Source organism: Schistocerca nitens, chromosome 1, assembly GCF_023898315.1.
Source record: "Schistocerca nitens isolate TAMUIC-IGC-003100 chromosome 1, iqSchNite1.1, whole genome shotgun sequence".
Lineage (NCBI taxonomy): Eukaryota > Metazoa > Arthropoda > Insecta > Orthoptera > Acrididae > Schistocerca > Schistocerca nitens.
This window is the reverse complement of record NC_064614.1, coordinates 121,562,319-122,139,034: the sequence shown is the minus strand read 5'-3', so window position 1 is coordinate 122,139,034 and position 576,716 is coordinate 121,562,319. Positions and strand designations below refer to the sequence as shown.

Genomic DNA, 576,716 nt, shown 5'->3' with positions numbered 1-576,716 from the left:
TTCTTCTTCTTCTTCTTCTTCTTCTGTGCTGGCGACGCTCTGCGTCTTCCTTTTGCGGGAGAACGCCTCTTGGTCCATGGGCTCCGGTTCTGCTGCTGCGGGTGCTGGTGCTGCGTCCAGGACATCTTCTTCTTCCCCTCCGGCGTCGAGGTTGGGGTATAGCCCCTGCTCGTACCTGGAACTGTTGGGGGTGGTGGCTGCATCTGCAGCGTCGTGGAGGGCAATCAGCAGTTCCTGCTGGTCTTCTAGGTGGTCGCTTGGGGATGGCGACGGGGGCGGGAGTTCGGAGTCTTCCCTACTTTCTGTGTACCTGACAATTTTTGGGGCGTGAAGAAGTGTGGACAAAGAAGATAGTGCTAGCCTTTGCCTGGTGGCCGCGGGCTGGTCCCACATGAAGGGGGCCCTGGACCACTTATTTCCCTACTCTATCTGCCCTAGGTGGTTTTGCCTTCTTCCTGAAGAACGCAAATACCAACCGAAGAGAGTTTGCATGCAGGTGCACGCTAGGATGGGTGCCAACTTAGTTGGCGACAACGACAAGTTTGCTTTTTCTCTTCTGTGGACCGAGGTCCCAGAGTGAGAACTGTTTCTTCTTTCTTCTGTGACGAAGTCTGCAGTTGAGGAGGCTCCTCCCTCTTCTTCCGGAATCTCGGAGCTTCTTCTTCTTCTTCCCCTGGCCGGTAGCGAGAAGGCTGGCTGCTGCTCCGCTTGCTTCTCTACCTTTGTCCCATAGCTAGCTATATTGGCGACGCAAGCGTCCTCTGGGGAGCGACCCCTGGGATAGAGGTGAGAAGGGCGGTGTCCCGCCGGCTTCTGACACTGGCAATTTTTTTTTTTTTACTGTTTCATTCCCACACCTGAGAGGTGGTGGGCGGGCTACTGCAGAGCTACTAGCTCTATTTAGCCTTAGCTTAATGTAGTTCTGTTTTGGCTCAATTTATTTTATTTTTTTGGTCTAGGGTATGAGGGGGGGGTCTTGTATCTCCCAGTTGGAAATTTATTTGCAGGAACTTGTGGGGACAGCTCCGGTATTCACCTTACAGCCTAAGGAAAACCTGCAAAACCCGGCTGGAGCTGCTGGTTGTTTGCAACCTTCTGCCTTGATTAGATTGAATCTATCTAGGTTTCCATTGTGTGATATACTCATACTGGCTCGAGCATGGAGGTCGTCTCAGTGGCACGGCCGGAGTTGTGCTGGGGCCATGTTCTTGTGCGTCACCTAGTATTCGTCTTATTCCGAGGTCTTCTACCTCTGGAGAGGGAGATCTCGGAATGAGAGGTTTGCTGCTCGTTGTAATCTTGTGCATCTTCCATGGAGACCTAGCGGGCTCCATAGCTGCCATTTCGGTTTGCGTGCCGATGGACTCCGCATCCGCCGTTTCGGTTTGGGTGCCTCTATGGCGCTTGTACCGTTTGGACGACGTCTGGGTGCCCTCTTCGACACGCACGCAGATTTCCGTGGGGATGGTTGATGCGCCGTCTGTGGTCTGGCTGGCGCGGTTGATCACCATCCTCTTTTTCTTCTTGCTGTTATCCTCTGTTTGCGTGGCCGCGGACGCGCTGCTGTGTGCCGTCGGCCTCTTGGTGTCTTCTTCTGTTTGCCGCGTGGAGGGCCATCCGGAAACGTGACTCGGCTTCCTCCATCCTCGCGACGATGTAGCTCTCTCCGCTGCTGCTTTCTGTGTGTCGTCCCTCCGGCTCGCGCGAGCCCCCCCCCCCCCCCCCACCACCACCACCTCTGCCACTGGCGGGTGGAGGGGCCGGCCACGCGTTGTGGCGGGGCGCTGCTGCTTTGTTCGCCTGCACTGGGGCTTCAGCGCTGGCGCGCTTGCGCCTCCTCCTCCTCCTTTTCTTCGTTGCCCTCGGGTTCTGCTTGCTGCAGACGTCTGTGTGGGCGGAAAATGCCCGGCAGCCTCGCCAGCTGGCAACATGGTCGCCGCCACAGCGTACACATGTTGGTTTGTCGTCTCTACACAAAGTGCACTCGCGGGTGTCGTGACCGCCACCGCATTTGGCGCACTTTGCTTCGAAGCGGCAGTGCTTTGCCACGTGACCCTCCCTCTGACACTTGAAACACTGGGGTTTCGTGTCGAGGTCAGGCGGAAGTGGCTCGACCGTCACGTCGAAACCTGCAAGGGTTGTTAACCCGCAGATTCCGTTGTCTTTGGTACCTTCTTGGCTGGAGTCTTCTTGAGGCGACTCGACAGCCAGGATGAACAGTGGCGGCCTCTCCTTGTTCGTCCTGTTGTGCAGCTTAACTATGGCATCATAGTTATGGTGCAACAGGGCTTTACGCACCGCGTCGGTCGTCATGACCCATGGTAGCCCCCTTAGTAGGACTTTCAGCAGCGATTTCTTCTTGTAAGTAGTGGGTGGCTCCGTGAGGTACGGTTTCAGCCTATCGCAGAGAATCTTTCGATCCTCCTGCGAGCGTGGCTGGATGGACAGTGCGGCGTCATTGTCCAACATCTGCACTTTTGGTTGGTAGCGCAGATCCATTGCCACCTCGTCGTATGTCTCCACCCAGTCTCGACCCGTGTAGCGTATGCACACAGGGAGAACTTGGGCGGTGGGTCGACAAGATGTTGGTGCTACCAACTCTTCTTCTGCGCGGGTAGACGGTGCTACGGAGCAGCTGCGTCGGTCTGAAGAGACGCTGCGCACGCTGCCGTCCGACCGGAGAAAGTCTGCGCGATTTAGCATCTTAGCGGGTGAGTTGCGCTTCCCGCGTTTCCCTTTGGCATTATTAAGGATGGGGCCCCTCCACGCCCACACCAACGTGGTGACCAACACAAAAGTTCTACTGTCACCTCCGTAAACATGTTAGTTTTTGAATCAGGCGTCACAGGATGCGGGCTGTGATGTTATCCATGCGTCTGGGTAAGGCTACTCATTAACATGGTCCATCAGGAGATAGAAGTGGTCGAAAACAATCGAAGGGTAGCGGTTTTAAGAGCAGAGGAAAAAAAGTGCCAAGGCCAGCGCCAAGGGAAAAAAACCTCTGCGACAGTAGGACGGGTAGTAAGGGCAGTAGCGGCTTGCTAGCTGCGACAGAGCATGCAAGGTGAGGGGTGGTTAGCGTGAGGTATCGTGCGACGTTACCTATGTACTGCGTGGTCGTTAGCTGGGTCAGTCCGGTGCTGCGGCTGGGCTCGCTTGTAGTCTCCTGGGCCGGCCGCAGTGGCTTCCTCCCTGTAACATAAAAGAGTTCGGCGCGGCAACGCATGCGCTGCTGTTAGGCCCTCTGCTGCGCCTTGTCGTCATTGACTTGGTGCAGCTTCATCAGGCTGGCGCAGAACGACGGCGATCGGCTACAGCGTCCTCCTCTACTGCACGGCGCAGCCCTTCTGCATTGCAGCTGTGAGCTGCTCCGCACTTCCAGTGATCCGCGCCGCTTCAGCATCGGAGAGATGCACGCCGTTCGCTCGCGCTTGCGCGATGACGGCTGCCTTTCTGTCTTCTCGGTCACTTGAGGGGTCGAATCCCGCAGCGGGCGGCGTCGCCACCGGCTCCTCTGGGGCGGCGGTTGTCTTCCTTGCGCCTCTCACCTGCGGTGCTGCTGGAACAAAAGCTGGGATAGGCGCGCGAACGTCCTTCTGCGAGGTCGCAGGAGTGTTCGCAGGTGCGACTGCGCTGAGGCCTTGGGCGAAAACTGCTCGCAGTTGCCTCAAAGCCTCTTCCTTCTCTGCAGCCACGGCGGCTGCGAAGGCATCCCTCTCCGCCGCCATGACGGCTTTGAGGGCTGCTGTGGCCTCCTTCACGGCGGTGCCGAGTTCGAGGTCACATCTCTTCGCAGGAAGGCGAGCTGCGTCCTGGCTGCCCGTTTCCGAGCGGCCGTCCCTGCCCCTGGCAGGTGGATCTGCTGCTGCGCCGTCCCTCAGCTGCGCCGGGCTGTTCTGCGCCCTACGCCGTTTCCGGCGTCGTCTTCTCTTCTGCTGCTGCGTCGGTGCGGCCGCGGCCGCTTCGCCGCCCCCGGCACGGCTGCGGCTTGAGAAAGCCGCACAGCCGCGCCAACTGGCGACGTGCGGGCCGCCACACCGGACACATGTCGGCAGAGCGTTGCTGCCGCGGTCGCAGGCGCGGCTGTCGTGCTCACCTGAGCACTTGACGCACCGCGCCGCGTTGCGGCAATACTTCGCAACATGGCCCTCGCCCTGGCACCTGAAGCACTGGGTCTGAGGATCCATGGCGGTCGGGAGAGCCTCTGTCGTAACCGGGAAGCCCAGCAACTTCCGCAAGTCGAAGATGTCACTCCCGCCGTCGACCGTTTGCACGGTCACGGCATAGAGCGGCGCCCTCTTCCTGTTGGTTCGGCCTCGGTGCCCACTCCGACTCCGTTACTGGCGTGCCTACCTGAGGCACGTGTGTGAGCAGGGTAAGCACTTGTGTGCTGTTCCTGCAGAACCTGGAATGGATGTTTTAGAAAAGACTTCCTAACCGTTGTTGGGGTCCTCTCGGTGTTCATCTCGTGGGTCCTGGTGTTGTTGGGGGAAGGGTTATTCCCGCAACAGGTCCGGCCAACGGGTAGTTGGTCGGTGGTGTTGCTGCTGGCCCAAGCCCTGAATGAGCCGATTGCGGGATTGGCCCGCTTTTTGGTAAAACTGACGTGCTAGGACTCGGAATCGGTCCCGCAACGTCAGGATACCCGTGTCTTCATGGAGAAAGGTGGTGGGGTAGAACTTGGGAAGGCCCAGCGCTAGCTTCAGCGCCCTGTTTTGTACGCGTTGTAGCGTTCGTATGGAGGAGTCGGCGGCATTGCCCCACACCACGGCCGCGTACTCTAACACTGGGCGTATCAGTGTCAGATACAGCGTGATGCCGTGACGTGAGGGCAATGTGGACTCCGGGTTTAACAAGGGATAGAGTGCACGAAGCCGCCCTATCGCCTTGTTTCTGATCCACTGTATGTGTGGGGCCCAGGTGAGCCGCTGGTCTAGTCTCACTCCGAGGTAGGTCGCTGTTTTTGACCACGGGATGGGGCCTCCCGCGATGTGTAGGGCTTCTAGGTTTGGCGGCACTCTGCGCTTCGTGAACGCCACCGCCTGGCTCTTGCCAGCGTTAAATTTAAGGCGCCACATGGTGGCCCAAGCACCAAGCGCTTCACATCCTTGCTGGAGGCGACGCCCCATGGTATGCGCGTTCATGCTCCGGGTGAACAGAGCAGTGTCGTCCGCATAGAGGGCCAACTCTACTCCGTCCACACGCGGAGCGTCGGCGGTGAAGAGCGAGTAAAGTATGGGGCCGAGTACCGACCCCTGCGGTACGCCGGCACGTATGGGTCTGTTGGTGGACCTTCCCTGTTCTGCCCGGACGTGGAAGGTCCTGCCAGATAGGTAGGACCTGAGAAGCACTCCGTGCGACGTCGGTACCCCGAGTACAAACAACTTGTAGACGAGGCCGTCATGCCACACGGAGTCGAAGGCGCGTGAGACGTCTAGGAATACCGCCCCAAGGTATTCCCTCGTCTCCAGAGCCCTCATAGCTGGTTCCACGAGGCGGAGCAGCTGGTGGGTCGTGGAGTGGCCTCCACGAAAACCAAACTGCTCGTCTGGCAGTATGCGTTCCTGGTCCACGTGTTGTAGAAGTCGCCTCACGTAAAGTCTCTCGAAAACCTTCGAGAGGCATGGAAGGAGGCTGATTGGCCTGTAGCTGGATGGCGACCGGGGGTCCTTGTCCTGTTTCGGGATGGCCACCACCTCGGCATGTTTCCACACCGAGGGGTAGACACCCGAGGCAAGGATTTCGTTAAAGACTGTGGCCAGGTATTGCTCATACTCCTGAGGAAGATTCCTAAGGAGTGAGTTCGGGATGCCGTCGATGCCACCTGCCCTCCGGGCGTTGAGCGATCGGAGTTGCAATGCGACTTCTTCGGCGGTGATGGGCTGTATGCTGTCACCCTCCTCTCGTGCGTCGAGGAAGACTGGGAGACGTTCTTCCACTAGACGGACGTGGGCCACGTCAATGTCTTCTACCACGGGTCGGAAGTTTGCCTCAAAGGTGTCCGCTAGGACACTTGCCTTGGCGTCCGGCTCGCAGAAGTGGTCCTGACCGAGTTTCAGGGGAGGAATGCGCTGCCTGCGGCGCAGAAAACCTCTCACGACGCGCCATGCACTGCCGTCGTCCGGGTCGAGGGACTCGACAAGGTCGGCCCATGCTTGGTTGGCCTCGGTGCCCAGGGATGCTGCAGTCCTTTATACCTTCCGCTGCGGCGCGCTGGTGGCGCTCCTAGCGGCGGGCGGCGGAACTGCGGCTCACTCACTCACTCACTCACTGTTATACCTTACGGGTCTGCCCTGACCCGTGCAGGAGCAGGCTAAGCAGTCTGCTGCTATTCCTGCAAAAACCTAACGTATCGGAAGGACAGCCTCTCTTGATGGATTGTCTTCAAGGTTTTCCTGGGTGGGTGTCCTGTGTCTGTTGCGGAAGTTTTCACTCCCGCAGCAGGTCAGGCCAACGTGTTGTTGGCCTGTGATGTGCAGGGTGGCCCAGATCCCTGATGAGCCTGTTATCGGACCGTTCGGTCCGCTCATAGAAGGTCCGCGCCGATTGCTTGAAGCGGTCGCGGAGGAGGGGGATTCCGGTTTGCTCGTGTAGCCGAGTGGTTGAATATAGCCTCGGTAGGCGCAGAGCGAGCTTGAGCGCCCTGTTCTGCACCCTCTGCAGCTTGTTGGTGTGTGTGTCGGCTGCGTTGCCCCACACCACGGCCGCGTATTCCAACACTGGACGAACCAGCGCCAGGTACAGCGTGATGCCGTGGTGGGGAGGCAAGGCAGACGACGGGTTGAGCAGAGGGTACAGAACGCGTAGGCGCCCTATTGCTCTGCCCCTGACGTCCTCGATGTGGGCTTTCCACGTCAGCTTCTGGTCGAGAGTGACTCCCAGGTAGCGGCCAGTCCTGCTCCATGGGACGGGGCTTCCCATGACGGTGACTGGCGGAAGATCTGGTGGCAGTGGTCTTCGTGTGAACACCACTGCCTGGCTCTTCGCCGCATTCTGCTTCAGGCGCCACTTCGTCGACCACGCTCCAAGGGCCTCACATCCACGCTGGAGCAGGCGGCGCATCTCGACTGCCTTCATACTCCGCACGAATAGCGCTGTGTAGAAAAAAGCCTAAAGATTAGAAACATCCAATACCACACCTACGACCTGGACCCTAAACAGTTCGTGAAAATTATCGTAAGAGACCTCCCGATCGAAGCTGAAGAAGTCCAGGTCAAGGACGCGATACAGGAGATAGACTATGAAGTTCACAACATTGTGGCATACAAGAAGGTAGAGGAAGTCGATGGAACGCGGCAGATCGGAAAAATGCCGATCTTCTGCGTCACCATCTCCAGGAGTCCAAATTGGGACTCCATTTATAAGATCAAACGCCTCCTCGACTTCAAGTGTAGGATTGAATCCTTCAAAAAATCAGATGGCCCTACCCAGTGTTTTAGGTGCCAGAGATTCAATCATGGGTCATGAAATTGCCACGCAAACCCCCGCTGCGTCAAGTGCGGCGGTGACCACTTTAGCAATATGTGCACTAAACCACGAACGACACCGGCAAAGTGCGTCCACTGCCAGGGGGCGCACCCAGCCAACTACAGAAAATGCACAGCTTGGCTTTCCATGATGCAACAAATGAGTGCTAACACCACTCTAAAAGCAAACACAGTAGCACCTAAACCAACCCAACCCAACCCAACCCAACGCGCGGAGCATCGGCCGTGAATAAGGAGTAGAGCAGGGGACCGAGAACGGACCCCTGCGGCACTCCAGCACGGATGGGTCGGTGCGTGGACGTCCCCTCGTCCAGGCGGACGTGGAAAGTCCTGTCGGCCAGATACGACTGGAGTAGGACCCCGTGCGACGTCGGGACCCCGTGCACAAAAAGTTTGTACACGAGGCCGTCGTGCCACACGGAGTCGAATGCCCTGGAGACGTCCAGGAACACCGCCCCAAGTTATTCCCGAGTCTCCAGGGCGCGCATGGCTTCTTCTACCAGCCGCATCAGCTGGTGTACAGTGGAATGGCCCCTCCTAAAGCCGAACTGCTCGTCGGGTATGATGCCTTCCGCTGTTACGTGGCGGAGCAGGCGTCTGTCGTACAGGCGCTCAAACACCTTCGAGAGTGCCGGCAGCAGGCTGATGGGCCTATAGTTGGCGGCGTCCCGTGGGTCCTTGTTCGCCTTGGGGATTGCCACCACCTCTGCATGTTTCCATACAGAGGGGTAGACCCCAGAGCGAAGGACCTGATTGAAGATGCCCGCCAGGAACGGGTGTGCACCCGCCGGCAGGCTCTTCAGCAGATGGTTGGTGACGCCGTCAGCGCCGCCAGCCTTCCTGGTGTTGAGCGCCATTATCTGCGCGCCCACCTCCTCGTCGGAGATGGGGTCAATCTCGTCCGCGTCGTCCCTGGCTTCCAGGAACACAGGGAGCTGCTCTTCGACCCGGTGGAGGTGTTCTTCGTCTAAGTTGTCATCCACCGGGGTGAATGACAGCTCGAAGTGGTCCGCCAGGGCGCCCGCCTTGCCGTCCGGGCTGCAGACGACGTCTTGTCCGACGAACAGAGGCGGGACACGCTGCCTTCTGCGTAGGAAGGACTTCACTGTCCGCCACGCGCTGCCGCCCTCAGGGTTGAGGGAGGCGACGAAGTCCGCCCAGACGTTATTCCTGTGCGCCTCAGCCGCCGCTTTGATGTCTCTCCGCATGCGGTTGAGGCGCCGTTTCGTCGCGGGTTGGCGGGTGAGCTGCCACTCCCGGAAGAGGCGGTTCTTCTCCCGTATTGCGTCCCGGATGTGGGGCGGCAGGTTACGGGAGAAGTCCCTGGTACCCTGTGGAGGGGGAGGGGAGGCCGCGTCCGCTGCTTGCAGCAGCTGGCGGGTGAAGTATTGAAGGGCTGCATCCGCCCCCACTGCTGCGGGGTCAGGTGGGTCCGCCAGTGATGCCAGGACATTGTCCTGAAATCGCTCGCAGTCCAATCGCCGGTACGTCTGCCGACGTGGCGGGAGCGTGGCTCCAGCAATGTCGATCTCGTAGACCACCGGCAGGTGGTCGGACGACATCGCACACCGCGTGGAGGCGGTCGTATGGTGCCCGATGCCTTTGATGACGGCGACGTCGAGCACGTCGGACCGCCCCCTGGTCGGGAAGATGGTGTGTTCCCGTGGGCCCAGGACCAGGGCGCCATTCCTCTGGGCAGCGCGAAGAAGTCGGCGGCCACTGACGTTCGTGAGGCGGGAGTTCCATTCCGGGTGCTTCGCATTGAAGTCACCCGCAATGAAGGCCCTTCCCCCAAACGTCAACAGCGCGTCGACGTCCGCCTCCTGGAGGTGTCCCCGCGGCCGCCTATATGCGGCCACGAAGGTTATTTGCCCCGCAGCCGTGGTGACGTTCACTCCGGTGGCTTCCAGGGTGGCCATGGCTGGGAGCAGTACCTGGTGGTGCCGGAGTGAGGCGCGGACGTAGATGGCGGTCCCCCCGCCTGCCGTCGGCCTGTCGTTCCGGTAGCAAACATAGTTTGCTACCTTCACTTGAACTCCTGGCTTGAGGTGAGTTTCGCAGATCAGACACAGGTCGATGGACTCGTCCTGCATGAACTGACGAAACTCACCTTGTTGCGGGAACAGGCTGTTGGCGTTGAAGCCACAGATGGTCAGGCCATGGATAAGGACGTTATCCATGGTGTGGCTTCGTGGGGACGGTAACGGCCTGGAGGGCCCCCGTTACGGCGGTGACAAGCACCGGCAGTTGCTGTAGCAGGGCAGAGAGGGAGCTCATCAAAGCTCCCAGGTCTGCTGCTACAGCTCCTGGTGTTGCAGCTGGAGGTGCCGCAGTTGCAGCTTGCGGCGTGGCTGTTGTGGGGGGACGGGATTGTCGTCCACCCTGATGTTGGTCCTCCTGGGTGCCGGCTGCCTGGTTAGACGCCGTGATGGCCGGGAAGTCCACCTGCCGCCCCCTGGGGGCGCCCGAAGTCTCCCCCTTGGTGGCAGAGGCGAAGCTGGTGCCTGGTTGCACCTTTCGTGCGGGTGCCGCACGTCCTTGCTGCTGTGGGCGGCGCTTGAAGGCGGCGCAGCCTCTGTAGCTCGCCACATGTGGCTCGCTACAGTTGCAGCACTTGGGCGCCTCCTCCCTCTTCTTCGTGCAGTCCCGATTCTGGTGGGAGTCGGCGCACTTCACGTAGCGGGCCGGCATCGTGCAGTAGCGCGCCACGTGGTCAAGGCCTTGGCAGGAGAAGCACTGGGCGCGCCTCCCCTTGGCCTTGAGCGGCTCCACTTCCACACCGATCCTGGCCACCATCTGTACCTGAAAAATCTTTCGGTTTTCGAAGTTGTCCGGAAGGACAACTAAGAACAGTGGCATGGGTCTCCTCGTCCTGGGAGACTTCATGAGCGTGACCGAGCTGGCCATGTAGCCCAGCCCGGCTAGTTCTCTCTTTAGGTGCTCAGTCTCCATTTTCAGCGGAAGGCGGCGGAAAACCACCTTCAGCTGCTTCACTGGCTGAGCATTGTGGGTGAAACAGTGAAGTTTCTCCTCCTCAATGAGCCGCATGGCAGCTCGGTACTCCTCCATTGAGCTGATCGAGACTTTGTACAAGTCCCGACCAGCGCATTTGATCTTGGTGGAGGACACCGCCTTGAAATTCTCGAGGAAGGACTCGTACGTGTCCTTCCACGACACAGTGATCGGTGGCGGAGCGGGTGCCCGCCTCTTGGGTGCCTCAGCAGCATCCATGGCCTCTTGCTCTTCGGGTACTTCGACGAATGCGTTCGCCGTCGGCAGCGGCTGCACAGTCTCAAGCCGTTTGGCCCGAGCAGTGTGCCGCCGCTTCGGGACAACGAAGCCGTCGTCGGTCACCTGTTCTGCCTCAGAGGGGGCAGGAGCTTCCGGCATCTTCTTCTTCTGACTCCGCCTGAAAGAAGAATCAGAGTTTGCGGAGGACTCGTCCTCCTCCGCCGCTGCAGGCCTCTTTCTAGAGGGCTGCGTAGTGTCCATGGCTACCGCCTCGATCAGGTCGCCAAGGTTAGCCTCTGGGATCATGCTGTCCCGCGGCAGGACGGTGACGTCTTCTGTCGTCACGCCTGGCGGTCCAGCGATCGGTTTATCTGTGGTCTCTTGACTGGAAGAGACCGGAGTGGCAGTCAGCAGTACACCAGTTTCTTCCGTAACTGGGCCTGGTGGTGCAGCACTCAACGGGGCCGCCGCTGGCAGAACAGTGTCGTCTTCCCTCGACACGCCTGGCAGGGCTCCCGTCGGTACTCTCTCCTCTTCGAATTCCACGTGACCGATTGTCATCAGATACTGTTGGAACTCGCGGAGTGCTCGTTCGTACGTGGCGCGTCTGGAGGGTTCCTCTTCCGTTGGTATACTGGTTAGAACGACGTACAGCTGCTCTGGCGTGAGCGGGCTAACGCGCCTTGGACGTGCCGTTGCGTGGTCAGTCGTCAATTGCTGCGTCGTCGTACGTGGGGGGCCGGACGGGGCCGCCGGCGGGGCTGGCTCGGTCGCCCGGGCCAGTCCCGCCGGGCAGCGGTCCGCCACACCCTGCGCCTGAGTAGCGTGGACCTGCTCGCACGGCATGCTAACTCGGAATGGCGGAACTGCGGCGTCGTCTTCGGTGCGCGAGGTGCTCGGGCGCGGACCTCCTGGGGAGCGTCCTGGCGTCTGTTGAGTTGGAGATGTCGGCCAATCCGGAGACTGGTCGACGGCACGTCTTCACTGTGCAGGCTCTCAACTCGAACTACTGTCCGTCTCGGTTTTTTTTTTTTTTTTTTGGCACATTTCATTCCCTCCCTTATGGGGAGGGCGGGCCTTTTTAGAGCTTGCTCTTTGCTCTTTTTCGGCCGTTGGTGTTCAGTACAATTTCTGCTTTTTAGAGTAACATTTGCTTGCAATTGTGCCAAGCATTATTATTCTGATGTAATATGGAGTTTACATTATTGTTTATGGTCAGTACAGGGTTTATACTATTTTACTATTTTGGTGTTCAGGAGACATTTATGAAGTTCTTTTAGGAGACATATAGTTAAGTGTATTAAAAAAGAGATAAATGAATAAATTAGGGTATGAGAAATATAAGTTTAACAAGGTTTAACAAAAAATAAAGATAAAAATAAAAATAGGCCTAATGAGGGAGATGTAGGTTTAACAAAAACATAATACGCTTAACGAAAACATATAAGTTGAAGAAAGATAATAAATCATATAAGTTGAGGAAAAACAATAAAACATATAAGTTGAAAAAAACATATAAATTATAAGTAGCATAGATTTATAAAAATAACATGTAAATTTGAGAAGTTTGACTATGAGAGACATATAATTAAGGAGATGACATATATTTAAGAGGGAAGTGTGTCTATTCAGATTTTCGTTTTATTGCTGTTGCTTGTTTGTGTAATTGATCGTTTTGTTGCGGTGTGTGTGCGCGCGTGTGTGTGTGTGTGCGTGTGCGTGTGTGTGTGTGTGTGTGTGTGTGTGTGTGTGTGTGTGTGTGTGTGTGCGTGTGTGTGTGTGTAGGGCCGTTGCCTACATCCTGGCGTCGAGATGGGGGGGACAGTGAGTGCCTCTTACGAGTGGGATCATGGTGGGAGCAAGGTCGGGAAAATGGGAGGTGGTATTTTGTGCCACTGTACGCGCTGGTTGGGTGTATTTGAACTTAGGGCGCCTCCTTTCCCGGATTTCCGAGGTCAGTAGGTCTTCCATGTCTGGTCGTTTCGTCAGTATGTGCTTGCCGTAGTTGGCGCGTAGTTTCGTAAGTCGAGTTTGTAATGGTTCTATGTTTGTGATGTCGTACACGTCGTTGCTCGGCGTCAGGGGGGGGGGGGGGGGGGAATTTGGTGATGCTGCGAAGTAGTCTCCTTTCGGTTCTGTAGAGTCTGTCCGTTTGGCTCTTCGCCAGACCTGCCAGGGGTGCGGCTGCATACTCCATGACCGGCCTGACGAAGGTCTTGTATGTGTGCAGGGCCGTCTCCAGGCGGCAGCCGTGGAGGCGTCCCTGCACCTGTCGTATGAGTCCTTGTCTTTTTCTTGTTCTGTTGAGGAGGTAGTTGATGTGCGTCTGCCAGTTTAGATGCTTGTCTAGGAACACGCCTAAGTATTTCGCGGTGTTAGTGAGCGTCAGTGGCGTGTTCCATAGGGTCAGTTGCAGGTCGCCAGTGTCTTGGTTTCTGTTCTTGGTTCGGTGTCTGTGTTGGAAGAATATGGTCTGCGTCTTGGTCGGGTTGGGTCGAATTCGCCACTGCGACATCCAGGTCTGAAGTTTTTGTAGGTAGTCTGTCGTTTTCCGTTGTATGGTCCTGGTGTTTGGTGCAGTGCAGCAGTATGCAGTGTCGTCTGCATATAGTGCGACTGTCTCGTTTGGTGTCGCCGTGGTGGGGATGTCTGCTGTATACAGCGCGTACAGGGTCGGTGATAGGATGCCTCCTTGCGGGACGCCTGCCTGTGGCGTGAACGGGTCGGATTGTTGGTCCCCTACATGTATCCTGCATATCCTGTTACTAAGGTAGGCTTGTGTGATCTTAATGAATTTGGTGGGGATTCCTAGTCGGCTTAGTTTAAGGAGGAGCCCTTGATGCCACAACTTGTCAAATGCACGCTCGATGTCAAGGAATACTGCGAGCGTGCATAGTCCGTCGTTGAATCCCTTAGTGATGCTGTTGGTGAGTTTAAAGAGAGGGTCGTTCGTCGAGTGATTGGGTCTGAAGCCTGCCTGGATTGTTGGGGGTAGTCCTTTGTCTTCTGTGAATTTTCTAAGTCTGTTCGCTAATATGCGTTCGTAAGTCTTCCCTATCACGTCCAGCAGAGAGATTGGTCTGTATGAGCGGGGGTCAGTCTTCGGTTTGTCAGGCTTGAGGATCATTATCGTCTTACTCGTCTTCCAGCTGGTCGGTAGCGTTTCGTAGGTGAGGCAGTAATTGAAGATAATGGAGAGAATGGGGATGAGGATGTGGGGGGGGGGGGGGCTTTCTGTAGGTGCAGTCGTCGGATTTCGTTTTGTCCAGGAGCAGAGTTGCGTCCTGTGTGGATGGCTTCGGCTATTTCCGTGTTGGTTATTTCCTTGGTCAGGTTGTGGTCGTTCTCTGTGTCCACTGTAGCTGTTGTGAGTAGTCGATTCAGTTGTAGTTCAACTGTACGTCTGTGTGCTTCGTCAAAGAGATTGTCGTTGGGAAAGGAGTAGACCTCCTGCAGTACCTGTTTGAAGATGGAGGCCTGTTCACGTTTGTCTGTTGTCGGTTCGTTGTTTGTTATTAAGGTGAATTCAGTAGTTCGTCGTTGTCCTGTTAGTGTTCTGAATTTTTTCCAGAATTTGCCTCCACTCCTGTAGTCTAGTTGTTGGCAGGTGTCGTCCCACTGTGTTTATCTATGTGTGGATATTATGTTTCTGACTCTGTTGTTAAGTCTGTTCCAAAGTCGTCTTAGGTCTGGGTTGTTTGTACGTCTTATCTCTCTGCGTAGTCGCTTCTTTTGTTGTATTAGCTGTAGTGCCTCACGGGGGATAGTTGGTCTCCAGTTATTTATGATTTTCGTCGGGATTGCTTCGTCGGTGGCTTGTTTGATTGCGTTTTCCAGGCGTCTGGTCACTAGTAGTAAGTCATTGTCGTCAGTGATGCTAACTGGGAAGTTTAGTTGGTCTGTAATGACTTCGCCATATCGTTCCCAATTAGCATTTGCGTAGTTGCGGATGGTACGTCTAGTGGGAGGAGGGACTGGAGGGTTGAGTGCCTCTGTGGAGAAGGTGAGTGGTAGGTGGTCGCTCGTTATGGGATTGCCAATCTTTGGGGAGGTGATGGTGTCTGTCAGTGTGGGGCTAAACAGGATGTGGTCAGGGGCAGACTGTCCGTTGTGCCCTATGAAGGTATATTCGTAGATGGGAAGGCGGTCTATTGGTTGCGTTGCTAGTACGTCAAAGAGTGTGCGTCCGTTTTGGTTATCTGTCCAGTCTCCGAGTTGGGGGTGTCTGGCGTTGAGGTCGGATAAGAGAATGAATTTGTCCAGGGTTTGTAGGTGTTGTAGGAATTGGAGTGGGAGGGGACAGTCGGGGGGGGGGGGGGGGGGTTGTATAGGCATGCCACAGTGATTGTACGTCTGTTGGTTCCCCTGATTTTCACCATTATCGGCTCTAGGTTTTGAAGTGCTGGGGGGAGGGGAATTTCGGTGGCGGGTATCGAGTTTAGGACGTACAGAGCTACGCCTCCCCTACCGTCAGCCCTATCTTTACGGAAGCAGTTGAATTTAGGGATATTGCAGTCCCTTCCCTCTTTCAGCCAGGTTTCGGCCACGCCCGCTACATGTATGTGGTCATTTATGAGAGTGTGCATTAGCAGTGTTTTTCTGTTTACCATCCCCCTCGCATTTACGAAGAGGAAGTTTGTGTGGGTGTGAGTAGTGTTATCCATGTCCATTTGTTAGTCTTGGAAGAAGTGCTGTCCTGTTTTAACTTAACTTCTGGTAGGTGGGCGGGGTGTGTGGTGAGTGTCGACGGGAGACCCGTTTTGAGTGTTTTCTGTTGGTTCGTTTAGAGTGTCATCATGTGCGCTGAGGAGTCTAGTTTGTGGGTGCCACTGATCTTTTATGGTGATGTGCAGTCTGCATCCTGTTTGTGTGGCTTTTATTGATTTTTCCAGGGTTTGGAAAGCGACCTGGTTGATAGTTTTAATGATGTCCTCCTTCCTGTCCTGAAACAGGTTAATCAGGGTGCCGGCTAGGACCCTCAGGAAGTCCGCCTTCAGCACCACCTCCTGCTGGATGTCCTCCACTGCGATCTGTGCTGGCTCGTCTATTAGCTTGATTGGGGCTTGAAGCTCTGGTTTCGGAGCCTCCTTGGGGCGTAGTGGGCAGCGGTAGGAGAGTGCTGAATGGGGGCCTTCGCAGTTGGCGCATTTTTCAGCGCCAAGGCTGTTGCATTGGGAGAGGGAGTGGTCTCCACTGCACTGAGGGCACTTTGGCTTACTTACACATTTTGTAGTTTGGTGGTCAAACGATAGACATAGTCCACACTGGGCGGGTTGTGGTGGGGGGAAATTTGATGGCTCTGTCTCTTTCCGTGAGTAGTCTATGACGACTCCTTGCGTTAGTATTCTGTCGAGGGTCTCCTGATCCCTCGTTATTACACGGATCATCTTTGTGGGGGCGTTCCTGGCGCGAGATTTGATTCGCCACGCCCGCTCAATGGTGAGGCCTTGATTTTGAAGTTGTTTCCTGACTTCGTGGTCTTCGACATCGTGGGGAACTTTCTTGATCACTGCCGATAGGGCTTTCCAGGGTTTGGAAAGCGACCTGGTTGATAGTTTTAATGATGTCCTCCTTCCTGTCCTGAAACAGGTTAATCAGGGTGCCGGCTAGGACCCTCAGGAAGTCCGCCTTCAGCACCACCTCCTGCTGGATGTCCTCCACTGCGATCTGTGCTGGCTCGTCTATTAGCTTGATTGGGGCTTGAAGCTCTGGTTTCGGAGCCTCCTTGGGGCGTAGTGGGCAGCGGTAGGAGAGTGCTGAATGGGGGCCTTCGCAGTTGGCGCATTTTTCAGCGCCAAGGCTGTTGCATTGGGAGAGGGAGTGGTCTCCACTGCACTGAGGGCACTTTGGCTTACTTACACATTTTGTAGTTTGGTGGTCAAACGATAGACATAGTCCACACTGGGCGGGTTGTGGTGGGGGGAAATTTGATGGCTCTGTCTCTTTCCGTGAGTAGTCTATGACGACTCCTTGCGTTAGTATTCTGTCGAGGGTCTCCTGATCCCTCGTTATTACACGGATCATCTTTGTGGGGGCGTTCCTGGCGCGAGATTTGATTCGCCACGCCCGCTCAATGGTGAGGCCTTGATTTTGAAGTTGTTTCCTGACTTCGTGGTCTTCGACATCGTGGGGAACTTTCTTGATCACTGCCGATAGGGGGGGCCTGCCTTGGTCACGCCTGTGCTGTCTTTCTTTAGGTTCGCGAGGACAGAGTTGTCTCACTACAATTTTGTGGTGTAAATGGAGTCTAAATAGTTTTTGTAGGTGGGTTTCTTCTCCCGGCTTAGCAATTTTAATGAAGGCGATGCCATCTCGTCTGACCTTTAGGTCCTTGATGGCATCCCTCATTTCCTGTTTGAAAAATTGGTTAATGAAGATAGATAGTTTTCTCTCTGTAGCTGAGTCGGCCGGAAGGAATTGTATCTCGTACGTGACCGTTCTTAGGTCTTCAAGTTGCAGTCGCTTGCCCCTATCCTCGGACGGTGGCCCTGGTTGCGAGGACCTGGTGGTAGAGGAGGGTAAAGGTGGTTGCTGTAGGATGGGCGAAGTGGGCATTCTCGCCTTGCCTGAGTACATGATGGTCGCTTGTGGGGGTCCGACTCAGGAGCGCTTAGTTGTCACCGTTATTCGTTTCCACGCCCTGAGTCAGCCTATTCTGCCATACGCGGGTTACTGGGCAATGCCGCAGGCCCTGGTATGCGTATACCCTATACTTAGGGGGGAGACAGTCTGACTGCCAGCGATTTATCCATCCGTTGACAATAAATATTGTATGGATGTTATCAAGGGTACATGTAATCCATTTCAAAGAAATATACAAACAATATATATGTAAAAAAGTACAAAACAAAATAATACAATGAAGTTAATAATACAATGAAATTAATAATAATACAATGAAATTAATATAGCCTATACAGGGTGATTCAAAAATGCATGTAAATATTTCAAGGGTGTATTTGTGAGGTAAATATAAGACAAAAATGTTCTATACAATTTTTTCCATACTTGGCTTATTACAGAGTTATGAACAAAACAGGATAATACATTCAATACAACGTAAGGTATTTAATTCCCAGAGTTCACAGTTTAATTACAGTGCATTTGGACTAACAACGCAAACTGATAAATAAACGTGACGTAACAAACTGAAACAATTCCTCGCGAACACTGTATTAATTTAGGTCCTGTTGATTGAACTACAGCAATGCACAATAACTAAGGAAAATTGAAGCATTTTACAGACTGTACTGTACTGTACTGTATTTGCACAAATCTTAATGCAATGCATGTTCAAAATGCTGTCCCTGAACTTGCAGACAGACCCGTGCTCGTCGCATCAATGATCTCTGCACATTACACAGTCCGTTCAACTCTCCACGAATAATTTCACAACCACCTTCAATTCTTTGTTGTAGCACTTCTCTGTTCGGTACTGCAGAAGAATACACCAATGTCTTTAGTCGGCCCCATAAATAAAAGTCTAAAGGGTTCAGGTCAGGTGATCTGGCTGGCCAAGCAATTGGTCCTCCGCGACCTATCCATCGATGTGGATACGCAGAATTGAGGTACGCCCTTACGTTGCGGCTGTAATGGGCGGGAGCACCATCGTGCATAAACCACATGGTGGCTCGTGTTGCAAGAGGGACATCCTGTAACAATCCAGGCAATTCTCCCTCCAAAAATTCGCAGTACGCGTGCCCATTCAGCCTTGGAGGCAGAACATGAGGTCCGAGTAAGTAATTCCCCACAATACCACACCAAATGTTTATGGAGAATTGATGTTGATATCCACGCACAATTCTCGCGCCAGGATTCTCGACAGCCCACTGGTGCATATTATGCGAATTGATTACACCCGCACGAGTAAACATGGCCTCATCTGTGAATAATATCCGCCGAATGAACATTGGATCATTCAAATGACGCTCTTGTAACCACTGGCAGAATTGCTGACGGCGAGGATAGTCTTCAGGTGTCAATTCGTGCACTTTTTGCAGGTGAAATGGATGCAAATGTTGTCTCCGAAGCAGCCGCCATACAGTAGATTGTGGAAGTCGTACAGCTGCACTAATTTGTCTCGTACTGATAGATGGATCTTGGTCTACCAGGTCCAAAACATGTTCCTCGACGTTCACTGCATGCTCAAGTGGTCGACCTGAATGTGGCCCAGGACGAATGCCATACTCCCGCATACGTCTGTCCACAGATACAAACGTCTGATGACTTGGTAACCGTCTTCCTGGAAACAGCTCACTGTACCTTCGTCTTGCTGCAAGTGCATTTCCATCTGCTGCACCATACACAAGGTGCATATCAGCATACTCACTGTTTGAGTACATCATGTGCACGAAACCTTTAGCCTTCCGACGATGAATGAACGACAGGACGTACTTTTCCGTTACCAACAACATCAGCGCCATCTTCCGTACAGTAGGAGTAAACATCACGTGCAAACAAAAACAAACACTATTCATGCAGTTTCGAATCAACTGTTGGGAGATACGTATGTGAATTACGTACCAGAATATGGCATCCTGCTGCTTGCACTGCCGTCGTTTTGATACGGACATGACTTTCGTATTTAACGATAACTCTGGAATTAAACGTTTATGGAAAAACATTTATAGAACATTTTTGTCTTATATTTACCTCACAAATACACCCTTAAAATATTTACATGCATTTTTGAATCACCCTGTATACATCCCTGCTTGTTATTTTAAATGCATAGTCTGTTTTTCATAAGGCTTTAGTTTTATCCTCCCTAAACGGCAAGTCCTTATATACACAACACTGCTTAAGTATATATTTTCATCACACAACAGCTGTCCTTTAAGTATGTAAATGTAATGAATGATTAGGTACAGATAGAGTACTTTCCATTTTTCCTTTATAAATATCATCAGAAAAAGTTTATTGACCTACATAGTCATTTACAGAATAAAAAAACATTGTTCTACTAGAATTTTTTTAAATTCTGTTTTAAATTTGTTATCATCTTCTAACTGCCTGATGTTGACTGGCAGTGCGTTGTACAGTTTTGCACTGATATGGCTCACATGCCTTTGTGTATTCGTTCTTTTTGTTCGCTGAGTATGGAGTGCTGCGCTACAACGGGTACTGTAGTTACGAAAGTCGGCATTTGTCTGAAAATCTGCGAGGTGGGTCCTGACATACAATACACATTTGTATATGTATAATGATGGTATAGTAAGTATTCTAAGCTTTTTGAATATGGGTTTGCAGTGTGGCTGTGGATGACTGTGCGTTATTATTCGGATGGCCCTCTTCTGCAACAAAAAAATTTGTTTTAGGCGCCCTTTTGTGGAACCCCAAAATATTATTCCGTATGTGGCAAGAGATTGAAAATAGCCGAAATATGCTATTCTGGCACCCTCTGAGGTACAAACATTTGCAAGAATTCTGAGGGCAAAACATGCTGAATTAAGTTTCTGTGCAAGTTTTATTACGTGGTCATTCAAATTTACGTTTTCATCCACATGAATCCCCAGCAATTTTGTAGATGTCACTCTGTCTAAGGCTTTGTCACCCCACACCAGATCGAGATTTACATTTTGACATCTTTTCCCAAACTGCATATAATTTGTTTTATTTACATTCAATGTCATCCTGTTTGCATTGAACCAAGAGTGGATGTAATTTAGTACTTTAATCTTCACTGAAAGTGACTCACAAGAGCAGCAAGAATCGATTTGCGGCCGCCCAAAGCATAAGTTAAAACGCTCATTGAAAACCCTTAAATAAATTCCATATGACACTCTGGTATGAGGATATAACTTCATGAACAGTTCGTACAACTTTTTACAGATAATTCAGGATTTAAGTAATACATATCTTTGCTTGAATAATGTGAGGTTTTCGTAGGGAATGTTTTAATATGCTCCTCCATTATTGATAGGGCTTCCTGTGGTGTTGCATTGTTGAAGCAGTACATCCTCTACTGTCACATGGGCGTACATTATTTTTCACACAGTTACAAATTCGTCGCACACGTTCATTTGTAATGCCAAAAAGGCTACAAAATGCCTTTTTGCACATTTCGACCCGCCCAGCATCTCCAGTTACCACGTGATATCGATAATTTAGTGCTCTTGGCTTACGCTGGCCATCACTTTTCCGGGGTCTTCTGCGTACCACGTCTTCTTTTTCGATCAGCCCTGCAAGGTAACATCTTGTGTGTTCTTACTCTCAAAATCGTGAAATTTAGTGAATATATATATACACTCCTGGAAATGGAAAAAAGAACACATTGACACCGGTGTGTCAGACCCACCATACTTGCTCCGGACACTGCGAGAGGGCTGTACAAGCAATGATCACACGCACGGCACAGCGGACACACCAGGAACCGCGGTGTTGGCCGTCGAATGGCGCTAGCTGCGCAGCATTTGTGCACCGCCGCCGTCGGTGTCAGCCAGTTTGCCGTGGCATACGGAGCTCCATCGCAGTCTTTAACACTGGTAGCATGCCGCGACAGCGTGGACGTGAACCGTATGTGCAGTTGACGGACTTTGAGCGAGGGCGTATAGTGGGCATGCGGGAGGCCGGGTGGACGTACCGCCGAATTGCTCAACACGTGGGGCGTGAGGTCTCCACAGTACATCGATGTTGTCGCCAGTGGTCGGCGGAAGGTGCACGTGCCCGTCGACCTGGGACCGGACCGCAGCGACGCACGGATGCACGCCAAGACCGTAGGATCCCACGCAGTGCCGTAGGGGACCGCACCGCCACGTCCCAGCAAATTAGGGACACTGTTGCTCCTGGGGTATCGGCGAGGACCATTCGCAACCGTCTCCATGAAGCTGGGCTACGGTCCCGCACACCGTTAGGCCGTCTTCCGCTCACGCCCCAACATCGTGCAGCCCGCCTCCAGTGGTGTCGCGACAGGCGTGAATGGAGGGACGAATGGAGACGTGTCGTCTTCAGCGATGAGAGTCGCTTCTGCCTTGGTGCCAATGATGGTCGTATGCGTGTTTGGCGCCGTGCAGGTGAGCGCAACAATCAGGAGTGCATACGTCCGAGGCACACAGGGCCAACACCCGGCATCATGGTGTGGGGAGCGATCTCCTACACTGGCCGTACACCACTGGTGATCGTCGAGGGGACACTGAATAGTGCACGGTACATCCAAACCGTCATCGAACCCATCGTTCTACCATTCCTAGACCGGCAAGGGAACTTGCTGTTCCAACAGGACAATGCACGTCCGCATGTATCCCGTGCCACCCAACGCGCTCTAGAAGGTGTAAGTCAACTACCCTGGCCAGCAAGATCTCCGGATCTGTCCCCCATTGAGCATATTTGGGACTGGATGAAGCGTCGTCTCACGCGGTCTACACGTCCAGCACGAACGCTGGTCCAACTGAGGTGCCAGGTGGAATTGGCATGGCAAGCCGTTCCACAGGACTACATCCAGCATCTCTACGATCGTCTCCATGGGAGAATAGCAGCCTGCATTGCTGCGAAAGGTGGATATACACTGTACTAGTGCCGACATTGTGCATGCTCTGTTGCCTGTGTCTATGTGCCTGTGGCTCTGTCAGTGTGATCATGTGATGTATCTGACCCCAGGAATGTGTCAATAAAGTTTCCCCTTCCTGGGACAATGAATTCACGGTGTTCTTATTTCAATTTCCAGGAGTGTATATATATCTGTTAATGTTCAGAGATCCTCTTGAAACACAGTTTCTTACATCTGAAACATATTAATACACGAATACCAATGTCAGGAAATGTAAAAGAGCTGCAAAAAAAAAAAAAATAAATAAATAAATAAATAAATAAATAAAAAAACGTAAAATCAATTATTTTTTATTGATAGAGTAAATTATCCATATGATATGTACGTACCATAAAACTTAGAACAAATGGGAACCTCTAAGAAGTAAAAAATACACAGACAAGAGATTAATTCACATAGCCTTTGAACTTACCCACAGTCAGCATTAATTTCTCTTCCACTGTGATTCACGTAACCAATTCCCTTCGTTCTGGCAGCTTTTATGACATTTCTTTTATATAGTTCTGGTTGCGCACATCTCTTCTTCGACATTGTGCATAGATAATCCAAAGAAACGTGTTCTATAAACAAAACTAAACGGCAATGTATACGCAGCTGCTACAACAATGTATACAAGTAACAAGATGACAGGCGTCTGATGTGCTGCCATCTGGCATGCATTCTATTCACTACATGAAACAAGATCCGAGTGTGTTCGTTTGGTGCTGCCATCTGCCACTTCTTGCTATAATAACAAGTCCTGGACTCATGTTGTTACTGCAAAGAACACGAAAAACTGTATGCCCGTAAAAGCATTAATATTTGTAGGACAAGTGTGATTTTTTGCATAGATGCTACATCTAAGTATCCTGAAGGCTTCTCTGCATATATCTAATTTTTGCCAAAAGGTGGACATGTGTTATTTTTACAATTACGGATTCAACTGTTTTTAGCCAGTCTTGAAAACAGTAGTGGTCAAACCAACCAGATGAGCTTCAGTTATATCTGGTCCTCCAATTGTCCAACTATCATAAACATGTGAAGCCTTGTATACAATGTATTCTGGTAAAAGCTCACCATCACTTGAAGCAGCATATACTATTGGTGTCAATCCTTTAGTATGGTTCATTACACATTCACCATATTTTGTCCCACGTTTCATTAGGATCTTTTGCCCAGGATCATCAGATAAATTGGTTTCATCATAATGTATAATATTTGATGATGGCACATCTTTTAGAGTGTCTTAAAGCCTGGTGCAATAAGCTTTTGGTGTTTCAGGAGTAACTGGAGCTCTGGATCTCTTAATGTTTTCGCACGTTCTATCTGACAACTTTGCTTTGTAGCGTTCCAGGAAACTACATGCAAAACATTTTCCTGGAAAATTGTTCTTAAATTTAGAAACATTTTGTTCCTTGGATTCCAAATATGTCTTCACTACACACCTTAAATCATAGGCATCTGGAGAGTAACTCCATTCAGCACGCATCATTAAGCATTCCACGAAGTGATGCTCCACAGCTTCGGGCAGTACAGGCTGGCTACAAATTTTTAGAGGTGGTGTGTTTGATTCAGTGCCTTTCTTATGTCTATGCAGCACTGACTTGTGAATTTTATATTTCTCAGCTACTTTCCTTAAAGACAAACCTCTTGAAACAGCTTTTAAGGCCTGCTGAATTTTCTCTGTTGACTGTAAAACTGATTACCTCTTAGGTAAGTTTTGTAGGTTCTAGGCATTTTGTCCTATATGGAGTCCAGATAACCTATAAATGATATATGAAATTAGATTTGGTTTTATTATAACAAAACCAAGTTTAATAATAAATCAGTGCAGACCTTTACCTTCTATCCCTCCTAACAACAACAGTTAACCTCAGATTCGATTTTTGCTGTATTAAAATAAACCACAATGATTTAATGAGTGAAACATCTCAGGAATTGAGTACTCTATCATAATTTAAAAAAAAGATAACAATTTACCCAGTGTTACAACAGAAGTTGCTTCACAAAGAATTTAGACTACAGGTTGTATATAAAGTCTGGGAACACTTCCAGTTATTTATTGCACAAGAACCAAACATTGTACAGATATCATACATATGTCATTTTGAAGAGAAACCCTGAAAGTTTTTTCCCCCCATCATCTGTACCGCCACGGTGTAGTCTGATAATTTGCCGATAGTCAGTGCTAGTCGCAAACATGGTGAGTTCAGGTGCGGAGCGAGCTGTTTCATGAACTAGTCTGCCTGATCACCAGATCTCACTCGTGCGACTTTTTTATGTGGGGCACATTAAAGATCTGGTGTATGTACTGCCTCTGCCATGTGATGTAGCAGAGCTCCGGGGGAGAATATGGGAAGCGAATGGCACAGTCGATGATGCCATGACAGGACGGGTGTGGCAAGAATTCGATTAGCATATTGACGTCAGCCGGGTCACTCACGGTTTACATATTGAATGTTTGTAAAAAAAAACTTCCATAGTTTCTCTTCAAAGTGCAATATGTATGATATCTGTACAATGTTTAGTTCTTGTGCAATAAATAATTGAAAGTGTCCCCGGAATTTATGTACAGCCTGCATTAGGAGGCTAACAGAATATCAAAATGGCAGAAATAACAGATACAGCATGACCACCTACTGAGTCAAATCCACAAACTAAATCTGTCACTGTTGGAAAAAATAGTGGGTAATCTTAAACATATTAGAATCACACCCTTTACAGTTAAAAGTAAGTTTACTGAATTTTATCCCTATTCATCCCAGTGTCCCTTTTCACCCCATTCTACGGTATGTGTTTCACGGTATCTGGTAATACATTGTATAGTTTGATACTAGGATGGATAAGACTGTTTTGAAATAACTTTGTGTTGGCACTTTGAACATATACATCCAATTTTTGTCATGTATTGTAGCTGCGTATTGTGTGATTTGGGTTGTGAGTGATCTTTTTGTGTTTAAGCTTTGATTTAGAGACATTGTATTTTCAAGTATATAAAGACAAGGAAGAGGCAGGATTATCCTTATTTGAAACAATTGTCTACATGATTTGAGATTATCTACCCCCTCCATTATTATTATAATTTTTTTAAATTTTTAATGTTTTGATGGCATCTCCAGAATTTCCCCAGAACATAATCCCATATTGGAAGTGAGTGTGTACAACTGCTTAATATACAAACTGAAGAGTGTTGTAGCTGGTACAATTTTTAATATCCACAACACAAAACCAGAAATACTTAATTTTTTTGTTCATTTGCTCAATATGTACTTTCTGTTTCAAATTGTCTTGTAGATAAGACCTTGAAATTTGGCACAGACTGTTTTGGGAATTGTCTGTCCATAGAGCTCTAGATTGGGTGATACCAGATTTTTTGTTTGTGCTGTGTGTATATCCATAGCTACAGTAAGATTTTGACAAAATGCCATTATCCTCTAAGAACTCTGTTAGTCTCTTATTGAAAAGACTTTCTAATATTTTTGAGAAAACAGATAAAACTGCCAATGGTCTGTAACTGGAAATATCATCATTGTTTCCTTTCTTGAACAATGGCTTTACTTTTGCTGAAGGAAAAGTTCCTGTAGCGAAGAATAAGTTACATAGGTGAGTTAAGGGCTCAGTAATCAGGCCCCCATATTTATTTATAATAAAATCAGGTATATCATCTACTCCTGCAGATGTTTCATTTTGAAACTTATATATATATATATATATATATATATATATATATATATATATATATATATATATATATATAAGCTGTACTTCTACTTTTGTTGGATATGGGAACATTGCTTTTCTTGTGACCTTTTGTCTTTGTTTCTGTATGCTGTTTTCTATTGGATGTCTGTTGTAGTAGTTTCTCTGTTACATTTATAAAATAGTTATTAAACATGTAAGCTACTTTGTCTGGGTTATTAATGTTTACCAATCTAGCTCTTATTACAATATTATTAACTCCATTTTTATTTATTTATTTATTTATTTTATTTGTTTGCATGGAGACACCAACTGGTGTCTTTTGCAAACGTCATAGCATTTTTTTACGAGTTTAGTACAGTCATATATACATATGTGATTACTTATACATGATACAAATGTACCATTGTACCTAATAAGGCACAATAGTGGGTGTTACATCGTACTTATTACAAATATTCCTGTTGTACCATATTTGACCACTAATGCATGGACTATGGTCTGTTGTTTTTAATTTTGTTCTTTGTCTGTAGTAGCAGTCTTTATTTCTTGTATTATAGGCATGCATATCAGAGCACTTTGTTGCTTTGTTTTGATGTGTCACAAAAAATATAATTAATTTGTGAAGATACAGTGAGTAGACTGTGAGGTATTTATGATGAACAAAGATTTCGCTGCATGAATCTCTATACCCCAATCCATGGATAATTCTGATTGCTCTTTTCTGTAGGGTTAATATTCTGTTCATATGTATGTCGGCAGCACAACCCCATACCTCTATCCCGTAATTAATCTGTGCAAAAATGGTTCCATAGTAAATTGTTTTTAATGTCTGATGTGGGACTACTTTTGATAACTGGCTGATTAGATGTAATGAACTGCTGATTTTATTGCATACAAATTTGATATGGTTTACCCATCTTAGATTTTCATCTAGGTGAATACCTAGAAATCTGCAGCCTTCTGTGTCCACTACTTCAATTCCACCTATGTTACTGATAGAGGTTTGTTGTGAGTTTGCAAGTTTAAATGGCAATAACTGAGATTTACTGATATTAACTTTCAAACCTTGATCTTGGAAATAAGTAGTTATTTGACGTAGTCCCTCAGTTGCTACCAACGTTAACTCTCATTTTGTTTACCAAGAAATAACGGTGAGGTATCGTCTGCATAGGTTACCAATTGGGAGTTGAAAGGCTGCTCTATATCATTTATGTACGCTAGGAAAAGGAAAGGGCCCAAAATTGAGCCCTGGGGTGCACCTTGTGTGACTGTCTCATATTTTGACTGGAAATTAATGATCTGATTATTGATTTTGTAAGTCAGCTTTGTACACTGCTTGCGGTTAAATAAATATGTAGCCAGCAATTGCATGGATGCAGCATTTACATCGTATGACTCAAGTTTACTTAAAAGTAACTCATGGTTTACTGAGTCAAAGGCTTTAGTAAGGTCTAGAAATATGCCAGCTGTTTGCTTTCCTTGATCAAGGGCACCATACGTTTTGTGAAGAAATTCCATAATTGCTGTGATAGTACTATGAGCTTTTCGGAATCCATGTTGTGTCTCTGTTAGGAACTTATTTTTCAAGAAATAGTCACTAAGTTGTGTCAGCAGCACAGCTTCAAATACTTTGCTGAAGACAGGTATTAATGATATGGGCCTGAAATTTGAAACCTCTTCCTTGGATCCTTTTTTATGCACTGGTTTAACTGTGCTCCATTTCAATACATTTGGAAATGTATGTTCTCTGATATTGCAGTTTACCAGGTGGGTGATTATTTTAACTAATTCCTTATTACATTTTTTAATCACGATACTACTCAAACCATCCCATCCAGATGAGAACTTATTCTTTAGGTTATTTATTATCCTGCTAATTTCTTTTTCACTTACTTGTTTGGATTCAAAAGATGGCACTTCAAAGGGGCAGAGCTTTACCTCACTACTCACAATTGTGTTATTAACTGGACTAACAGCCGCAGGTATAAAATATTTATTGAAAACATTGCAGACTTTATTAGGATCTTTAATTGTGTTTCCTTCATGTCTTATATTTACAATTTCAGTTTCTGGTTTTGGTGTGGCTTTACGAAATTGATTTACAATTCTCCGTGAGGTCTTGGCTATATTGTCTGATTCAGCTATTTCACTGCTGTATATCTGTTTTCTTAGATTTGAAAGCTCTTTCTTAAAGATTTTCTTGGCTTCCTTGTACTTGGCCTTAAAAACCTGCTGGTTTGTTGACTTGTGTAACACATCCAGGTCCTGGATGTTTTGCCTGAGTTTTATCATATTTGCTGGAAGTATCAGTGTTGGTTTTTGCACTTTGGTCATGGGTGAACACTCTTTGTATTCTCTTAACAGGTCAGCATCTGTCAAAGTGCCTTAGCATAATATCATAGAATTTGGCCCATTTGTTTTCAGATCCTTCAGTCTGGTAAACCAGATCCCAGTCCTCTATAGCTAATTTATTTCTTAGGGCAAGGATGTTACCCTCGTTTAGGATTCTTTTATTTTCGATAACTTTTGTCATTTTTGGGATGCTTGTGTTTACATACTCTACAAGCTGGCATTTGTGGTCAGAGTAGTGAAAATCCATATTCCAGCACCTAACACTGTCTTTAATATGTTTACATAGTATAACGTAATCAATTCTGCTAGATGTGGACTTTGTTGCCCTGGTATCACTATTTACTACATTTATGAGATTATATGGGTTAAGAGTATCTATTAACCTCATATTACACAAACTGGAAGATTTTGCCTCAATATTCAGATCACCAAGTATAGTTAGGTCACTGGGACCACAACGTCCCACTACTCTACTAAATATGTCTATGAAGCTAACTACATCAGCCTTTGGTGGATGATAAATCCCAATAACTTTATGTTTTCTCATAACCTCTCTACACTCTTTGGTGTGGACTTCAATGCCTGTCACTTCAATCAAGCCTTCTTTGTTGTACTGGTCTAGATAGTTTATTTGCTTGTACTCGAGATTCTCACTAATGTAAACTGCCACACCACCACTCTTATGTTGCTGTCTACAATAACTATTTGCTAAGGAGTAGCCCTCTAGTTTACAGTAAATAATTTAATCAGATTTTAATCCATGCTCAGTTAACACTACTATATGAGGTGACTGTTCATTTACAAAAACCTGTAATATATTAAGCTTATTTCTAAGGTACTGTATGTTTAGGTGCATGAGCCTTAGTGGTATTTTTAACTGGTCATTCTGATTATCTTCCTTTAAAATGCACTGAGTTGGTTCACTTACATAAGTTCTGGATCTAGGCATTAAAAGTGTTCCTGTTCTTTGGCGATCTTGCATTTCTCGATCTACTACCCAACCTGGCTTCAGATAGGGGTTTCTTTCTTATCAGATTGGGTTTCTTTCTTTACAATTTGCCAGATTGCTTTGGTTCTGTTCAAAGCATTTTCTATGTAATTGTCTTTGTCTCGTTTCTTTACCTCCTTTATTATTTTCAATTCCCTTCGGTTCTTCTGCTCTTTCTTCTTTCCCAATATTCTTTCATTATCATACTTTGCAACCTTCTTCGTTCTTCTGTCCAAGATGATTTTTTTCTGTCCTGGAAAGCTTTAGAGGCCCGAGTTTTTCATTTAAAAATCTGTGGTTCCTGTCTCCTCATTTCTTCCAGATCTCTTTGCATCTCTTGGATCCATCATAATTTGGTTTTCTTGTTCATCAGAAATTGTGTGATTTGCCGTGTTAACCTCCCTAGTTCATTCTGAAGATGTGTCCGAAGAACATGCCCCTTCTTTTCCTGTGATGTCAGAATTTTTTTCTGTCTTGGTATACAGTTCCTGGTAGGCTCAGTTTCTAAATCGATCGTGTTCTGTTCTTCGAGGTACTGATATTTTCCTGAGAATCTTTCGTTCTATCAGTTCTAGCCCCTTGATCACTCTGGTTCTTGCTAAGTTGAGAATTTCTACTGCATATAGAGCTTCAGGGCGGATCACTGTTTGGTAATGTTTCAATTATGCACTTATCGAAATATATTTTTCTTATTGTAGGTGTTGATAGGTGGTTTATATGCTAAGTTCATTTTGTTTATTCGTGCTCCCATTGCTTCTTTTTTGTTCAGTCCAATGTCTACCCATTCTCCAAGGTATTTGAATCTTCTGAATTTTCCCTCCTCCTATTGTCATCCATCTAGGAGCTGTTGTGACGTTTGTCATATATTGTATCTTCTTGATAGCGATCTGTAGGTCTGCTTTAGCCGCCTGTCTCTGTAGTTCTGTGGTTTGCTTAACTCGCTCTTCTAGTGATTCTGACAATCTACTTGTACTCCTTTATTCTTACACCCCAATCGTATAACACCCAGTCCTTTCATTCCTTATAGCCATTCTCTGATCACCTTATGAAGGACAAAATTAAATAACACATGGTAGAGTCGGTCTCTGTGCCTCACCCTGGTTTTGATCTTAAAGGCCTCCTACAGCTTTCCTCTGAATTTGACCTTGGATGTTGTGTTGCTTAGCGTCTGCTTATCCAGTTTTCTGGATTTTCTTTCCAAATTCATCTCTCCTAAAATTTGGAATTTTGTGTGTGTGTGTGTGTGTGTGTGTGTGTGTGTGTGTGTGTGTGTGTGTGTGTGTGTGTGTGTGTGTGTGTGTGTGTACAGAATCATAGGCTTCCTTGAAGTCTATGAATGTAAACATGAACTTTTTGCTCCTCTGTTTTTGATAAGCAATTATCAGTTTTAGATTCAGGATTTGTTCTGCACATGATCTCCCCTTCCTGAAGCCTGCTTGGTGCGTTATTATTTTATTTAAGAAAGATTTATATTTTTTGAAGTATCTATCAAACTCCGGAGTTGTGTTGCAACTTTTTGCAATATTATGTAAGTACTGTTTTCTAGCATAAGATTTCCTCTTACCATTAGTAATCCACTTGTTGCATTTAGTAATTTGGGTTGTCTTGGCTTTCAGTGGATAAGCAAGATCAAAATAATATTTAAATATATTCAGGAATGTCTGGAATTTATGTGTGTAGTCTTCCTCATAGAATTATAAGATTAATTATTGTTTACACAAAAGCTTATAACCTATGTGTGTTGGTTTGCCAGTCTAGCTTTAATTTCTTGTTCTTGTTCTTCTTCTTCTTAACTGTTGCTTGTGCCTTGGAGACCATACATATTCTCTACATTTCTCTTCCAGTGCTCTCTGTTCCAGGCTTTTGTATTCTGCTTTTGTATTCTACTTTACTCAGGCCCATTGCCTCCGCGTCCTCTTCAATGTCATCCTTCTATCTGGTTCATGGCCTTCCTTGCTTCCTTCTGCCCCCTAAGGATCCAGAGAATGCTACTTTAGGTAGTCGTTCCTCCACCATCCTAACTAGATGTCCGGCCCACATCATTCTCCTCCTCTTCATCGTTTGACTAATATCAGCCTGTGGATACAGCTCCTTCAATTCCTGGTTTTTAAGTATGCTCCACTCCTGTGTTCCTGGGTCTCTCCTGGGTCTCTCTTGGGTCCAAAAATTTTCCTTTCAAAAACTAATAATTTTTGGTAATCTGCTTTTCTAAATGTGAAGCTTTCTGACCGATGTAGAGCTACTGGCATAACAACACCACTCTGATATAGCCTAAGTTTTAAGCTTCCGGAAACAGCTATACTGGGTAATACATCTTGTAGACCAAAATAAGCTTTTTTTGCTGATGCTATCCTCACTTTAATTTCAATTTCCATTTTATTCTCCTCATTGATGATGCGTCCCAAATATTTGAAAGTGTCTACTCTTTTAAAAGTGAAATCATCAACTGTTAGTGGACTACCATCATTGGGTGCCTTGCTCACTACCATGTACTCTGTTTTCTTCTCATTAATTTCTAATCCTGCTTTCCTTGCAAAGTTTTAGTAGGAACTTTTCATGAGTTTTAGTTCTTCTTTGTTTCCACTTACTAGGACAATATCATCTGCATAAGCAAGGTGATGTATTTTATTCCTACCCATCTTTACTCCAACTGGGTTTACTTTTTGGTGTGCTCTATCTATCTTTTCTAAAACCAGATTGAAAAGTATTGGAGATAAAATGTTTCTTTCTCTAAGGCCTGTCCTGACATCAAACGCCTTTGGTACTCCTGTGTTGGTCTGTACTTTGCAATAGGTTTCCTCCAAGCGCATCTATGCTAGGCATATTAACTTTCCAGGAAATTGAAACTGTTTGAGAAACCTGGTTAATTGTGCTCCTGTGTATGCTGTCGTAAGCTTTCGTAAGCTTTTATTGAAGATGACGAATACCATGTGGATGTCAACTTTATGTTCCCATGCTTTCTCAGTTATCTGTTGGAGTGTGAAGAGGTGGTCACTAGTTGACCCGTCTCTCCTAAAACAACACTAATAGTCACCTATAATTTCTTTAGCTAGTGATATCACTCTCTTGAATAGACATTGTGGTAGGATTTTGTAGGTTACATTAACTCCTCTATAATTAGCACAATCCAGAGGGTCACTCTTTCCTTAATATGGGGCAGATTATGGCCATTTTCCAGTCGTCATGCATTTTCTCGTATTCCCACACTTTCCTTATCAATTTCGCAATTCTTTTTACCAATTCTGGGCCTCCATTCTTTATTAGTTCACCCACATTTTTATCTTCACCTGAAGCTTCATTATTTTTTAAATTTTTAAGTATTCCCTGTAATTCTTCTTCACTCAGTGGCTCTACTTTGATTTCTACTGCGTTTGGTACATCACATAAAAGAGGTTCAGTGGGGTCTTAGAAGTTTAGTGAATTAGCAAAGTAGTCTGCCCAATGCTGTTCTACTTCAGAATCACTTATGAGGATTTTTCCTTGTGTGTCTTTAAGAAATGTTGCTCTCTTTGTATATTATTATTTACTTCTGATTTGTATTTTGTTTTGGATCTAATTATTATTTGGTTTATAGTACTGCTAGAATGATTCATTTCACGTGTAGGGGAGTGGATTGTAATCTCCAAATTATTGGCTGTTAATATGTTCATCAACTCAGATTCTTGTCTGAGTAGGTCTCCTCATATAAGAAGTGCTTTTCGGTTTGTTGAGACTTCTTCATTTAGCAAAGTATCAAGATGAGATGAATTTTTTAAAAGTGGTTATCTGGAGATCAGTATCTATTACAATTAACTAGAATACTGGAATTTCTATGCCTTATATTTCAAAATCTTTCTCAGTGTTTAAGGATTCAGCATTGTCTAAGACACTGAATTTTATATCATTCTTTATGTATATGCAGTTCCCTTTGTGTGTAAACTGATTTCTACATGTTTGTGCTGCTAATACATAATCCATAGTTTTCACTGTCTTTAACTCATTTTTTTTCAACCAGTGTTCAGTTGAGCGAAGTGTATTAACATATCTGAGTTCACTTGATTGCAAGATTTCCAGCTCTCTTACTTTTTTCATAAGTGACTGTACATTCTGATCAAGAAGTGTGACCTGGTGAGATTCTAGGTTTGTTCTGCTTGTATTTGGTTGACTACTTACCTGTATTCCTAAATTTAAATTATGTGGGAAATCTTCCTTCTCATCTTGAAACATGAGTTGCTTTGCGGGTCATAAGAAAACATCCTGATAGTGAAAAGAGGCAGTTCCCTGCCTCTTTGGTCATTCTTCTTGTGTGGTTGATACTGATGGGGTTTCTGTTTTTGCTGCAAGGACTGCTCTTGGAGTTGGTGTTTATAAGTGCACTATTTATCCTAATTTGGTCTTTGAGGCCTTTTGAGAATAAAAAATTTGCAGATGACATGATCGCCTCACATTTCTTCTCATTGCAATTGCTGAACTTCCTCCTGTTGCCGGATGGTTGTAATTGATATTGGTTGTGGAACTGCTGTTGCAGGTGTGTAGTTGATGTTGATGTGGGAGTCCTTGTTGCTAATAAACTTACAGCTAGTGGTGAATTTTCAATTGCTACTGCTGTTGATGTTGTTGAGGTTTGATTTGACACAGGAGTTGGAGTGGACAGTGCCGTGTCTGCAACTTCCTCTTCACGTTCTGATGCTGGTATTATTTCAGAAATCTATTGGGAGATAATTCTCCTAGCAATAATTCTAGGCTATGTGTTGCTCTACTCAGGTGATTTTTATGGACATCGTTCCCTCCTGCTATGATAATATTCTCTTCTCATGTGTTTGTTTGTTGCTATTTCCCACATTTGAAGTATCCACAGGTTTGCATTTCATGTTCATTACGTAAAATTTTTGCCATGCCTTGACCATGCTCATCAGAATGAATGAATATTTCGTTTTTATCAGTATTTGTAGTCAAGTTTTTAGCCTCTAGCGTAGTCTTGTTAAATGTATATTGATTTTCACTCAAAGATGAACTTGATTTAGTCTGTATGTTGTTTTTCACGGAACTTTGATTGCTATCTCTCTTGTTTACAGTTAAGTTGCACAAATTCAATTCAATTTATCATCATCCATTTGATCATATACATGATACAGGAATTGTCATATACACTCCTGGAAATTGAAATAAGAACACCGTGAATTCATTGTCCCAGGAAGGAGAAACTTTATTGACACATTCCTGGGGTCAGATACATCACATGATCACACTGACAGAACCACAGGCACATAGACACAGGCAACAGAGCATGCACAATGTCGGCACTAGTACAGTGTATATCCACCTTTCGCAGCAATGCAGGCTGCTATTCTCCCATGGAGACGATCGTAGAGATGCCGGATGTAGTCCTGTGGAACGGCTTGCCATGCCATTTCCACCTGGCGCCTCAGTTGGACCAGCGTTCGTGCTGGACGTGCAGACCGCGTGAGACGATGCTTCATCCAGTCCCAAACATGCTCAATGGGGGACAGATCCGGAGATCTTGCTGGCCAGGGTAGTTGACTTACACCTTCTAGAGCACGTTGGGTGGCACGGGATACATGCGGACGTGCATTGTCCTGTTGGAACAGCAAGTTCCCTTGCCGGTCTAGGAATGGTAGAACGATGGGTTCGATGACGTTTTGGATGTACCGTGCACTATTCAGTGTCCCCTCGACGATCACCAGTGGTGTACGGCCAGTGTAGGAGATCGCTCCCCACACCGTGATGCCGGGTGTTGGCCCTGTGTGCCTCGGTCGTATGCAGTCCTATTGTGGCGCTCACCTGCACGGCGCCAAACACGCATACGACCATCATTGGCACCAAGGCAGAAGCGACTCTCATCGCTGAAGACGACACGTCTCCATTCGTCCCTCCATTCACGCCTGTCGCGACACCACTGGAGGCGGGCTGCACGATGTTGGGGCGTGAGCGGAAGACGGCCTAACGGTGTGCGGGACCGTAGCCCAGCTTCATGGAGACGGTTGCGAATGGTCCTCGCCGATACCCCAGGAGCAACAGTGTCCCTAATTTGCTGGGAAGTGGCGGTGCGGTCCCCTACGGCACTGCGTAGGATCCTACGGTCTTGGCGTGCATCCGTGCGTCGCTGCGGTCCGGTCCCAGGTCGACGGGCACGTGCACCTTCCGCCGACCACTGGCGACAACATCGATGTACTGTGGAGACCTCACGCCCCACGTGTTGAGCAATTCGGCGGTACGTCCACCCGGCCTCCCGCATGCCCACTATACGCCCTCGCTCAAAGTCCGTCAACTGCACATACGGTTCACGTCCACGCTGTCGCGGCATGCTACCAGAGTTAAAGACTGCGATGGAGCTCCGTATGCCACGGCAAACTGGCTGACACTGACGGCGGCGGTGCACAAATGCTGCGCAGCTAGCGCCATTCGACGGCCAGCACCGCGGGTCCTGGTGTGTCCGCTGTGCCGTGCGTGTGATCATTGCTTGTACAGCCCTCTCGCAGTGTCCGGAGCAAGTATGGTGGGTCTGACACACCGGTGTCAATGTGTTCTTTTTTCCATTTCCAGGAGTGTAGGATGAAAGAAAGAAAGAGAGAGAGAGAGAGAGAGAGAGAGAGAGAGAGCAAGATTTATATTTTTAACAATTAAGGGAAATAACATTTTGTTAGGTACACTTTACATATTTTGTCTTCTTTTTACATGAAAGATGAGAAAAAAATTTACAAGGTTTATACAAAGAAAAATCCATTAAGGGGAATAACATTTTCTTAATTACACTTTAATACACTGCTGGCCACCGTAAATGCAACACCCTGAAGGAAGCATCCGAATCAAGTGAAATTTACACCATGGGTTTGCAGCGATGAGATATGCAACTGATTAGAATTTCAGCGCAGACGCACATCACGCGCGCCTGTGGCACCACCTCATAGCGCCATTTAAGGCTTGGCGATTTTGACGAGTGTACGTTCGGCACGTGTGTTTACTATGTGGTTGTTTCACAAGACGATCAGTTATGCCTCGTAGACAACAGCGAACATCTTTTGATCAAGTATCCGAGTTCGACAGAGGAAGGATAGTGGCTTACCGAGATTGTGGATTATCATACAGAGAAATCGCTAGTCGTGTTGGACGAAACCAAACAACTGTAATGCGGATATGTGACCGTTGGATGCAGGAGGGTACGACGGACCGACGTGGTCAATCGCATTCACCTCGGTGCACCACTGCACGTGCTGATAGGCAAATTGTGCGCATGGCAGTGACGGATTGCTCAGTGACATCCCGAACCATAGCACAGCACATTGCGTCTGTAACGCATCATCCAGTGCCTGCGCGTACCATTCGACGCCGTTTACAGCAGAGTGGTCTGTCCGCAAGACGTCCATTGCTTCGTCTACCATTGACGCAGAACCACAGACGTCTCCGTCGCCAATGGTGTGATGACAGACGGATGTGGACGGCAGAATGGAATGACGTTGTCTTTACTGACGAGGCACGCTTCTGTCTGCAGCACCACGATGGTCGGATTCGAGTGTGGAGACACCGTGGAGAGAGGATGCTGGACAGCTGCATTATGCACCGCCACACTGGTCTTGCACCGGGTATTATGGTATGGGGCGGTATTGGATATTACTCTCGCATGCCTCTAGTACGCATTGCCGGTACTTTAAATAGCCGGCGCTACATATCCGAGGTGCTGGAGCCAGTTGTCCTTCCTTACCTTCAGGGCTCGGCCACAGCCATATTTCAACACGATAATGCGCGACCACAAGTGGCACGCATTGTCCAAAGGTTCTTCGTCAATAACCAGATTGAATTGCTTCCCTGGCCGGCTCGCTCTCCGGATCTTTTGCCGATAGAAAACATGTGGTCCATGGTTGCTTAACGAGTGTCCCAGATTACATCCCCAGCTGCCACACCAGATGATCTTTGGCAACGTGTGGAAGCTGCTTGGGCTGCTGTACCCCAGGAACACATCCAACGTCTCTTTGACTCAATGCCGAGACGTGTGGCAGCGGTGATCTCCAACAATGGCGGCTACTCTGGCTACTGATTCTGGCAGGAACCACATGTCACAGACGTCTGTAAACGTAATCATTTGATACTTGGTCAACATGTTACCTACAAAATAAATTTTGTTGTGCTACCTCTTGTCTTTCTTGGTGTTGCATTTACGGTGGCCAGCAGTGTATTTTTCTTACTTAAACTTCACATATTTTGTCTTCTATTTACATGCAAGTTGGAAAAAAAAGTGAAGGATTATGCAGAAAAAACAAAAGATGAACACTATCTGTTTAGATAGCAAAGAAATTCATCAAGTTTATAGAAACTCTGACCTAATAATAGCCTCTTTAATTCTTTCTTAAATATATGTAAGTTTAGTATGCTTTTTATTTCTTTTCGTAAGGCATTGAACTTTATTTTGGGTAGATACATCACACTATTTTGGTATAGGGATTTTGAATGTATGTTTCTATGGAAATTGTGCCTGATTCTGGTCTGATAGTTGTGTACTTCACTGTTTAGAAAAGATAATTCTTGACTTGACTTTAGGAAACATACTGATTCATAAATGACTAAACTAGGGAGGGTCAAAATTTTCAACTTCTTAAAGAGTCCTCTACAGGGAGTACGAATAGCTCTCTTTTGGAGCTTAAAACAACTTTTTGCGAAACCTGTATTCCCCCAAAATATAATACCATATCTTAGATTACTATGAATGTAATAGTAGTAGGCACATAGTACTGTTTCAAAATTGCAGTTTTCTTTTAGTTTTCTAATATATAACAGTATTTACTACGTTTTTTATTCAATAGTTCAACATGTTTTTCCCATCTCAAGTTGTTGTCCAGCCATACACCTAAAAATTTTGTAAAATAAGTTTGTTCTATCAGACATTTCCCAATCCCTCCTCTTATTTTATTTTTTACTTAGTTCCTTATGTGCCTAGAGTTCATCCAAGTGGTTTTCTTGTCATTTACAATTAAGTAATTGTCTTTGAACCATTCAGCTGCCTCATTCATTGTTGAAGCTATTTTTTCTTGTAGGTCAGCTTCACTAACTCCCTTAATAAAAAGGCTCATATCATCTGCGAAAGTACTGATTCTGCTTTTGTTGGATGGTTAGGAAAATCATTAATAAAAACTAAGAAGAGCAGAGGGCCTAGAACAGAACCCTGGGGTACACCACAGTTGACTTTCAGATATGTTGACTAATATTTTGTGCCATTATGTATTATTACAACACTTTGATATCTGTTGCACAGATACGATTGAAACCAGCTGTATGTTTTTCCACGTACTCCATAGCAATACAGTTTCTCTAGCAAAATATCATGACTGATGAGGTCAAATGCCTTGGATCGATCTAAAAATATTCCACAGTTTAAGTCCTCATTATCCATTGCAGTTAAAACCTGTTCCAAGAAGTGATATAGGGGAGAGTTAGATTAACTGGGCCACATTTTTTAAAATTGGTCTGAATCATTTTCTGTACAACTTATCAGTGTTTAATTTTATGGGAAGCCTAGGATACATGTTTTCTTTGCAATGTAGTGATCAAGGACACTGTATTACTTCCAGTTTGTGTGAAATCTGAGGTAATAAACTTCTTCACAAAATGACCGCTTAACCTAACCGGTAATAGATATACAGTAAATACATTCAGTTTTTATTACATGTCAAATGTACTGATTGAAATTTTAAATAAAAGCAGTCTTAGCGAAGGCTGTATTCATATAAATCGACATTGAAATAAATCATGTCTTTAAATCTTTGACGGAAGTCTCTAAGGGGCTGGGGTAGTTTCATAATAATGTCTGCAGTGGCAACAAATGCATTTTCATCTGTTATGGAAAATCTGTTAGACGGTTTGTGCCGCTTATAGAAAATCACTTCAGCCCCAGAACTAAGAGATTTTTTTCACAACAGCTACGTAATTGTTACCGGAGTCTTTTTTAATTCCAAGGACTTTAACAATTAAGAAGTCACCAGCTTTAATTTCTGAAATATCCTCATCTGCTTCAATGTCTTCTTCCTATGAACAATCGGATTCTTCTAAAACCAAGTGAGTGCTGTCTTCTGATGATGAATCTGGTTCTTGTGCAGTAGGTTTCTTTTTTTTATTCTTTTTATTCTTCTTTTCATCTCTGGCTGAGGCTGCTTCTTCCAGGAGAGCCTTCACTGGTGAACTTGTAAGAACAAGAGATTCTCCTTTCTTTCAGCCACGATTTTTCGGGGACCACACTTTGGAAATGGAAGCAAGGCTTCTGGAGCCACAAACAGTTCTGCTTTGAATTCTTGTTTATGAGGACAATGAGGAATGAGATTATCAGCAGAAGTTGAAGGAACTGGATGAGAAGCAGATGCAGGAGGGGGTGGAGGAACTGAACCTGGAACTGTATTAGGAACATTACTTTCTGAAACAACTTCATTCTCAGTTGGCTCAAATGGTCTGTCTGTCACAAAAAAATCTGTGTCACTAAATGTTTCATCATTGAAAGGCATTATTCCTGTAGCTTTGAAACCTTTGCTGATATTAGACAGAGTGAAAGCAGATGGAAATGCTTCACCTACTAGTCCTGCTACATCATAGATACGCAGTGTCTGACCAGGATGATTTAGTAGCCATCTGTCACAAGCTTTGTTGTAAAAGGACTTGAAAGGTCCAAAAACGGCAACATCCAGAGGCTGCAGCTTATGGCTGCAGTGTGGTGGTATTGTTAACAAAACGATGCCATTTTCTTTGGCAAATGTTATTGTCCTTATGGACATGTGGCTTTCATGATTGTCAGTGATAAGAAGTTTTGGATTTTCTTTGCTTGATCGTTCATGTTTGAAAAATATGCCAATACGTCCATAAATGTGTCCCTGGTCATCCATCCTGAGGTGTGAGCCATCCCTGCACTTCCAGGTGGTGCATAATGGAGCATGTGATCATGAAAATGGACTCGTGGGAACATAAAAAATGGAGGAACAGCTTTTACAGTGCTCCCAACTATGCCACACATGGTTACAAGCGTGCCAATCTCTGCAGAAGTTATCTTCCCCACTTGCTTCTGGCCACATGAAGACACTACCGTTCCAGGCTTCTGTACTGTTGTGAGGCCAGTCTCATCAAGGTTGTAGATGTCCTCTGGACCAAATTTGAACTTTCTATAAGCTTCCTTCAAATTGGTATAGAATTTACCAACATTTGACTTATTGAAACTAGTAGCTTCAGGTTGTCTAAGAGAGAGTTGATGCCTCTTCATAAAAGAAGGAAGCCACTCCTTCACAGCCACATTTTGTTGTTGCCAGTTTGCCAGAAGTTCCTTCTTGTTAGCTGCAGCAAATTCATATGCTAACTTCCTCGTATCTGCGAATGATAAACTGTAATGCATACCAGAAATTTCTTTCAAGTAGAAACACAAAGAAAGCTCCTCTGCTGGTGTAAACACCCTTTTGTGTTCATTTGATGGCCTGAAGTTTACTTCGCGGTCATCAGCAGATTTGCAGACATAACGTTTTAGCGTTGTTCGAGGAATCTGAAACTGATTAGATGCTGCACAATACTAGTTCCTTCTTTGATAGCTGTCACTGCTAGTTTAAGATCTTCAGCTGAATACGACCAGTGGTTAGTTGTATGAATATGAACTCGTGGCATCTGAAAGAAAAACTCTCAGCTAAAACAGGCCTTAAGTACAGTTCATCACTATTCTAACTAAATATTACGTGAAATATTTTGAAATTAAAAGCTGTGTAAGTTACAAAAGTAAATAATAATGTTGGGGTTAACTGGATCGGTCCACATAACCTAACTGCCTTGGTGTCCAGATAACCTAACCACATATTTTTCTTTTAATGTCGCTAAAACAACTGCTAAACTAATGTTAGTCAAAAACAGAATCATCTGCTGTAAAGGGTAAACACTTACAATTGCTATGGTGTATTTGACTTCTCCAAAACTCTTCCTGAAGTCACAAATAAACAACAAACAATATGAGCGGGGGGAAAATGTGGGACCTCGGAAACAAAGAAAGCCACACAAAGCAGTAGTTTATTGCTTTTCAACTGTTACTGGTAGCTGAAGATCTTTGACCTGAGTAGTTACTTGAGCCATCTGCTGGAAGACACAGAAAACAGATTCTGATACAAATTAAAAGCAAGGACCAGTTGACCTGACCTGTCCATTTAAGCTAACTCTCCCCTGCAGCTGTTTCTGTAGACCTGTTTTTCCTGAATCCATTCTGTGCATTGGTTAGAATTTTGCATTTGTTTAGGAAACTCAACAGTCTCTCATACATAATCCTCTCAATTACTTTAGCAAAACCTGAAAGTTATTTATTTATTTATTTGCCTGTAGACAACTGTTGTGTTGTATAGGCATTGTCAGATGGTTATACAAATGATTATACATAAAGTTAGTAGTTACATAGTTATACAGATTGTGGTACAAATGATTACACAAAAGTTAACATATGGTATATGATTATACAAAAGGTCAGTATGGTTGTATGACATAAATTATGGTCTCTTTGATCACAATCACCATTTTAAATCTATTCTCATGCAATTCCCTTGTTCCATGTGATGTATTGCTGTAAAGTGTTTTGCCAACATGTAAAAAATTATTCTGGATTTTACTCAAACATGTCCAAGGAATGTCTAATAAGTTCCTATTTCTGGTTTCATATGAGTGCACATCTGACCTGGTTTCATACATGTGGGCATTCTCTTTGGCATGTATAAGTGCTTTAAGTATGTATAGACTGGGAACTGTAAGAAGTTTGTGCTCAATCAAGTACTGTCTGCAAGAAGTTAAATTGCTCACACCAAAAGTACATCTAATGGCTTTCTTCTGCCAGATGAAAAGATCTTTTGCCCCAGCAGAGTTTCCCCAAAGAAGTATTCCATAATGCAGATGAGTATGAAAATAGGCATGGTATGCCATAAGTATGCACTCCTTACTGACACAATCCTTCAGTTTCCTAAGGAGATATAGAATTTTGCCAACTTACTGCACAGCTTTTCTGTGTGGGTATTCCAGCACAATTTGGTATCAAGATAAATGCCTAGCAATTTTACTTAATGTCTGAGTTCATTAGGTCCATCATTAATATCTCTAAGGGAAAAGAGGATGTGTTCAGTTTTATTTTTATTTAATGACAGCCTATTTTCATGGAACCAGTGAGCTGCCATTTCCATCATGGATCTGTTCATTTGTTGGACAACATTCACATCATTTTGTGACGTGATAAAAGTTGTGTCCTCAACATACATTACAGATTTATACGGTAATGTATTGGGCAGGTCATTCACATACACAATGAATAAGAAAGGTCCCAGTACAGATCCTTGTGGGACTCCATATTTTATCATGAGAACGTCAGATTTGTTGTTTGAATTTATATAGACCATTTGGTTTCTGTTTGTCAAATATGATTTCAGCAGTAATAGTTCTGTTTCAGTGACAATGGTCTATAATGTTGTATGGTATATGGACAGTCTTGTCTATAAAGTGGCTTTACTATTGATTTTTTAAATGCAGAAGGGAAAAGGCTATTTTCATTAATATATCTTGTTGCTATATAGTTTCCACTGCCATGTTTTTTCCTAACCATATTTTTTAATAAGAGCTTGATTGCCATGTGGTCAGAGAACCAGTATCTGTTACTTCAACCACATAACTACAGGTCTCTTTGTTAATAAACACCTGATGAATTGTTGTCTCTCACCCATCTCCATACCTGGTGATATCAGTTACTGTAGCTTCTTAAATTATAAGAGGTGAAGAGATTTAACAATTGATCCTTGGGTGCATTACTATTACTTCTAAAATTGACATTGAAATCACCCAGTACAACTGCTGATTTTTACCTAAGTCTCAATTCATTCATTAGATCCTCAAGATTTTTTAAAAAAATAAAGGAATATTCCCAGAAGGTGACCTATATATACAGACAGTTACCAAACCACAGTCAGTCAGTTCACACACACAGTATTCAAATTCTTTTTCTATACACTTTACTTTGTTTAACTTTACTTCTTTAGAATTAGAATTGTCTCTAACATAAATACAAACACCTCCACATCTGTACTTTTTTCTGCAAAAACTGGGAAGGGCTGCTGTACATATTTGAGAGTTTAGTAACCAGTGTTCACTGACACATACAACAGATACTTGGTTAAAACTGTCATTTAACAAAACTTCAAGTTCACCCAATTTATCACATAAACCTTGTACATTCTGATATAGGACTGAAAACTGATTATTAGACACAAAGTTAAATAAATTATTACTTATCTTAAAACTGCTTTCTTGTGGCCCTTTGACACTAAAAAATCCTTGAGGTGATTTGGCTGCCTCACACTTCTTCTAATTGGTAGCCCAGAAATTATTGCTGCTGTTGGTTCTGATGAAGTTATGGCGAGTGTTATACTTATAACACAGAAAACACCATTTACTTTCACTATGTAATATTTTTATTGGCACAAGATAAATCAAAACACAAACAAATAGTTTTCGACAATCACGGTAACAGTCATGACGAATGTCTCACACCAACTAGTCAACAACCAAAGTAAGTAAAACGAAATACAAAAAAGCAAAGATATATTTTCTGGCAGTTCTGCCACAGAGCCCCCCCCCCCCCCCCCCGCCCCCTCCCGAGGAGCGCGTAGGAGGAGTGATGAGGAGTAAGTGATAAAGGGAAGGTAAACATTTAAGGCACGACGTAATCTTGAAGTCTGAGAGGTGGCCGTGTGGTGCGGCCAGAACGGGTGATAGCAATAGGGGTAGGAGGATTCGGGGAAGAAGAAGGAGAAGGGGGGTGTTACTCTTATAAATAAAACATTATTGGAGTCTACATAGGCTGAAATGTCATTTTGTGAAGTACCGGGAGCCACATTGAAGCACTGTAATAGCTTAATGTCTTTCTGGTCAGATGGCACAAAATTGTTTTGAATTTCAAATAAAAAAAGAAACGTGTCCACAAGTTGTATTTTTAGAGTCCACATCATAGTCACTCGAGTTCACTTGAAACACTAGTTAATTACTGCTGGCACTCGAAGGCAAAACAAATTCATTATCATGTATGTTGGTGTCGTTAAGGATCCATGCTGATTTCAAGCGCTCAATGGACACGACAGATGGTTTTTTCTTAAAGAGGATCGTATAAGTATTTTCAGAGCGTGACAGGACCCGGTATGGGCCAGTGTAGGGTGGAGCAAGGGGTGGACGCACGGCGTCTTCTCTAAGCATCACATAGTTACAAGAACTGCGGTGTGGGTGAATGAAAACCAGAGGTTGCGGAAAACGTAACTTGGTGATATGCTGTCGAACCTGTCGTACCAGCTCGGGAAGTAGAGGAGGATCATCAAGAAAATCCGCCAGAAGTGCGAGGTTTTCTCCGTACACCATCTCAGCAACTGATGCTTTAAGGTCTTCTTTGAAAACCGTCCTCAAACCTAAAAGGACCCAGGGGAGTGCCTCAGTCCAAGAGGAAGAATGACACAGGAGAGCGACCTTCAGGGTACGGTACCATTCTTTAATTAGTCTGTTAGGTTGCGGGTGATTGGCTGTAGTTCTGAATTTGTTGATACCACACAGTTGACAGAGGCGAATAAACAGATTAGATTCAAACTGTCTCCCCTGGTCTGTGGTAAGTGAAGTAGGGCAACCAAAATGAGAAAGCCAGTGGTGGACAAAAGCGTTAGCTACAGTGTCGGCCGTAATGTCCGCGATGGTGATAGCCTCGGCCCAACGTATGGTACGATCTATCATGGTCAGAACAGTAACGGAAGTTGTTAGATATTGTTAACGGACCGACGATGTCCAAATGGACATGACGGAATCTACCTGAGGACACAGTAAATTTGCCTAATGGGGGCTTAGTATGTTTGTGTATTTTGGCTCTCTGGCAAGGTATGCGTGCTCTCGCCCACCGATTACAATCTCTTTTTACATTAGGCCAAATGTATCTCTCTGTAATGAGGCGCGTAGTCGTGCGAATGCTCGGGTGTGCGAGATTGTGGATTGTGTCGAAAACGTCTTTCCTCAGAGCTTTAAGGACTATAGGACGAGGATGACCTGTTTTAATGCCAAAATACAAAGAGCAATCATCATTAGGGAAGGGAAGTAGAGCAATTTGTAAGGAAGTATCAGAGTCAGAGAGAAGGTGCTGTATCTCTGGGTCGGATAGCTGGAGCTCGAGTAAGCGGTGAGGATCAATAGCTGTCTTCAGGGAGGACAGGTGACAGGTAGTCTGCTGCAACATTGTCATTACCCCTGATATATTGAAAGTCTGTAACATATTGTAATAACAAATCCAAATGGCGAAACCTTCTGGGTAGTATATCTAATTCTGGTTTGTGGAGAGCCTTGACAAGCGGCTTGTGATCTGTGTAAACTGTCACAATTCGATCTTCAATATCTGTACCTAAGTACTTTACGGCCTCATAAATTATGTAAAGTTCGCGATCAAATGTGGACCACTTTCTTTGCGTTTCGGTGAGCCTTTTTGAAAAGAAACGCAGGGGTGTAGTACCTGTTGGTAGGGTCTGTTGCAAAACTGTGCCAATGGCATTATCGCTAGAGTCTGTGGTTATTGTCAGGGAGGCGTCAGGGTGAGGGTGAGACAGGGTAATAGCATTCACCAAGGCATTCTTAAGCGAGTTGAAGGCCTGCTGCATGGTCTGATCCCATTCTATGTGTCTGTCACCTGTGGTATTCTTTCCCTTTAAGGCCTCAGTGAGAGGGGCTTGAAAAGATGCCGCCTGTGGAATGTGGAGTCTAAAAAAATTTACCATTCCGAGGTATCTACGTAACTCTTTATAGGTTTGAGGGAGGGGAAGGTCAAGTATTTGTTGTACTCTATCTGAGGTGGGACGAATGCCCACATTATTGACCAAATGTCCCAGGAAAATAACCTCTGGCTCCTCCAGTTGGGATTTGTCATGATTAATCTCAACTCTGTGTCGTGCCAATCTATCAAAAACCTGTTGGAGGTGTTGTTTGTGTTCCTGGCAGTTGTGGAGAAAATAATAATGCCATCTAGGTAGGCATAGCAAAAATTAAGGCCACGTAGTATGGGGTCAATGAATCTTTGCCAGGTCTGGCGACATTGTTCAATCCATAAGGCATAAAAAAATATTCATATTGTCCAAATGGGGTGATGATAGCGGTTTTGGGGATATCTTCTGGGTGCATCGGAATCTAATGGTATGCCTTTTTGCAGTCTGTCACAGAGAAAAAATTGGCACCGAACATGGATTGTGAAAAATCGTGGAGGTGTGGGACAGGGTAGTTATCAAGTATTGTTTTGGCGTTCAAACGCCTATAGTCTCCACAGAGTCGAAAGCAATTGTCCTTTTTGGGAACGACATGTATTGGGGAAGACCACGCACTGTCCGAGGGGCGGACTATACCCAAGCATAGAAGTTCATTAATACATTCTTTGGCAGCGGTAAGTTTTTTTGCATTGAGGAGTTGGGGGTGAGAACGGACAGGCGTCCCTCAGTTGTGTTAAGCCTCTGGCAGACTCCTGTAGTAATGGCCTTGATTTTGTGAATAGGTGTGGCCAAAATGTGTGGAGGGACGCAGGAAGGAGCGACGTTATTGTTGGTGCGCGGTAAGTATGAAAGGGAACTAACCTGAAATACGTTATCATTGAACGGTAGTTCAGTGAAAGCTGCAGTGTTGTCCGCGGAGCTGCGCTGTGCGACAGCTGGCGGGGTTCCACTGACTATGGTGTTACTGCATGAAGGAATCGTTGCGCGCACATGCACGGCGTCGCCTGTAACAGCTGTTGCCTCTGTGTTTTGATGAAAGGCGGACAGTGAAGAGCAGGGAGGGGGGGTTGCTGGGCGGGTTGCCGTCTTCGCTGTCCGGGTCGTGGCAGGCGCTGCTGTGGCTGCGTATAAACAGCGGTGCGGTATGCAGGTCCCGTGTAGTTTCTTGGGGTTATTACTTTAAATCTTGATCTCCTCTCTAAACCTGCACAATTCATCAGTCAGGACATCACAACGTTGAAATAGCTTTGCATAGTCTTCGGACAGTTGGTCGATTTCAAGGCGTTGCGTAACTAAGTTCACTACGGCAGCTTTGACCTCCTCAGATAGAATAGAAACTGTCTCTTTGTCTTGTTGACAGGACGTATTCGAGCTGCATTCTGTCGGCGTGGATGGGGAAAATCTCGACGACAATTTTTGTTTAATATCCACTGAGCAGAGGGCAGGTGTAATTAAGTCCAAAGAAAAGTTATGAGCAGTTAAGAAGTCCAATCCTAATACCGGTTCGTCTATTTCTACTACCGAAAATGTCCATTCATAATTATGTGTATCATCGAAGTAAATGCGAAGTTGCGGTACACCATAAACCTTTAATGAGGAATTGTTGGCTGCTCTGATTTGCTGAGGCGAATGCTTGATTGTAGAAGTGACCATTGAACGTGGAATGATGCTCACATCAGCACCAGTGTCCACTAAAAACCATTTCTGAGAAGCTATACCCTGGATATACAAACGTCCGAGAGAATAATTCGGAAGTACTAGCCTGTGATCTGTTAGGCGACTTGACGTCACAATGCGGACCGGTGCGCCTATAGCGGCCCGCCGTGCGTGTTTGGGCGCATTGCACAGGATGAGCGGCAATTCCTGGCTGTATTACCGTAAAATGGATGATACCAGCAGAGAGGATAAACTTGCTGATGCTGTGTTGTTACCGGGTGAAGGACGTCACTTGAAACTGTGGTATGGGATGGTGAAGGACGGTGTGGAATCTGGTGCTCAGCCAGTGTGCTCTGTCTGTTGTTTTGGAAAGATCGGCCTCTGCCACGCGGGGAGGCGTAATATCTAGAGGGGCACACGTAGATAACTTTCTTCTGTTGATTATCTTATATGCAGCGTCGGCCAGCAATAATTTCGCCTGTAGAGGTTCTCGATCGTATGATAGGAGCTGCAGTTGGATAGCTTGCGGCAGCTTTGCAACCCAGAAAGAAAGTAAAGCTTCATCTGGCATAGTTTTGCTATCGAAGACTGCTCTGATACGTTGCCAGAGTTGTGAAGGAGTCGAGCCTTTGAGATGTACATCTTGCAGTATGTATAAAACAGACTCTTGCGTAGTCTTAGCTAGACGTTCGCAGATCTGTTGTTTTGCCAGTGCGTAACGATTTGTGGGGGCCGCCGACAGCACTAAGTCCTGTACCCACTCAGTGTGGTCCTCTAGGGCATTGATAAGCGCAATAATTTTAGCACTGTCTGAATCAATGTTTAGGGCGGTGAATATAGTCTCTGCCAAAATAAACCACGTATGCGGATTGTCCATCGTGAACCTTGGTAATTTAGGAATTTTCTCACTCTTGTGTTGTGGATGTAACAGATTTGATAGCACAGTGGACGGGAGTGGCGGAGTGTTTATGAAGCTGTCACTCGCGGCGGCTGGTTTAAACACGGCTGGCGCGGGAGGCGCAGCCGGGGCTGCGGAAACAATCGGGGCGGGACGACTGTCCAACCAGTAATTGTTGTCACTGAAATTTGTACCTATCTGTTTTTGTAGTGCGTCTTGTAGTGGGTAGGGAGAGAATGTGTCCAAAACCGATTTATCAGCAATATATGGGGAGCTCCAAGTGATCTGTGGGCTCGAAAAGTCAGTGAGGTTCATAGTGTTGGGGCACTGTTGCACACTACATGTCACACGAGGTTGTACATAGGACGCACTGTGAGTCACAAATTTAGGCACAGCACTCATGATTGGTTTGTTATAGACGAACGTAGAAAAAGATTTCATAGCAGGTGACATCACTGACAATGTTGTAGAGTCCACAACGGCATTGTTGATGACGGAGAAAACTCCACGACATTGTACTTATCTTCCAATTTTATCCCAGTTGTTGGTGGCGTTGTGCGTAGGAAACCGTGGAAAGGCAGTGTAGAGGCACCATTAGTATCATGTTGTAGTCCGAAAGGAGCAGAAGGTGAGCGATGTGGAGATGTCGAAGTAAACGGCCACATTGTCGAATCGGACGTATGTTGCTCGTCGGAGGTCACCAGTATGGTGAGTGTTATACTTATGACTCTGAAAACACCATTTACTTTCACTATGTAATATTTTTATTGGCACAAGATAAATCAAAACACAAACAAATAGTTTTCGACAATCACGGTAACAGTCATGACGAATGTCTCACACCAACTAGTCAACAACCAAAGTAAGAAACGAAGTACAAAAAAACAAAGATATTAATATTTTCTGGCAGTTCTGCCACACTCCGTTTATGTAGTTCATTGCAATCACATTTTCTTCTTCCCACATATCCGCCTTGTCCTCGCTTGTTTTCGCTCTTGAAGCCACTGTGTAGCATTTCTTCATTTTCAGGTACATTTCCATTCTTCTTTTCCAGTTCCTGTAGTCTTCTCCATCAAATACCAGTATCTTAATATCAGCCATGTTCAGTTTCACAAATCACACTTTTTTGAATACCAGTCTTCCATTTAATTTACAACCAATCACTATTATTTTGAGGGACACACTTCGTTTGTGGTTTACAACCGCGAACTGCTACCATGTTGATAATATTTATTCAGAACAAAGGTTAAGTACAAATCATGGTACAACTACACACATCCATCTTTTTACAGTGAGAGAGAAAACGCGCAAAGAACAAAAAGGTTGTGCTATAAAGATATATCACTCTTCATTGGATTCCATATATCGATATAAATGTACGAACATTCCAACAGAGTGGATCCACACATGAGTTATCGAGCATAGACTGACACCTTTCTGTACATTTTTCTGGTGTTTATTGATTTTAGATAAAATAAATTGCTGTTTTTCGCGGAACGATTTACTACTGGTGTATAAGTGACGCCATCTTAACTCTTGGGTCTTCGTGAAAATCAAGACTATGTACACAGTTTCTATTTGTATTGTTTTGGATTAGTATAGCATTACCCCCTCCTTTACTATTTCTTCTGTATGAACTAGCTTTTACACTGTAATTTGCTGTGGTAGGATTTACAGTTTCACGCTCATTTAGTCCATGTGCTAGAACGTCAGGAATTTCACCAGTTAGTGTTATTTATAATTGGCTTGCCTTATTTTTGATGTATTGTATTTTCTGGTGGATTATCGCTTTAAATCGCAGTTGTAGGGTGATAAACGGACTATTTTATGGCATCTGCTTACACTTTCATGGCTGGTTTATTTTCCTTTTTAGACAACTGTCCAGACTGCTTCGTTGAGTCGTTGCAGTTCATTTGCCAGTCTCGCAACCACTCTAACGTCGTAATCCTGATCTCATATTTATTAAGCATTCTTCTGAACTTCTCAGCTGTGCTGTGGCGCATTATCCATGCAATCGCAGAAGTGGGTGGAATATTACGAACGACCATATCTGCAACCCATTCCTCCTATCTACGTCCGTTAGTCTAGTCAAATTCAAGAACTTTGCAAATTAGTGGAAACAGTTCCTTGCATGAAACTTCCTTCAAAAGTAAAACTGTGGGCCAGACCAGGTTCCCAGCTTTGAGTCCTGGTCTGGCACACACTTTTAATTTCTCAGGAAGTTTCAAGTCAGCACCCACTCTGCTTCAATGTGAAAATTCGTTCTAGTTTCTTGCATCTTGCTGCAAGTACTTACCCGTAAACCGATTATTGGTATACTTTGATCGATTTTCAGATTCAATTGTGATATCATGACAATTTTTTAACTGATGTGATGTTTACATTTCTCAATTTGGGGGCTTGTATGAAAGGATAACACAGTAATCAGTAAAACACATTTTATAAAATACAGAGGTAGTTATGGGGAAAATTGTTGGTGGTCAACGTTACCATGGGTTTGGGGTTACATTGACCGGCCTCTATCTCCGCCACAACTGTCAACTACAATTCCATCTGTGGTCAATATTTCAACAGCACAGTGAAACTTTGACCACCCAGAAATAAATACATTGGTCTAAATTTATCTTAAGGGCTTTATTAAACATTATAAAAGAGAAAACATAGTGAGGTACATGAATGAAACAAAGTGATCTATCATCAAAATTATAAAAATAATGAAAGTTACCAGGATGGAGTACTACACATATAGCCCCAAAAATAAGTTCAGCATAATACTCTCAAGTTCGTCCAAATTAAACCTAAATCCCCATTTTAGAACATATGGTGCAGTGAGAAATAGGGCTACCTGTTCTTCACGTATTAAGTATGTGTTTGGCATTTCTGGCCAAACAAACTTCTTCCCTTGCTTTCTGAGATATTTAACGTTATACGTCACACTTGAACCACTGCTTAAACTACACACACTTATAATTTGAGCAATGTATGGCCGACATTTGTTTTTATTTGTTGTAGGTACATTAACAATCACAAAGGAACCTTTATCTATATACTGACAGTTAATGTTTGTGAGTTCTACACTGTCACTGTCATCAACACTGTTTAATAAATTATGTTCAGAAGGATGCTGATCTCTTGGATCGTTGGTGTCCAGTGCTTGCTCATCTATGCCGAGTTCCTTTGCATAGTCACAATCTGAGCTATCCATATATGAAATATCGGAGCTGTTCACAGATTCAGCATGTGATGACATGCTGCTTTCTCGTGCGCATCTCCTTTTCTGTCCTTTGTTTATTTTCTTCTCAGTCGTTTTGGCATTAGAGCTTGAGGAAGTGTCAGTATTCTGTGGTGTTATTCCCTGTCCTGGGGGTACATTTATTTTTCTCCGCCTGTTTACCTCAGAAATACCCTCAGCTCCATGTCTCATGTTTTGCAAGATTTTCACAACACAATTTGAAAAAATAGAAGAAATAGTATCCAAACACTTAGAGGGATTATCAGGCAAGCATTCATTCACTTTATCCTGGTTAAAGGGCACAGTCCCACATTTCTTGAAGCCTGCAATCAAATTTTGATACTGATTCATTGTCTCCTTGCTTCATGTCACAGACTCTCTCACAAAGACTTTTCAAAAGCTTGGGAAAGCTCTCCTTAGGGATTGCTTGTGACTTCCTCCTTTGCCTTTGTTTCCATGTGTCAAGGATTTGCCTCCAATACTTCTCCATAGGACCATAAAATGCTACATCTAGTGGTTGACACACATGTCGCATTCTCGGGAAGGCATATGAAGACAATGTTGTGATCCTTTGCTAATTGTAACACCAGTGGTGAGAAATGACTGGAAAGATTTTCACCTATGAGAGCAACTTGACTGCCAAACTTTCTTACATGTTGGATAAATAAATTTTGAAATCGGTCACAAAATATGTTAGCATCAAACCAGCCGGATTGGCTTCTGTTGTACCAAGAAAATTTTGGTCCACCTTCTGTCAAAGAGTCCCACATGTGTTCAGCTTTGTACACCATGTAAGGTGGAAGAATGTACCCTGATGCCGATCCACAAAACATAACTGACACACTTGATTACTTAGAGCCCTTCACACGTTCTGCATACTTAAAAAGACATTTCTTCTCTCCTGGATTGTCACATAAGTTTGTCTCATCATAACTGAGGATTCTTCAAGGGTGTAACATATCAGTGGAATTTGTTACTGTTAATGAGGCTTTCAGATGATCAAAATACTCTTGAAGTGAACCTACAGTAATTTCTGCCTTTGAGGTCTTCAGGTTTTGGCATTTCCGGTGGGATAAGAGATCCTTATGACGCTTCATAAAACTGCAGGCCCAGCAGGTGTATTGGTTGTACCAAATTTAGATACTTTTTTCCCTCTTGTATCTAAATATAGCTTTCTCAAATATCGCAAGTCTTGCACATCAAATGGAAAACCCCATCCACTAATCGTCAAAGCATAATGAACAAATGTTTTTTCTTCTTCATTTGTAAATACACTTGGTCTTCTGCATTTAGGTTCATGTTTAGAATGCACCTTACAATACTGTATTTCTTTGATGCTGCATCCATTGAAATTGTTCCACTTTTAATTTCGTCTAATGCAATCTGTATGTCTTCTTCACTGTAAGTGTTATACTGTCTTGCACCAGTCACCTTTCTATGAGTTCTCAGCATATTGTACCTGTGTATAGGAGAACATTAGAAGCATAAGAACACAATTACAAGAGTGTATCTGTAAGCCTGGGGTAACACTGACCGGTGGTCAGAGTAGCCCCGAAACAGAGACGTCATGCACATGACCTCAGAAAAAGTATTTATTTATTTTATTATCCATCTTTAGGCATTAAAAAATGCAATTGATGTCGTCATTTGTGTACATATTCAGTTTACATAACTAACAGAAATGGTGTAATATACTGTAGATCATTATTGTTTAATAAGATACAAACATTTGTCCTTGATGCTGCACAAGGTATTTGCATTATATTTACATCTATAAGTTTAATCTAAGTGAAACTATATTAGTAACAGTACTTAAGATCATCTTTAGTGCACATTATAAACTCTTCTATTGTATAAAAAGCTTTTTCTCTAAGTCATTTCTTTGTGACACTTTTAAACTCATTCAGTGATACATAATGTGCCTCTATTGGCAACATGTTAAATAGTTTTACTCCCATGTACCTGTAACTATCTTGAGTTTTCTTTAGTCTAGCAACTGGGATGTCAATTTGCTGTTATATACCTGTGTCATGGTGATGGATAGATTGTCGTAGTTTGTGACTGTGTTGTTTTCTTTTGTTTGTATCAGACAACTTAGTATAAAGAGGGCTGCAGCTGTTAGTATTTTTAGATTTTTGAAATATGGTCTACAAGACTCGTTATTTCTGACTCCATGGATGCATCTGACTGCCTTCTTTTGCCAAATGAAAACTTGTTTTGCTCCGGGTGAGTTTCCCCACAACAAAGTGGCATATGTTAAATGGGTGTGGAAAAAGGCATAGTATGCATTGAGTAATAACTTACCACTAACACATGACCTTAGTTTACCTAACAAATATGTCACACTTGCTAACTCAGTACAAATATAATTGGCATGACTCTTCCACGTTAATTTTGAGTCAAGATGGATCCCAAGTAGTTTAGCTGAGACACAATCCATCTTATCACACTTAACACACAAGCTAAAAAGAATATTTACAGTTTTATCATGATTTATATGCAAGTCATTGAGTTGGAACCACTTGATGGCTGCTCTGAGATGAGCCTCACTTTCCTCGTTTAATTTTCCTAAATCTTTCCCTGCTGTAACAAAAGTTGTATCATCTGCATAGAGTGTGGATTTACATAACATGGTGCTGGGCAAGTCATTTAGATATATTATAAAAAGTAAAGGTCCAAACACAGAGCCTTGTGGTACACCCTACATGATATCCAAGACATTTGACCTCATTGTTAAAATGCACAATTTGTTTTCTGTCGCTCAGATATGATCTGATCAGAGATAGTTTTGAGCCTCTAATACCATAGCAGATGTTGACAGATTTGGAGCTGTATGCAATATTCCATTACTTTTGATATGATGGGTACAAGGGAGATTGGACGGTAATTATTAGGACAAGACTCGTCACCTTTCTTGTGCAGTGGAGTAACGACTACCATTTTTAAGGATGAAGGGAAACAGCCACTGACAAACATCCGGTTCATAAGAGAACAGAGTGCATGTGCTGTTACAGGTGTTATTTTTTTATTGCCAAATTGGAGAGACTATAAATGTCTTCTGATTTTGAGTAACTTAATTTTGCTATTACAGTTTTAATATCTGTTACTTTTACTTCATTCCATTTAAACACAGGAACCATATCCTCAAAATTTTGTAGAAATGAATTTCTATTATTTGAGATATGGTTGTTGTCACATTTATGGATATGTTCATTTGCAACACTGTTATTCATACTGGCAGCATTAATGAAGAAGGTGTTGAAATCATCCAGTGTGATACAAGCATCACATGAATTATTTTTGTTAACATCTTTATTTCTACCCAGATGAGTCTTGATAACAGTCCAGGCTGCTTTGCATTTATTTTGGGACTTATTAATATAATCATCATTTGCCTTGCACTTGCTTAACCTAATTTATGTCTTGTATTTGTTTCTCAAACTTGTGTAGTTTGAGATTTTAAACATGGCTGACACAGCAACTGTTGAAATTCTTCACGATAAAGGATGAGTGCCAAAACAGTTGCAGGATAAAAATGTTTATTAAAATTCTTGACCAAGGTTTCGGTATATATAAATATACCTTCATCAGAAGTAAAAAATCCTGAACAGGAAGACACTTTCATTAACAAAAGCTTAGCATCGGAAATGTGTTTCTCATTTCCGATGCTAAGGTTTTGCTAATTCCAGCAGAATGTAATTCCAATTTGCATCTTTATTTGTGTTCTGTAGTTGTCAATGTTCTCTTCATTCAAAAGCCTAATGTACTTAATTTTATTGGAGACATATGCTGGCTCTTTTGTTATCAATTTTAACCAAATACCTTTATGGTCTGATAAAAAATGAGTATTGAATAGCCCTAGTTCATACCGATTTGTCTCAACATTTGTGATTACATTATCAAGGCAGGCAGACTGCCTTGTTGGGTTTTCATTAATGCAGTGCAGGTCATGTGATCTTAGCATATTCAGAAGATTAAGTTGTTTAGGTGTGTTCTGCCTTATATCAATATTTATGTCACCAAAAATTAAAATCCTATATTTAGGGCACTTATCGAGGTGTAGTATCACTTTCTGTAAGGCCTGTGCAAATACTTCGTCATTATCAGATGTGCGGTATACACTTTGCACTTTCAAATAGGAAAATACATGGAAGGGGAAGAATCACCATCCTTTTAAATAATGGTCTACATGGTTTGTTCCTTTTTATTCCAGCCGTGATTCTCACTATTCTTTTTTGCATCCTGAAGAGTTTTAGGCAGGATGGCGAGTTACCCCAGAAAGTGATCCCATATTATAGGACAGAATGTATATTAGAATAGTAAACCGTCATTAGACAGTCCTTATGACAGCAGTTTTCTAGCACTCTCATTAAATAACACATGGTACATAGCTTCTTTAATATGTTGTCAATGTGAGTTTCCCATCTAAGATCATCCTCTAGCCAGACCCCCAGAAATTTTGTATTAGGCACACTTGCAATATCTGTGAATTCTTATATCCTCTTCAGTGTTTCTCTTGACATTATGAAAATTTAATGCTACTGTTTTACTTTTATTTATTATTAGTTTGTTTTGGTTGAACCAGTTTACAACATTTGTTAATGCCTCAGACAGTCTTGTCTGTAGTATCTCTGCAGTCTTCCCACTGACTAATATGCTTGTGTCATCTGCAAACTGAATAGTGCTATGGTACTGGTTGTTTGATGTTAGATCATTTATATATATCAAAAATAGGATGGGGCCCAGTACCGAGCCCTGCGGTACTCCATATTTTACTGCTTTATAATCAGAATAGTGTCTTGTTGATTTATTTTCTTTGTGAAAATGTATTTCTACTACTTGCTTGCGGTCAGTAAGATATGATCTAAGCCAGTTGTTAGGCATACCTCTGATACCAATTCTTTCAAGCTTCTGCAGCAATAGGGTGTGATCTATGATGTCGAAAGCCTTAGACAGATCAAGGCGTATGCCAGTTACTTTTTGTCCACTATCAATTTTTTCGAGTACTTCACCCAGAAATTCATATATTGCTGTTTCTGTTGATCGGCCTTTCCGGAAGCCATGTTGGGTTGTGGATAATATTTTGCACTTTTCTAGAAAATCTAGCAACCTCTTATGAAAAATTTTTCTAGTATTTTCTAAAATGTAGATAGCAAGGCAATAGGTCTATAATTGGCTATGTCTTCTTTCTTACCCTTTTTGAACAGTGGTTTCAGTTTCACTGTCTTTAAGCAGGAAGGAAAGACTCCATTTGTTAATGAACTGTTGAAAATATGGGCTAATGGTATTGCAATGAGGTCACCCACATTTTTAATGACATAATCTGGAATCTCATCCACACCTGTTGAAAATTTTGTTTTTAACTCTCTAATTGATAGTATAATTTCCTTAGGGTTGGTTGGAGTAAGAAATAGGGAGTTGCAGTTTCTATTTTGATTTGATGGTGTTGTAGCAGGATTTTTATTTGAAGATTTTATGTCAGAGAGTAATTTTTCACTAATATTTGCAAAGTATGTATTAAAAGCATTGGCTACTTCTTCTGGATTTGTAATTTTTTTGCCATCTTGGATTACCTGGAGATTTACATTTTGGGAGGTCTCATTTCCTACTTGTTCTCTGACTATCTTCCACATGGCTTTCATTTTGTTCCTGGCCATTTTTATATGGTGATCATTTGTTGTTTTTAGCTTCTTTTATGACTTTGTGAAGCACTCTCTTATAATTCTTGAAATACACCAGAAATTCTTCTGTAACATTTTGTGTTTTTGAGATTTCATAAAGCCTCCTCTTTTCAGCACATTATATTTTAATGCTTTTCGTCAGCCATGTAACATTTCTTTTTCTAGTTTTTAATGTTTAGTTTTTAACTGGAAAAGAAATATTGAAATAATGGGAGAATATTTCCATGAACAAGTCAAACTTTTTACATGTGTCCTCATAGTTGTCCATATCATTCCATGTTTCTTTTTTTAGTAAGTGCCTGAAGTGTTCTAGGTTGTGCTTGCTAAAATTTCTACCTTTTCTTGTCATTTGTTGTTCAGTATTTCCTGCAGTCTCTACACCGAGCGAGGTGGCGCAGTGGTTAGCACACTGGACTCGCATTCGGGAGGACGATGGTTCAATCCCGTCTCCGGCCATCCTGATTTAGGTTTTCTGTGATTTCCCTAAATCGCTTCAGGCAAATGCCGGGATGGATCCTTTGAAAGGGCACGGCCGATTTCCTTCCCCATCCTTCCCTAACCCGAGCTTGCGCTCCGTCTCTAATGACCTCGTTGTCGATGGGACGATAAACACTAAATCTCCTCCTCCTGCAGTCTCTACTGGGAACTCAATAAACTGTGCATAATGATCACTGAAACCTGTATTCATATTTCCAGATTTGTATAAATATCATCTTTACTTCCTTTTTTTATGAATGGGTATAATTTTTGCAGTCTTGGGTTTATTTGGAAATATGCTGTTGAGGAATGAAGAGTTTATTATGTGGGACAGTGGTTTACTTATGAGGTTTCTGCAGTTATGGAGAAGAAAGCAGGGGATCTGATCTTGTTCATTATTTCTGTCGGTGCACGCGATATTTGTTTTATATAGTAAATGTTACACTGTTTTAGTGAACAACACAGCATAAGGAAGGCAACTTCAAATGTTTTTCTGGTCTTAAATGCGTATTCGATACAGTAATAAGACACGAAAATATGACGCTTCTGGCCTCAGTACTGTAACTCCTTTTTGGTTATACACTTCGTTGCATTTTCAAGTCAAATGCAAATTTTAAATATTCAAGTTTGCAAGAAACGTACCGCATTTCCTTTGGTGTCCCATAGATGTATGGAGCGATGATATAAACAAGCTGTCATGTCAACAAAGAGAAAGATTTGTTAAATTATGAAGGAAAAGAACTGAATTTAAGATTGTCAGGCCCATTGTAGTTTACACATCTGCTTTGTTTTTAAATTGTACCTACCAAGTGACATTCAGTGTGACAAATAACAGCAATTTACTGGGTAACACGACAGCACAGCAATTGATGTAATGATCTAAATAGCCTCAACTTAGTTAGGGAACTTTGCTTTAACAAATATGTAACCCTTTCAGTACTTATAATTTAACCACTGTAACATGTGTTCCACACATTTTACTGAAGATTTAATTAACTACATGTAGTTACATTACTTTTATATTAAATTATTTCATTTTAAAATGTTAGTCCTAATTTCCAGGATATTTCTTGCCAGGACTTTTCAGTTACTAGGGAATAACCAAACAATGAAAACCAAGTGTATTGCTCACCTCCTTCCAATTAATTTTAAATTCCATTTTGAGGGTTTTAGAGTATACTGAGTTACAGCAAATAAGTCAGTAACAATACTAATACCCATGCGACTACTTTTATTTATTCATTCTTTATCCATCCATCATCCAGATAATGTTTAGTACATTGGACATTTTCAGTACAGTATGTTAGTGAACACAAGTATGAAAAATAATTTATTTTTTCTCTATATTGAGTGGACAAATGCTGACATGGCAAAACATACATAAGCAGTTAAGAATTTACTTTTTGCAGTCTAATCTAAAATGAGACAAATGAATGTAATATAATCTGAAGAAGAAAAGCAATCTTGTACACAATAATATTGCTCTAAGAGAGAATTCTCCAGTTTTAAATTAACCTTTCAATTGCATGACATTCTGTGCCAACATGCTGCCAATTTTAATCACTTGTACTTGATAAAGTTACACAGTTATTTGATTAACATTTTAAATTTTAAGTATAAAAAGTGTTTTGGTTAATTATATGTCTTATAAGGGCCATTCTTTTATATACATGGATTTGGTTTCTTTCAAAAATGCAACTGGTAGTCTACAAGATGTGACCCACTAACAATTTTTGAAAGTGCTTTCCAAAAATATTAGTCAGTCAACTCATCTGGGCGTAGACAGACAAATCTTGGATAACACACAGTATTAAAAAACTCAAAACATATGTGGGAAATTGTTTAAATAGAAACGGATGAAAGATTTAAGGAGCAGGGTATTGTACTTCATGAAGAACAGTATTTTACCATTATTTATAGTGTATTAACAACAAGCAGAAAAAAATGCTCCACTGAGAGATAACTTTCAAATTCATTGGCCCTTAAAAAGTACAAGTTTTGTGTATGCTGATCTCAACTTTTTGCATTTAATGCATCTGTTGCAAATTTTGCAATGTGTTTTTGCCGTGTCAGCAGCTTTCTTTTGGCAATCGCCTTGATCAGCAGCAGTAAATGATTGTCTAATGGGTGCTGATCCTTCATGTGTTCTGCCAAATCAGTGAATATTGGTTTGTGCAGAAATGTTGTGAGTATTTCTGACACACACTTAGAAGATAGGTGTTTCTTTGGGACTTATGTCAACATCATCTTTTGATGGTGAAATTAAACCACCTCGGCTCTTCATATGTATAAGGGCATATAAAGTATGACTGCCAACACCTCACAACACAGATAAGCATTTTTCACACTGAAGTGTACTTTCTAAGTGGCAAATGACAAACTCTGCAATGTAAACTACAATATGAGTGGCTACTTCAGAGTGAAACACACCAGCTTCAACATAGTCATGGTCACAAGTTGCTAAATAGCTGTCCATGTCTACTAGCTGTGAGCGAGTTGTGGTGAGATTTATGTGTTCTTCAATATTCTGGCCACAGTAAGTCAGAATAGAGATATATCTTAAAGTGCTACACAATTGCCTTTCTCAGACTCGCGAACGTTATTGTGCACTAATAGCCTTTTGTAGGCAGACATGAACTGACCTGCAGTTGGGTTATTGTTCCACCCATCACGAGTAAGAATGGCACTGAAAAACATTTCTAAGTGGTCATGAGAGCACTTGTAAATTGGTAGGAATTTCAGCAAAGTCGCAGAAGATTGAGGATAAACTAACTTTGCATACAAGTGTAAAACGCGGTGTGTACAAATAATAAAGCCAACAAATTATTTGTGTTACGATGCACTGGAGGCACTGAAAAGTATTTTGATGTACTTCTCTGCATCCAACAAAAATCCTTCCACAACTCAAAAGTTACGAACTGTCAGAGGCTTCTTCCACTGATTCTGGATGAGGCTCCTCAAATTCAGCACATCGAAAAGCTTATTAAATGTGCGGATAAATTTTATAGTTGCAGATGCATTGTCAAAGCTGGGGATCTTCATATCACAACAATGCTGCATTGCATCTGCCACAGTTGCTGAGCAGCTGGGCTGCTAATCTAACTTTCATTTTGTAGTGTAAAAAATTTATGTGGTAGCCTGTAATGCTGTTGCCTAAATGAAGTCCTCCTTTTACCTGTATCTTATGAAGCAGTTCAGAAAGGTACCAAGAAATTAAACCACCTTTCTCATCCCAGAAACGTTTCTTCTCTCCTAAGGAATTTCTCACTAGTTTCAGCATATATAGAGGATCTATCATAAATGCTATTTCACAAGTGGTACCTAAAACGATAAATTTTGTCTTTAAATTATCAAGGATAAGAAGGCATCCCAAGTATTTGACCATAGATAACTTTGTGTCACAACCATCACAAGACAGAGAGACCATCTGAACACCACTGACAAGGCTAATGGATTGTCGAACCATCTGAGCTTTCTGCTCCCCCATTATCCCACAAGTCAAAAAGCACCCTACTTGTAGCTTCCAAGAGGCATTAAAAGTGCACAACAGCAGCACAAATGCCTCTTTAGCTACAGGTAAGCTATCCATGGCTATAGAGGACCCCATATCAACATACCCATAGTACTGGCTACCATTGAACTCAGTGTGTTACCTGACTGCAATCTCATCAACCAATAGGCTCCAGAGAATACTCTTTCCTGATCGTATATGAAATGCTTTAGATCTAATTATGGCAAAAGCTTTGGAAGTAAATCCAGGTGCCCCACCCACACACTGGTACCACCTTGATAATGTTCTAGGATGTGGCAGACATGTATTAAAAGTACTTCTTACATACTTATATTTTCTTGAAGAGTAAAAATGTAAGATTAACGCAAATGATCGTACTATGGGTCTATATGTTCTAGGCCCACTCTGACAATTAGCTTTTGAAGTTTGCTGCTGCAACAACTCCTTCTGCATTCCAGGAATACTTTCCAGGACAGTAAGGTCACTTTCATGAATAAGATTATTTTTCTTAAGTTCATTAATAACACTGTTCATGGTGTTACTTTCTTTTTTAGATGTTGTTTTGACTGCTGAAGAACTTTTATTTTTTTGTGTTCTTCATTTTTTTATGACAAAAAACTCACATCCCTCTTGAGTTTTTTTACTGCAACTGAAGCTTCATCATGTCTACCACTCGAACACTGTGTGGTCTCAGCAGCAAGTAAAGACACTTCAGATTCAGTTGCTGTCTTTGTGGCTAGATCTGCAGTACTTTTTGTAGCCATCTGCCTTTCTGCTGGTTCTGGTCCCTTCCTCTATTTCTAAAAAAAAAAAAAATTAAAACAAAAAACTTAGCTAAAACATTTACAACTGAAATGTGTTGCATGTAAATAAACCAAACTTGCCTCACAGCAATCTAGAAACTCCAAAGTTAAATGCAAAATGTCACATTTTCATAGAAACTTATTAAATGAATATAATTATTATCTTGTGCACAAACAGATTTGGTGCACTATCAGGAATAATAAAGGGACATGCATATATGGCAGAGAAGACACTGACGACCGATGCTTAAAGTTCATTAATCAGGTAGGGACAGAGCATGTTTTTGAAATTTCTGCTACAGAACAAAGTTAAATATAATTGCAAAAATGGAAATGGTTGTGCAGTAAGAAGTCAAGGAAGTGATTGCATTGTCAAAGTGCTAAGCTGACACAATTTGAAGTTATTTGGCAATCTTGATTTTTTTTGCTAGGAATGGCCTGCCAGTTTAAAAGCAATTACATATAAATTCTTGTTTAACATCTACAGCAGCAGAAATAAGATCTGTAATCTTGCCAGAAAACAGTCAAACAACAAAATAGTACAATAAAGGACAGTAAATGGTGATTTAATTTGCTTGAAAACTTCTAATTAAAACAAACAACTGCCATACAGTGCAGAAATAATGACACACACACACACACTGCACATGTAATCAGAGAAAATATGGAGAAAGGAGGAGTTGCCATATATGTCAAAAGTTATCATTGTGCAAAAAGTATAGAAACAAAAAAGTTTTGTGTAGAGAAACATATAGAAGCATGTGCCTGTGAGATTAAATTAAATAAAGGCACATTTATAATTGTAATTGTATATAGGTCCCCATCGGGAAATTTACATCTATTTCTGAAAAATTTGGACTCCTTGTTGTGCTATCTGTCAGACAGGGGAAAGCAAATTATTATTTGTGGGGACTTCAATGTAGATTCTCTGAAAGAGGGTAATAGGAAAAATGACCTTGAAGTATTACTCGGTTCTTTCAATTTGACACCCGTTATTGATTTTCCTACTCGGGTGGTAAAGGATAGCAGCTGACTGATAGATAACGTCTTTACAGACCAAGATAAGTTTAACCAGATAAATGCTCAGCCTGTTGAGAATGGTCTTTCTGATCATGGTGCACAGCTAGTTACAATATATGACATAGCTCCATTCAGCAGTACTAAACAGCCCTCCAAAGTAGTACGTTCAGTCAACGATTTAACAATTGCAAATTTCAGGGAAAGCCTACAGCAGTTAGACTGGGATGAGGTTTACCGTGAACCTGATGCCAATTTAAAATATAATTTATTTCATGACACTTTTGTAAATGCATTTGAAAACTGCTTCCCCAAGAAAATAGTTAAATATACTCGTAAGAAATCATGTAACAAACCATGGCTTACTAAGGGTATAAAAATATGTTGTAACCAGAAAAGGGAAATGTATCTGACAGCAAGAAAGAGTAGTGACCCAGAAACTATCAAACATTATAAAAACTACTGTGCTATATTAAGAAAAGTTATTAAAAAATCCAGAAGTATGTTTATCATGTCTGAAATCAGCAACTCTGATAATAAAATTAAAACAATTTGTAATATTATTAAAAGAGGAACAGGTCAACCAAGGAAGACAGTATTACCACCAAATTGAATGAAAACTTTACGAACAAAAAGTCAGAAGTTGAAAATATTTTTAATAATCATTTTCTAAATGTTGTGGATATAGTAGGATCCAGGTGTTCATTAGAAGATGCTAGGCTGTTAATGGAAGAGGCCATACCTATGCAATTTGATACAATTGAAATCTCACCCACTTCTCCCTCTGAAATTAGGAAAATAATAAACTTGCTTAAAAGCAAAAACTCACATGGAATTGATGGCATTTCCAGCAAAATACTAAAAGCTTGTTCTCAACAGATAAGTAAGATTCTCAGCCACCTGTGTAATAGCTCTCTGGAACAGGGCTTTTTCCCCGATAGACTGAAATATACTATTGTTATACCTTTGCATAAAAAAGGGGATAGATCTGATGTCAATAATTACCATCCAATCTCCCTTCTAACAGCTTTATCGAAAAATTTTGAGAAAGTAATGTATTCAAGAGTATCTTCACATATCTGTAAAAATGAAGTACTAACAAAATGTCAGTTTGGTTTCCAGAAAGGTTTTTCAACAGAAAATGCCATATATGCTTTCACCAATCAAACTTTGAATGATCTGAATAACCAAACACCACCCATTGGGATTTTTTGTGATCTCTCAAAGGCTTTTGATTGTGTAAATCATGAATTTCTGCTAGACAAGCTCAAGTATTGTGGCATGAGTGGGACAGTGCACAAATGGTTTAATTCGTACCTAACTGGAAGAGTGCAGAAAGTTGAAATAAGCAATTCTCATAATATGCAAAGATAAGCAAATTCCTCAAACTGGGGAACTATCAATAATGGGGTTCCACAAGGGTCAATCTTGGGTCCTTTGTTGTTCTTAATATATATTAATGACTTGCCGTTCTATATCCATGAAGAGGCAAAGTTAGTTCTCTTTGCTGATGATACAAGTATAGTAATCACACAAACAAGAATTAACTGATGAAATTGTCAATAATGTCTTTCAGAAAATTACTAAGTGTTTCTTTGTAAACGGACTCTCACTGAATTTTGATAAGAAACAGTACATACAGTTCCGTACAGCAAATGGTATGACGCCATTAATAAATATAGACTTTAATCAGAAGCAGATAGCTAAGGTAGAATATTCAAAATTTTTAGGTGTGTCCATTGACGAGAGATTAAATTGGAAGAAACACATTGATGATCTGCTGAAACGTTTGAGTTCAACTACTTATGCAATAAGGGTCATTGCAAATTTTAGTGATAAACATCTTAGTAAATTAGCTTACTACACCTATTTTCACTCATTGCTTGCATATGGCATCATATTTTGGGGTAATTCATCACTGAGGAATAAAGTATTTATTGCACAAAAGTGTGTAATCAGAATAATAGCTGGAGTCCACCCAAGATCATCTTGCAGACATTTATTTAAGGATCTAGGGATATTCACAGTAGCTTCTGAGTATATATACTCTCTTATGAAATTTGTTATTAACAACCAAACCCAATTCAAAAGTAATAGCAGTGTGCATAACTACAATACTAGGAGAAATGATCTTCACTATTCAAGATTAAATCTAACTTTGGCACAGAAAGGGGTGAATTATACTGCCACTAAAGTCTTTGGTCACTTACCAAATAGTATCAAAAGTCTGACAGATAACCAACAAGTATTTAAGAAGAAATTAAAAGAATTTTTGAATGACAACTCCTTCTACTCCATAGAGGAATTTTTAGATATAAATTAAGAAAAAAAAGAAAAAAACCAAACAAAAAATTATTAAAAAAATAAAAAAACAAAAATAAAGTTGTTATATTAACTTAATTATGTTGTTAAATTAACTTAATTATGTCATGATTGGAAAATTTGACTCGTTCCACATCATTACGAAACATTGTATTCATGATCCATGGAACTAGCATTAATCTAATCTAAACAAACACACACACACACACACAGACACACACACACACACACACAGACAGAGAGAGAGAGTTTAAGGACAATAGGAAATAAAGTGGCATTAATGTAAATGAACTTCCCTTTCAAATATCTGTAATGTGTAATACAATAACAAAGTGAAAATAACATATCTATGAACAAATACGGAACCATTATTATATGCAGTTAATTCTGTTGCAATCTCCACGTTTCAGTTACTACACGTTCGTAATTATTGCAATTGAAATCTCCAGACAAGTAGTTCCGGATATTGAGGTTTGGTACTGTAATTTTATGGCAGCTGAATTCCATATTAATATCCTACATTCCACGAACCTTTTGCAAGTGAGCAGGATAAGCGGGAAAAGTTGATGGCACAGCATCTTCCCTAATGTGGACTGACGAAACTGATGTTCGATCATCTTCCTCCCGGAAATGCTGCGAACATATTTTACTGCACTCAGTTGGTTTCCAGTCTTTCCTTCTTCAAGTGTTCACCCAGAGAGGGTGTTGAATTGATAGGAAATCTAAAGTCAAATCACAGAAATAAAACCATACGTAAAACTTTACAGTGCATCAGATTTTCAAGTATATCGTAAAATGGGGTTACTTTGGGACAGGTTTAGTGATTTTTCTCATGCCCTTTCAAGATATTGATGTCTTCCCAGTCTCAAATGATTCCTTTAACCTTCCTCTATCCAAAAAGGACTATAAGATATCTGAAAAAGACTAGATATTTTAAGAAAAACATCTAAAGTTGTCCTAATTTTACCCCGTCAAGGTATGTAACTTTGGCATGACTACGTTTTTGCTATATTTCAAACAGGAAAGTAGGGTTTGTCCTTATGTTACCCAAATAGATGTTGTTTCATAGCTTTTATTGTTCCATAAAACTAGAAATACAGGTATAAAAAATTGCTGATACAAATGAAAGATGAAAAATACAGATACAAGACACATTTGTGAAAACACATGGAAAACTTAATGAATCACTGTTTCAAAACCCTGGATAGTCTTCAACCTAAAACATTTAAAGGATCTAAACATCGCCTGAATAAATTTCTAGCTCAGGAATGGTAAAAATCTCTCGACGGCTTAACTGTTGAGGAGTATTAATGGTTTGAAGAACCTCATGTATGTTGTAGATGATAACATCAGGCTTTTTAGACTACTTCCAATGAGCACCAGATTTCATCATTCACTGACACGAATTTCACAGTCGCTTACAATTTCAGTTATTTTTCCTGGATAGAGGCCCCCCCCCCCCCCCCCCACCTCAAAATTCACAATTACAAACTGTCCTTCATTTAAATCTTCGATTTCTAGGTGAGACACCTCAGGTACTGGTATACTGCTTCCTTTGTGGATAGCGATGGTACCGGTGAATACACCACTGAAATCTTCTGATCGTAGGCTGTCATCTGTATCTTGGAGGGACATCACATCTTCTCCATCAGAGTTGGAGTTATCTGTCACTTCTTCTTGCCTACCTCGTCCTCTCAGTTTGGGCTGGCTTGCCTTCGATGTAGATGGTACAGATTCTTCTGCCTCTTTTGCAGAGATACTTTTGCCTGGTGGAACGGTCAGTTTCTTTCACCCTTTTGTCTGAAGGGGTTTGGTAAGCTCTTCTCTGCGTTTCTTAATTTTCTCCAAGAAAGTGCCTCCTAGAGCTGCAGTTTCTTCAACTGACATCCCTTGTGATGGCAGTCTCTTGAGGACTTGTTCCCTGTTGGCAGGATACAATCCAGACTTATGAAAACCACTCTGCAAGTTGAGCCAGAGCTAAGAAGGTTGTTCCACAAATTTTTTAGAAGGCGAGGAAACTGATCCTTTGGCACCGATGTGCAGCGACTTCCAGCAGAGGATGCTTTCCAGTAGGAAAGAATCTTCCTCGAGCGGACCTTCATTGGCCAAAAATAGGCCACATCGAGAGGCTGCAGGAGATGAGTTGCATTTGGGGGCAAAGCAATGAACTTTATATTATGTTGTTCACAAAGATGCAGCACTTGTATATTGATATGGGAGCTTAAGTTGTCTCCAATTAGCACCTTCACGCCATCTTGGCGCCGCAAAATGGGCTACATGAGGTACATAAACCAATCTTCAAAAGTATGGCCGTCGAACCATCCAGATTTGGACCTATTGTAACGAGCTTCTGGCGGTCCATTCTCGGTCCATGTCGTCCATAATTTTTCTTCCTTATAATTGACGTACAGGGGCGCCAAGTTTCCGGCAGCATTCCCGCAAACCATAATTAAGTTTCGAACTCTTTCAGGACACTATGTCCCCCTTTTTGTATTGATCTTGTCCTTGCCTGGGTCGTCTAACAAATTTGTTACGCCATAGTTCCAAATCCTGGCGGGCGAAACACCAGAAAGTAGTTCTTCTAAGTGATCAAAAAAACTGGTTAATGACATTTTCATCAATGGCAGCGCGAGCATAGGAGATGTTCTTTGCAGTTCTTTGAGATAATTCCTGCTTGTTTCTGAGTAGGAAGCCCTGTGCCCATTCTTTTCCTGGAAAATTGTCTTTGAATCTCGGTTCTTGTCTTCCGATCCGGTCAAGATATGACTTTACGATGCATCTCAAGTCGAATACACCGACTGGAAAGCCAAAATTTGACATCGTCACGATATGATGGACGAAACTTTCTTCCTCCTCTTTTGAGAAAACAGTCCTATGACCAACAAATCCTTTGTGCTTATGCTGACTTTTTTGGTTGTGGGAGTTTGGGTCCTTATCGTTATAAATAACAACCCATGGATCCACTTGTTAAAACAATGAGCACATTTATTGTCACATTTCAGATATATGTCATTACACATCGAAAGTATGACATAGACAGAACATAATGGCCGCCTTGGCCCAAAGAGTTTTTGCGTGCCTGAGACGTTATGGTACGTCAGTGTTGCCACAGAGCACCCCCCCCCCCCCCTGCAGTGCGGAACACAAGGCTCTGGCTGTTGTGGGGGGAGGGTGCAGTTGTCGCACCGTCTTCATCCGGAGGGGGAACTGGGAAGGGCAGTGCCGGGGTTCGAGCCCTTTTGGATTGAAAAATGTAATCACTGTGCTACACCGGTGGGAGTATGCGGCGACCGGTTCGTGAGGTGACAGAGGGGGTGGGGGGAATAGATGCAGACACGGGGTACAACAAGTACAGTGTCCCCGTGGTGTCAATGAAAGATTGAATGAGAGAAGGATCTAAGGAATCGGGGATCGGTGAGGAGTGGAGAACGGAAAGTTGGAAAGTGTAATCGTCGGCGGTGTGGGGGGAGCGTGCATGACTAGGGTTCCCAGCATTGGGGAAGGGGGCGTGGCCGGCGTGTCGTCCCTTGAGGCGGCGGCGGTGTGGAGATCGTCGTCCGTCGAGGTCAGTGGCGTCGGGTCGCTGGAGGTGTTATCGTCTGCAGTGACGCATGCCGGCTTGAGTCGAGACACTGACACTGTCGAGGGTTTGCCTTTGATACATATGTCGAATGTATTCGACGAGCGCCTAAATACCCTGTAAGGGCCTGTGTATGGGGCTGCAGGGCGGCGCACACTGTATCGTCCCTAAGCATCACAGCTTCACACGTGGCTAACCGCTGACGCACGAATGTTTTAGGCAGAGTGTGTGCTTTCGGAGCGGGTGCTCTCTGCACTTGTATAGTCTGTCGTATGTTCTCGATTAGCACGCGGTATTCGATGGTATCTTGGAGCGGTGAAGGCTCGACAAACTCGGCTGGTAGGGTCAACGGCTCGCCATAGAGCAATTCGGCCACCGAGCACTGCAGGTCATCTATATATACAGAACGGAGACCTAGCAGTACCCACGGGAGGGCGTGTAACCACCGTTCCTCGTGGCACATTAGCGCTGTCTTTAATGTGCGGTGCCATCGTTGCACTAAGCCATTTGATTGTGGGTGGTAGGCTGTTGTGCGAATGTGGCCGACGCCGAAGATCTCGCACATTTATGTGAAGAGGACAGACTCTAATTGACGGCCTTGGTCTGTAGTAATGGTTTCGGGGCAGCCGAAACGTGTGACCCATGTGGAGAGGACAGCGTTGGCGACTGTTTCGGCCGAAATATCGGCTAGAGGGGTTGCCTCGACCCATCTAGTTGTTCTGTCGATAAAAATAAGCAAGTATCGGTAACCATCCACCTGGGGAAGGGGGCCGACAATGTCGATCTCGATTTGGCGGAGTCTGCCAGAAGGAGAGCGGAAGACGCCTGAGGGAGGCGTTTTGTTTTAGACTGATTCATAAACAGGTTGTTTTGTGTGAAATAGTTATTTGCATTTTCTATAGTCAGGAGCGCTTCCTTCTCAAGCTCCTCCTTTATGTCAGCTGTGCAAATGATTTTTGTGTCATCAGCATACATTATAAGTTTCTGATTTATATAGCTAGGGAAGTCATTTACGTAGAGTATAAATAGTATTGTCCCAAGCACCGACCCTTGCGGCACACCGTGTTTAACTGTTTGCAATTCTGATCTGTAGTTTGTTATATATTCCCCCACTAGTATGTCTGATTTCCGTGCATTGTTTCTGATTTGTAATGTATGATTTAAGTATGTCATAGCATTTTCCTCTAATTCCATACAGATATAATTTCATCATTAATTTTGAGTGGTTCACACAATCAAATGCCTTAGAGAGTTCCATAAAAATCCCACAAGTGTTTTGTTGCCTGTCAAGTAAATTTAGAATGTGCTCAGTTATATCTGTTGATGCTGTTTTTGTTGACTTCCCTTCTCTGAAACCCTGTTGTGATGAATGCAGTATACTGTACTTTGTTATAAAACTTACAATTCTATTCTTTATTATCATTTCATAGATTTTAGAAAATGTTGAGATCAATGATATTGGCATGTAATTTACTAATTGATCTCTGTTCCCTTTCTTAAATATTGGCTTCACTTTACTTATTTTCAGTGAATCTGGTAATATACCTTCTTCTATCACAGCATTCAGCATGTGTGTCAATGGTATTAATATACATTCTCTGCATTCCTTTATGAGATGTGATGTGACACCATCCAAGCCAGATGAATGTTTAAGTTGTTTTATTAGGTTTGACACTAATGTATCTGTTGTAGGTATGAAAACCGTAGTACTTACTGCATTTGTTTTATTTTGTCTTATTAATTCATCTGCTACAGTAATATAATATCTGTTAAAAGTATTGGCTATTTCTAGAGAGTTTGCATTGCTTTGCCCACTCATCAGTGGGCTGATGTCCTCTGCCCAATTTGTTACTTTTCCTCTCTCTTCATTAATGAAAGACCATAAACCTTTTGAGTAGTTCTTTCCTTTATCTATAGACATCCTGATGAATGATGCTTTAGTTTCTCTGATAAAGCGACAGTACTTTCTTTTTTATTTTATACAGTGTGTTGTAGGCCACAGAATTTTTGTTTGGAGAGGTCATAATACACTCTCAGATTATTTCTGGCATGGATTACTTCTCCACTCACCCAGCTTTTCCTTTTTTGTTGTTTTTTGACAAGCCTTTTACTAACAGGACATGTAATATCAAATAATAATTGAATAAAGAAAAAAACTGGTTCCATTTGGTGTTTGTGTCTTTAGCTGCATATGTTGTTTCCCAGTTTTCTGCCTCTAACATCTTTTTTAGCAGATTTATGTTATGTGGGTAGTTCTGTCTTCTCATCTCCCATATCTTCTGCACCAAATCGCTAGTCTTTATATTTATGTCTATCATGATTGCAAAATGGTCTGTTAATGTGGAGTTCATTACCTGTGTGTCACAATAGCATGGAGGAATATTTGTTATTACATGATCAATTATAGTTTCACTATGCTTTGTTACTCTGTTTGGTTTATCTATTTTTATTTTTAGATTGTATATGCACAATAAGTCCAGTAGGGACTTAGTAGTATCTGCATTTTTACTTGTGTCTATGTTCAGATCGCCTATAATGATCAAATAAGCATATGTTTTTGAGAGGTGTTGGATTATATCTTCCAGCTGTTCAAAGAACGATTTAATCACACCATTTGGTGATTGATACAAATTTAACACACAACATAAATTCCCAGCAATTTTAATTTCCAGTGCTGTAGCTTCAAACCTCAATTCTATAGTATATTTTGTTATATTTATGGCTTTCGAAATGTGGTGCTACAGAATAATGCTGAAGATTAGATGGGTAGATCACATAACTAATGAGGAGGTATTGAATAGAATTGGGGAGAAGAGGAGTTTGTGGCACAACTTGACAAGAAGAAGGGACCGGTTGGTAGGAGATATTCAGGCATCAGGGGATCGCAAATTTAGCATTGGAGGGCAGCGTGGACAGTAAAATTCGTAGAGGGGGACCAAGAGATGAATACACTAAGCAGATTCAGAAGGCTGTAGGTTGCAGTAAGTACTGGGAGATGAAGAAGCTTGCACAGGACAGAGTAGCATGGAGAGCTGCATCAAACCAGTCTCAGGACTGAAGACCACAACAAACATGGCTTTAGTTGATTTATAGTTAGAAAAAATGGCAACCCCACCACCTTTATAGGAAGTTCTGCAAAAACTGACTACTTTCACATAATTCTTCAAGTAGTACATTCCTATGTGATTTTCTTTTAGCCCATGTTCTGTAACTACTAGAATGTTTGGCCTATATTCCTGTAATATTACCTCTAGTTCCTCTGTTTTATTGTTTGTCTATTGAACATTTTGGTGAAGTATTCTAACAGTTGGCTTTAAATTTAATAATTCCCCTTCCTGTAATACATTAAGCACATCACTTGCTCCCTTTGCTTCTGGTACTGTGCAGTGATTCTTTTCAGTTTATGTCATTAAACCTGGGTGATATCTTTGTCCTATGTTTATATTCCTCTCACTATTGTCACACTGGTGTTTAAGATAGACAGTTTTACTTACATCTTTTTCCATGTTCTATTTCTGCTTACTTGATACCATAAAAAATCCTCCCTTAGTGTCTTCTGGGGATACTAAAAGTGCAGAAATGCACTCGAGGCATCCTTTTGATTGTTTCCTTTAGGATTCTCGTTGCACGACAAGTTTCATTACAGTAAATGTCATTTGCGCCTCCTATTATGCTGCAGCTGTTACCGGTCATCAATATGTTGTCACTGTTTTTACAAAATTTCGCGTAGTGGCGCGCCTGGTTTGATGATGATGCCTGTTACATTAAGGTCTGGCTGATTTCTTCTCACAATTTCTGTAACTCCTCTCCCATGACTATCTGCAAAAATATATGTCTGTTTCTTATGTCCTTTCTTATGCATAACATGGTTGTTTACTTTTCTTTCTTTACGAATATTTACCTTGTGTTTTTCACCGTTTAATCCACTTGCAACTTTTTGTGTGGCTAGTTTGTTCATATTTTTATCCATAGACACACTATTAACACTTTCTTTTCTTGCGTTTAATTCACTTGTGTCTTTTTGACTGATCACTTCGTTCATATTTGTAGTAACAGTCGTACTGTTTACAGTTTGTATATTTGGTTGTGCAGACCTACGAATTTTATGGCTAGCATTAATGTGATCTTGTTGCCTTGACGATTCAGACAGTTCCTGTATGGTTAGTGCCACATTTTCCATTGTTTTTATATATATATTTTTATAATGTCAAGATCTTTTTGAAGCTAGTCATGCACGTTGTCTTCTAAACCCGCGTAGCACTTTTCACTACGCAAATAAAAGAAAAGCTTTTAATGGTGAGCTTCAAGAGTATACTATAGAAAGTATTTAATTAGTTTAAAATGTTCACCTACAATTAATTACAACGTAAATTCATGAGAGCTCTGTCTCCGTACGTGCGGCCTTGTGCAGGGCTACCAACACGGAGCTAGTTTCGTATTCTGATGACTTTTTCAACACCTGCAGAAGATTATGCCATAGGAGAGAACAGAATGGAAATATGCAAAATATGACAACAACATTATTTCTCTGTCCACTAACTGATGGAGAGCTCTTAGTGTAAAGCACAGTGAGCTAAGTTTCTTGACCAGCGATCAATTTGTTCTTTCTATCTTAGGTGACTGTCTATCTGCATACCTAGAAATTTTGTATGTGTGGTTTCATTAATTTTGTGATTGTGAACATGTATTTCAGGAACTTTATTTTTTTATTTTTTGTCAGAAACTGTATCATATTGGTTTTTGAAAGATTTAAGGTTAGGCTATTCGCATTGAACCATTTGTGTACATGAGTAGAGACTGTCATGGCTGTTTCCTGCATTGTGGAGTTGGGTACAAGGATACTTATATCGTTGGCAAACATTTCTATTTTTACTGTGTTATTAATTGTGATTGGTAGATCATTAATGCAGATCAGGAAAATTAGTGGCCCAAGAATTGAGCCTTGCAGGACTCCATACTTTATATTTCCCCAGTCTGATTTTAATGGTGTACCTGCCCCCCCCCCCCCCCCCTTAAGACTGCTGACATTTTGTTAGAAAAAGGATATTTGCATACTTGGAAAACACATGGTTTATTAGATACCTGTTCAACACAAAGCATGCACAACAACAACAACATACAGACATACCACACACTGGTTCGTATTACCAACCACTTAACATACAGAGAAACCACACACAGGTGTGTATTACCAACCACTGAACATAAAATACTGACTTTAGTTATTAAAGCACACCAAAGATGTAAAATACATTAACAAAGACAACCCTTTACTTCCTTTTCTGTTAGTGTGATTCTATCCAATTCAAAGATTTTTCTTTAATTCCATAATGTGGAACCTTTTTTAGGAGTGTGTTGTGATCTACACAATCAAATGCCTTGGCAAGGTCACAAAATATCTCCATTGGATACCTTTTGTAATTTAGTTCACCTAAAATTTCATCTGTTAGGTTAAATATAGCTGTCTGTGGAGGAGCCCTTACTTACAAAAGCCGAACAGTGTAGGAGCCAGTAAGCCATTTTGTGTAGTGTGACTATAAATCCTATCATACACTATTCTCTCAAATACCTTTGAGAACACTAGCAGCAGAGAAATGGGCCGATAGTTGGATATTTCATCCTTTGTTCCACTTTTGTGGATTGGCGTCACTACTGTGTGTTTTAATCTATCTGGGAACAGGTCATGAAAACAACTTTGCACCATCTAATGGCATAACCTCCACTGGTCCACACGGGTCTGCATGTACTACTCAAAGGCTCTAGTGCCTCCAAGTGGAAAATGCTGTCTTGTTTGTTTGGCTTCATTGCATACTACACAATTTTGCTTGCTAATGTTGATGTCTTCATGTTCCATTCCTTCTTTAACATCATTTTTTATTTTAATAAATTCCTTTGCATTTAGGTGACCTAATCTTCTATGCCAATCAGACACTGTGATTATTCCCAAAAAATCACTTCTTCTGTCAACATTTAGCTTGTACACACCATTAATCAGATGTGCAGTTGCAACTGGTTCCTTATGTTTGTTATAAATATTGCTCTGGTCACTATTAAATCCAACAAAATTTCCTTGTTCAATCAACCTGCTCACAGAGTCAAATTTGTAGTTAGTTCTGGAGCACACATAACATTTCTTACAGTAATATCAAAAAAGTTATTCCAGACCACTGTTGTTAAATCAACTTCTCTAGAGCACAACACGGGGATTTCTGTCTGATTTGCAGCCATCATCTTTTGAATGTTAACTTCATTCACTTTGTTTTTTTTTTATCCATTCTTAATTTGTGAGATGCACTCTAACACCTGAATCAACATACCAGTTACTTCTCTCAAGAGAGCCACTTATAAATACTGCAGTGAAAATATTTGAAGTTTTATTTTGTCATGTATTATTTTCACTGTTAGGGCACTTACTTTTAAAATGTCCTGGTTTCCTGCTTTTACAGCAAACAACGTCCTTCCTGTTTTGGTTTCCATCTGTATTTCCATTTCGGTGAGAAAACTTTGGTTTACTTTGCCGACCTTTGGCCCTAAAAGCACTACCAGTCGTGGTGACCTCTTCTTCCATGTCAAGAAGCTTACTTTTGATTGTGTCCATTGTGACTGGAATTCCTGAGTGCTCAATTGCCAATATCATGGGAGAATATTTTTCTGGCAATCCTGCTAGCAATAACGAACCAAATACATTCATCATTAACAGCAAAACCAGTTCCATGTAATTCATAACCATTGTCTACTATCTGGTTCACATAGCTCATCACAGAATCACATTTTTCATGGTGTGTTGGTATCAGTGTTCTCAATAAATTTATTCTTCTCGCAAAACCAGAGTAATCAAACATTGATTTGTTTCTTCCACAAGTCCCCTGTCATTTTTGCTTGTCTTACGTGCGCATATAAAGATAGATCAATAGTAAGAATTATCTTGGCTTTGGCCTTCGAATCTTCTGATGAAACTACTACTGAGACACGCTTCGCTGAGCCTTCGAGAATAAGCACATTTTCGATATCGAACGACCAATCTCCTTAGTTATCACATCCTCTTAGCTTCGGCACATTAATTAGATAATTCGTCGCCATATTTGTCGACTCGAACGATTCTTCTTTGTGAACAACAGCACACTGGACTTTGAACCACGACACCTGCGTTTTAAACAGCGATCCCAGATACTTTTAACAATCGGTTATCTGTGTATCAGGGCCAATAACATGTTGAAGTTCCATGGATATTGAGAACATAATAAACTTGTGCACATTATATAATTTATTGTACCGGTTCACACTGGTACACTTCGCTACATGATAGCTTACACACACAAGTAAACGAACTGGGAACAGCATGTAGGGACAAAAATGTAAAACATATTCAAAGATACATATACATATTTATTTGATTTGATCTGATTTTTTTATTAATCCGTGAAACAATTAACATTGTATGTATTTCGTCATTGAATAATAGACAATTTAAATTTGTTTCCTACACGATAGTTGACAGTGAAAGTTTCTTATAGTCTAATTTACATTATTCAGTCTTATATAATTATTATTTCTCTGCCTAGTTTAACACAGAACTTTCAGATTTTAAGTAACCTTTTTTAATTCAAGTACTCCATTACTGTATAGTACCTTTTATTTTGAAAAAAATTTTAAATTTTTCTTTGAAGGAGAAGATTGTCTCTATGTCTTTTATGATTTGCGGTAATTTATTATATAATTTGATGGCCTTGTACAGTAGACTATGTAGCGTCTTAACTATATTTTTTCTATCCAGATGCAAATTATTGCAGTTCGTAGTTTCGTAACCATATACAGAACCATTGTTAAAATAGTGTCCAATATTTTTTTAAATGTACATAACATTCTGAAAAATATATTCACATGGGATGGTTAAGATTTCCAGGATTTTAAAAAGTTCAAGGCCAGTGTGCCATGCTGCCACTCTTGGTCATTATACGTATTGCTCTTTTCTGCAATTTGAATATAGCTTCGATATTTTTCCTGTTCACTCCCCAGAATATTATCACATAACTAATAACAGAATGGATATATGCAAAGTATACTGATCTCATACATGAAATATCGCATGCTGAAATAAGAACTCTGAGGGCATAGCATGCTGTAGAGATCCTGTTACGAAGTATTTTTACATGGTCTTCCCACTTCAACTGAATATTAACTTGCATGCCAAGAAAGTTTGTGCCTTCCACCCATAGTATGGTTTCATTACCTAACTTCAGGTTATTATAATATGGTTTTTTGTTTATGTAAAAGTTCATAGCACTTATATTCTTAATATTAAGCGTGACTTTGTTGTTAGCTGCCCACCTCGTATACACTTTTTAGTGTTTCTTCAGCATTCTCTCTTAGATCTACAAGTGACGTGTCACTGATTAGCACACTAGAGTCATCTGCAAACAATATTGTATGCCCATGCTTTATACTTTGTGGAAAATCATTAATACAAATTAGAAATAGTACTGGTCCTAGGACACTACCCTGTGGTACACCTATGTTTATATCTTTGGTGTCAGAAATATGTTTTTCAATACAGTTGGAGTTACATGATAAATGTGTTATTTCAGTCATCTGTATTCTATTTTCTAGATATGACTGGAACCATTTTTTTACAATCCCTCTTATTCCCAGTTCATCTAGCTTAACCAACAGTATTTTGTGATCCACTGTGTCAAAAGCTTTGGTTAGATCGAGAAATATACCTGTTGTATAGTTTCCTTTATCAAGTGCATCTATGATATATTTAGTGAGATATGCTGTTGCTGCTTCTGTGCCTTTCCCTGTTCGGAATCAAATCTGGCTCAATAGTTTCTATTATTTTTGCAAATCACGAGAGCAGTGAGAGTGGCCTATAATTTTCTGTATTTCCTGTGTCTCCTTTTTTGAAGAGAGGCAGTACTTTAGCATATTTTAAGTAGTCAGGAAAGTAACTCTGCTTGAATGATTGGTTTATAATATTAACTAATGGTCATAACAGGCTCTCTGTTCAGTCTTTAATTGGAAAAATTGGAACTTCATCTAAACCAGCTGAATTTTTATTTTTCAGTTTGCAAACTACTTTGTAGACTTCTTCCTCTGTTGTGGGCAGTATTAGCATTGAATGTGGTACACTTTTGTTTAGCTTTGTGATCTGAGGGACTTTTTGCAATTTTTGCTGTAATTTTGTTCCTACACTGCTGAAATAATTATTTATATAGTTTGCTAAATGTTTTGGATCTTTTATTAGAATCCCTTCTTTTTTTTATTTTTATGTTTCACACATTCATTTTTCTGTTGCCAGTTTCCTGTTTTACGATCTTCTAGACTGGTTTGTTTTTGTTTTCAGCACTCAGCATCGGTTTGGAGTTGTGAGCCCTCTTAGCAGCACGCAACACTTTCCTGTATGTTTTCCTATACCTTTTATAAAAGAGTGTGAAAGATGGATTTGTTTGACTGTGTTTGATAGAGCTGAGGTACTTCAGTGTTTGAGATGATTTTTTGATACCTTTTGTCACCCATTTGTTTTGTTCAGCTGTTGAGAATGGATGTAGCACTTTAAGAAGGATCTCTTCAAATTTTAGTTTGAATAGTGTCATGAGGTTCTTGAATTTATCATTTGCATCTACCTCTGAGTATACTGTTTCCCATGTCTCATCTGCTATTTGTTCAGCAAACTCTTGCCATTTTGGTTTGGAAAAATTTCTCTAAATCTATTAAAACCTGATCAATAGCTGTCTTTGAATGGTTTGTTATTCTTGTTGCACTGTTAACCCTTGGCACTAAATTGAAACTTTGGGTGATACTTATTAATGATTCCCAGGTATTTATTTTTTATTTATTTAGTTATTTATTGAATCCTTTGATCATATGTAGTACAGTGTACAGGATGATATTGGACTTATTACTAAGTTCAAAATGATACATATTTAAATAATCATTTTTCAAAATGCTACCAATTCCAATAGTTGTAGTTCTTACAATGATACAATGTTACAAAATACAGTAGCTTTATTTCTTTACAGTTATTCTGGTCCATGTATTCCTTTACTGAGTAGAAACAGTGGTACTGTAGATATTCTCTGACAGATCTTTCAAAAGCACTAATATTTTGTAAGCATTTTATACTATTTGATAGTCTATTATAGAGTTTAATACCCAGATAGCATGTACCTTTCTGATACAAACTGGTACTGGCTGGGGATACATGCAAGTTGTATTTTATTTGAGTATTATAATCATGTATATCTTAGTTTTTTTTAAAAGTATTATCATAATTTCCAATCATATACTTTTTTATGTACATTAGTGTGTCAACAATAAACATACATGGTGGAGGTAGTATATTCAGTGCTTTATATATTGGTTTGCAGGACTGTCGAGCACCACTCCCTGTCATAATCCTAATGGCTCTTTTTGTATTCTGAAAGTCCCTTGAGCTGCTGGGGAATTTCCCCAGAATATGAGTCCATACTTGAGATGGGCATTGAAGTACGCATAATAGGCACACAATAGTGCCTGTTCATTTATGCATAATTTGAGAACACTAAGAAGATAACAGCCCGTGCTCAGGTTGGCATTAATTTGTTCTATGTGTTTGTCCCATTTTAAGTCTCTTTGTATCCAGATGCCGAGAAATTTTGTAGCCTCATCATTTGCAATAGGGTGTTGATTGATTTTTATTTTTGGATATACCAATGTGGTGTTTTGGTGGTTATGGAAATTTAAGGCTACTGTTTTGTTGTAGTTTATTATCAACTGAATTTCTGCTGTCCAATTACTTAGATGTTTTGTAACTGTGTTTACGTCTTCTTGTATATCTTCATTTTTTGCTGCTTTTACCAGTATTGTTGTGTCGTCAGCAAACAGTATTACTTTGTGGGAATCAATATGTATATCCAAATCATTGATATATAACAAGAAAAGTAGGGGTTCCATTACCGACCCTTGCGGTACCCCGTAAGTGATTGGGCTTTCTGATGATACATATTCTGTGATTATTCGTGCTTTATCATCTATATGTCTGATGGATATTTTTTGTTTACGGTCGCTGAGAAATGAATGAATCCAATCATTTGCCAACCCCCTAATTCCATAATGCTCTAGCTTCTTCAATAGGTTTTTGTGGTTTACCATATCAAAGGCTTTGGTTAGGTCCAAAAATATACCTGTTGTTTGTTGCTTTTCATCTGTTGTTTGTAATACAGTAGATATGCATTCATAGATTGCTATTTCCATTGATTTCTTGCTTCTAAAGCCATGTTGAGTATTAGATAGCACACTATTTTTGTTTATTTATTTATTTATTTATTCATTCATCCGTAGACAACTTGTGTTGTATGGATGTCATCAACTGTATACATGGAATGAGTATATACATAATAGTACTTCTGGTAGTACATATTTCTGTGGTTCAACTTAATCGTTTGTACACAAAACAAATACACACCAATCTCAGTTACAAATAAATATAAATTTTCAAATGTATTCTTGCATGGATTACACAAAACAAATACACACCAATCTTAATTACAGATAAATATAAATTTACAAAGGTACTCTTGCATGAATTGAGCTGACCACATGTCATTTACAGTATTCTTTGACAGTATAGTAACATTTATCTGCTAAATAACTTTTTGTAGCTTTCCTAAAGGCATGTATTCCAGTTTCAGCTTTGATCTCCTCTGGAAGTCTATTATACATTTTTATTCCATTAAATAATAAACTATTTTGGGTTTTTGTTTTGTTTTTTCGTATGAGATGCAAATGGTGGCAGGATCTTGTCCAGTGTTGGTGTATAGATCTGTTTTGTGTGTAGTGGTCAATGTGTTTCTTTATATATATTACAGTCAGAAAGATGTATTCACATGGTACTGTCAAGATTCCCATGGTTTTGAATAAATTTTTATTTTATTTTATTTATTTCTTACACCATGGATCCAACTGTGACAATTTCACATGGATGTAGTGTGTGTCAATTTTTACATTGTCAATGACAAGTACTTGTACACTATGTTTACAGGTAAAGAATATAAAGTTACTTAACCACTACAATGATCCATAACACAATATAATGGAATGAGAATCCTTAGACCTACAGATTACAGGTATAAAACAAAGTAAATTAAACCTGAAAAGGTCATATAACCCAGACTGTTAAATATAAGCAGTTAACACTAAAAGAGTTACATATGTGACAAGAATGTTCAGCTTAATGTTCAATTTATATGATAATACATCTTATTTTAAGGCCGTTTCTCACTGTGTTTCATAAACTCTTCCAAACTGTAAAATGACATGGCTAAAAGAAATTGCCTCAGAAGCTCTTTAAATGTAGATTTGTTGGCAATTTCACATTTGATTTCTGGAGGAAGAGCATTAAATATCTTTATACCAGAGGACTGTACACCCTTCTGCACAATCTTCAAATTTTTACCTTCAGTGTGGAAATCATGTTTCCTCCTTGTGTTATACTGATGGTATTCACTGTTACATTTGTATAAATCAGTGTTTTTACTTATGAAACACATAAGTGAGTATATATATTGAGAAGTAGTTGTAAGAATTCCCAGATTCCGGAATAGGCTTATGCAGCTGCATCTAGGATCTACACCAGACATCACTCTTACAACACGCTTCTGAGCAATGAATATTTTCTTTGCAAGAGGTTGATTTCCCCAGAAAATAATTCCATATGCCATCAAAGAATGGAAGTAACCATAGTATGCAGCTTTTTTAATGCTTAAGTTTGCACTGACAGAGATGATTCGCATTGCAAAAACTGAAGAGCTGAGTCTCTTGTAAAGATCTAAAATGTGATGGGACCAGTTTACTCTACAGTCAATCTTCACACCTAGAAACTTTGTTACTTCCACTCTTTCTATGACCTGTGTGGCATATTTAACAGTCATTTCTTCCTCAGTTTTGGCAGTTGGGGTGAACTGAATATAATTAGTCTTACTCAGGTTAAGTGAAAGACCATTTGCAGTAAACCATTTCATTAAATCTATAAGAATAGTATTAACAGACTCTTGAACATTTTCACATTTAAGACCATTAACCATTATGTTAGTATCATCTGCAAAGATGGTAAAATTGCACTGAATCATTGAAGAATAAGGTAAATCATTTATAAATAACAGGAACAGTAAAGGACCAAGAATAGAGCCCTGTGGAACTCCACAATTTATGTCTCTCCATTCCGATGAAATCATTCCACCACACAAATTGTCTGACTTATCTAAGACTACTTTCTGTTTCCTCTCTGTCAGGTATGACTGAAGCCAGTTATTTGCTACACCACTTATTCCTAGATGGTCTGCCTTCAGTAACAGTATTTGGTGGTTCACAGTGTCAAAGGCTTTACATAAATCACAAAATAACCCTGTTGTCACCATTTTCTCATTTAGAGATTCCAAAACCTTATCTATAAAAGCATATATTGCTTGTTCAGTTGACAGACCTTTCCGGAAACCAAACTGATGTTTGCTGAGAATATTGAATTTATGTAGGTGTTCTAAAATTCTAGAATACATGAGCTTTTCTAGTACCTTTGAAAACACAGACAGGAGAGATATTGGTCTGAAATTTTTAACATCAGTTTTCTCCCCTTTCTTAAAGAGAGGCTTCACGATAGCATACTTTAGTCTATCAGGAACAATTCCTTGCTGCAAAGAGGCATTGAAAATATGACACAGTATATTGCTTACAGAAGTACAACACTGCTTTAACAATTTGCTAGAAATATTGTCTACTCCACAGGAGTTCTTGGTTTTCATGGAGGCAATTGTACAGTGAGCTCTCTTGCTGCTTTTTGTTATTATTCGTACAGCCCTCTTTTGCAGCTTGAAAATTGCTTGTGTGTTCTGCACATTTGTACCCCAGAAGGTTATGCCATAACTAATTATTGAATGCACATATACAAAGTATGTAGTCTTAGCGCATGAACTATTACATACTGACATAATTATCCAGAGTGCATAGCAAGCAGTAGCAATTTTCTTTTCTAGTGCTGCAATATGGTCAGTCCAGTTAAGCTGTGAGTCAACATGCATTCCTAGGAATTTTGTGTTTGTGACGCAATCTATAAGTTCATCTTTAACTTTTAGGCCTATGCTATTATGTTTTTTATTTATGTGGAAATTAATACTGTTTGTTTGTTTAATATTGAGGGTTAATTTGTTGCTTACTACCCACTTGCATACATGATCGAGAGTTTCTTCAGCTTTGTCTCTCAGTTTGTCTGGTGACTCATCACTGATAAGGATGCTGCTATCATCTGCAAATAGTATTGCTTCCCCGTATTTGACACTCTGGGGAAAATCATTGATATATATTAGGAAGAGTATTGGCCCTAACACACTTCCCTGAAGGACTCCTATGTTAATATGTTCTGGTTTGGAAATGTGTTTTGTCAATATGCTGAACTTCATTTGTGAGATCTCTACACACTGTACCCTATTTTCCAAGTACGATTGAAACCAATTATTTACTGTTCCCCTTATTCCTAGTGCCTCCATTTTGTTTAGTAGTATTTTGTGGTCTACCGTGTCAAATGCTTTGCTAAGGTCAAGGAATATGCCTGTTACATGTTCACCTTCGTCAAGTGCTTCTAAGACAAAATTTGTGAAGTGAGCTACTGCTGAACCTGTGCATCTTCCTGGCCTGAAACCAAACTGTTCTTTACACAGTAGGTTGTACTTGTTTAGGAAATCCATTAGTCTCTTTTTCATTATATTTTCTATTACCTTGGATAAGGATGAGAGTAATGAGATGGGCCTATAGTTTTCTATATTTTCTGGATTGCCTTTCTTAAATAGAGGCAGGACTTTTGCACATTTTAAGTATTCTGGGAAGCAGCCTGCAGTGAAAGATTCATTTATGATGTGTGCCAAAGGATGCTGTATGCTGTCAATGCAGTCCTTCATTAAGCACACTGGCACTTCATCTAAACCTGCTGATGTTTTATTCTTTAGATTCTTCACAACCATCCTTACTTCTTCTGTAGAAGTCGGTAGCAGTAACATTGAGTTATCCATATAGTTCAATTTTTGTTCAGGCTGTTTTTTGCCAAACTTTTGCTGTAGCTTGGTAGCAACACCGCTGAAGTACTCATTTACAGTATTTACTAGTGTATTTGGGTTATGTATAATAGCGCCATTATGTTTAATTTGAATGTTTACTGTTTTTAATTTATTACTGTTTGTTTCCTGTTTGGTAACAGTCCAGGCTGCTTTAATTTTATTTTCTGCCTTTTCTATAACACTGTCATTGTGGGCTTTTTTTGCATCTCGTAATACTCTTCTGTATATTATTTTGTATGTGTGGTAGTAGTTTAGGAAACCAGGATCACTATGGTAGTTTTTTAACCTGTTCAGTTGTTTGAGTGTTGCAGAGGATTTCCTTATTCCTTTGGTCACCCAGGTATTTCTTTAGTGTGAGTGTACTGCAGTTTGCACCTTTGGGAATGCTTCATCAAATCTGAGTTTAAATAGTGACATGAATTTAGAAAGTTTCTTATTTACACTAGTTTCAGCATACACTTCTTCCCAAGTTATACTGTTTATTTGCTTGGCAAATTCTGATCTGTTTGGTTTGGAGAAAACCCTTCTGTATGTGTATGTTTTAGTTGTATTGTCTATATTTATGTTTAATTTTAGGATTTGACAGGAGTGATCAGAAAGGCCTAGGTTATCTACAATAATTTCACAACTTTCTTTATCTATGTCTGTGATATGATCAATTGTTGATGATAAGTTTTTGGCTATCCTCGTGGCTCTGTTAACTAATGGTGATAACTTATAACAGCGCAATATATTCAAGAATGAGTTACAGAATCTATCTGGGTTTTGTGTGTTTATATTTAAGTCTCCGCAAATGAGAACCTTCCCTTTAGGATTCGAAGCCATGTCTAGAATCTGGATTAGTTTTGCAGTGAAAGTATTTATATCACCACTGGGTGAACGGTAAATACATATTATAGTTAACATTTGTGCCTCATCTGTCTTGCTTATCTCTATGGCTGATATTTCTGTGTGTTTTTCCTCACTTACAGAATTAATATCATTTCTAATTTTATAGGCAATTCCTTGCTTAACATATATACATGATCCACCACCTCTAATGGTAGTTCGACTTCTAATTGTTGCACTTTGTTTCTGACAGATTGTATATTTTGATGAAAGACTGAGAAACGAGCACAGCTTACCTTGCCTGTATCTTTTGTTTGCATTTTGTTGACAGTGACTGATGCTTTGCGCCGGTTTGTCCCAGTTTTTTTCTCCTCTTGGTGCTGAACCATAAAAAATCCTCCTTTGGAGTGATGTACTTTCTTGTCCTCTCGCTCCTTCTGATGGGGTGTTGTTTAGCTGGTGGCTTCTCCATTGGTACTGTCGTTTCTGGTGCTACTGCTGTTGTTGGCTTGGCTGTTGTCTGTCCCACTGTTGCTGTGTCTCCTGTTCTTATTGCTGGTGGTGGTAGTGAAAGTTCTGCTGATGTCAGTTCTGCTGCTGACGAGATGACTGCCTTTGTTGATTTTTCTTGTACTGTGGAATGTTCTATTACTGATAGTGGTGTAACGGTTGTTTTTGTGTTGAAGGTGTTTCGAAGTAGTTTTAATTCCTTCATTATCATGTTCGCCAGATATTCTTTCCCAATACTGTTTAAGTGTAGTGCATGTTGTATATGGAATCTACGACCTATATTATTTATATTAACACATTTAACATTTTTAAAACGTCTACTGATTTTGGCAAACTGATAGTTGGCTTTTTGTATTTCTGTATTTACACATGATTGGTTATCCAGATCGTGCCGATGTGGTGTATTCACGATTATCACGTTTGTATGCGTGAGGTTCTTCAGACACTGTTTAAGATAACGTGTTGAATTTGCAGTTTCATTTTTATATACATCGTTTGAACCTCTGATGAGTATTACACAGTCTTTATCGTGTAGATTTTTAACCTCTCTAGATTCAGTCGTTTTTATTATTTCCGCTAGTTGGGCTCCCGGTTTTACTATGCTACACAAACTTCTATTAGTTTTCTCTTTAATTTTCTTTGCGAGTCCACGGCCGTGACTATCTGAAAGTATGAGTATTTTATTATGCGAGTTATCTGTTACAATGTTTTTTGTTTGAGTGTCTGTCTGTATCGGTATTTTGTGACGTACTTCAAGGTCATTTTGTACCAGTATTGTCTCATGAAGTTCATACGACACTTTATCGCTGTTTCAAGATTTTTTGATGTGTTTAGACTGTTCACTGGTGGTTTTAGGCCTACTATCTTGAATGTTTTTCTTCCCAAGCGATTCGTAACGGCTCGTTTTACCCTCGCTGTCTACAATTGCGAGTACTTCAAACGAGTTTTCATGCACGAAATTAACGTTGCGGTCATTGTTCACACGATTTAACACTTCTTGTTTGTTGTTTTTAAATGTAGCTTGGTTGTTTTTAAATGTAGCTTTGTTCCAGTTTTTGGAAGCAGGCTAAATGTTTTGCACCGAGTCCCGCGTGTAGCACGTACCTTGTTTTGATCGGAGATCATAATTTTCTTTCTTGAGCCATGAAATTTCTTTACGAAGCACTTTGACAATTTTCTGTAGGCTGATAATACGTTCATTTAATTTTGTTGTCACACCATTATCGTTCACATAATGACTGTTTTTCACTACGGAGCTGTAATTTTCGCGCACAGGAATATTACGAACACTTGAATCTGTTGCCATGTTGTCGCCAGTTTATAAACTTTAACAACTAACTACACATAATTTTTTCTATTACTTTTGAGAAACAGGATGTTAATGTAATGGGACGATAGTTTATTACTTCATCTTTGTCACCAGCTTTGAAAATAGGGATTACTTTTGATGTTTTTATTGGGGTTTGCACAGCTGAATAAGTATTAAGGAGAAAAGGGACATCTTACTAATAACTATATTTGCACACTCAAGAACAAACAAGATTACAGCAATCACAACACAATAATCAGCGCACACAAAGAGTGTTAGGCAATGCCAAAGAGGTCTATTTTACACAGTGCACTTTGCTCCGTCACACACGAAATATATTGTTCACATAATTCCAACACCCCTCCTTGAACTTATATTTTGTGTGTTGCTTCCACAAGATAAACCAAATAGTCCCACAATCTTCTCAAACTTCTCCCTTTCCAAGGGTTTGGTCAGAAGGTCAGCTAACATGGTCTTCTGTACGCAGATAGTCCACGGCAATGTTCTGTCGTTCTACGTGGTCCCGAATGAAATGGTGCCGTATATCAATATGCTTTGTCCTAGCACTAGTAACATCATTTTTAGCTAGGTTTATGGCTCCCTTATTGTCACAGAAGATGGTTGTAGGTTCCTCAATTAAATTGGGTTCTATTTCACTTATTAATGTTCGTAGCCATAATGCTTCCTGTGTGGTGTAGGATAGTGCCATATACTCGTCCTCTACGGTGCTCAATGCAACAGTTTTTTGCTTTTGACAGGACCATGATGTGAGGCCCCCCATTAATTTAAAACAGCAGCCAGTGGTGGAGTATCTGTCTCCCAATTCACTCCCCCAGTCCGCATCGCTATATCCCTCTAGTTTTGCGTTACCATCTCTATGGTATTTTAGCTCATAGTTTGAGGTTCCTCTTAGGTATCGGAATATCCTCTTTACAGCTTTCCAGTGCTTTTCCTTTGGGTCTCTGCAATATCTGCTCACTGCATTGGTGGCAAAAGCAATGTCGGGTCATGATGTTTGAGACAAATATAACAGACCCCCTACTGCTTCTAAATAAGGAACATTCTTGTCACATTCCACATCAGTCTCATTTACACTTAACTTCACTCCTACTTCCATTGGAGTACTTATGGGTTTGCAATCACTCATGCCAAATTTCTTTAATATTTTTTCCGTGTATGATGATTGACTTATGCTCAATTCTTGTCTTTCTTCATCCTTAGTAATTTGCATACCTAAATAACGTTTAACTTCTCCCAAATCATGCACCTTAAACTTGGTTTGCAGCTGTTTCTTGAAAATTCTCATTTGGCCTTCACTTTCAGTCAGGATAAAGAAATCGTCCACCCATATCGCCATTATTATTATTTCTTCTTTTCTCCCTTTACTCCCTTTATAGTAAATGCTGGGATCTACCTTGAATTGCTTCATATTCATATTTATTAGAGTTTCATGTAGACATCGATTCCAGCAACGTCCACTTTGTTTAAGTCCATAAATACTTTTTCTCAAACGCCAAATCTTTTTACTTTCTGACCTGGTTTTTATGGCTTCCCTTGGTGGAATGACATATATCTCCTCCTCCAATTTCCCATTTAAATATGCCGTTTTAACATCCATATGATGAATTATTAGATTTCGTTTTACTGCCAAGGCTAAAAGATATCTCAATGATGCATACTTGACTACAGGTGAAAAAGTTTCTTCGTAATCTACCCCTTGTTTTTGTGAATATCCTTTTACCACAAGTCTTGCTTTGTATTTTGGTGATGAGCTTTCAGGGTTTTTCAAATTGAATACCCATCTTGCCTGCAGTGGTTTCTTATCTCCTGGCATATCTACCCATTCAAAGGTTTCGTTTTGATATAAAGATTCTAATTCTTTCTTCATCGCTTCTTTCCATTCTTGAGAGTTTGGGCCACTCATTGCTTCTTCTGCTGTTCTTGGCTCATCATTAAAAGACTGTGCTGTATACATCTCAAAATCCGGATATTCCTTCGGTTTTGGTACACGAGAAGAACGCCTTACATTGGTTTCTTCATGTTTTTCATCTTATAACTCATTGTCATCATAAATTGCTTCCATTTGTCCTTGGCTGTCGTCTTCCTCTTCTTCACTTCCTATTTCCTCACACAAGGTTTCACCTTCTGAACTAGGTGCAGTTGACTTAGTGGTTTTGCTCTCTTCTGAGTCCTTTCTATTTTCAAAGAATATTACATCTCTACTTGTGACAATCTTTTTAGTCAATGGATCCATTAATCGGTAGCCCTTTGAATTTTCACAATAGCCTACAAAAATATACTTTTTAGCTTTCGGATCCCACTTTCCTCTTAGCTGTTTTGGAATATGTGCCATTGCATCACACCCAAAAACCCTTATATTGCTTAGATCAGGTTTCTTTCCTACCCATATTTCATAAGGGGTTCTACTCTTTAATGCTTATGTAGGTGATCTATTGTTTAAATATACAGCTGTTGACACTGCCTCTGCCCAAAAATCTTTGGATAATTCAGCGTCAGTCATCATGCTCCTTGCTTTCTCAACAATGGTCCTATTAGCCCTCTCAGCAACCCCATTTTGAGATGGGCTGTACCTTATGGTAGTTTGATGCCTGATTCCCTTTTCTGCCAGAAGTTTCTTCAATTTCTGGGTAATATATTCTCTCCCATTATCAGACCTGATGATCTTGATCTTCTTTCCTGTCCATCTTTCAACCATATTGCAATATTCCTCAAAGATATCACTCACTTGGTCTTTAGAACTAAGAAAATAAACATGAGTATATCGTGAGTAATCATCAATAAACGTAAGAAAATAATTATTCCCACCTATGGATTCACACTCCATCGGACCACATACATCTGTGTGTATTAACTGTAAGACTTCTGTGGATTTACTCATACTAGTCTTGAAGGGTAACCTTGCTTGTTTTCCCTTTATACATGTCTCACAAGGATCCTTGGACACACTAAAATTCTGTATTCCCTTTACCATATCCTTTATTATAGACATACTCTTTCTATTTAGATGTCCAAGCCTCCGGTGCCATAAAAAACCTTCTGCTGAATATACTGAATCACTAACATTTTTATGTTTACTGTCAATGATATCCAACTTAAAAATACCCCTTCCGTTACTTGCTGTAGCTATAACTTCACCACTTTCACTGATTACTCTTGCACCCTGCATGTCAAAGGTGACTGTATTTCCTTTCTTGACAATTTCCCCTACAGACAGCAGGTTAGTTGCCACATTTTTCACATAATGAACATTGTGTGCTGTAACCATATCTGATTCACCATTTACACTTACATGTAGATCTAGTTTCCCAGCCAGGTGACACTGGAGTTTGTTGCCATCAACAGTAGATATTCCCATATGAGTCTTATCTTTGATGTCATAAAGAAGTGATTTATCTTTAACAATATGCACAGATGCACCTGAGTCTAAAATCCATTCCATATCACGGTTGCTCATCCCACCAAAAGAATAAAAACATGAGAGTGCTTTACCTTTGTTATTGGTCCTTCTCTCTGGGCTATCAGTAACATACCTCCTTCGCTGAGTGTCTGATCCTGGGCTTACTTTTTCTTTGCACTGAGACGCAATATGTCCCATCTTCTGACATTTATAGCACCTCACCGGTTTCTTCTTTTTGTTTTTTGAGTAGAGAGCAGACGCACCTTCCTTCTCCAATGTACAACAGCTTGGAGCACTCTTTACGTCCTGCAGGATTTTCACATTAACACTGTCGCCTGTGATTGGTATACCCGAGCTTTCAAGTCCCATAATCATAGGTGCATACCTTTCGGGCAGTCCTTCCAAAAGCAATGTTCCTATCCATTCTTCAGCGATCTCGAATCCGATGTTTCTCAGTCGGTTCGACGTGGTTAATATTTTGTTAACGTATTCGTCTACACTCTTACATTTGTCCAGATGAGTGGTAATTAACTCGCGTAATAATCCTACTTTTCTTGTAAGACCACCATCCTCGAATGCACTTCGTAAATTGTCCCAGACTTCTTTCGCTGTAGCAGCTTTTTCAACGCGAACATAATTCACCGAATCAATCAGTAATATCAATTTTGATTTTGCTTTCCTATCCTTACTTGAATAATTCTGATCTGTGGATTTCATTGTCCCATCTATCACGTCCCACAGGTTGTCTAAACGTAAATACGCTTCTACTGCGAACTTCCAGGTTGCATTGTTTTCGCGACCTATAAGTCTTTCAATCTGTGGAATTTGTGCCGCACTCATTCTTAACGGTAACTTGCTTTTTATTGCCGTAAAGAACACCGAAAAATAATGCGGAAAAAAATTGCGATCGTCTTGTAAGGATCACTCGCACTTCACGTAAATTGGAACTTTTCCAATACTTTCTCCTTACTATTTTGTTGATATACTTATTCCAAATGCACGCTGGGCCCATAACCTATTGGGGTTTGCACAGCTGAATAAGTATTAAGGAGAAAAGGGACATCTTACTGATAACTATATTTGCACACTCAAGAACAAACAAGATTACAGCGATCACAACACAATAATCAGCGCACACAAAGAGTGTTAGGCAATGCCAAAGAGGTCTATTTTACACAGTGCACTTTGCTCCGTCACACACGAAATATATTGTTCACATAATTCCAACAGTTTTTAGTTGATCTGGAAAGATGCCTGACTCTAGGGAACAGTTGCATAAGTGAGTAACGGGGTCAGTTATATTTTGGATACAGAGTTTTAGGATTATGTTCAGTATACCATCAATTCCTGCTGAGTATGTTGTCTTTAGTTCTCTGACAGCCTTCAATGTCTCCTCCCTGCTTACTTGGCCCACAAACATTGAAAATTGATTACTGTTGCACTTGTTTACCACTTGATGCTGAGTTGAACTAAAATTAGTTTTTATTAAATTTTCAGCTATCCCAGTGAAGTATTTGTGAATATGTTTGCTGTTTCTCTAGGCTGTAAAATCTTTTCATTGTTGTGTATCAAGACAATGTTCACCTCAGTTCTTTTATTTTTGCCAGTTTCTTTTTTAATGATGCCCCCCCCCCCCCATAGCTTTCACTTTATTTGTAGAATTATTTATGTAGTAATCATTGTACATTCTTTTTGCCTGTTTAATGACCTTTTGTAAGATTTTAGTGTATGTTTTGTAGTGAGTATGCATTTCCTCAGTGGCATAATTTTCTTTGCAGATTCTGTGGAGCTCCCTATTTTTCTGGCAAGGAGTTCTGATTCCCTTAGTAATCCAACCCTTTTCTCTTGTCTTCTCTCTTATATTTACCATTTTTTGAGGGAAGGCTGTATCAAAATGCTTACCATTTTTTTCTAGAAAAATATTGAATTTCGAATTCAGATTTTGCTTTTCATAGACACCAGACCAGTCTTCAGTATGCAATAGTAGTAGCAGTAGTAGTAGTAGTTTATTCATCCAGAGACAATTTACATTGCATGGATTTCGTCAAAAAATACATAGTATATATATACACACACACACATATAGGGTGAACAATACTATACAAAATACAGATGTGCATAGTAGACTTGTAACACCTCCGATTTTATGTATCCCGCTCGATCGGGATCTGAATAGCAGCCCAAATAAATATTAATTAATGTGACCGTGTACCTAATGAGGCTGGCAATCGGAATGGACTGCTACGGAGTTGTTACATTCCATTTTGTCCTTCTCAAATGCTGTAATAATGAAATGTCTGGTGACAAGAAGAACGCCAACACAGCTTCATTAATCAAGAACCTATATTCGTCTCTAAAACACAAGAAAAAGGAGACAGCCACTGCCTTCGTCATACATGTTTAATTACGGCTAATCTCAGCACAGGCTTCTTCGTTATTCATAATCGTCACACGCTAAATACAATCACTGCAATCCAAGTGATGCCGGCGCGGTAGACGCGAAACCACAAATATCGGCACAGAAATATCACTGATCACTCTCGTAATTGTACTTCTTCACTTTCCCGTATTATTCTGACACAAAGGGGTTAAACCGCGGCGATGGCCACTCCCTTTGTCGGTAAGCCTTGCATTACATCAACAGGCTTCCACACGGCTCGGCCCACAACCCGGAACTGACTGACTCAACTCTCACTCGCTCTCGCAACCCGACACTATCGATTGTTTGCCCTGTCGACCTGTGCCGAGTGCAAACTTATAGTAAGGGCCTACGGACCCCTTACATCCCCGCCCTCGAAAACTTCTTTCGAGCCACAGGCGTAAAAGAATCGGCAAGGGAATTAAACATTGCTACATTTGAACAAAACACACAGTGTAAATAATTAATGAAATTACAATTCACCAAATAATCCCTCGACTCCGGTAGTGGGCTGCCTCCACAATAATTTCTACAAAAGGTTATTACATCTCACAAACATGGCATTGTCCAAATTACAATTTTTATATCAAACAGCAATAGTCCTCTATAGTCCAATATTGAATGAAACACACTACATACAATCAAAATTATTACTTGAACACATGACATATGAATTATTATACTACAAATTAGTTGTTACAGGTTTTACACCCATTCTCAGGTAATCGTCGATATGAAATATGCAATTCTAATTATAACACATCAGAAAACCCAATGTACATAAATATTTTCCCTTTTCAAATGTCCGTTTAACAACTAAATGTCCTAAATATATCTTAGTAGGTTTATTCGGGTCCTTGTAGCCCTCACTCTTGACCGGACCTCACCTGGAGTGTCATTGAGTTTTCCGGTCCCTCCACCTCTTCCTCTATAATCAGATGAATGATTAACATGATTCCTTGGGTCATTACTTCCCCCTCGGTTTTGATCATTAGCTTGATTGTGTTCCTGTGATCGAACAGATTCCAACTGTTCCAGTATTTCCATCAAGGCCTCCCTATCTTTAATTAGGCTCCCGGATACTGTTTCTTGCATTCTCTGATTCAATCTTCTTTTTATCGCAGATATCATTACGTCATCACTCAGGGCTTGTTCCAAGGTCTCGTTCAATTCCCACAAATGTTCGGCAAACTCTCTCAACGTTCCTCTCCATGTACTAAGTGACTTGCGGTGGAGAAGGTCCTCAATTGCTGCACACTGATGACTTTTGGACCAGTATTTCTTCAAGAATTCCTCTTCAAACTGATCATAACTAGTAGTTCCTTCCTTCTTCCTGACTCCCCAAGTGAAGGCCTCACCTTCCATTCTATCTATTGCAAATTGAATCTTGTCTGAGTCTTTAAGATGTGCTGGGAAAACTCCTTTTAACCATTTCATAAATATCATTGGGTGCAACCCTCCTTTCGGTCTAAATTTCTGCCCTGTATTATTTTGGACGTACCGATTATCACTGCTCATCAAGGTAACGACTCTACCTTCCCCAACGGTTAAAGTGGCATTGCTAATTCGTTTATCAATTTCTTCTGTCTTGCTCTCCAATTGCTGCACTCCCTGTTGTAATTGCCTGACCTCCATTGCAACCCTCTTGTTATCCTCTTCTCGTTGCACGGCTATAGCATTTCTCAGATTGACAGCCGGTTGGTTTTGCCTATCTCCTATCCCCTTAACTGCATCATTGCAGTGTTTCTGCATCTGCGTCACCTCGGCGATCCTTTCTCCCAATTCGGCTTTAGTTTCTTCAACATCGTCTTCTATCTTTTTTTGTCAACTTTCCTTCCATCTTCTCCACGTCTCCCTGGACTTGGTCTGTGCTCTTCTGTAGCTTCCTCTCTCTCTCGTCGAGGTCCATCTTCAGTCGTTCTTGTAACTCCTGCATTTCCTTCTTCAGATTACATTCCATCTTCATCTGCGATGTTTTGATCTCTTGTGCTATAGTTTCTTGTAAATCTTCCTTTAATGATTTGCGGAATATTTCTTCCCTTTCTCTAGCTTCTTGTAAACCTTTCTCTAATGATGCGTTATTTTCTTGTAAACCCTTCTCTAACGATTCTCGGGCTATTCTTCCCTCTTCCCTAGTTTCTTGTAAACCTTTCTCTAACGATTTGCAGAATCTTTCATCCCTCTCTCTAGTTTCTTGTAAATCTTTCCTTAATGGTGCGCTAGTCTCCTTTATCAACTCTACCAACATCGACCACTTATCTGCATCCTCTGAAACTGACTTTTTTCTCATCGTTTGTCCCGGTGTCTTGGGATAACTAGTTGAATGTGCTAATGGGCTATCTAATGACACTCCATAATCACTGATTCCCGAATCCTCTCTGTCTTCCTGTCCTATCCCTTTCCTTTCAACTACTGCCTCACAAACCTGCTTATCTTCAGTAGACATGTTTGGTTTATTTTTAATGCACAGGCAAGTAATATAAAATAACCTCTAGTAACCCAAAACACTCCTAATTACCATGAAACTAATCAAACAGTACCTGCAGTATTTTCAGTTAACCCAAAATTGATACAATACGCATGAATACCGAACATAACAACTCTCAAACCCTAATAACTTCAAATATCAATTCTCACATACAGAGTTTATGTAAAGTATTTTAAATAAGACAAATCACACCCCTCATAAAATCTATAAATGTAAAATCCCCAAATACAATAAGTATATCTGTATAATCACCATTAGACTGCATAACATGCATCAATAAGTATGCTATATTTCAGAGTATGTTTCGCAAACTTTTCGGAAATTACTTGTAATTGGACACTTTTCCTAACGCGAAACTCAGTTTACAAATGTTTATTTACCGTGAAAACTGCACACTGCAATATAATGTTATGCTAACCAGTCGTCTTCACTCACCAACTGACGTTACCACAAGTCTCGATGTTTTGATGTTTGAAGTGGGCATGGCGCTGTACTGCCGCCGGAGCCGCGTGAAGTCGCGCTGAAGATCTGTGGCGAGTCGTCATAGTTCTCCATCGGCCGCTCCGTGGCGCTGCAGGCGGGCGTAGTTTGTAGTTCGGCCGCTAGATGCCGGGTCGGCGCTCGGTGTTTCGAAGTCGCGTTGTGGTGGGACATCGTAGTTCTCAGCCGGCCGCTCCGTGGCGCTGCAGGCGGGCGTAGTTTGTAGTTCGGCCGCTAGATGCCAGGTCGGCGCTCGGTGTAGTGCGTCTGTGCTTGAACTACTCCTTGCACAGGTAGTTGGGATGACGTGTGAAATCACCTCGCAGATCGAAGCTCTTTGGCGCAACTGCTATACGGGTCTGCGTGACGTCACTCAACAATTGCGTCGCCACATGAATTGTCGTCCGCATAACAGTTTATGGGTCCACTTGAAGCTATCCGATTTTCACTATTTAAAAAACAATTCCAGTCACAATATTACTATTAAACACTTCTTTAAGGCTTTCGTGACGAATTCTTGGCTCGTTTTGCTATTTTAAAGTCCACACGTGTCTTTCTTTAGTGTTCACTTTCCCAGTTTTTCGCGCGGATTTACGCATTTGCACATTATACCACAGTTTATCGACACTATTATTCTTATCTAATATGGCAAGAAAAAAGTTTAGTCACAATCGTAAGATGCTATTACTTCGTATTGTTCAAAATGCACTGTTTCTTGTCGCGATTTCAAAGTTTATGCTCTGTCTCGATCCAAAATTGGAAAAAATATTTTCTCGTGTTAAGCAAGATAAAATTATCTACTGTTCTTTACGATTCGTCCGAAAATTGCACTAGTCCTTTCACGGTAAGCCAAGGGTGTAACACCTCCGATTTTATGTATCCCGCTCGATTGGGATCTGAATAGCAGCCCAAATAAATATTAATTAATGTGACCGTGTACCTAATGAGGCTGGCAATCGGAATGGACTGCTACGGAGTTGTTACATTCCATTTTGTCCTTCTCAAATGCTGTAATAATGAAATGTCTGGTGACAAGAAGAACGCCAACACAGCTTCATTAATCAAGAACCTATATTCGTCTCTAAAACACAAGAAAAAGGAGACAGCCACTGCCTTCGTCATACATGTTTAATTACGGCTAATCTCAGCACAGGCTTCTTCGTTATTCATAATCGTCACACGCTAAATACAATCACTGCAATCCAACACTGCAATCCAAATGATGCCGGCGCGGTAGACGCGAAACCACAAATATCGGCACAGAAATATCACTGATCACTCTCGTAATTGTACTTCTTCACTTTCCCGTATTATTCTAACACAAAGGGGTTAAACCGCGGCGATGGCCACTCCCTTTGTCGGTAAGCCTTGCATTACATCAACAGGCCTCCACACGGCTCGGCCCGCAACCCGGAACTGACTGACTCAACTCTCACTCGCTCTCGCAACCCGACACTATCGATTGTTTGCCCTGTCGACCTGTGCCAAGTGCAAACTTATAGTAAGGGCCTACGGACCCCTTACAGACTACATAACATCAGACCACATTGAAATAGCATGTACAACTTTGATTATTTACATTGATGTATGAGAAAGACTTTTTACATGGAATACACAGTTGATATTTAGATATAACACATACAATTCTAGCACTTTTGTACATATTATTTATTTAGATCATAGCAACAGTCAGATAAAAATTACTATTGGCACCGAGTACATAAATATAATTGTTTAGTATGAAGCTATTCCAGGTATTATTTTACACTATAATAGTTGTTGGTCATTAAAAATTTGAATACTGCTTCTTTAAATGAAGACAATTTTTTTTTATTTCTTTTATCTTTACCGGTAGTTTGTTATACAATCTGCTTCCTTGTATGTTTGTTTGTTTCTGGGCCAAAGCCTTGTTAACTCTTTTTATATGAATGTCATTGCACTTTCTTGTGTTGTAAGTATGTAGATCCGAGTTGGATTGGAAATTGTTAATATTTTGTTTTACATTAATTACGCTTTTCTGTATATAGAGGCACGGTAGGGGTAGAATATTCAGCTGTTTAAATAATTGCTTTGAAGGAGTTAGCCTTGAACTGTTGGTAATTATTCTAACAGCTCGTTTTTGTAGAGTGAATATGGTTTTGAGATTTTTCTTACTATGACCCCAGAAGATGAGGCCATAGGTAATAGCAGAATGTATGCAAGCAAAGTAAACAGCTCTGCTACATTCCCTACTACATACAAAGCTAATAATGCGTAAAGCAAAGCAAGCAGAGCTTAACTTATGCGAGAGATACAGGATATGGGATTTCCAGTCTAAATTTTCATCTATATGTACACCTAAGAATTTTGTGTTAGCAACTCTCACAATTTCTTTATTTTGTATTCTGAGATCTAGATCAGAGTGTGACTTTGCTTTCCTGTAATGGATATAATTAGTTTTAGAGATATTTATGGTTAATTTGTTCACTTCAAACCAATTTTGCAAATATTCTATAACTCTGGTTGCAGATGTTGGCAATACCCAGTTTATGTCAATTACTACAATGTTTGTGTCATCGGCAAACAGGGTTATATGAGTACCATTTACTGGAATCTTGATATCATTTATGTAAAGAAGAAATAGGAGAGGTCCTAGAACACTCCCCTGCGGTACCCCTATTGGCACAGTCTGAATATCCGATCTGTAAACAATACTTTGGTTTTTACTGTTTGTTGTTGCAATTTCTACTACCTGTTTCCTATGACTGAAACCACTTTTTAGCTACTCCTCGTATACCGACATATTCTAATTTGTCTAGCAGGATATCATGTTGGACAGTATCGAATGCCTTTGAGAGGTCCAAATTTATTCCTATTGTACTGTTGTTCTTATCTAGCCCCGTTACAATATTTTCAATGAATTGGGTGATGGCTGACTCTGTACTCATTCCTTTGCGAAAGCCGTGTTGGTTTACAGACAATAGATTGAATTTCTCGAGGTAATTTGTAATTCTGTTTTTCATGACTGTCTCCATTACTTTTGAAAATACCGATAATAAAGCTATTGGTCTATAGTTTCCCACTTCATGTATATTGCCCTTTTTATACAATGGTTTTACTTTTGCAATTTTTAATCGTTGTGGAAAGACACCTTCTGAAAATGATATGTTTATGATGTGTGAGAATGGGTCTGATATGACACTAGCACATCTTATCATGACTGAGCAGGGTATCTCGTCAATCCCTGAGGACATTTTATTCTTCATTGTTTTTATTATTTGATTAACTTCCAATTTGTTTGTGGGAGGTAGCAATAATGAATTAACACTTTGTTCTTCTGGGATTGATGTTCTACTAATCTCAGAACAATTTTTATGTAGATTGATTGGACTATTTATGAAGTAGTCATTAATGTAATTTGCTAAAGTACGATTTCTGACTAGCACACCTTGATCATCTTTTAAAACAAAGTCATCTGGATTTCTAACATTTTTGCTTGGGCCTATTTCTTTTTTTACTACATTCCATATAGCTTTTGATTTGTTTGCTGACCCAGCAATTACACTGTCATCGTGCATTGTCTTGGCTTTTTTGATCACCTTCCTGTAAATTTTCTTGTATGTCTTAACATAATCTGTGAAGTGTTCATCTTTGTTATCTTTTTTGAGTTGACTGATATGTTTTAATGTTTGACTAGATACTCTAATAGCAGGTGTTATCCACTGGCTTGTGTTCCTAGGCATGACATTGATCTTTGTGAGCTTTTTTGGGAAACACATCTCAAATAGGGACATGAATGTACTAGAAAAAGCATTGAAAGATTCCTCGGTTGTTGTTTGTGCAAAGACATCTTCCCAGGTTTCATTAGCTAACAACTGGGTGAAAGTATTTACTTTTTCTGTATAGAAGTGCCTTTTGTATCCCCAGTTATAATTTACTGCCTTGGGGATAGAGTAATTTATGTATGTTAATAGTGTATTGCGATTCGAAAGACCTAAGTTTACGTTTAGTGGCTCAGTGATACCATTCTCCATATTTGAGAAAATATTGTCTAAAAGAGAAGATGACAGTTCTGTTATTCTGGTGGCATCTGTAAAGAGTGGTTTCATGTGGAAGCTGCTGAGTATACTCAAAAGCTGTCTTTTTTTTCATCACTTTCAATTAACAGGTTAATATTAAAATCTCCACATAAAAATAATTTCACTTCATTACTATAAAAAGTGTTTAATGCTGCTTCTATTTTTTTGAAGAATATGTTTTGTCACCCAGTGGAGATCTATATACTGTAATGACAACTAGTTTTTCACTCTTCTCCTCAGTTTTTAACTCTATGGCACATGATTCAAAATGTTTTTCTATATTTAGATGGTCCAATTCTGTTTTCACTTTGAAGTGCAGTCCTACTCTGGAGTAAATGCATACCCCACCATTTTTAAAAACACTTAGGCAATAATGTGTTGCTAAATTAAACTTGCTTATATTTATGAGACTTAGTTGACTAGCCTTGCGCCAGTGTTCAGATAAACAAATGCAAGAGAAATTGTTAAGGCTTTCGTGGCCACTTGTTGACAAACTGCCTATTGGCTTCTGTCTCGGGTTCTTCGGCCGACGTTCATCTAATGATTTTTCTGACGTTTCGCCAAACCGAGTGGCTGGCATTGTCAAAGCTTCACCCTCCATTGCCGGTGCTGAACTGGAGGCGAGCTCGCGGCCGCAGACTATATGTACCTGGCGCACCAACGTCCGAGGGCTTCTCCGCGGTCATTTCCGGTGCGGTTCTCCTCTTGCTACCTGCGACGGTCGTTCGCTGCAGTACGGGAAGCCAGGATCCGTTTACCGTAAGGCTTTCCTCTTTCTTGTTGAAACTATTCGCGTGTTTTTGGATTTCTACAGCTTCTCTAAACAAGCGCGTGTGATAGTGCTTCTCTACAGCCAGAACTTCCGTGTCGGCGAATTTTATTACGTGGTCGGTCTCATTCAGTGCGTGCTCTGCCACGGCCGATTTCTCCACCTGCCCCAACCTGCAATGTCGCTTATGCTCTTTGATCCTGATGTTAATTGATCGTCCAGTCATTCAGACATAAACTTTTCCGCATGTGCATGGTACACGGTATATTCCCGACATTGCAAGTGGGTCTCTTTTCTCCTTCGCCGATCTAAGACACTCTTTGATCTTCCTTGTCGGTTTGAAAATCGTCTTTACGCCGTGTTTGCGCAATATACGGCCGATTCTGTCCGTCACTCTGGGAATGTATGGCAGAAAGGCCGTACCCGACATTTCTTTTTCTGGTTCCTTACTTCGCCGAGTGTTTGGCTCTGTTACACTTCTAATGTAATTTGTGGAGTACCCATTGCTCCTCAGAAAAGTTTCCAGGTGTTGCATTTCTCGTTTGGGGTGTTGAGGCTCACATATTCGTCCTGCTCTCGTTACGAGCGTACTAATCATGCCTCTTTTCTGGCTCGGGTGGTGGTTTGACAGTTTGTGCAGGTATCGGTCCATGTGTGTCGGTTTTCGATACACGAGGGAATTTCGCTATCGTCCCGAGAACTATACCTATGGAGGACATCATTGCCAACACCGAAGCAGCCATTCGGACCCTTCCTTGTGAAAGGGCAGAGGAAATACGCACTGAAACAGCCAGGATACTGCGCCGAGCAAAACCACCAGCTTGCAACCTGAAGAAAGAAGGGGTAAAAGCCATTAAGAATCTCAACGCCGACAAGAGTATATTGGTACTGCCTGCCGATAAGGGGAATGCGACCGTCGTAATGAAGACAGAAGATTATGAGCAAAAGATCTGAGACCTATTAGATCCGACGACGTACCGAAAACTAAGTGCAGATCCGACGCAGCGTATCACTCGGAATACGAATCGATTAATCAAGGCGTCTTCTCTGCCAGCGGACATACAGAGAAACCTGCGCAACACAGAAGCCCTACTACCTCGGCTGTATGGATTACCCAAGATCCATAAGAACAACGTTCCACTGAGACCAATCGTTAGCGCTCCTGGCTCACCAACGTATAAACTGGCAAAACACTTGGCCCCTCTGCTCCAGCCACACGTGGGGAAGACCGACACATACATTAAGGACTCATGACATTTCATTGAGAAGCTGAAGGAACTGAAACTTGCACCAAACGACATACTGGTCAGCTTTGATGATGTTTCGTTATTTACGAAAGTGCCACTCAGTGACGCTCTGGAGCACATCGGTTCCATGTTCCCGCAAGACATCAAAAAGCTCTTCCATGCATGTCTCACCACGAGCTATTTCACGTGGAATGGTGATTTCTACGAACAGCTGGAAGGCGTCGCCATGGGTAGTCCTCTCAGTCCAGTGGTGGCCAACTTCTTCATGGAAAAATTCGAAGCACAGGCACTGGACTCGGCGACTTGCAAACCTAAGGTGTGGTACAGGTACGTCGATGATACTTTCGTGGTGTGGAGCCATGGTGAAGAACAGCTTGGTGACTTCCTAAGGCACTTGAACAGCCTCCATGCCAACATAACATTTACCATGGAACTAGAAAAAGACAAGAAACTGCCATTTCTAGATGTGCTGGTCACAATGGACGGCGAAAACCTGGGACACAGCGTGTATCGAAAACCGACACACACGGACCGATACCTGCACAAACTGTCAAACCACCACCCGAGCCAGAAAAGAGGCACGATTAGTACGCTCGTAACGAGAGCAGGACGAATATGTGAGCCTCAACACCTCAAACGAGAAATGCAACACCTGGAAACTGTTCTGAGGAGCAATGGGTACTCCACAAATTACATTAGAAGTGTAACAGAGCCAAACACTCGGCGAAGTAAGGAACCAGAAAAAGAAATGTCGGGTACGGCCTTTCTGCCATACATTCCCAGAGTGACGGACAGAATCGGCCGTATATTGCGCAAACACGGCGTAAAGACGATTTTCAAACCGACAAGGAAGATCAAAGAGTGTCTTAGATCGGCGAAGGAGAAAAGAGACCCACTTGCAATGTCGGGAATATACCGTATACCATGCACATGCGGAAAAGTTTGTCGGAATGACTGGACGATCAATTAACACCAGGATCAAAGAGCATAAGCGACATTGCAGGTTGGGGCAGGTGGAGAAATCGGCCGTGGCAGAGCACGCACTGAATGTGACCGACCACGTAATAAAATTCGCCGACACGGAAGTTCTGGCTGTAGAGAAGCACTATCACACGCGCTTGTTTAGAGAAGCTGTAGAAATCCAAAAACACGCGAACAGTTTCAACAAGAAAGAGGAAAGCCTTAAGGTAAACGGATCCTGGCTTCCCGTACTGCAGCGAACGACCGTCGCAGGTAGCAAGAGGAGAACCGCACCGGAAATGACCGCGGAGAAGCCCTCGGACGTTGGCGCGCCAGGTACATATAGTCTGCGGCCGCGAGCTCGCCTCCAGCTGAGGAAGCCACGCCTGCGCCAGCGGGTCTCCCCCGCCCCAGGCAGCTTCCCCAGCACCTGCTTGCACAAATAAGGCACAAAAACAGGATCGCCAAAGAGTGAAAACTCACAGGCAACAGAAACACAAGGAGGCTGCTCAACAGACTACAAGGAGAGTTGAAAGTTGCGCTCACTGAGCACCGAAACCAGCAATGGTCCGAAAGACTATCAACTCTCAACTTAGAAGACCACAGTCTATGGCAAGCCACAAAACAATTCACGAAAAGACGCGCAAAAATGCCGCCTCTGCACGGCGAACGTGGACTGCAGTTCAGTGCCGTAGACAAAGCAAACGCGCTAGCCGACGTGTTCGAGAAACAATTCACGCCAGCAGAGGCACAGGACAGGGAACACGTCGATACAGTTCGCAGACAACTGGCCACCTTTTTAGCAGCAGAAGACGAAGATGAATACACGCCACTCTTCAGCCCTGAAGACGTGGCAGGAGCCATCAAGTCACTGCCAATAAAAAAGGCACCAGGCCACGACCAGCTCACCAACGAACTCCTAAAACATATCCCGCCACTGGCAATAACCCACTTAGCTGATATCTTCAATGAAATTACGCGATCACAAAAATTCCCGACCCAGTGGAAACACGCAGAAGTAGTCGCGATCGCAAAACCAGGGAAAGACCCGGTGTTCCCGCAGCACTACAGACCAATTAGTCTCCTGCCCACCCTCAGCAAATTGTATGAGCGCCTCCTCTTAACTCCGATTCAAGATCACATCAGAAGAGAGCAAATTATGCCAAAATTTCAATTCGGTTTCCAGCAACAACACTCCGCCCCCCAACAAATAATGAGGGTAGTTGAAGCAGCTACAGAAAGCTTCAACCGAAAGGGCTACTGCTGGATTCTCTTATTAGACGTCGCCAAGGCTTTTGATTCAGTCTGGCACACCGGAATCTTGCACAAAATGTACACCCAAGGCTTCCCAGGGACGATAGTAAAACTTATACAGAGCTATCTAACCAGTAGGACATTCTCCGTTAAGATCGATAGATCACAGTCGAGCAGGAGAAGAATACGCGCTGGAGTGCCCCAAGGGTCCGTACTGGGTCCTACCCTGTACAACCTCTACACAGCCGACATCCCTGTAACGCAGCACGTCCAAACAGCACAATATGCAGACGACACCGCTTTCTTCTCCTGCTCCACCAACAGGAACCTGGCAACGAGACGACTACAAACAGCACTAAATAGGACTGACTCATGGGCCAAGAAATGGCGCATCTCATTGAATACTGAAAAGACCCAGGCACTAATGATAACAAGACGTATCGGGAAACGCCGCCCCCTAAGAAGACCCATCCAACTGCTGCAGCTACAAGGGCAAAATCTCCCCTGGAGAAACACGGCGAGATACCTCGGTGTGACACTGGACAAGCGTCTAACTTGGAAGTGCCACATCGAGGAACTCCGCAAGAAAGCCCTTGGCAGGATGCAAGTCCTCTATCCCATATTGAATGAACGCAGTTCACTAGACCCCAGCACCGGAGTAGCGGTCTATAGAAGCCTTATTAGGCCGATACTGGAATACGCATGCCCCGTATGGGGCTATGCAGCCAGATCGACAATAGGCCGCCTACAAAAAATTCAAAACAGAGCCCTCCGGAGAGCCCTACACGTACCTCCACGATTCCTCACAGCAGACCTACACGCTGCTGCGGATATCGAAACACTCCACACACGGTTCCGACACCTGGCAGAACAGTTTTATGCCACAGCCGGCACCGCACAAAACCAGCTCATCAATACACTAGGTCAATATGACCAAAGAAATGACAAATACAAGAGACCAAGATCAATACTCTCCTGAGTAAAAAAAAGAGAATCACACACCTCTCACCAAAACAGCAAAACAAAAGTACAGTATATACCAACACACCAAGTCAAAGTGAAGGAAATGTCCCCAAGGGACAACAACCTTCCCCGCAACACTTCCAATAGGAGGAAGAAATTAGAGAGGAATGCGCGCGCGCTCGCCTCCAGTTCACCACCGGCAATGGAGGGTGAAGCTTTGACAATGCCAGCCACTCGGTCTGGCGAAACGTCAGAAAAATCATTAGATGAACGTCGGCCGAAGAACCCGAGACAGAAGCCAATAGGCAGTTTGTCAAATGCAAGAGACATCAGCAAGATTATTTAAAGCTACTTCTAGATCTAGTACTTTGTTTCTGAGGCATTGAATATTCTGACACATTATCCTGACTGTTTTGCAAGTATTTTTTCTTTTGTCATTACCTGGTAATGTGCTGCTTTTTCCATAGTAGTTGTGACTTATCTGCACATTTTCTTGCTGATTTGTCACAATCTTTTCCATTTCTTTGTCTGAAGCCATAAAAAATCCTTATTTAATGATGTAGATGTACCTTGTCTTTGACTCCTCCTTAGGCAGTGTTGTGTTGCTGCTACTGTTGTTGTTGGTTCAGTTGCTGCTGGTGGTGCTTCTGTGGCCAGAGGTGGTGGTGGTGGTAGTGGTAGTGGATGTGGTGGTGGTGCTGACAAGATTCTTCGTGCTGTTGCTGCCTTTGATTCTTTTATTGGCACTGTTTCTGTTGGTGGTGGATCTGTTGTTGTAGTATCTGTTGGTTTTGCCCTGTAATTGCTTATGCCTGTGGTTTCCTTCCTCTTTTCTGCCAGTGACTGTAGTGGAACTGCTACAGTTGTTGACACAATTTCTGCTTCTGTTGCTTGTGCTGCTGCTGTTATTGGTCTTGTTGCTGGAGCTGGTTCAGATGTTGCTGGTTTTGCTGGTGCTGCAGTTGTTACTGAATTTGATCGTGATGTTGTAGCAATTTGTGGTTCTGCAGCTGCTTTAGTTGTTGTCTCCAAGACAGATTCACTTCCTCCATGGTTGCTTCCAGTAATGTATTGGTAGTTCATTACAATGGCTGGTACTGACTCATAGATACTTTGTTTTTTATATGGTTCTAACGTTTCGTAAATTGCTTTGCACAGAGATGACTTGCCTCTTCTATTCAGGTGCATGCCATGTTTTGTAAAGCTGCATCTATCCAGGAAATCGATTGATAGAAATCTTATGTTTGGATACTCTTTACGCGCTGTTTGTATCTGTTTATTTGCTTCCTTAATTTCGGCGTTCACACATGAAGCAGATATGAGGTCATGCCTATGTGGTATACCAATAACAGTTACTTTTTGGTTTTCTATCGAACTGAGGGCACTTTTGAGACCGATAATAGCGTTAGCTAACTCGTTACAATACACGTCATTTGCTCCTCCAGTTAATACAACATGACGATTTTTGTTGTCTTGTTTGTCCAGTAAAACGTCCCTAATAATTTCCCGCATTGGTGCTCCTGGTTTCACAAGACTGCATACTTTCAGATCGTAATGGTTTCGTAGTACTTCCGCCAGTCCGCGTCCGTGGCTATCTGAGTAGATATTTAACTCAGTAAGATTTCGTGAAGAGTTATTATTTATTCTTGGAGACAAATATTTCACTTGGGCAAAGATTTTGGCTTCGCTGGTATGCATTTTCTGTTGAAATTCATCGATCTCTGCGTGTTTTCTATGTGAGGCCTGTCTTTGTAGTTCATTAGTTAATGAACTACTTATTATTTTTGCTTCTTGCAGTTCACTTTTATATTTTAATATATCAGGCTGTAGGTCTTCTTGTGTTAAGGCCTCATATTTACGTTTTAAAATGCCGATCTCAGTTAGCAACGTTGCAATCACTTCACTTTCGCATTCTGCACTGATCAATTATTTTTTTTTTTTCGATGTCATCTACATAACATTCCTGACAAGCCCAGAATTTTTGTTTCGGATTAGCACTTGCACAACTGTAATAGTGTAAAGTTTTGCATTTAACACACATAATACCTTTCGCCGCACGCTTGTTGCAGTAGCATTTGTCTGAGTATACACGATAATGTTCACCACGAGGTTGACCGGAAGACGATGTGGACGCTATACTCGCGATTGCGTTAACGAAATTTGTCGATTTTCCCATCCTTTCTTCTGATATTTTTACAATCATATGGCATGTAACACATTTCTCTTCACTGTAAATGTTTTGTTTTTTACATTTTTCACACTTTTTACCACTGTTTTTGTTCACATTTGCGGAGCTAACACACACTATATCTTCACTTTCCGCCATCTTGCTAATAGTGAGTTAAAGTGGTCAATGCTTTTCTGCCTGTAGATCCTTCTCTTGACCGTTAGTAAGTTATTCTTAACCGGTCTTCCTCCCTTTGTGGTGGTAAGTATTTGAGCTTTGTGGTCACTGTATCCTGTGTTAAACACTTTTACTGACCACTCCGATTTCTCTTGATCTAAACCTGTCTGTCTGGTTGGTGGTGTTCTCATTACAACTTTAACTGTGGCTGTAAAGTTATGTGTTTTAATGAGATTGCCAAGGGCGGTTTTCTGTTTACATTTACTAAGAAAATCTACGTTAAAGTGGACGCTATACCTTGTTTTATGCAGCTTATTTAAGAAAATTTCCATTTTTTCTGAAAATACCTCAAACTTTCCCAGTGGAGAGCGTTACACTGTAGCTATTATCAAACCTAATTTGGGAATTTTTATCACTGTCATCTCAAAGTCTTTTTCACAACTTAGGGAGGTGACATTTTCTATTTTAGTAACCTCTATATTATCTTTTACATATATGGCTACACCTCCATAATGACCACTAGGTCTCCAATAGTACTCAGCCAGAGTGAAATTGTGTAGGCAGACAGATTTAATTAAGTTCTCGTCAAGCCAGTGTTCTGAAATACACATTACGGAAATATCCTCTAGTTCATGCATTAATAAAATATTTAGTTGTTCTACTTTCTTCTTCTTTCGTTTCACCCTCTTTGGGGTACGCTGGATCAATCATTTCTTTGTGCGTTGTTCTTTTCTTAGGGCCCAGTATTTCTTCATTCTTTCTGATCTTCTTCTCCTCTCTTCTTCCGAGATGAAAGATTTGGACTTTAGTGTGGATTTGTCTTGGAACCTTATGTTTTCATCTTTAGTAATTAATTTAGCAGTTCGATCAATAAGTGAATTTTCTGAAATATTTAATTCCAGTAGGTCTTTCTCAGTTTCTTTAAACCAGTTGGGCTTCCTTTCGGTTACGGAAGAAGTCAAAGATTTGTTTAGTTAATCTGTTGGAATTCATTCTGAGAAGATGACCATAAAAATTTATTCTCCTTTTTCGCATAGAATCTGAAAGTTTTTCAATTTTCTTGTAGAGAGTTTCATTTTTGATGTATATAATCTTATTGTCTTGAAATTTTGGCCCAATGATTTTTCTTAAAATTTTTCTTTCCTTTACCTCAAGTTTCTCCATTTGGCCTTTGAAATTCATGTTAAGTGTTTCTGCTGCATACAGTGCTTCTGGCTTAATCACTGTCTTGTAATGTGTAATTTTGGACCCCCATGAAAGGGATTTTTTTTGTATGTATTTTTTGTTAGTTGGAAGGCCAATTCAAGTTTATTTTTTCTGGATTCCATTGCTTTGCTTTCCCGAGCATTCCAAGTAATCCATTCTCCGAGATATTTGAATTCTTTTACTATTTCAATCTTCTGTTCTTGAACTTTGAGGTATTTACATGAGTGCTTGATGTTTGTCAATATCTTAGTTTTTTCAGAGGAGATGTGAAGACCAATTTTAGCTGCTTGTTTCTTTAGTTCAAGGATTTGCTCCCGTGCTTCTTTTATTGTTTCAGCATACAGGGCCATATCATCTGCAAAAGCAATGCAATTTACTTTAAGGTTCGTCTTTTTCCAACCCAGTCTTATACCACTCTTAATATTTGTGTTCCATTCTCTGACTACTTTCTCAAGAGCACAATTGAACAGCAACGGTGAGAGCCCATCGCCCTGTCGCACTCCCGTCTTTATTTCAAAGGGTTCCGATAGTTCGCCCATAAATTTAACTTTCGAAAATGTATTTGTAATGGTCGCTTTTATAATATTAGTTGTTTTCATATCCAAACCCATTTCTTCCAGTTGTAGAATGAAGGCTTTCATGACCGGGTGACATGGCTGTTGATATACTTTCCGGGATGTGAGGTCGTGGTCCAAGAACTTTTCTGCTCCTTACGTTTCGTCCAGAACTGCGCTGGACTTCCTCAGAGGCGCTGCTCCGCTGAGTCTTGCCGACTAACTGGTCGGGTGTCTGAGAGCGACTGTATATTGTGAGAAAGGGGGGCGTGGTTCAGGTGACAAGAAGCGTAAACACGCGACTGAAAGAGCATAAAAGTCTTTGTCCACTTGGAAAAATAGAAAAGTCAGCTGTAGCGGAACATGCTCTTCAACCAGGCAACCACCAAGTGAAGTTTTCGGATACCGAAGTTTTATCTACAACGTTAAATTACTATCCACGGCTATATAGAGAAGCTATCGAAATTTATAAACATCGCGATAATTTCAATAGGAAAGAGGAGGCTATGAAACTTAGCGATATATGGACAGTGGCTCTACAAAATTGCTAACAATTTTTATCTTGGACAAGGTGGTAATCGATAGTCAACCTTATCTTTGCTATGGATTATCAGTGGCTCTACAAAATTGCTAACAATTTTTATCTTTGACAAGGTGGTAATCGATAGTCAACCTTATCTTTGCTATGGATTATCACTGCTCATCACGTGTCACCTGAACCACGCCCCCCTTTCTCACAATATATAAGTCGCTCTCAGACACCCGACCAGTCAGTCGGCAAGACTCAGCGGAGCAGCGCCTCTGAGGAGGTCTAGCGCAGTTCTGGGCGAAACGTAAGGAGCAGAAAAGTTCTTGGACCACGACCTCACATTCCGGAAAGTATATCAACAGCCATGTCACCCGGTCATGAAAGCCTTCATTCTACAACTGGAAGAAATGGGTTTGGATATGAAAACAACTAATATTATAAAAGCGACCATTACAAATACATTACGACCTCACATCCCGGAAAGTATATCAACAGCCATTTCTTCCAGGACTGATAACAGAGATTCTCTATCAATCGAATCATGTGCTTTTTTGAAATCAATGAAGGAGATTACGTATGTCTTTGCCCTTGATTTTTGGTATGCCATAATGTTTTTGAGGTTTAGTATTTGTTCCGAACATGATCTACCCTTTCTAAAACCTCCCTGGTATTCCCCGATTTGCGGATCCAATTGCGGCTCTGCCCTGTTCAAAAGGACTTTAGAAAGAATCTTGTACGTTATATCCAGCAGTGATATTCCTCTGTAGTTGTTGGGGTCTGTCTTCAAACCTTTCTTGTGGATGGGGTGGATGAGAGCTGTTCTCCATTCTGCGGGGATTTCTTCTTCTTTCCAGATTTGATCGAAAACACACTTTAGGGATGTAACTGCATTTTTGTCAGCCTTTTTCCGTAGTTCGGCCACTGTTTGATTTTCGCCGAATGCCTTGTTGTTTTTAAGTTCTGAAATGACCTTCTGTAGTTCTTCAGTCGTCGGTGGTTCCGAATCCGGCTTCTCACGGTTGTTTGGAATGGATTCAAATTTTTCAAGGATGGGTTCACAATTCAAGAGTTTCTCAAAGTAGCCTGCTAGTATTTTGCAGTTTTCCGTGTTGTTGTGAGCGATGGTCCCATTTACATCTCGAAATTGGAGGGTGGGTGCTTTGTATCTTGATAACCTTTGTTTGAAAGTTCTGTAAAAGCTCCTTGTGTTGTTTTTAGCAAATTCTTCATCAATTTGGAGGAGAGTTTTGTTTTCATTTGTTTTCTTAATCCTTTTTATATTTTTATCTACCAGTTTTCTAACTGTAATGAAATTCAGTCTACTTTCTTCTGTTTTCTGTGATTGCCAATTTTGCCATGCCTGTTTTCTTGTTTCAATGAGGGCATCACATTCCAGCGACCACCAGGCATGGTTTTTACTTTTTTTGTTAGGTGCTATCCGTTCAGCTGTAGTAATGAGGTTTTCCTTGATATCCCCCCAGCTTTGTTTCTGAATGGTTTCTGTTGCTTTTGTGAATTCATCTGATTTTAATATCTTTTCTGTGCTATACTTCCGACCCTTAATTCGTTTCATGCTGCGTTTCCTGTTTGGGATGACTTTGAACTTAATTTTGGAAAGGTAATGGTCTGAATCCAAGTTTGCACCCCTGAGTACCCTAACGTTCATGATTTCTTTGCTAGAAATCTTCTTAATTGCCACTTGATCAAGTTGAAATTCCCCAAGGCTAGGATTTGGGGATACCCATGTCTTTTGTCTTCGTGGTAGTTTCTTGAAAGCTGTGGATTTAAGAATTAAATTGTGTGCTTGGCAAAGTTCTATTAGTCTCACACCATTTCTGTTTGTTCTCTTGTGTGCAGGATAGTTTCCAACTATTTTCTTATATCTTTTTTTCTTTACCAATCTGTGCATTAAAATCTCCAAGAAGAATGATGATGTTTTTATCTGGAATTGTCTGAATAATGTCATCTAGATGATTCCAAAAGGCTTCCACTTTTTCTTTGTTTTTCCTGTTATCCTCGTTTATAGGGGCATGTGCATTGATAGTTGTGTAGATTTTGTTTGTGCTTGTGAATGTAAGACTTGATATTCTTTCAGATTGGGAATCAAAGCCAACTATTGAGTTCAAGATTTGTTTGTTGATTATAAAGGCTGTCCCAAGATGTGGCACATTTTTCATTACTCTCGGTCCCACTTTCCCTTTGTATATCCTAAAACCTTCAGAATCGAAGGTATCTGTATCCATGTATCGTGTTTCTTGAATGGCTGTTATGAGTATGTTGTGGTTCTTTAGCGTATCTGTTAGATGTTTTAGTTTTCCGTTTTTCAACAATGAGTTTGCATTGAAAGTTGCTAGGTACGTTGATTGCCTATATTGAAATTTGGATGAGATTCCAAGATACTCCGACTTGTCTTTGTGCAATGTTGCAGACTCCCCAAAATCCGAATGTCTGCTGACGTACTGGCGTACGGTGGATCGTCCACCTGGGATAAAATAGTTTACATCACACACTTCCATGATTGATGAAAGTTATTTTGGGTGTGGCCCAAAGGCCACAAAATGTACAACCAAGATTGTGAGTCCTGGAGGTAGTTCTTCCGCTCTCTCCGCTGTTGGGAATCTGAACTTCCTCTTCCGCCTTTGAGACCGTTGACCAGGTTTCACCTAGTAACCCTAGGCAGGGGCCCTTACAGGGTGCTACCATCCGGAGCCAGATGGACCCAGGTTTTTTTTAACGAGGTGTTAATCCTCCCCCTCCTCCTTCCTCATCACTTGCGAAATGAGGCCCCGGACTTGGGACTGGCAGTGGTGGAGTTTTCTGAAAATACCTCAAACTTTCCCATTCTACTTTATTGCTTAGGGTCTGAACATTTTGGTGAAAGATCTTTATTACAGAATTTGTGGGAAAATCTACAGTACCACCTACCTTCAGTTTAAATGTTTCTTGTTTGTGCAATTTGTAGTTACTGCTTTTGGCAGTAAAAAATCATTGAGATGAGGAGGCTGCCTGATGTTTCTTCTAGTTGGGCGAGATGAGTCTTCCCTAGTGATCCATTCTCCAAGGTACTCTGATCTATAATCTTTTTGTGCTTCTTGTCACTCTTGTTTACAAGACAGCAGATTTCTTCCGCCAAGAACTGTTTACCATAGTAATTCAAATGTAGGCCGTGACTGGTATGCATGTCTCTGTTTAATGTACGAACATCTATTAGATTCACATAAGGATATTTTTTGCACAGTTCATTTATGTCAATGTTCACTCTTTCTATCAGTTTGTTTACACATTACCAGAGTGGTAAGTCATACCTATGGGGTTGATTTACCACAGTTACGTTTGTTTTGTTTAATTTGGGCAGCACACTGTCGAGAATGGTGATGAGTATTACCTTTATCTCTGCCAACGTCGTTTGGGCCTGCACAAATTACGACACAGTCATTAAAGTCAAGGTTTTCACATGATTTTGCAAGAGACTTCGTAACTTCTTCCATTCCTGCCCCTGGCCTTATAAAGACTTGTACACATAGGTTTCATTGTGTGTCTATCACTTTTTCCGCCAGTTGACGACCGTGACTATCGGCAAAAATTAGTACTTTTTTGCGTTTGGGCTTTTTTTTTTAACCACTAGTAGATTTCACGGAACGTGACTCCTGCTGTTTTTTAATAGTTTCTGCACTCACTTGTTCTTCAGCTACACTGTTTCCAGACTCGTTTGGAGTTTTGTTTGAAGCAGTTACTTTGATATGTCCAAGTTTTGTGCTGATGGCTGCTGTACTTTTTCGTTTACTTCACTGGTGTCCGATATTGTTTGGAGCTTGTGTTGATAATGTTCTTCTTGATTATTACAGTCCCGATTTTCCAACTGTTTCTCTAGTTGGATTACAGTCCTATTTAGTTCTTCTATTTCACTATTTCTTGCGGATGTCACAATACGAAAGTCGTCACAATGTTTACATCTGGATTCAGTTTCTCTCTCTTTGGAGTGGATATCATATCAAGTACTTGATTTAGTTTAGACAAAAATTTACTTACGTCTCCATTAGGGGACCAGCATAAACACAAAATAGTATGTCTGTACTAGTCTCCAAATTCTATTGCTGCCAACTCCAAATGTTTGTCTTCACTGATTGCACATAAATCACTTCTGACATTATATGGATAATTTTGTTTAACATAAATACAACAACCTCCACACTTCATAGAACTTCTACTGTATGCACATGCTAAATTGTAAGATTTTAAGAGTACTTGATTGATTTCCACTTCATTGTAGCAATGCTCTGTAACACAAACAGCTGAGCTGTTTATAGTCTCTAGCTCGACTTCTAGCTGTTAGACTTTATTTCTTAAACTTTCGATATTTTTGTGAACAGTTGTGAAATTATTATTGCTGTGTTTAGCATTGTCACTTCTCACTGTCTTTTTGTCCTTGTGAATTACTTAAAGTACCTCACTATTTCGTTTACATTCACGTTATTTATTTTCAAACGGTATCCTTGGAACATCACCCTTTTCAGAACATATCAGTTTCCCTTATTTTTAATTATTTTAAGGGGACCCAGAACGTCCTAGACCTCCAATGTTAAATGTAAGGAACATTTTCTTTTGAACTATTAACACCAGAATGGTGAAACTTTTACAGTATAATATTACATATATTTAATACCATGTACCATATGGATTTTAATTTATTGGTGTTTTTTGGGAAGAAATTATTTGGCATAGTATCTTTGAAATAAAATCTGTTATCAATTATGTATCACAAAAAGGCTATGATACAAGGTGTATATTGGCACTGTTTACATTCCTTGAAAATTTTAAGTCTTTATCTCTAATAGTTTAGCAGAAAATGTTCCTTATATGGCAAAAAAGTGAACTTGTGGAAAACGAGTTTCAAAGTTTCAATAACATTTTAGTGGAGTCCAGCACCATAAGAGGGGTTTCCACTGTCACTAGACATCTCCCCATCTAGCCTTCTTTTCACACCTTTCATTCTTTGTCTGGCGTGTCTCTCACACTCCTTTTCTTTCCTTTCAGCATCCCGTTTCCTCCCATTGTCTATCGACATCATTGCACTCACCATGTACTTTCCAGGCATCACATCCAACTTCTGCAGCACATTGCACTTTATAATGTTACCTTTGTTGTACGTAGCAATGGCATCATATACTCCAAAATGAAGAGTATGAATTTCCACAAACACATGTTTTTGGGATTCTGGTCCAAATTACATTATTCACACTCTCATTTTGATTTTGTGTACGTCCATGGAGACATTTCTTCAAAAGTTCTGTTGCAGATAGATCTCTGAAAATTGGTTTTATAGCCTTATGACAGTTTCTGGTATACTCTGATGATGCTTGTATACATGTTCAGATCCCTGATATTTGTTGTACTTGCACCAGGAACTGGGTCCCAGTGGGCATAGTCCATGTAGTGGTTCCTCGTCAGTCGATAAGGTGTGGTAGTGAAGTGCCATTACAGCCTTTTCCATTGCATCAAAACTGTGAGTATTTTGTCTTATTGCCAGTCCATAGTCTCTCTGCAATCTGTTGATTACCTCATCTGTCAATCTTTTAGCTCCACCCAAAGGTTTTCCATCACTGTGTACTTGGCCTTCCATTGTGATCTTCAGTCGACGCAGCCTTGTTCCCATACGTTTCTGAATGTGACCTATGCTCTCCTGTTTGGTAATGGTAACATCATTTCCATAAGGTTTCAGCTCAGATACAGCAGCAAAAGACTTCGAATCACCATCACCCTGGAACTGTAGGTATCTGACCTTGTACCACAGAAGAGAGCGACTGAAAATGTCTTTCACAACGGAAACTTCCATGGCCCCACTAGACCCACTGTAATTCCTTCGATAGTTTTCTGCATGCTCATCCTTCAATCTTTTAGGACACATACAGTGCTTGGATTTAATTACAACATCTATAACTTTCGTAGTATCAGCACTTGCCGTTATTACCCCATTATGTGAAGTGTGCCCACACTTCTGCCACGTACCATCTAGTGTGACAGTCAGGTCCCGAGGATTCTAACATCTGGAATTTCTTCATTTACTGCCACAGCCTCCTCCACTGCTTCTTTCATGGATTTTTGGACAATATCTTCAACACAGGATCCAACAACCGAGTTATATTTTGAGAATTTCGTTGGTGGTTGTGGTAGATTCATTACACCACAAAACATTTGACCAGCAGAGTATCCCTTACCGATTGACCTTAGAGCATAAACACATCTAATATTTACACCATAGTACTTGCTTTTCTCACAATCGGTTTCACCTTGGCCTATTCTGAGTTCCAAAATGAAACACTGTAATGACAACTAGTACAATGGAGACAGATTTCTGCACCAAGTCCTATGCGTCACTTGACATTTACTGACATACTCAATTTGCAACATTCCTTACACAGTACGGAACTCTCAATCAGCTTTGAGAGCAATGAAATGTTAATTATTTCGTTCACATTATCCTCACTACACTTCTCCAATAAACTGCACTATTTTTCAGTTGATCCATGCAACTTCTCGCTTGTGGTAGAGATAGGAGTAGATTTCACTTCATGAACAACCTCACTATTTTCAGAATCATTTCCCAAAGTCGGAGAAATTGTCACAGTTCCACTAGTGTACCTCGGAGGAGGCTTCTTCCTCTTGTAAACTCTGTCACTAAATCAAGGCATATTTAATAAGTTCCAGTTACGCAATAGAAATGCAACACAAATCGTGCAATAACCACCAAATGCTCAATGTAAACAATAGTATCCAAAGACTAAAATACGCAGACAAAACAATTGCCTATCAAATCGTGTTGCCAACATAATATAAAGTATTTGGAAAGACCGTAAGTTTTGAAAAACGATGTCTTCAATGAACATGTATCCATGGAAATTCAGTGTCGCGACATGCCCTCTACAGCACATTATTGAAAATAATATTTTCAATACTTGGAGTTGAGCTACAGGTAATATTAATATGTCATTTTAAAGGGGAAGATATGTAGTATTTTATTTCACAAGGAAACTGAAAACCCAAAATTTCATCATTTTTAGGTTCAGGGTTCCCTTAAATATGCCCATGAGCATTTTACTAAAGGTCACTGTGCCTAGTCCATTCAAATGCAAGCCATCCCTGCCCAGACATTTGTCACTCAGAAATTTGTTAGGGTCGGCGAAAATCGCACCAAGTTCATCGCACTTTACCCTGACGGCGCAGTATATATATGTGTTACTCACCTACCTTCTATGTAAGATTCCACTGATTACGATTTTAGAGCTTGTAAATAATATTTTCGCCGAATGAATTACATTTCTTGTATCGTTTATGATTTCTTCTTCGCTGCTACTTCGAATAGAGTTCGTCCCGATATGGATTATCACAAGTCTGAAGTTTGTCGTCGTATCGCTACTACTCCTAAAGTTAGTTTGTTTCGTGTACATAATATTTTTAAAATGCTTATTAATTTGTTGTGGTCGAATGCCAGGGCGTACATCGACGTCACAGTTCGGAACTACTACATTTTTCAATATGGAGTCGCCAATTGCGAGAAATTCATTTTTGTCTTCCTGTTTAGACGAATCACTTTCACGTTTCTTGTTCTTCTTGTGTCACCGTGTTCAGCTATATTTGTTTACAGCTTCACCACACGATTCGTTTTCTGTGTCCTTTTTTTCTGGAAGTTTGCACACAAGAATCGTCACAGTTTTTACTTATGTTTGATAAAGGATTTCCACATAAACTGTATGGTGATTCACTTACTAGTTTAGCGTTTGCATCTTTTAACGATTTGATTTCTTTTTTGAGCGCACCAATATCACTTTGTAACAATTTTATTATTTCGTCTTTCGACTTTATTGAACTTACAAGATCTGTTGTTTCACACTTAAGGCAGTCAAACCAAGTCCAGGGAGAGTCCTCACTTACGTATTTAGACTCACTTTTGCGCTCTTTTCATGTAGCCAATATTTCCACTTAGCACATAAAATGCCTTTTGTAACACGTTTTTTGCACTGCTTGCACGATAAACTGATTTTTTTTTTTTTTTCCTTTTTGTAAGAGAACGATGTGTCACTGCACTGTTCCATCGTCTCCATCTTGAGATGGGGGTGTTAACGGCACATCGATATCATTTAAATAGGTTTGATCAGCTTAACAATTTCACCCAGTATCAAATATTTGCATAATTTTCTAACAATCTATCAGTGAACAAGGTGCAAACAAAATAATGTCATCACATGAAGGAAGCAAGGAAAATTAAGTGACCAACAACAGAAGTGAACGAAATACATACCAAAGAAATTAGCAGCCCAAATGGGCCAACTTCTTGAGTTTCTTCTTTGCTTTCTTGTTGTTAGAAAGTAGAAACTAAGTCTTGAGTCCAATATTTGAGCCGGTAAACGAGTCTCACTTTAACAAATATCTTGATCAACAGCAGCTTAGTTTCCTCACAACGTCCAGGAGGAATACTTGGGATAGCCATCAACAAGTCCACATATAATGCACCACAGTTTTTCTCGTGAGAATGTTCATCAAAAACTGAAGCCATCTGATCTTCGCAATCTCTCAAAAATAAGCTAACATTTTTATTGCAAATAACCAAGCTTCCAAAATTGTCTTCATAACTTTTGAAATGGCAATCAAATTTGTCATTTGCATCTAAGTCCTGGCTGTTGTCTACAATGCACTTCACACAATTATGTAAAAAAAAATAATCTTAAAGATGTAGCCAAAAACATATCTCATGCTGTTTTGTTCTCCGAGATCTGCTGGAATTTCAACATTTGGTAGCTTTGTTGTAGAACTTGTATCACTACTGCATAACAACAGTGAGAACTTTAATGTTTGAGCAGATTTCATGTGCCAGTATTACCTGACCCCAGTCCATTCCTTCACAATTACTGTTTGCCACATTAGAAGAGTTTATCAATTTACTTAGTGTACAGTTGTTAAATGCAGCACAAAACTGCCCTGGAGATGGGTTGCTGCAAAAAACCACCTCTCTGCATTATAGTTGACAAATAATTTTCTAACGTGTCTTGGTTAATTTTACGTGAGAATAAGCACAATTTTGTTCCAGTCAGTACCACAGCACCAAGCATTTCCAAAGCACATATATTGCTTAGAAGCCCCTTTACACATTTTATCCTAAGGGAATGATATTTCCCACCACAGTCTACAAATTTCCAAGAGTGAATCCGTGGCTACATCACATGTAGAACATCCAGGTGCTCTGAATCACTCCTAATACAGTTCTTTAGATGCACAGGCCCTTTCACACTGTGTGTATTAAAGATATCAAAAATGTCAGTAGCTTTCTGACAATAGTCTGAAGTGCCAATTGCAGATAGTGGCATACTACCACAGAATAAAAGTGTGTCAACACCAACTGCCACTGTGTGGCTTAAGACACGAACTGTAGTATCCACTTTCGTTTTTGAAAAAGTTGGCAGTTCGACAGGTTCTTTAGTAAGCTTGGGAGATAACTTGTTTTTTCGGTGCAAGTCATTTGAATTGAGCTGAGAAATGTCCTTCCAAGAAGCAGTACCAACCAAACATCATTTGATGTATGAATAATGTCATAACTAAACAGGTTGTTTCTGATACTCTTAAACAAATGTGGGGTGTCATAGAAGAAGTAGGTCTTCTGCTCCTCATATACCAAACATGGATTGTCTTGTGTAATTCCCAGTCTTTCTCCAGTCCACAAAATTCGAAGCCTGGTCGGTCACACAAGTCTTCACAACCAAGCCAATTTCCTTAAGTCTTTTGCTACTTCATAAAATATAGCAGTCAAATGCATAGCTCCCACTATTCCTTTACAAAAACAGTACAGCAATGGTTGTTTGAAACATAAAAATATGCCATTAATCATTATCACCAACACACTTTTGGCAATTTTAGCTGTGCGTGTAAACCCCAAGACTTCAAAACCAATAACACTGTCAGAAGTGCTGCCATATGTTAAATTTGGCATTAGAGACATTTCATCCAATGACGTATTCACTAGTTTATCATTATCAGAGAAATGCTACACCTTTTGCTTTAAAATGTGGAATATATTGTGACTTACCCCACATTTTATTTGTATGCCTTCCATGTACCTTTGCAACATACACACTAATGGCAGCATAAAACATTCTGACAAAAACCTATATGCCTGAGTGCTGTAATATAATAAATTTAGAGCAAACAGCTATTTTCGTCTTTCCATCTTGCAGCACGTTTCTCTTTCAATGGCATGCTAATCTGGCTTAATAACAAGTGAAGGGCATCTTTTTTTCAAATACCGGGATCCTACAGTCTTCAACATATGTTTGTCCTTGTTTAATTGATCCTTCTGATACAGTTTCTGTTGCTGTCTGTACTTAAAATGATAGGCACTTTCCTCGTCCCGTAATAATTTTGTTCGATGTCTAGCGATATGCACATTCTGACACTTCACATGCTTTTGTAAGACACGAATAACTGCACTTAATCTAACCACTTCATCGTCAAAGCAGGTCTATGTTGACAATTCACATGAATCTGGTACTAATACATTGAGAGTTGAACTGGCTGCTTCTGTGTCATTGGACTGTTTTTCAGCTTTAGATGGATTGACGATTCTTTGTGGCAGTTTCCTCTTCATCGTCAGTTCATGTGGCTTATTTGGGATGTCAAACAGTGTTTATACTGCATTCCACACGAGTTTATTATTGTCTGCGTTCATGAATTGGTTTAGTTCGAAATGTAGTGTACAAAACTTAATATTGTTATACAGGTAAAATGGGTCTTTTTTTCCCAAGATCTTCTCGTCTGCTGCTAACTAGCTATATTCTGCTCCTAAAACGAAATATTAATTATTAATATACATGTGGTTTGCAAGCGAATCGTGACGATACAGTTTAGTAACATGACGGTATATTCCTCTCAGGATCCTTAGGAAACCAAAAAATACAGTTGTGGTGTCTTCTTCATGTTGTTTCTTCAATGTATTGCGCTAAAAACGCTCCCGCTTGTAAAAACCATTGTAGAAATCAAAATAAACGACTACTACGGCTTTCACGATAGCGCCGAAATCAACATTTTAACTTACTGGCCGCTTGGGGCGCGGCGGACAACAAAATCGAGACGAAATGTCACGACTGTTATGTTAAGTCTGTGCCTGAAAGTAACAAAGGCGAAAAATGCATCTGATGCAGTCGTTAACATTCTGTGGTCGATTTTTCAGCCACAATCAATCAATCAAATTTTATTGTAATTCAGCTCATAAAGCAATAGACAACATCAAGATAACTTACATTTTTAACAAGATTCAAGATTCTTTATTAGCCATTGATCATGCAAGATGAAATAGGCTTCGTCAGTACATAAAATAATATTAATATTCCAGACACTATATATAAGGCATAGATATAATTAGCATATGAGTAACTTACAAATAACATAAACCTTAAGCAGGTGACTACAATGCTTAATACATATTCTTGTTTCAGATACATACAAAGGTACCAAAAATGAGTTACATTGTAGTAGCAAACACAGTAGTTACGCAACACATCATAACACTGGCAAATAAAGTAGTTACCTAACACAGTTGAAATACAAAGGTATTAGATATGAAATATTTTGTAACAGTATATATAGTAGTTAATTAAGTTAATTATGCAATTACAGGTTTATCTCTGTGCTACTCAGATCATAATATTCTTGCATAGAATAAAATGGATTGTCAGATAACCAATTGTACAAATTTTGTTTAAGAATTTTTGTGGGCATGTCCCGAGCAGATTGCGGTAGTTTGTTGAATATTTTTAAGGTATTCACTTTGTGTGAGTTACTACTTTTTGTTAGTCTGTGTCTTGGTATATCATAATCTGCCTTCCTTCTAGTGTTGTAGTTATGAATTTCTTCCCTGACAACACCTTCCATACCATTGTTTTTAATGTGTAACACACAGATATAAATATACAAGTTTACAATGGTCAACAGTCTTAGCCTTATAAAGAGAGGACGACAGTGCTCTGTGGGACCGACTTTACACATTATGCACAGCATTCTTTTCTGCATCAACAAAATTTTGTTACTGTGAGAGCTGTGCCCCCATATGAGAAGGCCATATGTAATATGTGACTGGAAGAGTCCACAGTACATTGTTCTCAGAAAGTTCATGCTAATCATGTCCCTAAGTTTCCAAAGGAGATAGGAGACTCTTGAAAGCTTTTTGCAAACCTGATTTACGTGTTCTTCCCAGTTAAGTTTGGAATCAATATGCATTCCTAATAGTTTTACAGTTTTGTTTTCTATGGTTTTGGGTAACCCTAAGAGAAGCTGTTGTGTTTTCTCTGAGTTACACAGTAATTTATTGGATGTGAACCAGTGGATGGCTGATTTGAGTGATTCCTGTGTGTTATTGTCCAAAGCTGAGATGTTCTGATGTGAGGTGAGGAGGGTTGTGTCATCTGCATAGCATATGGTAGTACTATTTATGTGATGAGGTAGGTCATTGATGGCTATGATGAAGAAGAAGGGTCCCAGAACCGAGCCCTGTGGTACACCAGTACTAACTGCTGCTACAGGGGAGTAATTATTTTTAACTGAGACAAACTGTCTTCTATTATGAAGATATGACTCTATTACTGCTAATGCTGGGTTACATACACCATAAAATTCTAGTTTTGCAACCAGGGTGCCAAAGGGAATGCAGTCAAAAGCTTTGCTCAGATCACACAAGACAAGTGACACCATATTCCGGTCTTCAAAGGCTGTTAATGTCTGGTCAACAATTTCCAGGATGGCCGCAGTGGTATTTCTGCCCTGTCGGAATCCGAACTGACTATTGCTCAAAAGGTTGTGTGTCTCAAAATAGCTACTTAATTGAGTGTACATAAGTGACTCAAATACTTTAGAAAATATTGGCACAATTGAGATTGGGCGATAACTTTTAGGAAGATGTTTGTCACCCTTTTTAAACACTGGAATAACTTTGGAAATTTTGAGGGAGTCGGGAAACACTCCTGACTGTAAACATTTATTAAATATGAATGCCAATGGTTTAGCGATCGAGTCTACAGTTTTTTTTACTATGTAATTGGAGAGCCAGTAGCAGTCCATACTTTTAGAATTTGAAAATTTTGTGACTGTTCTTTTAATCTGAGCAGGTGTGATACTATACCAGTTAAAGACATGATCTACTGGTGGAAGGGCATTAAGTAAATCGCTTGCAGATGTATCTGTTTTTTCTATCTTACTTTCAATTTCTTTAATTGAGCTAATGAAGTAGTCATTTAGTTCCCTTGGAGTGAGCTGAGTTTCATGTGTGTGACGTGTGGGATTTTCTTGTGCTACAATCTGCCATGCTGCCTTGCACTTGTTTGTTGCACCTTCTATGTACCCTTCATAAGCAGCCTTTTTTGTCTGTATCAGCTTAAGTTTGTAGAATTTTTTACATTTTTGGTATGCTGCATAAAAGGTGCCCTCCTGCTCTGATTTTTGTTTACATGCATTTTTATATGCTGTGTATAGTACGAGCATGTTTTTTCTTATCTGGACCAGTTCGTCTGTGTACCATTCCAGCTTTTTATTTTTATATGTTCCAGAAGAGTTGGTTTTAATTAGTGGTGAGCATGAATACCATAATTCTGTATAATTTTTAAGGAAGTTTTCAAAGGTAGTTTCAACATCAGACTTCTCAGATGAACACTTATAGACAAAGTCCCAACTTGCATCCTCTAGTATACGAATAAATGACATAATGTATTCTTCTTTTTGTCTTCTTACCCATGTCATATTGTGCACACTAGTGGAATTTGGTTGCTTACTAAAGAGATTGAGAAGCAATGGGTCGTGGTCTGCAAAGCACCCATTTGCAAGGCTAACAGTGTAGCTGCCACGGGGAAAATTCACAATAATATTGTCTATGCATGAATTTTTACGTGTTGGACACTGGATGGTACAGTACAGATTAAGGGACCTTAATAAATTAAGAAAAGTTCTTGAGGGCTCATTACTTGTGTTTACCATTTCTATATTAAGATCACCACATATGGCAATCTTTGTTTTATGCATTAGTATTTTTCTAACCAGTAGTTCAAATCTTTCAAAAAATGTATCAATGTTGCCATTGGGAGATCTGTATAGGCTTACAATTATTAGATTTTCATCAGTCATTTTTATACAACTAAATTCTGCATCTAACTCTGTACAGTAAGATGATACATCTATTTTTGTAAAGTTGAAATTATCTCTGATAAAGATCCCAGCCCCACCATTTCGCCTCTGCTTTCTGCACATTATGTCTGCCGTGACGTATCCTTGAGGTACAAACATATCTACCTCATTTGCAACTAACCAATGCTCACATACACATATTACATCAACATTCTTAATCTTACAGAAATGTTCCAATTCTAACATCTTATTTCTAATACAACAAATATTAACTTGAAGTAATGTCAGCATATTATCTCCCTTTTTGTTTATCTGGATACAGTTTGACTTTGAATCACAGTTTATATTTTTTACATTACCTACGAGTGGTGTGCTTGTCAGATTGTTGATCCCCATGTCTGTTATGGTGTGCTGTTGCTGATCTGGGGCCAACAAAAATCCTGACTTCTCGCAGGTGGTTGCCTCTTGTGAATTGGTCGGCTGCTGCTGGCTTCATTGTATACAAAATCCTGGTCCTTTAGCTGTTTCTTTCTTCTCTCTCCTCTCCCATATCTTGGCTGCAGGATCTCTGAAGGTGGTGCTTCTTCTTCAGCTGGTGGTGTCACAACTTCTTCTTCTGGAGGTGACAACACTGGTTCTTCTGCTGGTAATAACACTGATTTTTCCTTTATAGGGCAAAGTGGTGACTCTTCCTTTTCTTCCTTCACTGGCAGTGTTATGGGTGGATGTATCTGTTCTTGTGGTTTGTCAATTTTTTCTAATATTTCTTTACACAGAATTGTTTTACCAAAATTGTTTCTGTGCAACCCATGCTTTGTAAAGTGATCTCTCTGAGAGCTTGTTGCATCAATAAATGTTACATTGGCGAAACTGCTACAGATCTTTCTAAATTTTCTATTTGTTCGAATAATTTCTTTATTTACGCATGAAGCTTCCATCAAGTCGTGTCTTTGTGGAATGCTTACAACATATACATCTGAATGTGTAATTTTCCCTAAGGTTTCACGTAGAGCCCTTGTTGCATTGACACTTTCGTTTCTATAAACGTCGTTACCTCCTCCAATAATGACACATTTCGAACCTTTTGTTACTGATGTTTCACAGTTTTTTAGCACTTCTCGTAGAGGAGCCCCAGGCTTGGTGGTTCCACTTACTTTTCGTTTATTTTGCATAGTGGCCATTTTACCTGCTAAGCCTCTTCCGTGGCTAGCTGAAAAAATGTAAACATCGCCCTTACTCTCACTTCGTGAACCATTTTGCGAAAATTTAGTGTTTTCTTCACTCTTCAGAGTATGCCCTAGAGACGTGTATTCATTTCTCTTATGTCCCTGGTTGTTCGTCTCTTCATACGTGTCTAGCAGCTCATATTTATTCCTTGTTTTTAGTTCGAAACGATTTCCACTTTGTTTCACACGCCTGTTTATTTTAGGCCTAAGAAAAGGCTCGTTTTCCACTTTTTGTTTTTGTTTGAGATCACTAATCACTGTTTCCAAATTATGTATATACTCTTTAGCGTACAATAAATCCTGTTCTAATGTGGAAACGTTTTCTTCTCGCACAGCCGGCCGGATTGGCCGTGCGGTTCTAGGCGCTACAGTCTGGAACCGAGCGGCAGCTACGGTCGCAGGTTCGAATCCTGCCTCGGGCATGGATGTGTATGATGTCCTTAGGTTAGTTAGGTTTAATTAGTTCTAAGTTCTAGGCGACTGATGACCTCAGAAGTTAAGTCGCATAGTGCTCAGAGCCTTCTCGCACAGTATCTTGTTTTGATAAGCACATCGATCGCAAACAACAGCCAATTACACCACAGTCACATTTTGCGCTTACCGCAGCAGAACTCGAGATGCATTTTGAATGAATCCATTTTTGACTCGCTGAACATAGTCTGAAACCATTAAAAAGTCTTTCACTGCATAAGATGCACTTTATATCGGCAGTATACATGTTTTTCACGGAGCCACTTACTAAAACTTCTATACATTAATTACTAAATACAGTTTAGTTTGGATTAATAAGGCCATCCGCTAGATACAGTGTTGAAAGACAGTATTTTCAGTTTCAAAAAATTTGTCTACTGTGTAGAAAGGATTATTTACTAGTATTCTGTACAACTTAGCTTTGAAGATATTGACAGGTAACTCTTTTAAATATATACTTAACTTATTGTACAACTTAAGTCCTAGAACTAAATATGAATTCTGTGACTTGTATAGTCTTTGATATGGTACATCTAAACATGATTTGTTCCTGGTGTTATGGCTATGTACATCCCTTCTTAATGATATATTTGAAATATTGCTCCTAAGATACAATAGAACATTATAGATGTACAAGTTTATTACTGTCAGGCATTGCAATTTAACAAACAAGTGTTTACAGTGTTCTAACTTATCTGAATCGGTTATTATTCTTACTAATTTTTTTTGTAAAAGTAGAATGCCCTTTACGTGACTGCTATTGGCCCACAATAAGATTCCATATGATATGATACTTTGAAAGAAAGCAAAATATGCAGATCGTATATAACTATTAGGGACATGTCTTTTTAATTTTCTAATTAAATAGATAACTCTTGAGGGTCTGGCAGATAAATGTTTGACGTGTGGTTCCCATGTCAACTTGTTATCTACTATAACTCCTAAAAATTTTATACTTTCTAAGTCATGATTCCTCTCTTAAGCTAAAGGAAAGTGCCTGGGTCTTACTTTCATTTAGTAGAAAACCGTTTGCTCTAAACCATAATGAACTCGGAGCAAGGGTATCTTTAACTATATTTTTAGCGTGTTTAAATCTGAGCTTTTATTTAAAAAAGTTGTGTCATCAGCATACATTATTGTGAGAGAGTTTACAAAAGATGGCAGGTAATTAATCATAAGTAAAAACAATAGAGGTCCAAGTACTGAGCCCTGTGGCATGCCAGACCTAACATTAATCAGATCTGACTTCTCCCTGATAATGCATACAACTTATTGGCGGTTTAATCATATTTATGCTGTTCTTAGCAAAACTATAATAGGATAGCTTATTCTTTTATTTATTTATTTATTCATTTATTTTGATCCACCATCAACTGATTACAAAAAAAAGGTTTTTTTTGTTCCAGTCTTCTGGATAAGCCAGAGCCTTACTTACTAGGGTTACATATTATTGGCTGGCACTTTTATCTACACAACTTGTTCTAAATTTAGTTGAGAGAACAGAGTTACATATATGGACTATACATAAACAAAATTGTTATTGCCATACTTAGATTAAGGAATCTACAGTTTGTAACACAGTATTCATATCTGACATTCAAATATTTACTGTTTGTGACACAGTGTAAGGTCTGAGATTACATATATTTTTAGATAGATGGTCTTCCATCATACGAGTGTACTAAATCTAGAAACTCATCTATTGAATATACAGGATTGTTTAGGAGCCATAATTTTAATTTTATTTTTAGTTTTGTAATGGGCAATTTGGAGATATTAGGATGGAAGCAATTCAGTAGTTTGCCTGCATAGTGAGGGCTTTTCTCATAAAGTGTTGTTCTATGAGAGATGATATGGGGTCTCTCTCTGCCTCTAGTGTTGTGATCGTCTATTTCTTTATTAAGTGTTTTGTTACTATTTACTGCCATAATGATTATCTTCAGCACATACAGGTTATGAACAGTTAGTATTTTAATTTCTTTAAACAAAATTCTGCAGGACTCCCTGGCACATTTCTTTCCCATAATTCTAAGTGCCTTCTTTTGTAAGGTAAGTACACTTTTCATACTACCTTTACTGCTGGATCCCCAAACCTCTATCCCATAACTTAGATGGGATTCAAATAGTGCAAAATATATTTGCCTCAGAGTGGTGATGTTACAAAAAGGTGTCACCTTTCTTAGGACATATATGGTAGTACATAGCTTTTTGCAAATATCATTCACATGATCAGACCAGTTTAACTCTGCATCTAGTGTCAGGCCAAGAAATTTGGCCGAGTATTGTTTTTTAATGTATTCGTCACCCATTAAGATTTTGTTTTCATGAGTTTTTTGCCTCCCAAGATCAAATTCAATATAGACAGATTTATTTGTGTTTAATTTTAGTTTGTTTTCATTAAAATACTGCAGAGTTAAGCCTGCTGCAGTATTGGATTCCATTTCGAGCTGTGAATAGCTTGGATTGCTGCATATTAACGTGGTATCATCTGCATATAAGATAGCTGTTGCATGGTTTGTTATGGACTGAATATCATTTACATAGATAATAAAAAGAAGTGGTCCTAATATTGACCCCTGTGGAATACCAAAATGTATGTCAGTGGTGTTTGATTTGCATGCTCCCTCTGTAGTGCTAATAGACACAAACTGCTTCCTATTTGTCAAGTAGGATCTCATCAGATTATGGACTGTGCCTCGAATGCCATAGTTCCACAGTTTGTCCAGCAATATGGTCGTATCAACACAGTCAAATGCTTTTTGTAAGTCTAGAAAGATGCCACATACATGTTATTTATTATCTATTGCTTGAGTGACACCTTCGACTAAGTTGGATGCTGCTGTAATGGTGGATAACCCCTTGACAAACCCATACTGCCCCTTAGAAATCACTTTTTTGCGTACCAGGAAGTTCCAGATTCTTATGTATATTACTGTCTCAAAGATTTTGGATATTATTCGAAGAACAGAAATGGGTCGAAAGTTTTCTACTAAATTCCTGTTTCCATTTTTAAAAATAGGCACAACTCGGGCAATTTTCAACTCATGAATTCTCAAATGGAAGATGGTCTATTTCCAGATAACTGTTGATAAAGGTGATGCAATTTTATGTATACATTTCTTAAGAGTGTCCAGACTAAGACCATCATATCCTGCTGCATGGGAATTCTTTAAGCTACTCACTATTTTAATTATTTCTTCTTTACTTGTTGGCATCAAAAATATACTTCCTGACACTGGTTTTCCTCTGAATTTGTATTTATGATTTTTAAACTGATTGTTTATGCTGGAGCCAACAGAAGCAAAGTAATTGTTAAATAGATCTGCTATCTTATTCTGATCTATTCAGTAAAGTATCATGGTCCACAAGTCAAACGCTCTGCTCAGATCACAAAATGTAGCCTGAGCAAATCCCTTAGCCTCAAACACATCCAGAAGAAATTTTACAAGAGAATCCATAGCATTTGTTGTGGATTTACCTTTCATGAATCCATATTGTTTGTCACTTTTTAAGTTTAACATATCTAAATACTTGCTAACTTGATTATACATAATTGTTTCAAGAATTTTTGAGAAAACAGGAGTTAACGATATTGGTCTGTAACTATCAGGACAGTTCTTATCACCTTTCTTATATACTGGGACCACTCTAGATACTTTGAGTACATCAGGAAACTTGTTTTCAGCTAGACATTTATTTACACAGTAGGTTAAGGGATCAATTATGCAGTCAATAATATCTTTGAATAAGTTACATGATAAATCATAGTAATCAGTGCTATCTAAGGCTTTGAAATTTTTAACTATTTTCGGAATTGTATTGATACACACCTCTGTGAGGTTGCAAATGCACTGGTGGGGCCTTTCAAAATAGTTATCAATGAAGTTAAGGGCATTTTCTGGAGGTTTGTCTATTGAGCTGCATATTTCTTCAATAGATTGGACGCAGAATTTATTGAATTCATCTGGGGATATGGCAGTAACGTCTTTTCCTTTAGTGTGTGCCACAGAGTTAATTATACTCCAGGCTTATTTCTAGACTTTTCAATGATGGCTGTATGATATAGCTTCTTAACATCATTACTAGCCTGTCTATAATCACACTTAGCTCTGGAATATAATTCTTTATGTAGTTCAGATTTGCTGTTCTGTATAAATGATAATTTTTAAAGGTACATTTCAGTAATGATATAACATATTTAAACACCATCTGGTAGTCTCAGTGATTCATTAAAGATGTGGCACAGGACTTCACAAATGAAAATGTGTGTGTGTTTCAACACTTTGATGGAAATACCATCAATACCAGTTGAGTTTTTGTTTTTCATGGTCCTTATTATCTTCTTAATTTCCTCAACAGTGACAGGAGGCATGCTAATCTGGGGTGTTGCACTAAGTCAGTTTCTTTGTAAAAGATTGAGAGCCTCATTTATAGAACCATTACACCCTATTTTATCCGCTGCAGTCAAAAAATGCTTGTTGCACATTTTTGCAAGATTTTGACCTTTATCAATGATATTCCCATTATGTCTAACTTCAATATTTTCTGCATCATTTGAGTAACTACCAGTTTCTCTTTTAATAATACCCCAGATGGTTCCCCGACATCGGGGAAGATCAGTTTGGATTCCGTAGAAATATTGGAACACTTTAGGCAATACTGACCTTACGACTTATCTTAGAAGAAAGATTAAGGAAAGGCAAACCTACGTTTCTTGCATTTGTAGACTTAGAGAAAGCTTTTGGCAATGTTGACTGGAATACTGTCTTCCAAATTCTAAAGGTGGCAAGGGTAAAATACAGGGAGCGAAAGGCTATTTACAATTTGTACAGAAACCAGATGGCAGTTATAAGAGTCAAGGGGCATGAAAGGGAAGCAGCGGTTGGGAAGGGAGTGAGACAGGGTTGTAGCCTCTCCCCGATGTTATTCAATCTGTATATTGAGCAAGCAGTAAAGGAAACAAAAGAAAAATTCGGAGTAGGTATTAAAATTCATGGAGAAGAAGTAAAAACTTTAAGGTTCACCGATGACATTGTAATTCTGTCAGAGACAGTAAAGGACTTGGAAGAGCAGTTGAACGGAATGGACAGTGTCTTGAAAGGAGGATATAAGATGAACATCAACAAAAGAAAAACGAGGATAATGGAATGTAGTCAAATTAAATCGGGTGATGCTGAGGGAATTTGATTAGGAAATGACACACTTAAAGAAGTAAAGGAGTTTTGCTATTTGGGGAGCAAAATAACTGATGATGGTCGGAGAAGGTATAAAATGTAGACTGGCAATGGCAAGGAAAGTGTTTCTGAAGAAGAGAAATTTGTTACCATCGTGTATAGATTTAAGTGTCAGGAAGTCGTTTCTGAAAGTATTTGTATGGAGTGTAGCCATGTATGGAAGTGAAACATGGACGGTAAATAGTTTGGACAAGAAGAGAATAGAAGCTTTCGAAATGTGGTGCTACAGAAGAATGCTGAAGATTAGATGGGTAGATCACATAACTAATGAGGAAGTGTTGAATAGGATTGGGGAGAAGAGGAGTTTGTGGCACAACTTGACGAGAAGAAGGGACCGGTTAGTAGGTTAAATTTATCTGAGGCATCAAGGGATCACAAATTTAGCATTGGAGGGCAGCGTGGTGGGTAAAAATCGTAGAGGGAGACCAAGAGATGAACACACTAAGCAGATTCAGAAGGATGTAGGTTGCAGTAGGTACTGGGAGATGAAGAAACTTGCACAGGATAGGGTGGCATGGAGAGCTGCATCAAACCAGTCTCAGGACTGAAGACCACAACAAACATGGTTTTTACTTTTCAAACAAATTTCAGGCTTGCAGCCGGTCGTTGTTCAATACTTCGCACGATATTTCAACTGGGCAACTGCCAGTGATCTTCAGGTGAGCCGTCGCAGACATAGTTTTTACTTTGTTGCCAGAATTATCTATTTCTGATTTGATGAACATACTGTTTGCCTTTATCAGAACTTCATTTAAGATCTTGCAGTACCTTTTTATAATGAGCTCTTATTTCAGGATCATATGTATTTCTGAGAGAAACATAAGGCAGTCTTTTAGTCCTACATGATGTTTTTATTCCTTCTGTGAGCCACTGTTTGCTGGTATGGCTCTGGTACTTGTTCTTTGCTGTTCTTAGGTGGAAGACAGCTTCAAAGAGGCACATAAATTCATTTATAAATAGGTTAAATTTATCATTGAGTTTCAGTGCTCTATAAATTGGACTACAGTGAATGAGTTGAAGATAACTGTTGAAGATCATGAGATTTTCATTATTAATTACCCTAAATGACCTTTTACAGACTTTGTCCTTTTGTGGGCATATATCATTGATAATTAGCAATTGACTGTCATGGTCTGAAAGACCATTTAGGACTTGTTTTACTGTTGCATTGGTGTTTCTATTGTCATCAATGAAAATATTATCTATAAGACTTGAGCAGTAGTTCGTAACCCTTGTGGGGAAGTCTACCATGGGTGTGAGGTTGTATGTGTTCATTATACATAGCAGGGCAGCTGTACTATCATAATCTAGAAAGTTAATGTTAAAGTCTCCTAAGACTACAGTATTTTTATTTTTTGAATATATATGGGATAGAAGAGATTTGAGTTGCTTAAAGAACATACATTGCTTCCCTGACGGGGCCCTATACACTGTTGCTACAAGGAGTAACAGGGTCTTGGTACTAATTTGTACACCACAAGCTTCAAAATGCTGACCAAAACAGTATTTTTTGAGCTCTAGAGATCTATACATTATATTCTTTTTTACATATATTATTACACAACCCTTCTGCACACTGTTTCTACAAAAGTGAGAGGCAATATGATAGCCATCTAGATTCAGCCTATTGATTCCCTCCTTTACATGGTGTTCAGTAAAACAAAGGATATCGGCATTATCAATAGTATTACTGTCGCTAATATTCATTGTCAACAGTGAGGAGAAATAGAATGAACTAATGACCACAGAACTAAAATATCCCATGAGCATCTTGCACTATTCTTAATGCATTTTAGCAATGAAATCTGTTCTTTCATAAAGTTTATAATTTCATATTTATGTGGCAACTTTTCAGATACATTATTCAAAATAGTGGTTATGAAATCAATACTCTCATTAGATTCCTGATCTTCTCTGTTGCTAAATTTTAATTTGACAATATTAAGAATATTAGTTAACTGTGTTGTGGTACTTACAGTTACTGGAAACTTTATGTTCCCTATTTGACCAAGCTGTAAATCATTGACATGGACAGTGAGAGTGAGATTTGCATTAATTGTAACATAACACAGAACTTTCAAAATTGGCACTTCACTAATTAAAAGAAAGTACACACTAGTCAACTTTTTGACACAGGTCCACTCATTCAAATCACTACTATTAATTTTATCACTCTCTTCAACGAAGAGAATGATATTGCCTTCTTATGGTCTTCATGAGTAATCAAACTTTCTTTCAGCGCAGAACTAACGAAAGCATTTTCCAAACGCTGTCTTTGATCTTCAGGAAGTTCTCTTGATGCTGACGGTGTAGATAAATATTCAGGACATCCTGGCAATAGTGCTGGTATTGCATCTATAAAAAAATATTAATTCTCAGAGCCTTACCATATAAACCAAAAGCGTAAGAGATTCATCCAATAATTGTATAACCTAACCTGAAGTCCGTAAACAACCAACTTACCTTTCCTTAGACGTGGACAGTCAAGAGGTTCTGTAATTAATCTTCCAGTCTTAGCATCATATGCTGATGTAGTTCTTTGTATATCGTGTGCATGGAAATGCATGTCACAAACCTATTAAAAATAATGGATTACATTACGTTAGTATGAGAAAAGTTTGGCCTTTGTATACAGGTTATGTTTATAAATTACAATTAACACTCAGACTAAACAGAACCATTTCATAGGTTTATTTACTAAAGCTGCTACTTAACACAGAGTGATCTGAAGGAGTAAAATTATCATGGTGAACTGCTCTTATCCATTCTCTCCTTGCATCTTCATCACGAGGGAATTGGAATGTACTGACTCTTTCCTGAGCAGTATAATTGCCTCTACAAGCACACATACAGCATCTACGTGGCATATTTATATGTTGAAGTAGTATGAACACTATTACACTAACATTTCAATTCACAATCATATAACAGCCACACAGGCAAAACAACCAAGACAGCAAGTGTAGCTTTGTGTTTGTTATGACCCGTAGTGCTTACGTCACGAGCAACTCCAAAGACAGTGTAGCAGCCTTGTTCCTAGGTGGCACTGCTTCAGCTCCATATTTTCGGACTTCAGGCTGTCGATTTCTACTCTTAGACTGCTGATTACACATTGTAAACTAGCAATACATTCACTATACTTTCAGAATTCACTTTTGCACTTTACACACGACTTTTTAACGGATTCGCTAAAACTTATTTTTGGAGTAAAATCGCAGATATCTACACACGCCGCCAATTTTGTGGCTGTTTTGATAAGTAGTCACATTTACATCAGATTTTGTTACATTTATTAGAAACTTATTAAAACATAATAGTATTCTTGTTTTGTTTGATTTTTGAAATTTCCTGGTGGTTAACTGTTGTACCTAATTCTTGTTTAATAATAGACCATACTGCTTTAGACTTATTCTTATGTCCTAAAATTAACTTATCATTTGAAATTCTTTAAAATCACTTTTAAATACAACTTTATAACTTCTCACATAGTTAAAAAATTCAGGATTTTATTGCATTTCATTTCTGTATGCAGCTCTCATTTTCAAGCACTAGATACTTTTAAGCCTGGAACAATCCAATTTAGTTTACTTTTAACTTTTTTGTGCCAGATCCTAGGTGGGAATGATTCATTGAACACCTCTAGAAAACTTCTTCCAATTTATCAAAGTTCTCAGTACCTGACACACTATTATTTACGGGCCATTTCACTGCATCTATCTTGTCACGGAACAGGTTAGTTATTTTTACTAAAGTCTCTTTTCATAAAACCTTTCTTAACATTTGGTGTATTTTTTTCTGGCAGCTGAATAAATAATGGTCTTAAATTCCTAAGTCTAAACAGGACTTGTTTCCACTGTCGAACACACAATTTGTTAAGATGTTGTCTACACAAGTAGCAGAATTGGCATTTTTTTTCTACTAATACCGTCTAGATTGCTACAAAGGCTTTGCATCAATTTTTTAAGCATTTTAGAATATTGTAACACATTTGCACATCAGACTGTAGAGAAGTCAGTACACTTTCCATTTGTCCACTGGCAAACATTTCAGTTGTGGACTGATGACCATTACACATAAACACGCCACACTCACAATAGGAGTAAATTAAGTTAATATCACCACAATACACTGTATGGTACCATTTTTTTTAAATGTGGAACAAATTTGGATTCCTTTATAAACAATTTTACATAATATACACTTTACAGACACCAAGAAATTTGTTTTCACTGAATGATTTATACACACTTTAATAGTGGACACCATTTTAAACAAAACATCTTATCACATGTTCATATTATTTCCTTTTATTCTGGCATGATATTTTTATTCCTGCTGTGATCAGTTTATTTGGATTGTGCAGAAAATTTATTACTGATGTTTGTTTATGAAAAGCTGTTTCAAAACAATGTTGGTATGTGGCCAAAAATTTATCAGATTTGCATCTGTGTTGTTTGAGCTCTGAACATCATTCCAGTTTGCTCTTATCAAGAGAGACATCAAAAGTAATCTGCATTTTCATCATTGAACTTCCTGATATTAACTCTAGTTTCTTGGAGTTTTATGTCTTCTGCAATAGTTATTGTTAGTATTTGGGCACAGTGATCACTAAAACCAGTGTTTACAATTGGTGTGTTGCAGGTATATTTATCTGTATTTACAAAAACTGGTTCAATGGTTGTTGCAGAAGTTTTCATTATACAAGTTGGATTAGTTACAATTGGTTTTAAGGTAAAGGTCTTCAGTAGATCTTTAATTTCATCTTTAAATTTATTGGGTTTGGATAAATCAACATTGAAGCCTCCACATATGAAAATATTTTTTTTTTTGAGAGTGTTGAAAGTCTCTAACAGCTCTTTCATATTATTATAAAAAACTTCTTTTTTATCACCATCTGATAACCTATATACACAGATGATGATAACTGTATTTGGATTTGTCAGTTATACATCTCTTTCTATGGATAAGCTATCAAATTTGGTTATATTAGTGAACCATATATTTTCTCAGACATATATGCAGCCACCACCATGCCTGAGTATTTTTCTACAAAATGTGCCTGCTAATTTGTACTGAGATAGGTGTGTGTGATTGATCTAACATGACTGTTCAAGCAGTGCTCAGTGAAACATAAAACAGAAATATCACTCAGATTGTTTAACAAGATATCTATTTCATTCACCTTGCTGGAAAGAGACTGAACATTCTGGTGGAATAATTTAAAGTTTGAACTAGGGATTTTTTTGTGTCTTGTCTGGCCACTTACCTCTTTGTTTTGATCTAGTGTCGTTAACTGTAATAAATCGTCCTCTTTTTGAGAGGAGGGTGATGTCTTGGTTTCCTGGTATCTAGGTCGTGCTTGTCTAGTGTTTTTGTGCTTCTAATTATAATCCACGTGTCGAGAAGCATTTTTTCATTTTTGGCACTTGTATCTCACTGGCTTCTAAACTGTACTTATTTTGTTGAAACACTGAAGTCTTCACGCAGACTTGTCGCTTCAAAGATGAATGCACCTGTTTTACACAACTGATAATTTTAATTAATGAAGAAAGCCTATTGCGTACTTGCTCCTTCCCCTGTCTGTCCAAGTGAAAACTGTGACGTGGTTTTATCACATAACATTACGATTTATTACCATGTCTTCATCGTTCACCAGCCATGGCTGGACAGACTGCATCAAAGTTACAATCAAGTGATTTACAATATAATGAATTACAGAATAACATCCAAACTTTATACAGGTAACATATATAGACTATGTCATGTTCACTGTGTCCATTCGCTTTCTTCACAGTCAAAGAATTCTTGGACCGAGTATAGTGGGAATTGTTTCAGGCCTTCAGCAATTTGTTTCTTGAAGTTGTCCAGCGGAAGTGTCTGCAATTCAACAGGTAGTTTGTTGAACATCCTCACAGCGATCACTGGAAAACTGTCTCTTGTTTTGGACAGTTGGCAGGTGGGTAGATTTATGTCTTCTTTGCTGTGGGTAATATGTTTATGGATGTTCACAATATCCACAGATGTACTGCCAGTCTACAGTGTCCAATGGGCACTATATTTTGGGGATCATACATGTCGCCATTATCAGGTGAATTGACGGACTGAGCTCCTGTGAACGTGCCGGCACGGAGATCCGTACGCTATGGCTGCTCGGGGGAACTGGGTTCCGTCGTGGCGGCGACCGATTTAAATACCCTCCACCCGCGGCGCGCTCCCTCTGCTGTCCGCGTCCCACACCACGGTCGCACGGTGGAACAGATTGCGACGGTGTCTGAGATGACATCAGTGTGATGGCTCTGTCCGCCGTGGTCGTCACAACTATAAGTTTGCTCGATTTACTCTTGATTAACCCAATTGCTGGTTCCCAAGCCTCGCTAAGATTATAGCCACAGTCACGGTTTATGAGGTCGTCATTGGTGCGAATTTCGATGGCCTCTCTAACAACGCTGTCAGAGTATCTCGACGTCTGTACCAGAATCCTTGTGCATTCGTACTCCATAGCGTGATTTTCCGACAAACAATGTTCAGCGACCGCTGACTTGCTCGGATACATCAGTCGAGTGTGCCTCTGGTGTTCACTGCATCGATCCTCGACGGTACGCATCGTCTGACCAATATACGACTTGCCACATTGACACGGAATCTGGTACACGGCGGCCTTCCTCAAACCGAGGTCATCTTTGGCGCTCCCCACTAATGCATGAGTTTTATTCGGAGGACAAAACACAGTTCCGACCCGGTGTTTCTTCAAAATGCGGGCGATTCTCCCCCGAGAGTGCGCCTGTATATGGAATAAACGCAGTGCCTACTTCCTCCCTCGTGATTTCATCCATCTCCACAGGTTGTGCTGTAGTGGTTGGGTGGAGAGCACATTGAATCTGCCACTCTGAGTCCCATTTTTTCGAAATACAGTTCTCAGATGTTCCAATTCCTGGGGTAGACTCTCTGCGTCAGAGATAGTGCGTGCCCTATGTACTAGAGTTTTAAGTACCCCATTCCTCTGTGAAGGGTGGTGGCAGCTGTCTGCATGCAAATACAGATCAGTGTGCGTTGTCTTCCAATACACCCCATGCCCTAGGGTGCCGTCAGCCCTTCTCTTCACCAAGATGTCAATGAAAGGCAATTTACCCTCCGTTTCAGTCTCCATAGTGAATTTGATGTTGGGGTGTATGGAGTTTAGATGTGTAAGGAAGTCAAGGAGTTTATCCATACCGTGTGGCCAGATGACAAACGTGTCGTCCACGTAACAGAAAAAGCAAGTAGGTTTCCATTCGGATGACGACAGGGCTTCCTCCTCGAAGTTCTCCATGTACAAATTCGCTACCACCGATGAGAGTGGGCTACCCATGGCGACTCCCTCCGTTTGTTCGTAGTATTCTCCATTAAAAAGAAAATACGTGGAAGTCAAGACATGCCTAAAAAGTTCAGTGGTCTTCTCGTCAAACTTTTGACAAATCAATTCTAGTGACTCTCGCAGGGGTACCGTCGTAAACAAGGAAACGACGTCAAAACTCACCATGATATCTGCCTCATCCAACCTGAAGCTATCAAGGCGTTTAACAAAATCCATGGAATTACGGATCTGATGGGGTCATTTACCCACATAAGAACTTAATATTCCCGTCAGGTATTTGGCCAACAAATATGTAGGTGCCCTGATGTTGCTGACAATGGGGTGTAATGGTACCCCATCTTTGTGAACCTTCGGGAGTCCATATAGCCTAGGCGGTACCGGACCTTGGGGTAACAATTTCTTAGCGTCACCCTCCGGTAAATCTGCATCCTTGAGAAGCGACCTCGTCTTGTTCTACACCTTCTTTGTAGGGTAAATGCTGATCCTCCGGTAGGAATCGTCATTTAGCGGGCTCTGCATCTTATCAGTGTAGTCCTTATGGGAGACAACAACTGTAGCATTGCCTTTGTCAGCCAGTAAGACAACAATTTCAGAGCGCCCCCTCAGATCATGTATGGCCGCCCTCTCGTTACTGGTGATATTTGACTTCATTGGCTTGGATTTCATCAACGCACGACAAGTTTCATGACATATTTCCTCAGCTGATTCAGGCGGAAGTCGAGCTGCAACCTGTTCAACAGGACTACCAATTTCTGCGACTGGAGTGAACTTGGGGGTGCGAGCGAAGTTGAGACCTTTCTGCAAAACCGAGACCGCATCATCACTCAACACAATGCCACTCAGATTGATGACAGTCTTGCACGGAACCTGCAGAGATGGTTTGTCGAGGAGACTTGAGAACTTATGGATGTTGTTATGCCTCTTGCTGTATGTGTCTAGGTTTTCCCTTATGTGGATGAGGCATAACAATAGTGGCTATAAACAGTCGTTATTCCCAATGTTCTGAATAATGGTCTGCCATGTTCCTGGCTGCTGCTCGGTGTAATAATTCTTATTGCCCCCCCCCCCTTTTTTTTCTTGCAGTAGCAGCACATCCTTGCAGCCTGTAGAATGACCCTATAGATGTAATCCATACAAAATGTGGCTATGGAACAAAGCATAGTGGACAGTTTTCAGAAACTGGTCTGTAATCACTTTTTTAAATCTTCTTAGGAGGTATATTACGCACGAGTGTTCCTTGCATACATGCACAGTGAGTCCATTCCATGAGAGTTTGTGGTCTATTGTGAAGCCTAACAGTTTCACAGATTCTAGATGCTCAGAGTATGTGTTTTTTTTTTCTACGGCTGCATACCATAATCTGGGTTTTTTTCTTCGTTTGCTTTCATCTTGTTGGCGATGAACCATTTTTAGCATTTTTGAACTGTACATCAGACTTCATGACTGCTTGGGCATAATTTTCCGCTTTGGCAATAAGAGTGGTGTCATCCGCAAATTGTAGTGTCTCACCAAATTAACTTCTTCATTTACAAAAATGAGGAAGAGGTGTGGGGCTATGACCAAACCTTGTGGCACGCTGTGTTCTACCTTCTGTTCCTGGGATGTTGCTCCTTGGATTGAAACAATTTGCCTTCTGTTTTCCAAGTGAGACTGAAGTGTAGCTAGGGCTGTACCTCCCACACCATAGCATTTTAGTTTTTTGAGCTAGATCTTGTGGGGGATGCAGTCGAAAGCTTTGCTCAGATCGCAGAGTGTGAGTGCCACAAACTCTCTCTCCTCAAATGCCTGCATTACTTTTCTTAATAAGTCTAATGCTGCAGTGGTACAGCACTTTCCCTTCTGAGACCCGTGTTGTGCATCTTTGAAGAGATTGTTTTCTTCAAAATAAGTTACAATCTGATCTTTCATGATGGATTCAATCACTTTTGCTAGTATAGGAATGATTGATATTGGCGTAAAACTTGACACATTATCTGGGTTTCCTTTTTTGTAAACTGGCACTGTTCTTGCATGTTTAAAGAAATCTGGGAAAACTCCTGTAGATAGGCAGTTGTTTATAGCTGTTGCTAATGGTTGTGCTATTTCTCCAATAATTTTCTTTAGGACACTACAGGACATCCCGTAGATATCTTGACTCACTGAAGGTTTGTAAGGTTTTACTATTTTCACTGTCATTTGCATGTACTTTTTTCCATCTTTCAAGTTTACTGTGAGTTTTATTTGGTAAGTAAACAGCAGTATCCATAACAGAGTCGGGGATTTCAGCAACGGTGTTTTCTATAACTTTGATAAAGTAGTCAGTGAAGTCATCAGGACAGCAGGCATTAGAAGAGGAAGTAAGCTTCTTCCTATGTTCATTTATTACAGTCCAGTCTGCTTTGCACAGATTATAGGCTTCTCTTGTGAATCTTTCCCCCCCCCCCCCCCCACCCCCCCCACCCCCAATTTTAGCTTCTTCTACTTTTTTTCTGTAAAATCTTTTGGCCTCTAAGTAAATGCTGTGTAAGAATTGTTTACTATTTGAATCTGTGGCTGCTTTGGCACAGTCATTCCACATTAGGACAATTTTTTCAGATTGGCTAGCTCAGGTGTGTACCATGTTTTTGCATTTACTATTTTCTGTTTTCCTTATGCTTTACCTGTGTGGCTTTTATTTAGTATCAGTGGGAACATCTCATCAAATTTGGTTTTTGGTGTCTGGAAAAGAACATTTAAGGCATCATTGGGTTTTGCTTCTGTAATTAATTGGTGCCAGTTTGTACTGGACAATGAGGCATTGAAAGTGTCTTAGTTTTTCTTTTGGCACTTCTCTTCTGTGAAACACATAATTTGATTGCCATGTATTTGTCTGTTGGTTACTCAGAGTCTTCGTTTGTAGTTTCATGACTAATGCATTGTGGTCTGTTATCATAGCATCAACTACATTTATTTTGTAACGCAAGGTATCCAAATTTGTAATAATGGTGTCTAGGCAGGCCTCACCTCTAGTTGAAAGTCTGTTTGCTCTAAAGAGACCACAACTATTTACTAAATTCAAGAATGCTCTCTCTTTTGTACTATTTTCACCTATGTGTACATTAAGATTGCCACACAGTCTTTCCATCTCAGTGTTTATTGATATTCTGCTTTTGTTGCATGGTTTTGAACAGTTCACTGTTTGCACTAACTAATGATTAACCATGCTGATTTTCTTGTTTATATATTTTTTGTTGAATTTTTTGGGAATTGGCTGTAAAATAACATTGGCCTTATTACTGATTTGGAGAACACTTGGTAAGAGGTTACCAGTGTTTTCAAGAATGTTATCATACGAGTCTTCAGTCTTGTTTGACCCTGCCATTAGTACAACAGTATCACTCGCAGTGGAGTATTCTGCTGATATATCAGTTTGACTAAAAAGTTCACAGAGTGTCGCATTTGGCTTAAGAAAGCTTTGAATGTCATACTTTGATTAGAGTTTTTTTTTTTTTTTTTTTCCCCCAGAACGTTTCTACAGTACCTGCCTTGCCTGCCACTCACTATTAAAACTTTCGGCTTCTGCACTGTATTCCTCGACACACATTTTTGTTTTGTATGTCTAAGTGCTCTATCTACCAAAATACTACTGGTGTTGTCAACCAAAGTTTCATGGTTACTGGTTGGCATGTAAACGCTGTCTTTAGTTACACTTGCATGTAGCACTGCCTTTTCACTAGCTGGCATCAGAACAATTCCTTTATCTGGAAGTACATTTAAACGTTGTGACCCCCCCCCCTTTTTTTTTTTTTTAAATTACAGCTTGTCACACATCATTATATCATGGATTTGCCTCCATTTGTGATATTAAATTACCTGTGTTCAGTACACTTTTTACTGTACAGCACATCCCCAGGGGTCTTGCCACTCTATTCTTTTTCGCCTCCCTTGGGGCACATGTCTGGGATGTTTTTGGGAATGTTTTGCATTCTGTCGCTGATGTCAGAACAGTCTTACCTTCGTTTTTTCACTTCCTTTTCCTTTCTTTGATTCCCTTCTCCTCTCATTCCTCTGCTTCGGCGTTTGCGGTTCCTCTTTTCCTTCATCCTCCCTATGTGCCCCTGAAGGCTGGCCCGTGCACCTGACATGTAGCAGGTGACTGGGTAACATGTAATTCCCAGCCCTGGGTTGACAGGTAGGGCTCGCATGTACCCCGAGGTACAGGCCAGGCCCAGCAGGGAGGGGTGATTGCCTGAGCTGCAACATTCCCAAATTGCCGATTGGTCCCTCTGTCAGGTATTCAGGAGGTGTGAACAATCACCTAAAGTGGGTGCCCCCCTGAACAATCACCTAAAGTGGGTGCGCCCCCCTTGTGAAAGGAGCCCCCAGTTGGAAGGAGCACGTCATTGGAGACACTGGCAATCATGGGAGATTTTCTTGCAATGAGTCAACCATCTTCCCTATCAACGTCTATGCAACATTAATGTAATGAGGCTAATGACTGAAAGACCCTTCCCGCTGCACCATGGTTCGTCATGGTCTCATGTACTGAAGACGTTAGTCCTTCGCCACAGTAAATCAGTTTATTATTCAGAAAGGAGTTGAAGCAATTGCTCTCAATTACTGAAGAATAATTGCCAGGAATAATTTGAGTTTCATTTTAAAGCTATTTACATCATAGCACATAAGTCTTTTGGCATTTTGCTAACCCAAATTTAACCACTTATGTACGGACTGTGATCTGCTATTTTTAACTTTGTTCTTTGCCTAAAGTAACTATTTTTATTTCTAGTGTTGTGGTCATGTATGTCATTGCATCTTCTCGAATTGTTTTCATGATTTACAAAAAATAAAATTACCTTATATAAATACAGGGAATACACTGTAAGGTACTTACGTTGCACAAAAATCTCTCTAACAGAATGATTATGACCCAGATCATGCATTATTCTAATTGCCTTCTTCTGCAATGACATTAATCTATTGAAGTGTGTATCAGCAGCACAGCCCCAAAGTTCAATACCATAATTTAGTAAAGGATATATTGTTCCATAGTAAACAGTTTGAATAGGAGGGTTTGTAACTATTTTTGCAAGATGACTGAGTAGATATAATCCACTACTAATCTTTCCATACACAAAGTTAATATGCTTTGACCACCACAAGTTTTTGTCTAATTATAGGCCCAAGAATTTGCAGCTATTAGTGTCTGCTGCCTCAATTCCATATATATTATTTGTAGAGGTATGATGAGATTTAACAGTCTTGAATGATAATAATTGTGATTTATTAACATTGACCTTTAGCTCTTGTTCTTGAAAATACTTAAATATAGTTATTACTCCATCTGTTGCAGAAGATATAAGTTCACAGGTATTTTTGCCTAAAAACAACAGATGTGTCATCTGTGTAGCTCACTGTTATGAAGTTTTGTGGCTGGGTGACATCATTCATGTAGACTAAAAAGAGAAAGGCACCAAGAATAGATCCCTAGGGGACTCCTTGTTTGACAATTTCATTAGAAGAGAGGGCGATTGCAATTAATTTGGTATGTTAGCTTTGTGCACTGCTTCCAGTTTGTCAAGTAGTTGGTTAGCAGTAGTATTGCTGAATCTTTTAAGCCATATGCCTGAAATTTCTTTATTAATAGGTCATATTTAACTAAATCAAATCAAGAATCAAGAATTTTATTCACCGTAGATCATTTTACAATGATATTGGCTTCGTCATACAAGATGTACTAGTACATACAGAATAATAAAATAAACTTACGTCAATACATTATAGAATACATTTGAAGCATGGCAGTGTACCAAATTACAAAGGATAGCTTTTAAAAGTTAACGCAACAAGCTATCTTATAATCTACTTTAATATGGTATTTTATTGTTTATAGTATAAACTATGTAATTACACACGATTAACCATAGCACAAAATAATATGTTTAACTACAGACAACTTTTAAACGCTTATATTCTCCTCAGGCATCTCAAATAATTCTTTAATGTCATAGAATGGATGATCTGACAGCCAGCTGTACCACTTAATTTTAAAAGCATTTGTATCCATAGACTGAACATGAACTGGCAGTTTATTGAACGTTTTGAGAGGGTTAACTTTGTGGGAATTTCCTGTTCTCGCTAATCTGTGGCGCGGTATGTCTAAATTACCATTAGCCCCGGTGTTGTGTTCGTGTATTTCCCTTCTGGCAATAAATTCTGAAATATTATTTTTAATATAGAGTACAGACACATAGATGTATAAATTTATAATTGTAAGTACTCTGAGTCTGGAAAAAAGAGGACGACAGTGCTCCCTATGACCTCTTTTACATATTATATGCATGAATTTTTTTTTGTAATTTCAATACGTTTTTGATGTGAGGGGAGTGCCCCCATATAATCACACCATATGAAATATGTGACTGGAATAGCCCAAAGTATGTCACCCTGAGGTACTCCAAGCTCACTACCTCCCTTAGTTTCAAGAGAAGGTATGCCACCCGAGATATTTTTTCACATACATGATTGACGTGTTCCTCCCATTATAGTTTTGAGTCAATGTGAATACCTAAGAGTTTTACCGACTTATTGCCTACTTCATTTGATGTTCCCATTAAAAGTTGTTGTGTTTTGTCAGGGTTGCATAGGAGCTTATTGGCTGCAAACCAGTCCAGGGCCTTATCTAGTGTTTCTTTTATTAGGTTATTCAGATCTGAAATGTTCTGATGTGTGGTAAGTAGTGTTGTATCGTCAGCATAACACACAACAGGGTGAGCTATATTTTTAGGTAAATCATTAATAGCGACAATGAAGAAGAAGGGTCCAAGGATAGACCCTTGTGGTACACCTGTGCTGATTTCCATGATGGAAGAATTTTAATTTCTGACTGAGACAAATTGTTTTCGGTTACTTAAATAAGAATTTATCACAGATAAAGTGCTCCCTCTCACCCCATAAAACTCTAGTTTCCCCAGTAGTATGTCAACAGGAATGCAATCGAAAGCTTTGCTTAGGTCACATAATACCAGTGATACCATGTTGTTATTTTCAAAAGCTGTTAAGGTTTGGTCAATGATTTCCAAGATGGCCCCTGTTGTGTTCTTCCCCTTTCGAAAGCCAAACTGATTGTTACATAGGATATTGTGTTTTTCAAAGAAGTTGCTTATTTGTGTGTGTATCAGCGCCTCAAATACCTTTGAGAATATTGGAACAATGGAGACTGGTCTGTAGCTTTGGGGGAGATGTTTGTCTCCTTTTTTAAAAACTGGGACAACTTTTAATACCTTGAGTGCATCCGGAAAAACTCCAAATTCTACACATTTATTAAAAATATAAGCTAATGGTTTGGCGATTGAGTGTATTGTCTTTTTAATTATGTTATTTGATAACCAATAACAGTCCATACTTTTAGAACCTGAAAATTTGGATACAGCTTTCATAACATCAGCAGGTGTGACAGCCCTCCATTGAAATGCCAGGTTAACAGGCAGTGGTGTTCCAACAAGGTTCATTGCAGATGAATTTGTTGCTTTGATACTGTTACTTGTTTCTTTAACTGAGTTTAAAAAGTACCCGTTTAATTCTTCAGGATCAAGCAGAGCTGTTTCTGTGCGTTTCGGTGTATTCTCTTGTTTTATTATTTGCCAGGCTGCCTTGCATTTATTGGGAGCTCTTTCTATATAGTTCTCCACTGCTTGCTTTTTTGCCAGAAGTAGTTTAGCTTTATAGTATTTTTTGCATTTCAGATATGACCTATGAATGTTCACACTCTGTTCTGCCCCTTGGTCAGAGGCTTGTTTTTGCATCTGGTACAGCATATGCAAGTTTCCTCTAATTTCTACTAGCTCTTGTGTGAACCAGTTCACACTTTTCTTTTTAATTTCATTTGGATATCTAATTTTTTTTACTGGTGAACAAGAATACCTTAAATCTGTGTACTTTTTAAAGAAGTTACCAAAGCTAATTTCAGCTTCCCTTTTTCCAGATTGACAATTATATATAAAGTCCCAATCTGCACTTCCTAATCTATCAACAAACATATTTATGTTCTCTTCCTTCTGTCTTCATACCACTACTACTTTAGGTTCTTCAGTTTTAACTGGCTGCCTCTTACAGAGTGTAAGGAGTAGTGGCTCATGATCTGCAAGTCCATTTCCTGCAAGTCTAACTGTAAAATCCTCCCTATGGAAATTCACAATAATATTGTCTACACAGGCATTCTTACGTGTGGCACAGCTATTTGTACAATAGAGGTCTAATGATCTTAGAATATTCAAAAATGTCCTAGCAACTGGTCTCCGTGTGTTTACCATTTCTATGTTGAAATCACCACATATAGCAATTCTCGTTTTACTCTTCAATATTTTTTAAATTATTAATTCACATTTTTCAATAAACAAATTTACATCACCATCTGGTGACATATATAGACTAACTACCACTATATTTTCATTCATTAGTTTTACACAACTAAACTCCCCATCTAGTTCTGAGGAGTATGTAGATACATCAATTTTGGAAAACATTATTCCTTCTTTGACAAAAATTCCCGCCCCACCATTCTTTCTCTGTTTTCTACATATCATGTCTTCCACAACATACCCTTGGGGAATGAACATATTTACTTGTTCTTGTGTTAACCAGTGCTCAGATACACATATAACATCTACATGCTCAGTGTTACATAAATGTTCTAATTCTAAAATTTTATTTCTAATACAATGTATTTTAACTTGTAGAAAAGTAAGTAGTTTGTCTCTGTCTGTATTCCTCTTAGAGCAATTTGACTTTATATTTGAAGTTGTAGGTTCTGTTAATGTCTTTAATCTTGATGCACTGTGATCATATGTGTTATGATAGTCACATACCTGTTCATCCACTTGATGACTCACTTTGTTAACTGCTTTTGTCTGTGAAACCACTGCTGATCCCACCAAAAATCCTGGTCCCTCGGTTGTGGTTTGTTTTTTCGGGTTGACTGCCGTACTCTTTTTGCAAGTAGGTCTCTCTTCTTATATGGTGCCTTCTTTCCTGCCACCTCATTTGCTGCTTCTTCAAACTTTTGCACTGTCCTCTTGGGTAAGTTTGTGGGTTTTTATGGCTATAGTGACGGTCCACACACCAAAAATTCCAACTTATTACAATAAGGCACTTTTATTACGGTTCGTATATTTACAGAAACACAAGAAAAACAATGCACAATTTCACGACATGTGTATCACTAGTCAAGTCGCAGACGGGACTGCCAAAGAAGCTCCAGTCTCCAAAGACATTTTACTCTGCGCTTTGCCGGTGAAGTTACTGGCAGTCGACTGCCACAGAGGCCCCCTCCCCCCCCCCCCCCCCAGGAGTGCAGAGCACTGGGGGAAGGACGTGGGTGTCTTCCTGTGTAGTGGCGTTGGGGGATGCTCGCTGGTTGATAGCAGCATGTGCTAAGTGTCCATACTGTCTGTGCAGGGTGGACTAGCGCTCATTTAGTCCGCCATCCAGTGGGGGGGGGGGGGGGGGGGGGCGGACTGGTCGACCTGCGCGCGTGAACTGGACGGGCACAGGAGATGATGTTGCAGTACCGGCGGAGAGGGGGATGCGAATCTTGAGCATCCCGTCGGTGCTGAAAACATTGCGGTTATGGCAGCCGTATCCACCCCATTTGGGATAGGGACTGTGCGCAGGATGGTGATGTGTGACATGGGTGTGGACCCACGTGAAGTGTACCATATGCGGAGGACGAAGATGAGCTTTCCTTGCAGCTCCACGAGGGATCTGTCGCGTTGGCACTCCGAGGCGTTGATTGCGATGCAAATTTCGTCGACAGTGGATGTAGGGTGCACTAGGGGGGGGTGGGGGCGAAAAGTAACGTAGTTCAGGAGAAACATTGGAACACTCTGTGGAGGTATTGGGTACCAACACTTTGAATGGTGTAATGTCACACGAAACATGAGGTTGAGCCTGAGGTTGTGGATTGTCACACGCAGTGCCTGTTTGGAACGAGGGTAGAATATCATCGTACGGAACCTCTGAGTTGCCCTCTGGTGTAGGCTCGGTGCACATACGATCATGGTGGGACGCAGGAGGGTGGGTGGTCTGTGTGGGATCGGGGTCGTCACTATCCGATGGAAGAACACTCGACTCGGGGGGGTGTGTTAGAGATTCTTCGATCGTCCAGGCTGGTTTCACGCATTGGAGGGAAACTGTCTGCCAGTGACCACTGACGAGAATGTCCATAGTATTGTCCCTGCGAGCCACTACTCGATGTGGGCCAGAGTAGGGTGGTTGTAATGCCGGTTTGACTGTGTCATCCCGTAACATAACGAACTCACAAGAGTCCAGTGCCGCATGCCTGAACACGCGAGGGCGGGTATGTGGCCGTGGAGGAGGCGTGCGGATTGCGGCTATGTGTGTCCGGACCCGTTCAACTAGCATGGGGAGGTCGGACAGGTCGGCGATTGCTTCGTCGTTGACGAACTCTGCGGGGAGGACTAGGGTCTCGCCATACAGGAGCTCTGCGAGTGAAGCCTGGAGGTCTGTCTTGTAAGCCGTGCGTATTCCTAGCATAACCCAGGGAAGGGCATCACACCACTCACCACCGTGGCACATGAGTGCCGCTTTCAGCGTTCTGTGCCACCGCTCGACCAGTCCATTGCTCTCGGGGTGGTAAGCCGTAGTGTGGAATCTATCCACCCCACAGAGGACGCAGAGTTTGTTAAACAGCAAGGATTCAAACTGTCTTCCCTGGTCGGTGATGATGGATGTAGGACAGCCAAATCGAGATATCCAGGAGGATACAAATGCGCGTGCTATGGAATCTGCTGTGATGTCCTGCAGGGGGATTGCCTCCACCCAACGTGTAATGCGATCAATGCCGGACAGGATATACCTGAAACCATCTGACACGGGTAATGGTCCTACGAGATCCACATGTACATGATGGAAGCGGCCTTTCGGGATGTCGAATTTACCTAGACTGGGTTGTGTGTGCCTGCCGACTTTGCTGCGCTGGCATTGTAAACAAGCACGAGCCCAAGTACGACAATCCCTCTTCACACCTGGCCACACAAAGCGTTCTGTAACCAGGCGCGTAGTAGCCTTAGCACCAGGATGTGCCAGGTTATGTAAAGTAGTGAACACTTGGCGACACAGTGCAGGGGGAACAATAGGCCGAGCGGTGCCCGTGGATGTATCACACCACAGTGGCTTTGCCGAGCCCAGTAGGTTGCACGAAACGATCTGAAGGGAAGTATCTGGGTCCTGTCGGAAGTTGTGCAATTCGGTGTCACTGTCCTGTAAGCGGGCCAATTCAGCGAAATTAATTGGGGATGAAATTGCAGTGATACGTGATAGGTAGTCAGCCACCACATTTTCTGACCCTCGAATGTATCGGATGTCTGTTGTGTATTGGCAAATTAAGTCCATTTGCCGGAACCTACGTGGGGGAAGGTCAGTAGCGGGGTTACGGATAGCCTCCGCGAGGGGGCGGTGGTCCGTGAAGATTGTTATATTCCTTCCTTCAATGTCTGTGCAGAAATATTTTACAGCTTCATAAACTGCAAGCAATTCTCTGTCGAATGCTGACCATTTACGTTGAGCTGTAGATAATTTTTTGGAAAAAAACCGGAGTGGTTGAGTCGTGTCATTGACATGCTGTTGTAGGACTGCACCGATTGCGAAATCACTTGCCTCCGCTGTAATCGAGATGCAGGCATCTGGCAAAGGATGGGCGAGAGTGAAACCACGTGCTAACGCTGATTTAAGGTCTTTGAAAGCTCTCACCATGTTGTCAGACCATGGTACTCGGCGACTGCCTGAGGTTTGTTTGCCGGCCAATGCATCAGTCAAAGGGGCTTGAATTGCTGCCGCCATCGGCAGGGTATGACGGTAGAAATTGACAGTTCCTAAAAACCGGCATGATTCGCGAAACGACACTGGGAGGGGTAGCTCACGAATGCAGTCAACCCGCTCCTGCGGGGGGCATATACCATCCGAGGAGACTGTGTACCCCAGAAAAGTGACAGCAGTGCAGTGGAGTTGTGACTTGTCATTATTGATCTCGACTCCGTTACGTGTCAATAAGTCCTGTATCGTGGCCAGGTGGAGTTCATGTTCCCTGTCAGAGGGGGAGAAAATTAGTATGTCATCGAGGTATGCGTAGCAATATGTGAAGTTAAAAAGAAGTGAGTCTATAAAATGCTGCCAAGTTTGGGCCGCGTTTTTGAGACCATAAGGCATGTAACAAAATTCGTACAGGCCAAAAGGTGTGATTACTGCTGTCTTTGGGATGTCACTCTGTTCCATAGGTATCTGTTAATATGCCTTGCGGCAGTCCAAGACACTGAAGATGCGTGCTCCGCTAAGTACTTGCGCAAAGTCTTGTATGTGAGGTATCAGGTAATTGTCTAATACCGTCTGCGCGTTGAGGCAACGATAGTCGCCGCACAGGCTCACAGTGCCATCCTTTTTGGGAACTAAATGTATGGGGGAGGACCAGTTACTGTCCGATGGGCGAACAATGCCAGTCCTTAGAAGTTCCTCCACTGTGGCTTTAGCAAGGCGTAGTTTATGTGGTGGCAGTCGACGCGCTTTATGGCGCACTGGAGGCCCATCTGTCGTGACAATTGTGTGTGTCGTGCCATTCGTAATAGCGTTCAGCTTGGCTGGCGAACTCATTTTGGGGCCGTCGTGAACGGGGATCGGTAGCACACAAGAGTCACTAACCTGATGTGCCAGGGAAGCAGTCTGCTTCGGTGTCGACGAAGTTCCACGAGGTGCATCTCCGGTGTCAGCTGGTGGCGGCATTGGCAGGCGTTGTACGAGGCATCGTGCCTCGGTGAGGGCTTGCGTAGCCGAAAATCAGGCATGGTTCCGTTCGACGTTGTGAGGACGGAGATCGTTGACTGCAGGGCGTTCAGGCTGGAGATGGGCGGTGGAAATTGTGAGGCTGTCCGCCGATGACGAGCACTTGATGGGAGCTGTGTCCAGGTCGTGGGGCAGCCGAGGGGAAGGGGGCGCTGAAGAGGCGACTGAACATGCAATGTGCGTGGACGAGGCGTGGTGCAATAATGCGGCTGACTGAATATCTGGAGACAGTCCGAAGTGGAAAAGGAAGTCGATGCCTAATACTGGATCATTGACATCAGCCACGTAGAAGGACCGAGTGAACTGTTTACCAGGTATGAGTTCAATAGGTAACTTGGCCAAACCCTCGACACGAAGTGTCGACTTATTTGCTGCTCAAAGAGACAGTTTGGTTGATGTCGTGTCCTTTACAGAAAATGTGGGAGGTATGACACTAACGTCTGCTCCGGTATCGACGAGAAAATACCGGCACGAACCTACATCCAAGGCGTACAGACGTCCTCGTTGGGTGGGGGATCTGACAGAATGCAATGTCTGTGGGCGCCCCTGCCTGTATCCGCGGGCTGTGGCGACGTTTGGGAACGTGCAGGGCAGACGGCAGTTGCGAGCGGCGTCCCTGAAAGTGGTGTGAAACCAGCATATGCGTGAGTCGGCTATACTCGTCCCGCCAGCCGAAGCGTCACGCGGGGGGGAAGGCGGGGCGGGCAGGTGCTAGCCCGGTTAGAGTGGGGAGCAGCTGTTGCCGACCCGCTGGCGGTTTCCGGTCTTGGCCGCTAGGTGGCTGCTGTTCCGTGTGCTGTCCGCGATACGCACGCGCCCGGCCTCTACCGCCCGACGGTGGAAGTATACACACAGGGTTACCAACCTTGGCGGTGATAGACACTGTGCTGTGTCGAATAATGGCGTATGCCTGATCCGCCAGCCGTAGTTTATCCTCGAGTGACGCTGTGGTATGTGGAAGCAAATGTAACTGTAGTTCTTGCGGCAGCTTCACCAACCACAATGCCCAGAGCGCTAAGTTCGGCAGGATCTCGGTACCGATCTGTGCACGCAAGCGTCGCCACAGCTGTGAGGGTGTTCTGTCGCCTAAAGTCTCGTCGTAAATAATGTTATGAATAGTATCGGCCGGCGGACGAGAGATGCGTTCGATAAGTAATGCGCGAGCAGAAGCATATTTGTTGCTCTTAGGTAGGTTCAGCAATAAGTCACTGATGAGATCAGGGTGGTCGTGCAGGTGGTTCACTACACACACGAAACGGGTGCTATCATCCGCAATACCGTGTATGTCCAACATGTTGTCCCCCAAGGTAAACCACGCCACTGGGTTGTCCGGTTGTAACGGCAGCAGCTTCGGAACACGGCCGGGGGCCAGTGTTTGCGGAGCTGTAGGAGAGGCACGAAACGCACGGGGATTCTGCACGGTGTTCACCGGTGCGAAATGTGCCTCAGTGGCAGGCGATGTGTTGCGTTGAACATCCGTTAGCTGTGTACGCGAGACGTGGTATCCAGTCCATGTAGGCACGGAATCTGTGCGGCCACACGACAAGCACGGCGCGGCAGGCATGGGCGGGTCAACTGCCGGTGCAACCGGAATCTCGAGCGGAGGCGCGAGATCGCGATTGAGTGCCGAGTGACCGGGCGGAACCACGGCAGGTGCGTCGCCCGAGGTGTGTGCGGGGCGGCAGGACGGGTAGGCGTATAAATGGTCCGGCGCCGTTGGCGCGAGTTTCCCTTCGCCGGCGCAAAGGGGGGGACGTTAAACGGCGGCCGTGCATGTGGACCCAGAAACTGGACAGCCGCGCGGTCCATGCTGTGCGGTAGAAACTCGGGGTTTCCGGGGTCCTGTGCTGAAGGGGCATTCTGTTGAGCGTAGAATGCCGTAGAAGGTGTCCGCGACGATGTGTACAGCGCCCAGTGTGGTATGCCGGCAGAGGTTAGAGTCGTTCGGCCAGGCGAGGCAAACACGGGAGATACGAACATTCCCGGTGTATTAGTGGCACACGGGGTGAAGCGTTGCGCTTCACAGTCGAATGTCCATTCTGCGGTCGCGGCGTCGTGCACTGCCGTAAAAACTGGAGGCTGCGACATTGTCTATTGGCGCGAAACCGGTGATACACAGCGAGCGACTGCAACGTATTTTCGCGACCCGGGGTCACCAATGTGGGTTTTTATGGCTATAGTGACGGTCCACGCACCAAAAATTCCAACTTATTACGATAAGGCACTTTTATTACGGTTCGTATATTTACAGAAACACAAGAAAAACAATGCACAATTTCACGACACGTGTATCACTAGTCAAGTCGCAGACGGGACTGCCAAAGAAGCTCCAGTCTCCAAAGACCTTTTACTCTGCGCTTTGCCGGTGAAGTTACTGGCAGTTGACTGTCGCCACAAGTTTATTGCTTGAGTAATTGTCCTCTCCATACAAACAGAGTTCACTTTTAAGGAGTCTGTTGTTATTTGTGCTGGAGTTGTGTCAGTAACAATTCTCACTGATTCTTTATCTAAGACTTCAGTATCCTTCCATTTAAGTTCTATTGCTGTTTTGTACACTTTCCTGTTTGTTTCCACTGATTCATAAATTCTTGTGGCAATTAGTTCTTTACCAGTTGCATTAAGGTGTTGTCCATGTGCTGTATAAAGCTCCTTGTTACTAGGAGTATCAATAAAACAAGTGTTATGGAAGCCTTTCACTATTTTTTTTAGTTTTCTGTTTGCAGATTGAATGTCTTGGTTTACACAAGACCATTCAGGCAGGTCATATCTATGTGTTACACCAACTACAATCACCTTTGTATTTGTATTTTGTAATGCTGACAAGGTTTTATGTAGTGAATGGATTGCCAACTTGGTTTCATTCTTTGCTACATCATTAGCCCCTTGGTAAGATCAAGGAATATGGCTGTTGCCAAATTTCCTTCATCTAGTGCACTATGTACATTATGTAAGAATTCAGAGATTACTGTGATGGTGCTGTGGCTTTTCCTGAAACCACGTTGTGTTTCATTGAGTAGGTTATTTGTTGTGAAGTGGTCACAGAGTTGTGAAAGCAAAACATATTCAAAGATTTTGCTAAATATGGGGATTAATGATATTGGCCTAAAGTTTTCAACCTGTTTTTTAATCCTTTCTCATATACTCGTTTTACAACACTCATTTTTAAAGAGTCTGAGTAGGTGTTTTCCCTAATACAGCAGTTAATGAGATGGGTAATAGTGGGAAATAGGTTTAACTAATTCTTTGTGAGACTTTTCTTTGTGACACCTTTCGTTGTGACACCTTTCGTTGTGACACCTTTCGTTGTGACACCTTTCGTTGTGACACCTTTCGTTGTGACACCTTTCGTTGTGACACCTTTCGTTGTGACACCTTTCGTTGTGACACCTTTCGTTGTGACACCTTTCGTTGTGACACCTTTCGTTGTGACACCTTTTAATTTGGGCACTAGATATCTCATCCCATCCAGCTGACTGTGTGGTCTTTAATATGCAGATTATTTGACTTATTTCATGTTTACTCACAGTTCCGAATTCAAAGTTGTACATTGGGGTGAGCAATGTTTATCTTGCTGTTTTGGTCAACAGTTTGAGTTGGAATGCTACATGGAGTGATGAAGTATTTATTAAAAATGTCACAGATTGTTCTTGGATCTTCTATTAATTTTCTCTCAAGCAACATGCTTATTTCTTTTGTATTTACATTTGATGGTGGTTTCCAGTATTGATTGATGAGCTTCCAATATGCTTTACTCACATTGTCAGATTTAATGACTTTATCACTGTGTACCTTTTTCCTGAAATTCAAAAGCTCTGCCTTAAACATTTTCTTGGCTTTACAATACTTTTCCGTAAGGATGATATCCTCTTTTGGTTTATAAAGAAAGAAGACGTCATGAACATTCTGCTTGAGTTTAATCAAACTACTTGGTAGTTTCAGCTTTGGTTTCTTTCTGTGTATTAGAGTCCTTTTTACATCTGTAACTGGGCAACAATGATTAAAATGTCTCAAAATTGTTTCATAGAATTTTTCCCATTTCTTGTTTGAGCCTTTTACCTTATAAACACAGTTACATTCCTCCTGGGCTAGTTTATGTTTAAGGCGATTTGTATTGTGATTGTTCAAGATTTGTTTCTGTTCGGTGACATTCGTTACTTCTGCTGTGTTTACACCAATGTTCTCAATGGACTGAAAATAGTGGTCAGAGTAGTGAAATTCTATATTTCTGTGACTAACACTGTTAGTAGCAAGTTTACCGATTATCGCATAATCTATCCTGCTGGAAGTGTAGTTTGTCACTCTTGTTACCAGTGTCTATTGTGTTTACATGGTTATATGAATTCAGTATATCTGTCAGCCTCAAGCTAGGCATGTCGTTTCAGTTTGCATTAATATTCAAATCCCCAAGTATAGTAAGATTAATAGGGCTGCTTAAACTAATTACTGATCTGAAACTACTAAAAAAGAGTGAGACAAATCTGCATTTGGTGGGCGATAAATTCCTATTACTTTGTGATTTGTATAATTACTACCCTGTCCCTTCAATTTAAGAGTAATTCCAGTAATATCTAGATTTCTTTCACTATTGTGTTTGCCCAGGAATGACGTTTTAGTAGTAGTGTTTCTCGGACAAAAATAGCCACTCCACCACCTTTATGTAGCTGTCTACAGTAGCTGTTAGCAAGAATATAACCCCCTAATTTACAAAATTTTAATTCCTCAGCTTTATGACGATGTTCAGTAATGACAATGACATGGGGCATGTTTCGTCACAAAAACTTGTAAAACATCTAGTTTATTTCTGAGGCACTGAATATTTATGTGCATTAGTTTCAGGGCTTGTTTCCTATCTGCTAAACTACTATATTGTTCTGACCAGCTTGGCTCACGAAAAACCTTGTCTTCAGTAACAAGCACATTATTCCTTTCGTTCCAACTTAAATTAGTGTGTAATATTGCATAACAAAATGGGCTCTATTGGTCAGTTCCATTACAATCTGCGAACAACATAATTGTGGTAGCAATACTTGCATTCTTTATTTCATTTATACAAAGCAAGAGTAATAAAGGACCAAGAACACTGCCCTGTGAAAAACCTATTTCCACTTTTCTTCTTCTTCTTCTCCTCCTTCATCTGAAACCCACTTGATTTTGTAGTTACTATGATCTGAGATGATTTCTGCAACCTGAGTTCTCTCCTGAAGGTAAGATTCAAACCATTTCCACACAACTCCTCTTACCCCTACTGCCTCCATTTTGTTTAACAAAAACTTTGGTGATTTACTGTATCAAAGGCTTTCATTAGGTCTATGTTTATTCCCACTACACATTTTTTATTGTCAAGATACCTGACAATCTCTTCAGTATAAGCACAGATGACTGATTCTGTGCTGCGACCTGAATGGAAGCCATGTTGATTTCAGTTCAGATGTTTTTATGCATCTAAGTAATTTGTGTGTCTTTTTTTGATTAATATGTTGCAAAAGTTTGCTATATTGCCATCACTGAAATCCCTGCACTAAGTTATGTTCTGAGAAAATATCTAACATTAAAATAATTCCAGTGATAGCAACACAGCCTCATGATCACTGTATCCCATCTTAACTGCTGTATGGAGAAAAGGTTTCTTGAATAAAAATTTGGTCTGGTGCAATTTTACTGTGCCCAGTGATTCTTGTTGGTGTATTTACTGTGGGGATTAAGTTGAAACTCTTTGTCATATATAGTAATTCATATTTGTAGTTTGAGGGTTTCAAAAAATCTATATTGAAGTCTCCACAAATTATTTCTTTTTCTCCAGTTCTGCAATATTTAACATCATTTCAAATTTACACAGGAATTCTTCTATGTCAGCATCAGGGGATCTTTATATAGTTATAATAACTAGTTGAATGTCAGTAAGTTCAATAGCTGACATTTCAAAGACTTTTTCTTTATTCCATTCAGGATATGTTTGGATTGCTTTATACCTTAAATTCTGCTTTGCAAAGATAGCTATCAATGTGAGTATGCCAGGTAAGCTTAGGTTGGAGCCACATACCCAAAAATATGTGTGTCTGATATATGCATTTTTAAATCCTCTTCACTATTTCTCTTGACATTATGAAAATTTAACACTACTGTTTTAATTTTATTTATTACTAGTTTGTTTTGGCTGAACCAGTTCTCAACACTAGTTAAGGTCTCAGATAGTATGGTCTATAACATTTCTGCTGTCTTCCCACTGACTAAAATGCTTATCACCTGCAGACTGGATAGCACTGTGACACTGTTTGGATAATTTTTACAAAATGGGGCTCAGTACGGAGCCCTGTGGTATGCCATACTTCACTTCTTTGTAATCAGAATAGTGTCTGGTTGGTTTATTATCTTCCTGAAATTGTACTACTTCTGCTTGCTAACGGCCAATAAGATGTAATCTAAGCCAGTTGTTAAGTGTACCTCTGATATCAGTACTATCAAGTTTCTGCATCAGTAGGATATGGTCTATGTTGATGATGATAAGGGCTTAGGGAAATGAAGGCATATACCAGTTACTTTTTCTGTATGTTCAAGTTTTTGTACCACTTCACTCAGAAATTCAATATTGCTGTTTCTGTTGATTGGCCTTTCTGGAAACCATGTTAGGCTGTGGATAATATGTAACACTTTTCTAGAAAATCTGATAATGCTTATACATGATAGTTGGTAACTTTGTGTTGTTATTATTTATTAGATTGACAGAGATTAATGTGACGTTTTTAAGCACGAGTAGCAGGATAATCCTCTAGAATTGTACAGCATGGTTTTCTAGTGACTGCTGACTCATGTCGCTATGGAAACCTTAAAACATTTGCAGTGGATGTACATAACAAATCTGACTGCAAATATAGATGTAGAACTGTTTTGGTAAGAAGTTAGACATGAAGAGGACAATTCATGACCATAACACAAGAAGTGGACATGTAATTGATATGCATATGCTAGGCTGGCGAAGACCCATAACAACTACAAACATCTTAGTCTTGTCTGATTCAACAAATTACCTGAATATGCCTACACAGTGCCCATAGATATTTAAAACTAGTCTTGTGAAATGGGTGAGAAGCAGTGCTTGACTTGTAAAAAAAGTGTTTCCAGCACAGTGACCTTCCAGGGGTGTTTTTTTTTAATTTAGATGTCTTAAAACATTATTTTAATGCTGCTTTCTCATCAGAGATACCAGTATAATGTACTGGCACATACTATCACAAATCAAGCACTGGTGGGAGGCAAATAATTTTGCTCTGCTCAAGAATTTCTTGAGTATGTGTCGAGAGAGCCTCATTTCATATGGAAATGAACAATGAATAAACAACAGACTTTGTTTTGTAACCATCAGGCTGTGTAACTATTTTACTACCATACTGTCTCATGTGCATACTTGAATTAATCTCTTTAATGATTTTTTGTCTTTTTCATTAACTATGTACTGCATTTATCTTGTAATTGCTATATTATGTAATTACTCATTGTTTATGTCATTTACCTAATTGTGTATTTATCTATTTTGTATTTCTTGTGCTTAGTGACATGTGCCCGAGGTTTTTTTAATTATATTATTATTTATATAACTTCGATGGCACCATTTTGCATGTAAATATGCCCCAATGTGAATAAAGCATTTGTATTTAAATTTTAAGTTACTTCTAAAACTGTCACCTAAAATACCACAGAATTTCAAAGTTTCACGAAACGAAGTTCTAGTAACAGTTATGTAGCCTACATACTTCCTAAGCAGCGCACCCTAAAATAATTGTGAAATGCTGAATTAAAAATGTGAAAAATAAAACATTTCTAGGGTATTATATGCTGGAAAAACTCAAGTATATATAATAAAATATATTCATCTGTGAAAACTTTAACAAATCATTGTATAGTAATAAGTATCAAACCTAATGTAAGTGACATGGTTCACTTAAAAATATAAGTTGTTATGAAACAATGAACTCGGATGTAGTTTGCCACAAAATTATATAAAGGACGGAATATAAATTTCTGTACTTAGCTGTAAATTATGTCCCTATTACAGAATTACAGTTATCTCTGAAGATATTGTATTTGTATGACTGATGCATGATATGGTACCTCAAAGTCCCACAGAATTTGAATTATAAATAAAATTATCTATAACAGTTGTCTGTATTGTTGGAAGTTCTGTTTATGTTTATTCCCCTCCATCAAACGTTTGTTTTTATTAAAACTACAAAACAAATTTTACAAAAAATGTTTTACAATCCATACCTCCCCAACCTTATCCTCAAAATTGGCAGGTTGTTAAACTCTAACCTGCATTCTTTTGTTTGCATCTTTATTCATGAAATAATTCCCAGAATTAAGAACAAAGTTGAGTCCACATGACAATGTTAGGGGAAAAAAGCAAGAAACATTAAATTTTGATTGCTTATTGTGAAGATAAGTAGTATACAGCTACTTGTCACCCTTTGTAATGTAGCTTTATGGAGATCTCCAGAGGCTTATTTTCTTCCCTGTATAAATATGGGGACTACAGAAAGTTTAAACAGGTAAGAAAGCCTGAAATTAAAGCAAATGCACTGGGTTATTTATCACCCCACTCCAAAAAGTCCACAAAATATTATGAGAAACATGTGCAGAATATCTGCCAGCCTATTTATTCATGATGGCAGTTTGGAAAAGTGATTTAATATATTCTTTGGATCAACTGGAATGCTGTGATGCACAGAGAGGAGAACAAGGCCACTCAGTCTGATTTATATTATTCCTTAGGTTTTTAAACTTTTTAATGTCATAAATGATGTTTCTGGCATTACTGTTGCAACTGGGAGGATGACTAGAATTTGGAGGAGAGCTCTAATATTCCGGGAAAATTGGATTGTAGGTCTACAATACTGCCAAAGCATTCTCTGATGTTTTACTACACTAATCTTTCACCTATTTTTGTTTCAAAGCAGACAAGAGTTCTGACTACATCAGTTGATAAAATTTGGACTCCAGATTATCTTTGGTACTGCAGTCTAAGCACTTTCTCAGAATTATGCTCAAAGAAATTTAATTAAATTTTGATTGCTCTGAAACCTGTCATGGAATGGGTTTCTTATGTGCTGCCAGAAAAGTAAGGCTGTTTTACATAAGAAACATTCCTTTGGGATCAGGTCTGTTATCTCGATATTTCGTTGTGGACACAGACATCATACTGTGATTATTACTTCAGCTTCCTCTGCAAGTTTTGAGGTCACACTTAACAGATTTTTTATCACTATCCTGTACTATTTGTTCTAAGATATTGGGCACATTGCTAATATGTTGTAATGCTGCAACAAGATACAGTTAACACTTTGAAGAATTGCAAGGAAAAAGGATTAAGGAGATGATTTTATCCAGTAGTACAAGACAAACAATGAAATGACCATGAGTGATCACACACAATTTGTGTGCTGCTTCAGCAATATCTATGTTAACCCATGATTCCAACTGTTGCAGAAAATGCACTATGACTGAAAGCATTTCCTTAAACCACACAACTGTCTCATGTTTGTAAATCCACAGTGTTTCACACATCGTGAAAAGTGCTGAGGGAACTCCTAAAGAAGTTTCCAATGGATTGTAATGTCTGTAGCCTGCAGACAGCACAAATCACCTAAGGTTTAAGAGTAGCCACAGCAATGTATATAGCCATTGGATAAGAATTGTTATGAAAGCCTGTGCATTGTGTAAATGACTGCTTGTTGCTGCTGCTCTGTCTGCTCCTGAGCAACCAAAAATCCATAATTACCACCCAATAGTTTCAAATTGAGTAACATTAAGTTTGCTAGACCATGCCTGTTAAGTCTGTATAGAGCACAAAAATCAGGAAGGTTTCATGAATAAATTTAATTCTAAATCTCCATAGCAAGCACACAAAGATAGTTGCTAAGTTCCTGCAGTGGCTAATTGTTTCGTCAAGGAGAGTGGTGAAACACTTAGAGCTCTGGTGATGCTTTGCTCTCTTATAATATTGCCATGTTTCCGTTACCTTGATTTGATTACTAGTGCTGATGAACTGTGCATTCTTAGGACCATTTTTAAGGTGTCTTGGCAAAACTAAACTCCCAGATTTAGTTCAAACCAGAGGAGAGAATGAAAATTCCCATCATTTAATTAGCTATCATGACACTCCACTCACTGTTACCACGATGAACTGAAAACAAGTGTAACTTTGGCAATACTTTGTACCCAAGAACATGGGATGCTAGAAATGTAGGCCCTTAGGTAGCATTTATTGTCATCTATCAGCTAACTGGGAATGCATTAGGAGCTGTGTCAAATATGAAGGGCCTGGTAAGCGTTACAACACAAAGAACCCTGTAATTCAACTGTCAATCCTGCTTGCAGGGTGGTGGGTTCCTGATGTTATTTAAATCATTGAAAAATGAACAATTTGTACAATTAATTAAAATGTAACTGGACATTAAGATTCCTTGTAACACATGAAATTTCATTTGCCTAATCTGAGGTGTTGGAGACACACACACACACACACACACACACACACACACACACACACACACTCTCTCTCTCTCTCTCTCTCTCTCTCTCTCTCTCTCTCTCTCTCTGAAAAGAAGAAGATTGTCTTCTAAACTGTGGCTAGATGATAAGAAAATGAGTAGGAGCAATATGGATCCCAATGACTGAAGACAGCAATCCATAGAGGTCTGGATGATAATTTCAAATAGCTGATGATAATGAAATGCATCCTCTGTGACTACCATTCCTTATAGTCTGAGAATAGCAAGAAATTTGGCACAAATGAAAATTGTCTGTAGCAGCAATTGCAAAAATTTTCCACGACAGAGGCTATCTAAATAGTCTCATAAGAAGAATGTTAATCTTGTATCTGAAGTTAGTATGTACACACACACACACACACACACACACACACACACACACACACACACACACCTCTAGGTTTTAGGGAAATGGTATGTTCTGAGACAGCAGGCTGGAGGTTTCACATTAGTTGTGAAATTCAGTCTTGTGGTATTAACAATGGCTTTAACAGGGCAGGTGTGGCTGAAGCAGTGAGGGGCAAAAAATGTATCACTCATTCCTGAAGGCTGGCCACCACCAGCGGTTGTAGCTGCAGTGCCTCTTCATGTCTATTTGTACTGTGTCCTGACCTTTATGACAGCAAAGCCTCACTTATAGCACTGGTCTAAGACAGTGGCCACCTACTGCTAGTATGCAGGTAGTTTTTGTCTGTTGGTGCCACTGTCTAGCCACACTTTAGTTACCTACACTAATGGGGAATCCCGTAGAGCCCCCTTCTTTGATGCCCAAGAACCCCAGGAATATTAATTAATATGTCTGTAAGTAGTATACATTCAGATACCCTTCCTGATATTCACATTTGTACGATAAATTTCATGCTGTATTGGAGGCTGAAAACAAATTTTCCATATATCCTAACAAAGAGAGAGCAGCACACATCTCTTGATAAATCTCTAATGAATTTGTATTTCATTATATGTCTCTTGGATGTGCAGTCTTCAACAAAACACCTAGTTGTCTTCTGGTTGGCTTATTGACCATGTCCAAGCCACTCGTTTAACAGGAGAATAAACATGGAAGTCAAGTCTGGCACAAGCTGTCCACATTGAAGGCTGTAGCAGTTTGTAGAGGAAGCATTGTCTTCTCCTCTAGCTGGTGTTTGCAATATGTGGTCTAATGGTAAGTTCACTACAGTGTAAGTGCATAGTCAGTTGTTTGAAACTACTTTTTGTGTAACTTGTTTACGCTACAGTTTATCCACTACACACATTATAGATCCATCCACCTATTTTTTTCTGGCGGAGTTCTTGACTGTCTTTCAAGCCTGGAATACTTCACACTCAAGCCTTTGCCCTTGACAGCATTAACTGACAGCAACTTGTTGACATCCAGGTGTTTTCTTGACACTGCAGTGAACACCTACGATCAACAGTGCCTGTTATTGCTTTCACTTTGGCAAGTGTAAAGGTGTTTATTGTTATTACGAGTTTCTATGATAAAAGACTACAATAAACCTATTGCACATTCAGTGTAACTGCAAAAAGGCCATCCGATCATTTACTTCCAGGAATGGTGTTATGAAGACCGTAAGTTGATCAAAAGTGATGCAATAGGTACTCACCAACATCTTATCACCCCCCCCCCCCCATTTTATGCTTAGTACTGATTTTCCAAAAGATACTTTTTATGTACACTTTGTTTTTGAGTTTCTTATTTGTATGTTAAGATAAAAATAAATTTAAGCATATAAACCATTTTTACATGAGAATGGAAAGTCCAGGGTGACTAAATAACACGAGGAGTATAGGTAACAAGTAACTAAATGCACAGTTGAGATGTGTGTGTTAAGGGCTAGCAACATTTTTAGTCTTGCTTATGTGCATACTAACCACTCCACACCTTTACTGGTGTAGAGGTTGCACCATGCAACCTTCATGCCGATAGGGCATGCAAATCAAGGCACCTAAACCCACCTTTTTGCTGGTGCCCAAGTAGTGTGCTAATGGACCCTCTCTTAAACACACTTGCATATCACCTTGCTGATTTCAGGACTCGAATCCTGCAACATCTACCTTATTTCTGAATGGAATTTTTACCCTGCAGCGGTGTGTGCACTGATATGAAACTTCCAGAAGGATTAAAACTGTGTGCCAGACCGAGACTCAAACTCGGGACGTTTGCCTTTCATGGGTGAGTGCTCTGCCGACTGAGCTGAGCATGACTCACGACCCATCCTCAGTTTCAATTCTGCCAATATCTCGTCTCCTACCTTTCAAACTTCACGAAGTTCTTCAGCAAACCTTGCAAGACTAGCAATCCTGGAAGAAAGGATATTGCAGAGACATGACTTAGCCACAGCCTGAGGGATGTTTCCAGAATGAAATTTTCACTCTGGAGTGGAGCGGACCGTGCACCAATATGAAACTTCCTGCCCAATGGCTGCTTACTGAGAGAGGTCTCACCATGAACCTCTTTCCATGTTGGCTCTCATTGCTTTTGCATGTACACTCTCCTCTGGTGCGTTATTCAAGCTCACATTGCCTCTTTAGATCAATTACACTTAAACAAAATATTCAATAAAGGCTTCCTCCCACTTAGTCTTTTAAATTAACTACTCAGTAATGGTTACAGGATGGAATGAGGCAGATTGTTCATATTTCTCTGAAAGACTCAAAAAGCAGCCACAGTGCCTCTTATAACTTAAGTGTCAGCCAGTTTACAAAATACCTTTCAAAACAAGTTTACAGAATTTCACTGTGATAGACTGTGTTGGGTAAGGAAAATGCTACTTTATTATGTCACTAAACATATAGATGTCTATGTTTGGTGTAATTATCTGAAAACAGCTAGCATGAAGTATTATATAAATCTGTCTCACAAGTAACTGCTCAGAATCTGATGTATTCTACATCATTTGAACCTGCTGTGTATATTTTGCATAGAACAGGAAATGGCTGATTTATTTTGAACCATAAATATATCACATTAAAAATAATTTTTTTTTTTAAGAAAAGCATTACAATAAATGCAACAAAAATCAAAATAAACATATTGTAAGACATATAACTTTGTGATTTTTACCACTGCTTACTGAATAACAGAGGCTCTATACAAGGGCGATGTACTTAGGGGCAATATTATGGAAATGGAAGAGGACATAGGTGAAGATGAAATGGGACATGTGATACTGCGTGAAGAGTTTGACAGAGCACTGAAAGTCTTAAGTCGAAACAAGTCCCCGGGAATAGACAACATTCCATTAGAACTACTGATGGCCTTGGGAGAGCCAGCCCTGACAAAACTCTACCATCTGGGAGTAAGATGTTTGAGACAGGCAAAATACCCTCAGACTTCAAGAACATAATAATTCCAATTCCAAAGAACGCAAGTGTTAACAGATGAGAAAATTACTGAACTATCACAGCTGCAAAACACTAACGCGAATTCTTTACAGACAAATGGAAAAACTGGTAGAAGCCGACCTCGGAGAAGATCAGTTTGGATTCCGTAGAAATGCTGGAACATGTGAGGCAATACTGACCCTATGACTTATCTTAGAAGTTAGATTAAGGAAAGGCAAACATACGTTTCTAGCTTTTGTAGACTTAGAGAAAGCTTTTGACAATGTTGACTGGAATACTCTTTCTAATTCTCAAGGTGGCAGGTGTCAAATACAGGGAGCGAAAGGCTATCTACAATTTATACAGAAACAGGGAGTGAGACAGGGTTGTAGCCTATCCCCGATGTTATTCAATCTGTCTACTGAGCATGCAGTAAAGAAAACAAAAGAAAAATTTGGAGTAGGAATTACAATCTATGGAGTAGAAATAAAAACTTTGAGGTTTGCCGACGATATTGTAATTCTGTCAGGACCTGGAAGAGCAATTGAACTGAATGGGCAGTGTCTTGAAAGGAGGATATAACATGAACATCAACAAAAGCAAAACGAGGATAATGGAATGTAGTCAAATTAAATCAGGTGAAGCTGAGGGAATTAGATTGGGAAATGATTAGTATATGAATTTTGCTATTTGGGGAACAAAATAACTGATGTTGATCGAAGTAGAGAGGATATAAAATGTAGACTGGCAGTGGCAAGGAAAGCGTTTCTGAAGAAGAGAAATTTGTTGGGTAGATCACATAACTAATAAGTAGACACTGAATAGAATTGGTGAGAAGAGAAATTTTTGGCACAACTTGACTAGAAGAAGGGATCGGTTGGTAGGACATGTTCCGAGGCACTGAGGGACCACCAATTTAGCATTGGAGGCACTGTGGAGGGTAAAAATCGTAGAGGGAGACCAAGAGATGAATAGGCCTACACTAAACAGATTCAGAAGGATGTAGGTTGCAGTAGGTACTGGGAGCCGAAGAATCTCTCACAGGATAGAGTAGCATGGAGAGCTGCATCAAACCAGTCTGGACTGAAGACCACAACTAGTACAACACTGAATAACACCACACAACAATTGTATGTATATCAGCAACATTTAATTGCCAATAAATACCTTATAAAGGAGCAATATGTCACTCAGACCCCAGGATGAGAGGCACATCTGTTGTGAAGATGTGAAAAGACAAGCGGGTTAAAAGCTTGTGCCCAGTCACTCACTGACCAATCTGGTGAGATAGCAGAATGAAAGCGGAAGTTTTTAATTTGAGAATCATTCATGCGGGGAGAAATCACACAGATATGCATTCATTTGACAAGGATGACATATAGAAACAGGCATCTCTGGCACTGAGAAAACTGAAACAGTGGAAAACAAGTAAGTTGTCATATATGGATGGAATACCCTTTCAGTTTTACAGAGAATACTCTACAGCATTGGCCACTTACTAAGCTTGTGTTTATCATGAATTTCTCACCCAGCACAAAGTTCCATATGAGTGGAAAAAAGTGCAGGTGACTCCTCCTCTATATAAGAAGAGAAAAAGAACAGACTTGCAAAATTACACACCCGTATCCTCAATATTAGTCAGCTGCAGAATTCTTGACTGTATTCTAAGTTCAAACATAACAAGTTTCTTTGAGGCAGAAAAGCTGCTTTCCATAAATCAGCATGGATTTAGAAAGCATCACTCAGGCAAAACTCAGCTTCCCCTTTTCTAGCATTATATCCTGCAAACAATGGATGTAGGACAACAGGTAGATTCCATATTGCTAGATAGCATTTAACATGGTAACCCCACTGCACACTGTAAAAGAAAATCCAAGTGTACAGAATAGGTTCCCTGATACGTGAATGGTTTGAATACTTCTTAAGTAATAGAAACCAGTACGTTGGCATCAATCACAAATACAATAGCATTATCAGGACTACCGGTACTCCAGGAAGTGTGATAGGACTGGTCTCGTGCTCTATCCATATAAATGATATGATGGACAGGGTCCTTAATTGTAGTTGAATGACTTCCAAGTTGTATTAGTCATTTGTAGGTTGCTGTGATGCTACAATTTATTTACAAGTTGCCTGTTGGCTTCTGCCTCTGGTTCTTCAACCGATGTTTATTTGATGATTTTTCCGACTTTAGTGGCTGGCAAAACTTCAGAAAAATCATCAAATGTTGGCCAAAGAACAGGGACAGAAGCCAACAGGCAACCTGTCAATAAATGGCTACGAAAGCCTTCACTGTCGTTTGTATGTCATATTGTATTCCACTGGGCAGTCATTAACTACGTTTATTATGTATGCCAGTTACTGACAATGGTTCAGATGATCACCTACAAGGGGGTTGAGCAGACTACTTGCAACTGTGTTACACTTTGGGGTCTTCTTTTGTTAATATGTGGATTATGCCCTTAATATTTTTCCAAGCATTGATTACACAACAGTGATGTGCTCCGCAGTTACTTATTATGAAAACTATAAGAACAAAAACGAAAATTTAAAACTGGCCTAATGTACCCAACTTTACCATCCACAATTACCATACATTTGTCAAAAATTCGTTTTAAGACGATTAAAAATTTTGAGACATTATATGAAGACCCGCAGCTCCATATTACAAGTAAACACTACGTACATAACATTAAATGGGACCATATAAAAACCAATCAGATAGATTATAAACAACTACTTGAAGTGGCGGCATACATCGGCGAAACAACAATGATGCAATGCGCAGACTCATTAACAGACTGCCAATAAGTAGTGCTGCTCACATGACCATTCAGAACTCATGGCGCATGTGCTTTGACGGCTCTATTAATCTAAAATTCCAAAGTATCGCTTGCACGTGTTGGTCGCTGTAGCATCAGTTTAGAATATCTTTGACGTTGATGTGCGTGGATGGATCAGCTGTGGTGAGAAACACTGTGCCAACAGCACGACTTCAGTGAGAAAATGGTAAGCGTCGATGCAATTCCTCTTCCTAAGATTACGAATTTTGGGGCATTCCACTTGCTGTCATTATTTCTTCCTTGTAGACAACGAAAAAGAGTAATTTCCTTACGCGAAAGTGAAACCATGCTGACGAGTTGCCAACATATGTAATGGAAATAAAGAATTGTTTGGTACGTGGGTACCAACGTAACGTCGTTCCAGTGATTGTATTGTAGTGCCAATAATTCATATTGTGCATTATAACGTAGTAAAAAATATAAGCATTTGTTCTGTACACGCTCTTTTGCTTCCGTGAATTGTCATTGTAGCATCATCCTATTGTGCGCGCGTGTTGATTAAAAAGAATGTGCGAATCAGTCGTAATGATTGTTCTCAATGACTCTTCGTTTTGTAACCACTTGCTCTCAGGAAGTTTGTGTACGTAGATTGTGTGATGAATGTCTAAACGAAAGCACGACATATGTTGTAAATCATGAGCAGTAATAGGTAGAACTTTGCAACAGTTTGCATTGCGTAGACGACTGACACAAGCCGACTAGCAGTATATCACACTCATATGACTGATTTTTAACGTCGAATATTAGTTAAGCGATCAGGCATGCGAGAATCACTCCTTACGCCTACACATCAAATTCCACCATTGAGCCCTCGATTAATTGTGTTTTGACAGTGTGTTCATGTAATCAGGGTTCTAAGTGTTTCTGCTGTGTAAGCTGTAACATATTCTATATCGTCATTCTGATGGTCTTGGAAACAGTATTATGAGCCTTTTAAGAATGGTAATTGCTTCATATGTTAGTTTCATCTTCCCTGGATTGTTTGTGCTATAAATCTTAATGATGTGGAACGAGTCATTTTACATTCACATCAAAAACCAGTTTGTAAATGTAGCTAAAGCAAAACATTTTTAAGTTTGTTTGCTTGTTTTAAAAACATACAGATGTGAGTGAGTAACATTATCCACCATCTTTTACACGTTGCAATAATAGACATTCTTCTGCAGAATAGGAGTAATTTTCAAGAAAAACTTTTTCAGTTTGTTTTCAAGTTCTACTTGGCTGTATGTCAGACATGTTATTCACTGCAAATGATCAAAAATTTTAGTTACAGCAATGTGCACCCAATGTTATGCTGAAGACAGCATTAATGTGGAGTAATGATCGCCTTTTTTTTCTTCTTCTGGTATTGTAATTATGTTCCTTTTGAAATGCAGTGGATTATTTACAACAGTCTTCATGAGGAAATAACTGCGAATTTGTTCCCATATAGTAAGTTCTGCCTTATCTGAAACATGTAATGCATCACTGAGTCAAGGCATTTCTCCTGAGAGATTGAAATATTCCATTGTTAAACTCCTATATAAGAAAGGCGATGGAAGAGGTGTCAGTAACTACTATTAGGATGTCAATAACTGTTGACCTGTTTCACAGAAGAGGCTACCATCCTGTTTCCCTACCGACATTTTCCAAAATTTTTGAGAGGATGCTGTATTCTAGAATAGTGTCTCATCTGAACAACAGTATTTAGAAGAGTCGTATGTGACTTATTGTGTGGTAAAGAAACATAGTATCAACTGCACAATAAAGCACACTATTTTGCCAGTGTTTCACAACTTCTTAATTTAAACAAGATATCCAGTTTTTAATGTTCTGATCAGAAACATAATAGAACACAGCCCAACAGAAATAAAACTTGAAAGTGTTTTCGTTCTTGAGTAATAAGTATGTCATCTGCCACTACCCATAGTTAAGATAGATAAAATTAATGCTAATTGTAGGGCTGTTGTTCTGGGCTGCAGGATGGTAGGATTATAGCCATCTTACATCCTGCAGGAAGAGTGTGATGTTGCCTCTGCCTCTCCCCACCCCTCCCCTCATGCCCCCTGAAGTCGTGCGTGTGGTGGCAAACAGACATCGTGTTGTGCTACATATCAAGGCTAGCTTGCAAGGTTATAATTTGTTTGTGGTTTAAATTAATGTTAAAACAGTAATGATAATGACCGTAACAGGAACAACACTCAGTTGCTTGTTTCCCTGGGATGCGAGCTGCAATACCTATTTTGTTGATATGTACACATATATGTACAAATACTTGAGTGCAACAATTTGTGAGGTTATGCTGAGGAATGCTCTTACAGACTTAGTTATATGTAAAGAAGGTGGTAGGCTACATAAATTACTCCTCCTTTGAGCCATTATTATTACATTCCATTTTTGTCGTGTTGTATCTCAAAATTCAGATTTTCGCAATCATTGTACAAGACAGCCAGATAATATTCATTTTACAATTAACAAATGGATATAAAAAGGAGCCTAACATATGGATATAAAACTATACAAGCAGCTTCCCAACACCATAAAATGTATCACAGATGTGAAAAAGTGAGATACAACTAAGGACATGTCTACAGTACCACTCTTTCTTATTTCAGTAAGAGAATATTCTGATTACATGTAATAGTACAATAAGTTTCATTTTTCACTATTTGTAAATCAAATACAAAACTCAATCGTGCTACAAAATTGTTTGCATGGTCATGAAACAGAATGGGCAAATGTAAGTAAATATTGTATACGCTTAGGTTTAAGACGTCTCGTACCGTAAAATAAGCAACACAGTACTTGATCAGGATAACCAAAGATAGCGGTGCCACCTGTCAACTTTGACCCAGTACTCCATCAAGATGGGAGTGGGGCGGGGGGTCACTCCTATTTCAAAAGTATACAGTATGATGACTGTGGTGTCACTCATTACAAATGCAGACAGACACAAATAATGCAATAATATTTAATTGCAGAAATAACTTGAAATTCCTGGGACGGTTATGATAATTATGGGGTTTTGTACAGGGACAAACTAAATACATGGCAATGCTAATAATGAAGATGTACCAAAACAAATACTAATGCAAAAATCAAACAAACAAAATCCTCAGCAAAAATTTAAAAAAAAATTCCAGAAATTTCACTTGACCCATATAGCTCAAACGATTTCACGATACCACAAACCCACACATAATCTAGAAACTGGTACCAGAAATTTCACTTGACCCATACAACTCAAATGAAGTCCACGATATCAACAAACCACAACTCACAGATGTAACTATTATCGAAAGTTTGACTTAACCAAAATAACAACACACTCCACGACACCCACCAGTAACAAGTAGTAATTTTGAACTTCAACTAACAACCCAATCCACATTCTCATAAGAAACTACTTCAACATCGGTTCTGATCTCCACATCTTTAAAGAAAATTACACATAAACACACATCTAACAGTAAAATAACAAAAAACTATAGAGCTAATATGTCGACAAAAATAATAAATTTTTGAGAATATAATAAATTGGATAGATAAAAAAAATCTACTCACCAAGTGGTGGCAGGAGCAATCACTTACAAAAGTTAATGAAATATGCAAGCTTTTGGAGCCAGTGGCTCCTTCTTGTGGCAGATTTGTGTACGGTTACGGAAGAGGGATGAAGAAAAAGGACTGGTGAGGTTTAGGAGATGTTGAGAAGCATGGAAAAGTCACCCAGAACCCCGGTCAGGGGAGACTCCCCGGGAAGGGATGACAGGGAAATACTGATTGTCAGGGACTGCACTGGATGAGATTTCAAGAAGCTGAGAGCTTAACCCCTGATCTTGGGTTTTGGTTGACTTTTCTGTAACCCTCCCCATTTCCTAAAACTAACCAATCTTTTTTCTTCATCCCTCTTTCTTCCCGTTCAACATTTCTGCCAGAAGCTCTGAGCACTTGCACATTCCCTTAACTTTTGTTTGTGTTTGGTCCTGCCACCACTTGGTTGAGTAGATTTTAATCTCTAGAATAAATTTCTTTTATTTTATGTGTATCGTCACAAACTTGTAGATCCTCAGATTATTGGTTTCAGCCAGCAATGAACAACTTCAGAACTGCAGCAAAATATGCGAAAAAGATAAATGTTGCCTGCAGAAATTGTATCACGGACACACTCCCTTTGACTGTTGAACCTGCCCAAAGATGTAAACAACCATGCATGAGCAGCACCTGTTAGACAGAGGGGGGTCTGATAGCCAATCAATTTGTCATCCCACCAGGAAGGAGGTACACAGCTTGTGTTGTCTATAGTTCAACTGCCTAGACGTTCAATACTGCGTTTCGATTGCGTCCGCATTGTTACTTTGTGCCAGGAAGGTCTCTCAACAAGGAAAGTGTCCAGTCGTCTCAGAGTGAACGAAAGCGATGTTGTTTGGACATGGAGACAGAGAGAGAGAAACTGTCGATGACACACCTCGCTCAGACCGCCCAAGGGCTACTACTGCAGTGGATGACCACTACCTATAGATTATGGCTCGAGGAACCCTGACAGCAACGCCGTCATGTTGAATAATGCTTTTTGTGCAGCCACAGGACATTGTGTTACAACTCAGCTTGTGCGCAACAGGCTGCATGATGTGCAACTTCACTCCCAATGTCCATGGCGAGGTCCATCTTAGCAACCATGACAACATGCAGTGCGGTACAGATGGGCCCAACAACATGCCGAATGGACTGCTCAGAATTGCCATCACGTTCTCTTCACCGATGAGTGATGCCTTCAGCTAGACAATTGTCAGAGACATGTTTGGAGGCAACCCAGTCGGGCTGAACGCCTTAGGCACACTGTCCAACGAGTGCAGCAAGGTGTAGGTTCCTTGCTGTTTTGGGGTGGCATTATGTGGGGCTGACATTTGCTGCTGGTGGTCATAGAAGGCGCTGTAATGGCAGTACGATACATGAATGCCATCGTCCGACTGTGATAGTGCAACCATATCAGCAGCATATTGGTGAGGCATTCTTCTTCATGGACAACAATTCACATCTCCATCATCCACGTCTTGTGAATGACTTCCTTCAGGATTACGAAATTGCTTGACTAGAGTGGCCAGCATGTTCTCCAGATATGAACCCTATCGAACATGCCGGGGATAGATTGAAAAGGGCTGTTTATGGACGATGTGACCCACCAACCACTCTGAGGGATCTTTGCCGAATTGCCGTTGAGGAGTGGGACAATCTGGACCAACAGTGCCTTGATGAACTTATGGATAGTATGCCACAACAAATTCAGTTGTGCATCAATGAAAGAGAATGTGCTACTGGGTATTAGAGGTACTGGTGTGTACAGCAATCTGGATAACCACCTCTGAAGGTCACGCTGCAACGTGTGGTTTTCATGAGCAATAAAGAGGACGGAAATGATGTTTTATGTTGATTTCTCTTCCAATTTTCTGTGCAGGTTCTGGAACTCTCAGAACCTAGGTGATACAAAACTTCTTTTTGTATGTGTACAACTAGCAAATTGTCTACAGCTCAAAACAATAATCTAGACCATGATGAATAGTATTACTGCCATACATATGAAAATTTATATATGATGAGGCATACCTGTTTTATAAAACGTGTCTTGATATACTGGAACCTTAGTGGCATTGTCAAAAGCTAAACACAGAATCACCGCCAGCATCGGCACACATATATAAGTAGTAGTATACACAAGAGATCTTGTCAGCAGCACTACTGTTCAAAGCAATCTCTCTCTGTATCAATGACTTGCATGTGTATTATAAAGTATTTGCATTGTTCTAATCGATCATCCCACAGTGCTCAGGTTGCTGCGTCAAATCTTAAGAGGTGACTTCTTGATCACATTGCCTCCAGTTTTCACTCATTGCTTACACTGCTGTTTTGTGTCTGGCATGAGGTCGTGTAACAAAAACAAATAGGTGCACAAGATCAGTTTTCGATAATTTTAAGAGAGTCTGAACGTTGCTGAGAAATTTGTACTCTTACTCCCTTTTGATATTCAATATATATTATATCTATCCTGCCCGTAGCTTTTATGTAGTTAATTGTTAATTTGAGGTGTACCATTATCTTTCTTCTGAAATGCCTGTGGCTTCATTTAGGCACGTCTTTTGCGTAGATTCTCATTGAGAAAAATGTAGCCAGTTTTAACTCGGCTGAATAATTTTTAGCTTTTGAGATGGAACAGACATTGTAAAAAACTGAAGCAACTTGCTAGTAAGTTTGTTTGATGGATAAAAACTTGCCTCTCAAATAATAGAGCACATCAGCAATCATCTTTTTCTTTCAGATTTTATTAGACAAGTCTCGATTTCATATAGTACCTAGCCATTATCAATGCACTATTTCGTGGTATCAATGCGAATCTTAGTACGTTAGTCACTTGTTGTTCGGGTAGTCTTGAACGAACTGTGACAGAAGCCAGAACAGCAGGGGACTGACCTACTAGGACAAGAGTTGATGCCATGAAATAGTGCATTGATAATGGCTAGGCACTAGCTGAAATCCAGATTTGCTAATAAAACTTGAAAGAAAAGTATGACTGATTGCTGTGCTCTGTCATTTGAAAGTCGTATCACAGTCGCTGAGTGCACCCACATACATGATGGAAGGTAACTTGATAAACTTGCCTCGTTATAGAATTTTATGATGGCAGTTTATTTCCATTTGAAAGAAACATACATAGCATAACCATTTTCACATGTTGACTGTCACGAGGGGAAAGCCGGCCACAGCAGAGGCTTATGCCTGACGCCATGTATCCGCCAGTGGCTACAGCAGAGCCTCATGTCTGAGGCTGTATCCCAGCCTGACCTGGTGGTGAAACATCCATCACTATGCATGTGGCAGTCAACATGTGAAAGGTGGCACGAACAAAGGTTTTCTGCAAATAGAGTTAACTTTTGTCTTATGGAATTGTATAGAATGTACCTACAAAAATTAGAAGACATCACTGCCATCTCTGTGTCAAACCAATTCTCAGTGCCCTAGTATTAATCATCATTAGCAATTAGACTGACTCAGCTGGGTTATGGCCTCTTCCACACCCCCTCCCACTTTTTTTTATTGTATTCTCAGCGTGTCTTGTCTCATTAAATCCAACAAAGTATTTTTTTTTTTTTTTTTTTTTTTTTTTTTGGTGTGTTAACCATCTTTTCACCTAGGTATATTTCCTGCCTACCTCCATTTCATTTTCAATACAGTTTTAATTATAGCATCTATTCCCATCTGTTCTCTAACCCTTTTATGTGTGTTTCCTAGTAATTTCCAACATTTATGTCTCCTTAGCTTGCAGAGGAACCCCTCAATTTTTGATTATTTTCTTATTGAAAGTCCATATCTCACTCTTGTAAGTCAGAACTAGTGGCCCTCACTTTTCAGACACATTGCAGGCCTAGTTTTGAAAACTGTTTAATTTAGGATTACACTTCATACTAATTATATTCCTCCTCCTCCTCCTTCTTCTTCTTTTTCCTCCTCCTCTTCTTTGTTGTTGTTAGATTTGTGGATTGTATTGTTAATCAAGGACTCCCATCACTGCCTGTCTCTACACCATCTCACTTCTGCTTTAATAGCATCTCCTGGTATTCTAACCTTCTCTATGGGTACTCTTGCAATATCTGGCCATCTCCTTCTACATCTTCCTCATGGTCTCTTACTAGTTAAGTTTCTGTCACTATCTCCTCTTCCATTCTCATAATATATGCATATCATTTCAGCTTTGTTGTTTCTGTCTTGTCCTTTAGTCTTGACCTGTCTGTCCTTTTTCTGGTGTCCTCATTTCTGATTTTATCCTTTCTTGTCTTGCCTTCCATACCTCTTAAAAATCTGCTGGATTCATTCATTCTTCCCTTTTTATTGTAGCCCTTGTTGGCGTACTAGTAGTGCATGCTATAATGGGTTCATAGTAAGTTGAATATATTTTCACTCCTATGTTTGATTAACTTCTCTCATTAGTAGTTGATGTATCTGCACTAAGATGAGCAAAACAATGTCATCAGCACATGTGATTCAGATATATTCCATTGACCTATATGCCTTCTTTCTTTCTTTCTTATGTAGGTATGTGATAATTTCCGTCTAGAGCTGCAGAGAATACTGCCTCTTTTTCTTTTACTGCATTGTGTGAAATATATATGTAGTAAATGAGACTTCTTGGCAGATTAAAACTGTGTGCTGGGCCGAGATTCAAACTTGGGGCTTTTGCCTTGCGCAGGCAAGTGCTCTACCATCTGAGCTACCCAAGCATGACTCATGAACCATGACCCATCCTCATGGCCATATTTCCACCAGTACCTCGTCTCCTACATTCCAGACTTCACAGAAGCTCTCTTGCAATACTAGCTCCCCTGAGAGAAAGAATATTGCAGAGAAATGGCTCAGCCACAGGCTGGGGGATGTTTCCAGAATGAAATTTTTCACTCCGCAGCGGAGTGAAAATTTCATTCTGGGTATATGTAGCAACTTGTACCCTGCCACAATAGGACTTCAGGAAATGAATAAATTCTGAATAAGGAAATATGACTGGAGAGATATGCTAACTGTTATACTGTGTACTGTTAAAATAATAAGTCTTCCCCTTTTGCTGGGGAAAATAAAAAACTGAAACCAACTTGTCACCAGAAATTCCTGTGAGTTTTGAATTCAAATTCAGACTGTTTTCAGTTAATGTTGTTCTTCTTCACTGAAGCCATTCTCAGTCTTCCTGCATCACTCTTTCCTTTTGGTTTATAACTGAAATGAAATGATTGTGTGGTATAGATGGCTGGGAGTGCCCCCAACCCCCTTCCGGGGAAGTTCGGCTGCCAAATTGCAAGTGTTTTAAGTTGATGCCACATTGGGTGTTTTGCATGTCAATTATGATGATGATAACACAATGCCTAGTCCTCCAGTGGAGAAAATCTCTGACCTGGCCAGGAATTGAATCCGAGCCTGCTGCATGGCAGTCAGATGCGATGACCACTCAGCCAAGTGGTGGACAGTTTATAATTTATTACTTGTTTACTAATTTCTTCCCCCCATTCTACTGATATGTTGGTTCCATTTTATCCATCCTTGATCTGTTTCCTTATTTACAGAACATGTGTTAAGTTCTTCTCTTTTAATCTTGTTTTGTATTTGATCACTGAGGATACATCTTTTAACATTCCTTAAAAATTTCATTTCAGCCGACTTTATTTCCTTTTGTCTCTCTTAGTTAGAGACTAAGACTCACTTCGATGTATTGGTAAAGGGATAGCCATCACTTTGTAAAATTTTGGCTTTGTGTCCTTCCCTGTATTGCCACACGGTGTTCTGTGTAGTGTGCCACGTATCGTTTGATACGTATTTAATTTATTACTGTAGTTACATCACTTTTTGTGGAGTTGTTAAATTTTGCACCGGTCTTCTGAGATACATTTCACCATGTGAGGTAGCTTATAGGATACTGGTGGATTTGTATTAAACATGGACTCTAATCCCTATTTAGTCATATTGATTTAGTTTCTTCTAAGTTACTACATCTGAATTCCACTGAGCAGGATGACACATTGATTAAGGCAACAGACTTGTATTTGGTTTCCAAACCGTGTACACCAAACTGATAAAAGTGAATGTTGAGACAGTTCCTATGCAAATGGTACCAGAAAATTCCCTCAAGTCCTAGTAACTGTCCCTTCCTTTTTATCTGATTTTTCAGGACTGAAAAAGGCCAGCACTGATTTCCACTCGTATTCTTCAACTGACTCAGTGCTCCATCTCTAAATGTTGTTAATGTCAATGTGTTAATCTGATTTTCAGTCCATGCTACTCATATTACAACTTTATATATCTTCAGAGAAAGATTCATATTTCATTTTAGTGTCTTTGCTACTTTTGTCATTTAGTCACCTACTTTGAGGTATTTATTTGTCTCAGATTATGCTCAACGAACATTATTGGCATAATGACAAGTTTTTGTGCTGCAGCATAGTGATGTACTGGCACTAGCTCTAGCACAGGTTGTGATTACATCATTCTCCACGTATTTATTTGGGAGCATTATTTATGCAGCATTTATGTGTAAGACCTCAAGAAATGAATGCGTGTATGCAAAGATTAAATAATTTTTACTTTTGTGAACCAGTAGATTCTGCCATTTTTTATATTTACTGACAGCAACTATATTGAACAGAACACCATAAAAAACAGTGTATAAAAAGGAACAACTTTTTATTGGCTCAAGGGTCACTTAGTAAAGAAAAACTAAGGCCTGTGAAAAAGGCTTTGCTCTTCAAATCAACTGCACAGAGGGACGTTGTATGACCATGGAAGAGGTGGAAGGATTATCTCGGAATTCCTAATTGAATGAAACAGACTGTGTGGTCGACCATGAAGATGATCTTATATTGTTTGCTTAATATTTACTTGAGTGTAATGGTATTTTTCAAAGAAAATTGTTTCCATCATCTGTAGTAACAGTGGCTTGTTTACAGTATACTACCACTTGCAGATTTATAATGAACACTGCTAGTCTGTATGTAGCACAGTTGTCAGAAACAATACTCTGCAGTTACAATACACTTTGTCATCAAATAGTAAATCATAGCCATGCATCTTGTTTTGTAACTACTTCGTTTATATAGTTGTGTATTGTCATAGCTACAATAGGGCCACTACGACAAGATCGCTCAGATGGGATGAAGTGACCCTCACATGTCTTAGAATTGGACACTGCCCTCTCACTCATAGCTGTTTTACTATGACAAGAGGATCCCCCATTTTGTGATGCTTTCTATCCGCCATCTTTTAACAGAGTGTATTTTATGCTGTGATCCAAGGGCAGAAGCAAATATTGGTTGGAATCTGCCCCCTATTTTAGCTGATGATGAGATGGGTGTGACTAAGGTTTTAAAGTTTTTTGATGTGTCTGGACTCTGACCTAAACTTTCAGGGTGGAGGTTGTAGTGTGTTGCAGTGTGGCTGGCTTCTCCTTTTTTTTATTCTTGCGGTCAGCGAGCCACATCCATCTGCTTTATTGTTTCAGCTCCTTATACCACTTTCTTCCTGTGTCATTAATGTTTTACTACTTATGCAATACTTTGTTCCGTGGTTCTGAGAGGGTACACAAGTTTTCCAGCAGCACAATGTTTTACATGCTGTTTTATCTTCCTGTTTTGTGTATTTTACTGACAATCGTATCAATCTCTCTTCACTCGAGCACTAAAGACATTGTTCTCCACATTCAACAACAAGATTAATTGCAGCCTTAACCGAGGCATTTAAAATTTGCCAGCTCTTTGAAAAGTCATGGTCGACATCCTTCCCTAATGATGACTTTGCTGATTGGTGTCCCCCCCTCCCCCCCCCCCCCCCTCAATAAACCAACCAACCAACTTCACCAGCTCTCAACCAAATTTTCGCCTTTATTGATTCATCATGTTCCACAGATCCCATCAAGAATGAGAGCCTTCTGGGATACCATATGAAACATGCCAGGGTACACATTGAGTATGTATACACACTGAAAATAAAATATCACTGTGCTGCTTACTGCAGGGAAGAGGGTCAGAAAAGTGGAGATATAGAGAAGAGGAAAAGCTACTTTGGGTACATTGCTGGAATAGAAGGCGGTGTAGTGCTGGATTGGAGGAAGGAAGGTGATAGGTGGGTGAAGGACAGGGACTAACAAAGGTTGAGGCCATGTGAGTTTGTTCCCTGTGTTGTGGTTGCATGTAGGTGTTTACTGTTCCTTTTTACATTCATTCCTGTAGAGGTTATCAGTAATGTGTAACAATCGAAATTGTCAAGGATAACCCTAAACACATGAACACAATTGAAGTATGATGTAGCCAGTTATGTGCACACTGACTAAGAGGTGAAATGTGGAGAAAAGTCCTACTTGAATTTCACATTACGACTGCTATGATTCCCTAGCCATCTTGGAACACTGCCCTGGATGAAAGGTAGGTGGGATGTCTCTTAGTCCTTCAGGTACTGTCATCAATGAGGCTATTTGAAATGCAGCACCCTTACTGTTTTGGAACAAGGTCATGAATCACTGGGGATAGGAGTGGTGGAAAACTAATGACAAGCTGTGCTTGACAAAGTCAGCTACACCACTTTTCGTGAAAATTGCAATAGCAAGGAGAAGACGTGATCACATTGAAATTTACTTCACAGACTAGGGTCATGGTAATACACAAATGACTAGAATTACAGAACTACACTTGCATTCTGAACACAAGAATTCAGTACAGTTTGAAGTCATCATGTGTTGGAATCAGAGAATCTAGATGTTGTGGTATGCAGTCAAAAATGGCGTGGGTATGCTGCTGGAGAACGCAGGGCCATGTAGTTTATAGGGATGATCACAAAGCTTCAACAGTGGTTGCTGAAGTAATGGAGTGAATAAGTTGTCGACATACCCTATCCCAGACATGTTGAGTGAGTCACACTTTAAGCAAATGTGCAAGCCAGGAAGTGATGGCATAACTTTCTTTGAAGGCAGCTTGCACATTCCTCGTCGCACGTGTCCGGGTGTTGTCCTCCTGAAATGAGACATGTGGAGCAGCCTATAGAAGAAACAGTGCCAGGACATGAGCTATCTTTGCAGTACCCCCTATTTTGGAGTTGCAGCAACTCGGAACAGGAATTAAACTGTTTTTGATTATTGATATGAAAATAGTGTCTACCAAAAAAAAGAAAAATTGACGAAGTTAATTATGAAAGAAACTCTAATTGTTGAGCGACCCTTAAAATGGAAAGATTGTAACAGGAAGGTTTCCGCCCCCTCGAGTGAAGGTATGTTTTTAAAATGAGAAGCACCCGTACTCGCCAAAAGTTGTAAACGACACACATTTTGGAAGCAGTATAGCGTTAAGGTCGAGTAATAGTGTCAGGTGCATAGAGGTTGTGCACTGTATGTGAACGTTGTAGGGCACGGACCAGAGATCAGTGTTTCGGGGTGCCATGCGCTACATTCCGCACGTTGGTTTTAAGAACATATAACTAAAATTGAATAAATACTAATTTTCAGAAACTTTGCTCATCAGCAAAGCATGAAGCACATGTTAGAGTACGACAACAGCTTGTGGAACTTGGAAGAGTAAAAGAAAACGAAGTAGTAGATTAACCAAGAAACCCACACTGTAAAATTTATACAGCTAGATGCATCTGGCTGTTAACTGTTGACGGTCACTCGATTTGATCATTCTAGCAGTGCAGAAAATGGGGGGAGAAAAATGGTTTCATGTTCTTGTTAAATATTTTTACTTGGGGGGGGGGGGGGGGGGGGGCGGATAGCTGAGATCACGTCGAGGAGAGCATTGTAAAATTCCATAATATCATACTGCTGTACAGAGAAGTGTAAGTGCCCTACATAACTGAAGCTGTAGATGTTTCAACTGAACCGAGTGCAAAACACCCATCGAGGTAATTACAAGTGAAGAAAAGAAAAATGCGCTGTTGATGGCAGGATGGCTGACTGTCGGGAAAAAGCCGCACCCACAATAATATTGCAAAGCAGCGTTTGTGGATTGAATCTGGATCCATCACTGAAACAGCAAAACAATGCTCTGTTATGGACGGACTGAGAACGGCAAAATTCCCGATTCCAACGAGCTCTCGGTGTTCTAGAGAATAGACCTTAGTTCTCTGTTTCTCGTTCGCGCTTCATGGAAGAAAAGACCAATAAATATAAATAAATGGGATCAGCTACAAATGACAGATGAATTGCAGTACCACGGCTGTGGTTTGAGTTTCACATTACACCATCTGAACATGTACATGACTGCGTAAGTTCGCTCTTAGGTAAGGCTATCAATCACATCAGATGGGAAAAATCGGTTTTTAACTGTTCTGAGGCCAAAACGATATAAAAAGCAAAATGACATCGGTTATTGTCATGAGAGTGGCGCTAGACATATTCAGTATTCTGTCCACCGGTTTCTGCCACAAGTTGAAATCGAGAAACAGTATGTTCCATAACAAATCGGAGTCTATCGGGGGGTCACGTTGAAATTGCATCGCGCAAGGCTTGCCTTCAGTTCAGCTATATTCGTAATTAGATAGCCTCACATCCAGAAGTCACACGAATTAATATCAGGTGATCTGGACTGCCAGTCTGTCGTGCAATGACGGCTGATAATTCTAGCATTTCCGAAATGCCTCTGCAGCAGAAGCTTCACTGGCTGTGCAATATGCAGAGGAGCGCCATCTTGCATAAAAATGATCCTACCCACATATCCACGCTCTTGAAGGGTCGAAATGACGCTGGTGCGCAAAAGACCCTCGTAGCGTTTACTAGTGACGGTACAGGTAACAGGTCCTGCGCAGGACCCATCTCCTCGAAAAAAATATGGTCCTACGATAAACGATGCCGTCAACCTGCATCAGGCAGTCACCTTTGCAGAATGAAGTGGTACCGGTTGGTGTGCGTGCGGATTTTTCCATTCCTCATATTTTGCACCTGTGCGTTTTGGAGAAGGAGATGGGCTTCGTCTGTCCATAGAATGTTCCATGGTCATTCATTCTCCACTTCCAAGCGAGCGAGAAATTCCACAGCGAATTTGCTTTGCTGGCAGGTTAGCAGGAAGCATCTCATGAAAATAGCTGATTTTGTATGAATAACATTGCAGGATGTTTCGTAGGGTTTTATGCACCGTGATCGCTGGCATTTCCAACGTTCGTGCATTTCCCGTGCACTGCATGTTTGCACACTACCGCTCGACCCCCCCCCCCCCCCCCCCCCCTCCTGCAATACTGTGGCCACATCGACGACAGACGTCGGATCAACTGCTTTTCTCTTCTCCCTCTGCCTTATTGCACTTCCAAAGAACCTGTCTTTCCGAATTTCGTGATCACTTTTTTTCCAGGCTCATTGCGGACATCGGACCAATGCCTCTTTTCATACCCATGAATGTCCGGAACATCATCAGAGCCACTGACATACAGTCGCTGTTCATGTAAAAGAGCTCTACCAGCAGCGCGCGGTCCTTCATGTTGGGCGCCTCGGAGGCAAACTGAGGAACAGCCGTGTTCTGCGCGTCTGTTGGTGTGCATGTTCAGACGCTTCGGCACCATCTAGTGGTAAAATATTAATTATTTTTTTCTCATGATGTTCCTCCTTGCATCAATAATACGCTGTTCAAATTCGACGTCATTCTGAGTAATGATTCTCTTTCTATAGCGTTTTGAAACTGGAACTTTAATTATAGACATCCATCTACAGCCACGTAGGATTTTTGAAGCGAACAGAACTCTTAAGAATCTTCTATAAGGAACTGAACTGCAAGTCATCATTCTCCACCCTGTTACGTTCTGAGAAGTCATTCACATTCTCGTGCACATACATAATCATCATTTACATATGGCTGGAGGATCCACAGACTAAAAAGAACCGAAGTGTAGAATAGTAACTAGTAACGTTCCAGCAGAGAGAGGTAAATCGCGAACGCCTGATAATCGGGCGTTAAATCCTCCTTTTTTTTCTTCCAGAACGAAAAGCGACAACGTTGGCAGACGAAACTGTGCTCTTTCACCAGAATAAAACATCGTTCTACTGCACCAGCCACAACAGCAAAAGCGTGTGAATTTAACTTCGAATAGGTTCCACATTCACTCGTATCATCCAAGCGACTTCTTGGTGTTCCAAATTCGAAAATTTCTTTTGGCGCCAAGCATTGCTGTCAATGAGTGAGTGCTTTGAATAGTTTAACGAATTTTTCCGACAGAATTAAAAAAGTGGACATTCGATCAAATAAAATGCTTTTCGTTTTAAAACTGTTTACTTTATTCCTCACCACACATATGACACAGCCCCTGTATTTCTATTTTTGATATTGTTTACGTGCGAAGGAAACTTAGTATTTGTTTCAAATGCCCGAAATAGCTCATCTGCTGAACAGTTGACTCACATTGCCAGTTCTCCGATTGTACGCAACTGCTCTTTCCTCATTTAAATTTCCGATTTCACGTTTTGTTAAATACTGACCCTACGTAAAACAAATCGTTTAAAGCTACATCAGCAACGAGGAGACCATTATGAACGAGTAGACTCTGTTTGGTATGTAGTCGATAGGGAAATCTGTCGAGGGAGTAAAAAAAAAATGGAACATGCGTATGTAGCGGAGTAGTGAAATTGTTGTTTCTCTGTATGATTACATACATATATTAATCCTTATTCCATAGATCATGAAAACGACATTTCGTAGTGATGTGGAACGTGTTACTTTAACGTAAGTTTTCGTTACACAAAATAATTAATTTTTTTATTTTTATTTTTTTACAATTACTATCTAAGAATTCATGTATTGAGTAGGAGGAGTTGTCATTCAGAAATTCTTTTAATTACCCTTTAAATTTTGATGTCCAAAGTTTTTGTGGCAGCATAATTCACCCCTTTCTGTGCCAAAGTGAGATTTAATCCAGAATAGTGAAGATCATCCTTTCTTCTAGTGTTGTAGGTATGCACTTCGCTGTTATTTTTGAATTGCGATGGGCTATTTAATGACAAATTTTGTAAGTGAATCAATGCATTGCGTAGGTACTGTGAATAATCCCGAGTTCCTTAAATAAATGTCTGCAAGTTCCTTTCATTCATAGACCTGTGTTTCAACCTGTTGCTGTTTCACCATATTTGCAGTGGGAATCGGAATCGTGAGATGCTCGCCAAAAATTACGAAAGATCATTATGTTGATTTTGTTTGATCATGTAGATAATTTTTTTCAGGTAAACAACTCGCGTCTTTTACATCGTATCAGGTCATCGATACGGCGAGAGTTCAAATTAGTGTATGGGGGGAGAAACTATTTCGAAATTCTTAATGTTCTTTCTCAATACATTTATCATAATAAATTTGCTGAACTGGCATTCTATTTCTAACGTGTCAGGTTAAGTCCTCTGTGAAAAATCTTAGTTCACTGTTGTACACTAAGGGAGAGGCATATGAACAAGAATCTTTTTTTGACACAAGGATTGTAATTTACGAAACAAATAAAGAATGCATGTAGAAAGTTTACTCGTCAAATTTGTGCCATGTATATGTATGTAGCGAGTTTTACATTTTAGATTTGATACCTGGTAGCGGGAAGTGGTAATAGCTATATGGTAGCGGGAAGTGGTAATAGCTATATCAAGACATTCGGAAAATCACACAGTACTGATTATTCGTTATGGTACTGTACATTAAAAACAGTTACTTGATACACAAGATGCCCTTCTTTTGCCCTGTACGATTGTTGGGTGATGACAGATTCTTCTTCGTTGAAGCAACTTGCTATCGTCTAAGTTTTCCTGTACTATCGTTTTTCTTATTTATAATTCTTATTTCTCATGAAGTATGAAGATTACAGTATTGACATTAACACAATATCGTCTGCCCTTTAAGTGTGTGAATTTGCCTTAAAATAATAAAAATAACAACAGATCGACACTAGCTTCATGAGAAAGTGGTATAAAACTACGTACAGTTTATACTCCCTAACAGAAATTAGCATTGAGGCTGTGATAAATTCGTGACAAAAAATCTTGACTAGGTTTTCCCAAGCTGTCGCATGTCCTGTTGCTGCGTGTCCACGCTTGCATCGGTCGTTCCCCAAGGTTACTGCTTCCTATTTGATCGATGAAACAAATTAAAATGGCTTGTCATTAGTCCTCAGAAAGCGCTGCTGTATGTTTGCTCGTATCGTCAACATAAGAGGTCAATATTTCTACTGGGTACAGTTTTTCACGTTGTCGTGTCGTCTTAGACATATTTACCTAATACAGCCCGTTTTGAAAATCGTTTTATGAACAGACTTTTACTCTTAGTTGAATCCAAATCATAATTAACCAAAGATTTCGAGTAGGCTTATCTGTTTCTTCATATTTTCACATAGAGGCGTAACTAATACAAGGAACATTTTAGGCTAACAAGAGGCATACAGTCAGTCGTCTTTCCCTTGCTCAATATGTGAATGGAATAGGACAGAAACTTGTCAATCCGCCATGCACTGTAGATACGCTTTTTGAGGTACACATATAGATGTGGATTGTGATTCTGACGTGGGCGGAAATTGGTGTTTTCAGACTGCGAACTTCATCATCCGAAACTGCAGGGTGCACATGAAATCCGGGAACACTTTCAATTATTTATTGTACAAGAACTAAACGTTGTACAGATGTCATACATATTGCATTTTGAAGAGAAACTCTGAAAGGTTTTTTTTTTTTCCCAACATTCGATATGCGAACCATGAGTGACACGGCAGACATCAAAAAGGCGATCGAATCCTTGCCATACCCGTTCCAGCATGGCATCGTCGACTGTGGCAGTCGCTTCCCGTATTCCCTCCCGGAGCTCTGCTACATCACGTGGTAGAGGCGGTACATACACCAGATCTTTGAAGTGTCCCCACAGAAAAAAGTCACACGGAATGAGATCTGGTGATAGGGGAGGCAATTTCATGAAACGGCTGTCCCCTTCTGTAGCACGGCCGATTCATCAATGCGGCAGCTCCGTGTTTATTGAGCTTCTGCACTAGGTCCATTTTGAATGGATTCATAGACAGCTTCTGTCGCAGGACTTTCCACATTGACACTGGAGCCATTTCGAGTTCACGGGATGCACGACGCACCGATTTCTTTGGACTCCTTATGAAATTCTCTCGCACGCGTTCCATATTCACTTCACTCACACTGGGACGGCCGCTTCTCTTTGTCGGGCACAAGTATTACGTCGTAACGAATTTGTTGTGCTAGTGGTAAATGGCCTTCCTTTTTGGTGGCTTCTCACCGTACTAGGCTCTAAAAATACGTTGAACAGCTGTAGCTCACTTGTTTTTGTCGAACTCCAACGCACAGAAAGCTCGCTTCACACCTGAACTCGCCATGTTTGCGACTATCGCTGACTATCGGCAAATTACCAAACTACGCTGTGGCGGTATACATGAAAAAAAAAAAAACTTTCAGGGTTTCTCTTGAAAATGACATATGTATGATATCTGTTCAATGTTTGGTTCTTGTGCAATAAATAATTGAAAGTGTTCCCGAACTTTGTGTACACCCTGTATTGTTCGGTCACTGGGTGGTATGACGAGAGATTGCTGTTATTTTACTGTGTCTCGCTGTCAGCGGCAGTTGTACCCTTTTCACCTACAATTCTGCTCGTTCCCATGAACCTTAGCTGGTAGACGCCCTTACCTGTGGTGGCATCACCCGAATATTGCGACAAACGTAGTCACTAAACTTGTATCCTGCTTGACATATTTCTTTCACCTTTTTTTCACTTGCTGCTTGGTAGAAGGCCCGAAGCGTAATTTCGCATGCTGGGTCGTTTTTGGCCTATTAGCAGCTGCGTCTGCCGATTGTGCGTTAGTGGCAAGACAATTTGATAAAGCTAGATATAACAGTCGAGTGTAATATACTTTGAACTAAACTTTCATACTGGTTTATAGTGCCTTGGGCAACAATACACTGTCAGTGTTAAAGATGGTACCTTATATACATTGTCAAAGTGACCTTTCCATAACAGTGACTGGATGTGTTTTTAGCCTAAAATATCTATATGCAATATGTCTGTTGTGAAACTGTCTGGAGTTCACAGTGAATTAATGTTTAAGTGTCTTCTTCTTCTTCTTCTTCTTCTTCTTCTTCTTCTTCGTCTTCTTCCACCTACGGATTCTCTGATTTTGTTGGATACTGACTGGCCCTGTGTATGGCCTAGACCATAGACATTCTTTATAAGTTGTTTTAGAAAATTCCATCTGCTAATGTGTTTAGATGTTTCCATTGATAAACTTTTCTAATGGCTTCGTATATTGATTATATTGTTTATCTGTGGTGTGTCTCTGATATTTCTGTAATTCCTGCAGAATAGGACTGTGTGTTCTGGTGTTTCTAATTCCCCCACATCCCCCTAAATTGGTGTCTGACTTTGACTCACGCGGTTTAAGTGCGTGTGATAACCTTACCAGAGTTTATGTTGGTGCTTATATTCATAGGTACACCGGTTATTAATCTAACCATTACGTTGCAGCCCGATATCTGACAGTGTATTTCCAAGCACCACGCACAGTGCTATCACTGATGCGGAGTCGACAGTTTAAGCAGAACACTCCTTTGCCCTCGTCTAGCAGCTGTTCTGTTTGTGACGAGAGTTACTCTGTATGCCCATGCACTGACTCGAAAAGAGTGCACAGTGGTATGTTCGTGTAATTTGTAAAGGTAGTACATATTCCGCTGAGTTAAACCTTGCCAGTTTGCGTAGAATTTTTTTCTGCTTTGGATGTAGTTCTTTTGATGTTTTCATGAAATTTTGATCTTTTATCCATGTATACTGCCAGATAGCGTGTAACGATTGCTGTTTTCATGTTTGTGTCCCCAGTTTTTAACGAAGGATTCTTTCTCAGTCGACCCGTCAGTAATTATACAGGGTGGTCGGAAATTCCCGTTACAGACTTCTAGGGCTTGTAGAGGGTAGTGAGTACATCGTATTTTGAACAGGAACCCATGTCCGGAAACGTCATCCAACGAGACTACAGAGCGTCAAAGTTATAGGCGCGGGCGTCTCTAAATGTAGGTATACACGGCGAGAGTCCGTGATGATGTTACAGACATTCTAAGATGATGGAGGCCGGCCGAAGTGGCCGTGCGGTTAAAGGCGCTGCAGTCTGGAACCGCGAGACCGCTACGGTCGCAGGTTCGAATCCTGCCTCGGGCATGGATGTTTGTGATGTCCTTAGGTTAGTTAGGTTTAACTAGTTCTAAGTTCTAGGGGACTAATGACCTCAGCAGTTGAGTCCCATAGTGCTCAGAGCCATTTAAGATGATGGAGAACGATAAATGTATTAATTTGAAGTAAGGATCCCTGTACCGGAAACGAACGAGTCGAAAGTTATAAACTAAAACCGTTCTGATACCTCTGACAGTTGAATATATGTACCGGTTCGTGTGTTGCGAAGAGTGTAGGGTTGGCAACTTTCAGTGGTGGTAGTGTGGACAAAAACGAGAAAAAATGTCCAATAAACGTGGGCTCTAAAGTGCGTACCTTAACAGCTATGAACACTTGCTCAGTAGAGGAGATGTGTTTCACGTTAGTCAAGATGAACGAATGGTCGTAGCTCCTCAGGTATGCATCTTAGAGCCCACGTTTATTGCACATTTTTTCTTGTTTTTTGTCCATACTACCACCTCTGAAAGTTACCAACCCTACACTCTTCGCAGCACAAGAACAGATACATGTATTCAACTGTCAGAGGTATCAGAACGACTTTCGTTTATAACTTTCGACTCGTCCGTTTCCCGTACAGGGATCCTTACTTCAAATTAATACATTTATCGTTCTCCATCATCCTAGAATGTCTGTAACATCATCACGGAATCTCCCCGTGTATACCTACATTTACAGACGCCCGGACATGGGTTCCTGTTCAAAATACGATGTACTCACTCCCCTCTACAAGCCCTAGAAGTCTGTAACGGGAATTTCCGAACACCCTTTATGTTGAAACTTCCTGGCAGATTAAAACTGTGTGCCCGACCGAGACTCGAACTCGGGACCTTTGCCTTTCGCGGGCAAGTGCTGTGAGTACCGGGCGTGAGTCGTGCTTCGGTAGCTCAGATGGTAGAGCACTTGCCCGCGAAAGGCAAAGGTCCCGAGTTCGAGTCTCGGTCGGGCACACAGTTTTAATCTGCCAGGAAGTTTCATATCAGCGCACACTCCGCTGCAGAGTGAAAATCTCATTCTGGAAACATCCCCCAGGCTGTGGCTAAGCCATGTCTCCGCTATATCCTTTCTTTCAGGAGTGCTAGTTCTGTAAGGTTCGCAGGAGAGCTTCTGTAAGGTTTGGAAGGTAGGAGACGAGATACTGGCAGAAGTAAAGCTGTGAGTACCGGGCGTGAGTCGTGCGTCGGTAGCTCAGATGGTAGAGCACTTGCCCGCGAAAGGCAAAGGTCCCGAGTTCGAGTCTCGGTCGGGCACACAGTTTTAATCTGCCAGGAAGTTTCATATCAGCGCACACTCCGCTGCAGAGTGAAAATCTCATTCTGGAAACACCCTTTATGTTGTTTTGGTCTCTCTAGTCTTGAGTTTGTTAGCGGTGGACGTTTGTGTGATTGTGTTATGTATGCCACAGGCTTTTCCTTCTACTAGTAGATCATCTACATATGCGACAACTCCATCTGTCCTCTTATCCCCATCCCCTGAGGGCTGGTAATTCTTTTGAGTACTTTCCGATTGCCCACCCGCCATTCTACTACTTTGTCCCTGCAATAATTTAATAGACTATTATTGACTATTGAGCCTATCTTGACTCTCTCGAAATACTCATTACAGCTAGGCCAGCACCTGCCATGACTTTTCCAGAACTGGAGGTGGTTGTTATTGGTGAACTGCTGACGTCCTGAGGATTCATCAATAATCTCAGTGGGGCAAAGTAATGTTGGCTGTATGGTCCGTTGACCATTCAGTATATCAGTGCACAGGAGTAAGAAATATTTCCACCTGTTGTGTCATTTACAGGTGAAACAACCAAGAAAGGCCAGCCCAAATATATCCAAGACGAGTAAATTTGTCGCTGTGCGGCTGTAGATAAGTTATAACGGACCCTGTGGCGAATTTCCAGATACATCGGTACGCGAGTTTACAGCTGCTGATTCACACATCGCCATTCTTTTCCTTTTTAAATGAAACTTACAATTTTGTGTGACATTGTAAGGGCGTTCGAAGAGGACTTCAGCGACATAACATGTATGGAACTTATCATATACGAGTAGTAGTAACAGCATAACAGCGCTGTGAACCATTGTACCGCCGTCAGGAGAAGAGGTCTATGAGCTAACACAGTGAATCGAGCACCTAATTGCTAAACTTTATATTACCGGCGGAACAGTTAAGTGCGCTGAATACTCTGGCTTTTAGGGGTATTTCCACGCTGCCGTAATCACCTGTTTCCTTGTGTTGGCCTGCAGCGTCTTGCTCTACATCTCTTAATTTATATTTGAAGTGGACCCGTTTATTGAATGATGTAGGCGATACAAGTGATTATTTCTATTTCCTGTACAAGTTTTCCGTCGTAGTTGACGCTACGTCGTAGAAACTGTGATCTGGCCTGTTACAATGAATCACGTCTATTATTACCGACTGCAGATCATCTACAGCTATAGTTGGAACAGGAAAAAGAGGGAGCTACGATAAGAATTACAAATCTATGATATTATAAACACTACCAACCATTAACAACAAAATAGTGAGAGACTCACACATACCTGGCGCCGCAAAGTGTAGTTTGTCAGCTAACGTAAAATACAAAGGTTGTAGGAAGGTTAAAATTTTTTGTATAGTCACATGACGTGAGCATGTTATAGTGTAGTACATTAAAATAGCGTCGGAGAGATTCCTCCATCATAAAATAAAATAAATAATGAAATCAGGAATTAAAAAACATGATAATGTGATACATTTCAGTATGTATAATGCGTTGTACAATAAAAGGTAAAATACAAGTGCAACAAACAACATCGCAGCATATACAACGTACATTTTCGTTCTTGCTTGTATACTTAGAAGACAGTGCAAAATTAACAAACATCTAATCTGGATAGTTTGAGTCTTCCATCTGTTAAAATACAGTTTTATAACTTTTACTGAATAACAATGATATAGTGAGGGCCCTTCCCGTAATTTAAAAAAAAGGGGAGGTAAAAGATGGAATATAATTACAAAAATGACTATAACTTTTGGAAAACACTAAAAATTACAAAGGCGGTTAATGACAATAGTGTGGGGAAAAATAAGAGTGGTCGCTAGAGTGCACCGCCTACCATAGCATGTTGAGTGTCTGCAGGTCAATTTGAAGGACCATATGGTCTGTCTGTACGTCAATCGTAGCTGTACCATTTCCAGTAGGTTTCTTCATAGTGTCAGTATACATTTTACAACTGTGCATATGGTATTTACAATTTTATATGTATACGTTGAAGCTTATTTAGCTCATTATTATGACTGTACCTTCTTTACAAATGCTGACTTGATATTATTAACAATAGTGTACTCAGGTTTGTGACTGTTTCGTTTACATTTAAATCGGTTTTTCATGCCTTCAGTTAGTAATTTTTATGTATTTTACGACGTATTGCCTCTGTATCTTATAGATTTGAACATTGTTATTAGGAACCGAAATTAATTACCTGATGAATATTTTTTTGTGATGCCATCATGTGATGATTTTGTTGGCATAAAACAACCAGTGGTGGCATCTTACGTTCGACATTCCATTACAACAGAAAGCTGTCACAAGCGAACATCGGACACGGCACTGAATACGAAAAAGTAAGGAACGGTCGGTCGCGAAATGGAAACCACAGTGAAAATCCGATGAAGCTTTGTCAGTGTGCGATTTGCAGGGGGGGATTTCCTCCCCCCCCCCCCCCTCTGCATCAGACCATCCCGTTCTGTGGTTTTAGTTAATGCATCCCAACCTGGGATGTTTATTTCCCACGCTCTAGAGTAAAACTTTACATATAATTCAAATTTGTGGAGCCGAACACTGAAAGTTTTTAGTAAGTCTTACTATTAATACTATTAATATGTTTCAGTTTTCTAACATCAGAATAAGTACAGCTTTTCACAAATGTGTCTCTACTTTTTGAATTCCTCTCGTTTACCTGTATGTAGATGATTTTGTAAATAAGCTTTACCTATAATGTACTTTTAAAGATATAACAAGGGATGGCTTTTCTGATAGTGCATACGCGTGAATAGTGAGTTTCGGCATTAACATGTATTTATAAATAGCTGTTTAACCATGCGTAACGCCACGGTCCAAGCTAGTAACATATATAATTCTACTAACCCCCTAAGACATCCCCCCCCCCCCCCTGGTAAAAGCACAAATCTCACCCTGAGCTTTGTAGAGATGTGTTGGGCAGTGTCTCTAGTATGCACGTTGATAACGTCGCGTCGTTCTTCTCAGTTCTGAGTGCACAGTGAGAGCGTAAAGATGCCTACAAAATAGTGTCTCCCTCCAAGTAAGAGTGCCTGCCGAGAGATTTCGCCGGATTTCTTGCAGCCCCACGAAACGTAACTGTCATACAGTTCCGTATTCATGGCAGTTATTGTCCGCACGCTGCAGGCGTAATGAGGATATTCCTGCAGCTATGCCGATGGGAAGTGTTTGGTTACCCACAACAGATTTTTACTGTGGCTTCCACTTCGCGACCGTTCTTTGCCTACTTTTCGAATAGCTCTCGTACTTCTACATCTACACTCCGCAAGCCACCGTATTGTGGGTAGCGGAGGGTACTTTGTGTACCACTGCCATTGCTATCCTTTCCTCTTCCAATCGCCAATTGGTGCCCGGGAAGAACGACTGCCGATAATCCTCCGTTTGGGCTCGAGTCACTCTTATTTTACCTTCATGGTCTTTCAGCGAGAGAGACGTAGGAGGAAGCAATATATTTGTTGACTCTTGTAGAAACGCACGCTCTCGAAACTTTAACAAGTAGGCCACACCATAATGCAGAACGCCTCTCTTGCAGCGTGTACCGCTGGTGTGGGCTTAGCATCTACATGACACTTTGGCGCCTATTAAATGAACATATAGCAAAACATGCAGCTCTTAGTAGGATCTTCTCTATTTCCTCTATCAGTCATATTTGATACATATCCCAGGCTAACGAGCCGCATTCAAGTGGAACGAGTGTTTTGTAAGCTACTGTACTTCGTTTGTGGGTGTACTACATCTCCAGAAGATACTTCCAGTGAATCTCGGTCTGGCTTCTACCTGATCTGCCGGTAGTTCTACGTGGTCGTTCCAGTTTAAATTGAGCCGTACACATACTCGCAGATATTTTATGGAAGTAACTGCTTCCAATGTTTGCTCTCCATGTGTGTAATCACACAGTAATGAGTCTTTTTGCTTTTTTTAGTTCAGAAACGGGTTATTTTAGAAACCGGTTATTTTGAGCAGTTTTAACAGTCAGGTTAAAGTGACGTGCCCATTATAACTGAAAATCGGTTGCTACAGCGATAACCACCGTCCCTAATGGCCACACAAGAGAAGAACAAATTACGGTGCAGAGGTATTGGTATATTCATCCTGTACACGATGTAGGAATGAATAACTTGCCTGCCCGCATCTCGTGGTCGTGCGGTAGCGTTCTCGCTTCCCACGCCCGGGTTCCCGGGTTCGATTCCCGGCGGGGTCAGGGATTTTCTCTGCCTCGTGATGGCTGGGTGTTATGTGCTGTCCTTAGGTTAGTTAGGTTTAAGTAGTTCTAAGTTCTAGGGGACTTATGTCCACAGCAGTTGAGTCCCATAGTGCTCAGAGCCATTTGCACCATTTTTGAATAACTTGCCTGTACGTAATGAGCGATGTCTTGAGGTATTCGGTAATTGATTTTTCAGACACCACATATGTGCCTGTATTTTCCGCAGTAAGTGCCCCTGAGGTCGCATGTCAGTGTGGATTCTGCGTCGATGCACTCGACTTCGCGAAGGGCCCCAGCCGCGACTGGTGTTCGCGTCGGCCCCTGCGGCAGGACCTTAGCGTAGCTGATGCCCTATGCATGAGCGCCGCTGACCCAGATAGCGTGCCCTTCCCGTCCCTCCTCTCGCTGACATTTGCAAGGCAGATGCGCCAGCGCGAGGCAGCACTCGTCCACCGATCCGTCCTCCCCCTCTTCCTCTCTCTCTTTGTTGGCTCGCTCTGCTGGAGCCTGCCTCCCTTTTGTCCTTTTTGGTACGTTTTCTCCCACGAGATCCACCATCATGCGAGTTTACAACCCAGTTTGGTCGTGCGGCTCTATCCATGATACAGGCTGTCACGCGCATAAATTATTTTTTTTTTTAAGTCACAGTCGGACTTACTCTTGAAGTATTTTAATTAGCAAAACGTATATTTCGACGTCAAACGAACGACTTGTAAATAGAGAAGGCACCAGCAATGCGCCGAACACGTCTACTAATTTTCAAGCAGGATGAGAGCGGTAGGAGGGGGGGGGGGCGTGGTAGGGGACGGTGTTAAAACTAATTCCTCCGTCCACAGGCCACAATGTCTCACAGACAACTGCACAAAATAACAGAACACAGGCACGTGCACCGGAATGTTTGATGACCATGCGCCTAGATCGCAGGTACCTCATTCTCATCAGCGCCTGTCTTCTCTTTGCTACTGCCACCAGCTGCAATCCTGTCCTATAATTACAGTATTTAATTAGCTTCGGGTTGGGGGTGCATGTATACAGGGTGTTACAAAAAGGTACGGCCAAACATTCAGGAAACATTCCTCACACACAAATAAAGAAAAGATGTTATGTGGACATGTGTCCGGAAACGCTTAATTTCCATGTTACAGCTCATTTTAGTTTCTTTCACCTACGCTCAATGGAGCACGTTATCATGATTTCATACGGGATACTCTACCTGTGCTGCTAGAACATGCGCCTTTACAAGTACGACACAACATGTGATTCATGCACGATGGAGCTCCTGCACATTTCAGTCGAAGTGTTCGTACGCTTCTCAATAACAGATACGGTGACCGATGGACCGGTAGAGGCGGACGAATTCCATGGCCTCCACGCTCTCCTGACCTCAACCCTCTTTACTTTCATTTATGGGAGCATTTGAAAGCTCTTGTCTACGCAACCCCGGTACCAAATGTAGAGACTCTTCGTGCTCGTATTGTGGACGGCTGTGATACAATACGCCATTCTCCAGGGCTGCACCAGCGCATCAGGGATTCCATGCGACGGAGGGTGGATGCATGTATCCTCGCTAACGGAGGACATTTTGAACATTTCCTGTAACAAAGTGTTTTAAGTCACGCTGGTACGTTCTGTTGCTGTGTGTTTCCATTCCATGATTAATGTGATTGGAAGAGAAGTAATAAAATGAGCTCTAACATGGAAAGTAAGCGTTTGCGGCCACATGTCCACATAACATATTTTCTTTCTTTGTGTGTGAGGAATGTTTCCTGAAAGTTTGGCCGTACCTTTTTGTAAAACCCTGTATAATGATGACCACAAATATCTGCTAAACATCAACGTATATTCTGTTAGCAAAATACATCATTGTGGGCTGCACTGTTCACAGACTGCTTTGGTCACACAACAGATTTAAGTTCCAATTAGTACTTCAGCCACGGTGACCTATTTGCAGTACATTGAAACCTATTGTTGTTCTGTTCACTCACACAATTTGTTTACTAGAACCTCGGTCACTTAAAAACTCACTCTTCAGATACCACTAACCACCAAAATTTTACTTTTATCCGTAACTGGCGTGAAAACATTATGCTGATAACGAAAATATTAATGAAAATGAAAAAGTAGCTCTCGTTCTAAAGTTATAAATTTACGTTTTGCCTATGTAATAAGCTTATACCTGTATTTACCTTGGTGTTATCCCTCGGAGGAAGGCCACAGAACGCACAACCGGTTGTAGTTTTCTGGTGGTGATTCCTTGATTAATGGCCAGCAGTAATCGGTTAACGTTGATGTACTCCTCTTTCCATCGTATCTCATTTCCATGTCCGAAATTTGCTGGTGCTCGTCGGTTACAGTGCCGCAGTTGTCGGGAAAGAAGTCCAAATGGGAATCTAGGAAATGTGACTTTAAGCACATGTTGCACCCCAATCAATTATAGCAGTGCAGAAGATTTGCCACAAGATCCTTGAAAGTTTTCTGCCCTTAAGTTTTTCGACACTTGAACAAAGACATCCCAAGCAAACTTGTCATCAGCTGTCAGGATGGCGTTGAAATGGTCGTCTCTGTACAGTTTGCGTATCTGGGGACCCACGAAAATCCCCTCTTTTATCTTCGCTTCACTGAGACGCAGAAATTTCTCGCGCAGATAGAGAAATCCTTCCCCAGTTTTGCCCATGGCCTTAACGAAGTTTTCATTAGGCCCAATTTTGTATGAAGAGTAGGGAGGATGATGATGTTGGTTTCGACAAGTCGTCGTGCATAACATTGTGAGAGCCCGGTTCAAGAGAACGCAGTAACCGCGATGGCCATCTTATCTTTCTTGACCAGGTCATGTGATGTGCAATGCAGTTCCTGTAGAGGACATATGACCAAGTGGCCCGAATCTTGTGTTGTTTCGCACTCGGACGACGCGTCTCCATCAGCTGGAAGGATGCCCCATTTTTGAATGTTGGTTTTGCAACTGGGGACGCCCACCTTACAACGGGTGAGCGATCTCAAAATAGGGTAGATCGTTTATCCTGGGACTAGCTTTTCCTTTCCAGGGATATCCGGCGACAGCTTACTCTTCCATTCTGTGACGTGGTTAGAATCGGTGCTCCCTCCAGTGTTTTTGAGTCCTAGCGATGAAGTTCTTTCTAGATTTCAAACGGTATACTCTAGCCTGACGATAGTTCTGTGGATGGCGGGGCTCATTGATCTACTTCGTCCTCTTTGCATCGGCAGCAGTGACACTTCTGGCAGCGGGGAGGGGAGAGGGGGGGGGGCGATCTGTTCCAACAATCGGGTAGATTTTGTCGACAGGAGTTTAAACATCGCGAGAGAATTCAGACAGTCTTATTCACTGCAATGTCAACCAACTTGGTGTGAGAAGATACACTCCACACAGGAGAGATGTACCCTCTTTCTGCACTCACAAAGCGAGAGCTGAATTTTTCACGACGTGAGGACCAGCTCTCCAGATGGTGGCTGTGAGCCTCCCCAAAATATTGTTTCTTGCACTGACCTTCAACCCGATGTCATGGTAATGTTTCTTGAAGACTAGTGCACGATCGAGAGTAACACCCAAAAATACAGATGTCGAACAATGGTGAAGTCTTTTGCCTTGTTATGTGACGCGCAGTTCGTGCGAGCTTCTTTATTGCGCCAGTGAAATACGCACAGCAGAGTCGTGTTGGGATCTGGCCTTAGATGGTCGACCACATAGTAAAGGCCAAGTGTATTCAGTGATATAGTCAGCGTTTCGTCCATGTCTTGAAACGTCTTGCCTAAGGCAGCCACTGCCGTATCATCAGCATAGATGAAATACATGGGGTGGACGAAGATACGGAAACACCAAAAACACAAAACATTATTACGCCTAATGCGAAGAAGAAAAACCGCTGACATTCAAAACAGCTTGCAGTCATCTCGGAATGAATAAATACAGGTTCTCCATGATTTTCAAGGGAATCTTATACATTTCTTCCTGCAAAATATTGGCAAGGTTACGTAACGATGATGGAGGTGGATAGCCATCACGTACCCTTCTCTCCAAGGAGAAGATAAAGGCCCAGAATGTTGAGATCTGGTGACTGTGGCGACCAGGGGAAATGCGATAATTCATGCTCCTGCTGACAAAACCAGTCTTGGACGATGCGAGCTGTGGGAACGGGGGCCTTGTCGTCTTGGAAAACAGCATCACGTTTCGGTAACAAACATTGTCCGATACAATGGATCTGATCAGCCAAAATGAGCACGTAACGCTTTGCAGTAAAATGACCTTAGAGAGTAACCATGGGGCGCAATGAAAAAACACGATATGGCTGCCAAATCATCACCGAACCCGCGCCATGTCTTGAACTCTTGGGACGTAAACTCGGCCGGAAGTTGGAAATAGCATGCAACAAGACTTTATGTTATGTTAACCAGGGACCTAGAAACGACGGAGAGGCTCCATCCCCGCCGCAGCCGCGGTGGTCCGCATCCCCACGACGACTACCGCAGTTCACTTGACCCCTCCGCCGCCCCACACCGAACCCAGGGTTATTGTGCGGGCCCGGTGGACCCCCCAAGGAACGTCTCACACCAGACGACTGTAACCCCCTATGTTTGCGTGGTAGAGTAATGGTGGTGTACGCATACGTGGAGAACTTGTTTGCGCAGCAATCGCCGACATAGTGTAGCTGAGGCGGGGTAAGGGGAACCAGCTCAAATTCGCCGAGGCAGATGGAAAACTGCCTAAAAACCATCCACAGACTGGCCGGCTCGCCGGACCTCGACACTAATCCGCCGGGCGGGTTCGTGCCGGGGACCAGGCGCTCCTTCCCGCCCGGAAAGCCGTGCGTTGGATCGCACGGCCAACCGGGTGGGCAACAAGACTCATACTTTATTCCATTGCTCCATAGTTCAGGTTTTATGGCTAAAGCACCACCTTTCCCTGTTACGGACATTTACATCACTGATGAGAGGTTTCGGAATTCCAGCTCGCCGTGCACTTCCCTGCTCCTGGAGCGACCTTCGTGCAGTTTTGGTGCTGACGGGTTCGCAAGTGCGACAGTCATTTCTGCATCGGGTTTGAAGCTTTTATTTTTTGTCACAATCCTCTTCAATGATCATCTGCCACAGTCACTCAAGAGCCACTTCCGCCCGTGATGTGGATTATCGGAAGATGCTTTTCCGCTTTCCCTGTATGTGATGTAAACCTGCGACACGATGTGTCTTGAAAAACTGAACACTTCAGCTGACTTGGCTGCAGAGGCACCCACCATACGAGAATCAACAATATGCGCACGTTCGAATTCACTTAGCTCCGACATAGCGCACTCACCGTTAAGCCGTCAGCACACGGACCGTGCTGTCGAACTTTTAACGTTGAGCGTGCCAAGTTCAACGTGCTGCTGAACGCTCAGGACCGATGCGACTTGTGCATACGCTACTTGGGCCCCGACGTGGTATACGCGATCGCAACGCACTCCAGCGGCAGTTGAGGGATGTTTCTAGTTCGTAAATCACGCTGTTTACTCAACGGGCGCGGGTAAAATTCCCAAGTTAGCTCTATTAAAACGTACATTTCCTCCATCGTCCACGGAAAGGGAAGTACCATGTCCATTACGAACTGTGCGGTACAAATTTGGAATACTTCTCCGCCTAAGATAAACATTATTTCATCATTCCCATATTTTGGTTAAACCCCAAGGTCAGTGTTACTTGATCACTGTTCCTACCCAGTAGCAGAAGCGTGAAAGAAAAAGGAGCAAAATATCTTTATACAAGTAACGCAAGCTGTCCTGTAGATTAAGCCTCAAAAAAGGTTAACTTATATTTACATAACATTAAATATTATAGTATATACCTATATTAAACCACTAATAAAGTATCAGAACCTAATAAAAACGCGAATGATAAGAAAAACAAATCCAGCAGTGTCAAGACGCGAACCATTGCCTCGACGAACATTTCTACAAGACTTTTGACGGAACTCATTACGCTAAACCAACGACACAACCCTTACGTCTATTCATATTATGTTACGCCTTGCTGAAAACCTTAATCGTAGATATGTTAGTAATCGAAATTTAATTATAACAAGGTGTACCAACAACAATGCGTTTTGGGTGGATCTTTAGTGTGTCGCTGCCTTCAAATAGCCTACTCTCATAATACGCAAGTTACAATAATCTTTTGCCACGAATATGATGTTTCTCATTATTTTATTAGAACGAATCACACAGTTAACAACAGGTTTTCCAGTGATTCTCAATTTGCTCGCGCTCAGAAACGGCATATATACATATACGCTTGAATTGAATGCCAATATGGCGCCTCACAACTCTGTACTGAAGGGAGACGGCGTGCGTGTGACGTAGGTGGCTTTGTACCATCTCATTTGTCAACGCTCAGACGCACGCTCAGGATATCTGACATGCCAGATATTGCTCTGCACGTTCGGAAAGACTCCCGAACGTGCTATTCCACGCTATGACGTCAGAAACACGGCACACTCAACGTTCGGATGCACGGTCACTGTGCCGACGGCTTTACGCAGAACACGTTCCGACCACGACGGGCCCTTGGAACGTATTGAGGACATTGCACAGGTGCCTTTCTTGGTCAAATACGGCAGCGCACCTGCAGGTTGGCTAGCATCTGCATTTATATTCAAGAATGTATGTCTCGCGGTGTTTCCGTGTTTGTGTCCAACTGCCGCACCTGAAGTGTTGTGAAGTGAAGTGGGCTGGTGATTAGTGTAAATACCAAAGAGACCAGGAGCGATCGCTTTGTAGGGTATTCTTTTGTGCGCGCCATATGCTGTTATTACCCTAGAAAAATGAATAATTAAATAAAATGCTTAGTGTCGTCCGTTAATGAGTAAGTCTAGAGTTACAGTTTCTACATCCTGAATATGCACTATGCCTCCGGCGTCTTCAGTAATCGCAGCAGTTGTCCTCGCACTTTCTAAGGCTCTGTTTTCGGGAGGATCTTTGTGTTGAAAAGGGCCCCGAGCAAGCGGGGAGATTAGGAGCAACGCTGAAGATAGTCCCGCTGCAGCTGAATGGGGAAATTGTGCAGAGAAGAAGAAAGGAAGAATAGAAAAATAAGACAAAAGATCTGTGTTTCTCATTCAGCTGCAGAACTCTGCGGCGAAAGGAGGTCGCGTCGAGGATGATTGCAGCGCGAGCAGTATTCCGGGAATAGCAGCGGGCAGCGCAAAGTGAGCAGGGCGTGGCATTTTTAAAGGGCACCTCCCTGCCGCCGCCCTCTGGAAACGATGACGAACGGCGCCGCGGGAGCCTTTTGTTCGAGCCAACTATGCCGTGAATCTTGCCGTTGCGGTATGGCGTTCCGTAGTACGGGACGACGGCTTGGTTTAATTGAGTCCCCCTCGTAACCGAGTAGCTTTCGAATCAAAAGGGGTCTTGTTTGACGGCACTTCATTTTCGTCGTTCGTTGTCGAGTAGTTTTGAAGGGCTGTTTCATTTCCGACTAACTTTTCTGTTATTGTGACACATTATTTAATCCAGTTCCACGAATAAGGCTAAAACATGGAGCTAACGCTATGAGCTCGACTCTGACTAGGGAAACTCCCCTCGCACCCCCCCCCCCCCACCACCACCACCACCACTCTCACACATTTAGTGGTAAGAGGGCCCAGTACACAGCCCGATAAGCCTGAAAACAGGAAGAAGGTATGCTGAATTGTGAAAAAAAAGAAAAAAAACAGTGAACGGTCCAAGAATAAGAAGTACAATATAGAGCACGCAGGAAGAGTAATGGTGTCGTGGTTAAGTGAACCAGCACGGTAACTCAGCGTGTTCGGTCGGAGGGTTAGCTGCCCTCTGTAATAATAATAATAAAAAAAAAACTGAGTTAACGGATCAACGATGAACTGAAACGGGTGTCTTGCGATGTCCGCACCGAGCAAATGATACGAACTAAAAAAAAACGAACAAAATGAGATTACAAAAAAAAGTGGTGATGGTATTGCACTCCCAAGCGGGCGAGCCGTGTTCAAAGCTCCCTTGTGCCAATTTTTTTTTTTTCCGATGTTCGCTGTATTCAAATCTGAGTACGTGGCGTGGTGTAACGTGCGTTTGCAACAGCGAGGTGTAAAGTAGGGACCTATAATGACAGTTGATTCCGCACAACTACTCTGTTAGCAGCCAAAAGGAAGTGGCTTTCGAATGGCAGCCGAAAACGCTTGATGACAAGGCGACAAGTCAACCGAATCCTGCACAGGAAAACATGTCTGGTGTGTCACACACGGCATTAGTGACAATACATGTGTCATATGATAGGGATCTCTTATCGACGCACCTAATTTGTACAACTGGTAAGAGAGTGAGATATATACGAAGACAGTAACTTGTTCTCGAAAGAATAGTTAATGTTGATGACCGTGCAGCTTTTTCCTGAAATAAATGATGACTAACTGACAACCTCAGCTGCCGACAGGTGTTGTTGTTATACCTCGATGTGGACAGCTGAAAATGTGTGACCCGACCGGGACTCGAACCCGGGATCTCCTGCTTACATGGCAGACGCTCTATCCATCTGAGCTACCCAGCCATTGACCTTTGTCTGTGCGAATGCGCACAGGTTGCCCAAACTCTTACGGGAATCGCCAACGCGTGCGCGAGTAATGAGTGGGTGGGCAAATGTCTATAAGGTACAATACATATGTAGAATTGTGGACGGTTGGGAATGTGAGTCTCACGGGAGGCGTGCAAGGGATAAGTCCCTGCAGTCGCGCTATTAATCTGTGTCCTCGGTGGCTCAGATGGATAGAGCGTCTGCCATGTAAGCAGGAGATCCCGGGTTCGAGTCCCGGTCGGGTCACACATTTTCAGCTGTCCACATCGAGGTATAACAACAACGCCTGTCGGCAGCTGAGGTTGTCAGTTAGTCATCATTTATTTTAGAGTGAGATATGCCATTTGCCCGATATAGGTGTTCCTATGAATGTGAATGTGATCACTCCCAACGAAATGATGAGAACGTAATAGTTTTTCACAGAAGCTGGAACAAATGAACGCAACAGTTTCACAATATCACAGTTTCTCTGTGCTCTGTCAAAACATGTTTTTAACGTTGCGTTCCGTTTTGGAAGTCTTGGTTCTTGAATTCCTTCGTTGTAACATAGTTTACACGCGTTTATTTGTTGTTTTAGTTACTGTGAGACATCTATGTGGTATCTCGCCTGCTCTCACTATTCATCACATTTACCTGCGGCGGTAACGTATTTTTACCACATGACTCATACTCTACAAACAGTGTATAGTATGACAACAGCTAAAACTACAGAAATGATTGGACGGACAGTTCATAATGGCCGGCCGCGGTGGTCTCGCGGTTCTAGGCGCGCAGTCCGGAACCGTGCGACTGCTACGGTCGCAGGTTCGAATCCTGCCTCGGGCATGGTTGTGTGTGATGTCCTTAGGTTCGTTAGGTTTAAGTAGTTCTAAGTTCTAGGGGACTAATGACCACAGCAGTTGAGTCCCATAGTGCTCAGAGCCATTTGAACCATTCGAGTTCGTAATGTTGTGAAAGAAAATAAATAAATAAATGTCCCGAGGGAGTTTCGGACACAGCTCGCCTGCTTGGCAGTCCAACACCACGCCCACTCGCCCAGGACGCCGTTGCTATTTCAGGATGCTCTTTATGGCACTTCTTGTTCTTGGACCGTTCACAGTTTCTAATTTGCTTTTTTTCCGCAGTTCATTACATCTTCTTTCTGTTTTCATGCTTGATCTGTGTTCAGTTTTTGACGGCCTATCTACTGGGCCACCTTACCACCAAATCTGAGAGGGTTGCGATGGGGAGTGGCTCTTGTGAGGTAGCCCGTTCGACTCTTGGCGGTGAGAATATTCCATCACCAGAGTCTTACCAGTGGCAACGGCAGCTGGAGTAATGGCAAACATCGTATGGTGATTAGATTGGGTGTACTAAGTGCGCGTCATTTACGACGGCGGCCGAGTTTAGGTTCGTTCTGCGCATCTGACGTCACAAAACACATTCAGCCAATGAACAGAGAACGACGTTGCCAGAGCTTGACTACAGTGCGGAGCATGGACGAGTGTCTTCGGTTTTAGAAACGTTCAGTCATAAATAAAGAAATTGAACAAATGCAATGTCTTGATAGCAGACTTTCTTTTATAGAAAGTTTGGAAAAAGCATTCTTTATACCAACTGCTTCATATTATATTAATTAAACCAAACAAGCAATAAGCCTCCTAATTCAGGCAATAGCAAGGGAAGGTGTTTGTATCATTCTCACTAACCGCTTTTTCGGAATAAAGATCAGCGGTAATTGTTTATTTCCTATTGTACTTCGACGAAACGGGATTAACTCATAGTCATACCCACAGTGTTTGTCGGTATTTTGCGTGATATTTTAAAGTCCTCCGGGAGATCTCTTGAATGAGGAGCTGCGTTAGCGTAATGGTTAAAGTGTTTAGCTGCTACGCAAAAGGTTCTGAGTTCAAACGTTGTTCGGTGCTTAATATTTTCTTTATTTAAAAACAATATCGAAGTGTCTTTTGTATGAATTTTATTCATTAGAATATAATTTTTGGAAATTTCTAGTGGCAACTAAAATCGACCATACGGAAAGTATACGCTATGGACTTTTACCTCTGCAAACTCTTCAAATTTTCGTGCAATGGTTTACTACATCTAATGCTGCACAATAACTGCGTTGAACATCGAAACAAAATTAAGTCATTTATGGGGGGGGAAGGTATCAGTTAAGAAGATGTGTAAAAATCAAATTTTTGGGCCAAATAGTTTTTGTGAAATCGAATGATAAAGTGTGTGAAAGTAGTCGAAACACCACATGTCTGCACAGGCGAGCAGTGTAGTGATGACAAAATCGCGCACAGCGCGGAATGCGGGGAGCACGTCTCTGTAGCAGCAAAAGGGTTAATGCGGCCGTGGTGGCTTTACTTCATAAACTGCGCGCTCCCCCCTAAACGTTAAGTTTGCGAACTATACTATGGCGCTGCTTCTCTTGGCGCGTGCAACTGGCAACGCAGCAGTCTCCCGCGTCCGGGCGGGCATGCGCGAGCCGCCAAGATAAAAGAATTGAACTATAACAAAAAATATCAGACTAATGCCACAATGAATACAGACGCGAGAGGCCGTACAGATGACAAACCTATGCGCAGCACCCAGACGGACACCGTAGTGTGGAGGATGAAAACTAAGACAAAACAAAAGACCCGACAGAAATATCTTAAACCTTGAAGTAGCGTCCTAAATCTAGCCTTAATAATAGATAACACTAGACTAGATCCAAACTTGAATCTAGATGAAAACATTTTCTGCGCACCGTCGCAGTTGCCATAGGCAAAAAAGCCACTTTAAACCTGTAAATAGTTTAATTAGTTTAGTAATAGCTCTGGTAACTAGTTTAGTAGTAGCTCTAGTATAGCATAGATCTTCTTGGTTTAGGGGTTAAAACCAAAGGTATTGGAGCCTGAGGATCAACGGCTTGATGCTCAATTCCAAGGCTTTCATCCTCAGGCCCCAGGGTGGTGGGACTACAATTCACTTCCTTTCCTATCTTCTTTCCTCTTCTTCATTCTCACCTATTTATTGTATTTCATTTTCAAAATTTCGGACACATGTTAAATTTTTTTGTTAAATGGTTGTTGGGAAAACTACCGAAAAGGAAACAAAAAAGAAAAAGAAAACAAAATGAAACAAAAGAAAACAACATGAAAATAAATTAAAACGACAAGACAAAAAACAAAATAAGAATAACTAAGAACTGCCTCCACGTGGCGGGACACGGGCAATGTTGCGGCTAGATGCAGGAGTTGGTGTGGTGGAAGTTCAAACATCAGGGCCCGTACACCGGCCGCAGCGGCCAAGCGGTCAATAAAGCCCAACCGTAAGAGATCAGGTGGCGGGTCGTAAAATAATGGTAGAAAGTGAAAAAAAAGTGTACTTTACATTCCGTAGATCCATACTGAGGAGATCCTCAATGGTCTATAGCATGTTAGAATACAAGAATATGCAATGAAGATCTACAAAGAAAAAGGTATATGCTAATGTGCCTTCCACAGATCCCAAGTGAAATGGTCCTCGTGTAGTCGGCATAACTTAAAAAATCTTAAACGTATCGTCCCCCAGCAAGAACAGTGACACAGCTCAAAAATATAATACGTGAGAAAACCCGACATCTATACATCTTATATTGAACTAGTACAAGCTTCCTTTAAAGTAAGTATTGTTGGCAGTAAACTTCATTATAGTTTTCGTTTACACTTGGCATGTATTTTTTAGTGACGTAAAATAAAAAATGTCGTTTTTTGACTTGTCACTTTTCTTGCCACGGTTCGGCATTTGGATTTTAAAAGTAATAACAGAATTGTCGTGAAACGTGTGAATGAAATGATCGTAAGGCATCGATCGCCGAAAATCCCCATCTGGTGAAGTTTGACCATCGAGTTCCCTTTTCGGTTGTAAAGAAATAAATAGATCAGAAAAACATTGGACGTGTCTTTGAATGACGCTCGAAATTGTGAACAGAAAATGAGGTGCACCAAATGTTTCTCTAATATTTTTTATTTCACACTTACAGACAAATCATTTCACAAAACATTCGAATTTCTTTTCAAAAACTTTGTGTGCTTTCTTTGGATAATGGAATGTTTTCGAATTAAATCAGGTGATGCTGAGGGAACGAGACACTTAAAGTAGTAGATGAGTTTTGTTATTTGGGCAGCAAAATAACTGATGATGCTCGAAGTAGAGAGAATATAAAATGTAGATTGGCTATGCAAATTTGGGCAGCAAAATAACTGATGATCCTCGAAGTAGAGAGAATATAAAATGTGGACTGGCTATGCAAGGAAAGCGTCTCTGAAGAAGAGAAATTTGTTAATATCGAATATAGATTTAAGTGTCAGGAAGTCTTTTCTGAAAGTATTTGTATGGAGTGTAGCCATTTATGGAAGTAAAACATGGACGATAAATAGTTTAGACAAGAAGAGAAAGAGAATAGAAGCTTTTGATATGTGGTGCTACAAAAGAATGCTGCAAGAATAGATGGTTAGATCACGTAACTATTGAGGAGGTACTGCATAGAATTTGGGAGAAGAGGAATCTGTGGCACAAGTTGACTAGAAGGGATCGGTTAGTAGGACACATTCTGATGACCTATTTAATATTGGAGGGATGTGTGGAGGGTAAATACCGAAGAGGAAGACCAAGAGATGAGTACACTAAGCAGATTCAGAAGGATGTAGGTTGCAGTAGTTACTCGGAGATGAAGAAGCTTGCACAGGATAGAGTAGAATGGAGAACTGCAACAAACCAGTCTCTAGACAAAAGACTACAACAACATGCTTTCCTTATAAAGACTATTTAGATTAACTGAAACGCTTGGTCTTAACATTGACAGCTAATGAATTACGTTCGCAACGATCAAATATCAGTAAAGTTTCATGGTTGTTCATTGTATTTTATTAGGAATTTAATGTGTGTGATATACTGGGTTAGGTGTGTATGCACTTAAAGATCAAGTACTTTAGCAAGACCTTAAAAATATACTGAGCGATGCAGTATACACAGTATACATAAAACCTAGTATACACAATTGTAGCTGAGTCAGTTAACAACGTAGATCATAGCCGGAACCGAACCCAGGTCCCTATATGAACCACAACTGCAGACAGAGGACGCTACCGTTACACCACAGCTAGCAGCTCTGAGGTGTTACTCTCATTCTTTTGTATTTCTAGTAATCAGTCATTCTTCCTATTTCGAGTAGTCAGTCATTCTTCCGCATTTATCGGCTGTTAAAAGTTGTTGATCATGTAAAAAAAAAAATCGTCTTTAATTTATTGACGAGATAGTAAAATGCTCCTCTGCTCATTTACATGTGTTCGAAGAATTTGTCTGTTGAATTTCGTAGTTGATCTTATGAAATTCTCCATGAAGATTCCTCCGTTTGTAAATTTCATGCACAGGATTGCTTTTCGCTTTGTTTTCCTTAGTGAAGCTTATTTTGTAGCCTCAGTCTCGAGTTACAGTATTCTGCAGTTTAGGGGCGCCGTTTTATAGAACAGCCGCTAGGCTGTAACTAGGCATCTTGTAGCGGGAGATGGTCGCTCGCACGCAGGACACCCGAGCTTTGCACCCAGTGCTGCTGCTTGTCGCTGCTGGAGTGTCGTGTATCCAGACGTCGCGTCGCTCGCTTCTCACACTTACGTAGGACACGGCCAAAAACGACCGGCATTCAGTCGCTGTGATGCAATTGCAGCCCTGACGTTTTAACATGATCCTTATACCAGCAACGAATTAATTCCAAAGCGATCAGGTGCATGTACAGCAGAAAACAAAATTTGTTATCAAGAATGCACATCCATGTAGTGCCGCCACTACCAGCAGTCACAGGTTGCGCGTGCGTTACTTTGTCTGTGTCTAACTGTACTGACTGTCTGAGCCCCCTGCCGGCAGAAGACACACACACCTTTCCCGCTGTCTTCCCGCGGTCAGAGACAAGGCGCGCGAGGTAAGCTACCCCAAGATCCTTGGTAAGGCAAGATCGATTAGTTTGATACACCAGGATCGATCCGAGACGACCACTCAAATAGGAATAGCGCTTGTTTTGTTTAAAAAGCTTTGAGAGTTTTAACGTAAAACATTCGGAGGCATTACTTTTCAGCATGTCCTCGTATCACCTGTGCTTGACAACATCCACATTTCAAACAAACATTTATTTAGGCGTTGCAGCTCTGTGTTACACTCTTTCCAACTGAATTTATTATCATGGTGTAATTCCAAGACTTTAACATTGTCAGCCTTGGCTTTTCACCATATTGTACCAAGATTGGAGGGGGGTGGGGGGCATAGCGGCTCCTTACAATTTCTGAACTGCATATAGATTTTTTTATAGCTTTTTGAGAGAGAATTGGCTGCGAACCGTTTAGTAGTGTATATGCAAATTTTTTTAACTGAACTTTCGAAAATTATACTTGACTTGCTTTTTATATAGATTTTTTATAGCTTTTTGAGAGAGAATTGGCTGCGAACCGTTTAGTAGTGTATATGCAAATTTTTTTAACTGAACTTTCGAAAATTATACTTGACTTGCTTTTTATTTGCAATGTTTGTATCAGCAGACATAAGGGCAACTCTCAATTTGGTCGGAGACCTGTCCACCATCATAGCCGAGAAAGACGACATTGTAACGAGACTTTTAAAATTTTAGTGGGACGTCGAGCTTCAATCGTTAAGTGTTGGGGGGAAAGTGTCAGTGGGCTCCGAGTGGACTGCTCGCCCTCCCCCCCCCCCCACGTGTTTTGTTAAGTAGGGCACAAAAACTATGCTCTTGGTGCCAATGTGCTACCAACTGCTCTTCTCTCTCTCTCTCCCCCCCCCCCCCCCACCATCCCCCTCCCCCCACCCACGCACATAGCTTTCCGCGGCGACTAGTCCAGTGACGGTCTGCTCTTTACCAGCATAATGTTTGCACCACACCAGGGCAGTCCCAATAAATACTCGCAACCACCATCCAGCTGGTGGCCGGGTCTTCGTCTTTTTCAGCGGTGGCGAATCTACAAGTGTCTGCTGCTTGCTACGCTCCTTTGCCTTGGCGTCACAGTGATAAACCCAGCACTCTTACATGGTGATTAGATGGCTGAAGAAATCACCTGGATGGGGCTGACACACACACACGCGGCTGCAACATTCCCTGCTGTCTCGTGTAAAGTCAGTCTGGTCTTGTTCAAAGGCGTTTGGCAAAAATTCTTGTTGATTTGCCTTTCCGAACTTAACTTTACCAAGTGCAATAGTGCTCTGAATTTTGTCTTCTTGACGTGTAAATGTTACATCGTGGTCCTGGTTTCTTCGCTGAAAATGTTTAGTACTTCTTACAGATCTTCCATTCTGGTTGAAAGTAAGACAGTGCTATCCGCATATCTGGTGTTATTGATGGTAACTACATTAACAACCACCCCTTGATACTTTCCATCAAGAGCATCTCGGAAAATCTACATCGATACTCTGCAAATCACATTTAAGTGCCTGGGCAGAAGGTTCATCGAACCGCCTTCACAGTTCTCTATTTTTCCGTACGAGCTCTGATTTCCCCTATTTTATCGTGATGATTGTTTCTCCCTCTGTAGGTCGGTGTCAACAAAATATTTTCGCATCCTGAGGAGAAAGTTGGTGATTGGAATTTCGTGAGAAGATTCCGTCGCAACGAAAAACGCCTTTCCTTTAATGGTGTCCAGCCCAAATCCTGTATCATTTCTGTGACACTCTCTCCCATATTTCGTGATATTTTCTCAGAACAGACGTTGAAAAGTAATGAAAAGAGACTACAGCCCTGGCGAACTATTTTGCGATGCACCAGATAGTTTAATATAAGACTTTAATATCAGCAAAGTTTTTCGAGCATAAAAACAATTTCATGTCTAATCATAACTTTCTGAATACAAAATGACGTCATAAGCGTCATCTCCCTCTCGCCACCTCCCCCAAACTTTCGCATGATCTGTGCTCAGTACGAGCATCAGAACTCATACATCATACAGTATCATCAATCCTACAGGTAGTTACTCCTTTTCAGAATAACATACGCTGCCCTGACAGGGTTAGAGTGACTTTCGGTCAGCATGTCGCCTCCGCTTGGGTTCAAATGGCTTTAAGCACTATGGGACTTAACATCTGAGCTCATCAGTCCCCTAGACTTAGAACTACTTAAACCTAACGAACCTAAGGACATCACACACATCCATGCCAGAGGCAGGATTCGAACCTGCGACCGCAGCAGCCGCGTGGTTCCGGACTGAAGCGCCTAGAACCGCTCGACCACAGCGACCGGCTCTCCGCTTGGGGGTTTCAACTAATGCACGAATGGTAGGACACTGGAATTGCATTCCGGAGGACGACGGTTCAAATCCCCGTCCGACCATGCAGATTTATGTTTTCCTTTGAAAAGGTGCAGCAGTTTCCTTCCTCAGTCCTAGCTTGTGGACCGCCTCCAACGATGTCATCGTCGACGGGACGTCAGATCCTCATCTCCATACTTACTACGCTGTTCCGATAGTGAAACAGCTTGCTTCTAAAGCCTCATCATTCCGAGAGAACCTCGTAATACTTGTAAGAAAAATCCATCGTTGAATTTATCCATCATTGTATGTGATGTCGTGGCTGTATTCAAATATGAAAACTAAAATGTAGCCCTAGCCACATACAATACAAAAGCGCTATTTTATTACGTGTCTGATGTACATGCCTTCGTAATCAAAAATATATATAGAAGGATGTTGGTTGCAATAGATACTGGGAGATGAAAAAGCTTGCACAGGATAGAGTAGCATGGAGAGCTGCATCAAACCAGTCTCTGGACTGAAAACCACAACATGAAATACGTTGCAATGAAGAGTCATTAATGTATAAAAAGTAAAATAAAAATGCAAATAACTTAAATGACGAAATGTCGTCGTCACTTCCTTGGTGACCATTTCTTCTTCTTAAAATTTATCCCGTCAACATCAGTGCTTCAGCAGAAGTAAATAAGTGTATCCTGAGAGTGGACTTTTGTAGCCACCCAGTGCTAGAAATTCGTTTGCACGTCCGCTCCTCCGCGCGGAAAATACTTACGGGCGGGAACCAAATGGCTCTGAGCACTATGGGACTTAACATCTGAGGTCATCAGTCCTCTAGACTTAGAACTACCTAAACCTAACTAGTCTAAGGACATCATACACATCCATGTCCGAGGCAGGATTCGAACCTGCGACCGTAGCAGCAGCGCTGTTCCGGACTGAAGCCCCCTAGAACCGATCGGCCACAACGACCGGCGGACGGGAACCCATATGCACATACAGGCGGTCAGGTCCAAACGTTCAGCATATAATTATGTATTTGATGCCGGTAAAATTAGCTTCCGACAAATCTGGCATCCCTGTATTGCAAGACCGATTAGAGATAGATAGTACAATAAGCAGAGGATTGTCCCCCTTTCCTTGCACATTGAAGCTGGTTAACAGCACAACTCAGACTGGGCCCTTAGTCTGTTATTGTACACTGAAGCGTCAAAGAAACTGGTATAGGCATGCGTATTCTAATACATAGATATGTAAACAGGCAGAAGACGGCGCAGAGGTAGGCAACGCCTGTATGAGACAACAAGTGTCTGGCGCAGTTGTTACATCGGTTACTGCTGCGACAATGGCAGGATATCAAGATTTAAGTGAGTCTGAACGTGGTGTTATAGTAGCCGCACGAGCGACGGGATTCAGCATCTCGAGTTAACGATGAAGTGGGGATTTTCCCGTACGACTATTTTACGATTGTACCGTGAATATCAGGAATCCGGTAAAACATCAAATCTCCGACATCGCTGCGGCCGGGAAAAGATCCTGCATGAACGGGACCAACGACGACTGAAGAGAATCGTACAACGTGACCGAAAGGTAACACTTCCGCAAATTGCTGCAGCTTTCAGTGCTGGGCCATCAACAAATGTCAGCGTGCGAACTATTCAAAGAAACATCATCGATGTGGGTTTTCGGAGCCGAAGGCCCACTCGTGTACCGTTGATAACTGCACGACACAAAGCTTTACGCCTCGTCTGGGCCCATGAACACCGACATTGGACTGTTGATAACTGGAAACGTGTTGCCTGGTCGGAAGAGTCTCGTTTGAAATTGTATCGAGCGAACGGACGTGTAAAGGTATGGGGCAACCTCATGAATCCATGGACACTGCATGTCGTCAGGGGACTGTTCAAGCTGGTAGAGACTCTGTAGAGGTGTGGGGCGTGCGCAGTTGGAGTGATATGGGACCCCTGATACGTTTGACTCTGATAGGTGACACGTACGTAAGCATCGTGTCTAATCACCTGCACTCATTTATGTCCATTGTACATTCCGACGGGCCTGGATAATTCCAGCAGGACAATGCGGTATCCCACACGTCCAGAATTGCTACAGAGTGGCTCCAGTAACAATCATCTTTGTTTAAACACTTCCACTGGCCACCAAACTCCCCAGAGATGAACATTATTAAACATATCTGGAATGCCTTGCAATGTGCTGTTCAGAAGAGATCTCCACCCCGTCTTACTCTTACAGATTTAAGAACTGCCCTGCAGGATTCATGGTGCCAACTCGCTCCAGCACTACTTCAGACATTAGTCGAATCAATGATCGTGTTGCGTCACTTCTGCGTGCTCGCAGGGGCCCCACACGATATTAGGCAGGTGTACCAGTTTCTTTGGCTTTTTACTGTAAATAGGCGTTACTAAACAGTTAGAACACTGATTCACGAATACAGACTCTGTAAAGAGTAATAGATACTAAATTGTAAAATAGTCTCAACTGTTTAGTAGCTCTGTCCAGAGAAGGATCTTTTATGGTGTAATACAACATTATCGTTGTTGCCCGCACCCTAGCTTCGAAAGTCTCCTATCTCTGACATAGCTCTTCCGACTTCCTCTTCCCATTTTATTTCTGGGCTTTCCCTTTTTCTTCTGTTAGCTGGAATCCATTCCATCATCATTTTAGGCCAGCTGTCCTCATTCAGACGGCTTACATGCCCATACCGTGTCATTCCTTTTGACTCTACTGCATCCACTTCAGTTCGTTCTCTCGCATATGTCTTCATTTTTAATTTTAACCCGGGTTGTCGACCTAAAGCAGAATGCAAAGTCGCATCTTTGTTGACAATTAGTTCCTCTTAAACCTATCAGTTATTTCCCATGTTCCTGCTCCATACGTCGCTATACTTTCTACAGTTGTTTTAAATATTCTAATCTTTGTTGTTAATCATATATATCTGCTCCATAGAACTCTGTTTAATTGATTGGTTGCTTGTTTACCATGGCGAAAGTGGTTCTTAATTTCGCCTTGAACGGATCCAGCTTTGTTAATAATGATTCTCAAATATTTAAAAGAGTGCACAGACCTTACTATTCCAGAATCTAAGGTCAGGACTTGATCCTCTCCTCCAGTAATCGTATATTCCATTTTGTGGAAAGTAATGGTTAAAACCATTTTCTGATGTTCTAACCCTGTAGTTCGTGTCATCGTCATCCTCTTCGAAAATGATTTGGTCATCAGCAAAATGCAAAGAGAGAAGCATATGATTTATAGAGACAGACATACTACGACAGGAACATTTCCATAACCTCTAAGTAGATCTCAGGTACGTTTTACGTGACATCACGCATTCTTGTCGTAACCTTTGGTCAGGGCTTTTTTATGTAATACAGAAATGTAAAAATAAATCCATGCGTTGTCATGTGTACAGCGAGTCTTTGCTGGAAGGCAAAAGGGTACAAAGTGTGACGAATAGCACGTTGAAGCTGCGTCTTGAGAGTAAAAGGGACCTCGTTTGTGAGTGAACTACGCTTCTTGGGGATTCTCCCAATGAATCTGTCTGTCATATGCGTTTTGTGCGATAAGTTTTATGTGGTCCTTGTGCTGAAAATCGCTCCGTGCGCATACTCCCACATATTTAATGGACGCGCACGTTTCGAGTGATGGTTCTGGAATCATGTAACCGTACAATAATAGTGGGTCCTTCCGCATATCTATGCACAATACGTTACGTTTGTTTATGCAGAGGGTCAAGCGTCGATCCTCTATAGGTGGCCCAGCATTTCATTACAATTTTCTGGTTTCTGCACGTCGAGCCTGGTGATCGATGGTCCTCGCGATTTCGGCTGTTCACTTACGTAATGAAATGAAACGCCTGTAGCCGTCGTTTTTATGTTATTTTATTATACGACAACCATTAACAGCGATGTGTGGAGGTTGACGGTTCCAGGCATAACATTGCTGTTACTTCATTCTAAGCAAGCCAGTTCGTAGACGTCGGACGCAGATGGAATCGTGTAAACGGTCGGAGTTCACAGCCTCAGCGTCAACTAAGGCCTGAAGATAGTGTACTGAGTCATCGAAACTGCTTGCCATATAATAAAATAAAATCTAAACGACGGCTGCAAGTGTTTCGTTTTATTACGTACAATTTTGTAGCATTGCAACTTCTCCGTACACAACAGCACTCTCTGCGGAAATTTAATAATTACACTCGGTCTGATATTTGATACGGTCGTTTGTTCATCAGGCGGTGACTCCTAACTTTATGGGACGCGTTTTGCAAATCAAGTAACACAGCGCCGACTACGGGCCGGCATCTACTGGTTTCTGTGTATCGCGGAAGAAGAGAGATGGCTGGGTCTCACACGACCGTTCTGCTGAGGACTTTGTCGGTCTCCAGAAAGGTGACGATACCGATACCGATACCGATTAATCAGTCACTTCGAGGACAGCTGACAGATCGCCTAGGGAGGTTTGACTCTGGACGGCGGCACAGCGGCACGGACAGCGCATCGGCGAGGCCGTCTGGCTACGCCTCGCACGTAGACTCGGCGCGCGGCACGTGCGGAGCGGGGCAGGTGTGCGGGCGGCGTGCGCCGGCGCCGGCATCGATCGAGCGGCGGCGCGGGGGCGGCAGCGGCGGCAGTCGGCGGCCGCCCTCCGCCGCGCGCGCACGCCAGCTGACGTCACGGGCGGGCCGCCGCCGCCCACGCGCTGTGCGCCCGAGTCGGCGCCGCCCGCAACACGGTTCGCTCCTGCCCGCCGGCGCCGCGCGCCAAGCCCGGCGGAGGCGGCGGCGGCGGCGGCGACGACAGCGGCAGCGGCGGCAGCAACGGTGGCGGCGGCGGCGGGGGCGAGGAGCGGCCGCGGGCGGCGCGCCGGCACGGCCTGCAGGCGCCGCTGCACCCGCTGCAGCTGCTGGGCTGGCTGTGCCTGGCGCTGCTGCCCGCCGCCTTCTTCTGCGCGCTGCGGCCGCGCCCGCCGCCCGCACTGGCCGCGCCGCTGGCCGCGCTGCTCGCCGCCCACGTGGCCGCCCACCTGGCCGCCTGCCTCACCGACCCCGCGGAGCCCAGCCTGCGCCGCCCCGACGCCGCCGCCTCTGCCGCCGCCGGCGCGGCGGACTCGGCGGCGGGGCGGCGCTGCCGGCTGTGCGGAGCACTGCCCTCGGGCCCGCGCACCAAGCACTGCTCCGCGTGCCGCAAGTGCGTCGCCGGCTTCGACCACCACTGCAAGTGGCTCAACCAGTGCGTGGGCCGGCGCAACTACCCGGCGTTCGTAGCGAGCGTGGCGACGGCGGCGGCGGGCGCGCTGCTGGTGGCGGCGACGGCGGTGGACCGCGCGCTGCGCTCGCCCGACCCCGCCGGCGAGGCGTCCGCGGCCCTCGCGCGCGCCGCCGCCGCCGCCGTCGCGCTGGTGGCCGGCGTGGCGGCCGCGCTGCTGCTGCACCTGGCCGCCTTCCACGCCTACATCGCGGCGCGCGGCATCACCACCTACGAGTACATCCGCCGCCAGCGCGAGCGCGGCGGCCTCGGCCGCAACTCGGTGGCGCCCGTCTCGCTGCCGGCGCCGCCCCCGCCGCCACCGGAGCCCCGCGGACGCTCCGCGGCCGCCGCCGCCTTCTGCTGCCTGTGCCGGCGCTCCGGCCGCGACCCGTCTCCGCGGCCGCCGCCGGCGCCGGGCTCGCCTGTCCGCCGCCCGCCTTCATCCGCCGCGACTCCTCCACCCCCGCCGCCGCCGGCGCCGGAGATTCCCGCCAAGTGGTACCCTCCGCCGCCGTACCTGCTGCTGCCGCCCCTAGCGCGGCGAGACAGCTCTCCCGGCGGCAGCGACGGCAGCGCCGGAGGCGGTTGCTGTTGCTGCTGTTGTTGCTGTCTCCGCCGACCGCGCCGCAGTCGCTCCGCGCCCGCCACCGCCGGCCGCGACCGGCAGCCGACGGTCGCCGTCATCGGCGGCCCGCCGCTGCCGCCCCCGCCGCCCGTGGTCGCCGACCTGCTGAAGGCGCCGAGGCCGCGACGCCGCTGGCCGCCCTCGGTTTGCTCCGGCGGCTCCGAGCCGCCGCCCCCGGTGGCACCCGACCTTCCGCGGAAGATCGCGGCGCCACCCTCCGCCCCCGCTCCCGCGCCGCCGCCGCCGACCGCTCCCGCGCCCCCGCCGCCCCCGCACGCGGCGCCCGCGCTGCCTCCGCCCGCCCGCCGCCTGCTGCGTCTGCGCGCCCAGCAGCAGGAGCAGCAGCGGCAACTGCACGAGCTGGGGGCGGCCCTCGCCTTCCTGCGCGACGACCACCGGCCCCCGACGCTGCCGCCGCCCGCGCTTCCGCCCCCAGCGCTGCCGCCGCTGCAGACCCGCCACCGGCGCGCGTCCCCGCGGCTGTCCCCCATCCGCGAGTCCGGCCTGTCCAACCCCGGCTCCCCCCGCGCGCCGCACGCGTCCTGAAGCCCCACGCCGCCCCCACAACAGGTGGAGCGGCAGCCGCCGCCGTCCCCCGACGCTTCCTCTCCACGTCCAGTCAGCACTCTCGTTTCCGTCTGCACAGCACGTCCACCGTTCGCTGCGTCCGAAGTTCCGTCCCGCACGCGCCAGCAACGCCGCACCACGAAATCGTCCACTCGCATCACTCCGAGTGATCCGCCGCATCAGCATACAGTGGGGACTGCGTGTGCCATTGTTGCCGTTCGTTCGTTACAACGACTCCTCCGCACTCCTGCACCCAGTCCGCCCCCGCGTGCCTTCCAGCGGCGTCCTCGGGGCGCCACCCGTATCCAGTCTTCCCTCGAGCGGCCGTCTTCCTCCCTGTCCCCCGTCTCCGGGTACCTGCCGGTTAGGAGGACCCGTCGCGCACGTTACACTATACGCAGTTCGGCGCCGAAGAGGAAAGACCACCGCCGGGAACCGTGTTCCCAGTTGTTCGTTCTTGTGTGTCTGTGTGTGCTTCTCAGTGTGTCAGACAAGAATAGTGTGTCTCGTTTCGCATTGTTAACTCTGTACTTCGCTAATGTCTCACAATAAAGAGCTACCAGTCTGTGTACAGATCGTGTCTTCTACTTGACAGTGTCCTACTTTCCCGTCCTGGTCTTACGCATTAAAATCCGCAATAAATCCGCAATACTTCGAAGTTTCACCATATTTCTAATGTACCAAAATTATTCGGTGTGGAAGTCGCTTCCTCCCATATATCCACTCTAAGTTTATCCGTCTGTAGGAGTAGCCACAACGTTATAATTATCACCATGAAAAATAAAATTACGTGCACAATTTTTGTGTGTTTACATGTAGATATTGTAAAGTATTCGTGAGTATACGTCAGGTGTAATTCCCAAAAGTTGCAAATTGTTACCCTCAAATACGTCACAGTTGGTCACTGAATATAACACTTCGCACGAAAAAGATGTGCCAGGACTAACAAACAGGATGCATTTCGCTAAATAATGTCCACACGCGCCATCCCTACCACAAACGGAGGAAACTTGCTTACCTCTCGTCTTGTGAACAAGCAGCTGCCGTCGCAGTCGGCTTCTTGCCCACTGGCCGCAGGCCCTGACGTGCATACAGTAAACAGTGCATAACGAAGTGGCAAATAGGAGAGAATTCAGTGCTATTAAGATTGAAATTACGGAGCATTGGAATGGCACTGCATTTTATTCGTATTTATAGGTCCCAAAAAATCAAGAAAAGGATTCTGAGAGCCAGTCTATCGTTAATGTTCATAACAAGACTCGCGCTCATTAATCATTAGTTTCCGAGCACCGCAAAAGTATCACAACAATGCTTCAAACGATCTTAGAATCAGCATTTTACAATTAATTCCGTCTTTACGCGGAGTTGCACTTCACACAGTAGTTCGTGTGTTGTCGCCCCGAAAACTAGTCTGTAGACTGCCTAGTGAGTTATCTTAAGAGTTTGGCACCATGCTTTTCAGGACTTGTTTGTGATTTGCCCATCCTTTCCATGAATAAGCACTGATAGTCGTCTCACTAAAATTTGTTATTATTATTTTCGTATCAGGAACAGTACTGTACATTTATTTACAAATTCAGAGTAATACAATACAGTATATACATTAGACTTTGTGCATGTCACATTAATTTTGTGGCCCAAAATGCAGAAGTGTTGATTGCTGGTACATTTGCTGAAACAAACATTGCAGGCTTCAGGCAATTTCGGGCAGACCAAGAGGTGTTCACTGTCTTGAAGTTCTCAACATTCGCATGTTGCCTCTCCATTAATGTAGCCCCACCGCTTCAAGTTTTGTTTGCACCACTTTTCTCCAATTCGCAGTACGTTCAAAGGCTTCCACATCTGTTAGGGTAGTTGGAAACCAGCAGCGGGTTCTTCGTTTAGGTTTTGTTTGCTACTACCAGTGCCTTGATTCGCCACAGTTCTATTCAGCGAGCGGGAGGTGATGATGTAATGGCTTTAGTTGTCCGGAGAAAGCGCTTTCTCGGCTTCAGCTTAGGACATGATGCTTCGCTTCCAGACATGGGATGCCTTTGATCGTTTACCTCTGTCGCTCTTCTTCATCTGATATCCAGAAGTGTCATGTCTGTAAGAGGGTAGATTTTTGTCAGCTGGAGTTCCTCGTAGGCAAGGAGTTACAATGCGGCCTGTCTCGTTAAGAGCGGCATGTCAACGTGCCTGCTGCATGCGGAGTTCTGCCAGACTGTTGCAACGTGTTCTGCCGCAGAGAAATATAGAGACAGAGTAGACGTACGTAGAGCATTTAGTTGAGCCCCCCATGTGCTGCTAGTGGGCTTGCATATAATATCATTTCTGGTGCTGACTTTGAGCTTCATGTTTTCGCAATGGTCTGTGAAAGTAAAGTGTGCGGTCGGCTTTACTCCGAGGTATGTAGGGGTGTCGGACTGTTGTAGTTGCTTTCCTCTCCAAGTTACTTCCAGTTTTCTGCTAACTTGTCTACTTCATAAGTGAAACGCACAGACCTGTGTTTAGGATGAATTAGGCTTTAGGTGGTTATGGTCATTGTGCCTACATCTACTACCTACATGGTTACTCTGCAATCCACACTTAAGTGCCTGGTAGAGGGTTCATCGAACCATTTTCATACTACTTCTCTACCATTCCACTCTCGAATGGCGCGTGGTAAAAAGGAAGAACTAAATCTTTCCGTTCGAACTCTGATTTCTCTTATTTCTGCTGCAGATTTCTGCCAGATCTTCGATGGCTGCAGTCAGTTTCATTTCCACCTCCTCGAACGGTCTTCATTGGGCTGCAACTCTCTGTCGTCGGCATGTATGAAAGATCTTGTGTCTGTTCCGACACGTTGGTCATTGGTGTAGATAATGTACAGCAGCGGTACCAACACACTGCCTTGAGAAAGACTGTTCTGGATACTCCATTGGATTTTCTTGGTGTAACTAGCATTTCCTGATGAATTGAATGCTATTAAAATTAATATTAATAAGTTCTCAGTTCAAGTAATGTCATCAGCACGGCTGGAGCTGTATATTAATATTCAAGCAGTAAATATAAATAATAAAAGATTCACTTGTTGACGTCCGTCGTTGTAGATGGATCCCCACTGTCTCTGTTCCAGTATGATACGGATTTTGCTCGCGCGGCCGATCTCACTCTATGTGACCATTTGGTGCATAGTTGGACGAGTCTGCCTTGTGATCCTACCTGCTCGCTAGCCTCCCATAACGAAATCTTCCTGCACTGTGCATTGAAACATATTTATTTATATGTTTCATTAACAGTTCAGAGTAACCCACCGCCTTGAAATGTAAGGTGGGTCGGATGCTTCTAAATCTTAACAGCAAAGACTTCTCATTGTTACAATCTTATTGGTATAAAGTTGTTAATGTTTTTTTAATAATATAAAGAACATAATATATTACGATTCCGCTGAGGTTACAGCGAAGTGAATGCTTAATAATTGTTAAAATGGTTCCATATAATTTGTTACTACTTAGTTGATGAGAATATAATTTATATAATGCAAATGTCGAAGAAAAAAAAAAACTGCCGCGCAGTACTGGCACTATGGGACTTAACATCTATGGTCATCAGTCGCCGCGCAGTACTCACACTTTGTTTAGCCTCGTCAAAGCAATGTGCTACGGTACTGTGCCGCGAGAATTTCAGAGTGATCCATGTCTGCAGATATGTGCCTGCAAAGAAACAATGTGTTAGTTACCTAACTTTAGCTTTTCCGGGTGCTAAAGTATGACTAGACCATCGTATTCTGCATGCACGTCGTAGTCTCTAACGCTGCAGTGAAAGTCGCCCGACAAAATCGTTATGCTGGGCATCTGATCCCGTCACCTCCTTGGTATTCTTCGTCATACTGCGGTGCCTACTGTTTAACTCTCTCCTACCAAATACCTTTTGGCACATAAAAAATTTACAGTCTATTTTCACCTTGACGAATAATCACTAGAAACTTATAAAATAGTAAATACGGACCAGCGTGTTATCGTAGCTTATCTAACCATCGAGATAGAAATATAGATCTTTTTTTGAATAGAATTTTTGCTTCAGCTTCCTGTGAAAAAAATACAGCGTTTGTGAATAGATCATGCGAAGTGGATATGAAATCAAGACTTAAACTTTTCTCTGGTTCTCCCTATATCCCTATTTAGAAGTTTACGCCAGTTTTACAAGCTGATTTCGTGTGAAACTGTAAACGTGGTGTACACATTTCGTTTGGTGATTACTTAAGTAAAGAAAAGAAAAAAAGAAACGATCCCAGTAAGCGGATCACATGTTCTCGTCTAGACAGTTCAACTTCTGCCTGTAGTACTCTGCATAAAAGTTGCTTAGAAACTGTTTGAGATTGAAACTGAAGTTGGACAGTGTCACTTTTTGAAGTCTAAGGAGTTCAGAATGCGTGTATTTCGCTCTGTACCGCAGTGTGCGCAAGTATGAAACTACTTGGCAGAAGGCAGAATGAAACTGTGTGGCGGACCGGTACTCGAACCGGGAACCTTGTGTTTCAAGGCCTGTAAAGGAGGGCCGCGAGTCGCGCATGTGTATCTCAGAATTGTTCTAACGATTTGATTTTCGCTGACTGTCTGACACTCAGATATGACTTCGCAGCTTAACCACAGTTAATTTTAGGTCACTAAATGACTAATTTCAGGCCGTACGATCACAGTTACTAGACTGAAACCGAACACCTTCTAAATGACTTGTACAACAGCTACTGCGAATAAGATGTGATTAGTACGCCAAAGATTGTTGAATCTCGCCGTACAATACTCGATCTCTAATCAAACTTTGTATCTTTTCTCGGCCACTCTTGTGTAGAAGGATAGAAGAAATTTTTGACTAAAAATAAGTCACTGTCCGCCTCTGACTGTAAAATCTTTGTTGTAATTGTTTTCGGCCGATTTCGACTAAAGAACTGTGTGTGGCTCTGTCGTGGGAAGACAGGAAAAGATACAATTATTTATTTATTAATGTTAGTATGTAATACAGTGTCAACTGCTGCAGTCCATTGCCTATAACCAACAGTCCACTAATTATCAAACGCAGCATAACCCAATCCCACGATGTTGTTGTTATTGCAGTTACTGTGTTCTCCAGTCCGAAGACTGGTTTGATGCAGTTCTCCACACTCTCCCGCGCGATGAACTTTATTTCCAGGTAACTACTGCAACCGACATCCATTTCAACCTGCTTACTGTATTCATTTCTTTGTCTCCCTCTACAACTTTTATCCTCTAACTTCCCTATATTACCATATTGACGATTCGTTCATGTCTCAGGATATGTCCTATCAACCGATCCCTTCTTGTCATCAAGTTGTGCTATAAATTTCATTTTTTCCCGTAGTCGATTCAGTGTCTCTTCATTAGGTACTCAATCTACACATCTAATTTTCAGCATTTGAAAAGCTTCTATTCTTTTCTTATCTGAATTGTGTATCGTCCATATTTCACTTCTGTACAAGGTTACACCTCAAGTACCTACAGAAAAGACTTCATGATACTTAAGTTCATAATTTTTGTTATTACAGTCAGTCTGTACTTCACATCCTTTGTACTTTGGCCGTCATCAGTTATTTTACTGCCGAAATATTTAAACTCACCTACTACTTTTAGTGTCTCATGTCCTAATCTAATTCTCTTAGCATTACCTGATTTAATTCAACTACATTCCATTACCCTTGTTTTACTCTTGTTGATGTTCATAGCCTCATTTCAAGACACTACCCATTCCGTTCAACTGCCCTTCGAAGTCCTTTACTGTCTCTGACAATTACAATACACACTTATAAATATCCACGTTCAGTCTTATGTGAACTGCAGATAGACATTTTCAAATATACAGTTTGACGTTATTGTGTCGTTTGAGATATTGGATTGATACCCCTCATGCTATAGTGTGACCAAACTAAAACTACCCAGACAAGATGTTTTTGGAATTTCGTGACAGCTTAATATAAACAACAGAGAGATCATTGGAATTCGGGACAGAAGCGAATGAGTGTGATTGTTCTGTAGCTGACTGCTATCCTGCGAGGATAATTTATTTCGTCTCACACCCACAAAAATTTTCTAGGCCAGTTTCATTTTGGCCGCCCTGAATATCCTGTCATATATCACCATCATCATCATAATAATCATTTATGGCATCAACGGGCCTTTAAGGCCTACAGTAGAAAAAAACTCTAAAAATAATAAAAGAACATAGTACAAAAAGCACACTAAAAAACGTTGTCGGTCAGTCACATCTACTGCAAATGGTAGTCCGGTCTCTAGCTTCATCGCCCTCCGTTGTTGGTTTCACTTGTTTAAGGATTGACAACACTCGGTCCTTCCATCGCGTCCTTGGACGTCCCGTTGGGCATTCTACAGCAGGTTGAGAATAGAGAACCTGCCATGGGAGGGATCTTTCTGCTCGAAGGATGTGTCCAAACCACTGTAGCCTCTTGTGTTCTAACATTCGGCCAATGTGTGGCTTTCCAAACCGCTGGTACATCTCTTCTTTCGTTCTTCGTTCCCATTTACCTTCCACGGTATTGTAGACGGATCCATAGATCTCTCGCAGTACCTTCCTGTAGAAGCCACAGATTTTTTCTTCAGTTGTTTCTGAGGTCGCCCAGGTTTCAGAACCTAATAAAAGTACCGGCCGTACTACAGCTGTATCTTATTATTCTGTGATATCAGTCGTGATAAGAATATGTTGTTCACACTAAACAGCATGCGACTAGCGTTTATTGTTTGTTGGTACACTTCTTTCATCACTTCACTTTTATTAGTCAGTATGGAATCCCAGGTGCTTGAATTCTTGAACTGTCATGGACAACAAATTAACTACAAAAGATGGCAGTTTCAAAATGATACATTAGTCGAAATCAGACAATCTCTTAAGTTTATTACGAGTTCGGATGGGAGTATGATTTAATTCGTTACAGGAAGTACAGAAAAATCACAGTTTTAAATAAATTTTACCCTTCACGTCAGATTTATTAAATTGTTGTATAACTGTATTTGTCTCGTTGGAGACTGCTGTTGGAACCAAAAAGCAGTTTAGTTCTACAGTGGTCAAAATAAATGTTTCATAATGCTTTTTTTGTGAATACTGGACATAATGCGAAAGAAAACTGCTTTTGTTCTTAAGCAAGTCACAAGAAAACAAAATTAAATAACGTAAACTCATTTCCATTTGATAAACACAAAAAAGAAACAAACCTTACAATAGATGCCACTGCAAACACAACAGTTTCTTTGCACTGTCATCTTGCACATAACATTGTTTATGAACCAGTTAGCCCTCCTCGTAATTTGAGACACTTCTGTATGCGGTTAGGCATGCTCCTTACTAAATTGTCCAGATAAGACTGTGGGATACTGTCCCATTCATCCACAGTGGCCTCTGTGATGCCCTGTAAGGATTCTGTTGGGACAGGAAGATTGCAAACCGCATGGCCCACGCATTCTCAATGTAGTCGAGATCAGGAGAAAATGGAGGCCATTCCGTCGGACTGATTCTGTGCTCCACTAGGAAGGTATTCTCAAGAATGTGATGGAGGGGGTGTTCATTGTAGTTCATCAGTTATTTACCAAATGAAGCCACAATGCGTGCAAGGATGTCATCCCGATACTTCACACTAGTCATATTTCCATGTGTTGCCGTAAGGGGTTCCTGCGTCCATATATGATTCCACCCCGAAACGTGACTGAACCGTCTTGATAAGGATGGCGTTCTACGATACAGATAGGGTGTAAATCTTGTCCTCGTTGCTTCCACACACTTATATCAGTATTGTCGGGGTGGAGACTGATATGGGTCTCATCAGAAAAGAGCGTTGTGTCCCACTGCTGCCTAATCCACAAAGAGTGGTTTCGTGCGGATGCGACACGAGCCTCTCTCTGAACCCGATCTAGAGGAGGAGCCTTGAGAGGTTTGCGGCACGTAATCCCCGCTCAGGGAGCCTCTTTCGTATCGTTTTTGTTGACACCTGAGCTATAGCTGTTTGGAACTGCCGTCGTAGACGTGTAGCATTATGTTACGGGTTTGTGATTGGTCGGTCGTCCATACCTTTTGTTTTTGTTCCGTGGCCACTTCTGTGACAATCCTGAACTGATCCTGTCTCTAGAAACTTGTTTCATATTCTAGAGACATCACTTTGACGCACAGCGACATTTGCTGCAACATCTACCTGTCTCATTCCCAGCTCCTTTAATGTAACAAAGCTGCGCGGTTAGAGGCGTCATGTCACTGATTGCGCTGTCTCTCCCGCCGGAGGTCGAGTCCTCCCTCGGGCATGGGCGTGTGTGTTGTTCTTACCATAAGTTAGTTTAAGTAGTGTGTGAGTCTAGGGACCGATGACCTCAGCAGTTTCGTCCCACAGGAATTCATACACATTTGAACATTTTTTAATGTAACAACACTGAGCGTCTGATTCTACTTTATTGTTGTTGGAACCATGATGAATCGACACAGCTGCCGTAATGACACTTAACACTAGTACTGCAATGTTTATAGGTGACAAGATTCCTATAGACTGTTCCATACTGCCCCCTAACGGTAGATACATGGACTGTTTCAGCTAAAATTCCATTACAAACAAACCATTGTATTGATATCATAACTTATTTCTGGATCATAACGTTCAATATTAAAGTTTCAGTCATATGCAGCATTTATTTTGACCATTGAATTTAGTAACAAAATTTATGTGATCAAAAGTGCTGCCACCTACTGCCAGGTCCTACATATCTGCGATCTTAGTAGTCATTAGATATCGTGAGAGAGCAGAATGGGGCGCTCCGCGGAACTCACAGACTTCGAACGTGGTCAGGTGACTGGGTGTCACTTGTGTAATACGTCTGTACGCAAGATTTACACACTCCTAAACATCCCTAGGTCCACTGTTTCCCATGTGAAAGTAAAGTGGAATCGTGAAGGGAAACGTACAGCACAAAAGCATACAGGCTGACCTCGTCTGTTGACTGACAGAGACCGCCGACAGTAGAAGAGGGAGTAATATGTAATAGGCAGTCGTCATCTATCCAGACCATCTCACATGAATTCCAAACTGCGTCAGTATCCACTGCAAGTACTATGACAGTTACGCAGGAGGTGAGAAAACTTGGATTTCATGATCGAGTGGCTGCTCTTAAGCCACATATCACGTCAGTAAATGCGAAACGACGCCTCGCTTGGTGTAAGGAGCGTAAACATTGGGCGATTGAACGGGGGGAAAAGCATAGTGTGGCGTGACGAATCACACAATGTGGCGATCCGATGGCAGGTTGTGGATATGGCTAATTCTCGGTGAACTTCATGATATTTATGTCTCAAAAATGCATTACGCTTTTGTCAAATCTGCAGGATACCACTAAGTGATGAGACCCAACGCTATTTAGATAAAAAAGATTTAATTCTATTGGACATTGTTAACAATATTGTATACTTGAGATATTTGTCTCTTTAAATAATGGGATTCGTGTGGAGCCGCTTGCACGCTGATAGCAAGCTCCTTGGTGCGTGTTGGACAGTCCGCACTGAAGGCTTGCGTGCGTGACAAGATCATCGAGAGCAAACGTCGCGAGGGTCATTGACCGAAGCTTTAGCAGTCCCTGCTGTGGGGTGGCTGTCGGACACGCATGTGGCACGCGATTTGTGCCTACCCCCGAGTAAAAGACACATTTGGCGCACACTCACGGTATGCGAGTACACATGTCTTATACCGTAGGTCTAAAGTGAAGCAGAACGAGTGGAACGACGAATACACTTGTAAGAGAATTTGAAAACTGTTTCCCCAAGAAAGTAGTTAAATCTAATTATAAGAAACCATGCAAAAAACTTTGACTTACTAAAGGAATAAAAATATCTTGTAACCACAAAAGGAAACTGTATCTAACAACAAGAAAGAGTAATGACCCAGAAACAGCCAAATATTATAAAAACTACTATGCTACATTAAGAAAGGTTATTAAAAAGTCCAGAAGCATGGGCATCATGTCTGAGATTAATACCTCTGATAACAAAATCAAAATAATTTGGAATTTTATTACAAGGGAGACAGGACAACCAAGAGTACAGGATGACGGCATCACCATCAAAGCAAATGGAAACTTGATAAACAGCAAGCCGGAAGTCGAAAACATTTTGAATAATAATTTTTTAAATGTTGTAGAGAAAATAGGATCTAAATGTTCATTAGAAGAAGCAAGGCAGTTAATGGAAGAGGCCTTACCCACACCATTTGACACAATTGAAATTCCACCCACCTCTCCTTCTGAAATTAGGAAGATAATAAACTCTCTCAAGAATAAAAGCTCTCATGGAATTGATGGCATTTCCAGCAGGATAATAAAAGCTTGTTCCCAAGAAATAAGTGGGATTCTTAGCCACATATGTAATAGCTCTCTGAAACAGGGTATTTTCCCAGATAGACTGAAGTATGCCATTGTTAAACCACTGCATAAAAAAGGGGATACGTCTGATGTCAACAACTACCGCCCAATCTCTCTTCTGACTGCCTTATCCAAAATTCTTGAAAAGTAATGTATTGTAGAGTAGCTTCACACCTTTGTAAAAATAAAGTTTTAACAAAATGTCAGTTTGGTTTCCAGAAGGGTTTTTCAACGGAATATGTTATATATACTTTCACTAATGAAATATTAAATGCTCTGAGTAACCGGAAGTCACCCGTTGGGATTTTTTGTGATCTTTCAAAGGCTTTTGAGTGTGTAAATCATGGAATACTTCTAGATAAGCTCAAGTACTGTGGTATGAATTGGACAGTGCTCCAATGGTTTAAGTCATACCTAATTGGAAGAGTGCAGAAAGTTGAAATAAGCAGTTCACATAATATGCAAAAAACTGATGATTTCTCAAACTGGTGAACAATCAAGAATGGGGTGCCGCAAGGTTCGGTCTTGGGTCCTCTGCTGTTCTTAATATACATTAATGACTTGCCATTCTATATTCACGAAGATGCAAAGCTGGTACTTTTTACTGATGATACAAGTATAGCTATCACACCCAACAGACAAGAATTATCTGGTGAAATTGTAAATGTTGTTTTTCAGAAAATCATTAACTGGTTCTCTGCCAATGGGTTCTCATTAAACTCTGACAAAACACAGTATATACAGTTCCACACAGTAAATGGAATGACACCATTAATAAATATAGACTTCGATCAGAAATCGATAGCAAAGGTACAATATTCAAAATTTCTAGGTGTATGCATTGATGAGGGGTTGAACTGGAAAAAACACACTGAGGATCTGCTGAAACGTTTGAGTTCAGCTACTTATGCCATTAGGGTCACTGCAAATTTTGGTGATATACATCTCAGTAAATTAGCTTACCACGCCTATTTTCATTCTATGCTTTCGTATGGCATCATATTCTGGGGTAACTCATCACTGAGTAAAAGAGTGTTCATTGCACAAAAGCGTGTAATCAGAATAATTGCTGGAGCTCATCCCAGATCATCCTGCAGACACTTATTTAAAGAGCTAGAGATCTTCACTGTAGCCTCACAAAATATATATATATATATATATATATATATATATATATATATATATATATATATATATATATACTCCTGGAAATGGAAAAAAGAACACATTGACACCGGTGTGTCAGACCCACCATACTTGCTCCGGACACTGCGAGAGGGCTGTACAAGCAATGATCACACGCACGGCACAGCGGACACACCAGGGACCGCGGTGTTGGCCGTCGAATGGCGCTAGCTGCGCAGCATTTGTGCACCGCCGCCGTCAGTGTCAGCCAGTTTGCCGTGGCATACGGAGCTCCATCGCAGTCTTTAACACTGGTAGCATGCCGCGACAGCGTGGACGTGAACCGTATGTGCAGTTGACGGACTTTGAGCGAGGGCGTATAGTGGGCATGCGGGAGGCCGGGTGGACGTAAAGCCGAATTGCTCAACACGTGGGGCGTGAGGTCTCCACAGTACATCGATGTTGTCGTCAGTGGTCGGCGGAAGGTGCACGTGCCCGTCGACCTGGGACCGGACCGCAGCGACGCACGGATGCACGCCAAGACCGTAGGATCCTATGCAGTGCCGTACGGGACCGCACCGCCACTTCCCAGCAAATTAGGGACACTGTTGCTCCTGGGGTATCAGCGAGGACCATTCGCAACCGTCTCCATGAAGCTGGGCTACGGTCCCGCACACCGTTAGGCCGTCTTCCGCTCACGCCCCAACATCGTGCAGCCCGCCTCCAGTGGTGTCGCGACAGGCATGAATGGAGGGACGAATGGAGACGTGTCGTCTTCAGCGATGAGAGTCGCTTCTGCCTTGGTGCCAATGATGGTCGTATGCGTGTTTGGCGCCGTGCAGGTGAGCGCCACAATCAGGACTGCATACGACCGAGGCACACAGGGCCAACACCCGGCATCATGGTGTGGGGAGCGATCTACACTGGCCGTACACCACTGGTGATCGTCGAGGGGACACTGAATAGTGCACGGTACATCCAAACCGTCATCGAACCCATCGTTCTACCATTCCTAGACCGGCAAGGGAACTTGCTGTTCCAACAGGACAATGCACGTCCGCATGTATCCCGTGCCACCCAACGTGCTCTAGAAGGTGTAAGTCAACTACCCTGGCCAGCAAGATCTCCGGATCTGTCCCCCATTGAGCATGTTTGGGACTGGATGAAGCGTCGTCTCACGCGGTCTGCACGTCCAGCACGAACGCTGGTCCAACTGAGGCGCCAGGTGGAAATGGCATGGCAAGCCGTTCCACAGGACTACATCCAGCATCTCTACGATCGTCTCCATGGGAGAATAGCAGCCTGCATTGCTGCGAAAGGTGGATATACACTGTACTAGTGCCGACATTGTGCATGCTCTGTTGCCTGTGTCTATGTGCCTGTGGTTCTGTCAGTGTGATCATGTGATGTATCTGACCCCAGGAATGTGTCAATAAAGTTTCCCCTTCCTGGGACAATGAATTCACGGTGTTCTTATTTCAATTTCCAGGAGTGTATATTCACTTATGAAACTTGTTATTAACCATCCGAACGAATTCAAAAGTAATAGCAGTGTACATGGCTACAACACTAGCGTAAAGGATGATCTTCACTACTCAAGGTCAAATCTAACTTTACCTCAGAAGGGGGTAAATTGTGCTGCCACAAAAATCTTTGGTCACTGACCTAATAGCATCAAAAGTCTGACAGATAGCCGTATGGAATTTAAAAGGAAATTAAAAGAATTTCTTAATGGCAACTCCTCCTACTCATTACATGAATTTTTGGATATAGTAAGTGGGTAATTTCCCCAACCCCCACAAAAAAGAAAAAAAATTAAAAATTTTAAGTGCCATGTAATATTTTGTGTAATGTAATATCTTGTATAGACACCTTTTGTTAACCTGACAAGTTCCACATCATTACGAAGTGTCGTATTCATGATGTATGGAACAAGTACAAATCTAATCAGTAATGTTTTAAAAGACATCATCGTCGCCTTCGACTGATGAAGTTATTTATTTTCAAGTGGAACACACAAATAAATTTTGACAATTGCTGGAGCACGGAATTTCCACTGGTTGCCTCATTTATCGTGATCACTGCAAATGACTTTTTGTCCAGAAGCAAAGTAACAAATGTATCAATCAAATTGTTGTTTAGCTATTAGGAAGAGATTAACCAGTATGATCACCTTTCCAGCACCTTCGTTCGTAAGGAAGATATGAACAACAATGAGCCTTTTTTTAAATAGCACCCTATATTTTTTATTGGGTAACCCATTTCCTCTCCATAAGACCTGTTTAAAACCGATCATACTTTACCATTCATGTAAACATGTCTTTGTTTAAAAATTAAACCGGGGATATGATAACTCGTACTGTACACTTCCTGGAGTTGGCAGTAAGCAATCTGAGACACAGTGGAACTGCACGCCGGTCATTCAACCAACCGTCTTTAGTTGAGGCTTTGTGTGAGCACAGCGTAGTACACTAACGAAGAGCGGAAGTGCTACTCATTTGGGGTGGTCAAGATAAATGGAACTGCATGATCTTTGTCTTTGAAGATTTACTCCCAAAATAGTGGACGCATAGTGGATATTACAGCAGAAGGTACTTTTGTTGTTTCGGTTGTCACCATCAAAATTAATTTGTTGCTATTCTCCAAACCTTTCGCTTGCCAGATAACCCTTTCACTTCAGCGTAACAGTCTGTCTTATATAATCATATCTAAGCGTGCATTCGATTCTTTCTTTTTATGATCACTTCAGCTACAGTTTTCAGCGGCGACTCTTGTGGAATGTGCTCACCTGTTGTGTCTAGTCGATTCATTATCTTCTTTATTAGCGGTTTTTGTCCTTGACTCATTATAGGATGCCTTCATTCCTGACACTGTCAATCCTGATCTTCAACAGTTGCCTATAACACCAAATTCCAAAAGCATCGAATCCTTCATTCTTTCTTCCCCATTGTTAATGTTGCGCACCATACTGAGCTGTGCAGCAAACGGAGCTTTACATCTATTTTTTCTGGTCTCAGGATTGACGATTCATACATGTTATTAGCTGGTTTCATTTTCTTATTATTATAGAAAGCTGTTTTGCCGTGCACAGTTCTTGGTGCTATATCTGTCTCGCGTTTACCTGTTCTACTTCAGATTTACCAAAATTTATCCACCTGCTGCGAACGCCGTTATTACTGTTGAAGTGCGTATTTTAGGCACTAGCCAGTACACGTTGCGTTCCATTACCCAACTGATTTAATCCTTGTTCTATGTTTTAGCGAGCACTGCTATGTTGCCAGGGAACTATATCGTACTAATTTTCCTGTCTGTGACAAACAAGCTCGCAAGATACATGCAGACAACTTATAAAATGAATAGCAACCAAGGATGCTTTTAATATAATACTTAGAAACGGATGTATGTTCTCAGATACCATAGTCTCTGGTGGCAAACATTTAATTGTGACGCTCTTGAGATATTTGAATTATTATTTTATTTTAGTTAACCGGCATCTGTTGTTGTCCTGTTAACTATTCGAAAACCATACATTGCTGTTTGCAAGTAATACTAGGTGATATGTGCTGGGTGTATCGTAATTAGTAGTGTAAACTGGCACGGGTGAAATATGCCATAATGGAAACTAAAACGACATAGTTGGGGAGGTGTGGTTAGGAGCCGTCACCCGCCTCAGCAGAAAATTATCTCTGGTTAGTAGAAATACATTTGAAATGCACACTTTTCGATTTAGTTTTCGTCTGATTGGACTCAAATTTCACTCACGGTTTGCCTAACAAGAATCACAATACTACTTCAGCACATTACATGTTACAGTATACTCGGATCTGTCGAAGGAGGTGCATGGCGTATAGTTGTCGCTTTTGGATGTAATAATGGACTCGTGACTACAGTGAGCTCCGAATTCATATAAACACTTCCGGATCTCTCGTAAATCTTGACAAGACTGTATTATTCCCTTCTCCTGTTGTTGAACCGTATCAACGGGAGCGATGTTGCCTTCACTTTCGAGATGACCCCAGACAGAAAAATCCAGAGCGTTGAAGTCAGGTGATCTTGGAGGCCGAGGTACATTTATTAGTACTCCGACAGCGCTAATTTCCAGATAGTAGGTTCTAAGAGTGTACCTAGTTTGGTCGATATCGATCCAGTACTTTAGGGGACGTGCAGTATACATATATACGATGATTTTTATGAATATACTGACAGATTTGGTGTTAATCGATTCTTCATTTGTTAGCCACCTAAGTGATAGGGAAGGCAGTCATTTAGCTCGCAAGTGCCGGCGAATTGTGGAATAATTGGCTACTTCATGTCTGACAGTCTGATAACGGTTGTCGTTCGTCGGTTTTACGCTTCCGAGACAGGAATCAGTCGCCGTGGTTGGAGCAGCCGGACCGCTGCTTTTCACACGTTTTCCGACTGTCATTGAATAGTAACTAGGAATGCAATAAATTCAGTGACGTGTCATAGAAATGATGAAACCTGCATTAAATATTCGTAAAATGTGTATTACGCGATAGTAAAATTAACAGATATGGAAACAATATTGCTGAACCTTGTTTTTATTCCGAAAAAAGCTTGTACACGCAGCTGTACACATAATTTGTTGAGAGTGATACGAGCGGTATTGGGAAAGTAAGATCCGATTTGGTGCGAAATGGAAACCACAGTGAAAATCCGATTGAACTTTGCACAGATGTGTTGGGCTGTGTCTTAAGTGTGCCTGTCGATCGCTTTACGTCGCTCTTTCCATTTCAGAGCGCAAAGTGATCACGTAGAAATGTGTAAAACAGCAGTGTCCCCCACCAAGTACGTGGATCTGGTGAGATATTTCGCCTGAAGCTATGCAGCCCACATAACATAAATATCATGCATTTCTTTCTTCAAGTCAATTGTGTGTGAATTCTTAAGGGACCAAACTGCTTAGATCATCGGTCCATAGACTTACACACTACTTAAACTAACCTACGCTGAGAACAACATACACCCAAGTCCGAGGGAGGACTCGAACCTCAGGTGGGAGGAGCCGCGCAATCCGCGACATGGCGCCTCAAACCGCTCGGCCTTCAAGACAATTCTCAGCCCTATTCTGCAGGGACAATGAACACGCTCCTGCAGCGTTTTCGATGGGAAGTGTTGGATTATCGACAATACAGCCCTTAATTGGCTCCCTTGATTGGAATAGGCAGCCCTTATTTAGTTCATCTCTGCTCACATGAACCGCTATCTACGAAGGCAACATTTTGGCACAAACAACGAAAGGCAGACCAGCGTAGAGAACTGGCGGAAAGCACAGGAGGCTGATTTCTGTGACGAGGATACTGGAAAGTTTGTGCAACGCCACGACAAATGTCTAACTGGGAGCGACGACTACTTAGAGGTGTAGCTGGAAGGTGTGGCTAACTGTTGCGAATGAAAATTTTTTTTATTTTCACTGTGGTTTCCGTTTCGCGACCGATCGGACCTCACTTTCCTTACAGCCCTCGTATGTTTTGAAAACGCTCAGACCTACGAAGAGCTACACTGCAATCGGGACATCACCGGGACATTTCTCGTCGGCACGCTATTCCCTTTCAGTTCTTGCTAACAACAGAGCACGCTATGTGGACACTTGTTGGGTGAGATTTTTTCTGAGTAGGTGGTATCTTTTCGACAAAACGTCGCCCATTAAGTCAGTTCGGTACAGGAACTAGACAATAAAAGGCGAGACGCTATTTTCGAGTACAGATAGGTCAGAAGCCGAAAACTACGTGGTAGCATAATGCAGAGACCCTTCCTCGTGCGTTCTACATGACTACCGATAGAGGGAAGGAAGTGTAATGACAAGTACAAATTTTTACGCTCTGCACGAGCGAGACTCAGGCACCCTCCGCCTGGCTTAGTTGCCGTTGCTCGAGTCCTACTCGGGTTCTCTCGCGAAAGTGTTAGCTGGTTGCGAACGCATTTTTACGCCATCCGCTTCTGATGTTTCCTTCTCTCTTGGGTGTCGTCGCTGCAGCGGGAGCAATTTGGCCGCCACCCTCGTAGATGCTAAAGGAAGAACAGCTAAACACCCTAAGTTGGTCTCCACTCCGCCATCATCGTCAATAATTGAACAGGGTCGCCCATCGTTGCTGTAGCCCACTAGACGGAAATAACAGTTTGACACCACTGCTCCCCACACCCACTTCATAGCCTGACTCAGAAAATTACCGAATCACACACTGGACTGAATTTTTTACCCTCACATAGATGTAATTTACCGCCACTGGTAACTCAGAAATTGCACACCTTTTAGCGTAAACAGAAAAATATTAAAATTTGAAGACTCTCAGTTCTTGCACTTTAATCTTGTTCTGTGCTGTATTTTCTGTTATCGGTAGCAGAATGAATGAAGATCCAGATGAAACGGTTTACAAGTGATCATAACAAAGGGGATGTCGGCCGCTGTGGCCGAGCGGTTCTAGGCGCTTCAGTCCGGAACCGCGCAGCTGCTATGGTCGCAGGTTCGAATCCTGCCTCAGGTCTAGGGGACTGATGACCTCCGATGTTAAGTCCCTTAGTGCTTACAGCTCATTGAACCCTTTTGAACAAAGGGGAGCTTGCGGCTGATTCTGTTGTGTATCTTGAAACGCAAACGTCCAAACATGGTATGATCGTCTACAAAGACTTAATACCTCGAAACGTTTCCGTCTCCTGGAACTATACAATTTAATGGAGCTCCTGTTACCAAGGGGGGGAGGGGGGGGGGCACACACTGCAATACCTAGGTTCTCGACTACAGAGTGACAGCTGCGTGAATGAGGATGTGCGAGCAAAAATCAAAGCTACCTGGATGCGATTCTTGGACGTCACTGGTATTCTTTGTGATAAGAAGATGCCTATCTGCCTAAAATCAAATATATACCGCACAGTGGTGAGGCCAGGTGCATTTTATGGTGACGAGTGTTGCCTCAAACCCAGAAGTGCTGAGCACTCACTAAGTATCATGGAAATGTGCGTTCGGAGGAAATCATTAAGCATTTGCCTGCTCGACCACATCAACAATACAACGATGTGACAACTAGCTGGAGTGGCTACCGTCGGAGATGCAAGAATGGAGGCATAGGTGGTGTGGACATGTCATACGGACCCACCTAAGGCAAAGGCAAAGGTCCCGAGTTCGAGTCACGGTCGGGTACACAGTTTTAATCTGCGGGAAGTTTCATATCAGCGCACACTCCGCTCCAGAGTGAAAATCTCATTCTGGAAACATTCCCCAGCCTGTGGCTAAGCCATGTCTCCGCAATATCCTTTCTCCCAGGAGTGCTAGTTCTGCAAGTTTCGCAGAAGAGCTTCTGTGAAGTTTGGAAGATAGGAGACGAGGTACTGGCATAATTGAAGCTGTGAGGACGGGTCGTGAGTCGTGCTTGGGTAGCTAAGATGGTAGAGCACTTGCCCACGAAAGGCAAAGGTGCCGAGTTCGAGTCTGGGTCCGGCACACAGTTTTAATCTGTCAGGAAGTTTCATATCATCGCACACTGTGAAAATCTCATTCTGGACCACTTACTTCAGCCATCAGCTCAGGCCAGAGACGACATGGAAGACCTAATTTACGGTGGCCTGACACTATAAACGCAGATGAAAGATCGAGAAGCCTAAATCCATAGGAAGCGTTACGCCGTAACAAATGGCATGCGGTGACCCAAAAAGCAGACCTCGCTCCAACGGAACGGCGCTAAGAAGAGGAAGGAGGAGGAAAAGAAGAAGAAGATGGCGCTGGGAACTGCGTACAACGGACATTTGGTGTCGGGTTCTTAGCAAAAGGCTATTTTTCACAGCCGGCACAGTTGCACCCCTTCAGTGGGCCGGACAACACGGAAACTGGACAGTGGCTGAGTGCAATCGTGTAGCATGCTCCAGTGAGTCACCATTCTGCCTCGTCTCAAATGAGGCGAGGCATCAGGTGCACGAAGGGCCAATGAGGTTCAAATGGCTCTGAGCACTATGGGACTTAACATCTGAGGTCACCAGTCCCCGGCCAATGAGGCGTTTGGCCTGCAGTATATGAAGGGTGTAATGTGGCTCTGTCATGGTGTGAGGGAGTTTATCGTAATGTGACATGGGCTCACACTTTCGGATCACCGTGAACACCAACCATGATGTTTATTTCGACATTCTCAGCGAACAAATTCCGCCCTTTCTTCTACATATTCATTCTGAATATGTATCTCGCAAGATGACAAATGATGTGTTCTCAGGGCTGCACGAATACGGTCCTGGTTTGGTGAACAATGAGGCAAGCTATCACACCTCAACTGGCCCCCTAAATCATCCGATTTTAATCGCATGGGAAATATCTTAGACTATTTGGAACAGCGGGTGAAAGTAGCAGTCAGTATCCCTGCACTTTGATAACTCTACGGGATCTGATCACCAATGAGGGACTGCAGCTAGTTACGGCACAGAAGAAGCAGCTTGTGAACTCTTCTTCGCTGAAATGAGGCAATTCTCAAGGCTCGAGACGATGTTGCACGGTATCAGCGTGACGTCTCGTGGGAGGGGGGTCAGTGTGTAGATACATCCTTTAGAAACAATATTTTCATTTCTCCACATAATTTCCATCCGTCTCAACTGCCTTACGCCATCTTGGAACCAGCGCCTGTATACCCGCACGACAAAATTCTGGATCAACCTGTTCGAGCCACTGTTTGGCAGCGTACACAAGGGAGTCATCATCTTCAAACCTTGTTCCACGAAGAGAGTCTTCCAGTTTCTCAAATAGATGATAGTCACATGGAGCCAGGTCAGAACTGTAAGGCGGGTGTTTCAGTGTTGTCCGTCCGAGTTTTGTGATCGCTTCCATGGTTTTGTGACTGACATGTGGCCGTGCATTGTCGTGCAATAGCAAAACATCCTGCTTTTGCCGATGCGGTCGAACACGACTCAGTCGAGCTTGAAGTTTCTTCAGTGTCGTCACATATGCATCAGAATGCATGATGTCTACAAGCAAGACTCCTTAGGAATCGAAAAACACTGTTGCCATAACTTTTCCAGCAGAAGGTGTGGTTTTGAATTTTTGTTCTTGGGTGAATTTGCATGATGCCACTCCATTGATTGCATCTTCGTCTGTGGTGAAAAATGATGGAGCCATGTTTCATCACGTGTCACAATTCTTCCAAGAAATTCATCTCCACCATTCTCGTGCTGTTTCAAAAGTTCGCTGCATACCGTTTTTCTTGTTTCTTTGTGAGTCACTATCAACATCCTGGGAACCCACCTGGCACAAACCTTTTTTAACGCCAACACTTTCAGTATTCTGCAAACACTTCCTTCCCCTATCCCAACGTAGCGTGACAATTCGTTCACTGTGATGCTTCTGTCAGCAGTCACCAATTCGTTAACTCTCTGCACATTGACTTGAGTGTGTGCAGTACGAGACCTGCCGCTGAGAGGACAATCCTCAATATTCCCGTGCCCGCTTTCATCAAGTAACCTGCTTGCCTATCGACCAACTGCACTGCGATCGACAGCAGCATCTCCATACACCTTTTTCAACCTCTTGTGGATGTTTCCCAATGTCTCGTTTTCACAGCACAGGAATTCTATGACAACACGTCGCTTCTGACGAACAAGTGTACAAGCCATCTTGAAGACATGCTGTTTTCAAACATGCAGAACGAAAGCTGTATTTTTACAAAAATAGTGTGCATTTCTTTTGGAGTGACCCTCGTATATAAGGGTCGTGAACAGCGTCAAATGTTGCGTCATCACTGTGAAGGACAGGGAGATGTCGCAGATTCGTGTGAGAACCTGTTGTCAGCACCTGACAGAGACGGAAACGGCTCTCGTTCTGGCCTCACTGGCCGAATGTGCAGTATCAAAATTTCCGATGTGACAGTGGCGCGAAGTCGGACTACACTGGAAACTGAGAGCAGGCATAGCCGTCTTCAAGGTTCCAGTCGAAGACGTCTGACTACCACAAGGGAGGGTCGACGTATTGTGGACGGGTCACATTGTAAGTCCTTCACATCTGTGCCCCGTCTTCCAAAGTGATGGATTCCTTGCAACATCCTGTCTCATTCCACACCATTTGGTCGGAGACTAGCACCACCCAGACTAAGGAACTACTGTCCCATTCGTAGGATGCCATTAACACCACAACACAATTGGCTGTGTTTGTCAATGTTCCGTGACTGGTAAACATGGGGTGCTCATGAATAGCGTTGTATTTCTATTTAGCAATGACCGTCTTGGAATGCTGTATTTGTCCGTCGTAAGTAACAAGAGTTACGTTCGCGAAAGTTTAGTGGCCGCATTGGAATCCTGTTGCGTGACGTGAACCTCGAAATTTCGTCTGTACTGCGGCAACAAACTGATAGGACAAATAGCTTGGATGCAGGAGTGCTGTTCGGCACACTCATTCTCTCCGTGACAAACTAAATTCCAACCGTGCAACTATAAAGTGTTAATTTTCCAGTGTGTTTACTCAGCTCCCTGAAATACTGCGACAGTATAAAGCGGCTGATGTCAGCCTCCACAACACTGTTTTGGCCTTGTACCTCTCCAGTTTATCGAACATTGCATGTCGCACGGCAGTACTGTTCCATAACCCCTTCTTTCTGATTCATAGGCGATAAGAGATGTAATCGCTTCTCGGAAACTGCCAAAGATTCTACTACAACTTCTATAGTCTTTGGATACCTGAAAATGTTCACATACACACCTCTAAAAGACCAAACTAATTTGCTTTATCGCTTTTAAGTACTTATTTTCAAGTTTTTATTTAGATAATTGACTGACGAATCGAGCTCCTAAGGTCGCCATTAACTACAGAAAAAGAAATTAATCTTTTGTGTGCGAAACTCTTGCAGGACGAAATGATAAGCTGAGAAGACTAAATATCTTCTATGGTTTAACGAAAGGCATTTGAATGTGTGGTTCGTGTTACACTTCCGCATAAGTCGGAGCATAAAGGTTCAAATGGTTCAAATGGCTCTGAGCACTATGGGACTCAACTGCTGTGGTCATTAGTCCCCTAGAACCTAGAATTACTTAAACCTAACTAACCTAAGGACATCACACACATCCATGCCCGAGGCAGGATTCGAACCTGCGACCGTAGCAGTCGCACGGTTCCGGACTGCGCGCCTAGAACCGCGAGACCACCGCGGCCGGCGAGCATAAAGGAAGTGGAGAAAATGCTCACCAATGGTTCATTTCATATCTAGAAAATTGGCGGAAGATTGCCATAATTTGTCAAGCGACAACAATGATAAGAGCCGAAGCTGAGTAAATGCTATTAAGGTCTTGTGTTAGAGTACCTTAGACATCGCAAATGGAATTTTTTGGCCTACCATTCATAATCAAATGAAGACAGAAGATAGTAAATATTAGTGTCCCAGAATCCAAATTTTGTTTCAGAACGAGACAATTTGTTTTTGAAAAATTATCGTACAGTAAGGTCAAAAACTGAAGAAATAGTCAACGTAGTTGTTGTAAACTTCCGCACAAAACGCGATTCAGGGTCGCAATTACGTTACCATAATCACAGGGATCGGCATACAGTAGGTAAACTTCGCATGACATTGCATGAAGCCGAATTTTTGAAGGCTGCAATCCATCGTTGCGACTGGGTCACTATAATCAAAGATTACAACTTCTTACGGTATTCTCGCGTAGGCAATAATGGATAGCGTATAACCCTGACTTGAGGATGGTCATAGGTTCTAATCTCGTCAAAAGTAATATAATTTTTATAATTTATAGATCTAATCAAAAGAGTTTGATTAGGTAACCAATGATAGAGAGAAATTACAGTTTGCTTTTAGCGCGGAAACTAAGGTGCTTTTTTTCCCCTTGAGTTTGCTCGAAGAGGTTAGCTTTAATCGTCATGAACAAAGTGATCGCGATTTTAGGTCTGCCACAGATTGTTGACCGCCGTTTTCTCCTTAGCTTAGGACATGAGCTTAAATTCAGAGCTACAGCGCAGAATCGGTATACACAAATGAACACAGTTTCGTCGTGCAATCAGTGACTTAAATGAATGGTGGTGTTTTGCAGTTGTGTGTGGTGTTGTCAATTCAGCGGTAGCAATGAGCATATTCTCTCTTGTATCCGGTTTTACAAAAAAGTTGTGAATTTTGATGTGGATGCCTCTCCTTGAGTACTTCTTTTGCGCTTTTGGGTCTCAATGATAACTTACGTCAGATTTCCATCATGCTCAATTGAAAAATAACAGGAACATAATTTGGGGAAAGCTTCTCCGTCTGTGTCGCCTCTTTTTATGAAAAGCTGTTTTTCTGTGCATCCGTCATTGAAAGAGCGCTTTTAGCATCACAAAACTGGAACTCAAACACTATAGTAACACAAAGGCACTTTAATAGCAAACGAATTTATGGAAGTCTTAGTTACTCAACAATATGTAGACGTGAATATTGGTTGTTATACAGCGTTGCCAACCGGAATCAAAGAAACTAGGCATAGTATGAAAATAAGCTTGTGTTTTATACATTAATACATATTAATATATTGAATCAGTAGAAGATAAATCTTCGATTCTCTTACTTGAAAATCAGGACATTTAGCGTCCCGATTGAACCTTTTTGGGACGCCAGGACGAAGAGTGAAAAACCGAGTTATTCGTGATTAATCAGGACTTCAAGTCTATGAACGGAAACTCCAGTGTGATATAACTTTAAAAAATGGGAGAGTAGTTTGCTTTTTTCCCTAAAATAAAACAGCAAAACGTACTTAAAACAGGACGTGTAATGAGGATGTTATCGGCCGGCCGTGGTGGCCGAGCGGTTCTAGGCGGTACAGTCTGGAACCGCGCTGTCGCTAAGGTCGCAGGTTCGAATCCTGCCTCGAGTATGGGTGCGTGTGATGTCCTTAGGTTAGTTAGGTGTAGTTCTAGGGGACTGATGACCTTAGAAGTTAAGTCCCATAGTGGTCAGAGCCATTTGAACCATTTTTTGAGGACGTTATCAAGTACTGTACTCGTAGTGATGTTGAAGCGAGCAATGGATGGTGGGGGAAGATGCGATACTCTGCTGTTAAGATGAGACTACAACGTCGACAAAGACGCTTAAAAGGTGGGTGGCTGATGAAGAAGAATGATGATAATGGCAGGCATTTGTTAAAAAGAGTGGAGGAGAATTCTAGGCCAGGCATATGGTCAGCCACGGAGAAACGACGAATGAAAAAGCACATTTTTAACAATGAGAAAACCGAACGCACTAAGTGCAATGAAAGTAGCCTTTTTCCGATACGCTCGTTAGTTCACTAACGTAGCTGTGTGATGCTTTAAATCTCATTCGAAGCTAACGTACATTCCAGCAATACATTAGTAACAACAGAAACAATATCAAGAGAAGTAATTCGAACGGCTTGTCACAGATAAAAGTACACGCTCTTTTTCAAGTGTCCCGTTATGTTGGAAAATGCAGTAGTATTGTCCACTTTAATCCTCGCACTCCTGCAAAGATGGCTGGTATAGTTATTAGTGCCAGTGGCGTTGAGAAACAGCTGAAAGCCTCTGCGCCCGATTGTATCGCTGTCAGATTCTGCACTGGATTTGCATGCGAGTTAGCCCCACTTTTAACCATAATTTATCGTTGATTCGCCGAACAAAAACTTTTCCCAGTGGAAGAAAGCACATCTGACACCCGTCTATAAGAAGGATACCAGAAGTGAGCCACAGAACTACTATCCGCCATCATTGAAAGCCCCCTGTTGTAGAATCTTAGAACATAGTCTGAATTCAAACATAGTGAGGAATCTTGAACAGAATGAGCTCCTTCATGCCAACCAGCATGGATTTCGCAAACATCGGTCATGCGAAACCAAACTCGAGCTTATCTCATTACGGCATCCCGAAAGCCATGGATCAAGGGAGCGAGGCTGGTGTGGTATTTCTTTAGTTCAAAAAATGTTCAAATATGTGTGAATTTCTAAGGGTCCCAACTGCTGAGGTCATCGGTCCCTAGACTTACACATTACTTAAATTAACTTATGCTAAGAACAACACATACCCATGCCCGAGGGAGGACTCGAACCACCGACGGGAGGGGCCACGCAATCCGTGACATAGCGCCTCAAATCGCGCGGTTTTCTCTAGTTCGAAAAGCCTTTCACTCAGTGCTACAGAAATTCTTATTTACGAAATTACAATAGTATGGGATAGCAAACGAAATTTTTAACTGGTTAAGAATTTCTCGTTAGGGCGCACACACCAAGTTACCTTGGACGGGCAGCCATCGACAGAAGTAGAAGAAACTTCGGTCGTGCCCCAGAGAAGTGTGTTGAGGCAGTTGTTGCCGATGTTATATACCAATGATCTGACGGACAATATCAACAGTAATCTCAGACTTTTTGGCAGTTTATGCAGTTACGTGAAGTTACTGGCTGAAAAAAGCTGCGCAAACATTGTCAGAGTTTGATAGAATATCAGAGTGATGCAAAAATGGCAACTTTCTTGAAACATTCAGAACTGAGGTACTGTATACTTCATAAACGCGAAAATGTAGTATACTACGACTCCGGTATTCGCAATTTGAGTGAGCCAGCTAATACAGTATCTGGGTGTATGGAATTAAATGGCCACGTAGGCTAAGTTGTAGGTAATTCAAGCCGTAGGTTTCGGTCCAGTGGTACAATAGTGCGAAAGTGAAATGAATCTGCAAAGGAGATTGCTTACAAAACTGTCGTGCGACCCACCCAACAACTTTTCTCAAGTTTGTGGGACGCACACGAAACAGAACTAACGGGGGCATTGAAAGCGTACAAAGATGGCCAGCATAGGTGGCCACAGGTATATTTGAGCCACAGGGGAACGTGATGGAGGCTTTGAAAAAACTAAACTGGCAAACGTTTGACTATAGACGCTTACTATCACACGAAAGCCTGTTTAAAAAAGTGTCAAGAAGCGGTGCTGAGGAACCTATGAATGTATTCCAAACACACCCCCCCCCCCCCCCCATTATTACTTCGCTCCCACAGGGACTGCGAGCAACACGCTGTCATACCACTTCCAACAGGACCATACCTAGTAAAACACTGTTACAGACAATCATATTTAGGGACCACGAAAACAACATTAAACTAATTGCAGCGCGCACAGTGGCAAGATGTGAATCAGATCATGAGGCGTGTTTAAATATCTGAGTTCGAGTTACATTGCAAGAGAAAGGCAATTAGCGGGGTTCACTTCCCAATCCATCACTTTTTTTAAGATTGAATACGTTGAAATGTTACAGGTAGACACATACCATTTGGTACAGGGGTACTTAAAATCTGTGGCTTCGTTATTTTAACGGCTACACGCCAGAAATAAGTGTGCAAAGTGGTGACACACGAGTCACGTTAGAACTTAGCCAAGCCGGCACGGAACAGGAAGCACGTAAATTGCACAGGGGCGGTTCGCTTACGCCCCCGCTCACAGAAGTTCGTTAACATTTAACGCAGGAGGCGATGACCGCGCCAACTGTGGGTCAGGCGATGTGCGACGCATGCCGACGACACGTGCCACTACCCTCTAGCTCGCTGTGCGCCAAGCCTATGACTAGCTAGTCATCATAGTTACAAAATCTGCTAATACGTTTCTCTCGACAGAAAGGATAGTTTCAGTCTTTAATAGGTAATTGCTCTTTATCAGTATTCCAAAGTACGGATTCACCTATAAATCGAAATCCGTTACTGTAAGCGTTTGGTGTAGCTGAATTATTTGCCGAGGCACTGTTGCAGTGTTTCAATTCTGCTGCTATATAATAAACGTCAAATGATAACAGGTATTCTCACCTTTTTCAGATGGTGTACGACTCGTCAGTTATGATTAATACTTTTTCTTAGAGTAAAATATTTAATTTGACGTACGAATTTTTTTAAAATTCAGGTAAAGCTTCTTCTTTCGTTCCTACACACACAACAATAGGACGAAATCTAATAGCGCTTCAGTCAGAGATGCTACAATTTAACACTCGGTCAGTTTCAACATTCGTAATCATTTCTCTTCTTTTTCTCAAGGTTTCTTTTCTGTTTTTCCTTTCAGAAAGAATTCCTATTAGTTATTAATTAACTGACTACGGTCCCTCATTTTATATTTTTCTTTTATATTAACTCGTCTTTACTTTTAAGGTTAATACTAAACTGTTACCAAATAGAAATGGATTGTGTTTAAAACTTTATTTTGCTTTTCATAGCAATGAACTTAACGAAAAATTAGCCATTCAATCATTACATTTGCTGAAATCGAGTTCCACTGCACAACCTATCATACTATAACTTGGACTGTCCTAAAAAAAATAGCAATTTACCACCAACACTTTAACCCTATCCGTTATTAAAATTTTAGCGGATCTCAATTTCTTCAGGTTTTTAGCTCCTTTCTGCACTACGGTCACCAGTGATTTAATACTGCAGATTGTACTAACTCGATTCAGTTTCCTCATCAAGCGACTATAAACGCTATTCTCTTATAGTAGGCGATGCTTTAAATCCTTAGATAGAATCACAAATTCTCATGTTCGATCTAGTATAATAGAATCCACAGAATTTGACTCACCCCATACGGATTGGTAGCTTCCATAATTTGTGGCGCAATATCTCAGTTGAGTTGTATACGTTTCAGGGCCAGATGATCAAGTTCACTGCTGACAGTTTCATACTATCTCACTAAGGAACTAATTACTGTCGACAAAGGAATGTCGTTTTCAGTACTCGTAACAATAGTTAGTATGTAGCTGTAGCTTCAATTCCGAGCGGCCAACTCTGCCACTTCAGTTGATGATTTTCCGCCAGGCTGTTGCTTTTCGGTTTCTGCCTTCGAGTCCCTTTCTTTGTCTTAACGCACCTGTTGTTGTGGTCTTCAGTCCTGAGACTGGTTTGATGCAGCTCTCCATGCTACTCTATCCTGTGCAAGCTTCTTCATCTCCCAGTACCTACTGCAACCTACATCCTTCTGAATCTGCTTAGTGTATGCATCTCTTGGTCTCCCCCTACGATTTTTACCCTCCACGCTGCCCTCCAATACTAAATTGGTGATCCCTTGATGCCTCAGAACATGTCCTACCAACCGATCCCTTCTTCTAGTCAAGTTGTGCCACAAACTCCTCTTCTCCCCAATCCGATTCAGTACCTCCTCATTAGTTATGTGATCTACCCATCTAATCTTCAGCATTCTTCTGTAGCACCACATTTCGAAAGCTTCTATTCTCTTCTTGTCCAAACTATTTATCGTCCATGTTTCACTTCCATACATGGCTACACTCCATACAAATACTTTCAGAAAAGACTTCCTGACACTTAAATCTATACTCGATGTTAACAAATTTCTCTTCTTCAGAAACGCTTTCCTTGCCATTGCCAGTCTACATTTTATATCCTCTCTACTTCGACCATCATCGGTTATTTTGCTCCCCAAATAGCAAAACTCCTTTACTACTTTAAGTGTCTCATTTCCTAATCTAATACCCTCAACATCACCCGACTTACTTCGACTACATTCCATTATCCTCGTTTTGCTTTTGTTGATGTTCATCTTATATCCTCCCTTCAAGACACCATCCATTCCGTTCAACTGCTCTTCCAAGTCCTTTGCTGTCTCTGACAGAATTACAATGTCATCGGCGAACCTCAAAGTTTTTACTTCTTCTCCATGAATTTTAATACCTACTCCGAATTTTTCTTTTGTTTCCTTCACTGCTTGCTCAATATACAGATTGAATAACATCGGGGAGAGGCTACAACCCTGTCTTACTCCCTTCCCAACTGCTGCTTCCCTTTCGTGTCCCTCGACTCTTATAACTGCCATCTGGTTTCTGTACAAATTGTAAATAGCCTTTCGCTCCCTGTATTTTACCCCTGCCACCTTTAGAATTTGAAAGAGAGTATTCCAGTCAACATTGTCAAAAGCTTTCTCTAAGTCTACAAATGCTAGAAACGTAGGCTTGCCTTTCCTTAATCTTTCTTCTAAGATAAGTCGTAAGGTCAGTATTGCCTCACGTGTTCCAGTATTTCTACGGAATCCAAACTGATCTTCCCCGAGGTCGGCTTCTACCAGTTTTTCCATTCGTCTGTAAAGAATTCGTGTTAGTATTTTGCAGCTGTGGCTTATTAAACTGATTGTTCGGTAATTCTCACATCTGTCAACACCTGCTTTCTTTGGGATTGGAATTATTATATTCTTCTTGAAGTCTGAGGGTATTTCGCCTGTTTCATACATCTTGCTCACCAGATGGTAGAGTTTTGTCAGGACTGGCTCTCCCAAGGCCGTCAGTAGTTCCAATGGAATGTTGTCTACTCCGGGGGCCTTGTTTCGACTCAGGTCTTTCAGTGCTCTGTCAAACTCTTCACGCAGTATCTTATCTCCCATTTGATCTTCATCTACATCCTCTTCTATTTCCATAATATTGTCCTCAAGTACATCGCCCTTGTATAGACCCTCTATATACTCCTTCCACCTTTCTGCTTTCCCTTCTTTGCTTAAAACTGGGTTCCCATCTGAGCTCTTGATGTTCATAGAAGTGGTTCTCTTATCTCCAAAGGTCTCTTTAATTTTCCTGTAGGCAGTATCTATCTTACCCCTAGTGAGATAAGCCTCTACATCCTTACATTTGTCCTCTAGCCATCCCTGCTTAGCCATTTTGCACTTCCTGTCAATCTCATTTTTGAGACGTTTGTATTCCTTTTTGCCTGCTTCATTTACTGCATTTTTATATTTTCTCCTTTCATCAATTAAACTCAATATTTCTTCTGTTACCCAAGGATTTCTACTAGCCCTCGTCTTTTTACCCACTTTATCCTCTGCTGCCTTCACTACTTCATCCCTCAAAGCTACCCATTCTTCTTCTACTGTATTTCTTTCCCCCATTCCTGTCAATTGTTCCCTTATGCTCTCCCTGAAACTCTGTACAACCTCTGGTTCTTTCAGTTTATCCAGGTCCCATCTCCTTAAATTCCCACCTTTTTGCAGTTTCTTCAGTTTTAATCTACAGGTCATAACCAATAGATTGTGGTCAGAGTCCACATCTGCCCCTGGAAATGTCTTACAATTTAAAACCTGGTTCCTAAATCTCTGTCTTACCATTATATAATCTATCTGATACCTTTTAGTATCTCCAGGGTTCTTCCATGTATACAACCTTCTATCATGATTCTTAAACCAAGTGTTAGCTATGATTAAGTTGTGCTCTGTGCAAAATTCTACCAGGCGGCTTCCTCTTTCATTTCTTAGCCCCAATCCATATTCACCTACTACGTTTCCTTCTCTCCCTTTTCCTACACTCGAATTCCAGTCACCCATGACTATTAAATTTTCGTCTCCCTTCACTATCTGAATAATTTCTTTTATTTCGTCATACATTTCTTCAATTTCTTCGTCATCTGCAGAGCTAGTTGGCATATAAACTTGTACTACTGTAGTAGGTGTGGGCTTCGTATCTATCTTGGCCACAATAATGCGTTCACTAAGCTGTTTGTAGTAGCTTACCCGCGTTGCTATTTTCCTATTCATTATTAAACCTACTCCTGCATTACCCATATTTGACTTTGTGTTTATAACCCTGTAGTCGCCTGACCAGAAGTCTTGTTCCTCCTGCCACCGAACTTCACTAATTCCCACTATATCTAACTTTAACCTATCCATTTCCCTTTTCAAATTTTCTAACCTACCTGCCCGATTAAGGGACCTGACATTCCACGCTCCGATGACATTTTTTTTACAAGGTTTACATATGAAACATAGAAAATACATAAAGACATAATCATATTTTTAAACAAGATTTATCGCTTCCTATGGATCCTGTAACTGACGTCGTTTCTCTCTTTCGTGACAACGCTTACGCTACTTGGCCCGTCCCGAACGTGAGGTGCTTCAAAAAGAAAGAGCAGAAAAGTAAACACAAAACAGACTTACTTTGCGCCATCTATGAGAGGAAGAACGGGAAAAAAGGACGATTAAGGTTTTAGGTCTCGTGAACTAAAGGTCACGGGAGACGGAGGAGAAGCTAGGATTGGAGAAGGAAATTTGTCGTGGCCTTTCAAAGGAACTACCACAGCATTCACCTCATACGAGTTAGGGAAATCATGGTAAACCTAAACTGGTGACGAGCCGCGTACTCCCGAATTGAGTCCAGTGTCTAGCCACAGCAGCAATGAGAGGAACGAAACTGAAGCTTTGATCCTAGTCAGGATTAATGGGTTACCCTTTAACGCCCTGTGCAGCACAACACACTTTAATAATACATTCAGTTTAGTATCTATGTACATGTCACAATAAAATCCCCAGACAAAATTGTCGATTATGCAGTGCCTGTGTTATTCTGAATTACGATCCAGTGTTCCTCGGGCATGAGTCGTGCGCAGATTGCGCAATGGCAAGGCGTTCGCCCGCGATATGCGGGAAATCCGGGTTCGAGCCCCGGTCCGGCACAAATTTTCAACTTCAGCATTCCATTACATAGCTGATGGTTGTCCATATTCGCAACTGGGTATACATTTCATGTATGAACAAAATATTAGTCAGTCCTTGAAAAGAGCGTAAGTTAGTTGAGAGCCATTTAAGATTTTCTCCGCAGAAGCGGAGAGACCGTTACGTTTCAAAAAGAAATTCTTCCTTCGACGGCATAACGGCCCGGAATATTTGAAAAAGGTATGAAAGATTGCCTCGTATTACATTTGTTTTTATTGTTAAATATATACAAAAGTTAATTGACTTTCTGCCTGTCTACTATTTCTTTGCGGTCTTTATCCCGTCCCTAATTCTGCAACACTTTTCGACTGAAACATCTACTGTGAGTTCCTATGCTGCCACGGCGAAGGACACAAGATCTTTCAGTTAAGCCATTGGAGATAGAGGCAGGAAGTTAAACTAAGGCATCAGTTCCGATAATCAGCATCAATAGTGCTCCTTCATTTGATTTTTCTATGTCTTTGACATGATTCTATTCAGACTAAAGTACGTACTGTTCATTTAGTACACGCCTCCTGTGCTGCCGAGTCAGTGACGAACCACTTATAAATTGCCTGTAACGTAGCAAATTATTACGAGTTTTCTTCTTCCATTCAAGGCGTAGCTTGCCGTGGAGCACGGAGGAGAGCAGATTTTTGGTTTTCACGCTGTCACAGCTGACACTACGTACTGCGTCTAGCGAACCGTGTACTTGATCAACACTGCGTGCAATAAGTTACACATACGCTCTACGAATCTGAAGAAGTACTGTTAAATATTAATCGATATTTTTCATACTTAGTTTACCAAATTCTATGGATAACAGAAACATACTGTTAAAATTTCAAATCAAGAACTTCAATACTTTTGGAGATATATCTCCATAAAATACATAATAACCGTGTTGGCATTGTGAACCGAGTTAAGAACTGGAATGTATTTATCTATAGTATCAACTGAAACTAGAACCAAGAGGATAGGTTCACGTAACCTAATTTTGTGGAATTTTCTTTAGCTCCATTACCACAGATTTCTGACGTAATTAATAATACTTTGAAAAATTATTATTTCATGGTCTTTTGTTTTGATTGTGTGAATGGTTTGGAGAGACAGAGAGTGAACGGATGACATACGTAACGTGAGAATGTGATATTTTATTGCCGACTGTTGTGGCCGAGCGGTTCTAGGCGCTTCAGTTCGGAATTGCGCTGCTGCTACAGTCGCAGGTTCGAATCCTGCCTCGGGCATGGATGTGTGTGGTGTCCTTAGGTTAGTTAGGTTTAAGTAGTTATAAGTCTAGGGGACTGATGACCTCAGATGTTAAGTCCCATAATGCTTAGAGCCATTTGAACCATTTTTGATATCGTATTAAAACTATGTAAATGAGTGCGTGAGAAAGTTGTGCATTGTGGGAGTCTGTGACGTATGTCCGAGTGAGCTTGATTTTGTAAGGCGTAACCAGAAGGGGCGTGGAGTATTAAATTTATTAGTAATTAAAGGAATCGTATTTTGTTTTCATTAATTTTATTTAGTTTAGGAATTACGAGATTTCTCATGTAAATTACTTGTGGTAATCTGATTGGCTGACATAGAAATACCGCGACTGTAGAAGTGCTCGAGATGATCTGATTTCCTGCTTAATATACTAGCCAATAGGAATTCAGCATTTTCCCGTGCGTTTGAGGAGGGGTTTGTGCCTCAGATCTGTGAGTAGATAGAGTCGCTTGGGAGCTGTCGTCTGGCAAACGTCTATGTTAAACCGCGCTGATCAAATTTATACCAAAATGAAGAAATTCGTGTGTTTGATGGGTTCTCGTGTCGTTGACAAAAAAGCGACTAGAGTGTTGAATATTTCGCGGAAGTTTGGGTGGTCTACTTTATGAGACATTCGCGTGTGAACCTTTCATGTCGTATATGAACTCTGCGTGGCGTGCTTCATACAGATTACGAGACGTTATGGCGAGCACTTCTTTATAGGAAGGATACTGAGCGACTGAATATATTATCTCTCAGGTAGCTGTGGGTCAGTGACTGTTCAAAATCTCAGGTCGGACTAAATACCTTCTTGCTGCTTTCGGGTGTGAACTTGTTACAGAGATAATTAGTAATTTTGTATAACTGGTGTCTTTAAAATGACTTTTATCTTAATAATATGAATATTTATATATGTGTTTGGAGAGAGAGAGAGAGAGAGATTGATTTTTGATTGAGAATTTTACTTTTAAATCGTAACCGGTGCACCAGTTGGTGACGTATTACAATTTGGAGGAAGTTATTGTTCTTTAAGGTTTAAAATACGACTCTGTTAGTTACTTGGCCGTATTGCGGATAGCTTTGAGCCCAAGTTTTCGTAGTTTTTCACATCTAAGGGACCACTGTTGTAAATAATTAAGATCAAACAGCAATCTGCTTTTCGTGAGAAAAGGAAATTGCTTGGCACACAAACTTCCTTCAAACTACACGTCCTGCTACATCAACACTGGTCAGTGGAGTTCAGCATCATACTATTGTACAAGAACATAATCCAATTACTAGCACCATACTATTGTACAAGAACATAATCCAGTTACTGTAATTAATAAATTATGAGAGGTTGTTACTTATTGAATGAAAACATAGAGAATGCATTTCTTTTCGTGTATTTTAGTGAACTTTGTACACTTCCAATTCTGTCGATTGATAGACGGCGACGACAATGAAGTTCACCTCCTTTTCCAAAAACAATATATTTCTATTCTTCACTTCCAGAAAATTTGTATACATAAATGTTTGGCAACTCTTGCACATACTTTACTCGGTTTTATCACTAAAATATCAATTTTCATTAAATGTAACAATACGTTCTGAGCGACGGCCTAGCAACACGTCCTCTTTCCACAAGATACAGATTAACCGTCCTCTTTTTTTTAACAATAAATCAATTGTATTTTTAAGAGTCCATACTAAAAGATTCACATCTACTATCGTTGTGGGGATGGCGCGCTAAAGAGTTTCCTGCTGTCCAGATGCACTTCACTTCACTTCTAGTACTTTTTGAATCACATTTACATTTACGGTATTTACATACATTACTGAGCTTCTCAGAATGAAATCAGGCACAAATTAGTTAAAAAAAAAAAAGCAGTGAGGCACACATAACATTACATGTCGGGATGTTAAATATGCACGTGATAGTCATTTTCCTTGTTTAAAAGACAATAAACCAACTAAAAGGAAATATGTTGACATTTTTTGAAACGATTCATGCAAGAATCCCGAACGCGCTGTAGTTTAATTTCAGCTCCTACCCATGGACTGGAGTTACGTGGCCTTTGCGTGGCAGGTATTAAGTAGAATTCTCGTCAACGCTGCTTTTGTGGGCTAAACCAGTATCTACCATCGCAGAGTGAAAGGGCAGACAACCTGAAACCTATCCAGGTAGGTGGACTGATTGTTTAGAGGACACTGTGAGCCCAAACCGCCCCGTCGCAAGCCAAATGTCATATAGAAGGGCTGATAAAAGAGAGTGAAACACCCAGAAAGGGAGGAGGAAACGAAATGAAACTTCATTGGTTGAGAGGCTATGTGATGTTATTTGAGTGATTACAAAATACAAAAAATTGCAATAATAGCGTGCTTATCGTTATGAAGTTGCGCTTCCTCTGATCTTGATGCATGTGGTGATTCGGTTGGGGAGCTGACGACAGAGCTTGATCCTGTACATCTTCCAACGGGGACATATCCGTGGATCTTGCTGGCCACGGTAGTACCTTAATATCACGCGGACAGTTGGTATAGACACGTGCCTTGTCCGGACGGGCACCGTCTCGTCGAAAAATGTAACCACTATACTGTCGCATGAGAGGTAATACACGAGGACGGAGGATGTCGATGACGCACGGTTGCGCCGTCACAGTTTCTTCAGTCACTACCACTAGTGACCTGGAAGTCATACCCGATAGCTGTCCACACACCATGACATCGGGAGCAACACCGCTTTGCCCCTCCAAAACATTAGAAGAATCTCCTTAGGCGGCGCCAAACTCGCCAGCGACGGTCATCCTGGATGCGACGCCATTCATCAACTGTGCATGCTTCCCGATCAGGGAAATACTCCAAACGCAGCCTTTTATTATGTTCTGATGTTAACGACCATCTTTGCATGGGACGGTAATTCCCTTGTGTGGCTGGTGCAAGTCTCCGACCAATGGTGCGGGGTGACACAAAATACCGCAGGTAGTCCATTTCTTTGAAAGGCAGAGACACGGATTTAGTGGGGAAATCGAGCGGACTGGTTGAACATTTACAGTCGAACACTCGTTATTACAAAAGTTTATTAGTTTTCAGTAGTCCAACAACCTGTTTTATACATTGGCTGAACAGTCAAAACCGAGTCCTTGACACGTTTCCTAAACCTTAAAGGGGAATAAAAAATGTAATTTACCATTCCAGGTTAATAAAGGAGGAGGAAAGTGCCATTAGATGGCAATCGCGCGCGTATCGTTGCCCGCAATACGGACGGCGCAGCGCGGTGAAACTGCAACGCTCCGTCCCGAGTTCGGCGTGAAGCGGCTAGTATAAATTAAAAAATAAAACATGGACCACCATCAGTAATTTGAACGAAATGGGGCCTGTGTCCGACTGGTGTAGATCGCACGACGACGTCACTGTTAGTGGACGGCGGGCCGAATCATTCTTTGCGTCACTCGCGTGAAAACTTTGGCAAGATGAAAATGAAATGTCGGCGCACCGAACTCAGGGACGAGGAGCGATAGACGCGGTTTGAAATTAATGAATGACTGAACACGAGAAGTGTTCGGCCATATACGTCCTCTGAGTCGAAACAAGGCCCCAGGAGTAGACAACATTCCATTAGAACTACTGACGGCCTTGGAAGAGCCAGTCCTGACAAAACTCTACCATCTGGTGAGCAAGGTGTATGAGACAGGCGAAATGCCCTCAGACTTCAAGAAGAATATAATAATTCCAATCCCAAAGAAAGCAGGTGCTGACAGAAGTGAAAATTACCGAACTATCAGTTTAATAAGTCACAGCTGCAAAATACTAACGCGAATTCTTTACAGACGAATGAAAAAACTGGTAGAAGCCGACCTCGGGGAGGATCAGTTTGGATTCCGTAGAAATATTGGAACACGTGAGGCAATACTGACCCTACGACTTATCTTAGAAGGTAGATTAAGGAAAGGCAAACCTACGTTTCTAGCATTTGTAGACTTAGAGAAAGCTTTTGACAATGTTGACTGGAATACTCTCTTTCAAATTCTGAAGGTGGCAGGGGTAAAATACAGGGAGCGAAGGGCTATTTACAATTTGTACAGAAACCAGATGGCACTTATAAGACTCGAGGGACATGAAAGGGAAGCAGTGGTTGGGAAGGGAGTGAGGCAGGGTCGTAGCCTCTCCACAATGTTATTCAATCTGTATATTGAGCAAGCAGTGAAGGAAACAAAAGAAAAATTCGGAGTAGGTATTAAAATCCATGGAGAAGAAATAAAAACTTTGAGGTTCGCGAATGACATTGTAATTCTGTCAGAGACAGCAAAGGACTTGGAGGAGCAGTTGAATGGAATGAATAGTGTCATGAAAGGAGAATTTAAGATGAACATCATCAAAAGCAAAACGAGGATAATGGAATGTAGTCTAATTAAGTCGGGTGACGCTGAGGGAATTAGATTAGGAAATGAGACACTTAAAGTAGTAAAGGAGTTTTGCTATTTGGGGAGCAAAATAACTGATGACGGTCGAAGTAGAGAGGATATAAAATGTAGACTGGCAATGGCAAGGAAAGCGTTTCTGAAGAAGAGAAATTTGTTAACATCGAATGTAGATTTAAGTGTCAGAAAGTTATTTCTGAAAGTATTTGTATGGAGTGTAGCCATGTATGGAAGTGAAACATGGACGATAACTAGTGTGGACAAGAAGAGAATAGAAGCTTTCGAAATGTGGTGCTACAGAAGAATGCTGAAGATGGGTAGATCATATAACTAATGAGGAGGTATTGAATAGGATTGGGGAGAAGAGGAGTTTGTGGCACAACTTGACGAGAATAAGGGATCGGTTGGTAGGACATGTTCTGAGGCATCAAGGGATCACCAATTTAGTATTGGAGGGCAGTGTGGAGGGTAAAAATCGTAGAGGGAGACCAAGAGATGAATACGCTAAACAGATACAAAAAGATGTAGGTTGCAGTAGGTACTGGGAGATGAAGAAGCTTGCACAGGATAGAGTAGCATGGAGAGCTGCATCAAACCAGTCTCAGGACTGAAGACCACAACAACAACAAGAACAACAATGGGTCGTCGGCGCCTCTTTTCCAGCCGTGATCGTCCGAAAAACATAAATCATAAAATATTAATAACAAAGTGACATGGAGGGTTGAAATTTAGAAATGAAAAATTCCAGTTTACTATAGAACCATAGACAGTGAGATGTTACAATAACGGAAAAGGCAACCTTTTGTCAAAGTCCCATGTACAGAATATGCGTGCACCTACCCACCCCCGGACCTGCTGCGCCTTTGTACTACTCGTACCACACTACTCAGGCCTGACTGCCAGAACAACAGGTCCTTCTCGACCAATACAGCAGGTTGCAGTTCGTGCCTTATTTCCACCAAACCAAATCAGCTTATTCCTTACCGGCGCTGTCCATATTTCTCTCCCTCGTAGGAGAACAGCTTCACAACGCGTTCCTGCGAGGTTCTAGAACAAGATCACTTCATCCGGTGAAACTTTCAAAAGATCCAAAAGGGACATGCTGTGGCGGTTTTTGTGTATTATCAACATCGACAAGTGCAATGAATATGGATGATACGATATTCTATGGTATTCTGTGGTTTGAATTCACTGTTTTTTTTTAGCAGTTGCATTGATTTGATTTTGTAAATGACACTGACAATATTATACCCATGTATAATGCATTATTCATACTACAACTTCTCCCGGATAATTATTTTGTTCAAATTGCACAAGAATTCCACCTAACGTAGTGTAATAATGTTGACTGTAAGCTGTGTCCATATCACTAAAATTACAGACCGTACATCAGAGCTTTTATAATTTTTGTCTTCGATGGATTTAATTATTCTTAGCAAATTGATCATGAAAGGGAACCACAGAATACCACCCGCACACAACACTGACGTATGCTACCAGAAATATTTTTCTCCGTGATTCGTGCGTAGTTTAATTTTGGCCACATACATCAGCAATGAAATCTTCTTCAACAATAAATACCATCAGCACTGTTCTTAGAAAATGCAGTCTGATTCGATTAATTTTTTCTTTTATAAATAGAGTTCAGTACCACCGGTGCACATTTATTTCTTACACATCGGAATATTGAAAGTTTGCAGTTTCAAGTAATTTAAATTTGCCGCTGTGATAAAAGTTAAGATGGCGGGCAACAAAAGATAGAGGATTTCTTTTTTAATTAAGATTTTCCTTTTCCCAATAAATCATTTAAATCATTTAAATTTATGTCACCAATAAAAAATTATTAAATTGTTTTGAAAATTAGTTTAACAGAAACCCATGCTATTTTCAACTAGAAGTACAGACGAAGTTACTATATGATCGCAACTAACAATGGCTGCGCTTCTTGCAGCTATGATAAAACAAGTAATACAAAATTATAATTAAAAGAGGAAGTGATTTTTCAATAATTAATCATAAATAGTTTTAACGCATTTGACTCTGTTTTTACCAGCAAATGAACATAAAAGTACAATAATTGTACATTAAATGTTTTTCATTTAACGGACCTCAAATCGATTCGCGTCTTGCGTCGGCGATGTACATCAGAAGAAGACGACAAAAGGGTACAAAACAAAAGAATGACATAGATTAACAAAGAATGAGAGACAAATATTGTCTCTGTTTTACGTAATTATCATCTTTTTAAGAAATAATTACATAATTGAATGAATATTATCCACACGTTCATATTACACTCGTAATATATATATTGTGGATGTTATAATGCCATCATTCTACCCAAGATGACTAATGTGGCGTGCCGCCTTCTTCCTCCGAACTAGCGAAAGTCTGAGCATGTGCTTCCTTCACACTCCTCTGCTCTCAGCAGCCTCACCAAAGCTGTCCACTCGCTAGCCGTAACGCTCGCAGCGCATGCAGAGCCAGTTCCACACCTTGCTCACCCGCTCCACCCTCTCTCACGATGGCCTCGCACGCCTCATCGCCTCATGCATATAACCAAAGACATTCTATGAAGACAAACCAGTCAAACGATCCCAGCGGTAATCTCCAGCCACATAACACGGTTCACTTGTTCCCGGATTGCAGGCTCAGATGTGAAGCGGCTACGGTGTGCTTGGTGCACAGTACTGTGTTTCTCCCCAGCGGTGGTCAGACGTGGTCGACCGGAAGTGTGACGATGTGTACGCCTGGCCTCAGGTTCCCGTGCTGTCCAACATCGGACCACTGCCACATCCGAATTCCCCACAAATGTGGGTACTGCACGATTCGACCAGCCGTCGAAATGGAGACCAATAGTGAGACAGCTTTGTCTCTCTGAGATGGTGACAACGACGTTTCACTCGACTACGTGGCATCTCCGTGTTCTCTACAGTGATAACCCAACATCTGACGCTGTTCATGCCCCTTGTATGCCTTACCAGTCCTGGTAACAGCACTAAACACTAACACCACAATGCACCCTGGTGACAGTTGCAACTGTCACAGATAATTGCAGCTGTCATCGTTTACATACCGACGGATGGTGTGACCGTATATGAAGTTACATTGAAATTCGAAGGTGTCTTCTGGATGTTTACTATTTTTGTCAGGTAGTGTATGTAGATAGGAACTATCACAACCAGTAAGTTTCCTGGTCGCAACTTGATTTTTACGAGGTGACAATTAAAACACTGTGTCTGTTCATCGTAGTCATTGTTGAGACTCATGTGTAGGACGGAAGAAGAGTGGCTTTGTGCGACAGACAACAAACTGCGTCTGGTAGAGCACACGACTGTCGTGGCGTAGCTCCTTTCAGCCTGACAGGTGGAATGAGATTCTTCTCACTCGTCTTGGTGTAGGGCACAGCCCTTTGGTGCATGGCTTGTTGCTCCGGCGAGAGGACCCTTCGACGTATGGTGGCCACGTTTTACTAGACTGTGTTTTATTTTCAGACCAGAGAGCAGCGGCATATTTCCCTCTGTTTTAAGTAACATTCAAACGAATGTGGTTAGAATTTAAAGTTTTGTGATTCGACCAACTTGTTTATAAAATTACGCCATATTAATAATTTTTATTTTTGGACCGTCTAACTACAATTAAATGAAACACAATTTTCGTGCCATACGCATTTCGCCTTCATTCTCTGCAAGGCATCTTCAGTGGCCTGGAATATGTACATATTTGTACTATATAGTTTACAGTCTGATGCAATTTAACTATAGGTTTTTTAAATAAAAATATGAACATAAAAATAAATTTAAAATATTACTACATCATAGCATATAAATCAACCACCAGAAATACTTATAACCTATAGGTATAGTGCCTCAGACTGTAAACTAAATAGTAAAAATATGTGCTTATTCCAGGTCACTGTAGATGCCTTGCAGAGAATAAAGGCGAAACGCGCATGGCACGAAAATTGAGCTTCATTCAGTTGTAGTTAGACGGTCCAAAAGTAAAAAAAATATCAAAACACCGTAATATTACACGCAACTGAGGAAAACAGGATTACAAAAACTGTAAATGTTTATAAAATTGTTAGGGAGATGTTCGTAATGTGTTAACGGGATCCTGGATCATCTATGTTTCTTGTAACTGGTCAGTGACTCAAATTTCTCTCTGCTGTTATCATAGCTCATCTGTCGTTTTACTTATGTTTTACTCTCAGGTGTAGCATCTGTGATTCTTTCTCCGTTGTCTCAACGCATGTGACATTTTGTTATTGTGTGGGTCAACGCGAGTGAGATGGCAATGAGTGTGTGTCATTTTCTAGGTTAACGCCTCAGTATGTGACAACTTTTTAGCCATTGTGTCTACTTTCGTTTCTTTTAATGTAACGGCGGTGATAAGCTCGACAGCCGGCCGGTGTGGCCGGGCGGTTCTAGGTGCTACAGTCTGGAACCGCGCGACCGCTACCGTCCCAGATTCGAATCCTGCCTCGGGTATGGATGTGTGTGATGTCCTTAGAGGTTAGTTAACTGACCGCTCAACATCGGAGTCCGTAAGTAAGGTCGAAAATAACTGTGTCACGAGCGGAAAATAGTGGGACGCTGTGAAAGCGCCGTTGGATGAGCACAGCGTAACAAACGTCGTTGCTTCACGGAAAGAGGAAGTCGCTGGCCGGCCAGTCCCCAAATGCAGATCGGGATCAAGACGCGCTCGTAGCGGGGAGACGGCACGGTTTGACGGCGCGCGCCGCCGCCTGCGCGTTGACTTCGCTTGTCAGATGGAGGAACGCGTGGCTGTGCTGTGCCAGGCACCGCTCGCTGACTGCGTGCGCCACGCCTAAGCTGGCGGGGGGCGAGCCGCCGACAGCGCTGTGTCTGTAAACCACTAACATCCACGTACGCCTTCAGAGTCTTTCTCCATTATTTGTTTTATAAGTAAAACCGCCTTCTCATGCTGCACTGTAATTTATTTTTCGCAATGTTTTTTTTTCTTTTTTTAAAGATTATCAAACAGTTCACGTTGCGTCTTTTATGTAAACAAGTAATTACTTACAGTTTAATGGCGTCTTTATAACTAGTGGCAAAAGAGTAATAGTACACCACAAAAATAAAGGTAAACATGGTGAACAGTGTGAAGAAAAAGTTCGGAACATAAAAATGTGCTCATGTCTCGGAAATGAAATGGTAGTGCGACCTCCAGACCAGATGGGAGGAAACGCAGATGCCAACAAAATCTAAGTAATTACTTAGTTACATAAAAAAACTCGACGTGAACTGTTTGATAACCCAAAAAATAACACATATCAAAACAAAACTGTATCGTTCTAGATCCCACTGAAGATGCCTTAGACTAAAAAAAGAAAAAGAGAGAGGGGGGGGGGGGCGAAACGCGTCTGGAAAAAATATAAATATGTGCAGCAAAGAAGGCGGTTTCATTTAAGACAAGTATTTCTGTGCTTTGCTGTGGAGAGTGCCCATGCAAACAAACGTGTTATTTCTCGGTTGTTCCACTCTCGAATAGCACATGGGAAAAATGAACACCTAAAGCTTCCCGTGCGATCTCTGTTTTCTCATATTTTATTATGATGGTCATTTCTCCCTATGCAAAACGTTTTCACATCCGGGGGAGAAAATTGGCGATTGAAGTTCTGTGACAAGATCTCGCCGCAATGAGAAACGCCTTTGTTTTAATCATTTCCACTCCAACTAGGTATCATATCCTTGTCACTCTTTCTGATATTTCAAGTGAATTATATCCGTGTCACTCTTTCTCCTGTTTCCCTACACTACAAAACGAGCTGCCCTTATTTCAACTTTTTCGATGTCTTCCGTCAAACCTACGTCGTGAGGATCCCACAAGGCGCAGCAATATTCTAGAATAGGACGGAAAAGCTTAGTATCCACAGCATTTTCTTTGTGATCGTTCCAATTTAAATTGTTCGTAACTGTAATCCATAGGCATTTGGTTGAATAAAAACACATTAGATCTGTGTGATTTATCGTCTTACCGAAATTTAACTGATTCTTTTTAGTACTCAAGTGGATAATCTCAGATACTTTTCATTATTTAGGGTCAATTCCCACTTTTGGCACTGTACAGATATCTTGTATAAACCATTTTGCAATTGCTTTCGATTATCTGATGGCTACTGGACAGCAAGCGACAGCATCATCTACAAACAGTCTAAGAGGGATGCTCAGACTGTCCTCAGCGTCGCTTGTGTAGAGCAGAAACAGCAGAGGGCCTATAAGACTTCCTTGGAGAACCGCAGACATCCGTTCTTTTTTGACTTTATGACTTCCCGTCAGTTACTACGAACTGTGACCTTTCTGCTAGGAAATAACGAATCCAATCGATACCCCATAGGGACGCAATTTGATTACAAGATGCTTCTGGGGAATGGTTCAAAAATGGCTCTGAGCACTATGGGACTTAACTTCTGAGGTCATCAGTCCCCTAGAACTTAGATCTACTTAAACCTAACTAACCTAAGGACATCACACACATCCATGCCCAAGGCAGGATTCGAACCTGCGACTGTAGCGGTCGCGCGGTTCCAGACAGTAGCGCCTAGAACCGCTCGGCCACTTCGGCCGGCCTCTGGGGAATGGTGCAGAGGCCTTCTGTACATGTAGAAATGTAGAATAAACTTTAAATCCCTTATCATATTGGGGTTGAAGCTCTTTTGTCTGTGTTTGCTCTCTCTCTAACTCTCTTTTCACACACACACACACACACACACACCTACACCTACCTCTAAGAGATTCATAGCAACCGCCAATGACATCTTCAACTGTTCCACCGTCCGCTATCTTGTTTTCACATCGTCAACTGTTCCACTGTCCGCCATCTTGTTATTACAGCTGGTAGAGATTGAAAGTGACAGTGACAACTCAATATACAGAACCTGACAGTGAAGAAGATGACGAAAGAAGAAAACGTAAATGAAACATAATGTAAATAAATACACACACACACACACACACACACACACACACACACACACACACACACACACACACAACCTTTCACATACATTATTAATCTCAGGCATAGCCATAACAGTTTAAAATCGTAATTTTAGCGTAAATATTTTGCCTACATTAAGCTGTATATAGTTGCAGGTGACAAACTGTAAAGAAAAACAGACACTGTAAAAACGTAACACAGCAGAAAAACCACACTGTGTGGTAAGAAGGTATGAATACACAATTTTATGTGCTCTTCAAAAATCTGTAATTACGATTTAGAAACTAATATTTACATGTATTTAAAGAGTTAAGAACATTCCTTATGTTTAATAGCCATAATAATAAAAAAACCACTGATGCTGCAACTGCATTGAAACATGTCTGGGACAAAAACCAAAATTGTGTTGTGCTACTAAAAGCGGACCCCACCCAAAAACTATGTTATTGAAATCGCTAGTCTCTGCATTCAGTACTTTATGTAAAGAAAGAGTCAGTTGTGTATCACAAGAACAATGTTTTGTGAATCCACGATGGTTTTGTGTCAATAGATCGTTTTCTTATAGGTATTTCATAATATTCGAAGACAGCATTTATTTCAGAATTCTGATACAAATTGATGTCAGTGATATTGGTGTGGAATTGATGGTATTACTCCGATTTCCTTTCTTGAGTCCTGGTGTGACCTGTGCAACTTTCCAGTCTTTAGGAGGGCAGGGGGGGGGGGGGGGCTATGGATCTTTCATCTAGCGAGCGGTTGCATATGATTGCTAAAAATAGAGCTATTTCATCAGCATATTCCGAAAGCAACCTAATGATGTACAGTCTGGATCAGAACACTTGCCCCTATTGAGTAATTTAAGTTACTTCGCTACACCAAGGATATCTACTCCTAACTGCCGGCCCATGTGGCCGAGAAGTTCTAGGCGCTTCAATCCGGAACCGCGCGCCTGCTACGGTCGCAGGTTCGAATCCTGCCTCGGGCATGGATGTGTGTGATGTCCTTAGGTTAGTTAGGTTTAAGTAGTTCTAAGTTCTAGGGTCTGATGATCTCAGATGTTAAGTCCCATAGTGCTTAGAGCCATTTGAACCATTACTCCTAACTTACTCATGTTGGCAGCTTTTCTTGATCGAATTCTGGAATATTTAAGTCGTCTTCTTTGGTAAAGGACTTTCAGAAGGTTGTGTTTACTAAGTCTGCTTTGGCAGCACTGTCTTCGGTATCCATTTTTGTCGCTCAGAGGAGGCAGAAATTGTGTCTTGCCGCTACCATACTTTACACACGACCATAATCTCTTTGGATTTTCTGTCACGTTTCGAGACAAAGTTTCGTTGTGAAAACTATTATAAGCATCTCGCATTGAAGTGACTGCTAAGTTTGGAGTTTCTGTAAAACTTCTCCAATCTGGGAGGTTTTGCGTTCTTTTAAATTTGGCATCGGAATCCAATAATCTCTTTCCGTTTCTGCGTCACCCACTGATATCAATAAACTTGGCTTCATTTTATAATCTTTGTCTCCCGCAACATTTCTCTACCACTGTTCAGATCACTCAATTCTTTTGCTGTTCTTCCTTAGTCTATTCTCTGTAATACTTCGTGCCGCACTCTACCTGTGCCGAGCGAGGTGGCGCAGTGAGTAGAACACTGGACCCGCATAGGGTAAGACGACGTTTCAAACCGGTGTCCGGCCATCCTGATTTAGGTTTTCCGTAATTTCCCTAAATCATTTCAGGCAAATTCCGGGATTGTTCCTTTGAAAAGGGCACAACCGACTTCCTTTCCTATCCTTCCCTAATCCGATGGGACCGATGTCCTCGCTATTTGGTCCCCCCCCCCTCCCCCCCACCCCGAATCAACCAACTAACTAGCTCTACCTGTTCCCTTAACTTTTAACATCTATCTTTTCCATGATTAGGTTTGCAAACACTCACCAGCGATGGAGAAGGGCTTGCAAACATTCACCAGCGATGGAGAAGGGCAGATGTGTCAGTAGTAATATATTTTTCCTAGCCGCGTCCTTGGCCTTATAACTGGACTATTGTCGGCGCCAGGGCCAGTTCGCAGTAGTAGAGGGAAGCGGCTTTAATGTCAGCCTAGAGATGAAAGGGCCAGTCTTACCGCAATCCCCCTAAATGGGTTATGGTCGGGGCTGAGTGTGTCGTTGAATGCACGTAAGTGAGCTACATCTGTCTCGACAAGAACGAGGCAAGTACTGTACACACTGTCCTCAACTATCAGAAATACCAGGCAACTCTTACGAATGTATGAGGTGTTACATACCTGAGGTGATTCGCCGTGACCTTGAAAAATAAGATTACAAACTCTCTGTATTGCTTTATTTATTTGAAGTTGTGCAGACATATGTCAATTAACTTTCAGTCATTGTTATTCAGAATACGTATGGAAGACAAACGTAGCCGGCCGCTGTGGTCTCGCGGTTCTAGGCGCGCAGTCCGGAACCGTGCCACTGCTACGGTCGCAGGTTCGAATCCTGCCTCGGGCATGGATGTGTGTGATGTCCGTAGGTTAGTTAGGTTTAAGTAGTTCTAAGTTCTAGGGGACTAATGACCACAGCAGTTGAGTCCCATAGTGCTCAGAGCCATTTGAACCATTTTTTGAACAAACGTAAATTTTGGAATACGATATTCTGATCACCTAAAGCACTGAAAAATGGAAACATGTACTGATACACCACACTTGCAAACCACTTCATACAACAAAATCACCATGTTACTGGCATAAAAACTCCAGTAAGCAGTAATAATAATTTGTAGACAGCTAATACCCACCTACCACACTCAGAAAACATCCTCTACAGTAACTATAAGGTAACTTACGCCGCCCTTCTCACTCGAACAAATTATTTTTTAAGGTTATAATTTACGCCTAAATTTTCCGATAAAGATTTTGACTACTTGTAGTTTCCAATAAACCGAGAGATACATTTGGAACCATATCCCGATTATGATATTTTTTATCCTCAGGATGCCACATACTCACTCTTTCTTAGACTAAACATGTCAGGTACTCACAGTCCTTATTTCGTGTATGAGAACATATGTCGATTTGTACGTTCGGACTATGAGATAGGCTACACGCAGTGGCGTAGGCCCCATTGATTTGGAAACATAGGCCGCCTTCGGCTGATGTCGGTCGTCGGCGGAATCCACCGATATCGGTACCATTGTCGCCACAGACTTGAGGGCTTAAGGGAGTCCCAAGACGGGATATTTTTGCAGCAATCACTGGAAAGAGTCTTCTAAAAGCATCTTTAGGCATGCAGTTTTTTGAAAGGCGAAGGAAAAAAAATGAGGAAAAACGAGAAGAGATGAGGGAGGATGAAAGAGGAAGGAGAAGAAGAACAAGGAGGGAAAAAGAATGAAGGGCATTTAAGGGCACCATTTTCGGTGCCTTATTAAATTATTTCTTTGAATACCGTTGGTGTTCTAGAATGTCGGTCAGTTACAGGTACGCGCCAAGGGAGACTGCGCGAGTTCTTACGTCGCGGGATGAATCGATCGGTGGCGAGTGGCCGTGGCAGAACGGTTGCCCTACGGCCCAGTGACGCTAATAAGAGAATGGTCCTAAAGTATGTCGAGAGTAAAAGTGAAAGATCAACTATAATAACTGTGTTCGCGGTTCAGTATTTAAGTAATTGATTTGTGAAGTAAAAGTGCTACAGTGAAAGGTAATCAACATCTATGGCTAAGCGAGCTGTGTGGTTCAAAAATGGTTCAAATGGCTCTGAGCACTATGGGACTTAACATCTGTGGTCATCAGTCCCCTAGAACTTAGAACTACTCAAACCTAACTAACCTAAGGACATCACACACATCCATGCCCGAGGCAGGATTCGAACCTGCGACCGTAGCAGTCGCGCGGCTCCGGACTGAGCGCCTAGAACCGCTCGGCCACCGTGGCCGGCTGTGTGGTTCGATACGGAGTATCTGATGAGCTGCTACAAATCGTTTGCAAAACAATTAATAAACCGTTATAATTGCGTAGGCTTCCGCGGACAGAGTCAGTCGACATGAAAGTTTTCTGGGTGTGGTACCGCGTCATATTGTATAAAACTACTGCTGGAGAAAACTAACGTTTCGGCCACGGTTACAGCGGCCTTGTTCTGGGTCTACTGTAGACCCGAAGAAGGCCACTACAACAGTGGCCGAACGTTGGTTTTCTCCATCAATAGTTTCATAGAATATGACGCGGTACCACACCCAGAAAACTTTCATGTCGACTGTTAGTAAATAAACTGTGTTTCATTGAGAAATCATTTCAAGAAATCATTAAATATAAATCGCTCTGTGCGGTGGAAGCAATGCACCTGATGGTCTAGGCACGCGGCTCATACAAATATGCCTGCCATCATTGGCTGACACAGATGAATAGCGAAATTCTGCATGACCGCTGAAGTGTCGTTACATAGGTGCTGTCGATGATCTCCTGAATGGCTGTTTTAAGCTCAGCAATGGTTTTGGTCTTATTGCTGCACATCTTATCTTCAACATAGCTGTACGAAAAGGAGTCCCATGTGTTCAGATCCGGAGAATATGGCGACCAATCGAGGCCCATGCCAGCTGCCTGTGGGTACCCCAGGGCCTGAATGCGGTCCCCAGAGGGCTCCTCCAGGACATCAAAGACTCTCCTGATCCGAGGGGGGTCGAGCACCGTCTTGCACGAACCCCATCTTGTCGAAATGAGGATCGCTTTGGATAATGGGGATAAAATCATCTTCCAAAACCTTCACGTACCGTTCGGTAGTCACCGTGCCATCAAGGAATATCGAACCGATTATTCCGTGACTGGATATTGCACACCACAGAGTTGCCCGTTGCGGCTCAAGAGACTTCTCGATCGCGAAATGTGGATTCCCAGTCCCCCAAATACGCCAATTTTGCTTATTGACGAATGTGGGCTTCCTCCCTAAACCAAACCATGCATGCGCATACTAATTCCCATCATGCCCCTCGGCAAACCGTTCAGTTTTAACGTCCTAACGCAAACCGCTCAGAAGTTGTGACGATTTTGTTTCATATAGTTCCAGACAAAGAAGAGGGGCGGGTATGTGTGAAATATAATTATGAATAGATTCGGACTGGACTGTGCTGAGCAAAAGTTCCGCAAGACCTGCCCTCACGGGTATGAAGACGATCGTTTTTCGTTCTTATCTAGTTGTTGTTGCTGTGGTCTTCAGTCCAGAGACTGGTTTGTTGCAGCTCTCCATGCTACTCTATCCTGTACAAGCTTCTTCATCTCCCAGTACCTACTGCAGCCTACATCCTTCTGAATCTGCATAGTGTATTCATCTCTTGGTCTCCCTCTATGATTTTTACCCTCCACGCTGCCCTCTAATACAAAATTGGTGATCCCTCGATGCCTCAGAACATGCCCTACCTACCTTGCATCTAGTGGATAGGGCCAATCTCGTTATGTCAGGTGAATCACCACAACAAGAGTATAACGAATATGTTATGCGTTTGATACCTTGTTTGTGTTGGCTTTGCAGCGATTAGCATTCAAACAATCAAAAAAGAATCGCGTTTGTGTTGTAAGTAGTTGCGACCTTGGATGTGTGGGGTTTCGTGGTCCAGTGTTAGAAAAGAACGAGCCTAGAGGCCATAACGTTGCGAGGTCGAATCTTGATCAGATACCGGAATTTTGTAGTCTGCCTTTGGGCTAGCCTTCACCTCTCAGTGATGTGAAGATGTGCCAAGAACTACACGTGGATTGGATTCCGCGTCAAAGTGTAGGTGCCCTTTCCCCGGAAATATTACCGGTGTAGGTTAGGGACACACAAGTCGACGAAGTAGCTTCCAATTGAAAGAGCGGCAGACAGGCGACTGAAGATCCCTCATGAGTGACTGCCAGCCAATCGTGCGATACGAACTTACTTCTGCTTTGGACTCTTTTTTTACAATTAACAGTACATTACTGGTATGTTACCTAGAAGCAGAAAAGCACCTCTGCTGTATTACACAATTGTACTTTTAATCGACAACTTTATTTATTGTTTGTTACAGTAGTTTTGCTTTACGAAGGGGTATTCAGAAAGTAGCGTCCGGTCGGTGGGAATTGGAAACCACAGTGAAAACTGATGAAGCTTTGCACAGATGTGTTGGGGAGTGTTTCTAGTAGGCCTGTCGATCGCGGCACGTCGCTCTTTTCAGTCCTGAGCTTACAGTAAGAACCTAAAGATCGCTAGAAAGTAGTGTCTCCCACCAAGTATGAGGCCCTGGTGAAAGATTTCGCCTCAAGCTATGAAATACAATACTTCTCATGCGTTTCGTTCTACACGACAATTTTCGGCCGCACCCTACAGGGCCAATGAAGATGCTCCTGCAGCGTTTAAGTGTTTGATTACCCACAATACAACACATAATTGATCCCCCTGAGTTTATCTCTGCTCACACGAACCGCTGGCTATGAAGACAACCTTTTGGCACAGACAACGAGCTATAAACCAGCATAGAGAATTGGCGGGAAGCACACTATACTGTCTTCTTTCTACATCTACGTGATTACACTGCTATTCTCAACAAAATGCCTGGCAGAGGGTTCAATGAACCACCTTCAAGCTCTCTCTCTACCGTTCCACTCTCGAACGACACGCGGTAAAAACGAGCACTTAAATTTTTCTGTGAGAGCCCTGATTTCTCTTATTTTATCGTGATGATCATTTCTCACTATGTAGATGCCAACAGAATGTTTTCGCACTCGGAGGAGAAAACTGGTGATTGAAATTTCATGAGAAGATCCCGTCGCAACGAAAAACGCCTTTGTTTTAATGATTGCCACTCCAATTCACGTATCATGTCTGTGACACTATCTCCCCTGTTTCGCGATAATACAAAGCGAGCTGCCCTTTTTTGTACTTTTTCGATGTCATCTGTCAGTCCCACCTGATGCGGATCCCACACCGCACAGCAATACTCCAGAACAGGGCAGACAAGCGTGGTGTAAGCAGTCTCTTTAGTAGACCTCTTGCACCTTCTAAGTGTTCTGCCATTGAATCGCAGTCTTTGGTTGGCTCTACCCACAACGTTATCTATGTGATCGTTCCAATTTAGGTTATTTGTAATTGTAATCCCTAAGTATTTAGCTGAATTTACAGCCTTCAGATTTGTGTGACTTATCGCGTAATCCCAATTTAACTGATTTGTTTTAGTACTCATGTGAATAAGTTCACACTTTTCTTCATTCAGGGTCAGTTGCCACTTTTCGTACCATACAGATATCTTATCTCACTCATTTAGCAACTCGTCTTGGTCATCTGATGACTTTACAAGACGGTAAATGACAGCATAATCTGCAGTAATCTAAGAGGGGTACGCAAATTGTCTCCTATGTCGTTAATATAGATCAGGAACAATAGAGGGCCTATAACACTTCCTTGGGGAACGCCGGATATTACTTCTGTTTTGCTCGATGACATTCCGTCTACTACTACGAACTGTGACCTTTCTGACAGGAAATCACGAATCCAGTCGCACAACTGAGGCGATACTCCGTAGGCTGGCAGTTTGGTTAGAAGAGGCTTTTGAGGAACGGTGTCGAAAGCCTTCTGGAAATCTAAAAATATGGAATCAATTTGACATCCCCTGTCTATAGGGTATTGGTAAGTTGCTACAACGCTACAACAGATATCTAAATCGGAACGACCACTATGTAGATAAGTAGCTGGAAGTTGTAGCAAACTGTTGCAAGTAAAACATTTTTGATTTTTACAGGGGTTTCCATTTTGCGACTGATTGTCCCTTACTTTCCGAATAGTCCTCGTACATTTCTGGCCTATTATCAAGCCTCTGAAGGGGCCAGTGCCCACTTACCCTTCCTTAACTACACTCCTGGAAATTGAAATAAGAACACCGTGAATTCATTGTCCCAGGAAGGGGAAACTTTATTGACACATTCCTGGGGTCAGATACATCACATGATCACACTGACAGAACCACAGGCACATAGACACAGGCAACAGAGCATGCACAATGTCGGCACTAGTGCAGTGTATATCCACCTTTCGCAGCAATGCAGGCTGCTATTCTCCCATGGAGACGATCGTAGAGATGCTGGATGTAGTCCTGTGGAACGGCTTGCCATGCCATTTCCACCTGGCGCCTCAGTTGGAGCAGCGTTCGTGCTGGACGTGCAGACCGCGTGAGACGACGCTTCATCCAGTCCCAAACATGCTCAATGGGGGACAGATCCGGAGATCTTGCTGGCCAGGGTAGTTGACTTACACCTTCTAGAGCACGTTGGGTGGCACGGGATACATGCGGACGTGCATTGTCCTGTTGGAACAGCAAGTTCCCTTGCCGGTCTAGGAATGGTAGAACGATGGGTTCGATGACGGTTTGGATGTACCGTGCACTATTCAGTGTCCCCTCGACGATCACCAGTGGTGTACGGCCAGTGTAGGAGATCGCTCCCCACACCATGATGCCGGGTGTTGGCCCTGTGTGCCTCGGTCGTATGGAGTCCTGATTGTGGCGCTCACCTGCACGGCGCCAAACACGCATACGACCATCATTGGCACCAAGGCAGAAGCGACTCTCATCGCTGAAGACGACACGTCTCCATTCGTCCCTCCATTCACGCCTGTCGCGACACCACTGGAGGCGGGCTGCACGATCTTGGGGCGTGAGCGGAAGACGGCCTAACGGTGTGCGGGACCGTAGCCCAGCTTCATGGAGACGGTTGCGAATGGTCCTCGCCGATACCCCAGGAGCAACAGTGTCCCTAATTTGCTGGGAAGTGGCGGTGCGGTCCCCTACGGCACTGCGTAGGATCCTACGGTCTTGGCGTGCATCCGTGCGTCGCTGCGGTCCGGTCCCAGGTCGACGGGCACGTGCACCTTCCGCCGACCACTGGCGACAACATCGATGTACTGTGGAGACCTCACGCCCCACGTGTTGAGCAATTCGGCGGTACGTCCACCCGGCCTCCCGCATGCCCACTATACGCCCTCGCTCAAAGTCCGTCAACTGCACATACGGTTCACGTCCACGCTGTCGCGGCATGCTACCAGTGTTAAAGACTGCGATGGAGCTCCGTATGCCACGGCAAACTGGCTGACACTGACGGCGGCGGTGCACAAATGCTGCGCAGCTAGCGCCATTCGACGGCCAACACCGCGGTTCCTGGTGTGTCCGCTGTGCCGTGCGTGTGATCATTGCTTGTACAGCCCTCTCGCAGTGTCCGGAGCAAGTATGGTGGGTCTGACACACCGGTGTCAATGTGTTCTTTTTTCCATTTCCAGGAGTGTATATAGAAGTGGACCGGGTACTACCACCTAGCAACAGCCATTGCTTTCTCTTCATTAATTACAAAAATATAAACTCAATTTAACAACTCAAAACTTCAAACCTACAGGTGCTCATAATCTATGATTCCGACCTCTAAGAGCACTATTAATAACTAACTACTACTGTTTGGCAGAAGGTTAGGATGAGGCAAACTATCTATTAAATCCCATGCTCATTGACCTCACCCTGTCCCTAAACAGAACAAGATAGGGAAGTGAACTCCAACACTCCCTACCTGTATACCCTTCCTTCTGATTTGGGCTGCGTGTCTTCCTGTGTTTTGAATGAGAACTCTTGTTCGGAGAGACGTTTCTGCGGCTCGTGGATATCTTGATGGGATAGGCTGCTTTTTTTGCAGGTATTATGTTTGAGAGATGACGAAGCCAACGAATGTGAAAGCAGAAAACCTGGTTTTGTCGCGGACTAACATGTAACTTACAAGGAGACGGCGCCACCTCTTCCTCCAAATTTATGCAGGATTTGGCCAGAAATGAAATGGGACAAAAGTGTGAGCTAAAGATGACTAAGCCTTTAGAAAAGAATAGCATCTTTCGGCGCGCGTTGGAGGCAGCATGAACGATGTATGTTACGGTAACTTCATAGCAGCAGTTAGCACAATGAAAAAGAGTGCAGAACGATTAGCCGAAGGTGCTCAGTGTATTGTATTTATCAATATTTTCATAAAAGACAAAGGAAAACTTTGGGTGAAGGGTTCAAAAACGGACACTCAGTACGCAGCAAAATACAGAATGTCGTCCTTATTTCATCAGACTCTCGGAAACTTAACAGCCTCACTAGAAAACTTTTTGACTGATGTGATGAAGCCCTAAGAACAGGATAACAAAATTATTCTATTAACTGACTCGTGGCGAGGACAGATAAATGCTTCGTATAGACGAGATTTCCCCCCATGAAGCATGGACCTTGCCGTTGGTGGGGAGGCTTGCGTGCCTCAGCGATACAGATGGCCGTACCGTAGGTGCAACCACAACGGAGGGGTATCTGTTGAGAGGCCAGACAAACATGTGGTTCCTGAAGAGGGGCAGCAGCCTTTTCAGTAGTTGCAGGGGCAACAGTCTGGATGATTGACTGATCTGGCCTTGTAACATTAACCAAAACGGCCTTGCTGTGCTGGTACTGCGAACGGCTGAAAGCAAGGGGAAACTACAGCCGTAATTTTTCCCGAGGACATGCAGCTCTACTGTATGATTAAATGATGATGGCGTCCTCTTGGGTAAAATATTCCGGAGGTAAAATAGTCCCCCATTCGGATCTCCGGGCGGGGACTACTCAAGAGGACGTCGTTATCAGGAGAAAGAAAACTGGCGTTCTACGGATCGGAGCGTGGAATGTCAGATCACTTAATCGGGCAGGTAGGTTAGAAAATTTAAAAAGGGAAATGGATAGGTTAAAGTTAGATATAGTGGGAATTAGTGAAGTTCGGTGGCAGGAGGAACAAGACTTTTGGTCAGGTGATTACAGGGTTATAAATACAAAATCAAATAGGGGTAATGCAGGAGTAGGTTTAATAATGAATAAAAAAATAGGAGTGCGGGTTAGCTACTACCAACAGCATAGTGAACGCATTATTGTGGCCAAGATAGACACGAAGCCCATGCCTACTACACTAGTACAAGTTTATATGCCAACTAGCTCTGCAGACGATGAAGAAATAGATGAAATGTATGACGAGATAAAAGAAATTATTCAGGTAGTGAAGGGAGACGAAAATTTAATAGTCATGGGTGACTGGAATTCGTCAGTAGGAAAAGGGAGAGAAGGAAACATAGTAGGTGAATATGGATTGGGGGGGAAGGAATGAAAGAGGAAGCCGCCTTGTAGAATTTTGCACAGAGCATAACTTAATCATAGCTAACACTTGGTTCAAGAATCATGAAAGGAGGCTGTATACATGGAAGAAGCCAGGAGATACTGACAGGTTTCAGATAGATTATATAATGGTAAGACAGAGATTTAGGAACCAGGTTTTAAATTGTAAGACATTTCCTGGGGCAGATGTGGATTCTGACCACAATCTATTGGTTATGAACTGCAGATTGAAACTGAAGAAACTGCAAAAAGGTGGGAATTTAAGGAGATGGGACCTGGATAAACTGAAAGAACCAGAGGTTGTAGAGAGTTTCAGGGAGAGCATAAGGGAACAATTGACAGGAATGGGGGAAAGAAATACAGTAGAAGAAGAATGGGTAGCTCTGAGGGATGAAGTGGTGAAGGCAGCAGACGATCAAGTAGGTAAAAAGACGAGGGCTAATAGAAGTCCTTGGGTAACAGAAGAAATATTGAATTTAATTGATGAAAGGAGAAAATATAAAAATGCAGTAAATGAAGCAGGCAAAAAGGAATACAAACGTCTCAAAAATGAGATCGACAGGAAGTGCAAAATGGCTAAGCAGGGATGGCTAGAGGACAAATGTAAGGATGTAGAGGCTTGTCTCACTAGGGGTAAGATAGATACTGCCTACAGGAAAATTAAAGAGACCTTTGGAGAGAAAAGGCAGCAGACGATCAAGTAGGTAAAAAGACGAGGGCTAATAGAAGTCCTTGGGTAACAGAAGAAATATTGAATTTAATTGATGAAAGGAGAAAATATAAAAATGCAGTAAATGAAGCAGGCAAAAAGGAATACAAACGTCTCAAAAATGAGATCGACAGGAAGTGCAAAATGGCTAAGCAGGGATGGCTAGAGGACAAATGTAAGGATGTAGAGGCTTGTCTCACTAGGGGTAAGATAGATACTGCCTACAGGAAAATTAAAGAGACCTTTGGAGAGAAGAGAACCACTTCTCTGAATATCTAGAGCTCAGATGGAAACCCAGTTCTAAGCAAAGAAGGGAAGGTAGAAAGGTGGAAGGAGTATATAGAGGGTTTATACAAGGGAGATGTACTTGAGGACAATATTATGGAAATGGAAGAGGATGTAGATGAAGACGAAATGGGAGATAAGATACTGCGTGCGGAGTTTGACAGAGCACTGAAAGACCTGAGTCGAAACAAGGCCCCGGGAGTAGACAACATTCCACTAGAACTACTGATGGCCTCGGGAGAGCCAGTCATGACAAAACTCTACCATCTGGTGAGCACGATGTATGAGACAGGCGAAATACCCTCAGACTTCAAGAAGAATATAATAATTCCAATCCCAAAGAAAGCAGGTGTTGACAGATGTGAAAATTACCGAACTATCAGTTTAATAAGTCACAGCTGCAAAATACTAACGCGAATTCTTTACAGACGAATGGAAAAACTGGTAGAAGCTGACCTCGGGGAAGATCAGTTTGGATTCCGTAGAAATACTGGAACACGTGAGGCAATACTGACCTTACGACTTATCTTGGAAGAAAGATTAAGAAAAGGCAAACCTACGTTTCTAGCATTTGTAGACTTAGAGAAAGCTTTTGACAATGTTGACTGGAATACTCTCTTTCAAATTCTGAAGGTGGCAGGTGTAAAATACAAGGAGCGAAAGGCTATTTACAATTTGTACAGAAACCAGATGGCAGTTATAAGAGTCGAGGGGCATGAAAGGGAAGCAGTGGTTGGGAAAGGAGTGAGACAGGGTTGTAGCCTCTCCCCGATGTTATTCAATCTGTATATTGAGCAAGCAGTAAAGGAAACAAAAGAAAAATTCGGAGTAGGTATTAAAATTCATGGAGAAGAAGTAAAAACTTTGAGGTTCGCCGATGACATTGTAATTCTGTCAGAGACAGCAAAGGACTTGGAAGAGCAGTTGAACGGAATGGACAGTGTCTTGACAGGAGGATATAAGATGAACATCAACAAAAGCAAAACGAGGATAATGGAATGTAGTCAAATTAAGTCGGGTGATGCTGAGGGAATTAGATTAGGAAATGAGACACTTAAAGTAGTAAAGGAGTTTTGCTATTTAGGGAGTAAAATAACCGATGATGGTCGAAGTAGAGAGGATATAAAATGTAGACTGGCAATGGCAAGGAAAGCGTTTCTGAAGAAGAGAAATTTGTTAACATCGAGTATAGATTTAAGTGTCAGGAAGTCGTTTCTGAAAGTATTTGTATGGAGTGTAGCCATGTATGGAAGTGAGACATGGACGATAACTAGTTTGGACAAGAAGAGAATAGAAGCTTTCGAAATGTGGTGCTACAGAAGAATGCTGAAGATAAGGTGGGTAGATCACGTAACTAATGAGGAGGTATTGAATAGGATTGGAGAGAAGAGAAGTTTGTGGCACAACTTGACGAGAAGAAGGGATCGGTTGGTAGGACATGTTTTGAGGTATCAAGGGATCACAAATTTAGCATTGGAGGGCAGCGTGGATGGTAAAAATCGTAGAGGGAGACCAAGAGATCAATACACTAAGCAGATTCAGAAGGATGTAGGTTGCAGTAGGTACTGGGAGATGAAGAAGCTTGCACAGGATAGAGTAGCATGGAGAGCTGCATCAAACCAGTCTCAGGACTGAAGACCACAACAACAACAGACGAGATTTTTTTCAAGACGAAGAACGATTGCTTTCATACAGAATTAAAGTGATTCTCTCCCCCCCCCCCTCTCCCGCACCCCCAAAATGCACTCCACTAGTACAACTGCCGGCCTGTGTGGCCGAGCGGTTCTAGGCGCCTCAGTCTGGAACCGCGACCGCTAAGTTCTAGGGGACTGATGACCTGAGATGTTAAGTGCCATAGTGCTCAGAGCCATTTGAACCATTTTTGAACCAAATTTTCCTTTGTCTTTCCTTGTCTTGCATTTTATAAAAATGCCGATAAATACAATATATTGAGCATTTTTCGTGTTTATTTGCAATGTAACGTAAAAACTGAAAATAAAACAAAAAGTTCCGCTTACGGACTCGACCCGACGAACCACTGATTACCGACCTGTACTCTTCCCGCTGCACCAGCCGCTGCCTGAAAACTACTCTAATGTAAATGGCTCATACGCCAACCGACGCGCGCCGAAAATACTGTTTTTTCTAAACGTTTCGCCATCTGGAGCGCTCACTTCCGTCTCTTTCATTTCTGGCCAAGCCCTGCAGGCGCCATAAATTTGGACGAAATCGGTGAAGACGAGTAGTCGCAGCCCCCAGGTTAGCCCGAGATTTAGGTTAGGTTGCAATGCGGCAGTTTAATTGTGTGTTGGCGAACCCAACCAAAGCGAAAGCGAAAAACTTCCTCAAGTGCCTTGAGCTCCGCAGAAATGTCAACACATTCCATCACTGCACAAGTGTTACGAACTCGAATTTTACCGTGCAAAAAGATTACTGAAATGTGTACCTATTACTTCATTGTAATGTTGATCTCGATGAACGAACAGCCTAAGCACTGATGAAGATAACAAAAAAATAGAGAGACGTCGGTACGGGATGGAAAGGGGAGGGTCGCCTAGTCGACGTTACCCTAGTTTCACCACAGTGACGAGGGAAACGATAGTCTCTTTTTCAGAGGAACTATCCCGGCACGCGCCTCGATCGATTTAGGAAAACAGCAGGAACACAATTCTGGATGGTTCGAAAGGATATGAACCGTGGTCCTGACGAGTGTCTGTCCCTTGCCCTATGCGCCAGCCGGCCAGAGTGGCCGAGCGGTTCTAGGCGCTACAGTCCCATAGTGCTCAGAGCCATTTGAACCATTTTGAACCTATGCGCCACCTCGCATAGTCGTATATGCAAAGCGACGTACCAGACGGTCCAATGGCGTCGCACGTGCCGACTTTAAGACTCCGTCCTAGCTGGTGAGCTCCCAGAGTGGGATGCAGCGACTTATAACTGGCTGCTCATCTTCGGGACGGGCACCCCTCGCCCCACTTCATCCCCTGCAGCCTGTTGCTCACGGCATGATGTACAGTGGCTCTTGTAACTAGCGCCTTTTGTGCTTCGCGTTGGAGTGACGCCAGTGCGTGTCACGCCTCTGACCATTCTCATTCCGCATTAGCATAATAACCTGCCTTTGTAGCCAAGGTCGCTAGCACACGCTACGGCGTCCTGGTTCGCACTCACCCCACAGACCACCAAAGTAACACACGTGCAAGGCCCTTTTATGATACGGAAACGGAGACCGACTGTAGCGCTCCGAGTGGCGTGGCAGTGAACTTCGAATTCGGGAAAATCGGGGACGATAACATGTATTCTTACTTTCCGAAATACGGGATTCATGTATACTTAATAGGGGGATTTCGTAGTCTGGTGTTAAAGTGTATTGATTTGTAAAACCCAATATTGCAATTTTCGACCGTGTGACACTTACTATGTGGAAATTATTTTCCTGATGACTACCTTCCTGTGTGTATTGCAATCTTTGAATTGAAATATAAATATGTCGCACGTATTCTGCTTAATTTTTTCTGTCCTCCCTGATATTGGGTGGCGTAAATGACTCCATATTTGTTTTTGTTTCATGTGGAACAGAAGTTGGTTTCGTCGCATAGTGTTCTGTGGACTAATGTGTATTCTTTACTGTTTATGAATCTGTGTGTGAACTGTCCAAATTAAATGCACTGTAAGTAGAATGCTAGTATTGTACGTTATTGGTGCTCCCATCCGTTCGTCGTACTCTCGCGTTTAATGGAGGTCACCGAAATTTTCATACGCTTCTGCTAAAATTTTCTGTTTGTAATGCCTATTAATATAGTGTGAAAATATTTGCCTAACTACTGTCGCATTTTTAGCATTGGCAAAAAAGAATGCTCTGGTCACCAACATTGCAAAGCATACTCGTCTACATCCATTTTATTGTATTGTATTGTATGGAACGGGGGACCTAGAATCGACGGAGACGCTTCGTCCCCGCCGTAGCCCTCAGTGGTTCACAACCCCACAACAAGCTACAGCAGTCCACCCACCCCACCGCCGCCCCGCACCGAACCCACGGCTATTGTGCGGTTCGGACCCAGTGGACCCCCCTCCGGGAACGTCTCACCCCAGAAGAGTGTGTGCACCGAGCGGGGTGGCGCAGTGGTTAGACACTGGACTCGCATTCGGGAGGACGACGGTTCAATCCCGCGTCCGGCTATCCTGATTTAGGTTTTCCGTGATTTCCCTAAATCACTCCAGGCAAATTCCGGGATGGTTCCTCCGAAAGGGCACGGCCGACTTCCTTCGCAATCCTTCCCTAATCCGATGAGACCGATGACCACGCTGTCTGGTCTCCTTCCCCAAGCCAACCAACCAACCAGAAGAGTGTATCCCCAATGTTCGCGTGGTGGAGAATTATGATGTAGCGTACGTGGAGATAGTGTAACTGAGGCGGAATAAGGGGAACCAGCCCGCATTCGCCGAGGCAGATGGAAAACAGCCTTAAAAACCATCCACAGACTGGCCGGCACGCCGGGTCTCGACACTAATCCGCTGGGCGGATTCGTGCCGGGGACCGGGCACCAGTGCGTTAGACCGACCGGCTAACCGGGCGGGCTTCTACATCCATACTTTGCAAGCAACTGTGAAATGCGTGGCACTCAGTAGCAAGAAGCAAAGCCTTTCAAAGCAGAATTACATACTCATTCCGTTACAAGTTGTAATAAAATTGAATACCAATACTGTCAAAACCTGCTAACATGGAGTTCTCCATTAAGTGCGGGAAAGTGTCGAAAACTGAAGCAAACAAAAATAATGTAGAATACTAGCAATATACTTACAGAGCAGTTAAATCGAGTAGTTTACACACACACACAGATTCGTAAGCAATAACAGACACACGTAAATCCACAGAACACCATGCAACGAAAGCAGCTTCTGTTTTACATGAAACAAAAATAAATATGGAATCATTTACTACACCCAGTATTACGGATGCAAAAAGAATGGATTCATAATACGAGCAACGTATTTGTACTGAAGAGCCAAAGAAACTGATACACCTGCCTAATATCGTTTATGGCCCCCACGAGCACGCAGAAGTGCCACAACATGACGTGGAATGGACTCAACTAATCACTGAAGTAGTGCTGGAGGGTATTGACACCATGAATTCTGCTGGGCTGTCCATAAATCCACAAGAGTACGAGGGGGTGGAGATCTCTTCTGAAAAGCACGTTGCTAGGCATCCCAGATATGCTCAATAATGTTCATGTCTGGGGAGTTTGGTGGCCAGTGGAAGTATTTATACTCGTGAGAGTGTTCCTGGGGTAATTGTGGACGTGCGGGGTGTCGCACTGTCCTGCTCGAATTACCAAAATCCGTCGGAATCCACAATGGACACGAATGGATGCAGCTGACCAGACAGGATGCGTACGTACGTACTACTTCATACCTAAGAATTCATCTATTGAGTAGAAGGAGTTGTCATTCAGAAATTCTTTTAATTTGCTTTTAAATGTTGTTTGGCTATCTGTCAGACTTTTAATACTATTTGGCAAATGACCAAAGATTTTTGTGGCAGTATAATTCACCCTTTTCTGTGCCAAAGTGAGATTTAATCCAGAATAGTGAAGATCATCCTTTTTTCTACTGGTGTAGGTATGCACTTCGCTGTTGTTATTTTTGAATTGGGTTGGGTTATTAGTGACAAATTTCATAAGTGAATAAATGTATTGCGAAGGTACTGTGAATATCCCGAGTTCCTTAAATAAATATCTGCAAGGTGATGTTGGATGGACTCCAGCTGTTATTCTGATTACGCGCTTTTGTGCAACGAATACTTTCCCTCTTAGTGACGAATTGCCCCAAAATATGATGCCATATGAAAGCAGTGAATGAAAATAGGTATAGTAGGCTAATTTACTGATATGTTTATCACCAACATTTTGTAATAACCCTAATAGCATAAGTAGCTGCAGAGTTCAGCAGGACGTTGAACGATTCTCTTTAGTCGTCGTTGGTCCCGCTCTTACAGGATCTTTTTTCGATCGATGTCTGCGATTTGATGTTTTACCGGATTCCTGATGCTCACGGTACAGTCGCGAAATGGTCGTACGGGAAAATCCCCACTTCATCACTATCTCGGAGATACTGTGTCCCATCGCTCACTTAAATCTTGATAACGTGTCATTGTAGCAGCAATAACCGATAACAACTACGCGAGGCACATGTTGTCTTATATAGACGTTGCCGATCATCGCGCGGTATTCTGTCTGTTTACATATATCTGTACTTGAATACGCATGCCTATACGTTTCTTTGGCGCTTCAATGTACAATGCAATTCAAAAAGTGCAATACGCACGAGAATATCAAAAGCACATTGTTACGAAACAAACTTCTGTTAACTATGAAACGAAAACAGACATGGAAGACTATAAATCAGCCAGTAAGAAAGCTAGAGGATGGATTTATAAACTTGCAGCACTCCAAGTGGCCTGGCAGAGAACCACGTTCGCGTCACCGGAAGTCCTTATATGAGTATTACTCCCGTGACTCACCCTCTCCCTAAAGCTCCAAGCTCATTCAAACTAGGGAGGGCTGATTGGTTTCAATTAATCAATTAATCTCAACTCTACTGGCAATCGATTATGGATATATCAATATTTTTTTCGCGTCATTTACAGGAAGCTAAGTAACACAATTTGTTTATTTTGTGTTCAATGAAATTTCGGGCGAATTGTTGCATCTCAGTAACTTGCTGTCACGATGTTTCGCAGCAAAGGCCTGTAGTAATTTTCAGGTATATACTGGCGAAAGTACACTGAGCTTCCCTGTTTAAAACGGCGTCGCGCGCATTTGTGGTGTACCCGGGTGTCATTGCGCATGCGCTGCTAGATAGCATGCGCGCTGCTGCAAGTTCGCGCTTGGCTGTGAGCGCCCTCCGAGGTGAAAGCTCGCCCCATCGATATCTGGTCGATCGTCGTCACACGGTAAAGTCGCAGAACTACGCCGGCTATGCAGAGCTCGGAATATTTTCTGTAACAGGATTCCACTGATCATCAAGCTGGAAACCACCTTCCCGATTTCACATTTCAACTGATTCATTGATAACAGAGTTCAAAAATTTTGTAGCACGGGCCACAGTTTTTGTTTTATTGTATTTTATCGAATGCTCAGTATCCATATAGTGTTTTGTGATAGCGTATTTGGTGCCTTAACGCCAGGAATGCTTATTGGCTGTCAGGAAAATTAATGGAGATAATGACGATGTGTAACTGTTGGAAGTCTCATTATTGCATGTCTGTTAGTCATTGTTCAGTGCTGTATTGTGTAGAACGTTGTGTTGCACAGTTTGCGAATTTCGTGATGGCAGAGGTAGAGGAGCAACGGGTCTCCATTAAATTTTGCGTGAAACTCAAGAAAAACTTTACAGAGACTCACTAAATGATGCAGGAAGCCTACGGTGATGAGTGCTTAAGCCGCACTCAATGCTACGAATGGTTCACACGGTTTAAAAATGGCCGAACGGAAGTTAAAGATGACCCTCGTCCTGAACGCACTTCGACGTCTAGCGACGACGCTCATTTCAGGAACGTCAACGAAATTGTGCGTCCCAATCGAAGACTGACTGTTCGAGAAGTTGCAGAAGAATGTAACATTTCAGTTGGATCGTGTCATGAAATGTGAGAAGAAAACGGCCTGTAATGTGAAGAGACAATTCATGGCTTATGGATCACGATAACGCACTCGCACATTCATCCCTGTTGGTGCATGAATGTCGCACAAACAACCAAAACAGTGTGCTGCCTCATCTTCTGTGCTCTGCAGAAATGGCCCCTGCGGACCTTTTTTTATTACCAAAGTTGAAAACCGCATTGAAAGAACGAAAATTTGAAATGATAGACGAGCTAAAAGAAAATTCATTGACGGCGCTTCGTGCGATCCAGCAAGAGGCGTACTAAGAGTGCTTCCGGCAGTGGAAACGGCGTTGAGAGCGGTGTATCAATTGTGAAGTAGAATATTTTGGAGGAGACCATGCACAGGTAAGTGTAGAAAAATTTTGTGGACAAAGTTCGGGGATTTTTTGAACAGGCATCGTATTTTGACACCAGAATGTAAATGTCCGAAAGAGAATCTGCAAGAACAAGACCAAAGACGCTCTCAGAACGTTGCGAAGACAAAACTTTTGGCATTGTGCAGGATTTTAGATTCTGACTTAAAGCGCCTCCATTTGCCAAACCTAGGAATAGTGGCTTCCTCTGTTCCTTCTGAAAGACTGTTTCCGAAGGCAGGGGACACACAGCAACAGCTTGCTGCTCAAGACACAGTGGAAGAAGGTTACGTGAATTAGTGTTCCAGAGTTCACTGCCTGGACAATTTTGGTGCTTGTAATCATATTCACTGCAGTATCTCCGTTAAAAAAACAACGATACTAATCAGTTTTACTGATATATGTTAAATAGATGATGCTTCTGCTAAAAATAAGAAGTGTTATGATGACGACGGACGAATCGTCGCAACTGTGAATGACTGGTGGTCAATGCTAAATAGAAACATACAAATCTCTTCTTTGCATATACAGCAGGTTTATCAGTGAAGTCGATAAGGGGCTGGCTACATGGTCTGGGTCTGCAACGACTAAAATAATTAGAAGTCGTTGGTAGAAAATAATATATTGTACTTAGCTGGTGGTACAGGAGTCTTCATAGTCAGGATGAATATAATTACAAACAGAGAGCTATAGAGGCATCATATAGGCCATACTTTAACTAAGCGCCTTGTTAGAGGTTGCTTCCTATCAGCTGAAGGCTATGCTACTTTCCTACTTGACGTCCCGAGCAAGAGTGGACGAGGGCACGCTAGAGACTTGTTGCCAACCGCGGAGCGGCGCTTGTGTGGACTCGCGGGTTCAGCGATAATAATATGGACCGCGGTCGATAACTGCAACAAATGTGGTATCGAACGTTGAAACCACAAGACCAGAGATATATGTGTAACAGCAGCACTTTATTATTCTGTAGAAGAAACTTTTTTATCATTAAAATATAATTTTGGGAGATTGCTTAATAAACGTAAAAATAAAAATATAACAACTAATCGAATAATCTGTTATTAGAATAGAATTAATCGACATGATTAAGCGATTGAATTACATAATCGAAAAGGCCAATTAATCGGCTCTTACTCAGAATCGCTGATTCCCAATTCAAAACAATATTGAGGCGTGTAAGTGCGTAGGGTTCCAAGGACAGAGTGTCAATTAACACGAAAGGTTTCTGGGTATAGTAGCGCTACATATTGTGAAACAGCTGTCATTGAATAACACCAACGTTTCGGCCTCAGTTGCTGTGCCTTTCTTCTTGGTTGATTAGTGTGCTTTGTGTTCAGTATCCATTATATTTCGTCACACCCCTCGACTGCGTCTGACATTACGTCACATGTCAAGGAGATCCTCTCACCTCAGTAACAGGTCCGTGGAACCTCCAGATGCTTTCCTCGCTCGCATGCCTACATCCAAGAAATTCTTTAGCCTTTTAAAGCATCTAATTCTTTAAGCCCAACAAACATTGTCTCTATTCTTCTCCCATTGTCCGACGTAAGTAACGGTAGTGCTTTCCTTGATGACTTTTCTCAGGTTTAAGATGGTGCAGAGCCGTACCGAGACGATTCTGCGTTCCCTGCAGTACTGTCAAAGCTGCAATTCCCCCCACCCCCTCCCCCACCAACAGAATTAGTATCGTTCTGTCATTTCTTCTGCGCTCGGGTGCGCGCTCACGAACGATACGCCCATGTGGGCACGACTAGCAGGCACAGCGAAACGACTGACCTGTGACATTTGGTAGAAAGACTACGTGGGTTAAACGAGCACAGTCATTAGCAAAGAAACTTAAGACTTCCGATGGTTTAGCGTACGTCAGAGTTCAATTCGCTCTAGGAAAAAACAAAAAACTTATCTATTTATAAGGGGCCGTCAAACGAAATCGAGACAGGTGGAAAAAAGCAAGTGAACTGTTTATTATTTCAAAATTAATCTTCGTAATTCTGGATCATTTATTCCACTGTGAGACAAGACGATCAAAACTTTCATGGAAAAATGTTTGCTGTTGCCTACAGAGCCATGGTGCACCTCATCGTCTGAGTAAATCAGTGGCCACGATGTTGTTTCTTCATAGCTCCAAAAATATGGAAATCGCATGGAGAGAGATAGGGAGGGGGGAGGGTATGTAAAGGCTTGCCAGCGAAACATTTTCAGCCTAGTCGAGAGAGCTTTGGCAACACGTGGCAGGGCATTATATTGGTACGAAATGTTGCCAATGTCGTTTCGACTAGACTGCAGAAATCTCGCTGGGAAGTCCGCAATACAGTCCCGAGTTCTCCCCATGCGATTTCCATATTTTTGGAGCCCTGAAGAACGACTTTAGTGGCCATCGACTTGCTTCGGGTGAGGAGGTGCACGCCTGGGCACGTTCATTGTTCCGTAGGCGACCGAAAGCGTTTTTCCGTGAAGGCATTAACCGTCTTGTAGGAATGCGTGTGCAAATCCGTTAAGTTGAAAAAAAAACAAGAACGTTTTTGTTATGTATAATGCAGTTGTTTAATTTCTGTATTCTTCACATTCTTTCTACTTTACTATCACCTGTTTATACTGTTCTGTGGCAAAATAAAAGCAACCCTCCAAAATTTCCATTTGTTGCTTTAGTTTTGGACACCAGTGTATATCACTTTACCAGATATAACGCGTTAATGCTCTAAGAACTTTTAGCACAGTACTCGGTAATGGCGTAAAATCTACACTACTGGCCATTAAAATTGCTACACCACGAAGATGACGTGCTACAGACGCGAAATTTAACCGACAGGAAGATGCCGTGATATGCAAATGATTAGCTTTTCAGAGCATTCACACAAGGTTGGCGCCGGTGGCGACATCTACAACGTGCTGACATGAGGAAAGTTTCCAGCCGATTTCTCAGACACAAACAGCAGTTGACCGGCGTTGCCTGGTGAAACGTTGTTGTGATGCCTCGTGTAAGGAGGAGAAATGCGTACCATCACGTTTCCGACTTTGATCAAGGTCGGATTGTAGCCTATCGCGATTGCGGTTTATCGTATCGCGACATTGCTGCTCGCGTTGGTCGAGATCCAATGACTGTTAGCAGAACATGGAATCGTTGGGTTCAGAAGGGTAATACGGAACGCAGTGCTGGATCCCAACGGCCTCGTATCACTAGCAGTCGAGGTGACAGGCATCTTATCCGCACGGCTGTCACGGATCGTGCAGCCACGTCTCGATCCCTGCGTCAACAGATGGGGACGTTTGCGAGACAACAACCATCTGCACGAACAGTTCGACGACGTTTGCAGCAGCATGGACTATCAGCTCGGAGACCATGGCTGCGGTTACCCTTGACGCTGCATCACAGACAGGAGCGCCTGCGATGGTGTACTCAACGACGAACCTGGATGGCAAAACATCATTTTTTCGGATGAATCCAGGTTCTGTTTACAGCATCGTGATGGTCACATCCGTGTTTGGCGACATCGTGGTGAACGCACATTGGAAGCGTATATTCGTCATCGCCGTACTGGCGTATCACCCGGCGTGATGGTATGGGGTGCCATTGGTTACACGTCTCGGTCACCTCTTGTTCGGATTGACGGCACTTTGAACGGTGGACGTTACATTTCAGATGTGTTACGACCCGTGGCTCTACCCTTCATTCGATCCCTGCGAAACCTTACATTACAGCAGGATAATGCACGACCGCATGTTGCAGGTCCTGTACGGGCCTTTCTGGATACAGAAAATGTTCGACTGCTGCCCTGGCCGGCACATTCTCCAGATCTGTCACCAATTGAAAACGTCTGGTCAATGGTGGCCGAGCAACTGGCTCGTCACAATACGCCAGTCGCTACTCTTGATGAACTGTGGTATCGTGTTGAAGCTACCTGGGCAGCTGTAGCTGTACACGCCATCCAAGCTCTGTTTGACTCAATGCCCAGGCGTATCGAGGCCGTTATTACGGCCAGAGGTGATTGTTCTGGGTACTGATTTGTCAGGGTCTATGTACCCAAATTGCGTGAAAATGTAATACATGTCAGTTCTAGCGTAATATATTTGTCCACCCGTTTATCATCTGCATTTCTTCTTGGTGTAGCAATTTTAATCGCCAGTTGTGTAGATTGTATAGAAGGAAAATATGATAGAAGCAGTCAAATGGCGGTGTATTCTTTCAAAAACTACTGGTGACCTTAGCTGTGCGTCATCGAAAACTTCTTACGAAGCTGTTAACGTTAGTTCACGTTTTCGGGTTCGGCTGTTATGGCGGTAGATGCTTATTATTATAGAATACGGGTGAGAAACGCGGGCCGGACGAATCTTGTTTCGGGGCGCATCTGGATGTCTCCCGGGCGACCCCCGCAGCCGCCAGAGGCGCTTCCGGTGCGGCTTGGTCGGCCAAGGCCGGCCGCCGCCGGCGCGCCGCTACATCGGCTCGGTCCTCTGGAGGCGGCGAGATGCGCGCGGCTGCGGCTGTAGCTGCAGCTGCGGAGGCGGCGCCGCGGCGGGCGGGCGTGGCCCCGCGCCGCCAGCTGCCGGGCGTCGGCCCGGCTATCGACGCCGCACTCGCCGATGACGTCACCCGCGAATCCATACCCGCCGCGTCCGGGCTGCGGGCGCTCCGGCCTTTGTGTCGTCCCGAACAAGTGGCAGGTAGCAGGTAGCGCGGCATTCCCGGCTCCGCCGCCGCCACCCGGCACCCACCCCTAACGGGACCTGTCAGCACTCGCATCGTCAGGCACTCTCGCCGACCGGGACTAAAGAGGGCCGCTGCAAATCTAATGCGAAATACCGCTGCACTAAAGGTACAATGTAACAAATCAAAATACCGAATAAGGCAGGAGCCGACACGTATCACTACAGTAATGGAAATCAATTTAAAGGCGGGCTTCCACGGAAGTAATAGTACTATGTCTGAAGCATACATGTATCGAATATACACTACTGGCCATTAAAATTGCTACACCAAGGAGAAATGCAGATGATAAACGGGTATTCATTGGACAACTATATTATACTACAACTGGCATGTGATTACATTTTCACGCAATTTGGGTGCATAGATCCTGAGAAATCAGTAACCAGAACAACCACCTCGCCAGCCGTAGTGGCCGAGCGGTTCTAGGCGCCACAGTTTGGAACCGCGCGACCGCTACCGTCGCAGGTTGGAATGCTGCCTCGGGCATGGATATGTGTGATGTCCTTCGGTTAGTTACGTTTAAGTAGTTCTAAGTTCTAGGGGACTGATGACCTAAGAAGTTTAGTTCCATAGTGCCCAGAGCCATTTCAACCATTTTGAATAACCACCTCGGGCCTTAATAACGGCCTTTATACGCCTGGGCATTGAGTCAAACAGAGCTTGGATGGCGTGTACAGGTACAGCGGCCCATGCAGCTTCAACACGATACCACAGTTCATCAAGAGTAGCGACTGGCGTATTGTGACGAGCCAGTTGCTCGGCCACCATTGACCAGACGTTTTCAATTGGTGACAGATCTGGAGAATGTGCCGGCCAGGGCAGCAGTCGAACATTTTCTGTATCCAGAAAGGCCCGTACAGGACCTGCAACATGCGGTCGTGCATTATCCTGCTGTAATGTAAGGTTTCGCAGGGATCGAATGAAGGGTAGAGCCACGGGTCGTAGCACATCTGAAATATAACTTCCTCTGTTCAAAGTGCCGTCAATGCGAACAAGAGGTGACCGAGACGTGTAACCGATGGCACCCCATACCATCACGCCGGGTGATACGCCAGTACGGCGATGACGAATATACGCTTCCAATGTGCGTTCACCACGATGTCGCCAAACACGGATGTGACCATCACGATGCTGTAAACAGAACCTGCATTCATCCGAAAAAAATGATGTTTTGCCATCCAGGTTCGTCGTTGAGTACACCATCGCAGGCGCTCCTGTCTGTGATGCAGCGTCAAGGGTAACCGCAGCCATGGTCTCCGAGCTGATAGTCCATGCTGCTGCAAACGTCGTTGAACTGTTCGTGCAGACGGTTGTTGTCTTGCAAGCGTCACCATCTGTTGACTCAGGGATCCAGACTTGGCTGCACGATCCGTTACAGCCATGCTGATAAGATGCCTGTCATCTTGACTGGTAGTGATACGAGGCCGTTGGGATCCGGCACGGCGTTCCGTATTACCCTCCTGAACCCACGGATTCCATATTCTGCTAACAGTCATTGGATCTCGACCAACGCGAGCAGCAATGTCGCGATACTATAAACCGCAATCGCGATAGGCTACAATCTGACCTTTATCAAAGTCGGAAACGTGATGTTACGCATTTCTCCTCCTTACACGAGGCATCACAACAACATTTCACCAGGCAACGTCGGTCAACTGCTTTTTGTGTATGAAAAATCGGTTGGAAAGTTTCCTCATGGCAGCACGTTGTAGATGTCGCCACCGGCGCCAACCTTGTGTGACTGCTCCGAAAAGCTAATCATTTGCATATCACAGCATCGTCTTCCTGTGGGTTGAATTTCGCGTCTGTAGTACGTCATCTTCGTGGTGTAGCAATTTTAAAGGCCAGTAGTGTACTATGAAAGAAGCAGATACGTATAAGACATAAACAATCATGGCGGAATTATGTAGGTATCCGGAATTACATAGTTCCTTTCACAACACAAGTAATAAAATAAGTCGTTTGCATTTCCTGGATGGAAAATGGTATAGAGGCACTCACTGTCCCGTTGAGTTATTGCATTGTTCGTACTTTCTCCAAGCATCGTTCTTCCTAATTGATGACGATGATAATTGACTTGTGGGGCGCTCAACTGTGCGGTCGTCAACGCCCATACAAAGTCCCAATTTTTACTCAGTCCAGTTAATTACACATTCCAATCTAGCCGCTGTCCCGAATGCTGATGATGGTGAAATGATGAGGACAACACAAACACCCAGTCCCCGGGCAGAGAAAATCACCAACCCGGCCGGTTATCCAACCCGGGACCCCGTGATCCAGAAGTAGCAACGCTAGCTACTAGACCACGAACTACGGACGTTTTTCCTAATTACCTCAAAACTTCGCTTCATCTATTTCTACATCAGTACTCTGCAAATCACATTAAGTACCTGGCAGAGGGTTCATCGAACCACCATCGCAGTAATTCTCTGTTATTCCAATCTCGAACAGCTCGCGGAAAAAACGAACACTTATCTTTCCGTGTGCGCTCTGATTGCCCTTATTTTATTCTGATGATCCTCCCTCCCTATGTAGGATGGCGTCAACAAAATATTTTCGCATTTGGAGGAGAAAGTTGGTGATTGGAATTTCGTGAAAAACGCCTTTGTTTTAGTGATGTACACCCCAGATCCGTGTATCGTGCCCGTGACACTCTCTCCCCTATTTCGCGATAATACAAAATGTGTTCCTCTTTCTTGAACCTTCTCCTTGTACTCTGTTAATCTTGTCTAGTAAGGATCTCAGACCGCGAAGCAGTACTCCAAAAAATGACGGGCAAGTGTAGTGCAGTCAGTCTCTTTAGTAGATGTGTTACATTTTCAAAGTGTCCTACCAATAAAACGCAGTCTTTGATTTGCCTTCGACACAACATTTTCTATGTGGTCTTTCCTATTTAAGTTGTTCGTAATTGTAATTCCTAGGTATTTAGTTGAATTTCGGATACTAAGTCATTCAATTCACTTCTATCTGAGCTCCGGAGTTTGTTCATTTTCAGTACAAATTCTCTTTATCTTTAAGCTTGGAAACTAATATCTTATGATCCGCGTGTTTTTTTTTTTTTTAATCTTCCAAAGACTTGACAGTGATATATACAGTCCAATGAATTCAATCATAAATTATAATGTATAACTACGCGAATCCTGTGAGGCTATTCGTCTTTAGGAAACCGCCACAACACAACACTACTAGGCAAAAGACATGAGCCTTCTGTCTGCAGCATAGTCTGCGTAGCATTTACATGCTCAGACTTGTGTGGATTTGTTGGAACACAGTCCGCGTAAATTCAAGGGCTGTCAGACTTCGCACAAGCCAAACACAGACATACACTCCTGGAAATTGAAATAAGAACACCGTGAATTCATTGTCCCAGGAAGGGGAAACTTTATTGACACATTCCTGGGGTCAGATACATCACATGATCACACTGACAGAACCACAGGCACATAGACACAGGCAACAGAGCATGCACAATGTCGGCACTAGTACAGTGTATATCCACCTTTCGCAGCAATGCAGGCTGCTATTCTCCCATGGAGACGATCGTAGAGATGCTGGATGTAGTCCTGTGGAACGGCTTGCCATGCCATTTCCACCTGGCGCCTCAGTTGGACCAGCGTTCGTGCTGGACGTGCAGACCGCGTGAGACGATGCTTCATCCAGTCCCAAACATGCTCAATGGGGGACAGATCCGGAGATCTTGCTGGCCAGGGTAGTTGACTTACACCTTCTAGAGCACGTTGGGTGGCACGGGATACATGCGGACGTGCATTGTCCTGTTGGAACAGCAAGTTCCCTTGCCGGTCTAGGAATGGTAGAACGATGGGTTCGATGACGGTTTGGATGTACCGTGCACTATTCAGTGTCCCCTCGACGATCACCAGTGGTGTACGGCCAGTGTAGGAGATCGCTCCCCACACCATGATGCCGGGTGTTGGCCCTGTGTGCCTCGGTCGTATGGAGTCCTGATTGTGGCGCTCACCTGCACGGCGCCAAACACGCATACGACCATCATTGGCACCAAGGCAGAAGCGACTCTCATCGCTGAAGACGACACGTCTCCATTCGTCCCTCCATTCACGCCTGTCGCGACACCACTGGAGGCGGGCTGCACGATCTTGGGGCGTGAGCGGAAGACGGCCTAACGGTGTGCGGGACCGTAGCCCAGCTTCATGGAGACGGTTGGGAATGGTCCTCGCCGATACCCCAGGAGCAACAGTGTCCCTAATTTGCTGGGAAGTGGCGGTGCGGTCCCCTACGGCACTGCGTAGGATCCTACGGTCTTGGCGTGCATCCGTGCGTCGCTGCGGTCCGGTCCCAGGTCGACGGGCACGTGCACCTTCCGCCGACCACTGGCGACAACATCGATGTACTGTGGAGACCTCACGCCCCACGTGTTGAGCAATTCGGCGGTACGTCCACCCGGCCTCCCGCATGCCAACTATACGCCCTCGCTCAAAGTCCGTCAACTGCACATACGGTTCACGACCACGCTGTCGCGGCATGCTACCAGTGTTAAAGACTGCGATGGAGCTCCGTATGCCACGGCAAACTGGCTGACACTGACGGCGGCGGTGCACAAATGCTGCGCAGCTAGCGCCATTCGACGGCCAACACCGCGGTTCCTGGTGTGTCCGCTGTGCCGTGCGTGTGATCATTGCTTGTACAGCCCTCTCGCAGTGTCCGGAGCAAGTATGGTGGGTCTGACACACCGGTGTCAATGTGTTCTTTTTTCCATTTCCAGGAGTGTATTTATCAGTCGGCATTTCGTTCACACGCAATTATTTGTCTGTGCAATCACTTTGTATATACAGACGAGTCGGTGCAAATGTCTGTGCGTATAAAACGCTCTTAAGAATCAAAGCGTTTGCATAAGAGTGGAGCCACAAATTCCATACCGGGTACCGAGTATTCAACGAAACTCGAAGTATCGATTCGGCATCTCAAACAAGTTTCGTTGCTCCATGCGCGTGTGTTTTCTTCTCCGCACGCGATTCGTGCCCGACTGGGCGGTTTTCTGATTCCAATTCGTTGCTCTCAGAAAAGTTCCGTTAATCGTCTGATTTTTTTCCAGCCGTGTGCCGAACGTAGAAGGGTTTCAACTAGTTTAATGTGTACGTTTGAAGAATGAAATGGAAAGAGTTCAAAGTGCCTCTTTTTCCTTCAAAAACACGGTTTCAGTGCTATGTTCTCGGTACCGGTACTCTGTTGCATGTCGCTACACTTGTTCCAAGTTTGAAATCATACGACAAATGTTTCAGATATTCATTACGAGAAGTTGTATAGTCCTTGCACCAAGCAGTTCTCCCCTCATAAGTTCCGAATACCATTCCAGTGCATGGAACTGACTTCTTTGATATTAGAGATGCTGCTGACACATTCTTTCGAGTGCATGTAAGATCTCCAATTGCACTGTGATCAAAGCATCTCATACTCACCCATCTTTCAGCTATTAAAAATTCATATTCTGTAACAAAAAAATGGGAAAATGTTAGTGTATTCAGAAGAGGAAACACCATGGAGATGTATTCATCTGAAAGATAAGCTATGTTTTTTGTTGTTATGGTCTTCAGTCCAAACACTGGTTTGATATAGCTCTCCATGCTACTCTATCCTGTACAATCCTCTTCATCTCCGAGTAACTGCTGCAACATACGTCCTTCTAAATCTGCTTACTGTATTCGTCTCTTGGTCTCCCTCTACGACTTTCACCCTCCACGCTTCACTCCAGTACTAAATTGATGATCCCTTAATGCCTCGTAGCATGTCCTACCAACTGATCCCTTCTTCTGGTCAAGTTGTGCCACAAATTAATTTTCTCCCCAATTCTATTCAGTACCTCCTCATTAGTTATGTGATCTACCCATCCAATCATCAACATTCTTCTGTAGCACCGTATTTCAGAAGCTTCTGTTCTCTTCAGTCTAAATTGTTAATCGTCCATGTTTCACTTCCATACATGGCTTCACTCCATGCAAATACTTTCAGAAACGACTTCCTATCTCTTCTTCCGAAACACTTTTCTCGCCATTGCCAGTCTACATTTGATATCCTCCCTACTTCGACCATCATCAGTTATATTACTCCCAAACAGCAAAATTCATTTACTACTTTAAGTGTCTCGTTTCCTAATTTAATTCACTCACCATCACCTGATTTAATTCGACTCCATTACATTATCTACGTTTTGCTTTTGTTGATGTTCATCTCACGTCATCCTTTCAAGATATGACCCATTCCGTTCAATTGCTCTTCCAAGTCCTTTTCTGTCTCTGATAGAAGTACAATGTCATCGGCAAACCTCAAAGTTCTTAGTATGAATCTCAAAAGGTTCAGAGCATTCATTTCTGAACCTTACTCTAGCTGTGGTATTTCGTAGGGTGACTGCAACGAGGCTGACAAGTATCAGATGTAAACCAAATTCTTTAAGAATTGACAGTAGAGATTCACGATGGATACTATCGTAGGCTTTTTTAAAATCGACAAAGGTGACCACTAGCTTCTTTTTCCTGATCCTTTGATGCTTAATTATCCATTTGAGACTAATAATTTGATCAGGACAGCTTCGTCCTGGAGGAAAGCCTCCTTGATATTCGCCTAGTTCGCCATCAAGCTGTTCATGAATTCTGAAATATAGAACCTAGGAAAAATATTTAGAAGTAATATCGAGCAGGGATATACCCCTATAATTATTTGGATTCGATCTATCTCCTTTTTTGTTTAGTGGGTGGAGTATTGCAACATTCTATTCCTCTGGTAACTTCTCAGTGTTCCAAATGTTAGTAAGGTGTTTGTGTATTCCGAATAGTTTGATCATTTGCGTATTTCCAAAGTTCTGCCACTAGTTGGTTCTCACCTGCTGCTTTATAATTCCGAAGTGGGTTAATCGCTTCTTGTACTTCATCTGGATGTAGTGGTATAATTCTTTCTAAATGCTTTTTTTTTCTTGGATAGGGGTCAAATTCCAAATGATGTTCAGGTTCCGCGCTGTTTCGTAACTGTTTGAAATATTTAGCCAATATCATTGAATTGTGATAATTGTTATGTGCTACCTTGCCGTTTGTATCCTTCATCATAAGTGTAGGTAGAGTGTATTTCGACTTGTACTGTTTGAATATCTGATAGTAATCTCTTGTCTTGTGGTGATTGAAAGCATCCTCGATAGATTTTAGCGAGTCCTTATGAAATTGCCTTTTGACCCTTCTAATTTCTTTGGCGGTTGATCGTCTAGCATTTATTAATTCCTCCCTTAAGCTTTCAGTTCTTTTTTGTTGTTCTTTTAACCAGGCCTTTTGTCTATGCTGAATCGCTACATCGCGTTCCTCTTTCCACCAAGCATGTTTCTTGTGTTTCCGTACAGGAGCTACTTCAATCGATTGACAGTGGCTTCTAGATTGTCACTTAAAGATATTCTTGATCTCTCGTAATATATCTGATTATGAATAATATAACTAGGGTCATATGTTCTCTTTGTATCTAACTTTTGAGGTTTGCTTTTTCTTTTAGGAATCAGTTTCATTTTAATTTTTGAAATGTAATGGTCTGAATCAACATCGACGCCACGCAGCACTTTAATATTATCGATTTCCTTATGGAATTTCTGATCCATGGCCACATGATCTATCTGGTACTCTCCTAGCTTGACGTTAGGGCATTTCCATGTCATTAACTTATGTGGTCTTCTCTTAAACCTTGTTGTCTTCAAATCCAATCCATTTGTAGTACAAAATTCGGTTAACCGTTCCCCGTTCTTGTTTGTAAGTTTATGCGCTGGCCATCGTCCCACCACACCTCGAAATTTCTTCTCTCGTCCTATCTTCGCATTGCAGTCTCCAAGCAGAATTTCAATGTTAGTATCCGGTATGGTCCTTACTAGCTGATCAAGTTCATCCCAGAATTTTTCTGTTCCATCCTTGTCAGTTGTATTTTTAACATTAGGTGGAGCATGAATATTTATCTGTGTGTATCTTTTGTTTTCCACCTTAACTGTTAACAACGCCATTCTTGAGGATTGGGATGAAAAATCCTCAGTGGAATCCAATATTCTATTATGTACCAAGAAACCCACACCGAATTGGGGAACATTTTCTATTACCCTTTCTCCTGGTGGTCCCTTATAAAGTCGATGTCAAAAATGGTTCTGAGCACAATGGGACTTAACTTCTGAGGTCATCAGTCCCCTAGAACTTAGAACTACTTAAAACTAACTAACGTAAGGAGATCACACACATCCATGTCCGAGGCAGGGTTGGAACCTGCGACCGTAGCGGTCGCGCGGTTCCAGACTGAAGCGCCTAGAACCGCTCGGCCACCAGCGGCCGGAAAAGTCGATATCCTCCTGATTCTATCGGGTCCTGGTCAGTATCGCGTATCTCTGAAGGCCTGTGATAACTATGTTCTGTTGATCTAAGACATCTGTTAAATGTTTCAATTTACCAACTTTCCTTAAAGAATTAATATTTACTGTTGCAAAATACGAAAATCTTCCTGGTTTGTTGAATTTTAGCACTTTCTTATGTGGAATATGTTGCATGTTTGTTTGCCCATTCAGTGCATCACTAGGCGCTCCGACTCCCCTTTGTCCTCTATGTGACACCCCACCGTATCCGAATGGTGTCTTCGCCTGGATAATCTCGTCGTGACTGTCCATACCGGTGGATTCTTTCAATAGAAGTCTCCTCATATTTGTTTGATTGTCTGATCGATGATCAAGTGTGTGACCAAGGCCAGGGTTTACAATTCCAGATGTGATCTGGAAAGGCGATGGGTGAATTATGGATGGTAAAAAATGAGATTGATGAGATGTGTGTTCGGTCCGCGAGAGCTGTTTTATTTCGCTCAAGTCCGGCAGCAAGCTGGTGAGGTTCCCCCTATCCGCCACCTGGGACGCGCCACGTAGGAGTACACCTCTTCTCCTATTACGACACCATAACAGGTTCTGGGTGTAAAACCTTTAGTTTAAGGCGCAAACCACTAATTATATTGGTTGTATTAGTTTCGTACAAATTAGCTGTTCCACTTCCTGCGGGGCTCTCTAGAAAACAGCATTTTGCTCTACTTTCTCACAGGCTATATACACGGTGTCGGGGGGGGGGGGGGGGGGACGGTCAGCATTCAGGGATACGGCAGGAACACTCGTTTGAGGCAGTGTCGACATATGCCCTGATCCAAATGATTTACGAGATAGAACGCATTAAATACAGGGTGTTACAAAAAGGTACGGCCAAACTTTCAGGAAACATTCCTCACACACAAGTAAAGAAAAGATGTTATGTGGACATGTGTCCGGAAACGCTTAATTTCCATGTTAGAGCTCATTTTAGTTTCGTCAGTATGTAGTGTACTTCCTCGATTCACCGCCAGTTGGCCCAATTGAAGGAAGGTAATGTTGACTTCGGTGCTTGTGTTGACATGCGACTCATTGCTCTACAGTACTAGCATCAAGCACATCTGTACGTAGCATCAACAGGTTAGTGTTCATCACGAACGTGGTTTTGCAGTCAGTGCAATGTTTACAAATGCGGAGTTGGCAGATGCCCATTTGATGTATGGATTAGCACGGGGCAATAGCCGTGGCGCGGTACGTTTGTATCGAGACAGATTTCCAGAACGAAGGTGTCCCGACAGGAAGACGTTCGAAGCAATTGATCGGCGTCTTGGGGAGCACGGAACATTCCAGCCTATGACTCGCGACTGGGGAAGACCTAGAACGACGAGGACACCTGCAATGGACGAGGCAATTCTTCATGCAGTTGACGATAACCCAAATGTCAGCGTCAGAGAAGTTGCTGCTGTACAAGGTAACGTTTACCACGTCACCGTATGGAGAGTGCTACGGGAGAACCAGTTTTTTCCGTACCATGTACAGCGTGTGCAGGCACTATCAGCAGCTGATTGGCCTCCACGGGTACACTTCTGCGAATGGTTCATCCAGCAATGTGTAATTCCTCATTTCAGTGCAAATGTTCTCTTTACGGGTGAGGCTTCATTCCAACGTGATCAAATTGTAAATTTTCACAATCAACATGTGTGGGCTGACGAGAATCCGTACGCAATTGTGCAATCACGTCATCAGCACAGATTTTCTGTGAACGTTTGGGCAGGCATTGTTGGTGATGTCTTGATTGGGCCCCATGTTCTTCCACCTATGCTCAATGGAGCACGTTATCATGATTTCATATGGGGTACTCTACCTATGCTGCTAGAACATGTGCCTTTACAAGTACGACACAAGATGTGGTTCATGGACGATGGAGCTCCTGCACATTTCAGTCGAAGTGTTCGTACGCTTCTCAACAACAGATTCGGTGATCGATGGATTGGTAGAGGCGGACCAATTCCATGGCCTCCACGCTCTCCTGACCTCAACCCTCTTGACTTTCATTTATGGGGGCATTTGAAAGCTCTTGTCTACGCAAGCCTGGTACCAAATGTAGAGACTCTTCGTGCTCGTATTGTGGACGGCTGTGATACAATACGCCATTCTCCAGGGCTGCATCAGCGCATCAGGGATTCCATGCGACGGAGGGTGGATGCATGCATCCTCGCTAACGGAGGACATTTTGAACATTTCCTGTAACAAAGTGTTTGAAGTCACGCTGGTACGTTCTGTTGCTGTGTGTTTCCATTCCATGATTAATGTGATTTGAAGAGAAGTAATAAAATGAGCTCTAACATGGAAAGTAAGCGTTTCCGGATGCATGTCCACATAACATATTTTCTTTCTTTGTGTGTGAGGAATGTTTCCTGAAAGTTTGGCCGTACCTTTTTGTAACACCCTGTATACATTTGGTTTTCGGCTAGTGTGGGTCTGACCCTATTCCCTGTGTTGGTCATGGTAGACAATTAACAGGTCAGCATGATCGCCATACCTCAAGCCATCAGATTTTTGTTTAAGGGATTGGACGAAGTCTGAGGTGTAAAACCGAAAGTTGAATGTTGCAAAGATGAACTGCTTGCTCGAATCATGAACCCTGCTGCCCTGCTAATGGAACGCGCAGCGGCACTCAGACGAGCAACTCAACGTATCCTCCCAAGAGTGCACAAATGCACTGACGTTGACGGTGGGATATCTGAACATTTGTCGTGAACTGTACAACATCTGTAAAGTGACGTATACAATCATGCTTCGATATGAATGTGCTAAAAATACGTATTTTTCAATTGATACTTTGTAAAATGCACGTTGTAATATTTACCAACTGTTGTCCATGCATAGATGTCTAAACCATGCGAGGTGCGGGGGTTTAGAGATGGACATGTCACCCAAATTCATTAAAGAAATCCGTATTAATTAAGCTGATACACTCAGTCCCCCTTTAACTACCACAATTTCTGTCACGCAACAGACAATTTGGGAGAACATTACGATATGACCCTGTTTGCGGCCAGTTTAAGAGTTGCGGCTTCGACGTAAGTCTATTTTTGTTAATTTGATAGCTGATCACTCGTATCCGGCAAAGGGCGATGATAATAAAGATAAAATTCAACTATTAAATAATACAAATATATTGGTATCACAAAGTGATTTATTGGGAGAATTGCTAAAGTATTGCAATACAAAAATAATGAACGGAATATAAATAAAAACACTGTAACTTTCGTAATGAGATTTGGCTGAATTCGCATATAGGAGTGGGATGAAGTATCACGTTACGGAGCCCTACAAACTTTGTGAGTGAAAGTATGCCTTAACACGTTACCCCTGGCTATTACGAACAATGCTGATTGGGAATGAGAGCTTTTGAAACAGATCACACATGCAAGCTTGGCTGTGTATAGTGTATGTTGAGAAGGCTGGGAGGGGTCAAATTAATTAAACAAGTCCCTCCTACGACGGTGGTGCCAATGCATTACCACCCGCAAGACTGGCCGCGCGCCGACAGCTCAGAGCACAAGGATGATGTTGCTGATGCTCTCAGTGGCGGTCCGTGCCTATGGATGAAGACCGGAACGAAATAGCGCAAGCGCAAAACGGCAAACAGTACCGGCTGTTGCCACCAAGTGGTAACAGACGGGCCCTGCTAGGACTTACCGTGACAGTAATACTTCTGACTATTGGGATCATCTTTATTCTGGCTGACCAGTCGAGAAGAACTCTAACGTTCGCTCTGGTGGTGCAGAAGGGAAACATGACCGACCTCTCCGGCCATCCAGAAGGGAATCCCCCCAACACCTCACTTCACCTTCACACCGAAAGATTAGCGCCTTGTCCCCACCGCGCAGGAAAATCTCCAATCGTGGGAGGGCACAGAAACAGCTTCGAATCATACTCTTAGATTCTTCAGCTCCTTTCCCCTCCAAACCATTACAGCAAATTTTCCTCCTATCGCGAGGCGTCCCGCCAAATTCGGAGTCCACTCTTTTGCGTCGGCACACGTCATAGCGGTTTATTTATTTATTTATTTACACGTCAAGTTCCGTAGGACCAAATTGAGGAGCAAATCTCCAAAGTCATGGAACGTGTCAGTATATGAAATTACAACATAAAAGTAATAACAGATAAAAATAAATGTTTATGAACCCGAAAAAAGTCAGTCCATAAGTTTAAGTAAACGCAATGAACAATATAATAAGAATCAACTTAATTTTACGAGGAACTTCTCGACAGAATAGAAGGAGCGACCCATGAGGAAACTCTTCAGTTTCGATTGAAAGCGCGTGGATTACTACTAAGATTTTTGAATTTGAGTGGTAGCTTATTGAAAATGGATGCAGCAGCATACTGCACACATTTTTGCACAAGAGTTACGGAAGTCCGATCCATATGCAGGTTTGATTTCTACCTAGTATTAACCGAGTGAAAGCTGCTTATTCTTGGGAATAAGCTAATATTGTTAACAAGAAGTGACAGTAAGGAGTACATATATGGTGAGAGGCCAATGTCAAAGTACCCAGACTCGTGAACAGGTGTCGACAAGAGGTTCGTGAACTTACACCACTTATTGCCCGAACCGCCCGTTTCTGATCCAAAAATATCCTTTTAGAATGGGAAGAGTTACCCCAAAATATAATACCATACGACATAAGCGAATGAAAATAAGCAAAGTAGACTAATTTTCGTGTCGAACGATCACTCACTTTTGATACCGTTCGAATAGTAAAAATGGCAGTATTAAGTCCTTGAACGAGATCTTGAACGTGGGCTTTCCACGACAGCTTACTGTCTATCTGAACACCTAGAAATTTGAACTGTTCAGTTTCACTAAGCACATGCCCGTTCTGTGAAATTAAAACGTCAGGTTTTGTTGAATTGTGCGTTAGAAACTGTAAAAACTGCGTCTTTCTGTGTTTGGATTATTTTCTACCAGCCATGAACTTAGGTCACCAATCAGGTGGCATTTGTCGGTCTGTGTGTGGGAAAGCATAGGCCCGGAACTGCCTCTGGCAGTTGTCGACTGCCCTTGGACGCAGACATCAAAATTCTCCTAACCGACGCAGAAGTGCAGCCGTCCGGCGTCGAATGGTAGGCGAGCATTAGGACCCAGTGCACTAAAACGATTTGCGAGGCGCCGACCCGGCACTGCTCACGCTCAAGGCACCCCGCTCGCCTCGCTACAAAAGGCGAGCGCCGGACACCCCCTGTGGTGCAAGAAGCGGGCAGTACTCTGCTCTTGTCGCCCAGGTACCCGTGCCGCCACAGATCGTCCCACGCCTAATACGGTGTGCCAGCCCCGTCATCCAGTTGCAGTCTAAGGAAAATCAGAGCTGTCATTCCAGATTTCGTTCCTCCAGTGACCTTAATTGGTCGTCACCACTCGGGAACTTAACGAGAAAAAGTTGAATCAAAGCAAAAAGTGGAAGAGGACAAGCCACGAGAGCCTGACGTCTTTCAACCGGACAATGTATTGAATAGTATATAAAATAAATAACTATGTGTATCAAATGTGTTCTATCTCGGTTCAGCGAAAAAATGGGCGCGTTTATTTTAAACGTGTGCGCCATCTCCGATATAATTAATTATTTTGACAAAGTGTTATCGCAAAATCCACCTCCAACAAAATGATAACGCCATTGCGATTGACTATCCGTTAACTTTTCCCCAACAACATTTTCTCAGCGGAAGAAACTTTCTAATACCGTGTGAGTTGAAAACGTTTTCAGCTGTTTGCTGATAAATTAGTAAGAAGACTCAGCCCCAAGTACGAATAGTGTCCCTGGGAGAACTGTCCATACATATAATAAAAATGGATGTACGCGTTTGTATTTGCGTATGTATGTATGTATATATCTATCTTCCACATCTCCTCCTAAATCACTGGAGATATTTCAACAAAACTTTGTACACGTATCACTTACTTTCTGAAAAAAAAAAGAAAAAACGGTTTGAGCTAAGAACCACCTGCCTATCAAGGGGGTGGTGGGGCGAGGGTGAAAAAGCAGCGTAGCCCACGACGCGACAAATCCTTTAATCATCCAATACTTGAGAATGAGAGCACTTAGTGATTTGCAACAAACTTTAAACGTAATTTCAAATGTTTACAAAACTTTTTATCTCTGACAAACACCACAAATGATGAAAGGAAAAAAAGTTTGCCGCTTAGTGCATTTTCTCTGTTCATGCAGTAATATTGCCGCTTGAAGCATGACGTTTTAATTTGTTACTTACTAATAACTACATTCGCTACACAATTTGCAGACACCATTCACGCATAGCACCAAACATACTAATAAAATCATATCACTGTACGAAACCTAGTTCAGGAATTATGCCGTCATAAACACTGAGCTGCGTGAAAATGAAACTGCAGCGCGCGATTCGCTAGCGATACAGGTGAAATATGTGTACAAAAACGTGTGAAATATCTTAAATATGTGTGGAATATATTTGACATCTGCGTACGCGGATAAAGTCACAGGTAAAAAGCTAGTCCTAGACGCCAGGTAAGATTTCAACCAAATTTGGTACACACATTATTTAAGAGCTGCAAAGAAATACTTTGGGGGTAAGAACCACCAACGTATAACGTGGAGCGAGAAGGAGGAAGGAGAAGATGGACAAGAGAAAGGGGACAAAGAGGTGGACTTAAGAGGGGCTCAGGAGGAAATAGACAAAGAGGGAAAGGAGATGGAAAGAGAATGGGGAGTATGGAGGAAATGGACAAAGAGGGGATGAAGGAGGAGATGAACTAATAGAAGACTGGAATAAATACATACCCGGGGAAAGACGGGTACTCAGTTAGTCTACGATAAATTACACCTGCTTTCCTACAAATGGAAATTGGTTACATCTTATTAGTGCCCACTGAATAATCTTGCTACTAGATAAGGTCCTTTATATCAGGATTTACAGATTTTGAAAAAGATAGCTCAAAGAAAACTATGTATCGACACCTACCACGGATTCAGAAAATAGCGTTCGTTTGCAACACCACAAAGCTCTTTGCTCACACGAAGTAATGAGTGGTATCGACACGGGATCTCAAATTGATTACATATTTCTAGATTTCCGGAAGACTTTTGATACCGTTCATCACAAGCAGCTACTAATCAAATTGCATGCCTATTGAGTATCGCCACAGTTGTGCGACTGGATTCGTGATTTCTTGTCAGATAGGTCACAATTTACAGTAACTAACAGAAAGTCATAGAGTAAAACAGAAGTGATGCCTGGCGTTCCCAAAGGAAGTGTTATAGGCCCTATTTCTGTTCCTAATCTGTATAAATTATTTAGGAGACAATCTGAGCAGCTATCTAGGATTGTTTGCAGATGATGGTGTCATCCACCATCAAGTAAAGTCATCACAAGATCTGAATCAAATGCAAAACAATTTGCACAAAATATCTGTGTGGAGCGAAAAGCGTGACGTCACCCACATGAGTACTACTAGTAAAAGGAATCCGTTCAATTTCTGTTACCCGATAAATCATACAAATCTAAAGGCTGTCAATTCAACTAAATATCTACGGATAACAATTACGAACCATTTAAATTGGAACGATCCCACAGATAATGTTGCGGGGAAGGCGAACCGAAGACTGCATTTTATTAGCAGAACAGTTCGAAGATGCAACAAATCCACTAAAGAGCCGGCCGCTGTGGCCGAGCGGTTCTAGGCGCTTCAGTCTGGAACTGCGCAATCGCTACGATCACAGGTTCGAATCCTGTCTCGGGCATGGATATGTGTGATGTCCTTAGGTTCGTTAGGTTTAACTAGTTCTAAGTTGTAGCGGACTGATGACAGATGTTAAGTCCCATAGTGCTCAGAGCCATTTGAACCATCCACTATAGAGACTGCCTACACTACGCTTGCCTGTCCTCTGCTAAAGTATCGCTGTGCGGTTTGAGATCCATACCAGATAGGACTGACGGAGTAAAGTCCAAAGAATGGCCGCTCGTTTAGTATTACCGCGAAATAGGGGAGAGAATGTCACAGATACGATACGCCTGTTGGGGTGGCGACCATTAAAACAAGGGCGTTTTTTCGATGTGGTGAGATCTTCACGAAATTTCGTTCTCCACCTTTCTCCTCCGAATGCGAAAATATTTTTTGACGCCCACGTATGTAGGGAGAATTGATCATCGTAATAAAATAAATTTCTTCCGTCAGTTATCACAAAACTTTATATTCATTAGTCTACCTGTTTCAGTCAGCCAGGCCATCTTCAGATGTGGAGCAAAGGATGGGAAAATCTAATACAACTTGTGGCAGTTTTAAGGTGTAAACTGTCCACTAGTCGCAAGTGATTTTCCTATGTTTTGCTGCAGATCTGAAGATGATCATCGCTGACCGAAACCCGTAGTCTAAGGACCAAAGCGTTTTGTGATCTTGACGGAAAAAAATTATTCTACACTTCTTGGATCACTATTTTAATCGGCAACTACGTCGCAGCTTGTGTAATAAAACAGGAGAAATCAGGCCTAGCGCCGAAAGATTTAAGGTTACACCGAAAGATTTATGGTTGGTTTTTCGCGCTCGCTGTTCGAGAGTAGAACGGTAGAGAAATAGTGTGAAAGTGGTTGGATGTGCACTCTGCCAAGCACTTAAGTGTGAATTGCAGAGTTGTCATGTAGATGTTTTAAGTATTTTTACCACGATGTTATGTGGAGGAATATAAATAAACTTGACTGACCAACAAAGATAACTCACATAATTCGTAGACTGTGTAAATAATGTGAATGCCTAATCGTCCTTGATGGAAAGCTTCTAGAGTTCGTAAAAAGTCCGGCTTGGATGTGTCGTCTTTCTTACCGTCTTTCCGTAGTGGTTCAGCGTGTAATGAAAGAACTGTCTAAAAATACTAGCAGAGGAATAAAGTGTCCCAAGAAAATTATTCTGAGATTTTAGGCTTTGGTGGGTGACATCTACCTGCTTTTGCATAGAATCAGAGACAAAAAGGACAAAATACTGGAATCAGAGCGAAGTAAAGGCAGCGTGGGTGCCTATCGATACTACCAAGATTACGACGGTGAGAAATAGACCGACTCGAGGGACCGCCTCAGCGGTGCTAAAAGTACTGTTTGTTTACCTTGGGAGCGCTATAACGATGCAGATATGACGCGGAAAGACATTAAAACCTGGGCACATGAAGCTGACGGTGTGTTCAGTCAATTATGGAAGATATGAAATGGTCGTAAATCTGCAGAATACTCCAGATCGGAAGTTTCAGTAGTAATGTGAAAGACACACTTCATCAGTGTGAAAACTGTAACAACTTTTAAAATCTCTCTCTTTCGACAGACAAGAAGTGTCGGACAGCCAGAGTAGTGAAATAAAGAAGCTAAAATGGCGGAATTTTAGAGGTCTAGTAAGAAAACCGAATGGATTGAATGGAAAGGACACGGATTAACAGAAGTCTTAACAGGTAGGAAGAAGTGTGAACGATGGAGACATAAATGCACTATAGAGAAGAATAACTGGATGGAAAGAACATTGAATAAAGAACTTGGCTAAAATTAGAACCGAATGGTTATCTTACTACTTGTCTTATGCAGATCAATAGTGATAGGAATTTATTATGTTATTAACGAAGATGATGATGATGATGATGATGATGATGATGATGATGATGATTTGGTAAGTGTTGTTCGTTTTCAGGAAGAAGCCATTTATGCACTACCAGTATGATGTGAGTCATATCATCATTTTACAAAATCTGTTTTCTTTCGATTGTGATTTCTATGAGACTCCCTGGCAGATTAAAACAGTGTGCCCAACCGAGTCTCGAACTCGGGACCTTTGTCTTTCATCCCAGAGCGAAAAATTAATTCAGGTAACATTCCCCAGGCTGTATCTAAGCCATGTCTCCTCAATATCCTTTCTTTCAGGAGTGCTAGTTCTCTAGGGTTCGCAGGAGAGCTTCTATGAAGTTTGGAAGATAGGAGACAAGGTATTGGCGGAAGTAAAGCTGTGATGGCGGTCCGGCACACATTTTAAATCTGCCAGGAAATTTCATATCAGTGCACATTTCACTGCAGATTTAAAAAATCATTCTGTGTTTTATATTTTAGTGCATCTGGTCCTTTAGGAATACGAAATTACGGTTTGCGGCTTTAATGGCAGCTACAAAACACACGTTTACGAGTAACACTACTTATTTCCATTCAGTCATTTTATAGCAATATGGAATGATTCTGTCAAGAGAACATATTTTTAAAAGTATTGCAGTTTCCTTTTCCACGTCACTTGGTGAACTGCCTAAGATTTTTATCATTGACTAGTTTATTCCGTCAGAGACATTTTATAAGATTATGTTTTTTTCTCGTACTCAGTTTAGGAATGCATAAACTTTACTGACTAAAATGGTTCAAATGGCTCTGAGCACTATGCGACTTAACTTCTGAGGTCATCAGTCGCCTACAACTTAGAACTAATTAAACCTAACTAACCTAAGGACATCACACACATCCATGCCTGAGGCAGGATTCGAACCTGCGACCGTAGCGGTCGCTCGGCTCCAGACTATAGCGCCTAGAACCGCACGGCCACTCGGGCCGGCTAAACTGCACTAACTGCGTCTCTCTTTGGTTTGTCGCGCACGTCACGTAAGTTGCAAAAACTACTTACGTATACATCTTCCTTTTTCGAGTTTACATTCTCATCAGTATAAATAGACATTGGTTTTCGTTTGGATCTTACTTTATAGTAAATTCTATGCTTTTTGCTAACCAATACGGTGTATACTTCGCTTTGTTCATGTTCAGAGAAATCTGTTCGCGGAACGACAATTAATAATTTCGTTCAAATTATAGTTTACCCTTAATTCGGGCGATTATCATTTGTTTGTTTCGATATTAGTGTCCGTAACACCGGGCTGAAGCACTAGCTCCGACTCTTAATTTATATCATTCCAGAGGTTGTATTGGAATTGCCTTTGTAATTCTTCTCTTACTTGAAGTTACTTCGTTCATTTCATAAGACTCTTAAGTTATTTAAAGCAACAATTCACGTGAGACAGGCTACAAGACAATTTGTGGTAATGTATTTCCAGAACGTTCTTTCCCGTTTGCTTTTCAGCCCCCACACTACTGTAGTTGCCTCCAGGGAGAACTTTCGCGCCCTCTTGTCGCGCCGATCAGTTCCGGCACACTTGCAGCTAGCTAGCTGTATTGATCGTACATGAGTGGAACTGTTAACTCGGTGCAGTAAGTTATTTCCTATGTAGTCGAGTAGCTCACAACGTTTTATTTGCTCCGGTATTGAAAATTAGGTCCCCAGGTACGGTAACCTATTTGTGCAGCTGCCAGCGGTGTTTATACGCAGCAGTAAGTTTATTACGTGCGTCGTTACTTGTTTTTTGTCGAGAATGACTTCTCTGCCGAGCAGTAAAACTGGAGAAACGATCAAGTTTTCTGACAGTACCGCTGGTATGCCACTCACTTGCTATAAACGTGTCCGCTAAGTCCACAGAATTTGTGTTAAATAACAGCGGGTCATTGTAACTAAAAATTTTTCAGGCCACGGAGACGACATTGTAAAAATAGAAACTTAGTAGTTATTTAGTGCAACGAAGCTGTACCTCACTTAAGAGTAAACATGTATAGTTCTGCGTCAGACTCAGTGGCGGTTGCTGTGTAAGAGCAGAAGAGCACGTCAGCACCCCAACTTATTTATTGCTTATTTTTCTTTGAATGCTGTTAAACATAACGCGGATGCTGCAGTCTGAAAGATACGGCACTTAAATCTACCACGGTACTGCTCCTCTAGACTCCGTGAAATTTGGCATCAGGGTCGCGAGCACACAAATTTGCACGTTTTAAGGAGCTTTTGCGCATGCCTGTAATTGCCTCACGGGCCAAATACATACGGATTTGATATACAACGTCCACGGTTCATTATGTACACAGCTACCCCCTGCCACTCAACTAGAAGTTTACGTCGGTGCCACCAGGTGGTAGCACAGTGCGGCAGACTTTTATTCCCGTTCCCTCGGCATAAATCCTGCTAGACGGAAGCACACTCCTCAGATATGCTAATTCACTCACTATACTGGGTGGTCCATTGATCGTGACCGGGTCAGATATCTCACGAAATAAGCGTCAAACGAAGAAACTACAAAGAACGAAACTTGTCTAGCTTGAAGGGGGAAACCATATGTCGCTATGGTAGCCCCGTTAGACGGCGCTGCCATAGGTCAAACGGATATCAACTGCGTTTCTTAAAATAGGAACCCCCATTTTTTATTACATATTCGTGTAGTACGTAAAGAAATATGAATGTTATAGTTGGACCACTTTTTTCGCTTTGTGATAGAGGGCGCTGTAATAGTCACAAACTAATGGCTCACAATTTTAGACGAACAGTTGGTAACAGGTAGGTTTTTTTAAATTAAAATACAGAACGTAGGGACGATTGAACATTTTATTTCGGTTGTTCCAAAGTGATACATGTACCTTTGTGAACTTATCATTTCTGAGAACGCTTGCTGATACAGCGTGATTACCCATAAATACCACATTAATGCAATAAATGCTCAAAATGATGTCCGTCAACCTCCATACATTTGGCAATACGTGTAACGACATTCCTCTCAACAGCGAGTAGTTCGCCTTCCGTAATGTTCGCACATGCATTGACAATGCGCTGACTCAAGTTTCAGGCGTTGTCGGTGGATCACGATAGCAAATATCCTTCAAGTTTTCCCACAGAAAGAAATCCGGGGACGTTAGATCCGGTGAACGTGCGGGCCATGGTATGGTGCTTCGACGACCAATCCATCTGTCATGAAGTATGCTATTCAATACCGCTTCAACCGCATGCGAGCTATGTGCCGGACGTTCATCATATTGGAAGTACATCGCCATTCTGTCATGCAGTGAAACATCTTGTAGTAATATCGGTAGAACATTAACGTAGGAAATCAGCATACATTGCACCATTTACATTGCCATCGATAAAATGGGGGCCAGTTATCCTTCCTCCCATAACGCCGCACCATACATTAACCCGCCAAAGTCGCTGATGTTCCACTTGTCGCAGCCATCGTGGATTTTCGGTTGCCCAATAGTGCATATTATGCCGTTTTACGTTACCGATGTTGGTGAATGACGCTTCGTCGTTAAATAGAACGCGTACAAAAAATCTGTCATCGTCCCGTAATTTCTCTTGTGCCCAGTGGCAGAACTGTATACGACGTTCAAAGTCTTCGCCATTCAATTCCTGGTGCATAGAAATATGGTACGGGTGTAATCGATGTTGATGTAGCATTCTCAACAGCGACGTTTTTGAGATTCCCGATTCTCGCGCAATTTGTCTGCTACTGATGTGCGGATTATCCGCGACAGCAGCTAAAACACATACTTGGGCATCATCATTTGTTGCAGGTCGTGTTTGACGCTTCACATGTGGCTGAACACTTCCTGTTTCCTTAAATAACGTAACTATCCGGCGAACGGTCCGGACACTTGGATGATGTCGTCCAGGAAACCGAGCAGCATACATAGCACACGCCCGTTGGGCATTTTGATCACAATAGCGATACATCAACACGATATCGACCTTTTCCGCAATTGGTAAACGGTCCATTTTTAACACGGGTTATGTATCACGAAGCAAATACCGTCCGCACTGGTGGAATGTTACGTGATACCACGTACTTATACGTTTGTGACTATTACAGCGCCATCTATCACAAAGCGAAAAAAGTGATCCAACTGAAACATTCATATTTCTTTCCGTACTACACGAAAATGTAATAAGAAATGGGGGTTCCTATTTTTAAAAAACGCAGTTGATATCCGTTTGACGTATGGCAGCGCCATCTAGCGGGCCAACCATAGCGCCGTCTGGTTTCCCCGCCTCAAGCTAGACGAGTTTCGTACTGTAGTAAAATTAGATCGGACGTCAGTACAAGTTGTACTGACAGTAAACCTCTTTCGTGGGTTTGTGAATGTGTTATAGTATATCAAGCAATGAATTTTATCCTTATAGTAATCCATTTGAAGCGCTGAGAATCATAAGGGTCTAAAGGACATCTCCGTCTATTGTGACACTGTAGCATTTATTCAAGCTTCTGAAATCCGTTGATCTTATGATGAGTCAGGTTTATCTCTGCTGTGGGCCCACATTGTGTATATGAAAATTCACGAAAAGCAGCATCACTTGCTCCTCTGATATTCACTTAAATGTGGGATCGACGGCGGTGTGCTGTAGGCCCTCATGGAACCCAGCGCCTCATTTGTATTCCAGTAAAGTGATCATGTTGGTAGACGTTACTACTGGAGTTTAATCATTTCCACAAACGGCACTTTGTGTTTGGAGTTGGTTGTCTACTGTGTGGAATCGGCTTTCGTGTGGAGTGTAAACATGGACTGTGTTGAATCTATTTTAAATGCTAACAGAAAAGTAAAGCTGTGAGGATGCATCGTGAATCGTGCTTGGGTAGCTCAGTCGGTAGAGCACTTGTCCGCGAAAGGCAAAGGTCCCGAGTTCGAGTCTCGGTCCGGCACACAGCTTAAATCTGCCAGGAAGTTTCACATAAGCGCACACTCCGCTGCAGAGTGAAAAACTCATTTTGGGAACACAAAAGTAAATTACCAGGAAAAAGTTAGCCGCAAAGGAACTAGGGCCTGCTAGAACAGATCCTTTAAGTGAGAGAGTGACGAAATGAAATGAAGGGCTTATTTCAGTAGTGGTACAAGTCCATTACCTCCACTTTTCTGCCTATAATACTTCTGAAATTAATGATCCAAACAAACAGAAAGAAAGGTTCATCTCTAGCAAGAAGCCATATGCTAGAATATTTCTGGTATCTCAACTGCAGATTTTTCAGCGCTCATTTAACTTTAGGACTCAGTATCTCAAAATGATCAAAAATGGACTTGTACCACTATTGAAATAAGCCCTTCAAATAAGCGTGACTACAAGCGAACATTTATCAAGGAAGTCTACAGTTAACACAAGTTGTTGCTTGGATGCAGCGTAAGAATATCCTATTTTCACCCCGAAGTAAATTCGTGAATTAATATATCAGTTAGGGATCTCATTCATTTGTCCGAAAAACTGGAAAAGCACGAAAACTCCCTCTTACACAAAAATCCGAAGGGAGAGTTACGAAAGCTTACACATTATTTCTTTATTGCCCTAAACTGTACTTAATTATGTACAAAACAACAAAATTCCACAAAAACAAGTCTTTCTTTTGTAGGCTAATTTATGCATATTATTATTATTATTTCTTTACTTTCTCAGACGTTAAGTCTGGTTGAGAATGGAAAGTGACGCGGACCTTGATCAAGCGTCACTTCCTATTAACTGTACGGTATGTGTTATATTGCATTTAGGAACTTTCGGGTAATTGAACATGTATCAATAATTACGGATTTCTGTAGTTGTATATATATGTTTGGATGTAGCTGTATTGCATTGATGTACTGGTGGATATTGTGTGGTATGACTCCTGTAGTTGATAGTATAATTGGTATGATGTCAACTTTATCCTGATGCCACATGTCTTTGACTTCCTCAGCCAGTTGGATGTATTTTTCAATTTTTTCTCCTGTTTTCTTTTGTATATTTGTTGTATTTGGTATGGATATTTCGATTAGTTGTGTTAATTTCTTCTTTTTATTGGTGAGTATGATGTCAGGTTTGTTATGTGGCGTTGTTTTATCTGTTATAATGGTTCTGTTCCAGTATAATTTGTATTCATCATTCTCCAGTACATTTTGTGGTGCATACTTGTATGTAGGAACTTGTTGTTTTAAAAGTTTATGTTGTAAGGCAAGCTGTTGATGTATTATTTTTGCGACATTGTCATGTCTTCTGGGGTATTCTGTATTTGCTAGTATTGTACATCCGCTTGTGATGTGATCTACTGTTTCTATTTGTTGTTTACAAAGTCTGCATTTATCTGTTGTGGTATTGGGATCTTTAATAATATGCTTGCTGTAATACCTGGTGTTTATTGTTTGATCCTGTATTGCAATCATGAATCCTTCTGTCTCACTGTATATATTGCCTTTTCTTAGCCATGTGTTGGATGCGTCTTGATCGATGTGTGGCTGTGTTAGATGATACGGGTGCTTGCCATGAAGTGTTTTCTTTTTCCAATTTACTTTCTTCGTATCTGTTGATGTTATGTGGTCTAAAGGGTTGTAGAGGTGGTTATGAAATTGTAGTGGTGTAGCCGATGTATTTATATGAGTGATTGCTTTGTGTATTTTGCTAGTTTCTGCTCGTTCTATAAAGAATTTTCTTAAATTGTCTACCTGTCCATAATGTAGATTTTTTATATCGATAAATCCCCTTCCTCCTTCCTTTCTGCTTAATGTGAATCTTTCTGTTGCTGAATGTATGTGATGTATTCTATATTTGTGGCATTGTGATCGTGTAAGTGTATTGAGTGCTTCTAGGTCTGTGTTACTCCATTTCACTACTCCAAATGAGTAGGTCAATATTGGTATGGCATAAGTATTTATAGCTTTTGTCTTGTTTCTTGCTGTCAATTCTGTTTTCAGTATTTTTGTTAGTCTTTGTCTATATTTTTCTTTTAGTTCTTCTTTAATATTTGTATTATCTATTCCTATTTTTTGTCTGTATCCTAGATATTTATAGGCATCCGTTTTTTCCATCGCTTCTATGCAGTCGCTGTGGTTATCCAATATGTAATCTTCTTGTTTAGTGTGTTTTCCCTTGACTATGCTATTTTTCTTACATTTGTCTGTTCCAAAAGCCATACTTATATCATTGCTGAATACTTCTGTTATCTTTAGTAATTGGTTGAGTTGTTGATTTGTTGCTGCCAGTAGTTTTAGATCATCCATGTATAGCAAATGTGTGATTTTGTGTGGGTATGTTCCAGTAATATTGTATCCATAATTTGTATTATTTAGCATGTTGGATAGTGGGTTCAGAGCAAGGCAGAACCAGAAAGGACTTAATGAGTCTCCTTGGTATATTCCACGCTTAATCTGTATTGGCTGTGATGTGATATTATTTGAATTTGTTTGGATATTAAGTGTGGTTTTCCAATTTTTCATTACTATGTTTAGGAACTGTATCAATTTAGGATCTACTTTGTATATTTCCAATATTTGTAGTAACCATGAGTGGGGTACACTATCAAAAGCTTTTTGGTAATCAATGTATGCGTAGTGTAGCGACCTTTGTTTAGTTTTAGCTTGATATGTCACCTCTGCATCTATTATCAGTTGCTCTTTACATCCTCGTGCTCCTTTGCAACAGCCTTTTTGCTCTTCATTTATAATTTTGTTCTGTGTTGTATGTGTAATTAATTTCTGTTTAATGATTGAAGTTAATATTTTGTATATTGTTGGTAGGCATGTTATGGGGCGATATTTAGCTGGGTTCGCTGTGTCTGCTTGATCTTTAGGTTTCAGATAAGTTATTCCATGTGTAAGTGTATCAGGGAATGTGTATGGGTCTGCAATGTAACTGTTAAATAATTTAGTTAGATGTGAATGTGTTGAGGTGAACTTCTTTAACCAGAAATTTGCTATTTTATCATTTCCAGGGGCTTTCCAATTGTGAGTAGAATTAATTGCTTGGGTGACTTCATGTTGCAAAATTATCACTTCAGGCATTTGTGGTATCATCTTGTATGTGTCTGTTTCTGCTTGTATCCACCGTGCATGCCTGTTATGTTGTACCGGGTTTGACCATATGTTGCTCCAGAAGTGTTCCATGTCTGTTATGTTTGGTGGATTGTTTATTTTAATGTGTGTGTTATCTATTGTCTGGTAAAATTTCTTTTGGTTTGTGTTGAATGTTTGGTTTTGTTTCCTTCTATTTTCACTTTTTTTGTATCTTCTGAGTCGTTTGGCTAATGCTTGTAATTTCTGCTTCTTTTCGTCTAATTGCTCTGTCGCTTCTTGTTGTGAGATTTTACCTAACCTTTTTCGTTTTTTTTCCGAGATTTCATTTCTTATAAATTGTGTTAGCTGTCCGATGTCTTTTCTCAGTTTTTCTATTCTGATCTGTAGCCTGTGTTGCCATGCTGGTTTTGTGGTTTTCTTCTGTATGTTGGTTGGTTCTGATCTCTGTCTAGTGTGTATATTTAGTGTAGTGAGTGCTCCTATATAAACCAGTAGTTGTAACTCTTCCATAGTTGTGTTTTCATTTATTTTGTTGTGTATGATTGTGTTGATAGTTTTTATTGTTGTTTCGACTTGTGGGTTATTTGGTGGTCTATGCAAGAATGGTCTAATGTCTGTATTTGTGTCTTTGTATTCTATATATGTTAGCTGAAATTTTTCTTCTATATCTAGCATCTGTGTCACTTCGTGTTCTATTTGTGCTTGTTCTGGTGGCTGTCTTAAGATTTCGTTTTCCTCTGATTGTTTAATTGGTGCGTGTTGTTCTTTGTTTGTTTGCTCTGGGATGTTTGAGTCCATTACTGTATTTTCTTCTTCTTCTGATTGCACATTATTTTGTTCCAGTATTTGTTGTACTTCTTGTTTGATGTTTTCTAATTCTGACTGGGGTATCCTGTTATTTTTGATTATTACACGGATCTGATCAGCTAGTCGTTGTTCTGTTAAAAATTTTAATTCTGGGTATCTGGTAATAAATGTTGTGTATACTTGTGATCTGTATCCAGTTGTGTTGGTTCCTAGGTTTGTTGCTTGGTAATAACAGAACATGAGGTGTCGATTAACTTCATCTGACCATCTCATCCTCTGTCTTTGTTTTCCTTCTAGGGTGGTTGCAGGAAGCATATCCTGCAAAACACCTCTATTTGGATTTAAATCATTTTCCAGTTGGCTAGCAGTGTCGTTACCATTGTGGGCGGGCATAGGGTTCAAGCGTCGTCCCCGACCATGACGGCGCTTGTCCGAGGCTTCTTTAGTTCTGTCCTGAACCAACTAATCACACTAAAAGGGGGGTTAGCCCTATTAGTGGTTTGTTCTTTTCGTCGCCTTTTACGACTGGCAGAACATACCGGAGGCCTATTCTTTTCCCGGGCCTCCACGGGGATTATTATTATTATTATTATTATTATTATTATTATTATTACTGTTGTTATTACTACTGGCAGTGGCTTTAATTGTATAAACTTCTTGATAAGCATAACTGTTACACAGCAGATGCTATTAATTTAACACTCTCAAGTTTATCTGAATCTAAAAATTTGTGAACACGCAGAATGTATAGTCACGAGCCACCACTGATCAGTCAATCTACTGCCGCGATGCTCAGTACGGCAAAGATGGCGCATTTGTTACGCTAACAGAAGGGAAATGGGAGACGCAATTAAAAGTGTGTAGTTGCCTTTGTTAACTATACCCACTTGTGTGGTATGTAGCGCTGTGTACACCTTTAACAATTGTGCATTCTCGTTCACGCGTGTTTCCACTGGCTTCTATGCCGGTGTGTGATGCGAAAAAGAGGGAACAGACAACAGTTTCCCCAAAGTAGCGTCAGATGTGAGAATCGAGCTTGCTGGTCGTTTTCTACACCACTTGTTGATAATATGGCGTCCTTAAGGCATGCCGTCTGACTCAGTTCCGTGTTGAGGAAACTCAGGTACAAAGTACTAGTCGTTCTACGAATGTGGACAAAGGGAACAGCATTGAAAGACGTAATTAGGCAGGCCTCCTGGAATCGAATTCAAATACTTCACTACGTATCGGAACAGGCTAACACGAACGCGAGGGATCCTGACCCTCCACTGTGCGTGAGAATATTTTTACGGCGTATCGAATTGTCACGCGAACACATAAATAAAGAGAAAGGTCGTGCTGCATTAAAACCGCCACTGTCGGGTCAGCGTAATAACGTAACCACGGGTTGTTCCAGAGCAGGTGGCGCTCTGTTCGCGACTGAAACGAGTAGGATGGAAGATTAGAGTTTAGCGGCCCATCGGAGACGAGGTCATAAAAGTGACGTTAACTCAAGTAGAAACACCATTGCGTCCTCCCAAAACAGTTACTGAGAACTCCACAAACACCTGCTTGAGAAGGATGCTCAGTCTTCTGGTAGACAGCCGAAGGCGCTTTCTTTCTATTTGCGGAGAGAAACAAGTTATGCTTTGCCACTAGAGGCCTGTGAACAAAGTGATGAAATTTCTGGAATTATGACCTCCACGATATACGCAGCCAGCAGAGAAATTAGTACACCTGGAAAGACGACTGGGGTATAGCCGATGTATCTACAATGGTTTGAGCGTCGTCGGCCAACAGATACCGTACTAGCACAGCTAACAGAGCGCCGTCTACGTATGTCCACCCTTTAACAGGAAATGCTCACAGCTGGAAGACTTAGTGTAGTGCGGACGTGTGAAGCAAGAAGACAACCATGCCACGGAGATGCGCTCTTGCTTCCTACATCCAACAGAGCAAGTTTGAAAGGGGTCAAATTGTGGCGTTCTGAGTGGTGGGATGGTCTTTCCGAGAACTGCCACCCAAGTTGGACGTGCTGCGTCAGTTGTACAATGATGCTGGTACCAGTGGTCACGTGAACATTCTCCCTCCCGTAGAAGAGGTTCTGGACGTCCACGCAGTACGGGCGCCGGCCAGAATAGGCATATTGTAAGGGCAGCAGTGTCAAGTCGTACAGTGACCAAAGCACGGCGATCGGTATGTGCAGAACATTGCTAAATCCGTTCTTTTGGCGTTCTTGCAACAGGAAGGTGATATTTTGTTCCAACAGTATAATACTGCACGTGTAACTAAAATGGTTCAAATGGCTCTGAGCACTATGCGACTTAACTTCTGAGGTCATCAGTCGCCTAGAACTTAGAACTAATTAAACCTAACTAACCTAAGGACATCACACACATCCATGCCCGAGGCAGGATTCGAACCTGCGACCGTAGCGGTCACGCGGTTCCAGACTGAAGCGCACGTGTAACTCAACGTGCTCTGCAAGACGTGCAGGATCTCGTAAGTTGTCGCCAATCATGTGGGATGTGATGGGAAGAGAAGTGACTCGTGCGTCTCGTCAGCCAACCAATCCAGCCGACCGCTGCATTGGTCGCAAGGAGCCAGATGACAGACCTTTTTTTGCATAACCCCCACATTCACACACGATCTGGCGCCATGCGATTTTTACCTCTCTGGGTTCATAAAGGATATGCTTCCTCTACCAGCCGATCTACCCGACTGTAGAAACAGCATTGTTGCAACAGTTACTCCAGACACGCTGATCAAGACTTGGGAAGATCTCGCGTATCGATTCGATGTGTGACAAATGGTGCTCATACTGAACACTTGTAAGAAAAACTTTTTGAATTGCCCTTTCATTTGATGTATTATTCATAATTGTAAGTTCAGTGTAATAAATGCTACATAGCCTAAAATCCCCGACCTTCATTTTGAAACACCCGGTATCTGTCTATGTTCTTGGTGAACCGCCAGACTCTGCACCAATCGTCGATGTTCTGCAGGTATTCCAGCACAGAGTCCTGGCTTTGCTGCCTCCCCGTAGACAAACAGCATCGTCCGCGAATAGCCTGACGGTGCCTCTGACGTGGCCCACCAGCTCATTACCATAGACGGTAAGCAGTAGTCGTCCTGTAACACTCCCTTGGGGTAGACCCGAAATTACCTGTCGATATTTTTCCGACAAGAATGACGTGTTGTTTTTTATCTGCACGGAAGCCCTGTATTCAATAACAAATCTAGTCCGTTGGTTGATTGGTTGGTTAGTTTATTTGGGGGGAGAGGATCAAACAGCTAGGTCATCGGTCCCATCGGATTAGGGAAGGATGGGGAAGGAAGACGGCCGTACCCATTCAAAGGAACCATCGAGGAAATTGCCTGAAGTTATTTAGGGAAATCACGGAAAACCTAAATCAGGATGGGCCGACGCGGGTTTGAATCTTCGTCGTCCCAAATGCGAGTTCAATGTGATAACCACTACGCCACCTCGCTCGGTTTCATCTTTGTAAATCGAACTGAAGCTGTGTATGTTTGTCGCTCTGAACAGTATTACAGTTTTCATGTCTGTTCAATTTACAAAGGTGAGGTGTAAAAAACCAAAATGCAGCGCAAGAAATACTGCAGAATGGCAAAAACTGCGAAGTGCGTATTTAAAACTAAGCCTTTTGGCATCAACCGCTGCTACCAGGGAGGGAAGAAGCAGTGGTTTGGAGAATATGTAGAGGAACACCGTAAGTAACTTAACTCCAGCCTTATAAACAGAACACTGTTTGTAATCTAAAACAACCAAAAACGTACAAACATGTGGATCCAATTTGCAGAATAGCCACGGAAGATGCTTTATAAATAAAAGCGAAACGCGTCTGGTATAAAATTCTCTTTAATTAAATTGCAGTAAGCTCAAGACGGAAAAGCAGTAAACTGATTTTAACAGCTGCTGCGGAAGATGGTCATGCAAACAAGCGTATTATTGTACATCGTCACTGCTGCTTAAAAGTCTTGTGTAGCGCTCTTGGCATTTCATCAGTGATGCGGTTAAATATGCTCCATTTATCTGGGCCTCTTAAAGCATGCCCAGTGTATTCCATTCCTGTCACTGATCTTGCGTGTGTGTTAGTGCCGCTTTGTAGTGTTATGTTTAGAGGGGCCCGCGTTCCACGCATTTAGATGTTTCACTCTGGATAAGGCCAAAGCGGTGCTGGTGTGTAGGGCAAAGGCCATGGCTAGAGGTCTGCGCGGATGCGGATATCCGCGGATATATCCGCGGATATCCGCGGTATTTGTTACTTGGCGGATAAAATCGCGACCGGCGCGAATATCCGCGGGTCATCTGCGGATAATGAGCAAGGCATCTGCCCAGGACGTATGTTGCAATGTTAGTTGAAAACTTCAAGTCTGTTGACATTCTTAGAATCTTGCAGGGCCCGGGTAGAGCGGATGTCTGTCGTCCTCAGTCCCTGGCTACCACCGACGTACGTAGCTGTACCCGAGAGACCTGCGCCTAATCCGTTTCCGCGACCGTGTCTTTTGTGTGGCATGTGAAGTGCTCTCTGGGTGGCAAACCTGCCCACTGTCTACCATCAGATGGTTAGAGCGTCTGCCATGTAAGCAGGAGATCCAAGGTTCGAGTCCCGGTCGGGGCTCACACTTTCATCTGTCCCCGTTGGCGTATGTCAACGCCTGTAAGCAACTAAGGGTGTTCATTTCATTGTAATTTCATTCTAACGAGCTGCTTGGTCACCAATGGTATCTGTTCTTTCGGACATGTCCGAATGAACAGATACCATCTTAGTATATATAAAAAGTAGTTAAGTTGTCGCAGAAATGGCACCCTGACAATAACTATGTCATTACATATGATAATTCTAAGTACTACTGTCTATTACTATTAATTACTCATTCAAAACTTAAAGATATGCGGATGCGGATAAGGAACTTGCGGATGCGGATTAATTGCCGCGGATGCGGATGCGGTTACGGATCAGGACCTTGCGGATGCGGATTGCACTTTTCTTATCCGCGCAGACCTCTAGCCATGGCCCGTAAGGAAGTGTACCGTACCGCAGCTTGGGTCAACTTGTCTCAGCCTCAACTGTTCCCGGAAGTTCGGAACGAAGGAGAGGACGTGATGGCCCTTATCAGATGTTTCCCCTTCTTTTTGCCATGAACCACACTTCCAAAGATTTAATGGGCGTTTTTCTGTTATACGCTCCCCTGCTGTCTCCTGTACCGTGCAAGGCCCCGTCACAGGCCGCTGGTGGCTGCGTCACGGCTCAAGTACACTGCGGCGGAGGAATATCCGCAAGTTCACGCCACCCGCCGTCGCAAGCTAGTCCCAGATAGCATCTCTGCCGTTGTTGCTGCGCGCACTGCCTATGAACGACGGTAGCGATCCCAGGTGACGCCTGATAACGTTAAGTCTGTGAACAGAGTGTTTACAATCAGCACCGAAACCAAACACACTTTGTGCCGATGAAACGCGTGAACTGTCTCATTGTCAGACGGAGGAGCCGGCCAGAGTGGCCGAGCGGTTCTAGGCGCTTCAGTCTGGAGCTGCGCGACCAGTACGGTCGCAGGTTCGAATCCTGCCTCGGGCATGGATGTGTGTGATGTCCTTAGGTTAGTTAGGTTTAAGTAATTCTAAGTTCTAGGGGACCGATGACCTCAGATGTTTAAGTCTCATAGTGCTCAGAGCCATTATTTATCAGACGGAGGAGCGCCTGCGAGCGAGTGGCGGCAACCCGCAGGTCGCAGACGTCGTGCCTGATGCAGTAGTGGTCAAGGACGCAGGGGCCTAGCAGTGCGTGTACGTGCTGGAATACACGCGAAAGTTTTTCACTCTCAGATAGTCTGGTACTCTCAGATAGTACTCGCAGAATTGTTTACACTAAGGACGAATTTTCGCTCATAATTACTGTCTGGTAGTTACTTGCGAGTACTTTCTGTAAGTTCAAATGGCTCCGAGCACTGTGGGACTTAACATCTGAGGTCATCATCCCTCTAGAACTTAGAACTACTTAAACCTATCTAACCTAAGGACATCACACATATCCGTGCCCGGCGCAGGATTCGAACCAGCGACCGTAGCGGTCGCGCGGTCCCAGGCTGAAGCGCCTAGAACCGCTCGGCCACTGCGGCCGGCTTTCTGTAAGTGTTGCGGAAACTACGAAAAAAGCATGCCACATACAAACGAAAGCAAAATCTCCAAAATTGGCGATCTTGTACAGAAGACGTTCAGAGTCTGTTAATTTCCTGTATGCCCATCTTTTTAGCGATGGTTGCGGGACTCGACTGTTCGATAGAGGGTGTCAAATTAAACACCTTTCAGCCGTCAATTTTCAACCGTATTTTATTGGGCAACCAGTTCCAGCGTTTTACTACGCCATCTTCAGGTCCCTCACCGAGGTGTAGGAATAATCTACCTCGCTTGTGATCAAAACAGGCGCCAGCAATACTGTTATTAGTAGATATTTGTTGCAGTGACCAATCGTAACAAATATGGCTGGCCCCTGTTTTGATCACAAGCGAGGTAGATTATTCCTACACCTCGGTCAGGCGCCTGAAGATAGCGTAGTAAAACGTTGAAACTGGTTGCTCAGTAAAATAAGGTTGAAAATTGACGACTGAAAGGTGTTTAAGTTGACATCCTCAGTTAATTCCTGTCGTGCGGCCATAATCACACCGGAAAATTTTTCACGTGAATCATCTGAGTATAAATAACTGCTCCGCCAATGCACTGCCCTTTTATACCTCGTGAATGCGATACTACCGCCACCTGTATATGTGCATATCGCTATCCCACGACTTTCGTCATCTCGGTGAATCATCCACTGCAGTTGCTTCTTTATGACAGGGTGTATCGTCGTGCTGATACTATCCATCATCATCTCCGAACAGTCCCAGTACTGTACAGAATGCTGTTAAATGTGTTCATATCCTTCCACATACACAGTGTTCTTAAGCGCAACAAGGGGAACACGCCCTGACCACGAAAAATACCCCCATACCGTGACACCTCCTCATCCGTACTTCGCTGTTGGCCGTACACACGATGGAAGGTAAGGTCATCCATGCACTGTCCATGCTGCTCCGTCACGGCATTACTGGAAATGCAGCGATGTGTGTTCCGGTGTTAGCGGCAGCATGTGCTTGGGACGATAACTCCATAGCCCGGCTACTCCTGGTCTCCGACCAATGGAATGGGGTGACACGAAGCCCATTATTTGCTCGCAGGCACAGATGTGAAGGGCTGCGATGTACTTGGTGCACTATGTGGAGATCCTCCCACTCGGTGCTCAGATGTGGTCCGTTGGAGCGTTTACGATGATTTTGCCTGTACTGTCGTTCCCGCGCAGTGCAAAATCGGGCCAGTGCAACGTCCGGATGCTCCACATATCTGAATACTGCACGATTCGACCCAGCCAGCCAAACTGGGACCCACAATGAGGCCCCTTTCAAACTCAGGTGCTGATAACGCTGCCTCATACGTGTACGCGGTGTTTCCGTGCCCTTGACAGTGGTCACACAACAAATGACGCTGTTCATGCCCCTTAAGGCGTGTACACACTAGGCCTACGAAGGCAAACGAAGGGAGACACTGGTTTCAGCCGAACGTTTGCACCGATGCACCGGCGTTCGGCTTCTCATCCTCACCAAACGAACAGCATGCGGCGAAGGAGTTCTGCCGTGCGGAATCGCAGTTGGCTCTGATAACTTGTCGACGTTGCTCCAGTTTTGTTATTGTTATAAAGTAGCGTTTTAATTACACTTTCACCGGCCGAGATGATGACAGGAGCAGAGGATGTAGCAATCTCGCACGTGCAGCATTTATTTTACTGCAAGAAGCTGATCACCAAAAAAAAAAGAGAGAGAGAGAGAGAGAGAGAGAGAGAGAGAGAGAGAGAGGAAACGACGCTGTCAGGTGACATCTGTTTTAAAATGTAGGCAGCAGGGCGGTGGGAGAAAATTATCTACCTTAAAGGTGAATTGGGAAATGGTCTATTTCATAACTTTTTTTCCGAATGGAAGCTCCAGGTTTCGAATTGCTATTGAAATGTGTAGGCCCTAACATTTCCTAGCATTACACCTGTTTTGGGAGAGCTGTACCTGCAGCTGAAAGTAAATAGCCACTCCCAGTTTTGTATGTTTCTCGTTCAAGGCGTAAAGATGTAAATAAAGACTATGATAACGTTGGAAGCTGAAGAAGTGAATTAAAATTTCTGCTGCGGCCGGGACTCAAACCCGGGACTTCTTGCTCACTAGGCAGATATGCTGACCATCACACCACCACAGCATTGTGGTCAACATAGCTGCACGAACTACCCAAGTCAAATACCCTCCCCAAAACAAACTCCAGTTCACATCTTCCCTTATATTGTCACTATTACCAGGGCTCTCCGACTTAAGGGGCTCCGGAAAGGCTCAAAATCATGAAAAGTTCAATTTTTACTTTTTTGCGTTTTCTGAATCTGCAGACTATTACCTTTTAATAGATATATAATTTATTCAATTCCGAAGACTACAACTATTTTTAATTTTTTTTGAAATGTGTTCTACATGGGCGTGACCTACTGTGGCGCTGTTAAACTGCTGTCAAATGGTGTTATTATTAACGTCCGTGTCCATCAGGTACATTTTAGTGATGTGAGATAAAGTATGTGTTGTGGCTAACCTGTGATGGTTCAATATATATCGCTGGTGTGATTGTCGATTGTTTCATGTTTATTTACTCTGTCGTTATCTCGAAAATATTCGTAATTAATTCTGTTTCTTGAGTCTCTGTTTTGTTGAAGTATAATAATGAGTAAAAGTAAAGTTATTAGAAATCCTCTGAAGGCTTTTAAGAAAAGGAGAAATGTTGGAAAGCCAAAGGTATGTGTTATTACTGTAAACAATAAAGACGATGAAAATCCCCAACATAGCTTGTGTCCCAAAGAAGAAGACAGTTGGTGTAAATAGAACAAAGGATTGCTAACTGGTGAAGTGTACACTCATAAGCATAGTCTGCCTCATGCAATAATGGAGGTGATAAAACCTATTTTCAGAGACTTAGCAGCACCTGAACTGTTGAAAAAGTGTATTCACGGAAAAACTCAAAACCCCAATGAAAGTGTAAATAGTGTTATATGGTCGAGAATCCCCAAGACTGTATTTCTTGGAATAGAAACACTTCACTTTGGTGTGTATCATGCTGTTGCGACTTTCAATGATGGCAACATTGTAAGGTGCAAGGTATTTAGAAATATGGGAATGAAGATAGGTTCTAAAATGGTACGAGCGATGCTTGCTTTAGACAAGGAACGCCTTCGGGCTGCAGACAGGGCTGTAAAGAGTCTAGAAATACAAGCAAGAGTAAACAGGAGGAGGAACAAGAGGAAGCTGGAGGAGGAGTTTGCAGAGGATGAAGATAATCCATCCTATGGACCTGGAATGCACTAAAAAGTTAATCCAATCTTTGTCGCTCGATTCCCAAAACTTTTATTTTCTCATACTAATTACATATTTTCTAAGGATCTTCCAAACATATTTGTTTCAAACTTTCAGTAAATGTTACACAGTACCTTCTGCATAATTTAACACAGCCTTTTTCCAAAAAACTGTATATTTTTGAATATATAAATAAAAAATTGCAAAAAAATGTTGTGAATTTTCATTACAATTGAAAAAAATCATCTTTAATAACTGAACTAAAATTTTGTAAAATCCATGTGTTAAGTTGTAGCCCATATTCCAATAAATAATCTGTAAAAAGTTCAACTTCCTACCTCAAATACTTTGTGAGGAAAGATGTAATTTATAAGCGTTATTTTAACATTTCAAGTATAGGGCGTTCCGGAGCCCCTTAAATGTCTCAGGGAAAATTTAATTTAAGATCTATACGATCACATTTAGTACAGCACTTCCCCATTACGTCCAATGCTAGGGTGTTATTCCAACGTCGGAGAGCTCTGGTAGTAGTGACAATATAAGGGGAGACGTGAATTGGAGTTGTGTTGGGGAGGGTATTTGACTTGGGTAGTTAGTGCAGCTATATTGACCACAATGCTGTGGTTGTGTAATGGTCAGCATATCAGCCAAGTAAGCAATAAGACCGGGGTTCGAGTCCCGACCGTAGCACAAATTTTAATTCACTTCTTCAGCTTCCAACGTTATCGTAGATAAATTAGAGACTTAACTGTCTCAGGAAAAATTTAAGAATAAAGACTACATTTTCTTTTCCGCATCATGTATATTTTTTCTCCTAACGGCTCATTTATTTCACTGCAATCGTGTAATCTTTTCAATTTGTTCTTATAATCGCAGATCATAGGGACGCATAAACATTCCTGTTCACGATACAACTTTGTCAGCTTTAATGCTTTGTCCATATACCACTCCATACACAAGTATTTGCAAACACAATAAATACACGTCCTTAGCGAGAGTAATCATTATCTGTAGGGGAAACAGCGCCTGTTGAAATTAAGCTTTTCAGGACAGCCACAGGTCGCACTCAGTATGTGTCACTGATCGGTTTCGCTCTTTAATTTAACAGCCAGGTACTGCAGATGAAACTGTAAATTCGAGAGTTTCTGATGATGCTGTTGTTAAATTAGAGTGAAACCGGCCAGTAAAACGTACTGAGTGCGACTTGGGGCTGCCCTAAAAGACTTAAATACACAGCTGTTACAGAGATACAGCAAATCGCTACTGAACCAACGAACATTCGACCTGGCGTTCTGAGCAGTAGAGGAGTCCCAACGCCAATCAAACGCAGACGCTTGGATGTTACCGCCAGCAGACCGAGCAGCAACCGAGGCGAAACGCTTCGTTGGCTCCGAATTGTCGTCCGTAAACACTGATCAAATCTCCTCCTACAAAGCGATTGGCCGTTGTTCGTTGGCCTAATAAGTACGCAGCGTTATACAGGGTGTTACAAAAAGGTACGGCCAAACTTTCAGGAACCATTCCTCACACACAAAGAAAGAAAATATGTTGTGTGGACATGTGTCCGGAAACGCTTACTTTCCAGAGCTCATTTTATTACTTCTCTTCAAATCACATTAATCATGGAATGGAAACACACAGCAACAGAACGTACCAGCGTGACTTCAAACAATTTGTTACAGGAAATGTTCAAAATGTTCTCCGTTAGCGAGGATACATGCATCCACCCTCCGTCGCATGGAATCCCTGATGCGCTGATGCAGCCCTGGAGAATGGCGTATTGTATCACAGCCGTCCACAATACGAGCACGAAGAGTCTCTACATTTGGTACCGGGGTTGCGTAGACAAGAGCTTTCAAATGCCCCCATAAATGAAAGTCAAGAGGGTTGAGGTCAGGAGAGCGTGGAGGCCATGGAATTGGTTCACCTCTACCAATCCATCGATCACCGAATCTGTTGTTGAGAAGCGTACGAACACTTCGACTGAAATGTGCAGGAGCTCCATCGTGCGTGAACCACATGTTGTGTCGTACTTGTAAAGGCACATTTTCTAGCAGCACAGGTAGAGTATTCCGTATGAATTCATGATAACGTGCTCCATTGAGCGTAGGGTGGAAGAACATGGGGCCCAATCAAGACATCACCAACAATGCCTGCCCAAACGTTCACAGAAAATCTGTGTTGATGACGTGATTGCACAGTTGCGTCTGGATTCTCGTCAGCCCACACATGTTGATTATGAAAATTTACAATTTGATCACGTTGGAATGAAGCCTCATCCGTAAAGAGAACATTTGCACTGAAATGAGGATTGACACATTGTTGGATGAACCATTCGCAGAAGTGTACCCGTGGAGGCCAATCAGCTGCTGATAGTGCCTGCACACGCTATACATGGTACGGAAAAAACTGGTTCTCCCGTAGCACTCTCCATACAGTGACGTGGTCAACGTTACCTTGTACAGCAGCAACTTCTCTGACACTGACATTAGGGTTATCGTCAACTGCACGAAGAATTGCCTCGTCCATTGCAGGTGTCCTCGTCTTTCTAGGTCTTCACCAGTCGCGAGTCATAGGCTGGAATGTTCCGTGCTCCCTAAGACGCCGATCAATTGCTGCGAACGTCTTCCTGTCGGGACACCTTCGTTCTGGAAATTTGTTTCGATACAAACGTACCGCGCCACGGCTATTGCCCCGTGCTAATCCATCATCAAATGGGCATCTGCCAACTCCGCATTTGTAAACATTGCACTGACTGCAAAACCACGTTCGTGATGAACACTAACCTGTTGATGCTACGTACATATGTGCCTGATGCTAGTACTGTAGAGCAATGAGTCGCATGTCAACACAAGCACCGAAGTCAACATTACCTTCCTTCAATTGGGCCAACTGGCGGTGAATCGAGGAAGCACACTACATACTGACGAAACTAAAATGAGCTCTAACATGGAAATTAAGCGTTTCCGGACACATGTGCACATAACATCCGTTCTTTATTTGTTTGTGAGGAATGTTTCCTGAAAGTTGGGCCGTACCTTTTTGTAACATCCTGTATACTGATCAGCCATAACATTATGACCACTTGCCTAATAGTCGGTATGTCCACCTTTGGCACGGCTAACAGCATGGAAGCAATGAGGCTTAGGTAAGTCGCTGGAGGGAGTCGGCACCACACCACATCTGCAGGCACACAAGTCACCTAATTCCGGATTAGCTCTGACGCCACAATCAGTCATATCCCAGAAGTCTTCGATGTGGTTCATATCTGGCGAGTTGGGGGAGGGGGCGGCAGCACCTCAACTGGAATTCGCCAATTTGTTCCTCCAACATCTCCGTCACACTCCGGCCTTGTGACATGGCGCATTATCTTGCTGAAATATGCCACTGCCGTCGGGAAACGTGATCGTCATGAAGGGTTGTATGTGGTCCACAACCAAAGTACGGTACTCCTTGGCCGTCAAGGTGCCCTACAGGATCTCCACTGGACCCACGGATCCGCATGTGAATGTTCCCCAGAGCATGATGGAGCCGCCGCCAGCTTGTCTCCGCCCCATAGTAAAGGTGCCGAGGAGCTGTTCCCCCGGAAGATGAAGGATTCGCGCCCTGCCATCGGCATGATGAAAAGGGTATTGGGATTCATCAGACCATGAATAGCTCTGCCTCTGCGCCAGCGTCTGCATCGACATCTACCTCCATACTCCGCAAGCCACCTGACGGTGTGTGGCGGAGGGTACTTTCAATACCTCTATCAGTTCTCCCTTCTATTCCAGTCTCGTATTGTTCGTGGAAAGAAATATTGTCGGTATGCCTCTGTGTGGCCTCTAATCTCTCTGATTTTATCCTCATGGTCTCTTCGCGAGATATATGTAGGAGGGAGCAATATACTGCTTGACTCCTCGGTGAAAGTATGTTCTCGAAACTTCAGCAAAAGCTCGTACCGAGCTACTGAGCGTCTCTCTTGCAGAGTCTTCCACTGGAGTTTATCTATCATCTCCGTAACGCTTTTGCGACTACTAAATGATCCTGTAACGAAGCGCGCTGCTCTCCGTTGGATCTTCTCTATTTCTTCCCTATCTGGTACGGATCCCACACCGGTGAGCAGTATTCAAGCAGTGGGTGAACAAGTGTGCTGTAACCTACTTCCTTTGTTTTCGGGCTGCATTTCCTTTGGATTCTTCCAATGAATCTGTCTGGCATCTGCTTTACCGACGATTAATTTTATATGGTCATTCCATTTTAAATCACTACTAATACCTACTCCCAGATAATTTATGGAATTAACCGCTTCCAGTTGCTACCTGCTGTATTGTAGCTAAATGATAAAGGATCTTTCTTTCTATGTATTCGCAGCACATTACACTTGTCTACATTGAGATTCAATTGCCATCCCCTGCACCATGCGTCAATTCGTTGCAGATGCTCCTGCATTTCAGTCCAATTTCTCGTTGTTACAACCTCTCGATATACTACAGCATCATCCGCAAAAAGCGTCAGTGAACTTACGATGTTATCCACAAAGTCATTTATGTATATTGTGAATAGCAACGGTCCTACGACACTCCCCTGCGGCACACCTGAAATCACTCTTACTTCGGAAGACTTCTCTCCATTGAGAATGACATGCTGCGTTCTGTTGCCTAGGAACTGTTCAATCCAATCACACAATTGGTCTGATAGTCCATATGCTCTTTGTTCATTAAACGACTGTGGGGAACTGTATCAAACGCCTTGCGGAAGTCAAGAAACACGGCATCTACCTGGGAACCCGTGTCTATGGCCCTCTTGAGTCTCGTGGACGAATAGCGCGAGCTAGGTTTCACACGATCGTCTTTTTCGAAACCCATACTGATTCCTGCAGAGTAGATTTGTAGTCTCCAGAAAAGTCATTATACTCGAACATAATACGCGTTCCAAACTTCTACAAGTGATCCACATCGAGTGCTTATGGTCACGTGCCCATTTCATTCGTAGTTGTCCGTGTCGTGGTGTTAACATTGGCACATGCATGGGTCGTCGACTACAGAGGCCCATCATTAGCAGTGTTCGGTGCACTGGGTGTGCAGACACACTTGTACTCTGCCCGGCGTTAAATTTAAGTACCGCCACAGTTCGCCGCCAGTCCTGTTTTACCATTCTGCCCAGCCTACTTCGTACGACGTTAGTTATGAGGGCTGGCCGCCCAACCCCACGACGTTTGGACGTGGTTTCACCTTGGTTTCGCCACGTGCGGAAGACACTCACCACATAAGTTCGCGAACACCTGACAAGTCGTGCAGTTTGCACGCGGCCAAACTCAGCTAGATCGTACGCCTTCCGATTCTACACACGGACAGCACACTCACTGACACGGCATGCACTTGCGTGTGTCTGAGTAGCTGTTTCGCCAGGTGACACTACTATCGCCTGGACAGGTTCCTGTCGATAGTAGGTCGGTTGTAATAATGTTCTGCTTGATCAGTGTATACCGTACAAGACAGGGTAAACAACATTAAACTCGCAGCATCCCTTTAATCAGGACGTTATGTATTCTGTTTGCTAGGAACTCATCGATCTAGTCGCAGAGCTGGCTGGATACTGTGTTCTCTCGCGTTTTGTTCATAAGGCGACAGCGCGGAACAGTATCGAGCGCGCTCCGCCCACGTGGTTTCGGAACGCCCCGTACTGTTTAGTTCTGCTGCCACACACCAGGGGGACAGACAAGTGCCTGTCTGCGATGCTAATGACGTCGCCGCTAATGAGGCGAGTTGCGGGCCGCTTTGGGCCGCGCTCTGAGCCGGCGCGCGCCCGCGCTAATGAACGTAAGTGCCCTGGCAGCCCGCCAGCCGGCGCTGGCGGCGCCTGTTGAGCGCGGCGGCGGCAGCCGTGGTGACGGATTTACGAACGTCCGCCCGCGCCTCTATCGACCCGCGAGGTCTGCAGCTTCTGTTTCGCACATCTGTAACCGCCAGGCTGCCCGCCAATGTTCGGCACACACTACGCGAGTGCAGTTCTTTCTGCAGCCGCACCTGTGCTGGGCTCGGAATATCACTTTGTAACCAGTGAGAATCCCCCCCCCCCCGTCGGCTTCTATAAAGAGTCGGACTCCCGCGTGTAAAACAACTGCTTACTTCACAAGTAAGTTAATGTGTTACGCAATGGAAATCAAGCATACAGGTTGGTCCATTGATCGTAACCGGGCCAAATATCTCACGAAATAAGCGTCAAACGAAAACACTACAAAGAACGAAACTTGTCCAGCTTGAAGGGGGGAAACCAGATGGCGCTATGGTTGGCCCGCTAGATGGCGCTGCCATAGCTCAAACGGATATCAACTGCGTTTTTTAAAAATAGGAACCCCCATTTTTTATTACATATTCGTGTAGTACGTAAAAAAATGTGAATGTTTTAGTTGGACCACTTTTTTCGCTTTGTGATAGATGGCGCTGTAATAGTCACAAACATATGCCTCACAATTTTAGACGAACAGTTGGTAACAGGTAGGTTTTTTTAAATTAAAATACAGAACGTAGGTACGTTTGAACATTTTATTTCGGTTGTTCCAATGTGATACATGTACCTTTGTGAACTTATCATTTCTGAGAACGCATGCTGTTACAGCGTGATTACCTATAAATACCACATTCATGCAATAAATGCTCAAAATGATGTCCGTCAACCTCAATGCATTTGTCAATACGTGTATCGACATTCAAAAATGGTTCAAAAGGCTCTGAACACTATGCGACTTAACTTCTGAGGTCATCAGTCGCCTAGAACTTAGAACTAATTAAACCTAACTAACCTAAGGACATCACACACATCCATGCCCGAGGCAGGATTAGAACCTGCGAACGTAGCGGTCGCTCGGCTCCTGACTGTAGCGCCTAGAACCGCACGGCCACTCCGGCCGGCTATCGACATTCCTCTCAACAGCGAGTAGTTCGCCTTCCGTAATGTTCGCACATGCATTGACAATGCGCTGACGCATGTTGTCAGGCGTTGTCGGTGGATCACGATGGCAAATACCCTTCAACTTTCCCCACAGAAAGAAATCCGGGGACGTCAGATCCGGTGAACGTGCAGGCCACGGTATGGTGCTTCGACGGTCAATCCACCTGTCATGAAATATACTATTCAGTACCGCTTCAACCGCACGCGAGCTATGTGCGGGACATCTGTCATGTTAGAAGTACATCGACATTCTGTCATGCAGTGAAACATCTTGTAGTAACATCGGTAGAACATTACGCAGGAAATCAACATACATTGCACGATTTAGATTGCCATCGATAAAAAGGGGATCAATTATCCTTCCTCCCATAATGCCGCACCATACATTAACCCGCCTAGGTCGCTGATGTTCCACTTGTCGCAGCCACCGTGGATTTTCCGTTGCCCAATAGTACATATTATACCGGTTTACGGAACCGCTGTTGGTGAATGACGCTTCGTCGCTAAATAGAACACGTGCAAAAAATCTGTCATCGTCCCGTAATTTCTCTTGTGCCCAGTGGCAGAACTGTACACGACGTTCAAAGTCTTCGCCATTCAATTCCTGGTGCATAGAAATATGGTACGGGTGTAATCGATGTTGATGTAGCATTCTCAACAGCGACGTTTTTGAGATTCCCGATTCTCGCGCAATTTGACTGCTACTGATGTGCGGATTAGCCGCCTCAGCAGCTAAAACACCTACTTGGGCAGCATCATTTGTTGCAGGTCGTGGTTGGCGTTTCACAAGTGGCTGAACACTTCCCTGCTTCCTAAATAACTTAACTGTCCGGTGGACGGTCCGGATGATGTCGTCCAGGATACCGAGCAGCATACATAGCACACGCCCGTTGGGCATTTTGATCACAATAGCCACAGATCAACACGATATCGACCTTTTTCGCAACTGGTAAACGGTCCATTTTAACACGGGTAATGTATCACGAAGCAAATACCGTCCGCACTGGCGGAATGCTACGTGATACCACGTACTTATACGTTTGTGACTATTACAGTGCCATCTGTCACAAAGCGAAAAAAGTGGTCCATCTAAAACATTCATATTTCTTTACGTACTACACGAATATGTGATAAAAAATGGGGGTTGCTATTTAAAAAAACGCAGTTGATATCCGTTTGACCTATGGCAGCGCCATCCAGCGGGCCAACGATAGCGCCATCTGGTTTCCCCGCCTCAAGCTAGACGAGTTTCGTTCTTTGTAGTTTTTTCGTTTGATGCTTATTTCGTGAGATATTTGGCCCGGTCACTATCAATGGACCACCCTGTATAAGCGAGGAAAAGATTAGAAAATGTTTGAAATTACTTTTTTAGTTTGTTGGAATTGGCCAAGGTGTCAGTCCGCAAAGCGCACAGCACTCGCCGACCCTAATACAGTGACGGAAGAAAATCGCAACACCAAGGAGGAGTCTTGCAACACCTGAAACATGGTGTCTATTCAAACTTCGCGCCGCTGCCACAAGAGTGGCGCTAGTAGCGCCATTATGAGGATGCAAATCAGGTTTACTTTAAATACACGCTGTAGTGGTCCTGGGCGTCTTTTACCTTCCAGGTTGTACATCGTGAGTTGATTTTAGTCAAGAATACCTCTAAGGAGACAAATACGCCATCAGCAACGCCTCATTTGAGGTGTCGTGTAATACGACTGCGTGAAGCTGGATGTTCCTTCTGCGATATTGCAGAAAGATTTGGTAGGAATATAGCCACAGCACATCATTGCTGGCAGCGGTGGTCACGAGAATGTACAGTCGCGAGAAGACCGGGCTCTGGGCGGGCACGTGCCACTACCGAGAGGGAAGACCATCGTGTTTCGCCTACGGCTCTGGCGCGTCGTACTGCATGTGCAGCAGCAATTTGAGCAGCAGCTGGCACCACAGTGACACAACGAGCTGTTACAAGTCCATTACTTCAAGGGAGCTCAGAGCCAGACGTCTTGTGCCGTGCATTCCACTGACACCAAACAACGGCCATTCGCGACTTCAGTGACGTCATGCGAGAGCTCATTGGAGGGCAGGGTGGAGGTTTGTTGTCTTTTCTGATGAGAGACGATTCTACGTCGGTACCAGTGATGGCCGTGTGACTGTTAGGAAGAGACGAGTTGAGGCCCTGCAACCAGCATGTCTGTGTGCTACGCACACTGGACCCACACCTGGAGTTATGGTCTGGGCTGCATTTTTATATGACACCAGGACCACTCTCATGGTTATCCCCCGCAGCCTGACTGCAAATCTGTACGTCAGTGCCGGCCGCTGTGGCCGAGCGGTTCTAGGCGCTTCAGTCCGGAACCGCGCTGCTGCTACGGTCGCAGGTTCGAATCGTGCATCAGGCATGGATGTGTGTGATGTCCTTAGGTTAGTTAGGTTTAAGTAGTTCCAAGTTCTAGGGGACTGATGACCTCAGATGTTTATTCCCATAGCGCTGAGAGCCATTTGAACCATTTTTGTACGTCGGTATGGTGATTCGACCAGTTTTGCTGCCATTCACGAACAGCATTTCAGGGGATGTGTTCCAACAGGATAATGCTCGCCCACATGCCGCTGCTTGGACCCAAGCGTGCTCTACAGTGTGTCGACACGTTGCCTTGGCCTGCTCGATCACCAGATGTGTCTCCAGTCGAGCACAAATTGGACGTCATCGAACGATGGCTCCAGTTTCCTCCACAAACAACATTAACCGTCCCTGTATTGACCGACCAAGTGCAACAGGCATGGGACTCCATCCCACAAACTGACGTCCAGCACTTGTACTAGGTCTACAACTTTGTTTCCGCCGTTTTTTTTCTCGAAGTTCAGGGCATTATTGTGAAAAACTTACCAAAAATAAATATGATTCATAGTATTGCTCATCGCTGACCACTACATTCTCCCATCTTTCGGACAGCATATGAATCCTGCTGTGGCGGAAGAACTGGGTGTCTTTTGCGGGTATCCATGAATCGATTCAATTTTGCACTTGTTCATACGATCGGAAGAGCTGGTCAGCCAGACATTACGCCACTGATCGAAAAAGGTGGTAGTCAGAGAGAGCAACGTATGGAGAATACGGCGGGAGGGATAGGACGTCTCATTTCAACGTTTCCATGTATATTTTGACGGGTTTTGCGACATTGGGTCAAGCACTGACCTGCTGCAAAATTACCTTTACGTGTCTATCGCCGTATTCTGGCCGTTTGTGTTTCAGTGCTTGGCTCGACCGCATCAGTTGCTTTCGATAATGATGTCCTGTGACTGTCTTCGTCTGTTTCAGTAGCTACGAAAACGTTCTGTCTTCCACCCCCATGCCGGTCTTCGACATCAAAATCACCGTTCTTACGGCGTTGAAATCATTCTCTGCACGTTCTTCCACTAATAGTTCCCTCACCATTGCTCATACCCAGCATTTTAAGAGCCATAGCCGCAGATATCTTCATTTTAAAGCAGAAAATGAAAACCTTCCGCAAATGGCGAGAAATGGGTACGTTAGTTGAGGTACTTAATCGAGAAAAACCTTACGATGCAATCACAAAATGGTTCAAATGGCTCTGAGCACTATGGGACTTAACTTCTGAGCTCATCAGTCCCCTAGAACTTAGAACTACATGGTTACATTCAGTACTCGGGCGGTTACAGCGGTTATTAATGCATCAACATTTCACATTTGCAGTGGCTTTTCTCACGGTTATATTAACCTATGATCTTGCAATGTTAATCATGTAAATATGTTACCTAAACAGATGCATTCCTGAAATTTCATTTTTTGGCGTTGCCATTTTTTCCGTCAGTGTAGAGAGATAGAAAACTGCATTTTCGTCATCAGCATTTTCTGTGAAGTAGACAGCGAACTGAGCGAGTAAAGGATGCTCATGAGATCACAAAACGCATCTCCTACTTTCTCATACTTCAAATAAGGCAGAGAGAAGCAGTGACGAGGTTACTACATTTTTTCACACTCGTTTTCTTTTCTTTTTAATTGAATTTGTTACCGGGTCCCTCCTTTGTATTGAAGACGGATCATGAATGTGATTTTTCACACGCCTACACAAATCCTAAGCCATTCCTACTATAAAATTTTCGACGTTACAGTTCTTATTGTTTGAGCATCTCCAGGCCTGTATAGCAGTAGATTTCACTTTGGTATAATGTCTGAATATAAAGTAGGAGCGTCGCTCCCCTTTCATTGCACGTTCCCTTTATACTGTTTTCAATCTTCAGTATCATTAACTTTCATGCTGAACAGCCCTTCTCATTAACGTACTTTCTAGCCGCAGCCGGCTAAGCTCGACTGTTGGTGAACCTGACCCAGCCATTATGTACCCTGACCACTCTAAATTGCATACCAGAGCGCGTTCGGTACAATAGCACTCCTTCTCGCTTCCCATACTCCAAATATCTCGTCCCATTGACGCACAGAAACGTCCTGTCCTGCAGATTTTCTCAAAGAAACTGCCACGAAAGTTTTCTTAGTCGGGCTGCGAGATCACAGCAGCACAACGTTTACGTGTATGTCGAAGCAATTTGTGAAGTGAATTACGTTGGCAATCAGTGACAAAATACAATGTGCAATAGTGTAATGTTAATCAACAGCTCTGCGATTACACCAGTGATGCAAGTGAAGCAGCAAGATGATGAAATCGTAAGTGATCAACTGTCATATAAAAGCCTTTCACACTATTTTCGTAACACATAACTGATGCAAATCTATCTGCATCCTATACAGGCAGTGATATCATACATACAAGTAGTCAACCACAAGGAAGAAAACCAGCAGAAGACATCACTGATTTCGATTTCTAGCCATCCACTGTCCCCCCTCCATCCTCCTCCTCCTCCCCCCCCCCCCAAATGCCACACCAGCCTCTACAGTAACAAACAATGGACAAAGAGTTCTAGATTAACCTGTTTAAGACTGTTTATGTTTAAGTAACATTTCTCTGTATATATGTATAAACGCCTGAAGAAGAATAGAAGATGTTCGAAACGCGTTGTATTATGTTAGATTAAACATAAAATAAAAGTGACTGGTAGCAGAAATTAGAAATAAATAATCATATTTATTCTCTCGCGCGATATGTAAGTCAGCTTCCCTCGCTGGAAATCTTTAACATATTGAAACCCACACTCTGCAATTCCCCAATGGCCACTTGTGTGCCATCGCATGTCTCTCCAAAAAAATGAAACTATTGTTGCAATTTTCAGGTCCGCTCAAACCAAGCGTAGGTGTTCATCTTGAAATCTCTCTGTGTGAGCTCTATTTTTGCCGTCGAAACCGTCCCCATGTATTAACCTAGAAGTTTTCGTTATTTTCCTCAGAAGTCGACATCTGATGTCCTAGTTGAGAGAAATACTTTGTTACATTTGCAGTACGTGTTTCAAAAATGGCTCTGAGCACTATGGGACTTAACTTCTGAGGTCATCAGTCCCCTAGAACTTAGAACTACTTAAACCTAACTAACCTAAGGACATCACACACACCCATGCCCGATGCAAAAATAGACATAATGTCTTATGGGATAACAGCAATCAGTGATTTTATAATGTTACTTAAAATCCGTCTTGATTGTAAATTTTTTATTCATATGACCGGTTTCGGTTCATTCAGAACCATCTTCAGATCTAAGGCAAAGGTCCCGAGTTCGAGTCTCGGTCGGGCACACAGTTTTAATCTGCCAGGAAGTTTCATATCAGCGCACACTCCGCTGCAGAGTGAAAATCTCATTCTGGAAACATGCCCCAGGCTGTGGCTAAGCCATGTCTTCGCAGTATCCTTTCTTTCAGGAGTGCTAGTTCTGCAGGTTCGCAGGAGAGCTTCTGTAAAGTTTGGAAGGTAGGAGACGAGATACTGGCAGAAGTAAAGCTGTGAGGACCGGCCGTGAGTCGTGCTTCGGTAACTCAGATGGTAGAGCACTTGCCCGCGAAAGGCAAAGGTTCCCGAGTTCGAGTCTCGGTCGGGCACACAGTTTTAATCTGCCAGGAAGTTTCATATCAGCGCACACTCCGCTGCAGAGTGAAAATCTCATTCTGGAGAGATCTGAAGATGGTTCTGAATGAACCGAAACCGGTCATATGAATAAAAAAAATTTTAAGTAACATTATAACCCATGCCCGAGGCAGGATTGGAACCTGCGACCGTAGCGGTCGCGCGGTTCCAGACTGTAGCGCCTAGAAGCGCTCGGCCACCCCGGCTGGCAGTACGTGTTTCTAACAAGTCTGTGGTACTGGGTGGAAACGTAAGTCCAGATAGGCAATTCAGATGCGGATATATATAAAAAAAAATTTCGCTTTAAGCTGGGAAGTCTTTGCTATCGCACATATTTTTGTAATTTTTATCATCAGCTGTGCCACAACTGAACAAACTACGTTGAGCTGACAGAAGTCTTGGGATAGCGATATGCACGCATACAGATGGCGGCACTGGCGGTAGTATGACGTACACAAAGTATAAAAGGCCAGTGCACTGGCGGACTGTCGTTGTTGACAACCTGTGTCCGTAGTCCACCTGCTTAGCCGGATGGCAACGTGCTCGCCTCCCACGCAAGCCGTGGCCTTGGTGAAAGAACCGTCTCGACATTTGCCTGAAATCATTTAAGAAAACCAAAATCAAGCTGGCAGGACAGAGCAAACTCCATCCTCCCGAAAATGGGGTCACTGTTTAACAGCTACACTGCCTGAGTGGACTGGTCTCTGCTGGACCACGAACGTACTGCTAGGCCCCGTGGACAAACTCCAATTTGTTCGGAAAGGTCACTAGACCCATAAACATACAACTATGTCGCATGCGCGTCTACCCTCAGTCCACTAGAAAAACTGAGTCAGAAACCTCTCTTGCGTAGTGATATGTTGAGCTCGGGAGAACGGCAAGACATTACTGTCATACACTATAGATCTTGAAATACGAGTTCCCAGTTCCTTGTAAAAACATTACAGTGTTCAAATGGCTCTGAGCACTATGGGACTTAACATCTGAGGTCATCAGTCCCCTAGAACTTAGAACTACTTAAACCTAACTAACCTAAGGACAGCACACAACACCCAGCCATCACGAGGCAGAGAAAATCCCTGACCCCGCCGGGAATCGGACCCGGGAACCCGGGCGTGGGAAGTGAGAACGCTACCGCACGACCACGAGATGCGGGCCATTACAGTGTTTCATGTATTGTCATATAAGTAATCTTTAATTCTGTTGTATGCGTTATGTTAGTGTGTTTTAGCTACCTCTTTAAACAGGCGTATTTTAGTAATCTTTTTACAACTTCTTGGGTTTTTTATTACTCAATTTTATTCTCTCATAGCAAATGTAATTCAGAGTCTTTTTGGTTGTTTTTCCGTGCTTATGTATAGTACTGTTAGCGAAACACTTATTAATGTTTTCCCTGATTTGCACTACAGACTGGCAAAAGTGCTCACGTGGTACAGTAATGATACCAGCTTTTTAAAAAGCTATTTACAGTGAGCCCCGACTATTACTTTCAGATAATATCCTTACGGCCCTTTTCTGCAGTTTAAAAACTGTGTCCATGTTTTGTGCCTTCGACTCCCAGAAAAGAATCTCATAGGTATGAGTGTACGTAGTTAGACCGTCAGCGAGAGCGCATCGCTAGCTCCTGCTACTACTAAGGCGAGTACACCGTTTGCTTCTTACATATTTTACAAACAGCAGCGACTTATTTTCAGTTATCTGTGTAATTACTAGTTTATTTTTGTAATTTCTTGCGTGTTCGAGTGCTTACTAGGTAGAACCTTTTATTTCAATAACAGTGTAGTGTACAGTACCGCCATTGCTATCGACCGTTGTATCGACTCTCGTATCGTGCAGGCTTGTATGTTTGGTTAGAGCAGCTCAGTCAGTGTCAGTTAGACCGTCAGCGAGAGCGCATCGCTAGCTCCTGCTACTACTAAGGCGAGTACACCGTTTGCTTCTTACATATTTTACAAACAGCAGCGACTTATTTTCAGTTATCTGTGTAATTACTAGTTTATTTTTGTAATTTCTTGCGTGTTCGAGTGCTTACTAGGTAGAACCTTTTATTTCAATAACAGTTTGTTCTTATTTGCTGCGCTTAGCTTTTAAATAGTTTTTCTGGGAAAACCTAGCGTAGTTTTCGCGTCTCGTATTTCAGTGAGTGTTTCTTGATTATCAGAGTAGCTCATCAGAAGATTATCTTGGGAATTTGTCACCGTATAGAGTAGGGTAAACATAGTCATGTGTAGGGACTGTGGTTGTTGTGAGCGGACGCAAGGAGAATTGGCCACTCTTCGGGGACAGGTGGAGGCTTTGTCTGTTAGGCTCATCGAGCTCGAGGCGCAGGCGTCGGCTCGTAGTGGCGTTGGGGCAACTGTGGTGAGACCTATGCCTACTTCGGTGGCCTTGGAATCACATGGAACCCCTGATGTCGCTGCGTCTTCCGGCAGTGAGCATCTTACCGGTCAGCCATCACTCCAGGGTGAATGGCGGACAGTGGTGGGCTCGCGCGTGCCTGGCCGAAAGGCGAAGGTGGGATCTGGCCGCGTGGCGGCTGCCTTACCCCTTTCCAACAGGTACGGGGTGCTTCCTAGTGGTGATGACATCGTTTCCGAGCCACCACAGGATGCCTCGCCTGTTGGGCCAGTGGCCGATTCTCCGGCAAGGTCCCGACAGTCACAGAGGGCGGGCCTATTAGTTATAGGGAGCTCCAACGTTAGGCGGGTTATGGAGCCCCTCAGGAAAATAGCGGGTAGGTCGGGGAAGAATGCCAGTGTGCACTCGGTGTGCTTGCCGGGGGGTCTCGTCCGTAATGTGGAGGAGGCCCTTCCGGCAGCTATTGAACGCACTGGGTGTGACCGGCTGCAGATAGTAGCACATGTCGGAACGAATGACGCCTGCCGCTTGGGTTCTGAGGCCATCCTTGGTTCCTTCCGGCGGCTGGCTGATTTGGTGAAGACAACCAGCATCGCACGCGGAGTGCAAGCTGAGCTTAATATCTGCAGCATAGTGCCCAGAGTCGATCGCGGTCCTCTGGTTTGGAGCCGTGTGGAGGGTCTAAACCAGAGGCTCAGACGACTCTGCGACTATAATGGTTGCAAATTCATCGACCTCCGTTATTGGGTGGAGAACTGTAGGGCCCCCCTAGACAGGTCAGGCGTGCACTACACACCGGAAGCAGCTACTAGGGTAGCAGAGTACGTGTGGCGTGCACACGGGGTTTTTTTAGGTTAGAGGGACCCCCCCTTGGGCGAAACGATAAAATACCTGACGGCTTACCAGAGAGAACATTATCATCGTTGATAAAGAACGTCCGTCCTCAGAGACCAAAAACAGGAAAAGTTAACGTAATATTGGTAAACTGCAGGAGTATCCAGGGCAAGGTTCCTGAATTAGTATCTCTTATTGAAGGAAATAGTGCGCATATAGTATTAGGAACGGAAAGTTGGTTAAAACCGGAAGTGAACAGTAACGAAATCCTAGACACAGAATGGAATATATACCGCAAGGATAGGATAAACGCCAATGGTGGAGGAGTATTTATAGCAGTAAAGAATTCAATAATATCCAGTGAAGTTATTAGCGAATGCGAATGTGAAATAATCTGGGTTAAGTTAAGTATCAAAGGTGGGTCAGATATGATAGTCGGATGCTTCTATAGGCCACCTGCATCAGCAACCGTAGTAGTTGAGCGCCTCAGAGAGAACCTGCAGAACGTCGTGAAGAAGTTTCGTGATCATACTATTGTAATAGGGGGAGACTTCAATCTACCAGGTATAGAATGGGATAGTCACACAATCAGAACTGGAGCCAGGGACAGAGACTCTTGTGACATTATCCTGACTGCCTTGTCCGAGAATTACTTCGAGCAGATAGTTAGAGAACCAACTCGTGAAGCTAACGTTTTAGACCTCATAGCAACAAATAGACCGGAACTTTTCGACTCCGTGAATGTAGAAGAGGGTATCAGTGATCATAAGTCAGTGGTTGCATCAATGACTACAAGTGTAATAAGAAATGCCAAGAAAGGAAGGAAAATCTATTTGCTTAACAAGAGTGATAGGGCACAAATCGCAGAATATCTGAGTGACCACCATCAAACGTTCATTTCTGAGGAAGAGGATGTGGAACAAAAATGGAAAAAATTCAGAAACATCGTCCAGTACGCCTTAGATAAGTTCGTACCGACTAAGGTCCAAAGCGAGGGGAAAGATCCACCGTGGTATAACAATCATGTACGAAAGGTACTACGGAAACAAAGAAAGCTTCACCATAGGTTTAAGAGTAGTCGAATCATAGCTGATAAGGAAAAGCTGAACGAAGCGAAAAAGAGCGTAAAGAGAGCAATGAGAGAAGCATTCAACGAATTCGAACATAAAACATTGGCAAACAATCTAAACAAGAACCCTAAAAAGTTTTGGTCATATGTAAAATCGGTAAGCGGATCTAAATCCCCTATTCAGTCACTCGTTGACCACGATGGCACCGAAACAGAGGACGACCGAAGAAAGGCAGAAATACTGAATTCAGTGTTCCGAAACTGTTTCACTGCGGAAAATCGTAACACGGTCCCTGACTTCAGCCGTCGCACGGACGCCAAAATGGAAAATATTGAAATAAACGATATCGGAATTGAAAAACAACTGCTATCACTTAGTAGCGGAAAAGCATCCGGACCAGACGAGATACCCTTAAGATTCTACAGTGATTATGCTAAAGAACTTGCCCCCTTTCTATCAGCAATTTATCGTAGATCTCTGGAAGAACGTAAAGTACCTAGCGACTGGAAGAAAGCACAGGTCGTTCCCATTTTCAAGAAGGGTCATAAATCAGATGCGAATAATTATAGGCCTATTTCACTTACGTCAATCTGTTGTAGAATAATGGAACATGTTTTGTGTTCTCGTATTATGACGTTCTTAGATAATACAAATCTCCTTCATCATAACCAACATGGATTCCGCAAACAGAGATCATGTGAAACCCAGCTCGCCCTATTTGCCCAAGAAATTCACAGTGCCGTAGACACTGGCGAGCAGATTGATGCCGTATTCCTGGACTTCAGGAAGGCATTTGATACGGTTCCGCACTTACGTTTAGTGAAAAAAATACGTGCTTACGGAATATCGGACCAGGTTTGTGATTGGATTCAGGATTTCCTAGAAGAAAGAACACAACATGTCATTCTTAACGGTTCAAAATCTGCAGATGTAGAGGTAATTTCGGGAGTACCGCAAGGAAGCGTGATAGGACCTTTATTGTTTACAATATACATAAATGACTTAGTTGACAACATCGGTAGCTCCGTGAGGCTATTTGCAGATGACACGGTTGTCTACAAGAAAGTAGCAACATCAGAAGACTCGTACGTACTCCAGGAAGACCTGCAGAGGATTAATGAATGGTGCGACAGCTGGCAGCTTTCCCTAAACGTAGATAAATGTAATATAATGCGCATACATAGGGGCAGAAATCCATTCCAGTACGATTATGCCATAGGTGGTAAATCATTGGAAGCGGTAACGACCGTAAAATACTTAGGAGTTACTATCCGGAGCGATCTGAAGTGGAATGATCACATAAAACAAATAGTGGGAAAAGCAGGCGCCAGGTTGAGATTCATAGGAAGAATTCTAAGAAAATGTGACTCATCGACGAAAGAAGTAGCTTACAAAACGCTTGTTCGTCCGATTCTTGAGTATTGCTCATCAGTATGGGACCCTTACCAGGTTGGATTAATAGAAGAGATAGACATGATCCAGCGAAAAGCAGCGCGATTCGTCATGGGGACATTTAGTCAGCGCGAGAGCGTTACGGAGATGCTGAACAAGCTCCAGTGGCGGACACTTCAAGAAAGGCGTTACGCAATACGGAGAGGTTTATTATCGAAATTACGAGAGAGCACATTCCGGGAAGAGATGGGCAACATATTACTACCGCCCACATATATCTCGCGTAATGATCACAACGAAAAGATCCGAGAAATTAGAGCAAATACGGAGACTTACAAGCAGTCGTTCTTCCCACGCACAATTCGTGAATGGAACAGGGAAGGGGGGATCAGATAGTGGTACAATAAGTACCCTCCGCCACACACCGTAAGGTGGCTCGCGGAGTATAGATGTAGATGTAGATGTAGATGTAGGAATAATATGTCACCACAAGACTTTAGCTGTTACAAACTGATAACGATAAAACCCTAAGATTCTGATGATACTCTTTTTGTCAGTATCTTTGTGTGTTCATTGCATGTCAGCTGACAATCAGTTTTCATCCCCCAAAACTTTGTGCTTGTTCCTTAGTCTATAGCTCTATCTTCTGTGCTTAGTACGACATATTTGTTTTCCCTCGTTATGCTCAATGTTAATTTATTACCCATTGCCCAATAGTAAACATACATGACATAAAACAAAAGAGCAAATGAGATGATGTGTTGAGAGCCTTAGTAGTAAGAATACTGACAAACGAATCAGGGGATCAACGCTGAAATAAATGTCAATTATCGTTTGACGTGTTTTAGTGTCCAACATGAACACCCACAGAGACATTTTCCTAACAGCAGCGACCACCTGGCTACAAAGAACAAAAACGTTGCAATGCTACCAACAGAAGCAGTTTGAAACATCAAATCTCACACCTCAAGAATGAATTGCTATATATGACTGTGACGTCAGTTACGCTATAGTTTAAGATAACATAATATGTAATAATATTTACGTACGTCACACGCTTAATGAGTTGACTCTGCACTAACCACGTTACTTTTCAATTTTAACATATCCCGGTGTTACTGTAACGTAACCAGCGGTAACTTGTGGAATAATTAACAAGCAGCTATCAAATCTGCAAACAGAGCGAGGTGGCGCATAGCCGAGCGATCTAAGGCGCTGCAGACATAGACTGTGCGGCTGGCCCCGGCGGAGGTTCGAGTCCTTGTGTGTTTGTGCGTGTGTGTGTGTTTGTCCTTAGGATAATTTAGGTTAAGTAGCGTGTAAGCTTAGGGACTGATCAACTTAGCAGTTAAGTCCCATAAGATTTCACACACATTTGAGCATTTGAGGTGGCGCAGTGGTTATCACACTGGACTCGCATTCGGGAGGACGACGGTTGAAACCCGTGACTGGCCATCCTGATTTAGGTTTTCCTTGATTTCCCTAAATCGCTTGACTTCCTTCCCTAATCCGACGACCAATGACCTCGACGTTTGGTCCCCTCGCCCCAAATTAGCCGGCCGATGTGGCCGAGCGGTTCTAGGCGCTTTCGTCCGGTACCGCGTTGTTGCTACGGTCGCAGGTTCGAATCCTGCGTCGGGCATGGATGTGTGTGTTGTCCTTAGGTTAGTTAGGTTTAAGTAGTTCTAAGTCTAGGGGACTGATGACCTCAGATGTTAAGTCTCATAGTGCTCAGAGGCACTTGAACCATTTTCGCCCCAAATCAACAAACCAACCTAAATTTGAACTATCTGCTTTAAATCGAATCATTAACTTGCGTGGTACTACTAAACGGTACACAACGACAGGATTATTACTCGCAATCAGTTTGCTATTCAAAACTTCACTGTGATCGGTAAGGGGGAAGGCTGTGCAACCCTCTTATATTTCTCACTTTTGAGGATAACGTGGGGCATTTTTGTAGCTGGTTTCCGAAGCAGATGCGAGCAGCTACCGTCCGTATTCAAGAGAGCACCGAGGTACCTCACTTAGCACTATGCGCTAAAAGTGTTCTGGAACGTGGTGCTCGCGTTTGATTGGTTCGAGGCGCCTGCGGTCCAAATTTGCTCGTAAAATCGATCTGTTGTAGGCGTGCGTGACGTTGTGTATATGCACGCTCCCGTTATAGGCCGAGGTGTAAATTGAAGAGGTCAAGGAGAATCCTCCTCGCTAAGGGATGCTCGCACGCGATCTTTGGCGAGCGGACGCCATAAAAGGCCAAGTCGATCTGCCCTGTTGGCCGCGGGGCAGTTACGGCGCGCTGGCTGGGAGAACATAGTCAGCACGCGCACACCTGCTCGTTACCTCCCGAGTCTTGAGTGCTGTCTCTTAAGAAAACAGTTCTGCACTAATACGGCCAAGCGAAGTGTTCAACGATCGAGCGAGCCTTAGCTCTGACGTCCGCGTGGTGCAGTTTCCTAGAGCACATTCTTAGCTCAATAATGGTGACGTTTTTGGACGAAAACCCGCTTCTCTCTGTTCATGTTTGTTTCATTAATTTCATGTAACTATCACGTCCATTGATTACCTTCAGTGCCAGGATTATCTGATGATGGCGTACGCAGAAACGCGTCATTTTGTATAAATAAAGCCATTTTCTATTCAATTACTGACTTATTACCTTGAGACCTACTCAGCTTTCTACGTACAACAAATATGGTTGACCACGGTCGCTTACCTCGTCCGCGACATTTTATGCCACGGCTTTGCAATTCTCTGAAAAGATCGGCAGGGATTCAGAGAAAAGTTATGCGTGTGAAACAGCTTCGCTTTAGTCAAACTAGTAATAAATGTCTATGAAGATGTAAATTCCGTCTTCCTTGATTTCCGTAAGGCGTCCGACATTGTTCCTCACCTTCTACTACTAAAGAAGACACGATGACACGGATATCTTCGCAAAGACGTGATTGGCTCGAGGAATATTCGACTGATAGACCCCAGTACGTTGTACAGCGAGTGGACAAAATATGGAAACACCAAAAAACATTACCACCCTAATACGGTGTAAGAAAACGGGGCCGGCCTGGGTGGGCGAGCGGTTCTAGGCGCTAAAGTCTGGAACCGCGCGACCGCTACGGTCGCAGGTTCGAATCCTGCCTCGGGCGTGGATGTGTGTGATGTCCTTAGGTTAGTTAGGTTTAAGTAGTTCTAAGTTCTAGGGGACTGGTGAACTCAGCAGCTAAGTCCCATAGTGCTCAGAGCCATTTGAACCATTTTTGAAGAAAACGGGTAGCACTCAAAACAGCTTCCAGTCGTCTCGGAATGGATAAACATTTTCAAGCGAATGTAATACCATTCCTCCTGAGACGTACGCTGACAGGAAAAAATCACAACACCAAAAAATAATTGACGTAGAGTAATGAAATTTTGGGAATACATTTGTCTAGGTAAGATATATAAGTGATTAACATTTCAAGACCACAGGTCAGTGCAAGCACGAGATGAGGCATCGCAAATGTGAAATGCTGGTACGTTAATAACAGGTGTAACCGGCAGAATATTGAATGCAAGCAGGAGAACGTGCCGCATGACAGTTTGTGGGATAGAGTTCTACTGCACTTGGTCGGACAGTACAGGGAGGGTTAAAGCTGTTTGTGGATGACGTTGAAGTTGTCGTCCGATGATGTCCCATATTTGCAAGATTGAGACAGATCTGGTGATCGACCAGGCCAAGGCAACATATCGATACTCTGTATGGCATGTTGGGTTACAACAGCGGTATGTGAGTGAGCGTTATCCTGTTGGAAAACGCCCCTGCAATGCTGTTCATGAATGGCAACAAAACGGGTAAAATCACCAGATATAGGTGCAAATTTGCATTGGTAATCATGAGAGTGCTCCTGCTGCCATACAAAATCGCACCCCAGACCATAACTCCAGATGTAGGTCCAGTGTGCCTAGCATGCATACAGGTTGGTTGCAGTTGCTCGACTGGCCTATTTCTTTCCAGCACCCGGTCATCACGGCACCGAGGCAGTATAAGCTTTCATGAGAAAATACAATATACCTCCAGCCGGCCCTTCAGTGAGCTCTCGCTTGATAGGACTGAAGTGGCAAATGGCAGTGATCTGGGGTCAGTGGAATGCACGCTACAGACAGTCTGGCTCAGGACTGTCTTTGAAGCAACCGACTTGCAACTGTTCGCTATGTCACTGTGGTGCCAACTGCTGCTCAAACTGCCGGTGCAGATGCAGTACGATGCGCGAGAGCTGTACGCCGATCACGATAGTTTTCCCTTTCGGTAGTGCCACGTGCCGTCTGGAGTCCGGTCTCCTCGCGGCCGTACATCCTAGTGACCACCGCTGCCAGCAATTATGTACAGTGGCTGTATTCCTGCCAAATCTTTCTGCAATATTGTGTTGCATTTTTTTTCTCAGTCAGCGTAGTTGCAAGTTCAGGTAAAGAAGAAGGAGATGATTACTGGTCAGGTACCCGAAACCCTACAGTAGACCACAAAGGCAGATGAGTACCGGTCAGGTACCAGAAACCCTACAGTAGACCACAAAGGCTCAGTAATAATGAGATCTGATGGTGGGCAGGATAGGTGCGACAATTCATTCTTGTGCTGGCAAAACCAGTCCTGGGCAATGCAAGCTGTGTGAATGCGGACCCTGTCGTCTCGGAAATGCTATCTCTACTGGAGAACAAACATTGTACCTTGGAATGGACATGATGAGCCAAAATGGTCACATTATCTTCGGCAGTAATGCGACTTTGCAGAGTAACCATGGGGTCCAAGCAGTACAACGATATGGTTGCCCAGATCATCACCGAATACCGCCATGTTTGCCTAAAAAAAATGGCTCTGAGCATTATGCGACTTAACTTCTGAGGTCATCAGTCGCCAAGAACTTAGAACTAAGTAAACCTAACTAAACCTCAAACGATAAATGCAACACCTGGAAACTGTTCTGAAGAGCAATGGGTACTCCACAAATTACATTAGAATTGTAACAGAGCCAAACACTCGGCGAAGTAAGGAACCTGAAAAAGAAATGTCGGGTACGGTCTTTCTGCCATACATTCCCAGAGTGGCGGACAGAATCGGCCGTATATTGCGTAAACATGGCGTAAAGACGATTTTCAAACCGACAAGGAAGATCAAAGAGTGTCTTAGATCGGCGAAGGAGAAAAGAGACCCTCTTGCAATGTCGGGAATATACCGTATACCATGCGCATGCGGAAAAGTTTATGTCGGAATGACTGGACGATCAGTTAACACCAGGATCAAAGAGCATAAGTGACATTGCAGGTTGGGGCAGGTGGAGAAATCGGCCGTGGCAGAGCACGCACTGAATGAGACCGACCACGTAATAAAATTCGCCGACACGGAAGTTCTGGCTGTAGAGAAGCACTATCACATGCGTTTGTTCAGAGAAGCTGTAGAAATCCAAAAACACGCGAACAGTTTCAACAAGAAAGAGGAAAGCCTTAGGGTAAACGGATCCTGGCTTCCCGTACTGCAGCGAACGACCGTCGCAGGTAGCAAGAGGAGAACCGCACCGGAACTGACCGCGGAGAAGCCGTCGGACGTTGGCGCGCCAGGTACATATAGTCTGCGGCCGCGAGCTCGGCTCCAGTTCACCACTGGCAATGGAGGGTGAAGCTTTGACAATGCCAGCCACTCGTGCTGGCGAAACGTCAGAAAAATAATTAGATGAACGTCGGCCGAAGAACCCGAGACAGAAGCCAATAGGCAGTTTGTTAACCTAAGGACATCACACACATCCATGCCCGAGGCAGGATTCGAACCTGCGACCGTAGCGGTCGCTCGGTTCCAGACTGTAGCGTCTAGAACCGCACGGCCACTCCGGCCGGCCCGCCATGTTTCACTCTGTGGACTTAAACTCGACCCGAAGTTGGAAACAGTGTGAAAGAAGGCTCATGCGAACAAATGAGATTCTTCCATTGGTCCATAGTGCAGATTTTATGGCTCCGGCACAACGGTTTCCCGTTACTGACATTTGCATCAGCTATGTCTTGGTTTTGGAATTTCAGGTCGTCCTGTAATTCCCTGCATACAGAGCTCCCTTCGTGTTGTTTTGGTGCTGACAGGTTTCGCGAGTGCAACATTCAGTTCTGCGGTGGCTTTTACAGCTGTCGTTTTCGTCCGGGCTGCGACTTAGCGGATGATGTTTCTCCGCTTTCCCTCTATGCGGTAGAAATCTTCGATACGGCGCCTCTTGAAACACCAAAGATTTTGGCTAGCTTGGTTACGAAAGCATTCGCCATAAGAGCACCAACAAATTGCCCACCTTCCGATTCACTGCGCTCACAACTACACAGAACAATGCTATGACCACGACTGATGTTTGCGGCATATTGAGGACATCGCTCGGGTGCCTTCAATCGAACCATATAGAAGTGAAAAAACAGTAGCTGGCATAACACATATCCTCTACGCATACATGCTGTTTATGACAGCACAATAAGAATAAAACAATTGCCAGAAATTTTGTTTACGTAAAATTCCAGAGATAAAAGAATAAGCGTTAGGATAAAAGCACGCATAGAAGAGAAAATGATCAAAAGTTAATGCCTGCCAAATCTAGAAGTAAGCAATATTATGGGGAAGACCTTACAGGTGGCCTCAATATATCATAAAAAGACTGTTTTTACTACTAATTGATCGTTCAGTAGCTTTTTTTTTTTTTACTACCACACAAGTAAATAAGTTATACAAAACTGCAACCAGTCACCTTTTTGAATAATTATGTTTTATTCCATGAACCGGTTATCGAACCTTTTCAGGTTTATCTTCAGATGGTTTCAGGAAGTTACATCATTATTGCTAGCATAATGCTGGGTGCTGGCTCTATGACAAAAAGATGGAACACACTTCAATGTATCGCTTTGACTATAGCTTAACTGTCGATATGGATGTAAATTTAGTTTTTTACTTACTGCGACAGTATAGGCGGCTGTTTTCGGTTAGTGCCCATCTGTCTGCCTCCATTTTGATGTCCAGTTGTTATATCACTACACACACTTCCACACAAACTATATTAATTTACACTCTGACAGCGAGACTTTTCCAGCATCCAGCATGCGCTTTACAACTGTTGCTTGTAACAAGATCTTGACAGAAAGATATGGCATAGGCCTACTTTGTACAGAGATGTAATTTGTTCTTCTTTACATGTATTAAAGTCGATATAAGGGCAAATATTTTAATCAGACTGGCGGTAACATGAGAGCACAAAATAAAATAAATAAATTACTACAAGAACAAACTTCAGCTGATCTGATGTCTTATTTTTATTTGTATATTACGTATAATATAGTCAGATTACAGCAATTTTTTTATTTTCCCTTATATCGACTTTACTACATGTAAAGAACATATTAAATCTCTGTACAAAGTAGGCCTATGCCATATCTTTCTGTCAAGATCTTGTTACAAGCAACAGTTGTAAAGCGCATGCTGGATGCTGGAAAAGTTTCGCTGTCAGAGTGTAAATTAATATAGTTTGTGTGGAAGTGTGTGTAGTGATATAACAACTGGACATCAAAATGGAGGCAGACAGATGGACACTAACCGAAAAAATCCGCCTATACTGTCGCAGTAAGTAAAAAACTACATTTACATCCATATCGACAGATAAGCTATAGTCATAGCGATACATTAAAGTGTGTTCCATCTTTTTCTCATAGAGCCAGCACCCAGCATTATGCTAGTAATAATGATGTAACTTCCTGAAACTATGTGAAGATGAACCTGAAAAGGTTCGAAAACCGGTTCATGGAAAAAACATAATTATTCAAAAAAGTGACTGGTTACAGTTTTGTATAACTTATGTACATTCAATATACAGTCACTGTTCTAAAATATCCGTAATACCACGCAAATGTTTAGTGAATTCCATCTCTTCCAACAAATTCATTTCCTTCCTTTTGCGAGCGGTATGCAAGACACTCATGTCGCTCATTGTCGGAGGTCGATGGCCACTTGATTGCAGGTGCCCAGCATAGGCAGAGAGATGCTTAATTTGTCCTCTCTTATTTATCAGTTGCTCATTAAATGTAGTTGTAAACATTCTGCTGGTTTGCCCTATGTACGATGCATTGCACTCAATCATACACACACCAAAAAAAGTTTTGCATCACCCCGCTTCCCAGAACTCCTGAAGATAGACGTTCAAAATGTCTCTGAGCACTATGGGACTCAACTGTTGAGGTCATTAGTCCCCTAGAACTTAGAACTAGGTAAACCTAACCAACCTAAGGACATCACAAACATCCATGCCCGAGGCAGGATTCGAACCTGCGATCGTAGCGATCTTGCGGTTCCAGACTGCAGCGCCTTTAACCGCACGGCCACTTCGGCCGGCGAAGATATTGTATCACAGACACAGTCCCTTAGACTGTTCAGAGATGTCCCTAAACCCACCCAAAGATGTAAACAACCATGCATGAGCAGCGCCTATTAGACGGAGGGTGTCCGATAGCCGATCAGTTCCAGTCATTCCACCTGGAAGGAGGTACATGGCTCGTGTTGTCTGTAGTTCAACCATGCCTAGACGATCAATAGCGCGGTTCTATCGCGTCCGTATCGTTACTTTGTGCCAGGAAGGGCTCTCAACAAGGGAAGTGTCCAGGCGTCTCGAAGTGAACCAGAGCGATGTTGTTCGGACATTGAGGAGATACAGAGAGACAGGAACTGTCGATGACATGCCTCGCTCAGGCCGCCCAAGGGCTACTACTGCAGTGGATGACCGCTACCTATGGATTACGGCTCGGAGACACCCTGACAGCAACGCCACCATGTTGAATAATGCTTTTCGTGCAGCCACAGGACGTCGTGTTACGTCTCAAACTGTGCGCAACACGCTGCATGATGCGCAACTTCAATCCCGACGTCCATGATGAAGTCCATGCAGTGCGGTACAGATGGGCCCAACAACATGCCGAATGGACTGCTCAGAATTGGCGTCACGTTCTCTTCACCGATGAGTGTCGCATATGCCATCAACCAGACAATCGTCGGAGACGTGTTTGGAGGCAGTCCGGTCATGCTGGACGCCTTAGACACACTGTCCAGCGAGTGCAGCAAGGAGGAGGTTCCCTGAAGTATTGGGGGGCATTAGGTGGGGCCGACGTACGCCGCTGGTGGTCACGGAAGGCGCCGTAACGGCTGTACGATACGTGAATCCAACCTCCGACCGATAGTGCAACCATATCGGCAGCATATTGGCGAGGCAGTCGTCTTCATGTACGACAATTTGCCCCCCTATCATGCACATCTTGAGAATGACTTTCTTCAGGATAACGACATCGCTCGACTAGAGTGGCCAGCATGTTCTCCAGACATGAATCCTATCGAAAATGCCTGGGATAGATTGAAAAGGGCTGTTTAAAGACGACGTGACCCACCAACTACTCTGAGGGACCTACGCTGAATCGCCGTTGAGGAGTGGAACAATCTGGATCAACAGTGCCTTGATGAACTTGTGGACAGTATTCCACGACGAATACAGGCATGCATCATTGCAAGAGGACGTGCTGCTGGGTATTAGAGGTACCCGTGTGTACAGCAATCTGGACCACCACCTCTGAAGGTCTCCCTGTATGGTGGTACAACATGCAATGTGTGGTTTTCATGAGCAATAAAAAGGCGGAAATGATGTTTATGTTGCTCTCTATTCCAATTTTCTGTACAGGTTCCGGAACTCTCGGAACGGAGATGATGCAAAACTTTTTTTGATGTGTGTGTATACGCCGGTTCCTGTGTATTTGTCTTAACGTGGTTATTCGTCATGGATACAACTATTCTCAACATTGTTAACCGGTGAAAAAACGACTTTCTTGCTCAGCTTCTTCATATTTAAAAGCTTTTGCAATGGGCAGTGCTTTCAGCAATAAACCGTAGAGTTGATGGTCTGCTACTAATAACTGTTCATAATAGAACCCTTCATTATCAGTGTTCTTAAATTATCATTGGAATAGGTGTCTCTTAATTAATGAAGATGAGAGAGGTAGGAGCATCGTCGTAAAATAGCATCCACCCAGTAGCCGTGTTGTAAGCAGAGCTACTTGTTGCTTACGTGACGGTACAATTGTGTAGAGATAAGTATCGTTGTTGGTTGTTTGTAAGGAGTTGCAGAAAGACGTGGACTAAATTTCTATTTGGTGCCACGAATAGCAGCTGTCTCTAAATGCAGATAAATGAAAGATAATATCTGTAACAGTGAGAAAGAACCGTACAGCAAATGATTACAAGATTAGCGATGAACATTTTGAGTACATGACACTGTGTAAGCATTCAGGGGTAATGCTAAGAAGCGATACAAAATGGGGTGACCACATAAAATCAGTGTTAGAGAAGGCGAAAGGAAGATTTGAATTAGTTGGAAGTCAGGTGGGAAAATGGATATTGCGTACAAGGCGCTAGTGCGACCAGTTCTAGAGTACTGTTGCAGTGTTTGGAGTCCTTATCAGGTAGGCGTGACAACAGATATTGACAGACTTCAGAGATTCGTTGCTAGAACCGTAACATAGTTCGGTACAGTGCGTACCAAAGTGTGACAGAAGTGCTCGGGGAACTTGAACGGGAGTCCTTGGCAGAAAGACGACCTAGTTTTCACGAAACCCTATAGGGCAGCTGTAGATAGCGTGTATTCAAATATGACTGTATTAATCGGGAGAAAAAAAATGAGACAGGTAAGGTCGCGTACAGGAGGCACATTCGCCGAATAACAAAATGGAACTGGAAAGAAAATTTATAAAAAATGGTTCTAATTGCTCTGAGAACTATGGGACTTAACATCTGAGGTCATCAGTCCCTTAGAACTTAGAACTACTTAAACCTAACTAACCTAAGGACACCACACACGTCCATGCATGAGGCAGGATTCGGACGTGCAACCGTAGCGGTCGTGCGGTTCCAGACTGAAGCGCCTAGAACGGCTTGGCCACTGCGGCCGGCGAAAATTTATAACATTATTATGCTGTATCCTCCGCCGTGCACTGTGCAGTGACTTGCGAAGCATTTACGATTGTGTAGATGTACCTGGGGCAGCACAACGCTGTTGTGTATGAGAGGAAACTGTCTGGATGCTCATAGCAAACGAAAATTTTGTCTATAACCGTAACCAGTTGGTCAACCTGTGTTAAAAGGTAATGTCTTTACCAATCTAAAGTCCATAGGTCCCTGACTCAGTTCCAGCCGTTGTTTAGATCTTGAACAAAAATCAGCGACTTCGGCGGCCAAAGAATTCCGGCATAAGGAGTCACCCTCATTCTGCCAACCGCCTTGTCGAAGGAACGGATATTCGTTCAGGGCGTCCTCTGGCCTTTGAGATAGAAATTTGTGATAAGGTTCTATGGGACCAAACTGCTGAGGTCATTGGTCCGTAGACTTACACACTACTTAATCTAACTTTAACTTATGCTAAGGACAACACACACACACACACACACACACACACACACACACACACACACACACACACACACACACACACACACACACACACACACACACACACACACACCCATGCCCGATGGAGGACTGCAACCTACGATTGGGGGGGGGGCGGGGGGGGGGGGAGCCGCGCGAACCGTGGCAAGACGCCTTAGACCGCACAGCTACCCCGCGCGACTTTGAGATGGGAAACTGCCCCTAATGCCAGAAGAATCAGCAGTGACCGAGGGCATGCAGCAGGCAGTGGAAACCCCAATAGTATAAAAAATTTGTGCCAGACTGAAATCCATACCTGAGACTTATGTGCGGCTAAGCCATGTCTCCGTAATATGCTTTCTTCCTGGAATGCTAGTACCATGAGGTATACAGGAGAAATTCTGTAAAGGTTGGAAGGTAGGAGACGAGGTACTGCGGCAAGTAAAGCTGTGTGGACGGGTCGTGGGTCGTGCTTGGATAGCTAAGTCGGTAGACCGCTTGCCTGCGAAAGGCAAACGTCCCATATTCGAGTCTCAGTCCTGCACCAAGTTTTAATCTGCCAGGAAGTTTCAGATCAGGGCACACTCCGCTGCAGAACGAAAATTCATTCTGTAAAGAAGAAGGTATATGGAAAATACCAGTGGACAGTGGACATATTAGCTGGATTCCAAAGCATACTCAAGTGCAGAAATAGACCATATCCTAGTAGTGATAAAAGGAAGGCTGCAGTTGAAGACAGTAAGCAAAAAGGAGTACACGGGAAAAAGGAATACTAAAAGTTTATGACAGAATGAGATGAAATGGAAGTTCTCGAAAACAGTGACCAATGCCTTCAGTAAAAGTGCTGCGAGTAGTTCAGTAGAAGAGATGTGGAATATAATGACAAAAGAAATAATTAAAACAGGACAAGACACCATCAATATAGCGGAATTAAAGGCGAAGAATCCAAGGCGTATAAGTCCACAGGGCTTTAATACTAGTACTGATGATGGTGACGCAGTGATGGCAATTGATTTGCGATAGAAATAAAGGTTTCTACTTCTACGACCAATGCTGAGCCTCCTTTTGTTATTAATACTGGTGCGGTGGTAGTGGTGCACGCAACTCCTGATGGAGTTTCAATTCAGAAAAATTATTAGAATGGATCAGCGATACATATAAAACTGTTGAGAAACATTTGATTGTAGGAAAAGTTGATACTGCGTACAGGAACATTAAACGTAACTTTGGCGAAGTAAAATGTAAAGGTGTTAATCCACGAGATGTAGAAGAAAATCCTCCATTAAATGCAGAAGAAGGGCAGAACAGATGACAGAAGGATGGAGGGGAACTCTTCGAAAGTTCCCCACAGTCGTTTAATGAACAAAGTAAGAGCATATGGACTATCAGACCAATTGTGTGATTGGATTGAAGAGTTCCTAGATAACAGAACGCAGCATGTCATTCTCAGAAGTAAGAATGATTTCAGGTGTGCCGCAGGGGAGTGTCATAGGACCGTTGCTATTCACAATATACATAAATGACCTTGTGGATGACATCGAAAGTTCACTGAGGCTTTTTGCAGATGATGCTGTGGTATATCGAGAGGTTGTAACAATGGAAAATTGCACTGAAATGCAGGAGGATCTGCAGCGAATTGACGCATGGTGCAGGGAATGGCAATTGAATCACAATATAGACAAGTGTAATGTGCTGCGAATACATAGAAAGAAAGATCCCTTATCATTTAGCTACAATATAGCAGGTCAGCAACTGGAAGCAGTTAATGCCATAAATTATCTGGGAGTACGCATTAGGAGTGATTTAAAATGTAATGATCATATAAAGTTGATCGTCGGTAAAGCAGATGCCAGACTGAGATTCATTGGAAGAATCCTAAGGAAATGCAATCCGAAAACAAAGGAAGTAGGTTACAGTACGCTTGTTCGCCCACCGCTTGAATACTGCTCAGCAATGTGGGATCCGTACCAGATAGGGTTGATAGAAGAGATAGAGAAGATCCAACGGAGAGCAGCGCGCTTCGTTACAGGATCATTTAGTAATCGCGAAAGCGTTACGGAGATGATAGATAAACTCCAGTGGAAGACCCTGCAGGAGAGACGCTCAGTAGCTCGATACGGGCTTTTGTTAAAGTTTCGAGAACATACCTTCACCGAGGAGTCAAGCAGTGTATTGCTCCCTCCTACGTATATCTCGCGAAGAGACTATGAGGATAAAATCAGAGAGATTAGAGCCCACACAGAAGCATACCGACAATCCTTCTTTCCACGAACAATACGAGACTGGAATAAGAGGGAGAACCGATAGAGGTACTCAGGGTACCCTCCGCCACGCACCGTCGGGTGGCCTGCGGAGTATGGATGTAGATGTAGATGTAGAAAGTGTGATAGAACTGGAGGAGGAGCGAGTTGGCGTGGAAGAAATAGGTGTTTCAGTAGCGCTGTCGGAATTTGTCAGTGTAATGAATTACCTGAATAGCACTAGGTGATACAGGTTCGGAGTTAGTGAAATCTTTAGGAACAGGTTTTTGATATGCTGTCAAAACTGTAAGAAACGGATGACTTATCAATAAATTTTCTGTAAAGCGCATTATCAAAGAGAGCAAGCGCGGATAAATATGAGTTTGCCGGCCGGAGTGGCCGAGCGGTTAAGGGCGCTACAGTCTGGAACCGCACGACCGCTACGGACGCAGGTTCGAATCCTGCCTCGGGCATGGATGTGTGTGATGTCCTTAGGTTAGTTAGGTTTAAGTAGTTCTAAGTTCTAGGGGACTTATGACCACAGCAGTTGAGTCCCATAGTGCTCAGAGCCATTTGAACCATTTTGAAATATGAGTTTGACGGGTAGTGTGGCAAATCGCTCTTGTAAACTGCTGACCAGAACAATTACAGAAAATACGAAGAAACGTTCAAGACATACTAGAGGAAGGTCGGTGCATGGTACTCTGTATAATAAAGTTCCGTGACCTTCTTATTTGAAGAAAGTTGTATTCGTGTTTTCAAATTGAATAAGTTGGATACTTTCCATTTGCCGTTGCGACCAGTGGAAAAGAATACCTACAGAGCATTTCTATGCTCTGTGAGATACAGCGGTTGAGATTCTGCAACTCCGTGCCCCTGCCCTCCGTTGCAGAAGCGGGTTTAGCCGGCGGCGGGCTCTACAACTTTGGACAGCCGTGCTGTACAGTGCCACTGTATAACGAGGCCCCTACTTGACCTGCGGCAGACCACCCGCGCCGCACGCATCCGACTCGGCGCGGTTTCTGTTTGCAGCACCTCTGCTCTGCCAAGTGCAGAGACACTGCAGCTCCTCTGGAACCAGTGGCGTACCAACTATTTCTTTAGAGGGGGGGGGGGGGGGGGCAAGCAAACCCATTTACTGATTTCGTCTTTCAGCAAAACCGTTAAGAATACATGTATACCGATTGTGTGGGAAGGTGTGTTAGGCAATCAGCGCCATGTTGTTCTACAGAGAGAAACAGCACATTGATACTAGCATAGACCCAGTTTTATAGGTCGTGCTCTTGAAAATAATGAAGTTGCTTTGAATTTTAAAAATACATCATTTATCTGGGAGGACATTCGTCCTACTTCGCTTTGAAACCATTTACGAAAGGGAGTTCATATTTGCTGTAGACTGCAATATCAATCGACCAGAGAGAAACCTTTTGTTATTCTTACTATTTTACAAACACTGTACATTACATCTTAATTAAAAAAGAAAAACATAATTTGTTTGAAAAAGAAGATCCCATTCATTTTGTTTTTATTTAGTCAAAAAAAAATCTTCATTTGTGTGGCCATGTTGTCCGTAGTTGCTTTACAATTCTTGAAGGTATTTTTGTTCCGTCGTTGCAACTACAAAGTACATGTTTATTTTCACTAGACGCGTTTCGCTTTATTGAGGTAAAGCATCATCAGTGGTCTGTAATTATATTATTTACATTTTGATTTGTTTTAAGATCGAAAAACAGTTCGTTAACTATATGTTGGTTTGCACTCCTGGTGATTTTCGCTTGATTTCTCGCTTACACGGGGAAATGCCGTCTGCCAGATCATCGTTGATGTTTTTCTTCTTTAGACACTGGTAGTTGTGGTCTAAGTTTTAGTTGTCCTGCAGCACTATGCATTTCTTTAGGTTTTCGCACCACACTTTTTCGCACACCACTGTTTACTGTTGGTTTATAAATACACAGAAACATAATTAAATAGACTTAACACATGCAGCAATTCAAAAGCAAAAAACGATGTAGGTCAAAAACAAACTAATGGCAAGGATAGATTGGCAACACTACAAAACACAAGCCACAACATATACTTAGAAGTATAAAAACAAGCAGTAAACAGTGGTGTGCGGAAAAGTTTGGTGTGAAAAACATAAGAAATGCATAGTGCTGCAGAACAACTAAAAATTAGACTACAACTACCGGAGTCTAAAGAAGAAAAACATCAACGATGTGCTGGCAGACGGCATTTCCCGACGCAAGCGAGAAATCAAGCGAAAATCACCGCAAGTGCAAACCAACTTATAGTTAACGAACTGGTTTTCGATCTTAAAACAAATCAGAATGTAAATAACTTAATTACAGACCACTGATGATGCTTTACCTCAATAAAGCGAAACGCCTATCGTGCAAAAAACACGCTTTTTGTAGTTGGCACGACAGAACAAAAATATCCTCACGAAAAAAATTTTATGTACAATTTCCAAATGAAGTTTTCGTTTCGACAATTCGGGAAAGAAATTCTTTCATGACATCCATAAGATTAATTTTTCCAGCCCTGTCTTGATGAACATGGAGGAGGAGTAGGTGTGTCTCGACGGAGTCATTGTTGATGTGAGGCCTGTTTTAAGTCACTTTATTTTACAGGTCCGTCTTGATCCGTCTTGAGCACTTACTATGTACCTACATGTTTAGTTTGACGGTCATAGTGAAATGTAAAAAAAAATTATGTTATCAAGACGGACCTGTAAAATGAAGTACCAAATATATGATCACGGACTCATTTTCAGACTTTAGTCTTCAATTGATCTGTTTTAAGCCGTCCCAAGGCGCTGAATGACCTCTCAGATGATGCTGACGATACTGGAACAGTCAGAATCAGAATGATGAGGCGAATAACTTCCGGAAAGAGTTCTTTAACCCTATCAGAGTTGGTTTGTTCGTAGAGTGCGGCGGACATCGTATTAGCGGCGAGCCATGTCAGGCGTACCGGCTGCTACACTCCTGGAAATTGAAATAAGAACACCGTGAATTCATTGTCCCAGGAAGGGGAAACTTTATTGACACATTCCTGGGGTCAGATACATCACATGATCACACTGACAGAACCACAGGCACATAGACACAGGCGACAGAGCATGCACAATGTCGGCACTAGTACAGTGTATATCCACCTTTCGCAGCAATGCAGGCTGCTATTCTCCCATGGAGACGATCGTAGAGATGCTGGATGTAGTCCTGTGGAACGGCTTGCCATGCCATTTCCACCTGGCGCCTCAGTTGGACCAGCGTTCGTGCTGGACGTGCAGACCGCGTGAGACGACGCTTCATCCAGTCCCAAACATGCTCAATGGGGGACAGATCCGGAGATCTTGCTGGCCAGGGTAGTTGACTTACACCTTCTAGAGCACGTTGGGTGGCACGGGATACATGCGGACGTGCATTGTCCTGTTGGAACAGCAAGTTCCCTTGCCGGTCTAGGAATGGTAGAACGATGGGTTCGATGACGGTTTGGATGTACCGTGCACTATTCAGTGTCCCCTCGACGATCACCAGTGGTGTACGGCCAGTGTAGGAGATCGCTCCCCACGCCATGATGCCGGGTGTTGGCCCTGTGTGCCTCGGTCGTATGCAGTCCTGATTGTGGCGCTCACCTGCACGGCGCCAAACACGCATACGACCATCATTGGCACCAAGGCAGAAGCGACTCTCATCGCTGAAGACGACACGTCTCCATTCGTCCCTCCATTCACGCCTGTCGCGACACCACTGGAGGCGGGCTGCACGATGTTGGGGCGTGAGCGGAAGACGGCCTAACGGTGTGCGGGACCGTAGCCCAGCTTCATGGAGACGGTTGCGAATGGTCCTCGCCGATACCCCAGGAGCAACAGTGTCCCTAATTTGCTGGGAAGTGGCGGTGCGGTCCCCTACGGCACTGCGTAGGATCCTACGGTCTTGGCGTGCATCCGTGCGTCGCTGCGGTCCGGTCCCAGGTCGACGGGCACGTGCACCTTCCGCCGACCACTGGCGACAACATCGATGTACTGTGGAGACCTCACGCCCCACGTGTTGAGCAATTCGGCGGTACGTCCACCCGGCCTCCCGCATGCCCACTATACGCCCTCGCTCAAAGTCCGTCAACTGCACATACGGTTCACGTCCACGCTGTCGCGGCATGCTACCAGTGTTAAAGACTGCGATGGAGCTCCGTATGCCACGGCAAACTGGCTGACACTGACGGCGGCGGTGCACAAATGCTGCGCAGCTAGCGCCATTCGACGGTCAACACCGCGGTTCCTGGTGTGTCCGCTGTGCCGTGCGTGTGATCATTGCTTGTACAGCCCTCTCGCAGTGTCCGGAGCAAGTATGGTGGGTCTGACACACCGGTGTCAATGTGTTCTTTTTTCCATTTCCAGGAGTGTATTTGAGCGTTGTTGGCCGGTGTTAGTCATTTTCGACAGGACCGCACGCGACTTGTGCCTGCGTGACCGCCAGACTAAACTGATCAAAAAAAGTTTTTTGCACCACCTGCAGATCTGCAAATGTGTGTGTACTTAGGTTCAAGGGGAATCAAACAGTAAGTAATGAGGGGGGTGGTAATACTTGTTTTGAACAGTATATTAATACGCAGCTGCAGAGGATAACTGTTAACAATGTAAACGGACAGCAAATTCGCTTTTTTACAGTCAAGATTTCTGTCTTAAGTCTGGCGCGCCTCCCCCAAATTCGGCGCTCTGGCCACTCTTAGTTCGGCCATACGACATAGGACTCGATCAGTCTCAACTGCTGTTCAAAAGTGCTGTGCAGAGTTTGTTACATATACATACAGAAGCGAGCGAGGTGCCGCAGTGGTCAGCACACTGGACTCGCATTCGGCAGGACGACGGCTCAAACCCGTCTCCGGTCATCCTGATTTAGGTTTTCCGTGATTTCCCTAAATCGTTTGACTGATGACCATAGATGTTAAGTCCCACAGTGCTCAGAGCCATTTGAACCCTAAATCGTTTCAGGTAAATGTCGGGACGGTTCCTTTGAAAGGGCACGGTCGGTTTCCTTCCCCTATTCCTTCCGAATCCGAGCTTGTGTTCCGTCTCTAATGACCTCGTTGTCGACGGGACGTTAAACACAAACCTCCTCCTCCATGTACATAACAGAAGCTGTCACTTATTAGGAGGCACAGGCTGAAAAACGGGACGAAGGGAGAGGACAGAATGTAGTAGGAGTTATAAGACGCTTCAGTCAAAAGCAAAAATCATTGCCAACAATAATACGGAGTCCGCAGCTCGTGGTCGTGCGGTAGCGTTCTCGCTTCCCACGCCCGGGTTCCCGGGTTCGATTCCCGGCGGGGTCAGGGATTTTCTCTGCCTCGTGATGACTGGGTGTTGTGTGCTGTCCTTAGGTTAGTTAGGTTTAAGTAGTTCTAAGTTCTAGGGGACTGATGACCATAGATGTTAAGTCCCATAGTGCTCAGAGCCATCTGAACCATTTGAATAATACTGAGCCCATATTTCATGACGGCAGCATAGTTTATTCACTGGCATTGCTTATAGATCAAATAAAACTCCAAGTGAATTTGGGGGGGGGGGGGGGCGGGGGTGGACAGTAACCATGTCTCCCCCCCCCCCCAGAGTTTGAAGTGAAGTGTGAGGGCGGGGGGGGGGGGGAACTGTCACTCCTGACACCTTCCCTCCCCCTCCTCCACGCCCAGTTAATACGCTATTGTCTGGTATGTCGTTGACATGAGCTATTCTGCATTTAAAAGCGACTCAAGCGAAACTTAATTACCCTAAGTGCTATACATTCTGACGTGACACATCTATAGAGCTCATGTCGTTGACAGTTACTCCTCTCTTTGCGGATGGTGAACTGTTTCATCAGTATTACTGTATTAATTTGATGATTGCTTGGGTCAAGTTCGTTAAGTATAGTGGACTGACATGTCAGCATTAGGTTATTAAATCCTTTGTCAAAGGTATTACTACATTATAGTAACAAAATAATGACCGGGATTCGATAAAAGCTACGGCTTTCATCAATGCTTCAGTCTTAGACGACTTTTCCTACTCCAGAGTTTCTGTTCACTGTACTTGTAAGACGCGACTGTAAAATTCAGTGCAGTAATTTGTCTTCCTTTCGCATACTTCCTCCAACAGAGTGTTTACAACGGATAACTTCGGAAGACTCCGCAGAAACGAATACAACGGTGCCACGCGCTCGAAAACAGGTAGTGGTGGGATAAATGACTGGTTTTGGCAACTTATTGGTCAGTCGATTGTTTTTTTTCTTTTGTTTTTATCGTTTAGTCAGTTTTTTTTTCAGTCGAATGAAACGACTGGATGAAACTAGTTATATGCCAGTTTTTGACTTGGTCTCCGGATTTGAGTATTTTCATTTACATACTTTTTTCACCGTTCTCGGTTACACATCATCCGTGACTAGTATTGTCAGATCTTTCAGAGACAAACCAGATCCTTTAAAAAAGCGAACTCCCATGTGTAAAACGACTTTAAATGTATGATTACTTGCCGCGCGGGATTAGCCTAGCGGTCTCAGGCGCTGCAGTCATGGACTGTGCGGCTGATCCCGGAGGAGGTTCGAGTCCTCCCTCGGGCATGGGTGTGTGTGTTTGTCCTTAGGATAATTTAGGTTAAATAGTGTGTAAGCTTAGGGACTGATGACCTTAGCAGTTAAGTCCCATAAGATTTCACACACATTTGAACATTTTTTGCATGATTATTTAATGCGTTAAATATGCTGAGGTGACGAAAGTCATGGGATACCTGTTAATATCACGTCAGTCCTCCTTTTGCCCGGCATAGTGCAGCAACTGGACGTGGTATGGACTCAAATAATCGTTGGAAGTCCCCTGCAGAAATGCTGAGCCTGTTTTGCCGCTATAGCCGTCCGCAATTCCGAAAGTGTTGCCGGTGCAGCATTTTAGGCACGAACTGAGCTCTCGATTAGGTCTCATAAATGTTCGATGGGATTCATGTCTGGCGATCTGGGTAGCCAGGCCATTCGCTCGGATTGTCCAGAATGTTCTTCAAACCAATCGCCAACAATTGTGGCCTGGTGACATGGCGCATTGTCATCCATAAAAATGAAGACCATGAACGGCTGCATATGGTCTCCAAGTAGCCGAACATGACCATTTCCAGTAAATGAGTGATTCAGTTGGATCAGAAAACCCATTCCATTCCATTCCATTAGCAGAGGCATTCGCGTCGGTCGTCTGCTGTCGTAGCCCATTAATGGTAAATTTCGTGCACTTTCCTAACAGATAGGTTCATTGCAGGTCTCTCATTGATTCCTGCGACTATTTCACGCATAGTTACTTGTCTGTCAAGAGGGGCAACTTTGCGCAAACGTCGCTGCTCTCGGTCGTTAAGTTAAGGCCGCCGGCCACTGCGTTGTTCGTGGTGAGAGATAATGCCTGAAATTTTGTATTCTTGACACATTCTTGACACTGTGGATGTCGAAACATAGAATTTCCTAACATTTCCGAAATAGAACGTCCCATACGTCTAGTTCAGACTACCTTTCCCTGTTCAGAGTCTGTCAGTTCCCGTCGTGCGGCATTAATCACGTCGGAAACCTTTTCACATGAATCACCTGAGTACAAATGACGGCTCCGCACTTCTGTACCTTGTATAAGCGATACTGCCATAATCTATGTAGGTGCATTTCGCTATCCCCTGACTTTTGACACATCAGTCTACTCGACGTAAAGTATGTCAGCGAGCAGAATGTTTGCAAAAGGTTTGAAATTATACCTAAAATTTGTGGGAAGTCCCTTTGTGCTCTCATTATGAAACACTGGATGAATATAGTCAGGGTAATTTGCGCTCCATTCTAAGCAAAAGCAATTTTTTGACACATCTCAGTATTTAGGATGCCATATCACGTGAAATATGCGTCGTAATTAAAACTTCATGCTTGATGCTGAAGTTTCACTGCGCGCCATTTTAAGCAGAAGCTAGTTTTTCACACATCTAAATGTCTCTGACATACACTACTGGCCATTAAAATTGCTACACCAAGAAGAAATGCAGATGATAAACGGGTATTCATTGGACAAATATATTATACTAGAACTGACATGTGATTAAATTTTCACGCAATTTGGGTGCATAGATCCTGAGAAATCAGTACCCAGAACAACCACCTCTGGCCGTAATAACGACCTTGATACTCCTGGCAATTGAGTCAAACAGAGCTTGGATGGCGTGTACAAGTACAGCTGCCCATGCAGCTTCAACACGATACCACAGTTCATCAAGAGTAGCGACTGGCGTATTGTGACGAGCCAGTTGCTCGGCCACCATTGACCAGACGTTTTCAATTGGTGAGAGATCTGGAGAATGTGCTGGCCAGGGCAGCAGTCGAACATTTACTGTATCCAGAAAGGCCCGTACAGGACCTGCAACATGTGGTCGTACATTATCCTGCTGAAATGCAGGGTTTCGCAGGGATCGAATGAAGGGTAGAGCCACGGGTCGTAACACATCTGAAATGTAACGTCCACTGTTCAAAGTGCCGTCAGTGCGAACAAGAGGTGACCGACACGTGTAACCAATGGCACCCCATACCATCACGCCGGGTGATACGCCTTTATGGCGATGACGAATACACGCTTCCAATGTGCGTTCACCGCGATGTCGCCAAACACGGATGCGACCATCATGATGCTGTAAACAGAACCTGGATTCATCCGAAAAAATGACTTTTTGCCATTCGTGCACCCAGATTCGTCGTCGAGTACACCATCGCAGGCGCTCCTGTCTGTGATACAGCGTCAACGGTAACCGCAGCCACGGTCTCCGATCTGATAGTCCGTGCTGCTGCGAACGTCGTCGAACTGTTCGTGCAGATGGTTGTTGTCTTGCAAACGTCCCCATCTGTTGACTGAGGGATCGACACGTGGCTGCACTATCCGTTACAGCCGTGTGGATAAGATGTCTGTCATCTCGACTGCTAGTGATACGAGGCCGTTGGGATCCAGCACGGCGGTCCGTATTACCCTCCTGAACCCACCGATACCATATTCTGCAAACAGTCATTGGATCTCAACCAACACGAGTAGCAATGTCGCGATACGATAAACCGCAATCGCGATAGGCTACAATCCGACCTTTATCAAAGTCGGAAACGTGATGGTAGGCAGTTTTCCTCCTTACACGAGGCATCACAACAACGTTACACCAGGCAACGCCGGTCAATTGCTGTTTGTGTATGAGAAATCGATTGGTAACTTTCCTCACGTCAGCACGTTGTAGGTGTCGCCACCGGCGCCAACGTCGTGTGAATGCTCTGAAAAGCTAATCATTTGCATATCACAGCATCTTCTTCCTGTCCGTTAAATTTCGCGTCTGTAGCACGTCGTCTTCGTGGTGTAGCAATTTTAATGGCCAGTAGTGTATTTCCGAAATAGAACGTCCCATGCGTCTAGTTCCATCTATCTTTCCCTATTCAGAGGCTCTCAGTTCCCGTTGTGCGGCTATGATCACGTCGGAAACCTTTCCACATGAATCACTGGAGTACAAATGACGGCCCCGCCACTACACCGCCCTTTTGTACCTTGTATACGCGATACTACCGCCATTGGCGTGTGTCCATTTCGCTATCCCCTGACTTTTTGATGCATCAGTCTACTCTACGTTAAGTATGTCAGCGAGCAGAATCTTTGCAAAAGGTTTGAAATTATACCTAAAATTTGTGGGAAGTCCCTTTGTGCTCTCATTATGAAACACCGGATGAATATAGTCAGGGTAATTTGCGCTCCATTCTAAGCAAAAGCAATTTTTTGATACATCTCAGTATTTAGAATGCCATATCTCGTGAAATATGCGTCGTAATTAAAACTTCATGCTTGATGCTGAAGTTTCACTGCGCGCCATTTTAAGCAGAAGCTAGTTTTTCACACATCTAAATGTCTCTGACATAATACCTCCTCAAGTGTGTGTCGTGCAATGATAGAATTTTGCAGGCACGTTGAGTCGTATGTTCGACACCGTCTGGAAAACGTGTTGCAAATAGATTTACTAGTAACGAAGTATTAAATTAAAATGTAATATCTGGTGCTGAAATTTTACTGCATAATTAACATAAATGTAGTAGGCGATAACCGTTTTTCCTTCCGTCATTTTTGTGGTGGGTGTCAGCGAGAACTACTTTAGGTTTGAAATTATGTGTAAACTTTATTGGAAGTCTCCAAGTGCTCTCATTCTCAAATAATGGATGAGTCCCGGTATTTGCGTGTCGTGAGTCGCATTGCCTCAAGACGCAAAGTTTCTAGCTGTAATAGTTGTCTTATTGTGTGAAACTTTTAACGGAACATTATAGTTCTTGATGAGTAAATTACGACAAGATTTTAACTTTTAAATTCGGACAATAACCGCGAAAAATACTGAATTTCAATTTTTGTTGCTCCTAGAAGACATTAGATAGGTAACCTGTAACAGGAAAGGCAAGGTCTTGATTTTTATGCTGGTCGTGTTGTACAAGAGGGACGTAATATCTGAAATCAAAAAAGGTACTTACGTATCACGGTCAAAAAGCTAAAGTATGCATAAATAAGAACGTAAATATAGCCGGCTGCGGTGGCCGAGCGGTTCTAGGCGCTTCAGTCCGGAACCGCGCGACTGCTACGGGCGCAGGTTCGAATCCTGCCTCGGGCATGGCTGGCTCTGAGCACTATGGGACTTAACTTCTAAGGTCATCAGTCCCCTAGAATTTAGAACTACTTAAACCTAACTAACCTAAGGACATCACACACATCCATGCCCGAGGCAGGATTCGAACCTGCGACCGTAGCGGTCGCGCGGTTCCAGACTGTAGCGCCTTTAACCGCTTGGCCACCACGGCCGGCCCTCGGGCATGGATGTGTGTGATGTCCTTAGGTTAGTTAGGTTTAAGTAGTTCTAAGCTCTAGGGGACTGATGACCTCAGATGTTAAGTCCCATAGTGCTCAGAGCCATTTGAACCATTTTTGAAGAACGTAAATAGAGAAATTGTTGGATGTAACCACAATGAAATTTTCACTCTGCAGCGGAGTGTGCGCTGATGTGGATGTAACGTCCGCCAGTTATGCAAAACATCGTTTTTTCAAAGTTCCCAAACATGTTTCAGCACCTCTGTGCCATTATCAGTGGGTTTCTGTTTTATTTAATTTGCAATGTTAACATTTTTACCAAAAGATTACAAAGTTACGGAAATATTTAGTTCAAACAACTATTTGTTTCTGTTAGTTGCTATCTTTTCAGTCACGATGTTGATGAGAAATTTTATTGGGAGTTAACATATCATTTTATGTTTTAAACATGATTTGTGTATAGTGTGTATTGAACTGGGGACCTAGGAACGACGTCCCCGCCGTAGCCGTCACTGGTTCACAACGCCACAACAGGTTTCAGCAGTCCACGCACCCCACCGCCGCGCCACACCGCACCTGCCCGCCCCCCACCCCCACTCCCCCCGGTAATGGCTCATACCAGACGAGTGTTACCCCAAATGTTTGCGTGGTAGAGTTGGGGTTGGGTTGAGTTGTTTGGGGAAGGAGACCAGACAGCAAGGTCATCAGTCTCATCGGAATAGGGAAGGATGGGGAAGGAAGTCGGCCGTGCCCTTTCAAAGGAACCATCCCGGCATTTGCCTGGAGCGATTTAGGGAAACCACGGAAAACCTAAATCAGGATGGCCGGACGCGGGATTGAACCGTCGTCCTCCCGAATGCGAGTCCAGTGTCTAACCACTGCGCCACCTCGCTCGGTGCGTGGTAGAGTAATTATGGTGTACGCGTTCGTGGAGACAGTGTCTGCGCAGCAATCGTTGACGTAGTATATGTAACTGAGGCGGAATAAGGGGAACCAGTCCGTATTCGCCGAGGCATATGGAAAGCAATCCACAAGCTGGCCGGCACACCGGACCTCGACGCTAAGCCGCCGGGCGGATTCGTGCCGGGAACCGGCACGCCTTCGCGCTCGTGAAGCAGAGCGTTAGACTACGCGGCTAGCCGGGCAGGCTAAAATATAATTTAGTTTGTTGTGATATTTCGCGCATATATTCGCACCTACTTACGTTTTTGTGTGATGAGCCCTTTTTTCAGCATCCTGATGAGGTGTTGTGAAGCACACGTAAATGCAGCACATTTTTCAGAAATTTGGTCATAAAAAGCACTTTACACTTCATCAAAACACACTGTAATCGTGTTGGTTGTGTATCCCCGCCCAGACAGTGTCATTTCGTTTACCAGTGAGTTTGGCGCCAGATTTGAATTTTGTTTACATTTGATCTCTCTCTCTCTCTCTCTCTCTCTCTCTCTCTCTCTCTCCCCCTCCCTCCCTCCCTCCCTCCCTTCCTCCCCTCTCTCCCTCTGTGTGTGTTTGTGGGTGTGTGCGTGTGTGTGTGTGTGTGTGTGTGTGTGTGTGTGTGTGTGTGTGTGTGTGAGAGAGAGAGAGAGAGAGAGAGAGAGAGTGTTCTGTACGCTTCTTAGCTGTTTGTGTTGTCTTTTATTTGGTGTTCCTTTAGTGTGTAAAAAAATCGCGACAAACTAAATTACGTTTAAAGCATAGATTGATAGGTTAACCCCCAATAAAATTTCTCATCAACATCGTTTGGTTGCAGATAACAAGCTACCAGTACGAAATAATACGCAAGTGGTCCTGCAAAACCATGCAAACCGAATGTAAAGATATTAACTAACAGAAACAAATAGTCGTTTGAACTAAATATTTTCGCAATTTTGTAATCATTCAGTAAAAATATCAACATTACAGATTAAATAAAACAGAAACACACTGATGATGTCGCAGAGGTGCTGAAACCTGATGAGTAAATAAATAATCTTATTTCAATGGAATTTATTTCAACAGTGAAAAAGTCAGAATTGTCTGACGAAAAAAATAATTTTCGAAGTTATTTGGCACGTACTAAGAAAACGAGATGCAAGCGACAAATCAAAAAGGCGCTATTACTGCGTCCTAGATATTGTTTTAAATGTTTGCAAGTACATATTTTCACGAGCAAATAAATGTATATGTTCTGAAATGACACTTCTATTCATTCAGTACTCAGGCATACGATTCTGCTGTACGATGTTCGACAACAATTTCCAATACGAATTCTGCTTTAGTCATTAATAAACTCTGTAATCATTGCCTCTTCCTACATTTTTTTACTATAATTCGATTTTTTCATAAAAGGAATAGTCTCTCATAACCTCACTTTCGCCGTTCAGATGCCAAACTGCACAGCCTATAGCTTTCAAAACACCGGCAGTTTTGGGATGACCTACAGTTCCCACTACTTCGTGCAAACGTGATGTCATTTTGACGTCACACGCTGTGTCGAAGACGGAAAGCCGTGTATCGATTCTCGTGACGTCCGAAACAATTAACGCTCACCTCAAGTAGAGAGAACTGGAGGTTAAGCTTTTTCTTTGCTCAGGTACATTAACGTCAATGTTAGTCGTTTATAAATGTGTAAAGTTGTGCATTCATCGGGTCTGTACTGTGGATAAGGGATAAATTATAGTTTTGCAAAGAATTAACTCCAAAACGTTCTGAAAAAATTGTACAATTTTTTCAAAAATGCCTTCATCAACCCCGAAAGTGAAATGATTTACTTATTTACAAGCAAGAAAAAACTGGAGCCAGCAAGCATTGAACCCAATAACATGTATATTAAATAGTATTCATTAAGGTGTCTCAGTAAAATAAGCTTATTTTTATAATCTCTGAAAACTAATTTAAGGAGGTAGCCTGTCATTATAAAGGATGGGTAGCTATTCTAGCGGACGAATTTAAGCAACAACTCGTTTCTCTTACGCTCAATGAATAAATGCTGTTTCAAAGCACGAAACATTGAGAATCTCTCGAAAACGGGTAAGATTTGCTGTAACAAAATTATGAAAAACGTCGTATTGGTGGTTAAAGATTTACTTTAATTGAAGACGTTTTTGTTTGGCAAAGAAGTGTCGTAAAAGAACTAGCTCGTAAATTTTCTGTTATTCTTTATAGATGGCTCTCACTTTTAATTCTTTTTCAAATGTATCAGTCTTTACGCTTTTTATTCTGAGTGGTAGTTTGTTTTAGCAGATGATCAATGTGTTTTGAATATTTATTCTCATTTGCGTGTTTCATGCTTAATTTGTAAATTGCTGACAATAACAATTCACTACTGAAAGAGAGAGAGAGAGAGAGAGAGAGAGAGCACTCATATTTACATAACATTTAATATTCAGTATGTAGGAAAAGATAGATTACTAGTTATCGTAAAGATAACACGCTGAATTGCAGACAGGCTCAATTAAAAGACGCGTACACATTAGCTTTCGGCCACAGCCTTCAATGGAAGAAGAGAAACACACCATTCATTTATACAGGCAAGCACACCTTACGCACACATGATCGCCAACTTCGGCAGCTCGGGCCAGAATGCAAAATGCTTGTGCTTGCTTGTGTGAATGAATGGTGTGTGTTTCTCTTTTCCCGATTGTACCAGACCCTTTTAAAAACATGAAGGCGAAAAAAGTTTCAGATACGGCAGGGCGCGAAGCATTCCGCAACTGAACGCTTGTAACCACTGCTCCACGATGAACTAGCGAAAGTTTGCCTAATTTACTGTAACTTTGATCTCATGACGGCTTTAGGCATGATGTTTAAATTACAATAAATCGTACCAAGAATGTTTTTATAAATCTTCAGTCTGTCATTGCCCTGAAACGGGAATCCAATATGGTGTTTCCCAAAGACCCAGCGTGCAATATTAACGAAAGTCGATAGAAGTTCCCACAGTCTTCTATGCTTGCGTGTGCGTTAAAAATGACGTCATGTTTACACAATGTCTAAAGAAGTGTGGGTTACCCGCAGTTTTGAGGCTGATGTGTTAACGATACCGACCACGAGAAATACACGAGACTCAGAACGCGAATTACACGCCGGGAGCGCTGCAGTAGACTCACTTGTAGCGTGTAAAAGGGGCTAAGATGTTGTGCCCGTAATATTACAGGGAAGGCATTAATTTCCAACAATAGAAACTACTTAATATTACGGGCGTGCCACTCAAAGCGTTAAACAGACAGTCAAGGAAACAGCCTGTCAAACATGTTTGTGCGTAAAACAGTTTTCGTTGTTGAGAAACTGACATTTCTTGTGTCGCACGTAGGTGGCGTAGGCACGTAACGTTAGCGACAGCCCCGGACGGTGCACAAGTCCCGCCCAATCACCCCCCTCCACACCAAACCATATCCTAAGCCCCGCCCATGGTCTGCCGCATGTTCCAACATCGAAGTTGTTCGTATCACAGATATGCCAGTCATAACAAGGGAGAAAATCAGTAGTTAGTACGAAATACAGTTTTTCCGGTTGTGGTGTCACCGCCAGACACCACACTTGCTAGGTGGTAGCCTTTAATTCGGCCGCTGCCCATTGGTATACGTCGGACCCGCGTGTCGCCACTATCAGTGATTGCAGACCGGGCGCCGCCACACGGCAGGTCTAGAGAGACTTCCTAGCACTCGCCCCAGTTGTACAGCCGACTTTGCTAGCAATGGTTCACTGAAAAAATACGCTCTCATTTGCCGAGACGATAGTTTGCATAGCCTTCAGCTACATCATTTGCTACGACCTTGCAAGGCGCCATGTTCAGTTACTATTGATATTGTAAATAATGTACAGACAAGAGCTACGTTCAACATTAATGGATTAAAGTTAAGTATTCCACCATCTGCGTCCGTTTTTCTAAGTTCTAATTTCCTGGTCCTGTTCCAGACCTCACGCCAGCCTGCGTGAGCTAAAACGCGTGCCTTTCCGCTTCCTCTAAATTTAGTGGGTTGGTCTCCTGCCAATCCACAACATCGGTACCATTGTGAAAAGAATTAGAAATATGTTCATTGAAAATGCGAGTTGAAAAATCATCAGTAAGAATGAAAAATAAAAATGGTATCTACACTGTTTTATTTCATGAGCTTTCATCTGCACTATATCAAAACATCTGATATTTGTTAACTGTAGTTAGTGCAAATTTCCGTCACCTTGCGTAGTGTAAGAAATTGTGTTGGGAAATATTAATTGGTAGTATCGCCAAGGATGCTGTCCATTATCGCGATTGTCTAAAGTCAATGTTGTGCATAAACAAGGCAAAGTCGATGTCTTGGTTTGTTTCTGGTTACCTCATTAAGACTAAAGAATATAAGAGTGGGATAATGTAGAAATGCGTAATGCAAGGAGTCAGATATTTATACAGTGACATTCTTCATTAATATTTGCCTGTGTAATGGGTGAATTTTTACTTGTGAACTCATGACTGCTTGCTTATAGCAGACACGAGATTACTTTGAGTTCTTCTTCAGTGTTTGAGAGCTTTAGAGCTGCCTATTGTACATAATTTCGTCAGTGTCATTCCAACACATCGTACTTTAATGTCTGTTAGATATCAGTTTTGTCAATAGTTGGCCACAATAGTCAAGATTAGGTACCTTGTGTCTGATAACTTTATTGAGAGTGCATATCTACGTTTCATTTTGACAGTATTACACAAACTGCTAAGAAGTACTAACAGCACAACACTGCTAGTATGAACAACCGCCGTAAAACAAAAAACGACGAACAAAAACACGACAGCGACGAGGACTACCAAAGATAATATTGATGTGGTCTTGGTTGGTGTGGCGGGGGTAGGTGTGGAGGGGGGTAAATGGGCGGGGCTTGTGCAAATGTCCGGGGCTGCCGCTAAGGCCGGTATTACACTATCAAATTTCTTTGTCAAAGATATTTGATGGTGTAATAGGAACTTTGTCAAATGTCGTCCAATATTTGATCAAATCTAGGGCCACGCTGTAGATTTGATCAAAGAAATCGCTTGTCTTCTGTTCACTGTAATGTGACATGTTACCACATGGAGCGCTCGCATCGCTGCAGCGTTCTGTCGTCTGTAGTGTTTTTATAAACATTGCCGGTAAATACAATTGGTGTGTGACGACAACTACAAAATTAATAGAGATGTATGAAGCTGATGAGGTGCTTTACAACGTGAGGCACCCTGAATACAAAAATAGGTTAAGAAGATTGGAGACCTGCCCTGACCGAACATAACATAACCCTCTTCTGTAGCAAGGAATCGGAGTGTTACAGTGAGCCTGTCTTCTGAAGATGTAGTAGTTCTTAAGTGAATATTGTGCTTTGTGATATGAGGATACACTTCACTGAGCACATACAGAAATGTAGGCTCATCCATTCTCAAGTAATTGATGCACGACTTGACGTCTTCCACTGTAAGCTCACGTAAGAAGTTTTGTTGAATGCTTTTATCGTGTCGTCGTAAAACCCACGGTTTCACCCAGATTAGATTAGTTTTTCGTTCCATAGATCCGTGCTGAGGAGATCCTCGTGGATGTGGAACATGTCAATTTTTTTAAAAAAATCTGAAATAACAATACTAATAGTATGAATAAATACAATCCATCATTTGCTTCTATTAAAAATTTCGTCAATGGAGTAGGAGTTGGCCACTAGTAAGTCTTTCAGGCTCCTTTTAAACTGATCTTTATTTGTAACTAATTTTTTTATGTTTGCTGGCAAATCATTGAAGATGAGTGTTCCTGAGTAGTGTACCCCTTTTTGAACGAAAGTAAGTGCTTTTAAGTCCTTGTGCAAATCATTTTTGTTCCTGGTATTTTATGTATGGACTGAGTTGTTTGTTGGAAAAAGAGACATATTATTTAGGGCAAATTTCATTAAGGAGTAAATACACTGAGAGACAGTAGTTAGTATACCCAGTTCTTTGAAGAGGTTTCTGCAGGACGTCCATGAATTTACTCCACAAATAATACGTATTACACGCTTTTGGACTCTGAAAACTTTTGTTTGGCTTGAAGATTTACCCCAAAATATTATACCATATGATATTATGGAATGAAAGTATGCAAGCTTTTTCATTTTTATGTTGCCTATGTCTGCTAATACTCGAATTGCAAATACAGATTTGTTAACGCGTATCTGCAGTTCTGTGGTGTGCTCCTCCCAACTGAATTTATTATCAAGTTGTAATCCCAGGAATTTAAGACTGTCAACCTCGTATGTATGGTTCCTTTTTTTTTCCCCACTTCTTTTCCGCATGTGCACACAATGCAATTGCGGTACGTGCAACTGCTGCAGTTAATAACAAGTTGTTATCAGCCATCTTGAACTTTGACGAAAAATTTGATGACAGTGTAATACCCCTTCTAGCGCTACGTCAAAGATCTTTGTCAAATATATTTGACGGAATATTTGATCACATCTTTGACAAAGAAATTTGATAGTGTAATACCGGCCTAACGTTTCCTGACGTAGGCGCGGTGTTATTGTTTCAGGAGATACAGGCGACACCGGCCGAGGACGACAGCGGATGCGCGGCGTCAGAGCTGAAGGAAGGAGAAGATGGCTGCTCCGAGGCGTGGCGCTGGTGGCGCTCGCTGGGCAGCCCGCGCTTCGTGCTGGCGCCAATGGTGGACGCCAGCGAGCTGGCGTGGCGGCTGCTGAGCCGCGAACTGGGCGCGCAGCTCTGCTACTCGCCCATGCTGCACGCCGCCGTCTTCGCGCGCGACCCCAAGTACCGCCGCGACGCGCTCGCCTCCTGCCCCGAGGACCGGCCGCTCATCGTACAGGTCTGGCCGCAATCGACCGATACAGAGCGCCGTTAAAAGAAAATATCATTAACTACCGAGTGGTTTTAATTAAAGTGCAGCTACTCACGGAGGTCCAGTGTGTGCTGTAATTATCGTATGGCAGCGATTTCCTGTCAGAGAGGTCACAGTTCGTAGCAATTGACGGAAAGTCATCGAGTAAAATAGAAGTGATTTCTGGCGTTCCCCAAGGTAGTGTTATAGGCCCTTTGCTGTTCCTTATCTGCATAAACGATTTGGGAGACAATCCGAGCAGCCGTCTTCGGTTGTTTGCAGATGACGCTGTCGTTTATCGACTAATAAAGTCATCAGAAGATCAAAACAAACTGCAAAACGATTCAGAAAAAATATCTGAATGGTGCGAAAAGTGGCAGTTGACCCTAAATAACGAAAAGTGTGAGGTCATCCACATGAGTACTAAAAGGAACTCGTTAAACTTCGGTTACACGATAAATCAGTCAAATCTAAAAGCCGTAAATTCAACTAAATACCTAGGTATTACAATTACGAACAACTTAAATTGGAAAGAACACACAGAAATGTTGTGGGGAAGACTAACCAAAGGCTGCGTTTTATTGGCAGGACACTTAGAAAATGTAACAGACCTACTAAGGAGACTGCCTACACTACGCTTGTCCGTCCTCTTTTAGAATACTGCTGCGCGGTGTGGGATCCTTACCAGGTAGGACTGACGGAGTACATCGGAAAAGTTCAAAGAAATGCAGCACGTTTTGTATTATCGCGAAATGTGGCAGAGAGTGTCACAGAAATGATACAAGATTTGCGCTGGAAATCATTAAAAGAAAGGCGTTTTTCGTTGCGACAGAATCTTCTCACGAAATTCCAATCACCAATCCTCCGAATGAGGAAATATTTTGTTGACACCGGCCTACATAGGGCGGAACGATCACCACGATAAAATAAGGGAAATCAGAGCTCGTACGGAAAGATATAGGTGTTCATTCTTTCCGCGCGATATACGAGATTGGAATAATAGAGAATTGTGAAGGTGGTTTGATGAACCCTCTGCCAGGCACTTAAATGTGATTTGCAGAGTATCCATGTAGATGTAGAGGTAGCAGCGGAACTTGGTAGATTTGCTAATGTGTTAATGCGCAAGCGATTTACTCTGAAAAAAAAAAAAAAGCTCCAGTTTTGGCCACCAGGTGCAAATCTGGCGTTGTACAGCATCACGTCGATGTCTCCAGTGCTCGTATTGAACAAACTGTGTATTTAGCATTTCATAATAAAATTAATATTATGCCTTTGTCACTTGTTTGACTTTTTCTGACCACGTTCTGTCCCTAATCCATTACATACAGAAGCGTTTCTATGTTTTCCTTGCTGTGTTGCGCCAGATTAGCACCTGGTGGCCAAAACCAGAACTAATTTTTTGCAGTATAAATCGGTTCTGCATTAACACATTAGCATATCTACCAAGTTCCGCTGCCATACGACCATTACAGCCCACACTGGACCTCTGTGAGAAGTTGCAAGAAATGGTTCAAATGGCTCTGAGCACTATGCGACTTAACTTCTGAGGTCATCAGTCGCCTAGAACTTAGAACTAATTAAACCTAACTAACCTAAGGACATCACACACATCCATTCCCGAGGCAGGATTCTAACCTGCGACCGTAGCGGTCACGCGGGAGAAGCTGCACTTTAGTTGTAGCCACCTGGTACAACAAATGTTATTGTCCATCTAGATCAGTTGCTGGCATCAAACTGCGGCCAATGGGCCGATAGCTGAGCGAATCGAGTATTCGTGCGGCCCGCGGTTCCCAGCTGTGTTTTATAACAATAGGCATCTAGCAAGCACATGACCTTGCCACAATGATAACACCGGTTACTGTCAGGTCACCGAAATTAACCGCTCTCTGGCTTGTCTAGCACTTGGATTGGGTGACCATCTGGTCTGCAGAGCGCTGTTGGCAAGCGGGGTGCACTCAGCCCTTGTGAGGCCAATTGAGGAGCTACTTAACTGAGAAGTAGTGACTCCAGTCACGAAAACACAATGGCTGGGAGAGCGGGGTGCTGACCACATGCCCCTCCTTATCCGCTTGTGGTGACGCCTATCGTTGAGGATGACACGGCGGTCGGTCGGTGCCGTTGGGACTTCCGAGGCCTGTTCGGATGGAGTTTAGAGTATGCATCTAGCAACTAACAGCTGCATCCAGAAGCATAAAGTAACGTTAACAGATTCTTAAGACAATACATTTGCTGCTCACAACGAGAACGTGCAAAATGCTATAACCCGATTTCCCAGAAATTCCACTCACAAGAACCCCTTGAGTTCCTGCTCGCAAAAGGCCAATGATGTTTACGGCATTCGACGTCCCACATATTGTCTATCATGCAACCACAATATTAGCTGCTAATGACAGCAGGGGACGGAACCGGAGCACAGCATGAGGCTACAGAGTGTAGTTTATCTGCTTAGTCGACGAGTAACTCACAACAATGCTTCAGTGCTAGTGGTATTGTGATACAGAGCAGACCAATGGCAACGGTAAACAGATTAAACACTGCATTATATCTACAACAGTTGTCGAAGTTGACATTTCTCCAGAAAATAACCCAAGGAATTTCGCAGAGTGAGAAAGAAGTGCGAGATAAAATATTACCGTTTCTCCAAGATGAAAATTGGAAATGTATGGAAAGGTCTTATGGGACCAAATTGCTGAGGTCATCGGTCCCTAAGCCTACACACTACTTAATCTAACTTAAACTAACTTACGTTATGGACAACACACACCCCCATGAGCGAGGGAGGACTCGAACCTCCGACGGGGGCAGCCGCACGGACCTTGACAATGCGCCTTAAACCGCGCGGCTCTCCAAGATGAGTCAGTGGAAAGTGTGTTATCGTATACTCTCGACTGTGCGGACAATCTAAATGAGGAGTACAACGATGACGATACGTGCTTAACAAGCGAAAGTGATATTGAAACAGGTGTCGATCCACGTAGTTCATCATCCTTGTCGGACAGGGAGCCACAAATGCCGTCTCCTGTGAAATGTAGTAAAGGACGGAACATCATCTGCAGCATAGTGAAAAAAAATTATGAACAGTTTTCGAATAAGTCCGTAGCAATAAGACTGTTTAGTGTATAAGAAAAACTACGTATATTCAAAGGAAGACAAGGCACACCGGTTACAAAAATCATTGTTTGCGCGTTTCAAGGATGCTCGACACTATTTACAAAAATGGTTCAAATGGCTCTGAGCACTATGGGACTTAACATCTGAGGTCATCAGTCCCCTAGAACTTAGAACTACTTAAACCTAACTAACCTAAGGACATCACACACATCCATGCCCCAGGCAGGATTCGAACCTGCGACCGTAGCGGTCACGCGGTTCCAGACTGAAGCGCCTAGAACCACACGGCCACACCGGCCGGCTCACTATTTACAGTATATGCATGATAGTGACTTATTACATTAGGCACATCACAATACGCGCGATATACACTGACGCGCCAAAGAAACTGGTATATGCATGCGTATTCAAATACGCATGCATGAACCATGGACCTTGCCGTTGGTGGGGAGGCTTGCGTGCCTCAGCGATACAGATGGCCGTACCGTAGGTGCAACCACAACGGAGGGGTATCTGTTTAGAGGCCAGACAAACATGTGGTTCCTGAAGAGGGGCAGTAGCCTTTTCAGTAGTTGCAGGGGCAACAGTCTGGATGATTGACTGATCTGGCCTTGTAACATTAACCAAAACGGCCTTGCTGTGCTGGTACTGCGAACGGCTGAAAGCAAGGGGAAACTACAGCCGTAATTTTTCCCGAGGACATGCAGCTTTACTGTATGATTAAATGGTGATGGCGTCCTCTTGGGTAAAATATTCCGGAGGTAAAATAGTCCCCCATTCGGATCTCCGGGCGGGGACTACTCAAGAGGACGTCGTTATCAGGAGAAAGAAAACTGGCATTCTACGGATCGGAGCGTGGAATGTCAGATCCCTTAATCGGGCAGGTAGGTTAGAAAATTTAAAAAGGGAAATGGATAGGTTAAAGTTAAATATAGTGGGAATTAGTGAAGTTCGGTGGCAGGAGGAACAAGACTTTTGGTCAGGTGATTACAGGGTTATAAATACAAAATCAAATAGGGGTAATGCAGGAGTAGGTTTAATAATGAATAAAAAATAGGAGTGCGGGTTAGCTACTACAAACAGCATAGTGAACGCATTATTGTGGCCAAGATAGACACAAAGCCCATGCCTACTACAGTAGTACAAGTTTATATGCCAACTAGCTCTGCAGATGATGAAGAAATGAGATAAAAGAAATTATTCAGGTAGTGAAGGGAGACGAAAATTTAATAGTCATGGGTGACTGGAATTCGTCAGTAGGAAAAGGGAGAGAAGGAAACATAGTAGGTGAATATGGATTGGGGGGAAGAAATGAAAGAGGAAGCCGCCTTGTAGAATTTTGCACAGAGCATAACTTAATCATAGCTAACACTTGGTTCAAGAATCATAAAAGAAGGCTGTATACCTGGAAGAATCCTGGAGATACTAATAGGTATCAGATAGATTATATAATGGTAAGACAGAGATTTAGGAACCAGGTTTTAAATTGTAAGACATTTCCAGGGGCAGATGTGGATTCTGACCACAATCTATTGGTTATGAACTGCAGATTGAAACTGAAGAAACTGCAAAAAGGTGGGAATTTAAGGAGATGGGACCTGGATAAACTGAAAGAACCAGAGGTTGTAGAGAGTTTCAGGGAGAGCATAAGGGAACAATTGACAGGAATGGGGGAAAGAAATACAGTAGAAGAAGAATGGGTAGCTCTGAGGGAGGAAGTAGTGAAGGCAGCAGAGGATCAAGTAGGTAAAAAGACGAGGGCTAAAAGAAATCCTTGGGTAACAGAAGAAATATTGAATTTAATTGATGAAAGGAGAAAATATAAAAATGCATTAAATGAAGCAGGCAAAAGGGAATACAAACGTTTCAAAAATGAGATCGACAGGAAGTGCAAAATGGCTAAGCAGGGATGGCTAGAGGACAAATGTAAGGATGTAGAGGCTTGTCTCACTAGGGGTAAGATAGATACTGCCTACAGGAAAAGTAAAGAGACCTTTGGAGAGAAGAGAACCACTTGTATGAATATCAAGAGCTCAGATGGCAACCCAGTTCTAAGCAAAGAAGGGAAGGCAGAAAGGTGGAAGGAGTATATAGAGGGTTTATACAAGGGCGATGTACTTGAGGACAGTATTATGGAAATGGAAGAGGATGTAGATGAAGATGAAATGGGAGATAAGATACTGCGTGAAGAGTTTGACAGAGCACTGAAAGACCTGAGTCGAAACAAGGCCCCGGGAGTAGACAACATTCCATTAGAACTACTGATGGCCTTGGGAGAGCCAGTCATGACGAAACTCTACCATCTGGTGAGCAAGATGTATGAGACAGGCGAAATACCCTCAGACTTCAAGAAGAATATAATAATTCCAATCCCAAAGAAAGCAGGTGTTGATAGATGTGAAAATTACCGAACTATCAGTTTAATAAGTCACAGCTGCAAAATACTAACGCGAATTCTTTACAGACGAATGGAAAAACTGGTAGAAGCGGACCTCGGGGAAGATCAGTTTGGATTCCGTAGAAATGTTGGAACACGTGAGGCAATACTAACCTTACGACTTATCTTAGAAGAAAGATTAAGAAAAGGCAAACCTACGTTTCTAGCATTTGTAGACTTAGAGAAAGCTTTTGACAACGTTAACTGGAATACTCTCTTTCAAATTCTGAAGGTGGCAGGGGTAAAATACAGGGAGCGAAAGGCTATTTACAATTTGTACAGAAACCAGATGGCAGTTATAAGAGTCGAGGGGCATGAAAGGGAAGCAGTGGTTGGGAAAGGAGTGAGACAGGGTTGTAGCCTCTCCCCGATGTTATTCAATCTGTATATTGAGCAAGCAGTAAAGGAAACAAAAGAAAAATTCGGAGTAGGTATTAAAATTCATGGAGAAGGAGTAAAAACTTTGAGGTTCGCCGATGACATTGTAATTCTGTCAGAGACAGCAAAGGACTTGGAAGAGCAGTTGAACGGAATGGACAGTGTCTTGAAAGGAGGATATAAGATGAACATCAACAAAAGCAAAACGAGGATAATGGAATGTAGTCAAATTAAATCGGGTGATGCTGAGGGGATTAGATTAGGAAATGAGACACTTAAAGTAGTAAAGGAGTTTTGCTATTTAGGGAGTAAAATAACTGATGATGGTCGAAGTAGAGAGGATATAAAATGTAGACTGGCAATGGCAAGGAAATCGTTTCTGAAGAAGAGAAATTTGTTAACATCGAGTATAGATTTAAGTGTCAGGAAGTCGTTTCTGAAAGTATTTGTATGGAGTGTAGCCATGTATGGAAGTGAAACATGGACGATAACCAGTTTGGACAAGAAGAGAATAGAAGCTTTCGAAATGTGGTGCTACAGAAGAATGCTGAAGATAAGGTGGGTAGATCACGTAACTAATGAGGAGGTATTGAATAGGATTGGGGAGAAGAGAAGTTTGTGGCACAACTTGACTAGAAGAAGGGATCGGTTGGTAGGACATGTTTTGAGGCATCAAGGGATCACAAATTTAGCATTGGAGGGCAGCGTGGAGGGTAAAAATCGTAGAGGGAGACCAAGAGATCAATACACTAAGCAGATTCAGAAGGATGTAGGTTGCAGTAGGTACTGGGAGATGAAGAAGCTTGCACAGGATAGAGTAGCATGGAGAGCTGCATCAAACCAGTCTCAGGACTGAAGACCACAACAACAACAACAATTCAAATACAGAGGTATGTAAACAGGCAGAATACGTGCTGCGATCGGCAACGGCCATATAGTACAACAAGTGTCTGGCGCAGTTCTTGGGTCGGTTACTGCTGCTACAATGGCAGTTATCAAGATTTAAGTGAGTTTGAACGTGGTGTTATAGTCGGCGCACGAGTGGTGGGTGGCTCTGTAATGGTGTGCAGAGTGTGCAGTTGGAGTGATATGGGACCCCCTGACACGTCTAGACACGACTCTGACAGGTGACACGTACGTACGCAACCTGTTTGGTCACCTGCACCCATTTGTGTCCATTGTGTGTTCCGACGGATTTTGGCAATTCCAGCAGGACAGTGCGACACCCCACACGTTCAGAATTGCTACAGTGTGATCCATGAACACTCTTCTGAGTTTAAACACTTCCGCTAGCCATCAAACTCCCCAGACATGAACATTATTGAGCATATCTGTGATGCCTTGCGACGTGCTGTTCAGAAGAGATCTCCACCCCCTCGTACTCTTACGGATTCATGGACAGCCCTGCAAAATTCATGGCGTCAATTCTGCGTGCTCGTAGGGACCGTACACGATATTAGACAGGGTACCAGTTTCTTTGGCTCTTCTGTGCAGATTAACAGTGATTTCAAAGGAAGCAGTGGATAGTTGTCTAACTTCAAACAGTGCTACAAAACTAGAAGACGTGAAATAACGAAATTTCAAACAAAACTTCAAGTTGTGGATGCACGGCAAACTGCGGAATCAGCCCGAAAATTTGTAGCTGAGATAAACTTATCCCATCGTTCAGTATTGGAATTTGTTTTCAACTGCCACCAATCGGGATTCGGAGAGGAAATGGATATAGAAGGAACGCTAAAAGTTAGAGGTACCAAGACAGTTGTATCTAGAACAACTAACATCAATGCCTTAAAGCATTAGTATACAAGTATCCCCACTGTTAATCTGCATGATAAATTGGCTGGAAAGTTATTTATCTGCTGTGAGTAATTTGGAACCCTCCCGGTTCTTTCTCGTGTGCGTGATCTTGCAGGGTCAGTAGGCAACATGTACGTCAGTGCAAGCAAGAAGAGTGGGAAAATGGGCGTAAGGGAACTACCGATATGGTATGAGCACTACTTTTAGCGGATAGTTGATCAAAATAACTTGCTTGTGCTTGATTCGTGGTCTGCGTTCTCATCACCATGCGTTCTTTAAGACTGGATACCTAGCTGAACGTCCTGCATGGTTTGTTAACTCCCAAGGAGTTCGCATTCGAGCTTGATTTTGCGAACTTTTGTGATCACTGTGGCGCACGGTTTTTCATTTGGTGTTCGTGATGCAAGTTAATGGTTTGTTTTGAACATTTCTTAAATGTCGACGATGTCCATTTTGTGAAGTGTAATATATGCATCCCGTAGAAGGTTGATCTTTGCACCTCCCGGACACTCATTTATGTCGCTCTCCTGACGCGCATGGTGAGTCATTAGCAGCTAATATTTTTCTCGTCATAATTGTTAACACAACAGTTTCAAATGAGACTTCCTGGCAGATTAAAACTGTATGCCGGACCGAGACTCGAACTCGGGACCTTTGCCTTTCGCGGGCAAGTGCTCTACCAACTGAGCTACCCAAGCACGACTCACGCCCCGTCCTCACAGCTTTACTTCTGCCAGTATCTCGTCTCCTACCTTCCAAACTTGACAGAAGCTCTCCTGCGAACCCTGCAGAACTAGCACTCCAGAAAGAAAGGATATTCCGGAGACATGGCTTAGCCACAGCCTACGGGATGTTTCCAGAATGAGATTTTCACTCTGCAGTGGAGTGTGCGCTGATATGAAACTTCCTGGCAGATTAAAACTGTATGCCGGACCAGGACTCGAACTCAGGACCTTTGCCTTTCGCGGGCAAGTGCTCTCATTCTGGAAACATCCCCCAGGCTGTGGCTAAGCCGTCTCCGCAATATCCTTTCTTTCAGGAGTGCTAGTTCTGCAGGGTTCGCGGGAGAGCGTCTGTAAAGTTTGGAAGGTAGGAGACGAGATACTGGCAGAAGTAAAGCTGTGAGGACGGGGCGTGAGTCGTGCTTGGGTAGCTCAGATGGTAGAGCACTTGCCCGCGAAAGGCAAAGGTCCCGAGTTCGAGTCTCGGTCCGACACACAGTTTTAATCTGCCAGGAAGTTTCATATCAGCGCACACTCCGCTGCAGAGTAAAAATCTCAGTCAGTTTCAAATGAACGTCACAAAAGATTGAACGTGCGACCTCGCACTCAAGGGGCTACGTGCCAGTGGAAGAGGAGCCAAAATAAGCGAGCATGCGTCTCGGCTGATCCATAGATATTCGACTGTTTCTGAGAAGACGGTCGTAAAAGTTGTAGACGTAATTTAGACGCCTTTCAGCACGCGATAGGCTGAGCCCAACGGGTGGCGTAGTGCCTTGCGTCGCGGCCTATCACTTTTGTGTCCCGTGTTCGAAACCCGATTATTGTTCTTTCTTTTTTCATTTACCTTCCCATGTCTGTAGAAGGTTACTAAACGAATGTTTCTTATCACGTTAGGGGATCCAAGGGCATCATATCAATTGTAAAATTACAACTGGGTTTCACAACAAATATCGTACTTTTATTATATAATTATGTGTTTACGCTATTTTGAGGGATTACAATCTTTTTAAATTTTAGTATTCCTGTATTTCATTATTATATCAATTCTTAATTCTTATATTTTATTCTTATGTTTACTCTTCAGGAAGATCTGATGCCGATCGTAGAAAGATTCGAAACAGAAATTCCGAACACCAAGAGCATCGCACGAAGGTAGGGGTTGCCACAGTGACATTTCTTCGTACGAGTCTCACGCGGGAAAGAAATGTCGTTAACATTGTTGAAGATTTCACGCGTTGGCAATAATTTCACGGCAGGCCACGCATAAGGACGAAAGTAACTTTTGCGTGTTGTGCCACAGTCGAGCAACATAGCTCAGGGAAACTTTGACCATACAAACACTGAAGCGCTAAAAAAACTCGCATAGGCATACGTGTTCTAATGCATAGGTGTGTAAGCAGCCAGAATACGGCGCAGCGTTCGGCAACGCCTGTATAAGACGACAGGTGTCTGGCGCAGTTGTTAGATAGGTTACTACTGCTACAATGGCAGGTTATCAAGATTTAAGTGAGTTTGAACGTGGTGTTATAGTCGGTGCACGAGCGATGGGACACAGCATCTCCGAAGTAGCTATGAAGTGAGGATTTTCCCGTACGACCATTTCACGAGTGTACCGTGAATATCAGGAATCCGGTAAAATATCAGATGTTCCATATCGCTGCGGCCGGGAAAAAGATCCTGCAAGAACGTGACCAACAACGACTGAAGAGAGTCGGTCAACGTGGCAGAAAGGCAACCCTTCCGCACATTGCTGCATATTTAAATGCTGGGCCATCAACAAGTGTCAGCGTGCGAACCATTCAACGAAACATCATCGATATGGGCTTTTGGAGCCGAAGCCCACTCGTGTACCGCTGACTACTGCGTAACACAGGGCTTTACGCCTGCCCTGGGCCCGTCAACCCCGACGTTGGACTGTTGATGACTGGAAACATGTTGCCTGGTCGGACGAGTCTCGTTTCAAATTGAAGCGAGCGGATGCACGTGTGCGGGCGTGAAGACAACCTCATTAATCCACGGACCCAGCATGTCAGCAGGGAACTGTTCAGGCTAGTGGAGGCTCTGTGCAGTTGGAGTGATATGGGACCCCTGATACGTCTAGATACGACTCTGACTGGTGACACGTACCTAAGCATCCTGTCTGATCACCTGCATCCATTCATGTCCGTTGTGCATTCTGACGGACGTGGGCAATTCCAGCAGGACAATGCGACCCCCCCCCCCCCCCCCATGTCCAGAATTGCTGCAGAGTGGCTCCAAGAACACTCTTCTGAGTTTAAACACTCCCGTCGGCCACCAGACTCCCCAGTCATGAACATTATTGAGCATGTCTGGAATGCTTTGCAACGTGCTGTTCAGAAGAGATCTCCACCCCCTCGTACTCTTACGGATTTGTGGACAACCCTGCGCGATTCATGGTGTCAGTAGCCTCCAGCACTACTTCAGACATTAGTCGAATCCGTGCCATGTAGTGTTGCGGCACTCCTGCGTGCTCGCGGGGCCCTACACGATCTTAGGCAGATGTACCAGTTTATTTGGTTCATCAGCGTAGAAACCACTGTTACAGTATAGTACAGAAAGTAACTGAAAGAAATACGCACTGAGACGAACGCGAAGGACAGTTTTATTCAGAGGTAATAGTTACACTGAAGTCACCGAGATTCATGATCCTCCAGTGAACGTTACTAAAAGCGGAACATGGTTCTTAATAGGATGTGTGATCACCACAGATGGCAATGCATGCTCTGCAGCGTGCTCCTCTGCTGGCCACAGGATTGATAAGTAGAGTGTGGTACGGCGTTTCATATCCCAACTAGTGTAGTTGACAACTGCTGGACGGTCTTTGGTGCATGTGGTAGTGCTGGCCTTCATCTCCACAATGCATCCCACAAGTGCTTGGTGGGATTTAACTCGGGGGAACAGGCAGGCCAGTCCATATGCCGAATATCCTCTCGTTTAGCTCTCGACCAGTGTTTTCCTCGTTCTCGTCTGGTGATGGCTATCCAGGAGTCCCTGCATACTCTTGCGCGTTGCGGCCGCTCTGTGGTCTTTGTTTGGACCCCGGGCCATGTTGGGATACCCGGAAATGAAAATGTTGACCGCCTGGCGAAAGAGGCCACCAGTACACCATTTCTGGACATTGGCCTCCCGGAGACTGATTTGAGGGCGGTCTTACGCCGCAAAGTTATCTCGCTCTGGGACGCTGAATGGCGCGGTCTGACCACCCGTAACAAACTCCGTGCCGTCAAGGAGACGACGACTGTGTGGCACTCCTCCTTGCGCGTCTCCCGCCAGGAGTCTGTCGTCCTCTGCCGGCTGCGCATTGGGCACACTCGGCTGACGCACGGCCACTTATTGCGCCGTGAGGACCCACCTCTATGTCGCTGCGGCTCCGTTTTATCTGTGGTCCACATTTTATTGGAGTGTCGGCTTTTAGCTGTGCTCAGGCAGACCTTTGCGCTGCCTGATACGCTCCGTGCCCTTTTATCTGAAGACCCTGCTATGGCTGGCTTAGTTTTACGTTTTATTCGGGCAGGGGGTTTTTATCGTCTCATCTGAGTGTTTGTTATGTCCTTTTGTATTGATCCTGGCCTTTGGCCTACGATTTTAGTCTGCGTTTTTAATGTGTTTCCCGGTGGTTGGCTTTTCCTTTTTTTGTTTCTATGGTCGGCCAACCACCGGCACACTCTGTGTGATTTTAATGTGTTTTGTCTGATCTCTGTCGGAGTATTTCTTGTCCTGTGTCGTCTGACGTCTTTCCTGTTGTTCGTTTTTATTCTCTTTGGGTGGTTTTAATTTTTGTTTGGAAAAAGGGACCGATGACCGTCGCAGTCTGGTCCCTTTAATCCCACAAACCAACCAACCTATCCTCTCATTTCGTGAGCTCCTCCACCTCCGCAGTTCAATGCGGTCGCGCATTGTCATCCATAAAAATGAAGGCAGCGGCGAATGAGTCCCTGAAAAGACGGAGACGGGGAAGGAATACAGTGAGGCGGTAACATCGTGCGGTGAGCGCACTGTGCCCAAAGATTTGGAGGTCGGTCCGCCTATGCAACATTATGCCTCCTCACATTACAACACCTCAATCACAAAAACGATCATGTTCGACATATTTCTGGGGTGCATTACGTGTTCCCACCTCTCGCCGTTTGAGGGTGGGCCCAGCACTATCAACTGTTACGGTGTGGGGAGGTATACTGTTAGCCAAACTGATCTCCAAATCACTGAACAAGATACGCTCTCCGGTCACCGTTATTGTGACACTGAAGTCCTTCCCCTGTCCGTCTTTTCAGGGGGGCTTTCGACCCTGACTTCCTTTTTATGGATGGCAGTGCGCGACTGCATGCTCCAGCGCAGGTGGGGGATATCTTGGAAGGAGAGGATTCTCGGTGAATGGACTGGCCTGCCCATTCCCCCACTCAGATCACATCGAGCGCACGTATGGGATGCTTGGGGGAGACGTATTTAGCACGTCCACAGAAACCAATGATCATCCTGCAGTTGTCAACACACGCTATTAAGAATCACGTCCCGTCTTGAGTAATGTCAAGGGGACCATCATAAATTGCGGCGACTTCAGAGTAATTATTGCCTTTCGCTCCCTGTATTTTACCCCTGCCACCTTCAGAATTTGAAAGAGAGTATTCCAGTCAACATAATGAAAAGCTTTCTCTAAGTCTACAAATGCTAGAAACGTAGGTTTGCCTTTCCTTAATCTATCTTATAAGATAAGTTGTAGGGTCAGTATTGCCTCACGTGTTCCAACATTTCTACGGAATCCAAACTGATCTTCCCCCAGGTCGGCTCCTGCCAGTTTTTTCCATTCGTCTGTAGAGAATTCATGTTAGTATTTTGCAGCCGTGACTCATTAAACTGACAGTTCGTAAATTTTCACATCTGTCAACACCTGCTTTCTTCGGGATTGGAAGTATTACATTCTTCTTGAAGTCTGAGGGTATTTCGCCTGTCTCATACATCTTGCTCACCAGATGGTAGAGTTTTGTCAGGGCTTGCTCTCCCAGGGCTATCAGTAGTTCTAATGGAATGTTGTCTACTCCCAGGGCCTTGTTTCGACTTCGATCTTTCAGTGCTCTTTCAAACTCTTCACGCAGTATCATATCTCCCATTTCATCTTCATCTACCTCCTCTTCCATTTCCATAATATTGTCCTCAAGTACATCGCCCTTGTATAGACTCCTTCCACCTTTCTGCTTTCCCTTCTTTGCTTAGAAGTGGTTTTCCATCTGAGCTCTTGATATTCTTACAAGAGGTTCTCTTTTCTCCAAAGGTATCTTTAATATTCATGTAGGCAGTATCTATCTTACCCCTACTGATATATGCCTCTACATCCTTACATTTGTCCTCTAGCCATCCCTGCTTAGCCATTTTGCACTTCCTGTCGATCTCATTTTTGAGATGTTTGTATTCCTTTTTGCCTGCCTCATTTACTGCATTTTTATATTTTCTCCTTTCATCAGTTAAATTCAGTATATCTTCTGTTACCCAAGGATTTATACTAGCCCTCGTCTTTTTACCTACATGATCCTCTGCTGCTTTTACTATTTCGTCTCTCAAAGCTACCCATTCTTCTTCTACTGTATTACTTTCCCCCATTCTTGTCAATCTTTCCCTAATGCTCTCTCTGAAACTCTCCACAACCTCTGGTTTAGTCAGTTTGTCCAGGTCTCATTTTCTTGAACTCCCACCTTTTTGCAGTTTCTTCAGTTTTAATCTACAATTCATAACCAATAGATTGTGGTCAGACTCCACATCTTCCCCTGGAAATGTATTACAATTTAAAACCTGGTTCCTAAATCTCTGTCTTACCGTTATATAATCTGTCTGAATCTTTCCAGTATCTCCAGGGCTCTTTCATGTATACAACCTTCTTTCATGATTCTTGAACCGAGTCTTAGCTATGATTAAGTTATGCTCTGTGCAAAATTATACCAGGCGGCTTCCTCTTTCATTCCTTATCCCCATTCCATATTCTCCTACTACGTTTCCTTCTCTTCCTTTTCCTACTATCGAATTCCAGTCACCCAAGACTATTAAATTTTCGTCTCCCTTCACTATCTGAATAATTCCTTATGTCTCGTAATACATTTCGTCAATCTCTTCGTCATCTGCGGAGCTAGTTGGCATATAAACATGTACTACTGTGGTAGGCGTGGGCTTCGTATCTATCTCGGACACAATAATGCGGTCACTATGCTCTTTGTAGTAGCTTACCCGCATTCCTATTTTTTTTTCATTATTAAACCTACTCCTGCATTACTCCTATTTGATTTTGTATTTATAATCCTGAAGTCTTGTTCCTCCTGTCACCGAACTTTACTAATTCCCACTATATCTAATTTTAACCTATCCATTTCCATTTTTAAATTTTCTAACCTACCTGCCCGATTAAGGGATCTGACATTCCACGCTCCGATCCGTAGAACGCCCTTTTCTTTCTCCTGATAACAACGTCCTCTTGAGTAGTCCCCGCCCGGAGATTCGAATGGGGGACTATTTTACCTCCAGAATGTTTTACCTAAGAGGACGCCATCATCATTTAACCAATACAGCAAAGCTGCATGCGCACGGGAAAAATTACGGCTGTAGTTACCCCTTGCTTTCAGCCGTTCGCAGTACCAGCATAGCAAGGTCGTTTTGGTTAGTGTTACAAGGCCAGGTCAGTCAATCATTCAGACCGTTGCCTCTGCAACTACTGAAAAGGCTGCTGCCCCTCTTCAGGAGCCACACGTTTGTCTGGCCTCTCACAGATACCCTTCCGTTGTGGTTGCACCTACAGTACGGCTGTCTGTATCGCTGAGGCACGCAAGCCTCCCCACCAACGGCAGGGCCCATGGTTTCTAAGGGAAATGAAAGTTAGCAGAACAGTAATTGCAATACTGTTTTCTTATGTACGGGTGCATTTAGTACAGTAGTTTAGTCCTTTTAAATACTGTTGTGCAGAGTAGGCATGCAGTAAAAGCTGTTCTTTCTACAAACTGCATTGACATGTTTTTTTATTATTATTGTTGTTGTTGTTGTTGTTATTGGAGGTAGGTGAAATGCTACGCAGGCAGCGGAACTGTACAGAGAGCGATATCCTGACAAGAACCCCCCTTCTCGACGGATGTTTTCTCGTCTTGTTGCGACGCTTCAGGAAATGGGTAGTTTCAACCCCCCATGACAATGCAATCGTCGTAGCACTCGCACAGACGAAGCTGCTGAAGTTACTGTTCTCGCTTCCATTGCTATGAATCCACACGTGAGCTCATGACAGCTTAACACGAGATTGGCATTCCTAAAACCAGTGTACATCGTATTCTTACACGTCACCGGTTCAATCCTTACCATGTACACCTACATCAAGAATTGCATGGGAATGATTTCCAGAATCGTGTACAGTTCTGTCAGTGGGCACAACATCAAATCCTCGCCAACCCGAACTTCTTCTCCAGTGTTCTATTTACCGATAAATGTTCCTTCTCAAACAAAGGACTGGTAAATACAAGGAACATACATTATTTGTCGTGCGACAACCCACGATGGCCTAGACAGGTGAAACATCAGCGTCAGTGGAGAGTTAACATCTGGTGTTGGATGCTTGGTACTACAATTATTGGCACTTATTTCATCAATAGTAGTCTAAACGGCACAACTTGTGCCAACTTCCTCAGACAAATTCTTCCTCCTCTTCTGGATGAAGTGCCGCTAAGAACCAGATTGCTTATGTGGTATCAACACGATGGATGTCCAGCACATAATGCCTTGCGTGCACGTCGTTTTCTCAACCGAAGGTATTCTGTCAGATGGATTGGTCGAGGAGGAACAGTTACTTGGCCTGCTAGGTCACCTGATTTAAATCCTCTGGACTTTTTTCTTTAGGGATGCATTAAAGACGTTGTCTACTGCGATATTGCAACAACTCCAGAGGACACACAGGAACGTATCGTGCTTGCTTGTAATTCTCTTCAGCAGGCAACACTGGAAGCAGTAAATAATTCTTTCATTCAACGAGTGCACCAGCGTATCGGTGTCCAGGGTCACCACTTTCAGCACCTTTGAATGCTCTCCTCCTGGGCAATGGTGCAGGAGAGTCAAAGTCAAATTTGTGTTATGTATTTACTTGGTTTCCATTTGTTTTCTGACAACTCCAGCAAGTGGACGAGTTTGTGATCCCAGGCTCAAAGTCAATGTTGTATTATGTAATTAATAAGTTTGTGTTTCTGTGAATGGTACATTGTGACACATTTTTGAATAGGTCTTTAGGAAAGGAAATGAATTACCGAATAAAAAATAGAGGATGCTATTTAAAAAATTCATACCACTGTTCACATCTTTGTAGAGAGAAAAAAAAAAAACAGCGCTACAACGAAGGCAGTCATGCTGATTGATGTACCCCTGACAGCTGAAGAACATTTGCTCGAAACAATTTGTAGTACGCAGCTCGTGGTCATGCGGTAGCGTTCTCGCTTCCCGCGCATGGGTTCCCGGGTTCGATTCCCGGCGGGGTCAGGGATTTTCCCTGTCTTGTGATGACTGGTTGTTGTGTGATGTTCTTAGGTTAGTTAGGTTTAAGTAGTTCTAAGTTCTAGGGGACTGATGACCATAGGTGTTAAGTCCCATAGTGCTCAGAGCCATTTGATCCATTTTGAAACATTTTGTAATTTGCATCTGGAGAAACAGTTATTTAGGGTGGTCAAGATAAATGGGACACCCTGTATAACATCAACTGAAGTTTTTTAGTGTGAAATTTGGGTTTTTGAAATCATAAGTGTGGATAATTTCATCATCTTAGTCGGAACTCCGCACCAACATTTAAACAGTAATTATAATCACAGTTATGGACTTGACGCTGTTTCTAACAGAACCACCGCTTTCTACGCGTACTTCAGCCTGACTCGACTTCGTTCTCATGCTCTCCGGCCGTCTGTCGTTTGTGGGGTGCAGCCTTCGTACTGTGTAAGATGCAATATGATAAAATGTGGGCTGAAATGAAGGCATAACTCCCTCAGCACGTTGCGCACTGGACTGACTTCCACGCCCTTGTAAAACTTTCACCTGTCTAAACACCCAAGGTTAAGTCCCCCACTCCTGCTAGGCCCCACCATGGCAGCGAGCCAGTCCTCAAATCTTCCTGTTTGACTGCCTCGCACAGGACCTGCAAATAAACAACAAATTAATTGCGTATTTTTTTAGTTTTGGAGTTTGTAATGAAAAGTTTATGACTTCCCGTACGCACACGTGCGAGTTGACGATCTTTCTTGTCCAGCCTCTGTAGGTGTTCTACATGTATACCTACATCTACATCCATACTCCGCAAGCCACCTGACGGTGTGTGGCGGAGGGTACTTAGAGTACCTCTATCGGTCCTCCCTTCTATTCCAGTCTCGTATTGTTCGTGGAAAGAAAGATTATCGGTATGCCTCTGTGTGGGCTCTAATCTCTCTGATTTTATCCTCATGGTCTCTTCGCGAGATACACGTAGGAGGGAGCAATATACTGCTTGACTCCTCGGTGAAGGTATGTTCTCGAAACTTTAACAAAAGCCCGTACCGAGCTACTGAGCGTCTCTCCTGCAGAGTCTTCCACTGGAGTTTATCATCTCCGTAACGCTTCCGCGATTACTAAATGATCCTGTAACGAAGCGCGCTGCTCTCCGTTGGATCTTCTCTATCTCTTCTATCAACCCTATCTGGTACGGATCCCACACTGGTGAGCAGTATTCAAGCAGTGGGCGAACAAGTGTACTATAACCTACTTCCCTTGTTTTCGGATTGCATTTCCTTAGGATTCTTCCAATGAATCTCAGTCTGGCATCTGCTTTACCGACGATTAATTTTATATGGTCATTCCATTTAAAATCACTCCTAATGCCTACTCCCAGATCATTTATGGAATTAACTTCTTCCAGTTGCTGACCTGCTATATTGTAGCTAAATGATAAAGGGTCTTTCTTTCTATGTATTCGCAGCACATTACACTTGTCTACATTGAGATTCAATTGCCATTCCCTGCACCATGCGTCAATTCGTTGCAGATCCTCCTGCATTTCAGTACAATTATCCATTGTTAAAACCTCTTGATATACTACAGCAACATCCGCAGAAAGGCTCAGTGATCTTCCGATGTTATTCACAAGGTCATTTATGTATATTGTGAATAGCAACGGTCCTACGACACTCCCCTGCAGCACACCTGAAATCACTCTTACTTCGGAAGACTTCTCTCCATTGGGAATGACATGCTGCGTTCTGTTATCTAGGAACTCTTCAATCCAATCACACAATTGGTCTGATGGACCATATGCTCTTATTTTGTTCATCAAAGGACTATGGGGAACAGTATCTACCTGGGAACCCGTGTCTATGGCCCTCTGAGTCTCGTGGACGAATAGCGCGAGCTGGGTTTCACACGATCGTTTTTTTCGAAACCCATAATGATTCCTCCAGAGTAGATTTCTAGTCTCCAGAAAAGTCATTATACTCGAACATAATACGTGTTCCAAAATTCTACGACTGATAGACGTTATAGATATAGGTCTATAGTTCTGCACATCTGTTCTACGTCCCTTCTTGAAAATGGGGATGACCTGTGCCCTTTTCCAATCCTTTGGAACGCTACGCTCTTCTGGATACCTACGGTACACCGCTGCAATAGGGGGGGGGGGGGGGTGGCAAGTTCCTTCGCGTACTCTGTGTAAAATCGAACTGGTATCCCATCAGGTCCAGCTGCCTTTCCTCGGCCGGCCGGTGTGGCTGACCGGTTCTAGGCGCTTCAGTCTGGAACCGCGCGACCGCTAAGGTCGCAGGTTCGAATCCTGCCTCGGGCATGGATGTGTGTGATGTCCTTAGGTTAGTTAGGTTTAAGTAGTTCTAAGTTCTAGGGGACTGATGACCTCAGATGTTGAGTCCCATAGTGCTCAGAGCCATTTGAACCATTTTGCCTTTCCTCTTTTGAGCGATTTTAATTGTTTTTCTATCCTTCTGTCATCTGTGTTGCGGTTGAGTGCTTTATGGAGGGTGCCACCATAGCGGCAGGGCAGAGTGATGTGTGTGTTTATATATGTGTGTGTGTGCGCCTGTCTTGCAGCTGTGCGGCAACTGCCCCGAGACGCTGGTGTCGGCGGCGCTGCTGGCGCAGGACCACTGCGACGCCATCGACGTCAACCTGGGCTGTCCGCAGGCCATCGCGCGCCGCGGCCGCTACGGCGCCTTCCTGCAGGACGACTGGCCGCTGCTCGCCGACATCGGTGAGTGTGATCAAAGTTTATATGTCATATATTTATGTCAAAGAAATTTGACAGTGTAATAGGGAATACGAGGGTCACTCCAAAAGAAATGCACACTACTTTTTTTTTTTTAATCCACCTTTTATTCTACACTACTGGCCATTAAAATTGCTATACCATGACGAAATGCAGATGATAAACGGATATTCATTGGACAAATATATTGACTGGCTATAATAACGGCCTTGATACGCCTGGGCATTGAGTCAAACAGAGCTTGGATGGCGTGTACAGGTACAGCTGCCCATGCAGCTTCAACACGGTACCACAGTTCATCAAGAGTAGTGACTGGCGTACTGTGACGAGCCAGTTCCTCGGCCACCATTGACCAGACGTTTTCAATTGGTGAGAGATCTGGAGAATGTGCTGGCCAGGGCAGCAGTCGAACATTTTCTGTATTCACAAAGGCCCGTACAGGACCTGCAACATGCGGTCGTGCACTACCCTGCTGAAATGTAGGGTTTCGCAGGGATTGAATGAAGGGTAGAGCCACGCGTCGTAACACATCTGAAATGTAACGTCCACTTTTCAGTGTCGTCAATGCGAACAAGAGGTGACCGAGACGTGTAACCAATGGCACCCCATACAATCACGTCGGGCGATACGCCACATCCATCTCAAGGCCGTTATTACGGCTAGAGGTGGTTATTCTCTGTACTGATTTCTCAGGATCTATGCACCTAAATTGCGTGAAAATGTAATCACATGTCAGTTCTAGTTTAATATAGTCGTCCAATGAAAACCTATTTCTTCTTGGTGTAGCAATTTTAATGGCCAGTAGTGTAATTTTCAGCCAAGTGTCCGGATACTTTTGATCACACAGTGCACATTTATTATACACCAGTATTCCAAGAAGATTCGGAGTTGTATTGTGGGCAAATGGGGGTCCAACCCCTTATTATTAAACCGGGTATTCACATTGTTTTGGTTATGCCCTGTATGTAGACGGCGTGTTGCAGTGAGTTCGCTGCGGCGCGCGCTGCGCGTGCCGGTGACGTGCAAGATCCGCGTGTTCGCCGAGGTGGAGCGCACGGTGGCGTACGCGCGCATGCTGGAGTCTGCGGGCTGCCAGCTGCTGGCCGTGCACGGGCGCACGCGCGAGCAGCGCGGCCCGCTCACCGGCCTGGCCTCGTGGCCGCACATCGCCGCCGTGGCGCGCGCCGTGCGCGTGCCCGTGGTCGCCAACGGCAACGTGCGCTGCCTGGCGGACGCGCGCCGCTGCCTGCGCGAGACGGCCGCCGCCGCAGTCATGAGCGCCGAGGGCCAGCTGCGCAACCCGGCGCTGTTCGCGGGCCGCTCGCCGCCCGCCTGGGAGCCCGCGCTGCGCTACCTGCAGCTCGCCGCGCGACACCCCTGCCCGCCCTCCGTCGTGCGCGGGCACCTCTTCAAGCTCTTCCAGCACTGGTCAGTCGCCACCACGCCTTCTCATTACGTCGCTTTCTCGTCTGCCTGCCTGTCTGTTCGGTTCAGATTTTACGTTTGATTTTAAACTAACCAGACACATGAAGTTTTAGACGTAGCTCACAAGGGGAGTCCGCGACGTTGTCATCACTTTAGTACACGTCTAGTAGGCCATTAAAACAACAATGTGCAATTTGGAAGGTGCACTACTCTAGCAGTTCCGAGAAAATCGCAAGAGAAGTTTTATATACCAAGTGATCAAAAAGTCAGTATAAATTTGAAAACTTAATAAACATTGGAATAATGTAGATAGAGAGGTAAAAATTGACACACATGCTTGGAATGACAAGGGGTTTTATTAGAACCAAAAAAACACCCCATATTGCTAGACGTGTGAAAGATCTCTTGCGCACGTCGTTTGGTGACGATCGTGTGCTCAGCCGCCACTTTCGTCGTGCTCGGCCTCCCAGGTCCCCACACCTCAGTCTGTGCGATTATTGGCTTTGCGGTTACCTGAAGTCGCAAGTGCATCGTGATCGACCGACATCTCTAGGGATGCTGAAAGACAAAATCCGACGCCAATGCCTCACCGTGACTCCGGACATGCTTTACAGTGCTGTTCACAACATTATTCCTTGACTACAGCTATTGTCGAGGAATGGTGGTGGACATATTGAGCATTTCCTGTAAAGAACATCATCTTTGCTTTGTCTTACTTTGTTATGCTAATTATTGCTATTCTGATCTGATGAAGCACCATCTGTCGGACATTTTTTGAACGTTTGTATTTTTTTGGTTCTAATAAAACCCCATGTCATTCCAAGCATGCCTGTCAATTTGTACCTCTCTACATTATTCCGTGATTTATTCAGTTTTCAAATTTATACTGACTTTTTGATCACCCGGTGCATCTGTCAGGTAACTGATGTATCTGTGCGTAGGTGCTGGACATTAGAGTTCGTGGCAGTCGAGTGGTTAGCTTTCGAACTTCGTAAGATGAACGTGTATGAGTCAACGGTTCGAGCCCCACCCAAACCTTCATTTTTGTAGTACGAGCGTACATTCTGTGATACTCAAAATATTTGCACCTACACTACATGTTCTTGGTATATTAGCAATGTCTCACGTATGTGCAAGTCAACTGCCAAATCTACATCTACATCGATACTCTGCAAATCGCATTTAAGTGCTCGGCAGAGGATCCGTCGAACCACCTTCACAATTATCTGATTTCAGTCTCGTATGACGTGCGGAAAAAAAAAACACCTATATCTTTCCCTGCGAGTTCTGATTTCCCTTATTTTATTACGGTGATGAGACCTGCCTCTATGTCTGCAGCTGGAAGTGTCGAGGTGCAAAGTAGTTCTGGGTACCTTACCAGATCACACGCACAAGGGATTTCGCAAATCATGACTGGCAAACATTTCCAGGGAAACTCTATCCATTTCTTCATTTATTTGTCAATAGTTATAAATATGTTTAAATTTAATTAAAAATAGAAAGTAGTCAAATAACATGAAATTCGCTCACGTGTATTTACATGAAGTTTGAGCCTGATGTCAAGGCTGTCCTGCACGACTGGCTCAGTGCACTGGTAGTATCGGAATGCGTTTCAGGGGGTATACGTGCAGACAGGCAAGGGCAAGCAGAGAGAGGGAGGATGAGGAGACAGATAGATTCAGAGGAGATGGATAGAGATGGAATTTCATATATATATATATATATATGTATATATATATATATATATATATATATATATATATATATATATATATATATATATATATATAAGGGAAACATTCCACGTGGGAAAACTATATCTAAAAACAAAGATGATGTAACTTACCAAACGAAAGTGTTGGTATGTTGATATGTTGTGTGTGTGTCTATATATATACACTAAGCTTTAGACGTTATAGGGGGCTAATATATATAGTTGAGGGAAACATTCCACGTAGGTAAAATATATCTAAAAACAAAGATGATGTGACGTACCAAATGAAAGTGCTGGCAGGTCGACAGACACACAAACAAACACAAACATACACACAAAATTCAAGCTTTCGCAACAAACTGTTGCCTCATCAGAAAAGAGGGGATCTCCTTCCCCTCTTTCCTGATGAGGCAACAGTTTGTTGCGAAAGCTTGAATTTTGTGTGTGTGTTTGTGTTTGTTTGTGTGTCTGTCGACCTGCCAGCGCTTTCGTTCGGCAAGTCACATCATCTTTGATGATAAAAATATAGATTAAAAATTAAGTTTGAGTGTGACTTGAACCATCACTTCGTTCACATTCGTTGTACGAAGCTCGAACGCTAACCACTTGACCACCATTAACTCTAAAGTTCTACTCCTACACACACGAGTTGCGATTTTCTCTGGGTTGCCAGAGTAGTGCACCTTACTACCTCCACATTATGTTGTTTTAATGGCCTGCTAAAGGTGTACAAAGTTCGAGGTAAATGTGTGGTCCCAATGTCGTGGCCTCCCCGTGTCAGAACAGGATGACAGAGCAATATTAAATCACTTTGTTGTGGATCTGTTCAGTAACTGTGAGGCTGGCAGTAAATGCCTGATGTCAAGGCTGTCCTGCACGACTGGCACAGTGCACTGGTAGTATCGGAATGCGTTTCAGGGGGTATACGTGCAGACAGGCAAGGGAGGATGAGGAGACAGATAGATTCAGAGGAGATGGATAGAGATGTAGGGGAAGGAGCAGATAGTCAGAGGGTGCAAGGAGGTGTAGAGGGACGGGGGGGGGGGGGGGGCAGGCAATGGACAAAGACAGTGAGAGGAGGGAGGAGGAGATGCATGCAATATGTGACATACACACACACAAGGCTGAAGCTGCAGATATGAAACTAGTATTGAAATAAAAAATACCATAAAAATCACATAAAATTAGTTCTGATTCATACTTTATTCTGTTTGTTATGAAAATAACAATTAAGCAGATTGATATAGGAAGGTACAACAGTGTCCTTCAGATATGATCTATTAATTCGCCCTCACATTAAAAAAAGGAGACACAAGTATGTGGAGATTTATTCTCTTCTGCTTGGTCCTCCAATTACAGTTAATTAACACACTGGCTGCCATCTGTGCCAATTTGATACATGAAGTGACTTTCTTGACAGGCCATGTGCGTCAAATTGATCCACATATTCCAGGCAGTGCTTATAATTCGTATACGCAGCTACATTGAATTCAAATTGATTTGTAGCCTCTCTGGCTTCCTGCAGAGGCCATCAACTTTTGCTTCCAAAATTTGTTGACAGATTGGGTGACAGTCAGCTCTCACACTTTAACCTGCAGTCAACTGTTTTGTTGCATTTATGACCTCAGTTACACTCGTAGTAACTCACCCAGCAATGTTGCTAGAGATTTTGTGTGTTTGAACTTCAAGAGGTATGACATCACAAACACTGAGATGAATTTGCTTTTGCTTAAAGCTGAGCACAAATTATCCACACTTCACTCATTCAGTGTTTGCTATTGAGAGCACTTAGTAACTTCCAACAAACTTTAAGCATAATTTCAAACCTTTTATAACCTTCTGCTCACTTCCATGCCTAATGTCAAATATTTAATAGACATTTGAAGCTGTTTTGTATCTTTGAGTTCTATTTTTTTAAAGAGTCAGGGTGGGGGTTTACTGATGAAATACTATCTGGAAAAACTCCAGAAATATTCGGCGAGGTCTTGATGAAGTTTATAAGAGGCAAATATTGAGAATTTGCTTCAAATGCTCAGAAATGTAAAATTCTGCACTTTGCAAAACAAAAAATGTAATATGGTATGCCTAAACTATTATAAAGCCACAATTGGAATCAGTCAACTCGTACAGATAGCTGTGTATGAAAATTTGGCGGGATATGAAATGGAATGACCACATAGATTGAGTTGTAGGTAAAACAAATGCCGGGCTTCAGTTTATTGGTAGAATACTTGGAAAATTCAATCACTCTACAAAGGAGGATGCATACAACTCACTGTTGCAACTCATCAAAGAATATGCTCACATGTGTGGGACCTGTAACAAATAGAACTAACAGAATACTAAATGTGTATACAGAGCAGGGCAGCATGAGCTGCCACAGGTTTGTTTGACCCGTGGGAGAATGTGACATAAATCCTGAAGAAATTAGCAAACACTTGAAAATCCCAAGAAAGCATACTTACAAAGTTTCAAGAACCAGATATAAATGATGAATCTAGGAATATACTACAGCCCCTACATGTTGTTCCCATCAGGATTGTGAGGACAAGATTAAATTAGCAGGATGAGATTTTCACTCTTCAGCGGAGTGCGTGCTGATATGAAACTTGCTGACAGATTAAAAGGGGGCCACAGATGTGGTGGGGTTACAAGGTGCAATCGGGCAAGGAAGAGAGTCCAAAAGTTTGTTCAGGTCTGCCGTCTACAGCTGATCACACTTCATTGATGATTTTATCCTGCAGAACTATAGAGACTCGAACTCGGGACCTTTGCCTTTCGCGGGCAAGTGCTCTACCACTGAACTACCCAAGCAAGACACATGACCCATCCTCACAGCTTCAATTCTGCCAGTACCTCGTCTCCTACCTTCCAGACTTCACAGAAGCTCTTCTGCGATCCACAGTAAAGGGCATGGAAAAGGATACAACATATGTGAAGGGATTTCAAAGGTGGAAGGGAAAGAATCCTTAATAACTGTTACATTGGAAAGTACCCTTTTCCATGTGATATTGGCATCAATTGGGCAAGGAAGAGAGTCCAAAAGTTTCTTCAGGTCTGCCATCTACAGCTGATCACACTTCATTGATGATTTTATCCTGCAGAACTACCGATTTGCTGTGATATTGATCACTGCTATCCACTTGCCATTCCAAATTGTCAAAGATATTTTCTATGGGATTAAGATCGGGTCATTTGATGGATCAATCAAGGTGCCATAGGTTGCATTTCCAATCATTGGTTCCCTACATAATTGGTTGTGGACCCACTATCACCTGTTTCAATATGATCCAGAATGTTTGAGACATTCTATATATGGGATGTGAACAGCATCAGATGTTGAGCGATCACTGAGAAGGACAAGGAGATTCTGCATACACGTGTGAGACAGCTTTATCAGCAACTGATAGAATCTCACTGTGAGTCCTCATTTGCCGAGCTGACTGAACTGTGCAATATCCAAATTTTTGGAGCTTCCAGATGTGGCAGTGGCTCGATGTTGCAGTCCATTGTAATGTGAGGGCAGGCATACTTGTTGTCAAATTTCCTATTGCCCATGTCTGAGGAGGGAGGATCATCTTATTGTGCATCAAGCACCTTGTAACCCCACCACATCTGTGGCTCCCTTTCGAGATCAAGTAATGGATTCTCTGCAACATTCTGTGTTATCTTGCACCTTTAGTCAAAGACTGGCAATAGCCGGACTATGAAATTACCATTCGCTGTGAAGCTGTCATTGACACCACAACACAAACAGCTGTGTTTGGAGTGGAGTAATGTTGCCATCGGGTTCAGCTATGGATAGTGGTTTTGCACAACCCCAGATGACCATCATTGATGAGATGACAGGTACCAGGGGGGAATGTCCCATTCATTTAATGTTTTGGAGGGAACAGTGATGTTATTCCTGGTGTCATGGTAAGGGAAGGCTTCATGCATTACTTCAGGTTAGGACTGGTTGTGATTGAGGAAAAACTGTGACGACACAGTAGTAGGCGACAGTATCATGGTACTGTTTTTCAACAGAACAGTGTCCACAGATGTCTGTGTGATGTTGAAGTATCCCCATGGCCAGCAAGATCCCCAGATCTGTCCAGATCTAATTTTGTGCTTAGTTTTTTTGTATGTAATTGATTTTCTAATTTATTTTGACTATTACTAGTTAGTATCCTTTATTGTAGGGTGAAATCAGTAATTGTTTTGTAACTTAAATTCTATTGTTGACATATAAACAAATATAAATTCTGTGATAGTTGTAAACATTTGAAAGACCAAATGCTAGTATTCTTAAAGTATTCATTTAGCTCTATCTGAAAACATGTTAGCAAAGCCAGTCCTTAATTAATTCTGAAGTAATTATCAGTTTTGCCAAAGTATTGTTTGCATAACAATATATGTTAATTTCATGATTTAAACAAATAATTCGGCATAACTCTTGTAATAGAAGAAACTGTTAAAAGTAAAGAATCTGCTATGTATGCAGTTAATTTAATGAGTCAAGTTTTAATTGCAATTTCTGTAAATTTAAATTTGAACATTGTGTAGTTTCAGTACCTATTATTGTGATGATATATAAGGGCCCGATTTTTGGTCCCGAGACAATCAGTCCACGGCCAAGTTTCAGACAAGAAACCTTTGTTGGTTAGAACAACAACAATGCTTGAAATTAACTGTGAAATAAGTGTTAAACAATTAGGCTGTGTGTAAAAACAATGGCAGTGTCTGTTCCATACGTACCTTTCTACTCTTCAAGAACTATGAACTTTGTGGTTAGGTTTTACTGCTCGTAGATGTTCAACAGGAAACTATTGTAGCAGTATCTGGAGGTTTGCCTGCGAACTATTAATGAGGCTTATCGAAAGTTAAACAATGGTGCACTGGCCATACAACTGTGTATTATTAGGGGGTTGTGAACAGTGAAATTAAAGTACTGTGAAACACAACTGTGCACCTGTTGGCTACATTATTTACAATAGTCAGTGTCGGAATCCACAACCCATTTTTCAGCCAGTGTAGCAACACAGTACATCAACACCAAGGACACCAAACAAAATAAAGCAGGCAGAACCACTACAACTGCACTCTCCCAGTACTCTCTCAGTGAACCAAAGTCTACCACCTGCTTCATCTATGGCTGAGGCTATGTGACCATATCCCCACAAAGTGTTACACCCAAACATTTGTATGAGTAGACTGATTTCAACTGTGAGTCACTGACATTGTAATCATTTGATACGACATTCATGTGGATTGTGCAGTGCACAATTTCACAGTAATGAACATTTAAAGCAAGTTCCAGTCTTTGTGCCACTTTGAAATTTTTTCAGCCTCTGAGTGAACATCTGAGTAGATTTTTTTTCCATATATTACTTTGTTATAGGCAACAGCAATCTCTCTAAGGAGTCTGAGGTTAATAATATTGTCTGGCAGATCATTAGTATACAACACTATTCTGGGACACTCCTGAAGTTAAGTTAGTTCAACATCTGTCAGTGGCTCTCCATCCAACATGACATGTTGTACACCCCCCCCCCTCCCACCACCACCACCACCACCACCACCACACCACCACACCACACCAAGAACTCCTCAATTCAGTCATAATTTTCTTTCGATATCCCATACTACTGCACTTTAATTAACAAGCAACTGTGTAGTACTGAATCAAATGCTTCTTGGAAGTGAACAAGCACTGCATCTGCATGACTGCCTTGAAATGAAAGGATCTTGCAGCGTTACTGGCCAGGAGACCCCATCTGGGGTTGTTCAGGCACCTTGTGCAAGTCTTTTTATTTGACAGCACTTCAGCAACTTGCATGCTTTTGTGGTGAAGATGAGATGAAGCAATTAGGACACAGTCCTCAAGTGAAGAAAATATTTGGTACCTCAATCCTGCAGCTCCAACTTAGCCCCTCATTATTTTCCTCAGCACTTTGGAGATGATAAGGCCTTATGACCTATGGTCACTCATACGATGCAACGGGTACCATAAGAATTTTTTATGGCCAGTTTTCAAGGTCTGGCCAAACGCTGGAAAAATTGTTCAAATTAACAGGGAGGTATGTTGAAAAGTAAGATAAATTTCAGGCTAGTACTTGCAGTAGCGATGTAGCTACCCCATTTAGTGATATTTTTATTGGGTAGCTTTATTGAAGTGGAAGTGCTCCTCAAAAGCAAAAGTCATTAATTGGAAAACTGAGATCTTCTGTTTGGCATAGATTGACTCAAATACCTTTCATCATAACAACTTGGCCTCCTGACCAGGCTGTGTCTAAGAAAATCAGAAATGAGGCTTGGCCCACCATTCTTACCTGCTGTGCAGGTGGCAAAATGAACAGTCCAGAGCTCAGATCAGGAAGGATTGGAACTGCGCTGCTAGTTCATGTCCCACAAAAATATCACGATGACATTTTATACAAAACAAGTTGAAATGAAAGAAAGATACCGCTATGCTTAAAACTAGAGAAATCTTGCATACTGAGTTTGACGTGCTATTGATAGAAAAGCAGAGTTAAGCAGAAAATAATGGTGAAAGAAACAGGCAACAAAACAATATGTCTAAAAGAGTGGGAGTAAGCATGCCTAGTTTTGATCCAAGCAGAAAATAATAAATCTGTGGAACAGGTTTTGGGTAAAAAAGTATGGAATGAATAGTAGCCTCTCTATAATCTATCCAGCTGACATGACTATGTAAACTGTGACTTTTTTAAGAGGCTCTAAAGTTGTTATTGATGAGATGGACCATCTTCTGTGAATGTCAGTCTAAGTGCTATGTGGAATCATGTTTGATGCCATGGGTGACCCCTGAGGTACCCAGGAGAACAGACGGAAACAGAAATGTCAGTGAGCGTGAGAATGGAGATGACAGGGCTAACAATGACTGAAGTGCAGAGGTTGGTCATGCTAAAACAACTGAAAGACCTTATTGCACAAGATCAGAGCAACAAGTTCTTGGAACTTTGTTAATAGATTTTCTCGGGATAGTTTATGTCTCTCTTAAACCCTTTCAGTTTGGTTTCTTCAGCATCTGTGTGACACTCGTCCATGGGTCAAGCAAACTTGTGACCCTTCCTGCTGCCCTTCTCCATATATATTCAATATCCTCTGTTAGTCCTGTTTGATATGGATCCCACACACTTGAGCAATATTCTAGAAACAGCTGCATGAATGGTTTGTAAGCAATCTCCTTTGTAGACTGACTGCATTTCCCCAGTATTCTACCAATAAACCAAAGTCTACCACCAGCTTTACCCACAACTGAGCCTATATGACCATTTCATTTCATATCCCTACAAAGTGTTACACCCAGGTATTTGTATGAGCTGGCTGATTCTAGCAGTGACTCATTGATATTATAGTCATAGGGTACTATGTTTTTTCATTTTGTGAAGTTCACAATTTTACATTTCTGAACATTTAAAGCAAGTTGCCAATCTTTGCATCAATTTGAAATCTTATCAAGATTTGACTAATTAATTTATGCAGAGTCTTTCAGACAGTACTTCATCATAGACAACTGCATCATCTGGAAAAGGTCTGAGGCTACTATTAATATCATCTGCAAGATCATTAATATAAAACATGAACAGCAAGTGTCCCAACACACTTTCCTGTGGCACACCTGAAATTACTTCCACATCTGATCATGGCTCTCCATCCAAGATAACATGCCACGTCCTCCATACTAAAAAGTCCTCAATCCAATCACAAATTTCACTTGATACCCCATATGACTGAAAAATGGTGCAAATGGCTCTGAGCACTATGGGACTTAACATCGGAGGTCATCAGGCAGTCAAAACTTTTCATCACATCTATTCAGCTTGGGAGCTGTGGGGTGGGGGTGGGAATCATAAAAGTACTGCTAGTCTTGTTTCCCTACTCAGGAGTGCTTTAAGCTTTTTTCATTCAACAAACATTTATTATTTCCAGCATACAGAAAGCAATCATAATTAAATATGTTAATGAATGTCACTTTAACAGTGTCCATTCAAAATATTTGTAACTCGTGAAAATTTTCACACAATATACACTGAAACTGAAAGTGTTTTTTTATTCTCTCAATAACTGCTGTGATTGGGTCAATAAGTATATTACTTCCTACCATCTTTGAGATGGAAAAATCAGTGATGCTGAAATTCTGAGACTTGCTAGCTCCACCAGGTTTCCATATTATTTTAGCATCTACTTACCAGTTGCAGAGGCAGAAACAACTAGAAAAGGAGTCAGAGATGCAAATGAAAAAAAAAATAAAAATATATGTTGTTTCTCTAGCTTTTAGGGACTTCTAAAGCTGGGGTGATGGAGAAGGGTGGGGTGGGGATGTAGTACAGGAGGAAAAAGCTTCATCAAGCCCCCAAAATTGGAGAGAAATAAAAGGAAATGGAGGGAATAATTGAACTGCAGCAATTGATCAAATTGTAGGCTACTATAAATGAGCATCAGGCAGTCAATAAATCACGGGTGCTAATTTATCCTTAGAGGGATGTTCAGAGAACTGAAGATTCAGTGTCTGATTTTTCATTCATATGCCTTTTAACTATGTTTCAGTTGTCTCATATGCAGCTATCAAGAATTATACAAACTTCTTCTAAGACAGTATTAATTTTTATTTCTGAGTAATCCAGTGTTTCTCTACTTTTACAATGCCTGATTTCAACACTTGCAAGAAAACTGATTTTCATGTTCTTTTGGAAGTAATATTTTCATCAGGAGCAATTTTTGCTTTTGGTAGTCAGTGAAATATATGCCATGTGAGTGCTGTACATTGTAACTAGTGTTTGCTGATAATATTGTCATTGTGGGAAATAAGAGTTGGTAATTTCTCTGTTGTTTTGCGTACAGCCTCTGCCTTGAGGAACACAAAGACATTCGTAGTCGAATAGCAACAGCTGGTTCATTGGAGGAGATGGGTGATGCTGTGCAGGAACTGCGTGATCGTTTGCTGCCTCTGCATGAGGGACTGTCCCCGAGACCATGGGAGCCACCACCGGAAACAGGTATGCACTCATAATTTTGCTCGATTGATACTTGTACAGAGGTTTGACGAAAAAGAACAATAGTTATGTATACAAAAAAATGCAAGTTTGAGGAAGACAATTACATACCATGTGAAATGTTGAGTAATTGATAGGAACATAAACAATATGTTGGGTCTTGTAACACAGCTTTCAAACACGCAATCTTCAAAACTTCACTTTATTCCTTGATGCTGCACTTCACACCATTGTAGATAACAAAATCTGCTGTTTCGAGTAAGTGGTGGTGCTGATAACTCCTCCCTCTGGACTTGAACATTTATGAGAATGATATTAATAAGGATGAAATTGAAATTTAGCAAGAAATCGAACACAACACAACATCTGCATGTTATATACAATAAGGACTTGATCTAGTATGTTTATTCACAACTTATGTACTGAACATTAAGAAATGTTTGCCAGCAGTCTGTGGCTGATCACTAGCTTTGCAGACTGATGGATTATCATGGGGATAGACTTAAATTTGGGGTAACTCTAGGAACTGAAGCAGAGAAACTTGAAGCTTTTCATTCTATAGTTTGGGAACTCAACTCAGCACAGTAATCAGTAAAATAACCAAGTACTGTACTGAATGACATATGATTTCAAATATGATTTGTAAATCTTTTAGTATCCTCTGTTCGATACTTTGCAGGAGTATCGTGGGAAAATTTCCATGTAAAGGCCTACTTCACACCCCAGTTTAGGATTTAGAATTGGGTTATGTATTATAGTGAAGAAGTCTTTAGCAAGTTGTAGATAGGCATGAACAAATCTGTGCAAATAAAAATGTAATGTTTATTTGTTCAGAATTGTATATCTCCAAAAGTTCTGCACCGATTGCTTTAAAGTTTTCATACAACATTGGATTTGAATACGAGCTTACTGGAGTGCCATAAGGTATCTAAATATCTGTGTAATAATTAAGGAGATAAGTCGTTAGCAAGAACCTCATGTTTGTTTGTTCAAAATCTTCAATATCCAAAACTTCTTCACTGATTCCTTTGAAATTTTGACACAACCTTGAATTTTAATATAAAGATGTTTATATTCAAAAGCAGCTTTGTGTCAAAATTTCAAAGGGATCAATGAAGATCTTTTGGAGATTTAAGATTGTGAACAAATGAATATGAGATTTTTGCTAACAATGTGTCGTATAATATAGACACACACACACACACACACACAGACAGACAGACAGAGACACACACACACACACACACACACACACACACACACACACACGCGCGCGCACCCACCCACGCACCAACACCCTTATGGTAGTCCTGTAGGTGTATAAAACACACTTGTATTTGAATGCAATGTTGTGTCAAAATTTCAAATCAATCAGTGTAGAGCTTTCAGAGATATATGATTTTGAACAAACATACATTTAAACCTTTATAAATAAAAATGTATATAGTCATTTGTTGAAAATCTTAAATACATGAAAGATCTTCACTGATTGCTTGAATAGTTTGACACAACATGGCATTTGAAAATTCACATTTTTGTATACCTATTTCTGTAATGTATAAATAGATATGTAATGTATGAAGGGGAAAAGTTATTACCAAAAATATTGCGAAGTTCCTGACCATCCATTTGGATGGACATAGGATGTACATTTTAATATATATAGTATATAAATATATTTGTAATATCTAAAGGGGAAATCTTTAGCAGTCAGGAAAGTTGTATTTGTGGCTTACTGGCCTATGATTATAACTACTACAGAATCTGAATTTGCGATAACAATAAACGAAGCTCAAGGTCAGAGAGGTGGAATAGGAGATGGACAGAGGGATGGGAGGAAATGGACACAGAAAGCAGGAGCAGGAGGTGCACTGAGAGATGGGGGAGGAGGTGATAGACAAAGGAGGGGGGAAGGAGAAGGAGATGGACATAGAAATTGGAAAGAAGACCGGGGAGAAGGTGATTAGGATGTATATCCAATTCCCATTCGTATTAGTAACATGTGTTTTCTCTTTTCTTTCTTTTCCATTTAACCAGACTGAGCCGCAGCAGTATGTGGCCAGGAAAAGTTAGTATGAAATAAAAGAAAACCTTATCAGTCACACCTTTTAGCCTATATCAGAATATTTGGACTCATAGATTTAGATTCTGGCTATTTTTTTTTTAAAGCAGGTTGTAAATTTTCCAAATAGGCAGCTGGTAGTGTTCTTTGAAATAAGTAAAGTTGTATGAATACTTAGTATGAAGTAGTAGATTGAAACAAGCAGTAGTTTTTCTTCAGATTAGCTGCTTTTCTACTAATATAAATAATATCCTGATTTATAATGCATATGAAAGGTAATCTAGAAGTTATTCCTGCCATTAACCTTGTGAGTGGATTGACACTAGGTGTGTCTGGTTGTTAATATATTTAATAGAAGCAGCCTGCGCGGCTGTTTCTGTATAACCTGACTTGTTCCACCTCACAGAACACTCTACTTCAGGCAGGATTTGGATATGGAAAGAATGAATGAGTGGTATCTGCTTCGAAAATACCTAGTTGCTCATATCGACAATGTGTACCATAAAAATTAAACATTCGGTTGCAGTCAGGCACGACAAAAAGGCTGTTACTTATAAGCTTCCAGCTGAAGTCTTCTTCAGTAAAGAAAAACACACACGTAATTGAACAAGCAAGCATCCCCCCCCCCCCCCCCACACACACACACAAACCACTATCTCCAACTAGAATGCAACAGAAACACGTCAAATGGGAGCAACAATCCCAACCAGGGTGGGAAAGAGTGAGATAGCAGGGTATAGGTGTGGGAAGAGGAATCAGCACTCCTGATGGAACATGCAGGGACTAGAGGTGGCAGGACAGGGATACCAAGTGCCTGTTGGGAGGCTGTGGGGGAGGAAGAGGGGAGTGGGGAGCTGTTTCCACCCCATCTGTCCCATCACCTCCTCACAATTCTCCTTCCCTCATTCTTAGTGTGCGCTGCTCTCTTCCAGTGCACCATCGGTGTTTTCACCGTTTCCCCCACCTATACCCTGGTATCCCTCCTCCTTCCCCGCCCTGCTACAAATTGTTGCTCCAGTTTGATGCATTTCTGTTGTATTCTAGTCAGAGATAGCTATCATGTGTGTGAGGTGTATTTGCTTGTGCGAATGTGTGTGCGTTTTTCTTCTCTGAAGAAGGTTCTGTCTTTCCATTGTGCCAGTCTGCAACTCAGTGTGCCATCTTTACAGTAAGTTGCAGTCTATCCCTTTCATGATGTTGTTGATAATCTAAACTGGACTTCCCATCATTTAATTGCTCATATCCACATTTTTTTTCCAAATCAGCTGTCATGATTTCCAATTTTTGTTTTATACTCACTCAACTTGACTGATTACTTTGGAGCATCAAATACCTCATTATTCAGTTTCTTTTATACACCTATTGCTGTGACATTTTTTGCTGAATTCAAGAAATGCTTCTTCCATAAGAATGCTGCCTACTTCATACTCACATCCTTGGTGGCACATATGTTTATTAATGGCATATACCTATGGTCGTCATGTTGAAAATGAAGGAACTACAAGCTGTGCCCAGAGGAGGACCCAGATATCTTTATAAGCATAGTAATCTCTTTGCTCCATTAATTTTGTGTTACCTACAGATGCTGCACATTAAAGCAGCAACAAAAGTTATTCACACTGTTTGTGATGCAAACCATATACCACATTTTGTTCTTTTCATAAACCCACTAAGCTCCTTACACATTACGCTAGTTCGCCAATATAGAGAGACTTCTCAACACAAAAGGGTATTGACTCTAATATTACATATCAGATGGAGTGGATGTGTCATTATCGTAAGTGTCTAGAAAGTGGGACTTTTTCAGTCACACACTCAATTACCAGTGTTCTCTACTTTTATCAGCAGTGCTCTTTGTATTGTAATGTCAGTAGTTCATTTGTAACTTGGTGGTGATTAGCTCAGTTACTGACCTAAAGGTTACATAGTGTGAAACCACAAATTAGAATTTTTGCAACAATCTTCACAATAGATTTAATTACTGTGGTTCATCACTAAATTTCTGCATAGTTTCAAATAACTTTCACACTGTTGAATAATCACCCATGACAACTACTAAGATATTGCAGTCACTAACACAACTAGTCTGTTGACGCTTAAATGGGGAAACAAAAGTTTACACACAAGCAAAGACATAACAGCTGCTTATATAGCTTTACATACAAGGGGGTACCCAAAAAAATGAAAAAAAAAACATTGTCTGGGGTGGAGCTTGTGTAGTACGCATTTCTGCTGCTAGGTGTGTATAGTGCAACTCATTGCCAGTTCAGTGCTGCCTGTGTTGTCGAGCTGGCTTTCTCTTTTCATCTGCAGTGATTGTTTTTGCTAGTGCTGTTTTGTTCTTGTGTCATTTTTATGATGGCAAGTTTAACCCGGTGAGGGTGTGGTAGAGTCAGTTTGACCCTGCTCATTTTGTTTTGTTAGCAGTTCTTTGTTGCACATTGTCGAAGTTCTCAGTAGCTGTAATTACTGAACTCCCCTCCCTAATGCATGCACGCACTCAGTCAGCTGCCTTCCGTGAAAAGAGATAAACGAGTGCAAACAGTAAGAGGGTATTTTTGACCCTTCCACAACTGCGAAGTAATATTTCTGTGCCATTTTTGAATTTATCTTTTTCTATGAATGTTTCGTATGTTTTGGGTTTTTTAGTCAAAATGGATAATGAGGAAAGGGAGGCTGAGAGCGCATACATCATTTTTTTACGTGATTTTGCAAATTATTAGACAGTGAAAGTGACTTTACAACAGATGGTAGTGAAAATGAAGATTGTGTAAGTGAGGGCAGTGACAGTAGTGGTACTGTGCAAGATGCAAGTGAGGGCAGTGACAAAGCAGATAATATACCACCAAATGAGCTACAAAATACTGCCCACAATGCTGCGTTACCAAAATTTGCCGAGCAATCGGAAAATTGGACACGCTGTTCATTTTATTTTGGTAATAATGGATCCAAGTTGTGAAAAAATCCACCTCAGCAACAAGTTTGGACCTGTTCTGAAAATATCATCAGGCAGGTACCTGGCATGAGTTTAGTGGCAAGATTAGCAAAGACAGAGGTTGAATGGTGGAGTCTGTTTTGCAATGAAAATAGGCTTTGTATTATCTTGAAATACACAAACTTGCAAACTGCTGAAAGGAAAACAGCTTGTGAAGTAGTTGTAAACCACTATTTTATGAAGAAAATGACCATGAGTGAGCTGAAGCCTTATATAAGCTTGTTGTACATTTCTGGATTCTACTGATTGGGGAGGCACAACACCATTGACCTTTGGACTTCAGACGGAACAGGCGTTGAAATATATCGGATGACAATGACATGGCAACATTTTCATTTTATTCAAAGCTGTCTTCGTTTTGATCATAAATCCACACATGAAGAAAGAAAACAGCTGGATAACTTAGCATCAGTATGTCAGATATTTGAAATATTCGTTGAAAACTGCAAGAAAGCCTAGTACTTGGAGAATATACAACCATACAGGAAATGCTGTTTGCATTCAGAGGCAGATGCAAATTTAGACATACATTCCATCAAAACCGGCCAAATATGGCATAAAAATAGTTGCCTTGGTTGACACAAAGTATTTCTATATCTTCAACCTTGAAATATATGCTGGCAAGCAGCCAGAGGAACTGCTTTCACTGAGTAATAAACCTTTTGATGTGGTGAATCAGCTGATGCAACCCATTTCAAAAACAAGCAATAATATGACTTTTGATAATAGGTTTACGAGCTGTGAACTAGTTTCACATCTGCTGAAAGAACACGAGCTAACTTCTGTCACAGCAGCGCATAATAACAAGAGGCAAATCCCTCCTAAATTTTGCAAAACTCATGGTAGAGAAATCTACTCATCTAAGTTCAGTTTTCAAAAGGATACCAAAGAAAATCGAAGTTTTTTTGCTTATGTCTAGTGTTCACCTCTATGTTGAAACTGCTGAATTGACAGGACATAAAAGAAACCAGAGATAAACATGTTTTATAATTCCATGTAAGGTGTAGGTGACGTTGCAGATAAGCTGTCAGCGACTTATGATGAAGCCACAACAAAAAAAAATGTGGCCTCAGACTTACGCAATACTGAATTTGGCCAGCATAAATGCTGCTATTGTTCAGTGATCAAATAACAATGAAAACCAAAAGCGTTGTAATTTCATAAAAACCCTATGCTGTATGCTCGTCAGTGAACATTTGAGTGGCCGACAAGAAATACCTCAACTGCCAAGCACTTTGCGTAAGAGAATCAGAGAATTTAGTGGAGAATCTTCACAAGAATCAACTGCTGGATTCCAAGGTGTATGAAAAAGATGTCAAGAGTGTCCCTATGCTAGACATAAGACACCTATTGTTTGTGAAGGCTATCATAGGTACATTTGTCAAGAACACATTGTTCCATTCTGTGACAATGTGCTATGGCAAGTGATGATTTATATCTTATGTCAAAAATTTATTTTTTATTTTGTGTTCGAAGAAGATTTATCTCGTAAATGCTTAGCAAAAAATCTGAATTACTGATGCAAATTTATGGTTTTGTAAATGGCGAATGTATGGTTTTGTAGATTTAAAAAAAAAAATGTAATGTTAAGAGCTGTTTAAATGATTATTTTGCAGACTTTATGTAAAAATTAAGTAATAAAGCATTTGTATGGTTAATGTTGTTTATTTATATGAAAATCCTTTAATTACGGTAATAAATAATTCTTAAATTTAATTCCCATCTTTTGTTAAAATGTGCCAATAAATACTTAAAAAATATAAATGAAAAACAGGATCAGTATGACTCTCCATATCCTTGATGTACACTTTTTGCACCACATCCTCACCGGGTTAAGTGAACAATGTGCAGCTGTTAAATTTTGTTTTTTTTTCTTGATAAAAATGCTGCTGAATCTGTTTTAATGTTGAAAACAGCTTACCAAGATGACACTATGGGAAAAACTCAATTGTATGAATGGTTTACTTGGTTTAAAAAATGGGAATATGTCAATTGGTGACAAACCTCATTCTGTACATCCATCAACTGCTCGATTCGATGAAAATACAAGAGTTTGTTACTCCAGGGCATACCATCAATCAAACCTTTTATGTAGAAGTTTTAAGAAGATTGTGCAACAGGGTTTGTGGCAGACAGGAGAGGGATATATTTGTTAGTTGTAATGGAGAGTATTTTGAAGGGGATAAGGTTGTTTTGTAAACAATTTGAAAATGTATAGCTTTTAAATAATAATTTTTTTGTACCCCTTCATACATATACGTATAATTTCTACAGACTCATTCACTTCACTTTCATTTTACAGCAGTGTTAAATCTGTACAAGTGATTAAAAAAAAGGGTTTATGCACAGTTCTAAATGCAAGTTAATGGTAGGAATTGCATCAGATGTATTTCCTCTATCGTGTACCGTTTTGTTGCATTTACACATTTGTATTTCAGGATATGATTTGGTGCTGCCTCCCTGGATCTGTCAGCCATATGTGCGTGATCCCCCAGAGGTGCACCTCCAGAAAGTGGCACAAAATCAGGCAGCTGGAGCCACTTCAGAGTCTGTGGAGCTGGATACGACTGTTGGTGGTGATGCAGAGAAAGAGGTATCTATCTGTCATTTTAATTTTCTTAATGATCATAATTACTGTTTCTTCTAATCCTTCTGTGACTATAGTGACATAGCTACAGAGTATCACATCTATTAAGCCTAATTCTGGTACAGTGTCTTTTCACATTATCTCCTTGTTCCAGAATCATGATGGTGTCTCTCAGAAAAGGCAAAGGGAGAGCAGTGTAGAATCCACTTGCAGCAAATCTCAATCAAAAAGGTTATTGAAGAAGATGAGGAAACTACAGAGGAACCCAAACAAAGTGTTCAATGGAAGAAAGGGAGTAGAGAAGTGTGCAGAATGTCCCAATCCAATGGTAAGATTTTAATCTCACTGTTGCTCATAAATTTTCCCTTCTCGAGGATACATTGTCTCTTCCCCCCCCCCCCATCCACCCCCACCCCCCACCCCCCCTTCACTCTCTCTCCTCCCTTGATATCCTACCCTATCACCAATACGAGTGTGCTGTGTGGCAAGGCATAAGAGTTTTCAAATGTGTGCCACTACTTCTTGTCTTAAAGTGGCAACTGTATTCACATCAGATATTACACAATAATGTATCATCTATTATCTTCTATGTACTGAAGGCAGCCTGTTAGCAACTTGTTTGTCAGTGTCCTCCATAATAATTTTTTGTGTTTTGCAGAGCTGCATGCAAATTGTATGTTAAGGAATTCACCAGAACATATCCACATTCTTCTTGATTCGATGCATCAGCAATAGGTTGCAACATATTCTATCTTCAAACAATTCTGAACTGTCAGAGCAGAGATTGTGTATAGTTCTGTAGTGTTAATCATTTGTGTGTTGTCATGTACCCAATCTGTGGTTACCATTTTCACAGGCATTAGTGCATACATTAAGTGTGCTGTGAAAGTGTGAACAAAGAATCTTTGCAAGTCAAACAGACAAAGAAGTTCTTATTAAGAGGACAGACCCCCATCTGCTCTACAGATTTATGCATAACTAAGAACATTGCAGCAGTGGAGATTCCTTTAAGATTTGAACTTACATTTTTTTCTCAATCAGTATAATGCAATTTATAAGAGTGAGGTTGTGTGATAAAGCAGGCTGGGATCTCTTTACTTCCTTTCTTGCTTTGCCATCTTCCCCCGTTAATTCATTTTTTTTTTTTTTTCATTTTTGCCTAATTACCATTAACATGCATTAGTATAATCTGCAAGAGAAAGGTTGGCCCTCAGTCTTAAGGAAAATAGCACCAGGCCTGATTTTGTGCTTGTGTATGTAATTAATTTCCTAATTTATTTCCACTGTTAGTTAATGCCTTTGTTACAGGGTGAAATCAGTAACTGTTTCATGACTTAAATTCTATTGTTGACTTATAAACAGATATAAATTCTGTACAAATTATACACATTTGGAAGAACTACTAGGATTCTCTAATTATTTATTTGGCTCTATTTGAAAAATGTTAGTAAAGCCAGCCCTTAATTAACTCCAAAATAATTACCAGGTGTGTCAAAAGTATTGTTTGTATAACTATATCTGTTAATTTCATTATTTAAAAATGATTTGGCCTAACCTTTGTGATAGAAGGCACTGTTAAAAAGAAGGAATTTTTCAATGTATTCAGTTAATTGAATGAGTTATGTTTTAATTGTAATTTCTGTAACTTAAACATCGAACAATGTATATTTTCAGTGCCTATTATTGTGGGGATATATAAAGGATGGATTTTTGGTCCCTATACAGTCAGTCCACAGCCGATTCTCAGACAGGAATTACGTATCGGTTAGAGTAACAACAGCGCATCAACTTAACAGTGGAATTAATGTAACACAGATAGGCCGTGTGTTATAACAAGTGGTGACAATGTCTGTTCAAGTTATTTGAGAAATAGTGGCACACATACCTCATAATTCTACAAGAACTGTGAACTGTGTGGTTAGGTTTTTCTGCTCATAGATGTTCAAGAGCAAACTATTGTGGCAGTATGCTGATGTTTGCTTGCAACCTATTAATGAGGCTTATCAACATTTACCAGTAGTGAACTGGCCATACAACTGCGTAATATTGGAGGGTTGCATGCAGTGAAAGTAAAGAACTGTGAAACTCAATTGTGCAACTGTTGGCTACATCATTTACAGTAGTCAGTCTTGAACTTCCTCCCCCCATTTTTCAATGAGTATAACAATGCAGTACATTGATACCGATGACTATCAATGAAGAAATAAAGCTGGCAAAAGTCATAGTTGCTCCTCAGAATCAGCTTGGATTTAGGAAACACCATTCATGTGAACAATAACTTCCTGTGTCCGCACATGATGTACCAGAAATACGACTGCCAGTCAACAGCAATATTTATCTTTGCAAGTATGTGACTGGATCAATGAATTTGTAACTGACAAAAATCCCAGTATGTTATCTTGTATGATGAGTGCTCACCAGACACGAAATCTGTGAGAGTACACAAAGGAAGCTTGGTATAACTGTTATTATTCTCTTTGTATAGAGATGTGGTATGTCAAGCAATCTCAAGAGGATATTCAGACTGTTTGCTGGTGTTGATGTGTACAGGACATTTACATCTTTGAATAATGGCAGGATAATTCATACGTCTCAAAACATATCAGTGACTTGATGTAATGCTCTACAGCTTGCATGAAATGTGGATAAATGTAAGATTATTTGGCTCAGTAGCCAGTGATTATCAGACTGAAAATCCAAAGTTATGCAGTTGCCAGTCAGTTCAAGTATTTTTTATGTCACTTATCAGTTCTTTCATCTTTGACAATAATTTGTGTATATGAAAAATCCCAAGTTGCACTGTGGTTTGGAGTTCACATTTAAGTCCTCTATATAGATGATTGGATAAGTCAGTTCATAGATTGGGCTAAACAAGCATTACAAAGTATAAGCAACACACAGAAATGGACACGTGAAGTGCAAATGGATGGCTTCCATTTATTGCCAAAATTATAGATGTGTCTATGTGCATCTCCAAGGCAGTCAATCTAAAAGATTTTTGTGAGACCGCTAAATGAATAGTGAGTAGTTTGTGTCCATCATCAGGTTGGATTAGTGAGGAAATAAGAGGAATTTAGTGGCATTCAGCTACACTTGTAAATGACTATGTCTGTCAGCATGAGAAAGCTATGGGGAAGATCAGGAACCTTACACTGACAGAAGAAAGTCAATTTCTTTCTGCGAAACACGGTTGGGCAAGTTTAAATAATCAAAATTATAAAAAGAGTGTTACTTAGTAGTGCTACACACATTGTATAACCCCCAGAAGAAAAACAAGATAAGAGAGGTCAAGATGTGTACAAAGGCATCTAGGCTGCATTTTCCTTGCACACTGTAGCTTCGGAAGTGTGTATTCTTGTATTCTTGTATTCATGTATTCAGGTTTCATGTTTCATAGATTTCATCACATGAGGAAGAACCTTCTGTTTGTTCGTAAAATACGTAAGGCAGTAGATAATGATGACCAGAATGATACAGTAGTCATTTACATCTGAGAGGCATTCAGTAAAGTTCTGCACTTTCCCCTAGTGAACAAAATATGAACTTGCAGAATATCAGAATTTATGGAATATTTTAAGTAACAAGAACCCACCAGAACAGAGGTAATACTAAATTTATGCCATTGCAGATTGATAGAACTGTTCTTATTTTCCTTGTATGTAGATTTGTCAGGCAATGCCAGCAGCACATGAAAACTGTTTGCTCCAACATTATAAGAAGGAAAGATAGGCACAGCATGAAAACTTGCTAGTAATACTGCTTATGGGTCATGGTTGTAACTAAACACAAATGCAAAAATGATAACAAAAGCTGTTGTATATGTGGGTTTCTCAACACTGGATAGTTGTAGTAAAATGCAATAAGACCTCCAGAGTATCGCTGCATGATATCGGGACTGGCAGTTGATTTTCAACATAAACAGAATCAATGTGTTATACATAAATAGATGGAGTGACCCATTATTGTTTGTTTACAATCATGGGAAACAGCAAAATGGTGAATATACATTCAGAGCAATCTAAACTGGAACAACCACATAAAACTATTAGGTGCCTAACTGTGATTTATTGGAACAATGTTAAGGAAATGCAATTCTCTTATGACTGAAGTGGCTTACTCTTGCTTGACCATCAATGTGGGATCCTTAACAAGCAAGATTAATAAGAGAGATAGGGGAGATCAAGAGAAGAGCGGTGCATTTCACCACAGGCTCATATATTAAGCGCAAGAGTAGAGATTTACTGTTAAAAGAAAAGAAAAATATTACTTCCCCCCCCTCTACACACACACACACACACACACACACACACACACACACACACACACACACACACACACACACACACACATTGTGAAATGATACCTGTTGTGAAATGATACCTGTTGTGAAATGATACCTGTTGCATCTTCAACAGCATACCATAATGTGGTTTGTGGAGCCTCTGTATTTGGAATGTAGATATAGAACAGTATGTTGTTCACGGGCACACCAACATCAAATAATAATAATAAATTTTAAACCTAAGGATAATTTCATTCTGTGTATGTTCCTGTGCAAAGCTATGCAAATCATTTTTATTTTCCAGCCTGGATATTCCACAATTATTACAACGCATGTTCCAAGTGTACACTCAGCCACTATGCTGAAAGATTGAACTACTGCTCCGTATCACACTATGGAAAATCCAGGATGGAATGTTGACCCACTACCTCCCAAAGTCCCACTGTCCAGCCAAAATGGCACATTCTCCTTGTGACACAGTAGCGCCCAGGACTGGAGCAACTGAATCACATTCTATGCCAGGGATTCGGCTACCTCTCGTCGTACCCTAAAATACAGAATGTCCTACCCACTGTCCTTTCACCCCTCCCACAGTGATATTCCACCTACACAACATTGAGGTCCATCCCTACTCCATCCCTGCTCCCAACTCCTTGCCTCACGGCTCATATCACTGTAATAAACCTAAATGCACGACCTGTCCCATACATCCTCCAACCACTGCCTTCTCCTGTCTGGTCATAAGCATTATTTATCCAATCAAAGGCAGGGCTACCTGTCAAAGCAGTCATGTGATCTGCAAGCTAAGCTGCAACCACTGTGCTGCATTCTACATCTACATACATCAAAAAAGTTTTGCATCACCTCGGTTCTGAGAGTTCTGGAACCTGTACTTCCGCCCTTTTTAATGCTCATGAAAACCACACATTGCATGTTGTACCACTATACAGCGAGACCTTCGGAGGGGGTGGTCCAGATTGCTGTACACATTGGTACCTCTAATACTTCCTCTTGCATTGATATTCGTCGTGGCATACTATCCACAAGTTCATCAAGGCACTGTTGGTCCAGATTGTCCCACTCCTCAATGGTGATTCAGCGCAGATCCCTCAGAGTGGTTAGTGGATCACGTCACCCATAAACAGCCCTTTTCAATCTGTCCCAGGCATGTTCAATAGGGTTCATGTCTGGAGAACATGCTGGCCACTCTAGTCAAGCAATGTAGTTATCCTGAAGGAAGTCATTCACAAGATGTGCATGATGGGGGCATGAATTGTCGTCCATGCAGATGGGAATGCCTCACCAATATACTGCTGATATGGTTTCACTATTGGTTAGAGGATGGCATTCATGTATCGTGCACCCGTTATGGCGCCTTCCATGACCACCAGTGGCGTATGTCATTTCCACATACTGCCACCCCAAAACAGCAGGGAACCTCCACCTTGCTGCACTTGCTGGACAGTGTGTCTAAGGCGTTCAGCCTGACCGGGTTACCTCCAAACACATCTCCAACAATTGAACAATTGTCTGGTTGAAGGCATATGTGACACTCATTGGTGAAGAGAACGTGATGCTAATCCTGAATGGTCCATTCGGTATGTTGTTGGGCCTATACGTACCACGCTGCATGGTGTTGTGGTTGCTAAGATCTTGCCATGGATGTCAGGAGTGAAGTTGCACATCATGCAGCCTATTGCGCACAGTCTGAGTAGTGACATGATGTCCAGAGGCTGCATGAAAAGCATTATTCAACATGGTGGCATTGCTGTCAGGGTTCCTCCGAGCCATAATCTATAGGTAGCGGTAATCCACTGCAGTAGTAGCCCTCGGGAGGCCTGAGTGAGGCATGTCATTGACAGTTCCTGTCTTCTGTGTCTCCTCCATGTCTGAACAACATCACTTTGGTTCACTCCAAGACGCCTGGACACTTCACTTGTTGAGAGCCCTTCCTGGCACAAAGTAACAATACGGATATGATTGAACCACGGTATTGACCATCTAGGCATGGTTGAACTACAGACAACACAAGCTGTGTACCTCTTTCGTTTTGGAATGACTGGAACTGATCAACTGTCGGACCCCTTCCGTCTAATAGGCGCTGCTCATGCGTGGTTGTTTACATCTTTGGTCGGGTTTAGTGACATCTCTGAACAGTCGAAGGGACTGTGTCTGTGAAACAACATCCACAGTCAATGCTTATCTTCAGGAGTTCTGGAAACCAGGGTGATGCAGAACTTTTTTTGATGTGTGTATATGGATATTCTACAAATCACACTTAAGTGCCTGGCAGAGGGTTCATCGAAACACACACTATAATTCTCTGTTATTCCAATCTCAAACAGCATGCGGAAAAAATGAACCCTTATATTGTTCCGTGAGAGCTTTGATTTCCCTTATTTTATGATGATGATCATTTCTCGCTATGTGGGTCGACATCAACAAAATATTTTCATATTTGGAGAAGAAAGTTAGTGATTGAAATTTTGTGAGAATATTCTGCCACAGTGTAAAACACCTTTGTTTTAACGATGTTCACCCCAAATCCTGTATCACGTCAGTAACACTCTCTCCCCTATTTCTCGATAATACAAAACGTGCTGTTCTTCTTTGAACTTTCTTGATGTATTCCATTAATCCTATCTGGTAAGGATCCCACACCATGCAGCAGTACTCCAAAAGAGTATGGGCAAGCTTGGTATAGGCAGTCTCTTAAGTAGATCTGTTGCATCTTCTGATTGTTCTACCAATAAAACACAGTCTTTGGTTCACCTTCCCCACAACATTTTCTGTGTGTTCTTTACAATTTAGGTTGTTCATAATTGTATTTAGTTGAATTTATAGCCTTTAGAGTTGACTGATTTATCATGTGACTGAAGTTTAATGGACTCCTTTTAGTACTCATGTGGATGACTTCGCACTTTTCATTATTTAGAGTCAATTACCAATTTTTGCACCACACAGATATCTTTTCTAAATTGTTTTGCAATTTATTTTAATCTTCTGATTACTTTACTAGTCATCTGCAAATAGCCTAAGAAGGCTGCTCAGATTGTCTCCCAAATCATTTGTATAGATAAGGAACAGCAAAGGGCCTATAAGACTACTTTAGGGAATGCCAGAAATCACTTCTGTTTTATTCAAAGACTTTCTGGCAGTTACTACAAACTGTAACCTTTCTGACAGAAAATCACAAATACAGTCACATAAACTGAGATGATATTCCATAAGCACAGAATTTGACTACAAGTTGCCTGTAAGGTACAGTGTCAAAAGCCTTCTGGAAATCTAGAAATACAGAATCAGTTTGAAATCCCTTCAACACTTCATGTGAGTAAAGAGCTAGTTGTGTTTCACAAGAACGATGTTTTCTAAATCTTTCTTGCTTGTGTGTTAATAGACCATTCTCTATGAAATAATTCATGATGTTTGAACACACTATATGTTCCAAAATTCTGCTGCATATTGACATTAATGTTATGGGCCTATAATTTAGTGGATTACCCCTACTGCCTTTCTTGAATATTGGTGTGATCTGTGCAGCTTTCCAGTCTTTGGGTACAGATCTTTAGTTGAGCGAACAGTTGTATATGAGTGTTAAGTGTGGAGGTACTGCATCAGCATACTCTGCAAGGAACCTAATTGGTATACAGTCTGCACTGGAAGACTTGCTTTTATGGCAGCTGTTTTTGTTTCGATTTCTGGAATATTTATTTCGTCTTCTTGGGTGAAGGAATTTCAGAAGGCTGTGTTTAGTATCTCTGCTTTGGCAGCACTGCCATCGATAGAATTTCCATTGCTATCATGCAGAGAAGGCATTGACTGTGGTCAGGGATTTTCTCTGCCTCGTGATGACTGGGTGTTGTGTGATGTCCTTAGGTTAGTTAGGTTTAAGTAGTTCTAAGTTCTAGGGGACTGATGACCATAGATGTTAAGTCCCATAGTGCTCAGAGCCATTTGAACCAACCATTGACTGTGTCTTGCTGCTAGCGTATTTTACATACATCCAGAATCTCTTTGGATTTTCTGCCAGGTTTTGAGACAAAATTTTGTTGTGGAAACTATTATAAGCATCTCGCATTGAATTCAGCGCTAAATTTTGAGCATCTGTGAAAGATCACTGATCTTGGAGATTTTGCTTTCATTTAAGTTTGGCATGCTTTTTTCATTGGTTCTGCAACAGTCTTCTGACCTGTTTTGTGTACCAAGGCAGATCAGCTCCATCTTTTGTTAATTTATTTGGTATAAATATCTCACTTTGAACTGATGCCACATCTAGTCTGCACTTACATTGTTAATTTGGAAGGAGTGGAGATTGTCTCTCAGGAAGGCATCAAGTGAATTTTTATCTGCTTTTTTGAATGGGTACATTTTTCACTTATTTTTATAAGATTTTGGAGCTACAACATTCGGTCTCACTACGACAACCCTGTTTTCACTAATCCTTGTATCAGTTTTGATGCTCAAATTTGGCTCAGGATTATTTGTTGCTAAGAGGCCATGACACCAACAATCTGTCTGTCCACATAAATGGTGACCAACAAACTTTGGTGAAGAAACAGCTGGACCAACGAATTACTGAGCATGCTGCCCAACACAACATTCTTCGCTGGTGTGACTTCTTCATGGCCTGTCCTATCTGGATCCTTTCTTTCAACATCAGCTTTTCTGAATTGTGTGGGTGGGAACTTTCCCTGGAGTATATCCTACATTCCCATAATCCACCTGTCTTCACCCTGCATTAATCACTGTCCTTCATGCACATATCATGTTCCCTGCTTCCACTCCAGCCCTGCACTACACAGCCTTCTGTTCCCCCAACACACCCACAATCATTTTTCCTGTCCTCTACATCTCTCCTTTTCGGCACCCCCATCTCCTCATCTGAGTAACGTCCCCACAGTATCTAGTTGTCCTACTCTGTCCCTGTATTCTCCCACAAGCAGCACTTTACTGTCTCCCACCCGCTTCCCTGCCATCCCTTCCATTCCCTCCTTCCCTCCCCAGCCTCCTCCATACCCCCACCACCCAGATTGCTTCTCCCATCCTCAGTGGCCAGAGACAGTAATCATGTGAGTATGAGTTGTGCTTGCGTGAATGTGTGTGTTCTGTCTACTTTAGAAGAAAGCCTTTGGCCAAAAGCTTACATTTGGCCTGTCTGCAACTTGGCACCTGCTGTATATGGTGACTACAGTTCTATGTCTATTTCCTTGGGTGTCCCACAACAGTTGAAACATTTCTTGCTTGACCAGTGTTTCTACTCTGAACTTGTGAAACATCATAATAAGTAAAACTCATTTACCAAATATTGTTATTCATGTATTATGTCACTTCATACTAAAAACAATGTACTAAAAATGATTCTTTGACCGAATAAAGAAATATGCTTAACATTTCTTTTCAGTTTTTCTAATTTATTAGAGCTCGGAGTGCCTGTTCATGTTGACCATGGTGCCTTCTGTTCCAAAGCCTTTTGAGTGTTTTGTCTGGCTTCTTATATAGCTCCAGAATGCACAAACTTAAAATCCTTAAGCTTTCTTTGACTCCTCTACAAGAGTAATTTATGGATATTTTCCACTACTGTCAAAATTTTCCCGTTATTTTGTTGTGTGCGCTTAATGTAAAGATGAGATACATATGCCAACACAGTGTTTCACCTGTGTAAATATAGCGCAAGTTCTTTCTCAAACTGTGCCTCTGCCATCCTGTTGCAGGGCACTAAATGTGAGCACCAGTTATGCAAAGCATGCTGCCGAACACTGTGTTATACGCAAGATAAGGATTGCCCTGGACACCGCATTCTTATTAAGACGAGGCGAGAAAGGGCACGGCACTTTGCTGCTTTGCAACACCAGCCCCAGGAGGACAGTTGTCAGCCGGGTGAAGATCTCGATGGGGAGGTGGATATGGACAAGGAAGACAAACAAGATATAGAAGGATGCCTTTTAACTGCAGAAAATGAGTCATAACATGTACTACTGGTGTTTCATAACACTGTATCTATTGTAAATAAAATTTGTTACATTGTTTGTTTGCTGTTATTATTTTGTTAAATGAAACTATATGTATAGCAGTGGCAGGAGAACACACTTATAAAGCTATTAATGTTTGCAAGCTTTCAGAACTCTGGAAGCTTCCAAACTTTAATACCTTTTGTATATGTGCTCTCCTGTCGCCATTTGGTGTGTAAATTTTACAATTTTTTATCTCTCCAATTACACTTTATTTTCAAAATTTGATCATTTTATTGATAAAATACACACACACACACACACACACACACACACACACACACACACACACACACACACACACACACACTATCCTCCATAAGTTTGGAAACACCATGCTGCTTATTGCAACAGAGCAAGATGAGAGTGATCTATGTGAATTATTGGTTAGAATAGTACGCTCAAATAACAATTAAGAATAATTTCAATTTGTACAGATACATAAATATTGGCATTGTTCAGTTTTATACAAACTGACTTTACCTCTCAAAGCAGTTCCACTAAACAAGCCAGGTGGTGCCAGCAGACAGCATGACCATGTAGTGGTACATTGTTTACAATTCTGTTCAGCCGTAGTTCAGTTTGTATGAAGGTAGGACACACATCGAAGGTAACTGAAAATGGCTCCTAAGTGCTACAGTCCTTATGATTCATGGGTGAAGATATCACTTTGCACCAAGAGGCAATAGTATCTGACAAATATCGAATAAACTGATATCAACATACAATGATTGTCCTCACTCAGGAGGATCCAGGAAAATGTTAGAATCCCAGGAAAAGTATTTGGCACTGATCAGTAAACTTAAGAGATTCAAATTTTTCCACAAATTGATTGCTGAACTAAATACGAGTGGGGATACTCCAGGGAGTGAGTCAACAGTGAGATGGTGCCTGACTGAAAACAACATTCAGGGTTATGTAAAAACAAGGATACCATTTTTGCACCCTGTTAACAAGACTATAAGGCCTCAGTGGTCTACAGCACATCAACACTGGAGAGCAGACCATTGGGAAAGAGTCAATAAAGTCAGAGATCTGGTGAAAACAGATGGAGAAATGAACCAAAAAGATTATAATGTCATTTGCTACCAACATGCCGAGACATCTGCTTGGGAAAGGTTTTCCCTTGCAACAAGACATTGACTTGAACATAACATCCCACTAATGACAATCTTAAGAGTTACATTTGCTTATTAATTATTTAAGCTGTGGGTTAATGAACACTCCATTGATCATCAAAGTACTAAACTGGAAGAAATATACACCCATTAGCAAGTGGATCTGACATACACACACACTGTTATGTTAATGTGTGCTATGTAGCAGCTTTTTTGACGTATTGTGGGTATGGTGAATTTTCTATACAGGAATTGCTTCAATAGATTAGAAAGTATCAGTGCTGTCAACCTGACAAGAGTGGCAATGTGTCGTGAACTCAAAGAGACACCAAAGGCATTGTGGAGCTGTATTGATCCATGACTAATCAAATTCCAATAAAACTCATGTTGGTTGGTTCATGCTGGGTCCAAGGCACACAGGTATTGCTCACAAGCATCCCTAATGTGTTTAATGTATCTGATTCCAGTGAATTGTCTTCCAAAAGATGCAGGTCAGCTGTGAGGATAGTGAAGATGAACAAACAGATGCGCATGATTGAAGAGTAGTGTCGCATACTGTTTTTCAAAGGCAGATAAAGGCATATATATTAATCATATATTTTAAGGTGGATGTTCCATACAGGATGCTGGGAATGAAATCTTACGATTGGCTCACTGCACATTGGCTGCTGGGACAGGCCCTGCCTTCTCCAAGGGCAGTCAGCTTACAACCCACTGAAGCAATGAACATGTATTGGGTTAATGCATCATAGAACCGACGTGAAAGTTGATGGCCAAACCACTAGGAGGCGGCTCACTTTTCTGAATTATATTAATAATAATAACCACAATGCACAACACTGTTTTCACAATGGCTACTTAATGCTACAACACACACTATTGGTACATAGGTATAGTTGGCAACAAGTGTAAACATTCAGTAACATCCTGAAGTCAGCTGACTTTCTCTGATCAGAAAAGTGCCACTTTAAAATAAGCATTTAGTATCGGGAATCTCACTTCATCCCATGTAAACATCCCCCACAGAAGGCAGCAGCAACTCCACCTCCTGCATGATTGGTGCCCTCTTAGGGACAAGATACACTGCCTCATGTGATTATCATTGTACATACTCATATGCTGACATCATGGTGTACCAAGACTTATCAATGCAGATGACCTTTCCCCATGATTAGCATACAGTGGTGATGTTCCCACACTCAAGCTATTGTCTGTGCCTGGTGCTGCACATGTGTGACTTCTGTAGCCCATAGCAAGTTAGTGACACTGAATGGCAGTCCTCCATCAGCAATGCATTGTTGCCCACAGCAGTTGGCTCTGGTGTCAGCGCTAGTGGCTTGTCCCAAAGTGAGGTACTTCAGGTACGTGGCATGTGAAAAAACTAACTGCCTCTGTTCTCCCGTGATAGTGAGTCCAATGTATCAGGAGAAGCCCTTATCCTGGCTCAATCAAATTAGTTGATATTTCCATTGAGAGCTTGACTCTTCTGCCAACCTGTTCCATTCACCACAGAGACAATAGCGCTCTCTCGCTCTCTCTTTCTCCCTTCCCCTCCCTCCCCCCCCCTCCCTCTCTCTCTCTCTCTCTCTCTCTCTCCCCCCCCCCTCCCCCTCCCTCCAATAGAGCAACTATCTCAAATTCGATTGCTCATGACTGCTTAATTTTTTTTACCATTGGATATACCTCAGCTCTCAAAAGTGATTTTCTTAAGTAAATTCCACACCTCAGTAAGGGCTTTGTATGCACTTCAAGTGGGAACTAATTGTATTAAACAATGGAAACTCCAGGTAGGAAAAGATAGAAGACACATTAAGTTGCAGACAAGCACGATTAAAAGACACTTATATAAAGTTTTCAGCCACAGCCATCAACAGCAAAAGAGAAACGCACACCATTCAGACATACAAGCAAGCACAACTCGTGCACACGACTGCCGACTCTGGCAACTCGGGGGACTAATTCTAGTGATCCATTTGCAAACGAATAGCTTTCATCTGATGGAATTACGATTACCTTGAGACATATGTGTCTCAACTTTATATTTGATAATGGTAGAAGCTGAAGAAATGAATTAAAATTTGTGCAATGGCTGGGATTTGAACACAGGTGCCCTGCTTACAAGGCAGATGTCCAAGCCATTACACCACCAAAGCAGTATGGGGAAGGGGAAAATGGGCTGAAGGTGTGAAATGAAGTTCATGTTGGGGAGGGCACTGGACTAAGGTAGTCCGTGCAGCTGTGTTAGCCACACCACTACGGTGGTGTAATGGCTGGCTGGCCCATCTGCCTAGCAAGCACTAGACCCGGGTTCACGTCCTCGCTGTGATGCAAACATTAATTTATTTCTTCAGCTTCTATCATGATCAAAAATAGCTTTTATGTACCATATTTTTTGCCCTACACAAAATAGCACAGTCACTTATTAAATGAGGTTACAACAGCTTTCATTGGTGGAAAATTCAGTTTGCATCTTCTAGGGCTCGTGCTGTGTCGCAGCTTTTTTGGCATATTTTGGGTACGGTGAGTTTCGTGTAACAAAATTGCTTCACATAGATTAGAAAGTATCAGCTCTTTCTTTTACTCAAAAAAATTGACAATTCTGGTATGAAGTTATTTGTGCTAAATTTGGAACAAGACGTTGTGCAAGTGTACTAAACTTGTTTGTAGTAGTTTCTTAGCATACTTTTGTCCAAGAATATCTTGCATACCTGTCAGAGTTTACAATACTCTTGTGGACATGCAGTTCCTCTTGCCTTGTGCCCTTAAACTGTATGTGAGTGACATTCCAATTTCCATATAATAATGCACATTTTGTAACTGCACAATGTATGTTCGATGACTTGTGTAGTCAGAGTGTTCATGGTATAGCTGCTTTGCCTACGTATCAGTATGACAACAAGTAAGCCATTAGCTATGATTTCAGAAGCTGCTACCATGGACACACATGTCACAGTTTTTCCACCAACAGTTTTAATCATATATCAAAATATATGGACGGTAAAAAAAAAGTCACAGCACCAAGGTGGAGTCTAGAATGCCTTTAAGGTGACCAAGACGTCATTATCAACACCTCACTGAGTTTGAATGAGGTCGCGTAATAGAGCTATGAGATACTGGAAGTTCCTTCTGTAATATTGCAGAAAGACTTGGCAGGAATTTAGCCACAGTACATGATGACTGGCAGTGGTGGTCACAAGAAGACGGAGCTTGAGACAGCCAGTTGGCACTACCGAGAGGGAAGACCATTGTGTTTGGTGTATGGCTCTGGCACATTGTACTGCATTGGCAGCATCAATTTGAGCAGCAGTTGGCACTACTGTGACACAATGAACTCTTACAAATCGGTTACTTCAAGGACAGCTCTGAGCGAGACACACTGTAGCGTGCATTGCACTCACCACAAACCACTGCCATTTGCGACCTCAGTGGTGTAAAGCGAAAGCTCATTGGAAGGCAGGGCAGAGATTTATTGTGTTTTCTGATGAAAGCTGGTTGCACTCCAGTGTCAGGATGGCCTTGTGATGATTAGGAGGAGGCCAGTCGAGGGTCTGCATCCAACCTATCTGCATTCTAGACACAATGGGTCTACACCTAGAGTCATGGTCTGTGATGTGATTTTGTACAACAGCAGGAGCACTCTCGTGGTTATCCCACACACACTGACTGGAAAACTGTACATCAATCTGCTAATTCGACCATTCATGAACAACATTCCAGGGGGTGTTTCCCACCAGTGTAAAGCTTGCCCACATACCACTGTTGTAACCCAACATTCTCTACAGAGTGTCGACATGTCTCACGGCCTGCTCAATCACCAGAGCTGCCTCCAATCAAGCACATATTGGACACCGTAGGACAACAACTCCAGTGTCATTCACAACCCTGCTTTGCCTGACCATGTGCAACTGGCACAGAACTCCATATCACAAACTGACATCCAGCACCTGTGTACAACACAAGGCATGCACGTATGCATGCTTGCATCCAACATTCTGGAAGTTACACTGGTTATTAATGTACTGGCATTTCACGATTGCAATATCTTATCTTGCACTTATGTTAAGCTGGAATCTTGCAATGTTTGTCACTTTAGTATGATACCTAGAGAAATGTATTCCCAAAATTTCATTTCTCTACATTAATTATATTTTGGTGTTGCAGTTTTTTTTTTCTGTCAGTGCATTTATTTTGCAGCAACTGAAGATCTGAACAAAGTTAAATTTCCTTCAGTAGAATAATGAAGGATAACATGCAAAGGAAAGTGTATATGGCGCGCACAAAACCTTGAAGGTTACAATTACACTTTCAGGAGAGGATCCTACTCCGAGTATTTTGAGATACATTACCAAGGGTCGCAATATGAATATTTCAGGGTGCACGATGTCCTGAATGACCAGTGCATGTGAAACACTTGTTTGATAAGTGCTTGTGTTTCGTAACAAGTAACTAACTTAGAAATTTGTGGCAGTGCTTTGAATAACTACTCAATTATCTGGGACGTCTGTGGTGGACTTTTACATACTGATGGCTAAGAAGCTGCCAGCGGACACAACAGAGTCTTATGCCTGGACATGTTTGTAATACAGTCACAGCCACAGCCACAAACAGCTTGTTGATGAAGTACATACTGTGGATGAACATGGGCTGTAAATGCAATGCTGGGTTAGCGAAACAGTAGCAGTTTAGTCTTGGCTGCAGTTGGAACTTCTTACAGTTCTACTTGCTGTAAATTTTTTGCAGTGTGTTGCCATCACCAATATCAGCACAGTCATTGTCATCATCATTGCTGTCGCTATAAGTCGTGTCCACAAATGCGCATTCTTCTTCAGAAAACACCAATAATGCTGGACCACTCCCCGTACAAAATCTGATTTATCCAATAGCCACAGTAGTTCTTCATCAGTGAAAAAGAGTCATTTTTTAATGGTTTCGATGTCTTGCTGTCATACTGGTTGACAGTATGTGATCTGCTTGAGCTAAATCCATTTATGTTTGTATTATAGGATACAGTAAATCTCACTGTTCAATACAAGATATAAATTACTATTCAGCTTTATGCTGGATGTAGAGTGACACTGAAATTTCTTAAGAATTATAAGAGCCAGTGGGATAGTTGAGTTAATGCCTGTGGTGCTTATATTAGAATGGAATCATTTCTTGGTCCTGTTGCGGCAGGTGCTCAATTTTCATTTGACTGCTCTTCATAGAATAAAAAAGACCAAGTTCCAAAAACAAAATCCAATGCTTTGAACAAGATATTTCACTTGATTTCTTGTACACTAGTGTCAACTCAATCAAAGAATACAAATCAATGCAAAGTACTGCTCTACATCCTGTACTACACAGACTGGAGCATGTGGCTGCCAGTTGGCACACGGCATCAAAGATAAGGAACTGCTGTGTCCGTTGGCAGCCTCATGGCAGTCAATATGTTAAAACTGTTTACAGAACTATTGATGACTGAGCGTCATTCTTACAGAAACTAGCAAAGATGCATTTAACGTACAATGCTTCCGAATGTAATGCCTACAAAGCCAAATGAATGTGCTGTACTTGCTGAACAGTGTGTCTAAGGCGTTCAGCCTGACTGGGTTGCCTCCAAACACATCTCCGACAATTGTCTGGTTGAAGGCATATTCGACACTCATCAGTGAAGAGAACATGATGCCAATCCTGAGCAGTCCATTCGACATGTTGTTGGGCCCACCTGTACCACACTGCATGGTGTCATGGTTGCAAAGATGGACCTCACCATGGCTGTTGGGAGTGAAGTTGCGCATCATGCAGCCTATTGTGCACAGTTCGAGTTGTAACATGACATCCAGGGGCTGTATGAAAAGCATTATTCAACATGGTGGTGTCGCTGTCAGGGTTCCTCAGAGCCATAATCCGTAGTGAGTGGTCATCCACTGCAGTAGTAGACATTGCACAGCCTGAGCGAGGTATGCCATCGATAGTCCCTGTCTCTCGGTATGTCCGAACAACATCGCTTTGGTTCACTCCAAGATGCCTGGACACTTCCCTTGTTGAGAGACTTTCCTGGCACAAAGTAACAATGCGGACATGATCAAACTGTGGTATGGACCTTCAAGGCATGGTTGAACTACAGACAACACAAGCCGTATCCTTCCTGATGGATTGACTGGAACTGATCAGCTGTTGGACACCCTCCGTCTAATAGCTGCTGCTCATGCGTAGTTGTTTACGTCAGAGAAACAACATCCACAGTCAACATCTATCTGCAGGAGTTCTGGGAACCCGAGAGATGCAAAATTTTTTTTGATGTGTGTTTTTGACTCTGTATATACATCACAAATAAAACAGAAGAAATTTCATTCGTACTAGTGAGAATTGCAAAAGAGAAATTAAGTTAGCTCATCAAAAATGCTGAAAAACCTTTGTCTGTTACTTATTACTTGTTCATTGATTGCACTAACTGGGTTAGTACAATGATGAGTATATATTTCAAGATCTTCTAAAATGTCCAAATCCCTGTCTGGGTTCAAAGTAGACTATTTAAACTACTCTCAATAGGATATAACTGGTGGCCATTGTCCTTTGAGTGACAGCCTAGTATAACATTAACGAATATCATTCTAACATGAAACACGCTAATGTTACCCTCCTAGAGGTTTTTGAAGATTGACCGCACGTATGTATAATCGACAAAGATATCGGACTATAATTTTGAATTTGGTGAAATTAATGGGAAAACCAAACGGACTTTAACCTTGGGAGTTAATGAAAGTCATAAAATCATAAATAAATGAAAAAGAAAATTGAACAGTCACCAGCCCAATAAGGCACATTAATTTACAAATATATTTTTAAGAAAATTTAATATTGGTTATTGAAGTTACTTTCATTGAGATCTCCCTTTGAATAGCAAACAGGATACAGTCTGACACAGTAGACTTTGAACTGTGTTTAGCAGCAGTTACCAATAACGCACACACCAGTAAATTATAGGAAGTAATTTTGGACCAAGCTCATACTAATGACATCTATACTTACTTAATCAAATACTGAAATGTTACTGCATGTAGTGCAGAACCATATTTGGACATGAGGGGCTTTTACCTTGACTGACAAAAAAACACAAATGAAGATGAATATCATCATAAATACACTGTTTAAGCTCCTCTACATATATCAATTTTCCTTAGCAACAGTAATAGTTCAGTTTTTTCCTAATACATGGGGAATATGATGGGGACCCATAAAGTAGTACAGTTTCACTAGTCCACGCTCTTTGATTATTAGAGTAGAAAAGACTAATTCAAAACAGCTAATCATTCATTTCACTTGGAGTAGTTCACAATTTACTTTGCAAGACAATAAAATACAACACTGGGCTTAATTAACTTCAAAAAAGGAACCATTCATGATAGAAATCAACACCACACAATTTTTGAAAATGAGCATAACTTCTTTGCCTTTTTATCACCTGTGAAACAGGTATTTTACACAATTATATTTACACATCCTGCACTGTATTCCAACAAAGCTATATTTTGTAATAAACTAAGGATACTTTAGCAAAATCCTATCCAACTTCACTTTTGTGGTTTTAACTTTTACTACTCCTTTTACATTAGACAAAAAATCACTTTTAAACACTTGAATGCAAGAATTGTTCATTTAAATCAGGATACTTGGTTTTAATAGCACTTAGGTGAGGACCCTGCATAGTTTCGTGATCAGGATAGAAAATATGGTTCCAGATATGAATTTACATTTTTGTGATTATTATTGAATCAACACACAAATTAACTGGTCCATGCCCATATACATTACTGAATGTTTGAAGTTTGTGAAGCAATGGCGAAGATTGGTGGCAAGTAACTTGACGGCTAACTGTACTCACGGCTCTTGATGTTCAATCTCTTGGTGTCAGACTTTCAACAAATTAGAGCCATTCCTTTACACCGAAAATACCAAATAAAAGCCAGCTCCACATCCAAGGCAATTCCTTTATAAAGCAGCTTCCAATTGCTTCTCTTAGCACTGTCTAACTGTAGCGTGCTACGGCTAGCCACATACTGCACTCCGTTCACACAAAGGAGCTGCTCAGTTCAACCACCAAAACCACCTTTTACATCGCACCATTGCACTCCCGTTGGGGAGGGGGGACTTCCCTACAGATTTTACATGTTACAAATACAAGTGCCCTAAGTATGAACCAACTTTCAATAAACATTTTCCTTTTTTGAAGATACACATATTATAATAATTTATCATTTTAACATACCCTTTTGCTGTTTTTTTTTTTCCTATATACATTACAAAACTCTAATTTTCTTGCCACAAATCAAAGAGTTTAAATAACTTGGAATGCACATTTCATAATTGCAGATACAGAGTTACATAATATAAACCTACTTCTAATCAATATAAGTGTTGAACTAAGGCACTGCTAATACTTGCACAGTTGTGTTCCATGAATCTTGTTTTAAAATCCCTTGCTGTTTGGCCTACATAAATATTGTCACAGGACCCGCATCTAAACTTTAGCCCACCTAAAGGCATTGGCAGTTTTGTCACACCAGGGGCAAAATATGGCATGGAAATGCTGGCTAACCTTGTCTTTAAGTGAAACTGTCTTTCTACTTTATTAAAAATCTTTTTACCAAAATCTCAAACTGTTTTTTCTGTAAAACTGTTAGCTAAGCCAACCTGTACTAGGTTGATGTCATGGCTGGCATGCAAGTGGACACAGATGGATTATTTCTCATGGGGGCTGTGTCTTACATATGTGAGTAGGTGAGGAGGTGAAGATGCAGGTGTGCTTGACTGGCCTCGTCATGGCTGGCATATGAGCGGACTTGGATGGATCGTTCTTCGAGTGATTATCATAACTGATGTGTAGGTTGTATACGTGGTACAGTCCCAGGTGCTGCAGCAGATGTCGTAGGCGGCTGTAGCGTGACCTGGATGGTGAAATGGGGGTTATAGTAGATCAGCAGGGGATCAGCCGTTGAGATATGACTCTGCTGATGGGGAAGGAAGCTGCAATGTGCTTTGGTTGCCAGTAATGTCGACTGAGGTGTTGCCCTCAGGATGCAATGTATCCAGAGCATCTTATGGGACCCAGGCAAGCTTGAGGTGGGGGAAGTAGACTGTTGTGAGCTTGCTGTGAAGCAAGATAATAAATATCTGAGGCCTGCTTGGGAGTACCCAGTACGGGCCAGCGCATGGTGGCTGCAGGGCTTTTTGGGCCATGTCATCCATCACCATGACAAATTCACTTGTAGACAGCTCTTTGTGTATGAATACTTTTGGGGTTGTACAGAGAGCCAGCGGTGGCAAATGGATGTTCTGAATCTGCTGATGGATGCACTATTTGACTGCCAGTAGGTCTTGTTGATGGCCATAAGTAATAGGTTGTCAGAAGTCAGCTGGTAGAACTAGTGGTTCCCCATACACCACCTCCGCTAGAGAGACACACAAGTCTTCTTTACATGAAGAGTGGATGCTGAGGAGAATCCAGTTCAGTACTTTGGTTCACAAACCAGCTTGGCACAGTAGAGCTGCCTTCACGTCCTGTGCCACCTCTCTACGAAGCCATTGCTCTGCAGGCAATATGCTGTTGTCTGTGCATGGGTAACCCCACAGAGCCGGCACAATTGAATAAAACCTACTCGTACTGGTGGCACTGATCAATGGTGACCAGCTGGGTTGCACCAAAATGAGCGATCCATGTTTCCATGAAGGCACGCATAACCGATTCAACAGTGATGTCATGTAGGGGAGTTGCTTCAACCCAATGAGACATACTATCAATGATCGAAAGTAGGTATCGGAATCCCTCCGAATCTGTAAGCCATCCAATGATGTCCAACTGGACCTGATGAAAACTCGTTTTGGGAATCGGGAACAATCCAAGCTGTAGTTGCGTATGACAGTTCATTTTTGAACACTGGCATGGAAGGCAACTACGTGCGCAGTGATTGCAGCCACAATTAATTTCAGGCCACACAAACCTGTCTCACTAATCGTACCAATCCTTTGATGCCCTGGTGACTACGGTCGTGCAGTCTGCAAAACATTCCTTGGTGCATGGTGAGCAGAACTATGGGCTGTGTTCTGTCTTTAGAAACATTGCAGAGCAATGTCGTATTAGTGGAGGGCAGAGTGTAATGTTCGATCTGCAGGTTTATAGTTATATTGTTGAGATGATCTATCATGATGGAATCATTAGCTTGCTCGGCTGCCATGGGTTCATAATTGTACTGCAGGGATATTGCACAGATTAAGGACAGATAATTGGTGACGATGTTATGTGCATCGTGAATGTGACGCGTCAGTAGTATAGTGCACGATGAGGTCTAAGTGTTGGTGTATATAGTCACCTGACATCCTTCAATGTCTTCTCGAAAATGTTTAACAGCCATGTAAACTGCAAAAAGCTTGTAGTTGATGGCCAACCTTTTAGACCAAGAATATGAAAGATTCTTCGAGAAGAATTGTAACGGTTGAGGTATTCTGTCAACAATCCAGTGAATTACTGCACCCACTGCAAGTTGCAGAGTCATTAGCATTAGTGGTGAATCTGAAGTAAGCTTCCAGGTTGGGGGGGGGGGGGGGGGGGAGACAGAGAGAGAGAGAGAGAGAGAGAGAGAGAGAGAGAGAGAGAGTGTGATGGCTTGCACCATGCTGTTCTTTCCTTTACAGATTGCCTCAGACATCACTGTCCAGTCGATTTTCCTCTATCCTGCTTGTCCGTGCCTCATTAGGTGCCTGTAAAGGGCGACTGATGTTCAGCAACATGTGGGAGATGTCTGCAATAAAAATTGAAATGCCCAAGGAAACAGCATAAGTTGTGGTAAGCTTCAGAAGAGGCAAGTTTTTAACCATGCCCATTCATTCAGTAGTTGGCTTAGTGGCAGATGCATTAAGTGTGCGGCCAAGAAATGTTACTTCCAACTGATGTAGCTATGACTTGGCATCATTGACGATAACACCACCCTGCTGCAGTGCAGCTAGAACTTGATCCAGGTGAAGAGAGTGCTCCTCTGAGGAACACAAGAAAACCAAAAGACCATCAAGACATGTGTAACAAGATGGGAAGCAGTGGACGACGCTGTCAATTAACCGCTGCCATGTTTTCACAGCATTCTTTAAGCCATAAGGCACAAGCCTGAATGGTGTTATGATGGCCATCTTTTGTATTTTGTCAGGATGCATTGGAATCTGTAGGTATGTGTGCTTATAGTTGATGATGCTAAATATTTGTGGACCTCCGAGCACATGCATAAAGTCTTAGAGATTCAGTACAGGATAGCTGTCATGGATTGTTCTAGAGTTAGGAACTCTTTAGTCATCGCAGTCTATCTTGGGAGCAAGTTTGATTCATGACATCCAGGGGCCGTCAGACGGGCATACAATACCTGCTTGTAAAAGTTTGTGTATGGCATTTTTAGCTGTTTATAAATCTGTGGGAAACAGGTGATGAGGTTTGTGTATGACAGGAGGACTATTTGTTGTCACAGTCCTCTGCATTGTACCATAGTGTAACGCAAACACATAAGCCAAAGTGCACGTTGTGATCGTGACCAATGCACTATTTACTAGCACTGTAGGTAGTGGTGTACTGACCTTGAGATGCATGTTGCTGCCAGGTGGCAGCTGTGGTGGGCACTTTGCAGGGACTGGTGTGGAGATAGTTGGTAATGAGGAGGGGGCAGTACCTCATCTGTGGCAGTTGGTTTAAAGTGACTTGACATCAAGCATTTGCGCATGGTGCAACGAAATGCCTATGAAGACCAGACCATGGCTGCAAGGGGGACGGGTGTCACAGGATGGTATCTTTTATTGCAGTTGTGAAGTGAGCTCACATGTATGTGTGCAGGCTGTTGCGAATTGGACTTTCGACATGTTAATGCAGTGATGGAGGTTGGAATTTTAATTGTGAAATTATTGCGCTTCCGTGAACCGTCAATGTATTACTGCTGAATGGAGACAATGCTTTGAATTGTAGACACACACTAGTGGATTTTTTCTTTCATTGACTTGTGAGCAGAAACGCAGCTGGTGGAACGAGGTGTAGTGGATGTAGCCTTAGAGAATTGTCCTTGAACCAGAGTCTAAGTAGTGTGGCGAATTAACACCGCATACACTACAGCGAGCGAAAGTTTGTAGTGGTGTAGGAAGGCCATGCCAATGCCAGGCTCACACATCTGTGACATTTTATGTCAGACTCGTGCATTATCGTCCTTAGTTGTATTTACATTGGTGGTTTAACCATCCATAGTGCCCACAGTACCATGTCTAGCACGAACGCACAGTCGACATTTGCACAGAGACGTCACCTAGAGGTGTGACTGAGTGTTATCGTGTAGCTGTCGATTGTAAATAGCCTCCTGTACTACTTGTTCAGGGGTACATGAGAGGCACTGTAGGAGTGTAAACTTCAGTGTGTTGTTCTAGTTCATTTGAGGCAGTGACATTAGGATATCACTGATGACTTCAGCTTGACCTACTAGATGGCAGTGTAAACTGACATATCTAGCATTAGTGTTGAGCACTCTTGTTGCTGTAAAAATATTGTCAATCAAAATGGAACACAAGGTGGGGTTGGTGACATCAAAAGGTGGCAATCTGAGGTACGTACTAGTCTTTAGACATGAAGTAAAGGCTGAACTTGCAGCATCGTCTGTTCAGGCAAGGTAGCTGCCAATTGTGGATGAAGCCTTGTGTGCTGTGGCAAAATGGTAAACGACTGGACGTCTGCATTTCATGATGCGGAAGACCTAGGAGGCATGCAATTTGTGTCACACGTATGTTGCACTTGGTTTCAAATGGGAGCATTGCCCACGAAATCACTATTCTCCATATCTAAAAGCAGAGCTATAGTGAGAGGCAACGTGGCTGGGGAATGTTTGCTACACATTAATAGTTGTAGCAGGATGCTACATGAATGTTCATGTCGCTCACATGACACAGAAGGCGCAGATGATGCAAAAAAGTTCCTACAAACCCTCTCGGATAGTTGTACACCAGTGACACTATTAATGATGGAGTTGTATTTGTGGGGTGAGAATGGGTTCATAAGTGCTAGGCATTGTTGATGTACCGAAAATTTGATGATGTTGGTAGAGATGAGACTTGAGTCATCGGTGCACCCAGTTTTCAACATTGTTTGTTCATATTTAGAACACTTCACACACTGCACTGCAATCCTTTCATCACTGCAGTCTAGATGCAGTATGCTGAATGGAATGGTGTGTGGCGGCCATGTTGTCACAACAAAAAATGGTGAAACTTTGACGAACTGCGTGATTCATGACCAATGTGGGGTCCACCAAAGTAGGTATATCATAGTATTGGTCTGTATTTATGACTAGCATGAATAACAAATGCAGCAGATATATTGACATAAACTTTATTAGCCAAAATAAATATAAGCAACTGCCTCTGAGCAAGACTCAGTTCACAACTCTCTCTCTGCACAGTCCAAAAATCTTTCTCTTCTCATCGCGGAGGGTCTCTGGAAACTGCTTCAAGATTGATATGCACACACATCTAATAATTTCAACAGTTTCTTCTATTGGGACATTACTGTAGAGGTTTTTTTGTACACCCAAGGAAGCTAATGTCGCATTATTTGATATATGTATATCCTTGATTGCACCTGCAAGCTCAGAACTGTTTTTAACCCCAAAAGAAGTACTGAAAATGTAAAGTATTTTAATTTTTTTTAGGTTTATAGCATGCCAATGATATAGTGTTCACAATCGGACAAAACTGATTTCCATCTTTATGAATCTTAAGTTCTAAACTGTGGAAGTTTAGCATTCATAATTTTACGCGATTTCTTTTCATATCATTAAAAAGAAATTGGGTGCTGCTTATGTTTTTATGCAGTTCAGTCCAGAGAATTCTTCTGTCTTCCTAAATAGTCATCTTATATCTAAAAACAAAGATGATGTGACTTACCAAACGAAAGTGGGTGGCCACCCATTCCACATCAAACGGTCCCTTCCCTACAGACTAGGTCTTCATGGCAAACGAATCTGCTCCAGTCCGGAATCCCTGAACCATTACACCAACACCCTGAAAACAGCTTTCGCATCCCGCAATTACCCTCCTGACCTGGTACAGAAGCAAATAACCAGAGCCACTTCCTCATCTCCTCAAACCCAGAACCTCCCACAGAAGAACCCCAAAAGTGCCCCATTTGTGACAGGATACTTTCCGGGACTGGATCAGACTCTGAATGTGGCTCTCCAGCAGGGATACGACTTCCTCAAATCCTGCCCTGAAATGAGATCCATCCTCCATGAAATCCTCCCCACTCCACCAAGAGTGTCTTTCCGCCGTCCACCTAACCTTCGTAACCTCTTAGTTCATCCCTATGAAATCCCCAAACCACCTTCCCTACCCTCTGGCTCCTACCCTTGTAACCACCCCCGGTGTAAAACCTGTCCCATGCAACCTCCCACCACCACCTACTCCAGTCCTGTAACCTGGAAGGTGTACACGATCAAAGGCAGAGCCATGTGTGAAAGCACCCACGTGATTTACCAACTGACCTGCCTACACTGTGAAGCTTTCTATGTGGGAATGACCAGCAACAAACTGTCCATTCGCATCAATGGACACAGGCAGACAGTGTTTGTTGGTAATGAGGATCACCCTGTGGCTAAACATGCCTTGGTGCACGGCCAGCACATCTTGGCACAGTGTTACACCGTCCGGGTTATCTGGATACTTCCCACTAACACCAACCTGTCAGAACTCCGGAGATGGGAACTTGCCCTTCAGTATATCCTCTCTTCTCGTTATCCGCCAGGCCTCAATCTCCACTAATTTCAATTTGCCGCCGCTCATACCTCACCTGTCTTTCAACAACATCTTTGACTCTGTACTTCCGCCTTGACTGACATCTCTGCCCCCAAACTCTTTGCCTTTACAAATGTCTGCTTGTGTCTGTGTATGTGCGGATGGATACGTGTGCGTATGCGAGTGTATACCTGTCCTTTTTTCCCCCTAAGGTAAGTCTTTCCGCTCCCGGGATTGGAATGACTCCTTACCCTCTCCCTTAAAACCCACATCCTTTCGTCTTTCCCTCTCCTTCCCTCTTTCCTGATGAAGCAACCGTTTGTTGCGAAAGCTTGAATTTTGTGTGTATGTTTGTGTGTCTATCGACCTGCCAGCACTTTCGTTTGGTAAGTCACATCATCTTTGTTTTTAGATATAAATAGTTATCTTCATATGTAAGTACTGTCATACTCCCCTTGTCTACTCGAATGGCCATTGTCATCTCTTGCTCTTACTGTGTATTGAGATTTTTAAAATACAACTCATGATGCACAACTTTACAGGAGCTATTTTTAACTGATAAAGCTTTATTGACCTTAGCAGTGTGCCCGCAATTTCTAATTTCGTCATCTCAGCTCCTTTGCATGCCATGTTAGTTTGATTTATTACACATTTAATATTTTCTTCCCTAACATTTGCGATTGTATTATGTTGTAAACCCTTGTTTAGCAAAGTATTTTCATCATTACTCAGTACAACACTTGTTACGTTCACTACTCTGTCACTGAAGCGACGTTGCCCAATACCTACCCTACTTCTTGCAACATTTATGTTTCATGGTTTGATCAATTTACTCAACTTTTTGTCATGCTTCTTTTCAATTTTCTCATCATTATTCCAAACCGTATTAGCTATCTATTGCCACACTGTGACGCAGTGCAGTACTCTGAAAACTTTCATGTCTGGTTATGGAGAGATAAAATTTGGTTTACATGACCTGCAGTTATTGAAGAAACCTGTCCTGTTAGTGTGGGATAAGTTTCATTCTCACAGGACAGAAGATATTAAAAATAGACTGAATGAATTGAAGACTCAGTGCTAACTAGTTTACTTCAACCATCATATAGTGGAGATGCTGAGTCCCAGAGATGCCGAGTTATATTCCATCCTTGATTTTCCATTGCTTGATTTAGTTTACTTCAACCATTAGATGTATTTATCAACAGGCTGTCCAAGGGGATTATGGAGGAGGAGTGGAACAGATGGATGCAAGTCACAGATTTTGAAACTACACTGTCAGCAAGGAAGAAGAAACCGAGCATTTCTCCAGTTTGTGAATGGGTAAAGCGTCAAGAGACTGTATACAAACTGAAACAGTGATTAAATCTTTTAAGAAGTGAAGAATCAGTAATGCACTGGACAGTTAAGAGGATATTTACTGTATGAGGATTCATATTCTCACATGACAGTTTCAAGTATTGTTTCCTTCAGCTCCAAGGATGAATTTTGCAGATTTGAGGATGCAAATTAAAAGGTGAGCATTGTTTCGTACTTATATTGCCTAGATATTTGATGTATATACACACACATTTGCATAAAAAGTCTTAAAAAAGTAGAAGGGTCCTTTATGCCAGCATGTCTTATATGCCATCAAGTAAGGTACCTTTTTACTTTACTTTTTTACCTTCCACTACTTAAATATGTTTTAGTTTACCTATCTATATGTTGGCACGATATATAAACTACTTTACTTTTGTATAAATATCCATTTCCACTGTTACTTCACTGTGTTCTAAAGTAATTATTTACCATCCTGTATTGGCAGGCAGCAGCGTCACCACTTGCACACCATCTAGGGTAAGCAGGGTTACCTATACCATGCTGTGCTAGGGCCACCACGCTCATTCATCTGCTAGCTGTCTACTTGTCACATCAGTTTTTCTTTCTTTATATGAATATAGTGACTTCATGGTTTCGAAGTCAAAAGACTTCTTTGTCACAATACTGTAATTATATTGTACTGGAGTACACACTTCTGTAAAAAGACTTCATGAATTTTGATTTTAAGACCTTTGTGCCTGTATTAATACATCCTGTATGCATTTACATTTGTACTATAAAAATTTGTTATTAATATGTGGGTCATCTTATGATGAGCCATGGCCAAAACACATTATCCAGCTTTTTAGAATCATTTAAAAAAATTCGCCTCTCAACTTTCAGTCGTACTTACAATACTTTGTGTAATGGGTAGTTGCTTTTGTATCTCAGCTTGGTGGATGATGGTAGCGCATTACCAACGTTTACCTTTTGTTCACTAGACTGGTAGACATGGTATTACCAGTACCAGATGTTTTCATATTGTCAGTCCAGTGCAGTCATGTAAGCTGGATTGCTCCTGTTAGCACATTTTCTTTTCGATTGGGCATTCAGACTGCACCACCCCTACTACGGTTTCAGTTAATGACAAATGTCATAGGTGTATCTACATCTACATCTACATCTATACTCCGCAAGCCACCCAACGGTGTGTGGCGGAGGGCACTTTACGTGCCACTGTCATTACCTCCCTTTCCTGTTCCAGTCGCGTATGGTTCGCGGGAAGAACGACTGTCTGAAAGCCTCCGTGCACGCTCTAATCTCTCTAATTTTACATTCGTGATCTCCTCGGGAGGTATAAGTAGGGGGAAGCAATATATTTGATACCTCATCCAGAAACGCACCCTCTCGAAACCTGGCGAGCAAGCTACACTGCGATGCAGAGCGCCTCTCTTGCAGAGTCTGCCACTTGAGTTTATTAAACATCTCCGTAACGCTATCACGGTTACCAGATAACCCTGTGATGAACGCGCTGCTCTTCTTTGGATCTTCTCTATCTCCTCCGTCAACCCGATCTGGTACAGATCCCACACTGATGAGCAATACTCAAGTATATGTCGAACGAGTGTTTTGTAAGCCACCTCCTTTGTTGATGGACTACATTTTCTAAGCACTCTCCGAATGAATCTCAACCTGGTACCCGCCTTACCAACAATTAATTTTATATGATCATTCCACTTCAAATCGTTCCGCACGCATACTCCCAGATACTTTACAGAAGTAACTGCTACCAGTGTTTGTTCCGCTATCATATAATCATACAATAAAGGATCCTTCTTTCTATGTATTCGCAATACATTACATTTGTCTATGTTAAGGGACAGTTGCCACTCCCTGCACCAAGTGCCTATCCGCTGCAGATCTTCCTGCATTTCGCTACAACTTTCTAATGCTGCAACTTCTCTGTATACTACAGCATCATCCGCAAAGAGCCGCATGGAACTTCCGACACTATCTACTAGGTCATTTATATATATTGTGAAAAGCAATGGTCCCATAACACTCCCCTGTGGCACGCCAGAGGTTACTTTAACGTCTGTAGACGTCTCTCCATTGATAACAACATGCTGTGTTCTGTTTGCTAAAAACTCTTCAATCCAGCCACACAGCTGGTCTGATATTCCGTAGGCTCTTACTTTGTTTATCAGGCGACAGTGCGGAACTGTATCGAACGCCTTCCGGAAGTCAAGAAAAATAGCATCTACCTGGGAGCCTGTATCTAATATTTTCTGGGTCTCATGAACAAATAACGCGAGTTGGGTCTCACACGATCGCTGTTTCCGGAATCCATGTTGATTCCTACATGGTAGATTCTGGGTTTCCAAAAATGACATGATACTTGAGCAAAAAACATGTTCTAAAATTCTACAACAGATCGATGTCAGAGATATAGGTCTATAGTTTTGCGCATCTGCTCGACGACCCTTCTTGAAGACTGGGACTACCTGTGCTCTTTTCCAATCATTTGGAACCCTCCGTTCCTCTAGAGACTTGCGGTACACGGCTGTTAGAAGGGGGGCAAGTTCTTTCGCGTACTCTGTGTAGAATCGAATTGGTATCCCGTCAGGTCCAGTGGACTTTCCTCTGTTGAGTGATTCCAGTTGCTTTTCTATTCCTTGGACACTTATTTCGATGTCAGCCATTTTTTCGTTTGTGCGAGGATTTAGAGAAGGAACTGCAGTGCGGTCTTCCTCTGTGAAACAGCTTTGGAAAAAGGTGTTTAGTATTTCAGCTTTACGCGTGTCATCCTCTGTTTCAATGCCATCATCATCCCGGAGTGTCTGGATATGCTGTTTCGAGCCACTTACTGATTTAACGTAAGACCAGAACTTCCTAGGATTTTCTGTCAAGTCGGTACATAGAATTTTACTTTCGAATTCACTGAACGCTTCTCGCATAGCCCTCCTTACGCTAACTTTGACATCGCTTAGCTTCTGTTTGTCTCAGAGGTTTTGGCTGTGTTTAAACTTGGAGTGAAGCTCTCTTTGCTTTCGCAGTAGTTTCCTAACTTCGTTGTTGTACCACGGTGGGTTTTTCCCGTCCCTCACAGTTTTACTCGGCACGTGCCTGTCTAAAACGCATTTTACGATTGCCTTGAACTTTTTCCATAAACACTCAACATTGTCAGTGTCGGAACAGAAATTTTCGTTTTGATCTGTTAGGTAGTCTGAAATCTGCCTTCTATTACTCTTGCTAAACAGATAAACCTTCCTCCCTTTTTTTATATTCCTATTAACTTCCATATTCAGGGATACTGCAACGGCCTTATGATCACTGATTCCCTGTTCTGCACTTACAGAGTCGAAAAGTTCGGGTCTGTTTGTTATCAGTAGGTCCAAGATGTTATCTCCACGAGTCGGTTCTCTGTTTAATTGCTCGAGGTAATTTTCGGATAGTGCACTCAGTATAATGTCACTCGATGCTCTGTCCCTACCACCCGTCCTAAACATCTGAGTGTCCCAGTCTATATCTGGTAAATTGAAATCTCCACCTAAGACTATAACATGCTGAGGAAATTTATGTGAAATGTATTCCAAATTTTCTCTCAGTTGTTCTGCCACTAATGCTGCTGAGTCGGGAGGTCGGTAAAACGAGCCAATTATTAACCTAGCTCGGTTGTCGAGTGTAACCTCCACCCATAATATTTCACAGGAACTATCCACTTCTACTACACTACAGGATAAACTACTACTAACAGCGACGAACACTCCACCACCGGTTGCATGCAATCTATCCTTCCTAAACACCGTCTGTACCTTTGTAAAAATTTCGGCAGAATTTATCTCTGGCTTAAGCCAGCTTTCTGTACCTATAACGATTTCAGCTTCGGTGCTTTCTATCAGCGCTTGAAGTTCCGGTACTTTACCAACGCAGCTTCGACAGTTGACAATTACAATACCGATTGCTGCTTGGTCCCCGCATGTCCTGACTTTGCCCCGCACCCGTTGAGGCTGTTGCCCTTTCTGTACTTGCCCAAGGCCATCTAACCTAAAAAACCACCCAGCCCACACCACACAACCCCTGCTACCCGTGTAGCCGCTTGTTGCGTGTAGTGGACTCCTGACCTATCCAGCGGAACCCGAAACCCCACCACCCTATAGCGCAAGTCGAGGAATCTGCAGCCCACATGGTCGCAGAACCGTCTCAGCCTCTGATTCAGACCCTTCACTCGGCTCTGTACCAAAGGTCCGCAGTCAGTCCTGTCAACGATGCTGCAGATGGTGAGCTCTGCTTTCATCCCGCTAGCGAGACTGGCCGTCTTCACCAAATCAGATAGCCGCCGGAAGCCAGAGAGGATTTCCTCCGATCCATAGCGACACACATCATTGGTGCCGACATGAGCGACCACTTGCAGATGGGTGCACCCTGTACCCTTCATGGCATCCGGAAGGACCCTTTCCACATCTGGAATGACTCCCCCCAGTATGCACACGGAGTGCACATTGGTTTTCTTCCCCTCTCTTGCTGCCATTTCCCTAAGGGGCCCCATTACGCGCCTGACGTTGGAGCTCCCAACTACCAGTAAGCCCACCCTCTGCGACTGCCCGGATCTTGCAGACTGAGGGGCAACCTCTGGAACAGGACAAGCAGCCATGTCAGGCCGAACATCAGTATCAGCCTGAGACAGAGCCTGAAACCAGTTCTTCAGACAAACTGGAGAGGCCTTCCGTTCAGCCCTCCGGAATGTCTTTCGCCCCCTGCCACACCTTGAGACGACCTCCCACTCTACCACAGGTGAGGGATCAGCCTCAATGCGGGCAGTATCCCGGGCAACCACAGTCTTAGTCCGATCGGGGGATGCGTGGGACGAGCTGGCCGTCCCCGACAAACCCCCATCCGGACCCCCACAGTGATGCCCATTGGCAACAGCCTCAAGCTGTGTGACCGAAGCCAAAACTGCCTGAAGCTGGGAGCGAAGGGATGCCAACTCAGCCTGCATCCGAACACAGCAGTTGCAGTCCCTATCCATGCTAAAAACTGTTGTGCAAATAACGCCTGAACTAATCTACAGAGAGCGCAAACAAATCGACAAAATTTAAACGGTTATTAAAATACAAGATTGCCTAGTAAATGCAGTAATGCTGCTACTTGAGCACTGCTGACACACTGCTCGACAGCGGAAGGAGACTACGCGATTTTACACTATTCAGGTACTAAAACGCGATGCTACAACTCTCAAATACTATAATACGCCCGAAATTTATGTATCAAACAATGCAAGTACCAAAAACATGCAAAGAAATTAAGAATTAAACTATGTAAGAAATGAGTGAGCTAGGAGTATACGACTTGCTGCTGCAGCTGCTTATCCAACGGCGGCAGGGAGCACATTTTTGATGGTGCTAAACTAGAAACAAAGTACATATTGGTGTGTGTGTGTGTGTGTGTGTGTGTGTGTGTGTGTGTGTGGGCGCGCGTCGGCGCTTCTCATCAACTAAAGATTTCTTATACTTTGTATGTGGTTTCTGACTGACTGTCAGTTACAATGCTAGATTTGGCCACGGCATGTAGTAGCAAAATGTCAAACAGATAAAGTTCTGTTTGAAACTACAGGTTTGTCATCAGTTACCAACTTATCACTATAAGAACTTACATTGTACCCCATGATATCACCCCATACTTTACGTCTCTCCAGATGTCAACTGAATATCCCCTACCAGTCAAGTCATTTTTGATAATGCTAAACTAGAAACAAAGTACATATTGGTGTGTGTGTGTGTGTGTGTGTGTGTGTGTGTGTGTGTGGGCGCGTGTCGGCGCTTCTCATCAACTAAAGATTTCTTATACTTTGTATGTGGTTCATTTACAAGATGTGATACCACTGTGTGTTGTGAAGCCATCGTAGAACTGTATAACGAATTAATACAGAGATAATGTACCAGTTGTCAGAAATGTGTGATTATTTATTTATTTTACTGTAGCAGCAGAAGCAGCAGCAGCATTGCTGACTGATTTATACGTAACAAAATAGTACAATCTTTGGTAGGTTAGGGCGTGTTGATTTTAGGTAAGTAACTGAGCTTTGCGAGAGGGTTATGCACCAGCATGAGATGAATGAATGACAGTCTTATATGCTTGACACTGCATGTTTGCTGCTTGCTTATTAAGTCTGACTGCTTAATGGTAAAATAATTTTTAGAATCTGACAATGTGACAATGTGTTCCCAAAACATAGTGTGTTAAAAAAATAAATCACCCATTTTCAACAGCAGAAAAAAATGATTAGCTATTGTCTCAACAGCCTTCCCATATTTATTGATGTAGGAGATTAAATATATTGAGCCATATCATTTATGCAGATGAAACAGCAGTTCCCCACAACTCTTGAATTAAATCATGAAATAATCGGGAACGATTAAAGCAAAGGCACACACACACACACACACACACACACACACACACACACACACACACGGGGAGGGGGGGGGAAGAGGAATATCATCTAATGAATCTCAAACAGTTGTCGTTTAATGTTGTTATCAAAAATCTTGAAAAGTAGTTGGCTGGTTTACTTCAAACTTTTACTCGATACTCTAAATGAACATTCGGATGGACATAGGCTACGTATTTTTAATGCCTATAATATATAGATATTTATGTGGTATATAAAGGGGGAAAAACAATGAAAAATAATAATATTGACAATATTATGGAAAGGATAGATTGCTACTCACCATATAGAAAGGAGTCACAGACAGGTACAACAAAAAGACTGCTATATATTTAAGGGTTTTTTAAGGGGGATGCGGGAAAATGCCATGCACATTCATGCAAACACAACTAACACGCGCAACTGTCTCTGGGCACTGAATCTTGCCTCAGTGGTCAGAAAAAGGGGAAGGGGGGGGGGGGGGGGAGCGAGGTGTGTGTGTGTGTGTGTGTGTGTGTGTGTGTGTGTGTGTACGTACTTTAGGAGGAGGCCTTTTGGTCGAAAGTGTAATGTACAGTAGTCTTTTTGTCATGCTTGTTTGCATCTCGGTATCCCTTCTATATTCTTTTCATAGTATTGTCATATAAAGGGGAAATGCTATTATCAAAACTCTATAAAGTCCTTGAGTAATTTACTCCAAATTTTATTTTTAAAATAACAGTGTGCAGGGTTTCTATCAAAACTGACTGTGATAAAGAAAATGCTGAGCTGTGGCGTGCTTTGAAAATGTGCAATTTCGATTTCTTTCTCACAGTCGGTTTCAACTACACCAGGAAGGTATGTAAAACATTAGACAAATTATTTCTCCCATTATATGTTTCCCAACAAAAATTTTACACACAATAATGTGGTGTTTTGTTTCCTTCCTGATCGTCTTGTCTTACTGAAAACTGGGAGGTTTTATTCATGCCTTATCGGCTTCTAATTAGAATACTACTACAGAATCTTAACTGTCCGAAACTCTGTAATCCTACCTGTTCACAGTTCAGAAGTGTGTGAAATATAGTCATTGGAGCTACTATCCTCACAGAGTCAGCAGCTACATATGTGCCTCTTGTACCAATGAGTCCAGTCAATTTACACATTCATTTTACCCAACTTCAATTCCCAATCAATTTTTTGTTTGCAATGATGATAAACAAGGCTCGAGGTCACAAAGAGGGGTAAGAGGAGGAGCAGGAGGAGGAGGAGGAGAAGGCTGGGTGGAGGAAATGTATACAAAGAGGAGGGAGGAAGTGATGAACAGCATATGTTGAGGGGAGGAGGTGGTGATGGACAAAGAGGGGGGGGGGGGGGGGGGAGAGTTTAGGGTGTACATCCAATTCCCATACATATTTATTAATTGCAATACATTTCTAGGTTCACTAGTATGCAAAAGGTAGTAGTCTTTTTTCTTTAACTGCTTGACTGTAATTTCCTTTGAATTTACTTTGCATCATAGGTAATGTGTCTGACAGTGTATAATAGTTCATATTATGAAACACCTTAAAAATACAACTTGCATTATTTTGTAATATGTAAATATTATGTTGACTGTAAACATGTTAGTAGCTACCTCAGAACAGAATTTCTGAAATACCAACTGCATCTATCTCAGGTGGACAACTACCCTCAAACACATTTGGAAATAGCATGTTACGAAGTTCCTGAAGATGCACCACATTGTCAAAAAATTGCACTCATGAGAAAGTATGACCCTGCTGCACATCCAGATAGATCAGACAATCACAATGTCATTCCACTGACCCTAAGAAGTGTCATCAGCTACTAAACTCAGTTACATTAACATTGCCACTGAATTCCTAACCGGCAGACTTTTTGCAGTTGACTTTTCGTGAGCCAGAACCCTTGAGTTTGCATACGGTTCAGTCCTTGTTAATTCCTCAGGAGATGAGTAGCAAAGGTACTCTGCCTTGGTGTGTTGCCAATATATGGAGGCTGCATGTTACGGAAGTGACATGGGAAACTTTTTTGAAGTATCATTAGGGTATTGGTATTATTGAGGTATTGTCTACAGATTGCTGCATGCTAGTTACTAATAAAATGCTAATCCCATATAATGTTCAACTTAAAGGATTCTGAAATAATAAAGTAAAAGAAAATTTGCATCTCTCAAACTTGTCTGTTTTAATTCAAATTTACAACAGATACCCAAAGACAAACAATTTTACAAATTCCATCACATAAGTAGGACACAAGATTTTCCTCTCGTACAATGTTTTACACACACACACACACACACACACACACACACACACACAAACCTGTGGCATTTAACGGAATTTGTGTTAAAATATAATAATCTGTACAAGTATTTACTGTTTTGATTCAATAACATAACCTGCCTTCAATGGATACTGATTGGATGGATTGTTCTGTAATACATGGAATGAATATGTAGGGTAATATTTCCTCTTTTTAACTGCTGAATGCTAAGCGTCAGCACTGATGTACAATATAACATTTGCACAGACATTTTAACTGTAGGTACCAGGATATGCTGCAAGTATTAGTCGACATAATCAAGCTGGACATGCTGTAATATCCGCAACAGTCTATTAGTTTATAATACAAGGATACTCACATTTAACACAAATATACAACAGGGACTGATATAACCACAATTTGACACACATTGAAACAATTTCTTATTCGTCACCTGGTACACAACATGCCTGACATTTGAAGATTTCTATATAAAGGTATTTTATGAGAGAGAAAAAGAAAATAAGCGTAATTACAGCAATGGTTCAGGATTTTAAGGATGACGAAAATGAGATTAATGTTTTTTTCTGCTGGGGGCAATACACAATACTGTTTTAGTCAATCGCTATTACTCAGAGGGGACACACAACTAAGGGGGCACTCTGGTAAATAATGTGGGTAAGAGTAGTTTAAGTTTGGATAGAAATAAAAATGTGAAAAATTTAAATACTGCTACCAAAGTTCACTTTCATAAAAAAATATATTTGCTTAACACAACAGAAATATCTATAAATAATTTAAGAATCCTGCAAAATTATACACAAACAGCAACAAAATATAGTGATAATGCTGCACTGCAGGAGCAGAAAAGGGAATAAAAATAACTATTTCTATTTCCCTGATGTAATTTTCCATGATGATTTGTTAAGAAACTTTGAGACTAAGAATAAATGAAAAATGGTTATATGTAATATAAGTGTCACAGGTCACACTTCCATCACTGTTCTCATATCCCTCACATGCAAAAAAAAGGGAGGATGTTCAATCCAAACACTCAGTTCATCACACGTATGTTGCTGTTACACCACATTCACAAACAAGTATACTTCTGTTTTTAACATAGATGCTTTGTGACTTTCCCCTCAATAAGAATTCTACATCTTAATTAACGTGCCAGGAAATTTTTCCCCTAGTTTCTTGCTACATATGCTGCTGATTTTTCAATACAGAAAACAACAGCAGTTAGCCACATGTTAATTTATCTTGATACATCAATATACATGGAAATTCTGTAATGTGATACACATCATGGCCCAATTTAAATGCTGCAGTGATGAGACGGGACACAAAGATAATCTCGCCAAATGGCAGTAGCACCACGGGGCATGTGTGTGTCATCCTATGAGGATAGACAAACACACTGCCTGCACCTAGCTAAGCAAGTTGCGTATCTCACGATGCATGTGACAAAGGAAGTCAACATATGATGCAGAACCGTCAAGTCCACGATCCTCCACAAGGAAGTGCTTGAATACCATCTCCAGTTTGTCACGTTGTCGCACTAATGTCAGCTGCAAAAATACAAAATAGCATACATAAGGAAGTTGGATGGCACAACTTAAAGACTGTGAAACAAAATATATAAAGGAAACAAATAGACATGGACATAAAAATTTGTATCTAGACTTCTTTAAACATAGGTATCATAAAATACTCACACACAACAACAAATAACTAACTGTGAAAGAGAAAACACAGTGCATGCTATTTATAAAAAGGTGTGGTTTAATTTCTAACTATAGCAAAATGAATTAGAACAAGCACTACAACATTTAAGTACAAGGGTTGAAACAAATGTAAAGAGAAAGCATTCTGAACTTCTTTACTAACTGATGTAAATAATTCAAACTGCACATGTAATTGTGAGACTAGTCCACCACAGGTATTTCAGAGTCTGCCGTGTTTTTGTCCATACCTACTGTATTCCAAGCACAGGCAGAAAGTTGTCATGCTCTTGAAGGAAAGAGAACAATGGAAATGTAATCTCTTTAATACCCTTAGAAGGCTAGAGAAAAGTGCACAGAGATTGGATGGCTAAAACTGCGTTGATGAGTTCATTCATGTGGACAAATGTGTTAAAATCTGAGCTTAAGGCACAACTGAACTGGGGTCACAAAGACACGCAGAGGATGATGGAAATCTTTGGTACTGGAAAGTAAGTGCAAAATGGTTGTCTCAGCAGTGGAAATCCATTTAGAGACAGATTGGTGTAAGTCTGTTCTCATCTCCTTTAAGCATTCTAAGCCAATAATGATACTTTTCCTGAGCTGCTGATGAGAGATGGAACAATACATTACTTATGGTTCAAAATTGGGAGATAAGTCGATGGAGTTATATTGTGATCTACCTTATATTTAAAGAATGAGTCATTCATTCAGTAGCGAAATGCATACTACTCTGAATTGTTCGGACAGATAAAAACTGTGAATCAGAACAGACTTTACCCCAGAACCATGCCTTTTGTGGGCTATGCTCTTTTTGACTGAGCATCCAAGCACACTTTAAGACTCATGCTAAGAACTTGATTCTTGCTGGTACCTATCTCTTAATCTTCTATCTTCTATCTTCAAAGAAGCTAAGTCAATAAAAGCGTTCGCTACAAAAACAGGGTTCAGTTTTGTCTCCCGATACGGTGCATAGTTTTAGTCTGTCAGGAAGACAGCCCAAGATTATTTGGCAAGTATACAAGAAACCATGAATAATATACAATATACCTGCAAAAGTGCGCTTTTTGCAGATACGCTTATCTTTTTTACCTTGTGCTTATTGTTTTACCTAACAAGGAGAGGTCCCCAAGGGTGGGATTGACTCTCTGAAACCATCTACATGATGATGGAGGCTAGGGTCCTAGGTATCAAAGTATCAAGCCATTCATGTAAGTAGGCCCTTGTTTGAGTGTAGTTACTGAAAAAAATTTCAGGATTTTGGATCATGCTCGACAGCCTTAATTAAAATAGGACCATGCAGAGTGGTGGTGTAGCGCAGGTAATGGTTAAGATATGTTCCTGATGTGCAGAAGATCCTTGGTTTGAATCGTACAAGGAGTTACATTTTTTATTTTTCGAAATAACTTTAATCATTCTTTTTATTCAACTAATTGATTTTAATGCCACTTTTTAAGATTTTCTAATTTTTCATTTCTTGTTCCTATCATTCTTTTTTTCATTAGGAGTCTCTATCCAAGTCATTTTAATCAATTTTATTTCTCTCCCATAATATTGGAACATTTGAAAATATTGATCTATCACTTAAAAACATAAGATAGTCTACACTGCTGGAAAAAAATGCAAAACCCTCAAGGACTGTGTTCAGCGACACCAGGAGCTAATATGTGCATACTGTGGAGTTGCAATGCTACTGAATCATTTGTCTTGGCCACTGTCGACCAGGAGGCGTGTCTATGCACCCTGTTTTGACTCTGTAGATAGTAGCTGTGCTGAGTGCATTGTTCACCCACGATCATGTTGTAGACATATGTTTAAGGAGTTGAGCATTCTGACCACTGCTTCACAATATACTTATTCTCTCATGGCGTTTCTTGTAAATAATCCACTACAGTTCAAAAAGAACAATGATGTATACAATTAAAATACAGAAGGAAAAATGACAGTCATTACTCCACAATAAGGTTATCTAACAGACAGCAAAGCAAAATTTGAATGTAACTGTATGTACAAATTAATTCACGATGTGAATGTAAAATGGTTCATTCCGCATCATTATGATCTATCATGCAAACTGATTCATGGAACATGTAACTACCTAACTAACTGATTAAAGTCATTTTGATAAAGAGTTAAAAATAAAAATTTTCGTAGCACATAATGAGATTCAAACAACATTCTGCACGAAACTTCCTGGCAGATTAAAACTGTGTGCCCGACCGAGACTCGAACTCGGGACCTTTGCCCGAGTTCGAGTCTCGGTCGGGCACACAGTTTTAATCTGCCAGGAAGTTTCATATCAGCGCACACTCCGCTGCAGAGTGAAAATCTCATTCTGGAAACATTCTGCACGCCAGTGAATTACCTTAACCACTATGCTATGCCTCCACTCTTGGTAACACCTTTCATTTTAAGGCTTTAGAGCATGAAGTGAAATCTAGAAACATTTTTTCATCAATCATTCACAAATGATGGCACACTTTGGCGAATAGCTCAAAGATGTGATACCTGGGACCCTAAACCACATCACCGTATAGATGGCTTCAAAAATTCAGTCCCACCCCTAGGGACCTCTTCTTGTAAGTACAATATTGCAGGGCCTGTGTTATTCTGATAATGATGCAAAGTTCCTTTATGCGTGCATGCATGTCCAAAGGAAAAGGCACTGCAGCGACTACAGCTGTTATGAAATATGTTAAATGTATTTGCAATTGCGAATAATGACAACCTTCAGCTGTAGAATGGAATGATGACATTGAAAATTTGTGCTGGCCCAGGAACCAAACCTAGATTTCCCGCTTATCATGAGTGGTCAGCTTACCCTTTGGCTCTCCGTGCATGACTCGTGGCCAGACCCAAACTTCCACATGTCATCAACCATAGAATTGGACTCATACATCCATTATGTATATTCTCGTACAGGTCAGACGTTGCACTTAGAGTCACCTGCCCAGTATTGGCAGAGAAATAGCTCTCTGTCGATACTGGGCAAGTGACTTTCAAGTGCAGTGTCTGACCTATATGGGAATATACATAATGGCTGTACGAGTCCAGGTCATAGACGCATGGTTAATATGAATGAAATCAGTGTTGCTATCATAAAATAATGTCAAACAAATACTCTGACATAAAACGTGGCACACATTGTATGTCAACCTGCCCTCACCACTGACAACCTTCTACCACACACTGGCCCTTGGCACCAACTGTCATGTGTCGACTGAGGTACCAACTTAACATAGTGGCTTGTGATGTCATTCTTAAGGGTATCGAATGAGACATGTAATAATGGCAGCATAAATTAAAAGTCTATTTATGTTTTTTATATTGTTACTATGAGCTGCAGGTCACTTTAGAGTGTAACCCAGTGCACAATAAAAGAAATAGGATACTCTTGCAGAAAGCTTGTACTGTATGTATGCAAATCATTTTGATAAATTGCTTGAACAGGGATGAAATGAGGGTAAAAGTGTCTCACCCAAACTTTGTTTAATTTCTGTGTTACTGCTATGTTTATGAAATGATGAAATTTGATCTGGAGAGTATACATCCCGAATCGGATTTTGTTAAAGGAAAATGTTTGAAAAGTAATCAATATTTTCTTACTGATGTTTTAACTGATTCATAATCATTAAAGTGTGCTCATAATAAGAAACTGGGTTGCCTGTCTGAATCAAGATATTTTGACCTCTTACTTTAATTACGATTGCTAAACTGTTTCAAAAGTGTTTCTAAGAAATATCAAATACGAGTGGCTCAGAGCTTCAGAAGCTATTCCCCCATGAAGCTTACCATCTCACTGTGAATAAAAGATAGTACTCACTGGATGAATGTTGGTGATGTTTGGCTCCATTTCTAAGTAAGTAAGTAAGTAAGTAAGTAAATAAATAAAGAATAATATCATAGTAGCTTGTAAGTATACATCAAATTATTGTTATATAAGGAGACTGCCATTTCAAGCAATTTTATATTTTGGTCTGAAGGGTAACTTAAGATATGTAACAATCTATTTTCAATATCTGAATATTTAGGTTACAGCAATAGAGAAACCTCCATTGGAACAAAATGATTCAGTGCTTGCTATACACCTTTGAAAGAGTGATGAAATCAAAACACAATGTAAGACCTCTGCTCCAGTACACAAGAAGTTTAACAACTAGCTAGGCTGCACACAGTCTTATCAACTTTTCCAAATAGTCAGGGATGCCAGTCTCCTACATTTTCTGGAACACGGTCACATCATTAATAAGGAGGGAGAGACATTCAGACACAGCAATAGAGAACTCACAACACTGCACACTTTCAAAACAGCTCTTATTAAGTCTGGCACTTTTTACACAGCCTGTGATACAATTCTGTTGAATTCTTCACTCTTTATCAACCTAAGATTGAATGCAAACATTATGTCAACAGTCAGTTGACTGCTTCAGATTTTTGATGTGGCATAACAGCATAAAACTATTTGAAATTACAGTAATTGGCCTTGTGAGAAATACATTCCATGAAATAATTCCACCAGGCCTGATATGAGACCACTCTACTTATATTTTGATATCTTGTAAAAAAGCCTTCTCCAGGTAGGAGATCGAAATACTTTGATGCAGGTAATTTGTTTCACCTAAAAGATTGTATTCAAACTAATATTTATTAATTGAAAGTATCTATTAAAATAGATCAATAAATTTCGAAACACACTGCTTTGACAAAATCCCATTTCAGATTTGTGTTCCCTCGACCATACACAATTGTTTGAGACACGGATCAGCAACAATCTGTTTTTATGTATTGGCACTTTTTTAACAATGTGTTTCACCCTTCTATCTCTTGTTAAACCAGTTTAAACAACTTATTATAAATATGATTTGGATACAAATAGAATGGTAACCTGTGGAGGGAACTCCAATTTTTTATAATACACTGAGTCTTGCATAAAATCAGTCTTCAGTGTAATTTGAAATTTTATAGAAGATAATTTGATTTAAAAGACATGTTGTAATTATGATGTACAGCTTGGATCATGCCATAAAAATAACATTACAAGCCACCATTACATAAGAAGCAGTGTCACTGAAGGTGAAAAATAACACGTGGCAACTGACCTGAAAGCATCAGGAGAGGCTGACACATGCTATACAATGGGACTGTATTTTTTTTAATAATTGCATAGTGCCAACACTGATAGCAGTCACATTAGTGAGAGTCAGGCAAATGTTTTTGTCTGTGCTGGACGTTAACATTATAAACCAGCATTTTGTAAAGCTTGTCTTTATTATTCAAACCACAATATCTCCTCAAAAATAATGAACACAACTATGAAAAACAAAGTTATTTATATCCATGGAAGTTGTGGATTTGGGCATTTACTAATGAGGTCTCAGTTAAAGGCTACAACACATATTTCTCTCTTATTTCTAACTATAGAAAATCCAGGATGGAATGTAACAACATTATGAGAAGGATAGTTGCTACTCTCTGTATAGTGGAGATGCTGAGTCGCAGATAGGCATAAGAAAAGGACTGTCAGAAAGTGAGCTTCCAACCAACTACAGTTTTGTCAGAAATAGAAAACACACACACACAAGCATGCACACGTATCTCACACACATATGACCACAGTCTCTGGCTTCAGTAGCCAGACTGTTGTCAGGTGTGTGTGGGGTGCGTGCGTGCGTGACAAAGGCCTTGTTGGCCAAAAGCTCACTTCCTGACAGACTTTTTGTTACGCCTATCTGCGACTCAGCATTTCTGCTATATGGAGAGTAGCAAGTATCCTTTTCATGATATTGTTACATTCTCTCTTATTTCTGTGTGTTGTTGTTGTCGTCGTCGTCATCTTCAGTCCAGAGACTGGTTTGATGCAGCTCTCCATGCTACTCTATCCTGTGCAAGCTTCTTCATCTCCCAGTACCTACTGCAACCTACATCCTTTTGAATCTGCTTAGTGTATTCATCTCTTTGTCTCCCTCTGCAATGTTTACCCTCCACACTACCCTCCAATAATAAATTGGTGATCCCTCCATGGCTCAGAACATGTCCTACCAACCGATCCCTTCTTTTAGTCAAGTTGTGCAACAAATTTCTCTTCTCCCCAATTCTATTCAATATCTCCTCATTAGTTATGTGATCTACCCATCTAATCTTCAGCATTATTCTGTAGCACCACATTTCGAAAGCTTCTATTCTCTTCTTGTCCAAACTATTTATCGTCCATGTTTCACTTCCATACATGGCTACACTCCAAACAAATACTTTCAGAAATGACTTCCCGACACGTAAATCTATACTCAATGTTAGCAAATTTCTCTTCTTCAGAAACGCTTTCCTTGCCATTGCCAGTCTGCATTTTATATCCTCTCTACCTCAACCATCATTAGTTATTTTGCTCCCCAAATAGCAAAACTCATACACTAAGTATCTCATTTCCTAATGATTCCCTCAGCATCACCCAACTTAATTCGACTACATTCCATTATCCTCGTTTTGCTTTTGTTGATGTTCATCTTATATCCTCCTTTCAAGACACTATCCATTCCGTTCAACTGCTCTTCCAAGTCCTTTGCTGTCTCTGACAGAATTACAATGTCATCGGCAAACCTTAATATACGGATTGAATAACATCGGGATAGGCTACAACCCTGTCTCACTCCCTTCCCAACCACTGCTTCCCTTTCATGCCCCTTGACTCTTCTAACTGGCATCTGGTTTCTGTACAAACTGTAAATAGCCTTTCGCTGCCTGTATTTTATCCCTGCCACCTTCAGTGTGATACCAAGACTAAATTATGGAAAGTCAGGAGAAAACTGTCTGCTGGTTATTACAAACTGTTTGAGGTTTAATTCTTGAAGTGTTTCTGGAATATGATGAGAGTTTCATCTAACTTTACATGAATGAAATTGTTGGTTTTATGTATGTACTACACGGCACTACGACTACTTTCTTTGTTCCAGTTATTACCGATATACATCACAGTAAAAGACTGATCTCATTAAGAGACTTAACATATACTTTTCAACTGTTCAAAGCAGGCAAGTGTGTTAGAAGTTTTATTTCTATTCAACTGACCACACTATTAACTCCTTTGCCAGTTTACAATTACAAAATCAACAATAATAAGAACTCACCCTCATACAACGATGCCTTTGCTGACGTACAGCATTCACTAATGATCTAATACGTGTAGAGAGTGGGTTGTCAATGTCCTGCAGGGATGTGCGATCAATATCAATCTGTGCTGCTGAATGAACACCAAACACGTTTTGGACCCATTCAACATTGACGTTTAAACCAATCCACAGGAACATGTAGATACCATTTTCTGCGAAAGAACATGTTACTGTTTAAACAGAAGTACAGGAAACAAATATATCAGATATCTAAAATACATGGGAACAGAACGACTAGCGTGTATTTACTGCAACAGAAAAATTTCAAGTGTTAACCAATAAGCACTTAAAAGAAAAAAAACTTAACTCAGCTTTCGAAACATTTAGTTTCTTTCACAGTACCAAAAGTTAGGTATGCCTCCTTAAGTACGTTATAGCAAATCTATCACCTGGGAATTTTACAATTTTTTGAATTGAATTTTCCTTTTGATATTATTTGAAAACTGTATCTGAGCCAGCTTCAATAAATTACTGCTAACAGCCAATAAATATTGCTATCAGAACCATTCTGATTCCATCAGGAAATCATTTTTATTTTTATTCTGGTATGTTGTGGGTTTATGGTGAAAATGGAGAGAGAAGAGGAAGAGCCAATAACAGTAGTGAGAAAGAAGGTGAAATTTGAAGATCCTAAAGCGTGCTCAATGATCAATGCTAACTGCATACACATGTAAGTTCACGAGCTACAATTAGTATTTTCGATCTTTAAGTGTTTCTACTGACAGTACTATGAATTTCACTTACCGAAGGCAAGTATAAGCCAGCCATTTTGTCTTCTTTAATTTTAACATTCTTTTCAAGCGAACTTTTGCTTTAACATTATCTGTTCAACTCTACTACAATTACAAAAATATAGGGTCTGGAAACAATATTTCAGTGTTACCAAATTTGGTTTCTTATGGATTTAAATGGGTGATGACAACAAAGCCAATTGTTCATTGAGAACATCTAAGCTCACTCTTTGAAGACAAACATACCAAATGGGTTTCCAATGCTATATGTTGAAAAGCATTCTTCCATAAAGTGAGGCCTTTAACACAAAGTACTGACTCCAGAGCCACCAAATAAGTCAGTGGTGCCCATAAATCACACTCAGAAATGGTGCAATATATATGAAAGATTAACAAAATTATAGCACAAACTAGCTTTAGTACATATGGGGCCAACAAACTTTTCTCTGGCCTACAATTCTACATTTGACCACCAAGTAAAAATATGATAATTTCAACCTCAGTCTCTTCCAGTGCACATATATTAATTAATTTGTTTCTTGAAAGACTAGTGTTATGCACACAAGAAGACAGGAAGAATGTTGAAGCTTTTAATCAAGTTTCCTGAGCCCTTGCTTATCAGAATGATAAAATTAATTTTAACAGAGATGCATTCTGGCATTAAAATATTTATAATGTTGCCCTCAGCTTTTGAACAAGATGTTTGTCTTGGTAGTTCTTACAAGAAAATGTTGCCAACAGTATCCTTCAGTTTCTATCATGGTTTCACCATGTGCCCACAGAAGGCTCCGAGTGTGATTCCTCTACAATTGCAACTGTATCACCTACATCTAACCTTGATAACTTAATCAGACTATAAATTCAAGCAATAACAGGAAGAAGATAAAATAGATAGTAAAATTAAGATGCTGATATGATGAATGAGATCACATTGACATGCTAGAAACTATTATTAATTTTCTAATTATTACACACAAGTTTCAAAACAGTCAAAAGCTGCCCTGCATCATTTCACATGATATTACTTTTTTATTAAATTTTGTCATATCTATTCTTCTTCCTACATAGAAGTCTCAGGTACTGACAGAAACAGTGCTCAACTCTTTAAAGTCATTAATGGAGGCACATCGCGAGTGTACTATTAGCAGACAGTCAGATAAGTGACTTAATATTTATCTGAACTGAATTTTGCATCTTTCTTGCTGCTGGAAAGAAATAATTAAGTAATTGTGGTAGACTTGTCTGCATTTTTACAGACTTTTGTCACACCTCTTGTCCCTTCATCAAATAAGACACAATACTCACCCAATAAATAGACACCATCATCTCTGATTTTGTCAGACGAGCAGCGGATTGGTGAGGGGAAATCGTCAGAATTAACGTCAATGTCATGTAGTGGCAGCAGACGTGGATAAAAGTATACTACAGATGATGGGATGTCCATTATTGTAACAGCTTGCATCGCAAAGGATCGATCATCCAGTGTCATGTCGGACCCTGCAAATGACAACACACATGACTACCACATAAAAGATAGTTTCTTATTTTCCATGGTGCTGCAAATAATCCTTAAAATGTATTCATGCAAACTAAAATAAAAAATGTAAAATAAGGGTAAGACAACTATTTACCTATAGAGGATTGGTGTGTGCCATACACAAACATGTAACAGGAAACAGTTAACACTAGCTTTTGAGTTCTTGCTCTTTTTCTAGTAAGAGTATATATAAAGAGAGAGAGAGAGAGAGAGAGAGAGAGAGAGAGAGAGACACTCTCTCTCTCTCTCTCTCTCTCTCTCTCTGCGTGTGTGTGTGTGTGTGTGTGTGTGTGTGTGTGTGTGTGTGTGTGTGTGTGTGCCACGTTCCCAATGCCCTATATTTTTCCGTCCAGGAATTTACATTATTGTTGTAAATTAAAATGAAATATATAAGCTCAAGAGACTCATCAGCATAAATTAACATAAAAAATAAATAATTACCTCCTGAGACAGCATCACTTTTGAGAACACAGTTAATATACAGAGGCAGCAGTTTCATGCATTCAGGGAGTATAAGCTGCCCAGCAGATGAAGGGCTTGCACAGTTCTTTCTATAGCAGGCCAACATCTGTGCACATCGATTCACAAGCCCATCCTTCACAGATTTGGGCGTAGATTCCAACAAGCGAACCACAACTAGAAAATGCCGGTATAATAAAAGGTGAAGACATTTTAGATTTTACCACTGCATCACACAAAGAAAATTAAATATAGAGCTAATCTGTGTAACTGTGCAATAGAAGGTCAACACTAGGTTGATCTACACACACTTAGATTTAGTATAGCATGTTTACTTACAGATCTTAGTAAACAATAATTTTGATTAGGTTTCAGTACTTAGGTTCTGACAAAATAATTCTCTCTCCATTATGTCTTCTGATACAGTCTTTTGTATTCAGATATCTGAAGTTTCTCAATTCCTGCTTCATACCTTAATGGTTCAATCTTTCTTCTTCATATTCATGTTTATCTTCATCTTTTCTTACATACTTGATCCAAATGCTCTACAAATATTCATGTTGTTTTAAGTTTTCTTAAATTTGTTTTGCATTGTACCAGCTTATTTACTGTTATTTTTATGAGAAACTGTGTCACTGTCTTACACTCTAATCAAACAGTATCTCTCAATGATTCTATGCTATTACATATGTCAAATCTGTATGTATAAACTTAATAATATGGCTTATAAACCACTTTGAAGTACCTCCTATTTCTGTTAAACCTCTGAAATACTACATTCCACTTCTGTTTATTACCATTTATCTACGAGCATAATGAATTACTGTTGAAACTGATCATGGAATTGGTCTCTGTAATTACATGAAACTAAAATAATTAAGTAATATTCTAATCTCGTTTACATAACACTATAAATAAAGTGAACATAGTTGTGCAAGGTGTTACAATAATATTAATAGGTCTGCATAGCCACTTTTACTATGTTACACTTCCTCCTGACAGACTGGGGAAGGTGCTTGCTATGGTCTGTTCCAGGGAACCATTGTTTACATAAGTTATTTTTGACATATCATAAGGCATCTAAATGAAAATGCCTGAACCACAAAGAAAATTCATCTCATTGTCACTGTAAGTATAAACATGTCAACAGTGTGTGAGACATTGTTTAACTGAAAACATAGCTGTAGGAACTGGGGAAACCTAAATATTTTTGCACAGAAACAGAGCTTCTCATGAGAAAGGAGCTTTGAAATGGCAGGTTTACAAACAGTCTAACAGAAAACTATTAAAACAAGTACTTAAGAGTCGTATTTTGTTTCTTGAACTTCAGAGACTACTAAGCATAGCTCATTACCTCTCTCTTCTTGTTATCAGCAATAATACATAAATTATGTAAACTGATATTTCAGCATAACAATTACTAATTTCTTGCTGATTCTCCATTTTTCAATGTGTCACTATTATGCATCACTATCTCTTGTGCGTTCACCCACCATAAACCCTGGACCTCCTGGCAGCAGAGCTAGTGTACCTCAGCACTATAACAGATAGCCGTTCCCAGGTACAACCATAACAGAGGGTCACCAATGGAGAGGCCAGGCTCCAGGGAACTCAGACCCGGGAGCAATGACAAACTGTGGCCCAGAGCACAGGTGCCCAAGCGGTGGTGGGACACGCTGCTGAGCATAATGCGCCCAATTTCAATGCTGCTTCAGAATCTGTGGCATATGGATCTTTCCCAACACCAGCTTCTCTGAATTATGTAGATGCGAGTTGTCCTTGTAACACATCAGCTGTTCCTATGATCTTACTGGCCTAAAACTATGCTAGCCTCCGTCCCACACCCATAGCCACACTCCCACAGGAACCTAACTTCACTTATCCGGCACCCACACCATCTTTTCCACCGTATCCCCATCCTTTCTTCTGATACCGCCTCCCGAGCCACTCTTGCACATGGCCATCACTGTTTGCTCCCTGATATCACCCACGGTCTGTGTCGCATTCCTGTCCTGTGCAACAGCTCCCTCTCCCTGCTTTATTCCTTTCCTGTGCACATGCTACCTACCTAACAGCCATCAGACACCCTTTTCTGTCTTTCTCCTCTCTTCCCTTTCTCACTATACATGAAACAACATCTCAACCCACTCAAGCTGCAGAACTGCAGTCCCAACTCTCTCTCTCTCTCTCTCTCTCTCTCTCTCTCTCTCTCTCTCTCTCTCTCTCTCTGTGTGTGTGTGTGTGTGTGTGTGTGCGTGTGTGTGTGTGTGTGTGTGTGTGTGTGCATGCTTACATTTCTCTTCTGCCAGGATTTATTTACTTGACATATGTTGTTGTTGTGGTCTTCAGTCCTGAGACTGGTTTGATGCAGCTCTCCATGTTACTCTATCCTGTGCAAGCTGCTTCATCTCCCAGTACCTACTGCAGCCTACATCCTTCTGAATCTGCTTAGTGTATTCATCTATTGGTCTCCCTCTATGATTTTTACCCTCCACACTGCCCTCCAATACTAAATTGGTGATCCCTCGATGTCTCAGAACATGTCCTACCAACTGATCCCTTCTTCTAGTTAAGTTGTGCCACAAGCTCCTCTTCTCCCCAATTCTATTCAATACCTCCTCATTAGTTATGTGACCTACCCATCTAATCTTCAGCATTATTCTGTAGCACCACATTTCGAAAGCTTCTATTCTCTTCTTGTCCAAACTATTTATCGCCCATGTTTCACTTCCATACAAGGCTACACTCCATACAAATACTTTCATAAACGACTTCCTGACATTTAAATCTATTCTCAATGTTAACAAATTTTTCTTCTTCAGAAACGCTTTCCTTGCCATTCACAGTCTACATTTTATATCCTCTCTACTTCGACCATCATCAGTTATTTTGCTCTACTACTTTAAGTGTCTCATTTCCTAATTAATTCCCTCAGCATCACCCGACTTAATTTGACTACATTCCATTATCCTCGTTTTGCTTTTGTTGATGTTCATCTTATACCCTCCTTTCAAGACACTGTCGATTCCATTCAACAGCTCTTCCAAGTCCTTTGCTGTCTCTGACAGAATTACAATGCCATCAGCGAACCTCAAAGTTTTTATTTCTTCTCCATGGATTTTAATACCTGCTCCGAACTTTTCTTTTGTTTCCTTTATTGCTTGTTCAATATACAGATTGAATAGCATCGGGGAGAGGCTACAACCCTGTCTCACTCCCTTCCCAACCACTGCTTCCCTTTCATGTCCCTCGACTCTTGTAACTGCCATCTGGTTTCTGTACAAATTGTAAATAGCCTTTTGCTCTCTGTATTTTACCCCTGCCACCTTCAGAATTTGAAAGAGTGTTCCAATCAACATTGTCAAAAGCTTTCTCTAAGTCTACAAATGCTAGAAATGTAGGTTTGCCTTTCCTTAATCTTTCTTCTAAGATAAGTCGTAGGGTCAGTATTGCCTCACGTGTTCCAACATTTCTACGGAATCCAAACTGATCTTCCCCGAGGACTTATTAAACTGATAGTTCGGTAATTTTCACATCTGTCAACACCTGCTTCCTTTGGGATTGGGATTATTATATCCTTCTTGAAGTCTGAGGGTATTTCGCCTGTCTCATACATCTTGCTCACCAGATGGTAGAGTTTTGTCAGGACTGGTTCTCTCAAGGCTGTCAGTAGTTCTAATGGAATGTTGTCTACTCCGGGGCCTTGTTTCGACTCAGGTCTTTCAGTGCTCTGTCAAACTCTTCACGCAATATCATATCTCCCATTTCTTCTTCATCTACATCCTCTTCCATTTCCATAATATTGTCCTGAAGTACATCGCCCTTGTATAGACCCTCTATATACTCCTTCCACATTTCTGCTTTCCCGACTTTGCTTAGAACTGGGTTTCCATCAAAGCTCTTGATATTCATACAAATGGTTCTCCTTTCTCCAAAGGTCTCTTTAATTTTCCTGTAGGCAGTATCTATCTTACCCCTAGTGAGATAAGCCTCTACATCCTTACATTTGTCCTCTAGCCATCCCTGCTTAGCCATTTTGCACTTCCTGTCGATATCATTTTTGAGACGTTTGTATTCCTTTTTGACTGCTTCATTTACTGCATTTTTATATTTTCTCCTTTCATCAATTAAATTCAGTATTTTTTCTGTTACCCAAGGATTTCTACTAGCCCTCGTCTTTTTACCTACTTGATCCTCTGCTGCCTTCACTACTTCATCCCTCAGAGCTACCCATTCTTCTTCTATTGTATTTCTTTCCGTCATTCCTGGCAATTGTTCCCTTATCCTCTCCCTGAAACACTGTACAACCTCTGGTTCTTTCAGTTTATCCAGGTCCCATCTCCTTAAATTCCCGCCTTTTTGCAATTTCTTCAGTTTTAATCTACAGTTCATAACCAACAGATTGTCGTCAGAGTTCACATCTGCCCCTGGAAATGTCTTACAATTTAAAACCTGGTTCCTAAATCTCTGTCTTACCATTATATAATCTATCTGATACCTTTTAGTATCTCCAGGGTTCTTCTATGTATATAAACTTCTTTCAATATTCTTAAACCAAGTGTTAGCTATGATTAAGTTATGCTCTGCGCAAAATTCTACCAGGCGGCTTCCTCTTTCATTTCTTCCCCCCAATCCATATTCACCTACTATGTTTCCTTCTCTCTTTTCCTACTCTTGAATTCCAGTCACCCATGACTATTAAATTTTCGTCTCCCTTCACTACCTGAATAATTTCTTTTATCTCATACATGTTATCAATTTTTTCATTCACTACCTGAATAATTTCTTTTATCTCATACATTTTATCAATTTTTTCATTATCTGCAGAGCTAGTTGGCATATAAACTTGTACTACTGTAGTAGGTGTGGGCTTCTTGTCTATCTTTGCCACAATAATGCACTCACTATGCTGTTTGTAGTAGCTTACCCGTAATCCTATTTTTTTTATTCGTTATTAAACCTACTCCTGCATTACCCCTATTTGATTTTGTATTTATAATCCTGTATTCACCTGACCAGAAGTCTTGTTCCTCCTGCCACCGAACTTCACTAATTCCCACTATATCTAACTTTAACCTATCCATTTCCCTTTTTAAATTTTCTAACCAACCTGCCCGATTAAGGGGTCGGGCATTCCACGCTCTGATCCGTAGAACGCCAGTTTTCTATCTTCTGATAATGTCGTCGTCTTGAGTAGTCCCCGCCCGGAGATCCGAATGGGGGACTATTTTACCTCCGGAATATTTTCCCCAAGAGGACGCCATCTTCATTTAATCATACAGTAAAGCTGCATGCCCTCGGGAAAAATTACGGCTGTAGTTTCCCCTTGCTTTCAGCCGTTCGCAGTACCAGAACAGCAAGGCCATTTTGGTTAATGTTACAAGGCCAGATCAGTCAATCATCCAGACTGTTGCCCCTGCAACTACTGAAAATGCTGCTGCCCCTCTTCAGGAACCACACGTTTGTCTGGCCCCTCAACAGATACCCCTCCATTGTGGTTGCACCTACTGTACAGCTATCTGTATCATTGAGGCACGCAAGCCTCCCCACCGACGACAAGGTCCATGGTTCATGTGGGGGGACTTGACATAAGGTATACCAATTACAACTCTCAACCATCAGCATTTGACTGTGTTGGGACCATTGCCATTCACATTGAATATTAATGAACTTGCAAACCATATTAATAATAACCTCAGACTTCCCAGATGATGCAATTATCTGTAATGAACTACTGTCTGAAAATAACGCATAAATATTCTATCAGATCTTGATAAGATTTCAAAGTGGTGCAAAGATTGGCAACACAGAGTTGTTGAAGAAACTGAAATGACAGACTCTTGAAGATAGCTGTGAACTATCCCAAGAGAGTCTACTAAAGTTTCAAGAATCAGCTTTAGATGGTGACTCTAGGAATATTTTGCAACCCCCTAGATCTGTATCACAAAAGGATTATGAGGATAAGACTAGAAAAAGTACAGCACACACGGAGGCATTCAACCAATCATTCTTCCTGCACTCCATACATGAATGGGACGGGAAGAAACCCTAACAACTGGAACAATGGGACGCACCCTCTGCCATGCATTTCATGGTGATTTGCAGAGTACAGATACAGGTGTAGATGTAGACTTACTAGTTTATTTGTACGTAATCATCACACACTATCACAATGAATGTGGTATTCAGTAACAGAACAAATTTGGAATATTTTTACTTTCATCAACAGTGCTCTATTCACACTTTCTACACCATCTCTATGGTGGCGGTTAGTCTGTCCATTTCTACTAAGATTTCTATTGTTACCATCTCTTTCTTGAGTTACATTTGGCCAACCATTTGTAATTTGTTTTCCAATGTTTAGCAACACTGAACAAATGCAGAATATTATATCACTCAAGATACAGGTGGTCTGGGCTCCCTATTTACATACCAATGTCCAATGTTATATCACCTCCTCCCAATTCACGTTCCCTCACCCTCGTCTTAAGCCACACACTGCCAGCACACGCACCACCTTTTCACCTTTCTCCCCCTCTGCTCCTTTTCTTTTCCACTCCCCCACCCGTACCCCATCCCCCTCCCAAAGACACTGCACTTGGCAACCTTGTCCTGCACATTCCAGTGCTCTCTGCCAGGGACTCCCCCCCACTCCAAACCCTGCTATCCCTCTGCCTTCCCTGCTCCACTCTGGAGTGCTGCTTTCATTCAACACAACAGTTGTGATCTGGATAAAGTGGCAAGAGGTAGCAATCGTGTGTGTGATGTGTGCCTGCTTCTGTGAATGTATGTCCATTTTCCTTTCTTTTCTGAAGAAGGCTTTGGCCGAAAGCTATATGTGCAACAGTCTTTTCATTGGACCTATATGCAACTCAATGTTTCATCTTTATGGTGAACAGCATCTGTTCTTTTCATAATTGTTTCCATTCCAACCTGGGCTTTCTACTGTTTGAATGTACTCATGTAGGCAAACAGGTGCGTCAAACATGATAATTTGCAATGTACAATGTGTGAAAATTGTAACTGACCTTGTTTTGAAAAGAAATTAATGATCGTGTCGAGATCACAGCTGCGGTATAGGTCTGCTAACTGTGAGCATGTCTTCAGAGACAAGTTGATTATGCGCAGTCGCCTTTGTCCACTGCAGGATGTGAACAGTACAGCCACCTGGATGTACACGCCATCTTCTTCTGTCAGTTTATCATCATGTTTCACCTCGACAGCCACAGCCTGTGCAATACATATATTGGCAATTCTAAATTACACTGAAATGCTTAAAAATATACTTTAACAAAATGTGCAAGCTTGTGACATATTTCAAAGTAATAAAATTTACAGAAACTGTGTACCACTTCTGAAGTACCAGCCATTAATTCTATTTGTATTTGTTATATACTACAGTGTACTGAAGAAAATATGCTTTTCTCTATTTACGCAACTGCTCAGTTATATCCACATTTGCTACAGATTTGAGTGACTTAAACATGCTGGTGACTTGTTTCACCAAATCCCACTAGTGTTGGGAGAAATCATTTTAATACCAATGTCCCACTTGTAAGGTCGACTGTTCACAGAATTGGCTTTACTTAAATACAGCCACTGTTTAAATTCCTGAAGAAACTCTCAGAACTGCCACAATTAACCTGCTGTTCGACTTGCACACATTTTGCAACGGATTCTCTGTCCTTTCTGAGATTTAGTCTCATTAAGAGTATCACAGCTCCTTGGACTGGCAGAACAATATTTACAATCTCTAAGTTCACACTGCTTTAAAGTAGAATAATATTGCAAAATCAGAGTTCAAAAATGGTTTCCAATACATCCGGGCTCATGTGAACATTTTAGGTCATACATGACCAATGAAGCACTTCAAATAGTTACTTGGGGAAACAGCAGAAATCTAACACTGCATATCTGCCATGTAACAAATTTAAATCACTCATTCACTCAAAGATGACAATGTAAATATCTGGTGTAATTGGTTAGGTAAGTCTTCTCACCTAGTACCAGCAGGAGAAAACACACATAAAGGTAACTAAATTTGCAAGCGTTTGGAGACAGTGGCTCCCCCCTCCTGCCTGAAGGCTCCAAGGGGAAGGAAGAAGGTGAAGGAAAAGAGTGAGGTTTAGGAAATGGGGAGAATTCAGAAAAGTCATCCAGAATGCTGGCTCATGGGAGACTCCCATGACCTGGGGTTCCAGGCAACTTGTCCGAGCTCTCCCTATTTCCTAAATCTGACCAGCCCTTTTCCTTCACTCTTCTTCCTACCCCTTCAACTCTTCTGCCAGAAGGAACCATTGGCTCTGACAGCTTGCAAATTTCAGTACCTTTGTATGGTATTTTCTTGCTGCTACTTTGTGAATACATTTTTTTATCTACTCAACTACATTATATTTTCAAAAACTGATAACTGTTGTTGATATATTATGCATATATTTAGTATTAAAATTCAAAAACACAGTCCACATTAGTTTTTCCATCACATAACAATATGCCCAACAAACGGTGAGTGGAATCTATGTATATGAAAGAGAAATCTCAAGCTGAAGGTCAGCTAATCTAATTTTATCACAATGATTATTAGTAAAAATGCTATATGCTGCATAAGGTTAGCAATGATTACATGAGAAGAAAAATATCTGCCTTGATTAAGTGCCTTACACTGCAAGGAAAGGACAGTCAAATGGCTACAATGACTTATCTTAAACAGAGCATGGAAATAATGATAAATACCTTATCACAATCAATACTAGCAAGTTCCATATCTGTAGTGTTAGACATGAAAAAGTGACCCGCAAAGTCTGTTGCTCTAACACCTGTCGACGTTCGAACTCGCATGATAGCATCAAACACCACAGGTCGGCTGACATCATGCTTGATGTCTGCTATTAGTCTCTCCCCATCCAAATCTGCCTGTAAATAACCAAAACATAATTGCAGCTCATTTTATGCATACAGGTAAGTTTCAAGAAGCTGGGTAAAAATAATGACTTCACAAAATTAGCACAAATAAGTATCACTCTCCTGTATCGCAACTGACTTCAATATTTTGTATTAAAGGTCAAGGAAATTAATATGATGAAACACACTGAAGTGTTTATTTTTGTGCTATTAAACGGAGTGTGTTTTCCACTGCTGTTTTGTAGAATAATCTTCACCAAGTTCTGTTAGCAGAACAGCAGTTAGAGCCAGAAAATTTGTTCAGTTACGGCAAACAGATTAATCATCAGTTTACTGCTGCAACTTAGCTTATTTTAGTCATGACAAAAGGACATAACTGGGTCATTGTATCTGTAACTATCATTCCAAGTCATGAGCTATTACATGTGCAAACAATACACTCACATAATTGTACTGATTATAAACACGTTTTGCCACACACGTGTCTGTAATAAGAAAGCAGAAGCCAAATAGCACTCACTTCACGGAAAACGCTTATTTCAAATACTGTATGGTTAAGCTAGCAAATTAGGACAACCTGTGGGTTCCTCAGACTGGTTCATCCCCTCTAAATACTATTTCCACCTTTACACAAAAGCAATTACTGAAAGCTTTAAGCAGGGACAGTAAATGCCTCCTCTTTTTTTTTGCTATAGTGTTACAATTTGATCGACCACACTTTAAGAAATTCAAGCTGCCATTTTTATATGCCTACAATTAAATAAATTTACGATTGTTTACACATTCAAGAAAACTGCAAATGAGTGAATTGTGAGTGTGGACTGCACTTAGAATTGTGGTGCAAATTATTTTGCAGGACGCAGAGGCTACAAATTACATCATGTTAGAAGATTTTGGAATTCTACAGTCTGCTTGACTGTAGTCTTAGGGTTAATGGTCACTTTCTTCAGGCTCATCAACATTACTTTTTAGTACAGAAACTGACAAATTCTTCAATCAAAATATTAACATAATGGTAAAGAGATACTAAGGAAAGTGTAGTGTACACATGGTTGGGGAATAGCTACTTTGTGGACAAACACTGAAGACAGTTGAAGAAGATGAAGCCCAATGGTAGATTTATGGTGTGTGGGCTTTTAAATACATAATTACAGTTAGCGATTTGTACACTTTCATTCTGTCTCTCCACAAAACATTCACACACTGCTCATGTTGTCATATAGCAATATGAATAACAATTATTATTATTATTCTCTTAATTTTCACATTTTCCTGATTTAGGGGGAAACTGGACATGATAAATAATCATCAGTCTGTTTGGTATGTGGGGAAAAAATCAATTTTAATATGCATCTTAATTTGAAAATACCATTACTGTAACTGCTATCACTTTTATCAGTCAACTAGCTTTTGTTTTAGTGTACTTGTTAAGTAAAAATCTAAACAGTCTTGAATATTCTGTTATGGTGACAGTATTAAACTTCACAGATACTTCATTCTCACAGCGTACAATACTGCTCCTTACCTGGAAATATGTATATTTGAATATCTCTCCACCACTAAGCCTGCAGACTTGTCCAATGGTGGCAAGATCAATATAAGAATTGTTGAATATGAAAAGATCCACACTGCAGCCTGCTCCCACACACTCCTGGCCCAAGTTGTTGTAGAAAGTTATTTGTGGAGCTGAAAGACAATACCACACTTCAAATTACACTGTACTTATCCAAACTACTTTAACAGAACCGCAGCATGTAATTACAAGCTTTCATTCAAATTTAAAATGGAATTTTTTCCTTCACTTCACTGGTCATAGGTAGAATTGCAAAAGCAGTATATTACATTCCTACATAGTTTGCTTCACCAGAAATGCACTTTTCTCCTAGACAGACAGCTAGATAATGTCTTCATCAGAAAAAGGAGAGGCACATTACTTCAAATATGCGCATTCTGCTAGACCACTACGTTGTTGCTGAATGTGTAATTGGTTATTGCCTCCACCAGAGAATGGAATGAGGAGGAGTCAAATGAGGATAAATTAGGACTTCAGCAAGTTGTTAAAGACATGTCAAGTGAATGTCATGGAATTTATAGCTGATTAAGGCTGCTGTATTCACTCATGAATAGTCATGCTGAAGAACAATGTTAGAACTACAGGGTGTATCAAAAAGAATCATCCAATTTGATATGTCTATATTTCTGAAACTAACAAACATATGCAATGAATTTGGTTTTTTGATGAACGGGAAACTCAAAAAGGTTCTTTTTTTTCCATGTGTGTTCACAATATGCCCCCCTTGAGATGCAAGTCGTGTCAATGTGGTACTCAAATTGTTCCCACACTACAGCGAGCATGTCTTGAGTTACAGCTGCTGTTATGCAACATCTCAGTTCATTCATTGTTGTTGGTAACAGAGGCACATAAACAGATGCACTTCCAGATGCCATTGTGGTACCTAGCAGGAACCGTGTAAAACTCTTTAGAGTTTGCTCTTTCCAACATTACGCTGTTCACGCACATGTCACAAATAACAAAATAGTTATGATTTTTTAAAATCTGATGATTCTTTTTGATACACTCAGTATGTTGCTTGCATAATTTCCTGCAATAGGAAGCTTTCATGAAAGCAACAATTTGCAGTGGTATGCAGCAGTCACTGTTACCTGCAGAGAAACAAAATCAATGAGTAGTATGCTTCTTGAACCCAAAAATCTAGTTGTTAGAATTTTCTTTAGTAAGAGAAATTCTTCGACTGCATACTCTTTGTCTTGTTCCCAACATATATAGTCAGATACACAATTCATTCCACATAACAATTCATCATCTTTCTCAGCTTGACTCAAATAGACATATCTGCAAGTAAAAAATTCTCTGTGTCGCATTCACTAGAAATGGGAAATTCCCAAAATGTTTTTTTGAGAGTTATGTTGTGAATACACCCTTCACTTAAGCCTATATCTGATTAGACATTAACAGTGAAGCCTGCACCATCTTCCACAATGTTGCCAATGACAGCAATGCTGTCACTAGTGGCTTGATCCCAGGCACTGTTAGGGAGTTTGTTTTCAAGGATAAACACACAAAAATACTTTGGCCCAGTCAAGCACTTCCATCCTTGACAGTGTAGCACCTGCAAACTTTGCTCACCGTCTTGCAAAATATCTGAAGGGATAACACATCACTTCACAAGAAAACTAATAATAATGTGATGTACAGCACAGACATGTACGTCCCACTCCTTTCTGGTTACGACTTATGAGGTAACTGCCATAGTGGGATAATGCAAACATATATATACTACCAATGCATCCCCATTTAGTCATTTCTAGTGCACTACATTGCTACCATCTCTTCCCACAGCACAACACAAAGGACAGTTTCAATCTGAATGGTCCTCATCCATTAACTGATAAATATAAGTAAATGGCTCCAATGACTTGGATCTGAATGAACAGCTCATTTACAAAATATGTACACAGAGGAAGAGTAATGCTGCTTACACTAAAATCGTCATTAAATTAATTATGTCAGTAATTATTATTAAGTAACAATGCTACAAATTGGTACTGAGGCTCTTGTACAAGGATGTAATTACCAATTAAGCACTTCTATTTGCTGACATGTGTATTTCTAGTTTGTGAAGCATCCATCACACTTAATTCTATACCTCACATCAAATGTGCCATTTTATAGTGGCTCCTCTGAATCTACAAATACATTACAAACAACACATTTTGTAGCTGCTTTCAAACATGGTCATTATAAAATGAAATACAATGCCTTTACTCGGAAACATTCTGCAAGGTACAAACTAAAGTATTATTTTCATGCACAATCATGGCCCTTCTTTATGATTGTGTGTACCCACAACAAATGTTTAATTGACACATGGCTATATATGATACTCTCAATGTAACAGAATAATACTGTTAACTGGAAAATCTCAATGTGATCCATTTTCTGCATTTAGCTGTAAGAGTCTGAGTAAGATGACTCAGAGGATAGAAGGATGTGTGGGTGTATCACCTTTAACAGTATAACACTCAGAGTTTTTCACTAATCAAATGACCAAGTGGAATTCAGATAGTATCATCCCCTTCCAGCGTTTTTGTGTTTCATACACACCGCTCTAATACTTCAGCACTCATCACCTCTTACGTTATAAATGTCTTGCAATTCATAGTGAAGATAGTAGCACTGACATCTTCTAGAAGAAGTGATCTGTTGCCAGTTTCACTTTATTGGAAAGAACAATTCTTATTTGTTGAAAAAAAAAAAAGTTGTCTCAGACCCTTGTAGGATATATTTAATACACTGAAGAACTACAGTATGCAATGTCACTAAATGTATCTTAACAATACAGCTGTATGATGCAAGACAGCAACTCATTGCCACACTGATGGGCAAAGTACAACTGTAAATATGAGGCAGAAATCATACGTAGAGCTTCTGTATATTCTTCATATGTTTAAATTTCAACTATCAAATGAGTTTCAAGCATCTAATTTTACATCACTGATGTGGAAGAACTGTCAACAGATATGGCACTGAGAGCAAGCTATACAGTAACACACATCATTCCAACAACTGACACGCCATTTCCAATTGTAGGTTTGCTTTTCCAAGAAAATGGACAAATTCTGTCTATTTGAAAGGGATCTTGGTACACGGAACCAAAATTTTTGGATTATCTTTCCTCTTAGAATTACCTCCAGACACTTTTCTTGAGTAATCAGTAAAATATTGTCCAATTTCAGGAGTTTTTCAGCACCTCAGTAGTACAGAAAATGAATTTAAAATTTTAGCATTCTATTTTCAATTGCACCAGATACTGTACCTTCAGAAATGCAATTAGAAGTGATAAAATTTACAAAATTTCACACTACACAAGGATAGGGATGTTAGTGCTATTAATTTACAATGTATATGCAGAAGTGTTTCCTAGACTTTATAAAAATGTAGCCAACATCATGTCTACATTTGAGTCAACAGGTTGTTGCTAACAACTCTTCCCTATCCTGAAGAGGATAAACATTACAAAGAATTCCCATCTTCATGACCCAGTACAGTATTCTGTGTCTTGTGGCAGCAGACACCAAATATTTTGTCACTTTTAAATAAAATGTAATGTTCCAAAAACACAATGAAATTTTAATATTTTTTACTTGAATTGAATTTTTCTTTTAAACACATCCTGTTGCAATGTTTCTGCTTGATCATGATTATTTTCTCCTCATTAGTTGGCAATGTTGTGCACACAATATTGACTTGCCATATGCGACATGTCTACTCATCACTACTTGTGGACACACTATGTCCAATTGCTGTTCAACAGGTGTTTGTGCTGCATACTGAGGCAATATTATGGCAAACATCCAATATCAGTTTCATTTTCTTTCACAATTTTTTTTAAATTTAAAAATGACTAGATGGTTTTTGGTCTTTCTTGTAAAGCTTGTTGCTATAATCGTTTGAGCAGCTCAAACACATTTCATCCTAGCCATGCACTTTAAAATTTATAATGTGTGTACATGTAAAATGTGTAGATCTCAAAAGCATTACATCTACATCGCTACTCTGCAAGTAATACTTAAGTGCGTAGCAGAGCATTCATTGAACCACCTTCACACTAATTCTCTATTATTTCACTCTTTAACAGCATGTACAAAATAATAATAATAATAAAAATGAACATCTATAGCTATCAGTGCAAGCTCTCATTGCCCTTATTTTATTATGACCGTCATTTATCCCTGCATAGGTTGACAAGAACAAAATATTTTTACACTCTGAGGTAAAAGTTGGTGATTGGAATTTCATGAGACGATCCTGCCCCAGTGAAAAATGGCTTTGTTTCAATGATTTCCACACCAAATGCCGTATCATGTCTGTGACACTCTCTCCCCTATTTCTTGATAATACAAGACTGCTGCCCTTCTCTGAAGTTTCTTGATGTACTCCATTAATCCTACCTGGTAAGGGTCCCACGCCACACAGCAGTACTCCAAAAGAGGATGGACAACTGTAGTGTGGGCAGTCTCTTTACTAGACCTGATGCATCCTCCAAGTGTTCTGTCAATAAAATGCAGTCTTTCATTCACCTTTCCCACAACATTTTCTGTGTTCTTTCCAATTTAAGTTGTCTGTAATTGTAACTGAATTTATGGCCTTTAGATTTTATTGATTTATCATGTGACTGAAGTTTAATGGATGCCTTCAGCACTTTTGTGGATAACCTCACTTTTTATTATTTACAGTCAATTGCCAATTTTTGCACCATAGAGATATCTTAATTAGAAACCTTACAAACAGCAAAGCGGCAATTTTTTTTAGAGATACAGGGTACACTTTGACAGTTCATGGATTTTATTGTTAATAGCATTTTGAAATGTAAAGAAAATGGAGCAGCTGAAATTCAAGTGCTTGCATCAGCCAACCACAGAGATTACATATTTCCTACACAGCTGCCAACCTGGAAAGTTAACTTCTTTTACTGCAGTAATTACCCAACATGTAAAATATATGTAATTTCTCATTCATTTAGTGAACAATTATTGACACTACCTTTGTTTCTTGCTTCACAATGCAATGTTGTGAAACATACCAGATTAAGTCTAAAGAGCCAAACTACTTACAAGACCTATTTATCTGTACTCTGCTGTCTCTGCACTTCAGCTGATTTAACAGCCAAGTTTATGTATCTAACCCTCTAGTAGTGTCTTCATTTCTGGTGGCAGCCTTCCGTACTACCATTCAAGACTTCCTTTCTCATTTGCAAATTTCTCCTGTGAAAACTATGATTTTTCCAAGAACATAAGCAACAGCAGTGCTAAATATATCTGAGCACTTTTATTCTAGAAACATTTGAAAAGACAGATCACATGCAAAAAGCAAGCAAGCACATATCATGCACACATGACCACCATCTCTGGCAGATCGGACCAAAATTCAACTGGTCTGAGCTGCCAGAGTTGTGTGAATTTATGTGTGTATGCATATGTTTCTTTTCCTGATGAAGTCTGTGGCCGAAATCTTTAATTTTGTGCCTGACTGCAACTTGTCAACTTTAGGGTAAGTAGCAATCTATCTTTTACTTAAATTGTTGACATTCCATCCCAGAGTTTCCATTGTTTTATTAAACACACTTTTGTAGCTTAAAAACACTGTTAGAGCATTCAGAGACTGTGTGATGTGGTAAAAGCTAATCTGACATGTTATCATTATTGCAGCAAAATGTGAAGAGAGACATACCCAAGACTGTTTTCTCTTTTTCAGTTCCAAGCAGCTTCCTATCATCCCTGTTCTTGAGTTTACCAGGGGCTTCGGCAATTGGCAGTGATGAATTGAACACCAGAAGCTTGCCAGCACATTCTGCAGCCTGGAAAAGAAGTTATATTATCTATTCCTCATTGACCAACATTTTCTATTATAAGTGAAATAAGTAAAACACTGATACTGTTTACAGCTTGTTTATTGGTTAAAAAATAAATTTGAAATGACGAAGGACAATCCTAGGCTGGAATACGGATTGACACACATGGAATTCCAGCCATGGCATCAGGAAAGTGGCACCCCCCCCCACTCTCTCTCTCTCTCTCTCTCTCTCTCTCTCTCTCTCTCTCTCTCTCTCTCTCTCTCTCTCTCTGTGTGTGTGTGTGTGTGTGTGTGTGTGTGTGTGTGTGTGTGTAGAAGTCCACATTAAGGTGCAAAATAATTGGCTCTGAGCACTATGGGACTTAACATCTATGGTCATCAGTCCCCTAGAACTTAGAACTACTTAAACCTAACTAACCTAAGGACACCACACAACACCCAGTCATCACGAGGCAGAGAAAATCCCTGACCCCGCCGGGAATCGAACCCGGGCGTGGAAAGCGAGAACGCTACCGCACGACCACGAGCTGCGGACTGCAAAATAATTCTTTTACATCCTGTAAGACTGTATCAATAGACTGTATCAGAGGATAATTAGTATCATTAATGAAAATGCACATAAAACTGCTTTAATTGAAGGATACCGATACAAACAAAATTCTGTTTTTGAAAATTTTTTTTTCAAATTTTTGCTAAACACTGTTCACAATGAAGTCAAAGGAAATGGCCATTGTTGAAAATTCATTACAAAATGCAATATGCCAAGATGGTGGAAATACGAGCTTGGCAACAGTTGAAAGTAATGCGCCAACTCCTGAACTGGCCGATGGCTACCAAAACAAGCAGGTTGGCATCGATGTGCAAGGGCTCTGAGGAGCTCCCACTTTGTAAATGGGGCAGTATAGGATTCATTGTGGCGTGTAGTGAACAAGAGGACTTTCCCTTCCAGCTGCTGTTTGAGAGTGTGAAAGGCTGGGGGGTTAATTCTCTGACACAGAGGCTCGGCAAAGTGCTCGGCAAAGTGCTCGGCAAAGTGCTCGGCAAAGTGCTCGGCAAAGTGCTCGGCAAAGTGCTCGGCAAAGTGCTCGGCAAAGTGCTCGGCAATCGTGTTTACATCGGTAGATAACACGCCATTTATGTTAACACCGGGAACACCTGTTGGGATCTGACACCCAAAAACATGTCTGATCTTTGCCCAGACTTGGGAAGGTGACGTGTGGCACCCAATGGTCGAGACGTATCTCTCCCAACACTCCTGCTTCTGTCATTTGATAAGTTGGCGAATGTGGGCACGGAGCCATGTAAAGGCTATGAGGTGCTCGACGGACGGGTGCCGCGTATGTCACTGTACAGCTCACCGACACTCCGTAATGCTTCAGCGACTTCCGGCGTCCACTAAGGGACTGCCTTTCACCGGGGGCACCCTAAAGAGCGAGGGATCATGTTTTCTGCCACAGAAATGATTGTTGTAGTCACCTGCTCAACCATCACATTGATGTTCCAGTGTGGGGGAGATTCAACGATGACAGCAGAGGTGAAACTTTCCCAGCCTGCCTTGTGTAAAGCCCATCTGGGCAGGCATCCGTGGGCCTGATACCGGGGCAGTGACAGGAAGATGGGGAAGTGGTCACTACCACACAGGTCATTATGTGCTCTCCTGTGGATAGATGGGAGAAGTCCTGGGCTGCAGATTGATAAATCAATGGCCAAGTAACTATCACGAGCCACACTGAAACGTGTAGCGGCCCCAGTATTTCAGAGGCAGAGGTCAAACTGAGACAAAGTTTCGATGTCTCTACCTCAGCCAGTAAGCACAGGGGTTATGGGTGTTAAAATCACCCAAAAGTAGGAAAGGTTAAGTGCAGTGGTCATCAAACGTTTTTGGGCCAAAACTAACAATATGATGTGGCACCTCGGGCCACAGATTTCCAATCTTTTTATTAGCTGGCAAACCATGTAAATGGCGTGTTATGAACCTCCAATAGACTAGCTATAGTAAAGAAGCAAGATGTTTACCACTGACTTTCTAGCACTTATCATTAAAGTCTATACCGTTCGGACCACTACGTGTAGAATGTTCTCAGTTTCAGATTGTTGCCACCATCAAAAAACCCATAAATTGTAACACTGTAATTGCCTTACGAAATGTTGGTGCGTTGTCTTTATGAACAGATGGTTAATAACAGCAAATGGACTTATACTTAAATGTTTGTGTCACATGAGACACGATCACAACTGTTTTCTACATGTTTTGAAAGTCATTCTTCTTCAACTCACTTAACTGAACTACAACAGCCTTAATTTTATTTCATACTAGATGAGGTACCTGGCATTGGCTAGATATGTATTTATTCCGATCTTACGTTATTCTGTCTCTTCTGTCCTTCACTCTGTCGTCCATCTTGACTTATCCCTCACTCACCCCATCTCTTCACCCTTTTATCTGTCCATTTTGCACTCCCCCTGTATGTATCCATGTCGTCCTCCCCTTTCTCCCTCCACATTACCATCTCCCAACCCAATACGACGTTGCCTTTGCTTACCCCATAATATTTCTTTGTTGTTGTTGTTGTGGTCTTCAGTCCTGAGACTGGTTTGATGCAGCTCTCCATGCTACTCTATCCTGTGCAAGCTTCTTCATCTCCCAGTACCTACTGCAACCTACATCCTTCTGAATCTGCTTAGTGTATTCATCTCTTGGTCTCCCTCTACGATTTTTACCCTCCACCCTGCCCTCCAATGCTAAATTTGTGATCCCTTGATGCCTCAAAACATGTCCTACCAACCGATCCCTTCTTCTTGTCAAGTTGTGCCACAAACTTCTCTTCTCCCCAATCCTATTCAATACCTCCTCATTAGTTACGTGATCTACCCACCTTATCTTCAGCATTCTTCTGTAGCACCACATTTCGAAAGCTTCTATTCTCTTCTTATCCAAACTAGTTATCGTCCATGTCTCACTTCCATACATGGCTACACTCCATACAAATACTTTCAGAAACGACTTCCTGACACCTAAATCTATACTCGATGTTAACAAATTTCTCTTCTTGAGAAACGCTTTCCTTGCCATTGCCAGTCTACATTTTATATCCTCTCTACTTCGACCATCATCGGTTATTTTACTCCCTAAATAGCAAAACTCCTTTACTACTTTAAGTGTCTCATTTCCTAATCTAATTCCCTCAGCATCACCCGACTTAATTTGACTACATTCCATTATCCTCGTTTTGCTTTTGTTGATGTTCATCTTATATCCTAGTTTCAAGACACTGTCCATTCCGTTCAACTGCTCTTCCAAGTCCTTTGCTGTCTCTGACAGAATTACAATGTCATCGGCGAACCTCAAAGTTTTTACTTCTTCTCCATGAATTTTAATACCTACTCCGAATTTTTCTTTTGTTTCCTTTACTGCTTGTTCAATATACAGATTGAATAACATCGGGGAGAGGCTACAACCCTGTCTCACTCCCTTCCCAACCACTGCTTCCCTTTCATGTCCCTCGACTCTTATAACTGCCATCTGGTTTCTGTACAAATTGTAAATAGCCTTTCGCTCCCTGTATTTTACCCCTGCCACCTTTAGAATTTGAAAGAGAGTATTCCAGTCAACATTGTCAAAAGCTTTCTCTAAGTCTACAAATGCTAGAAATGTAGGTTTGCCTTTTCTTAATCTTTGTTCCAAGATAAGTCGTAAGGTCAGTATTGCCTCACGTGTTCCAACATTTCTACGGAATCCAAACTGATCTTCCCCGAGGTCGGCTTCTACCAGTTTTTCCATTCGTCTGTAAAGAATTCGCGTTAGTATTTTGCAGCTGTGACTTATTAAACTGATAGTTCGGTAATTTTCACATCTGTCAACACCTGCTTTCTTTGGGATTGGAATTATTATATTCTTCTTGAAGTCTGAGGGTATTTCGCCTGTCTCATACATCGTGCTCACCAGATGGTAGAGTTTTGTCATGACTGGCTCTCCCGAGGCCATCAGTAGTTCTAATGGAATGTTGTCTACTCCCGGGGCCTTGTTTCGACTCAAGTCTTTCAGTGCTCTGTCAAACTCTTCACGCAGTATCTTATCTCCCATTTCGTCTTCATCTACATCCTCTTCCATTTCCATAATATTGTCCTCAAGTACATCGCCCTTGTATAAACCCTCTATATACTCCTTCCACCTTTCTGCCTTCCCTTCTTTGCTTAGAACTGGGTTGCCATCTGAGCTCTTGATATTCATACAAGTGGTTCTCTTCTCTCCAAAGGTCTCTTTAATTTTCCTGTAGGCAGTATCTATCTTACCCCTAGTGAGACAAGCCTCTACATCCTTACATTTGTCCTCTAGCCATCCCTGCTTAGCCATTTTGCACTTCCTGTCGATCTCATTTTTGAGACGTTTGTATTCCTTTTTGCCTGCTTCATTTACTGCATTTTTATATTTTCTCCTTTCATCAATTAAATTCAATATTTCTTCTGTTACCCAAGGATTGCTATTAGCCCTCGTCGTTTTACCTACTTGATCGTCTGCTGCCTTCACTACTTCATCCCTCAGAGCTACCCATTCTTCTTCTACTGTATTTCTTTCCCCTATTCCTGTCAATTGTTGCCTTATGCTCTCCCTGAGACTCTCTACAACCTCTGGTTCTTTCAGTTTATCCAGGTCCCATCTCCTTAAATTCCCACCTTTTTGCAGTTTCTTCAGTTTCAATCTGCAGTTCATAACCAATAGATTGTGGTCAGAATCCACATCTGCCCCAGGAAATGTCTTACAATTTAAAACCTGGTTCCTAAATCTCTGTCTTACCATTATATAATCTATCTGAAACCTGTCAGTATCTCCAGGCTTCTTCCATGTATACAGCCTCCTTTCATGATTCTTGAACCAAGTGTTAGCTATGATTAAGTTATGCTCTGTCCAAAATTCTACAAGGCGGCTTCCTCTTTCATTCCTTCCCCCCAATCCATATTCACCTACTATGTTTCCTTCTCTCCCTTTTCCTACTGACGAATTCCAGTCACCCATGACTATTAAATTTTCGTCTCCCTTCACTACCTGAATAATTTCTTTTATCTCGTCATACATTTCATCTATTTCTTCATCATCTGCAGAGCTAGTTGGCATATAAACTTGTACTACTGTAGTAGGCATGGGCTTTGTGTCTATTTTGGCCACAATAATGCGTTCACTATGCTGTTTGTAGTAGCTAACCCGCACTCCTATTTTTTTATTCATTATTAAACCTACACCTGCATTACCCCTATTTGATTTTGTATTTATAACCCTGTAATCACCTGACCAAAAGTCTTGTTCCTCCTGCCACCGAACTTCACTAATTCCCACTACATCTAACTTTAACCTATCCATTTCCCTTTTCAAATTTTCTAACCTACCTGCCCGATTAAGTGATCTGACATTCCACGCTCCGATCCGTAGAACGCCGGTTTCCTTTCTCCTGATAACGACGTCCTCTTGATTAGTCCCCGCCCGGAGATCCGAATGGGGGACTATTTTACCTCCGGAATATTTTACCCAAGAGGACGCCATCATCATTTAATCATACAGTAGAGCTGCATGTCCTCGGGAAAAATTACGGCTGTAGTTTCCCCTTGCTTTCAGCCGTTCGCAGTACCAGCACAGCAAGGCCGTTTTGGTTAATGTTACAAGGCCAGATCAGTCAATCATCCAGACTGTTGCCCCTGCAACTACTGAAAAGGCTGCTGCCCCTCTTCAGGAACCACATGTTTGTCTGGCCTCTCAACAGATACCCCTCCGTTGTGGTTGCACCTACGGTACGGCCATCTGTATCGCTGAGGCACGCAAGCCTCCCCACCAACGGCAAGGTCCATGGTTCATGGGGGGAATATTTCTTTACAGATTGAAAATAATGTGTGTATCAGTGTGGTTGAAATTGATCCGAGGGTTTAGGAGGAGAAGTGGAGGGTAAACAAACACACAGCATGAGGCACACGCACCCATTTGTTGTCAGCACTGAGAAACAAACAAAGAGACATTTCCATTATTACATCCCCTTGCACTGCAACGACAAATCTATCTGCCCCTGTACCAAGTGGCACCTGTAAAGGTGATAGAATAACTTTACGCGCTCCTACTTACAATTCTTCCAGTATATTTTTCATTTGATGAAGGACACAGGTAAAGCCGACAGCTGCAAACCATTTATTCTTTACCAGATTTGGATATATATCATTTGTCATTCTTCAGAAACTAAACATTAGCACCTGTTGAAATGAAATAGTACTTTCAGAAACAAACCACTCAACTGTTGGATGTATGCGATTCCTTCGCCAAGTAACATTGCTGTGCAGTTTATGACACTGAAATTCTGCAATATAGGGAAAAAGATTTTTAAATACCCATCTGCCGGTTTGACAACTATTAGTTTATGCAGGATATATTCGTAGGAGACATACGAGTAGTTGTGTCATGGTGGCAACAATTACATTTTTAGTCAGTCTTCACAGGAGTCAAGTGTTGAAACAGACTGGAATAATCGTTGAGGTAGCATGAGTCAACAATGACATGTGCCATTCATAGACTTTCACAGAACGACTGTCACCATGAAACTTCCTGGCAGATTAAAACTGTGTGCCCAACCGAGACTCGAACTTGGGACCTTTGCCTTTCGCGGGCAAGTGCTCTACCACTGAGCTACCGAAGCACGACTCACCACCGGTACTCACAGGTTTACTTCTGCCAGTACCTCGTCTCCTACCTTCCAAACTTCACAGAAGCTCTCCTGCGAACCTTGCAAAAGAGCTTCTGTAAAGTTTGGAAGGTAGGAGACGAGGTACTGGCAGAAGTAAACCTGTGAGTACCGGTCGTGAGTTGTGCTTCGGTAGCTCAGTGGTAGAGCACTTGCCCGCGAAAGGCAAAGGTCCCGAGTTCGAATCTCGGTCGGGCACACAGTTTTAATCTGCCAGGAAGTTTCATATCAGCGCACACTCCGCTGCAGAGTGAAAATCTCATTCTGGACTGTCACCATGTTTATGAGTGTTGAAAAGTGCATAAAATGCTGCTGATCAAATGTCAATAAACTGGAAAAAAAGCACACAGTGCATCTCACTAATTCATTCCAGTTTAATTATCTCTGTGAAAATAAAATTCACATGACTTGCATAATCTTACAATATTCATGTAGCTAGGCAGCAGCATATGAAGAGTGAAGGGAAGGAAGGGAACCATCAGTAATTTTGAGCCACTACCGAAATCAAATCTGGGATCAGTGTATCTTGTTCCTGAAATTTATTTTAAAGTACTTTCATGCAAGATGAGATAGATGTATTATTAAAATATTATATTACATTATTCAAATGGCCACAAAAACTTTATTATAATTACATTAATCTCAAACTTTCAAAAAATGTACAAATAAATAAGAAATTTAAAAAATAAGAAAAGGACAGATGCACTGCACATGCAACAAGCTATATAAGAAAGCTACAGGTCTCTAATTGAATCTGGTTTTTATTCATTTTAATTTCAAAACAAATGTAAATACAAATATTTAATTTTTTCATTAATGTGACTTGTGATGTTGAACTTTTTAGGCTATGTCGTTGATATCTGTGTTGTTTGGGCTGCATGCAATCCTCATTGCATTTTCTAAATTTATTTTTCAGGTATTTCTTTTCTGGAAAAGAAGCTTCATGAGGGTAAGTTGAAGGAAATAGTGTTAAAATGAACTGTGCACAGTCTCGTTAATTTTTATAATTGTTAAGCACACATTTCCAAAATTCAGTGTACTGCTGTGTTTCACGATGTTCTATAAACAGAGCTTTAAGATGAGTGTCATGCTGAAGTTTGATTATTTCATTTAGCAAATTAGTTTTAGGAAATCCAAATTGGCAGAAAGATTTGGGATCATCATGTCCAACATGCCAAGGGTTCTCTACGAGAATGGAACAGCTTAGAATATTTGCAACATCTGCAAATCTGTTTTTTATTTCTTCCAAATATTCTTTCATGTTTTGGTAAATAGTTTCAGCGATAGTTAAGCCTGATCGGAGCATAGCAACAGTTGAAAAATTAGACAGATCTTTTACTTCGAGTTCATTTATATGTAATTGCAGTTTGGCTTCAAATGCAAATATTTTGTTAGCCATTTGCTCAAGTATCTTGTTTGGTCCTTGCAATTCCAAGTTAAGTGTGTTGAATTTTTGTGTAATATCAGTCAAAAAAGCTGTAAGTATCCACCATTCATCATAATCAAGTTCAGGATAATTTTTGCAACTTTATTGTAAGAATAAAATAATTTCAGATTTCAAATTGAAAAACCGTTCCAGCACTTTTCCTTTGGTTAGCCATCTGACAGCAGTATGTAGGAGAACATCACTGTAACAAGCTTGCAATTCCTGCAGAAGTTCTTTAAATTTTCGGTGATTAAGTTCATGGGCATGAATGAAACTTTTAACGCTTATTACTGTGAGACACTTAAAGTAGTAAAGGAGTTTTGCTATTTGGGGAGCAAAATAACTGATGACGGTCGAAGTAGAGAGGATATAAAATGTAGACTGGCAATGGCAAGGAAAGCGTTTCTGAAGAAGAAAAATTTGTTAACATCGAGTATAGATTTAAGTGTCAGGAAGTCGTTTCTGAAAGTATTTGTATGGAGTGTAGCCTTGTATGGAAGTGAAACATGGACGGTAAATAGTTTGGACAAGAAGAGAATAGGAGCTTTCGAAATGAGGTGCTACAGAAGAATGCTGAAGATTAGATGGGTAGGTCATATAACTAATGAGGAGGTATTGAATAGAATTGGGGAGAAGAGGAGCTTGTGGCACAACTTGACTAGAAGAAGGTATCGGTTGGTAGGCCATGTTCTGAGACATTGAGGGATCACCAATTTAGTATTGGAGGGCAGCGTGGAGGGTAAAAATCGTAGAGGGAGACCAAGAGATGAATACACTAAGCAGATTCAGAAAAATGTAGGCTGCAGTAGGTACTGGGAGATGAAGAAGCTTGCACAGGATAGAGTAGCATGGAGAGCTGCATCAAACCAGTCTCCGGACTGAAGACCACAACAACAACTGTTTGCATAACATTCGTCAATTTGGTATTTGAAATTTGATATGCCAAACTTTCTTGATGCAGTAAGCAGTGAATGGAGAGTAAATTTGGCAAATTCCATTCCTTCTTAGTCAGTGCTATCAAACCATTGTTGACACACGTCATTGACAGACAACCATCTGTACATACTGATATGAATTTGCTCATAGATAAGTCTTTTTTTTTTTTTTTTTTTCAAAAATTCTTTAATTGCACCCACAAAATCACATCCTTTTGTGTGACCTTTCATGGTTATAACTGCTAAAAAATCTTCCTCTATTACCCCATCACTTGTGCAGTAACACACAAATAATGAAAACTGAGCCATTGAAGCTAAATCTGTACTGGAATCATATGCAAGCTGAAGTATTTGTATAGTTTGACTTTATTAATTACTGCCTCTAACATACATTTTGAAATATCTTCTATACGACGTCAACAGGTAGATATCGAAAGTGTGAGCTTATTTATTTCAGCTGATATTTGTTTACTGTTCGAGAAATTTTGAAACAAAGTTTCAGAAACAGTCATCATACATTGCTTCACTAATTCAGCATCAGTGAAAGCTTTCATATTTTTTGCCAGAATATTACATACTTGGTATGATGCTCTTGTGACAGCCTCACTTTGCCCAACTGCTGCTAACATAACGTTTTGTTGACGATGAATGTTAGATTTTAGATGAGCAATTTTTTTCCTTTCTTTCATTTGAACTCAAATGAAAAGCTACTGCAAATGAATTGGGCTTACTTGTGTAGTGGCAAAATAAATTTTATCTCCTCAGTCCCACAATAGTATCCCGGCATATTAAGCAAGTAGCAGTATCTTCTTTGTGTACACTTATAAAGCGAAACTCTTCTTCCCATATTTCTTGGAAACGTCTTTTCTCTTCACATATTTTCCTCTTGGTCACTGTTCTTGAGGGTACATCAGACATTATTTAATCCACTAATAATTATATCACCAAATATGAGCACAAATACACTCAATATGTGACGAATGCTCAGGGGCACCGAAACTTAGTTCACGGCTGTCACGACAAAGCTAACAATGAAGCAGCTGCGAGACAAGCCCACTGCCGACAAGCAAGCGGCCGTTGGCATGCGGTGCGTTTGATGCACGGCTCACATTGTTGGTTAGCAGGCTGCTCACGCCTTTCGCACCGCGGAACACTGGCAAGTGGCGCGTTAAATTAAAGTGGTGGATGGTGTTCAGGAGGGTCGCGAGCTGCACGAAAACATGATCTGGACCACAAGCGGCCCACGGGCGGCAGTTTGACGACCACTGGTTTAGGGAGTTGATCAATCACTTCAGTTAATACATTGAGGGATACTGCACCATCTGGAGGAAGAATACATTGCAGACAGTTATTTCCTGCGTCGTCATTCCGACAGCCACAGCTTCAAGAGGGGGTTTGAAGGGGCACATGTTCACTACAGACTGAAGTTAGGACATAAATGCAAACTCCACCTGACACTTTATTATAGTCGCTACGGTTCTTGTAATATCCCTTATAGCCACGGAGGGCAGGGGTCCGCATTGCCGGGAACCAGGTTTCCTTGACAGCAATGCAGAAAGCAGGTGTAAAGCTTACATTTGCCATAGCTCAGCCAGACAGTGGAAAAAACCGCCGCAATTCCACTGGAGGAAGATGTCATTGTGAGACTGGGAAGGTATGGAACATTCAATGAGGCAGTTTACATGTCAGGGTCACCTGCTGCCACTGACTATTTGCCTGAGCAGTCTATATCCATTGTGTCTGAGGGTCCAGCGATATATAGGTCCTCAGTGGACGCCAGAATCTCCACCTCATCTACAGATTCAGAGCTTGTAGGTAGAGGTGGTGTGGGTGCCACCACAATTCCCTTGGTCTTGGGGATCTTCTTTTTGGATTTCTCTCACTGCTCCTTGGATTTCCCTGGCTGGGAGAACTTCACTGATTCACTCTACAGGACTGAGGATGAGAGTAAAGCCCTATGACCAGCTGCTTTTGGGCTCTTCAGCCACTGGTGGGTGTCATCTTTCCCACTAGTGGAAACCTGGGAAGGGAGTGACCCAAGGAACCCCCTCCTTGTGACAGGAGCCGAAAACGACTTACGCTTCTCTGGGTCAGAAGTGGGGACTGATATCCCCAATGGTTAGGGGTGGGAGGGGGGGGGGTGTTGCTCCTGAAGTAGTTGGTGCAACAGGGAATGAAGTGCCCCCCACCATAAAGGGGGCAGCTGTATTCTTCTGTCTCCGAGAGGCGACTGGGGTTGGCGGAGCTGATGGGGCTAGAACTGTTGTTGCAGCGGCGTTAGAGTGTCATACGTAGAGGATGTAGGCGTTCAAATTTCCTCTTAGCCTCAGAGTAGGTCAGTTGGTCCAGCGTTTTGTACTCCATGACTTTCTTTTCTTTCTGGAGAATCCTGCAGTCAGGCGAGCAAGGCGAATGGTACTCTCTGCAGTTGAAACAGATGGGAGGTGGAGCACATGGAGTATTGGGATGTGATGGGAGTCTGCAATCTTGACATGTGACGCTGGAAGTACAGTGGGGGGACATATTGCCGAACTTCCAGCACTTAAAGCACCACATTGGAGGAGGGATATAGGGCTTTACATCACAGCAGTAGACCATCACCTTGACCTTCTCGGGTAATTTATCACCCTTGAAGCCCAAGATGAAAGCACCAGTGGTAGCCTGATAATCCCTTGAACCCCGGTGGACACGCCATATGAAATTTACACCACGCTGCTCTAAATTGGCGCGCAGCTCATCATCAGATTGCTAAAGAAGGTCCCTGTGAAATATGATACCCTGGGCCATATTTAAGCTCTTATAGGGTGTACTGGTTACAGAAACATCCCCCAGCTTGTCACAAGCTAGCAAGGCCTGTGAGTGGGCAGAGGATGCTGTTCTGATCAAGACTGACCGAGATCTCATTTTGGACACGCCCTCCACCTCCCCAAGCTTGTCCTCTAAATGCTCAACAAAAAACTACGGCTTCATCGTCATGAAAGATTCCCTATTAGCTCTTGAAAATACAAGGTACCGGCATGAATAAGAGCTGTGGTGTCACCGCCAGACACCACACTTGCTAGGTGGTAGCTTTAAATCGGCCGCGGTCCATTAGTACATGTCGGACTCGCGTGTCGCCACTGGCAGTGATCGCAGACCGAGCGCCACCACACGGCAGGTCTAGAGAGACTGACTAGCACTCGCCCCAGTTGTACGGACGACATTGCTAGCGACTACACGTACGAAGCCTTTCTCTCAATTGCCGAGAGACAGTTAGAATAGCCTTCAGCTAAGTCCATGGCTACGACCTAGCAAGGCGCATTAACCATATCTGGAGAGAGTCTCACTTGTATTATCAAGAGAAATGTACCACAATGAATTAAAGTTAAGTATACGAGAAGCTCCGTTCTTTTCTTTATAGCTTTCATCACGTATCCTGTTTCAGACTTAACGCCAATCGGCGTGTGTGTACGCGTGCCTTTCGGTTACCCGTCACCGTGGACTGGCTGCCTTGTCAGTCCACTACAAGAGCTGCTGCCATTCTTAGCCTGACGTTCCTCTCATGGTGTGGCCAGGGAGAGGAACGATTTGGGGTCATACTTCCGTGCATTGAATTGAGCCCATGAACGCTTAGAGACTGCTGGTGTGCTGGTGTTTGACCACCAGGAAGAGATGATGTACTATGCTTCATCGCGTGTCACCCACCCTGATGCCACACACACTGACCAGGGATTCTGACAAGGAGCCCTCCCCACAGGCACCACCCAGTCACAGCAGAAGCCACCTGGCAGGATGTTCATTGCCAGGAGTCCCGATGCCCCAGGGTGACGGGAATCTACTCCTTGGCATACTTGGGGAGTTAACGGCGCAGGCATCAGCGGAGCGATCCCTGTCTGGTCAGGGGGCTACAACAAACAGGGTACATGGCAGCCCCACCACAATCGACTGGCTACCATGCTGGATATCAGGTGCAACCAGGCAAAGAAGTCCATTATCATCGTCAGCGTAGAAAACGATCCTACACAGTTGATGGAAAAATATGCACCTAGGAGGGTGACCTCACCCAACATCTGGAGAATGTGCCGAAGTGCAGATCCACGTCAATAAAGCATGTGATAGGTCTCAGTGCATGATGGTCATGATGCATCATGTAAAGTGCCCTTCCCAATTGGCTCTCTCTTCAGGAAAATTTTGAAAAATGGAGGTCAAACCCTACAGGGGACCATCACATAAAGACCGAAATGTGAGAAACTCTTTTAGTCACCTCTTACGACAGGCAGGAATACCTCGGGCCTATTCCAACCCCCGGACCTGCAGGGTGTTGGCTTTACTAGAATCACAGAGAGTGAAACCATGCAATGAATTAGGTGCTGGCAAGAATGGGCTAGAACCACTGTTGTTTTATCTCCCTGAACAAATAAAATAAATTTAAATTTATATAAATATTCAAAAGAAATATCAATTACTGAACTAAAAAACTATGTGAAAGTAATGAGAGGGACTTTAAATCTTACAAAATATTTATGCATTTAATACAACAACTCAAGTGACAAACAATAAATTAATAAATAAAAAAGGAAGGGGTCCTGAGGGAGGGAGGTGGGGGGTTCATGTGGTAGTACATGCATTGTGCTCAAGTGACAACGTATCCACCTGAGCCACACAATTCAAAATTTCATAGTGCAGTGCTTCCCATGCCCAACAGTAGATGAAGAGGAGTGTAAAAAGTGATAGTGCCAAGAGCAGAGAGCCACGTAAAATGTTCAGTGACTTTCACACAGTTATATGAATAATTCATAGTACAGAAAAATACGAACAGAAAACAATGGAGCAACAATTAATATTAATTAATGGGTAATATAAGCCTAAATGGTATAATAATGGTTTACTGACAGTAATGAAATGTTATATAGGCAATACTGATGCAGCAAGAACAGCATTAAATAAATAAATACCAAACTGAAACACGAGGGGTAAAAGACTTCCAACATTACTGAAACATATGGGGAACTAACCTCATATACTCTGAAATCCCATGAAACTGAAATACGCTGCACTTTTACAGAGTGTACAATGTTTGATTTTCAAAACCCAATTAATAATGCCAATACACAAAGAAAAAAATAATTCATAAACAAACATGTAGAACAAAAAAAAATCAGACTGCACACTAGTCTACATAGTGAAGATATCACCCATTTGCAATTGCAATTGTAGAAGTTTCCTGCATTCTGAAGAAATACTTTGAAATCTGTCCTCCGTCCACCATTCCTGTGAAGTCACAGGTGGAAGAAGTTGTTTAAAAGCTTGAATTGTCATTCAAAACTGGAGCAGCAAGTACACAAATACTTTATTTGAGAATGTCATTATGGGAAAATTCTTTTCATACTGGGGAGCCTGTTTGACATATGCAATGGAGAATTTTGAATAGAGCTATGAAGATGAGGAGAGTTAACAGAATGTTACACCATTACCGGAAAGCCAAAATAATTTGCTCTGGAGCAAGAAGAGTTTTCTGTTTTGAATTATATGATCAACAACAGTCTCCAATTACTTTACTAAAAATATTATTAAACCATTACCTTTAGGGCTTCCAAGCCTGCCTGGATAGCAGGGCCAAGCACTGTTTCTGTCTCACGTGTATCTCCAAACATCTCAGGGATCTGCTCCATCAGACTGTCCAGTACAGTCTCTGATTCAGCTGGATCACACAGGAAACCATCCAGCAAAGGAACAAACATGTCCTGCACATCTCCCACAACCATCATCTGTGGCTGAGCTAGGCATCCCTATTGAAGTAAAAAAAAAAAGTAAGGTATTAAATAAAATTGACAATGTACTACAAATCATAGAAATATAAATTAATACAGGAGAAAAACTGGTTACTGTGGGAATTAATTTAGGCGGAGCCAGGAATGACAGTCATTTTTGTAAACAGGCTGGGTCTAATACAACTGTCAATCACAGAAGGCTTGGCTGAACCTATTTTCAGACATTTGCAGGCTTTTGAAAAGGTTCTAATGAATAATGTGCTTCCTATGTACATTTTTCTTCAAGGGAAAGAAAGGCCACGTAGAGCACAACCTAAGTGGCCTCGAGTGTGTGCAGCATATTCACTGTTTATTAGTATTTGCAACCAATTCTCCAATATTGCTAGTTGCTGTTTATTTTCTAGATAAGAATAACTACCACTTGCCTTTCACAACAGAATAGTTTATTGACTGGTACTTTAGGCCAAAAATTTATAAACACTGCTGGTAATGTGTTGTTGCAAATTGGTGAATGCAGTTGGGAATGTAGTCTTAAGGAAAGTAAATAGGAGGATAGGGCTCTCAGAATGGATAATGAAAAAGTAAATTCCAATTTGCAATTTGTGAGAGCAGCAATTAAAGGCCTTTCTCTGGTGTCAGTAAACTGGGAGAATTATACGCTGTACTGCAAGTTTTACTTTCTGAGTCACAATGTATCTATTTCAGTTAAGGCAACTACAGTCCCAGTACTCATCACTCATACTCAGACATCTTGTGAGCAAGTGAACAGAATGTTATTCAGCAGCTTTTCTTTACAACTATGGCAGCTGTGTTGTTCACGATCTTATTTAATGCTGTGGCTGGAGTATTCTGAATCTTGGGCCTATTTGTACTAGTGAAAGAACTAAAATCTAGTTGATAATTTACAAATATTTTCAACCTATGTGTGTGTCATTATTCTACATATTCCCAAAATAGCTTTGACCTTTGTTGTTCATGTTGCTGCTACATTCGAGTAACTGTTTTACACAATTTACCCACATTTACCTTTATTATTCTTTTCTTGCATTCCTCTCTTAAACGGTTATGAAGACAGTAATTTTATGTTGTGTTTCCTGAAAGCTTGGTGAAAGAGAGACTTGTGGCTTTGATGCAGTTTAATAAAAGATAGTCACACATTTGAAAACACTGGTGCAGAAACTGCATATAACAAACCAGAGTCTTGAAATCATTAAGATCTGTGTACTTCAAACAGAACCAGCTTAAATCTCTGATCTAAAAATCTGCACTTAATACATACTATTATCTAATATAACAATGAAAACAATCAATTATTGATAAAATTATTTAAATATTTATTTCAAATTATTTATAAAATTAAGGATGAGGTGACTTACCGAACAAAAGCGCTGGCAGGTTGATAGACACACAAACATACACACAAAATTCTAGCTTTCGCAACCAACGGTTGCCTCATCAGGAAAGAGGGAAGGAGAGGGAAAGATGAAAGGATGTGGGTTTTAAGGGAGAGGGTAAGGAGTCATTCCAATCCCGGGAGCGGAAAGACTTACCTTAGGGGGAAAAAAGGACAGGTATACACTCGCACACACACACATATCCATCCACACATACAGACACAAGCAGACATGTGTCTGTATGTGTGGATGGATATGTGTGTGTGTGTGCGCGCGCGCGAGTGTATACCTGTCCTTTTTTCCCCCTAAGGTAAGTCTTTCCGCTCCCGGGATTGGAATGACTCCTTACCCTCTCCCTTAAAACCCACATCCTTTCATCTTTCCCTCTCCTTCCCTCTTTCCTGATGAGGCAACCGTTGGTTGCGAAAGCTAGAATTTTGTGTGTATGTTTGTGTGTCTATCGACCTGCCAGCGCTTTTGTTCGGTAAGTCACCTCATCCTTGTTTTTATATATAATTTTTCCCACGTGGAATGTTTCCCTCTATTGTATTGATATTTATAAAATTATTAATTTTATCAATACTATTATCTAAACCGTGCAGTATACATGCAAATAGTCTGCAAAGGGAAATGGTACAAACATTTTCTGATGCACAGTATCCAAATCAATGCAGCTTGCTTCCCACTCCTAATATCCAACAGGTGATACTAAAAACTTTCCACTTCACAAACAATAACTTCCCCTTTAACACTAGAGTCTAATTACTATTCTCCCTAACTCACCAGAAAAAGAAACTGAGGAACTCTGAACAACTGAATGAGTTTTTCCTCCTGATCATCAATCTGAAATTTTGCTAATAGCAAAAATTAAAAGCATCTCTTAACATTAAAAAAGTCAAATCAGAGTCATAATTTACTTAAAGGATAGACTTACCTTCACATTGTAAAAATGCACAGTGCTGTTGTAAGTTATAAAGCCCACTTTCATGCTAGATCTCTCTGCACCCATTTCTTTCGGAAGCAGTTTCAGTATTTCTTTCATCTCCCTGCAGAGAAGGTGGATGAGCCCAGATTTGATGTTATTATAAGAAACATCAATAACAAAGATGACTGCAGGTGGTTTTGGGAAGGTGTTATTCTGTAAATAACAGTCCACTGTAAGTATAATGTGTTTATACAAAACCATCTTCAATAAAAATAGTCACATATGAAAGTTCAATAAGTCTGAAAGTGCACATTCTTTTGTAGCACATTCCAAAAGCAGATGTAGCTTATAATATACAGTAGTGAATAAATTAAGTAAGGTGGATAAAAATGGGTCAATCCACCTGGATTGAATATCCAATACATACCAACACAAAGTATCAACTCTAACCCTCAGCCCAGAAAGTTTCGAGACTGGATAAATAAAAAATGCAGAAACATGAGAATGGTTTTAATGCTTCAGATGTTCACCCCCCCTGCCCCACCTGAGTACAACAAACAACTTTTATACAACCTTGTGAAATTATCAAAACTCCTTCTTTGGGAGGGTGTTCAATTTGTGCATCACTATGACTTGAAAGTCACTTGTGTAATCACAGCATTGACCCTTCATGCGAATTTCGGCACTTTGTTGTTTTGCAGTAGGTTTGCATTGGTAACACCATGATGTTTCACCCAAGTCCAGACCGGTGTCCACGCATTGTTGGGAATCAAGGTGTGCGGGACAAACTTTGCACACACTTTTCTCTTCTCAAAACATTCTGGAGACTGCCTTGAACGTTTGATTTAGAGATGTTGCTCCTTTGTGAGTTTTGACACATTATGATCTTATATCCAATACTTGGCAATATTAGCTCACAGTTCACCGGTCACATGCACATCTATCATTTACAGTTGTTAGTCCAGGCTGCCACTGTAGCTACTGCCCTGACATTGCATATGCACTAAGAATAAATTCAATCACACAACTTTTTGGATGGACAGTGTATTTTGCTTCCAGAAGAGTAAATTATGCCTTGGTCCATAGGTGCAGGTGACTTTTGTAGCTGGCAAGAAAAACATACGTTTCTGAGAAATGGACGTGGAGATCATCTAAAAGTAATAAGAATAATTCTGCCACCATTTCAGTTTTGCAATCTAAACAACTAAGTAATATTTCACAAATTTCCACAGTCAACTTGGTGATACTATTGTAATCTATGTGTGCAGTAGTTTTCTTTCTGAAAATGCACGTTTTCACTATTTTCAATTATTAATGGTACAAACACTTCATTTCAACCAACATTATTACACAATGTGGCATATAACTACATGCAAACAGTTGTAATCACAAGAAATAACACTAACTGTTTCCATGCCTCTGAGCACAGGACATAATATTCATGATCTACTCCTCACAGCTATCAAAATTCTGACAGTGTTGTACAAACATATGGATAATGATGCTTTAACAGTGGACTTCTCAAAAAACCAATGACCCAAATAATTACTGAGCTGAAAATAGATGACAAAATTCATTAACATGTTGATAGTTCACATTCCTCTACAACAAAAGTTTCTCTATATGTACAATGTGAGTAAGAAAACCAGTTACTGTTTTGCTGACAACTCAATTATGTGAAATTATTAACGACAAGGGGTGCTGTTCATAGATGATTTAAGTCATGTCTGAAGCCTCAGTACTATGAAAGCTACAGAAAACTGCAAAAAACAGGTGAAGCAAGATGTTCACAGTACCAAAGATCAGCCACTCGTTCCATCACCATGCACAGGGATACAAGCTTTGAAACTGTGTAGGAGAATCTACCTAGTTTGGTTGCAGGAAAGACAAAATTAAAAACTGTTTTTCAAGTCTCAGCTGATGAACTGAATGTTGTTGTTGTTCCCTCCTTTCTCAGCTGCTACTATTCCTCTCTGGAAAAGTTACCCTCCACTCTCCACACAATTCAATACCATGTTACATTTAAGAAAAAGAAGTTAACACATATGGCCACTGTCTCTTTGTCAAACATTAAAGCAAATGCTCACATCTTTCCCAGTTATGCTTCTTTCTCTTTATTTCTCAATTAGGCCACTTTCTTTCCTCTCACATCATTATTTTTATCCTACTGCATTCCCCTGGCAATATTTTCTCCAAAGAAAATTAACTTTGCCATTGCATCAACTTTTTGTGCTCTCTTACACAAAATAATAATAATTTAAAAAATTCCTGAGCAATTTGCATATGGATAATTTGAAGCAATGTTGGCTGCAAAAAAATAGATGCACAAAAAATGTAAGGTTTAGCTTTCCATATCTTTGGAAGTAACAGTGGGATTCATCAGACTTTGCATGTAATAACTTACCAATACAAGGTCTTAGAATACACAATTTCATTCTCTTACTGCTTTCCTATCATTTAGAAATGGAGGGCAAAGCTAATGATTTTTCTAAAAAGGCCAAAATGGCTATTTTCGGCCCACTATTTACAAAAAAGAATCTTATGCAAACTCTTAAAACATTTTCATTAGAAAGACCATGTTCTAAACCACCTGAAAAATTATATTTAGTTTTTGTAATGTAAGCATGTAAGACCACAGAAAAGAAAGACAAGATGGAGGTGAATTGAAAATGGACCCATATTCTGCTGATACTCAAATTGAATCTGACATCTTTTATTATGTTCTACAATTTTTAGTACCCTCTGTGGAAGATAATATCAAAAGTCCTGATGACTGTAAAATGAGTACAAATCAGAAAAACTGCATCTAAGTTTAAACAATGTGACAGCAGTATAAAATCTGCAGGCTATTTATACAATGTATGCAACAGTCTTACTACCAGTGCCTTGGTAATTCACAGTTAGATTGTAAAGTCAGTTTGATTCTGTAGTTATAGCAGAAAAATAGACTGAAATATGTCAAGATGAGTTGTGACAAGACACCCATTTTTTGAAGCTTTTTGAGTTATTCACACTTTAACTCATTTACTAGTCATCATGACTTTTGATAATGCCTTCCCCAGAGAGTACTAAACAACTTTAGAACACAAAAAGTCAGGTTTAATTGAAGTACTGGCAGAATATGGGCACTTTCAATGCACCTCCACTTCGTTGTCTTGTTTAGGATCTCATATTCTCAGATTGTAAAACCAAATGTAGTTTTTTTAGGTGGTTTAGGACATTGTCTTTCTAATGAAAATGACTTCAGAGTTTGCAGAAGGCTTTTGTGAAAGTGGGTCAAAAATTGTCATTTTTGATGTTTTTAGTTACCCAAAACTCGCAGATGCACTGTTGATAGCCATGCTATGAGATCAGATAAATGACTATACCTCTCGAAGTACAAGATTCTTCATCCAAAATTTTATCAAAATCCACGATTGTCATGCAGTACCCTCTAGACTACTTACAAGGGAACCTCCCCATCGCACCCCCCTCAGATTTCGTTATAAGTTGGCACAGTAGATAGGCCTTGAAAAACTGAACACAGATCAATCGAGGAAACAGGAAGAAGTTGTGTGGAACTATGAAAAAATAAGCAAAATATACAAACTGAGTAGACCATGCGAAGATAGCCAACATCAAGCATGATCTGATCGCAGCAGCGCCGTGGTCCCGTGGTTAGCGTGAGCAACTGCGGAACTAGAGGTCCTTGGTTCAAGTCTCCCTCGAGCGAAAAATTTTTCTTTATTTTCGCAAAGTTATGATCTGTCCATTCGTTCATTGACGTCTCTGTTCACTGTAATAAGTTTAGTGTCTGTGTTTTTCGACCGCACCGCAAAACCGTGCGATTAGTAGACGAAAGAACGTGACTCTTCAATGAGAACCAAAAACATTTGATCGCAAGGTCATAGGTCAACCAATTCCTCCACAGGAAAACACGTCTGATATATTCTATACGACAATGGTGACGGCATGTGCGTCACATGACAGGAATATGTTGTCGACCCACATAACTTTTACACTTGGCGAATGGGTAAAAACATTCTTCTACGTTGCCTGATTTAGGTTTTCTTGTGGATGTGATAATTACTCCCAAAAAAGCGATGAAAACATAAGAGTTTGTCACATAAACTGCAAAAAATGAATCCAACAGTTTCACAGTCGCTCACTTTACCTTGTGCTCTGTTAAAACAAATGTTTTTAACGTTTTCAAATTTTTCCGTGTGTAGACCGTCAAATCCTGCATATGTCCAAGTAAATCTGAGCATGTCCTGGAATTTTGGAGAGCGAAGTTGATTATGTGTGAGTGCCTGAACTTTGATAATTGTCTGAAAATAAAAAATTAAAATTTTCGCTGAAAGGAAGATTTGAACCAAGGACCTCTCGCTCCGCAGTTGCTCACGCTAACCACGGGACCACGGTGCTGCTGGCTGGAGTCTCTCCCAGATGTTGCCTGTAATTCACATGGATTACTCAGTTTGTATATTTTGCTTAATTTTTCAGAGTTCCACACAACTTGTTCCTGTTTTCTCGATTGATCTGTGTTCAGTTTTTCAAGGCCTATCCACTGTGCCAACTTATAACTAAATCTGAGGGGGGTGCGATGGGGAGGTTCCCTTGTTAGTATGGAATGACACAAAAGATCAAGTGCTAATTACTGCTGTTAATTTTATAAGTATTTTAGCCTAACCTGTTTGGAAAATGAGAAAAGAGAAAAAACTTCCAGGCATATTTAGATTTCACCAAAAAATAGGCTTGATTTTGGAAATTCTTTCATATTTCTTTTTCACGAATATGATGTTTTCACTAATATGAGGTTTGTTAAAAATGAATTTTAGGGTTCTTATGACAGTTGCTCTAGGACCAACAATTATATTAATTAAATGCTGGATCTTTTTTCTGAGTCCTTTAAAATGGGATTAACCATACATATATGGGTCTGCAGTGCACACAGTTGATTACATAGAATAATGCTACTGGCTGATGTGCCACATGACACTCATCGTATTGTTCCTAATCATCCCACCATCTACTTTCTTATTTGCTCATCACTAAAATAGTAACCAAGGGTTCTAGAAAAATTGAATATAAACATTTGGTGGTTGTTAATGGTTTTAGTGAAACTTTCATTAAAACAGGTGAGGAACATGCTAAATACTGAAGGCTGGTACTGTTGACATATCTTAGTGTCACCCGCAGTGTCACATGAGCAGGTAATGGGGAGGTTAGATTAGATTAGATTAGATTAGATTAGATTAATACTAGTTCCATGGATCATGAATACGATATTTCGTAATGATGTGGAACGAGTCGAATTTTCCAATACATGACATAATTAGGTTAATTTAACAACATACTTAAGTTAATATAACAACTTTATTTTGTTGTGTTTTTTTGTTTTTCTTTATTTTTTATTTTTATTTTTTTATTTTTTATTTTTTTAAATATTTTTTTGTTTTTTTTTCTTAATTTATATCTAAAAATTCCTCTATGGAGTAGAAGGAGTTGTCATTCAGAAATTCTTTTAATTTCTTCTTAAATACTTGTTGGTTATCTGTCAGACTTTTTATACTATTTGGTAAGTGACCAAAGACTTTAGTGCCAGTATAATTCACCCCTTTCTGTGCCAAAGTACAAAGTACTGACAATGCTGAGCACCATATATGACACATTCTGTCAACTCTTTTGGTTACTCTATACCAGTTTTCTTTTCTCTTCAAACTCTCTGTAATGAAGATGACAGTCTTAACATCTTTCTAGACCAAACAAACTTGATGAATATCAGAGACAGCAAGTTATTTTCACATTATTATTTGAACACTTTATGTTTTATCATAGTAAATATGAAAAAAAAAACTGTTGCAAAACTGACTGGTTCCAGAACCTTCTTGGTATCCTTACACAGAAATATTTTTATGTCTCAAATTGACAAGCTACTCTGATACTGAAAAACTTAGTCCAGCTGGAAGAAACATTTCTGTAAATATCTGTAACACATGTTCTTCTCCCACTTAATGATGTTTCATCTTTCTGAACTAACATTATCTAAGTAAAACTGGAAAAAGACAATTTTACTGAACACATAAGGAGCATTATAGGAGTCAGTCCACTCACCCGACAGTATTCCTTTGTAGCAACCACTTCATATGTACCCAACGTCAATTCTGGTCTTTCAAAACGGTCTACACGTTGCCCAGTATGGTCTAGATGCTGGAAATACTCAGCTGGCACTGAGCATAGAAAATATTTTACAATATAGCACAATCCAAAGACTTTTTTTTTTATTATTTAAGCAAGGAATCAATGTTACTCCTTAGGCATACATACAAATTTAAGATTTTGCTGGTAAACTAAAAAATAAGAAGCAGAAAGAAAATGAAGATTTCAGAGTTAAAACAGCATTTTGTAGATGTGAAGTAAGAGTATATGATGGAGTGCACAAATCATGTCTTCCATCATAAAGGGTGAAAATAATGAGTTGTGATAGGCCACTAAAATTACATTCTTCTTCAGTAGACAAGCAGGCATGCTCACACACTCCACACACTACACTGTTATGGCCGGCATGGAGGCGGGGCAGAGGAGAGGGGGGGGGGCGGCGAGAGAGAGGGAGAAAGAGAGAGGGAGAAAGAGAGAGAGAGAGAGAGAGAGAGAGAGAGAGAGAGAGAGAGAGAGAGAACAACCATTTTTGGCTCATAGACCATCATCAGGTTCCTAGAAACATTTACAGCACACTAGGCAATGAAATCAATGTGCTCAAATAAAAAAACCACAAATTCATCACGGTTGTCAAAAAGTAAATGTGCCAAATACAGTATTCATTTATGTTATGTTAACTGAGGTGTTTTTCTTGTTGTACGCTAACTAAGTGATCGATGTATAACGAGATGCAAAGTCTTTACTCATTCCCTGTAATAAGAGTTACCTTGTTTTCCAATTTCTCTTACTCTTTATGTGGGGGGTCCTGCTATACAGTGCCAAGTATTTGACCACTGACTTTTCTGATTACAGAGGGACTAGGGTTATAAGACAGGTTCTACATTTAAACAAGTCACTACGAAATCACAAAACGCGGTTTGGTTTCGTAATTCTTCTATATTCAAGTAAGTTCTCAACTCACAACAACTGATAATTAACAAAGTTTTTCAGACAACATTATCATACATGATGCTTCAATGCTTGACAAAAACCATCTGTTCCTACTTAACTTGAAATAGCATAGCAAAGAGTTTCTACAACAACAATGATTTTTATTAAGTGCTCAACCGTTTTTGTCAGGCCTCTTTCTTCTTTGGTGACCACAGAACCCCCAAAGCACAACTAGAAAGTGCAAGTGTCCCTCACTGGCCAGTCCAAATTACACACCTGTCGTTGCATTCTGTGCTGTGTCTGCATTTTTCTTTCTGATTTCTGCACATAAAGTCCAACAAACCCAGACACAGTAGATGCTCTTTACATTGCAGTAATTTATATCAAGTTTTTCACACGCACATCTTTCGCTGGTCTAATAAAAGAAAAGTGAGACATGTTGCTATGCTCACTACAGATTCTCCATTAAGATGAAAGACGTTGCGTGGAATAACTTGCACAACTAGAGATAGTGTGGCTTACCTTATAAGCAATCTATATATGAATTTCACTTTTATATTGAGGCCTCATGTGACCTCCTTTCAGCATCAAACTGATACGTTACAATCATCATTAGTTTTCTTACATCGGTCACCATGAGTTAAAACCCATTTATTCTGGCCATGTTAAGAGTCCTGTCTTTGTATTTCATTGGGCCTTACTTTCACATTCACAAATATTTGCACTGTTCTCATTCACTGTGTATTCAAGAAGGAAAAGTCTAAGGAATCAATCGAGTCCCAGTATATCCAATGCTTTGACTATCTTGGAGAATACTTCCTTTTCTTCATTCAGTTTACTTTCCTATTTTTGTATTTTTATATTCACTAAATTCTCATCTAAGTCTCTGGACAGATACAATGAACATGCAGTATTGCCTTTACAAGGTAAGTGCTCCTTCATTGTTTCTATATATGTAACTCACGCTTACAATCATATGCCTCATCTCTGACCATATAGCTTTTACCATTTCTAAAACTGAACACTTCTCCTCAGCACAGTTATCTTACCCAAACCCTATATAAAATATTAGTTTCTTACTTCCTTTTTTTCTCTTATCACTCTTATTTCTCAGTCTTATTATTTATGTGTTATGTAAGTGTCTCTGAATAACTTAGCTCATATTAGTACATCACTTTGTACCTCCTCCTGTCCTATTTCCCCCCTGTTCAGATGACATCACTAACGTAAGCTACAATCATTCAACTTACTGGAGAAAACTGAACACCTTAATGAGACTGGATCTTAACAGGGTAAGACGCCCTGTAAAAACTTTAATAAATGCCTTCTCTGAAAACTATGTAGAACAGATAGATAGGATCTCCACTCATCACGAAAATACAATATATTAGATCTGATGGTAACAGATAGACCCGACTCCTTTGAGGATGTCCACATTGAAACTGGTATCAGTGACCACAACACGGATGTGGCAACAATGGTTACGAAAGTACAAAGGATAACTAAAACAAGCAGAAATACATATGAGTTCAGTAAACTAGATTAAAAAATTCTTAGTGTTATATCTCAATGATGAACTTGAAACTTTTAGCACAGGGTATGAGCATGTACAGGAACTTTGGCTCAAGTTTAAAGAATAGCTGACCATGCATTTGTTAGATCATACCCAGCAGAACAATACATAATGGGAGGAAGCCCCAATGGTATATAGTCACTGTAAAGAAACTTCTAAAAAAAAAAAAAAAAACAGATTACTGCGAAACAGGTGTAAAACAAAGCATAGGTTTGTAGATAAAGATACTGAATGTGTGATGCCTTCACTGAGTATATAGCAGAATATTGCCAACTGATCTTCCTCAGAACACAAAAAAATTCTGGTCATATGTAAAGGCTGTTAGTGGCACCAAAGTCACTAGTGAAAGACTGGAACTGAAATTGAATGTAACAATACAAAAGCTGAAATGCTCAACTCCGTTTTCAAATGTTCATTTACAAAGGAAAACCGAGGAGAATTGCCCCAATTTAAACCTCATACCACTGAAAAGATGGATGAAATAAGTATTAGTGTCAGTAGTGTTGGGAAACAGTTGAAATCATTAAAATTGAACAAAGCTCCAGGGCCCCGTCAGATTCTATACCAAATTTGCAGCTAAGTTAGACACTCTTATAACTATAATCTATCATAGATCCCTCGAACAAAAAACCGTGCCCAGTTCTTGGAGGGAATTACAGGTCATACCCACCTACAAGAAGGGAAGTAGAAGTGTTCCATAAAACTACCGTCCAATATCCTTGATATCAATTTGTTGGAGAATCTTAAAACATATTCTGAGCTCAAACATGATGAGGTATCTTTAACATAATGACCTCCTCAATGCCAACAAGTATGGATTACAAAAATATTGATCATGTGAAACCCAATTCACATTTTTCTTGTATGACACACTGAAAGCTTTGGATCAAGCCAGTCAGGCGGATGCAGCGGTGCTTTATTTCCAAAAAGCATTCAACTCGAAACCACACCTACACTTCCAGTCAAAACTTCAATCATATGGAGCACCAAATGAGATTTGTGACTGGACTGAGGACTTTTTGGTAGGGAGGACACAGCATGTTATGTTGTATGGTGAGACACTGTCAGATGAAGAAGTAACTTCAGGTGTGCCTCAGTGAAATGTGTTGTGACCCTTGCTGTTCCTGTTGTATATTAATGACCATTAATAGTAACCTCAGACTTTTTGCAGATGATGCAGTTATCAATAATGGATTAGTATGTGAAAAAAGCTGCATAAATATACAGTCAGATCTTGAAAAGATTTCAAACTGGTGCAGAGATCGGCAAGTTGCTTTAAGCATTCAGAAATTTACCTAACAGCAGTGAGTCACTGTTGGAATCTGCCAACTCGTACAAATACCTGGGTATAAGACATTATGGAAATGAATGCTGCAAACCAGCTGCAATAATGCAATTTTTTTTTTAAATATTTCACACGACAGGCCTGTTTTGGCTTATTACCATTATCAAGTGACCTGCGAAATAACATTAGTAAGATTATATGTACATACATTGTGGCTGTTTTATATTTAGATTTGCACTGGTACTTACATCTAGTTGGAAGTGATGACCACATTGCATCTATAGTAAAGTCTTCCAGTTATGTCCTGGTAAGTATAACAGTTCTTACTGAAACATGACAGGAAGACTTTACTATAGATGCAACATGGTCATCACTTCCAACTGGAAGTAAGTACCAGCACACATGTAAATGTAAAACAGCCACAATTTATGTACAGATAACCTTATTACTGTTATTCTGCAGGTCACTTGATGATGGCAACAAGCCAAAACAGGCCTGTCATGTAAAATATGAAAAACCTATTATCTTATTGCAGCTGGTTTAAAGCATTCATTTCCATAATGTCTTACAACAACATGTACTATACTGCAGGTCCTACAGAACATAAAACATCTGGGTGTAACACTTTGTGAGAATATGACATGGAACGATAACTTAAGCTCCAGTTGTGGGTAAAGCAGGTGGTAGACTTCGGTTTATTGGTAGAATACTAAGGAAGTGCAAACAGTCTACAAAGGAGATAGCTTACAAATAACTGTCACCATCCTACAATATTGCTCAAGTATGTGGGACCCATGCCAAATAGGACTAATGGGGGATATTGGATGTAAACAGAGAAGGCCAGCACGAATGGTCAACATATTAGTTTGATCCATGGGAGAGTGTTACAGAGATACTGAAGAAACTGAACTGGAAGACTCACAAAGATAAACTATTCTGAGAAAGTCTATTAAAGTCTCAAGAACCAGCTTTAAATGATGACTCTAGGAATATGCTACAATCCCGTTCATGTCACTCACTTTGGTATTGTGAGAATACAATTAGAATAATTACTGCATGCACAGAGGCATTCAAACAATACTATTCCCATGCTCCATATGTGAATGGAACAGGAAGAAACCCTAATACCTGGTACAATGGGACGTACCCCCTGCCACGAATCTCATGGTAGTTTACAGAGTATACAGGGTGATCCACGAAGATATGCAAAAAATTTTAATATGTTATTCTACAAGTAAAACTAAAGAAAAAAGTTCATATAAACATAGGTCCACAAATGTTTAGTTACAGAGTTATGGCTATAGTTTTGCCTCAAATTTAGCAACTTCGATAATACGAAGGCATCGCAAAACTGTACAAGATTAAAGTAAAGCACGATTTACATTTACTTTGTTGTTATTGATCTGGTGAATCTAATAAAACATGTCCCAGATGTGTAACTGCAGTAGTTTTACAGAATACCCAGAAAAGCAAAGACATAATTTTGTACAATTTTTAATTTATTAACAATTAGGCCCAATTTTTTTTTTTAATTCCAGACAATTGCACAAAGTTTTCAACAGAAGTTGTAGATAATTTAATTTTGGAAAAATGATGGTAATAACATTGACTGAAACTGTATGAATGAGTCAGATAATCTGCTTTTATTAATACCACAGCACATGTGAATTCGTGGTAAACTGGAAAAAACAAAGCTCAGTGTTAAGGAAGTTGTACAGTGTATCTACAGTTTCACAATACGTTCATAATAAATGTTCAATGTCTCCTCTGAATTCAATGCATTTAGCTGAACGTGTATGAACAGAATTTGTTGCTTGTTTTAGTTTCACATGGTTGTTCTTAATTTCATCTATTGCATTCATAAAGCAAGTAATGCCTCATGTATATTGACTTTGTCCTCATAAACTGAACAATACTGAAAACTAATTTGTTTCAAGGTTATGAAATGACTGAAACAACTCACTAATGGTTGCCAACAATGAAAAACGTTTCTACACTCTTAATGGAAAGTAAACAAATTTACCCGTATAATAAACTTTGCTTCTCTAGGTGTTCTGGAAAGCTACCACAGATACACGTCTGGGACATGTTTTATTAGATTCACCAGACCAATAACAACAAAGTAAATGGAAATCGTGCTTTACTTTAACCTCGTACAGTTTTGTGATGGCTTCATATCAGCGAAGTTGCTAAATTTCATGCAAAATATTTTATTAGCCATAGCTCCATAACTAATCATTTGTGGACCTATGTTTATATGAACTTTTTTCCTTAGTTTTACATCTAGAATAGCGTATTAAAATATTTGCATATCTTCGTGAATCACCCTGTAGGTGTAGATGGTATGTGAGCCAAAACTGGTTGTTCAATAACTAAATTTTATGAGCAGCTCTTGGTGGTAAATCATTGTTGCCTCACACCTGTGGTCTAGTCATTTATGCAACCAAACTTTTGTACTTTTACTTCAAGTTCTACTAGGAACACACAGCCTCCTCAGAAGCCATACAACTACTTAATTTTACCTAAAGTATACCAACAACGATACTGCACTTCAAATCCAGAACACATTCAATGAAATTATAAAAATAATCAGAGCCCTACAAAGCACCAGCTCTTCTGGATACAATGGAATGTCAACCAGACACTAAAATTATACAGTGACGATCAGTAATATACGAGGTGCTATCCAAAATTTTCGGGACGGGACTGTTAAAAACCTTACCTTAGGACTAATGATCACCGTCACCCTTGAAATAGTTCCCATCCGCATGTACACACTGGTCCCAGCACTTCTGCCACTGGTCAGACGTTTTCTGGAAGTCCTGTACTTTGAGGGTGTTTATCACCACCAGCGACACTTCTTGAACCCACTCTAGAGTGTCGAACCAACAGCCTTTTAACTCAAGTTTCAGTTTTCGTAATAGCACTAAGTCACAAGGTGCCAAAACTGGCAAGTATGGTGGGTAGGGTACAACCACCATGTTTTTTGCCAAAAACTTCCTGGTGAGCAAGGACGTGCGACAGGGTGCGTTGCCGTTATGCAGCAGCCAGTACCCTCGACACCAAAGTTCGGCCCGTCGTCGCCGCACATTTTCACGGAGCCTTCGCAAAACGTCACAGTAGTATGCGGAATTCACTGTTTGGTCGGGTGGGGCCAGTTCTTTGTGCACAATTCCCTTGGTATCAAAGAAAACGATGATCATGCTCTTCACTTGTCTCACTTTTTTGGGTCTTGGAGAGCCACTCAAACACATGCGTATGGCTCATGCTCTGTCCCCCAAACACTTGCTGAATCAAGGGTCTCCATAGCACTTTTCCCAAGACTCGCACAGAATTTGATACACATGCACTGTTCTGTTCACGGATCCATTGTAAAATCACCACACACCAAATACAGAGTATTACAGACATCACTGTGGACACGCAACACATCCTCCCAGCTGAATGCCACTCCGCACACTGACTCATCAGATATGCAGCTCTTGCCACCTAGCGGTGCAAAGACCTACCACCACCACCACCACCACCACCACCACTACTACTTTCCAGATGGCAGAGCCAGTCCCAAAAATTTTGGATTCCACCTCGTATTGTGCCATTTATGTAATCAGTCTATGAAAACTGGGCTGTTTCCTAATAGATTAAAACATGCAACAATGATGCTGATACAAAAAGGTGGTGGGAGACATGTAATATCTTTTAGTTATCTCTCTGCTGTCAGTTTTTTCAATAATTATTTGAGAGGGTAGTGTACAACACCCTATATGGATTTCCGAAATGAACTGTAGAAAGTATCCTGTAGGGATTCTCTCTCTCTCTCTCTCTATCTCTCTCTGTGTGTGTGAGAGAGTGAGAGTGAGAGTGAGAGTGAGAGTGTGTGTGTGTGTGTGTGTGTGTGTGTGTGTGTGTGTGTGTAAGCTATTTTCGAGAAAGGCCTTGCTGGCCAAAAGTTTATTTGCGACAGTCTTTTTGCTGGTCTACCTGCAACTCAGCATCTCCTTTATATGGTGAGTGGCAGCTTTCCTTTCATAATATTGTTAGAACCATTAGCTTGGCTAGAATCCTACTTGCATACCAACATAACAAAAACAAGACTTGCCCTGACAGGTACAGGTGAAGCAATAAAAGCAGAGTAGGGAACTATTAAGTACAGTGTTCCCTTGGAGCACTGATCATTGTAAGTGTATGTTAATGACCTTCCACCATCATCAAATAACAATTCAAATGTAGTAATGTTTGCTGATTATATTACTGTCTTGATCAAGGGTCTGAAATCCTCAATGCAGATTACAGCTGAAACAATACAGCAAGTATACAAATGGTTCATAGCAAATAGTGTATAATTAAACCTCCCAAAAACAAATTTAATACAGTTTCAGTCAGCAAATAACATGCTTTAACTCCTTGAAATAGATATCAATGGTAAGAAAACCAAATGAAACTTCACACACAGCATTTCTAAAAACATAAATGGATATAAAATTAAGATGAAATGAACATATCTATTACCTGCAGAAGAAAATAATCTCAGCATGCTTTTTGCACTAAGAGCTACTTGCCCTACATTGACAGGAAAACAATAATTTTGTCCTATTTTGCATATTTCCACACTCTGATCTCTTATGGGACAATGTTATTGGGAAATGCTGCAAAAGTGGAAGAGAGAGCTATGAGGTTGATCTGTGGTGTTTTTAATCTGACATCCTGTAGGCACCTATTCAAGACACTAGGGATGCTGACAAGTCAGTACATCTACTCAATGATGATATTCGTAAACAATAACAAAAATGTTCCAAACTAACTGTGAAACAAACAATCATAACACGTGCCAGAAGCAAAAACCTTCACAAAGACACAGCTACTCTCAATATAGTACAAAAAGGAGTTATCCTAACGGGAATAATAATTTACAAGAAGCTCCCTCGGAATACAAAAAATGACACTGACTACCCTCATGTACTCCAAGTTCCCGAGTTACAGTTTTGGTCCAACACACAGTTTTAATCTGCCAGTAAGTTTCTTACATGTTATTTCACATATTCTGTCAATTTCTTCCTAAAGAAATGCCAAGATCTGCAGGGTACTATCCTTTCATAACAGATCCACTGTCCTGACTGCAAATACTGAGAGACTGATGGCAATGTATTTCCTACATTAAATTATACATACTAAAAGAAAACTGCAAACTATTGATTTAAGCACCTGATCCATTTTTTTCCTTCTTTAGAAATAAAACAGTAATGGGCTTGTTTCCTTGCAATCATTCTCAATGATCTCTTCTATAGTCCTCCCATTTGCTTAAAAAAAATAAAAATATTATAACAAGATCCTTCCTGTTACTACTTCACAGTGCTTTTTCTAGTTAATACTTCTCCCATTAGTTTGCTAATGAGTAAATTTCTTAACAAAAATAGTAGTGTATCGTCAGTCACACATCAGTCAGTACCATCATTTCATTCTTGTTACATATGTCAACAAAAATAATCAGTGTTCAAAAATACTGTATGAATAGATAAAAAAATCTACTCACTAAGTGGTGGCAGGAGAAACCACAACAAAGACTTGGAAATGCATGAGCTTTTGAACTCACGGCCTCATTCTGGCAGATGGGTTGAAGGGAAAGGAAGACAATGAAGGAAAAGGACCACTGAGATTTATGAAATGGAAGAGTTACAGAAAAGTTACTCAGATTCCTGGATCAGGGGAGACTTACTGGATGGGATGAGAAAGGAAGCCTGACTGACAATGTTGGTGTGTGCACTCTTAAGAGATTTCAAAACCTGAGACCTTAAAGGTGGAAGACACGATAATAAGCAAGCCCAGATTACTAATAAAACATTGTACAAGGGTCAATATGATCAGAATGTGTGTGTGTGTGTGTGTGTGTGTGTGTGTGTGTGTGTGTGTGTGTGTGTGTGTGTGTGAGAGAGAGAGAGAGAGAGAGAGAGAGAGAGAGAGAGAGAGAGAGTGAGAGAGAGTGAGAGAGTGAGTTAGGGGTGCCCAATATTGAGGTTGTCAGTGCCAGAGCAGAAAGCTTCAAGCGTCATATGTGGTGGAGAGGTGAGGGGGGCAGGAAAAAAATTGACAGGTTGCAAAATAAATATAAAGAAAAATAAAAGTTTGTTGTTGTGGTCTTCAGTCCTGAGACTGGTTTGATGCAGCTCTCCATGCTACTCTATCCTGTGCAAGCTTCTTCATCTCCCAGTACCTACTGCTACCTACATCCTTCTGAACCTGCTTAGCGTATTCATCTCTTGGTCTCCCTCTATGATTTTTACCATCCACGCTGCCCTCCAATGCTAAATTTGTGATCCCTTGATGCCTAAAAACATGTCCTACCAACCGATCCCTTCTTCTAGTCAAGTTGTGCCACAAACTTCTCTTCTCCCCAATCCTATTCAATACCTCCTCATTAGTTACATGATCTACCCACCTTATCTTCAGCATTCTTCTGTAGCACCACATTTCGAAAGCTTCTATTCTCTTCTTGTCCATACTAGTTATCGTCCATGTTTCACTTCCTTTACATGGCCACACTCCATACAAATACTTTCAGAAACGACTTCCTGACACTTAAATCTATACTCGATGTTAACAAATTTCTCTTCTTCAGAAACGATTTCCTTGCCATTGCCAGTCTACATTTTATATCCTCTCTACTTCGACCATCATCAGTTATTTTACTCCCTAAATAGCGAAACTCCTTTACTACTTTAAGTGTCTCATTTCCTAATCTAATTCCCTCAGCATCACCCGGCTTAATTTAACTACATTCCATTATCCTCGTTTTGCTTTTGTTGATGTTCATCTTATATCCTCCTTTCAAGACACTGCCCATTCCGTTCAACTGCTCTTCAAAGTCCTTTGCTACTTCTTCTCCATGAACTTTAATCCCTACTCCGAATTTTTCTTTTGTTTCCTTTACTGCTTGCTCAATATACAGATTGAATAACATCGGGAGAGGCTACAACCCTGTCTCACTCCTTTCCCAACCACTGCTTCCCTTTCATGCCCCTCGACTCTTATAACTGCCATCTGGTTTCTGTACAAATTGTAAATAGCCTTTCGCTCCCTGTATTTTACCCCTGCCACCTTCAGAATTTGAAAGAGAGTATTCCAGTTAACATTGTCAAAAGCTTTCTCTAAGTCTACAAATGCTAGAAACGTAGGTTTGCCTTTTCTTAATCTTTCTTCTAAGGTAAGTCGTAAGGTTAGTATTGCCTCACGTGTTCCAACATTTCTACGGAATCCAAACTGATCTTCCCCGAGGTCCTCCAGGTTTTCCATTCGTCTGTAAAGAATTCGCGTTAGTATTTTGCAGCTGTGACTTATTAAACTGATAGTTCAGTAATTTTCATATCTGTCAACACCTGCTTTCTTTGGGATTGGAGTTATTATATTCTTCTTGAAGTCTGAGGGTATTTCGCCTGTCTCATACATCTTGCTCACCAGATGGTAGAGTTTTGTCATGACTGGCTCTCCCAAGGCCATCAGTAGTTCTAATGGAATGTTGTCTACTCCCGGGGCCTTGTTTCGACTCAGGTCTTTCAGTGCTCTGTCAAACTCTTCACGCAGTATCTTATCTCCCATTTCATCTTCATCTACATCCTCTTCCATTTCCATAATATTGTCCTCAAGTACATCACCCTTGTATAAACACTCTATATACTCCTTCCACCTTTCTGCTTTCCCTTCTTTGCTTAGAACTGGGTTGCCATCTGAGCTCTTGATATTCATACAAGTGGTTCTCTTCTTTCCAAAGGTCTCTTTAATTTTCCTGTAGGCAGTATCTATCTTACCCCTAGTGAGACAAGCCTCTACATCCTTACATTTGTCCTCTAGCCATCCCTGCTTAGCCATTTTGCACTTCCTGTCGATCTCATTTTTGAGACGTTTGTATTCCTTTTTGCCTGCTTCATTTACTGCATTTTTATATTTTCTCCTTTCATCAATTAAATTCAATATTTCTTCTGTTATCCAAGGATTTCTATTAGCCCTCGTATTTTTACCTACTTGATCCTCTGCTGCCTTCACTACTTCATCCCTCAAAGCTACCCATTCTTCTTCTACTGTATTTCTTTCCCCCATTCCTGTCAATTCTTCCCTTATGCTCTCCCTGAAACTCTGTACAACCTCTGATTCTTACAGTTTATCCAGGTCCCATCTCCTTAAATTCCCACTTTTTTGCAGTTTCTTCAGTTTCAATCTGCAGTTCATAACCAATAGATTGTGGTCAGAGTCCACATCTGCCCCTGGAAAGGTCTTACAATTTAAAATCTGGTTCCTAAATCTCTGTCTTACCATTATATAATCTATCTGATACCTTTTAGTATCTCCAGGATTCTTCCAGGTATACAACCTTCTTTTATGATTCTTGAACCAAGTGTTAGCTATGATTAAGTTATGCTCTGTGCAAAATTCTACAAGGTGGCTTCCTCTTTCATTTCTTCCCCCCAATCCATATTCACCTACTATGTTTCCTTCTCTCCCTTTTCCTACTGACGAATTCCAGGCACCCATGACTATTAAATTTTCGTCTCCCTTCACTACCTGAATAATTTCTTTTATCTCGTCATACATTTCACCTATTTCTTCATCATCTGCAGAGATAGTTGGCATATAAACATGTACTACTGTAGTAGGCATGGGCTTCGTGTCTATCTTGGCCACAATAATGCGTTCACTATGCTGTTTGTAGTAGCTACCCTGCACTCCTATTTTTTTATTCATTATTAAACCTACTCCTGCATTACCCCTATTTGATTTTGTATTTATAACCCTGTAATCACCTGACCAAAGGTCTTGTTCCTCCTGCCACCGAACTTCACTAATTCCCACGATATCTAACTTTAACCTATCCATTTCCCTTTTCAAATTTTCTAACCTACCTGCCCGATTAAGGGATCTGACATTCCACGCTCCGATCCGTAGAATGCCAGTTTTCTTTCTCCTGATAACGACGTCCTCTTGAGTTGTCCCCGCCTGGAGATCCGAATGGGGGACTATTTTACCTCCGGAATATTTTACCCAAGAGGACGCAATCATCATTTAATCATACAGTAAAGCTGCATGTCCTCGGGGAAAAATTACGGCTGTAGTTTCTCCTTCCTTTCAGCCGTTCGCAGTACCAGCACAGCAAGGCCGTTTTGGTTAATGTTACAAGGCCAGATCAGTCAATCATCCAGACTGTTGCCCCTGCAACTACTGAAAAGGCTGCTGCCCCTCTTCAGGAACCACATGTTTGTCTGGCCTCTCAACAGATACCCCTCCGTTGTGGTTGCACCTATGGTACGGCCATCTGTATCGCTGAGGCACGCAAGCCTCCCCACCAACGGCAAGGTCCATGGTTCATGGAGTGAGTGAAGAAAAGGAACAGTTACTGAAAAGAAATGCTGAGACCACAGAAATTAATTAAATTTAGGTAATGTGGGTGATGAGAACCAAGCACATGTTGTAAAGCCAGTTCCCACTTTTAGAGTTTTGAGAAACTTGTGTCAGGAGGGAAAATCCAGTTGGTGCCTGTTTCGCCATACGTGACAAGGTCATGACTGTCACCTTGTAGAGAAAGTGCTCTGCAACATGATATTGTGTTTGCCACTACACACACACTGTCTATGTCAATTCATCCTAATGTAGAGGACCGAACAGTGTTTATGTAATAGCTGGTATATAACAAGTGTCATTTCACAGGTGGCTCTTCCTTTAATAGTGTACTTTTTGTCAGTTACATGGCTGGTGCAGGAAGATGTATCAGGGAAAGGCACAGGGGCAGGAACCACAGGTTAGAGAAATGGGTGTAGAAGATGCATAGGGTCTGAACAGAGACTACTGTTGAGGTTTTTTTTTTTTTTTTTGGGAAGGGGGGGGTGGGTAGTAAATGAGAAAAGGTTATTCCATATGGGATGAGGTAAATACCACACAAAATTAACCTCATTTAAGGGCACAATTCTACAAAGTCACAGCCCTGTCTGTGTAACTGATTAATACAACAAATCAGGATGGTACTTAATGACAAGTGGTGTACTTCTAAGTTGCTTGTTGGATATGATGGCCCAAGAAATCTGTTTTTGAACTAGGCTAGTGGGATGTCTATGTGAAGTTCAAATGGCTCTGAGCACTATGAGACTCAACTTCTGAGGTCATTAGTCCCCTAGAACTTAGAACTAGTTAAACTGAACTAACCTAAGGACATCACACACACCCATGCCCGAGGCAGGGTTCGAACCTGCGACCGTAGCGGTCCCGCGGTTCCAGACTGCAGCACCTAGAACCACACGGCCACCTCGGCCGGCTACTATGTGAAGTGAAGCCTGAGGTGAGCTTGGTGGTGTATTGCACATATCCAGATCTTACGTTTCTCTTTGTACTGCTTGGTGAGTAGATATTTTATCTATCCACATTTATTTTGTTTCGTAAAATGATGATTTTTAAAATTACAGGCACTTTGAGGTTTTTGGCTTGTATCTTATTTTGTGAAACCAACTAACTGTGATGAGATGAGAGAGAAGAAGATATGCCCATAAAGCAAGTGCAGAAAATGGTACCCTGTTTGCAGTTAATCCCAAGTGATAAGGTCATGTAAAGCAACCTCTGGAATAAGTTTTAAATAAAGAGACTAACAGTTTTTGCCCAAATCATGTTTTGCAAAACCTCTACATTAATGCGACTTTAGTGGGTTGTGGCAAATTATATGTGTATAAAGACACACACAAAACTGTGTTATTTTGCATCTCACCTTCTGTTGTGGCTTTGCAGAAAGGACAGTGGAATCTTCGTCCTCCATCCACAAACTGCATGTAAGGGCACATATAGGCTTTGCAACGCGCACAGCGGACAGGACCAATTTCTCCCATGTCTATCACTGGTGGTAGGTATTCTCCTTCTGCAGGCTGTGCCAAGGGGCTGATCACTAGCCCGAATGGTACAGCAGTCTGGAAGAATCAACAGCTAGTATGCAACCCAGACCATTGGAAATTTAAAAAAATAAATAAATAACGAGGACACATGGAATATTTGTGGCATAATCAAAAACCCTATTATTCAGCAGCGTCCATCGGGGGAAAAAGTACCTTAATAAGTAACTGTGATTGAAAAATCTAACAGGTTTCACTACACACACTAAGTAATCATCTCTTTAATTATTTTGTCATTGAGGGTCATTAGTCACGGAATACCTGACAACATCTATGAGGGAGAGACCTGAATGATTATTTTGCTCCCCTTTGAAATACCTCAAGAAGGTATCCAAATGAAGAATTTGGCAGATGGTACAATTACTAGCGACAGCTGAGAGTCAAGTATCAGAGTTAACATATTGATATTTGCTAATTTCAGTCCAGAGCATTTCAGTTAAAATATTTAAATTCATAAAATTCTGTAGCACATATTTTCAACTGAAACACATTCACTCAAGAATACTACAGAAATAATGTTGGAGTGAACTAATTTATTTGTAAAAGGGAGGAACAGCAATTGACAAAAGAGTTACCATAATTTTCTGTGGAGTATTTATTTCAAAATTTCTTTTTCCAGAACAAATCTTTGCTCTGCAGCAGAGTATGTGCCAATTTGAAGCTTTCTGGCATATTAAAATTATTTGCCTGATGAACTTTTAACCTTTTACCTCTGCCTTTCACAATCAAGTGCCCTACTGACTGTTCTACCCAAGCACGACTCATGATTCTTCCTCACAGCTCTATTTCTGCCAGTGCTTCATCTCCTACCTTCCAAACTTCTCAAAAGTTCTCCTGCATGCCTTGTGACACTAGTATTCCTGGAAGAAAGGAAGGAGTGTTAGTCTCATAAGGTATGCAAAAGAACTTCAGTGAAGTATTGAATGTGGAGATGACGTACTGGGGAAGTAGAGCTGTGAGGGCAGGTTATGAGTCACACTTTGGTACCTAGGCAGTAGAGCACTTGAGTGTGAAAGGCAAAGATCCCATATTCGAGTCCTGGTCCAACAAACAGTTTTAATCTGCAAGGAAGTTTTATAACTAATCTGAAAGTTTTTACGTATGATTGGAGAGCACGCTGCAGGCTTTCACAATGGATGAAGTGAGGGAAAGGGTATGGTAGGTACTCTCCAGTTCAGAACACTGTCACCACTAGACTCCAATTGTAAGTGTCAAAGGAGATTAAAGGGAAACAGTGGTTCAAAGCAGAGTGAGACAGGGTTTTTGTCTAACCTGGATGTTATTTAATTTGTTCACTGAGCAGGCTGCGAAGGACGCTAAGGAAAAATTTGGAAAGCAAATTCGAGTCTAGGAAGAAAGAATAAAAGCTATGAGGTTTCACTGATGATATTTTAATTCAGTCAGAGGTGATAAAGGACTGAAGAGCAGTTGAACAAAATAAATATTGTCTTGAAAAGATATTATAAGACAAACAACAGCAAAAGTAAAACAACGGCATGGCATACAGTCAGGTTAGATCAGATGATTCTGAAGGAGTGAGATTATAAAATGTGACAGCAAAAGAAGCAGGTGAGTTGTTACTTAGACCACAAAGTAACTGATGGACAAAGTACAGAGGATAAGAAACACACATTGGCAATAGCAAGAAAATCATTACTTAACTGAGGAGTTTGTTAATAACAGATATAAAAATAAATGTTAGAAAATCTTTTCTATAGGTATTTGTCAGGAGGGTAGCCTTTTTCAGAAGCATAAAGAGTTCAGGCAAGAAGAGGATAGAACCTTCTGAAATGTGGTGATACAGGTGAGTGTTGAGAGAAGGATAGATCAAATAACTAAAGAGGAAATACTGAACCAAGTTGGGGAAAAATAAATTTAAAGCACAACCTGACTACAAGAATGTATTGGTTGATAGGGCACATCCTGAGGATCAAGGAACCATAAATTTGGTAATAGAGGGAAGTGTGTAAGGTAAAAACTGTAGATTAAGGCTCAAATGCAGTTCAACTGAATGCACTTCGCAGCAGTTACACACAGATAAAAAGGCTTGCGTAGGATAGACTAGTGTGGAGTAATGCATCACATCAGTCTTTGGACTAAATACAACATCACCACCAGGTATAACAGCAATGTAGGCAACACAGGCTTTTAAATCACTAATGCTGATTATTCTCAATAGTCCTAACTGATCACTATACAGTCTTATATTGAGCAGTAAATAGTAACATCAATGCACAGTCTCTTACAAAGTATATGGATTGTACCTAATAGTCTTGGTGAATAATTGCCCATCCCTCCCACTTTTTTCCATCCCCTCCCCCCTTTATCCATCATCAGTCTTTTGACTGGTTTGATGCTGCCCACCACAACTTCCTCACCTATAGCAATCTTGTCTTCAAGTAGCATTTATATTCAGCATTTTCCATTATTCACTGGATATATTCCAGTCTCTGTATTTCACTTCAGTACTTGCCCTGCATGGCTGCATCTAGCACTATAGAAATTATTCTCTCTTGTCTCAATATATATCCTGTCGTCTTGTTCCTTCTTCAAATTCATGTTTTCTTACCGACTCTGTGGAGGACCGTATTTCTTATGGTATCATCCAAGTTTTATTTTCAGCATGCTTCCGTACCAACACATCTCAAATGTTCTGGCACTCCATTTCTGGTTTTCACTTCCATACAATAATGAGCTACATGTTCTCACAAATTTCTTCCTTAAATTAAGGCCTATGTTGATACCAGTAGTCTTTTGGGAAGGAATGCCCTCTTTGCCTATAGTAGTATGCTTTACATATATTTTTGTTTCATCCACAGGCACTACTTTGTTTCCAAGATGGCAGAATTTCTTCTCTTCATTTACTATGTGGTCCCCAGTTTTTATGTCATGTTCATCCCTAATCTCATATCTTCCACTCCCAATTTTTGTCTTTCTTTGGTTAACTCCAATCCATAATCTACACTTAGCAGTCTGTGCACTCTATTCAGGAAGTCCTGTAATTCTTCCTCACTTCACTGAGGATAGTTAAGTAAATCTTATAAATGATATCCTTTCAAGTTGAATTTAAATTCCACTCCTGAACTTTTCTTTCATTTCTGCCATTGCTTCTTCAATGTGTAGGTTGAACAATAGGGGAGAAAGACTGCATCCTTGTTTAACACCCTTTTCAGTTTAAGAACTTATCTTTTGTTCTTCCATATTTATAATGATTCTGCTGCATACTACATACTATGGGTCTTTCCCAGTAACTTCTACCTATTTCTGTGAGAATTTTTAACATCTTTCACCATTTTATGTTGATCACTTTTCCTGGGTTAACAATTCTTATGAAAGTTTCTTGATTTTGATTAAATCTTGTTTCCATTATCATACAAAACATAACTGGCTTTTTCGTACTTTTATCTTCCTTGGAGCCAAATTGAGTGTCATATAGCACATCCTTATTTTTTTCTAGTCTCCTGAATATTGTTTTGGTAAGCAAGTGATGGAAAATCCAGGATGGAATGGCACAGTATAATGAAAAGGATAGTTGATACTCACTATGTAGCAGAGACGCTGAATCAAAAAAACTGTTGGAAAGTCAGCTGTCAGCCAACAAAGTGTTTGTCAAAGTAGACAGCACACACACACACACACACACACACACACACACACACACACACACACACACACACAGAGTCTGGCAGCTAGAGCCAGACTGTGAGCAACAGGGCGTTATGGGAGAGGCAACTGGGTGGGGGTAAGGAGTCTGGGGCGGGGAGGGGGAGGGATAGAAGGGTAGGGGTGGGAGACAAAGTGCTGCTGGGAGTGTGCACGGACGAGGTGGAGAATGGGGCAGCTAGGTGCAGTTGGGAGGTTAGACGAAGGAGGGGGGGAGACGTTTAGCGGAAAAGGAGATGGCAAGGGGCTGGGAACAGGGGTTGTGTAAGGATAGATGAGGATATTGTGCAGGTTTGGCGGGTAGTGGAATATCACTGTGGGAGGAATGGAAGGATAGTGGATAAGACTGTTCTCATTTCAGGGCATGACGAGAAGTAGTCAAAAACCCTGGTGGACAATGCGATTCTGTTGCTTCAGTCCTGGTGGTATTGAGTCACAAGGGGAATGCTCCTCTGTGGCTGGATGCTGGGGCTTTGGGAAGTGTTGGGTGACTGGAAGGATAAGGCATGCGAGATCTGTATTTGTACAAGGTTGGGAGGGTAATTACGACCTCTAAAGGCCTCAGTACGACCCTCAATATATTTCAAGAGGGATCATTTGTCACTACAGATGCGATGGCCATGGCTGGCTATATTGTATGGATGGGACTTCTTGGTATGGAATGAGTGGCAGCTGTTTAAGTGAAGTTATTACTGGTAGTTGGTATGTTTGACATGGACAGAGATACTATCTTTTGCATTATATTGTTACATTCTTGTAACCAACATTGATACATGATCTGTTATGCTGATTGGGTGATAGTTCTCACATTCTATATATTTTTGTTATCTTCAGGATTGTGTGGGTGACATTTTTCCAAACATTTGATTGCATGTCTACTCTCAAAGACTCTACAAACTAATTTCAATAATCCTTGGGAGCCACTCCCCAATGATTTTGAAAAATTCTGAAGGAATGTTACTTATCTCTTCTGCAATGTTTGACAGCAAAATGTTCCAAAGTTCTGTCTAACCATGACTCTTATAATGGATCCTGTAAGTCTTACTCTTATTTCTATTGCTTCTTCTATATCAGCAGACAGTTCCTTGCCTTCAAAGACACTCTATTAACTCTATCCACCATACCACTCTCTCCTCTGTATTCAAAAGTATGATTCCATTTGCACTCTTTAATGTTCATGCCTTTGCTTTCAATTTCACCAAAAGTAATTTTGGCTTTCCTGTAAATTGAATCTTACCTCCTAATGCCTATTTCTTTGTGATTTCTTCACACTTTTTCTCTGGCCATTTTGCCTTGGCTTCTCTGTACTTTCTACTGATTTCATTCGTAAGTGACTTATACTGCAGTATACTTATCTTTTACTTAATATTTCCTTCTTTCATTGATTAAATGAATGACTGCTTCTGCTACCCTAGGTTTCTTCACAGCTACCTTCTTTTTACCTGTTGATTACTGTACTGCAGTTGGAAACAAATTTTCTGAGAACTCAGATAGGTGCAGAAGTAACTGGTCCAAGCTATCTTCAGTAGAATATTTTCTGTTTAAAATCAAATAATAATGTAGATGCAGATGATGGCTCTTCTTAGGGATGCCCATTCCTCAGCTGAATTGCCCGCTGTAGTATTCATAACCTATGTATCTACAGCCTGTGAGAACTTCAAACCCATGTCATCATTTCTCATCATCACCTCAGTATCTTAGTTCTTCACACAATAATTATACCTGATGATATGTTATACTTTAAGCTACTCCGCATTATTACCAAATTGTGATTGGTTTCTGTATCTGTTCCTGGATACACTCAATTTTGGGCGTGTGTGTGTTTCACCAGATGTAATTCTGCTGATATTTTTCAAATTTTGCTTGTCTGTTCCAAGTGCAACTCCTCCTGCTGTGATTGTTGAACAGTGTATTTGCTATTACTAGCTCAAATTTATTCCAGAATTCAAAGAATCTTCCTAATTTTTCTGTCCCATTACTCGTCTTACGCTTGTGATGTTGGCATGTATACCAGAAATACCTGAACTACTGTCGATTCTGATGAGAACAACCCCATCACTGACTCACTCTTTACCTTATCTTCCTGTTCCTAATGAACTCAACACCAGTTTATCATTCTTACCTGCTGCTGATATTAACCTACATTTGTCAGTAAGAAATCTTTATCTTGTCTACATTTTACTTCACTAACTTCTATTATCTACAGAATGAGGCATTGCATTTTCCTTTTCAGATTTTGTAACTTCCATATCGCATTCAGACTTTTCTCCCCACAACTTCTAATCTTGTGTGGTTAGTTTCAGTTGATGCAACTAGTGAGGATTCATTAGACAAGTGAGTGAGTTTTCCCAGACAGACACTAAAAATGTAAAAAGTGACAAAATACATCAGACACAGACATTATGCTGTTCTTGCCCAGTACACACAAATGTCAAATAATTTTCAAAAGCTGTGTTTAGCTCCTATCTAAAAATAACAACACAATACCTGCTTCATCATTTCAGCAGTAACAGGCACATTATAAATAGAGCTACGGAGGTAACGCGGACTGGCATTTCCTTGGTCCTGCGTTATGAAGTCTGTTGTCACAAGAGGTGGAACCAAACCTTTCTGGTTTGTTATGAAGACACCTGATCGGTTGCGTTGATCATCCAACATAACTTGAATCTGTAAAAACAGAGTTTTTGTCAATATCTGGCAAGAAACAAAAGCAACAAAACAAAAAGTCCAACAAAAAAAATCATCCTATTATATCATTTTCAGGCACATATTACAATATAGGACTTTAATTTCTAATACAATTTTAATTTAACTACGTGTAGAAACCACAATGTACAAGTTGGTACGTTGATAACTAAGGAATTTTATTTGTATGATGCAATACCTAAAAATGATTCTTGTTCAGTACAAATATGAGGGAAAATTGTAAAAAAAAAAAAAGAAGCTACTCACAGGACTTGGCATCTGGTCAGGTAAGCTACTCACAGGACTTGGCATCTGGTCAGGGTCCAGACGTCGAGCCTGCTGTTGTTGCTGTGGTGAATACACAGGTTGCGGCTGGGGCTGGCCAGGCAGAGTGGGTGGGTAGCTGCCGCCTGGACCAACACCAGCCTGTGGTGGCTGATACCCTGCCTGCTGTGGCAAGTAGCCCTCCTGAAGTACAAAATTGACAATCAGCACTACATCAGAGTAAATACAAAAAAATATATAAAGATTTATACTAAAGATAACAGCTGTCAAACATCAAGAAGGCATAAAAGGATTTAAAATCCACACCAGATGGCACCAAGGTGATCTGGCATGGGTCCCGTGGCAACATAGTGTGGTAATCTGCCACAGATGGTGGGTGCAGAGCCTCTGACCCAGGTGTTTACTAGCTGGTGGCAACAGTCCAGGCCTGTCAGTTCTTACACTGACTTCGACCGATGAGGAACTGGCCCTCACACCACACCATGCTCTTGGTTCCACACATGCTAACTGCTCACTGCTCAGTCATTTGGACTGGTCACGTCTTGAGCTTTTCTCTGTGCCCGTCTCCACTCAATATCCAGACTCTCCACTGCCCACTGCCCCCCCCCCCCAACACACACACACACACACACACACACAAACACACACACACACACACACAGCAGTTCCCAATCCCTTGGTTCAGTAGTCGAGCCACCATTAGCTACAGGGCAGTTTTACGGTGTTGTCATGCCGAGCAGACACAAAACTGATGATGGAGGACATTCTTATGCATGTAACACTTTTTTTCCATTGTGTTAATTTGTGCCCACCGTGGACCCGGAAATTTTGCAGTGCTGGCAGGGACAATTGTGCCTCCAGCAGGAGCTGCACCATGAACATCTGCAGGAGCTGCTCAGCTAAACAGATCTGCTCTCACACCACGCTGGTGTTGGGACAGACAGTTGCAGAGAAGCCTTCATCCCTGCCATCCCTGATGCCTTTTGCCAGTTTTGGCAAGTACATGGAAATGTGGGAGAATTACCTACACCAATTGTTGCTGCACTGCCAGGTAAGATTTATTGTCAATCCAACTGATACAGCCATCTCATTATTGTCCTGTAGTGCAGAGTTGTATGAAATAGTGCAAAAATTTGAAGTCCTTTACTGAGCCCGAGAAATTTAACTTTTGAGGACCTATTTCATTTGCTCACACAGTATTTTGGGCACCAACCCTGGGTGAGGCAGCGTGGTTGCAGTTCAACCAGCACGCCATGTGCCTCGAGCAGTCGCATATGACCCGGATCACCAACCTGCAGCAAGACCTCTTGTGCAAGTGTCAGTTTGAGTGTTCCCAATTTGATGCCTCATATGCAGATTCACTTATTTGGGGGGTGATCGGGTGATTAGCATCCTACCCCAAAGTCCAAATTGGGGGATTGGTCTTCTCTGACGCTGCTTTAGCTGAAAGTGCCCCGATTTCTGGATCACGTGAACTTACGGCAGCAGCAAAGGACGCATCTTCCAGCAATTGACAGGTGGGAAAGTTAGATGTACTTGATAAACACCACCCACTACTCTGTGGAATTGGTCAGGTGACCTTGCTTTCTGCTGAGCCACTGTATGTTGACAATTTGAGATTGGCGATATCACAATGCTGCTGTCTTTGCTCGTAAAAAAATTTATGATTTGTGCTAGAAAATGACCAGTATTTCAAACTGGCAGCACAATCCCACAATGAAGCAGTTGCCTCTGAGATAATTAGTAATTGAACACGTTTCGCAGGGATCTGATGAAACACTGTTGTTTAGTGGTCCGAGAATCCCATTACTACGGGGTAACATTTGTACGCAGCAACAAAGTGAGGCAATGACAGTTTATTTTACTATTGTTTAATTGAACAGTGATTTAGCTCATGTAACATAAGTTTATTTCATTACTGTTTAATTAAACTAAGACAAAACTGTGATTTTGCTCATATATGTTTACCTTGAACATAAAGAGCTCTATTCTTCACGTATGTACAAAGCACACCAGACGTCTGCTCATGTTGTGAAAATCTGTGGGTCCATTTGAGGGTTAAACATGCTCAACATTTTATGTCAGCCATTGTCCAAGATCGTGTGACATTGTTGAACAATTTACATTGTTGGTATTTCTTTGTTCACTTATTAAATGTTTTTACATTCTAATGACATTTTATTGCTGTACATACTGCATAAACATAAGAAAAATTCCTCTTCAGTTCCTCTCCACAAATGCTGTAGTGCAAATACTGTAGGTGTACTATACTATATTTCTCTACTTTTTGAAGGGTTAACTCTATGGCAGCCTAAAATTTACAGACATGAAATTTTTATCAAAAAACAAATAAAAAATATGTTTTGTGTAACTATCGGCTTTAACAACCATAAACCATCCATCCCTTCAATGTCGTTATAAGCGGTTTTGACTATGTTTTAAATACTGTAGGTGCTATCATGCATCTTTGTCAGAAACCCTTGGTCACTGGAATCTCTCCAGTTATTTTGTACCTATTTTAATACTACACACTGTGCTTATTTACACACGAAATAATTGATTATAGGCATTTCAAAATAACTTTTTATGTCTGTGATAGCTGTCTCAGCAACAGGCACTGGAGGTATCTAGAATACTCCTATTTCAGTATGTCCTTCATAGCAGAGTGCAGGGAAAGAGAGAGAACAACAAGGACAGAGACTGCAGTGTCCAGAAAATTTTGTAATAGTGAAAGGTTTATATAAAATGATAAAATTACAAAATAGAAAACCCACATTTCAAATGCTATGTATGAGGGGCAGTCAAATGAAACCAAACACTCACCTCAGTGGGACCAGGGAATGGTTCCAATCAAATGAGATGATCAATTCCTGTTTCATAGAATGTGGTTGGTTGCTGACAGATCCACAACCACACCCACTCTTGCATTCTTCACACAACTGAAACCGATTTCCATTCATGTCTTTCTTCAGGTCACCAATGACGCAAAATTCACACAGTGGAGATGCAAGCAGCATGGAACACATTGCAGCATTTCTCAACAAAATCGCTGAAGCATAGACTTTGTCCAACGGGCAATATGGGGGTGGGCATTATTGCACAACAGGGCAATGCTGTCTGACACCATTTCTGGGCATTCTGACTTTATGGTGCATCACAGTTTCTACAAAGTCTATTCACAGAGCTGTGCATTGACTGTGGTTTCACACTCGGGGAACTCAATGAGCAGAAAGCCCTGCAGTCTAAACAGGTCAAGATGACCTGACCAGAACATGTGAGAACTGCTTCGGATTTCTTTGGCAGGGGAGATGTGGGATTTTTTCCACTGGAGGCTTGGCAGTTTGTCGCTGGACTGTCAGAATGCTGCCCGACGGAAGCATCCTGTTAAACGATGACACCCATCCCCACACTGCCAATCGGACGAAGCCTACGCTTCAGCAATATGGTTAGGAAACACTGTAACATCATCTGTACAGCCCAGATGATTTTCAAATCGTTGGAAACCTGACGAAATAGATGAGTGGACGTCTGTTTCAGTCAGATAAAAGAGTGCCAGAGCGGGCGTGGTCATGGATCCATCAGTGACTGACAACATTTTATGAAACAGAAATTGATCATCTCGTCTGCCAGTGGAATAAATGTCTTAATATGTCTGGTGATTACTTTTGAATCAAACCATTCCACGGTTTCGTTGTGGCAGATGTTCGGTTCTCATTTGCCTGCCCCCTCATAGATCTTTAAATGTCAAATACTACAACTCCAAAATATATTCAGTTATCTACCAACCTGAGGTGATGAAGGGTAACTTCCTTGTGGTGGTGGCATATGTGGTCCTCCCCTGTAAGGTCCTCCAGGAAGCTGGGCTCCTTGTAGTGGCGGCTGTATTTGACCTTGCATGGGAGGTCCTGGAGGTGGAGGGTGAGGTCCCTGCTGGAAGGCCTGTGTGGGGAATTGGCTGCCTTGTGTGTACTGGGGAGGGATCTGGCCACTTGGTGGTCCCAGAGGTTTCGGCCCTGAGTGGCCTTGGCTCAGGTGAGATGGAGGACCTAAGTGTGGAGGCATTGGGCTGCCCTGTGGAGGCATTCCACCCGAATGTGGAGGCATAGGACTGCCCTGTGGGGGCATGTTGCCTGAATGTGGAGGCATAGGACTGCCCTGCGGGGACGTCGCATTTTGCGGTGGAGGCACAGAACCTGTTTGAGATGGAATGTGACCACTCTGTGAGAACCCGTACCGTGGCTGTGGTGCCTGGGGACCGCCCTGTGGTGGTAGGTGGCTGGACTGTGGAGGCACAGAACCCAACTGTAGTGGCGGCAGAGCATTGCCTTGTGGTGGCATCTGGTTGAACTGTGGACCCGTGGTGTCTCGTGGTTGCACGTGGTTTGTCTGTGGAAGTATCTGTCTGCCGTGTGTTGGTGGGTGACCCGGTGGGCCTGTTTGTGCAGGCAGAGGGCTACCGTGTGCGTACGACATTCCGGGGTGCGTCGGTGGATGCGCAGTGCCGCCATGGCCGGGTGGCAGGCTCGAATGCTGACCTTGGGTGGGAGGTGGTCTTGGACTACCCTGAGGAGGATGCTGGGAGGACTGCAGAGATGGGTTTAAGGCCTGTGGGCTCGACACTGGTGTCGGTCCCCTCCCCGGACCATTGACGTATGGTGAAGGCGACGGTCCCGGAGACGGACGCTGCTGCTGTGCTGGTTGTGACCCGGGAGTAGCGTATGTTCCCAGGCCTTGTGCAGGAGAACTAGGGAAGCCCGGCTTGCCTGGTGGTCCCCCTCCAGCACCAGGCAAAACCTGAGAAGAAGAAAATAACCAACTACAGTGATAGTATGTTCTTTTTGTCGTCACTAAGATTCACTGTAAAATTCACCATCATCAAAACACTTCAAAATATTTTCAGCATGATTCATTTCCCTGCTAACAGTGCTCTGAGTATAGTCTTTCAATTTCACATTTACGACTTTTTTAATACTGCAGTAATAATTTACTCCTATACAGTCATTACTATATGCTACTATTGTTTGACTTAAAAATGTGGCTGAGGTTCTGCAGATACACTGATCGGCCAGTGTGTGAGGAATGACTGCTAGCCAGACACATGTACAGTGCAAATAGAATCAGCGAGCTTGCAGTCAGTGTGTAGAATGCGGTAGATGCACAATATATCTGAGTTTGAAAGAGGGCAGACTGTGATCACCGGAAGCTCAGCATGAGCATTTTGGAAACTGCACGACTTGTCGGGTGTTTGAGAAGTGCTGTGGTGAATGTTGAACGTCTTCAACATGTGGCGAAACCAAGGTGAAAACACGTCTTGACGTTGTGGGGTGGGGCGGCCATCCCTCATTACAGATGTCTGACGTTATAGGCTGGGCAGACTGGTAAAACTTGACAGGCGGTGAACTGTGGCAGAACTAAGGACAGAGTGTAAGTGTGTGTGAACACACAATACCCCAAACATTCCTAACAATGGGCCTCTGCAGCTGACGACCCATGCATATACAAATGCTAACAACACAACATTAGCAACTATGACTGAAATGGGCACACAGCCATTGGCACTGGATGTTGGCAAAGTGGCAGAGTGTTGTGTGGTTTGATGGATCCCGATTCCTTCTTCATCATACTGATGAGAGGGCACAAATCTGTTATCTTCCACGGGACATCTGTACTACAGGATGGAGACAAGCTGGTGATGGCTCCATTATGCTCTGTGGAACATTCATGTGGGCATCTGTGGGTCCAGTTCAGCTCGTGCAAGGCACCATAATGGCCAAGGAGTATCTTACACTGGTTGCAGACCACATACACCCCTTCATAATGATTATGTTTCGATGGCAGTTGCATTTTTGAACAAGATAATGTGTCATATCACAAAGCCAGGAATATGATGGAGTAGTTCAAGGAACACAATGACCAGTTCCAATGGATGTACTGGTCCCCCAACTGGCCTTATCTGAACCCAATTGAACACATCTGGGATGTGACTGAATGTGGTGTTAGAGCTCATTGCCTCTTCTCCATGATTTACAAGAATTAGGTGACTTGTGTGTGCAGATGGGGTGCCAGTTCTCTCCAGTGACCTATCAAGGACTCATTGCTTCAAAGCCATTACACATTGCCGCTGTTATCTGTGGTCAAACATGGGCATACCTGCTATTAGGTAGGTGGTCATAATGTTCTGGATGATCAGTGTACAGTGAAAGTCAGTATTAGAAGGGGTTCCACTCAGTTATGTTCACTAGAAAAATTAAGCAAGAACTCCAGTAAAAGAAAAATGCAACATACCAGCACTTTGTCTGCTTTACGAATTTACTTGGCATGTTATTGATTCTACATCAATTTACTAAGCACACAGAGTGTAACAAGTTGTTGAATTACTTTGAAAGAAGCAACACTTTTGATAGGAGCTCTTATCTCACACTGGCTCTTTCTACTAACAGTTTAAAGCATAACTGCTTATTTAGAGAGCTACCACAACAGTGTCACTGATCCAAGGATTCAATTTGGTCCTTTTGATAATGAGTAACAAAGAATCTAATTTTAAAACCTAACTCTTCAGTACCTGCATGATTGAGGAGGAGTTATCTGCTCATGTCAGTCATATAAATTAACTCAAAAAGCAAATTGTTGATATTTAGTTCTACTAAAATTACAAAATAACTGCAATAATTATATTTGTAATTAGCCCAAACAATGTTGTATTCAAAGACTTTATTAAGATGCTATTTTCGTACGTTTTAAGCGTATTTTGGCTCCGCGACCACTGTCAAGCATTTTGTCTTACTAGCCACATAAAGTCCTTACAAGACATCAACAACATTGCAGACACAGAAGAAGCTGAAATGCAACAACTGTAGTTTACTAGAACTCACACTTTCTTATGTCTATTTCTGCAGCAAGTACATGAAGTTAAAAATACAAACAATTAATCAACATACATGAACTAAAATATATTGTTAATGTTTGTATGTTGCAGAGACCCAGAACATCCCACATCTTTAAATAGGAATATATTTCTCCAGCAGACTGAAGTGCTGCACAGGGAATGTAGTTCAACTTTATAAAGGGCCATCAACACTGTACTTTTTTGTGGTACAGAGCAGATGTTTAGCAATGTGTTTCTGCATCAAGTAGGAGGCAGCCAATGGGAGGATAGTATATGATACTCAATGAACAGCTGGCAGCCCATTAACTGCAGCTTCGCTCACATGTTAAACATACATATTGCAGACATAACCCGCCCCCCCCCCCTTCCAATCGCAGTCCACTTCAACCTCCCAATGTCTCTCTTTGTAGGCAATCTGCAATGGTTACTTATTCCAATCTGTGTAATTGGTAACAACATTGCTTTCAAAGTTCCGTATCAAGACATCAGCAGTCAGGTGGAATGTACACACATTTGTTGTTGTTGTTGTTGTGGTCTTCAGTCCTGAGACTGGTTTGATGCAGCTCTCCATGCTACTCTATCCTGTGCAAGCTTCTTCATCTGCCAGTACCTACTGCAACCTACATCCTTCTGAATCTGCTTAGTGTATTCATCTCTTGGTCTCCCCCTACGATTTTTACCCTCCACGCTGCCCTCCAATGCTAAATTGGTGATCCCTTGATGCCTCAGAACATGTCCTACCAACCGATCCCTTCTTCTGGTCAAGTTGTGCCACAAACTCCTCTTCTCCCCAATCCTATTCAGTACCTCCTCATTAGTTGTGTGAGCTACCCATCTAATCTTCAGCATTCTTCTGTAGCACCACATTTCGAAAGCTTCTATTCTCTTCTTGTCCAAACTATTTACCGTCCATGTTTCACTTCCATACATGGCTACACTCCATACAAATACTTTCAGAAATGACTTCCTGACACTTAAATCTATACTCGATGTTAACAAATTTCTCTTCTTCAGAAACGCTTTCCTTGCCATTGCCAGTCTACATTTTATATCCTCTCTACGTTGACCATCATCAGTTATTTTGCTCCCCAAATAGCAAAACTCCTTTACTACTTTAAGTGTCTCATTTCCTAATCTAATAGCCTCAACATCACCCGACTTAATTAGACTACATTCCATTATCCTCGATTTGCTTTTGTGGATGTTCATCTTATACCCTCCTTTCATGACACTGTCCATTCCGTTCAACAGCTCTTCCAAGTCCTTTGCTGTCTCCGACAGAATTACAATGTCATCGGCGAACCTCAAAGTTTTTATTTCTTCTCCATGGATTTTAATACCTACTCCAAATTTTTCTTTTGTTTCCTTTACTGCTTGCTCAATATACAGATTGAATAACATCGGGGAGAGGCTACAACCCTGTCTTAATCCCTTCCCAACCACTGCTTCCCTTTCATGTCCCTCGACTCTTATAACTGCCATCTGGTTTCTGTACAAATTGTAAATAGCCTTTCGCTCCCTGTATTTTACCCCTGCCACCTTTATAATTTGAAAGAGAGTACTCCAGTCAACATTGTCAAAAGTTTTCTCTAAGTCTACAAATGCTAGAAACGTAGGTTTGCCTTTCCTTAATCTTTCTTCTAAGATAAGTCGTAAGGTCAGTATTGCCTCACGTGTTCCAGTATTTCTGCGGAATCCAAACTGATCTTCCCCGAGGTCGGCTTCTACTAGTTTTTCCATTCGTCTGTAAAGAATTCGTGTTAGTATTTTGCAGCTGTGGCTTATTAAACTGATTGTTCGGTAATTCTCACATCTGTCAACACCTGCTTTCTTTGGGATTGGAATTATTATATTCTTCTTGAAGTCTGAGGGTATTTCGCCTGTCTCATACATCTTGCTCACCAGATGGTAGAGTTTTGTCAGGACTGGCTCTCCCAAGGCCGCCAGTAGCTCCAATGGAATGTTGTCTACTCCGGGGGCCTTGTTTCGACTCAGGTCTTTCAGTGCTCTGTCAAACTCTTCACGCAGTATCGTATCTCCCATTTCATCTTCATCTACATCCTCTTCCATTTCCATAATATTGTCCTCAAGTACATCGCCCTTGTATAGACCCTCTAAATACTCCTTCCACCTTTCTGCTTTCCCCTCTTTGCTTAGAACTGGGTTTCCATCTGAGTTCTTGATGTTCATACAAGTGGTTCTCTTATCTCCAAAGGTCTCTCTTAATTTTCCTGTAGGCAGTATCTATCTTACCCCTAGTAAGAAAAGCCTCTACAGCCTTACATTTGTCCTCTAGCCATCCCTGCTTAGCCATTTTGCACTTCCTGTCGATCTCATTTTTGAGACGTTTGTATTCCTTTTTGCCTGCTTCATTTACTGCATTTTTATATTTTCTCCTTTCATCAATTAAATTCAATATTTCTTCTGTTACCCAAGGATTTCTATTAGCCCTCGTCTTTTTACCTACTTGATCCTCTGCTGCCTTCACTACTTCATCCCTCAAAGCTACCCATTCTTCTACTGTATTTCTTTCCCCCATTCCTGTCAATTGTTCCCTTATGCTCTCCCTGAAACTCTGTACAACCTCTGGTTCTTTCAGTTTATCCAGGTCCCATCTCCCTAAATTCCCACCTTTTTGCAGTTTCTTCAGTTTTAATCTACAGGTCATAACCAACAGATTGTGGTCCGAATCCACATCTGTCCCTGGAAATGTCTTACAATTTAAAACCTGGTTCCTAAATCTGTCTTACCATTATATAATCTATCTGATATCTTTTAGTATCTCCAGGGTTCTTCCATGTATACAACCTTCTATCATGATTCTTAAACCAAGTGTTAGCTATGATTAAGTTGTGCTCTGTGCAAAATTCTACCAGGCGGCTTCCTCTTTCATTTCTTAGCCCCAATCCATATTCACCTACTACGTTTCCTTCTCTCCCTTTTCCTACATTCGAATTCCAGTCACCCATGACTATTAAATTTTCGTCTCCCTTCACTATCTGAATAATTTCTTTTATTTCATCATACATTTCTTCAATTTCTTCGTCATCTGCAGAGCTAGTTGGCATATAAACTTGTACTACTGTAGTAGGCATGGGCTTCGTATATATCTTGGCCACAATAATGCGTTCACTAAGCTGTTTGTAGTAGCTTACCCGCGTTCCTATTTTCCTATTCATTATTAAACCTACTCCTGCATTACCCCTATTTGATTTTGTATTTATAACCCTGTAGTCACCTGGCCAGAAGTCTTGTTCCTCCTGCCACCGAACTTCACTAATTCCCACTATATCTAACTTTAACCTACCCATTTCCCTTTTCAAATTTTCTAACCTACCTGCCCGATTAAGGGACCTGACATTCCACACTCCGATCCATAGAACCCCAGTTTTCTTTCTCCTGATAACGACATCCTCTTGAGTAGTCCCCGCATTACAAACTAAAAAAATGAGATGAGTGGATGTAGATCATCTACAGCAAGGGAAGCAGTATGCAGTACACACATTTGGAAGTTATATTTATTTACATTAAGACCGCTTGCACACAATGTTCTTTGTTGTACCTCCAGGTGCTAATATGTATAAATTGTGGGATGAGCTTGCTCTCGAGCACGCGACTTACAACTGTCCATGAGAGAAACATGACAATAACAAATCCACTCCACTGTACTGAACAGTCTACCCCTGAGCCTTATTTATCATAATCGCAAATGCAAATCATTCAGGAAATTAAAGTCTCCAGGAGGTGAAGGAGAGGTCCATTGGAATGAGCAGTACTCAAGGAATGCACAAAGTTTCACCCTCCTCCTTCCCTGTTAAGATAGGGGCCTCCATCATACCGGCCAGCATTTTCCTAAGACACAGCCATGTTCCGTTTTGAAATATCCAGTGCCCACTTTGAGTGAAAGGTGGTGCAATAGCAGACCAGCATAAGATCCAGCGAGTTCAAAGACTCCACTGTGAACTGTACAGCCTCATCAGCATGCACTGCAGTATCGAAAGACGTGTACTCAGTAATTTCACCTGGTAACATGGCTAGTACTGTACTGTTTACATTGATGACAGTGTCATTTCTAGGAGCAAGAATGGCCCTATATCACAGCCACTGCATAGTGCAAAAGTTATCTGCAATATCCATGAATACGCCATATGTGAACTAGATACCACAGTGCAAAGATCAGCTGTGTCAACAGGTACTCTTCCAATTCCTAGTAACTGTTCCAGGAACACTCCTGCAATGTCATCTCACAGACATATTCTCATGTTTTATTTCAATGACATTTTCCACACTTAACAGAAATGAATTTCGTAGACATGCATCGATTGTGTCAGCAGGTGTATACTTTGCAGTGACTGGCAACTTACAGAAAAGTCTCTACACACTAGTACCACAGTGCCACTCGTCATGTTGTCGTTACCTCTTATATACCTCAAAGTTACATCCAGCACCTCAACAGCATTCCTGTGTGCCATGGTGCGCTGATCCTACACAATCACTTTCCATGTCTTTAGACACCATTGCACTGCCAATGGCCTTGCTTATGCTGCACAACAGATATTCAAGTTGCAGTATGTCAAGCAGTAACTGAAGTGCAGAACAGACTGGCCGCCTTCTCTCCAATAACGTCGCCACAACACCTGGGTGGTGATGGTGAGAGCAAACTCACTCTGCCCCCCCAACTTCAGAGAGAATGACATTTACTAAAAATGTTTTCCCTGTGCCTCCGGGCGTATCAAGGGAAATGATGCCACCCCATTGTTGTGACACACAATCCAGATAATGTCATATGCCTGCTTCTGGTCCTCATTCAGTTGTGGCCTCTTGGTTGCTACATATACATGCCAACTGTCAAACTTAATTCATTTTGTGTATCTATTAAGCCTTTATTACTTCTAGTTGGTTGTATTTTTGAGCTGGCATGCCAAGCTGAAGTAAAATTTTGTTGCTCATGGACACACATTTGTTCCTGATTACAAACAACATTTGGTCAAAAATATCCAGCCTCAAGATAATGGCTACAGTCAGATTTTCATTCCTGATTGTGGCAAGTATGTCCTCACTCATTGCCTCCTTATATTTTTTCCACACTATGCTTGAATTACATGGGCTGCATGTTGTCAATATTACAGCAAAGAGGTTCCTTATGTGCTGAGGCAGGTAGACCAATTTGACACTGCCTAATGTGTTATCCCAGTGCTCGTCTCCTTCAAATAACCCTAACTTATAACATGTCTCTCAACATCTACTCGGCTACTCTGGATATCACACTTAAGTGCCTGGCAGAGGGTTCATCTAACCACCTTCACATTAATTTTCTATTATTCCACCCGCAACAGTGTGCAGAAAAAACAAATATCTTTATCTTTCCTCGAGAGCTCCGATTTCTCTTATTTTATTATGATGTTGATTTCTCCCTAGTTAGGTCGACATCAACAAAATATTTTTGCATTCAGAGGAGAAAGTTGCTGATTGAAATTTTTTTGAGAAAATTCCGTCACAATGAGAAACAGCTTTGTTTTATTGATTTTCACCTCAAATCCTGTGTCATGTCCATGAAACTCTCTCTGCTATTTCTCAATAATGCAAAAATGCTGCCCTTCTTTCAACTTTCTCAATGTACTCTGTCAGTTCCATCTGGTACCAATCCCTTACCATGGAGCAGTACTCCAAAAGAGGACAAACAAGCAAAGTGTAGGCAATCTTTTTAGTAATAGTCTCAATCTTCTAAACTTTCTGTCAATAAAATGCTGTCTTTGGTTCGCCTTCCTCACATCATTTGCTGTGTGTTCTTGCCAATTTAAGTTGTTCATAACTGTAATTCCTAGGGATTGAATTGAATTTTCAGCCTTTCGATTTGATTTAATGGATTCCTTTTAGCACTCGTGTGGATGACCTACTTTTCATTATTCAAGGTCAACTGCAAATTTCCACATCATAAAGATACCTTACTGGAATCATTTTGCAATTGGTTTTGATCTTCTGATGACTTTACTAGATGATAAATGACAGTATCATCTGTAATCCGCAAACAACCTCAGACAGCTGCTAAACATTGTGCCCATGTCACTGTTTACCATTTTCAATTCCATGCAGGTGTCTACCATTTGCGGCTCCAGGAAGGTATGTGGTCTGTGAACCAGATGCAGAAGCATCCTGAGGAAGTAACATTCTGCAGACTTCTCTCCTGCAGAAAACTTTCCTCGATGTTTAACATTTAGGCGCCTCTAGACACAGTGAATTTCTTGCAAATGGATCCTCCTGACATAGCTGAAAGACTGCTGTCAACATTGTGTGTGATGGGTTATCAGCCAAAGTGGTGGTGCTGTCTTTGTTGAAATATACTCTTTGGCCACTTCCCAAATGAACAATGAAGTGCATGATGGTAGGATGCCATTTGTGAATTGGAAATTTGAGGATGTACAAAATGATCTCATTGCTGCCGATATACCCCCCACAAATGGTAGTGTATCATTTCACCTCCATTTAGTTCATTGAAAATATCGAATTCTCCCATTTTGCTTCCTTCGTTGATGTATCTGAATCAACTATTTAATTTACTTTGAACTGTTACAATACTCCAAATTTGTGTGCGCAAGAAACATTTTCATTAATACTGGTGAATATGGCACAATCCATCTGTTGGGTTCCAGTAACTCTGAGCATATACCAGCATCAACGTCCACAGACTGCAGATTCTTCACCAACTACAATAGATTATGTGAATGTCTCGAACCTCACTTTTGCCACTCAGTTACGTACTCCCTACTTTACACCACTCCAAATACACACCAAGTAGTATGACAAAGAAATATGATCAAATATTTGTCAAATTTGTACTAAAAATGGGTACTTTTGTCAAAGTTCAAGATGGCAGGCAACACCACCTTGTTAATACGCACTGCAGTTGCTTGTAACACAATTGCATTGTGTGCGCATTTAGAAGAGAAGCAGTGGAAAAATGGAAATATACTCTGGTGGAGCTGTGGGTTTTAGTTGAGATAGTGAAAGCAATCAGAAAATTTTTTATGAGAACTGCAAGTTAAGGATGTCAAGGCTTATATAAATAACTTATGAGTGCCTGAGATTGCATTTCAGTATTTCATCAGTAAAGTGGCTCCTTATATTACAAAACAGAATACTCAGTTCAGAAATGCTGTATGTGCACAAGACAGGGCTCACCATAACATTGATTTCTTGGTACAGGAAAGAGCTATTCTAGCTTACAATACAGCACTCCAATACCACAGAGCACATTAACCAAAATAATTCACAAAATGTGTGAAGTGATTTATAAAGCACTGAAGGTGGAATATGTAAAGGAAAATAAATGTTTAGTACACAAAATATGGGCAACAAGAACTATTTTTATTTTTGAATAATTTAATTTAATAGAATTAGTGTTCCAACAACAACAAAATTAATAAAAAGTACAAAACAGATGAAGCACTTTTTAACTTGTGGCATTCAGAGTTCAAAAGTAGACAGAGTAGAATGGAGACCTAAGATTTTTTTTTTTTAATTTTAGTGTTTCCTTCTCTATTTTGACTTGCTAGAAAGCTGCCCGAGTGTTTTCAGATGTACAGGTGGGTGGCTATAGCTGTGATTGTGGATTTGAAGTCATCTGCAGCATATCCCAGCTGCCGATCAGCACACGATTAATATCGTGCATTGAGTCCTTTGCCCAACCCCACCTGAGTAAAAGTGAGGTTATTAAAATGAGTCAAAGGAACACAACAACTAAACTTTGCACTCATGTTTAGAAACACACTACAGACATCAAATGTCTGTAGCAATGCCAGCATTCCAAGCAGTTACAGTTCACATGGCAGTGAACAGAACATGAATGATTTTTATAATGAAATCTATGGCAAGGCCCTAGATTTGATTTTATTTCTTTGACAAAAGGCAAGATTTGACAAAGTTCCCTATGACACTACCAAATTTCTTTGACAAAAGTATTTGATATATCAACATTCACAAAGAAATATGATAGTGTAATACTGGCCACACATATTCCTCAACACACAACTGACGTTGATGGAGACCTACAGAAGGCACCTGTTCTCAGTTTTTGCATTTATATCAACAATGTACTGATCAAACACTTGCCAACAGTTTACTATGTGGTTCTGCTCATTTCTTGGATCATTAGGAGTAAATGTAAAACTCAACAGCAGACACCTTTTTATTGGTTAGTTCATCAGTTGATGGTATCATCTGTCTCACTTTCAAGTGATAACCATCCTCACCATGGGGCAACAGCAGAGCATATTGCAGGCTGCCGTACAATCCACAGGACTCAAAATGTGCTCCATTGCACTGCTCTGCTGGTTAAGTAGTATATCACAGTGAATCAAAACAGTCTGTCCCGATAACCACAGTCACTTCATATTTGGGTGGTGCACCATGTGCGACACCCAGTGGCCATCGACATGCTCGTATGTCAACTTCGTAATCAGCCAGTATTTGTTCCAATGCAATTGCAAACAGTTTGATGTAACTGTTGCATTGACAGAACATTACAAAGAATGTTGACACAATGTCATGTCTCATTTCTGGAACGTGTACACACACACACACACACACACACACACACACACACACACACTCACTCTTTGTGTCCCTTTCCAGTTCCCCATTGCCCATTAGGTACTACTGAAGGAATTTGGGTGGATGATAACGTAGTGGCAGCAGGAATCACCTTGTGTTGTATCTCCCCCTGTATTGTAGAACACACAGGCTGCTTAGCAAGTGACATGGCACCAAAAAATGTCATCTGAAGGCAGGTGTAGTATTCCCCAAAGCTGTGAAGGAAACAATTCCACTCATGCATATCACCTGATGTGTAGATGGAAAGTCTGCCTGGCACAGGTAGCAGTTGCACGAGTTTCACTTAATTGTTCTTGCAACAAATGCCAGGACAACCTGTTGTGAACACCTTGGCTCAACAATGAACACACAGTGCACCCAGTTTCCCGATGGTAACAGATTCATGCTGTGCATAGACTTTACACGGATCATAAGGGAAGCCTTCCACTGATATGCAGGGATGTGCACTACATACTTATCTGTCTGCCTTCCATTGCTTGCAGCCGCAGCGCTCACTATTTTACTGTCTCTGATGATCTGCATTCGGCCGAGTGTTGTCTCTTGCATTGTACTGGGTGTCACCCTGTTGGACCATCTCACACTATTTATGGAAGCTGTAGCACACAGCATAGCCAGTCATGACCCTTTCCTGGGCATTTTCCTGTTTGTGTTCACTTTTTTTTCTTGGCACTTGGCCACTTACCGTATGTTTCCTTTTTGACATTCGTGTTTGAAATGTGTAGCGTTCACTTGTGACAGTGAGATGCCACACAGGAGACACAGTTGTGCCTGCTCCACATGACATTGTCCATGTCCCAATGGCAGTGCCGTGTACAGTTGTGGGGGGTAATACGACAGCAATGTAAGTACAGGATTCCAACAGCAGATGCTGAATGCATAAGTAATCTGTTGGTTATTACATTGCATGTAATCACACTCCTACAGCAGCATGAAATGGGTGTGACAGATGCAGCTTGCAGCACGGCACCATGTGTGACAGAGTTGTCAATGTCTCCATGGAAATGTCTCAAAGGTGTTGGCTGATAAAACAGGCCGCTACTCTTCCACACATTACATGCCTGTCATGCAAGGCAACCTATTCAACATGGACTATACACACCACTCCTTCCTCCCCTCCCCCCCCCCCCTCCCTGCTCAGTGCAGATGGGCATGGCAGAGCAGGTTGGTATGAAAGACTGCTACTAGTCCCACATGCAGTGTAGGGTGTCCACCCACACATTTAGCTCCTGCAAAGCAGGCCAGTAAAACAGTTCACCTGCAGGAGCTGGATAGCTGTTTTTCACCCATATCTCTAGCCCTATGGAGCAAATAGCATGTACCAAACTTGGTTTAAAATGATCCAGTAGTTTAGGAAATGTTGGACACACACACACATGAAGCAAATGCACATTGTCATAAGGTGGTGATGTTGGCTGTTTTCAGCAGGATGTTCCTATATGAAGCTACAGTATGTAGCTTTGATACCTTGCTAGCAGTACCTGCGAGATCACATTAAGAGTCATGCTTACGACAAAACACTTGGTAAGATGATTGCCCACGAAAAGAAATGTTCTGGATTTGAATCAATTTCTAGCACACAGAGTTAATTTTCCAAGAAGTTTCAAAATGGTACACTTCAAAATAGTACACATGCGTTAGCTGAAGCCTTAGATACAAACCTTCAACTACATCAAAATGGGGGACATAAACAACCTGTTGAAATCAAGTGTCCAACATACATACCATAAGAGGAATTCAGTTCTTTTGATGATCACACATTTCTTGACTTCACCAACTCAAGAACCAAACTGTTAACTTTGTCTAATGTAGACCTCGAACTATGCTGCAAATCAGCCTGTCAGCATAACCCACATTCCACATAATATTAATATACGTACCAAACAGATATTTTGTTTGATTCTAAGAGTATCATTTCAAAAGTCCTGCACATTGTGCATGTGTGACCATTACAGTGGCGTGATTGAGTTGAAATACATGTCAGTTGTAGGTGTGATGGTCATGTGTGTGTGTTTGTTGGTTGGTTGCGTGGTTATATTGTGAGCAACTGAGTTTGAAAATAGAAGTTGAAACCGAGTCAGGTCAGATTACATGTAGTGACCAGCATTCCTACAACAAAACAATCTCTACAGGAAAAGAACCAAGTGGAAATTTACAATGCTTTCAGAAAGGTATGTAAGAGAAGTGTAGTAGAGAGCATGGTATGCAGTGATCTGTTCATTTCCATGAATGTCAGCTAAGCACTGAGGACAACCCAAGAAGTGGAAGACCATTAAATGTAATGGACTTACCTCTCAATATATTGTTAATGATATTTTGAGGGTGGATTAAAAAAAGTGAGAAAATTGCATATTAGGTCACAATGTCTGTCACTTCAGTTTACAGAATGATAACTATAAAGTTAAAGATGAGAAAAGTTGCTGACAGATGGGTTCTGCAAGATCTGAGTGACAGTCATCATAATGGATAAGTTCCAACTCTCCACGCCCAAAAAAATTCCTCTACCAACAATCAAAGGTAAAACTTATGATATCTGCATACAACATTAATGAAGTCATAGCTACAAATAGTGCCCCACAGGGCGTCTGTAACAGGCATATACTACAAGCTGTTTCTGCTAAATATTTTGCGCCCAAAATTCATGAAAGAAGGTCTGACATGCTTGCAGCTGATGTCCTCATTTTGCATGCTAAAACAAGACTGGATATTGCCCACCCAGTGACAGAAACGCTTGACAAAATGAATGGGAAATACCTCCCTACCCACCTTATCAACCTGATATAGGCCCACCAGACTGATTTGTTTCTCAAATTGAAGGAACAGTGCCATAGCAAATCTTTCGATAAAAACTGATGAAGCTTCCAGTGAGGTGGCCCAAGTAATCAAAGAGCTCAACAGTGAAGGTGCCCTATCCAGAATACACAAGTCATCCGAAGCTGTCACATGCAAAAATGGACATTATATTGAAGGCTTGTAAAGGTATTCTGTAAAATAAAGTATTTTCTTCAGTTCTGTCTTACAGTGTTCAGAACTTTTGAAAGAACCCTCATATTTCTGCTTGTGCACATATGACATCACACACACCACACCATTATGTCACAGCTCGAAACCAAACTGTGGTATTGGTAAGTTCATTTAACTTTTACACACAACTGCAGGGCAAAATTTTCTTAGGTTGGTGGTTATTTTGGTGATTTTGTAGTGCATCCCATATCCTGTTTTCATTGGCTTTGCACTTACTTATTATTACAAGAACGTCTTGCTGTTTATTTTCGGTAGCTGTAAGAACAAGTCTCCTTGTGTTAAAGTTTTGAGGGGAACAGAAGCAGATAGTTTTCAAAAACTAAATATCATCATTTTGAGATCATCTTGATTCACAGGAGTTAATACACTGTGGAAACAGAAACACGGATCACCTGCTTTGTCACGGTATTGAAAGTTTCACTATTTACAGTAAAACTAGATAAAGGGCCATCCCCACTCCAGTAAAACCAGATGAAGGGCCATCAACACTGTGTACGTTAGTAATGCCAATCGCAAATGGTCAGAGAAAGTTACAATGATGGTAGGAGACCTGATTTGCATAGCCAGTGATGTAACATTGTTTTAATTTCCATTGCAAGAGAAAGATTAAGTATTTAATGTAATGGCAATCTTGTCACAGTAGGTGCTGCGTGTGATGAACTTTAACTTTTGAAGAAAAACACTTCCTTTGCTGAGGAAAATACTATATATGTGCAGTGTGCAGAACTTTTGAACTGATCCTCTTAGAATCAAACAAAATATCTGGTTTGCATCTACGTCAATATTATTTGAAATGTAGGTTATGGTGACAGACTGATTTGCAGCATAGTCCGAGTTCTACATAAGGCAAAGTTTACAGTTTGGTTGCTGAGTTGGGAAAACCAAAAGAAATAAATTACAGATTTTCAATTTCCAGTTCTTGCTCTGTGTAAGTTCAGTAAGTAGTAGCTTGCTTTTCTATATTTTGCTAGTTTTAAGTTTCATTGATTTTATGGAGTTCCAGGGGGTCTAGGTTAAACTGATCATAAAACTGGCAGTGTAATGCAGTTCAAAAGTCAGAGGATGGCAAGGGCACACCACCCGCAATAGTGTCATGCCTAGTATCGCACTGTGATGTTAAAAACCAACCTTTGGGCAGTTTTGTTTATTATGTTTGTTGTTAACAGTTGTATGGTGTATTGTCAACTGACTTAATACTTAAATAACTAAACTGCTTATAGTCCTCAAATATTGCTACCAGTCATAAATGTTTTTTATCTTTATGAAATGATTTTACATTTTAAGACATTTACAAGGGCAGATGTAGACTCTGACCACAATTTATTGGTTATGAACTGTATGTTAAAACTAAAGAAATTACAAAAAGGGAGGAAATCAAGGGGATGAGACCTGTATAAGCTGAAAGAACCAGAGGTGACCGAGTTTCAGAGGGAGCATTGGGTAACGACTGACTAGAACAGGGGAAAGGAGTACAGCGGAAGATGAACAGATAGCTTTAAGAGACACAATAGTGAAAGCATCAGAGGATCAAATAGGCAAAAAGACAAGGCCTAGTAGAAACCCTTGGATAACAGAGGAGATATCGAATTTAACTGATGAAAACAGAAAATATAAAAATGCAGCAAATGAAGCAGGGGAAAGGGAATACAAATGTCTAAAAATGAGTGACAGGAAGTGCAAAATCGCTAAGCAGAAGTGGCTAGAGGACAAATTTAAGGATTTAGAAGCATATATCATTAAGTGAAAGATAGATACTGCCTACAGGAAAATTAAAGAGGCCTCTTGAGAAAAGAGAATCAGCTGTATGAGTATCAAGAGCTCAGGTGGAAAACTAGTCCTAAGCAAAGAAGGGAAAGCTCAAAGGCGGAAGGAGTATATAGAGGGCCTTTACAAGGGAGATGAACTTGCAGGAAATACTATAGAAATGGAAGAAGAAGTAGATGAAGAGATGGAAGACATGATACTAGGAGAATAAATTAACAGAGCACTGAAAGACCTAAGTCTAAACAAGGCCCCTGGAGTAGATAACTTTCTGTCAGACCTTGACATCAGCTGCAAGCATGTCAGACCTTCTTTCATGAAGAGAGCCAGTCATGACAGAACTCTTCCATCTGGTTCAAATGTTCAAATGTGTGTGAAATCTTATGGGACTTAACTGCTAAGGTCATCAGTCCTTAAGCTTACACATTACTTAACCTAAATTATCCTAAGGACACACACACACACACACACACACACACACACACACACACACATGTCCGAGGGAGGACTCAAACCTCCGCCGGGACCAGCCACACAGTCCATGACTGCAGTGCCTTAGACCACTCGGCTACTCCCGCGCGGCCTTTCCATCTGGTGTGCAAAATATATAAGACAGGTGAAATACCCTCGGGCTTTACATAAGGCTGGAAAAACTGGTAAAAGCCATACTCGGGCAAGATCAGTTTGGATTTCGGAGAAATATAGTATCATGCAAGGCAATACTGACCCTATGACTTATCTTAGAAGACAGGTTAAGGAAAAGCAAAGCATGTTTATAACATTTATAGACTTAGAGAAAGCTTTTGAAAATGTCACCTGAACCACACTTTGAAATTCAGATTCTGAAGGTAGCAGGGGTAAAATACATGGAGTGAAAGACGATTTACAACTTGTACGGAAACCAGCTGGCGCTTATAAGAGTCCAGAAGCATGAAAGGGAAGTAGTGATTGAGAAGGGAATGAAACAGGGTTGTAGCCTATCTCCCATGTTATTCAATGTACACACTGAGCAAGCAGTAAAGAAAATCAAAGAAAAATTTGGAGAAGGAATTAAAGTTTATGGAGAAGAAAAAAAAATTTTGAGGTTTACCAATGACATCGCAATTCTGTCAGAGACAACAAAGGACTTTGAAGAGCAGCTGAACAGAATCGACACTGTATTGAAAGGAGCATATAAGATGAACATCAAAAAAAGCAAAACGAGACTAATGGAATGTAGTCAAATTAAATCGGGTGATGCTAAGGGAATTAGATTAGAAAATGACAGACTTAAAGTAGCAGATGAGTTTCACTAATTTGGCAGCAAACTAATTCATGATGGCCATAGAAGACAAGATATAAAATGTAGACTGGGCAATGGCAAGAAAAACATTTCTGAAGATGATAAATTTGATAACATCAGATGTAGATTAAAGTGTTAGGAAGTCTTTGCTTAAAGTATTTGTCTGGAGTGTAACCATGTACATAAGTGAAACATGGTCAATAAACAGTTTAGGCGAAAAGAGAATAGCTTTTGAAAAGTGGTGCTACAGAACAATGTTGAAGTTCAGAAAGGAAGAGGCTCACAAAAACCACATGAAATGAACAATTAGTATAAGTTCACCATAGTTTCAGTATGTTCCTTCCAATTTTCACATCAAGCACCAGACATTTTGGTTATTCTGGGAATTTGGCCCAAGACAACTATGAAAACGTGTGAACAACACTGTAACAGCTGACAGCCAAAAGAAGTCTGTTATTATAATCACAGCAGGCTTAACATGCTGCTTTTCCACGCACTGGCTCAATGTATGAACTTCACACAAACCCCTTGAACACATTGTGCATAAGAATTTAGTGCTTTTAACTTATACTTTGGACCAAACACACCAAATATAGACTGCTTCTGTGCAATTCTAATATTGCACTGGCATAACGGACCAGTAATTCAATTTACTAATTAAGTTTTCTGCCACAACTGAATAACGCAATTCCAATGAAACATTCAAAATAATTGTTCATGTATCAGTCAATATTTGTTATGTTGACCTGATGTATGTTCCATTGTGTGTTCCACCGTAATTAAGCAATTGTGACAGAAACCTAAATAAATAATAAACAGACTACTTTTATTTTCAACCATTTTAACCTGATATCTATCTCCAAGATGATAAAATTTGATCATTGCTGCCGATCTTTTTCTTAGTGTGACTAATCTATTCTGCTAAGTTCTCTCTCTCAATTAATAATGTGTTTTTGCATTCAAAAGAATCCAGCCAATAGTCTTACTTGTTTTTGAGAAAAATTTTAACACTGCTGTTTTTATTTGTACCTTAATATCTACTGGTTTTGGCTGTGGACATCTTCACAGGATATTACAGCACACACAGAGATATTAAATGAATCATTTTCCCACGCTCCGCACATGAATGTAACAGGAAGAAACCCTAGTAACTGGTATAATGGGACACACCCTCTGTCATGCACTTCACAGTGCTTTGCAGAATACAGATTTAAAGTTAGATATCTACCAAAAGCACAAAATAGACAAAGTAATGTACAAAAAATATAAAATACAAACCTTGTAGAAAGTACATAAGCAAAATCTGTTCATAAACATTTACAAGGCAAAAACAGATCACATGAACACTCAGATCATTTCCTTTCTTGTTGATAGAAAATCAGAAACTTCATAATAAATATACAAAAACAACATAACATGTTCCACAGGAGTCTAATAGGAATATGCTCAACAGGACAATAGTTAACAAAATGATGTACAAAAAGATAAGAAACCAAAGAGCTAAGGGCTATACAGTGCAGCCTCTGTAGCTGTGTTCTGTTCTTATACCTATTATGACATTTAATGTAATTGAATTGATAAAAAAATCTACCCACCAAGCAGCTGCAGAACACGCACATAAAAAAAAGTTATAATTATGCAAGCTTTCTGAGCCAGTGGCTCCTCCTTCCAACAGAATGGTTGAAGGGGGAGGAAGAGGGGTGATTGAAAAGGACTGGAGATGTCTAGGAAAAAGTCACCCAGAGCCGCAGGTCAGGAGGGACTTACCGGAGAGGATGAGAAGGAAATCCAGTTACATTATATTATGACATTTAGGGTCTTATATCAACCAGAAAAGTAAATGATAGGTATTCACTTAATATGTTTTTGCTTTGTGGGTATTCATGAAAAGATTTTGCTTATAAACTTTTTAAAAATTTTGTATTTTGTGTGTACATTACTTGTTCCATTTTGTACTTTTGGTGGACACCATGTGAAGGTGGTCCACAACTAAAACTGGTAGACAATAAGATACAAATAAAAACAGTTGATGATAAAAATTTGCTTTTTCAATTACTTAATGAATGCTGAATGTCACCTAACCAAAACATTAAAAAATTCTTAGTGTTGACAAAGAACCACTTCCCAAGCAAGATAATCTGGTTTCCCAACGTAAAAATTTTCAGCAATGAATTTGTTTTCTACTACACAGTGCAATGTTAACTAAAGCACTCCAAAAACATTTTAAAAAATGTCTGTTGTTTAAAGCAGACCACTCCTACATATTTTATGAGCATTATTGACACGCAAGATCACTAGTTGTGCCTGCATAATGGGATGGCTGTATATGTCATGGAAAACAACTGAATCTGTAATTATCGAATGATTACTTATGGTCTACAATGTTTCATGGATTCTGAAATCTTGAATTTTAAGCTTTCCCATTTTATCACTGTGTCCATTAGCATACCTGGTTTTCATTGCCATGCTTCTGCTGGCTTCCTGACAGATTCATTGCTGCCATTTGGCCAGCAAGCTGATTTGGTGAGGCCTGCATTTGTTGATGCTGAGGAGGAAACCCCATCATTCCTGTAACACAGAGGGGTTTATTGCAATCACATTTTATCAATTCTATGAATGCCTGCACATCTATTGATTGTGTAGAACTCTACTATATAGTGCCTTCATTTTGAGAGTAAGATAGTTTTATATTTTCAAATACTACGCTTTTCCTATTTAACACAGTACATTAAACTGAATAAACCTGACGCTGACTTTATATTCACACTTCCGTAAAACAAACGAGCTATCTCTAGATGAATCCTGTTCTTAAGAGATCCACTCATGTGGCTTAATAACAGGCACATAAAAAAAAAAACTCTTTCCAGATATTTAGGTGTCTTCCTTAACTAGTTACTCGATTTCAGCAATTGTGTAGAAGTGGGTGAAAGAGGCAGAAAAGTAATGCTGAAAATAAGCAGCTCAGCCAGATATGACAGTGTGTTGTCAATGCTGTCTTCAATCAGAACACTTAAGTTTGAAGTGGCTCTCCACAATAGTCTGTCTTGTACAAACCTGCATAACTACCACAACTTAAATCCATCTGAATCTGCTTACCATGCTCAAGCCTTTGTCTTTCTTGCAATCCCCCAAACTCATCCCCCCCTCCCCCAACACACGTTTCATTACCAAAATCACAATTTCTCAATGCCTCAAGGCAGTGCCTTATCAACCAATCTTATCTTTTACACACGTTGTGACAAAATTCTTTTTTTTCAGTTTAATTCAGCACCACCTCATTTGCTATCTGATCTATCATCTAATTTTTAGCATTCTTCTGTAGCACCACATTTCAAAAGCTTCTATTCCCTCCTTTCTGAAATGTTTACAACATCCATATTTCACTTCCATGTAAGGCTACACTCCGCACAAACACCTTTACCAATGTCTTCCTAATGCTTAAATTTATATTCAAAATTTCTTTGTCATAAATCCTGAAGAAGAAAGAGGGACCAACAACTATTTCCCACACATCCAAAAGAGGTTTGGATTAAGACACCTTCAAGATGGCCCACCCACTTTCAACATCTATGGACAGGGATGCCATCGGGTGATGTGAGGTACCTCTGCAGCAAAAGCAGTTATGATAATTAGTGATCATTTTAGCGTGGTAGGGGTACACAAGTTTTCTGTTGTTATCCATCATAAAGGTAATGGAAATAATTACAGAGGTGGTAATCACAAGAAAATGTAAAAAGAATACAAATCTGTTATCACACCAAAGTCTGTTAGGCACTGAATTATATAATACAAACCTACATTTCTTATAGTGTATCTGGAACAAGCCTTATCACTTCGTAGAATTGTCCAACGATCTTAAGTTACAGGCTCAATGATATTACAAACATTTAATGTCTAATTACAATATACAACTATATGCAAAAGTAAAAATTCACTATAAATTAAACTATGGGTGTACAATCAGCTGTCTATGTATTTATATTAGGTGCATCTTAAATCACAGTGAAAACCTGTTACTGACTCTTTTAAATAATAAAAAAGCAACTGTACATGGATAGTCTAAATAAAGTAATAAGTAAGTAATAAGTACAGCTGTGAGTTATATGATGTAGTTCCTATCACTGTCTACACAAAATACCCAGAGACTATTTTTGAACACCACAGTGCTTTACTACACATGGTTCTAGTTGACGTGGTGTGTCATCATTCTCTGATTTTTAAACTGGACTACTCAGTCAGTTATAGGATGATTTATGGTTTGAAATGGAATCTGAACTGTAGCATTTCACACATTAACAAACGTTAATAGAGTAAAAGAAATGATGAATAACTGATAAAAATACTACAACATAATTGGATAGATAAAAAGATCTACTCACCAAGCAGCAGTAGGAGAACACACATAAAAGTACTGAAATTTGCAAGCTTTCAGAGTCAGTGGTACCTCCTCCTGACAAAAGAGTTGACGCAGGTTTAGGAAACAAGGAGAGTCAGGGGTCAGATCAGGGCTCCTCATACAGTTCGGTAAGTCTCTTCTGACAGAGGGTTCTGGGTGACTGCTGCAAACTCTCCTCATTTCCTAAACCTCATCAGTCATTTTCCTTCATACCTCTTCCTTTCCCTTCAAGACTTCTAAATTGTCACTATACTTTTATGTGTGTTCTCCTGCCAATGCTTGTTGAGTAGATTATTTACCTATCCAATCACATTATATTTTCAAAAATTGATTATTTTTGCCGAGATAAAAATACTAAAATTAACTGGGGATCAAAGCCTTGACCTTTGGATTTAGCAAATTAGCACTGAGAAGATGTAGTAATAGCAATATTGATGATGACAGTGGAAGTAATAGCATTAGCAATGGCAATAACAATCTTATGAGGGTAATCCCAAAAGTAAGGTCTCCTACTTTTTTGTAAGTACATAGACATGTTTATTTCTACAATGGTTTACATCAGTTTACAGCTTTAACATTTAGTTATTTTTCAACATAATCACCATTTCTGTCGATGCATTTTTGTAGATGCTGTGGCAGTTTTTGCAAGCCCATGTCATACCAGCTAGCCGCCACGCTGTTCAGAAAGTTATGAACCTCTTCTTTCACCTCGTCAGTGGAGCTGAATTGCTTTCCGGCCAAATGTTCTTTTGACCTAGGGAACAGGTGATATTCACTGGGGACAAGTCAGGACCATAGGGTGGGTGGGTGGGTGATTATGTTCCACTGAAACTGTTGCAATAGAGCAATGGTTTGCCGAGCGATGTGTGGGCGAGTGTTGTCATGGAGAATGTGTACACCCCTGCCAACATACCTCTTCTCCTGTTCTGAATTTCCCGTTTGAGTTTTTTCAGAGTCTCACAGTACCTGTCAGCGTCAATTGTGGTCCCAGCAATTCAGCTCCGACGACGAGGTGACAGAAGAGGTTCATAACTTTCTGAACAGCATGGTGGTGAGCTGGTATGATATGGGCATACAAAAACTGCCAAAGCATCTAAAAAAATGCATCGACAGAAATGGTGATTATGTCGAAAAATAGCTAAATGTTCAAGCTGTAAACTGATGTAAGCCATTTTAGAAATAAACATATCTATGTACTTATAAAAAAATAGGAGACCTTACTTTTGGGATTACATTCTTAATAATGTTTCATTTCTAATTCACTATTTTAACATGCGACACATCTTCCGAAAGAAGAAAACTGAATTTCGGATACCGTATTTCGCTACCTTGTTTACATGTTCAGGTCTGAAGCAGATTTGCTAGCCTAGTTAAATATGGTGCCTGGAAAATAGCTGATCCAGTTTCTGATTCAATCAAAACAATTGTTATTTCTCTTCCCTTAAATATTATAGGAAGACAGCTTCATGCTCAGTCTAATATATCTGCTTCTCCTTCACCACACAATAAGTCCATATTAAACGAATATTCTGAAAACAAGAAATAACTTGACAACCCAAGCACGTTTCAAAACTGGTTGTGTTTACAAGGGAACAAAAACTGACTGCCAAATTTGAAAACTGACAACTAGAATCAGACTTCCACAATCGATTTTGAAGTGTTTACATGACCACCCAGAAGCGGTACTGGGATATCTGTTTACGTAATCTGGTTTTGGGAGCCCCATGTAAACAGGGTGACTGTAGCACCATTACTACATAACATATAGTGAATGAAGTAGTACAATTTTAGACAGAAAATATGGCCTATTGTAGAATACTGTGATGGTACAAAATCAGACTTGATAAACACATCATGACAACCAGCATCTATGACGTTATAGCTGTGTGAAATTGAGTGTGACTTGATGTAATTTTTAAATATTTTTAAACTGGTGAAGAATGAAACTGTTAATGAAAATATTGTTAGCTTTGTACAAGAACGGCACTTGCGGAATTCTATATCCAGAGACTCCTTGGCATTGGAGAGGCAATGGTGAGCAACTGCTGAAATGAGTAACAAATAATGAGAATTTGGCAATGCACCACAATTTCAGGCCACTGCTGATTTGCATACAGGAAGCCTTCACAGAGTTTTCTAAGAAATCACTTTGTAACATTGTATTCTGTGTATTGAGACTCTGAAATGTAACAATTAATTATGATATTTTGTCAGTATGCTGTAATCAGCCACCAAGTACATTTCAGATTGACAAAGCTGTTAATAACCTAATGTTCACCAACATGTTGTGTTATTTCTTGTAAACTACATCTATTTCTATAAGCTGCAAACCACTATGTATGTCCCATTGTATCAGTTGTTAGAGCTTTCTCCCATTCCATTTCCGAAATATGAGAAGAGAGTTTACACAACATGAGAGGAGTATTTCCTGAGGATTGAAATAACTCTACAAGTACTCTATCTACTTAAAATAAAATGTGCAATCTTCAATAGTGGTCTGATATAGAGGTAATATTTCTGTTGTAGTATTAATATTGGCGATTAAATTGACCTTTGTCACTGGGACAGGTTGTAATTGAGCCCTGTAACAATATGGGCAATGAAGTCTCCAGGATGAACAGTTGTGGGAGCTGTGAGGTTAGGTGGAAGGGGGCTACTGTGTTTAAATCATCACCCAGTGACAGCACAATAGATCATTTTGGCACCCTGGTTGACACATGCACTACAGCAGCTACTTCTCTTAAGACTGTTTAAGAACAGAGGAGGGCAGTGATACCCATCAAAGACAAATATGCACATTTCCATCTTGCTCTCACCCCACTGTGGTGGTATGGACTTGCCCTCACATAAGAGTCCCCAGGCTCAACACAATACCCATTCCCTTTGACCACACCCACTGCTGCCCGTTTTGTTGTAGAATCATGTAATATGCTCTTTGAGTACTTATTACGACATCTATTGGAAAACTTAAATTTTTGTGCAGGAATAACAAAAATGCTGCAAGCTGCAATCATATGAAAGTCTGCTTGCTCAAAATGTTCCTACGATTCATGCAGCTGTTGACAGTGTCACTGATATGGCTAAAGTGACATCAAGAATACCCCAAAGTAGTGTGCTGGGATCAATTGTAGACACCACATACGATGTGAAATGTATTTTTCATGGGGGAAAGCTAACATTTACATTATTATAATGACTTTGCTGATAATGTTGATAGCTCAAAGACTGTTCATGCATTATACTGTCAAATATAGAAAGCTTCACAAATTATTAACGAATTTTTAAGATGGACAATTGATCCTCAATGAAAGAAGGAAGCAAGATTAGAATTTAATATCCCATGACAAGGTCTTTAGAGATGGAATGCAGACTCTGATAGTGCAAGGACATGGAAAGAAAGCAGTGTCAAAGACCTATGCTGTCATATGGCTTAACTGATTAGTGAAATCACTAAAACCTTAAACTGGATGGCCGGATGGGGATTTGAACGTTCCCCCTCCTCTGTGACAGTTCAGCCTGCTATCTACTGTGACACTTTTCACCCAGTCTTGTATTGTTCAATTTAAACAACAGTGAAAAATACAAAAATAGCTATGTTACACACAATGAAAAGCACTGGCCTAAAACATCTGAAGATTCTCTCTTCTAGGAACAAAGAAGGAAAGTTAATGTCCCATAACTGTCAATTATTTTAGAGATGGAGAACTGTAACTGAAAGGACATGAGATGTCTGAATAAAGTCTTCTCAGTTTTCACACCACATCACTTCAAAAAAACACTACAGTTTTCAACAGATATTTTCTCCATCATGATGATCAGGAGTAAAAAGTCATTGGCTGCTCAAGGCTGGCTCCGTGTTCCACTTTAATAGGCACAATAGCAGCATTTGGAACCTTGCAGACAAGCCGCAGTGATGCATGTGTGGGAAAGCGAGTCGGGCAGCTAGTAGCAGCTCCAGCCCACCACAGGACCAAGTGACACCATCAGGTGGTGCAAGAAGCTGAACTGTCCATGTGCCCTACTACATGTGTACACTGACCTCAGTTGAATATAATAAATTTTCTTGAGAGCGAAAATCTCATGTCACCTAATCAGCATGGTTTCAGAAAGCATCGCTCATGCAAAACTCAGCTTGCCCTTCTCTCGCATGGTATACTGTAAATTATAGCTGAGGAGCAACAGGTAGATTCCACATTGCTAGATTTCTGAAAAGGGTTGACATGGCGTCCCTTTGCAGGCTGTTAAAAAAGGTACGAGCATATGAAATAAGATCAAGACATGAGAGTGGCTTGAAGACTTCTTAAGTTACAGAACCCAATATGTTGTCCTTGACAGCGAGTGTTCACTGGAGACAAGGATATCGTCAGGAGTGCACCAGGAAAGTGCAACAGGTCCACTATTATTTTTTATACACACAAATGATTTGACAGGTGGGGTGGGCTGCAATCTGTGACTGTTAATGATGCTGTTGTGTACGGTAAATTGTCAAAGTTGAGTGCCTGATAAGGATACAACATGACAGACCAAATTTCTAGCTGTTGTGATGAATGGCAGCTAGCTCTAAATGTAGAAAAATATAAGTAAATTATGATGGATTTAAAAGAGAAACCCATAATGTTTCGATACAGCATTAGTTGTGTCCTGCTTAACACTGTCATGTCGTTTAACCACCTGGGCATAAAGCTGTAAAACGATATCAAATTGAATAAGCATGTGAGGATTGTGGTAGGGAAAGCAAATGGTCAACTTTGGTTTATTGGGGGGAATTCTAGGAAAGAGTGGTTCACTCGTAAATGAGATCGCACATAGGACGCTAGTGTAACGTATTCTTGAGTACAGCTCAGGTGTTTGGGACCCGTACCTGGTCAGATTAAAGGAAGACATTGAAGCAATTCAGAGGTGGGCTGCTCGATTTTTTACTGGCAGGTTCGAACAAAAAAGTGTTACATACATGCTTCAGGGACCCAAATGGGATTCCCTGGAGGGAAGGCGACATTCTTTTGGAACACTATTGACAAAATATAGAGAATCAGCATTTGACACTGACTACAGAACAATTCTACTGCCTCCAACATACATTGTGTATAATGATCACAAAGATATGATAATGAAATTAGGCCTCATAATGAGGCATACAGACAGACATTATTCCCTTGCAAGTGGAACAGGAAAGGTAATGACTAGTAGTGGTGCATGGTAACTCCATCATATACTGTACGGCAGACTGCAAAGTATTTATGTAGATGCAGATGTGGAAATTGTTGTAGCTTGCTCTAATCTCAGCTGTTTCCTTCCCAAGGGAATCCCAACATACAACATTTCTATTAGGACAAACATTTGAGAGAGATAGCAACTGTTAATGAAGGATTGTGGATGGAAAATGCAATCTGCCACAAATACTTTCAAAAAGCTTTATTTTATTGCCACGGACAGTCTTGGGCTTTTATTTCTATCTTCAGATGGCTACACTTGTTTTATTTCACTATCACATTTGCCAGCAACAAGTCATCCACTCCTGCAGCACTGCACATGAATATTTCAGTAGCTGACACCACTTTGCGAGGTCTGTTCTAAAAATTCCGGAACTCTCGCCACTACATGTTTCTACGCTTCCCTTTTACATATTATGCATGGTCTCCTTCAAAATACTCTCCTCCACAATTGATACACCACTCCGAATGGCATTTCCACTTCCAGAAGCAGTCTTGGTGTGCCTCTTTCTGGATCGCGAGAAGCACCAGCTGTGAATTTTCTTTTATCTTGTGTATCACTGTAAATCTTCATCCTTTCAAAGGGGCCTTCAACTTAGGAAACAAAAATACTCCACAGGGATTGGGTCTGGAGAGACCAGAGGATGAGACAGCATAGTGATTTCAGTTTTTGTGCAATAGTCTTACACAAACAGGGATGATTGAGTGGGTGCGTTATCATGAGGCAAGAGCCACGAATTGTCTGACTAAATTTCAGGCTGTTTTCTTCTCACATTTTCTCGCGGGCATCCCAACACGTCCCGATAGCACCATCAATTAACAGTTTGTCCCTGTGGCACAAATACATGATGAGCTAATCCTTCAAAGTCAGAAAACTATCAGCATGTCTTTAACATTTGAACTGACCTGATGAGCTTTTATTAGTCTTGGAGAAACTTTCCCGACCCACTGTGAAGATTGAATCTTGGTCTCAACATCACAACCGTAGACCCATGTCTCATCACCACTTATGATTCTTGTAAGGAACGTCTCATTCTCATTTGCTCGACAAAAGCTCTTCATGGATTGTAGTGCGAAGGTCTTTCTGGTCTTGACTCATGAGCCGTGAGACGAACCTGGTGGCGACACGATACATTCCACGAAGGTATGTCAAGATTTCACGACATGACACAACTGAAATGTTACATTCTTCTGCAATCTCTCTGACAGCCAGCCTTCAATTGGCATGCACAGTTTCATTGACATATCTAACATGAGTGTCATCGGTAAATGTCAAAGGGTGTCCTGAACAAGGGTCACCTTTACTGAGTACGGCTTAAGCACTCATCACCATAGGCTTCTGGCATTATTTGGTGTGTCTCTGTAAAGCTTTCCCTGAGTTTCACGCAAAATTTAATGCACATGCATTGCTCCTCTATCTCTGCCATCTCAAAATTCGCAAACTGTGCAACAATGTTCAGCTCAAGACAGCACTGAACAATTACTTTTATTTATTTAGTTTTGGTCCTGTGAAATCTTGTACAGATATAGGACAGGTCATTAAATACAACAATGAAATTTTCTGGCAGTTACGTATTAAATGCAAGCATGTGCAGGGATGCCAATCGCATTTCGCTCCACAATAAGTGCAAACAGTATATGCATGCGAAACAACTATGGACATTCTCACAAAAATGGATAACAATTAAAACAAGACAAAATGCCATTACTAAAACAAATGTAAGTGCACATACTCACTTCATATGTACTCAACTGTAGTACATTACTACATTTTTCTGCTAAAAGCAGTTATTACCTACGTAACCAGGCAGCTGTAATTAAAATAAATAATCAGTTTTGAAACTGGAGGGAGATAGACTGGCTAGCTTGTACTTACGTTCAAGCAGGTAAAACTGAGTATTGCTGACAGCACTACAAAAAATGAAGAATTATCCTAGATTTCAGAGTTAGGGGAAGGAGAAAGGAATAAGTTGATGAATGTTAGAAAGGAGACTGAAGTCAGTAAGAACCCAGAATGATAGGGGCACACCCCTTGTTAGGAAAAGGGGGAGGCATCAGGGAGAGGAGATCAAAGATAGTACTTTGGTAAGCACAGTGCCATCTTGAGTCAGATGACAGATGAATGGAGTGAAGAGGAAAGAACAGAATAATGAGTAATGCTGTGTTAAGAAAAGTGAAATGAGAAATGGAAAAGATAGTTGAATCCAGAATTTGGAGAAAAATGGATAGAGAGATACGGAATAGATAAAAAAGCATTACTAGTCTGCCGAGTAGGCCTGCAGGAAGATGACCCAGAGAAATGCGGATGTCTTTATTCTTAGTATAGAGGAGGACTTTGTCACCAGGTCAGTGAAGTTTGTCATCTGAATGGGATACAGCTGTTCATATTTTTCCTTCACTTCAAAATACAAAAGACACTACAGTTTTGTACTTTGTATCTCTCTTGCTTTCTTTAAAATGGGTCAATTCAGAGATCAAGGTGAATATTGCCCTTCACTGCTGTAAATGTAAATGTCATGTGACTAGGGCCTCCCGTCGGTGTAGAACTTTCGCCGAGTGCAAGTCTTTCGATTTGCTAATACGTACTGCCAGTTAGACTCGTGGAGTGTTTTCACATAACAGCTGTCTGCAGTCTACACAAAGGGCATCTTTTGTGCAGTAAGAAAACAAAAGCCTAAAACACAAACATTAAAAACACCACCTGGAGATGGAATGTGTGGCTTTATATCACAATGGTAAACCATTACTTTTAGCTTTTAGGTAACAAACCACTTCGAAAGCCAATGTAAAAGCACCAGTATCCTTAACACTATGTTTTGGCTCCTGCTGGAAACCCCAGACAAAATGCACAATCCCACTGTCCAGGTTAACATGCAAACTCTTCAGCTATTTGCAGTGTGAGACCACAATGGAAATTTACACTCTGGACCATACAGAGGCTCTTGAGAGGGGAGATGGTGGTAGGAATGTCACATTGTGCTTTTCACAGGAGAGCACTGCCTGTGACTGAGTAAGGGATGCCATTTTAATCGAGAGGAAGGTGCTTCGCATTCTGATAAATGACATTACTTATCAAATATTTCCTCGATAAAAAAAAAAACAGCAGTTCGGGTATAAGCTAGGTGCTGAGGGGAGTATTTCTCACATATTTCTTTTGATTCCACTTTGCTCCTACAGCTTGGGTTGGGATAGGCACACCTTTCTGTTGGTTTGTTTGTTTGTGGGAGGAGACCAGACAGCGAGGTCATCGGTCTCATCGGAGTAGCGAAGGACAGGGAAGGAAGTCTGCCGTGCCCTTTCAAAGGAACCATCCCGTCATTTGCCTGGAGCGATTTAGGGAAATCACGGAAAACCTAAATCAGGATGGCCGGACGCGGGATTGAACCGTCGTCCTCTTGAATGCGACACCTTTCTGTAATGTAACGATCTATTATCTCTGGTGAGACAATTGAGGACTAGGGCTATCAGAGTGGATAGTTTGATTCTCTTCACTGCACATAATGTACTGCCCATGCTAACCAAGGACTCTCCCAGGGGGTGCCACTCAGCCACAGCAATGACTGACTGGCATGGTAACGGCATGTAACAAGTACATAGTTGTTTGTGTGCTTAGGAAGTTTTCAACTTCGGCACGAACAGTACATTCCTTGTGTTGTTAGGAGGCTACGATTATGCAGGTACCGGACAGCCCTTCCTTCACCCCCCCCCTCCCTCCCCCATGGACTGGACGTTCAAAGGTACTTACGATAGGATTGCACAGTGTGTGCAACATGCACCACGTTGCAAAATCTACCCTGCACGGCCCTCACTATTGAAAAATTTTGAATGAATGGATTGATTGATTGATTGATTGTGTATGGGACCAAACAGCGAGGTCATCAGTTCCGCGTTTCAAAAGGGGGTTACATAAGAAAGAGTCTGATAAAAATGAATGAATTCAGTCAGAGGAGTCAAATTATAAAAGAATGAACATTAAACACACACAGTATAAGCATAAAAGACGAGACCAAATCTACAAACTGGAAAAAGGAGGGGGGGGGGGGGGGGTTAAGTATCTGCTTCTCTAGCCAAACGGTCAGCCAATTCATTCCCACTGATTCCCACATGACTCGGGACCCAGAGAAAGATGATGGAACAGGCAGCATGCTCAAGGGCAGAGAGAAGGTCATGGATGGCAGAGACCAAGGGGTGACGCGAGCAGCATTGATTGATAGCCTGCAGGCTGCTCATGGAGTCAGAACAAATTAAAACACTACAGAGGGAGGCCTGAGAAACAAAAAGGAGGGCCCTGTAAATGGCTAGAAGCTCAGCTGTAAATACACTACATGGTCCTGGCAACAAATGGTACTCAAAGCTGGTAGGAGACATGAAAGCGTGCCCCACCTTATCAGTAGTCTTAGAACCATCAGTGTCAAAGATGGCGGCACCCTGGAAGTCTGCAAGGATGGCACATAGAAGACGCCAGTAAACCATAGGAGCAACAGAGACCTTAGGACCCTGGAAGAGAGCAGTCCTAATCCATGGTCTAGGCACCATCCAGAGGGGGGAAGGGACTGGAGGAAAGACACGGGGCACAGCCTACTGAGTGCAGATGGAGATCCCCGCAGAGGGTAGTGATACACGTGCCAACAGGCAATCCCACCCATAGGCGGGTGTTAGGAGGAAGACATCCCTCACTGGCGAAGAGCACAGGGTATACAGAATGGTCAGGGAATTGGCGAATGCATAAGAAACAAGGAGTTGGCTCCGTCGGATGTGTAGAGGGGGAATCCCTGCTTCTATGAGGAGACTATCAACAGGACCAGTGTGAAAGGCACCAATAGCCAGACGCACCCCACAATGACGGACAGGGTCAAGGAGTTCCAAAGTGGAAAGAGCTGTGGAGCCATAAACCTGACTACCATCATCGAGTCTGGACAAAACCAGAGCATCGTAAAGATGGACAAGAGTGGAACGGTCTGCACCTGCACCCCAAGATATATGGGCCAGGAGGCGGAGAGCATTAAGCTTCTGCAGGCATGTAGTCTTTAGGTGGCGGGGGTAACCAGAGGCCCAACAGAGGTCACAAGCCCATTTATTGCAATGAGGAAGAGCGTGACACTTAGCACAGAACCTGTGGGATACCATTCTCCTGAATATGAGGGGTGCTGAGTGAAGCACCAACTTGAACCCGTAAGAGCCGGTAAGATAAAAACTCACGGACAAAAATCTGAAGGGGACCACAGAAGCCCCAGTCACAGAGGGTAACTAAAATGTGATGGCACCAAGTCATGTCTTACGCCTTACGTAGGTCAAAGAACAAAAGCCTGTCGGATGGCTGATTCCAATCGGAGTAAATGGTCAGTTGGAAATCATCCTGCTGGGAAGCAACATTGATATGGTGACAAAAGGCCCTGAGATTCGAGTACCCAACATAATCTGGAACTGACCATCCTTTCAAGCAGTTTAAAAAGCACATTTGTAAGGCCAACAAGGCAGTAGCTGTTGAGAGATGTTGGGATTTTCCCGGCCCTAAGGACGGGGATACACTGTCTTGCCATTTTGACGGAAAAGCACCTGTGAGCCAGATGTGATTGAAGACCCTCAGGAGCTGATGCCTCTGGGGAACGTCCAAGTGTTGAATCATCTGACTGTGAATGGAGTCTGGCCCTGTGGCTGTGTCTCGTGAAGAGCTAAGAGCCTGCACCAATACCCATTCAGTGAAAGGAACACTGTAGTGCTCAACGTGGTGCAGGATGAAATGGAGGGGGATCCGCTCAATTCTGCATTTCTGCTGGAGAAGGGCAGGAGGGTAGGATGCTATCACAAAGTGTGTCGCAAGATGTTCTGCGAGGACCAATGGATCAGTGCACAGAGCTCCTTGGATGTTCAGACCCTGGACAGTTGACTGTTGTTGGCAGCCCAGAACACTATGGGCCTTTGACCAAACCTGTGATAAAGAGGCATATGTCCGCAGCAAGGAAACATAGCACTCCCAGCATTCCTTTTTATTCCGCTTAATAATGTAATGAGCCTAAGCACAAAGACGCTTAAAAGTGAGGAGGTCGGTCTGGGAGGGTTGTTGCTTAAATCGCTGCAGCACCCGTCTGTGGTCCTGGACAGTGACTGCGACATCTTTGGTCCACCACAGTACCAGCCAATGACGAGGGGGCCCTGTGGATAGGAGGACAGCAGTGCCAGCAGCACGAAGAAGAACGGCGGAGATGCCTTGCACAACTACATCAATGGAATTTGAGAGGGAGGTGTCAAAGCAGACAGCAAACATGTATAAAGGCCAATTAGCCCTGCGGAATGCCCAACGTGGGGGTCTGTCTGCCTGGTGGTAGCAGGGGAACGATAGTGTCACTGGGAAGTGGTCACTGTCACAAAGGTCATCATGGGATGACTAATGTAGGGAAGCCACGAGGGCAGGGGAGGAGATCGTGAGATCAATAGCAGAGTAGGTGCCATGAGCAGCACTGAAGTGGGTAGGGGGACCATCATTGAGGAGACGTAAATCAAAGTCCATGACAAGTTGGTTGATTAGGACACCCCGACCCGTTGATGTGACACTCCCCCATAGTGGATGGCGGGCATTGAAATCCCCAAGGAGGAGAAACGGAGGCGGGAGTTGCTGAACTAAGGTAGATAGTGCAACATAAGCAAGTGGCCTACCTGGAGGGAGGCAGACATTGCAAATGGTGATTGCCACAGTCGTTTTCACTAACTGCTATCACTTCCAAGGAGGTACGTAAGGGGATTACGTAAGGGGATCCAGTCACTAAGGACATCGGAGCAAACCAAAGTGCAGACCCCACCAGATGCTATCCCAGGGCCAGCACGGTTCCGACAGAATACTCAATAACCACGTGAAGTGGGAGAGTGGTCATCACGGAAATGCATTTCTTGGAGAACAAGACAGAACGCAGAATAAGAGGAGACAAGACGTTGCATTTCCGGTAGGTGACGATAGTAGCTGTTGCAGTTTCGCTGGATGATTGTGTGATGTAGGTCCAAGGTAAGCATGAAGGAGCTACGGAGGACATCAAGTCACATTGTCAGTAGTTGTCACTGACAAGGATGGGGTGACATCAATAAATAAGATGTCAGATTCACGTTGCGAGAGGGGAGCTGGCACTTCCGGGGGCACCGAGGATGCCTTGTCTTGTGATTTATGTTTTTTCTTCTTCTTCTTCTTCTTCTTCTTCTCCTTCTCCTCTTCTGAGGTGGAGGAGGGTAGGGCATGGGGATTACAGGCGTCTGCAAGATCGGGAACCGAAAGAGAGCGGGAGACTTCGGGGCCCTCAGATGGTGCGCCTTGTGGCCGAGTGGTGGTAACAGTCTTCTGGCCTAAGAGACCCGGGGAGAGGGTTCCCAGGAGGGAGCCTGATCACCTGCAGATGCCGAAATGGGGGGGGGCACTTCTTCGGCCGGGGTGGGGAGGTGACTCCCTGACAGAAGGTTATGGGAACGGCAGGGGAGGTGGAGAGGAGAGTGGGGCGGGGCTGGGGTAAGAAGGAGAAGGAGGAGGAAGAGAGTGACACCGGATGGAGTCCCTCATACTTACTTTAGGCGATCCTCAGTGTAAGACAGGTAACCCAGGGACTTATATTCTTGTTATTTTCGTTTCTCTCTTGTAAGATAGGCAACCCGGCGAGCGAGGGGAGTGACGGTCAGCACAATTAACACACACATGCAGCAGAACACAAGGGCTTCCCTCATCGACTGGGTGGCCAGTCACCACACATAGGCTCCGCCGTACAGCGGGAAGACATATTCCCAAAATGCAAGCACCGAAAGCACCGCATGGGTGGAGGGATGTACGGCTTCACATCACATCTGTAGCACATAACCTTGACCTTCTCTGGGAGGGTATCCCCCTCGAAAGACAGGATGAAGGTGCCAGTTTCGGTGCAGTTGTCTTTGCGACCCTTCTGCACACAGCAACCAAAATGAACGCCACACCGCTCCAGATTAGCCCAGAGTTCCTCATCAGTTTGCAGGGTGAGGTCCCTATGAAAAATGACTCCCTAGACCATATTCAGAAGTTGGTGAGGAGTGACAGACACTGGGACGTTGCCAAGATGATCACAGGCATGAAGAGCTGCGGATTGGGTGGCAGCAGCAGCTTTGATCAACACGGAGCCCGACTGCATCTTCCTAAGACTCCACTTCACCAAATTTGTCCTCAATATTTTCCACAAAAAACAACGGCTTTGTGGTGGTGAATGTGTCCCCATCTGTCCTAGAACAGACGAGGTAATAGGGAAAAGGTTCCAGCCCAAGACAGCGAGCCTGGCCCTCCTCCTATGGTGCAGCCAGGGAAGGGAATACTGCCGGGTCATATAAGACAGCATTTAAGGATCCTTCACCATTTGAAGAGATGGCCTTGTGAGAATCGCCAGATTTTTGCAGCTTGATATGTTTCATGTGCCAAGCATCGGACCTGATACCACCCACTCTGACCAGGGGCTCTCCCCATGGGCACCACCCAGCCACAGCAAGGGCCGCCTGGCACGGCGGCCATTGTCGGGAGTTCCGATGTTCCAAGAAGAAAAGCAACCATTCCTTGGCATACACGGCGAGGTAACAGTTCAGGTATCAGTAGTGCGATCCCCGTGTTGTCAGGGGGTCTCAGCCACATGGGTACATAACAGCCCCACCACATGGCGCTGGTGACCTAGCAGGGTGGAAGGCGGGCTACAGTGGGGAAGGGAAAGGGGAGAGGAATACACGCCGTAGATGCTATGGAGGAATTCTTCCCCATATGGCTCACACTAAAAACAGGAAATTTTGAAGTGGAGGTCAAACATCAAGTGGGGACCACAAAAGGGTGAAAGAACAGGCAAAAGGAACAAAACTGCAACCAATAGCCAGGTTGTCATAAAGCAGAACACCAAGAGAGGGGAAGAAGGTGGCAACAGGGAAGGGGGAGGGATGGGGCAGGGAGAATGGAAAGCAGCTAGGGAATGAAAAATGAGCTACAATAGCTCGGGGCCCCATGTGCGCCACACACGAACACACGAAAGAACTGTGAGCCCCCTGGGAGCTGAATGAATGGAGGTCAAACCTGAAACAGGGACCAAACATGAGTTAGCCAAAATGAGTAGGAAAATAAAGACTGGAAAAAGCAAAGCACACAATCATGATCAGTGTCCTATAGAAAAGCCAGGCTGAAATGAGAAAGCCTTGCTGAAGACCAAGTCAGAGAAAATGTATAGTCAGAGTATAAAATTGAAAGGAAGGAGTACTGTAATGACTGAGCTCCATGCTCACCACACACATTCTCACAAAAGATTTGTGCGCCCCAGGAGGGGTGGGAGAAAAGGGGTTGAGGGGGGGAGCAGATGGAGGGGGGGTGGGGAGATGGAACGATACCAGGAACAGAATGCCTAATTCCAGGAGCTTACCTTGGAAAAGGCACATCTTTTGTGGAGTAATGTATTGAAGCATTCGAGGTCTGGGTCATACTGGGTAACAAGTGGGGCACTTATGAGTTTTTTTGGAAAAGGGAACTGTATTTTCAGAGGGTGAAGGGAAGAAGCTGCCTGGGGGATTTGTTTGTGGCCAAGATCTGTGGCATAGTTGTGGGACAGGAGAATCCAAGACCTTGTTAGTGTAGGTATTGGGTGATTCAGTGGTTGAGTGGATACGTTTGCCATGGGTACCTAAGCTCCAGGGAAGGGAGCTTATGATGTGTAAAGGGTGGTAGCTGTCAAAGCAGAGGAATCATTGATTATTGGTTGATTTTATATGGACTGAGGTTTGGTTCTGAGCCCGAGTGAGATGCGAGTGAATGTCAAGGGAGGTAAATTTGAATATGGAAAAGGCCAAGATGAATGTGACTTGAGGAAAAGAATTAAAGTATTCAGAAAGCGGAGAATTTCTCTTTCACCATGAGTCATGGGCACAAAGGTATCAATAAATAAGTATGAAACCAGAGGTTCAGTAACAATCTGGATGAATTGTACACCTCATGAAAAGAACGGCATAGGACAGGGCCTCTCTGATACATACAGGAGTTCCCTTGATTTGTCTGTTATATCTTATCCTCAACAGTGAAGAAGTTACAGGTAAGGATGAAGCTGACTACAAAGATATTAACAAGGTTTTACACAGACTTATCAGTGGCTGTTAGGGGAAGTAGTGTTCTAGGGCTACGACCTCTAGACTGTATGACTACCCAATGTGATGTAGCATTAACAGCAATGAAAAGGGTTCCAGGTGGGAGAGGGAGAGAACAGATTAGAGACAATCCTGGACGTAGCGGGCATCTTATTTAGAATGGTAGGTTCTGTATGGGTTGGAAGTGGTGGTCTACTGGCGCTGACAGACACTATCTTATCAAAGTATCCAGACAACTATTGGAGGATATTAATATGGAGTGTGTCCATCCTTCCCCTTTAGGAAGTCTTGAACCCTGCTGGGGAAACTTTCAATGAGGTGTCCAAATGTCTTTGTAGGAATGACAACCCATGCATCCTCAACCAAAAACCAGAGAAAGTAGTGATATTGGATGCAGAGGTCTGGAGTGAAGCCAATGTTTGAACTCGTCCCATTCCATTAGTACATGCGGTCTCTGTATATTCTTGGTTTACCAGTGGTTGTCATTTCCACTTCACAGTCACAACAGTTGAATTGGACAGCTTTAGAAGGTTTCAAATAAGCCTGATGGACATTTTTACTTAAGTGACACCCAGTAACTAGACTACATTTGAAATCACTGAGCTCTCCAGATCGGTCTCTGTATATTCTTGGTTTACCAGTGGTTGTCATTTCCACTTCACAGTCACAACAGTTGAATTGGACAGCTTTAGAAGGTTTCAAATAAGCCTGATGGACATTTTTACTTAAGTGACACCCAGTAACTAGACTACATTTGAAATCACTGAGCTCTCCAGATCTATGCATTCTGCTGTTACTGCTTCTCTACTAACAACATAGTATTCCGGCCCTCCTTTTATACTGCCAGGTCTAGTGGTCAATTCTGCATTATGTAGGGGTGTCCGAATATTTTTAATCGGATGGTGTACGTATGGTAGAGGGCTTCGTAAAAAGTTATGAAGAGACAGCTAGAATGGTTGTTCTTGTGAATTTTTGGAAGAAGGTAGAAGATGGGAGTCTCTGGATCAGGAAGGGTGAGGAATTCTGTGGAAGAGATTGTGATTAGGCTTCTTGGGGATAGGGACTAGGGGTTTAAGTATTTTCTGGCACTCATTGTGGATGGAAGGAATGGGGCGATTTGGAATAGTTTTGTAAGGTGATTCAGAGCGAATGAAGCCCCTCTGTCACATACTCCCCACAGTCTAGTAGTGCAGTAGTGGAGGCTGTCTACTGGGAGGGGAGAGGGGATGACAACGACAATAATAGTGAAGCTCTCTGCCTACACATCACAGACAGCTCAGGACTCAGCTTAAGAAGTGTCTGGGGTTCCTGTGATATTTTTCTGAAAGGAATGGGAGAAAATAAAGTTTTCTTAGAATTTTGGATTTAAGTTGGAACTGTTCTAGGCAAAGTTCAGCACTAACTATGCAGGATAATGACCTGCTGTTTCTAAATGAGGCGATGGATTAATGAGAGGAGATCTTTGACAGGAGTAGTGAAATTGAATTTGGGTGCGTGACAAAGTAAGAAATGTCTCAGGATGAAAGGATCTAGATAAGATGTTAACAATGGAATGAGGGCTGGGAGTGCAAGGTGTTGAATTATGATAATGGCTATGGTTGGGTTTGGGCGTGAGGTGTGCTGGGATTAAATGTTTCAGTAAGGAGGGCAGGCTGGGCTTCTTGGCTACAAAGGGGGAGGGGGGGATTATTGTTAACTCTCTGGAGGGTAGTTGTGGCTAAGGAGGGAGAGGGACATCACTTTTGAGGTTTTTGATCAAAAGAGTGGACAGCTTCCTCTGGCAGTGTGAGATTTTGTACTTTCATGTACTTTCATCTGTTGGCAGGAATCTGATGATCAGCTCCAGATGGCAATTGGTGGACAGATATTCTGTCACCTAATATTACAGTTTTCCAAAGGGAATAATCAATTTTTGAACATTTCTAATTACCATCTCGATGATACTTGTGTAAGTACAGCGAGTTCCTAATTCTGTTTCATTTCTCAGAGATCACCAAAGGAAATTCAGCACACCTGTCACACATCATCTGATCACCCTTACAATGAACAATAAGCAGATTCTGTAACAGTTGTTTGGCTGAAATACTGAAGACTGCACTCTATAAGCAAGTGGCATAAATTCCTTTTTCATATTCATATTGTGTAATATGAATTGAATTCTAGAATGAATGCAGTCTGATACCATTGTCATTTTACGTATTCTTTGTGATACAGAACACATTTATATCAAAACGCTCACTAAGCTACACCAACTTATCACTAGATGATAAATCTTTTCTACAAGACTAAAAATAAGAGAGATAGAGGGACTAACAGAGATTGTATGACAACTCCTGCCCGCATTGTTCCTTCGATGAGTACCTTTTCAATATTACTGTGTGTCAGAAGACATACTAAACACTAAAATTAACAATAACATGAGTTCTGAATTTGAAGTTCTTACCCTGATGCGATGGTGTAGGACCGTTAGATACAGCAGGATTAGGATACCCTGGACCACCATTGTGTGTCGATGGCCTCACAAGTCCAACTCCTGTGGGAGGGCCATTCTGCGCCCATGAAGGTGGTGCTCCTGGAGAGATAATACCATTACCCCCTCCACCATAACCACCATACTGTGGTTGCTGTTGGGCTGCGTACTGCGGATTCATTGTGTATCCGCTGGTTCTGTAAAACATTTCCTCAATTTAGCACAATGGCAGTACATACACTTAACACAACAAGAAATGCAATCTTTATGTTTCTACAATACTGGATTCACAATAAACCCGTTACAACCTCCGACAGTCACACATTATTTCATTTCTATTATTGTTTGTAAGGGCAGATGCTAAACGCAGCTATATAACGTCAACAGCAATATATCTTTGTGATAAAAGAATCAACTCAATTACATCAAATGACCATGGCGTTAAATATATTTAGGCTGGTGCATAAGTTCACAGGGTTTTTGTTTCGCATAACTGATTCCAGTTGCTATGGGTTTATTTATCAATTCTCATTTTTTATTTGTAGTTCACTGTTTTTATTTGAGTTTATATATTGTGATTTTGTCAAATTAAGAAAGTAAGTTGAGCTAGAAATCTGAACATTGCCAACATACTCTTCTGCCTGAGTTCATTAGAAGAGGGACAGCAGTAGAGGCAGCCAGAAACATAAGCATCATGTATGGAGATTATGCCACTGGACAGAGCACAGCTAGCAAATGGTCTTCTCATTTTCAGTAGGAGCGTTTTGACATTAGTGACTCCATGTTCAGGAAGACTTTCAGGATTTGAGGAAGATTGTTTAAACACATTAATCCATAATGATCCACATGAGATTGCTCGAGAACTGGCAAAAGTGATTAACTGTGGTCATTCTACCATTGTGCAACGTTTGCATGCAATGGGACAGGTTCAAAAAACTGTGGTGGACCTACACAAGTCAAAGGAAATGTACGATTCCAATTTTTGTAGTTGTAGATGTTTCTGTGGTATCAACAGCTGCAGTTGAGCTGTATAGGTCATATGAAGTGTCGGATTCCTATGGATTTTGTTGGTGTAGCGGAATGTGGTAATTTTTTTTCCCCCATTTTGTGTGATTGGGATTGTGTTTTTTTTTTTTTTTTTAATTATTATACTTAGCTTGCCCCACCCTAAAACCCCCCAATTTCCCACAGCTGTCCCATTAGTTTGATTATATTTTTGAAGGGAGACATTATTGTCTTATTTATATGTATTTTCATGTTTGCTGCCGTGTGTATGTTGTGAAGTCACAGGTGCCATATTGGAGACGCTGAGAATGGCCATTTCCATGCAGGTTAGAGCTCATACATATCAACATCTACTAAACCTACTGCTACCAGGTGTCTGTTTTTATCCGTATCATAATGATGATGCAGTCATACATGTGCAAAGAGTAAGAGAACAGAACACACAATATTGTTCTCGCATCTCTGTTACATTTCGAACGTAGGTTGTAGTGACAGACTGATCTGCAGTGTAACCCAAGATAAGATTATGCGGGAAGGTGACATGCCAATGAAAGTGAATTAAAAAAAGTCTTAAGCCTTGTGAAGTATTGATCTGTAGCATAACCTAAGAACCAGGTTGTGAATTGGACAAGCTTCTGTTAACCTGAAATGCTTACAGTAAATGTAGGTGTACTGTATGTCCTGGGAAGCTGAATAGAGAGCATATTTATCTTGGAAGGTATCAACACTGTTGGGGTCGACAGAAGCGTCCGATCCCACGCGTCTGCTTTGACCCGTGACGCAAGGGTGTTGTCGTGTGTGACGTCATGACGGCGCGGAGTTTGGTTTGAGTGTGGCTGTCTCCAGTTCTGTTTTATCTTATTTTATTTGCTTTTCTGATCTGTTCGTTCTATCTCTTGAGATTTTTTTTAAATTTAAAAACACTTATTACTTATTTTAATTATCTGTTTCCTCCAATTTCTGTTTTAATTTATTATATTTATCTTTCTGATCTGTTCGTTCTATCATGCGAGATTTTCATTTTTTTTAAAAAGACAAAAAACACTTATCAGCTACTGAAGCATCTTTATCTTCTATGGGTTGCAGGGGTTACGACCCCTGGGGAGGTGGGTGGGTATTCATGCATGGCTGTCTTCACTTACACGTTGTAGCTACGCAAGGCGTCTAAATTTGTTTATATTTAGCTTGCCCCCCACCCAAAACACCCCATTTCCCGTGCTTGTCCCGTTAGTGTCATTAGGCTTCTTGTGGAAAGTGTGTGTGTTTGTTTTTGTTTCCGCCATATTTGTGACGTCATGGGTCAAAGCAGACGGGCGGGATCGGACGCTTCCGTATTTCCCACTGTTGTTGTGTACATACACACCTGAAGACATTCTACAGATGGCTGAAGTAATCAAAGAATATATAAAAACTGATGGCCAGAACACACTGACAATGAGTCTGCAATTATTGTTATCAGTCATAGCATGTTGGACATTAAGAAGACTTGTCACTATTTGAAGACTGCACCGAATTTCACACATATCACACTCACTTTCATAATCATTATCTTCAAAGTGAGAAACAAACCTATGAGTGTAATATGTTTGACCTAGCCCTAACAAAAGTAATCAAAGTGTCATGCAGTTTTGCAACTTCTCACAATGGTCCCAACCATAATGTGTCTTTTATGACAATATTCAGATATGTTTTAAAGCTGAACTGAACACTACATCAGCAGAATAATGTACAACACTATAATTCACAAGTGTTACATAACACTTTTCAGAGGAATTATATGCGAAAATTGGAATTAAACTCCAAACAGATGGTATATATTCACAGCTAATAAGCTCCAGTAATCCATATGTTGTTATAGTTAGAAATGAGTAAGACCCACTGCATTTTGATGATCTACAGCTACAATGGTTCTTGTGTATGAATTATCCTGTTACATCAGTAAACGAAACTTTTTTAAAAATTATCTAAAGACTTTATGAACAAACTATTATACTGGTTATACTGGCTGATGTTTTAATGTAAGCTGTGCTCAAGACTGATCTCTTGATTGAAGGAGCAAATGTCTCTATAAAGTATTTCACAAGTATCATATGTAGTAGCAAGGTTTAAATTTAACAGTTTCCACATTACTAATTCAAAATTCACAAGCACTGACAAGACTACTGTTATAAATATAAATATCTAGCCTCTTCAGTGCATGAGACTTGCATCTTCTAAGCCAACCATCTCTGTTGAAATTGAAAATATTATTACAGATGAAGGACCGAGATAATGATCTTTTGCATAAACCTATGTGTTTTCTAGACTACTGTTCTACATCATGGAAATGTCTACCAAAACAAACTGGTATTACATATTTAGGAAAGTGATACTCATCACAGAAGAGTTTGTTTTGAAAGTAGGAAAATACGCTCTGTGAATGAATGAGTTCCGGAATTCACACTGGACAAAACTCGTGTAGCAGAAAAACCTATGACAGCTGTTACAAATCTCTGACCGTGAAGAAATTAACCTGCACATAATAGGTTTCTCACGTTCTACTAAAGAAGTGAACCTAGTGAAAGTTTTGCGGAGCAATCAAGTGTACACTGAATAGACGTTCGCTACTTGAAAGGCTGAGTCTTAAAATCGACTTGACGTAAATAATTCGGTAAAAACAAAACTGATAGGAAGTCTGTTATTGGCTATCCCTGTAATGTCACATTACACTTTAAATACAATAATTATACCTTTATTTGGTCCGTGTGTAGTACATAATACGAATTCATAAAATGCAATAAATTATGTCCATAACAACGGAAAGAATCAAGTGAAAGTAATTTCGTTGTGGCAGTTATGAAATGTCGCACAATGCAGACTGTATTGTATTCCTTACAGAAACACACGCGTCAAACCGCGTACCTGCCGTAGCATTTAAAAGGCATTGACAGCATTTTCCTGTTCACGAACATTACATTTTGTCTTTCTTATCTAACGTACTTTCAACTTATGAAATGACTTGTGACGAGAAACACTATCATTTTCTCCCTTATGCTCCCTTGATAGTTCTAAGTTTACGTAACACCACACCATCGTAGTTACATCTGTAACAAGCTACAATTTCTGCGTTAAAATATGACAGACTGACTTAACATACACGTCAATTTACAGTACACAGAACATATTATTATTGGTTGTTACTACAGGCAGTCGACAAACTTCTACTAAGGCAAAATTCTTAAAATTGGCGGACATTCATTCCCTCGAATTTCGGCGTAAGCACTGTAGCAGTGGATCAAATTTCAAAGAAATACGTGTATGTGATATTTTATATGATATCAAAGTTAAGTGTACCAGCAGTTTCACGAGTCACGAAGAATAGAACATTGATTTCTTGTGAGCGTCATTTAGCAGAAGTATGTCAATACTGAATCAGTGTATATTGTCCGTCATACGACTAAAACTTCCTTAGCACAAAAAAGCTGACATGTTGTGAATGATCAAAGAAAAGGCAGTTCATTAACAGTCGTGCTTACCTCTTTAGGAGTAACTTTAGTTGTGAATGTCTTAAAAAGAATAAATCACATGAACAGCTTGAATAACACGTTAACTTGTCCTCACAGGGGATAACAAAACGGAGTTGTCAGAAGCAGGAAAACAGACGATGCAAAAGGCTACACCTTTGAAAACATGTATACAATGTACACGTCTGACGGTAACAACATATGTATTATATTACTGACACACGACACAGTCAACGAACGTCAAAACCGATAGATGCGCTTTCGAAATCATGAAATATCACTTTTTCAATTAAGAATCCAACGAGTATCAGGCAGTCTAGTTCTGCAGGAACGACAGCACATACTAACATCCAGTTACAAAAGATAAAATTTCACGTTACAGGCAAAATAACCATTATATCGAAATGCTAAACGTACTTCTCTCCAGCTGGCTTTGCCACGTAAGGCCTTACTGCGCATGCGCACAGCGAGCCACGTCAACTTGACATCTTTGCCCAAAACAATGATTCAATTTTTTTTTCCAAGACCGCAAACAGAAATCCCATCCATACAATAGGGACCGTGCAGTATCATATTACTAAACGTGCACATTGAGAACAGTATAGTATAGCCAATATCTCCAAACTTTCTTCACTTAGGATCAAGGGTTTATCTGAAGGAACATTTTTGTACATAGAAAATAACCTTTCCACGTCACAAGAAGTGACAGGAGCTTAGTTAAGGTAAGAAACTTCGGGAAAAGTCAAATGAAGTTGAAAGTACTTCGCATTTCCACCAAAAACATTTTTTTACGACTTCATAAACTCGCAATCTGGATTTGATCCGATAACTTTGTTCAGCTTATCTTTTGCTTCAACACCCATTAATCTATAGGATGACTGCAAAGATTTATCAATCTCTTCAGCATTTGTGAAAGTTTCCAACAGTGGCAGACATGTGGCTTCCAGCTCCGTAATTGCCGAAGGCAAACGAGTGAAATTTGACTTGATGTAAACCAGATCTTGCTTCCAACGTCTTTCCTTGAGTGTCACTTCCGCATCTTTAATGAAGATTACATTAGTGCCATCAAAGGTGTCTACGACCTAAAACCGAAGGAAACAAATCAAGTTGGGGCAGTAACATAGGTTTGCTGAAGCAATTAGCTGTTAACCAAATGTTCAAGAATTTACAGTCTCTTACGAAATTTACTTCATCTAAATTATCACAGAAAAATCTGATACCAGTTATTCATGTTCCGGTGCGCCATCTGGTCAAAACAGGTTGTGGAGGCAAGGATAAATCTATCTCTATGTGTGGCAACACGGGCAGATGCTTTCACATGTGTTTAATATGAAAAAAAGTCATCATGTGATTTATTTACTACTGTCAGAATTATCAAATTTTTGTGCTTTAGCTTCTGTTTTTCTTCTTTGTGGTGGATACCAACGTATGCACATTATCATGCCGAAATTTTAGACTTACTGTTTCAGCTACCTAATGTAGCACAAGGGACTAAAGATGTAACTTGCTTTAGGGTAGGATAAAACATTTTGAGTGCTTCTACATCATTCAGCAATATGGCCATTGTTTTATTTAAATTTACTGGCCACAATATTCCTAAAAATTATAAAAATACCCGAGTGATGCTACGTTTTAAAACATGACATACAGTCAGAAAATTTTTTAGCAAGCTCATATCTCCTGCTTTGCAAGTAGAGAGGAAGAAACACTTTAAGCAACTAGTTCAAATGATTTATTCTGGTAATGTTCAGAGGAGTCTTTCTTTTAGTGAACAGTAGTTCTTTTGCTCCTCGCTTCCCCTACATATTGAAAGTTGGAGTGAACTATTTTCCTACCTCCTGATACTGAGTACACCGCACTCCCAGGACCCGTATTTCTAAACTCCCAATGATGCTCTGCACTAACTACGTCTGATCAGCAGACTGAAACCTTTCAGTTAATTCAGTGTAGGCTCCAGTTCCGAAGTGCGTGAACTGCGTCGTATCAGAAGACCTAAAGCTTTTGTTATTCCGCTTTTTTTTTTTTAGGTCAGTTCAGTCTCCTGTAGGGCCTGTCTGTATCTAAATATTTCTTTCCCATCGTAAGAATTAATTTTTGTGAACTATTAAATAAGTACGAAGTTTCCCTTTTTCCAGGCTTATCAGATAACAAAATGAGCTAGGAAGCAGATAAACGCTATTATCGAACACGAGAATACTTGACTTTTTTGTGCTTCCCACATCCCAGGTAATGGTCCGTGTTAGAACTGAAAGCACTCAGCCCTTTCTGACAAAAAACTTGCATGTAAAAAAATTCGTAGAAATATGTACACTAGTTTGCTACTAAAGGCCATTCAATTTTTGTAGGCAATGAAATTGTAAAATTTTGCTTTCTAACATACATGTTTATGGATTTTTCTTAGTGCCCTTAATGACTGATGTATAAACATTAAAGATGAATTCCGTCGTTCATTTGAACAAATTCATCGAACTAGTCCGAAATGAAGAACTGTCTCAAAAGGAAGAGTCCTGTAAAAAGAATTTCTTTGACCATCACTAAACCACACGAACTTCCGAAAAGTGAGTGGTTGTGTCACTTCTTGCAGTGCTGACAAGATACGTTTCCACCGATCATCTGCTACAGTAGAAGTGGCACACAGAACTCGAAAGTAACAAACATGAAAACGTGTAATAAAAAAGGTGAAATGAATATTAAATTAAATTAAGGCTGTGGAAACACTTACAATTACAGTTAGATAACAAAAATAACTAGAGCCACAAAGTCCACCAGCCTTACCAATCGAAACAATGGGACATGAGCTTACTAAAATGTTTACAGACTATACGAAGGTCTTTTCAGACAACTTACGGGAATTCAGCCAGGTTATATTTACAGCGACAGCCGATATTTCGGCGGGAGTACATCCCGCCATTTTCAAGGCAAAAACTGCAATAGTCACTGTAATTATTACGTGGCTCAATTCCCGTGAAAATTGTATATGCCAAGAGAAACTCAGGTCTCATATATGAAGGTGATTCTGAGGACATTTGCAAAGGCACTGCTTCATCAAAGAAATTTGCAATTGTAGAGCGGTCTACTTTTTGCAGAGGTTTTGCGACGCACTAGATACAGTTGTCCCTATCCATACTCACTCAAAACCAAGTTCACACGTGCATCTAATGTGGCGCAGCAGCTTGTGGCTTGCTGTAGTGGCATTGATAGTTACGGTTCACAATGGACGCCACAAATTCTTCGTAGTTGCACAGCTTTCAATATGGCGACAACTGAAATCATATGGGCGAGTATGAATTTTATAGTGCAGGTTATGACCTTAGAGCTGTAGTTAAGAGTTAGAGCTAAGTACAGGGAAGACGAAACAAAAATGATGGATCTGAAAACAGATTTCGCACAGGGATAAATCAGGGGAAACATATATAACACTCAGAGACGAAAATGCTGTCGGCAGGGCAAGCTAACCAACAGCGGGCATTTAAAAATCATCAGCAGATACGCTACTCTCCCAAGAATCCTACTGCATTCTTTGATAAACGCATTTAGAATAACTAATTTTTAGTTTAACAGCTGCCACATCACACTCTGGAACTATTTCCTGCATCTAATTCACAATTTATACCATGCCTGGTCTCACAAATTACGAAGTTTATACGACTCGCTTTTTTGGTTACATATATTAAGTTTCTTTATTCAAGTTCGTGTAGTTCTAGAAACTGCAATAGTGTACCTGTCCACCATTGTTTTCACTTTTTTTGGAGAGAGAATAAAATGAAACACTGAAATCGAATGGCATACAGCGGAAATTACTGCATGAAACCCGCGATATGATGATCGTGTTTCGAAATATTACCACCAGGGAGCAGTGTTGGCGCAACAGAGTACAACAAAGCTAAACTTACATGGTGTGACAAAAGTTGCATCTGTTGAGTTGCACCATGCACAACTAGAAGTTCACATAGGTAACTGCTACGCAACAGCAACATGCCACTAGCTGTTTCGTACATGAACCCGGCTGAATTTTCCAACCATCGAATTTGCAATATATCCACACATACAGTCAGTAGATTCGGCATCAGAGACTTACATTTCGAGGTTTCCATATCCTTTCGAGTTTCGTCTAACACCTAACTGGCAAATTAACAGATAACATGAAGACTGAAGTGAGTTTAATTTCACAAAGTTAATTTTTAGTTTCTTGCTAGATCTTTCAAATCACAGCTATCAGCCTTTTGATTTTGCTATGTGTAGCTGGAGTCACTCCAAAGAAACAACGCTTATAAAGTTTTTCAAGCGACGCCCAGTGCCGACAGAAAGCGCCAGTTTGTTTCCCACTTTGAGCAAAATGATTTTTAAAGCGAAATTTTGTGTGTCCATTCGACCAAGCGTTCCAAAATAGTTTAGTGCAATACTTGTTTTATCAATACGTATTAATAGGGTCAATAAAAATCGAAGAATAACCAGTACTCTAGTAGCAACAGGACTTGGAGGTAAAGCGACGCTTGCTGTCGACACTGGGCAGCACATTAAAGATCTGATGAACAGTGTTTGTTTAGGCTGGCTCAAGCTACACACTGGAAAGATCTGCGAAAACCTACATATACATCAAAAAAAGTTTTACATCACCTCGGTTCCGAGAGTTCAGGTACCTGTATAGAAAACTGGAATAGAGATCAACATAAACATCATTTCCACCATTTTTATTGCTCATGAAAACCACACATCACATGTTGTACGACCATACAGCGAGATCTCCAGAGGTGGTGGTTCAGATTGCTGTACACACAGGTACCTCATACCCAGAAGCACATCCTCTTGCATTTATGCATGCCTGTATTCATCGTGGTATACTATCCACAAGTTCATCAAGGCACTGTTGGTCCAGATTGTCCCACACCTCAACGGCGATTCGGCGTAGATCTGTCAGAGTGGCTGGGGGTCACGTCGTCCATAAACAACCCTTTTCAATATATCCCAGGCATGTACTGAAGGGTTCATGTCTGGAGAACATGCTCGCCACTCTAGTCGAGCGATGTCTCTTTCCTGAAGAAAGTCATTCAAAAGATGTTCACGATGGAGGCTCGTCAGTATGCTGCTGATATGGTTGCACCATCGGCTGGAGGATGGCATCCACGTATTGTACAGCATTTACGGCGCCTCTCATGACCACCAGTGGCGAACGTAGGCCCCACATAAAGCCACCCCAAAACAGCAATGAACCTCCACCTTGCTGCACTCTCTGGACAGTGTGTCTAAGGCGTTCAGCCTGACTGGGTTGCCTCCAAATACGTCTCTGACGATTGTCTGGTTGAAGGCATATGCGACACTCATCAGTGAAGAGAACGTGATGTCAGTCCTGAGGGGTCCTTTCAGCATGTTGCTGGGCCCATCTGTAGCGCGCTGCATAGTGTCGTGGTTGCAAAGATGAAACTCGACATAGACGTCGGGAGAGTAGTTGCGCATCATGCAGCCTATTGCGCATAGTTTGAGTCGTAACACGACGTCCTGTGATTGCATGAAAAGCATTATTCAACATGGTTGCGTTTCTGTCAGGGTTCCTCCAAGCCGTAATCCAGAGGTAGCGGTCATCCACTGCAATAGTAGCCCTTGGGTGGCCTGAGTGAGGAACGTCATCGACAGTTCCTGTCTCCCTGTATCTCCTCCATGTCCGAACAACAAGGCTTTGGTTCACTCCAAGACGCCTGGAGTTGAGAGCCCTTCCTGGCACAAAGTAACAATGCTTATGTGATCAAACCGCGGTAATTACCGTCTAGGCATGGTTGAACTACAGACAACATGAGCAGTATACCTCCTTCCTGGTGGAATGATTGGAACAGATCGGCTGTCTAACCCCCTCCGTCTAATAGGCGCTGCTCATGCATGCTTGTTTACATCTTTGGGTGGGTCTAGTGACATCTCTGAACAATCAAAGGGACTGTGTCTGTGATACAGTATTCACAGTCTACATCTATTTTCAGGAGTTCTGGGAACTAGGATGATGCAAAACTTTTTTTGATGTGTGTATATATGGGTGCATGGGAAAACTGACTTTAATATTAAGTGTTTTCTTAAATACCTATGCTTAAGACATTTGAAGGTAATTTTCGCTTAAGGCTATTGAATCCAACGTATCAAACTTTTATGTACTTTTAAAAAAATTACTTGACTACAGATTTCGCCAGTTTTTTAAATAGTATGTTTGTTACTGCCAAAGCATCACACAGATCCACAAAAAATGGATTTTGCATTCGCTTCATTGTTATTGTACTGATAAATGATTGCACACTTTATGTTTTGGTGTCTTTCTGTTGTGTCATCTTTGCAGTATGACACACAAAAGTTACATGCTGATGTACTTGAAACTTTCTTGAGTATTTGATTAACAAAGGAAATATAGCTTATATCAACATTACTTTTTTTGTACATGGAGAACTTCTAGATCCAGTAAAGCTGATAGAAAGTGGCTTGATATGTCGTGTAAGTTTTTAGGAAAAATATTCTTTAAAATATGATTCTTCCTGGTAGAAATGAGACATGGTAAATACATAACTATTTGCAGCCTTATTGCGACAATAATAATTAATGAAAACACCATCTATTGTTAGAAATTCCCTTCTCTCGATCGATTTTCACAAAATCTCTGCTCTTGCAGCTTCCAGTCCTTGTCAGAGCCATCACTAAACTTCGTAATTCGATGCAAATGTATCTAGTGTCTGCGTTCATTAGTTCTCAAGCAGTACAGTATTCTGCCACTTTCCTTTGTCAGCGACAAAGAAAAAGGCTTCATTGTCGCCC

At 41.9% G+C, this 576,716-nt stretch overlaps 2 protein-coding genes and 2 non-coding genes across 6 annotated transcripts; 1 reads left to right on the top strand and 3 right to left on the bottom strand.

The window, feature by feature from the left end:
- Positions 1-167,608: 167,608 nt before the first annotated feature.
- LOC126242541 (tRNA-dihydrouridine(16/17) synthase [NAD(P)(+)]-like) lies at positions 167,609-423,296 on the top strand. The gene is made up of 8 exons (XM_049948095.1): positions 167,609-167,751; positions 373,196-373,489; positions 393,032-393,191; positions 394,190-394,634; positions 405,190-405,344; positions 412,837-412,991; positions 413,140-413,313; positions 422,982-423,296. Exons 1-8 carry the CDS (start codon positions 167,749-167,751, stop codon positions 423,234-423,236), a joined length of 1,641 nt encoding a protein of 546 aa, XP_049804052.1. The 5' UTR covers positions 167,609-167,748; the 3' UTR covers positions 423,237-423,296.
- Trnat-agu (transfer RNA threonine (anticodon AGU)) lies at positions 321,381-321,453 on the bottom strand. The gene has a single exon. It is a non-coding gene; the product is annotated as a tRNA-Thr (tRNA).
- Trnas-cga (transfer RNA serine (anticodon CGA)) lies at positions 381,849-381,923 on the bottom strand. The gene has a single exon. It is a non-coding gene; the product is annotated as a tRNA-Ser (tRNA).
- A 25,775-nt stretch (positions 423,297-449,071) lies between the features above and the next one.
- Positions 449,072-570,399, bottom strand: LOC126242504 (protein transport protein Sec24C). Of its 3 annotated transcripts, none has more exons than XM_049948093.1 (18): positions 570,348-570,399; positions 565,396-565,619; positions 545,692-545,810; positions 525,469-526,476; positions 521,665-521,865; positions 521,200-521,379; positions 514,872-515,067; positions 500,304-500,419; positions 494,220-494,423; positions 491,703-491,909; positions 476,942-477,068; positions 471,215-471,375; positions 469,522-469,701; positions 467,817-468,018; positions 460,771-460,965; positions 460,098-460,289; positions 458,020-458,213; positions 449,072-450,745 (listed from the first exon to the last, which is right to left on the bottom strand). In XM_049948093.1, exons 2-18 carry the CDS (start codon positions 565,601-565,603, stop codon positions 450,605-450,607), a joined length of 3,831 nt encoding a protein of 1,276 aa, XP_049804050.1. In that variant the 5' UTR covers positions 565,604-565,619; positions 570,348-570,399; the 3' UTR covers positions 449,072-450,604. The 3 variants fall into 3 exon arrangements, with proteins under 3 accessions (XP_049804050.1, XP_049804049.1, XP_049804051.1); XM_049948092.1 differs by having other exon boundaries at positions 569,943-570,375; XM_049948094.1 differs by having other exon boundaries at positions 521,698-521,865; positions 569,943-570,375.
- Positions 570,400-576,716: the final 6,317 nt, after the last annotated feature.

Coding starts and splice junctions, on each gene's coding strand:
- LOC126242541 (XM_049948095.1), top strand. Junction 405,345..412,836: donor GGAGCCACCACCGGAAACAG/GTATGCACTCAT, acceptor TTTGTATTTCAG/GATATGATTTGGTGCTGCCT. Junction 413,314..422,981: donor CAGAATGTCCCAATCCAATG/GTAAGATTTTAA, acceptor ATCCTGTTGCAG/GGCACTAAATGTGAGCACCA.
- LOC126242504 (XM_049948093.1), bottom strand. CDS start 565,603: ATGAATCCGCAGTACGCAGCCCAACAGCAACCACAGTATGGTGGTTAT. Junction 521,866..525,468: donor GTTACCCTTCATCACCTCAG/GTTGGTAGATAA, acceptor TTTGTACTTCAG/GAGGGCTACTTGCCACAGCA. Junction 471,376..476,941: donor AAAAGAGAAAACAGTCTTGG/GTATGTCTCTCT, acceptor ATTGTCTTTCAG/CTCCACAAATAACTTTCTAC.